This window comes from Bufo bufo, chromosome 2 (assembly GCF_905171765.1).
Source record: "Bufo bufo chromosome 2, aBufBuf1.1, whole genome shotgun sequence".
Taxonomy (NCBI): Eukaryota; Metazoa; Chordata; class Amphibia; order Anura; family Bufonidae; genus Bufo; species Bufo bufo.
In genome coordinates this window covers 97,800,696-98,377,411 of record NC_053390.1, presented here as the reverse complement: position 1 = coordinate 98,377,411, position 576,716 = coordinate 97,800,696, and the positions used below count along the sequence as shown (strand labels likewise).

Genomic DNA, 576,716 nt, shown 5'->3' with positions numbered 1-576,716 from the left:
CTTACAAAATCAGTGAGGGGTCAAATAATTATTTCCCCCACTGTATTAACTTTTTTAAACTTTTTTAACTTTTTTACTTACCGGTAATTTTTTTTTTGTTTAGTTTTTTTTACCTTTATAGAACAAACCTCTCCTTCCCCATGGGACAATGTGCAAAGCTCAAATCGTCCAAAGATGTGGCGAAGTACGTTATGCACTTTATCCCAGGTGAAAGGAGAGGTTTGCAGCAGCTGAGAGTAAAAGGGCCCTAATAGCCCTGTGTGCCTGTCCTGTGAGATGCAATCCCTATGCTAGGTGTACCTGTGTGTGGTACTTCCGGAAACACTCTCCATAGCATAGGGCAGGGTGGTCCGGACAGTCAGGACAGAAATAGCGGGTGTCACGCCTTATTCCACTCCTGCTACAGACACGACATCTTTTTCGGGGTGACGGTTGGGTTGAGGTACCAGGAACGACACTGGGGAAATGTCGCTCGTGTAGACGGCTAACTACACTGGGGGATGGGGCCACGGAACCTCCTGGGTAAAGGAGGTTCTCGATGATCTCTTCCTGGAATTTGAGGAAAGATCGTGTTCTCCCAGCCTTACTGTAGAGAACAAAACTATTGTAGAGCGCCAATTGAATTAAATATACAGACACCTTCTTATACCAGCGTCTGGTTCTGCGGGAAACTAAATACGGAGACAACATCTGGTCATTGAAGTCCACCCCTCCCATGAGCGCATTATAGTCGTGGACACAGAGGGGCTTTTCAATGACACGGGTTGCTCGCTCAATTTGGATTGTCGTGTCTGCGTGAATGGAGGAGAGCATGTAAACGTCACGCTTGTCTCTCCATTTCACCGCGAGCAGTTCTTCGTTACACAAGGCAGCCCTCTCCCCCCTTGCAAGACGGGTGGTTACAAGCCGTTGGGGGAAGCCCACGCGACTAGTTCGCGCGGTGCCACAGGCGCAAATCCGTTCTAGAAACAAATGCCTAAAGAGGGCCACACTTGTGTAAAAATTGTCCACATAAAGATGGTACCCCTTGCCGAATAAGGGTGACACCAAGTCCCAGACTGTCTTCCCACTGCTCCCCAGGTAGTCAGGGCAACCGACCGGCTCCAGGGTCTGATCTTTTCCCTCATAGATCCGAAATTTGTGGGTATAGCCTGTGGCCCTTTCACAGAGCTTATACAATTTGACCCCATACCGGGCACGCTTGCTTGGGATGTACTGTTTGAAGCCAAGGCGCCCGGTAAAATGTATTAGGGACTCGTCTACGCAGATGTTTTGCTCGGGGGTATACAAATCTGCAAATTTCTGGTTGAAATGGTCTATGAGGGGCCGAATTTTGTGGAGCCGGTCAAAAGCTGGGTGGCCTCTGGGACGGGAGGTGGTGTTGTCGCTAAAATGCAGGAAACGGAGGATGGCCTCAAATCGTGCCCTGGACATAGCAGCAGAGAACATGGGCATGTGATGAATCGGGTGCGTTGACCAATATGACCGCAATTCATGCTTTTTTGTCAGGCCCATGTTGAGGAGAAGGCCCAAAAAAATTTTAAATTCGGAAACTTGGACTGGTTTCCACCGGAAAGGCTGTGCATAAAAGCTTCCCGGGTTGGCGGATATAAATTGTGTGGCATACTGGTTGGTCTCTGCCACGACTAAGTCCAAGAGCTCCGCAGTCAAGAACAGCTCAAAAAATCCCAGGGCCGAACCGATTTGAGCCGTCTCAACCCGAACTCCAGACTGGGCGGTGAAAGGGGGAACTACAGGTGCGGCTGAAGTTGGTGACTGCCAATCAGGGTTTGCCAGCACCTCAGGGATTCTAGGGGCTCTACGGGCCTGTCTGTGCGGTGGCTGCGACGGGGTAACTACTGCACGTGCCACCGTACCAGCTTCAACTGCCCTTCTGGTGCTCGCCACGTCACCATGTTGTACGGCAGTGCTGGTACTAGGTCCAGGGAGGGCTGCGCTGCTGGTGTATGCCTCACCACGTGATCCGGCAGCGACAGCCCCACTCTGCTGCTCTTGAAGCGGATCCTGCATAACCTGTGGTCTAGCGACACGGGGCCGGGTACGCCTGGTGCTGCCAGGGACCTCCACCTCCTCGTCCGAACTTTGGGTCAGAGAGCCACTGCTTTCCACAGGTTCATATTCTGACCCGCTAGATTCATCAGATGAGGGTTCCCACTCCTCATCCGACTGGGTCAGAATCCTGTAGGCCTCTTCAGAAGAATACCCCCTGTTTGACATTTTGGACTACTAAATTTAGGGGTATTCCCTGAGACTACCCAAGAAAAAAAGCAAACCTGTCTTACAAAGGGGAGGCTAGCGAAGTACCGGAGGCCGCTGCGGTTGATAAAAAATATCAAAACTGATTTTTTTTATCGCCGCAGTGCGTGTAAAATGAATGTGCAGTGATCAAAAAATATATATTTTTTGTCACTGCGGTGGAGCGGGCGTGGGTGAACGCACGTGTGGGCGACCGATCAGGCCTGATCGGGCAAACACTGCGTTTTGGGTGGAGGGCGAACTAAAGTGACACTAATACTATTATAGATCTGACCGTGATCAGTTTTGATCACTTACAGATACTATAAAAGTACAAATGCTGATTAGCGATACGCTATTCAGCGAATAAAAGTGACTGCGGTGCGGTGGGGTGGGCGCTAACTGACGCTAACTACCTAACCAAGGGGCCTAAACTATCCCTAAAACCTAACAGCCAATACTAGTGAAAAAAAAAAGTGACAGTTTACACTGATCACTTTTTTTCCTTTCACTGGTGATTGACAGGGGCGATCAAAGGGTTAATTGGGGTGCAGGAGGGTGATCAGGGGCTACAGTGAAGTGTTTGGTGTACTCACAGTGATGTCTGCTTCTCTGCTGGATCCAACCGACGAAAAGGACCAGCAGAGGAGCAGAGAAGCCATATAACAGATCATATTTACTAATATGATCTGTTATATGGCTTGTGATTGGATTTTTTAAAAATCGCCAGCCTGCCAGCCAATGATCATTGCTGGCAGGCTGGTGACGAACTTGTTCTTTAACTTTTGCCGGCCCGCGATGCGCATGCGCGGGCCGGCTTGGAGCGAAATCTCGCGTCTCGCGAGATGAAGCGTATATGCGTGACTGTGCGCAGCGCTGCCACCTCCGGAACGCGAATCTGCGTACAGCGGTCCGGAGGTGGTTAAAATGGAAAATCTGCCAAAAAATTGAAATTCTGAAATTTCATCTCTATTTTCCATTAATTCTTGTGGAACACCTAAATGGTTAACAACGTTTGTAAAATCTGTTTTTAATACCTTGAGGGGTGGTTTCTATTATGTCAGCCTCACAAAGTGACTTCAGACCTGAACTGGTCCTTAAAAGATTTGCTTCTAAACTTCTAAGCCTTGTAACATCCCCAAAAAATAAAATGGCATTCACAAAAGGATCCAAACATGAAGTAGACATATGGGGGAATGTAAATTAATAACAATTTTTGGAGGTATTAATATGTATTTATAAATAAAAATGAATTTTTTTTGGACTCCATTTTACCAGTGTCATGAAGTACAATATGTGATGAAAAAACAATCTTGATCATCTCACCACTTAACTTGCCCTGCAGTGATGCTGGCGCTGCCATCTTTAAGTGGGCGGCAGGACCCGCCTCTTGATACATGTGGTGCAGTGTCTGCGCTTCCTTCTCACTCCCTGCGCTCCCTCACAGAGCCCTGCCGCCCGCCCATATTCTGGAGTCTGCAGAGCGCGGCAGCGGGCTTTTACTGTGCTCCTGTGCAGATGTGCTGGTGGTGCTGCTATGTCCCCCAAAACAGTATAAAATATAGGTAAATCTATAGTTTAATAAAAATATAATTTCACATTTTACTGCATTCCCCTCTGGAAATAACAACTCCTAGCATGCCCTGTGAGATGCAAACCTTCAGGACCTGCTGGGAGTTGTAGTTTTCCTGCAACATGCTGTAATTTTATATCACAATTATGATTACATGCTACAAAAATTTGAATAAACATTTCTAAAAAAAGTCATACACGCTCCAACAAACAGTATCAATATAGTACAGATCGGCCCCTCAAAAAATGAGTCCTCACACAGCTCCATAGATGTAAATGTAAAAAAATACTGTATTTTCTGTTTCATTTTGTGATTTAGTTTTTTTTTTTTTTTTAGTATTAACCTGTAGGATACCTAGGTCTCAAGTTAAAAAAAAAAAACAGCTTAAGGGCTTGTTCACACGACCGTATGGCTTTTTCAGTATTTTGCGGACCGTTTTTAACGGATCTATTTTTCAGTTTTTTGTTTCAGTAGTGTTTCCAGTTCCATTCCGTTTTTCCGTTCCGTTTTTCCGTTCCGTTTTTCCGTATGGCATATATACAGTATACAGTATTTACATAGAAAAAATTGGTCTGGGCATAACATTTTCAATAGATGGTTCAGCAAAAATGGAACGGATACGGAAAACATACGGAGTACATTCCGTATGTGTTGTGTTTTTTTGCGGACCCATTGGCTTGAATGGAGCCACAGAACATGATTTGCGGGCAACAATAGGACATGTTCTGTCTTTGAACGGAACGGAAATACGGAAACGGAATGCATACGGAGGAGTACATTCGTTGTTTTTTTTTTTTGCACGGTTGTATTGTGTGCTAAACTGCAAATATTCATGTGCATGATCCCAAAAAATGAACAAGTATTTCTTTTTGGTAGCTGTAGGGTGGGCCCCTAGAATAATTTCCACTGCTGGGCCCTAGGCACCCCAGTCCGACACTGTCCAACCCCATAGTGCACACATAATGTGTGCCAGTATAAAATGCCACTATATAATGCCCCCATAGTGCTCCTCTCCTCCACTTCTCCATAGTGCCCCCATAATGTGTGTCAGTTTATAATGCCAATATATAGGGTTGAATATAGAGAGATGAGCGCATCCACAATGGAAGCGCTCATTTACCTTGGCCCTGCCGCCGCTGCTTAGATTGGGCCCCCCTCCCTTGTAGAATCGTCTGCACATGGGGTATTAGGGCAAATGGACATCAAAGATGAGGACACCTCTCTATTAGCCAGAGCATAGAGCTAATAAAAGAGTGGCTTTTGCTCTAGCTGACCCGCTCTGAGCATGCTTTACATGGTCGTCCATTCATTTTGCCTTACTGTGGCCGCTCCCAGGGAAATTTATGATGGCTAGATAGAGAGGATCACTGGGACAACTTTTATATAGAATTGTGACTCCCGGCTGATACCTCTTGGTATAGTCTGTGTTCTGTAGACTACAGACCCATGGGCTCAACAGACACCAGAGTGAAACACCAAGAGGTCAGGCAAAACCATAGTCAGGGATAAGAAGAGATCAGGGTAGGCAGAGTTTGTGCAATGCAAGGTCAGTCCAAAATCAGGGCAGGCAGCTCAAGGTAAGTATGGAGATCAGATAAAGGTCAGGTTAGACAGCAAAGGGTAAAATCAGGTGGACGTTGGTACACAGAAGAGCTAACAAGACAAATAGTGCACCTCAGCAGGAAACTAAACAAATAGAACCGATTGCTCGGGCAACCTTCAACAGGATAAGGGACTTATAATACCCTACAGTGGCTCGGCTAACATAGACGTATGCCAGGGAAGATTAAGGTGCGTGCACTGGTCCTTTAGGTACTTGAGTAGTGACAGGCAGAGATGGCCTTGCGGTTCGCCTGGGGGTTGTTTCGCTGCGAACTTTGCGTGTTCGCGATTCGCCTGAACATGCGAACATATGGAGATATTCGCGCCCGCCATATTCTTTTACATTGTGAAGAACTTTGACCCATGACACATCCATCAGGTGGTACAGGACAGCCAATTGAGATGTTTCAGCACATGGACATACCCCCTAACTTATAAATAAACCTGATCTGGCCGCCATTTTACATTCAGTCTTTTGCCAGTGTAGGGAGAGGTTGCTGTGTGGAGCAGGGACAGACTGTTAGGGACACCAAACGCTAGCTAATAGGGCCACAAAAGTCCTTTTAAGAACTGGTATAGGTGTGCTATCGATAGGTGTGATACACAGAGGGGTGTGATATACTTATAATATACTTTTATGATGAGTCAAAAACACATAGATCTATATAGTGATCACCTGGAAGTCAGGGGCCTAGGGGCTAGGGGCTTACTAGGACCATTTTTATATAGGGTAAGGTTCCGGACGGGGTCACTCTTATCAGGGCGGGTGGTCTGTGGTTAGGCTATCAGGGCCAGAATAGCACCCCCCTGTAGGGCAATATCAGGGACAGTTCTTTGCCCACCCTGTCCTTCAATACCACATCGTCATCTAGCCCAGGGATAGATGTTTTTTGCTTTCCCTAAGGGATTCATGGATGTCCACTGGAACCCCCCGGATTGTGCTAGGACATATGGTTTCTGATTTGGTGCCGCCGAGCACCTGATTTAGTGCCGCCGAGCACTTGTTATTGCCTACTACATCTATGCTTTTTACTTAACTTTAATCATTTAATTTATTTTCATTTTGAGGGATATCTTTTCCATTCACACGTCCGCAAAATGAGTCCGCATCCGTTCCGCAATTTTGTTTAACGGATGCAGACCCATTCATTTTCAATGGGGCCGGAATGTGCTGTCCGCATCCGCATTTGCGGATCCGCACTTCCGCATCCGTACTTCCGTTTCCGCAAAAAAATAGGACATGTCCTATTCTTGTCTGCAATTGCAGACAAGATTAGGCATTTTCTATTCTAGTGCTGGCGATGTGCGGTCCGCAAATTGCGGAATGCACATTGCCAGTGTCTGTGTTTTGCGGACCCGCAAAACACTTACGGACGTGTGAATGGACCCTCATAGTAACATTATTAAAGGTTACGTTTTATCTTTATGTATATTCTAATGGATTGCCTTCCGTGTACAATGTTATAATATACTTTCTATTAGAAAGTATATTATAGTGCATTTGTATTGTGCGGCAGTTGTGTGCGGTTCTGCTGCGATACTGCAGGTATATAGAGGGACAAGCGTTATTGGAACAAATAATTTCTACTGGTGTGATATACCAGTCGCCACCCAAAAAAATGATTGAAGCAGGGTGTTATATACCAATATACTTTCTTTATAGTGCCTTTGGGTACTGTATAGTGCATTTGCGCATGCGCGTACGCGAAAATTATATTGCCGATACTTCGCATTGAAAGCACATATGAATGGAGATCGCAAATTCGAATAATACATCTGGTATGTCACTGTCCATGTTGTGGGACTATTTGTGCACTTCTAGTAATTATTTCTTGGCTGCAAATATGAGCTGAAGGTTTTTCAGGTTCGCCTGCCATTAAAATGAATGGGACCCGCTGCGAACTTGCGGTTCGCGAACATTTGATCGTGTTCGCGCGATCGCGAACCGTTCCGGCAGATGTTCGTCCGTCACTAGTGACAGGCAGAGTTGACAGGAAGCAGGTTTCAGCCTGTGTGGGGTGAACAGAACAGCCCTACCCCAGTGGCCCCACTCGAAAGGAAGGAGCAAAGGGATGCTAGCAAGCATGGTCCTCCAGTGGAGCAGGGCAGGCAACCAGGTGAGTCCACTAATGGCCGTGCCCGAGAGGGGACATGTACTGTGACCACTTGAGCCGGTGTAGAGGATAAGAGTGTCAGTTGCCCTGATAAAATGTTGTCACAGTGTACTCCCTCAGGCCATTGCTCCCTGGGGATCAGTGCAGTGGAAATATAGTACTGAAGAACGAGTTAAACCGAACAAAGTCTTTTTTACAACATAGAACATAGAACTTGAAATACATACAGTAGCAGCAGGCTTTAAGTGCAATTCTCCAATGGCACCAGTAAGGATATGGAAGCAGGTTGGTTAGTGGAAATTCCGCACCTAGGTGATACTGGCCCAGTGGTGGTTTGGTGATGGGTGGCTTGGCTGTAATCCCATACCTCACAGTAGTGTCTTCAATGCTGATGTCTGGAGGCTCAAGACTTCAGTTGAGGGAAAGTGGAGTAGTTCTCTCTGAAGAATCTGTAAAAGAAGCAGGAGCTCTGCAGTCAGCTTCCTCTCCACTCTGTGGCTACACAGGAGCTCCCCCTTTTGGCAGGGACCAGCCCATTCCTACCCCAAGAGGGGAAGAACAGGGTGGTTAGACCTGTTCCTTGCCAACCTTTGCCATCCATTCCTTGCTGTGGGCACATACTACCAGCACAACATCTATGAGAATAGTGAACACACCCCTAGCTCCAAAGTCTTACTACCTAAGGCCAATTTCCTAATACGCATCAAGAAACACTTAAAATGTCACATATATTTAAAAGTCCATACAGCACAGATTTTTCCACATGCAGATTCGAAATTTACATAGCATATACAAGAAATTAATAAATGATGAGTGGCCACATGTGGATTAGCCCAATTGAATTCGGCTAAAACCATGTGTGGATACGCAGCTTGTACAACTACAAATTTGTGGCAGAAATCAATGGGTGGGCCTTGGATTTCTGGCATAATTTTTCCAATGTGTATTTTCAGCATTTTGAACATACCCGATACAGCAATTTGTATCTTGACAGAATAAATGAAATAAACAGTGGCAATTAACAGTTTCTTGACCTCTTTATTGGCTTTTGTGATGAGATTCCACAATCAATGAGAGTATAGTACTCCATACTAAGTACAATGAAAAAACAATTTAAAAAAATTTAAAACATTTTTTAATATTCACTCAATAATGAATGCAGATTTATTTCATTGGAAGTTCTCTTTTATGGAGGCTGTATGTTTGCCTTTTGTTAATGTGTATAACATATTGTAGACACAAGTACTATGGATTGATATAAATCTGGCAAAAATGTGAAGCCTCTGTTGATTTTTAAAACATACAGAAAAATAAATGCTCCTGCACGTGGTTAACATTTCAGCTCTTTTCAAGCTGGTCCTGAGAATCAAAGTTCTGTTTTGTCTGGGATTGTCAAGCTGAAAGTGTTGTGCATTAAGCAAAGCGTAACTGTTGCAGTCTTCAAGTCATCTAATCGAGACCAGACTTTGGCCTACATCTTGCAAGTCAGTGGTTAGCTGTCAAATGCGCTCGAGTACAATCGGCATTCCAGCCTAATTGTTCTGCAGCTGGACACCAAGACGGGGTTGGCGTGTACTTTATTCAGTTGCATATTTGCTGTCCCATGATGCTCAAGGTAAAAAAAAACAAGATAAAACCTTTGTGATTTCATTTCAAGGGACATATGTTGCTCCTCACTGTGCAGGTCTTACAACACCAGGTTTTGTTTTAGATCTTGGAGACAAAACAACTTTCACATTTTTTTCTAAGTTTTATTACTCCAGAGGGGTTTTAGGAGATCTTACATTTTTAACTTAGTCCAAAACTGCTGTGCTAGTCGTATTGCCACAGCTGGCAGTCGTCTACCTCCACGTGAGGATGCAGATCCATGTAATACATTAGTGGGGTTGTCAACTTCCTGCGAAATAAATTTCTAGACATCCTTTATGACCAGGATAAATTCTTATTCTTGTCATATGCTTGAATTTCAGGGCCCAGCTGGCAGGAGATAGGAGCTATGAGCACAAAACCCTAACTGTAAAAGTGTAAAGTGTAGGTTCACTAGGATTGGTTCACCTCACTATTAGACCTCATTCACATGTCTGTGTCTGTTTTGCATCCACAAAGGTTCAGGACATTCAAACTTTCAGTGTTTTTACACTGTAGTCAATCCGTGGTGCAACCTTTTTAAAAAAAAATTTAAACATGTTTTTATGCAATGGATTACTGAAAAACTAACAGAACGTGGATGGCATAAGTTCCACAGCAGAGGCTAGTCTCTTTGGGGATCATATGATGCAATGGCCAACAAGAATGAAGGGCAAAAATACATGGCAGTGACCAGACAGATCAAGGATGGCATCTGTGTTCTCCCTGTGGTTTTCATAGACCCATAGACGCACATAGTCCTGTCCATGTTGGTTATCCATGTCACTATGTTATGGCAACTGGCGATAGGGAAACATTTATTTTTATTTTTTATTTTTTTTATAATAAATCTTTATTACATTTTTCCAAATTTTACAAAATTATTCAACAGTCATCTTATTATTACATTGCATATATTTCCCCAACCCCCCACCCTTAACGTGCCAGTTGCTTGAGAAAGAGAAGAAGAAGGGAAGAAAGAAAAAAAAAATGAACAAAAGGGGAATATAGTATTCCCCTCTCTCTCTTTTCCCCCCCCTCCCATCCCGAATCCCCTCCCCAAATGCCCAGCTCTCCCTCATCGGTCCTAGTTTTTATTTAGCCATTTCTGCCATAACCTGGCAAATCTATGTTTTTTCTTAATCCCAACCAGATGGAATTCCTCTCTGGCCACGACATCCTAGGGAGGTTCTCCCATTCTTTAACCGTGGGAACAGCACTCTCCCCCCAATGTCCAACTATGCATTTCCTAGCATGAAACAGTAGTTTAATTGCTATATCTCTATGTTGGGGGGCCTCCACTCCATCCATCACCCCTAAGATACATTCCTCAAAGTGCCTAGGAACTATAAACTGATGGTATTCCTCTATTTTTTCAATAATCTTTACTCAATAATCTTGAATTTTTACACATGTCCATAATATATGAATATCGTCCACTCCTATCTCTCCACATTTTTGACAAGTAAAAACTTTAGCTTTTTAACACTTCATTAGCTTCTTGGGAGAGTAGTAGAGACGATACAATATATTAAATTGGGTTATTCTATAGGAAAAATTCCTTGAGACCCTGTTCTTTGCCTGTATAGCCGAATCCCAAAAATCTTCCCGTAAGGGATTCAAGGCACCCTGCCATTTATGCATTAAATTGTCAACTGCTCGTCTATTGTTCTTCTGGTGCGACAAGTATTGATATATTCTTGAAACCAGTTTCTTGCCAGGTATTAATTTAGTGATGTTAACCAAAGGCTGCGGTAAAATAGTTATTTGTGTGCCTTTCCCTATCATCTTGTACAGTGCTTGCTTTAGTTGTAGATAATAAAACCTCAACTCTATATTTTTCAGTTGGTATTTCCTTTTTAGCTCTTCATAAGAAATTATATCCCCCTCTTCCCATACCTGGCCTAATTTATATATACCGTGTTTCCACCAGATCTTCTGTTCAATTAACTTTAATTCTGTGAGATTAATATTATCCCATAATATAGTGTCTACATGAAAACCAGTTTGGGACCATAGTTCTTTTGCCGTCTTCCAGCTTTTAGCCATCAACCCAATTAAAGGTATATATTTACATCCCTGTTGGGCCAAAATACCTGTTTCCATTATTTGAAAGATATTACATTTTTCCAGTCTTTTATTTATCCCTGCTATTATATTCTTATAACTTTGCGTGTTACTCCATGTTATAATGTTTTTTATAGTCCCAGAGATAAAATAAAGTTCCAAGTCTGGTACTGATAATCCACCCTCCTTCTCATGGATGCACAGTATCTGTGCCTTTATCCTCGTTTTTTCCCCTCGCCATATTAAATCCGTTAGTAAACTGGCAATTATTTTGAAATATCTTTTAGGGATTATCACTGGTGTATTCCACAGAATATAATTCAGAGCAGGTAGTAAACACATCTTCACCAATGAAATGCGACCCGCCATCGACACGTACAATCTTTTCCATACCTCTGTTTTCTTCCTAAGTTCCTGAATTTTTGGAACCACGTTCAATCGAACATAATCATTAGGGCAGGCATCCTCAAACTGTGGCCCTCCAGCTGTTGTAAAACTACAACTCCCACAATGCCCTGCTGTAGGCTGATACCTATAGGCTGCTCGGGCATGCTGGGAGTTGTAGTTTTGCAACAGCTGGAGGGCCGCAGTTTGAGGATGCCTGCATTAGGGTCTGGAGTAATCTGAATTCCCAGATATGTAACAGGTTCATTAATCATCTTGATTTCCAACATTCCCAGTCTAAAATTGTTCAGAGGATCAATCGGGATACAAGCTGATTTAGACCAGTTTATACTGAGTCCAGCATGTCCACCATATTGATCAAATATTTAGAAAATCCTATTGAGTGATCCATGTGAACCCACAAATAACATAATATCATCTGCATATAAAGCAATTTTTTCCTCGTGAGTACCATACCTAAACCCCACAATTTCTGTATCTTGCCTAATCATATCCGCAAGTGGCTTAATAGCTATAGCAAATAGCAGAGGGGAGAGGGGGCATCCCTGTCTAACCCCTCTGCCAATTTGTATGCTACCTGAGTGTTCTCCATTTACTATCACCCTTGCGGAAATTTCAGTATACAGTAACTTTACCCATGAGAGAAAACTGTCACCAAATCCTATTTTCTTCATTGTGTTGATCAAAAAGGGCCATTCTATCATGTCAAAAGCCTTTGAGGCATCTATAGTTACTATCATCCGTTCTCCGCAATTTGTGGGTTCAAGCTGGGTACTAAAGAAATATCTCATAATATTCTCAGTAGTAGTTTTCCCTGACATGAACCCAGATTGATCCTCATGAACAAGCGACAGGACCACACTCCTAAGTCTAGTTGCCAGAATCTTAGATAATATTTTATTATCAGTATTAATTAGTGAAATTGGACGGTATGAATCCATTAAGGCTGGGTCCTTACCAGGTTTTAAGATAAGTGTAATTGAGGCTTCTTGCAGGGAGTCTGGCAGTTTGCCCATCTGTTTCGAAGTTTCCCACATCTCCAACAGTTTGAATATTTCTTCATATTGGGCATACACCTCAAACGGAATACCATCTATTCCTGGGGCCTTGTTCTTTATTATCCTAGTTAGCATCTCCTTCACTTCTAGAGGGGTTAGAGAGTCTTCTAAAGACATACATTGATCTGTTGTTAACCTAAGAGTAGTAATTCCATCCAAGAATTGTTGTATTTGTTTTGGGTTTTTATTTATCTTACTACTATATATATCAGCGAAATATTTTTGAAGCAGTTCTACCTTGGCTGTTTGTTCAGTTACTTTATATCCCGTTTCATCAACAAGACAGTAAATATGGTTATTTTTCTTTGTTTGAGCTGCTACCAAGGCCGCCAACTTTTTTCCAGGTATATGTGCATATATATAATTATCTCTTACATAATTTTCTTTTTGCTGTTCTGCCAATAAGAGTAATTCATCCTTTAATTCAGAGGCTTTCTCACTCCACTCTAAATAATTTTGATCTGTCGGATCTTCAATATACTTTTTTTCCTTTTTTCCCGTCTCTTTTTCCAGATTTATTATTTTCTCTCTTATTCCTTTCCTATATATTGTTGTATATTTTGTAATAATCCCTCTAATAAATGCCTTGGCAGCCTCCCATACCACATTAACTGCCGCTGAACCGTCGTTCATCTCAAAAAACTCTGTTATTTCTCCCAAAATCTTACAGTGTATACCCATCATATTTATCCATCCTATATTTATATTCATCCCTCTTTTTTTTATCTTTTGTGTTTTCATATTTATTATATTGTGATCCGAAATTCCCCGTTGCGCATATTTCACCCCTACAATCTCTAATAAACCTTCCTTATTTGTGAAAACGAAATCTATTCATGATATACTCCTATGAGTCTTTGAGAAACACAAGTATTTCCTTAAGTTTGGATACATGACTCTCCAAATATCTATCCATCCCATCTTGTGACGGTATCATCTGTGTCACCGTCTAGTATTCCCTTCTTCCCATGTAATAGCACAGCCAAATAATCCACAGAGCAATAAATCGCTATTATCGCCGATATCGCTGGTATCGCCAGTATCGCTGGTATCTCCCTATAAGTCCATACATGAGCCAAAGCTGAATGCTGGAAAACGTTTACTGGAAACACACAGGCACTCAAACATACAATTTCTTTTATCCCCTGCTCCCATGCAAGGGAGACACTCACAATAAACATACATTAACCCATAACACAAAGGTTACAACCCACATAACATCCTCCCCTCTGCCTGTGATATAATTATGGTACACAATGGTTAACATAATTATCCCAGGCAGGACAATACACAATGTCCTCTGTCCTGGAGACAACCGAGGTGTAATTCCATTATCTCTCAGGACAAAGGGAAATCGCCAATACACACGGGGAGACAATAAGACAGACATCACTTACTCAAATATACAATGTCCCACCCTTTACAATACACATAGACATTTAACACATCCCAAAATGGCACGAATTAGACCAGGAATTCAAAAGTTAGTAAAAGTCTCTTTGGCCTGGCTGTACTCATGGCTTTTCTGTCCAAAACCGGTTCTACACAGTCTTTTGTCCTGGAGACAATTGAGAAGTGATCCACTCATCTCCCAAGGACAGAGGCAAGACTCCATTAGCCACATGATAGCAAAAGACAGCAAAATACATGAACTTATATAACTATGCAGCTATTGCATAAAACCGGTGCATTCAACATGGGACCGTAATCACATGGTAAGAGGCTGGCAAGTCGTCCTCTCCAAGTACTCATGGCAAACTCAAAAGAGGGGAGTTTGTCACACATCTCTTCTGTGATATTTTTTTAATTTTGATCCCCTACAGGGCCCTTGGGTATTCCCTATTTTATATCTATCTAATCTTACATCCATCACGTTGTTAAAATTCCCCATCACTAAAAGTGGTTTATCCCCCGCCTCAAGTGCAATATCATAAATTTTTAATAGGACATCAATTTTGAAGGGTGGCGGTATATACACACTTGCTATTAACCATGCTCTACCTTCCAATATGCAATCCAACAGGACATAACAGCCCTCCCTATCTGTAACTACTTTTAATATTTTTATGTCTATATCCCGATGTATTAATATACTCACCCCTCTCGCATATGATGAGTATACTGAGTGGAAAGAGTGCTGCATCAACTGTTACGGAGACATGGTTTAATGAAAGAAATGACTGGGACATAACCATACCAGGGTACTCTTTATACAGAAGAGACAGAGAAGGCAAGAAAGGAGGAGGAGTGGCCCTGTATGTGAAAGATAGCATTAAATCTAACCTAATACAAGTTGGTGAGGCCAACATAGAGTCAGTTTGGGTTACGTTGCAGTTTGCTAACCATGCAGTAACTCGTGTAGGTGTGATATATAGACAACCTGGTCAAGTTAAAGAACTAGATGATCTAGTTGAAGAAATAGCTAAAATGACAATGAAAGGAGAAGTTATCATTATGGGAGATTTCAATCTTCCAGATATAAACTGGAAAACCAAAATAGCAAGTTCTACCAGGAGTACAGATATTCTAAATTCCCTACTGGGGTTATCTCTACAACAAGTGGTTGAGGAGCCAACCCGGAGGGAGGCCATTTTAGATTTGGTATTCACAAATGGGGATTCGGTATATGATGTCATTGTAGGCGAAACCTTGGGATCTAGTGATCACCAGTCAGTGTGGTTTAATATAAGAACTGTGAAAGAGTCCCACCACACAAAAACAAAAGTTTTAGATTTTAGAAAAACAGACTTTTCAAAAATGAAATTAGTCATAAATGAGTCCTTATCAGACTGGAACGGATTACATGGAGTCCAGGAGAAATGGGACTACTTAAAAGGTGCATTATTGAAGGCAACAGAAAATTGCATTAGACTTGTCAGTAAAAGCAAAAAAAGGAAGAGACCACTGTGGTACTCAGCAAAAGTGGCCCAAATCATTAAAAATAAAAAACTAGCATTTTGTAATTATAAAAAAAACCAGAGCAATGAAGATAAGGAAATCTACAAGATTAGGCAGAAAGAGGCCAAGCAAGTTATAAGAACTTCTAAAGCGCAGGCAGAAGAAAAACTAGCTCAGTCTATGAAAAAAGGGGATAAGACATTCTTCAGATATATAAACGAAAAAAGGAAATTAAAACAAGGAATAACTAAATTAAAAACAAAGGACGGAAGGTATGTAGAAGAGAATAAAGGGCTAGCCGACTGCCTTAATGAATACTTCTGTTCAGTTTTTACAAAAGAAAAAGGAGAAGGACCTCCACTAGTAAGGATGACTAATAAATCGTTTGATGCATGTATCTTTACAGAGGAAGATGTTCTAAGTTTGCTGTCTAAAGTGAAGACAAATAAGTCACAGGGGCCTGATGAGATACACCCAAAATTATTAAAAGAGCTTAGTGGGGAGCTGGCAAAACCGTTAACAGATTTATTTAACCAATCATTAGTAACAGGAGTCGTCCCGGAAGATTGGAAATTGGCAAATGTCATGCCCATTCACAAGAAAGGTAGTAGGGAGGAATCAAACAACTATAGACCAGTGAGTCTGACATCAATAGTAGGCAAATTAATGGAAACCCTATTAAAGGATAGGATTGTGGAACATCTAAAATCCCATGGATTGCAAGATGAAAAACAACATGGGTTTACTTGAGGGAGATCATGTCAAACAAATCTTATAGATTTTTTTGACTGGGTGACTAAAATAATAGACGGTGGAGGTGCAGTAGACATCGCATATCTAGATTTTAGTAAGGCTTTTGACACTGTCCCACATAGAAGACTTATCAATAAACTGCAGTCATTGAGCATGGACTCCCATATTGTTGAGTGGATTAGGCAGTGGCTGAGTGACAGACAACAGAGGGTTGTAGTCAATGGAGAACATTCAAAACAAGGTCATGTTACCAGTGGGGTTCCACAGGGATCTGTACTGGGACCAATTTTGTTTAATATCTTCATAAGTGATATTGCAAAAGGCCTCGATGGTAAGGTTTGTCTTTTTGCTGATGACACAAAGATATGTAACATGGTTGATGTTCCTGGAGGGAAACGCCAAATGGAAAAGGATTTAGGAAAACTAGAAGAATGGTCAGAACTCTGGCAACTGAAATTTAATGTGGATAAGTGCAAGATAATGCACCTGGGGCGTAAAAACCCAAGGGCAGAATATAGAATATTTGACACAGTCCTGACCTCAGTATCTGAGGAAAGGGATTTAGGAGTAATTATTTCAGAAGACTTAAAGGTGGGAAGACAATGTAATAGAGCAGCACGAAATGCCAGCAGAATTCTTGGATGTATAGGGAGAGGTATAAGCAGTAGAAAGAGTGAAGTGCTTATGCCGCTGTACAGAACACTGGTGAGACCTCACTTGGAGTATTGTGCACAGTACTGGAGGCCATATCTCCAGAAGGATATAGATACTCTAGAGAGAGAGTTCAGAGAAGAGCTACTAAACTAGTACATGGATTGCAGGATAAAACTTACCAGGAAAGGTTAAAGGACCTTAAAGGGTTTCTGTCACCCCATTAAACCGTTTATTTTTTTTTTCTTTACTAATATTCCCTATAGTGCGATCTCATGATACATAAGCAAATTAATCATTTTGGTTCAGTAGAATTTGCTAAAAATCGATTTTTAAAATATGCTAATTACATTGCTACCAGCAAGTAGGGCGGCTACTTGCTGGTAGCAGCCGCATCCTCCGATGGTAATGACGCCCCCTCGGCATGCTGATTGACAGGGCCAGGGAAGGGAATCGTTCTCTGCTGGCGCTGTTAGAATTTGAAATCTCGCGCCTGCACCGTACCTGTCTTCAATCGGCGCAGGCGCACTGAGAGGCGGCCGCTCTCTCGACCGCTCCATCCTCAATGCGCCTGCGTCGATGACGTCATCAAGTACACCCGGAAGAGATTTATTATTAATAATCGTTGGTGGTATAGTGTTAATAACTGTCATTTTTATAAAATTATTTATTCCCATTTCGTTGGTGGTTTTTGTGGCAGCATGCTTATTATGTACATACTTACCTGATTTGAGCATCCAGCGACGTCACCAGACTCTCCGCCTCCTTCCAGCGATGCCGGCGTCTTCTCTTCCGGGTGTACTTGATGAAGTCATCGACGCAGGCGCATTGAGGATGGAGCGGTCGAGTGAGCGGCCGCCTCTCAGTGCGCCTGCGCCGATTGAAGACAGGTACGGCGCAGGCGCGAGATTTCAAATTCTAACAGCGCCAGCAGAGAACGATTCCCTTCTCTGGCCCTGTCAATCAGCATGCCGAGGGGGCGTCATTACCATCGGAGGATGCGGCTACTACCAGCAAGTAGCCGCCCTACTTGCTGGTAGCAAGGTAATTAGCATATTTTAAAAATCGATTTTTAGCAAATTCTACTGAACCAAAATGATTAATTTGCTTATGTATCATGAGATCGCACTATAGGGATTATTAGTAAAGAAAAAAAAAAAAAAACGGTTTAATGGGGTGACAGAAACCCTTTAATATGTATAGCTTGGAAGAAAGAAGAGACAGAGGGGATATGATAGAAACTTTTAAATACATAAAGGGAATCAACTCGGTAAAGGAGGAGAGCATATTTAAAAGAAGAAAAACTACCACAAGAGGACACAGTTTTAAATTAGAGGGGCAAAGGTTTAAAAGTAATATAAGGAAGTATTACTTTACTGAGAGAGTAGTGGATGCATGGAATAGCCTTCCTGCAGAAGTGGTAGCTGCAAATACAGTGAAGGGGTTTAAGCATGCATGGGATAGGCATAAGGCCATCCTTCATATAAGATAGGGCCAGGGACTATTCATAGGATTCAGATATATTGGGCAGACTAGATGGGCCAAATGGTTCTTATCTGCCGACACATTCTATGTTTCTATGTTTCTATAGACCCCAGCCGTCGTCTCACCTGTCAAGTGTGTTTCTTGTGAGCAAACTATAGCCGGAAGCAACCTTTGTATTGCATCAAAAAACGCAACTCTCTTTAATCTCTTGCTCAGCCCTCTAATATTCCATGATATAATTCTCATATAATTTGTTCTTTACTTTTACCTTTCCTAAGGATATTAATCCGGACACCTGGTGATGTAAAAGGAGTAACTGCCTAGATCTTTCTATTCTTTTAGGCATTGGGGAAACCGAAGTATTTAACTCTGATTGCCCTTTTGCCTTTTTCCCTGTATCCTGTCTCGCCATTCCCCAACCTCGCCCCTATTCACCCTTTCCCCTCCCCCGACAGTCCCAAAATCTCTGTCAGTATAAAACCCACAGGTAGCGACAGTTCACATACATCAGAGAGAGAAAAAAATAAAATAAAATAGTATATCTATCTTCACATACACATAATCAACCAATTCATGTTTCCAGTGTCAGTTATCAATTAGCAGTCCGCCATTACTTGATGGTGTAGTACAGTTAGTTAATTAGAGCTCTGCAGTTGGTCACACCGACAGTTACCAATAGTCACTTTCGCTGAGGTCACTAGTAATCCTTTAGTGAAATTATTTAGGTTAGTTTGTGTTAGTCCGTTGTTATCAATTCCCACACTTCTTATATGTCATTACAGTTCCATTGGTGGACCACCTGTGCTCTAACCCGTATTCTGGCAGTTTATGTTGCCCGTTAATTTCCTTCTTTTTCACCAATCCATTAGAGATAAACCCTTAATGCAATTTAATTTAACAGATTCCCCTCCTTTTTTCTTTTTCTTTTCCTCTCACCACCGTCTTCTGCCAATGGGGTTCCAACTGCTCCAACTATTCCAATTGCATACAGGCAGAATCATATATATCCAACCTGATTAGCGTGGTAAATACACCATTTCCTTGAGCTCCAATACTGGAGCCCCTCGCCACGAACCTCTAGGAAAACAACACCCCTTTGATTGATCCTATTGCCCAACCATCACTAACATTCCTTCCAACTCTGGCATGGTCTAGATTTTAGGAGTCGGCTATAATTGGGGGGGAGGGGGAGGGGGAAACCACACAGAACCCACTTATACTCTTTAGGACCTGTTGTTATGGTCCCTTCTACCCCTCCAGCCCGCACTCCACTTACTATTGTATCCACTTAAGGTAGCCCATAGCTGTCAGGGAAAGAAAAACAAAAAGACAGCACCATGCTGCCACAAGTCAGAGGGAAGAAGGAAAACATTCACACTCCTCAAGCAAGACTCCCGCTGTCGCTCCTAGATTTTATAGACCTTCGTCCAGTTCCGTTCGTCTGGAGCCCAAACGTGCTTACCACCTGTTATCGAAGGGAGGGACGACCAGCAGGCCAGAGAGTGCCAGCATAAGGCCGGAAAATGGTGATCCAAACAGCAGAAGGGTAAGCAGAGAAGCGGGCAAAACCGGGGAAGCAGCAACCAGCGGGGCATCAGCAGGGCACCAGGAATTAACAACCAACTTCAGGGCATTATCCAAAACAGCCCTATCCCAATAGCTGAAACTAGGGCGGTGTTCAAGGTGCTGAGCAGGTCGGCTTAGAACGATGGTTGCAGCGGCATCCAGGCTGCCTCAGAGCGGGATCACATCGACTCGGGCTGGAACGCGGACACCAGCAGGGGGGTGCGCATGTGACGAACGTACGTCTGCACGCATGCTCCTCCCTGATTCCTGCCGATAGGGAAACATTAATGACTTCTTGTAATGGAAGCCTTTTGAACATGGTGTCTGATCTGCAGGCATGCTATAGAGCAGGTGCAGCTGGGCAGATTGATATATACCGTAGCTGTATCTTGAGTATAACTTGTAAATACTTTTTTTAATTCCTGACCATTTTGGGCTTTAGGAGTCCAGTGGGCGACCGTAATCAGTGATTGACAGCTATCTGTCAATCAAAGAGAGAAGGGTGCGAGTCACTGTTAGTACCACCCACTGGACTCCTAAGAATACAATGAACATTTTAAACAGTTACGTTGTGCATAATTATTTACCACTAAACTATATAGCAATCTGTTCAGCTGCTCCTGTTCTATACCTGCTGCCCATAGAACAGATACAATGTTCAATGTGACCGGTTTTCTTTAAACTTTGCATTTCCTGACTGTCATTGCTTTAGTGTCTACTTGCCTTGTGCTTGCCTAAATCCTTTTATTTCTGGATGTTTCTGTTCTTCTGAAACTCTTTGACTTCATCTCTCGTTTGCATGTATAAATCTTGCCATCATCTGCTGGTGCAATTACAACCAGTCAGACACTATCCTATAAACCACCATCTGGGGAATCCCTTGCAGCATATACTATCCCTCAGTGAGGGAAAAAATTTGTGAAGACAAGGATTCTCTTAGACTCTGCAGTGAGCCCCATGGGAGCTGGTGTGAAGGATGGGAGTGGTACTGGTCCTGATGTAGTGTTATAGTGTCATGGTGTCCTACCTCACACCATTGCTCCCTAGAGTCCGTTGCAGTCAAAGTAGTTGTACTAAGGAATAAGGCCAGAGTTGAACATAACAAAGTCCTTTTACTAAGTGCAACATAGAACTTGAAATACATACAGCAGCTGCAGGCTTTAGTGTATTTTTTCTGGCACCATCTGAGGAGATATAGCGGCAGGCTGGATGGCTGTGATTCTGCACTTATATGTTGCTGGCGTAGTGGTAATCTGGTGACGAGTGTCTTTAGCTGCAGTACCTCACAGCAGTGTCTGTAAAAATTATGCTGCGGTTCACTCTGCTGTCTGGAATCTCAAGACTTCACTTGAGTCTTTCCTTCAGTTCTTGAGAGTGAGTTCTCTACTTCATTGCGGGAGAGAGGTATCTGGATTCTGACTCTCAGAAGTGCATAGTCAGAGTTGGTGCTCTGTGAGCTGCTTCCCTAGTTCCCTCCACTATCAGGACAGGACCTCTCACATCCCCTCTCCGCCCTGAACTCCTTTCTAGCCTGCCCTAACTAGCTCTAGACTTCTGCTTCCTGGCAAGAGGTCGGATCAACCCATTCTACTAGGAGTGGTGGAACAGGGTGGAAGCCCTGTTACAACCAGCCATTGCCAACCATTACCTTCCCTGCTGAATGAAATGACATGGTGCATCTAACATTACATAGCACTGCACTGAAACACATACAAGAATGCAGCAATTAGAGAAACATAATGGTAGTACCATTGTACCAGGTCTGGGGTACTACAACTCTGCACCCCAGGTTAGCCTGTGCCAATCCAACCGTGGTATACAGGGTCCACAACCTGTCTCTTTTATTGGTTTGTAGCACTGTAAGGTCAACTAGTGCTGTCTGATAAGTACAAAAGGTTTTGGAAGTTTAACAATTTAATTACATTTAGTATTAAATTACTTAGTGATTTACTCATGCATTTTTACCCCCTGTTAATGCAAAAAATAGCATGGCTCTAGATTTTCCAGTATTTTTTTATAGACTCTGAGACAGGAGTTCCTCATGGGGCCTCCAGTGCACATGTGAACACATGCAAAATAGCTTTTTCTTTGTACATCGGGATTTAGTTATTCTGTAATATATGAAAAAATGTAAAAATTGTTCTATTCAACTCTTTAATGGCCAAAACACATAAGGAAAGGGGATTTATTATTACTAATGAATAATGGATCAATTTATGAGAAAACTGATCGAATTGTGCCAAATTTAGAAAAATAGTGCACATGGCATGACTTTGACTTTAATGGGAGTCTGTCAGCAACTTTCTGTTTGAAATCTCTTTTTATTATTAGACAGAGGTCATAGTTAAATGCACAATTACAATGTTGAGTGCGTCACATCGTAAAAAATCAAGGCAAATATCTTCGAAGGCATAGCCTAACAATACAGGCTAGAATGAAAAATCACTCATCTAGGACCAAGGGGCCCAGCAGGTGAATGACCTTACAGAGTAGACATAAGGTACAGAAATGAAAAAATAAAAGGAAAAGGATAAACAATCAACCAAAACTAACAGCCCTAGTGTTGTGTCATCCTAATTTGTTAGCTACAATCCGTTCAGGTATAACAATTAGATCATAGCTACTCACGTCCTCTGGATCTTTGAATGGACGATCCATAGCCAATGTACCCCTAAGTAGGAACATGGAGGGGGGGGAGGGAAGGGAGGTCTAGGAGATCCCAAGAAAGATATCCTCCAACGCATATCTCTAGCTAGTTCCTGAGTGCAGAGGATCAAGGAGGCTTGCCCTGTATTTCAGCCAGGGCTGCCAGAGCAGCAGGTAGCGGTCTCTACTGTGGTATGTCCAGCCTATCAGTTCCTCCATTTGACACATCTGGTGAACCCTGTCGTGCCACATATCCATGGTCAGTGGATCAGCTGATCTCCATTTCAGGGGAATTAGGAGTTTTTCAGCCATAAGTAAGTGGGTGGTTAGATTGTTCTTCCCTGGACGAAAATTTGGAGTGGGCAGCCAGAGTAGAACTAATTGGGCTGTGAGTCTCAGGGTCGTGGCACAGATCTTGTTTATAGTGTGCTCTACCCCTTCCCAAAATTGGCGAATGGCCGAACAGAACCACCAGATGTGAGAGATGGACCCAGTGGCGGCATTACATCTCCAACAAAGGTCTGTGGGGAGTAGGTTTATTTTATAAAGGTACTCGGGGGTTCTATACCATCTAAACGCCACCTTTACAGAGTTTTCTTGTATTTTTATACATTTGGAGAAACCGTGTGAACACTTTTGGATCCATTTTTTGCTATTGTCCTCTAGCGTGAGGTGTAGTTCTCTCTCCCAATCCGCTACCCATGGTGGTAAATTGGAATCTCTTGCACAGAGAATTTGCCTATATATGTGGGTGGTACACTTGTGGGGCAGATTTGGCAGTAATATGAAGTTTTCTAACCACGTCGGGTCTGGCAATGGGACAAACATAGAGGACTTAAACTGTCTGCAGACCTTTTCAAAGTCATTCCCTTGAATGAAGTTTTTCCCAGGGTCTGGTCTTCCAGAAAGGGCAGCGTAGAAGTCGGCAGGGGCCTGTAGCTTTGTTAAGTCACCTAGTCTGTGTCGGGTCATTGAGAGCCAAATTTCAGACGGAATCTTAACTTGTGGACACATAAGGGTGGGTAGGACTGATATAGGAGCCAAAGGAGAAATCTTAGCTTGACCAGAGTTGAGTTCTTTTGATTTGTGGCAGACACGTAATAGCCCCCTGGTAAGCTCGCTGTCTATTTTGGCCCCCTCTCCCACTTTTCCAGGTAACCACAGTCTGTGGAATGAATCTTTGCCTAGAAGGGCCAAGTTTATGTGCATACAGTGGGTCTCTTGTCTGGTCAGCCTCAGCCACCTTTCTAGGTTAATGGCCTGAATATAGGTCGGGATGTCTGGGAGAGAAATGCCGCCATGTTTTTTCCTACGAGAGAGCAGGCGGAGGGACATTCTAGGACGGCCACTAGCCCAGAGATACTTACTCATAAGGGCTTGAATTTTGTTTATGAAGTTGCAGGGTATTGAAATAGGAAGGGCTCTTAGAGTATACATAAGCAATGGCAGGATGTAGGTGGTTAAGACATTCTTCCTGCCTAGCCAGGTGAGGAAAGGCGAGGAGCTTTTTGAGAGATTAGAGGTGACTTTGGTAAGTAGCGGGGGGAAATTGAGACAAAATAAGAGCTTAGGATCTAGCGGAATCATGACTCCCAGATATTTTATTGCCTGGGTAGGCCATTTAAACGGTGTGAGGGCTTTGACCCTAGTTCGCAGGGTAGGTGACAAAGATATACCTAAGGATTCCGACTTATCAAAGTTTATCTTAAAGTTTGAGATTATCCCAAAGGATTTGAATATCTGCATAACCTCCGGCAGGGCCTCCTCTGGGTTTGCCAGCAAGAGCAGTAAGTTGTCCGCAAAGGCGGTCCTCTTATGGGTGTGATTTCCCAGTTTCACGCCTTTAATCGTGGGGGAACTTTAGCAGTAGCGTCTCTAGGGTGAGGATGAACAGGGTGGGGGACAACGGGCATCCTTGGCGGGTACCGTTTTTGATTTGGAAGGCGTCCGATAGGGTCCAGTTGACCAGCACTTTTGCAGATGGTGCTGAATACAATGTACAAATGGCTCTTATATAGCCCTCTGGGAAGCCAAAGGCATTAAATACCTTTCTCATATAGTGCCAACTGACCCTATCGAACGCCTTCTCAGCATCTGTGCTGCACAAGGGGGGACTTAGTTTTAATAGCGTGCGTGGCCACATGTATCACTCTACTGATGTTATGTCTGCCCTCCCTGCCTGCAACAAAGCCCACTTGCTCTTCAACCACCAGCCCAGGAAGCATCTTCGAAATTCTGTTGTTAAGCAATTTAGCCCACCATTTTAGGTCAGTGTTTAGCAGCGATATCGGTCTGTAATTTCCACAGACCTCTTTATCTTTTCCATCTTTGTGGATAATTGTTATATGTGCTTCCTGGGATTGCGGGGATAGAGAAACACCTTTGAGGAGGTGATTACATACAACAAAAAAGTGAGGTATTAGGATGTCTCTGAATTTTTTGTAATAGGAGATTGGAAACCCATCAGGCCCTGGTCTCTTACCGGAAGGAATAGAAGAGAGGACTTGGTCTACTTCTTCTACCGTAAATGGCAGGAGTAACCCACGTATATCTTCCGTGGTTAGGCTCTGAATGTTAATGGAGCCTAGGAACTCCGCGATGCGGTCGTCAAGCTGCTGGCTAGTGGAGGGTGCCGGAAGGTTATACAAAGTCGAATAGAAGGAGCAAAACTCTTGTGCTATCGCTGGGGTGTTGATAAGTCGGGAGCCTGAACTCGATTTAATGGCTTGGATAAAGGATTTGTTCCTTTGTCCCTTTAGAAGGTTAGAGACCAGTTTGGTCTCTTCCCAATATCTATTCCCGTGTAGATATTGTTTAAAACGCAGGGTCTTTAGGGCTCTAGCAGCCCGTACGTATAGTAGGTCTGTAACCTGTTGTCTCAGCCGTTTTAGCGACTCCAAATCCTCACCTGATCTCGCTCTCTTGTGCAGAGTCTCGAGTGTGGAGATCTGCTGGAGGAGGGAGTCTAACTGTTTCTGCCTATTTCTCTTGACCTTGGTGCCCAAACTTATAAGCTCCCCTCTAACAACCACATTGTGGGCCTCCCAGAGAGTTATCTTGCTGGCGAGATCCCGGTCATTTTCCCTAAAATAGTTTCTAAGGCACTGATCTACAGCTCGTCTGTGTGATTCGTCCTCTAAAAGTGTCTCATTCAATCTCCAAACCCAGGACTTCGGTGGGATTGCGTAAAACCTCACCTTCACACTCACCGGCGCATGGTCAGATATGACTATGTTCCCAATACTGGCCTCCGTTACTGAAGACAGCAATTGGTTTGTTAAGAGTAAATAGTCCAGGCGTTGATATGTATTGTGCGCCCGTGAGTGGAAGGTGTAGTCCTGCTCCTCCGGGTGGAAAAGGCGCCAGACATCTGAGACCCCTAAGTCTGTGAAGGTGAGAAGAAGTCTTCTCAGTTGTCTCTTAGAGGGAGGGCGGCCTATAGAAGTTGAGTCCTTGGATGAATCTAGAGTGAAATTGAGGTCTCCCCCTATGATGAGGTGCCCCTCTCTGAAGGTTTTTAGAATCCCCAGGGTGCGGAGCAACCACGGGATCTGCCCACTATTTGGTGCGTACAGGTTTACCAGAGTGAACATGGAGTTCGCCACACTGCCTTTCAGAAATAGATAACGTCCATCAGGATCAGCCAATTTAGGCTACTTTCACACCTGCGTTCGGGTGTCCGCTCGTGAGCTCCGTTTGAAGGGGCTCACAAGCGGCCCCGAACGCATCCGTCCAGCCCTAATGCATTCTGAGTGGACGCGGATCCGCTCAGAATGCATCAGTCTGCCAGCATTCAGCCTCCGCTCAGCAAGCGGACACCTGAACGCTGCTTGCAGCGTTCGGGTGTCCGCCTGGCCGTGCGGAGGCAAGCGATTCCGTCCAGACTTACAATGGAAGTCAATGGGGACGGATCCACTTGAAGATGACACCATATGGCTCAATCTTCAAACGGATCCGTCCCCCATTGACTTTCAATGTAAAGTCTGGACGGATCCGAGCAGACATCAGACGGACCCGCTCTGAACGGCAGTGTGAAAGTAGCCTTAGACGTCAAAGTGAAGGGTATATTCTGCCCCAGACCTATGGAAACCCCTCTGGCTGCTGAGGAATAAGAGGCCACACAGGGAAATGTTTGCTCACTACCCTAGGTATGTGCAAGTGTCTAAAGTGGGTCTCCTGCAGTAGCACTAAGTCGGCACTCTACTTCCTGAGCAGGTGGTAAATTTGGCTTCTTTTTTTGCGGGGTATTCATGCCATTCTCATTTAACGACACAATCTTTAAGTCAGACATGACGATAGTCTGGGGATCTGAGCGGATGAGTTGGGAAAATAGTCAGAGGGAGACACAGGGCAACAAATATAAAACAGAGTATAAACATTGCAACATTTTAGTATTTACTTCAAGAATCCTACTTTCAGAATGGTCGGGCGACAAGAAACATGTGGGGGGGAGAAGGGGGGGTAGGTAGGAACAGGAGTGGAGAGCAGGATAACAGTAGAGGAGAGAAGAGAGGGGGAAGCTCCGTGAAGAAGGAAACAGGCAGTGGCTATGTAGAACCTGAGTCCTGCAAGAGGAAGATGCGGCAGCGGTCTCAATGGCGGTAATAGAGATGTGTGAATTTTATTCTATATTTTGTATCTCTAGGACTGTAATTAGTTAACTTTTTCTCCTTACAAGTGCCTCCCACTCCCCTCTTTGTTTCAAGACTGGAGAAGAGAGGGGGGACGACAAAGAGCTGTGCTGTGGGCAGTGTCTGTTTTCTCCTCTTTGTACAGGTGTCCCAAGGGAGGTGTATAGACGGTGGAGGAATTCATAAGCCAATCACATGGCTTGATGATATATATATATATAATTCACTGCCTATAGAGAAGCACCTCCTTGAAGTGTCACATATGACGTATGCAGTATTATTGTTAGAATAGACGCCATTATAATATGGCGGATACTTAGGTGTCTACATGATGCTCAAATTCCAAAGTGGTGCACAGTGCGCAGATGTTAGCGTGTTATCTCTTTTTATCTTATCTCTTTTTCCCTTTTGACCAATGAAATAATGTTTGAGCCTCAGAGAGGACTGCCCTCTTCTGAAGATGTATACAGGGAGTGCAGAATTATTAGGCAAGTTGTATTTTTGAGGATTAATTTTATTATTGAACAACAACCATGTTCTCAATGAACCCAAAAAACTCATTAATATCAAAGCTGAATATTTTTGGAAGTAGTTTTTAGTTTGTTTTTAGTTTTAGCTATTTTAGGGGGATATCTGTGTGTGCAGGTGACTATTACTGTGCATAATTATTAGGCAACTTAACAAAAAACTAATATATACCCATTTCAATTATTTATTTTTACCAGTGACCAATATAGCCACCTTTCTATGCAAGAACACTCAAAAGCCTGCCATCCATGGATTCTGTCAGTGTTTTGATCTGTTCACCATCAACATTGCGTGCAGCAGCAACCACAGCCTCCCAGACACTGTTCAGAGAGGTGTACTGTTTTCCCTCCTTGTAAATCTCACATTTGATGATGGACCACAGGTTCTCAATGGGGTTCAGATCAGGTGAACAAGGAGGCCATGTCATTAGATTTTCTTCTTTTATACCCTTTCTTGCCAGCCACGCTGTGGAGTACTTGGACGCGTGTGATGGAGCATTGTCCTGCATGAAAATCATGTTTTTCTTGAAGGATGCAGACTTCTTCCTGTACCACTGCTTGAAGAAGGTGTCTTCCAGAAACTGGCAGTAAGACTGGGAGTTGAGCTTGACTCCATCCTCAACCCGAAAAGGCCCCACAAGCTCATCTTTGATGATACCAGCCCAAACCAGTACTCCACCTCCACCTTGCTGGCGTCTGAGTCGGACTGGAGCTCATCAGTCCATAAAACCTTAGAAAAATCAGTCTTTAGATATTTCTTGGCCCAGTCTTGACGTTTCAGCTTGTGTGTCTTGTTCAGTGGTGGTCGTCTTTCAGCCTTTCTTACCTTGGCCATGTCTCTGAGTATTGCACACCTTATGCTTTTGGGCACTCCAGTGATGTTGCAGCTCTGAAATATGGCCAAACTGGTGGCAAGTGGCATCTTGGCAGCTGCACGCTTGACTTTTCTCAGTTCATGGGCAGTTATTTTGCGCCTTGGTTTTTCCACACGCTTCTTGCGACCCTGTTGACTATTTTGAATGAAACGCTTGATTGTTCGATGATCACGCTTCAGAAGCTTTGCAATTTTAAGAGTGCTGCATCCCTCTGCAAGATATCTCACTATTTTTGACTTTTCTGAGCCTGTCAAGTCCTTCTTTTGACCCATTTTGCCAAAGGAAAGGAAGTTGCCTAATAATTATGCACATCTAATATAGGGTGTTAATGTCATTAGACCACACCCCTTCTCATTACAGAGATGCACATCACCTAATATGCTTAATTGGTAGTAGGCTTTCGAGCCTATACAGCTTGGAGTAAGACAACATGCATAAAGAGGATGATGTGGTCAAAATACTAATTTGCCTAATAATTCTGCACGCAGTGTATACCGCTTACTTTTTGTAATAAAGGTAGAGATTGCTTTGACCAGCTTCTGTGTCAGTGTCCAGTCTCTCAACCACGCGTGGATATTAACCCCTTGGGGGTACATTGATTCGGAGCACCAGAGTGCATCTCAAATGCTCTAATTTAGGGCGAATTTAACAGCGGCGATCGTCAGAGTCCCACATCAAAGTGCACTTCCAAGGCCTCTGGAGAAAACGATTCAAGGGACCCTCTTCTTTGGGGAGCTCTTTTTCTGCGCCAAGCACCAACTTTCCGGCTGCAGCAGGCTTGGGAGGTCCAGTATCTGGCTGCAGGGGAGCCAAGGCTGAATGTCCAGAGCATATGTTGCCAAGGCCTCCCAAACAGGCGGTAAGTCCTCTGGGAGTCTCACAGTGAACTGATTCCCCCCGATTACGATGCTTAAGCCGAAAGGGAACAGCCATCAGACCATTAGTTTCTTGTCCCTCAGCATCTAGGTTAACAGATGGAGGTTCCTGCGCTTGGCCAGCGTACTCGCCGCTAAATCTTGAAACAGGAGCACCTTGTGCCCATCTAGAGTTAGAGTTATATATTGATCACGGCACTCTATCTTGTACTGACTGGTTTTGGGTGCACGTCTCGGTGTGTTCCTTGCTCCACCTCTTGGAACAGGTAAGTATTCAACAATTTAGACAGCACTCCAATGTTGATTAATGATTTTTATTGGCCGAACATAGTGGTCCTTTTTAGGACTGAAACAACGTTTCGGGCAAAAAGCATGCCCTTCATCAGGCTAGTTGCGTGCTCTTCGGAGTGAATGGCCGGCAACTATGCCGGCCATTCACTCCCAAGAGCACGCAACTAGCCTGATAAAGGGCATGCTTTTTGCCTGAAACATTGTTTCAGTCCTAAAAAGGACCACTATGTTCGGCCAATAAAAATCATTAATCAACATTGGAGTGCTGTCTAAATTGTTGAGTGCCCATCTAGAGTGACATCACCCTTCTCTCTAGCCACTTTCAGGACGGCAGCAGTGTCCAAAAAGTTCATTAAGGCACACACCACGTCTCTGGGTGGATCTCCCGCAGCGGGTTTAGACCTAAGAGCTTTATGGGCCCTCTCGATGACAATGGCGGCGGGCTGGTCTTCTCCCATCAGAAGGGCAAACAGGCGGCATACTGTGTCCAGCAGGTCTTCAACCGGCATCGTCTCAGGTATTCCTCGCAGGCGAACATTTTTCTTGCGCCTTCTATTCTCCTGGTCTTCCAGGTGCACATAGGCTGCATTAATCATTTTAGACATAGCGGCCAGGTGATTTTGTACTCCGGCTTCATGCTGAACTAGGAGATCATGGCTTTCTTCCAGGTGTTCAACCCGGTGACCAAGTTTCTGGAACTCGGCTTTAATGTCAGAAAGTTCTTTCATACCCGGGGTAAGGGCCTGGGCTAGCGATTGTTGCAGGAAGCTTCGGGTGAGAGGGAGGGAGTCTGTCTCACCTCTATTGTAAGCTTCTGCGTCTGAGCTGCCGGCATCTGAGTCGGTGTCTTCCCGTCCAGAGTTAGTTTGCGCCTCGCGCGCCATCTAGCCGCTCTCAGGGTGCAAGGAGGATCTTCTGTTAAGGAATTTATTCAGGTCCCCCTGAGTCTTTTTCGTCTTCAGGGTGTTCCATGTCGCACCATCTCTGTCTCTGAGAGTCTTCCCCATCGGGGTTTCTCTGTCTGCTGAATAAAGCTGATAAAGCTGCGCTAGCGGTGAGGAGCTCTGGTGGAGACGACCTACACCATGGCTTGCTGGCTCCGCCCCCTGTCAGCAACTTTCTGATTACAGTGCCGAGTGGTGGACTGAAACAGATGTGGAAACATACCTTTGTTGCTGCAGAGAAATATCTAATTGCCAAGAAAACAAATGAGGTTGCAAGCACCCAGTGGGAGGTCCTGAGGCCTTTAAGTGATCATGCTCTCCTCAGTAAACTCTGCCCTGCTCCTCCTACTTGGTCTAGACTGATCACCCTCACCCTCCTTTGCACTGTCAGTGATGGAACTGTCAATCAATACTAGTTGGGGGAATGGGGGTGCAGAATTTAATGAGGAGAACCAGAGCACTTGCAGGCCTTGGGAGCATCCGCTTGTAACTTAATTTGCATACATGCAAAGTTAATTTTCTCAGAACTTAAATATCTCTCCACAGCCACATCTAGCAACCAACTACAAACACGCCTCACAGAGATGAAAGATAGATTTAAAGAGAGAGGATATCCAGAACAACTCCTTAGGGACGAGACTACCACCACCATCAGGAAACCAAAAACCAAACTCAGTCGTATACCATTCGTTCATACCTACCATCCCACCACTAAAAAGATGCTGAACAGTATTAGAAATCACTGGTCCATCCTACACAAAGCCTTCCCCTCAGTTGAAGAATTTAGGAATCCCATCTTAGCTTGCACACGTAGACCCAAGAATTTAAGAGATCTTCTAGTCAAGGCTGATATTGGCCCCACACAAACCATTCCAAGACAGAGGTTCCTCACAACACAAAGAACAGGGACCTTCCCATGCATCCACTGCCAACAATGTAGCAATGTACAAAAAGGTACCCATTTCCATCACCCCCAGTCAGGAAAAAGCTTTCCCGTAAAAGTCTTTTTCACATGTGATTCGGCTTTTGTGGTGTACTTACTCAAATGCCCGTGCGGCAAAATCTACATAGGTGAAACGACCCAAAAAATACGGGACCGCATATGCCAACACAAATCTTCGGTCAGATGCAAAAATCTGTTACTCCCAGTACCGTCCCATTTTGAAGCAGCCGGGCACCATTTATCACAACTTAAATACCAGGTTATAGAACAGATTTTACCCCACAGGAGAGGGTACGATCGCATTACACAACTAAAAAAACGGGAAGCGTTCTGGATCCACAAAATGGACTGCTTGGAACCTAAGGGACTCAACAGAGACTATGAAATACAATGTTTCACATGAAATCCTGATTTGTCCTATGGAGTGTTACACTTTTGATATAACAAAAGTTACTATGCATTTCTAATCATATATCTTCTCCTTTTTCGTAGGTTGCATAATGAGTGTCGGGCTGCGACATATGGCTTAATATCCTTTTTCTGGCATAGAACTACAAGCCCCCCTCTAATGTGTAAATAGACCTTGGGATTGTTTTTGAATATACACTGCCATCCATCCAGAGACACTAGACATATGACCCATACCACTTTACTTATTCTACCACTAAAAGCTAGATCAAATCGTGACGTGAATATATACTAAACATACCGCTAGATAACAGTAACCTAGCCTAGCTTCCGATCAACACATCAGGACATTAATAGTGGAACGCACCACTTCCGGATTCCCCTGGAACGCAGGGTACTTCCGGTCATACGTCACATCCACCCCACAATGTGACCATTGGAACGCACTGTGGACCGCACGCTCCCTGCACACAGCGACACGCCTCCCCACGCTACTTAGAGGCGCGCTTAGCATCAAACAGAGCGCATCCCCAGAGAGGCGTGTGGACACACGCCATTACCGGCCTAGCGCAGTGCATACCGACACAGTTCCCTATAGCGGCATTGGGTAAGTTTCTTCATAACTACATAATTAGCAGGATTACCTATAGGTACATCAGGTTTACTCTACCCATCCCCTGGGCACGTTACAATTACCTTGTATGAGGTTCAAACATAACCTGATCCCTTCTCCTCTCCAAGTGTATGGGTAAAATAGAACTTCTGTATTGAAATGTGGATTCTGTTTGACCATATTGTTCACTACTAATTTACTGCTACGATTTCTAGGTCAATTCGTTTAACTTTTTTTCCCCATTGTACAATGAGAGGATTTGCCAATTTGTCCCAGCAACTGAGAAGAAGCTGTAACAAACCACACTATCTCACTATAAAATGTGCCATTCTAGTGGAGCCATTAGTTCTCCTTCGATACCAAGTGTGTACTTAAAAAAAATAAAAACTCTAGTTACACCATGCAAGCATAGGTCCATAGTCTTTGTCCCTTCTTATGAGCCCTATATCAGCTGTATGGGTTTCTGTAAGGTATTTACACCCTTGAATACTAAACTCTTATGTTCTAATGTACTAATACTATACGTCTGTTATACTATTCATGTGCAGAAGTCACAAGAGTGTATTATAAAATGATGCAAAGGGGCCTCCAGTGAGTAGCTGTAATGTGGGAGACATGATTTATGAATTAGAGGAACCACATGAGATTGCCAAAAATCTATCAGGCAACCAGATGGGCAACAAATAATATATCAATACAATCATACATACAAAAAATTTAACTCTTTACATAATAACCACACTCAGAAGCTGGGTTGAAGCTACGTTTAGATTGAAGATTTATCATAAAATATGAAGGTATCTAATGAGAATTTTCCTATGTGCAAGAGTTTTAAAAATAATTAATTCATTGATGCCTGAAAATGTAACAGTATCCTGCCTCCTTATCATTAGGTTGGGTCATGTAATCAGTCGTGTATTGATGAGTTGGGTGGGAATTTTTGTATGTACTGATTCAGAATAGGGGAGAAAACAACTATGAATATATTAGGTTTGTCTGTGAGTGCCAGCAAGTCTTTCTATGCAAAGTTGCACAAGGATGAATTACCAACCACCACATCAGGTAGGTTGTGCAGAATATTTTAAAGCAGACCTGTGATCATACTACAAAGCAGTTTGAAGAGCCACATAGTATAGAGACCGGTCACCTCCACTATTAGCCCAAAAATATTGTGCTCTTTGACTAATAGCAGTAGATATTTTCTGCATGTAATAGCAGCTAATAAAAAATAGAGTGCATTCAAGAAGGGAAACATGATTTTCACTTTCCTTTAAACATTACATCATGAATTTTAGGATACATTAAAGGTGCTTTCCTGGAATTAAATATTGATGACTTATCATCAGGATAGTATAAATAGCAAGTGTAGAGCAGCACTCAGGGACCTCGTGACCATACTGGAATGCAACGGCCGAGCCATAACCGCAGATCCTCAGCAGTCTAACGAATAGTGAACGAACAGAGGCGACGGCAGCATCTTCAGTGCATTCTTTATTGGATGAGCTTCACAGAAAGTGTACCATAAAAACCAGACAGCAACGTTTCGGCTACATGGTAGCCTTTATCAAGCCTAGTACAGAGTGGCAATATCCACCCTTTTTGAGTGCATACAACCCCACCCCTCTAAAAGGGGAGCCAATACAATAAATGTCACCACCTCCCAATTAGTACTACAACCAATCATGAATACAGCATAATAGTAGTCAACCTGATCACAATTAGGTGGCAATAAAAAACATGTGGTCACCTTAACCAGACAGACACAAACAGTGTCCGTCATCCGCGATCATCGGGAATCACCGCGCGCGTCTCCAAGAACAAAGTGCGCATGTCACTGATCACAGGGAAGTGCATACTCGCGCGTCATCAACCTCGATCACGTGACGGTCATGTGATCATCACAAGCCTCCACGATCCCCGCCTCCTCATTCATTCACAAAACACCAAAAGATGTTTATGAATCTATGTATAGAGCTGCACACTCATTTCACAGTACAGAGTGCACAGCCATATCCATATCATACAGCCCGCCTCGGTCCCTACATGCCCATATATAAAAAAAAAAAAACGCCTTTTGTTCCGCACCAACCGGTGTCTCATCAGAACATCTGGCAGAAAAGGTTTCGCAAAAGAATAATATGTATTGTCAGAAACTATAAAAGGCCGCAAAGCTGTAGTTTACAATTATGAGAAAATAGCAGAAAAACACAGTTATTCCCAAGGGACCACAAAAAATTGTCTTACCACATATGGAGACTGCTGGTAGATTCCCAGTATCCCGGATCAGCCCATTTTCTCCGCATATATACTACAGGGAGTGCAGAATTATTAGGCAAGTTGTATTTTTGAGGATTAATTTTATTATTGAACAACAACCATGTTCTCAATGAACCCAAAAAACTCATTAATATCAAAGCTGAATATTTTTGGAAGTAGTTTTTAGTTTGTTTTTAGTTTTAGCTATTTTAGGGGGATATCTGTGTGTGCAGGTGACTATTACTGTGCATAATTATTAGGCAACTTAACAAAAAACAAATATATACCCATTTCAATTATTTATTTTTACCAGTGAAACCAATATAACATTTCAACATTCACAAATATACATTTCTGACATTCAAAAACAAAACAAAAACAAATCAGTGACCAATATAGCCATCTTTTTTTGCAAGGACACTCAAAAGCCTGCCATCCATGGATTCTGTCAGTGTTTTGATCTGTTCACCATCAACATTGCGTGCAGCAGCAACCACAGCCTCCCAGACACTGTTCAGAGAGGTGTACTGTTTTCCCTCCTTGTAAATCTCACATTTGATGATGGACCACAGGTTCTCAATGGGGTTCAGATCAGGTGAACAAGGAGGCCATGTCATTAGATTTTCTTCTTTTATACCCTTTCTTGCCAGCCACGCTGTGGAGTACTTGGACGCGTGTGATGGAGCATTGTCCTGCATGAAAATCATGTTTTTCTTGAAGGATGCAGACTTCTTCCTGTACCACTGCTTGAAGAAGGTGTCTTCCAGAAACTGGCAGTAGGACTGGGAGTTGAGCTTGACTCCATCCTCAACCCGAAAAGGCCCCACAAGGTCATCTTTGATGATACCAGCCCAAACCAGTACTCCACCTCCACCTTGCCGGCGTCTGAGTCGGACTGGAGCTCTCTGCCCTTTACCAATCCAGCCACGGGCCCATCCATCTGGCCCATCAAGACTCACTCTCATTTCATCAGTCCATAAAACCTTAGAAAAATCAGTCTTGAGATATTTCTTGGCCCAGTCTTGACGTTTCAGCTTGTGTGTCTTGTTCAGTGGTGGTCGTCTTTCAGCCTTTCTTACCTTGGCCATGTCTCTGAGTATTGCACACCTTGTGCTTTTGGGCACTCCAGTGATGTTGCAGCTCTGAAATATGGCCAAACTGGTGGCAAGTGGCATCTTGGCAGCTGCACGCTTGACTTTTCTCAGTTCATGGGCAGTTATTTTGCGCCTTGGATTTTCCACACGCTTCTTGCGACCCTGTTGACTATTTTGAATGAAACACTTGATTGTTCGATGATCACGCTTCAGAAGCTTTGCAATTTTAAGAGTGCTGCATCCCTCTGCAAGATATCTCACTATTTTTGACTTTTCTGAGCCTGTCAAGTCCTTCTTTTGACCCATTTTGCCAAAGGAAAGGAAGTTGCCTAATAATTATGCACACCTAATATAGGGTGTTGATGTCATTAGACCACACCCCTTCTCATTACAGAGATGCACATCACCTAATATGCTTAATTGGTAGTAGGCTTTCGAGCCTATACAGCTTGGAGTAAGACAACATGCATAAAGAGGATGATGTGGTCAAAATACTCATTTGCCTAATAATTCTGCACTCCCTGTATACACAATGCAAAAAATTCAAACTTATTATGTGACATTATAAAAGCATAATAAAAAACATAGGACATGCACAAATACTGAATAGGATATACTACATCAATCTATAATGCATCCACCACTAGCACAAAGTTTAAAGGGACACTGACAGGCCAAAACAGCATATATAGTTAGATATATCACATTACAGGTCTTATACAGTCTTTTAAAAGCATATAAGTATCCCCCCTGTCCACCTTATAAAGAGCGAAATATAAAGTTTTATAACCTGCTTCTTCGGTCAGCAATCTGCCCAAGGGGCGGCGTTTCATGTGAAAATGCGCCCAGCCAGCCTTCCCAACTGCCGTTCTTAAGCCCCTCCCAGCTCATCATTATTCACTTCGCTGGGCGGCGGCTAGAACTCTCCCCAGTCCCGATCCTGCGCCTGCGCAATTCAATCCTCCGGGCATCGTTCATGCCCAATCTTCTGCGCCTGCGCCCCGCCGTGCCGTTAGATCGCACCTGCGTACACACACCAGCCTGCGTCTGCCTCGAAGATATCCTCGTGGATATCCTCTCTCCAAAAATGTGTTACTCTATAGCTGCAAATGTGTCCTCCTCAGATGCCACCCTCCTCACCCATAACATTTGACTCTAAGGAAGTGAGTCAAGTATATGCCGAGGATGATTATTGTCAAATTTCTGCAAATTGTTCCTATCAGTTTTGATATGGATCTGTCTTCAACCTCCCTTCCTCTACATATACCCTGACATCGAAAAACTGCAATTCCTTCTGAGAGGCTGTCACGGTAAACTGTAGGCCTGGGACCCCATTATTTAAATGCTGATGGAAATCATCAAGTGCTTCTTTAGTACCACTCCATATCATGAAGATGTCGTCAATGTAACGCCACCAGCACTGACCTCCCCCCCCAGCTGCGTGGAACGATAAACCAGCCTGTCCTCCACCTCTGCCATGAAGATGTTGGCATAAGTTGGGGCCACATTAGACCCAATGGCCACACCCCATTGCTGTTAGTAAAAGTTGTCCCCAAAGAGGAAATAATTCCTCCTCAGAACGTAATGTTCTTATTATGTTCTAATTGCCTCAACGCATTTCTTTCTCAATATGACAAATTATTCTCCACTGCACTACACTCCTGTTCTTTCAATTTGTGTATCTGTCTCATCACTAACTTAATATAGGATTCAATGACATGATTATTCTGCAGCAGTACAAAGTTACTTTTTTTTTTCTCCGCTCAAGTTTATTCAATGCTAATTCAGCTGTGTCTTTATTAAAAATAACATCAGTGCCCGCAACCGTGGAAAAGAAGCCTTTGAATCTCAACCTTCTGAAAATACAATGCAGATCTAATTCAATACCAAACCAGTAACTCTCAGCTGTAGGACAAAAAGACAATCGTCGACTTAAAACTTTAACCAGATCACTGTTCAATTCTACAGAGGAGATGTTCACGACTAGTAGTTTCACTTCCTCTGATTGCGTTATGTCACTCTCCTTGGATTTCCTTGTTGTGACCCAGAAATATACAGTCAGGTCCATAAATATTGGGACATTGACACAATTCTAAAATTTTTGGCTCTATACACCACCACAATGGATTTGAAATGAACTGCAGACTGTCAGCTTTAATTTGAGGGTATTTACATCCAAATTGGGTGAACGGTGTAGGAATTACAGCAGTTTTCATATGTGCCTCCCACTTGTTAAGGGACCAAAAGTAATGGGACGATTGGCTTCTCAGCTGTTCCATGGCCAGGTGTGTGTTATTCCCTCATTATCCAAATTACAATGAGCAGATAAAAGGTCCAGAGTTCATTTCAAGTGCGCTATTTGCATTTGGAATCTGTTGCTGTCAACTCTCAAGATGAGATCCAAAGAGCTGTCACTATCAGTGAAGCAAACCATCATTAGGCTCCATTCACACGTCCGCAAAATGGGTCCGCATCCGTTCCGCAATTTTGCGGAACGGGTGCGGACCCATTCATTCTCTATGGGGACGGAATGGATGCGGACAGCACACAGTGTGCTGTCCGCATCCGCATTTGCGGTGCGCGGCCCCGATCTTTGGGTCCGCAGCTCTGCAAAAAGATAGAGCATGTCCTATTCTTGTCCATAGCTTGCGGACAAGAATAGGTATTTCTATGGGGGTGCCAGGCTGGTGTGTTGCGGACCCACAATTTGCGGGTCCGCAACACACCACGGACGTTATTCTCTCAAAAAACAAAACAAACCCATCAGAGAGATAGCAAAAACATTAGGCGTGGCCAAAACAACTGTTTGGAACATTCTTAAAAAGAAGGAATGCACCGGTGAGCGAGCGTGAGGGATAATGAGAGAATAACACACACCTGGCCATGGAACAGCTGAGAAGCCAATTGTCCCATAACTTTTGGTCCCTTAACAAGTGGGAGGCACATATGCAAACTATTGTAATTCCTACACCGTTCACCTGATTGGGATGTAAATACCATCAAATTAAAGCTGACAGTCTGCAGTTAAAGCACATCTTGTTCGTTTCATTTCAAATCCATGGTTTAGAATTGTGCAAAACGGATCCCGAAAAAACGGATCCCGAGAAAACTGATGCGGATCCCGAAAATGCGGATGCGGATCCGTTCCAGCCCTATTGAAAGTGAATGGGTCCGCAAATTGCTGAACGAATGCGGACCCAAATTACGGACGTGTGAATGGACCCTTAACAGGGATTTATTGATGCTCTCCACCTCCTTGTGTAAATTCTCAATATTCAGTAACATCAACTCAAATACATATTTGTTGCTAACCAGCCCGAATTCTTTACAAAATTCTTCATTATTCGGGAAAAGGTTAGGATGCAAATGAGATCTCAGACCTCTTGGGATTCTTTGCGTTTTATAATATTCCCTTAATGTGCTCAAATGAGACTCAGTGGTGGTGAGTCTTTTTGACTCCTGCTCAAATTTTCTTTTTAGCAGATCTTTTGATGGTGTACTAAGAAAAGAGACATCGTTCTTATCATCATTGATCAGTCTGTGTATATCTTCTTCAGTATATAGGCACACATTCAAACCAGCCGTCTCTTTGGTCTTACCTGGTCCTAGTGGTCCTTCCATAGTGCATACTTATCCGGCCACTGGTGCCCAGGGGTGGGCTGGGACGGGGGGCAGGGAGGCAATTGCCCCCCAGGCCACCCTTAAAAAAACGTCCGCTGGGCCGTCTTTAACAAATAATAATTTATTAATTTTTTTATTCCTCAGGGCCGCACCGCCGATCACCACAGGCAGTGCGGCCCTGGATGCAATTGCGGCGGCGGTGGTGGCAGCGGGCAGTAGGAGATAAGCGCTTCCATTGAGGAAGCGCTCATCTCCATATTCATCTGTATCACCGTCCTCAGGACAGCGATACAGATGACTGTGCTGCAGCAGGGAACAGGAGGGAGAGGCATCTCCCTTGCCTGTCCTTCTGATGCACTAATGCCTGCAGCCTATCAGAGGCCAGCTCAAGCGGCGCAACGACGTCATTATCATCGCGCCGGGCAGCACACAGCGGGGGACACAGGCCGGAAGAGGCTTGCATCGCATCACTGCTTTTTTCTTTGCGGGGGGAGCTGGCATTTCTTACAGCCCCATTTTTTTGGGGGTGGCATTCTGGGGGCATTTATTTCTTGCCCATTTTTGGGGGCCACTATGGGGGCATTTCTTACTGGCACATTTTGGAAAGGGGGGCACCAAGGGGGGAAGGGCACTATGGGGGCATCTGGGGGCTCTAAGGGGGCTTTTTTTTTATTGGCACATTATGGGCGGCACTATAGGGGAGAGCGGCACTATGGGGCATCTGTTGGCACTATAGGGGCATTATTTGGGGGCACTATGGGGAAGTGGGGGCTCTAAAGGGGCCTTTTTTATTGGCACATTATGGGGGGCACTATGGAATCTGGTAGCACTAAGGGGGCATTTTTTACTGGCACATTATGGGAGGCATTATAGGGGAGATCGGCACTATGGGGCATTATTTGGGGGCACTATGGGGGAGTGGAGCACTATTGGGGCATCTCGTGGCACTAAGACGGGGCATTTTTTACTGCCACATTATGGGGGAGAGGAACACTATGAGGGCATTTACTGGGGCACTATATAGGGGTATTTTATTTTTTTTAATCAATAAATTTTTATTGAAAGGTATATTGTAAAAGGAACATTTTACAGGTTATGCACACTGGTCAATAATAATGATAATACATACAAAGTAAATAAATAATAATACAAACGAAGTAAATAATAATAACACAAATAGGTACCGTCGATGTTTACATCCAAAAGTGCAGACAGAATATGCACCGTGTGCGATGAGGCGGAACATCTATCACAGCTCCCCTTACATATCCTAGCTTATGCATATTATATTTTTACCACAAATTTTTTATACTGGCAAACATTATGGGGACATTAGCTCAACTGAGGGCACTAAGCGGGGGTATTTTATGTACTGTCATATTATAGGGAGAATTATTACTGCTAGGAGGTATTATGCGGAGCTTTACTACTACTGGGGGCTATGAGGAACATTATTACTAGTATGGGCACTATAGGGGCATTATTACTACTAAGTGTGGTCTGGCAGAGAATTAATTTGATTGGTGGGATTTTGGGGAGCACTGTTACTTTGGGGGGCGTCCTGGCACAGTATCAGCTTAACACAATTATTTTTGGGGGATATTATCCTTATACTATTAGTGTCTGGACGCAGTTAATTTTTAGAACACTGTGTGCCAATAATTGTTGAAGGGGACACTATCTGTGTGGTAATAGTATTTCCAGGGGGACTGTTTCTGCAGTATAGTATTGGGGGTGGCAGGAAAGGGTGTTCAGAAGATGTGAAGATGATGGAAATGTGGGAAACTAATGTCTGTTTGGCTAAAAAATCATCATGGCGGTCTGGTCTGAATGGAGAAGATAAAGAAAGAGAACGTCTACAACAAAGGTGACTTCACTGGATGTAAGAGGTATGTGGTGCTATGTAGGAGAGGAGATGCTCCGGCTCCTCCCCCTGCCATTTGCAGAAGGAGGATTCAGAGCTGGGTGAGGACAGCCCAAGGGGGCAGCAGGCCACGGGCGGGTGGCAGATGGTGGGGGGAACCACAGGCCTTGAGCAGGATCTGGGGAGGGAGGAGAGCGGAGGAGCTTCCTGGCTGCAGCCTGCTGTTTATTGTATAATGTGAAGCAGGCAGTGCAGCCAGGACAGGCCCTCCCCTCTCCGTATGATGTGTAGGGACAGGCCTCAACAATTTGTTCTAGAATTTCAGCTGTACAGTGTTTGTTGAGAGTGGCCTATTATATGTAGGAGGGGCTTTTAATAATGGGCGGGGCTAAAAATGGGCCACTTGACTGGATTTGCCCTCCAGAACTAAGGCTGCCAGCCCTCCCCTGCTGGTGCCAAAATAATGGATCAAAATAATGTAAATAGCAAGTTTAGAGCAGCACTCACGAACCTCGTGAGCACACTGGAATGCAACAGCCGAGCCTCGACCGCAGATCCTCAGCAGTCTAACGAATAGTGAACGAAAAGAGGCAACAGCAGCATCTTCAGTGCATTCTTTATTGGACGAGCTTCACAGAAAGTGTACCATAAAAACCAGACAGCAACATTTCGGCTACATGGTATCCTTTATCAAGCCTAGTAGTGGCAAAATCAACCCTTTTTGAGTGCCTACAACCCCACCCCTCTGAAAGGGGAGCCAATACAATAAATGTCACCACCTGCCAATTAGTACTACAGCCAATCATGAAGGACGACTGCTGATGTGATCAGTGACATGCACACTTTGTTCTTGGAGACGTGCAGGGTAAGTCCTGATGATTGCGGATGATGGCCACTGTGTGCGACCGTCTGGTTAAGGTGAACACATGTTTTTTAATGCCACCTAATTGTGATCAGGTTGACTGCTATTATGCAGTATTCATGATTGGTTGTAGAACTAATTGGGAGGTGGTGACATTTATTGTATTGGCTTCCCTTTTAGAGGGGTGGGTTTGTATGCACTCAAAAAAGGTGGATATTGCCACTCTGTACTAGGCTTCATAAAGGCTACCATGTAGCCGAAACGTTGCTGTCTGGTTTTGATGGTACACTTTTTGTGAAGCTCGTCCAATAAAGAATGCACTGAAGATGCTGCTGTCGCCTCTTTTCGTTCACTATTCGTTAGACTGCTGAGGATCTGCGGTCGTGGCTCGGCTATTGCATTCCAGTGTGGTCACGAGGTCCGTGAGTGCTGCTCTACACTTGCTATTTATACTATTTGGATCCAAGAAGCGGGCACCAGTGGCCGGATAAGTATCCACTATGGAAGGACCACTAAGACCAGGTAAGACCAAAGAGACGGCTGGTTTGAATGTGTGCCTATATACTAAAGAAGATATACACAGACTGATCAATGATGATAAGAGCGATGTCTCTTTTCTTAGTATACCATCAATAGATCTGCTAAAAAGAAAATTTGAGCAGGAGTCAAAAAGACTCACCACCACTGAGTTGCATTTGAGCACATTAGGGGAATATTATAAAACGCAAAGAATCCCAAGAGGTCTGAGATCTCATTTGCGTCCTAACCTCTTCCCGAATAATGAAGAATTTTGTAAAAAATTAGAGCTGGTTAGCAACAAATAGGCATTTGAGCTGATGCTACTAAAGATTGAGTATTTACACAAGGAGGTGGAGAGCATCAATAAATCCCTGTTAACACTGGACTCAAAGCTTCAGAGTCTGCTTGGGGCGGAAGAATTTGCCACACATAAAGATAAGACAGCCAAATTTATACAACGACATAGGGCCTAGGTGGAGAAAAACAAGCTAGATAAATGGCACAGGGATTTAGAAGACTACCAATCTGGCCATATCTATAATTGGCAGAACCAGCATACCCAGACTAGACCCAGGAGGAGAAAAGTGAGGAGATTTGGGTTTACCACCTGTGACTCTGATTCGATTGATGAATCTGGGAAGTCTGTTTTTTTTAAGACGAACACATAATGTAATAGAAGGAAGTGCCGACGAGGCTGCAGGAAACATCACAGGTCCTAGCAAGAACCTACCACCATCTATATTTCCGAGTCACAACAAGGACATCCAGGGGAGAGTGACAAGACGCAATCAGAGGAAGTGAAACAACTAGTCATGAACATTTCCTCTGTAGAATGGAATAGTGATCAGGTTAAAGTGTTAAGTCGAGGATTGTCTACAGCTGAGAGTTACTGGTTTGGTATTGAATTAGATCTGCATTGTTTTTTCAGAAGGTTGAGATTGAAAGGCTTCTTTTCCACGGTTGCGGGCACTGATGTTATTTGTAATAAGGACACAGCTGAATTAGCATTGAATAAGTTTGAGCTGAGAAAAAAAAGTAACTTTGTAACGCCGCAGAATAATCATGTCATTGAATCGTATATCTTATATTGAGATAGTGATGAGACAGATACACAAACTGAAAGAACAGAAGTGTAGGGCAGTAAGAATAATTTGTCACATCGAGAAAGAAATGCGTTGAGGCAATTAGAACATAATAAGGACATTACAATCAAATCTGCAGATAAGGGGGAGGCGGTGGTTGTTATCGACATGTGCAAATACATAGGAGAGGTACAGAGACATCTGGGGGATGGTGATGTGTACATAAAATTGGGAGGTGACCCTAAGTGGGACATTATGAATATATTGAAGAGGATCATCGATGATGCCCTTCATGAAGGTCTCATTGATGATGATTTAAGTGACTACCTCAGAGTACAACATCCCATCACCCCGCTGTTTTATGTTCTTCCCAAGATTCATAAAAATCTTGAGGATCCCCCTGGCAGACCCATTGTGTCTGGCAGGGGACCAATTTTCAGCACTATTGCCATTTTTCTGGATAAATTGTTACCAACGCCCCTTCTTATATAAGGGATACAAGTCATTTTTTTACTAAGTTACGAGAAATCCAGTTACCTGTACAGTTCTATTTAGTAAGTTTTGATGTGGTGTCTCTGTACACATCGATTGAGCACAAGTATGGTCTAAATGTCGTTGATGTGGTGCTGGCCGGCACGGGGTTCTTCCCGGGTGGACGCAGTTTTGTCCTCCACCTTCTGGAGGTGGTCCTGAGGAGGAATTATTTCCTCTTTGGGGACACTTTTTACCAACAACAATGGGGTGTGGCCATTGGGTCTAATGTGGCCCCAACCTATGCCAACATCTTCATGGCAGAGGTGGAGGACAGGATGGTTTATCGTTCCACGCACCTGGGGGGAGTTCAGTGCTGGTGGCGTTACATTGACGACATCTTCATGATATGGAGTGGTACTAAAGAAGCACTTGATGATTTCCATCAGCATTTGAATAATGGGGTCCCAGGCCTACAGTTTACCGTGACAGCCTCTCAGAAGGAATTGCAGTTTTTCGATGTCAGGGTATATGTAGAGGAAGGGAGGTTGAAGACAGATCTATATCAAAAACCGACTGATAGGAACAATTTGCAGAAATTTGACAATAATCATCCCCGGAATACACTTGACTCACTTCCTTAGAGTCAAATGTTATGGGTGAGAAGGGTGGCATCTGAGGAGGACACATTTGCAGCTATAGAGTAACACATTTTTGGAGAGAGGATATCCACAAAAACTGCTACAGAGAACCAGAGAAAGGGTCGCTTTGGTTGACAGAGAGACCACGCTTCACACAGTCCCGGTTGCCAAGACCAGTGATCATATTCCCTTTGTCTCAAAATTTGGTGAACATAGTGGTGCTGTATCTTTTATTTTAAGGAAGGAATGGCACATCTTACCAGAGAGGTTTACCATCGATACGTGAGTTCAACAATCCTCCACTAATGGCATACAAAAGGAATGCCAGTTTAGGTGATAAACTGCTGAAATCGGTTATATGAGATACACGTGGGGATGGACAGTGTTATTTGGCACCAAGAAAAATGGGCAACTTCCGTTGCCTAGGTTGCTGCAATTGTGGCAATCTAATCAAGGGGGACACCTTTGTCCATCCCTACAGTGGAAAAAGTTATAAGATTAAACAGTTCTACTCTTGTAGATCTAGATATGTGGTTCATATGCTACAGTGTCCGTGCAGTTTGATTTATGTGGGAGAGACCACGATGGAGATTAGGGAAAGATTTAAAAAACATAAGAGTACGATTAGAAAAAAAGCAGTGGATAAACCGGTTGCTAAACATTTTGTGGAGTGTGGTCACTCTGTCAACCAACTCAGATTCCGGGTGATAGATTCGGTGGGTACCCTTAGAAGAGGGGGGGATAGAGAACGTATCCTCAGAAAAAAGGAATTACAGTGGATCTTCACGTTGAGATCTATGCAACCGTATGGACTGAATATTGAGTTCAATGTGAACAATGTAGTTTAAACTCTGTGCTAGTGGTGGATGCATTATAGATTGATGTGGTATATCCTATTCAGTATTTGTGCATGTCCTATGTTTTTAATTATGCTTTTATAATGTCACATAATAATAAGTTTTTATTTTTTGCATTGTGTATAGTACACTGCGTGCAGAATTATTAGGCAAATGAGTATTTTGACCACATCATCCTCTTTATGCATGTTGTCTTACTCCAAGCTGTATAGGCTCGAAAGCCTACTACCAATTAAGCATATTAGGTGATGTTCATCTCTGTAATGAGAAGGGGTGTGGTCTAATGACATCAACACCAGGATCGGGACTGGGGAGAGTTCTAGCCGCCGCCCAGCGAAGTGAATAATGATGAGCTGGGAGGGGCTTAAGAACGGCAGTTGGGAAGGCTGGCTGGGCGCATTTTCACATGAAACGCCGCCCCTTGGGCAGATTGCTGACCGAAGAAGCAGGTTATAAAACTTTATATTTCGCTCTTTATAAGGTGGACAGGGGGGATACTTATATGCTTTTAAAAGACTGTATAAGACCTGTAATGTGATATATCTAACTATATATGCTGTTTTGGCCTGTCAGTGTCCCTTTAAACTTTGTGCTAGTGGTGGATGCATTATAGATTGATGTAGTATATCCTATTCAGTATTTGTGCATGTCCTATGTTTTTTATTATGCTTTTATAATGTCACATAATAAGTTTGAATTTTTTGCATTGTGTATACAGGGAGTGCAGAATTATTAGGCAAATGAGTATTTTGACCACATCATCCTCTTTATGCATGTTGTCTTACTCCAAGCTGTATAGGCTCGAAAGCCTACTACCAATTAAGCATATTAGGTGATGTGCATCTCTGTAATGAGAAGGGGTGTGGTCTAATGACATCAACACCCTATATTAGGTGTGCATAATTATTAGGCAACTTCCTTTCCTTTGGCAAAATGGGTCAAAAGAAGGACTTGACAGGCTCAGAAAAGTCAAAAATAGTGAGATATCTTGCAGAGGGATGCAGCACTCTTAAAATTGCAAAGCTTCTGAAGCGTGATCATCGAACAATCAAGCGTTTCATTCAAAATAGTCAACAGGGTCGCAAGAAGCGTGTGGAAAAACCAAGGCGCAAAATAACTGCCCATGAACTGAGAAAAATCAAGCGTGCAGCTGCCAAGATGCCACTTGCCACCAGTTTGGCCATATTTCAGAGCTGCAACATCACTGGAGTGCCCAAAAGCACAAGGTGTGCAATACTCAGAGACATGGCCAAGTTAAGAAAGGCTGAAAGACGACCACCACTGAACAAGACACACAAGCTGAAACGTCAAGAGTGGGCAAAGAAATATCTCAAGACTGATTTTTCTAAGGTTTTATGGACTGATGAAATGAGAGTGAGTCTTGATGGGCCAGATGGATGGGCCCGTGGCTAGATTGGTAAAGGACAGAGAGCTCCAGTCCGACTCAGACGCCAGCAAGGTGGAGGTGGAGTACTGGTTTGGGCTGGTATCATCAAAGATGAGCTTGTGGGGCCTTTTCGGGTTGAGGATGGAGTCAAGCTCAACTCCCAGTCCTACTGCCAGTTTCTGGAAGACACCTTCTTCAAGCAGTGGTACAGGAAGAAGTCTGCATCCTTCAAGAAAAACATGATTTTCATGCAGGACAATGCTCCATCACACGCGTCCAAGTACTCCACAGCGTGGCTGGCAAGAAAGGGTATAAAAGAAGAAAATCTAATGACATGGCCTCCTTGTTCACCTGATTTGAACCCCATTGAGAACCTGTGGTCCATCATCAAATGTGAGATTTACAAGGAGGGAAAACAGTACACCTCTCTGAACAGTGTCTGGGAGGCTGTGGTTGCTGCTGCACGCAATGTTGATGGTGAACAGATCAAAACACTGACAGAATCCATGGATGGCAGGCTTTTGAGTGTCCTTGCAAAGAAAGGTGGCTATATTGGTCACTGATTTGTTTTTGTTTTGTTTTTGAATGTCAGAAATGTATATTTGTGAATAAATATATATTATATTCAATAAATAAATAATTGAAATGGGTATATATTTGTTTTTTGTTAAGTTGCCTAATAATTATGCACAGTAATAGTCACCTGCACACACAGATATCCCCCTAAAATAGCTAAAACTAAAAACAAACTAAAAACTACTTCCAAAAATATTCAGCTTTGATATTAATGAGTTTTTTGGGTTCATTGAGAACATGGTTGTTGTTCAATAATAAAATTAATCCTCAAAAATACAACTTGCCTAATAATTCTGCACTCCCTGTATATATGCGGACCAAATGGGCCGATCTGGGATACCGGGACTTATAGCGGTCTTCATATGTGGTAGGACAATTTTTGTGGGGTCTTGAGAATAACTGTGTTTTTCTGCTATTTCCTCATAATTGTATATTACAGCTCTGTGGCCCTTTATAGTTTCTGACAATACATATTATTCTTTTGCCAGACCTTTTCTGCCAGATGTTCTGATGAGACACCAGTTGGTGCAGAACAAAGTTTTTCTTTATATATGGGCATGTAGGGACCGAGGCGGGCTGTATGATATGGATATGGCTGTGCACTCTGTACTGTGAGATGAGTGCACAGCTCTATTCTATACATATGTTCATAAACATCTTTTGATGTTTTGTGAATGAATGAGGAGGCGGGGCTCGAGGAGGCTTGTGATGATCACATGACCGTCACGTGATTGGGGTTGACCCGGGACAACTGCTGATGTGATCAGTGACATGCGCACTTTGTTCTTGGAGACGCACGGGGTGAGTTCTGATGATTGCGGATGACGGCCACTGTTTGTGTCCATCTGGTTCAGGTGAACACATGTTTTTTATTGCCACCTAATTGTGATCAGGTTGACTACTATTATGCTGTATTCATGATTAGTTGTAGTACTAATTGGGAGGTCGTGACATTTATTGTATTGGCTCCCCTTTCAGAGGGGTGGGGTTGTATGCACTCAAAAAGGGTGGATATTGCCACTCTGTACTAGGCTTCATAAAGGCTACCATGTAGTGAAAACGTTGCTGTCTGGTTTTTATGGTACACTTTCTGTGAAGCTCGTCCAATAAAAAATGCACTGAAGATGCTGCCGTTGCCTATTTTCGTTCATTATCATCAGGATAGCTCATCAATATCTGATTGGTGTTAGTCTGACTCCTAGCAACCCCACAGATCAGTTGGCTGAAGGGGCCACAGCACTTCAATGAGCACTGAGGCCTCTTCCTACTTTACCAAGCACAGCCCCAGACATGGTATAGTGGCAGCGCTTGGTATTGCAGCTTAATCCCCTGGCTTGTTGTTGTGGCCTATGTGCATTCCCACAGTTCTGGCCACCGGAGAGGCCGGTACTATTTCCTATAGTGTGCAAGCACGACCACCGCTGCTGGATTGCATGGTGGACATAACCCCTGGAAACTAGCAGTGTATAATGTGATGGAAAAATGAATCATAAATACATTAGTAAGTGCCTTGTATTAAGTTTGTCTACATGATAAATGTCACTTGCTAAAGTGAGACAACCCCTTTAATGTGAACAAAGGCCATGTGACCAATGAACAGGACATCATAGGCCTAGGAAGAGGCTACATCATTCATCCAAACACCATGGCCTCTTCAAATAGCCAAAAGGCGGAGGTACTGGGATTTGGACCCTCTGATTAGATATTAATGACCTATTCTGAGGATAGGTTATCAATAGAGATTAATGAATCGATTCTTAACTTATTGGATTCAACCAGAATTTTGTAAAAATTCAAGTTGCTTTCGATTTTTTTTGTGATTCAGTTCGGGTAAATTTTGGGAGAGAGACAGATAAAAAAAATAATAAATAAAAAAAAAGGAAAAAGGAAGAGACTAAAGAAAAAAAAAATATGAGGCTTATGAGACCTCAGAGTAGAATACACAAATTTTCAGGCCTAATGGATCACTTCTGATTCAGGTACAAACGATTCGGTCTCAGATCAAAACGGTCAACTAAATCAAACTTGAATAAAATTTTGAGCAATTTGCTCATCTGTAGTTATCAATATTTAAATCTGGGAGAACGTCTTTGATGTAGAAAAATATAACTTTTGCAAAAATGTCCACACATCTTTTAGATGTCTAACTTCCAGTAAAATAAAAAGTTGCTAAGCTATTCATGTAAAAAGAAGAGTTTCAGGACTTTATCAAGAATAATGCAAGAACCATCCAGTCAGCAGCTGTTATGCAGGAGAAATGATTTGTTGATTAGGTGGGCCACCAGAGATTGGTGGAAATCTTGCAGGCTACCAGATGGACCATTTATGTATTGCTATTGTGCTAAAGTAATATATCAGGCACTAAAAATCTCGTACAGTTTATTGAAGGCAGTTACAGCAATAATAAATGACATCCTCTATGTGAGCAGTCATAAGAAGAGTTTGCTGTAAACTATGAGCTTACAACATAGCATATAGGCATTTCATTGATTTAGTGACTTCCAACTGCACCCTCGAAAACTATGCACTGGTCTCTAAACTGCAAAGCAGGATGGCTGTGAGGTTGTATCGGGGTGGACTGGGAATTTAAAGTGGCCATGAAAGGAAAAAAACTAAAAGTGTTCTCCATGTGGTAGGTGGGTCCAAGTTAACACAAGGCGGGGCAATACCACAATGCAGCACAAAATACTGTTTTAGCATTGGTGGTGGCCATGTTCTGTCCTCCTTAGGAGGTCAGATGTGGGCCACAGCACCAAGCTAGCATTAATTTCAGCATGCTGCCTGGACTTCCCCTAATAATGACCCCTATAGTGCCTAATGCCTAAGTTCTCTTCCAAGTCACTGCCTCCAATTCAGCCTATAGGGCTCTTCTAGCCTGAGATGCCTGTGTCTCTGCACCATTTGTGCACTGCCTTATATAGTGGCGTGTGGCCCACAAGGGTGAACAGCAGCATATTTATGTACCTGGCCATGGGCTCCCATGCTCTACTGCAGTACACAACTGTATCATCTGAGGATGGCAATACAATTGAATTCAGAAGGGCATCTTGTGGACCCTGGCTAGGTAAAGAAGAACATGATACTACCAGTGTTAATTACCAGTGAGAGCATCAGATCATTATGTACCTGGCCAGCAGCAGCGGGGAGGGCTCAGGCGGCATCGTCCCACCAGGAAAATTCCCATTACTTGCCTAAGGTGGACTATTTAATGGGTTCAGATAGTGCCCAAGAGGGACTATTACAATTTTATATCACAATAGGTAGGTAAGCGGGGAAATAACCAAACACAGGAAAACAAACAGAACAAATGACTAGGCCCAAAAGCTAGGGAGAAAAGGGTCACCTCCTAGCGATCCCTAAAAGTTTTCCCTAAACTCCTGTGCCCATGTGCATACCCTAATGGTGGATATGCACATGCCCTCATGCCTAAACCTATACACCCTGGGCAAACCCTAAGCTGTAGGGAAAGGGGAAGAGGCAACCTGCTTCTTCAAACCCGGAGGAAGGAAGCGTCTCCCTAGAGGCCTAGATAAAAGACACAATGGAAAATAATGGAGAGGACTTATCTTGAGCAGAGCTGGAGCAGACGATCCACCACACATCCAGAGCTCACAGGAAAGAACTATAAACCGCACAGGCCACTGGGGGAAGGAGGGATAAATAGCCTCACTAACAATCAAACCCAGTACACCTGAGGGAAGGTGGATCCAGCTCAAACCCAAACTAAAACAAACAGAGAAGTCAGACATGTGCAGCCAGTCTGACAGACCTCCGCACATTCACAGGGCAAGGCGTGATATTTTATTAGGGTAGTCAAGAGTTAATGTCATATGGGTGTTCATTAGTGTTGATCAAGCACCAAAGTGCTTGTGTGCTCTTCCGAGCACAATGGAAGTCAATGGGAGAACCCCAGGCACCCCCTGCTCCGAAGAGAAGAGGGTGTCTGGTTCACACATTTTTTTTTAAAATTGATGGAAACCCCACCAAAATAGTTTTGAAATAGCATTGCGACGATGTCTGGATGTATCTTGGACTCCCATTACCTATGACATACAATAGACAACCACACAAAGGCTATATGCCAAAAGACTGGTATGTGCAAGCCAACAATCTATCCATGAGACAGATAACAGTCAGCATACCTTACAATGGCAGCCTTGTTGCCTACACTATGCACTATGAGACATTCCAAACCAGCTCTAATCTGAATGAGAGCCAGTCAGCCTCAAAGTTGCTTCATATCTGTTGGATGGCTTGGGTGGACCTGCGCACCTAGATCAATATCATTAGGGTGACAAAAAGTTTTCTGATTGTCCTAACATAATATTCAATAACCTTTCTATACAGTTTTGTCATGTAAACTCATTTTCATAAACATGGGTGTGAGGGACGCCGCAGTTCGCTGCCGCCGGACGTCAAATACGTACAGCCAGCGAGATACCGTATAGTCACTGGTTACCAAGGCATGACATTACGCTGTCCCTGAGGAGAAGGTAAGGTCAGCTTGGTACAGTGTTCACAGACTCCTGTCCACACGGGCACAGAGAGGCAACAAGCTGAGGGAGCCTTTTCACTGCTTCAGTGAAACAGCGCTTCCTCAGCCCGGGAAGACTGCCACCAGCTTCTCGTTCGATATAAGCCTGGTCCACTAACGGGATTATATAGGGTGAGAAACCAACCCGCAGTAGCGTATAACTAGGCCGAAACACGGACATGGGAATTTGTGATCGAGATACAAGATAGCACAATGCGTTTTAGTAGACCGCGCGTGTTTCAGGTAGCCACTCCAAATCAGAGTATCCACTTCTGCATGTATGGGTTAAACATTAGTCTCCACAGGAATCTCTCTTAATCCACTAATTCCTATGGGATACCAAAATCACACTGATAGTGAAGTACTGCTACTGTCGATTGCAAGCACAACTGATGTGTCTCTAATTCCTTTTTAATATTCCTGATGTGCTCTTGTATGCGTGTCTTCAATTTTCGCATGGTGCGGCCCACATACTGGAGGCCACACGGACACTCCAGCATGTAGACCACTCACCATTTTCACAGGTGATATTCCCCTTGATCTTAAAGTCCTGATCTCTTTTCATGGAATGAACAGTAGTCTTTTACTTTTGTCCCTATTTTTGCATGGGAGGCAAAAACCGCACCAGGAGAATTTATCTCCTCCTTTTCTGACATATTCAGTGGGAATCGCACTGCGCACCAAATGATTACCGAGGTTGGGGGCTTTTTTAAAAACAATATCCAGGTGGTCAGGAATTTTTTTACCTATGATTGGGTCATTTTTTAACACCGCTTAATTTTTTCAAATGGCATTTCTAATAATACCGGCCTGCGTGTTATTTTGTGTAAGAAATGTGAAGCGAAAGTCCTTTTTTTTAATACTTTTTTCTTCTTTTCTTTTTGGAATTTCTTCTTCTTCAATGTTCTTACTACAGCTAATTAGTTCCTCTCTTTCATAACCCTTTTCAACAAATCTCTCTAGTATGACCTGGCTCTGTTCCCTATATGTTTCAAGATCGGTACAATTGTGGTAGATCCTTTTCATTTGTCCCTTCGGGATGTTCCTCAACCATGGACTATCGTGACAGCTATGAATGTCAATATAGCCGTTCACATCTATCTCCTTGAAGAAGGTTTTTGTTTTCACTATTCATCCCTCAAAGAGGACCGTGAGATCCAAAAAATTAACCGCTTCATTGCTGATGCAGCTGGTGAATTTTAAGACTGCCACCAGCTTCTCGTTTGATATAAGCCTGGTCCACTAACAGGATTATATAGGGTGAGAAACCAACCCACAGTAGCGTATAACTGGTATGAGGTTGCAAATACAGGTAGTATGGTACAAACAGGATTAAACAGAGCAAAAAGTCAGTTTACCAGATGGATGAGTCCTTTGGGTTGTGATGAGTTCTTAGCTGTAGTCACGTGGGTGGCAGTGATGTCAGCAGTTTGCAGTTCCTTTTAAACACATGGCACGATGTGACCCCAAACTCCGGAGCTTTTTCCGGTACGTCTTAGGGGTTAAGTTGTACTGTCGGACCAGAGCCTGCTTGATGTCCTCATAGCTCAGGATGGTCTCGCAGGGTAGGTACCCGAAGATTTCAAGGGCTTTTCCCCTGAGACGTGGCGTTAGGAATCGGACCCACTGGTCCTCCGGCATCTGGTACTGATGGCAGGCCGTCTCAAATGCCAACAAGAAGGTGTCCAAATCCCCATCTTTGTCCAGCAGGGGGAAGTCCTCCACCCGTAGTTTTAGAATCCGGATCTCTGGAGACTCACATCGGGCTGAGGAGGGCTGCTGGAGTTGAAGCTGGAACACTCGCAGCTGATGCTCACGCTCCGCCTGCTCGACGTTCTACCACCTCTGCTTGCTCGCGACATTCTGCTGCCTCTGCTTGCTCGCAACGCTCTGCAGCCTCTGCTTGCTCACGACGCTCTGCAGCCTTTGCTTGCTCCCGACACTATGCAGCTGCCATGAGGATCTCGTAGGAAGCCTGGTCCCCTGCCTGGAGACAGTCTAAGGCAGCCTGTAGGAGAGCAGCCGAGCCTGCCTGGCTGGGGGGATGGGCAGGTGGAGTGTGGCCCACCGCGGGCCTCACCGCCGGCAACTGGCTCCTTGGGGAGCTTTGGCTGTACTCCCCCTCGCCTTGAATAAAGTTGCCTTCCACCTCCTCTTGGCCCCCTATCTGGACTGCGTCCTCCCCGCCACCGTTCATAGCATCGGCCATCTCTTTCGCTTTGCTTATTGTGATACTAACCATCATTGCCACGGATGATCACTGACACAGACTGCAACCTGATGCACACACACACCTTATTGTATTTGCGCTCAGACTGTCTAGTGTTGAGCTGATCTTAAGACTCCAGCGGCAAAAGCTACTGCTGGTAGTCTTTAGTGTCTGGGAGTATGGGTCCCACACTCACACACACTAGTATCTCGATCCCACTGCTGCCGCCAATATGTGAGGGACACCGCACTTTGCTGCCGCCGGACATCAAATACATAGAGCCAGCGAGATACAGTATAGTCACTGGTTACCAAGGCGTGACGTTACACCGTCCCTGAGGAGCGGGAAAGGTCAGCTTGGTACAGTGTTCACAGACTCCTCCTGTCCACACAGGCACAGAGAGGCAACAAGCTGAGGGAGCCTTTTCACTGCCCCAGTGAAACAGCGCTTCCTCAGCCCAGGAAGACTGCCACCAGCTTCTGGTTTGATATAAGCCTGGTCTGCTAACAGGATTATTTAGGGTGAGAAACCAACCCACAGTATCGTATAACTAGGCCAAAACACGGACGTGGGGATTCGTTATCGAGATACAAGACAGCATAAGATTCATTTATATATTTAATCGCCTTAAGGGCTCACTAGAAATAACACTATACACATAAAGAATATATACAGTGGTCTGAGGTTGCAAATACAGGTAGTATGGTACAAACAGGATTAAACAGAGCAAAATGTCAGTTTACCCGATAGATGAGTCCTTTGGGTTGTGATTCATTCTTAGCTGTAGTCACATGAGAGGCAGTGATGTCAGCAGTTTGCAGGTCCCTCTAAACACATGGCAAGATGTGACCCCCCTTGAGAGAAAGACACACCCGCTTGCTGGCACAACCCTTTTGACCTGTAGCCGGCCCCTCCCCTCCTGGCCTCTGGGAGGAGTCCACTTCCCCTCTTCTGGGGCTGGCAGCAAATGAGCCACAAAACCAATTAGGGCTCATGGCTCCAGACCAGAATGTTGCAGGGAGGTGGTTTTGGGACCAATGAATCCACCTGGGTTCCGGCTACCAGTAGAGTCCAAGCATGGTACCGTTATTTGGTTTCTGTGGGAAGATATGTATATCTCCCCTCCCTGGCATCCCACCACCAAACTATGACCACAGACCTGTTCATCATGGCCACAGGGACACAAATATGTATCTGGTTTATGTCTGTGATAATTCCTTATAAATCGCTGGTTCCATGATGTCTGATAATGTTCATTGAACTGGGGAATGGCCTAGACCCCCTGCAGGGAAGCTTTCCTGCAGTATCCGTGCGGTCTGAATGGAGGTGTAAGATGTAGACAAAGGTGGCCTGCTTGGCCAGGACCTCCTGTGAAGTTCTCTGATCTCTGCTATCTGGCTGCACTTTGAAGCAGGGGACCCCTGTGGAGCTTGATATCCTCTGCCCACTCCTGGAGCATATGTCAGGAATTAAAGCATGCTCCATATTCCTCACAATGGGCATATGGGAAAGACATGCAAATGAGCAGAATCTGCCTTGTTTTTCAGCTGAAAAACCATTTGCATGGGAAATTTGAGATCTACACTACTCATGAACAGCGTCATCTATTTGATTCATAGTCTTGTCATAAGACTATGAAACCAATAGATGGTGCTGCTCATGACTCATGAACAGCGCCATCTATTGGTTTCATAGTCTTATGACAAGACTATTAGACTTGTCATAAGACTATGAAACCAATAGATGGCGCTGTTCATCTTGTTTGGGCGCTAGTAAGTGGGGCACCCTGCTCAACAGAGTCCACATACCGTGTAGCACTCAGCCTTTTGCATGGAAAAATTCGCAATTAGAATATTTGCGATCTACACTACTCATGATCAGCTCCATCTATTGGATTTATAGTCTTGTCATAAGACTATGAAACCAATATATGGCGCTGCTCATGAGTCATTACAAGCAGGGAAATAGTCCTCAGATACACCCTAGCAAGCTTATATTACCGCAGATAAAGTGCTAAAAGATGTGTTAATGATAGCAGCAATCCGATATACACCTCAGTGTTAGCGTAGGTTATTATAGGCTGAGTGCTACACGGTGTGTGGACTCTGTTGAGCAGGGTGCCCCACTTACTAGCGCCCCAACAAGATGAACAGCACCATCTATTGGTTTTATAGTCTTATAACAAGTCTAATAGTCTTGTCATAAGACTATGAATCCAATAGATGGTGCTGTTCATGAGTAGTGTAGATAGCAAATTTTCCATGCAAATGGTTTTTCAGCTGAAAAACAAGGCAGATCTTATTTGCATGTCTTTCCCATATGCCCATGTTTATGAAAATGAGTTTACATGACAAAACTGTATAGAAAGGTTATTGAATATTATGTTAGAACAATCAGAAAATGTTTTGTCACGCTAATGATATTGATCTAGGTGTGCAGGTCCATCCAAGCTATCCAACAGATGTGAAGCAATTTTGAGGCTTACTGGCTCTCAGTCAGATGAGAGCTGGTTTGGTATGTCTCATAGTGCACAAGGCTGCCATTTTAAGGATGCTGACTGTTATCTATCTCATGGATCGCTTGTTGGCTTGCACATACCTGGCTTTTGGCATATACCCTTTGTGTGGTTGTCTATTGTATGTCATAGATAATAGGAGTCTAAGACGCATCCAGTCATCCTCTTAATGCTGTTTCCAAACAATTTTGATGGTTGTATTCTAATGGCTACTATGCACTTGTTATAACCATGAAGGAATGCAGAACAAGGGATTATCCAGGAGAAGAAAGATAGGTCTGCTATCTCCCTCCAAAACAGTGCCACCTTGGTCTGTAGGTATTGCATTGTACATATGAGGAAGCTACAGTGGCGGAAATAATTATTTGACCCCTCACTGATTTTGTAAGTTTGTCCAATGACAAAGAAATGAAAAGTCTCAGAACAGTATCATTTCAATGGTAGGTTTATTGTAACAGTGGCAGATAGCACATCAAAAGGAAAATCGAAAAAATAACTTTAAATAAAAGATAGCAACTGATTTGCATTTCATTGAGTGAAATAAGTATTTGAACCCTCTAACAAAAAAAGACTTAATACTTGGTGGAAAAACCCTTGTTTGCAAGCACAGAGGTCAAACGTTTCTTGTAATTGATGACCAAGTTTGCGCACATTTTAGGAGGAATGTTGGTCCACTCCTCTTTGCAGATCATCTCTAAATCCCTAAGGTTTCGAGGCTGTCTCTGTGCAACTCTGAGCTTGAGCTCCCTCCATAGGTTTTCGATTGGATTAAGGTCCGGAGACTGACTAGGCCACTCCATGACCTTAATGTGCTTCTTCTTGAGCCACTCCTTTGTTGCCTTTGCTGTATGTTTTGGGTCATTGTCGTGCTGGAACACCCATCCACGACCCATTTTCAGTTTCCTGGCAGAGGGAAGGAGGTTGTCGCTCAGGATTTCACGATACATGGCTCCGTCCATTTTCCCGTTTATGCGAATAAGTTGTCCTGTGCCCTTAGCAGAAAAACACCCCCAAAGCAAAATGTTTCCACCCCCATGCTTGACGGTGGGGACGGTGTTTTGGGGGTCATAGGCAGCATTTTTCTTCCTCCAAACACAGCGAGTTGAGTTAATGCCAAAGAGCTCTATTTTGGTCTCATCAGACCACAGCACCTTCTCCCAGTCACTCTCTGAATCATTCAGGTGTTCATTGGCAAACGTCAGACGGGCCTGCACATGTGCCTTCCTGAGCAGGGGGACCTTGCGAGCCCTGCAGGATTTTAATCCATTGCGGTGTAATGTGTTTCCAATGGTTTTCTTGGTGACTGTGGTCCCTGCTAATTTGAGGTCATTAACTAACTCCTCCCGTGTAGTTCTAGGATGCTTTTTCACCTTTCTCAGAACCATTGACACCCCACGAGGTGAGATCTTGCGTGGAGCCCCAGAGCGAGGTCGATTGATGGTCATTTTGTGCTCCTTCCATTTTCGAACAATCGCACCAACAGTTGTCACCTTCTCTCCCAGCTTCTTGCTAATGGTTTTGTAGCCCATTCCAGCCTTGTGCAGGTCTACAATTTTGTCTATGACATCCTTGGACAGCTCTTTGGTCTTTCCCATGTTGGAGAGTTTGGAGTCTGCTTGATTGATTGATTCTGTGGACAGGTGTCTTTTATACAGGTGACTAGTTAAGACAGGTGTCCTTAATGAGGGTGACTAATTGAGTAGAAGTGTCTAACCACTCTGTGGGAGCCAGAACTCTTAATGGTTGGTAGGGGTTCAAATACTTATTTCACTCAATGAAATGCAAATCAGTTGCTATCTTTTATTTAAAGTTATTTTTTTGATTTTCCTTTTGATGTGCTATCTGCCACTGTTACAATAAACCTACCATTGAAATGATACTGTTCTGAGACTTTTCATTTCTTTGTCATTGGACAAACTTACAAAATCAGTGAGGGGTCAAATAATTATTTCCGCCACTGTATACCTTATAGGGACACTTCCATAAATTATTTAAATTAAATATTAACATCCCATATATATAGTACTCTTTGTTTTTTTGTTTTTTTAAACAACGGTCAGATAGACATAATTTTTTAAAGTAAAAAATTAACTCCATGTATTCTACTTCATGTCCTGGCTCTTTACCTTCCTGCTTCGACTTTTAACACAGTAAACAGCCCCACTTAAATTTTCTCAGTCAGACCATAGCTGTGGTCAGAGAGAGCCCCTCGTCAGTGACTCAATTAGAGCATCATGATTCATACATTAGGCTAGTTTCACACCTCTGGTGTGAAACTCCGTCATGCTGTATGGAAAACAAATGAATCGTCTGGATGGATTACCTATCTATATAGGTTAGGAGGTCTTACCGTTTGTGCTGACTCCAACGGTAGGACAATATTTAATGTTTAATTTCCAGGATAAAAAAAATCCTACAATAAAAAAAAAATCTATGAATGTTGAATAAAAAAATAAAACCTTTATGATGGAGATCTCCCTTTAAATAAAAAAAGGGGAGATTTTAGGTTTCTGCTCCATAAGTCTTACACTTCATACATTATTGTGTGCCAAAACACTTTTTGGATTTTTATGATGCTCTGGATCTCCAGCAATATCCTAGATGTATCTTCTATCTCATCTTATCCTACAGATACTGTCTGCTCTTTTACAGCTGTCTGGACAGAAGTATCACACTCCCTTTCACATAAGCTTTTTGTTACTTTCATGCATTTTATATTTCTCAAATTTTATGTTTTGCAGACATACCTGAATGAAGACAAGATGTGGTTCTATACCTCAAAGCTAAAGAAATCCTCCACGTTGACTGCACAGAATAGGCCAGGGAAGTCTATACTGTACCTAGAGACTCAAGCCACCCAGACACAGTGCAGTTGCATTATATTATGAATGATTATGTGTCATATAAGCTAGTTTTAATATACAATGAATATTTATCTCTGACATGCTTTTTTAACATGCTTTGGGTGAACAGAAGTCTATGGAGATGTTGTGATGAACCCCACAGATGAAGTGTGAACATTGACTACATTTTGGCAGACAATCTGAACTAATTTGGGCACAAGTTCATACCTTAAAGAGGCTGTCCTGTGGCATAAAATATTTTATATATGGGGCAGAATGGGTTAAAAAAAAGCATTACTCTCCTTACCTATCCACTGAGAGAGAGACAAAAAAGATCAGACTGTACACGGAGATGCAGGGATGAGAAGCTCCAGCGATATAATTAAAAGACTTTATTGGGTGTACTAACAATGCATTTCGGATTGAACCAAGCCCTTCGTCAGGTAACTTACACCATACACTTGAAAAATAAAATTCTGGTTTGAAAAGTCCTATTGGTTCCAAGCTGCAGTGGGAGGGTGGTGAAGAAATGCCCCCACATATCTGCTGCCACTGCTCTTACAACACTTACCAGGTCCCCTATGGTCACCACTTTCTGGATTTGGTTCAAAACGCTGGAAATGGCAGGAGATGCCTGCTTAGTAAATTACTAGCTGCAGGGGTGACTCGCTAATTATTGCTTTTAAATCCATTCTGCTCAATATAATGTATATTATACATTGCATAAAATATTGAATCCTTTGGACAACCCGTTAAAGGGCTTGTGGATTCCTTTTCTATTTATGACAAATAATCAGGATAGGCTGTCGATATATGATCATTGGGGGCCTTTTATGTCGATCTGCTATTTTGAGTAGCTCCAGAGTTGGAAGTCAGCACAGGATCTATCAGCTCCATAGATTGTGTAGCGAACATAGTTGGTTACTGCAATGCTGCATTCACTGCAAAATAGACAGAGCTGTGAAGTTCTGGTGCCAACTTCCTTCTCCAGAGCTACTCTAACAGCCGGTTCAGACCTGAGCGTTTTACAGCGCGTTCCTACGCTCTGTAAAACGCTCAACAAGGAGAAACCAATGCTTCCCTATCGGCATGGTTCTCACCTCGGCGTTTTACAGCGTGTACGATCGCGCTGTAAAACGCCCGACACCCCAAGAAGTTCAGGAGCTTCTTTGGGGCGTAGTGTCGCGCGTTCCCATACATAGACTTCCGGGAACGCGCGACAATGGGCGTTCGCTTGTCTCCGCAGCGCATAACAGCTGAATGGTGGGGGTACAGGGTGTCAAACCCTGCACCAATCAGGTATTGAAGGCCCATCCTGAGCATAGGCCATCAATGATAAAGGAGTGGACACCCATTTTAACTTCGAAAATCAACTTGTGTACAAGTTAGTTCAATCAGATTGTCTGCTATAGTTTAATCCTGTTGGACAACCCCGCTTACCAGATAACCTCATAGAGGTAAGCAAAAGACAGTGGCCTACCAGAAGGACTACTTGTTCTTAGAGGGCTGAGCTTATCTGGCAAGCATGGTGTTAGCAAGGTGGTGTAGCAGATGACAATAACATAATTTCTTTACAAGTATACTTAACAGCCCAGCTATTTAAGGAAAATTCAAGTATGACATCTCATCATGGCAGCTTTGTGAAAACCAAAAGTTTTGGTTGTGGAATTCACAAACCAACACATGTTCTGACCTTTTTCATTTCAGGTGTACTGCTAAATACATTATTCTTCAAACATTTGCACTTGGTTTCTTTTCTTAACCATGATCATCAGTTCACCTTATCACAACCATAACTCCATTGCTGTGCTTTGACATATTTTTCCCTCCGGAGAACAACTGCTGAGTCACTCTGATTGACCCTCCTGTCGTCAGGCATCTATATCCAGTCTTTGAAATTCAGATTTGAAAACCACTATATAGCCCAAGAGTTATGACATGAACAGACACCTCCTCTGAGATTTTCCTTTCTCTCAGAGATTTAATTGCCCACCTATGTAGTTAAGAATAATTTATTAAAATGTTGTACACATACTAATAATTATCAAGCATCACGGGAGGAAGTAAGACAATACATTTAACATTTTCCTAAATCCCCAGATACAGAACATGAAGATGTAGTTACATTCTTCCATGTCTACCGGGTCCAGGAAGTTGAACATATTTGTAAAATTTACTTCCGCCCTGCATAGCTTTCACTCTAACCATTAAAAGTTAGACAGACATTGAGACCTGACACAATATTATAGCTAGACAGGTTACAAAAATGTTTGCCGTCTTGACCTGAGTAATACTCTAATTTAATTTTGCGGTAGATTTATCACATTTAATAAAAAAAAGGTTGAAAATTGGGGCTTTTTCTGCCTTTGGCCAGTCCCAAATTACATAAAAAAACTGACCACCCAGAACAGACTAAACCGAACTGGAATGCTATGTCTTATACAGACTAATAGGCCAGAATAAAAACAAAACAAAAAAAAAACATTAGGATCCAGTTCAGTGCCAAAATTTTGTTTCTTGTGCCACTCGGCCATCCTATTTTTCCTTGCAACATTGATGATAATCCTGGTCAAAACAAATCCTGTCCCATACTGACTACTATAAAACCAGCCCATAAAAACTGAAAATTGAAGATGTAATGGACCCTTATGAACCTGATCAGTTGATATAATGTAGCTAAACTGGTAGCACAAATGTTACTTGCCCTGAGATTCTTTTTTCAATCCCTTTCCTCCCACCTCATGTAAGTTATTGGGCTTAATGGTATGGTGCTAGAGGCCTGCATGATTGGACTGTCACATTGATGGTCCAATCCTGTTCTGTGAGAGGGTTCAGTTCCTTGTCACTAGAAACCCCTCAACACAGCATTCACATTGAGTGCTGTGTTACAAAATGGCAAAACAGTCACTTCTAGATTTAGGGAACTCCATGATGTCAATAATGGAGTCAAGGGGATTCCCTGAGTAGAGGAGGCTTGGCGGCATGCAGAGAAGACGTGATCTATATTGTCTCTGCATGCCAACTGGTAACAGTCATCTAAAGGGCTGTTACTGCTAGTTCCCAGTTATTAGTGATCTGTATATAGGGACAGCAGCCAGGAACACATAGATAATATTTTCCCTGCTAAAAAAATAACAAAAAAAGTAATTAACTGATTAATATAGTAAAATGTTAGCAGAATTTTAAATAAATAAATTAATAGATAAGAAAAAAAATGCAAAATTGGAAAGTAAAAAATTAACCATTCTCTCCATGCAAACTTCAGAATAGACACTCTCCTAAACAAAATAATGACCTCAAATTCTGTCACCTTCAGTAAAACATTTCCTTACCTGGATATTATCATCCATGTAGAGAGGTTGTGTCTAAAGAAAAAGTATACTTGTACTTCTAAAAAACACTTTGATAAGTCATAGGGACATATCAGATATCTGATACCCCCCACTAATCACTAAAATGAGGAGAAAGAAGCTTTCTTTAATGGCAGGAGATGGACTTAAGATGGGTTCATAGACTTCCTACTGATCTGTCCCCTGCAGCAAGGAGAGCTTCTTTCTCCTAATTTTAGTGGTTGTTGGGGTCTTAGCACGTCAAGGGAGATTTCAAAATAACTCCTTGGGGGTCATTTATTATTGGGGTTTTGCTGCAAAATCTGGAACTTTTCCCCGCTCAGACCACTTTTCCGTTGCGGGGAAGAGGGTGGGCCGACCTGTCTCATTCATAACACCGCGCAACAATAATTTTGATACTGAGAGAAGAACATGTGATTTATAATAAAATGAGCGCTCTGATTCCAAATATGAACTCGGAATTTGCCTGACACATCTAGATTTTAACCCCTTAACCTCTTGGGGACATAGGGCGTACAGGTACGCCCTGATGTCCCGGTACTTAAGGACACAGGGCGTACAGGTACTTCCTGTGTATTTCCGATCACCGCCGCGTGGCGGGCGGTGATCGGAACTGGGTGCCTGCTGAAATCAATCAGCAGGCACCCTGGGTCAATGCCGGGGGAGGTCCTGTGACCCCCCCCCCGTATCAGCAATCACTGCGGATTAACCCCTTCAATGCCGCTGATCGCGGCATAGAAGGGGTTTGTGTTTGAGTGATCGCATCAAGTCCCTGCGCTGCTGTGGCGGGGACTCGATGTCTCAGAAGGCAGCCCGATGCCGTGCAGAGGCTGCCCAATGCTTTGTATGGCATCAGGACCTGCCTTCTACGGGAGCCGAGGAGATCCAGCCTCAGGCTGGGTCTCCTAGGCAACCTGTTTGTGTACTACTCAATGTATTACACGAACAGGCAATGCATTACAATACAAATGTATTGTAATGCATTGCAGAAGGGATCAGACCCCCAAAAGTGAACATCAGAAATAAAGTAAAGAAAAAAAAGTAAAAAAAAAGTGTTTTTAAAAAAATTAATAAAGTAGAAAAAGAATAAAAACGCCCCTTTCCCCTTATTTTATAATAAAAAACAGAACCCCCCCCCACACACATATTAGGTATCGCCGCGTCCGTAATGACCGGGTCTATAAATATATTACATGATCTACCCTGTCCGATAAATACCATAAAAAAAATAAAAACGGTGTAAATAAAAAGCAATTTTTGTCACCTTACATCACAAAAAGTGCAACACCAAGTGATCAAAAAGGCGTATTCCCTCCAAAATAGTACCAATCTAACCGTCACCTCATCCCGCAAAAAATGAGCCCCTTCCTAAGCCAATCGCCCAAAAAATTAAAACTATGGCTCAGACTATGGAGACACTAAAACATAATTTCTTTTGTTAAAAAAATGCTGGTATTGTGTAAAACGTAAGTAAATAAAAAAAGTAGACATATTAGGTATCGCCGCGTCCGTAAGAAATTGCTCTATAAAAATATCACATGAATTATCCCCTCAGATGAACACTGTAAAAAAATAAATCAAAATAAAAACAGTGTAAAATAAGCAATTTTTTGTCACCTTACATCACAAAAAGTGTAATAGCAAGCGATCAAAAAGTCATACGCACCCTAAAATAGTGCCAATCAAACCGTCATCCCGCAAAAATCATACCGTACCTAAGATAATCACCCAAAAACTGAAAAAACTATGGGTCTCAGACAGATTTTTTTTGTTTAAAAAATGAAATCATTGTGTAAAAATTACATAAATTAAAAAAAGTTTACATATTAGGTATCTCTGCGTCCGTAATAACCTGCTCTATAAAAATATCACATGACCTAAAAACTAAAAAAAAACTGTGTAAAAAAGCTATTTTTTGTTACCTTACATCACAAAAAGTGTAATAACAAGCGATCAAAAATTCATACGCACCACAAAATAGTACCAATCAAACCGTCATCTTATCCCGAAAAAAATAAGCCCCTACACAAGACAATAAAACTACGGCTTTCAGAATGTGGAGACACTAAAAAATATTATTTTTTTTCAAGAATGCTTTGTTATGTAAAACTGAAACAAACAACCAATAAAAGTAGTCATATTTGGTATTGTCTCGTCCGTGACAACCTGCTCTATAAAAATACCATATAATCTAACCTGTCAGATGAATGTTGTAAATAACAAAAAATAAAAACGGTGCCAAAACAGCTATTTCTTGTTACCTTGCCTCACAAAAAGTGTAATATAGAGCAACCAAAAATCATATGTACCCCAAAATAGTACCAACAAAACTGCCACCTTATCCCGTAGTTTCCAAAATGGGGTAACTTTTTGGGAGTTTCTACTCTAGGGGTGCATCAGGGGGGCTTCAAATGGGACATGGTGTCAAAAAATCAGTCCAGCAAAATCTGCCATCCAAAAACGTATGGCGTTCCTTTCCTTCTGCGCCCTGCCGTGTGCCCGTACAGCAGTTTACGACCACATATGGGGTGTTTCTGTAAACTACAGAATCAGGGCCATAAATATTGAGTTTTATTTGGCTGTTAAGCCTTGCTCTGTAACTGGAAAAAATGGATTCAAATGGAAAATCTTCCAAAAAAGTGAAATTTTAAAATTTTATCTCTATATTCCATTAATTCTTGTGGAACACCTAAAGGGTTAACAAAGTTTGTAAAATCAGTTTTGAATACCTTGAGGGGTGTAGTTTCTAAAATGGGGTAATTTGTGGGTGGTTTCTATTATGTAAGCCTCACAAAGTGACTTCAGACCTGAACCGGTCCTGAAAAAGTGGGTTTTAGAAATTTTCTGAAAAATTTCAAGATTTGCTTCTAAACTTCTAAGCCTTGAAACGTCCTCAAAAAGTAAAATGGCATTCACAAAATGATCCAAACATGAAGTAGACATATGGGGAATGTAAAGTAATAACTATTTTTGGAGGTATTACTATCTATTATAAAAGTAGAGCAATTGAAATTTGCTAATTATTTTTTTTTTTTTGTAAATTTAGCATTTTTTTATAAATAAAAATACTTTTTTTTACTCAATTTTAGCACTGTCATGAAGTACAATATGTGACGAGAAAACAATCTCAGAATGGCCTGGATAAGTAAGGCCCCTTTCACACGAGCAAGTTTTCCGCGCGGGTGCAATGCGTGACGTGAACGCATAGCACCCGCACTGAATTCTGACCCATTCTTTTCAATGGGTCTGTGTACATGATCGTTGTTTTTCTTGCATCAGTTCTGCGTTGCGTGAAAATCGCAGCGTGAAAAACACATTGCATCCGCAAGCAAGTGCGGGTGCGATGCGTTTTTCACTGATGGTTGCTAACAGATGTTGTTTGTAAACCTTCTGTTTTTTATCACGCGCGTGAAAAACGCATCAAAACGCATTGCACCCGCGCGGAAAAAACTGAACAACTGAACGCAATCGCAGACAAAACTTACTGAACTTGCTCGCAAAATAGTGTGAGTTTCACTGAACACACCCTGAACGCATCCGGACCTAATCCGTCACGCTCGTGTGAAAGGGGCCTAAAAGCATTTTAAAGTTATCACCACATAAAGTGACACATATTTTTTTACACTGTACACTATGCAGTAAAATTGACCTGTTATCTTCATTCTCCAGGTCAGTACTGTTACAACGATACCACACTTGTATAATTTTTCTTGTGTTTTAATACTGAAAAAAAAAAAGTAAACCTTTGAGGAAAAAAATAATAATTTTATAACCATATTCTGACCCCTATAACTTTTTTGTAGTTAAGTGTACGGGGCTGTGTGAGGGCTCATTTCTTTGTGGGACGTTTTGTTCTTTTCAGTGATACCAATTGGAACTGTGTGCGACTTTTTGATCACTTTTTATAAAAAAATTATTGGGTAGTTGAAGTGACAAAAAATGGCAAATTGGCAGTTTTAATTTTTTTCCCAGTTACGTCATTTGCCATATGCCATTAATATTGTTATATTTTAATAGTATGGGCATTTTCGCACGTGGCGATGCCCATGATGTTTATTTTTTTTATTGTTTAAGTATTTTTATTTTAATATATTATATTACTTTTTTTAAGTCACCTTGGGTGACAATAACTGGCAATCATTAGATTGCCTATTGTGTTCATTAAAGTCTATATAGACACCATTGAACACTTCATTTGCACTATACCAATACAATGCTGCCACCTAGTGGCCTGTATTGGTATAGTCATCTACTAGGCACCAAAGCCTGCTTGAGGCTTCAGCCTATTAGATCAATGTAACAGGTTTCCCGATCTCTGCGGGGGAATGCTGTTACTGGAGCGGAAGTGCGCGACTTCCACTTCTGGACTGCGCAGATGCCATGGTCACATTTGACCATGGCATCTGAAAGGGAAAATGTATGCGATCAGCCTTATGGCTGATCGCTTACATGTGCCGCGGGTCTCTGCTATTTAAAATAGCAGAAACCCGGCGGCTATGGTGCCCGCTGCATGTGCGGGCGGGCACCATGTTTGGGGACCGGACTTCCGCCGTACATGTACGGCTAAGGTCCTTAAAGGGTTAAGTACATGCAAGTTCTATTAAGTTATAATATTAATGCATTATATTGGAGATATTCCAATGGACATGTCCAGACCTGTTCGGACGCACTCAGGCTGATGTCAGCAGTAAGTATATAAGGCAAGCTGGACAGATTTTGATAAAGTGATCTGTTATAGTGCTATCAGTTTTGAAACTTAACTCCTTAAGGACACTGCCTTATTTCACCTTATGGACCAGGCCATTATTTGCAAATCTGACCAGTATCACTTTAAGTGGTGATCACAGCTCCAAGTCACTTTGGATAAGTCTCTATGAGCTTGCCACATCTTACCACTGGGATTTTTGCCCATTCCTGGATGGTTTGCGCTTGTGAACAGCAATCTTTAACCCCTTAAGGACTCAGCCCTATTTCACCTTAAGGACTTGGCCATTTTTTGCAAATCTGACCAGTGTCACTTTAAGTGCTGATAACTTTAAAACGCTTTGACTTATCCAGGCCATTCTGAGATTTTTTTTTCGTCACATAATATACTCCATGACACTGGTAAAATGAAGTCAAAAAAATAAATTTTTATTTCTAAAAAAATACCAAATTTACCCCAAAAATTTTTTAAATTGCAAATTTCCAAGTTTCAATTTCTCTACTTCTATAATACATAGTAATACCTCCAACAATAGTTATTACTTTACATTCCCCATATATCTACTTCATGTTTGGATCATTTTGGGAATGATATTTTATATTTTGGGGATGTTACAAGGCTTAGAAGTTTAGAAGCAAATCTTGAAATCTTTCAGAAATTTTCAAAAACCCAATTTTTAGGGACCAGTTCAGGTCTGAAGTCACTTTGTGAGCCTTAAATAATAGAAACCACTCAAAAACCCCATTCTAGAAACTACACCCCTCAAGGTATTCAAAACTGATTTTACAAAAGTCGTTAACCCCTTAGGTGTTGCACAAGAGTTATTGGCAAATGGAGAGGAAATTTCAAAATTTCTATTTTTTGGCAAATTTTCAATTTTGATCCATTTTTTTTCCAGTAACAAAGCAAGGGTTAACAGCCAAACAAAATGCTATATTTATTGCCCCGATTCTGTAGTTTGTAGAAACACCCCATATGTGGCTGTAAACTACTGTACGGGCACACAGTAGGGCGTAGAGGGAAAGGTGTGCCGTATGGTTTTTGGAAGGCCGATTTTGCTGGACTGGTTTATTTACACCATGTCCCATTTGAAGCCCCCCTGATGCACCCCTAGAGTAGAAATTCCATAAAAGTGACACCATCTAAGAAACTACACCCCTTAAGGTATTCAAAACTGATTTTACAAACTTTGTTAACCCTTTAGGCATTGCACACGAGTTATTGGCAAATGGGGATTAAATTTCAGAATTTCAATTTTTGGGCAAATTTTCCATTTTAATCCATTTTTTTTCTGTAACAAATCAAGGGTTAACAGCCAAACAAAATGCTATATATATTGCCCCGTTCTGTAGTTTGCAGAAACACCCCATATGTGGCCGTAAACTACTGTACGGGCACACAGTAGGGCGTAGAGGGAAAGGTGCGCCGTATGGTTTTTGGAAGGCCGATTTTGCTGGACTGGCTTATTTACACCATGTCCCATTTGAAGCCCCCCTGATGCACCCCTAGAATAGAAACTCCATAAAAGTGACCCCATTTTGGAAACTACGGGATAAGGTCGCAGTTTTGCTGGGACTATTTTTAGGGTACATATTATTTTTGGTTGCTCTATATTACACTTTTCTGTGAGGCAAGGTAACAAGAAATAGCTGTTTTGGCATCGTTTTTATTTTTTGTTATTTACAACATTCGTCTGACAGGTTAGATCATGTGATATTTTTATAGACCAGGTTGTCACGGACAAGGAGATACATTTTTGTGAGGCAAGGTTACCAGAAATATAAATTCTGAAATTTAATCTCCATTTGCCAATAACTCTTGTGAAACACCTAAAGGGTTAACGACGTTTGTAAAATCAGTTTTGGATACCTTGAGGGGTGTAGTTTCTTAGATGGGGTCGCTTTTATGGAGTTTTTACTCTAGGGGTGCATCAGGGGGGCTTCAAATGGGACATGGTGCCAAAAAAAAGGCCATCAAAATCTGCCTTCCAGAAACCATACGGCGTTCCTTTCCTTCTGCGCCCTGCCATTTGGTCATACAGCAGTTTACAACCACATATGGGGTGTTTCTGTAAACTGCGGTATGAGGGTAATAAATATTACGTTTTGTTTGGCTTTTAACCCTTGTTTTGTTAGTGGAAAAAACCAGATTAACATGGAAAATTTGCAAAATTTTTTTTAGTTTTTAGCCGATTAGCTTATGTAGGGGCTCATTTTTTGCGGGATGAGAGGACGGTTTTATTGGCGCTATTTTGGGGGGAATATAACTTTTTGATCGCTTGCTATTACAATTTTTGTGATGTAAGGTGACAAAAAAACTTTTTTTTGCACTTTTTCTTTTTTTACCGTGTTCATCTGAGGGGTTGGGGGGGGTATTTTTATAGAGCAGATTATTACGGATGCGGCGATACCTAATAAGTCTACTTTTTTATTTTTATTTTAGTTTTACTAAATAATATTTTTGAATTTTTTTGTTTTTGTTTTAGTGTCTCAAGTCTGAGAAACAGTTTTTTTTATCCAATTGTCAGTGGCTAAATTGGGATATAAATTTAGTACTCCATGGAAGTGTGGTACTCCCTGAAGCAACCAATAATGCAGAGGCTCGGATGATCGGGGCACGTGTCACATTGAATAGTGGTGTCCTTCCGTATCCCCCTCCTGTGACACACTCTGCACCTTTTTTGGGTCCATCCCTTCTTTCCAGTATGGGGGACCACACCTGGAAAGTGTTGGCCAGGGACGATCCGGGCGCCTCCAGTTCCCGAGGTACTCCGGCCTGCTCTTTCCCGGTCCGAAAAGATCAGGGCCTTGAGGACTGCCTCATAGAACTGAAATAATGTCCCTGTGTTGCCAGCGCTCTGGGACAGCACAGAAGAGTTGTACAAGGCAACCTGCACCAAGTAGACCGCAACTTTTTTGTACCATGCCCGGGTTTTGCGCATGCATTATATGGCTTGAGGACTTGATCAGAGAGATCAACTCCTCCCATATTCCGATTGTAGTCGACGATACAATCGGGCTTGAGGACCGTTGCCGCGGTACCTCGCACAGGGACAGGGGTGATGCCGTTACCATGAATTGTGGACAGTACAAGGACATCCCTCTTGTCCTTATAATCTGACCAGCAACAGGTTTCCAGTGGTAGGGGCACGGGTCTCACCCCTGGGGATAGGTACCTGGAGGGGGTGGGCAGGGAGGCCGCATAGATTTTTCCGCACGGTCCCACAAGCGGACGTGGATCTGGCGGCGAGGGACTGGAACAAGGGGATACTAGTATAAAAGTTATCCACGTACAGGTGGTAACCGTTATCTAGCAGTGGGTGCATAAGGTCCCACACAAGTTTCCCGCTAACACCCAGAGTGGGGGGACATTCTGGGGGTTAAATATGGAAATCTTGCCCCTCGTACACACGAAACTTGTAAGTGTACCCTGAGGTACTCTCACAAAGTTTGTACAGCTTCACGCCATACCTTGCCCGCTTTGAGGGAACATACTGGCGGAAAAAGAGTCTCCCCTTGAACACAATAAGAGACTCATCAACCCTTCAAGGTACATAGGACTGTACAAATTTGGCCCCAAAGTGATCGATGACCGGCCTGATTTTGTACAGGCGGTCATAGGCAGGATCACCTTGGGGGGGACATGCTGCATTATCTGCATAATGCAGGCATTTCCGGATGGCCTCAAACCGGGAGCGTGTCATGGCCGTACTGTAAAGTGGGGTCTGGTAGAGGACGTCCTCACTCCAGTAATGCCTGACACTAGGTTTATTGACTAGGCCCATATGCAGCACGAGGCCCCAAAATGTCCTCATCTCGGCTGCACTGACCGGCGTCCAGCCACCGGGCCTAGCCAAAAAGGAGCCCGGGTGTTGAGCAACGAACTGTTGGGAGTACAGGTTTGTCTGCTCCACCATTAGATTCACCAGTTGGTCACTGAAAAAATGACTAAAAAAGTCATATTCAGTGAATCCCACTGTGGAAATCTGGATTCCTGGTTGGCCTTCAAAATCAGAAATCACAGGCTCATAACGCTCTGGGGTACACCAGACAAGTTCACCGGCAGGGAGCTCTGGTGGATTTAACTGGTGGGCCGGAAAACTAGTACGAGCCCAAGAGCTGCTCGTACTAGGGTGGGCCACAGGGTCCCTATCATGGTGGTCCCCTTGCTCCGCCTGTCGGCGTCTCCGCCGCCTTGGGGGGCTCATCATCATCACTAGATGATGAGGAGGACGCGGATGACAACAGGAAAGTGTGGTCATCCTTGTCCTCACTGGGACTCTCGGACTCGGAGGCAAGATGGGCGTATGCCTCCTCGGCCGAGAACATCCGGCGGGCCATAGGGGAGTGTGTGCGTGCGTGTAAATCTTTATTCAGTGTGCGTGTGTGTGGGGGCACGGGTGTTCGTGTACTTATCCCTAAAACTAACAGAAAAAAAAAGACTAACTAAAAAAAGGGTAAAAAATTTGAAAAAATAATAATTCAAAACCGCTGATCAACCGTCCGAAGTTGATCAGCGGTGGGGTTTGGGATGCGGGATGGTGGGATGTGGCCGGATGCTAAGAGTGCCGACCACAGTCAGCGTACGTACAAAAAAACAAAAAAAAAAAACTGCTTGCGCCCCAAAAGAAAGTTGGGGGGGAGGGGGGCAAGCTGCAGCACCCCTGGGGGGTCTAGGGTCACACAGCTGTGCTGTGGACCCCAGACACCCGATTTAGGGTGATGCAATCAGAAACTTTTTTTTTTTTTTTTTTACTTCCACTAACTTTCCCTTTATTATCCCTGCCTAACCCAACCTTTCCGTAGCCTTTCCCTATGTACCTTATTGAACAGATGGGGGGTGCTGGGGCACAGATCGGGTGCTGGGCATAGATGGGGGGTGCTGGCTGAGATCCGACACGTGCAGGCAGCGCTCCGCTCTCCTCGGCTCCCGGACACAAAAGGAGGAGGAGAGGAGCGCTGCTAGGATTTGAACCTCCCGCCGCCCGCCCACCTACCAATCAGAGGCGATCCTGAGAGGTGATGTCACGATCACCTCTCAGGATTGCAGGATGGTGATTGGTGGTGTATTATCACACCACCGATCACCATCCTGTTCCGGGTTATCGGGTCCCCAGAGACCCGAATAACCCGGAAACGCAGCATACCGCAGGTCTGAATTGACCTGCGGTTTTCTGCGATCGCCGACATGAGGGGGGTCACAGAACCCTCGGCGCATTTAGCCAAGTTGCCGGGCGGCGGTGATCGGAACTATACATGACGTACCGGTACGTCATGTATCCTTAAGTACCAGGACAACATGCTGTACCGGTATGTCATGTGTCCTGAAGAGGTTAAGATGGATAAACGCAAATGAGTTAACGATCCATAAAACTTCTGCTACATGTGTGGCAAATACACTACTTATGATCAGCGCAAGAATCTGACAAAGTGAGTAAGTCTTGCAGCTTGGGATGCATTTGTGCTAGTAGTGCAGAACTTCCTTGGGAACAGACAAGCTGCAAACTATGCTGAATTAGTAGACAACATGCTTATAGCATATGAACAACTTGGCTGCTGAATGTCATTGAAAGTGTATTTCTTACATTCCCATCTTGACTTTTTCCCACCTAATTTGGGACAAGTAAGTGACGAACATGGAGAGCGGTTCTATAAAGATATTTCTACAATGGAGAACAGGTATCAAGGCCGCTGGAATCCCAACATGATGGGGGACTACTGCTGGTTTTTGCAACGGGAAAATATGACTGTTCACAAACGCAAAAGCAGATGCCTGAAGCACTTTTAACAGTACTGGACCTTGCTCAAGTAAGACTTTTAAACTGAAAAACAAGACTTTTTGAAATTTTGTTATTCCATTACATTTTTATACACTGTTTACTACGCAAACTATGATGTAGATCAGGTAATTGTTGGAGTAAAACTCGTTCTGTTCAAAATTATTCAATGCTTTCCAAGTGCTTAATTCAGGGTACTTTCACACTAGCGTTTTTCTTTTCCAGCATAGAGTTCTGTCCTCAGGGCTCTATACCGGAAAAGAACTGATTGGTTTTATCTCCAGGCATTCTGAATGGAGAGCAATCCGTTCAGGATGCATCAGGATGTCTTCAGTTCAGTCTTTTTGACTGATCAGGACGGAGAAAATAGTTTTCTCTCCGGCCAAAAAAACTGAACACTTGCCGAAATGCCTTAATGTATTAGTGCCAGATCCAGCATTCAAAATACCGAATGCCGGATCCGTAAAAATGGGAAAAAAAATTCAAACGGATCAGTTTGACAAATGGACAGACGGATCCGTTCTTGCAATGCATTTGTGAGATGGATCCTCATCCGGATCCGTCTACAAATGCTGTCCGGTTGCATACAGATTGCCTGATCCGGCAATCAGTTCCGGCGACGGAACTGCTTGCCGGATCACTCTGCCGCAAGTGTGAAAGTACCCTCATTTAGGCATACTTATGCATAGCAAAATTTTGGGACGTGTTACAACAATTCTGACTTCGGATTTGTAATCCGCACACTCGATTTAGTATAGGACAAATGGTTTTTGCCCAGCAGCAGACGAAAAGTTTTTTTTTGTTGCGTGGTGTAATTTTCTATGCCAGTTCATAGCGTGGAAAATGGTCTTAAACTACCCCAGCAAGGGAGGTGGCGTAGTTTAAAGCATGTCGCACACCAAGCATCTGCGTCTCTACATAACTGCCGCATCCACAGAGGGATTAGAATCGATGTCTAAATCGCTGGTCTTAATAAATGACCCCCTTTGTTCTCACCATAGCAACATCACACAATTTAGATTTCATTTTCAAGTTTATTTTAGGTTAACAGCTATAACTTTTTTATTTGCTCTCAGTGTGATTTTTTTGTGATTTTTCATGACCTATGCAGGTTTTGTTACCATTTTTATACATATTTTTGTTTTACATTTCTAGGATTGAAGTTTGAAAAATAAGTTAAAAAACTTTTTTTTTTACATTCCAGTTAATATTTCTGGTTATCTTATAGTGTTATCCTAGTGTCAGACATGTTATTTGTGTTTGTTATCATATACTAATAGATCTGATATACTACATGTCTATGTAGGGTCACAGGGTGAGGCATAGAGTTATGACAATGGGAAAGTAGCCTTTTTGTAGGGTATTTTATATGTATTTTTAATTTTTGTGGGGGTTTTTTCACTTTTTTTATTTTACAGCCTGTCCCTCAATGGTCTGAAAAAATGATTGGGGGACTTCAAACCCAGACTTCTGTGACTGGGATATTTTTACCATTTTATAGGGTTATTCTCATCTGAGCATCTATGGCATATCCATGGCATATGCAATAAACGGCCAAAAGGTGCGGTTCCCACCTCTGAGACCTGCACCGATCTTGAGAATGGGCCCCATCTCATGGTCACTGTAAATGTAGAGGTGGTCGCACATTTGTGGCTCTCTCTATTCCCTCCCTTAAATTGAATTGAGAAAGCTGGACATGAGCGACCACAAGACCCCATTCTCAATGTGGTGTGGATCCTCAAGGTGCCATAAATGTTCATATGGGAATTCCTCTAACCTTTGCTTCTTCATTTCTCTCTGCTTCTTGCTTGACAGGAGCAGGCGAGATGACTATGCAAGAACCTGGCCCTTCAACCAAGAAGGAGACTAGGGGGCTTTCAGAGGAAGCAGGAGGAGCAAGAGTGCATGTAGTTACTTGGACTCTCCCTCGGTGCACTTGACCGCTCATTTACATATGCATTAAAGGTATTTTTTCTCCAGAATGAAGCAATGGATCATTAAGTGAAAGGTATCATTACATTCAGCTGAGCTAGCCATATAAGGTATTGTACTTGGTTTAACAGTGATTTTCCTGGTGATAGATTAGCAGAGGTATGATTACTAGAGATATTCATGCACACATATATTTTTGGATTTTTTTCTGTAACAGTGCCCTCCTCCTGCTTTTATCATTTATAGTAATGTTGTCTTCTTTTGTGGTAGAAGGGCTTTTAGGACCCCTCAAGCATTAGGACTACCTGCATCCACTTTAGCTACGCCACTAGTGGAGCTTCCCCAGTTATTGAAGGCCACATCTCACAATCAATTATATAGGACCTAGCAATACAACATCTTATAGATATGTGGAACTACTGTAATTGAGCAGAATTGTATATGCAGTGATCACCGACGGCCAAGCACCCTGCATGCTAATATGTTATTATAATAGAAATTTATGGTGGGCCCGAAGAACTCCATCCCATATTTGTCCATACAACTTTCAGCCATTGCTGAGTACACATAATGACTAGTATTGTTTTTCATAGGCTAGGCTGCCTTCGGTTTAGATGATACTCTCATCTCCACTAAGCACTCACAAATGTGCCAGAAGATCTTTTTTTTTTTTTTTTGTTACTGCAAATAAAATGTATCTGACATATATATATCAAGCCTACATGTGCCTAATAAACATGTCTAGACCGTAGATGTGCTTTTTTTCTATTTCGTTTATAGGTTCTCTGCATTATGGCAGCGTTCCACCGACATTTCTATAAAATCAGCAACTTTGAAGAAAAAAGAAGTGCGTTCTTTTTATGGTGCACGGCATTGCTTATACTGTGGAGCCTCGGTGCATTTCTGTTCTCTTTGAGCCCTTATTGTCTTACAAACCACATAAAACTTTTACTTTCTTGGATATTATATCATATTATCTAAATTACTTTGCCTTATGACCTCTAAATGAAATAAATTATTCATGGCCCAATCATGTGATGGCTATTATACTGGGTTTATAGAAATGTCTTGAGCACAAGAAGGAATTTGCATGTCGTAACTTATCCCATGACAACAACTTATCCCCTTAAGATAGGGAATGTGGGGCCCCTGCCAATTGCTAGAATGGGGGCCTGTTTTCTTCATTTCAGTGGGGCAGCAGATATGCATGTCCGCTGCTCCACTCAACTCTATGTAGCTGCAGGAGATAACAGAGCACTTGTACTTGGCAAATTGCGGATCCGCAAAACATGGATACTGGCCAGCACCATGATAGTGCGTGTCCTAGACATTTCTATCTTTTTTGCGGAGTTGCGGAACGGAAGTAAGGATCCAGACAGCACTTGTCTTTTGTGGCCCCATTGAAACAAATGGGTCTGCATCCGTTCGACAAAATTGCGGAACGAATGCGGACCCATAAATACGGTCGTATGAATGTACCCTAATTCAGTAGATGCAAGGCACATCAATTTACAATGCAAATCAAAACAAGACATGTACATGTACTATACAGATGGAGGTTGGACCCTCAGAATTATTTTCCCTGTAGCCATAAGGGAATACATCCCAACACCAGAATGTATTTTTATATCATTCCTTGTAATAGTTTTCTTAGAGTTTCTAAAAAAAACTCTTACAGAATCTAAGAGTATTCCTTAACTGTAGCATATTGGGTAATGTCAAAAAATGCATGTTTCAGAAGTTGAAAATAGCTAATTTATGGGCTGTTTTGGACTCTTACAAGTGTGATAGCAGACTGAATATGCAGGTTTGAACTGCACTTAGCAAATGACTTATTGCATCACACTCTCCCTGTGTAAGGGGAGGAGGTGCCTAGAGAAGCAGGAAGTAAGCAGACAGAGGCTGTGCTTGGTGCTGCTGGAAACCAGAAGAGAAGATCTCTGCTGAATCTGGAAGGGAATGGACCGGCTCATGGTGGAGAGACTGGCGACAGTACAAAGGGGAGGTTTGCAGCGACGACCTCAGGAGTGTTGTGTTTGTAGGATCCAGTTCTGGAGTGGACCAGGAAATAACAAAAAGCACCAAGAACCTGCTCAAGGAACTGTAAGTGCGGCTTTGGCACGTCACATTGCACCACACTGTTGAAGTGGCATTTGGACATGCTATAACTCTCCAAGTACCATTACATTGCGGTGTGGGGGCTGCAAGCTAATGCATAGCCCTAAGGGATAAATTTATACGCTGACACCTTCCTATCTCACTGGCTGCTCATAGGGCATTATATACTGGGAGCTGGAGCAAGGATTACAGCTGTACTCAAAGGGACAGACATTTTCCTGTGGATTACAAATAGGGAAGTCTTATTTAAAGAGACAGACATTTGCCGGTGGATTACAAATAGTATTGTGCAATACTTAGGATGCACCACAACGAGGAACTCGTCCAGGAACATACAAGTGCAGCTAAGATGCTTAACGGACTTTGGAGAAAGCATTATATTGACTGGTTTATTGTTAGACAGTGTTACATTTACTGTTGGTTTACCAATCTGTTTTATATATTCTGAGCTTCTTGTTCAGTACATTGTTCAGTAAACTCAACTGCTGGGAAAGAACCGTTGTCTGTGTCTCTGTGGCATTGTGTACCCTCTGTATCTGTGGGCCCAGCCCTTGGTCTTCTTTCACTATACTTGAGGTTCATGGCAATAGTTTGCCATTTGAAGTGGCATGTAAAATATATTTGATATATGCCACGTGGACTATTAATGGAAGTCCAGGAGTATCTTTGCTGCACTACATAATATATTCTGATCCATCTAGTTAAACAATACCTGCAAGTACAGCTCTGGTTATATATTAGCAAATGTGGAAGACGTCTAAAATTTGGCTTCTCTTAACCACTATGGGCCAGACTAAGAACCACTGGAGAGACATATTCTTTGGAAACAAGTAATTCCAGACACAGTTGCATAACAGTCAAGCACTCCAGCACACAGTACATTATCCCACCATAGAATAATCTCAGACCTTATTTTACTTCACAAATTCTGTTTGAATTTCTATTCACCTTTTTCCTTCCATTTGGAAAATTCATATGCTCAGTGACCACAAGAGTTCAAGGAGACGTACGGGATGCCTGGTTTAAATGAAAATTTTGGAGAAACACACTGTGTGGTCCCCAAGCACTCCTGCTCATGACTCACCACACCTGTGCAGTTTATTCCGAGAGTGATGTCTGGAATATCCAACTCAATTCTCCTTTACCATTTTCCTCTGTTGGCTAACCCCTGTAAACCTTGGAAACATCATCAGCGATATCTGGAAAGAGAGTGAAGAGAAGACAGAATACTCAGTAGGATTTTCTAACTGTTATTCTGGTTGCCAGATCATTTGGGATAAAATACAGGTGCATTAATAAAGCAAAGCTCTGATTTTGTTTTAAAAAATCAGGAATGAAAACAGCCATCGTGTCTTAGTCTTTAACCCCTTCTACCCCGGGCCAGTTTTCGCCCTGCTGCCCAGGCCATTTTTTGCAAATCTGACGTGTCACTTTATGTGGTAATAACTTGGAACACTTTTATATATTCAAGCCATTCTGAGACTGTTTTCTCGGGACACATTGTACTTCATGATACTCATAAAGGCCCAGTGTTCTACACTCCTATAAAGGCTCTCTGCAGCCAGGAAATAGCAGTTTTTTAACGCAATTCTCGATTTTTAAAAAAAATTTGCTCATCTCTAGTTAGAAGGCTAAGAATTTTAGAAGCAATTCTTAACATTTTTAAGAAAATTTCCAAAACCCACTTTTTAAGGACCAGTTCAGGTCTGAAGTCACTTTGTGGGGCTTACATAGTGGAAAGCCCCCATCAATGACCCCATTGTAGAAACTACACCCCTCAAGTTACTCAAAACAGATTTTATAAACTTTGTTAACCTGTCACGGATGAAGTTGCAGATAGCTGGAACTCATAAATAAACGACCAACTGGCTTGATCCCAAACTAAGGAGCATATAGGTGAGCCCTTTAAAACCCTAAGAGCTCTCCCTGACTGCTATGCACATGCAAGGGTCTCAATGGTAGACGATTGCATGCCCACGTACCTAAGACTGTGTGACACCTGAAAAGCCAATAATAGTGAGGGGACACGACCACCGGCTTCCTGCACTTAATACGGACGGAGTCAGGGTCATCTAGAATCAAGCCAGCAAGGAAACACAATAAAGGAAAAGACTTATCTGAGCAAACAGCAGCAGCAGCCTCCAGCAGTGAACACTTAATACAGGAAGTAGTATAAACCGCAAAGTGAGGCAGTATGGGAGGGAATATAAAGGAAGACGATTAGTCTAAATAAGTGACACCTGGCAGAAGGAAAGGAGATGACAAAGTGAAACCAAAACAAAGAACGTCATACAAAAGGTAGAGAAGAACGTCTGCCAGACCTTCTCACAAAACTGGCTGTGACATAACCCTTTAGATGTTCCACAAGAATTAAAGGAAAATGGAGATGACATTTCTAAATTTCACTTTTTTGGGCAGATTTTCCATTTTAATTTATGTTTTTCTTTAACACATTGAGGATTAACAGAACTCAATATTTATTACCCTGATTCTGCGGTTTACAGAAACACCCCATATGTGGTCGTAAACTGATGTAAGGGCACATAGCATGGCACAGAAGAAAAGGAGCACCATATGGTTTTTGGAAGGCAAAATTTTCTGGACTGGTTTTTAGATGCCATGTCCTATTTAAAGCCCCCCTGATGCACCATTACAGTAGAAACTCCCAAAAAGTGACTCCATTTTGGAAACTAGGGGATAGGGTGCCAGTTTTATTGGTACTATTTAGGTGTACATATGATTTTTAATTGCTTTATATTATGTTTTTTGTGAAGCAAGAAAACAAAAAAAAAGGCACAGTTTTTATTTTAAATTTTGACAGGGTAGATCATGTGCTTTTTTTTTATAGAGCAGGTTGTTACGGATGCAATTATATCAAATATGTCTACTTTGTTTGTTTATTTCAGTTTTACATAATAAAGCATTTTTGAAAAAATAATTCTGAACGCCATGTTTTTTTTTATTTTTCTGCCGATCGTCTTGTGCAGGGGCTCTTTAGTTTTTTTTTTTACAGGAAGAGTTGACGTTTTTATTGGTACCATTTTTGGGTACATATGACTTCATATCATTCATTATTACACTTTATGGGGCAAGGTGACCAAAAAATTGGTTGTTTTGGCACAGTTTTTATTTATTTATTTTTACAGCTTTAACCTGAGGGGTTAGGTCACATGACATTTTTATAGAGCAGATCGTTATCAACATGGCAATACCTAATATGTATACTTTTTCTAATTTATTTATTTTTTACACTATAATAGCATTTTGAAACAAAAAAAATGATGTTTTAGTGTCTCCATAGTCTGAGAGCCATAGCTCTTTTTTTTTTCCCCCGATTGTCTTAGGTAGGGTCTCATTTTTTGCCGGATGAGGTGACAGTTTGATTGGTACTATTTTGGGGGGCATACGCATTTTTGATCGCTTGGTGTTGCACTTTATGTGATGTTCGGTGACAAAAAATGACTTTTTGGGCTCTGTTTTTATTTTGTTTTTTTTACGGTGTTCACCTGAGGGGTTAGGTCATGTGATATTTTTATAGAGCAGGTTATTACGGATGCAGCGATACCTAATATGTCTACTTTTTTATTTATTTATTTCACTTTAACACAATAATAGCAGTTTTGAAGCAAAAAAATGATGTTTTAATTTCTCGATGTTCTGAAAGAAGCGATTTTCTTATGTAGGGGCTCATTTTTTGCGGTATTAGGTGACGGGTTTTTTTGGTACCATTTTGTGGGACATACGCCTTTTTGATCACTTGGTGTTTTTTTTGTAAGGTGACAAAAATTGCTTTTTTGACACAGTTTTTTTTTTATGGTGTTTATCGGGGGGGGGGGGGGGGCATCATGTGATATATTTATAGAGCCAGTCGTTATGGACACGGTGATACCTAATGTGTGTGTTTTTTCCTTTTTTTTCTATTTTTTATTATAGAATTAGGGGAAAGGGGCGTTTTTTTCTTTTTTTACTTGAAACTTAATTTCTTTTATTAAAAACACTTTTTTTTGTTTGTTTTTTAAACTTTATTTCTGTCCCACTCTGAAACTTTAACTTTTGAGGGTCTGATCCCCTCTGCAATGCATTACAATACATATGGGCTGCCTTGTCACTCATCGTGTCCCCGCACTGATGGGCTCCCTCACCTGCCGCATGCTCCCGCCGCATGCACCTTCTATGCCGTGGTCAGCGCTGACCGTGGAATAGAAGGGGTTAATCCGCCGGCATCGGCTTTTACAGCGATGCTGGTGGATACAGCAGGGGCCTGGCTATCACGGACTGCCGGGCCCCTGCAGTGATCGGGCGCGCACCGCTCCAGTGCCCGCCTGATCACCATGACTAGGGATGAGCGAACCGACTTCAGATGAAACATCTGAAGTCGATTCGCATAATACTTTGTTTGAATACTGTACAGAGCAAGCCACTTGGAACCGAACCAGAGTTCGGGAAATGTTTTTTTACAGTAGAAATTGATTTACGAATTTATTATGCAAAGTCTTGCCAGACTTCGCAAAGTAATAACTTCGGCTCATAGGAGCCAATACATTCTAATACTGTACGGAGCGCTCGCTCCATACAGTATTCAAACATAGTATTATGCGAATCGACTTCAGATGTTTCATCCAAAGTTGATTCACTCATCCCTAACCATGATGTAATAGTACGTCAAAATGCGGCAAGTCATTTGCCGCCATGACGTACTATTACGTCATATGTCAGCAAGGGGTTAAAGGTGTTCTCCGGTAATAAAGAAAGTGAAAATACCTTAATATTACTTTATTATAACTATATTCCCAAATACCTTTCATTAGTTATAATGGCTCCTATTTTCTAGGGAGCAATCATTAGGAGAAATAAAATGGCCGCCATCCTATTAGTACACACAAAACCTGTCCTAATCACACAGGAGGACAAGTTACTTCTGAACTCTGAGCAAAAGAGCTGCCTCATCCTCCTCTTCTACTTATTAGGGATTAAAATCCCTAATACAGATGATAAAATCTTCAGCTGAATCTCTGTAGGAATGGAGTACATGAGGAGACATGAAGTACGGAGAAGTCGGACAGGAGAGACTGTGGTAATGTGGATCTGTGGTAATGGAGACTGCATACAAGTGCTGCTGCTCATTAGCCACATCCTCACCCTCCTCTTTGTACTTCATGTCTCCTTCCGAACTCCAATCCTACAGAGATTCAGCTGTAGGATTATAGTCCCTGAAAAGTAAAGCAGAGAGGATGAGGCAACTCTTTACCTCAGTATTGTGAAGTAACTTGTCCTGCTGTGTGAGTAGGACAGGTTTTGTGTGAACTAATAGGACAGCAGCCATTTTATTTCTCTTGATAATTGCTCCTTAGACAAAATGAGCCATTATAACTAATGAAAGGTAATTTCAAATGTATTTATAATAATGTAATATTTATGTATTTTCATTTTCTTAATTCCTGGAGAACCCCTTTAATTTATTTTCCAGGAGTAAATTACTAATAACCTATCCACAGGATAGATCATTAATACTTGATTGGTGTGGATCTGAATCATGGCACCCCGCCGATCAACTGTTTTTAGAGGCTGCGGTGCTTGAATGAGCATTGCGGCCTCTTCCTAGGCCACATTATGGTCATTAGTCACATGGCCTGTGCGTAGCTCAGTCCTATTCAAAGGAATGGGCCTGGGCTGCAATAACAAGCACAGTCATTATACAATGTACGCCTCTGTGATTGAAGAGCCGTGGCCTCTTCATACAGCTGATCGGTGGGGATGTGGGTATTGACCCCCACCGGTCAGATACCAATGACCTATCCTGAGGATAGGTCATGAATACTGTACTAAATGTGTTTTTAAAAAAATCTAGTTAAAAACATCAGGAGTGATCACCTTGAATGGGTCACGAGGAACATAAACTGTATTTGTATGATGTCCCTAATAATGTCCATATTCAACTGACATACAGTTGCAAGAAAAAGTATGTGAACCCTCTGGAATTATATGGATTTCTGCACAAATTGGTCATAAAATGTGATCTGATCTTCATCTAAGTCTCAACAATAGACAATCACAGTCTGCTTAAACTAATAACACACAAAGAATTAAATGTTACCATGTTTTTATTGAACACACCATGTAAACATTCACAGTGCAGGTGGAAAAAGTATGTGAACCCTTGCATTTAATAACTGGTTGATTCTCCTTTGGCAGCAATAACTTCAACCAAACGTTTCCTGTAGTTGCAGATCAGACGTGCACAACGGTCAGGAGTAATTCTTGACCATTCCTCTTTACAGAACTGTTTTAGTTCAGCAATATTCTTGGGATGTCTGGTGTGAATCGTTTTCTTGAGGTCATGCCACAGCATCTCAATCGGGTTGAGGTCAGGACTCTGACTGGGCCACTCCAGAAGGCGTATTTTCTTCTGTTTAAGCCATTCTGTTGTTGATTTACTTCTATGCTTTGGGTCGTTGTCCTGTTGCAACACCCATCTTCTGTTGAGCTTCAGCTGGTGGACAGATGGCCTTAAGTTCTCCTGCAAAATGTCTTGATAAACTTGGGAATTAATTTTTCCTTCGATGATAGCAATCCATCCAGGTCCTGACGCAGCAAAGCAGCCCCAAACCATGATGCCCCACAACCATACTTCACAGTTGGGATGAGGTTTTGATGTTGGTGTGCTGTGCCTCTTTTTCTCCACACATAGTGTTGTGTGTTTCTTCCAAACAACTCAACTTTGGTTTCATCTGTCCACAGAATATTTTGCCAGTACTGCTGTGGAACATCCAGGTGCTCTTGTGCAAACTGTCAACGTGCAGCAATGTTTCTTTTGGACAGCAGTGGCTTCCTCTGTGGTATCCTCACATGAAATCCATTCTTGTTTAGTATTTTACGCATCGTAGATTCGCTAACAGGGATGTTAGCATAAGCCAGAGACTTTTGTAAGTCTTTAGCTGACACTCTAGGATTCTTCTTCACCTCATTGAGCAGTCTGCGCTGTGCTCTTGCAGTCATCTTTACAGGATGGCCACTCCTAGGGAGAGTAGCAGCAGTTCTGAACTTTCTCCATTTATAGACAATTTGTCTTACCGTGGACTGATGAACAGCAAGGCTTTTGGAGATACTTTTATAACCCTTTCCAGCTTTATGCAAGTCAACAATTCTTAATCGTAGGTCTTCTGAGAGCTCTTTTGTGCGAGGCATTATTTACATCAGGCAATGCTTCTTGTGAAAAGCAAACTCAGAACTGGTGTGTGTTTTTATAGGGCAGGGCAGCTGTAACCAACACCTCCAATCTCATCTCATTGATTGGACTCCAGTTGGCTGACACGTCAATCCAATTAGCTCTTGCAGATGTCATTAGTTTAGGAGTTCACATACTTTTTACACCTGCACTGTTAATGTTTACATGGTGTGTTCAATAAAAACATGGTAACATTTAATTATTTGTGTGTTATTAGTTTAAGCAGACTGTGATTGTCTATTGTTGTGACTTAGATGAAGATCAGATCACATTTTATGACCAATTTGTGCAGAAATCCATATAATTCCAAAGGGTTCACATACTTTTTCTTGCAACTGTAGGTTTAACACTTACCTCCAGCTTTCCTTAATCATGTTTACCTTAGGCTAAATTCACAAAATGGCTGTGTGGCGGCTGTTTTAACTGCCGTCACACCACCATTTTCCGAACCAGCTGAAGTCAATGGAGCTATTCACATGGTGTTTTTTTTTTAGTAGCGCAACGGTGGTTAAAAACAGGTACACTATGGGTAAAATGGACTTTTAGGGGTTACAAAATAAAAAATTACTCATCTCATCCACTTGCACACACAGAGACAATACACTGGGAGTGCATAGTGCTGTCATCATGCTAGGAGCACAGGTTCTTCTGTATCAAGCGAGGAGTGACTGTCTACAGCAGGGATCAGCAACCTCCGGCACGCCAGCTGTTCTGAAACTACAACTCCCAGAATCCTCCTTTCACTTCTATAGGAGTTACAAAAACAGCCAAGTAAGCGTGCATGCTGAGAGTTGTAGTTTCACAGCAGCTGGAGTGCCGAAGGTGCTGATCCCCGGTCTAGAAGAATCACTTGCCCATTCAGTTCTTTGGCTCTGCCATATACAGTAATTTCTGCATTGAGACCACAATGTATTTGTAAAAAGATGTAATGTTTAAGCTGTAGCTGGAGCGGATTGGCCATAGACCTTACAGGGAATTTTCCCAGTGGGCCTATGCCCAGGGGGCCGCCTGGTCCCTCCTAGCGGCCGGCCAGTGGAAGTATTTGGGGATATATTTTGTGCTGCTGGCAGTATTTTGTGGTGGACTGTGATATTTGGATGCGTTGGGATGGTATAAAATTGCCACAATATGGTATTGCTGGCCCTGCCTTCCATCAATTTGGACCCAACTACAAAACTGGGCCACTTTTTTCTTTTTTTCAGGGCAACTTTAAGTTCCCAGTCCACCCCTGAGCTGTAGGCTGTAATGGCAAAGGAGCTAACTAGAGACTACTAGGGTAGGAGATTAACAAAACTGGGTATTGTAGCTGTCCAGGAACTAAACTATCTGTGTTAAAAGAATTACAGGTATGTCAGATTGAAATCCTTTCCTATAGGCACCAAGTGAATGAAGTTGGTTTAAACTGCGGACTATCTGTAGTACCCCAGAGTGAGCACTACTATTCCTACACCCTGCTACTTTCTCTAATGGCAAAAAAACAAATAATGTCATCTGTGTATTTAACCACCTCAGCCCCCCTAGCTTAAACACCCTTAATGACCAGGCCACTTTTTACACTTCTGACCTACAGTACTTTCACCGTTTATTGCTCGGTCATGCAACTTACCACCCAAATGAATTTTACCTCCTTTTCTTCTCACTAATAGAGCTTTCATTTGGCAGTATTTCATTGCTGCTGACATTTTTACTTTTTTTGTTATTAATCGAAATTTAATGATTTTTTTGCAAAAAAATGACATTTTTCACTTTCAGTTGTAAAATTTTGCAAAAAAAACGACATCCATATACAAATTTTTCTCTAAATTTATTGTTCTACATGTCTTTGATAAAAAAAAAATGTTTCGGTAAAAAAAAATGGTTTGGGTAAAAGTTATAGCGTTTACAAACTATGGTACAAAATTGTGAATTTCCGCTTTTTGAAGCAGCTCTGACTTTCTGAGCACCTGTCATGTTTCCTGAGGTTCTACAATGGCCAGACAGTACAAGCACCCCACAAATGACCCCATTTCGGAAAGTAAACACCCTAAGGTATTCGCTGATGGGCATAGTGAGTTCATAGAACTTTTTATTTTTTGTCACAGGTAAGCGGAAAATGATGATTTTTTTTTTTCTTAAAGGTCTCATATTCCACTAACTTGTGACAAAAAATAAAAACTTCTATGAACTCACTATGCCCATCAGCAAATACCTTGGGGTGTCTTCTTTCCAAAATGGGGTCACTTGTGGGGTAGTTATACTGCCCTGGCATTCTAGGGGCTCAAATGTGTGGTAAGTAGTTTGAAATCAAAATCTGTAAAAAATGGCCGGTGAAATCCAAAAGGTGCTCTTTGGAATGTGGGCCCCTTTGCCCACCTATGCTGCAAAAAAGTGTCACACATGTGGTATCTCTTTACTCAGGAGAAGTTGGGCAATGTATTTTGGGGTGTCATTTTACATATACCCATGCTGGGTGAGATAAATATCTTGGTCAAATGCCAACTTTGTATAAAAAAATGGGAAAAGTTGTCATTTGACCAAGATATTTCTCTCACCCAGCATGGGTATATGTAAAATGACACCCCAAAACACATTGCCCAACTTCTCCTGAGTACGGAGATACCACATGTGTGACACTTTTTTGCAGCCTAGGTGGGCAAAGGGGCCCACATTCCAAAGAGCACCTTTCGGATTTCACCGGCCATTTTTTACAGATTTTGATTTCAAACTACTTACCACACATTAGGGCCCCTAGAATCCCAGGGCAGTATAAGTACCCCACAAGTGACCCCATTTTGGAAAGAAGACACCCCAAGGTATTCGCTGATGGGCATAGTGAGTTCATGGAAGTTTTTATTTTTTGTCACAAGTTAGTGGAATATGAGACTTTGTAAGAAAAAAAAAATCATCATTTTCCGCTAACTTGTGACAAAAAAGAAAAAATTCTAGGAACTCGCCATGCCCCTCACAGAATACCTTGGGGTGTCTTCTTTCCAAAATGGGGTCACTTGTGGGGTAGTTATACTGCCCTGGCATTCTAGGGGCCCTAATGCGTGGTAAGTAGTTTGAAATCAGAATCTGTAAAAAATGGCCGGTGAAATCCTAAAGGTGCTCTTTGGAATGTGGCCCCCTTTGCCCACTTAGGCTGCAAAAAAGTGCTACACATGTGGTATCTCCCTACTCAGGAGAAGTTGGGCAATGTGTTTTGGGGTATCATTTTACATATACCCATGCTGGGTGAGATAAATATCTTGGTCAAATGCCAACTTTGTATAAAAAAATGGGAAAAGTTGTCATTTGACCAAGATATTTCTCTCACCCAGCATGGGTATATGTAAAATGACACCCCAAAACACATTGCCCAACTTCTCCTGAGTACGGAGATACCACATGTGTGACACTTTTTTGCAGCCTAGGTGGGCAAAGGGGCCCACATTCCAAAGAGCACCTTTCGGATTTCACCGGCCATTTTTTACAGATTTTGATTTCAAACTACTTACCACACATTAGGGCCCCTAGAATCCCAGGGCAGTATAAGTACCCCACAAGTGACCCCATTTTGGAAAGAAGACACCCCAAGGTATTCGCTGATGGGCATAGTGAGTTCATGGAAGTTTTTATTTTTTGTCACAAGTTAGTGGAATATGAGACTTTGTAAGAAAAAAAAAAAATCATCATTTTCCGCTAACTTGTGACAAAAAAGAAAAAATTCTAGGAACTCGCCATGCCCCTCACGGAATACCTTGGGGTGTCTTCTTTCCAAAATGGGGTCACTTGTGGGGTAGTTATACTGCCCTGGCATTCTAGGGGCCCTAATGCGTGGTAAGTAGTTTGAAATCAGAATCTGTAAAAAATGGCCGGTGAAATCCTAAAGGTGCTCTTTGGAATGTGGCCCCATTTGCCCACCTAGGCTGCAAAAAAGGTTTTACACATGTGGTATCTCCGTACTCAGGAGAAGTTGGGCAATGTGTTTTGGGGTGTCATTTTACATATACCCATGCTGGGTGAGAGAAATATCTCGGCAAAAGACAACTTTTCCCATTTTTTTTATACAAAGTTGGCATTTGACCAAGATATTTATCTCACCCAGCATGGGTATATGTAAAATGACACCCCAAAACACATTCCCCAACTTCTCCTGAGTACGGCGATACCACATGTGTGACACTTTTTTGCAGCCTAGATGCGCAAAGGTGCCCAAATTCCTTTTAGGAGGGCATTTTTAGACATTTGGATCCCAGACTTCTTCTCACGCTTTAGGGCCCCTAAAAAGCCAGGGCAGTATAAATACCCCACATGTGACCCCATTTTGGAAAGAAGACACCCCAAGGTATTCAATGAGGGGCATGGTGAGTTCATAGAAAAAAAAAATTTGGCACAAGTTAGCGGAAATTGATTTTTTGGGTTTTTTTCTCACAAAATCTCCCTTTCCGCTAACTTGAGACAAAAATTTAAATCTTTCATGGACTCAATATGCCCCTCAGCGAATACCTTGGGGTGTCTTCTTTCCAAAATGGTGTTATTTGTGGGGTGTTTGTACTGCCCTGGCATTTGAGGGTCTCCGCAATCATTACATGTATGGCCAGCATTAGGAGTTTCTGCTATTCTCCTTATATTGAGCATACTGGTAATGAGATTTTTTTTTTCCGTTCAGCCTCTGGGCTGAAAGAAAAAAATGAACGGCACAGATTTCTTCATTCGCATCGATCAATGTGGATGAAAAAATCTCTGCCCAAAAAAAAAAAAGGAGGGGAAAGGCGTCTGCCAGGACATAGGAGCTCCGCCCAACATCCATACCCACTTAGCCCGTATGCCCTGGCAAACCAGATTTATCCATTCACATCAATCGATGTGGATGAATAAACCATTGCCAGGATTTTTTTTTTTTTATATATACAAAGTGTTTGCCAAAGCATATGAACACTGCCGCCTCCTCAGCTCATATGCCTCGGCAAACGTATCTTTTAGTGCAGAGGAGAAATCTCGTCTTACAGCGCCGCATACACCGACTTTTGTGTAATCTGACAGCAGCGCAATGCTTCTGTCAGAATGCACATCAGTGCTGCAGCTAGTCGATCGGTTGGTCCATCTGGAAGTTAAAAAAAACAAAACAAAAAAGAAAAAACCAGGCCGCAACGCAATAAATTTTATTAACTTTATAATAACTTTTGAACAGAACATATAAACTTTTTTTTTTACTTTTTGAACTGAAGTTAACTTTTTTGCTTACTGGTGTTTTTTTTTTTTTTTTTTACCTTTTATAGGACAAACCTCTCCTCCCCATGGGACAATGTGCAAAACGCAAATCGCCCAAAGATGTGGCGAAGTACATTATGCACTTTATCCCAGGTGAAAGGAGAGGTTTGCAGCAGCTGTGAGTAAAAGGGCCCTAATAGCCCTGTGTGCCTGTCCTGTGAGATGCAATCCCTATGCTAAGTGTACCTGTGTGTGGTACTTCCGGAAACACTCTCCAAAGCATAGGGCAGGGTGGTCAGGACAGTCAGGACAGAAATAGCGGGTGTCACGCCTTATTCCACTCCTGCTACAGACATGACATCTTTTTCGGGGTAACGGTTGGGTTGAGGTACCAGGAACGACACTGGGGAAATGTCGCTCGTGTAGACGGCTAACTACACTGGTGGATGGGGCCACGGAACCTTCTGGATACAGGAGGTTCTCGATGATCTCTTCCTGAAATTTGAGGAAGGATCGTGTTCTCCCAGCCTTACTGTAGAGAACAAAACTATTGTACAGAGCCAATTGAATTAAATATACAGACACCTTCTTATACCAGCGTCTGGTGTGTCGGGAAACTAAATACGGAGACAACATCTGGTCATTGAAGTCCACCCCTCCCATGAGCAAATTATAGTCGTGGACACAGAGGGGCTTTTCAATGACACGGGTTGCTCACTCAATTTGTATTGTCGTGTCTGCGTGAATGGAGGAGAGCATGTAAACGTCACGCTTGTCTCTCCATTTCACCACGAGCAGTTCTTCGTTACACAAGGCAGCCCTCTCCCCCCTTGCAAGACGGGTGGTAACGAGCCGTTGGGGGAAGCCCATGCAACTAGTTCGCGCGGAGCCACAGCAGCCAATCTGTTCTAGGAACAAATGCCTGAAGAGGGCCACACTTGGGTAGAAATTGTCCACATAAAGATGGTACCCCTTGCCAAATAAGGGTGACACCAAGTCCCAGACTGTCTTCCCACTGCTCCCCAGGTAGTCAGGGCAACCGACCGGCTCCAGGGTCTGATCTTTTCCCTCATAGATCCGAAATTTGTGGGTATAGCCTGTGGCCCTTTCACAGAGCTTATACAATTTGACCCCATACCGGGCGCGCTTGCTTGGGATGTATTGTTTGAAGCCAAGGCGCCCGGTAAAATGTATTAGGGACTCATCTACGCAGATGTTTTGCTCTGGGGTATACAAATCTGCAAATTTCTGGTTGAAGTGGTCTATGAGGGGCCGAATTTTGTGGAGCCGGTCAAAAGCTGGGTGGCCTCTGGGACGGGAGGTGGTGTTGTCTCTAAAGTTCAGGAAACGCAGGATGGCCTCAAATCGTGCCCTGGACATAGCAGCAGAGAACATGGGCATGTGATGAATCGGGTTTGTGGACCAATATGACCGCAATTCATGCTTTTTGGTTAGACCCATGTTGAGGAGAAGGCCCAGAAAAATTTTAATTTTGGAAACTTGGACTGGTTTCCACCGGAAAGGCTGGGCATAAAAGCTTCCCGGGTTGGCGGATATAAATTGAGTGGCATACCGATTTGTTTCTGCCACGACTAAGTCCAAAAGCTCCGCAGTCAAGAACAGCTCAAAAAATCCCAGGGCCGAACCGATCTCAGCTGTCTCAACCCGAACTCCAGACTGGGCGGTGAAAGGGGGAACTAATGGTGCTGCTGAAGTTGGTGACTGCCATCAGGATTTGCCAGCACCTCAGGGACACTAGGGGGTCTACGGGCCTGTCTGTGCGGTGGCTGCGACGGAGTAACTACTGCACATGCCACCGTACCAGCTTCAACTGCCCTTCTGGTGCTCGCCACTTCACCATGTTGTACGGCAGTGCTGGTACTAGGTCCAGGGAGGGCTGCGCTGCTGGTGTATGCCTCACCACGTGATCCGACAGCGCCAACCCCACTCTGCTGCTCTTGAAGCGGATCCTGCGCAACCTGTGGTCTAGCGACACGGGGCCGGGTACGCCTGGTTCTATCAGGGACCTCAACCTCCTCGTCCGAACTTTGGGTCAGACTGCCACTGCTTTCTAGAGGTTCATATTCTGACCCGCTAGATTCGTCAGATGAGGGTTCCCATTCCTCATCCGACTGGGTCAGAATCCTGTAGGCCTCTTCAGAAGAATACCCCCTGTTTGACATTTGGACTACTAAATTTAGGGGTATTCCCTGAGACTACCCAAGAAAAAAAGCAAGCCTGTCTTACAAAGGGGAGGCTAGCGAAGTACCGGAGGCCGCTGCGGTTGATAAAAAATATCAAAACTGATTTTTTTATCGCCGCAGCGCTTGGAAAGTGATTGTGCAGTGATCAAAAAATATATATTTTTTTGTCACTGCGGCGGGGCGGGCGTGGGTGAACGCACGTGTGGGCGACCAATCAGGCCTGATCGGGCAAACACTGCGTTTTGGGTGGAGGGCGAGCTAAGGTGACACTAATACAATTATAGATCTGACTGTGATCAGTTTTGATCACTTACAGATACTATAAAAGTACAAATGCTGATTAGCGATACGCTAATCAGCGAATCAGTGACTGCGGTGCGGTGGGCTGGGCGCTAACTGACGCTAAACTACCTAACCAAGGGGCCTAAACTATCCTAAAACCTAACAGTCAATACCAGTGGAAAAAAAAAGTGACAGTTTACACTGATCACTTTTTTCCTTTCACTAGGTGATTGACAGGGGCGATCAAGGGGTGATCAAGGGGTTAATTCGGGTGATGGGGGGTGATCTGGGGTTAAGTGTGGTGTTTGGTGCTACTCACTGTGATGTCTGCTCCTCTGCTGGAACCAACCGACGAAAAGGACCAGCAGAGGAGCAGACAAGCCATTTAACACATCATATTTACAAATTTAATGTGTTAGATGGCTTTTGATTTGATTTTTTGAAAATCGCCAGCCTGCCAGCCACGATCATTGGCTGGCAGGCTGATGACGAAATACTTCTTTAACTTTTGCCGGCCCGCGATGCGCATGCGCGGGCCGGCTTTGAGCGAAATCTTGCGTATCGCGAGATGACGTATATATGCGTGACTGTGCGCAGGGCTGCCGCCTCCGGAACGCGATCCTGCGTTAGGCGGTCCGGAGGCGGTTAATTCCAGGTTCTTTGATATTGTGCCTTAATAGTTTTGCTATGCAACTGTTTTTACATGTTATGTGCCTGGTTGTACAACAGGTGGCAGTGTATCTGGCAGAGAGAGACCTTTAGCTAGAATGGAACTTACCATTCCATTTTCCCCCTTTTGGGCAGAAGTGGGCTAGTCCTGCTTCCTACCAAGGGTGGTGTTGCAAGAAGCTATAGTCAGTCGATCGTTGAGTGTTGGAGAGAAGAGACATCGCACAGTGAGAGGAATGGCTCCCCTCCTGCAGCATGAGTTTCCCAAGGGAATCCAGCTCATAGATCTCCATGACTCCTTACAGATTAGCATATGTGGCAAAAAAGGGAGAGGCGCTCATAGGGTAATAGTTTTTTGGTCAATTGGTTAAATAAAAAATGATAGTTGTGCTCACCTTTTAGAGTTGTGCGCTAGTGTAGGCATGTATTTAGATAGTGGTCGGTGCTGCCGGCATCGTTCGATGCTCACTTGTGGAGTTGCCAGTCCTCCAGAGGAGTGATGAGAGACAATAAGGGAGAGTGGAGTAAATGGGGTCCACCTTTTTCAATACTTCCTGGTACAATAACACGACCCTGAATAGTTGGAGACAATTCTTTTTTATTTACATATGGGTGACAACGAGTTTCGGAGTTGAAAGACACTCCTTTTTCAAGTCTAAAAAGTAGTGATCAGATTTCATAAAAATAAAATAAGGACAAATAATAATGATATTATGCTAATAAAAACAAAGAATGGAGTAATAAGAACATACACTGCTCAAAAAAATAAAGGGAACACAAAAATAACACATCCTAGATCTGAATTAATTAAATATTCTTCTGAAATACTTTGTTCTTTACATAGTTGAATGTGCTGACAACAAAATCACACAAAAAAAAAAAATGGAAATCAAATTTTTTAACCCATGGAGGTCTGGATTTGGAGTCACCCTCAAAATTAAAGTGGAAAAACACACTACAGGCTGATCCAACTTTGATGTAATGTCCTTAAAACAAGGCAAAATGAGGCTCAGTAGTGTGTGTGGCCTCCACGTGCCTGTATGACCTCCCTACAACGCCTGTGCATGCTCCTGATGAGGTGGCGGACGGTCTCCTGAGGGATCTCCTCCCAGACCTGGACTAAAGCATCTGCCAACTCCTGGACAGTCTGTGGTGCAACGTGACGTTGGTGGATAGAGCGAGACGTGATGTCCCAGATGTGCTCAATTGGATTCAGGTCTGGGGAATGGGCGGGCCAGTCCATAGCATCAATGCCTTCGTCTTGCAGGAACTGCTGACACACTCCAGCCACATGAGGTCTAGCATTGTCTTGCATTAGGAGGAACCCAGGGCCAACCGCACCAGCATATGGTCTCACAAGGGGTCTGAGGAGCTCATCTCGGTACCTAATGGCAGTCAGGCTACCTCTGGCGAGCACATGGAGGACTGTGCGGCCCTCCAAAGAAATGCCATCCCATATCATTACTGACCTAATGCCAAACCGGTCATGCTGGAGGATGTTGCAGGCAGCAGAACGTTCTCCACGGCATCTCCAGACTCTGTCACGTGTGCTCAGTGTGAACCTGCTTTCATCTGTGAAGAGCACAGGGCGCCAGTGGCGAATTTGCCAATCTTGGTGTTTTCTGGCAAATGCCAAACGTCCTGCACGGTGTTGGGCTGTAAGCACAACCCCCACCTGTGGACGTCGGGCCCTCATATCACCCTCATGGAGTCTGTTTCTGACCATTTGAGCAGACACATGCACATTTGTGGCCTGCTGGAGGTCATTTTGCAGGGCTCTGGCAGTGCTCCTCCTGTTCCTCCTTGCACAAAGGCGGAGGTAGCGGTCCTGCTGCTGGGTTGTTGCCCTCCTACGGCCTCCTCCACGTCTCCTGATGTACTGGCCTGTCTCCTGGTAGCGCCTCCATGCTCTGGACACTACGCTGACAGACACAGCAAACCTTCTTGCCACAGCTCCCATTGATGTGCCATCCTGGATAAGCTGCACTACCTGAGCCACTTGTGTGGGTTGTAGACTCCGTTTCATGCTACCACTAGAGTGAAAGCATCGGCAGCATTCAAAAGTGACCAAAACATCAGCCAGGAAGCATAGGAACTGAGAAGTGGTCAGGTCACCACCTGCAGAACCACTCCTTTATTGGGGTGTCTTGCTAATTGCCTATAATTTCCACCTGTTGTCTATCCCATTTGCACGACAGCATGTGAAATTGATTGTCACTCAGTGTTGCTTCCTAAGTGGACAGTTTTATTTCACAGAAGTGTGATTGACTTGGAGTTACATTGTGTTGTTTAAGTGTTCCCTTTATTTTTTTGAGCAGTGTATATAATAATAATGACAGTAGTGATAATGTCAAATTCACGCAAATATATATATGAAAGGATTTTTTCGAAAAGTCCTTAAATTGATGATAAAGTCATGTTTCTAAAACACGTCATAAATAAAGTCATAGTTCAAAAGTACATCTTAAATCAATGATGTTACCTAAAGAAAACTGTTAAAATATGGTGGTCGTCATATTTGATTAATAAATATATTAAAAAATAATAACTAGTTATTGATCTAATAGTATAATAAATTAGGAATTATAAAAAGTGGGGACAATTCGTGATGAAAGATTTAAATTGGGAAAAGGGGAGAAAGGGATAGAATAGTACTAGCAAATAGAATTTCATATTTCATATGCTGGGTGGTGGATCATATTTATATTACACTATCAGAAGGACCCGGCTTTGCACAGGTATATTTCATCTATAAATCTTATGTTGTGTGATACTGTCTGCTGAGCTGTGTATCTAATCCTATTATGTGTGATACTGTCTGCTGAGCTGTGTATCTAATACTATCCTCTGTGATACTGTCTGCTGAGCTGTGTATCTAATCCTATCCTCTGTGATACTGTCTGCTGAGCTGTGTTGCTAATCCTATTCTGTGTGATACTGTCTGCTGAGCTGTGTATTTAATCCTATCCTGTGTGAAAATCTGGTAATTAAACTTACTTACTTATATTGGCTGATACATGTAATTTGACTGAATATGTAAGCACCTGCGAACTGCTAAAATCTGTGATCAGTTGTTATGGAAACCTGGAGTAGGACCTGCTAGCTTCTATTGGCTGATAAGGGACATGTGACCGTGTGTATGGCAGTTGGCATATGAAGAGAAACACTTGCAGGCTTGTATTTGCTAACACAGGTAATTTTTTAGGAATATCTCAGAAACTGTATGTCCTAGAGAGCTGAGACCTGGTCTAAAACCTTCCTGGACACCTGATGTACCTGTGTGCCAAATTTGGTAAAGATCGGTCCAGTCGTTTGGTCGCGCATAAAGAACAGACAGACAGAAACTCATTTTTATATAAGAGAAAGATATAACTGAATGAGTGAAATCAATATTTTTACCTGGGATCTGAAAACTGTGCCTTCTGGTGCAGATAGCGCGTTTTTCTCAGCATGTGTGAGAAAAAGGCGTGCTCGATAAAGGGCCAGGAGGAGGAGGTGACTAAGATTGACAGCCTGAAGGAAGCGGCTGTATGCTGAATGAGAGAGGATGAGCGCTGTTATCGCAAGCAGGGAGAGTTCTGAGCGCTTGAGGTGGAAGTGTCAGATCGCTGATACTTGATAAAAGGGGAAGTTTATTGTGATGTTGGATCGCTAATGTTAATTTGTGTTTTAAAATGAAATAGTGATATTAGGGTTTGAGAGAACGAAGGCATAAAATGAATAGGTTTGTGAGAAGACTACTATGTATATATTGAACCAATAGTTTTTGAATGTATGTTAGATGATAAACTGAGGAATGCTGGTGGATGATGGTTTGATGATATACTGAGGATTATGTCAATGTTTTTTGGGTAACACGGAGGTACTCAATTATGAAAGGATGTAGAGGTCAGGTATTTATGTAATATTAAGAGGGGTGGAGACTGAAGAATTTTATGATTAGGAATCTAAATGGTTGCATAGACAGGTGGGGGTTACTGATGTTGTGAATAAATGGATTGTGATGTGACTACATGAAATGATAATGATAGCTGATGCTGTAAGTAGATGGATTGTGATGAAATTAAATAAAATGGTGATTATAGCTAATGTAACTGCATGAACTGATTGTGGGAAAATGGGTTATGATGTGGCTGCATGAATTGGTGGTGATAGCTAATATTGGGTAAATAGAAGGATGATGTGACTGCATGAGGAAAATAAATAAATCAATCAATAAATATTGGATTGAATACTGTATCAAAAGCAAATACTTTCAAGAGATTCGTTGAGACCATATGGTTTTATGGTTTGTAGCTTGAATATCCAATAATTCTCTTTACGTCTAAGACTTTGAAAGCGGTCAGCGTGGGTATTTGAAAATGGTAAATTTGGTGGGGTCCTTGTTGTAAGAAATGCCTGGAGACTCCATGTTTGTTGTAACCATTGACTATATTCCAACGATGTTTGTTGGTCCTTTCTCTTAGGGTCAAAGTGGTTCGGCCAATGTACTGGAGTCCGCAGGTGCATTCCAATAAATATATGATATTATGAGATGAGGAACAATTTAAAAAGTCTTTTTTTTTCAAAATGTTCCCCGGTAACATTACTGGTGAATTTTGAGATGCTTCTGGAAATATTCAGACAGCATTTGCATCGGTGATGACCACATTTATAGCTTCCAAGAAGTTGAGGGAAGAGAGTGGTTTGTTGGGGGTTGATGTTTTTTCTGTTCCATATACGACTGGGGGCAATGAGGTTCTTGAGGGACTGAGCACTTTTGAAGGTTATTTGCGGTTTTGGTTGGATTTGTTTCCTTAAAAAAGGATCCGCCAATAAAATAGACCAGTGTTTGGTCAAAATGTTGCGTAATATATTGTGGTTAATATTGTATGTCGTCAGAAAGATGGACTTAAAGATCACGGATATTCCCTGGTGGTCCTCTTTTTTCTTTCTGGGTATTTGAAATTCCTGCTGGGTAACATAGTACATAAGGCCGAAAAAAGACATTTGTCCATCCAGTTCGGCCTGTTAACCTGCAAGTTGATCCAGAGGAAGGCAAAAAAAAAAAAAAAACTGTGAGGTAGAAGCCAATTTTCCCCACTTTAGGGGAATAAAAAGTTCCTTCCCAACTCCAATCAGGCAATCAGAATAACTCCCTGGATCAACGACCCCTCTCTAGTAGCTATAACCTGTAATATTATTACACTCCAGAAATACATCCAGGCCCCTCTTGAATTCCCTTATTGTACTCACCATCACCACCTCCTCAGGCAGAGAGTTCCATAGTCTCACTGCTCTTACCGTAAAGAATCCTTTTCTATGTTTGTGTACAAACCTTCTTTCCTCCAGACGCAGAGGATGTCCCCTCGTCACAGTCACAGTCCTGGGGATAAATAAATGATGGGATAGATCTCTGTACTGGCCCCTGATATATTTATACATATTAATTAGATCTCCCCTCAGTCGTATTTTTTCTAAAGTGAATAACCCTAATTTTAATAATCTTTCAGGGTACTGTAGTTGCCCCATTCCAGTTATTACAAACCGGATTCCAAAAAAGTTGGGACACTATACAAATCGTGAATAAAAACTGAATGCAATGATGTGGAGGTGCCAACTTCTAATATTTTATTCAGACTAGAACATAAATCACGGAACAAAAGTTTAAACTGAGAAAATGTCACATTTTAAGGGAAAAATATGTTGAATCAGAATTTCATGGTGTCAACAAATCCCCAAAAAGTTGGGACAAGGCCATTTTCACCACTGTGTGGCATCTCCCCTTCTTCTTACAACACTCAACAGACGTCTGGGGACCGAGGAGACCAGTTTTTCAAGTTTAGAAATAGGAATGCTCTCCCATTCTTGTCTAATACAGGCCTCTAACTGTTCAATCGTCTTGGGCCTTCTTTGTTGCACCTTCCTCTTTATGATGCGCCAAATGTTCTCTATAGGTGAAAGATCTGGACTGCAGACTGGCCATTTCAGTACCCGGATCCTTCTCCTACGCAGCCATGATGTTGTGATTGATGCAGAATGTGGTATGGCATTATCTTGTTGAAAAATGCAGGGTCTTCCCTGAAAGAGATGACGTCTGGATGGGAGCATATGTTGTTCTAGAACCTGAATATATTTTTCTGCATTGATGGTGCCTTTCCAGACATGCAAGCTGCCCATGCCACACGCACTCATGCAACCCCATGCCATCAGAGATGCAGGCTTCTGAACTGAGCGTTGATAACAACTTGGGTTGTCCTTGTCCTCTTTGGTCCGGATGACATGGCGTCCCAGATTTCCAAAAAGAACTTCGAATCGTGACTCGTCTGACCACAGAACAGTCTTCCATTTTGCCACACTCCATTTTAAATGATCCCTGGCCCAGTGAAAACGCCTGAGCTTGTGGATCTTGCTTAGAAATGGCTTCTCCTTTGCACTGTAGAGTTTCAGCTGGCAACGGCAGATGGCACGGTGGATTGTGTTCACTGACAATGGTTTCTGGAAGTATTCCTGAGCCCATTCTGTGATTTCCTTTACAGTAGCATTCCTATTTGTGGTGCAGTGTCGTTTAAGGGCCCGGAGATAACGGGCATCCAGTATGGTTTTACGGCCTTGACCCTTACGCACAGAGATTGTTCCAGATTCTCTGAATCTTCGGATGATGTTATGCACAGTTGATGATGATAGATGCAAAGTCTTTGCAATTTTTCGCTGGGTAACACCTTTCTGATATTGCTCCACTATCTTTCTGAGCAACATTGTGGGAATTGGTGATCCTCTACCCATCTTGGCTTCTGAGAGACACTGCCACTCTGAAGCTCTTTTCATACCCAATCATGTTGCCAATTGACCTAATTTGTGTTAATTGGTCTTCCAGCTCTTCGTTATGCTCAAATTTACTTTTTACAGCCTCTTATTGCTACTTGTCCCAACTTTTTTGGGATTTGCTGACACCGTGAAAATTGGAATCAACGTATTTTTCCTTTAAAATGATACATTTACTCGGATTAAACGTTTGATCTGTCATCTACGTTCTATTACAAATAAAATATTGACATTTGCCATCTCCACATCATTGCATTCAGTTTTTATTCACAATTTGTTTAGTGTCCCAACTTTTTTGGAATCCGGTTTGTACTTTAGTTGCCCTCCTCTGGACCCTCTCCAGCTCTGCTATGTCTGCCTTGTTTACAGGAGCCCAGAACTGTACAAAGTACTCCATGTGTGGTCTGACTAGCGATTTGTAAAGTGGTAGGTCTATGTTCTTATCACGGGCATCTATGCCCCTTCTGATGCAACCCATTATCTTATTGGCCTTGGCAGCAGCTGCCTGACACTGGTTTTTGCAGCTTAGTTTGCTGTTTATTAAAATTCCTAGATCCTTTTCCATGTCAGTGTTACCGAGTGTTTTATCATTTAGTATGTACGGGTGACTTGCATTATTCCTTCCCATGTGCATAACTTTACATTTGTCAGTGTTAAACCTCATCTGCCACTTATCTGCCCAAGCCTCCAATCTATCCAGATCCCTCTGTAGTAGTATACTGTCCTCTATAGTGTAAACTACTTTACACAGTTTAGTGTCATCTGCGAAAATTGATACTTTACTATGCAAGCCTTCTACAAGATCATTAATAAATATATTGAAGAGAATAGGGCCCAATACTGACCCCTGAGGTGCCCCACTAGTGACAGTGACCCAATCTGAGTGTGTACCGTTAATAACCACCCTCTGTTTTCTATCATTGAGCCAGTTACTTACCCACATACAGACATTTTCTCCCAGTCCGAGCATTCTCATTTTATATACTAAACTTTTATGTGGTACAGTGTCAAATGCTTTGGAGAAGTCCAGATATACGACATCCATTGATTCGCCGCTGTCAAGTCTAGAACTTACCTCCTCATAGAAACTGATTAAATTAGTTTGGCATGACCGATCCCGCACGAAGCCATGCTGATATGGCGTTATTTGCTTTTTTCCGTTGAGATGCTCTAAGATAGCATCTCTCAGAAAACCTTCAAACAGTTTACCCACAACAGATGTTAAACTTACTGGCCTATAGTTTCCAGGCTCTGTTTTTGCCATGCGCCAATCCTGTGGGATATTCCCTGTCAGTATAGAGTCCGCAAATATCAGAAATAAGGGTCTGGCTATGACATTACTTAATTCCCTTATGATACAGGGATGTATGCCATCCGATCCTGGCGATTTGTCTATTTTAGTTCTTTGCCCGCTGGTAGGCCGCCTCTATAATCTTGTCAGGATACTCTTTATTTTGAAATCTGCATTTGACTTTGGGTGATATAATCTTCATCACTCATCCAGTTTCTACGTATCTGCTTGAATTGACTAAAGCGTATGTTGTTTTTTTTTTTTACGGATTTGCCTTTGAAAAAGAGAATTAGATCTAAATATTCTATAGCTGTGAATGTGAGATTAAACGCATTATTGTTTAGATATGTAATATGTAGTGACTTTCATAGCTTCATTCGCGTTTTTCATTCCAGATAAATAATAGCTAATTGATATAACGTTTCTACAATATTATCTTGTTGGTCCAAGAATGCTTGTTGTAGGAATATTATTCTTCGAAGAGTCCCATATATAAATTTGCGAAACTTGTCGCCAAACGCGTACCCATCGCAGTATTCTTAGTTTGTTTATATATTTTATTTTCAAAATTGTTGTGGGTTAGAATAAAATCTATTGCCTCTAGTACAAACTAAAATCTATTGCCTATAGTGTCACAGAGCCTGTTTACCATCACTCCCATAGAACAGGTTTCAAATACCCACGCTGACCACCCACGCTGACTTAGACGTAAAGAGATGTATTGGATATTCAAGCTACAAACCATAGAACCATATGGTCTCAACGAATCTCTTGAAAGTAATTGCCTTTGATACAGTATTCAATTCAATATTTATTTATTTATTTATTTTCCTCATGCAGTCCCATCATCCTTCCATTTACCCAATATTAGCTATCACCACCAATTCATGCAGCCACATCATAACCCATTTTCCCACAATCAGTTCATGTAGCTACATTAGCTATCATCACCATTTTATTTAATTTCATCACAATCCATCTACTTACAGCATCAGCTATCATTATCATTTCATGTAGTCACATCACAATCCATTTATTCACATCAGTAACCCCCACCAGTCTATGCAACCATTTATATTCCTAATCATAAAATTCTTGTGTCTCCACCCCTCTTAATATTACATAAATACCTGACCTCTACATCCTTTCATAATTGACTACCTTGGTGTTACCCAAAAAACATTGACATAATACTCATTGTATCAGTATATCATCAGACCATCATCCACCAGCATTCCTCAGTTTATCATCTAACATCCATTCAAAAACTCTCAGCTTAATATATACAGTTGCAAATAAAAGTATGTGAACCCTTTGGAATGATATGGATTTCTGCACAAATTGGTCATAAAATGTGATATGATCTTCATCTAAGTCACAACAATAGACAACCACAGTCTGCTTAAACTAATAACACACAAAGAATTAAATGTTACCATGTTTTTATTGAACACACTATGTAAACATTCACAGTGCAGGTGGAAAAAGTATGTGAACCCTTGGATTTAATAACTGGTTGAACCTCCTTTGGCAGCAATAACTTCAACCAAACGTTTCCTGTAGTTGCAGATCAGACGTGCACAACGGTCAGGAGTAATTCTTGACCATTCCTCTTTACAGAACTTTTTCCGTTCAGCAATATTCTTGGGATGTCTGGTGTGAATCGCTTTCTTGAGGTCATGCCACAGCATCTCAATTGGGTTGAGGTCAGGACTCTGACTGGGCCACTCCAGAAAGCGTATTTTCTTCTGTTTAAGCCATTCTGTTGTTGATTTACTTCTATGCTTTGGGTCGTTGTCCTGTTGTAACACCCATCTTCTGTTGAGCTTCAGCTCGTGGACAGATGGCCTTAAAGAGGACCTTTCACTTGTATAAACTATGTGAACTGAGTATGCTGCCATATAGAGCGGCGCCCGGGGATCTCACTGCACTTACTATTATTCCCGGGCGCCGCTCTGTTCTCCCGTTATAGGCTCTGGTACCTCTGCTCCTTAAGTTATAGTAGGCGGGTCTTCCCTTGTCCTGTGGGCGTCTCCTTCTCCTAGGCTGCAGCGCTGGCCAACCGCAGCGCACAGCTCACAGCCTGGGAGGTTTTTTTCTCCCAGGCTGTGAGCTGTGCGCTGCGATTGGCCAGCGCTGCAGCCTAGGAGAAGGGGACGCCCACAGGACAAGGGAAGACCCGCCTACTATAACTTAAGGAGCAAAGGTACCGGAGCCTATAACGGGAGAACAGAGCGGCGCCCGGGAATAATAGTAAGTGCAGTGAGATCCCCGGGCTCCGCTCTATATGGCAGCATACTCAGTTCACATAGTTTATACAAGTGAAAGGTCCTCTTTAAGTTCTTCTGCAAAATGTCTTGATAAACTTGGGAATTTATTTTTCTTTCGATGATAGCAATCCGTCCAGGCCCTGAAGCAGCAAAGCAGCCCCAGACCATGATGCCCCCACCGCCGTACTTCACAGTTGGGATGAGGTTTTGATGTTGGTGTCCTGTGCCTCTTTTTCTCCACACATAGTGTTGTGTTTCTTCCAAACAACTCAACTTTGGTTTCATCTGTCCACAGAATATTTTGCCAGTACTGCTGTGGAACATCCAGGGGCTCTTGTGCAAACTGTAAACGTGCAGCAATGTTTTTTTTGGACAGCAGTGGCTTCCTCTGTGGTATCCTCCCATGAAATCCATTCTTGTTTAGTGTTTTACATATCGTAGATTCGCTAACAGGGATGCTAGCATATGCCAGAGACTTTTGTAAGTCTTTAGCTGACACTCTAGGATTCTTCTTCACCTCATTGAGCAGTCTGCACTGTTCTCTTGCAGTCATCTGAACAGGATGGCCACTCCTAGGGAGAATAGCAGCAGTGCTGAACTTTCTCCATTTATAGACAATTTGTCTTACCGTGGACTGGCTTTTGGGGATACTTTTATAACCCTTTACAGCTTTATGCAAGTCAACAGGGTCGTAACTATAGGGGAAGCAGGGGAAGCGGCTGCTTTGGGGCCCTGACCCAGAAGGGGCCCATCCAGGAGGAGGAGGACTAAAAGATTTTGTCAGGGCCCCCTCAACAGTATTACACAATGAAATTATATACAGTGGCAGTTTAGACAGTGTATAAAACTGATGGACGAGCTGCCGTCCCTGGTCTGAGAGAGCAAAATTTACTAGCAACAGGAATGGGGGCAGCATAAAAGGAAGGGGTTGCAAAAAAATTACTGGGGGAGGGGGGTCCCATTCAAAAATTTGCTGTGGGGCCTAGTCATTTCTAGCTACGCCACTGCAAGTCAACAATTCTTAATCGTAGGTCTTCTGAGAGCTCTTTTGTGCGAGGCATCATTCACATCAGGCAATGCTTCTTGTGAAAAGCAAACCCAGAACTGGTGTGTGTTTGTTATAGGGCAGGGCAGCTGTAACCAACACCTCAAATCTCATCTCATTGATTGGACTCCAGTTGGCTGACACCTCGCTCCAATTAGCTCTTGGAGAAGTCGTTAGTCTAGGGGTTCACATACTTTTTCCACCTGCACTGTGAATGTTTACATGGTGTGTTAAAAAAAAACCATGGTAACATTTAATTCTTTGTGTGTTATTAGTTTAAGCAGACTGTGATTGTCTATTGTTGTGACTTAGATGAAGATCAGATCACATTTTATAACCAATTTGTGCAGAAATCCATATCATTCCAAAGGGTTCACATACTTTTTCTTGCAACTGTACATAGTAGTCTTCTCACAAACCTATTCATTTCATGCCTCCGTTCTCTCAAACCCTAATATCACTATTACATTTTAAAACACAAATTTAACATTAGCGATCCAACATCACAATAAACTTCCCCTTTTACCAAGTATCAGCGATCTGACACTTCCACCTTGAGCGCTCAGAACTCTCTCCCTGCTTGCGATAACAGCGCTCATCCTCTCTTATTCAGCATACAGCTGCTTCCTTCAGGCTGTTAATCTTAGTCACCTCCTCCTCCTGGCCCTTTAACGAGCACGCCTTTTTCTTACACACGCTGAGAAAAAAGTGCTATCTGCGCGAGGAGGCACAGTTTTCAGATCTCAGGTAAAAATATTGATATCATTCAGTTATATCTTTGTAATGTAAACATCATCGCTGCAACACAGTCACTACAACTATAATGTAATCCTTTTACAAGCGTTTCCATATGCAGTACAAAGTCAGTATTTATTATCATAAGTATTCAGAAATCATCTGATTGTTATGCCCAATATCAACTTTGTTTGCTTTTTATATTCACATTCCAATATGTGTATATATATATATATATATATATATACATTGTGTATGTACAGTATATATTTATATATACACACTTACATTTATACTTATATGATCCAGCACCCAGCATATGAAATTCAGCGGTTCACATCTATTTGACAGTACTATTCTATCCCCTTCTCCCCGTTGCCCAATTTAAATCTTTCATCACGAATTGTTACCACTTTTTATAATTTCTAATTTATTACACCAGATAGATCTATAACTAGTTATTTTTTTTATATACTTATTAATCAATTATGATGACTAGAGATGAGCGAATCGAATCCCACGAAGTGCAATTCGATCCGAATTTCAGGACAAGTTAAATTCGCCTCGAAGCCGAATTTCCTCGTACTTCGTGTAAACAAATCGATTTAACCTGAAATAGTGTAAAAAACTAAAAAAATCATTGTTACCTCCTCCATTTGTTCGTGACGGGCTGCCAGCCGCCATCTTGATTGAAGATCTCGGCCGAAACCCCATAAGTAGTGACGTATGATGTCTCCACGGCTGGCGTGATGATGTAATCTCGCGGGAGATCTTCAAGCAAGATGGCGGCGGCCGGCCCATCGCGATCAAAAGGAGGCGGTAAATTTGATTAAAAAAAAATTATGTTAATTTCACACTGTTTTTACACTCAGATGCCGCGATCATGTATGAACACGGCATCTGAGGGGTACAATGACGGGGCGGCGCTATCGCAGCTCCTGTCACGGTACCTCCTGTGTCAGAGGTTAGAAAATCTGAGAGTCACGCGGGGGTTAACTGACAGTCTCTTAATTCTCAGTGTTGTAGCTTGGTAATGACCACACCTCTTGTCAGGTGCAGCTGTGGTCATTACTGCATTTCCTATTTAGTTTGGTCTCACACTTCATACCATGCGGTTGATATTCTCTGCTTGGATTTGGAAGAGTAGGTGTGTGGACCTTTCCTGTGTTCCTGCTCATCCATTTTCTTTAAGTTAAGTTGTACTGATTTTGTATGTGGTTGTTCCCCTGTGCTTGTTTCTACTAGGCCTCTGGGAGACGTTCACCTAGGAAGGAACCAGTAGTCTCATTTCCTTTCACTACCTCAAGGGCATCTCAGGGCTCCTAGGGTCTAGGTTACGGCATATGTATTTTCCCACCTTCGGGGTCTATACATACTGACAGGAGTCAGGGCCAGGTTTAGGGGTTTCCTAGGAGGTGACCTTTCCCCTCTCCCTAGCCTTGAGGCCTAGTTCTGTGTCCCTCCCCTTTATTCGTGACATTATCAACCGCCAAAAACTGCCATTTTTGTTCGGGTCAGTGCAGCTATGGATCCTACTGCAGGGTCTTTCTTTGGAGGTAGCTGACCTCTGCGCTACCGTCTTGCAGATCCAGAGACCACAGGTGGCTGGTTCCGGTGGTGGGTGCCAGGCATGCCCTTAACCTAAGGTTGCCCTCCCAGACAGATTTTCAGGGGGTAGCGACAATTTCATTCGGTTTAGGGAGTCGTGTAAATTGTACTTTAAAGGGAACCTGTCACCTCTACTCTGCTACCCTCACTGAGCGTTTCTAAATGTTCATTGTGTTACCCTAAACATATAAATTACACTTTTAATTTCATTTGCAGACGAATTCAATAAGCATTATGCATTTTTGTACTTCCCGCCTTTTATTCAAATTAACATAAAAGAGTCATATCTTACTTGTGTGACCAGAGAAGAGTCATATCTTCAAGCTCTGGCTCATCTCAGGGTAATTTGCATATGTATCAAATCGTTTTATTTAAACAATAAAAGCACACAGAGCTATGGGGACTGGATATTGCGGATGTGCTAGCGGCCATCTAGCAACCCATGTCCTCAACTCTATACACAAAATCCAGGTGACAGGTTCCCTTTAAGTTGCATCTGTACTCTTCTGGGGATGAGAGTCAACGTGTGGGTATGATCATTTCATTGCTTTTTCTCTACCGACCCGATCACAGTCCCTCCAGTCGGTAGATTAATTTTTTTGAGCCTTGGGCCTTATTTACGATGACCCGGATTGGATCTCTCAGCCCGAGACCAAATTATGTGGTTTACGGCAGGAAGAGCGATCCACGGAGACCTATTGTTCTGAATTTAGGAGATGGTCTACGGATACCGAGTGGAATGATCCTGCTCTCCGTAGCAAATTCTGTCAGGGGCTATCTGAGAGGCTGAAGGACACGTTGGCCAAATCCTGAGTCATTGGAAGCAGCAATGTCCCTTGCTGTACGTCTTGATAGATGCTTGATAGAGAGATCTAGAGTTCCTCACCCTGAGGACGTAGTGTCTAATAATGTGGCGGCTTCCTTTGACACTTATGGTGGAGAGACACCTGTGGTTACACCTTGTGACGAGCCTATGCAGTTAGGAGGCGCTACACCTGGAACTGCTGGCAAGAGCTTTGGTCATACGAAGGGAGTGTGTTTTTGTTGTGGAAAGAAGGGACATTTTGTGAATATATGTCTGTACGTTCTGCGTCAAAGTGAAAAAAAACAAAAAAAAAACTGTTTAATTCCCAACTTACTATTGGTGGTGTGGGTGGGGAGCCAGAAAACTTACTTTTTTCATTTACTGGTAGTACCTGATTTCTCCTGTCGGCCGGGGTGGCGCTAGACTCCAAAACTGTGGAAATTGAGGTGTTTATTGACAGTGGGGCAGGGGTTAACCTAGTTGATGCTCAGTTCGTCCGTATGTATGGTTTGACATCAAGTGCATTAGACAAAAATATTTCGGTGTTTGCAATTTATTCCACTCCACTCACTCAAAAATGTTTAGCACAAATTGTGCAGGACATCCGTTTAAAAGTGGATGATTTCCATCAAGAATCCATCTTGTGTTTTGTGCTGGAGGGTCTGCCTGCTTCGTTGGTGGTAGGGTTACCATGGTTAAAGGGGTTCTGCAGTTTGTTTAAACTAATGATCTATCCTCTGGATAGATCATCAGCATATGATCGGCGGGGGTCCAACACCCGGGACCCCTGCCGATCAGCTGTTTGAGAAGGCAGCGCCGCTCCAGGAGCGCCGCGGCCTTCTCACTGTTTACCGCAGGCCCAGTGATGTCACGACTAGTATCAACTGGCCTGGGCAAGGATAAGCTCTGTTCACTTGAATGGAGCTTAGCCTCGCCCGGGCCATTGATACTAGTAGTGGCGTCACTGAACCTTCGGTAAACAGTGAGAAGGCCGCGATTGGTTGATTCTTGATTGGAGTGATTATTGCATAGACAACTTAGCACATCGCTTTCTGTTGTAACCACTAAAGTTGTACATTTGTTTATTTTGCTGATGTATTCTCTGAAAGTGGAGACCAGGAGTTGCCCAAATCTTGCTTGTATAATCTTTCTGAACCCGAAAGAGCAGCAATGCGAGAGTATATCACCGAGAGTTTGGCTAAGGGAAATATTAGACCGTCCAAATCCCCAGTTGATGCAGGGTTTTTCTTTGTTAAGAAAAAGGACAGAACTCTTGAGCCATGTCTGGATTTCCGTAAGCTTAATCGTATCACTGACCGTGACCCTTACGCCCTTCCTTTGATCCCAGATTTGTTCAATCAGGAGAAGGGAGGGACACAGAACTAGGCCTCAAGGCTAGGGAAAGGGAAAAGGTCACCTCCTAGTAATCCCCTAAACCTGGCCCTGACTCCTGTCAGTATGTATAGACCCTGAAGGTGGGAAAATACATACGCCGTAACCTAGACCCTAGGAGCCATGAAATGCCCTAGGTAGCAGCAGGGAATGAGACTACTGGTTCCTTGCCAGGTGAACGAACCAGCGTCTCCCAGAGGCCTAGTAACAACAAGCACAGAGGAACAACCAAGTACAAAGAGCAGTACAAATTATCTTATAGAAAATGGATGAGCAGGAACACAGGTAAAGTCCACATACCAACTCTTCCAATTCCAAGCAGAGAATATCCACCGCATGGTATGAAGTGTGAAACCAAACTAAGTACGGAATGCAGTAATCACCACGGGCTGCACCTGACAAAAGGTGTGGTCATTACCAAGCTACAACACTGAGAATTAAGAAACTGTCAGTAACCCCCGCGTGCAGCCAGTCTCAGATTTTCTAACCTCTGTCACAGAAGGTACCGTGACAGTACCCCCCCTTCTACAGGTGACCTCCAGACACCCAGGACCAACCTTATCCGGATTCACCCTGTGAAAGGCTTTCACAAGGCGACTGGCATTAACGTCAGCCGCTGGAACCCACATTCTCTCCTCTGGACCGTACCCTTTCCAGTGAACGAGATACTGGAGGGATCTACGGAGAATTCGGGAGTCCACTATCCTGGCGATCTGAAATTCAAGATTACCGTCCACCATGACAGGAGAGGGTGGCAGGGAGGAAGGTTTAGCAGGTTCGACATATCTCTTCAGTAATGATTTGTGGAAAACATTGTGAATCTTTAAAGCCTGCGGAAAGTCAAGACGAAAGGCTACCGAGATCTTATATCGACCAATAAAACTTGGGCCCAACTTCCACGAAGGTACTTTCAACTTAATGTTTCTTGTGGACAGCCACACAGAATCACCCACTCTCAGGTCCGGACCACTGATACGTCTCTTGTCAGCCATACGTTTATACTTCTTGCCCATCTTTTTCAGATAATTTTTAATTTTCTGCCAAATAGATGACAAAGAAGAGGAAAATCTTTCCTTTTCAGGTATACCAGAAGTCTCAGTACCAGAAAATGTGCCAAACTGCGGATGGAACCCATTTGCCCCAAAAAACAGTGACTTATCAGTGGACTCCTGCCTACGGTTATTTATGGCGAACTCGGCCAAAGACAAAAAAGAAGACCACTCCTTCTGATTCTCAGAGACAAAAGATCTCAAATAAGTCTCCAGATTCTGGTTAGTGCGCTCAGTCTGTCCATTCGACTGAGGGTGAAAGGCCGAAGAGAAGGACAATTGTACCCCCGAGCGAGTGCAAAACGCCTTCCAGAACCTGGAAACAAACTGAGTCCCCCTATCAGACACCACATCAGAGGGAATACCATGTAGCTTCACGATGTTGTCAACAAACACTTGTGCAAGAGTTTTAGAATTAGGTAGCCCTGGTAATGCTATAAAGTGCGACATCTTAGGCTACTTTCACACTTGCGTTAGGAGCGGATCCGTCTGGTATCTGCACAGACGGATCCGCTCCTATAATGCAAACGCTTGCATCCGTTCAGAACGGATCCGTTTGCATAACCATGAACAAAAAAAACTAAATTAAAATTTTTTTTTTTTTTTTTTTGGTCATGATGATGCAAACGGATCCGTTTTGACTTTACATTGAAAGTCAATGGGGGACGGATCCGTTTGAAAATTGAGCCATACTGTGTCATCTTCAAACGGATCCGTCCCCATTGACTTCCATTATAAGTCTGGACGGATCCGTTCGCCTCCGCACGGCCAGGCGGGCACCCGAACGCTGCAAGCAGCGTTCAGGTGTCCGCTCACTGAGCGGAGCGGAGGCTGAGCGCTGGCAGGCGGATGCATTCTCAGTGGATCCGCCTCCATTGAGAATGCATCAGGGCTGGACGGCTGCGTTCGGGACCGCTCGTGAGCTCCTTCAAACGGAGCTCACGAGCGGACACCTGAACGCAGGTGTGAAAGTAGCCTTACTGAAGCGATCAACAACCACCAGAATCACAGTTTTTCCTGAGGAATTCAGCAAAACTGTGACAAAGTCCATGGACAAATGAGTCCAAGGTCTGGACAGGATGGACAACGGAAGTAGAGATCCTGAAGGCCGAGTATGTGTCACCTTAGCACGCGCACAAGTACTACAGGCTGACACATAGCCCTCCACATATTTAAGCAACACTTGCCACCAGAATCTACAAGAGATGAGATTGACCGTGGATCTGCTCCCAGGGTGTCCTGTAAGAACTGTACAGTGATGTTCCTTGAACACCTTGTGCCGTAATTCGGAAGGAACAAACAACTTTCCCGAAGGACAAGAATCCAGTGCATCTCCCTGGGCCTCCAACACCTCTGCCTCCAGGTCGGGATAAAGAGCGGATATTACTACCCCTTCAGACAAGATAGTAACATAGTAACAGTACATAAGGCCGAAAAAAGACATTTGTCCATCCAGTTCGGCCTGTCATCCTGCAAGTTGATCCAGAGGAAGGCAAAAAAAAATACTGTGAGGTAGAAGCCAATTTTCCTCACTTTAGGGGAATAAAAAATTCCTTTCCGACTCCAATCAGGCAATCAGAATAACTCCCTGGATCAACGACCCCTCTCTAGTAGCTATAGCCTGTAATATTATTACACTCCAGAAATACATCCAGGCCCCTCTTGAATTCCTTTATTGTACTCACCATCACCACCTCCTCAGGCAGAGAGTTCCATAGTCTCTCTGCTCTTACCGTAAAGAATCCTCTTCTATGTTTGTGTACAGACCTTCTTTCCTCCAGACGCAGAGGATGTCCCCTCGTCACAGTCACAGTCCTGGGGATAAATAGATGATGGGATAGATCTCTGTACTGACCCCTGATATATTTATACATATTAATTAGATCTCCCCTCAGTGGTCTTTTTTCTAAAGTGAATAACCCTAATTTTGATAATCTTTCAGGGTACTGTAGTTGCCCTATTCCAGTTATTACTTTAGTTGCCCTCCTCTGGACCCTCTCCAGCTCTGCTATGTCTGCCTTGTTCACAGGAGCCCAGAACTGTACACAGTACTCCATGTGTGGTCTGACTAGTGATTTGTAAAGTGGTAGGACTATGTTCTTATCACAGGCATCTATGTCCCTTTTGATGCAACCCATTATCTTATTGGCCTTGGCAGCAGCTGCCTGACACTGATTTTTGCAGCTTAGTTTGCTGTTTATTTAAATTACTAGATCCTTTTCCATGTCAGTGTTACCGAGTGTTTTACCATTTAGTATGTTTGGGTGACTTGCATTATTCCTTCCCATGTGCATAACTTTACATTTGTCAGTGTTAAACCTCATCTGCCACTTATCTGCCCAAGCCTCCAATCTATCCAGATCCCTCTGTAGCAGTATACTGTCCTCTTCAGTGTTAATTACTTTACACAGTTTCGTGTCATCTGAGAAAATTTATATTTTACTATGCAAGCCTTCTACAAGATCATTAATAAATATATTGAAGAGAATAGGGCCCAATACCTACCCCTGAGGTGCTCCACTAGTGACAGTGACCCTGAGTGTGTACCGTTAATAACTACCCTCTGTTTTCTATCACTCAGCCAGTTACTTACCCACATACAGACATTTTCTCCCAGTCCGAGCATTCTCATTTTATATACTAACCTTTTATGTGGTATAGTGTCAAATGCTTTGGAGAAGTCCAGATATACGACATCCATCGATTCGCCGCTGTCAAGTCTAGAACTTACCTCCTCATAGAAACTGATTCAATTAGTTTGGCATGACCGATCCCTCATGAAGCCATGCTGATATGGCGTTATTTTCTTATTTTCGTTGAGATGCTCTAAGATAGCATTTCCTAGAAAACCTTCAAACAGTTTACCCACAACAGATGTTAAACTTATCGGCCTATAGTTTTCAGGCTCTGTTTTTGGACCCTTTTTGAATATTGGCACCACATTTGCTATGCGCCAATCCTGTGGAACATTCCCTGTCAGTATAGAGTCCGCAAATATCAGAAATAAGGGTCTGGCTATGACATTACTTAATTCCCTTAGGATATGGGGGTGTATGCCATCCGGTCCTGGCGATTTGTCTATTTTAATATAGAACCAGGATCTTCCGAATCACCCCCCCAGGAAAGCTACGCGACAAGGCATCCGCCTTGACGTTCTTAATCCCAGGGCAATAGGTGACAATGAAATAAAATCTGGTAAAAAACAACGACCATCTGGCCTGCCTTGGGTTCAGACATTTAGCCGACTCCAGGTAATCAAGATTTTTGTGATCGGTAATTACCGTAATGGCATGAATCGCTCCTTCCAACCAATTACGCTATTCCTCAAAAGCCAACTTAATGGCCAGCAATTCTCTATTGCCTACGTCATAGTTTCTTTCAGCAGCCGAGAGTTTCTTAGAGAAGAAAGCACATGGGCGCCATTTACTAGTTGAAGGACCCTGCGACAAGACTGCTCCAACCCCTACCTCGGATGCGTCAACCTCAACAATAAATAGCTGTGACACATCCGGCTGCACCAGTATAGGAGCAGAGGCAAAACATTCCTTTACTGCTGAAAAGGCATGTAATGCCTCATCAGACCAGACTGAGAAATCCACACCTTTGTTAGTCATATCTGTTAATGGTTTAACAACAGTCGAGTAATTCAAGATAAATTTACGGTAGTAGTTGGTGAACCCCAAATATTGCATGAGCGCGTTTAGATTTTCGGGTCGATCCCAGTCCAACACAGCACAGACTTTTTCCGGATCCATACGAAAACCCAAAGATGAGAGTAGATAACCCAGGAATTGCACTTCCGGAACCGCAAATACACACTTCTCCATCTTAGCATACAATTTATTCTCCCTTAGGATCTGTAAGACCTGTCTCACGTGATCCTGATACTTCTCCATGTCGGGGGAATAAAATAAAATATCATCCAGATACACCACCACAAACCTGCCTACCAGATGATGAAAGATGTCATTGATGAAATGTTGAAAAACAGCAGGAGCATTGGTCAACCCAAAAGGCATGACCAAATTCTCAAAATGACTTTCAGGGATATTAAAGGCTGTCTTCCATTCGTCCCCCTCCTTGATCCTTACCAGATTATATGCTCCCCTCAAATCCAACACAGAGAACACCTTGGCACTGGCAATCTGATTGAACAAATCTTGCATCAAAGGAAGGGAATAGGGATCACGGACAGTAATGCGATTAAGCTTGCGGAAATCCAGACATGGCCTAAGAGTTCCGTCCTTTTTCTTAACAAAGAAAAACCCTGCATCAACTGGGGATTTGGACGGTCTAATATGTCCCTAATATCTCTGTGATATACTCTCGCATGGCTGCTCTTTCGGGTTCAGAAAGATTATACAACTGAGATTTGGGCAATTTAGCTCTGGGAATAAGGTTGATAGGGCAATCATACTCTCGATGTGGGGGTAACTCCTGGACTCTACTTTCAGAGAATACATCAGCAAAATCAGAAATAAAGGAAGGTACAGCTTTAGTGGTTACAACAGAAAGCGATGTGATAAGACAATTGTCTATGTAATAATCACACCAATCAAGAATCCGTCTCGCTTGCCAATCGATGGTAGGATTATGTTTACTTAACCATGGTAACCCTAGAACCAACGGATCAGGCAGACCCTCCAGCACAAAACACGAGATGGATTCTTGATGGAAATCATCCACTTTTAAACGGATGTCCTGCACAATTTGTGATAAACATTTTTGAGAGAGTAGAGTGGAATCAATTGCAAACACCGAAATATTTTTGTCTAATGCACTTGTTGTCAAACCATGCATACGGACGAACTGAGCATCAACTAAGTTAACTAACCCCTGCCCCACTGTCAATAAACACCTCAATTCCCACAGTTTTGGAGTCTAGCACCACCTCGGCCGAGAGGATAAATCGGGTACTACAAGTAAATTAAAAAGTTAGTTTTCTGGCTCCCCACCCACACTACCAATAGTAATTTGGGGATTAACTGTTTTTTTTTTTTTTTCACCTTGACGCTGAACGTACGGACATACAGTACAGACCAAAAGTTTGGACACACCTTCTCATTCAAAGAGTTTTCTTTATTTTCATGACTTTAAAGGCATCAAAACTATGAATTAACACATGTGAAATTATATACATAACAAACAAGTGTGAAACAACTGAAAATATGTCATATTCTAGGTTCTTCAAAGTAGCCACCTTTTGCTTTGATTACTGCTTTGCACACTCTTGGCATTCTCTTGATGAGCTTTAAGAGGTAGTCCCCTGAAATGGTCTTCCAACAGTCTTGAAGGAGTTCCCAGAGATGCTTAGCACTTGATGGCCCTTTTGCCTTCACTCTGCGGTCCAGCTCACTCCAAACCATCTCGATTGGGTTCAGGTCCGGTGACTGTGGAGGCCAGGTCATCTGGCACAGCAACCCATCACTCTCCTTCATGGTCAAATAGCCCTTACTTTCAAAGTTTTCCCAATTTTTCGGCTGACTGACTGATTTTTTAAAGTAATGATGGCCACTCGTTTTTCTTTACTTAGCTGCTTTTTTCTTGCCATAATACAAATTCTTACAGTCTATTCAGTAGGACTATCAGCTGTGTATCCACCTGACTTCTCTTCAACGCAACTGATGGTCCCAACCCCATTTATAAGGCAATAAATCCCACTTATTAAACCTGACAGGGCACACCTGTGAAGTGAAAACCATTTCAGGGGACTACCTCTTGAAGCTCATCAAGAGAATGCCAAGAGTGTGAAAAGCAGTAATCAAAGCAAAAGGTGGCTACTTTGAAAAACCTAGAATATGACATATTTTCAGTTATTTCACACTTGTTTGTTATGTATATAATTCCACATGTGTTAATTCATAGTTTTGATGCCTTCAGTGTGAATCTACAATTTTCATAGTCATGAAAATAAAGAAAACTCTTTGAATGAGAAGGTGTGTCCAAACTTTTGGTCTTTACTGTATGTTCACAAAATGTCCCTTCTTTCCAATGTCCCTTCTTTCATCAACAAAAACAGACTCCCTTCATATGACCAAAACTCTTGCCAGTAGTTCCAGGAGTAGCTCCTTCTAACTGCATAGGCTTGTCACAAGGCTTAACCACAGGTGTCTCTCCACCATAAGTGTCAAAGGAAGACGCCACATTATTTAATAGTACTTCCTCAGGGTGAGGAACCCTAGATCTCTCTCAGGCATCTATCAAGACTTACAGCAAGGGACGTACAGATGTAGCAGGGTTGGCGCTCCAGCTCTTAACTCTATTTCTGAACTCATTGCGTTATCTTGAGACAAAAGCCATTGAAAAGCAATTGAAGGTGTTTGCTTAGATTAGATAACACAACTCAGAAATCTCATAAAACAGTTAACTCTACTCCATCCGTAGCTGCCTCCAATGACTCAGGATTTTCATAAAAGGCCAACGCGTCCTTCAGCCTCTCAGATAGCCCCTGACAGAATTGGCTACGGAGAGCAGGATCATTCCACTCCGTATCCGTAGACCATCTCTTAAATTAAGAGCAATAGGTCTCCACGGAGCGCTCTCCCTGCCGTAAACCACATAATTTGGTCTTGGCCTGAGAGATCCAATCCGGGTCATCATAAATATTACCCAAGGCTCTAAAAAATTCATCTCCCGACTGGAGGGACTGTAATCCGGTCAGCAGAAAAAAAGACCAAGCCTGGGCGTCACCTTTAAGCATTGAAATGATCATAGAGTACGGACGCAGCTTAAAGTACAACTTACACGTCTCCCTGAACCAAATGAAATTGTCGCTACCCCCGGAAAATCTGTCTGGGAGGGCAACCTTAGGTTCAGGGCAGGCCTGGTACCCACCACCGGAACCAGCCTCCTGTGGTCTCTGGATCTGCAAGACGGTCGCGCAGAGGTCAGCTACCTCCAAAGACAGACCCTGCAGCTGTCCGACCAGTTCTGATATAGGATCCATAGCTGCAATGATCCGAACAACATGGCGTTTTTTTTTCTGTTGATAATGTCACAAGGCTAGGGAGAGGGATAAGGTCACCTCCTGGGAATCCCCTAAACCTGGCCCTGACTCCTGTCAGTATGTATAGACCCTAAAGGTGGGAAAATACATATGCCGTAACCTAGACCCTAGGAGCCCTGAAATGCCCTAGGTAGTGTCAGGGAATGAGACTACTGGTTCCTTCCCAGGTGAACGAACCCAGATTCTTCCTGAGGCCTAGTAACAACAAGCACAGGGGAACAACCAAGTTACATCAACCATGCGGTCCAAAAAGGCAAGGTCACATACCGTGTATGTGTATATTATTATGTTCTTATTACTCCATTCTTTGTTTTTATTAGCATAATATCATTATTATCTGTCCTAATTTTATTTTTATGGAATCTGATCACTACTTTTTAGAATAAGGAGTGTCTTTCAACTTCGAAACGCGTCGTCACCCATATGTAAATAACAAAATATTGTTTCCAACTACTCGAGGTCGTGTTATTGCGCCAGGAAGTATCAAAAACGGTGGACCCCATTTACTCCACACTCCCTTATGTGGATGGATAACTAGCTTAGGTCTTCCCCGTCACATCCTTAAAGCTTGTAAAAGAGCGGGATCTTGACATAGGGGCCACTTAATATGCTGGATTTGGTGATCTCTGTAATGGGGACACCCCTTTGCTCGGTTTTCCTTCCTTTGAGGGATATCTGGCTTTCACTGGGCTGAAGACCCATAACTGGGGCTCCACAATTATTTTGCATATTACTGTTTTCCAGGGAGCTTTGCACTTTGGATTGCTGTGTCGAGACTCTTAAATGAGGCTCCACAGTGTTTTCTGTAGCTGGTCTCCCTAAGATGAGCCATTGTTTTGTTTGAGTAGTCTCCAAGGCATTGCTCCCGGTTAGCCAGAATCCTACTCCACACTGATGAGGGGCAACACCCTGAAACAGCTGTCGCTGTCTCACCTGTGTGAAGCTCTTGGCGTCCTGCCCGATGCCGCCCATTGCAACTTACTGAATAAAGCAACTATCAAAGTCCGTACACTGGTGAGTGCCGCCCTTCTTCACTTCTCTACATGGTTGTATCTATATCATATAACTCTATTAGGGCTGAGCACCACCGATAGTGTTTTGAAACAAGGAGTCTGAGCTGTGGTCGACTCCTATACACCGGGATCCAGCGGAGGATTGTGAGTGCCGCTTCATGTCTTATTGTTGAAATAAAAAAATATTGATTCCAACTACTCGAGGTCGTGTTATTGCGCCAGGAAGTATCGAAAACGGTGGACCCCATTTACTCCACACTCCCTTATTGTCTCCTTACAGTTTACAGAGATAGTATTACGAAGCAGTCAACAGCCAAAGGCACCTTACTCAAAAGGTACCAGAACTGTCATAAAGTCCAGTAACTAGACTGAAGCCAGAGTCTAGCATTGCATAGAAAGAGAGAGCAAGGTATCCCTGTTTGCCTGGCAGTTTGCCCCAAAACCTGCTGGAGCCAAGGAAAAGATCCAAGTATTGTCTGGATGCAAGTTTATTCAAGTAAAGCTGTTGAACTTTATAGAGTCTTCACCTACGACTCTCTCCTTTATTGCTACAGGGCCTAACCCTGGGGAGCGACAGTATCCAGGTAGGAGCACTGTGACACACAAACTATTGGGGCCACAGCATACCACTCGGCATTCCTAAAAACCTGGGGCATGATCGGCCCTGGGGGTCGGCGTGCTGCTGTCACGGTGAAGAGTTGGGGGAAACTCCCCACTGAAGGGAAGCAGGAACAGAAACTAGGCTTGAACACAGGGAAAAGGGGGGCTGGTCACCTCCTAGAGCAACCCTAATGCTAGCCCTGACTCCTAACCATATGAGCGGACCTAGATGGTAGGACAGTTCATACACCGGAACCTCGGACCCTGAGTTACCCTGATGATCCCTGGAAATAATGTCAGGAACTAGAGACAACCTGTTTCTCCAAGATACGGATGAACAGGAGTCTCCCTCAGGCCTAGAAACATAGAGAAATGACAGTGAGCAGCAAACTGGAATCCATGCATATGTACTGGAACCCGAACACCATACAGGACACAGTACAAACAACAAACACAGGATCCAGCACCAGTAACTGCCTGGACCTCCATGCAGACAGGATGCATGGTGGCCCCAGGCAGAGCAGCTCACTGACTAGTTGTTCCCCCTCCGGGGAACCCTGGAGCTTTCTCACCGAAGGCAGAGACAGAGGGCATATCTAGCATCCATGCAGGACTAAACACACCATAGACAGGCCAGACATGGAACAACAACTAGACATACAACACCAACCCGTACAAACCACACCACACATAGAATAGGGAAAGGAAGGGGAGGTGAAATCGATGTCTCACAAGGTGTCCCTCAAAGACTGGGCAGATGGAATACCCAGGAAAGGAGCATAGCTCCAGCACCAATAGAAGCTGGAGTACAACTAACCCCAGACTACCAGCATCAGGCTAACTAGCTCCAAGTGACCACACCCAGCCAGGAACTTAACTTCACACGCACCAGACAGAGAAGGAACCAGGAGAAAGGAGTAAAGCACACACATGCTGAATAAACAACACGTTGCCCCAGACAGTCAGCATGCACTGCAAATGTGTCATGGCAAACAACAACGAGACCATGACACAGCCGTGACAGCTGCATATCCTGCATGTCCATAGCAAAATCAATGAATCTTTAGCAAAATCTGCATGTGCTACATGCAGATTTGTTGTGGATTTTGTAGCAGATTTCACCCTCTCCATTGCAAAGAGCGAAATTCACTGTAAAGATCCAGAGCATAAACTGATATGCTGAGGATTTAAAATCTGCACCGCAGGTCAATTTACACTGCAGATATTTTCCTTTTCATTCAACTTTTGATTAATTAATGCATAGACATTTTTATGCTTTGGTCTTCTTTTTACGTACCTCACCACCTTCCATAGCCATGCTCCCCCTCCCTGTTAATGGCTTTCCTTTGCCCCTGTGCTCTACTGCTTATCAATAGTGCCCTCTAGTTCCCAGCCACATCTGGTTTCCATGATAAATGGGATAAATAATGATGGTATCTCCTTGTGACCTCACCTAAATCTCAGTTTTGTGACCTCTGACTGCTTAAAGTATTGCCTTGCTCTGTGTCTATGGTCCTTATCATATGCTCTGCTACCAACTTTGACTTCATCTCCTGACTCACATCGCATTGCACTTTAGTTGGACTTTCTTCCCGGTGTTGAACCATGGCTTTTCTGACTTACAAATCATCGTCTCAACTTGACACCCTCACACACCTGCTGCTGATCAGTAACTACTATGGGGTCCATGACTTGGGGACACAACTGAAAAGGTCCATACCTCTGTGAGACAATGGGAAGGTTTCTTAGACTCCACAACCTGATTTAGTCGGAGCCAAACCAGTTGCAGCACAGAGGTTCCACTTAATTAATCTGTTTTAATGAATTTTGTAACATCCCTTTAAAGAAGAAACATGTACAGTATGATAAGGAGGACTCCATTTTTCTGTCACAGAAGAATATAACTGGCAGAATAATACTCATATTGGACTTAAAGGCCTACAGTGATTAACAAAGAGCTTTAAACAGAAGGTGCTTGCTACAAAATCCCATTGACTCACAAAAGCAAGTAATTAGGGTTTTATTCTCATGTAGGTTATTTGTAGATACAGACATTGAAGTGAGCCCAACTATACATTCAGGAACGGCTGGTTAATGGGATAAACACTGCCAGATACAGTTATTTGTCCACAGGTGTAACAATCTTTTGGCTCTCAGTTGACATATTGAAATACTGCTTGAATGGGCAATGGGAGAATTAAACGCATTTTTTATTTTACTATTTTGTTTCCAACCTCACAGTAGTTTTCTGGGATGAGTAAAGTGATCTTGAATCTTTCAAGGGGAGCATCTTATGCATTTTATTTTATTTCCATCAAATAAATGTAAGATAGTGGAAGATAAATAATGTGTTAACTCATGTTCATTGCAGCTGTCATGATGCAATTTTAATTGTCAAACAAATGTCAAAAAGCTAATGCAGTCTCCAGGAAGTGATGGAGAACCAATCCCTCCCCTGGAGACCAGCGGGATGCATACAGAGCCTTATCTGTGTGTAGCATGTATGGTGTGGTATCCTGCCTTATCCAGGTCTTCAACAGTGCAATATAGGTATGATTAAAACTCCTACCCTTCAAATGATAAAGAGATTACTCTGCTCATACTGTTCCAGAACACACAGGAAAGCTGACAAGTGACCTACACAAAACCATAAGTCGTAACTTACTGTTTGCGTGTACTTAGTGGCCAACTGAAATATTTCCAGAATTCTTTTTATGGATATTCACACAAAATACCAAATATTTTCAACAAAATCATTTTCAATCATAATACTGTAAATAAAGCAAAATAATATGTCAAGTTTGAATTATACCTTCCCTTTATTAACAGGTAAATCTAACCTGTTACTGAATCATTGCTGTCGTCTGATGCTGTGTGTATCAACCTAACTTTCATATACTTGCTACTTGGGCTTTTTTACGGATTATATACAGGAAACCATTGTGCGGTCTTTTATTTATATATAAAATGCTGACGCTATGTATTCATTTTATTAGTGCGCATTCTGCAAATTTAATGGGCACCATGGACTGAGTGAGGCTTGGATCTGAGCATTTCTGCATTTCTAGAATATAAAAGTTTAAAAACAGATGTATTCAAGTGTTAATTGCCCCAAAGCAAAGTTATATATCACCTTTCGAATACTTTGTGTCAGCAAAATGTTCTAATGATTGCTATACACAATTAGAAGCCAAATTCACCTAAAACCTTTGTGTGTGTAAGACCCTGTTCACATCATGTTAAGCAGTACTTTTAGCGTATCTGCAGCAAATATGTTTCCTGCATTTAATGTAGGGCATTCGTCCAACTGGCCCAGTATATCTTGTTTTTAATATACAGAAAATCATTGTAGGCTAAGTCAGGGGCATCTGGCAAAAACAGTATACACGATTTGCATGGGAGTCTGGGGGCGACATATGCCATTGTATGCTTATAGAGTGGCATACATAGGAGCCTTCCGTTGAAGGTATACTCCTGATGCGTACATTTGAAGAAAGGCTATGAGATCCAGAAAAGGTTGTGTACCCCTGCTCTAAAGCAGGAGGTGTCCAGATTTATCATAGAGGCTCAGGCTGGGTGATAAATCACGCCAGCGCTGGGAGATCAAGACTGGCATATGGGTACGCTAATCTTGATAAATCTCCCCCAATATGTTTACCATAAAAATGTGATTTAAAAAAATAGGTCATTTTCCGATGACAAATTCCCTATAAAACCAATATTATGCCATTACTCTGGAACATTTTCTTTGCAAAAAACAAAAACAAAAAAACATTCAACGTGAAAATGCAGAAATTGAGAAAACAACAAAAACAAGTCGGGCATAACACGTCACTTGAAGCAAACGTGATGGGAGAGTTATAGCGATCCCTTATTCAATGATGCAACGTTTTAGCTAAGGTTTTCAAGCATTTTAGACCTTAGGTGCAACACCGATCGCTGGATATGAAATTGCAGTAAACTTCCCATCACTTTTTTGCTTAAGTTGATGCTTGCAGCCTTTTTTTGTGGATTACTCTAGTGGGGTTATGGCTTTTACTCATGCCAGAAATTGCGCTGTCTTATTTTTTATCTGTTTTCAGGAGGTGCTGTTAATTTTTCTATTTTTATGCATAAATTGAGGCATCTAGGAAACACTTTTTGATTGCTCTATGCCTACAAATAAATATCCCACTATACATAGAGACTCGGAATCTTGATGATTTCCACTGTGGGTACTAGTGATATCGCCCGATTTTATATGGATCACCAATTGTGGGTTAAAATGCTGTGCATGTGAATAATGAATACTTTTCCAAGTAGAAGTGCTGCAATGTGTTTCATGTTTTCTACTATACAAAGAGAAACCACCCTACATATACTGTGCAGAGGGCTGTGAATGTAAAGCTGTTGCAAGAGGAAAGAAGGTTTCTACACAAACATAGAAGAGGATTCTTTACGGTAAGAGTAGTGAGACTATGGAACTCTCTGCCTGAGGAGGTGGTGATGGAGTTCAAGAGGAACCTGGATGTATTTCTGGAGTGTAATAATATTACAGCTACTAGAGAGGGGTCGTTGATCCAGGGAGTTATTCTGATTGTCTGATTGGAGTATTTTTTATTTTTTTTGCCTTCCTCTGGATCAACTTGCAGGATAGCAGGCTGAACTGGATGGACGGATGTCTTTTTTCAGCCTTACAAACTATTGGGGCCATTTATTTAGGCTGGCGATTTAGATGCCGGTCTTAATACCCCTGCGCCAGCAGCGGTGGATGCGCTGGTGTACACCAAGCTTAAATCTACGTCACCTCCCTTGCTGGTGTAGATTTAAGTAATTTTCTACGCCAAAAACTGCCATAGAAAATGATAAATGAGACGGTGACTGTCGGCCTGCCCTCTTATATGCCCACACCATGCCCCCTTTTTTCAGCACTGGTGTGGACGGCGTAAAAGGGTCAAATGTTGCAGATTTTGCCGCAAATAACCTTTGCGCCAAAATCTGCTACTGATATATGCCAAAAAGTGGAGTATATTTAATCTTAAATGACCCCCTATGTTACTATGCTACATGGTGAGGTTGGAACACGACCATCTTTTGGCAAAGTACCATGCAGCCGTACAAGCCGTGGCGGGATCAGGTTAACTAATTAGAACCGAGCTGTTTATTTGGTGTTCATTCTTAATGGCTGTGTGGTTTTGTGGGTTAACGTGTGGCCATTAACAATGGAAACCGAATAAACAATCTGGTTCTGATTCGTTAATTTGATCCCACTGCGGCTTGTATGGTATTTGCAACTGCAGTGTGGCCAGGCCGTTTGTTCTTACCTGCATATTCCCTTTAGGCCTCCTGCACACGGCCGTTTTTTTTCCCCGTTTACTGGCCATTTTTGCGTTCCGTATACGGTCCGTATACGGTCCGTATACGGAACCATTCATTTCAATGGTTCCGCAAAAAAAACGGAATGTACTCCGTATGCATTCCGTTTCCGTATTTCCGTTCCGTTTTAACATAGAACATGTCCTATTATTACCCGCAAATCATGTTCCGTGGCTCCATTCAAGTCAATGGGTCCGCAAAAAAAAACTGAACACATACGGAAATGCATCCGTATGTCTTCCATTTCCGTTCCGTTTTTTGCTGAACCATCTATTGAAAATATTATGCCCAGCCCAATTTTATCTATGTAATTACTGTATACTGTATATGCCATACGGAAAAACGGAACAGAAACGGAAACACAACGGAAACAAAAAACAGAACAACGGATCCATTAAAAACGGACCGCAAAACACTGAAAAAGCCATACGGTCGTGTGCAATAGGCCTTAAGCTATTTCTTCCATTACGTGGATTCATTTTTACTGTTTATTTTATAGTTTACATGGCTAATAGGATCTGCGGGGTTTGAGCAGCTGTCATCTCCATATACTGGTGCCTATGGTAAATGCACTTTCGGTAATAGACAATATATACACTGCTCAAAAAAATAAAGGAACACTTAAACAACACAATGTAACTCCAAGTCAATCGCACTTCTGTGAAATCAAACTGTCCACTTAGGAAGCAACACTGAGTGACAATCAATTTCACATGCTGTTGTGCAAATGGGATAGACAACAGGTGGAAATTATAGACAATTAGCAAGACACCCCCAATAAAGGAGTGGTTCTGCAGGTGGTGCCCACAGACCACTTCTCAGTTCCTATGCTTCCTGGCTGATGTTTTGGTCACTTTTGAATGCTGGCGGTGCTTTCACTCTAGTGGTAGCATGAGACGGAGTCTACAACCCACACAAGTGGCTCAGGTAGTGCAGCTTATCCAGGATGGCACATCAATGCGAGCTGTGGCAAGAAGGTTTGCTGTGTCTGTCAGCGTAGTGTCCAGAGCATGGAGGCGCTACCAGGAGACAGGCCAGTACATCAGGAGACGTGGAGGAGGCCGTAGGAGGGCAACAACCCCGCAGCAGGTCCGCTACCTCCGCCTTTGTGCAAGGAGGAACAGGAGGAGCACTGCCAGAGCCCTGCAAAATGACCCCCAGCAGGCCACAAATGTGCATGTGTCTGCTCAAACGGTCAGAAACAGACTCCATGAGGGTGATATGAGGGCCCGACGTCCACAGGTGGGGGTTGTGCTTACAGCCCAACACCGTGCAGGACGTTTGGCATTTGCCAGAGAACACCAAGATTGGCAAATTCTTCACAGATGAAAGCAGGTTCACACTGAGCACATGTGACAGACGTGACAGAGTCTTGAGACGCAGTGGAGAACGTTCTTCTGCCTGCAACATCCTCCAGCATGACCGGTTTGGCATTGGGTCAGTAATGGTGTGGGGTGGCATTTCTTTGGAGGGCCGCACAGCCCTCCATGTGCTCGCCAGAGGTAGCCTGACTGCCATTAGGTACCGAGATGAGATCCTCAGACCCCTTGTGAGACCATATGCTGGTGCGGTTGGCCTTGGGTTCCTCCTAATGCAAGACAATGCTAGACCTCATGTGGCTGGAGTGTGTCAGCAGTTTCTGCAAGATGAAGGCATTGATGCTATGGACTGGCCCGCCCGTTCCTCAGACCTGAATCCATTTGAGCACATCTGGGACATCATGTCTCGCTCTATCCACCAACGTCACGTTGTACCACAGACTGATCAGGAGTTGGCAGATGCTTTAGTCCAGGTCTGGGAGGAGATCCCTCAGGAGACCGTCCGCCACCTCATCAGGAGCATGCACAGGCGTTGTAGGGAGGTCATACAGGCACGTGGAGGCCACACACACTACTGAGCCTCATTTTGACTTGTTTTAAGGACATTACATCAAAGTTGGATCAGCCTGTAGTGTGTTTTTCCACTTTAATTTTGAGTGTGACTCCAAATCCAGACCTCCATGGGTTGAAAAATTTGATTTCTATTTTTTTATTTTTGTGTGATTTTGTTGTCAGCACATTCAACTATGTAAAGAACAAAGTATTTCAGAAGAATATTTAATAAATTCAGATCTAGGATGTGTTATTTTTGTGTTCCCTTTATTTTTTTGAGCAGTGTAGGATATGAGTCGCTTACGCTGCATTATACAGTATGCCATATTGTATGCAATGTTAAACTTTCCCCTTGACAATATTGTCTTTTTCCCTATTGTAAATCTTTGTCTTGGAATGTGTATTGAAATACAGCCGGATTCCTGATGCACCTGGTTTTACAGGGTTAGTGGAAACATCTATTTTACAGAATGCTTGAGGTGGTTTTCATGGTCTGAGTAAAACTTCCCGTCAATCGTTTTTTTAAAGGTTTTACACCTTGAGACATAATTTTAATGAGTAGTACATTCCCCCTAAAGAGACTACTTCTGTTTCTGTAAGTATATTGGCCATAACTGACCTGTAACGCATCCAAAAAGTAAGCACCATATAAAACACTGGATTTATATTTAGGAGTCTAAGAAAAGTGGGCCACAACCCATTATGGACATGCTGGGGGAAGGGGGGGGGGGTTATGTTAAACCTTATGCCCTTAAGAGTCCACATACAGTATCAAGACACATATATAAAGGCATGTATGCGTGAATTCATGCATATGTGTATATTTGCAATCAAAGTGTCAAAACCAAAGACGAGTGGCATCTAACTGAAGAGGGGGCTTAAAGCGACTGCCCAGTCATGGGTTAAAAAATGACATCTAAGTTAGTACAACCAGGGGATGATTACCCGCTATTTAGGGCTCATGCACATGACCATGTGTATTTTGCGGTCCACAAAACATGGATCCGCAAAAAATACAGATGACGTCCTTGTGAATTCCGTATTTTGCGGAACGGAACAGCCGGCCCCTAATAGAACAGTCCTATCCATGTCCGTAATGCGGACAATAATAAGACGTTCTATTTTTCTATTAACTTCATTTTTTTTTGCGGACCCATTTAAATGAATGGTTCTGTGACTACAATCAGCGTCTACAGGTAGTCTTCGTTAGTCTGGGACACACCTCCTATATCAGGTTGCTCTGCCTGCTCAGATTGGCTGCTGCGTGGGAACGCAAGTTGATAACAGGCTCACCACAAATGGGTGCAAGGAGGGCTGCTTTCCAGTATAGCAAGGGCAGAAGAATTATCAAGAATTACCGGTAGATTATTGGGTGATTGTTGCACATATGCTGCGGTACATGAGCCTTGGCAATAGGAAGCCTAGAGTGTCATGTTATGGTAAGCCATGGGACATGTGGCTATCAGCGCCATGAAGTTCCCACTCTTAAAGGGGTTGTCCCACGAAAAATATTCTACCGTTTTCAAACCAGCACATGGATCTGAATACTTTTGTAATTGCATGTAAATTTTGCAGAGCCACTGAGTTATTCAATACAATGCATCTGTAGAACACCACCTGCAGTCATTTCTTTGACCTGCTCACTGAGAAGGCCGCACATGCTCAGTTTCATCCTTCATCTGCCTCCTGAGCTGTGATAGGGAGAGCTGAGACACGCCCCTTAGCTGTGATAGAAAGAGCTGAGACACGCCTCCTGAGCTTCAGCAGAAAAGTCACTCCCTTGAGCTGTCAGCTTGATATAAATCTAGCCGAGCAATGAATGTGGAGATCTCTGGATCCATGTGAGGTGCAGGGCTGGTTCTAGCTTGGTTAGAAATAGATTGTCATGTCCTATATGGTGTCTGATTTTCATATTTTTATATTAGTATTGGGATAACCCCTTTTAGCCTCATCGATACTACAGTATTTTGGATCTGCCTCTGATCCCCATTTTTTGCAGATCACACAAGGACCCATTCATATTAAAAGGGTCTGCAAAAATAACTGACAGCACACGGATGTTATCCATGTGCTGTCTGCATCAATATATCCATCCCGCATCTTATAGAACATATCCTATTCTTGTTTGTTTTGTGGACAAGAATAGCTATTTCTATTAATGGTACTGTGAAAAATGAGAATAGCCATGAAAGGTTTGTGGACCACAAAACGGATGCGGTCTTGTGCATGTAGTCTGTGCTGCTCCCCACCACTCCGGTCCTCCACAATGCCTCCATTATGTCCATGTTCTGGAGAAGATTCATGCTGTTACTTTTATTCGGATTGACTATATATTAATTTATGGGTACACGTGTGTGTCCTTGTCTATATCCTTGAATTTGCCCCATCTATAGGTATTGTAATGAAAACTAATGGGGTCATTTATCAAACTGGTGTAAAGTAGAACTGGTTTAGTTGCCCATAGCAAACAATCAGAGTCTACCTCTAATTTTTGACAGCTCCTTTGGAAAATCAAAGGTGGAATCTGATTGGTTGCTATGGGTAACTAAGCCAGTTCTACTTTACACCAGTTTGATAAATGACCCCATACATTTGTTTTCTCAGCTTTAACAATGAAACATCTTCTTTGATTTGTCATTCTACCTCCTCTGCTTGATGAAATATCTCATAAATGGCTGATCGGGGGATGTACAGTATAAGGCTGTGCTCACATCTACGGTAGGAGCTTCCGTCACAGTTTTTATAAAACATAACACAAAGCGCTGCACTTCTTCATCCAGTAAAATGCCACACTCCAAAGCAGACAGATCTCATTTTAGTGTAAAGGGTCCGTCCGGCACCGCTTGTCACAGTTGTGTGCCGGATGCGGCACTTCCATTATTTTTGCTGTTCCGGAGAAGAACAATGGAAATCCTTAGCACCAATGTGAACCAGTGATGAGAGCATGCATCCTTATTTATAGCCGAAAGTTTAGTTTTCTTTACAAACAAGTTGAAACATGAAATGCTGGGAAGTGGACGGAGGAAGCAACGTGCATGTTCTCGTAGTTGGGTTTTGGTAGAGATCAATATGGCAGCCTGGGACTGAATGTAGGGGGCAGACCACATAAAAATCTGGAGCTAATAAAGAGGTGCAACCCGCTTACTGTAATAAATGTATGCTTCTAAGGAAGGCTGTATGGCCATAGGCTGTATGACCTTCCCTCTTCCAAAGTAACCTTTTACTCGCCATTCCCCAGTAGTTGAACATTGCCCCATGTATGCTGCGCAGTAAGCACAATAACAGCGTACAGGCACACTGCAAGACACAATTTTTGATTTCAAAGGCAGATTTGTACCTATGACACTGGCTGACCTGTTACATGTGCACTTGGCAGCTGAAGGCATCTGTGTTGGTCCCATGTTCATATGTGCCCGCATTGCTGAGAAAAATGGGGTTCTAATATATGCAAATGAGTCTCTAGGAGCAAAAGGGGGGTACCATTACAGAGGCTCTGCTCTCTCTGCAACTGCCGCGGCCGCCCCACTTCGATTGACAGGACCAGACATGATGTTGTTTACACTGTCTGGTCCTGTCAATCAAAGTGCAGAGGGCGTGGCAGATGCAGAGAGAGCTGAGCCTCTAGGTGTAATGGAAACTCCCCCGTTGCTCCTAGAGGCTCATTTGCATATATTAAAACATAATTTTTCTCAGTAATCCGGGCAATGCGGGCACATATGAACATGGGACCAACACAGATGCCTTCAGCTGCCAAGCGCACGTGGAACAGGTCAGCCAGTGTCATAGGTACAAATCAGGGTTGCCAACTGTCCAGAAATTTCTGGACAGTCCATAAAAATAGATGACTTTTTTCCTGTGTCCGTGAAAAAAAATAGACATGTCCATGATTTTTTTTTAGGCTGATGGTACTGGTGGTGGTAATTTTCATCATTTTACAGCTTACAGTAAATGCTGGTAATGAGTTCTTATCAGTATATTGAGCTGTAGATCTGTATTACTTATAACATTTATCATTTATTAAGGTTTTCCCATTTGTCTGTCCATGATTTTGGGCTAAATTGTCCAGAAAAAAATGAAAAATTCTGGTGGGCAACCCAAGTACAAATCTGCTGACAGATGCCCTTTAATTCTCTGGAAATATACTTGTATAAAATGCCCAGTAGGTATATAATTCGGTAACATATCCCTCGTATCTGTCTGACCCCATGGTAAAAGGTTGTGTTCATCTGCGACTTCTTGAAACATTTACCTTGCCTTTGATGAGCAATGCAGGAGAGATCTGCAGGAGTTATGTGTGTTATGTCTCACACGTAGACAGAACATCCATTTTTTGTGTACATCTCACATGTGGCGTAAAAACAACGCTCTCGTCCCGTGGGAATAAACAACAATGCTGAAATGTGTTTTTCTTTAAGCTAAAAGTCTGGATGTCTTGAGTTTTCACAATTTTTCTCAATAGATTTTTTTTTTTTACACATTTCTAAAACACATCAAGAAGACCCTTGAAAAGGCCCCTCTGAGAGCGCAGAGATGTGCAAACATGGATGTAGTCAAATGGAATCAATCTTCCAACTATCATAAAAGTAAATTTATGGATCCCCTCTGGTCTCTGGCATTGGTTATGCCTTAAAAAAAAAAAAGTTGTTCAGCACTCGGATAAAAAAAACATTCTTTTGATATTAATAATAAAAATCCAGTGGCTTCATGCCTTATTACGGCCCACATGTTTCGATCTAGGCACCGATCTTAAAGGGGTATTCCAGTTGGTTAAAATTATCCCTTTTTCACAGATTCCATCAGATCACAAGAATGGGGGCCCCATACCCCCTGCAGTTCTCCTGAAAAGAACGGAGCACCAGTCGCACATGCGGGCGGCCGCTGCATTCATTTCTATGGTTATTTCGGCGATAGCTGAGTACGTCGCTCAGCTATTTCCGGAACTCCCATGATGGAGCAGTCGCGCACATGTGCGACTGGCCACTCCATTCTTTTCAGGGGAGCAGCAGGGGGTACAGGGCCCCCATTCTCTTGATGGTGGGGGTCCCAGCTGTAGGACCTCCACCAATCCTGTGGATAGGGGATAACTTTAAGGCCTCCTGCACATGAACGTATTTGTTCCGTTCCATTCATTGGGGACCGCACTTAGTGGTCCCCAATGCACGGGCAACCTCCGTACGACTGCCGGGACGGATCCAGACCCATTAAACTTGAATGGGTCGGCATCTGTCCGTTCCGCAAAAAGATAGAGCAAGTTCTATCTTTTTGCAGAATGTAAGTACGGAACGGAACCCCACAGAAGCACTCTGTAGTGTGCAGGAGGCCTAACCAAGCGGAATACCCCTTTAATCATGGCAATCTTTCAGCTGTCATAGAAGTAAATGTATGGATCCCCTCTGGTCTCTGGCATTGGTTATGCCTTCCTTTTCATGGATGTGGATGTGGACGCACTGTTTTAGGTACAGGGGCCATTGACTAGGCTGGTCAGGTTATGGCATCTTGAGGTCAGTCGACCCAAAATTCTGTACTTTAGCTCAGCATTGTTGCTGCATGTTACTGAAGACCCATAAACCAGTACACTGGCTACCTGTGGCATCACTAGTACTCCTCCTCACCCGTACAGACATTACATGATAAGAAAGGGCGCAATCTATGCACAAGCTGCAACGTCTGCCCGGTCACATGTACTACTATAGGGCTGTATGTGTAATAATAGTGCACCATAAGTCACTTCAGGGCTGGGAAATAATGGTGCTCCATATCTCACTGTAGGACTCTGTGCATAGTTATGGTGCACCACATATCACTATTCGGCTGTCTAGAAAATGATGAGCTGCATGAGGGTTGCCAGACTTTTTCTTTTATCTGGACATCTTAGGTCTCATGCACACGGCCGTGGCCGTATTGCGGCCCACAAACAGCGGGTCCGCATCACGCAGGCACCGGTCGCGTGCTGCCCGCATCACGGATGCCGACCCATTCACTTGAACTACAGTGCTTCAGTGGTGTTTCTGTCCGTGCCTCCGCACCGCAAAAAAATAGAGCATGTTCTATTTTGTTTACGGTGCGGATGGATCACGGACCCATTCAAGTTGAATGGGTCTCGATCCGTCCCTGCCACCGCACGGATGTTGCCCATGCATTGCACAATGGCCATGTGCATGAGACCTTATTCTAAAAATCACGGACAGCTAAAATATTTTTACAGACATATTGGAAAACCATAATGAATTATAAAGACTATATGTAACACATGTCTATAGCTCGATATACTGATCAGATTTTATTACCAGCACTTACTGTGAGCTGTAAAAGTGGGATAATTACCACCAAAAGAATCTAGTCATGAACTGCCAGCCTAAATTTTTTTTATTTTCCGGTATTGAGATCCGGCAGAGGAATTCGGTGTCCTATATCATGCCATCATTTTATATATTAATTTTTGCACAGAAATGTATAAAAGTAAAAAACTTTTTTATATTATGTATTGGCGGTTAGCGGTCCCAGTTGTACACATATGATCAAAGTGTACAACATACAGTACAATACACAGTACCAGCTTTAAACCTCACACTGACAAATTAAAGCTCAAGGTGGCACTAGAGGAACAAGTTACGCCGCCTGAAAAGCACAGTGATCCATTTCCTTACATAGAGATTAACAGTCTAGCAGAGTCAGCGTTTGGTAAGTGTGTCATCCATTCATGCTGTATGGCTCAGAGGTCAGTCTGGAGAAACTCTTTTCTGTTTTCTGTGCTCAGACTATACACAGCAGTCGTAAATGACTGCAATAGCCTTTAAAGTAGTTGTCCGCTTTTTACAATTCTCTTTTGCTGATCACAGAGTATCTAGCAGGGACGTCCACTGACCAGCTGTAATCTTCAGGTGCTTAACTCCCCTGCAGTGCCACCATAGTGCCATGATTAAGAATGCGGTGTCCACTCGAAATGCGTAGGTCTTGCTTATGCTTTTACTGTTTTCATCTTCCATGATTTAATAAAGGAAGTTTTATGCTGAACTGGTGCTGGAACCTTGCACTATATTTTCTGGACTTTAGCAGGTGGCTGGCCCTGCACCTGGGGTTGTGAAGAAGGCGATTACAAGCCTGGTTAAGCTGCCACCTCACTTTTTTAGTGCCACCTCACGCGATATGAAGAATGACATGGTGGCCAGTGTAATGCTTGGATGTGGCTGGTCCTCCAGAAAAGATGATGTAGCCACACTCCACTCTGATTAAGTGCTCATTCACACAACCGTATATTTTTTCCCTTTCCGCTCTGTTTTTTTTGCGCACCGTATGGGGAACCATTCATTTCAATGGTTCCGCAAAAAAAACGGAAGTTGCTTCGTGTGCATTACGTTTCCGTATGTCCATATTTCCGTTCCGCCAAAAAATAGAACATGTCCGATTATTGTCCGCATTACTGACAAGTATAGGACTGTTCTATGAAGGGCCAGCTGTTCTGTTCTGAAAAATACGGAATGCACATGGATGTCATCCGTATTTTTTTGCGGATCCGTTTTTTGCGGTAATTCTGTGCAATGACTTTCACAGGGTAAAGGTATCAGAGTAGCGGTTATATACTATATATATATATATATATATATATGAGCCTGGCTGCTGCTTTCAGGATAGATTGGAGAGGGGAAAGTCTGGTGAGGGAGGGACCAATTAATAATGAGTTTCGCTAATTGAGATTTCATACTCCCAATATTCAGTTTGCAGCCTGCTAATTTTAGACTATTGCAATGTAGATGTGTCTGTCTCAGAAACACATGCTGGATGTGAGGTTTGTGTTCCAAGATTTTCCAGTCATCACAGCTTCATTCCTATACTAATGTTCCCTTCTAATGCTCATTCGAGTCTCCTCTCACTTGTACCGGTAGTCACTGATGCTGAGATTCCCCGCTCCCCTAAGGAGTTTGAAGTGGGTGCTGCTTTCACTCTACACTGGTATTGTCATGGGTAATAGGGAGGGAATAACACCAAATAACACACAGAAGGAATAGACCGGAGTCTAGTCCTCAAAGCAGAGGGAGAGGGATGGTGACCTCCTAGGAATCCTTAGACTTCTCCCTGACTCTTGCCAGTATGAGTAGACCCTGAAGGTGGAAATACTCATACACCGAAACCTAGGCCCTGAAGAACCTGGAAGGCCCTAGGAATGGTGGCAGGGAATGAGACTACTGGTTCCTTCCAAGATGAAGGAACCAGCGTCTCCCTGAGGCCTAGACAACAACACACACAAGCAAACAACAAAATGACAACAAAATGCAAGACAAAATGCACTTAGCTTAAAGAAGAATGGATGAGCAAGAGATCCAAAGGAATAACACACCAGCTCAACCAACTCCAGGAGGAAATAACCGCATGGTAAGCAGTGAGAATCAGAACTAAATGGGGCTTAAGTAATGACTACAAGCTGCACCTGACAAGAGGTGTGGTCATTACCAAACACAACACTGAAGGGAAAAAAAGAAAGACTGTCTGATACCCTCACGTGCCACCAGTCTCTCAGATCTTCTCACCTCTGTCATGGGAGGGACCATGACAGTACCCCCCCCCCCCCCTCTATGGGTGACCTCCGGACACCCAGGGCCGACTTTATCAGGATGCGCCCTGTGAAAGGCCTTCACAAGGCGACTGGCATTATCGTCGGTCACAGGAACCCACATTCTTTCCTCTGGACTGTAACCTTTCCAGTGCACGAGATACTGAAGAGATCGACAGAGAAATCGTGAGTTCACTATCCTGGCAATCTAAAATTCAAGATCGCCGTCCACCAAGACCGGAGCCGGAGGTAAGGAGGACGGTTCAGCAGGTTCGGCATATCTTTTCAGTAATGATTTGTGAAAAACATTATGAATTTTTAAAGCCTGCGGAAGTTCAAGACGAAAAGAAACCGGATTAATAATAAGAGATCTTATATGGCCCAATAAACCTTGGCCCTAACTTCCAAGAAGGTACCTTCAACTTAATGTTTCTTGTGGACAGCCATAAAGAATCACCCACTCTCAGGTCCGGACCACTCAAACGTCTCTTGTCAGCCATACGTTTATACTTTTTGCCCATTTTTTTTAAATTGTTTTGAATTTTCCGCCAAATAGATGACAACAAAAATCTTTCCTCTTTTGGTATACCAGAAGTCTCAGTACCAGAAAATGTGCCATACTGCGGATGGAACCCATATGCCACGAAAAACGGCCACTTATCAGTGGACTCCTGCCTACGGTTATTTATGGCAAACTCAGTCAATGACAAAAATGAAGACCACTCCTCCTGATCCTCCGAAACAAAACATCTCAAATAAGTCTCCAGATTCTGGTTAGTGCGCTCAGTCTGTCTGTTCAACTGAGGGTGAAAGTCCGAAGAGAAGGACAATTGTACCCCCAGGCGAGTACAGAACGCCTTCCAGAATCTGAAAACAAACTGAGTCCCCCTATCAGACACCACATCAGAGGGGATACCGTGTCATTTCACAATGTTATCGACAAACACTTGTGTGAGACTTTTAGCATTAGAGAGACCTGATAATGCTATAAAGTGCGACATCTTGCTAAAGCGATCAACATCCACCAGAATCACAGTTTTCCCTGAGGAATTCGGCAAATCTGTGATAAAGTCCATGGACAAATGAGTCCATGATCGGGACGGGATAGACAAGGGAAGTAGAGATCCTGAAGGCCGAGTATGTGTCACCTTGGCACGCGCACAAGTCTCACAAGCTGACACATAGCCCTCAACACATTTACGCAATCCTGGCCACCAGAATCTCCAGGAAATTAGATCAACTGTGGATCTGCTCTCAAGGTGTCCCATAAGAACAGTACTGTGATGTTCCTGAAACATCTTGTGCCGTAGTTCAAGGACAAGAATCAGGTGCATCTCCATGGGCCTCCAACACCTCTGCCTCAAGTTCAGGATAAAGGGTGGATACAACCACACTATCAGCTAATATCGGGCCAGGAACCTCCGAATCACCCCCCCCCCCCCCCATTCCCCCCGGGAAAGCTACGCGACAAAGTATCAGCTTTGACGTTCTTAACCCCAGGGCAATAGGTGACAATGAAATTAAATCTGGTAAAAAACAACGACCATCTGGCCTGCCTTGGGTTCAGATGTTTAGCTGACTCGAGATAGGCCGTAATTGGATGAATCGCTCCTTCCAAACAATGACGCCATTCCTCAAAAGCCAACTTAATGGCCAGAAACTCTCTATTATCTACATCATAATTTCTTTAAGCAGTAGAGAGTTTTTGGGAGAAAAAAGCACATGGGCATCATTTGCTAGGAGAAGGACCCTGCGACAAGACTGCTCCAACCCCTACCTCGGATGCGTCAACTTCCATAATGAATGGCTGTGACACATCAGGTTGCACCAGTATTGGAGCAGAAGCAAAACATTCCTTCACCGCAAAAAAAGCTTGTGATGCCGCATCAGACCAGACTGAGAAATATCTGTTAATGGTTTAACAACAGTCGAGTAATTCAAGATAAATTTACGGTAGTAGTTGGTGAACCTCAAAAATCGCATGAGCGTTTTCAGATTTTCGGGTCGATCCCAGTCCAACACCGCACAGACTTTTTCCGGATCCATACGAAAACCCAAAGATGAGAGTAGGTAACCCAGGAATTGCACTTCTGGAACCGCAAATACACACTTCTCCATCTTAGCATACAATTTATTCTACCTGTAAGACCTGTCTCACGTGATACTGATGCTTCTCCATGTCAGGGGAATAAATTAAAATATCATCCAGATACACCACCACAAACCTGCACACCAGATGATGAAAGATGTCATTGATGAAATTTTAAAAAACAGCAGGAGCATTGGTCAACCCAAAAGGCATGACCAAATTCTCAAAATGACCTTCGGGGTATTAAAGGCCGTCTTCCATTCATCCCCCTCCTTGATCCTTGCCAGATTATATGCCCCCCCCCCCCCTCAAATCCAACTTAGAGAACACCTTGGCACCGACAATCTGATCGAACAAATCTGGGATCAAAGGAAGGGGATAGGGAACACGGACAGTAATGCGATTAGTCTCAAGGAAGTCCAAACATGGCCTAAGGCCAAAGACAAAGAAGAACCCTGCAGCCACTGGTGATTTGGATGGTCTAATATAACCTTTAGCCAAGCTCTCGGTGATATATTCTCCCATGGCTACTCTTTTGGGTTCAGAAAGATTATACAACAGAGACTTGGGCAATATAGCTCCGTGAATAAGATTGATGGAGCAATCATACTCCTGATGTGGAGGTAGCTCCTGGTCTCCACTTTCAGAGAATCAGAAAAATACGAAATAAAAGAAGGTACAATTTTAGTGGTTACAACAGAAAGCGACGTGCTAAGACAGTTGTCTATGCAAAAATCACTCCAATCAAGATTCTGTCTCGCTTGCCAATCAATGGTAGGGTTATGTTTGGATAACCATGGTAAACCTAGAACCAGAGGAGCAGGCAGACCCTCCAGCACAAAACATGAAATAGATTCTTGACGAGCATCTCCCACCTTTAGGTGAATGTCCTGCACATTTTGTGACAAATACTTTTGTGAGAGTAGAGTGGAATCAAATCACAAACACTGAAATATTTTTGTCTAATGCGCTTGTAGTCAAACCATGAATACGGATGAATTGGCCATCTACTAGGTTAACCGCTGCTCCACTGTCAATAAATACTTCAATTCCCACAGTTTTGGAGTCAAGCGCCACCTTGGCAGGCAGGAAAAATCTGGTACTACTGGCAAAAGACAAATGTACATTCTCCGATTCCCCACCCACACTACCAAGAGTGAGAAGAGGACTAAACACATTAGTTCTGTCACGGCGGACGTGCACTCAGACTAACAGTTAAACCACCAACCAGGCTCTAGGCGAGAGGCAGGGGAAGGGTCACCTCCTAACTTATCCCTGACCTCTCTCCCTGCACTGCTCAGCCCACATGCAGACCTTTGTGGTAGGTATGATGTGTCCACGTGCCTGGACTGAAACACCCTAAATTCCCTGAGATGGTGAAGAGGGGAAATAGGAGCAGCCTGCTCGCACAGAACCTGGATGGGAGAGATGACACCAAACAATCAAACAAGAAACCACACTTATCTCTCTGCACTGGAACAGACAACCTTCCTTTCTAGCTTCCAAGACCAAAGTGATTAGTATAATCCGCTCAGAGCACTGGGGTGGAGTGCTATTTAAACTCATAACCCCACCCAGTTCACCTGATGGGAGGCGGATCCAGCACGGCTCCAAAACAAAACACTAAACTCGTGCTGCTATTCTGGCCGACCTCCGCACACCGTCAGGACGAGGCATGACAAAGACATGACATGAAAAGCTCTCACCAGTCGGCTGGCGTTGACATCTAGCGCCGGAACCCACGTCCTCTCCTCAGGGCCGTATCCCCTCCAGTGCACCAGGTACTGAAGGGAACCCCGAAGAATTCTAGAGTCGAGAATCCTGGAGATCTCGAACTCCAAGTTTCCCTCGACCAGAAGAGGAGGAGGAGGCAATGGCGATGGTTCCACTGGTTTCACATATTTTTTTAGTAACGACCTGTGGAACACATCATGGATCCTCCAAGTCTGCGGAAGATCCAGCCGAAACGCTACAGGATTGATCACCGCAGAAATTTTATACGGACCAATAAATCTTGGACCCAGTTTCCAAGATGGCACCCTCAACTTGATATTCTTAGTGGACAACCATACCAGATCACCCACACACAGGTCCGGACCAGTCACACGTCTCTTGTCAGCCATTCGTTTATACCTCTCACCCATCTTCTCCAAATTCCCTTGAATCCTCCGCCAGATGGAGGATAAGGCAGAAGAGAATCTCTCCTCCTCTGGCATCCCAGAGGAACCAGTCCCAGAAAAGGTACCAAACTGAGGATGGAAACCGTATGCGCCAAAAAATGGCGACTTACCCGTGGACTCCTGCCTACGGTTATTCAACGCAAATTCTGCTAAGGACAAGAATGAGGACCAGTCCTCCTGATTCTCACAAAACACCTCAAGTAGGTCTCCAGGTTTTGATTAGTACGCTCCGTCTGACCATTCGACTGCGGATGAAAAGCCGAAGAGAAAGAAAGTTGAATGCCAAGCCGAGAGTAGAACGCCCTCCAAAACCTGGAGACAAACTGCGTGCCCCTATCAGAGACCACATCCGAAGGAATACCATGCAATTTAACAATATTATCCACAAAAATCTGCGCCAGAGTCTAAGCGTTAGACAGACTAGTTAGTGATATAAAGTGAGCCATTTTACTGAAACGGTCAACCACCACCAAAATCACTGTTCTCCCGGAGGAACTCGGCAGATCCGTAATGAAATCCATAGACAAATGCGTCCAAGGGCTAGACGGAATAGACAATAGAAGAAGTGAAACAGCCGGTCGAGTATGAGCAACCTTTGACCGAGCGCAGGTTTCACAGGCTGTCACGTAATTCTCAATGCTCTTACGTAACCCTGGCCACCAGAACCTCCGGGACACCAGATCACAGGTGGACTTACCACCAGGATGTCCAGCAAGGACAGTATCGTGATGTTCCTTGAACACCTTGTATCGCAGGCCCTCAGGAACAAACAACCTCCCTGGGGGTCAAGAACCAGGAGCCCCCTCCTGGGCTCCCAACACCTCCATCTCCAATACAGGGTATAGAGCGGAGACCACCACCCCATCCGCTAAAATTGGCGCAGGATCCTCTGAATCACCTCCCCCAGGAAAGCTGCGAGACAAGGCATCTGCCTTGACGTTCTTGACCCCTGGGCGAAAGGTAACCACAAAATTGAACCTGGTAAAAAACTGTGACCATCTGGCTTGCCTAGGGTTCAGACGCTTGGCAGATTGCAGGTATGCCAAATTCTTATGGTCTGTATATACCGTAACGGGGTGAACTGCCCCCTCCAACCAGTGGCGCCATTCCTCAAAGGCCAACTTGATAGCCAACAACTCTCTATCTCCAACATCATAATTCCTCTCGGCGACCGAGAGCTTCTTGGAGAAAAAGGCATACGGGACCCACTTGCCCGGGGATGAACCCTGTGACAGTACCGCTCCAACCCCCACCTCTGATGCATCAACCTCCACTACAAATGGCTGACACACATCCGGCTGCACCAGAATGGGAGCGGACGCAAAAGGCTCCTTAATAGCCGAAAAGGCCTGCAATGGCTCATCCGACCAGACAGAGACATCGGCGCCCTTCTTGGTCATATCAGTGAGAGGTTTTACTATGGTAGAATAGTTTGAAATAAATTTTCTATAATAATTCGGAAACCCCAAGAACCGCATCAAGGCTTTCTGATTCTCTGGTCGGTCCCATTCCAGAACCGCCCGGACCTTCTCGGGGTCCATACAAAAACCAGAATCAGAAAGCAGGTATCCCAAGAACGAAAGCTCTTGCACCGCAAACAAACATTTCTCCAATTTAGCATATAATTTATTATCCCGAAGGATCGTCAAAACCTGTCTCACATGATCCTGATGGGTCTTCAGATCAGGAGAATAAATTAAAATATCATCCAGGTAAATTACTACGAACCTCCCCACCAAATGATGAAAAATGTCATTGATGAATCTCTGAAATACTGCTGGAGCGTTCGTCAACCCAAAAGGCATAACCAGGTTCTCAAAATGACCTTGTGCATATTGAAGGCTGTTTTCCACTCATCCCCCTCCTTGATTCTGATCAGATTGTAGGCCCCTCTCAAATCCAACTTGGAGAACACCTTTGCTCCAACAATCTGATCAAAAAGGTCAGAGATCAAAGGCAGGGGATATGGATGCCGGACTGTAATACGGTTCAATTCCCGGAAATCCAAACACGGTCTCAGTGATCCATCCTTTTTCTTCACAAAGAACAACCCCACTGCCACTGGAGACTTAGATGGTCTAATATGCCATTTTGCCAAACTCTCGGCGATATACTTTCGCATGACCTCTCTTTCGGGTTGAGAAAGGTTATAAAGCCGAGACTTTGGCAACTTAGCCCCTGGGACGAGATTGACTGGACAATCATAGTCACGATGAGGGGGCAATTCCTGAGCCCCACCCTCCGAAAAGACATCAGCAAAATCTGAGAGATACGGAGGTAAAGCCGAAGTGGACACACCAGAGATAGAAGTGCCAAAACAATTATCCGAACAAAACTCACTTCAACCGATGATTTGACTCGCTTGCCAGTCTATAATTGGGTTATGTTTAGTCAACCATGGCAACCCCAAAACTTTAGGAGCTGGCAAATCCTTCAAGACAATACAAGAAATAATTTCCACATGTGAATCACCCACCCTTAAGTGAATACCATGAACAATGTGAGTAAGGCTTCTTTGAGAAAGAGGGGAAGAATCAATTGCAAAAACACGAATCTCGTTCTCTAAAGTGCAAGTACTTAGTCCTAAATCTTGAAGGAAAAGAAAGTCAATTAGGTTTACACCAGCACCACAATCAAGGAACACCTCTAAAAAAACATTTCTTGACTCCAGCGCCACCATAGCTGGAAGGAGAAAACGGGAACTGCAGGGAGCTTGCATACCTGCCGCGCTCCACCACACCATTCATGCTACCAAGTGTCAGGGAAGTTTTTTTTTTCTTTTTCTCTACCACCTGTGGTTTAACATAAGGACAAGCAAAAACAAAATGACCACTCTTTCCACAATAGTAACATAGTTTGTGCGATTTCCTAAAGTCTCTACTATCCGAATGGAATGAAACCACTCACAGAAGGGATACCTCGTGCAGGAGAAGTCCTATACCTCTCTCTGATACGTCTGTCTAGCCGTACTGCTAACGACATGGCGTTCTCCAAAGAGTCTGGGTATTCATGAAAAGCAAGGGCATCCTTCAGTCTTTCAGATAACCCCTGACAAAACTGGCTACGTAACGCAGGATCATTCCACTCTGATTCAGTAGCCCATCTCCTGAATTCAACACAATAAGCCTCTGCAGTATGTTCCCCCTGAAATAAATTACGTAATCTCGACTCTGCCATCGAGACACGATCTGGGTCATTGTAGATCAATCCCAGAGCCTTAAAAAATTCCTCCACCGACTGGAGGGCCCGAGAACCAGGCGGCAGAGAAAAGGCCCAGGATTGCGCGTACCCTTTAAGCAGAGAAATAATTATTCCTATCCCCTGACCCTCATCACCTGATGAAGATGGACGCAGCCGAAAGTACAATTTGCAGGACTCTCTAAAACGGACAAAGTCATCCGTACCCCCTGAAAATCGATCAGGAAGAGCCACTTTAGGCTCCACACAAACTTGACCTCCTCCTGATGCCAGAGCACTCTGACATCGTGCGACCGAACCACGCAGCTCCAGAACCTCTAGGGATAGCACCTGCATGCAGTCAACTAATATCTCAATTGACGCCATTACAAAACTGCTGAGCAATGACAGTCAAAGTTTTGGGCGGATTATAATGTCACGGCGGACATGCACTCAGACTAACAGTTAAATCACCAACCAGGCTCTAGGCGAGAGGCAGGGGAAGGGTCACCTCCTAACTTATCCCTGACCTCTCTCCCTGCACTGCTCAGCCCACATGCAGACCCTTGTGGTAGATATGATGTGTCCATGTGCTTGGACTGAAACACCCTAAATTCCCTGAGATGGTGAAGAGGGGAAATAGGAGCAGCCTGCTCGCACAGAACCTTGATGGTAGAGATGACACCAAACAATCAAACAAGAAACCACACTTATCTCTCTGCGCTGGAACAGACAACCTTCCTTTCTAGCTTCCAAGACCAAAGTGATTAGTATAATCCGCTCAGAGCACTGGGGTGGAGTGCTATTTAAACTCATAACCCCACCCAGTGCACCTGATGGGAGGCGGATCCAGCACGGCTCCAAAACAAAACACTAAACTCGTGCTGCTATTCTGGCCGACCTCCGCACACCGTCAGGACGGGGCATGACAAGTTCTCTTTCTCTCTTTTTCACCTTGACGTTTAACATAAGGACATACGTTAACAAAATGTCCTACTTTACCACAGAAAAAGCAGAGTCTTTTCTTAAACCTAACGTTTTTATCACCAGGTCCAGGAGTGACTTCTCCCAATTGCTTTGGCTCATCATCAGACATGAGCTCAAGTGCCTCCCTACCCAAAGTGTCGGAAGAGGCTGCTTCCCCATATAATAGTGCATCTCGAGTGAGAGGAACCTTAGATCTCTCCCTCAGGCGTCTATCAATACGTACAGCCAGAGACATGGCCGCCTCCAATGACTCTGGATATTCATGAAATGCCAATGCGTCCTTCAGGTTCTCAGATAACCCTTGACAGAATTGATTACGGAGGGCTGGGTCATTCAACTCAGTATCAGTTGCCCATCTCCTAAATTCAGAGCAATAGGACTCTGCAGAACGCTCTCCCTGCCGTAAGCCACGCAACTTCGTCTTAGCCAGGGAGACCCGATCTAGGTCATCGTAGATAAGCCCCAGAGCTTTCTACCGACCGGGGGGATTGTGATCCGGTCGGCAATGAAAAAGCCCAAGACTGAGCGTCACCTTTCAGTAACGAAATAGTAATCCCCACTCTTTGACTCTCGTCCCCAGAAGAGTTAGGACGTAGTCTAAAATGCAGTTTACACGACTCCCTGAACTTCCCCCGGAAAACCTATCCGGGAGAGCAACCTTAGGTTCCAGGCAGGCCTGGCTCCTGCTGCTGGAAGCCGCCTGTGGTCTCTGAAACTGCGAGACGGCCTTGTGGAGGTCAGCCACCTCCAAAGACAATCCCTGCAAATGATCGACCAGTGCAGAAACAGTATCCATCGCTGCACTGACACAAACAAAATTAAGTTTTTTTGGGCGGTTGATAATGTCACGAGTAATCAGGAGGGAATAACACCAAATGACACACAGAAGGAATAGACCGGAGTCTGCGCCTCAAAGCTAAGGGAGAGGGATGGTGACCGCACATAGCTTAAAGAAGGATTAAGGAGCAGGAGATCCAAAGGAACAACACACCAGCTCAACCAACTCCAGGAGGAAATATCAACCGCATGGTAAGCAGTGAGAATCAGAACTAAATAGGGGCTAAGTAATGACTACAAGCTGCACCTGATAAAAGATGTGGTCATTACCAAACACAACACTGAAGGGAAAAAACAGAGAGACTGTCAGATGCCCTCACATGCCGCCAGTCTCTCTGATCTTTTCACCTCTGTCATGGGAGGGACCATGACAGGTATACAGTCTATGTAATTTCCTCCTTTGCAAACTGCCTTACGTATGCTTTGTTGTCTGTCTGCATGCCTGTGTCAATTGGTGTCCTTGGATGTTTACCCACTCTCCACACTCTGTTCTGCCGTGTACAACATCCTCTCCTCCATGTTGCTATCTCTTAAACTGAGAGAAGGGGGTAGAACATAGAGTCATCAAAACAAGTAGAAATTCTCTGACGAATTTAGGGTACTTTCACACTAGCATTTTTCTTTTCCGGCACTGAGTTCCGTCAAAAGAGCTTAGGGCTCTTTCACACTTGCGTTGTCCGGATCCGGCGTGTACTCCATTTGCCGGAATTACACGCCGGATCCGGAAAAACGCAAGTGAACTGAAAGCATTTGAAGACGGATCCGTCTTCAAAATGCGTTCAGTGTTACCATGGCAGCCAGGACGCTATTAAAGTCCTGGTTGCCATAGTAGTAGTGGGGAGCGGGGGAGCAGTATACTTACAGTCCGTTCGGCTCCCGGGGCGCTCCAGAATGACGTCAGAGCGCCCCATGCGCATGGATGACGTGATCCATGCGACACGTCATCCATGAGCGTGGAGCGCCCGGGGAGCCGCACGGACGGTAAGTATACTGCTCCCCCGCTCCCCACTACACTTTACCATGGCTGACAGGACTTTAGCATCTTGGCAGCCATGGTAACCATTCAGAAAAAGCTAAACGTCGGATCCGGCAATGCGCCGAAACGACGTTTAGCTTAAGGCCGGATCCGGATTAATGCCTTTCAATGGGCATTAATTCCGGATCCGGCCTTGCGGCAAGTGTTCAGGATTTTTGGCCAGAGCAAAAAGTGCAGCATGCTGCGGTATTTTCTCCGGCCAAAAAACGTTCCGTTCCGGAACTGAAGGCATCCTGATGCATCCTGAACGGATTTCTCTCCATTCAGAATGCATGGGGATAATCCTGATCAGGATTCTTCCGGCATAGAGCCCCGACGACGGAACTCTATGCCGGAAGAAAAGAACGCAAGTGTGAAAGAGCCCTTAATGCCGGAAAAGAACTGATCAGGTATATCCCCATGCGTTCTGAATGGAGAGTAATCCGTTCAGGATGCATAAGGATGTCTTCAGTTCAGTCATTTTGACTGATCAGGCAAAAGATAAAATCGTAGCATGCTACGGTTTTATCTCTGGCGAAAAAAACTGAAGACTTGACTGAATGCCGGATTCGGCATTTTTTTCCATAGGAATGTAATGTATTCAAAATACCGAAATTCCAGATCTGTCCTGCGCAGACCGAAAAAAAGGTGAAAAAAATAAATGCCAGATCCGTTTTGCAGGATGACACCGGAAAGACGGATCCGGCATTTCAATGCATTTTTCTGACTGATCAGGCATTTTTAAGACTGATCAGGATCCTGATCAGTCTAAAAAATGCCATCAGTTGGCATACGTTTTGCTGGATCCGGCAGGATCACTCTGCCGCAAGTGTGAAAGTAGCCTTACAGTATGTCAACACCAGCAGCTAGGTGAAGGACATGCACACATTCTGCAGAAGCAAAATGCTTAACTTAGAAAGCAAATGAACAAAAAAAAATCTGCAAAGGTGTCCATAGTCTTTCAATATAATGAAAATAAACTAAAAGCAACTATACTATATGCATATTATAATGAAATTTTAAATTTTTGTTATCTTCTGTTTAAAATTATGATTCATAACATTTTCTTTTCATTCTTTTACCTCCACTGTGTTTCACCCTACTATTTCTCTCTATTATGTTGGACTTTAAAACCTTTGCTTCGGTGAAGATAAAAAAACAAGGCAGATTTTCCGGGTGGCAAAGAAACTGTAGCAGGAAAACGGAATTTAGATAACAGGACAGATCCAAAATCAGACACAACCCTGGCTGGTTAAAAGCTGGTTTCAGCATTATATGATACAAATATTTGTAAGGGTTATTTCTCACTAATAACATTTAATCTGTATAATGCTCCCACTGTCCTCAAATAAATCTTATCCATTGTATAACTGGAAACATCTTTAGTTCCTCTTATGAATTCTTACATCTAATCATTATATCTAAGGTTAGTGCTGTCGCTTGCACCAGACCTGGGCTGCTATATAGCTACAATCCAAGAATGCACTGGGAGACAGCCTCAAATTATTTGACGCCTGCGTATCCTGATGTAAGGCTATTTTAAATCAACTATCTCTACTCCTCCCTATAGACAGCTGGATTTTGCACATTGCCTGTCACATGAATGCTGCTGCACAGTGCTCAGTATACTGCGTCTCCTGAGCATTTAACCTGCATGTGTGCTTACAATGTACAATGTTTTTTTTTTTACAATAGCTTTTTATTGATGTGATTTGCCCATGTCTCCCCATGTTACCAGGTCTACTGCCTGCCTGATTTATACAATGAAGATGGTAGACCAGGGATTGGCAACCTTCGGCACTCCAGCTGCTGTGAAACTACAACTCCCAGCATGCACACTTACTGAGCTGTTCTTGTAACTCCCATATAAGTGAGAGGAGGATTGTGGGAGTTGTAGTTTCAGAACAGCTGGAGTGCCAGAGGTTGCTGATGCCTGTTTATATATTGTGTATGTCTTGGTCATGTGGTGGTCACAGATATGCTGGAATAGCAGAAAGGCTATCCGTTCCCAGACTAGATTTTTATAACAAACTATATACATTGTATTGCTTGCTACAATAATTTTCTACAACATACATAAGATGCCGATGTTCTAATATATACTGTACATAGTACACATTATATACAATATATTTTAAATGTAATTTCAGGCCAAAAAAGTATGAGGAATAGTGTTATAGAATCGGAGCTTTAGTTAGAATTGTACATGCATACCCTCAAATAAGAATATAATATCTGAGTGTAGTATATTCTGTACTTGCCAGTGTTCCCTTAGGGCTGTATTACACCAACAGATTATCTGACAAATCATTGGTCAGATGGCCTATTACACGCAGATCTTTTGTTATACACACCAACTGTTAGTCTGATTGGACAGATATTGGTCAGATAATCTGTTGGTGTAATACAGCCCTTAGTCCTAATGTTCATACTGCTGAGCTGCTCAGTGTGGGTGAAGCTGTATGTAGAAACTATCACAGCACCCAGCCATCAGCAATGTACTGTATGTTTTATCTTTATGATTGATTTAAGACAAGATGATGTACAGTGGGAGTTAGTATATGACGGTGCATAGCCCTCTGTACACAAACAATATGTGTACCACTGGCAGTACTGAGTCTGCAATTCCTATAACTACGCCCGCCATCCGAACAGTCCCTTTAGCGGTACCAGTCTGATGAAGGCCGGATTGTGGCCGAAACGTCACACGTATATGTTTTACCGCATTTCTGATTAAATGAAATTTATCACATCGCAAAAACTGGAGTTTATATTCTTCTTGATACAACGGGGTGGGAACCTGACTTCCAGTAGCGTACTTACAACAGAGTGCCATGAAGTTTTCTCTTCAATACAGTTTTCCTTTACAAACATATGCTGAGATTACATTTGTGATGGGACTTAATAAACTAGGGTGTTCTGGTTTCTTCTTGAATAAAATGATGATTTCAGGTAATGTGACCACGAGATGCGTCATTAGAAAATGATCTATTGTTCAAATCAAGATTTTCATTTAAACATTTTAAAAAAACACACATTTCCAGTTTTTATTTTATTTTCTATGTCACTATATTTATAAAAAAAAATAAAAATCCTAAAATCCTGCAGTTTTTGCACTGGCCGCTAAGCCTAATAATATGTCACTTAAAGCCCCATTCACACTTACAGTGGAATCTAGACATTTTGTGGAGTTTACCTGGAGGGGCTGTATGTGTGAACGCAAACATCTACAATATCTGTTCCGGACTTTACCCAGACTTTTTCTCCCCAGAGCCCTAGTACTAGCTCCAGATTTTGTCCAAGTGAGCGGATGTGTGAAAACAGCAGTAAATGTTTCAGAAAATCACAGTGGGCCATGCCTAAAGTTCCCACCCCTTGCCTAGCGACCTGGAACATTTCCTCTGTGGTGACAACACATCCAACATGGAACATCTCCGGATTGATAGCTACATGTGTAAAAGGCCAACTCCAATAAATCTCCAGACCTGATAATCTGGAAATATTCTGGAGTTTAGGTGTGAAAACAGCTTTACTGTTCTGTACAGATCACTTCTCAGCAGTCATCTTATTATCATCATAGGCAGGATTACAATGAAATGAAAGGTGATCTAAATGGGTGATGGTCACAGTTTATCTACTCACCTTCCCCTACAAAGTGACTCCTGTACAGGTCACAGAGCATGCCTAGAAAACTCTCCCACTGGAGTCAATGAGTCCCCTCCAAAATTCTGTCTATGACCTATGTGGCTGTTGTAAAGCATTTTTTTAATGTTGTTAAGCTCAGGCAAGATGGCTGCCCCCATAATCATCTACAGAAAATAGAATTAAAAAATATACCATCAGAAGATTAATATAAAAAAAGAACATGTATCAGGATCAGGGTTTCCCATCTAGTCAATGACAACTATCTTTATTATTTCCCTTCCTTCTTATTGCACATGATATTTGGAAAGCTTCAGCTATGTCCTGGAAATGTCCCAGAAAATGATTCTCCTTCAAGTAATACAATATAGCTCTAAACATGATGACTCTTTTAACATCAAAGGGAACATATTTATTGAGTAAATGCAATGTAATTTCTCTCATCTCTATTGATCTTTTGATTAAATTGGTGGCTGTAAATCTAGTCTTTCTGTTTTAGACAGAAGCATAGCCCCAAGTCATCCGATCTATTTATCTTCAAAGGATTACATGAATATCTTTAAAATCTCACTTTGATTTTATGCCTTTTATTGCATATGCCATATCTGGACCATACATTAGGTTCCAGCCAGGGGTGCACCTAGCCTTTCTGCTGCCTGAGGGGAAAACTGAAGCAGCGCCCCTCTCTAATCTCAATTTCTTAACCTAACCCCTTTGCCACAATGAAAGTGCTCATTGCCCAAGGCCCTTCCGCTGCCCCCCTCTTTCCTCTTCCTGGTGCTGCTTGAGACGATCGCCTCACCTGGCCTCATTGGTGGTGCACCCCTGGTTCCAGCATATGACTGTACAGTAGAAGGCCTTGCAACAACGGATTGTGGACATTCTATATGGCGCACTAAAGACAAGATGTTCTGGGTTCTGAAAAATGTCACACTGACTGTTGTCATCTACATTCTAGATGTAGGACCACATTCTACTGTGGGCTCATACCACTGGCTGGAAAATGTTTAAAAGCGCCTGTGACGTTTGGTACACAGTTAGGGCTCATTCAGACGACTGTATGAATGAGTCTGCACCCATTACGCAATTTTGCGAAACGGGTGCAGACCCATTCATTTCAATGGGGCTGCTAAAAATGCGGACAGCACACCGCGTGCTTTGTGCATCTGTTGTTTCGTTCCATGGCCCTGTGAAAAAGATAAAACATGTCCTATTCTTGTCCGCAAATAGTGTCGGTCATGTGCGGTACGCAAATTGTGGAATGCAAAACACTACGGTCGTCTGAATGAGCCCTTAGGCAGATTTAACAATTGTTTGTCATAAATGCATAGAAAAATGTGGCATTTGGGTTCCTGTACTATTTATTCGGACATTAAAGGGGTTTTCCGGTTTGCATCAATATTCTGTAAAATAACCATTTATGAAGGTCACTGTAATCTTGTAATGTATTTCTTCTCCCTTTATTGCTCCTATCTTCTGTTCCAAGCTACAGTATAGTCCCATGACCATGTCCATGTGATGTTATGTCCATGGGCGGGGCAGTGATAGGGGAGTGTCTATGTAACTAGCTGAGTGGGAGGAGCTATAAACTAGCTGGGTGTTAGAGGCAGTGATAGGGGAGTGTCTATTTAACCAGTGGGTGGGAGGAGCTATAAACTAGCTGGGTGTTAGGGGCAGTGATAGGGGAGTGTCTATTTAACTAGCTGGGCGGTGCTGGAGCTGTGGCAGAGAAAAGAGAAGTGCATCATGGGTTTGGTTGGATACAGCAACAGGAAGTGCTACATACAGGATTGTTTTACATGGTGAAAACGGGTCAGGAGAGTCCAAACTGGGGAAAAAAGCCCAGGTAAGATATACATGTTGTAAGCAACTACATGAGCACATCTGTTAAAAACCATGGTTTATAAGTTTATCTAGATAGAGGACATATCCAGCACTCATCCAGTAAAAATAAAAACCTACGATCTTTATTTTATTAGGTTAATAAGCCACACACATCATAGGAAAAACTCTTTCTTAGGTCTTTCGAAGCTTGCCATTTTAGGCTTGTAAGGCTAGTTTGACACTAGCGCTTAACTAGAGGAACAGCCCGCTGGCGGTCATGGTATTCAGCATAGCCAGATACCACCTTTCTCCTTAGGAGCCCATTAACTGTTTGCATTAGCATTTGTGCGGCCGAATCTCGGCACTAATGCTAAAAACAGGCCAGATCCTCGCCAGGTCCCAATATAGTCAATGGGGCCTGGTGGTGCTCTGTTCGTTTCCAACTATGGCAGATGTGATGAACTCAGGCAGAAGGTTCCTCTACCGGAATAGCCTGCCAGAACAGTTTAGCGTTAGCATGAAACTAGCCTAACAGCAAAGTGTTTTTCCTACAGTGTGGTTTTGTATAGTTTCGTATGAAGTAAGCATCGTTGATTTTAATTTTTACTGGATGAGTGCTGGACACCTCTTTTATCCTGAATATTGGATAACCTATTCCGGTGAGATGTAGGATGATTTTTTTGATGAGTGAGCTGACACTTTTTATTTTTTCATTACGTTTTTCTGTCAACTTTTAACACATTGCAAAACCTGTCCTGGTGTTGTTTTAAGCCAGCTCCATGGTCATCGAGGCATGCACCCTTCCTGTTGAAGAGACTGTGTGTCGCTTAGATGGTGCACTAATGTTGATAAATCTTCTCATTCTTCCTTTTGTCTAGGGAGACCTTAAAAAACGGCGAGGCTGTATAATGTATAGTACAGCTGATAAAACTTTCTGTGTCCATATCTGTCCATGCAGATACATCGGTCCAAATGATGGCCAATAGTTCAAGTAGCAACTTAAAGTGTGTAGGCGTGTACCGGTAGTTAAACTTTGAAGGGGTTTTCAGGGAGTCAGCTTTTCTCAAAAAAAAAACGCTTCATTTTTGTCCATGGGCTGTGTCTGATATTGCAACTCATCCCTATTCCAGCCGTAGCTGCAATACCAGACTAAGGGTCCATTCACACGTCCGCAAATCTGTTCTGCATTTTGCAAAATGGAATTGCGGACCCATTCATTTCTATGGGGCCGCACGATGTGCTGCCCGGATCTTAAAATGCAGATCCGCACTTCCGGGTCCGCATTTCCGTTCCCGAAAAAAATAGAACATGTCCTATTCTTGTCCACAATTGCGGACAAGATTAGGCATATTCTATTATAGTGCCGGCGATGTGCGGTCCGAAAAATGCGGAACGCACATTGCCGGTGTCCGTGTTTTGCGGATCCGCAAAACACATACGGATGTGTGAATAGACCTTTAGGCCTCTTGCACACGAACGTTTTTTTTTTTTCTGTTTACGTTCCGGTTTTTGAGTTCCGTATACGGAACCATTCATTTCAATGGATCCGCAAAAAAAAAAACGGAAGGTACTCTGTATGCCTTCCGTTTCCGTATTTCCGTTCCGTTCAAAGATAGAACATGTCTTATTATTGTCCGCATAACTACAAGGATAGTACTGTTCTATCAGGGGCCAGCAGTTCCGTTCCACAAAAAACGGAATGCACATGGGCGTCATCTGTATTTTTGGTGGATGCATTTTTTGCGGACCGCAAAATACTGAAAAAGCCATATGGTCGTGTGCAAGAGGATTTAGGCTACTTTCACACTTGCAGTAGCCCTTTCCGGCAGGCTGTTCCGGAAGGAGGAACAGCCTGTCGGATCTGTCCTACCGCAAGTCCACCATGCCGCCGGCAGTCTGCTTTGGGGGTGGGCCGGAGGTGGCCAGACAAAAACATGCCGAGAGGCGGCCAGACAAAAAACAGCAATGTGCATGTTTGCCGTGCTGCAGCCGGACCTCTGGCCCGCCCCCATGATAGTGAATGGGGCTGGAGCAGACTTCTGGCGGCACGGTGGACTTGCGGTAGCATGGATCCGGCGGGGGAACAGCCTGCCGGAAAAGGCCATGGCAAGTGTGAAAGTAGCCTTAGCCTGTGGACAAGAGTGGCGCTATTCCTGGTCCATCATTATAATGTTTACTGTATAATAACTAGTATATACTGTAGATAAGTAATATATAATAATGTTTACTGTATAATAATCAATATATACTGTATATAATATATAATAATGTTTACTGTATAATAATCAATATATACTGTATAAAAGTAATATGTAATAATGTTTGGCTGTATATTGTCATGTACTGTCTATAATATTCCTTGTAAAAGTGTATATCGGAGAAAACATTTGTCATGCATTATAATCAGTTCCAGTTTGATCGCAGTTGAGCTCAATATGATCTACGGGGAATTCTGATAAAGTATAAATGGATACAATGCCATGATACTCCTTTAAAAGGATACAGGAACAATTTTGGATTAGCAATATTAAGCCATTCATTATCCAAAACAGGGAAAGTGAGGTGAAGGGGTTAACCCAAGAGGAATCCGTCTCAGACAATGATTGCAGAGAATGGTGTAAGCTGAAGGAAGTAAACCGCCAGTACCAGACTGTGTTTATACTAAGTCCGACCAGCCACAGCGAGGTACATGGCGTGCTGAGTAAGTCTCAGGGCTGAACGTATGGAGGCATATTCTCTCATAGTCACCGCTGAATGTTGATCCAGCAGTAAGGCTGAAGAATTTGTCCGAAATTCTGCAAGAGAAAAAAAAAAAGATAAAATGGATTTTTGGATTCAAACTTTTCACTGTATGATGTCAGGAAACTAAGTGCAATAATCTCTTTTAGTTGGGCCGGTGGCCTTCAGCATCCAGCAGTAATGTCCCTGCAGCATCCATGTGCGTGTCTTGTTTACCGTACAATACAAATCAAGCAGTCATCAGATGTAAATAGCCGAAGGGTCGCTCATTTTCGTCTCCGCACTACAAACAACCCTTTCTTTTACATAAGGGCTCATGCACATGAACGTAGCCTGTTTTGCGGTCTGCAAATTTCCGGACGTGTGTGTTCCGTATTTTACGGAACGAAATGTCCTGCCCTCTATAGAACTGTCCTATCCTTGTCCGCAAAATGGACAAGAATAAGACATGTTCTCTTTTTTGCAGGTGCCACGGAACAGACATACGTGTGCTGTCTGCATATTTTCCGGCCCCATTGAAGTGAATGGCTCCACATCCGACCCGCAAACTTACAAATATAAGTTTGTGTGAATGAGCTCTAAGTTAGAAAAAGCATTAAAAATATGCTTGGCTCGGGGGTATGACCAGCAGCCAAGATGGCTGAACGTGTGTAGGAGAGCTCCGTGGCCAACGCTACAGCTGGGGATAAATCCTGCCACATACAGACCCTTTAAAGTTCGCAGACTGTGCCCTGCTGAATCTAGAAGACAGCGAACACTGGTCCGAGCCAGCAGAGAGATCGGGGAGTGCCGCGCCCGGAGCTGTACCGAATACCGGGACGGAACAGGTCAGGGGCTGAGAAGTGCACGGCACTAGCGGCAGCCTTACAGAGCGCTCAGGCGCGATAGACAAGGAGATACACAGGGGAGAAGAATAAGCGGGGGAGTACTGGCCGCAGACATCAGAGGGAGAAAAGCCCGAACTTCGCGGCAGGCTCCCCAGATTTCCCGCCAAACGGCCATCTTGACAGCTTCCCCACAGTGCTGGGGTAGAAGAAGGAGCTTAGAAGTGGGCAAGCTCTTCTAGTGGAGCCACACTGCGCACATCTCCACCGCACAGTACAGTGCATACACAAGCATTTGCAAGAAGTCCTTAAGAATACTAAAGGAAAACTGCCTGGCTATGTATAAAGCTGGAAGTTTACTTGCAGAGGCACATAACATCAGAACAATATTATTATTTTTTTACAGCGCTAACAGAAATATTATCAGAGAAAGCAAAAGGCGCCATCCTAAATACTAGATTCAGATATGCCTATAACATACTGACTGATATCCTGATATAACAATGGGGCCGCAAAGAACAAAAAGCGCCACCGAAAAACTATGTGAATTCGCTAGACAGCCTGACGAGGGCACGCGGTCACCTCTACCGCAGAGGAATGTGAATACAAGGGCCAGTACTGCATCAGATGTCTCAGCTCCTATAGCGCCTCCTGAGGTGGAACATGAAGAGCTAACTCTTAAGCAAGTGTCGGCTAAAGTCCTGGAAGCCATCACTGCATGCAAGACTTCTGTCACAGGAAAATTAGATGAAGTCAAAATCGATCTGGGTTTATTGCGCCAAGATCTGCATAACCTGCGAGAAAGAGTTCCGCACGCCGAAGAGCGTATCTCACGCATTGAAGATACTACCGCCACTGTTCCCTGATCCATATCTGATCTTAACACCAAAACGGAGCTCTGGAGGCAAAAAGCGGATGATCTAGAAAATAGACTTTGCAGGAATAATATTAGAATTATAGGTCTGCCTAAAAGGGCAGAGGGGCGAGCACCAGATGAGTTTATTGAAAAATGGATAAAATAACTTTTTCCGGATGCGGAATTATCTTCAGCTTATGTGGTGGAAAGAGCTCACAGAGTTCCAGCAAGACCCCCCTACCACCACCTGGGGCCCCACCCAGACCCATGCTTGGCAGATTTCTCAACTGCAAAGATAGAGACAGAAGACGCAAAAGGACTGATTTGATTTAGGCCTCATGCACACGGCCTTTGTTTTGGTCGCCTCTGAGCCGCAGTTTTGGCGGCTCGGATGCGGCCCCATTCACTTCAATGGGGCCGCAAAAGATGTGGACAGCACTCCGCGTGCTGTCCGCATCCGTTGCTCCATTCTGGAGGCTGTCCGGACGCCATCCGTGTTTTGTGGACCGCAAAACACACAACGGTGTTTCAGATATGTTTAGATACAGCTGTTTGATTATGTCTAGTTCTACCTTAACTATTGATACAGGGCTTCAACTCCTATATGCACTTACTTAAATGGAGATATTATTGCTGTAGCGGCAGCCAGCATGCTTCTGCCGCACACCATCATTGGCAGAGGCATACCGGTTCTTCTGGCCTATAGTCTGGATCAGTGGCGTAGCGTGGGTTGCCAGCACCCGCACAAGTATTGCGCGCCCTTCCCCCCCAACCTGTGACCACGCCCCTTTTTACAGATAATGTAATAGATGTCACCTGCAGTCCTATGTAACACCACAGATAACACAGTGATAACTCTCCGAGTACAGATAATGTAGTAGATGGGTGTGAGCTCCCAGAATTCAGAACACGCACAGTGTGACCTGAAGTCTGGGGCCAGGATGCTACCGTGCGGACCAAATTCTATATCCACCCTCCTATCACTACAGAACATACAGGGTAATACAGCGCCCCATTTCCGCGCGGATTTTGACCTGCGGTGTGGATTTTAAAATCTGCAGCATGTCAATTTAACTTATTTTTCCTGACCGTATTTTCTTCATTCACTGAGTAAAATCCGCATGTGGAAAATCCGCACCAAATCCGCATGCAAATCCACACCAATTGATGCGGATTGACCGCACAGATTTGCCTGCGAACACCTGCGAATTTCAGTGCGGATTCTCCGCACATGAATTCTGAACGTGTGCATGTACCCTTACATCCAGTGATGTCTCCTTTGATATAGATGTTTCTTCCCTCTTTCCTCATCTTTTTCCTCACCAGTTTTCAGCCATTTCTCGTCTCTGCAGTTTGACAAAAAAAATCTTAGTTTACTACTTTTCCATCATCCTCCCATCTTCTGGACAAATCATCCTACCACCCCCAATACTCTGCCTGCCGTGCGCCCCAATATTATACTGCAGAAACAGATAAACCCCCTGACAATAGTAGTACCATGCAGATAGTGCCCTTCAATAATTATTGGCACACACTGCCCTAAAATAACTGCGCCCTGCAAATAGTGCCCCTTGCACTAATAGTGTAAACATAACATCCCCCAAAAATAATTGTGGTAAGCTGATACTGTGCCAAGGTGCCCCCACAGCAATAGTGCTCCCAAAAGTCCCACCAATAGGAATAATTCTCTGCTAGAGCACACATGGTAGTAATAGTGCTCATACAGTGCCCCTAATATATCCCCACTGTGCCCCAGAAGTAATAATGCTCCCATAGTGCCCATACTAGTAATCATGTTCCCCATAGACCCCCAGTAGTAATAAAGCCCACCATGATGCCCCCCAGTAGTAATAATTCTCCTTATAATGTGACAGTGCAAAAAATATCCCTTTTTAATGCCCCCAGTTGAGCTAATGTCCCCATAGTGCTCCCATTATGTGCCAGTATAAAATACCCCTATATAGTGCCCCCAAAAAATGCCCCCATAGTGCTACTCTCCCCCCTTCCTCCTAGTGCCCCCTATAATGTACCAGTATAAAATGCCCCATATTTAGTGCCCCAGTAGATGCCCTCAGTTTCCCCCATAATTTGCAAGTATAAAATACCCCTTCCTAGTGCCCCCGTAGATGTAACCCCTAACCCATTGTACTCCTCTCTCCCCTTCTCCATAGTACCTACCATAAATGTGTCCCAGTATAAAATGCCCCTATACAGAGCATCCCATATAAAATACTCCTTTGTGGCCTCAGTAGATGCCCCCATAGTGCCCCCAATAATGTGGCAGTAAGAAGTGCCCCCATAGTGCCACCCAATAATGTGCCAGTAAAAAATGCCCCCAATAATGTGCCAGTAAGAAGTGCCCCCATAGATGCCCCCACAGTGCCCCCCAATAATGTGCCAGTAAGATGTGCTCCCATAGATACCCCCAATAATGTGCCAGTAAGTGCCCCAATAGATGCCCCCCAATCATGTGCCAGTGAGAAGTGCCTCCCATAGATGGCCCCCCAATCATGTGCCAGTAACAAGTGCCCCCCAATCGTGTGCCAGTAACAAGTGCCCCCCATAGATGGCCCCCCGATCATGTGCCAGTAGCCAGTATTGTACCATATAAAAAAATAAACACTTATACTTACCTCCATGGCAGCAATGCGATGCAGGCCTCTTCAGGCCTGTGTCCCGTGCTGTACGGCTCAAACGCGCCGCATGATTAGGCTGCTGGCCTAGTGTCTGCAGCCTATCAGAGGAACAGAGAAGGGAGACGCCTCTCCCCTGTCCCGCAGCATATCCATCTGTATTGCTGTCTTGAGGACAGCGATACAGATGACTATGGGGATGAGCGCTTCCACAATGGAAGCGCTCATCTCCCTGTGCCCTGCTGCCACCGCCCACTTGTGAGCAGGGCCACGCCGCTTAGGGCGATCGCCTCACTTTGCCTAATTGGCGGTGCGGCCCTGCTGGTGCCCCTTAAAATTTTGCACCCGGGGCAAAGGCCCTTCCCCCCCCCCACACACACACACACTACGCCACTGGTCTGGATTGAAGAATCGAAAACGTGAAATAGGAGAAACGAGGTTATCCAAAATCTTTCAAGGGATCAACTAGATACCCCTGAAGAAGTAGAAAAGGGCGCCAACAGGACTATGACCACATTATGTAAAGGATGTAAAACAACAGAGTGGAAGTTGGAGTTTAACACTATGTCAAATGAAGTGAATAGAAAAAAAACGTTACCAATGTAGTGATTAGGTCCAAACCAGTTGGACAAGACAACACTGATAAGCGGGGAGGAGAAGAAGAGCGCCAAACTTCCAATCTAATATCAGATGTAGTAAAAGATAAATATATTATATATTATATAGTGGTAAGTGGATAAATAAATACCCTTCCATATAAGGAAATAAAAGGATGAATAAAATATTATAGACGGTAACACAATAAAATCAATGTGACCAGAAATGGACTAAACATTAGTGTGTGAATGTGCCCAACAAAGGTCAAAGTGAAAATAATATATGTAAAAACAAGTAATTGTATACCAAATTAAAAGAACTTTCCACATGTGTTTCGGGGGTCCATATAATACCCCCTTCATCAGGAGCAGATAAAAAATAAAAAGTTTTTTTTTTATCTGCTCCTGATGAAGGGGGGTATTATATGGACCCCCGAAATGCGTTGAGCCAAAATCTATTCCCAAATAAAGAGAGATTTCATGAAGTAGAGGATCCGGCTGCTATATTCCATCTCCACTGCAGATCTGGCCTACTTACCTGGATTTCTACCGTTCTACCAACGATCCCGGCGCAGGGGGGACTTACCCCGGGTGTCTTGAGTTTATCCTGGAGGAGACCCCCCTTGTGAAGTGAGTGGAAAAGTTATTTTAATTTGGTATACAATTACTTGTTTTTACATATATTATTTTCACTTTGACCTTTGTTGGGCACATTCACACACTGGTGTTTAGTCCATTTCTGGTCACATTGATTTTATTGTGTTACCGTCTATAATATTTTATTCATCCTTTTATTTCCTTATATAGAAGGGTATTTATTTATCCACTTACCACTATATAATATATAATATATTTATCTTTTACTACATCTGATATTAGCTTGGAAGTTTGGCGCTCTTCTTCTCCTCCCCGCTTATCAGTGTTGTCTTGTCCAACTGGTTTGGACCTAATCACTTCACTGGTAACGTTTTTTTTCTATTCACTGGATTGAAGAAAGCAGTCCAGGCATAATACTACAATTGTAGAAAACATAGCGTAAAGGATAGTGTCACTGATTCAGAAGGCAGATATGTCTTTGTACACTCTCTTATTGACAATGTACAATACACATTGATGGGTATTTATAATCCTACCACCGGATCTATGCAGGTTTTACACCAAGCTGCCAACTCCGCGGCCACTTAGCCACATGCCAAGATAGTACAGTAGTGTTCAAAATAATAGCAGTGTGTTTAAAAAAGTGAATAAAGCTCAAAATCCTTCTAATAGCTTTTATTTCCATACACACAAATGCATTGGGAACACTACACATTTTATTCCAAATCAAAACCTGAAGAAAAATATATCAAATTTGTGTTGTTCCTCTAAAAAAATTGAAGAAAATTGAATATTAGACTGTTCAAAAAAAAACAGTGCTTGTATTCTTCTTTACAAACTCAAACATTCACTATATAAACTGATTTTTCTTTCCTTTGAATTACTTAACTACTATTTAGTTGTATAACCACTGTTTCTGAGAACTGCTGTACATCTGTGTTGCATGGAGTCAACCAACTTCTGGCCTCTGTGAACAGGTATTCCAGCCCAGGATGATAGGACTACATTCCACAGTTCTTCTCTATTTCTTGGTTTTGCCTCAGAAACTGCATTTTTTATGTCACCCCACAAGTTTTCTATTGGATTAAGATCCAGGGATTAGGCTGACCACTCCATAACATCAATCTTATTGGTCTGGAACCAAGATTCTGCACGTTTACTGGTGTGTTTGGGGTCGTTGTCTTGTTGGAACACACATTTTAAGGGCATTTCCTCTTCCGCATAAGGCAGCATGACCTTTTTTAAGTATTCTGATGTATTCAAACTGATCCATGATCCCTGGTATGCAATAAATAGTAGTATAAGAAACATCCCCATATCATGATGCTTGCGCCACCATGCTTCATTGTCTTCACAGTGTACTGTGGCTTGAATTCAGTGTTTGGGGGTCGTCTGACAAACTGTCTCCGGCCACTAGACCCAAAAAGAAAAATCTTACTTTCATCAGTCCACAAAATTTCTCTTTAGGCCAGTCAATGTGCTCTTTGACAAATTGTAACCTCTTTAGCACGTCTTTTTTTCAAGAGTGGGACTTTGCGGGGGCTTCTTGCAGATAGCTCGGCTTCACATAGGCGTCTTCTAATTGTAACAGCACTCACAGGTAACTTTAGACCTTCTTTGATCTTCCTGGAGCTGATTGTTGGCTGAGTCCTTGCATTTGGGCTATTCTTCTATCCATTTGAATGTTTGTTTTTGCTTTCTTCCATGTCTTTCAGGTTTTGGTTGCCATTTTAAAGCATTTGCAATCATTTTAGATTAGCAGCCTATCATTTTCTGCACTTCTTTATATGTTTTCCCCTCTCCAATAAACGTTTTAATCAAGGTACGCTGTTCTTCTGAACAATGTCTGGAACGACCCATTTCCTCAGAAGTTCAGAGAGAATTGCACGTTAACCAGCATGTACATTTTCTGCCTTCCTTCCTTAAATAAGTGCAATAATTGCCACCTGTTTTTCAAAGAATGAATGACCTCACTTATTGAACTCCACAATGCTATTATTTTGAATATGCCCCTTTCAATAAGTGATTGAATTACAGAGAATCAGCAGCATGCATGTCATGTCTGTTGGATTTCTATTACTCTACTACACCTGCTAGTAAATTATTTGCCATGTAGAAATATCATTTCTACCAAAAACAGTGATTGATCAGGTAAGTGATATCTGACTGCTATTATTTTGAACACAACTGTATGTATGGGAGACCTAAACATGATGTTAGACCCGCATGTGGAAAATCCGCACCAAATCCGCATGCAAATCCACACCAATTGATGCGGATTGACCGCACAGATTTGCCTGCGAACACCTGCGAATTTCAGTGCGGATTCTCCGCACATGAATTCTGAACGTGTGCATGTACCCTTACATCCAGTGATGTCTCCTTTGATATAGATGTTTCTTCCCTCTTTCCTCATCTTTTTCCTCACCAGTTTTCAGCCATTTCTCGTCTCTGCAGTTTGACAAAAAAAATCTTAGTTTACTACTTTTCCATCATCCTCCCATCTTCTGGACAAATCATCCTACCACCCCCAATACTCTGCCTGCCGTGCGCCCCAATATTATACTGCAGAAACAGATAAACCCCCTGACAATAGTAGTACCATGCAGATAGTGCCCTTCAATAATTATTGGCACACACTGCCCTAAAATAACTGCGCCCTGCAAATAGTGCCCCTTGCACTAATAGTGTAAACATAACATCCCCCAAAAATAATTGTGGTAAGCTGATACTGTGCCAAGGTGCCCCCACAGCAATAGTGCTCCCAAAAGTCCCACCAATAGGAATAATTCTCTGCTAGAGCACACATGGTAGTAATAGTGCTCATACAGTGCCCCTAATATATCCCCACTGTGCCCCAGAAGTAATAATGCTCCCATAGTGCCCATACTAGTAATCATGTTCCCCATAGACCCCCAGTAGTAATAAAGCCCACCATGATGCCCCCCAGTAGTAATAATTCTCCTTATAATGTGACAGTGCAAAAAATATCCCTTTTTAATGCCCCCAGTTGAGCTAATGTCCCCATAGTGCTCCCATTATGTGCCAGTATAAAATACCCCTATATAGTGCCCCCAAAAAATGCCCCCATAGTGCTACTCTCCCCCCTTCCTCCTAGTGCCCCCTATAATGTACCAGTATAAAATGCCCCATATTTAGTGCCCCAGTAGATGCCCTCAGTTTCCCCCATAATTTGCAAGTATAAAATACCCCTTCCTAGTGCCCCCGTAGATGTAACCCCTAACCCATTGTACTCCTCTCTCCCCTTCTCCATAGTACCTACCATAAATGTGTCCCAGTATAAAATGCCCCTATACAGAGCATCCCATATAAAATACTCCTTTGTGGCCTCAGTAGATGCCCCCATAGTGCCCCCAATAATGTGGCAGTAAGAAGTGCCCCCATAGTGCCACCCAATAATGTGCCAGTAAAAAATGCCCCCAATAATGTGCCAGTAAGAAGTGCCCCCATAGATGCCCCCACAGTGCCCCCCAATAATGTGCCAGTAAGATGTGCTCCCATAGATGCCCCCAATAATGTGCCAGTAAGTGCCCCAATAGATGCCCCCCAATCATGTGCCAGTGAGAAGTGCCTCCCATAGATGGCCCCCCAATCATGTGCCAGTAACAAGTGCCCCCCAATCGTGTGCCAGTAACAAGTGCCCCCCATAGATGGCCCCCCGATCAGGTGCCAGTAGCCAGTATTGTACCATATAAAAAAATAAACACTTATACTTACCTCCATGGCAGCAATGCGATGCAGGCCTCTTCAGGCCTGTGTCCCGTGCTGTACGGCTCAAACGCGCCGCATGATTAGGCTGCTGGCCTAGTGTCTGCAGCCTATCAGAGGAACAGAGAAGGGAGACGCCTCTCCCCTGTCCCGCAGCATATCCATCTGTATTGCTGTCTTGAGGACAGCGATACAGATGACTATGGGGATGAGCGCTTCCACAATGGAAGCGCTCATCTCCCTGTGCCCTGCTGCCACCGCCCACTTGTGAGCAGGGCCACGCCGCTTAGGGCGATCGCCTCACTTTGCCTAATTGGCGGTGCGGCCCTGCTGGTGCCCCTTAAAATTTTGCACCCGGGGCAAAGGCCCTTCCCCCCCCCCCACACACACACACACTACGCCACTGGTCTGGATTGAAGAATCGAAAACGTGAAATAGGAGAAACGAGGTTATCCAAAATCTTTCAAGGGATCAACTAGATACCCCTGAAGAAGTAGAAAAGGGCGCCAACAGGACTATGACCACATTATGTAAAGGATGTAAAACAACAGAGTGGAAGTTGGAGTTTAACACTATGTCAAATGAAGTGAATAGAAAAAAAACGTTACCAATGTAGTGATTAGGTCCAAACCAGTTGGACAAGACAACACTGATAAGCGGGGAGGAGAAGAAGAGCGCCAAACTTCCAATCTAATATCAGATGTAGTAAAAGATAAATATATTATATATTATATAGTGGTAAGTGGATAAATAAATACCCTTCCATATAAGGAAATAAAAGGATGAATAAAATATTATAGACGGTAACACAATAAAATCAATGTGACCAGAAATGGACTAAACATTAGTGTGTGAATGTGCCCAACAAAGGTCAAAGTGAAAATAATATATGTAAAAACAAGTAATTGTATACCAAATTAAAAGAACTTTCCACATGTGTTTCGGGGGTCCATATAATACCCCCTTCATCAGGAGCAGATAAAAAATAAAAAGTTTTTTTTTTATCTGCTCCTGATGAAGGGGGGTATTATATGGACCCCCGAAATGCGTTGAGCCAAAATCTATTCCCAAATAAAGAGAGATTTCATGAAGTAGAGGATCCGGCTGCTATATTCCATCTCCACTGCAGATCTGGCCTACTTACCTGGATTTCTACCGTTCTACCAACGATCCCGGCGCAGGGGGGACTTACCCCGGGTGTCTTGAGTTTATCCTGGAGGAGACCCCCCTTGTGAAGTGAGTGGAAAAGTTATTTTAATTTGGTATACAATTACTTGTTTTTACATATATTATTTTCACTTTGACCTTTGTTGGGCACATTCACACACTGGTGTTTAGTCCATTTCTGGTCACATTGATTTTATTGTGTTACCGTCTATAATATTTTATTCATCCTTTTATTTCCTTATATAGAAGGGTATTTATTTATCCACTTACCACTATATAATATATAATATATTTATCTTTTACTACATCTGATATTAGCTTGGAAGTTTGGCGCTCTTCTTCTCCTCCCCGCTTATCAGTGTTGTCTTGTCCAACTGGTTTGGACCTAATCACTTCACTGGTAACGTTTTTTTTCTATTCACTGGATTGAAGAAAGCAGTCCAGGCATAATACTACAATTGTAGAAAACATAGCGTAAAGGATAGTGTCACTGATTCAGAAGGCAGATATGTCTTTGTACACTCTCTTATTGACAATGTACAATACACATTGATGGGTATTTATAATCCTACCACCGGATCTATGCAGGTTTTACACCAAGCTGCCAACTCCGCGGCCACTTAGCCACATGCCAAGATAGTACAGTAGTGTTCAAAATAATAGCAGTGTGTTTAAAAAAGTGAATAAAGCTCAAAATCCTTCTAATAGCTTTTATTTCCATACACACAAATGCATTGGGAACACTACACATTTTATTCCAAATCAAAACCTGAAGAAAAATATATCAAATTTGTGTTGTTCCTCTAAAAAAATTGAAGAAAATTGAATATTAGACTGTTCAAAAAAAAAACAGTGTTTGTATTCTTCTTTACAAACTCAAACATTCACTATATAAACTGATTTTTCTTTCCTTTGAATTACTTAACTACTATTTAGTTGTATAACCACTGTTTCTGAGAACTGCTGTACATCTGTGTTGCATGGAGTCAACCAACTTCTGGCCTCTGTGAACAGGTATTCCAGCCCAGGATGATAGGACTACATTCCACAGTTCTTCTCTATTTCTTGGTTTTGCCTCAGAAACTGCATTTTTTATGTCACCCCACAAGTTTTCTATTGGATTAAGATCCAGGGATTAGGCTGACCACTCCATAACATCAATCTTATTGGTCTGGAACCAAGATTCTGCACGTTTACTGGTGTGTTTGGGGTCGTTGTCTTGTTGGAACACCCATTTTAAGGGCATTTCCTCTTCCGCATAAGGCAGCATGACCTTTTTTAAGTATTCTGATGTATTCAAACTGATCCATGATCCCTGGTATGCAATAAATAGTAGTATAAGAAACATCCCCATATCATGATGCTTGCACCACCATGCTTCATTGTCTTCACAGTGTACTGTGGCTTGAATTCAGTGTTTGGGGGTCGTCTGACAAACTGTCTCCGGCCACTAGACCCAAAAAGAAAAATCTTACTTTCATCAGTCCACAAAATTTCTCTTTAGGCCAGTCAATGTGCTCTTTGACAAATTGTAACCTCTTTAGCACGTCTTTTTTTCAAGAGTGGGACTTTGCGGGGGCTTCTTGCAGATAGCTCGGCTTCACATAGGCGTCTTCTAATTGTAACAGCACTCACAGGTAACTTTAGACCTTCTTTGATCTTCCTGGAGCTGATTGTTGGCTGAGTCCTTGCATTTGGGCTATTCTTCTATCCATTTGAATGTTTGTTTTTGCTTTCTTCCATGTCTTTCAGGTTTTGGTTGCCATTTTAAAGCATTTGCAATCATTTTAGATTAGCAGCCTATCATTTTCTGCACTTCTTTATATGTTTTCCCCTCTCCAATAAACGTTTTAATCAAGGTACGCTGTTCTTCTGAACAATGTCTGGAACGACCCATTTCCTCAGAAGTTCAGAGAGAATTGCACTGTAACCAGCATGTACATTTTCTGCCTTCCTTCCTTAAATAAGTGCAATAATTGCCACCTGTTTTTCAAAGAATGAATGACCTCACTTATTGAACTCCACAATGCTATTATTTTGAATATGCCCCTTTCAATAAGTGATTGAATTACAGAGAATCAGCAGCATGCATGTCATGTCTGTTGGATTTCTATTACTCTACTACACCTGCTAGTAAATTATTTGCCATGTAGAAATATCATTTCTACCAAAAACAGTGATTGATCAGGTAAGTGATATCTGACTGCTATTATTTTGAACACAACTGTATGTATGGGAGACCTAAACATGATGTTAGACCAGGGGCGGGCAGGGAGGCAATTTTTATTTCTTTTTTATTCCTTAGGGCCGCACCGCCGATCACCACAGGTGGCGCTGCCCTGGATGTAATTGTGGCGGGCAGCAGTGGCGGCGGGCAGTAGGAGATGAGCGCTTCCATTGTGGAAGCGCTCATCTCCATATTCATCTGTATCGCCGTCCTCAGGACAATGCCTGCAGCCTATCAGAGGCCGGCTCAGGCAGCGCGATGACGTCATTATCATCGCGCCGCCTGAGGCCGGGCAGCACACAGCAGGGACACAGGCCGGAAGAGGCCTGCATCGCATCGCTGCTGATGGAGGTATTAGTGTTTTTTTTTCTTTGCGGGGAAGCTGGCACTATGGGGGGGCTGGCACTATGGGGGGATCTGGCACTATGGGGGGCGCTGGCATTTCTTACAGCCCCATTTCTTTGGGTGGCATTCTGGGGGCATTTATTTCTTGCCCATTTTGGGAGGGGCACTATGGGGCATTTCTTACTGGCACATGAGGGGGGGCACCATGGGGGAGAGGAGCACTATGGGGGTATCTGGGGGCTCTAAAGAAGCTTTTTTTTTTATTATTGCCACATTATGGGGGGCACTATAGGGGAGAGTGGCACTATGGGGCATCTGGTGTCACTATAGGGGCATTATTTGGGGGCACTATGGGGAAGTGGGGGCTCTAAAGGGGCCTTTTTTATTGGCACATTATGGGGGGCACTATGGCATTTGGCACACTTAGGGGGCATTTTTTACTGGCACATTATAGGAGGCATTATAGGGGAGAGCGGCACTATGGGGCATTATTTGGGGGAACTATGGGGGAGTGGAGCACTATTGGGGCATATGGTGGCACTAAGAAGGGGCATTTTTTTACTGGCACATTATGGGGGAGAGGAGCACTTTAGGGACATCTGCTGGGGGCACTAAGAAGGGGCATTTTTTTACTGGCGGACATATAGCTCAACTCGGGCACTAAGCGGGAGTATTTTATCTACTGTCATATTATAGGGAGAATTATTACTGCTAGGAGGTAATATGCAGAGCTTTACTACTACTGGGGGCTATGAGGAACATGATCACTAGTATGGGCACTATAGGGTCATTATTACTACTAAGTGTGGTCTGGCAGAGAATTATTTCTATTGGTGGGATTTTGGGGAGCACTGTTACTTTGGGGGGCACCCTGGCACAGTATCAGCTTAGCACAATTATTTTTGGGGGACATTATCTTTATACTATTAGTGTCTGGGCGCAGTTATTTTTTAGAGCACTGTGTGCCAATAATTGTTGAAGGGGGCACTATCTGTGTGGTAGTAGTATTTCCAGGGGGACTGTTTCTGCAGTATAGTATTGGGGGTGGCAGGAAAGGGTGTTCAGAAGATGATGGAAATGTGGGAAACTAATGTCTGTTTGTCAATTTCAGCAGAGACAGGAGATGGCAGAAAAATCATCATGGCGGTCTGGTCTGAATGGAATAGATAAAGAAAGACAACGTCTACTACAAAGGTGACTTCACTGGATGTAAGAGGTATGTGGCGCTATGTAGGAGAGGAGATGCTCCGGCTCCTCCCCTGCCATTTGCAGAATGAGGATTCAGAGCTGGGTGAGGACGGCCAAAGGGGGCAGCAGGCCACGGGCTGGTGGCGGATGGTGGGGGGAACCACAGGCTTTGAGCAGGATCTGGGGAGGGAGGAGAGCGGAGGAGCTTCCTGGCTGTAGCCTGCTGCTGTTTATTGTATAATGTGAAGCAGACAGTGCAGCCAGAACAGGCCCTCCCCTCTCCGTATGGTGTGTAGAGACAGGCCGCAACTATAGAATGTCAGCTGTACAGTGCTTGTTGGGAGTGGCCTATTATATGTAGGAGGGGCTTTTAATAATGGGCGGGGCTAAAAAATGGGCCACTTGACTGGATTTGCCCCCCAGGACTAAGGCTGCCAGCCTTCCCCTGTGTTGGACCGTGCTCTGGACCACCTCCAAGTTGGAAGCCACATAATACTCCTACTTAAACCTGAAAAAGAACCCCTAGAATGCAGTCCATATAGACCTATAGCGCTGCTAATTGTAGATTACAAAGTCCTGACCATAATCTTGTCTACATGTCTCAATCAGGTGATTCTGTCATTGATATACCAAGACCAAACAGGTTTTATGCCAGGGAAGTCCACTACAAAAAATATCAGACGGGTTCAGGTGGTTGCACAGATGGTTTATTCACTAGGTGCTGACTGGACCCTAGCATCCCTAGACGCAGCGAAGGCATTTGACTCGGTAGAATGGACTTACTTTCTGGGATGCATGCAGGGCTATGGGTTTGGCCCAAAGTTCCTCAAATGGATCACTATTCTGTACAGTAACCCGATAAGCAGGATACTGATTAATGGGGAATTATCAGAATTCTTCCCTCTCCACAGAGGAACGAGACAAAGCTGCCTCCTGTCACCGCTCTTATTTGCCTTGGCAATTGAGATGCTGGCAATTAGGGTACGGAGTAGCAACAACATAAAAGGGGTGACCATAGGAGGGAGAGATGTCCGCATAGGTTTATATGCTGATGACATGATCCTCTATCGATCATCTCCGGATACATCCCTCTCCAATGCAATAGCTTTCATAGATGAATTTGGGAGGTTCTCAGGACTGAGAATCAACTGGGAGAAATCAGTATTGCCTCTCGGCAGGACAGACTGGATAGGTCCCTCCCACGTGAAACAACTAAAAGTGGTAGACACATTCAAGTACACATCACCAAAAAACACTCCCAGGCCCTTACACTTAACGTTTACCCCTTAATTGAGCATATACGACACAAACTTCAAAACTGGAAAACATTGCCGATATCAGTGGCAGGACGTATTAATCTAAATAAAATGATTATACCCCCCAAGTTTATGCCTTTCAACACTCAGAAGTGCAAATTCCCCAATCAGTGTTTAAAGAGCTAGAATCCCTAACCAGAGTCTTTATCTGGGGCAGATCTCGTTCCAAACTTAGTCTAGATACACTAAAATGCCCCAAAACAGAGGGAGGTATGGCATTACCAGACTTTTACATTTACTATCTAGCGGGCCAATTAAGGCTCATACATACTTGGTATACAACCGATGACCTGCCCACCTCGGAGTACTTTTTAAAACAATACCTGAATTGTCACATGTTATGGTCAATTCTGGAAATGCCTCTTTAATTCCCAAAGCCACTTCTGCCGCTGCATAAGCTAGCCCAAACAGTATGGAAAGAGGCTAAAACACTGTCACAATTTACAGAAGTTGTTTCTGATATTCCTTTGTGGGGCAACCAATCGCTGCCACAAACACTGGTAGTTAAGGGAGCGGACAGATGGCAATTGGCAGTGGTTATAACCCTTGGAAACATTTATGATCAGGCAGTGAATACAATATCTCCAGAACCCATTTCTTCTCATATCTACAACTTAGATCCGCCATACAGAGTCAATTCTCAAATGGCGGTCCAACGATCTCTAGGTACTTACTCATAGTAGTTGCCAAAACTCAAGGTCCCAGAGGCCTAGTATCAGTAATCTACTCACACCTGGTACAGGCGAAGGTTAGCATCAATCCCCTCACAGCAATTGACAAATGGAAAAAATTGATACCCACACTTGCAGAAGAATCCATACCAGCTTTATTAGAATCTCATTTACAAGTATCACCAGCAGTCAAAACCAAAATAATCCAACTATATATTATTAACCAGGCATATCTCACACCAACCAGGTTACATAGAATGGGTAGAGCTGTAACCACGGCATGCCCTCGGTGTGGAGAACTGGAGTCAGACTTCTGGCACATGATATGGAGATGCAGCCTGATTGCCACATTCTGGGGAGAGGTGACTGCACTTCTCTCCAATCTGTTGCCGATTCAGGTGGATTGCACCCCTGAGGTTTGCCTACTGGGAATAATAAAAGAAGATATATGGGACCATTATACGACAACTTTTCTAAGGGAAACACTTTTCATGGCACGTAAATGTATTGATTTGAGATGGTATGACCCCAATACGCCGAACTTGTCCATGTGGAAACTGCAGATAAATCAGATACTAGCATATATTGTGGCCACGGTCAGTAAGGTGACAGGAGGGGGCTAGACAGTGGCTGGAGTGTGCCTGGAGCCACGGGACGTGGGTCTGCCTAAAAGAGGGCCAACCCTAGGGAGAGTAGGAAGAAAGGGGTGGGAAAAGGGGGGGGTGAAGTGCGAGTCGGCGGGCGCGGTGCGGTGAGCTGGACGAGGGGGTTTAAGAAGGGGGACCTGACCCCTCCCACAATTGCAGGCTGCATGCAGCCTTAACTATTTGTGGCCGCGGCCACGGTCAGTAAGGTGACAGGAGGGGGCTAGACAGTGGCTGGAGTGTGCCTGGAGCCACGGGACGTGGGCCTGCCTAAAAGAGGGCCAAAAAGACACCGGGTAGGAGAAGTGCTGCTGTTTAATGCATGTTAGAACAGGATTACAAAACCAAGGAAAGGAATACCTGCCGGGTTTCAGTCAGCGGATCCGGGATGTATCGGGAAAAACAGGCAGATCTCCACCTACCCATGTGACGGATGACGTGCGGAGGCGTCCCGTGCTTGGAAGCCGCTGAGGCGGCTCCGATGCGGAATGAATGTCCTGAGATGGTTTTGGGGTCCACCCCCAACCCTGCGACCAGGGATCTGATGTGGGAGACGAACTGTGGCGTGGACAGGGGTTTCCCCTGGAATGGAAGTAAAGGGGACTCGGGATCTGGAGATGGTGTGGAAACCAGGAGACGTTGGAGTACCACCACTGGACACCAGGCGTTTTCGGACTTGAAGAAACGGATCAGTATGGGGGGACCGGTTTGGGACGTCTTGGTGGAAGGAAGGCTTAATACCAGATGATCCTGGCTCCAGGATAGCTGCTTCTTTTTCAGGAAGATCGTCTTCTGGGAAGAAACTGAAAATTCTCCTGGACGAAGGAAGCCGTAGAAGCTTAGATACATGGCGGCCTTGATGACCAGACTAATAGAAGGGCCAAAAGGATTGCCATCTAGGGACGCAGACAGCTGCCTAAACAGCTCGCCGGAGACCGGCCGACGGGACGGGTTGGAGTCTTTACTGTTTTTCTCAATGCCCCTGAGCGTGGCCTTGACGGCTTGGGATGTGAATGCCGCGCGCACTTCTGGGTTCTGAAGGGCTAAGAAATGTTGCGCCCCGGCCAGGTACAAACGGATGGTGCTGGGTGCCAGTTTGAGGTTGACATGGCAATGGGCCATGAAAGCCATGATGTACGCAATGAAGGACGTATCCTGTTGGGGATGGTCCCTGGAAAACTTTTGGAAGAGGTTCCAACCTGTGCCGTAGTTGCGAGCCGTGTTGACCGAGAGGGATCGGTGCATGAGGTCCTTGGCGGTTGCCAGCAGAGACCTCAATCCAACATCAGGTCGCTGAAACCGGGAATCCGGGCCCCGGTCCGGTCTGCTTCTGGACATACCTGAAAGAAGGTTTGAAAATTGAACCTCGATAAGGCATCGGCCGCCGTGTTGCTGGCACCTGGAATATGGGAACACGAAAAATGAAAGTTATAGGTCATGGCCAGCCAGACCAGTTTGCGCAACAGGGACATGACCCTGGCCGACTTAGCTCGGCCTTTGGAGATGATGTCCACCAGGTCCTGACTGTCAGATATAAACATGACGCTGGAATTAGCCCAGAGGTGACCCCAGACGGATGCGGCCGCCACGATGGGGTAACATTCCAGGAACGGTGACGAGCTGAGGGACTTAGGGTCGGAGCTAACCTGAGGAGGCCATGGGCCAGCCAACCACCGGGACCCGAAGATGGCAGCGAAACCCCGGGATGCCGCGGCATCAGCAAACACCCTGGTAGATGACTGGGACCATGAGGGGACGAACAGGCTGACCCCGTTCCAGGATGAAAGAAAGCTGTCCCACATGCGCAAGTCTGCCATGGCAGCCCTGTCCAAGTGGACAATGCTGCTGGGTTCGGAGGCTGTGGGGAGGAGCGAGAGCAGACGGGAAATAAAGGCCCTGCCCTGGGGGCATGACCCTTAAGGCAAAGTTCAGCCGACCCAGGATGGACTGTAGCTCGACCTTGGTCACCTGGGAAGAGGTGATGGCCCTGGCCACGACTTCCCGTATTTGGGACAGCTTTGCCTCTGGAAGCCTGGCTTCCATTCTGTCTGAGTCCAGGACAATACCCAGGAAGGTGATGGAAGTGACCGGCCCCGCGGTCTTCCCCTGCAAAATTGGGATGGAAAGGGCGGCAAAGATCTCCAGGAGGGAGTGCAGCCCGGATGGCCGACATAGCGGGGGTTCTATGAGGAGGAAGTCGTCCAGGTAATGGATGACCGCTGGGGCGCTGCCGTGGTGGATCAGGATCCAGTGTAGCGCCTGCGCCAATTGGTCGAATAACCACGGGCTGCTTTTAGAGCCGAAAGTCAACCTGTTGGCAAAATAGAACCTGCCCTCCCACCTAATACCATAGAACTGCCAAAGGTGAGGGGCGATGGGCAGCAGTTTGAAGGCGTCCGCTATGTCAGTTTTCGACAACCAGGCGCCTTTCCCGGTGCTTAGGATGAGGGCAATGGCTTCATCAACGGATGCATACGTCATGGAAAACTCTTCGGAAGGAATGAGTGAATTAATGCTGGGGATGACGGAATCATGGGGAGCGGAGAGATCGTAAATCAAACGTTTTTTATTTGACTCTTTTTTGGACACTATGCCTATGGGGCTGATCCGCCAGCGAGAGAAAGGAACCTGGTTGAAGGGGCCCAGGAGGAACCCTTTCTTGACCTCCGAATTCAGAAGTTCCTGCACAGCGGCGGAATCTGACCTGGCTGACTGCAGATTGTCGCACTCCCAGTTGGAATGGGGTAGTGCCACCAACCCTGTGTCAAAGCCGGAGCAGAGGCCAGTGATCAGGAAGTCCACGAATCCCGGCACCGGATAGTCCCGTAATAGGAGGGCCAGGAGGTCGATGTCGCAGTCGGCCAGTCATAGGCGCTTGAACGCCTTCTTGAGACATGTGGACCTGGGGTGAGCCCTGAAGCAGATGGAGCAGATGTGCAGGGCCCTGCAACCGCTAAAAAGACAGGAACCAAAGTTAAAGTTGTTGCAAACTTGGCTGTTGCCAAGGTAAACAATGGGTCTGCCCAACTTATCAGTGGAGGAGGGACTGCGGGGGACCCCGGAGGGGCCTGGACTGGCCTTGTCTGGTTGGGCCGTGGCAGTTTGAGGACACCACTCCGTGGAGTGAAAAATCGACTGACAAGTCGAACAAGCGGGGGCCCGGAGACCGGCGAAATGCTGGCAGAACAACTCCATGTCCAGCGTAGCCCAGTTGACGGAAAACTGAAACTGGGTAAGCGCGGCGGCGGACTTGGCTGAAAAGGAGCGGTGGTAGTCATAGAAAGCCGTGCCGCCGTACTTGTGCCCAAGACCAGTAACTTTGTCTAGATACGTGTCCAGCTCCTCCTGGCGAGCCGGAAAGGCGGAGCAGAGCACGTCTCTAAACAGGCCGAAGGCCAAAATAAACTCGGGGACAGAGAGCTTGCGGTTGAGCCGTCCATCCTTGGCCCGAAGTACCACCGAGACCTCCCCGCAGTCAAAGGTCTTGTTGTCTGCGGCATCGTGGGACGCAATCAGGATGGATGCGAGATTCACGTCCTTGCCCGCCAAGATGTCCCTCCTGATGTGGTCCGGCACCAAGTGCGCAGGAGCCACCACCGGAGCCGGAAGCAGGGATAGCAGGGGATCAGTGACGGGGACCACTGCCTGGGATGATGCTGGTGTCCTGGACTCCAAGTCCACCACCCTGGTCCTGATGTCGGCAACGGATGAGATGAGCGAATCCAAGGAGGCCTGTAACAGCACCAGGGACTGCTGGATGGCAGGGGGTGGATCTTCTCTTACAGGAGGGCTGGGCTCGGTCATCAATAGCCGGTATAGCTCGGCCTTCCTGGCTGAGGCTGGGTGCCTGATACCTCTCTTGGCCAACTCCGCAATGAGCCTCGGCACAGTCCATCTTCGGAGGGCAACTGGGCCGCCTTGGCTGGAGACCGAAGTACCCGGGAGGGACAATGTGTCGTCGACATCAGAGACCTGCGACATAGCTTCAAAATAGCGGAGACCTTGCAATACCTGGAATTAGAGACAACAATATGGCAGCTGGAGAGGTCATGGGGACGTGTACCCTGACTACTGAGGACGAGGGCGAACGTATTTGAGGACGTACCTGAGAGCGTGGAATCAACACCCTTGCCTTACCGTCTGAGGATTGACGGGAACGACCCGGCTGGCCCTGAGGACTGGAAAAGTTAGGAGCGACGTGAGAAAATTGCAGCGCAGGACCTGAAAACCAATGCTGAAGCGTGCGGACACCCCGCTGTGTCGGCTGCTAACGGGAACAGGGAGACGTGGATGAAACATGAAACCAGGAAAAAGGGGTATCTGGGGAGCCAGGAGGAGGAGTCGAAGGACTGCGGTAAGAAGGAGGCCTGGGAGTTCCAGGACGGGCGGTGAGGAGTGACCTGAACGTTTCAGGTTGGAGACGTGAACAGGTTGCCTGGGTGCCGCAAGATGCGTGGGAACTGGGAGACACCTGTCGCACCGACTGACTACCGTAAAGGTGGCTGCCCCCGTGCGCTAAAGAGACCAGGAACGGCCCTGATGCTAAAGCGACAGCGGACGGGGGAGACACCCGAACGCATCAGGGTACCTGGGCAGGGAAGAGACCTGAACGTCTCAGGCTAGATGGATAGAGGAGACACCTGAACGCTTCAGGGTGCTAGGACAGAGAAGACACCTGAACGCCTCAGGCTAAGATGGACAGAGAAGACACCTGAACGCTTCAGGGTACCTGGACAGAGAAGACACCTGAACGCTTCAGGGTACCTGGACAGAGAAGACACCTGAACGCCTCAGGCCAAGATGGACAGAGAAGACACCTGAACGCTTCAGGGTACCTGGACAGAGAAGACACCTGACTGACTCAGGCAGAAATGTGCAGAGAAGACACCTGAACGCTTCAGGGTACCTGGACAGAGAAGACACCTGAACGCCTCAGGCCAAGATGGACAGAGAAGACACCTGAACGCTTCAGGGTACCTGGGCAGAGAAGAACCAGAATGCCTCAGGCTTAAGAAGGACAGAGAAGACACCTGAACGTCTAAGGTTGAGTGAGAGAGAAAACATCCCTGCTTGCCTCCGGGGAGGCAACCCGGGATGTGGGTGGGAGGAACTGCGGGGAGCAGCCCAGGATTACCTACCTGAAAACCCTCAAGCTTGCGAATACCCGCGAGTGGCCGGCAGCGACCTTCTGCGGACCTAAACCTGACGTCAGGAAGTCGAGAAAAACTCGTCGGGGACCACGAACGCTACTGGCACCTGGGAAAGGAACACGCATGTGAAAATTTGGGGAGCCACAAGGGTCGGACTGGGAGGCCGTGGGTTGGCAGGGGCGTGAGCGGGCCTGGAGGGCCACGGGTCCAACCTGAGTGGGCGTGGAGGAGTCTGTGGCCCGTGCCAACCTGGCAGGAGCGGGTGGCCTGGAGGTGGAAACCCAGGAGCCAGGAACGGCGAGCTGGATGGAGCCAGGAGAGACGTGAAGGGGACGGACCATTAATTACCCATCAGTGCCATTTATACGTGATGGGCAATTAATGCGTACCAGGATCACTGACCGCCCAGCAGTGGTGGTTATGACCTAAGCTACATACGCTAGCCCTGCTATGTGACACCTTATGGGCGTGACCTAGCCAACCTGCCCAAATGCAGGCTGGCCACCATACTATCCATGGGCTGGTAGAAGGCACGGGCGGCAGCTGACTAATGCACCCCTGGATGAGCATTCAGCTGTGTGTATCAGATCCCCCGAGTGTGTGTGCACCTTGGATGTGCTGGTTAGGCCTGCACTCTGGGGCACGGGAGTGTGGCAAGCAAGAAGCGGCCCTGACAGGAGCGTGGGAGGCGGGAGCGGCCGTGAGCGGGGCTCCCCCTCTGTCCCCCACCCTTACGGCCAGCGTGCAGGGCTCGATGCGGCAGCCGGGAGCTGGGCCCGGTAGCCGGCTGCGCATGCGCCCGACCTCTCGCGAGAGGACGGACGCGAAATGACGGCGGTGGAGGGAGCTCGCGGTGGCCCGAAGCGGTGAGGTGGAGCGGGGCCCGCGGCCGACCTCGGTCCTGAAGTCGGACGGACCGGAGACACAAGGCGGGAGGCAGGAGGCGTGCGGCGATACTTACCTGGGGAGGCGTGCTTACCGGAAGTGACGGGAGTCACATGAAGTGCGAGTCGGCGGGCGCGGTGCGGTGAGCTGGACGAGGGGGTTTAAGAAGGGGGACCTGACCCCTCCCACAATTGCAGGCTGCATGCAGCCTTAACTATTAGTGTTGGTGTTACATCGCAATAAACCACAAAAATTTGACAGGGTCTGGGGACTATGGTGTGAATCGCCCAACACTTTGTACTCAACCTCGAGACTGCGACACGCTTTGTCAGCAGCTCGATGTTCCATGGTTCAGTCGGCTTAGCGGGATCATCTAGTTGTACTGTATTATATCACGCTATTCACTGATATGAGATGTTGCTAATAATGCAGTGAGTGATTGGAGAAATTGAATGTAAAGAAATGTTAACTTTGTTTGTATTAAGAATTTAAACTGGAATTTTTGATCTTGATGACAACATTACAGGTGAAACTCGAAAAATTTTTATATCGTGCAAAGTTTATTTTTTTCAGTAATGCAACTTAAAATTAGAATATTGTGAGAAGGTTCAATATTCTAGGCTCAAAATGTCACCCTCTAGTCAGATAATTAATCCATAACCCCTGAGCAAAAGGTACCTGAGATTGTGACTTTGGGGTTTTCATAAGCTGTAAGCCATAATCATCCAAATTATAACAAATAAAGGTTTGAAATATCTCGCTTTGCATGTAATGAGTCTATCTCATATGTTAGTTTCACGTTTTAATTTGCATTACTGAAATAAATGAACTTTGCACGATATTCAAATTTTTCGCGTTTCACCTGTACTCTGATGTTAATAAAAGAGTTTAAAAAAAATTAATATATATACAGTGGGGGAAATAATTATTTGACCCCTCACTGATTTTGTAAGTTTGTCCAATGACAAAGAAATGAAAAGTCTCAGAACAGTATCATTTCAATGGTAGGTTTATTGTAACAGTGGCAGATAGCACATCAAAAGGAAAATCGAAAAAATAACTTTAAATAAAAGATAGCAACTGATTTGCATTTCATTGAGTGAAATAAGTATTTGAACCCTCTAACAAAAAAAGACTTAATACTTGGTGGAAAAACCCTTGTTTGCAAGCACAGAGGTCAAACGTTTCTTGTAATTGATGACCAAGTTTGCGCACATTTTAGGAGGAATGTTGGTCCACTCCTCTTTGCAGATCATCTCTAAATCCCTAAGGTTTCGAGGCTGTCTCTGTGCAACTCTGAGCTTGAGCTCCCTCCATAGGTTTTCGATTGGATTAAGGTCCGGAGACTGACTAGGCCACTCCATGACCTTAATGTGCTTCTTCTTGAGCCACTCCTTTGTTGCCTTTGCTGTATGTTTTGGGTCATTGTCGTGCTGGAACACCCATCCACGACCCATTTTCAGTTTCCTGGCAGAGGGAAGGAGGTTGTCGCTCAGGATTTCACGATACATGGCTCCGTCCATTTTCCCGTTTATGCGAATAAGTTGTCCTGTGCCCTTAGCAGAAAAACACCCCCAAAGCAAAATGTTTCCACCCCCATGCTTGACGGTGGGGACGGTGTTTTGGGGGTCATAGGCAGCATTTTTCTTCCTCCAAACACAGCGAGTTGAGTTAATGCCAAAGAGCTCTATTTTGGTCTCATCAGACCACAGCACCTTCTCCCAGTCACTCTCTGAATCATTCAGGTGTTCATTGGCAAACTTCAGACGGGCCTGCACATGTGCCTTCCTGAGCAGGGGGACCTTGCGAGCCCTGCAGGATTTTAATCCATTGCGGTGTAATGTGTTTCCAATGGTTTTCTTGGTGACTGTGGTCCCTGCTAATTTGAGGTCATTAACTAACTCCTCCCGTGTAGTTCTAGGATGCTTTTTCACCTTTCTCAGAACCATTGACACCCCACGAGGTGAGATCTTGCGTGGAGCCCCAGAGCGAGGTCGATTGATGGTCATTTTGTGCTCCTTCCATTTTCGAACAATCGCACCAACAGTTGTCACCTTCTCTCCCAGCTTCTTGCTAATGGTTTTGTAGCCCATTCCAGCCTTGTGCAGGTCTACAATTTTGTCTCTGACATCCTTGGACAGCTCTTTGGTCTTTCCCATGTTGGAGAGTTTGGAGTCTGCTTGATTGATTGATTCTGTGGACAGGTGTCTTTTATACAGGTGACTAGTTAAGACAGGTGTCCTTAATGAGGGTGACTAATTGAGTAGAAGTGTCTAACCACTCTGTGGGAGCCAGAACTCTTAATGGTTGGTAGGGGTTCAAATACTTATTTCACTCAATGAAATGCAAATCAGTTGCTATCTTTTATTTAAAGTTATTTTTTCGATTTTCCTTTTGATGTGCTATCTGCCACTGTTACAATAAACCTACCATTGAAATGATACTGTTCTGAGACTTTTCATTTCTTTGTCATTGGACAAACTTACAAAATCAGTGAGGGGTCAAATAATTATTTCCCCCACTGTATACATATATGATTGGCTCCAATCGACCTAGAAGAGGCAATATAGGGAATTAAATTTAGTTAAATGGGTTATCCAGGCATTTTATAAAAACTGACCTTTTTTCTAACCTGTGAAAGAAAGTTTGGTTAATACTTACCCATCCCTCGTTCCGCTGATGCTGCCAATCCCGCTGCATTACCACAGGCTGTATGTTCTTCCGCCCAGGTCCTAGTGTAGTGTCCCACTAGGTAATTGTGGGCACTACACAAGGGTCAATACGGTCATTGTATTTTATATGATGTTTTTGGTATTTCCTGTATCAGGCCTGTTAGGGTGTAGTTCCACCTCCAAAACAGTAGAGGGAGCTAGGGAATCCCTAATATATATAGTAAAGTCCAGACAGGAAAGAGCAGGGCAGTGTAGTCCAGGAGGCTAGTGAGTGCAGTCTAGCCTGCCTGAGGTTCCTGAGTAAAGCAAGCTCAGAGGTTGCCCCACCAGGAGAAGGGTTTGCCTCCTGAGTAACAAGTTCCCATAACAGAGCAAAGCAGAGCCAGTATTCCAGCTAGACAAGAGAGCTGAAGGGCAGAAGGATTTATAGGAAAGCAAGGACATATACCTGAGGACGTTTCCAAACCAAGGATAAAGCCAACAATAGGGCATACGGACCTTGGGATAAAGACAGACAGGATTTCTGAGGAACAGTACGGCCTGATCTGTAAGTGTGTTAACCCTCTGAGTATCTTGCAAGAACATTGTGCCTGCCATTTATATAAGCCTGCTTATGACTGCTACTGTGACATATGGAAGTTGGAACTTTACCAAAAGACTGTAAATAGGTAACTGTTCAGTAAAAGGAAGTTCTGGTTCATCACAACAACGTGTTCCTCAATTATTCCTATTATCAATCGGTGTGCCACCGTTACCGGCACTGGCGTCACGAACTTAAAGGGATCTTGCCACCGGCACATTAAACCTGCAACACCCAGGGCACCTCACCTACCACCGGCCGGGTCCCTATATACAGAGAGTGCCCTAGAGGACTTCTGTGCCAGCCTCTCCATCACTGCTGTACGCCTGCCCAGGGTCTTCCTATAAACTGTGAGTAACCCAGAGCAATCCTCGATTGCCTAGTAACCGTGACCTCACCATCGCAATACCCTGCAGGGCTGCATACTGCATATTTTGGCGTCACGAACAGGATGCGATCATTCCTACGCCATTGTGGAAAATAAACTGTGTGCCGTTATTGCCATAAAGTGATAAAGCCTTATGTGTTTATTCGAAAAATTGCTGGGCCAAGAACTGTGAAAATTGTATTTTTATAGACTGTTTGTCGTTTCTAAGTCACCGCTTGCTGTCAGGGAATGGACAGCGATTTTGCTCAAAGATGGCCGCTTAAGTTAACTGGACTATCAGTGCGCCTCGTTGTGTCTGGCACAAAAAAGAGAGGAGAAGGTACCGCCCAGCCTGTGAAAGAAAAGTACCACCCTGTCTGTAGAAAAGATACCGCCTACCTTGAATCCCAGAGCTCCGAGAGGCCGCGCCTATCTCCTGACGCTGCGCGTGGGACCTCCGCACGACGTAATCCCGTTCCTCGCGAGACCTGGACTGCGCATCACCGGAGTAAGTAAACTTTCGGTACGCACCAATTTCTTGATATTTGAGCACCGGGTGAATTCCGATCTTGCTGGGAAGCTGAGGGGAGGTCCCTCCTTAGAAATAAGAGACTTGATCCAGGGAAGAACAGATCCGATTCGGATCTTGGCCTGCTCCGCTGCTCCATAAAGGGCCATACTCACCCCATAGCCCCCTTAGCAACGCTATGTCCGCACCTGAAGAAGCGGGGCAGGTGGCCCCCGATATGCCTTCTGAAGTGCATAATAGGACGCCTGCCGCTGCGGCAGCATCAAGCCTGATGCCACTGACCATGCCATATTATTTTGGGGCCCCCTGGTTCCCGCGATATTCCGGAGAAGCCCATAAATTGAAGGACTTTAGAGACCAGATCCTGGCCTTATTCCGGCTCTACCCTATCTCTGCTGAGCAACAAATGGAGATCCTCTTAGCACAGTTAGAAGGGGCCGCCCGCAGGGAAGTCATGTCATGGCCCCATTCTGAAAAGAGTAGCCTGGAACAGATCTTTAATCGCCTCGGCACCACGTTTGAGGCCAGAACGGTGTCTGAAGTTAAGATGCGATTTTTCAGCAGGAACAACAGCCTGGGGAGTCACTCCGTGATTTTGCTTTGTCCCTGCAAGAGACCCTGAGGGCTGTGGTCCAGGTGGACCCCAGGGAGGCTGAGGACCAGGACCGGACTCTGAGAGAGCAGTTCATAGCGGGTGTAAACACTGAGCACTTAAAGGGCCAGCTGAGGATGCTGTCGGCCCAACACCCCAATTGTGCGTTTTTGGACTTTAAAGAGCTGGCCATCAGTATCCTAGGCCAAAACCTGCCCACGGGGCCAGCGGCCTCCCTCGAACCTCAGGCCTGTCAGTCAAAGACTATTAATGTGAGGCTGTCCGGAGCCAGTCAAGCCACCCAGGCTCCAGTAACAGATGTGGTGGTGGCATTAATGGAGCAAGTTAACCATTTCACTAAAAGCCTGGAAAAGGTGTGCAGGAAAATAGAGGAATGGGAAAGACCATTGTTCTTGGAAGACGAGAGCCCCTTACCTCAAAGACTCCTCCCACCTGCATATAAAGAGGTATACTCCAAAGAACCGGATGGACGGCCGAATTACCGGTCTAAGAACCGCAAGCAGCCTGTCTGCCACTATTGTAAAAAATATGGACATACTGAATCAACGTGTTGGCAGTTAAACGGGCCACCCCTGAGGCCGAGGACCGCCCCTCGGGAGGTAGAACAGTAGGTCTAAAGGATCCAAGCTGGATGCCTAGATACGTAGGATCTCGTCCAAAAATTAACATAAGCATCAACGGGATACCTTTCGAAGCCCTGCTGGATACTGGGTCTCAGGTCACCACCATCCAACGACCCGCCTTTGATAAATTCTGGGATTCAAGTCTCCTCACCCAGCCACCAGAATCCTGGCTGGATATCATTGCCAGCAACGGCAAGCCGGTGAAAGTTCATGGGTACTGGGAACCTTCCCTTCAGGTGGGAGAAGCCACCCTACCACAACAAGGTGTGATCGTGGTGCAAGCCGGAGATAAAGGGGGACAACCCGTGATCCTAGGGACTAATGTCTTTAAAAATTGTTACTCCGAGGTGCTGGAGGTATTGAACCAATCCATACCTTCAGCTTCACCTGCTTCCAAAAGAGTCATTCAAAAGACTATCAGTGTGCTGTGTGCTCAGCAAAGATTAGCAAATGCAAAAGGAGAAATCTATACTTCCCGGATCCGGGATAACCGACCGGTAATCCTGCCACCGAATTCCCAGATCATCATATGGTGCCGCGCTGTGCTAGGGATCCAGGGCCTGGGCTATCAAGCCCTAGTGGAGCCTATCCAAATTGAGAATCATCCCTTTGTGCGAGCAGCCAAGAGTCTGATGACCGTATCCCAAGGTAAAGTGCCTGTCCGTTTGATTAATTTTGGTGATCACCCTGTTACTCTCTCTAAGCACTGCCCCGTTGCTCAGCTTTTCCAGTTATCCTTCCAGGATGTTATCCGTCTGCCTGCCACAGAGACGTTCCAGACCGCACAGAGCAGCAGCGCACCTGCCAGCGCCTCTTCAGTAACCTGTCGGGAGGAACTTCATGTGGGGAACGAATCCACCCCGAAGGAGCAAATAGAGGGAGTCCTGAATTTGGTGAAAGAGCACCACAAGGCTTTCAGCAAGCACTCCACGGACTACGGAGAGGTCAGTGTAATCAAACACACCATACCCACTGGCTCTCATCCTCCTATTAAGGAGAGATACAGACCCATACCGCCTACTACCTATCAGTCCGTTTAAAGAGATGATACAGGAAATGAAAGACTCTAATATAATCCGGGACTGTCATAGTCCCTGGGCTGCGCCCCTGGTTCTTGTTCTAAAAAAAGATGGCAGCATTAGGTTCTACGTAGACTATAGAAAAATCTATCAAATCACCCATAAAGATGCTTATCCGTTGCCACGCATTGAAGAGTCCTTGACTGCCCTGGGGTCATCAGCCTACTTCTCCACTCTGGACTTAACCAGTGGGTACTGGCAGGTACTTATGGCCCCAGAAGTTCGGGAGAAGACCACTTTCACTAATCCTATGGGTCTGTTTGAATTTAATTATATGCCTTTCGGACTGTGTAACGCTCCAGGGACGTTCCAGCGATTGATGGAGCGTTGTTTGGGCCATAGGAACTTTGAGACTGTCCTGCTATACTTGGATGACGTCATTATCTACTCCAAGACGTATGAGGATCATTTAAAACACCTGACTGAAGTGTTTCAAGTCCTTGTTAAATATGGCCTTAAAATCAAGCTGTCCAAGTGCCATCTGCTGAAACCAGCAGTAAAGTACCTAGGGCACGTTGTTAGTCCCGAAGGAGTCCAGCCTGATCCTGATAAACTTGCTGCTGTCCGTAATTGGCCTACTCCCACCACCGTGAAAGAGGTGAGAAGTTTCCTCAGCTTTGCAGGATATTATAGACGCTTCATCCCGCATTTTGCACAAATTGCGGATCCGATCCAGGAACTCCTAAGGGGGCATCCCAAGAAGAGTCCAAAGACTCCTATCCCTGTTGAATGGAATGAAGAACGGGAGATTGCCTTCCAGCTCCTAAAGAGGAAGCTGACTGAACCCCCTGTCCTGGGTTAACCGGATTATCAGAAGCCGTTTCACCTCTACACGGATGCCAGTAAAAGAGGCCTGGGAGCCGTGTTGGCTCAGGTGCAAGACAACAAAGAGAGGGTGATTGCCTACGCCAGCAGATCCATGAGGGGAGCTGAGAAAAACGATCAGAATTATAGTTCCTTCAAGCTGGAGTTCCTTGCCTTAGTGTGGGCTATGACTGAAAAGTTTAAGGACTACCTTGCTGCCACTCCGTTTGTCGCCTTCACGGACAACAATCCCCTGGCACATCTGAATACAGCCAAGTTGGGAGCTCTGGAGCAAAGATGGGCCTCCTGCCTTGCCAACTATGACTTCACTGTGAAATACCGGGAGGCCGCTCCAATGATAATGCTGATGCCTTGTATCGTCTCCCCACTACAGAAGCACCAGATGAACCTAAGGATGCCTGGGAAGAAGTGGAGATGCCGGCGTTTTACAACAAATTTGCTCAGCAGGATAATGTTCGCACTGAAAATAACTCAGCTGCTGATTCCTCTTCATCAAATATTCCTGAGTCCAGGGGCGAACAAGAAAGGTGGATTAAGCTCCAGTCAGAAAGTAGAGTCCTCGGTGAACTCGACTTCCTTACTAGTGGGAGAATTCCTGAGAGAGTCCGCAGGAAGAGCGCAGACCCAGAACTATTGAGACTGTGGAGACATCGCCACCAACTCTTCCTTCAAAAAGGCCTATTGCTTAGAAGGAGCCTGGATCCAGTGTCCTGCGATAGGGTGTACCAGATCCTCATACCCCGTCGAGACGCCAGTCTGGTGTTAGAGATGTATCATAACCACTCCGGACACTTTGGCGTGCAGAAAACTGAGGCCAACATTCGCAGGAGGTTCTATTGGATCGGGATGAGAGAAGACATTGAGAAATGGTGCCGGGAATGTACTGCCTGTGCCGTAGGGAGAAGTAAATGCCATGACCAGGCGTTCACTTCTCAGGGTATACTTATGCCATGACCATTTTTGATCACTTCACTAAGTTTGTCGTAGCAGTGCCTGTAAAAGACCTGACAGCCAAGACTGTGGCGGAGGCGTTTTGGAAGCATTTCCTCCTGCCCTACGGCTCCCCAGAGAGGATCCTCACCGACCAGGGGTCTGCGTTTGAATCACAGTTGTTCCAAGAGATGTGCCTGCTACATAATTGCCAGAAAGTCCGGACCACCGCCTATCATCCGCAAGGTAACGGACTCTGAAAAGATGAATCAAACTCTCATTGAAATGTTGAGAGCAGTACCTCCTGAGACAAGGGGTAATTGGCCTACTCTGCTGCCACAACTCATATAAACATATAACAATACAATTCACTGCTCCACCGGGTACACGCCCTTCTATCTGATGTTCGGACGTCAAGGGAGGCTACCTGCTGACCACTCCGTGGATGTACAGGTGCCTGATGTCATCAATCCACTACCAAAGACTGATTGGGTGGTGGAGCATCAAAGACGTCTCCTTAATGCTAAGGAGATTGTTCAGGAGCGCATGGAAAATGCCCAAGAGCGACAGCAGAGAGACTATGACCTGGCTGCTCATGCGGAACCTCTAGCTTTAGGAGACATGGTGTGGTTGAAAATTAACCACCGAACCAGTAAATTGGACAGTAAGTGGGAAAGGACTCCCTACGTCATTTCTGCTATCCCTAATGCTGAGGCCCACATTTATCAAATTTCCAGAGAAGATAAAGGATCCCAAATTGTACACAGGAATCGTTTAAAACCCTGCATAGAAGAAGAAATTGTAGCAGGAGATATTGAGCCAGAGTCTCCTGAGCCCGAGTTGCCAGCCCAACCTGCTGATCCTATGCAGGCTGTTGAGAACATGATACATGACAAAGAGCCACTTCATTGGTTCCTCACACCCTGGTTGAACTTGGTGGTACCAGCTCCAGTTCCTGCTAGTCCTCAACCCCAGGATGACCTGTCCCAGAGTGTACCTGAAAGAGCTCCAGAGCCTGTGGACTCCTCTGACCCTCCTGAACCAAGGCAGGAAAAACCTCTGCCAGTAAGAAGGTCCACGCGGTCTACTAAGGGGCACCCACCTGTAAGATTCGGAGACTACATTGTGGGACAGAGTAGCCCCTCCTGGGAAACCCCTGTTTAACTATTTACAAGACCCGGGTACGGACTCATTTTGTTCTTTTGAGCCTCCAGGAACTTTTGTGATATTTGCATTTTCTATCATTATGGACTATCCTGGTTATTCCTGATACGCTGTACCAGGTCAGCGCCCCTGTTCCCTATTCTATCCTGTATGAAGAGAACGATGCCCCTTTTCACCGCACTTGTTCTTTTGCCAGCGGAGCTGCCTGATATATTTATACTGCACAAGTTGTGTTCGTAGTATATGCCTGTTTCTCATTTTGTCTTTCGGGTTGCAGTTTCCAGCTGGGCGGGCCCCTTGTGTTGCGCCGAGGACGGGCAACGTCAAAGCAACGGGGTATGTAGTGTCCCACTAGGTAATTGTGGGCACTACACAAGGGTCAATATGGTCATTGTATTTTATATGATGTTTTGTGTGATTTTCCTGCGTATTTCCAGTATCAGGCTTGTTAGGGTGTAGTTCCACCTCCAAGACAGTAGAGGGAGCTAGGGAACCCCTAATATATATAGTAAGGTCCAGACAGGAAAGAGCAGGGCAGTGTAGTCCAGGAGGCTAGTGAGTGCAGTCTAGCCTGCCTGAGGTTCCTGAGTAAAGCAAGCTCAGAAGTTGCCCCACCAGGAGAAGGGTTTGCCTCCTGAGTAACAAGTTCCCATAACAGAGCAAAGCAGAGCTAGTATTCCAGCTAGACAAGAGAGCTGAAGAGCAGAAGGATTTATAGGAAAGCAAGGACATATACCTGAGAAAGTTTCCAAACCAAGGATAAAGCCAACAATAGGGCATACGGACCTTGGGATAAAGACAGACAGGATTTCTGAGGAACAGTACGGCCTGATCTGTAAGTGTGTTAACCCTCTTAGTATCTTGCAAGAACATTGTGCCTGCCATTTATATAAGCCTGCTTGTGACTGCTAACCGTGACCTCACCATCGCAATACCCTGCAGGGCTGCGTACTGCACTAGCCAGATGTGTTCCCTTTTCTACCTGTTCAGCTGCATAATAGTAAATGCAGCTGAACAGGAGAAGAAGCGCACGCGGCCAGACGGGATCTGGGTGGAACATGTGGGCTGGTGGCATCAGCGGAGCGAGGGATGGGTAAGAATTAACCAAACTGTCTTTCTTCCACAGGTTAGAAGAAAAGGCAGTTTTTACAAAAAGCTTGGAGAACCCCTTTAAGTCTGTTGGACTTTTCTTTTTCTCCAGTGTTCTAAATTAAGATGGATCTTTCCACCCCTTTAACGATTAAGATCCATGCTAATCGTATCCCTCCATCTACTGTCATATGATGACTTAGTGAGGCACCCTATTTACTCCTATATCTGGTACTTAGATATTGATGGCCTATCCACTCATTTGAATGGGAGCTAAGATGCAATACCCTGGCATGGCCACTACACAGTGGACAGAACCTTGTTCTTCCAGCTCTATCCACTGCATACTTGCAACAGCTGACTGGTGGCGTTATCGGGTGTCGGATCCCAACAATTTGATATTGATGATCTATTCTTAGGATAGGCTATCAATATCTAAGTACTCAAAACCCCTGTGTGCAATAAGCCTAAGGTGTATGGGGGAGCTAGGAGGTAGTTGGGAGAGAATTATCATATTTTGGCCTAACACTTTGGGCATACTTTCAAACTTTGCAAAACCCATTAATGGCCCAGCTGTCCATTCATCGAAGAACCATCATTGCACCAGTTTTGGGAGTGCCCCTTTGCAGAGAGACTGTTAGATCGTATATATCAGTCTGCCTCTCATCTCCCTACATGTACTGTCTAAAAGACAAACTGTTTGTTGCCCACAGCGACCAATCAAAGTACGTATTTCATATTTGTACATAGCATTTAATCAACGGTTGTGATTCAGTGGTAATCTCCATACATGTGCTGTCTAAAAAACGAATTGTTGCCGATAGCAACCAATGTTTCAGCGTGCCTTTATACACTAATGTAACTGTAACTACTGAGGCACTGCTTCTGACTCTGCCTCTCATCTCCCCTGCATGTTCTGGCTAAAAGACCAACTGTTGCTACCCATAGCAACCAATCACAAGACAGCTTTGATTTTACTACAGCGCTTCTTACATTACTGTAGTCTTATGTTTACCAACCTATGGCTCTCCAGCTGTTGTAAAACTACAACTCCCATCATGTCCCGATATCCTGCAACCACCATTCTAATGTACGCTGCATCAAAAACACATTACTTTATTAGAGCCTTCCCAAACACTGTTGGATGGACTTGATCCCTCACCAGTATTTTAAGTTGAATCAGGGTTTATTCAGATGAATCCAAATGCTCCACGCCACAGTGCTGTGGACCGCAAATTGTGGTCCGCAATGCATGGACACCAGGCATGTGCCCTCTGACTTGAATGGGTCTGCAATCGCAAGATACGGCAAAAGATAGGACATGTCCTTATCTTTTGCAGTGTGGAGGCACGGACCCGAAAGCCAATGGTCGTCTGAATAGACCCTCATGAAGAGTATATGAATACAGATAAAACACTGATCATGTTGAACATGCTATGTTATCTGCAGGCAGCATGTTATAGAGCAGGGGGAGCTGAGCAGATTGACATATAGGGGAAGCTTTATCAAACTAGTGTAAAGCAGAGCTGGCTTAGTTGCCCATAGCAACCAATCAGAATTATAGTAACATAGTACATAAGGCCGAAAAAAGACATTTGTCCATCTAGTTCGGCCTGTCATCCTGCAAGTTGATCCAGAGGAAGGCAAAAAAAAACACTGTGAGGTAGAAGCCAATTTCCCCCACTTTAGGGGAATAAAAAATTCCACCTTTCCACCTTTTATTTTTCAAAGCTCCTTTGGAAAATGAAAGGTAGAATCTGATTGGTTGCTATGGTCAACTAAGCCAGTTCTACTTTACACCAGTTTGATAAATCTCCTCCATAGTCTTATGGGAAAAGAATCAGTAAAACATGTAATTTATTGAGCAGGTATTTACTGCTAGATCTGGTCTCAGAGTCCAGGGGGCACCAGGATTATCTTCTGCCTTTTGTTGCCCAATGGCTGTTTTTAAGATGGAGAAATAAATAGTATTGTTTTAATGAAACATGTTCAAAAGGAAAAAATAACTTTCCTTTTGGAGTCCAGTGGTCCTATTACGTGACTGTCAGCTCTCTGTATGCACTCTCATAGAGGGAAGGCTGTCTGTCAGTAGTAGAGACCACCCACTAAGCCAACAATATGCAGAGATTTAGAGAGGTTCTGTCACCTCTCCTGACATGTCTGTTTTAGTCCCTACTTGCCTCCCCATGGAGCATCTATTCTTATGACTCTATGTTATGCCATTCCTCTATTATTCCGAATTGTAGTTTATGAATGAAAGCAGTTTACAATAAAAGTCAATATGGGTGTTACCAGTCTGGGGTGTGTCCTTGCACATGCTGACACTGACAGTGCTAATTGGATAGTGTCAGACAGTGAAGGGACACACTCTCAGTTGAACCTGTATTGCAGACCGTTGCCCATTTATGAACGTCTAGTAGGAATAACAAGTGCGTAAATGCTCCAGAACTGTTATGACATGTGGAATGCAAGTAGTTACTGAAACAGACATGGCAGGAGAGGGGACAGGTGCTCTTCAAGGCAGTAAATATTAAGTTATCCTTTGATATTTTAACAAAACGACATATCAATCTGCTTAGCTTCTCTTCCGCTGCAATATGCAGTTCACAGATCAGATATCATGTGAAAGGTTCCCTTTAAGGCTGGAATTACAAATACAGTTTTTGGGGCAGTTTCATTTTTATGCCATGGACCCATTTGTGGCTTAGCGCTACTGAATGAACACTTCGCTGAGGAGGAATCTCCAGACTGCTACCTCTTGAGATAGTCCCGGTGTGGTTGACAGCTTACTCACTCGGATCACCGGTACAAAGCATAGAAGGATCAGGCAATACGTGTGGTCTAGGAATGGGCCACGGTCTGGGCAGGCAGCATACTATTGTATCCATAAGACAATTCCAAGGTCAGGGCAAGTGGCAGAACGGTACAAGGGTAGTCAGACAGAGAAAACACCTTTGCTGATTACTGGAGACTGGGAAACTAAAGGGTGGAGAGGGTACCTTAAATAACCTGGGACACCCGGCCATTGCCTGGGGAAGGATTCGGATGCTCGCTTGCTTGCCCTTTAAGAGGCTGAAAGCAAGAGCACACTAAGGGATCAGGAAAGGAGGGTACAGGATGAAGCATGCAGCCTAGTACGTGATGTGCCATTCATACCAGGACAGCGGTGGGCACAGACCACTAGCATAACAGAAATGTTAGCCTATTAAAAGTACTTAGCAGTGAATTTATTAAGGACTGTGCGCCATAATTGTCACAGAACAAAATTGCAAATGTTGGCACTTGCCTCATTTGAGCAGAAATTTGCACCTGCTTCCCGTGCTCTTTTTGTTTTCCGTGTACATGATTCTTAGGCCCCTTGCAGACGAGCGTGTCCGGATTAGGTCCAGATGCGTTGCGAATGCATTCAGTGAAAAAAGCACAATTTCACAGGCAGAGTCATTCAGTTTTGCCTGCGATCGCATTCAGTTGTTCCGTTTTTATCGAGTGGGTGCAATGCGTTTTGATGCGTTTTTCACGCGCGTGATAAAAAACTGAATGTATGCAAACAACATCTCTTAGCAATCATCCGTGAAAAACGCATCGCATCCGCACTTGCTTGCAGATGCGATGCGATTTTCACGCAGCTCCATTCACTTCTATGGGGCCAGCGTTGCGTAAAAATCGCAGAATATAGACCATGCTGCGATTTTTACGCGACGCACAAGTGATGCATGAAAATCACCGCTCATGTACACAGACCCATTGAAATGAATGGGCACGGATTCCGTGCAGGTGCAATGCGTTCACCTCACGCATTGCACTCGTGCGGAAAACTCGCCCGCGTGAAAGGAGCCTTACTCCATTACACTTTAGACTAAAACTGGTGTATAAGGCTACTTTCACACTTGCGGCAGTGTGATCCGGCAAGCATTTCCATCGTCGGAACTGCCTGCCGGATCCGCCGATCTACACGTGACTGAAAGCATTTGTGAGACGCATCCGGATGCAGATCCGTCTCACAAATGCATTGCAAGAACGGATCCGTCTCTCCGCTTGTCATGCGGACAGACGGATCCGTCTTGTATCTTGTTTCACATTTTTACGTGTTTGCAGTATTTTGAATGCCGGATCTGGCACTAATACATTCATATGGGGAAAAATGCCGGATCCGGCATTCCGGCAAGTCTTCAGTTTTTTTCGCTGGAGATAAAACCGTAGTATGCTACGGTTTTATCTTTTGCCTGATCAGTCAAAATGACTGAACTGAAGACATCCTGATGCATCCTGAACAGATTACTCTCCATTCAGAATGCATGGGGATATGCCTGATCAGTTCTTTTCCAGCATAGAGCCCCTGTGACGAAACTCTATGACGGAAAAGAAAAGCGCTAGTGTGAAAGTACCCTAAAATGCACCCTTCCCTAATAGTGTCTAATGTGAAAACTGCAATATTTACTAGATGCATAGATACCCTGTATAAAACACCATTAAAATTAGTTAAAAAGATACTAGAATTAAGCAATTCACCATTTTCTGAAGATACATTCAAGTGTAAATAAGAACAAATAATGACAACTCTGCTAATACTGTGCTTCATCACTGACTGTATTTTTTTGATCATTTCATCCCATAATCTCTGGGGTGGAAATCTTCAGGTCACAATGGAAAAGTATAGTTAATGCACAATGAATAATCATTACATTTATGGAAAAAAATACATTGTGATTCCGACACCGTCTATTACAGAGTATATGCATACAGCCAGCGATACATCAGAGGAGTTCCATATGTGATCTCATTACAGCAAAGTTAAAGGGGTGAGCCACTTTGAACATTCCATATTTGTTAATAGGTTTGTCCGATGATAAGATGATCACAGAGAGTCTTGCTGCTGGGGCCCCCAGTGAGTACCCAATATGTTACAATTCTTTTAAGGTACCCATACACATCAGTCTATAGTTGATCAAAATTGACAATTTCAACCAAAACAATAATTTTTCGGGTGAAATTTAACAACCGGCTTCCCCATACATATTTGAATGTGGATGTGTATTTAATGGGGAGAGTGGAGAAAGCTGCTGCCCAACACTTCTGGTGGTGGTTTATCTCATGGAGAATAAACGGATCGGGTGGAAATTTTGGTCGATGCTTGTCTCCCATGAAGAGTTGGGAGATCCCCACACAAATTAGAGTGTTGGCCGAACCCGCTGAGAATGCGATTTGGGACTATTTTCTCTAATAATACATTAGTAGTACGGCAGATACGCAGCTGCATGGAAATGCACAGTCTGTTGAAATACATTGTCAGGACTGTTGCGCATGCTCACAGGAGTCCTCTCCATTATAAGAACAGCACAGCAGTCCTGACAATGTATTTCAACACAGCAATGAACACTGACAGCAGGAGAATTGGGGGCAGTAGGAAAATAAAAAATACTGATCTGGACTCCATATTGGCAGTACTACTCATGTATTACTGTAGGTACTGGTCCCCAATTGAGGTAAGAGATGCCATTTAGAATGAACCAGTCATGTAGGCAATTTCAGATATTTTAAGTTTAACTTATTCTATGTATTTTTAATGGCCAGATTCACGAGGGTTTCAGTAATTCACAAGTTATCTGTCTATCCACTTTTCACTATTACAACTCAATTAACAGTACAAAATAAAATGACTTTAGTTCCTTCCATAAACTATAGACCGAAATTTGCTGGTAAAAATTCTGTTTATTCTCAATCAGCCAACACCAAAGTATAAGTGATGTCTGCTTAGTAAACACGTCGGTATCAATCTTCTCATTTAGGCTGTTGTTGGCAGTTAGAGATATTTTGAGACTTTTTAGCACAAAAGCTCCATATCTAAAATCTTAGCTATCTTCTGGAATGAAAAGAAGCTCTGGACAGCCCTGTCTGACCTCCCCCATCATCTCCCTGTCAGAACAATAAGGCATAGGGGCTCTTCTTCAGATGCCTGAGCCATTCTACCGAAACCTCTGTTTATCCAGAGTAAATACAGAAAAACAAAAACAAATGGGGTCTGAGATGACAGTGCACCAATGTTATTACCGCAACTGTGGCCGGGTGGCCTGCCATTAAAAGGGTCAACCTTCATACCAGCATTCAAGAGGAATTCAATTACTGTTTAACTCCTCCAGTTCCAGGGTCCCCAGGACATTGCACAGTAGCAGTGACACTTGGCAACCAGAGGATCAGTCACTTCTGTAAACAGTGTGACCCTTGTACGTGACTATGTGTGTTTTGCCCACAGTGATGCGGTCTATGGCCATCAGTGACAATGAGTGATTGGCTAACCACAATAGACAGCTTAGCAATAAGTTATTACTACCGTAGTATGTGTATATATGGAGCAGGGATCAGCAACCTTTGGCACTCCAGCTGCTGTGAAACTACAACTCCCAGTATGCTCGCTTATTTGCCACTTCTTCTAACTCCTATAGAAGTGAAAGGAGGATTCTGGGAGTTGTAGTTTCAGAACAGCTGGAGTGCCGGAGATTGATGATTCCTGATATAGAGAATGGAGTCTTGACTCAAGTTAAAGATTTTCCAATTTTATATAAATCTTTTTAATTTTTTTTGTTTAATGAAAAGTTATTTCATTTCCTTATATACTCTGGCCCGGATTTACTGATCCTATAGGTGGCGTAAGCTTAGACCAACTGCGACTGTGAATGGGGCCTTAAACTGAGGCGGCAAAGGCACACTGTCATAGTGAAGCTGTCTACCATATTTTTTAAGACGGGTTATAGCTTTAGGGGGCAAGGGGTAGCAGTTGCATCTGGTCCTTTTGTCCTAGTTGGGCCCCTAGACCTGTATGCACCAATATTATAAGTGGCATGTATATGCCAAATGCTGTCCTTGGGGCATACCCTGGGCCGGCATGCACCAGCAAACCTTTCTTTGTTCTTTATAGGAAAGCATATTCAGCAATGTTTCCCCTCTGCAAAGGGACACGGTAAAAAGTATACTGCGTGGGGTTAAGTATTTTTTATGGGAGCTTAAAGCCAAAGTATCCCAATGTATGACTGTACAGTGAGATGCATGACCTTCCACCAGAGGCATACTATAGGTGTACAGATCCTCCCGACATACATCTAATTTAATGTAAGCTCCAGAAAGATGTGGACAGAGCCTTAACTTTACAAAAGATTGCCATTGCAGTAACAAATGACCGTTAGACAGCAATGACAGAAAATGTGATTTGTCATATGCAACAGTAATTACTTCCTATGGAAATGATTCGGAAAGAGAAACCAGGCTTGAAGCGTTGATGTGTAAAAGAGGCATGTTGACAAGGGGTTCCTCTAACAATGTCTCATGATCCTGTGTTGCCTATGTAGAACAATAAGTGAACACACACTCTAAAGAAAATACAGAGAATGCTCTAGACCTTAAAGGGGTTGTCCACAATTCACCCCCACCATATAAAACCCGTGAAGGGAAGCATAATTATATGGTTCCAGCTCTGTGGATCTCAGGCTGTCTTCACTGCACTTCTGTCCCTAGTTCCAGCATGGACTGGGTCACATGACACTTGGAAACCTGTGGCGCACATGACCCCGACTGTGCTGGAAGTTTACATTCAGGGACCGAAGTGCAATGAAGATAACCCCAGACTCACAGAGCTGGGACCAATCCTTAGGGAGAAGGTGAATATGCTTCCCTTCACACTTCCAGTGGGGAAGGAGTGGACTTTAAAAATAATAGTGGACAACCCCTTTAACACCTTCCTGACAGCCTATTTTTGGAAATCTGACATGTGTCGCTTTATGCGGTAATAAAGCTTTTAATTATCCAAGCCATTCTGAGACTGTTTTCTCGTGACACATTGTACTTCATGTTAGTGGTAAATTTGAATCAATATGTTTTACCTTTATTCATAAAAAAAATCCTAAATTTACAGAAAATTTTGAAAAATTAGCTATTTTCTAAATTAGAATTTCTCTGCTTAATAGCTTGTTAAGAGCTCATTTGCATCCCTTTCCTCTGATACATCTCAAACTAGTTATTAATTAACATTCATCATATGTCTACTTTATGTTGGCATCATTTTGTAAATGTCATTTAATTTTTTTTGTATGTTAGAAGGCCAGAATTTTAGAAGCAATTTTTCAAAAAGATTACATAATAGAAACCACCCATAAATGTTTAGAAACTACACACCTCAAATTATTTAAAACCGATTTTACAAACCTAACCCCGTAGGTGTTCCACAAGAATTAAAGGAAAATGGAAGTAAAATATTTTTTGCAGATTTTCAATTTGAATATTTTAATCCATTTTTATTTTGTGACAGAGCCAGGATTAACAGCAAAAAAACCTCAATATTTATTAGGCCTCTTTCACACAACCATTTTCCCCCCCCCCATTTACAGGCCGTTTTTTGCGTTCCGTATACAGTCCATTCATTTCAATGGTTCCGCAAAAAAAATAGAATGTACTCCGTATACATTCTGTTTCCGTATTTCCGTTCCGTTGAAAGATAGAACATGTCCTATTATTGCCCGCAAATCACGTTCTATGGCTCCATTCAAGTCAATAGGTCTGTCTTCCGTATCCGTTTTTGTGGAACCATCTATTGAAAATGTTATGCCCAGCCCAATTTTTCTATGCAATTACTGTATACTGTATATGCCATACGGAGAAATGGAACGGAAAATCGGAACAGAAACGGAAACAAAAAACCAGGGCTGTGGAGTCGGTAGATAAATGTTCCGACTCCGACTCCTCAGTTTTATGTACCTCCGACTCCGACTCCCCGACTCCTCTGTATTAATATGCGAATATGCAGTTGAATCCAAGAAGCTGTTCCACCAAGTTCTTCTAAGCTGTTCTAGCAGAGAGGTAGTTGGGCTGCTGCTTTCTCCTTTGTGTGCTTATCTGCTGCTGAAGATAGGGCAGTGGGAGGATCCAGGAAGGGGCATTTATTCTAAAACATGATTTTCCTAGGAGAATCCCATAGTCATAACAATCGGAGTTTACAAGTTTTTATAGCCTTAGCTAAATGACAGCAGTTTTTCCAATGGTTTACAGCTTCAGTCTTGAACTATTGGCTATCCTTTCCCTTCACTTATACAAGTGTCTCACTCTCTAGTCCTGCCTCTTATCAGTGAGAGGCTAGGTTACACATGGACGCTGCGTTCCCTGTAAAAGCAGAACACAACACTATGGAAAGTATAAGTATTGCAGCTCCTAATTGTGCGTTGCGTGCCATATAGTGAAGCACATGAAAAGCATGCTTCTTCACGGTCACTTAACGTGTTCGTTTTGCGGTTACGTGAGGCACTGCATGCATTGGTCTTTATTCTTACAGTAGAGAAGTCATTAATTATAACTTTTTGTGAATTAGGACATTTAAACTTGCTTTTTTTTTTTTTATTCCAATCTAAATTTAGTAGGAGTCGGAGTCGGTGCATTGTTTGCCGACTCCGACTCCAGGTACCCAAAATTTCCCCCGACTCCTCGACTCCGACTCCACAGCCCTGCAAAAAACGGAACAACGGATCCGTGCAAAACACTGAAAAAAGCCATACGGTCGTGTGAAAGAGGCCTTACCCTGATTCTGCAGTTTACAGAAACACCCCATATGTGGTCCTAAACTGCTGCATTGACACACTGCAGGGCTCAGAAGAGAAGGAACGAAATATGGTTTTTGGAGAGCAGTTTTTGATGGAATCGTTTTTGGGTGCTATATCACATTTTTTCAAGAGATCCTGTGGTACCCTTACAGTGGAAACAGCCTCACGGAATTTATCGAGGGGTGTAATGTGCTCTTTGACCCCAAGGTTCATAGAATGTAGAAACACTTGGCAAAAGTGCACAAGAATGCTAAGGGTACTTTCACACTAGCGTTTTTGTTTTCCGGTATTGAGTTCCGTCACAGGAGCTCATTACTGGAAAAAAAAACTGATCGGTTTTATCCTAATGCATTCTGAATGGAGAGCATTCCGTTCAGTATGCATCAGTTCAGTCCCTCTTACGTTTGTTGAACAGAGAAAATACCGCAGTATACGGCATTAATTTACATTGAAGTGTATTAGTGCCGGATCCGGCATTAAGTGTTCCAGCAAAACGGATCCGACTTTCCGGTCTGCGCATGCGCAAATTTATACCAGATTCATTTTTCCTGATTACACCGGAGAGACCGATCCGGTATTTCAATGCACTTGTCAGACGGATCCTCATCCGGATCCATCTGACAAATGCCATTTGTTTGCGTCAGGATTGCCGGATCCGGCAGGCAGTTCCGGCGACTAAACTGCCTGCCGGAATCCTCTGCCGCAAGTGTGAAAGTACCCTAAAATAGAAATGCATTCACACTTTAAGGTGCCAAGTTTGTGTGCTGAAAATTCTAAATTGAGTTGAAATAAAATGACACCCCTACACAGTCTTCTGACTTCAGTGCAACAGCAAGTTGTAGAAAAATTGCACATTTTTATGTTACACTTAAAATCGCCATGTAGCCCTAGGCTGGAGTCACACGTCGATGTGTTGGACATATTATATAACCTGATGTGTCATGGCCTGACTACAAAATTAACTGATCCAAACTTATAGCATCATAAGGAGCACGGGGATCTACACTCACCTAAAGAATTATTAGGAACACCATACTAATACTGTGTTGGACCCCCTTTTGCCTTCAACAAGGTGCTGATAGCATTCTTTAGAAATGTTGGCCCATATTGATAGGATAGCATCTTGCAGTTGATGGAGATTTGAGGGATGCACATCCAGGGCACGAAGCTCCCGTTCCACCACATCCCAAAGATGCTCTATTGGGTTGAGATCTGGTGACTGTGGGGGCCATTTTAGTACAGTGAACTCATTGTCAAGAAACCAATTTGAAATGATTAGAGCTTTGTGACATGGTGCATTATCCTGCTGGAAGTAGCCATCAGAGGATGGGTACATGGTGGTCATGAAGGGATGGACATGGTCAGAAACAATGCTCAGGTAGACCGTGGCATTTAAACGATGGCCAATAGGCACTAAGGGGCCTAAAGTGTGCCCAGAAAACATCCCCCACACCATTACACCACCACCACCAGCCTGCACAGTGGTAACAAGGCATGATGGATACATGTTCTCATTCTGTTTACGCCAAATTCGGACTCTACCATTTGAATGTCTCAACAGAAATCGAGACTCATCAGACCAGGCAACATTTTTCCAGTCTTCAACAGTCCAATTTTGGTGAGCTTGTGCAAATTGTAGCCTCTTTTTCTTATTTGTAGTGGAGATGAGTGGTACCCGGTGGGGTCTTCTGCTGTTGTAGCCCATCCGCCTCAAGATTGTGCGTGTTGTGGCTTTACAAATGCTTTGCTGCATACCTCGGTTGTAACGAGTAGTTATTTCAGTCAACGTTGCTCTTCTATCAGCTTAAATCAGTCGGCCCATTCTCCTCTGACCTCTAGCATCAACAAGGCATTTTCGCCTACAGGACTGCCGCATACTGGATGTTTTTCCCTTTTCACACCATTCTTTGTAAACCCTAGAAATGGTTGTGCGTGAAAATCCCAGTAACTGAGCAGATTGTGAAATACTCAGACCGGCCCGTCTGGCACCAACAACCATGCCACGCTCAAAATTGCTTAAATCACCTTTCTTTCCCATTCTGACATTCAGTTTGGAGTTCAGGAGATTGTCTTGACCAGGGCCAACCCCCTAAATGCATTGAAGCAACTGCCATGTGATTGGTTGACTAGATAATTGAATTAATGAGAAATAGAACAGGTGTTCCTAATAATTCTTTAGGTGAGTGTATATGATGTCACCATCCCGATCGTCTCCTAGCAACCGTGCGTGAAAATCACACCGCATCCGCACTTGCTTGCGGATGCTTGCGATTTTCACGCAACCCCATTCACTTCTATGGGGCCTGCGTTGCGTGAAAAACGCACAAAGAGGAGCATGCTGCGATTTTCACGCAACGCACAAGTGATGCGTGAAAATCACCGCTCATGTGAACAGCCCCATAGAAATGAAAGGGTCGGTATTCAGTGCGGGTGCAATGCGTTCACCTCCCGCATCGCATCCGCGCGGAATACTCGCTCGTGTGAAAGGGGCCTTAGGCCTCTTTCACACGAACAATACGGATTGTCAGGATGCGTTCAGAGTGCGTTCAGTGAAACACGCACCATTTTGCAAGCAAGTGTAGTCAGTTTTGTCTGCGATTGCATTCAGTTGCTCATTTTTTTTTGCACGGATGCAATCAGTTTTGTTGCGTTTTTAGGTTACATCCGGATGCAATGCGTTTTTCACTGAAGCCCCACTGATGCGTGAAAAAAACGCTCATGTACACAGACCCATTGAAATGAATGGGTCAGGATTCAGTGCGGGTTCTATGCGCTCAGTTCACGCATCGCATCCGTGCAGAAAACTCGCTTGTGTAAGGCCCCTTTCACACGGGCGAGTATTCCGCGCGGATGCGATGCGTGAGTTGAACGCATTGCACCCGCACTGAATCCTGACCCATTCATTTCTATGGGGCTGTGCACACGAGCGGTGATTTTCACGCATCACTTGTGCGTTGCGTGAAAATCGCAGCATGCTCCTCTTTGTGCGTTTTTCACGTAACGCAGGCCCCATAGAAATGAATCGGGTTGCTAGGTGACGATCGGAATGGGGACCCGATCATTATTATTTCCCCTTATAACATGGTTATAAGGGAAAATAATAGCATTCTGAATACAGAATGCATAGTACAATAGGGCTGGAGGGGTTAAAAAACAAACAAAAAAAACTCACCTTAATCCACTTGTTCGCGCAGCCGGCATCTCTTCTGTCTTTATCTGTGAGCAATAGGACCTTTGATGACGTCACTACGCTCATCACATGATCCATCACCATGGTGATGGATCATGTGATGGACCATGTGATGAACGCAGTGACGTCATCAAAGGTCCTATTGCTCACAGATAAAGACAGAAGAGATGCCGGCTGCGCGAACAAGTGGATTAAGGTGAGTTAAATTTTTATTTTTTTTTAACCCCTCCAGCCCTATTGTACTATGCATTCTGTATTCAGAATGCTATTATTTTCCCTTATAACCATGTTATAAGGGGAAATAATACACTCTACACTACAACTAACCCAAACCTGAACTTCTGTAAAGAAGTTCGGGTCTGGGTACCACAGTCAGTTTTTTATCACGCGCGTGCAAAACACATTGCACCCGCGCAATAAAAACTGAACGATGGAACGCAATCGCAGTAAAAACTGACTGCAATTGTGTTCCTACTCGCGCGGGTTTGCCGCAATGCACCGGGACGCATTCGGACCTAATCCGGACACGCCCGTGTGAAAGAGGCCTAAAAGGGGCCTTACGGTTCATTCAAAAGACCGCATGGTTGTGTCTGCATCCGCAACATTGCGGAACAGATGCGGACCCAATCATTTCAAGGTGCCGCAAAAGATGCTGACAGCACACGGTGTGCTGTCCGCATCTGTACTTCTGTTTCACGGCCTCGCAAATAAGATAGAACATGTCCTATTCTTGTCCGTTTTTGCGGATTGTTTTTTTTTTGTGGTTTTGGGAATTGCCTATTGTGCCTGAAAGAACATTTGGGAGACTACAAACAGCTGTTCAAAGTCAACCAACATTTCTGAAAACACGGCAGATCATTCTGACTGGCAAAGAGCAGCTGACAGAGGACGCTGTCAGACGTCATGGCCACCGCATGGCCTAGCCACAGCCGAGATGCAGAAAGCAGCAGTGGGTCTGTGCGGCTTTGTGGTGAAATAAGTGCTGCCTGCTTGCTCTTTATTACAAACAACCAGCAGACAGCATTTATTTAATACTAAGCCACACATCCCCGATCCTGGTGGCATTTCAGCTATGACAGCACCCACAATGTTCCTCCCAAATGTCATTTCCAGCTGAATGCCATTGATAATATTCCGCCACCCAGTCACTGGACTTTAACATTTCAGGCTAGGCCTACACATATAGTTTTGTCGTAAGACTATTTTTCTATACAGTTATCTGTACGGAGAAACTGCCAAAGGGTCTTCTGCATCCATCGCTTTGGAATTGTTTTGTGGGGTCCCATATCAAGATGGGATGATAATGAGTATGTAATGGTCATTTATTAACCCCGTCAGGACATCTGCTGTACTGAGTACAGCGTGCGTCATAGCTGCCGGGTTTGTATTGTTTTACACAACAGAGGATCCGGACTAATGTCTGTGATCTCAGATATTTGACTCCTCGGATGCCATGGTCAAAAGTGACCATGGCATCTGAGCTGTGAAAATGCGGGAGCTGTGTGTTCGAGTGTCGGTAAAAGCTTCCCCCAGCTGAGGAAGCTGTTACATTGCAGCGATAGGCCAGAGCCTGCATGAGATCACTGGTATATTTCATTACATGCCTGCAGCTGGCAGAACAGCATTGGAATATACTGAATGCTGTAATGGATAAAAGTTCATTACAGAATACACATGGCGTCCTAACGACTACTTGCTATAGTGACCTAGGGTGACTAAAAAAGTTTAACCACTTCCCGACCGCCCATCGACTTTAAACGTCTTTGGGCGGTCGGTTTATCTCTGAATGCACGTTCTGGAACGTCCATTCAGAGATCGCAGAGCGGATGGCTGGCTGTCAGTGACCGCAGGGCACCCCAGAGAAAAGGCAGGGACCGTTCCTGGGTGTCCCTGCCTTCTAGATCGCTACATACACAGCGCCTTAACGAGTGTTGTGTATACAGATCAGGAAGCGCTATGCCGCTTCCTGTCCCAGCCTGGTGCTCATATATTTTTTAATATTTTAATAGCTCACATTTTTTGGGACGTGGCGATATGTAATATGTTAATTCTTTATTGTTTGTAAATTTTATATGTAAAACTGGGAAGGGGGCCATTTAAACTTTTAGTATTTTGGTGTTTTTTTTTAACTTTTTATTTAATAACCATTTCTTCCCTTAGGGACTAGAACCTGGATCGTGTCATCCCTTGTCCTATTCACCCTGATAGAGATCTATCAGGGTAAATAGGATCTCACACATCTCCCTGCTGCCCTGGGCTCTGTACACACAGCAGCAGGGAGCTGAACATGGCAGCCAGGGCTTCAGTAGCGTCCTGGCTGCCATGGTAACAATCGGAGCCCCAGCAGTGTAATCTGCCACTGCCACCAATGGAGGGGATGGGACCCTGTGGCCACCATATAACAATGAAGGGGGGGGGGGGGGGCGACGACTTGTGGCAAGTGATAATGGGGGGGGGGGGGGGGGAGCACTGCGCCACCAATGAATGTAATTAAAAAGAGGACCTTTCGTGGGTCCAAAGAATAAGAACTTATCAGCAGGCTGCATAGAGCGGCGCCCAGGGATCTAAGTGCACTTACTATTATTCCTGGGCGCCGCTCCGTTCGTCCTCTGTGGCCCCCGGTATTTTCAGCATTCAGAGCAAGGAGGAGGAGACGCCAGTGTCTCTCCTTCTCCCTGACAGAAGCGCTGTCCAATCACAGCGCAGAGCTCAGAGCCAGGGAGAAAAAACCTCCCTGGGTCTGAGCTGTGATTGGACAGCGCTGCTGTCAGGGAGAAGGAGAGACACTGGCGTCTCCTCCTCCTTGCTCTGAATGCTGAAAATACCAGGGGCCACAGAGGACTAACGAAGCGGCGCCCAGGAATAATAGTAAGTGCACTTAGATCCCTGGGCGCCGCTCTATGCAGCCTGCTGATAAGTTCTTATTCTTTGGACCCACGAAAGGTCCTCTTTCATAAAATTGTCTGCAGCGGTATAACAGACCCGTCACCCGGCCTCAATAACAGGGCATGCGATCTGTGGCACCTGAGGGGTTAATGGCCGCGGATCGCATGCCCTGTTATTGAGGCCGAGTGCCGGGTCTGTGATACCGCTGCCTATACTTATGTTTTACATTCATTGGTGGCGCAGTGGCGACAGCTCCTCCCCTCCTCCTCCCTACTATATCCCCATTGGTGGTACTGGCGGTCGCGTCACAGTGGAGAGGGAGGGACTCCTTCCTTCTCCACTGTGCAGTGTCCTACTGAACTTAGGCTGCGCAGGAGCGCGACGGTACAGTCGCAAATGGTGACAAGACTAAAAAGTCTTGTCGCCATCTGCAAATTTTAAGGCGCATTGGCGACCGTTTTGGTCGCCATCTGGAGCCCTGAAACATGTTTTTTTTTTTTCTAAAAAAGTTTTTATTGTGTAAGATGTAAAAAACAAAAACTAGACATATTTGGCATCGTTGCGTCTTTATAAAAATAGCACATGATCTACCCCATCAAGTGAACGGTGTAAAAAAAAAAATAGAAAAATGACACCAAACTGCTTTTTTGTGACTTTACCTCCCAAAAATGAGATAAAAAGCAACCAGAAAGCCAAATGTACACCAATATGGTGCCATTAAAAACTACAGATTGTCTCGCATAAAATAAGCTCTCACATAGCTCATTCAATAAAAAATAAAAAAAGTTATTGCTCTTAAAAACCATGACAGAAAATTCCAAGTTAGAAAATCCAGATACCGCTCCCTCCCTTCTGAGCCCTGGCATATCCCCAAATAACAGTTTACGACCACAGTTAGGGTGTTACTGTATTCAGGAGAAAGTGGGTAGCAAATTGGGGGGGGGGAGATATTCTCCTGTTATCTTTTGTGAAAAAAAAAGTTTGTGCCTAAAGCACCATTTTCTCATTAAAAAATATGTGATTTTTTCATTTTCACACCCAAGTATTAAAAAATCTATGAAACAGATGTTGAGTGCAGTGCTCGCTACACAACTTAAAAATTCCTTGGGTGGTGTAGTTTACAAAATATGGCCAATTTTTGGGGGTTTTTACTGTAGGGGTACCTCGGGGTCTCTTCAAATGCAACATGGTGTCCAAAGACCATTCCAGCAAAATCTGCTCTCCAAAAACCATATGGCGCTCCTTGCCTTCTGTGCCCTGCCGTGTGCCCAAACAGGGGTATACGACAACATATGGGGTGTTTCTGCAAACTGAAGAATCAAGGTAATAAATATTGAGGTTTATTTTGTTGTTAACACTTCATGTGTTCCAGGAAAAAATTTATTAAAATGGAAAATCTGTAAAAAAGTGACATTTTAATATTTCACCTCTGTTTTGCTTTAATTCCAGTGGAATATCTAAAGAGTTAACAACATTTCTAAAACCAGTTTTGAATAGTTTGAGGGGTGTCATTTCTAAAATGGGGTCATTTATGGGTTGGTTCTATTAAATAAGCCCCACAAAGTGAGTTCAGAACTGAACTTTTCCTTAAAAAAGTTGACTTTGAAAATTTTCTTAAAAATTTCTAAAATTGCTTCTAAAATTCTAAACCTTCTAGCGTCCTAAAAAAATAAAATTACTAAAATGATTCCAAAATGAAGAAGACATATGGGGAATGTTATTAATAAATATTTAATGAGGCATCACTATCTGTCTTAAAAGCAGAGAGATTCAAATTTAGAAAACATATTGACTCAAATTTACCATTAACATGAAGTACGATGTGTCACGAGAAAACAATCTCTTAATGGCTTGGATAAGTAAAAGCGTTACAAAGTTATTACCACATAAAGTGACACATGTCAGATCTGCAAAATTAGGCCTGGTCAGGAAGGGGGTAAATGGCCGGTCTGGAACTGTTTAAAAAAAAGTTACAAAGTTTTAAAAAATATATAATTATTTTTTTTTAAAATAAAAATAAAATCATAGGCATTGCTGCCAATTTTTTTCAGTATTAAAACAAAAGAAAAACTATACAAATGTGGTATCATTGAAATTGTACTGAACCAGAAAATGAAGGTAACAGGTCAGTCTTAATGCATAGGAAATGCCGTAAAAAACGAAACCCTTAAAACTTTGGCAGAATTGTGTCTTTTTCCAATTCCACCCTATTTTGGATTTTTTTTTTCCAGCTTCCCACTACAATGCATGTAATACTAAATGGTGCCATTAGAAAGTACAACTTGTCCTGCAAAAAAAACAAGCCCTCATACGACATTATGAACAGAAAAGTAAAATAGTTATGGCTTTTAGAAAAATGAAAACACAAAAACAGAAAACCACCCCATCCTGAAGGAGTTAAAGGGGTTTTCTGGGTGTTTAATATTGATGATCTATCCTTAGGATCATCACTATTAGGCCTCATGCACATGACTGTTTTCCACAAAACACAGATACCGGCCGTGTGCATTCCATATTTTCCGTCTGGCCCCTAATAGAACAGTCCTATCCTTGTTCGTAATGTGGACAAGAATAGGACATGTTCTATTTTTTTGCGGGGCTGCGGTACAGATGCAGACAGCACGCTGGTGAGCTGTCAGCATGTTTTGCAGCCCCATTGAAGTGAATAGGTCCGCATACCACCCGCAAAAAATGCGGATCAGATGCAGACCAAAATTACACTCATGTGCATGAGCCCTTAGATCGGTGGAGGTCCTGTGAGCTCTCTGGCCTCCTCACAGCTTACCAAGCACAGCGCTGTCCACTAAATAGTGGCTGTGCTTGGTATTGCATCTCAGCCTCATTCATTTGAAAGGGACTGAGCCTGACCTACGCCATGTGACCGATGGACGTGACGTCACTGGTCTAGGAAGAGGTCTTGTCAAACAGTTGTTCAGCGGAAGTGCTGGAAATTGGATCCCCCCCATCGATCAGATATTGATGACCTATCTCTATCAAAATCTCGGACAACCCCTAAAAGAAGCTGGTACCCCCTTGACTCTGCCTGCTCTACTGTATGGAGCAATGCACCTTTTTTGTAGGCTATAGGCAGATAATGGCAATACTGTAAGACAGCCGAGTTCCTGGGTGATATGGTTCTACCACTGGTAGTCGCAGTCTGACTTTGTCATCAGACCTGACCTGAAATCCTAAAAATAGTCATTGACAAACTGTCCAAGATCTTCCAGGCTACTATAGGTTCAAGCTAAGCTGAGAGTCTGTTTGGCTAGAATAGTAACACTACCAAAAGCAGGACATGAAAAAACTAAATGTGCACAGTGTTCACTGCACACCCAAGCAATTCATTTTTGAAATTAGCACTCTCTTATTTGGTATGTGGTATATATTTTTGATTTTAATTTTATGTATTGATGAAGTTTTTTGCTATTGCAGTTTTTTTCATTAGCATGTGAGCACTTTATGAATGTGGCGTTTGTATATATATATATATTTTTTTTTTATATATCAAACCAAGACTGGTTTACACACTAGCGTTTTAAAACTCTTTATTCAGGGAGATTCCTAACATGTATGCTGATCTTTTAAAACACTTTTAATCTTTTTGAAGTTTAGCTTGTGTTTCAAGTATAGAAAATATTTTGGTGTACACAGTGTTTTTCATGTGTTGCTTTTTTAGTATTTTAGCTATTCTCTTGCACATGTGTAGCATCCTATTACTAGCTGTGAGCAGTCCACTGTCCACATAGATGTATGAAAACGGGGGCAAATGAAAAGTGGAATAGTTGTCTACGTTAATCAATCAGCTTTCACCTCTCATTTTTCTTCTTTGGAAAATGAAAGGTGGAATCTAATTGGTTGCTATGGGCAACTAAGGCAGTTTTCCTTTAGGCTCCATTCACACATGCGTGGTGTGTTGCGGAGCCGCAAATTTCGGATACGCAACACACCCGCCCGGCACCCCTATAGAAATGCCTATTCTTGTCCACAAGAATAGGACATGTTCTATCTTTTGCGAAGATCGGCTGTCCGCATCCATTCCGTCCCCATAGAAAATAAATGGGTCTGCACCCATTCCGCAAAATTGCGGAACGAATGCGGACCCATTTGCGGACGTGTGAATGGAGCCTAACACTAGTTTGGCAAATCTACCCCGAAATCTTTAAAGAGGCTATGTCAGCATGATCCACCCTATCAAACTAGACATACTGCCTGGCAGTGATCATCATAGATCCGAAGTTGCTTCGCTCAAAACTTTGGTTTAATGCTGAACCGACCTCCGTCTCTGTACAGCATTAAAATGTATGGCCTCTGGTGAGGCAAAGTCAGTTATTCCCGAAATCTTGCGAGACTTCGGTGAATAACTTCGGTAGTTGATTTTTAAACTGAAAAACCATTTTAAAACTTGGATCCAAACTGGGATTCGGTTCTGCTTGGTACCTCCGAACTGAAGCCGAGTTCGGATCCAAGTTTTAAAATGGGTTTTCAGTTTAAAAATTAAATACTGAAGTTATTCACCGAAGTCAGGAATAACTGACTTCATCTCGTTGGACGCCGTACATTTTAATGCTGTATGGAGACGGATCTCCGACAGCATTAAACCGAAGTTTTGAGCGAAGTGACTTCGGATCTAGGATCCGAAGCTCGCTTTGCTCATTGCTAATTAAATCTATACCTTTGTTTTTTCTGTATGATAAACAGCTGCTGTTAACTGTATTTTTATTCATATGCAAATGAGACATTGGAGCACCAGGAGGCGGTGCTGAATCCTTTGAGCACTGCTTTGTAACACCCCATGTGCTCTGCTCACTCCTCCCTGTCCAAGAGCTGTGTTCTAGCATGTAAATTAATATGAATAAAAACACAGATATCTTTGCAGCTATTTAACATACAGACAAAAGAAAGGTATAGTGTTAATCAGCATGATCAGCCCCACCAGGCAGTATGGCATTCATTAAAGCTGCAATGCTACTGGTTGTCATGAGGAATTGAATGCTTCCATACATCTCCCCATAGCACAGTCTGATAATGACTTCTGCAGATAGACGTTCTCTAGCAGCTATTGTTAAAGGGACACTCTATATAGTAGTTGATGGTATTGATGGGGGATATCTTGTTAGTAAATACAGTACAGACCAAAAGTTTGGACACACCTTCTCATTTAAAGAGTTTTCTTTATTTTCATGACTATGAAGGCATCAAAACTATGAATTAACACATGTGGAATTATATAGATAACAAACAAGTGTGAAACAACTGAAAATATGTCATATTCTAGGTTCTTCAAAGTAGCCACCTTTTGCTTTGATTACTGCTTTGCACACTCTTGATGAGCTTCAAGAGGTAGTCCCCTGAAATGGTCTTCCGACAGTCTTGAAGGAGTTCCCAGAGATGCTTAGCACTTGTTGGCCCTTTTGCCTTCACTCTGCGGTCCAGCTCATCTCAAACCATCTCGATTAGGTTCAGGTCCGGTGACTGTGGAGGCCAGGTCATCTGGCGCAGCACCCCATCACTCTCCTTCATGGTCAAATAGCCCTTACTTTTAAAGTTTTCCCAATTTTTCGGCTGACTGACTGACCTTCATTTCTTAAAGTAATGATGGCCACTCGTTTTTCTTTACTTAGCTGCTTTTTTCTTGCCATAATACAAATTCTAACAGTCTATTCAGTAGGACTATCAGCTGTGTATCCACCTGACTTCTCCTCAACGCAACTGATGGTCCCAACCCCATTTATAAGGCAAGAAATCCCACTTATTAAACCTGACAGGGCACACCTGTGAAGTGAGAAAACCATTTCAGGGGACTACCTCTTGAAGCTCATCAAGAGACTGCCAAGAGTGTACAAAGCAGTAATCAAAGCAAAAGGTGGCTACTTTGAAGAACCTAGAATATGACATATTTTCAGTTGTTTCACACTTGTTCGTTATCTATATAATTCCACGTGTTAATTCATAGTTTTGATGCCTTCAGTGTGAATCTACAATTTTCATAGTCATGAAAATAAAGAAAACTCTTTGAATGAGAAGGTGTGTCCAAACTTTTGGTCTGTACTGTATATCTTTGGGGGAAAAACTCCACACTAAACACAAGAGGGAATGGGAACAGTAACTGGGCCTGGAAACTAGGGAAGGAACAGGTCACCTCCTAAACAACCCTAATCCGCGCCCTGCCTACTTTTCAATATGAATAGAACTTGAAGATAGGAATATTAATATGCTGTATACCTAGGCCCTTCTATCCCTATAAGGCCCTGGAATGAGGTAAGGACTAGAGACAACCCATTCCTCCCCAGATGGACGAATGGAAGTCTCTGTCTCAGGCCCAGATACAAACAGGGAATATAACAAACACAAAACAATAAGAAAAGACAAGACTTATCTGAAAGTAGAAAACTGGCAACTCCAGAAGCACCACAGAGTACAACCGACCAGATAGTTAGAAGGCAGGAAGAAAATCTATAAACCGCACATCCAAGAGTGAGAAGCGGCTACTTATGAGAAAAGTAAATTACCAACAAGCAACACCTGAAGCAAGGGGTGTGACATTCACCAAAACACAGACACAATAAGATCCACAGTGAACTTGTCAATTTAACCCACGAGTTAACAGTCTCTCCGATCTACTGGTACCTGCCACGGGAACGTCTGTGACACCCTCTCTGGCTTGCACTATTGATGGGGTAAATCTAGTTGCTAGAGTTAAGGGGTTACTCATTGGTTGTCACTATTTATGCAGGCATAATGGCACACTCTAATTTAAACTGTTTTCAGGCACTTTCTTGCTTGCACTTTTCATGGGGAACTCTTTTTAGTATTGTTTGAAGGGGTTCTCTGGGAATTAAAAAAATGAAAATACTTAAATATTACTTTATTATAAATATATTCTCAAATACCTTTAACTTTTTATAATGGCTCGTTTTGTCTGGGGAGCAATCATCAGGGGAAACAAAATGGCCGCTGTCCCATTAGTTCACACAAAACCTGTCCTGATCCCACATGAGGACAAATGACTTTACAACACTGAGGTAAAGAACTGCCTTATCCTCCTCCAAATCCTCTCCACTTGTCAGGGATAGAGTTGAGCGGACACCTGGAAGTTTGGGTTCGACGGGTGCAAAAAAGTTCGAGTTCGGCAGCCGAACTTGACCCCGAACCCCATTGAAGTCAATGGGGATCTTAACTTTGGAGCCCTAAAATGGCTCTAAAAAAGTCATGGAAAGGGCTAGAGGGCTGCAAAAGTCAGAAAATGTGGTTAAGAGCATGGCAAGTGCTTGGATAGGGAAATGACTTAAAATAACATAAAATACGTAAAAATAAAAAATAATAATCTTGATCTAGGAGGAGGAGGTCCATATGGAGTTGGAGGTTGAGGAGGCGGTGGATGTAGTGGTGTAGGTGGAAGCGGCGGTGGAGGAGGTAGCCAACACTGGTTTTTGGTTTAGTTTTTTACTTTATTATAAAAAAAAATTTGTTTAAATTTGGGTAGACCCCAAAACATTGGGAAATATAAAAAATAAAACAAAGAGAAAGAGCGCTGGAGTACAACAATGGCTGGGTGAGGCCGGTATACATGTCTATTCTGCACAAGGTACGGACAAGTCCTGTGGGATCCCTGCCTGGTTAATTTTAATGAACGTGAGCTTGTTCACATTAGCTGTGGACAGGCGGCTGCGCTTGTCTGTGATAACCCCCTCCTGCGTGCTAAACAAACGTTCAGACAATACACTGGCTGCAGGGCAGGCCAGCACCTCCAAGGCGTAAAGGGCAAGCTCAGGCCATGTGTCCAATTTGGAGACCCAGAAGTTGAAGGGGGCAGACCCATCAGTCAGTACGTGTAGGCGTGTGCACACATACTGCTCCACCATGTTGGTGAAATGCTGCCTCCTGCTAAGATGTTCCATATCAGCTGGTGGTGCTGGTTGTTGTGGCGTGCTGACAAAACGTTTCCACATTTCGGCCATGCTAACCCTGCCTCTTCCTCCTCCTCAGCCTTCACCTTGTGCTTCTACTTAGATGTCAGGTGGGAATGCCATCAGCAGCACGTCTACCAGCGTGCGCTTGTAGTCGCGCATCTTCCGATCAGTAACAGATCTTTTTACTAAATTTAGTTCCCTGTCAGCAATGCAGAGCAGGGGTTTTTCACTGGCAAAAATGGGTTAATGTCAACCATCAATGTAACTGTAAACTATGCAGAGCAGGGGTTTGTATACGGCAAAAATAGTAAAATGTCACCCGAGAATGTAACAGACGATTTTTAGAAATGTAGGTCGCTGTCACCTATGCAGAGCAGGTGTTTATTCACGGCAAAATTTGTAAAATGTCACCCAAGAATGTAACAGACGCTTTTGCACCCTGCTCCCTCTTTTGCTGTGCTGGTGCCTCTGTGCGACCACCGCCTCTTCCTCCAAACTGCACACGTCACTCGCATGACCTTGATTCCATGTGGGGGTCTAGTACCTCATCATCCTCCACATCATCTTCCACCCACTCTTTACCCCTGCCCTCCTTGTCGGTCTGCAGAAAGCCGCAGCAGTGGCACCTGTGTTTCGTCATCATCAGAGACGTGATGCGGTGGTCTTCCCATGGATTTAACTGAGATTATATTGCACTCTCACAAATGAAGCACAGGTACTTTACACCCAAAAAGGGGAATTTGAAGCCCAAAAATGTAACAGCGGTATTTAATAGTATTATTTGACTGACAGGAACGCAGCGTACTCCGCAAATATACTTTCTATCAACAAAAATTTGAATTTTTCAATGAAAAATGTAACTGCAGTATTTGGCGGTTTTATTGGACTGTCAGAAATGCAGCACAGGGCAAAAAGGTACTTTATTGCCCCCCCAAAAAGTTTTTTTTTAACCCTAAATGAAACAGATGTATTTAAAGAGGACTGTTCATTGGTCCAAACATTGTAAGATAATTATCAGGCTGTGTAAAGCGGCGCCCCGGGAACTCACTGCACTTACTAATATTCTGGGGCATAGACATTGTGGGAGAACGGAGCGGCGCCCCGAAAAAATAGTAAGTGCAGTGAGATCCCGGGGCGCCGCTCTACACAGCCTGATAATTATCTTACAATGTTTGGACCGATGAAAGGTCCTCTTTAACTGAGATTATATTGCACTCTCACAAAATTATTTTACATAACAAAATGTAATTTAACAAAAAATTTAACTGCAGTATTTGGCGGTTTTATTGGACTGTCAGAAATGCAGTACAGGGCAAAAAGGTACTTTATTGCCCAAAAAAAAGGGTTTCTTTAACCATAAATAAAACAGATGGATTTAACTGAGATTATATTTCAATCTCACAAATTAAGCACAGGGTTTTTTTACATAAAAAATTGTGGATATGTCACCCCTATAATGGAACAGATGGATTTGCTGAATTTATGTGCCTGCCTGTCATATGTGCAGTGCAGGCCTCAGAGGTACTTTACAACAAAAAATTTAAATATGTCACCCCACAATGTAACAGATGGATTTAACTGATTATATTTCACTCTCAGAAATGCAGCACTGGGGTACTTTACAGAAAAAAATGGGGATATGTCTCCCCCTGGGTCCCTGAACTCACAGACGGTATTATTTTCCCTCCCCCTGGCACATATGCAGTGCAGGTGCACTTTAAAAATGGGTATATGTCAGCCACTGAACTACAAGAACAGGATTAAATGATTGTCCCTAGGAAAATATGCAGTGCTAGTGCACTGCTGTTGCACAAAATGGCCACCGACGCCCACCTAACAGACGGATTAAAACTTTTTTTTCAGTCTCACTGGGCTCAGGGCAGGGTACAAAAATGTTGCATTGCACCCCCAAACAAAAAACGCTGTAGATCACAGACTTCACACCAAGTGCAGATATCAGAGTCTTTCCTAATCTCTCCCTCACAGCAGCAGCATCCTATCCCTACAACTAGTAAGAGCAGAGTGACGTGCGGCGCTACGTGACTCCAGGTTACATAGAAGCTGGGTCACATGCTGCACTTGGCCAATCACAGCCATGCCATTAGTAGGCTGTGATGGCTTCTAAGGGCACACAAGTTAAAGAGGACCTTTCACTTGTAAAAACTATGTGAACTGAGTATGCTGCCATGTAGAGCGGCGCCCGGGGATCTCACTGCACTTACTATTATCCCCGGGCGCCGCTCCGTTCTCCCGTTATGCCCTTCGGTACCTTTGCTCCTTAAGTTATAGTAGGCGGGTCTTCCCTTGTCCTGTGGGCGTCTCCTTCTCCTAGGCTGTAGCGCTGGCCAATCGCAGCGCACAGCTCACAGCCTGGGAGAAAAAAACCTCCCAGGCTGTGAGCTGTGCGCTGCGATTGGCCAGCGCTGCAGCCTAGGAGAAGGAGACGCCCACAGGACAAGGGAAGACCCGCCTACTATAACTTAAGGAGCAAAGGTATTGGAGGGCATAACGGGAGAACGGAGCGGCGCCCGGGGATAATAGTAAGTGCAGTGAGATCCCCGGGCGCCGCTCTACATGGCAGCATACTTAGTTCACATAGTTTTTACAAGTGAAAGGTCCTCTATAAACTCTTGTTGATTGGCTGCCCTACAGTCTTTCAACAAGCGCCATTAAATCACCGAACAACGAACTCGAACTTTTACGAAAATGTTTGGGTTCGGTCCACGTAAAAAAATAAAAATAAAGTTCAGTACGAATCTGAACTTTACAGTTCTGGTTCGCTCAACCCTAGTCATGAATTATGATCCTGAATACAGATGATAAGAACTTTAGCTGAATCTCTGGGGAATTTAGTTCATGAGGAGACATGAGGTACAGAGAGGACAGACTGTGGTAATGGAGACTGTAAACAAGTGCTGCTGCTCCTTAGCCACACCTCACCCTCCTCTCATGTCTCCTTATCTCCTCCATTCCCACAGAGATTTACCTGTGTTCAGGATCATGATTCCTGACAAGCAGAGCAGAGAGGAGTAACTTGTCCTCCTGTCAGTGATTAGGACAGGATTTGTGTGTACTGATAGGACGGCGGCCATTTTATTTCTCCTAATAATTTCTCTCTAGACAAAACAAGCCGTTATAACTAACGAAAGGTATTTGTGAATATATTATAAAATAATATTTAAAGGGATTCTGTCACCTCGTATAACACAAATTCAGATTTTAAACCAGTCATGCTCCACAGCTTACCTTGAATCGGCTGTGCTGTTTTTTTTATTGTAATCCGTCCGGCAGTTTTGCAGAAAAACGACTTTTATAAAACCCTGAAGGTGCCCAGAGGGGCGTTATGTTCCCCTTTGTGTGCCCAGTAACGCCCCTCTTACAGTGCCCAAAACTCCTTCCTCCAGAATCCCTAACCGCCCACAGCGTCTCATCCCTCTCCTCCCCCTCCCTGACGGCCGAGCGAAGTCTCGCGCAGACACAGTACCCACTGAGGGCTGCGCCAGTGCGATTTGCTGGAGACTGTGGGCAGGAGCTTCATCGTCGTCACTGGGCATGCGCCGAGCCCAGTGACGTCCGATGCTCGGCCGTCAGGGAGGGGGAGGAGAGGGATGAGACGCTGTGGGCGGTTAGGGATTCTGGAGGAAGGCGTTTTGGGAACTGTAAGAGGGGCGTTACTGGGCACACAAAGGGGAACATAACGCCCCTCTGGGCACCTTCAGGGTTTTATAAAAGTCATTTTTCTGCAAAACTGCTGGACGGATTACAATAAAAAACAGCACATCCGATTCAAGGTAAGCTGTGGAGCATGACTGGTTTAAAATCTGAATTTGTGTTATACGAGGTGACAGAATCCCTTTAAGTATTTTCATTTTTTTTTAATTCTTGGAGAACCCCTTTAAGGGGGTACTCTGGCTGGCACTAGTTATTTGGGCAATGCTCTAATTGCTATTATCCTGGCTCACTCCCTTGCTGGCACTTTTGATGGGGAACTATTATTAGTATTAAGGGGGCACTCTAGTTGCCTGAGTTAAGACGGCATTCTCTGGTACTACGAGGGTACAATGGCACTGCTTGTTAAGGGGGCCCTCTCTGGCTGGAACGATTTATGAGAGCACACTCTAACCTCTGTTGTTCTGGGGCACTCTCTTGATGGCATACCCTTATTGGCATTGTTAAAAGGGCACTCTCTGGCTGGTACTATTTATAGGGGCACTGTCTAATGGCTGTTCTGGTGCACTCTCTTGTGGGCACTTTCGATGGCATACCCTCATTAGCACTGTTAAGGGGGCACTCTCTGGCTGGCATCATTTATAGGGGCACTCTCTTGCTGGAACTTTCAATGGGATACCCTTATTGGCACGGTTAAGGGGGCACTCTCTGGCTGGCACTATTTATAGGGGCATGCTGTAATTCCTGTTGTTCTGGGAACTCTCTTGCTGGCACTTTTGATGGGATACCCTTATTGGCACTGTTTAGGGGGCACTCTTTTGCTGAACCTTTTGATGGCATACCCTGATTGGTAAGGAGGCACTCTCTGGCAGCCTGACTGAAGGGGGGCATTCTCTGGTACTGTGCTGGTTATGGGAGCACCCTTTAGACACCAGCCTCCTATATCTCAGCACACCCGTCCCCTATGGCAGCAGTGACATTCACAAATTCAGCGACAGGGGCCGCAGACGACAGCGCCGAGACTGCACGGTGTTCCCCGGGACCGCACTGGACAGCGTCCCGGGCCCGGCAAAGCTGACACCACAGGACCGCGCCGTCCCCATCCCCCGGCTGCACATGCGCAGTAGGAGACCAGTGACGTCACTCTCCCCTCCCACTTGCTGAGATGCCAAAAAAACTGATGAGAAAGTTGGCTGTTGGCTGCTCCAGAGCTATGAGTGGCCGCTCCAGCTCCTGCACAGGGCTCTGCACTCTCTCCACAGCCACATGCACTTGCACTGAAAGCTGCTCATACAAGGCAAGGCAGGAAAACACACACACACACACCAGTAGTCATAGTAATAGGAGCTGCATAATGCTGCCAGCACTGTGCTCACCCCTGTGATACCCCTGTATGAGTGCCAGAGGATGGTGGTGGCACCAGGACAGGGCTGCTGGATGCTGCTGCTGGAGGAGGAGATGTCTGGTGTCTGCACAGGGAATGCACAGTGAATGGCCAGTGTCTGTGCTTATTGCCACTAATAGAACATGAAAGAGGTAAGAGACAACTACTCCTAACATCCTATCTTAACACTGCCTTTCTGTGCTGTATGCCCTCTCTGATTCCTAGGCATGGCCCTCTCACTGCCCATTCTGCCTGGAGGGCATGCTGTGACTTGTTGTGACTGGTGGTTTGGGGGGGTTGTCATGTATGTATGGTTGTCAGGCTTGCATCTGAATTGTTTCACATGTTTTATGCTTACGTTGTATCCTAAGCAGCTAAATACTGACGAATGAGATGGGAATGTCACCTACATCTGTGATGTCAGGGCTGTAGGTGAAATGCAAGAGCTTGCAATCTAATTGCGAGTTGTCACTGGGAGCTTGCAATCTAATTGTGAGTTGTCACTGGTGTAGATATGGAGTTAGATACTGAATCACGGGAATAAGTATGATGCAAGTGCCCAGGAGCTTGCAATCTAATTGCTTGAGGACAGCTGTGTACAGTAGATAGGCTAAAAGCTGGGGAGGAAGTGTCAAGTGCCTGCAATCGGATTGAGATCAATGCTGTATCTATGGTCTTAAACTCTGAATGATCTTTAAAAAGAAAGCGTTGCAGAGCTTGCAATCTAGTTACGAGATGTCAGCGGTGTAGATATGGTAGTAGACCTTGTATCATGTCTATAGTTAAGATGCAAGTGGCAGAGGAGCTTGCAATCTGATTGAGGTCTGCAGTGTACAGTAGATGGGAAATGACATGCTTAATGATGTTAAAAGATGAGGAGGAAGCGTCACGGAGCTTGCAATCTAATGGGGATCATCACAGTGTGTGAACTTTAAGTGTCGCAGAGCTTGCAGTCTAATTGGACAAAGCCGGCCAATTTTAAAATATGAAATGAGATTCTGAATTAGCATCAAAAAGCTTGCTATCTAATCCTCTATGGGAATAAAGGCTGAGTAATGTGGAAAGGGTAATAAGCGAGTGACAGAGCTGACACTCTAACTCGATGAGGTCAGCGGTGCAGAAATGCATGAAGATGGTAAACTGCATAAAAAAAGTTAGAAGAACGTGTCCAGGAGCTTGCAATCTAAAGTGGCAGCGGAGGAGAACAAGTTCAGTACTTGAGCCGTGGAAACGAAGCCAACTTTTATGCTTCGTGTGTTAAAAAAAAAAAAAAAAAAAAAAGTCTCCTTAAGAAGTCAGTCAGACAAGTGCATAGTTTGTGTCTGGACGGGCAGCATTAATGTGCGCGCTCAGTCTGATGCTCCAGGAGATGTTAAGCTCTTAATAGACTAATCAAAGAGATGGGAGAGTGTGGTTTTGATTTTCATCTGGCCACTTGGGATCCACGAGACTTTTAACACCGCAGCTTCTCAGCTCTGTGTGTATTTATGCTGCAGCCATCGTAGGGAGTGCAGATTTTGGCTGCGGAGGGTTGAATTGGAGGAGAATGTATATGGAGGGGTTATGTGAGGTTGAACCCCACGCTCGCCCCCCTCTCGCTTCCAAGCTGAATTTCACTAGACATTCTATTTGGGTGCCAGAGTTCTACGGGACCCACAAGGCAAGCCAGTCCTGCTGTGACTGTAAAGAATAATTTATAGGGTTATTAGCAGTTTTTTATTTTTTTTACTCCTCTCTTCTGCAGCTGTAGCTTTAGACAGCAATTTATAGGTGCCGTGGTGCCAACGCATTGACGTCGCCTGCGGTGGTTGTGTGTCTGCTGCTCCAGTCCACTTGCCTTACAGCTGGGTGATGTCCTAACTGGCTGTCAAGATGCTTCTTGACTCTTAGTCCCAGGCTTGGCGTGGAGGTTAGTAGTAGTAGTAGTAGTAGTAGTGTGTGGAACAGCGGATCTATACCCCCTTCCCCACCCCAATAGAGCCTTCTTTTACCTGTATGTAACGCGGCTCTGCTAATTTCTTCCAGCCTTGCCCTGTAGATGGTGAGGAGCATAGAGGAGGCTTGTTATTATCTGAGCTGCCGGTGTGTAAGAGGTTTTGGGAGGGTGCCAGCTGTCTGGGTCACACGCGTTTTATCCAAATAGATTTAGCGCTGCTGATGGATGGTAAAGGGAAGATCAGCTGGAGCTAGGCTAGACTCCTGCCTCCCCCCTCTTGTAATTAAACTTTTAAGAAAATAGCAAAGTTCATGAAGAATTAAGAAGGAAATGGTCTTTTAGTGACAGCGTTACATCATGTATGACAAAGTAAAGCAAAAGCAGCAGAGCTGTCTGCAAAATGTGTAAATGAGACGGAACGTTGCGTATTTTTTTAATATTTTTTTTTGTCATGTCCGCATATACTGGTGGCTCAGTGGTTGGACTGGAGTCCTAGGTTCTAATCCAACCAAGGACAACATCTGCATGGAGTTTGTATGTTCTCCCCATGTTTGCGTTGGTTTCCTTCAAAGTCCTACTGATGGGGAGCTTAGATTGTGAGCGCCATTGGGGACAGTGTGATGGTAATGTCTGTAAAGCGCTGCGGAATAGGTCACAAGTGAGTAAAATAAATAATAAAGTGATGGCGTAAATGATGAAACGCGTACAAATTGCCACAGGGATCTTTATTATCATCCAATTCCATTATTGCTTTTAGCATTGAGTATTCTATAACACATAGGATAGCGGGATATCCTACAAAGGCAACATCACCTACTGATCCATTGCAGGTTGCTCTTAGAACTTGCTTGAGGTTGCTTTGCCGTATTTTCTATAGGACCATGCTATATATAAATATATATATATATATATATATATATATATATATATAAAACTTCATTTTGATGCTACGTGTATGTGAATGGTGGCTTTAGTTCCGAATTTATTCTCATGAAGCCGCAGTATTCATTGCACCCAATGGAGTAGTAAGTGGCATTGGATCTAATTTAATGTCTTGACACTTGAGTTTGAATGTTGCCTGTGTAAGCCTGGCCATAAACTATGACTACTGGGCAATGTTTTATCTTCGGCAGCTTCTGTTCATTGGTTGAATGCCATTGGGCTGCCTCCTTATAAAGCTGTCCCATTTTGACCACATTGCATAGTGCTAATTCACCGACGGCTGGTACCGTGTGGAGCATTTCGTCTTGCTGTATGGCAGGTGTCACCATAGTCTTGTAAAACTGAGATGCGTAATCTGGTTGACTGGATACATTATTAGAGAGAGTTTATAGGGAAGTGTCTGCTCATGGAACATCATTTCTGACTTTTTAAACCAGAAATCTGGTGTACCCTCGTGATGTGTCTCCGTCTCCTGCATTTTTGCATCCATCTCCAAGCAAAAATTGGGGTTTAGTAGTAAGCCTTCTTTTCCCTTCACTCCTGACAGCACCAGAGAGAATAAGAGTGGTGCTGTCATGGGTTCCGGAAAGTCAAATTACAAATTAGTATAATTATCGTTTTTCCCTTCACCCATGACAGCACCCCTCTTATTCTCTCTGGTGCTGTAATGGGTTCCGGGAAATGAAATTACAGGATGAGCCCTTACTTACCATTTTTCCCAACTTTTTACATTAAATGATCTTCTATGCATGGAAGCTGTTATGTTCTATAGGAGGCAGATCAGAAGATGTGAGATCGTATGTTGCACCCCAAGTAAGTATCAGAGATGATACTTAATATCTCCCTCAGGCCCAAGTTGTGTTTTTCAATGGAAACTACTTTTGGAGAGATTTAGTTTGATGTTGCATGAAACAACACATCACCTGGTCAACAGAAGTCCACCTTTAACATCTCTTTTTTTTGCTACTCTACCCATTGACGTACTCTTACTTTCTGGTCAAATTTGCCGTCACCATGCTCGTCATTAGTTCTATTTGTTAACGACTTTAGGGCTCATGCACACGAGCGTGTGTGCCCTGTGTCTGTGCTGTATACTGCAAATTGCGGTCCGCAATGCATGGGCACCGTGCGTGTGCATTACGTTTGCAGATGCACAAACAAATCATTTTTATTTATTTTTTTCCGGCGTGGAGGCACAGACCGAAATCCAACTGAAGCGCTTTGTAGTGTTTCCGTGGAACCCGCAATACGGGCACGGGGCACTCAGCTCCTGCTTCTGGATCGTTTGCACAGTTGACATGTTAGCTGCAAGCATTTCAGGTTTTATGGTAACCTGTAGCAGACAGAAATGCATGTCTTAAAAAGATAAAGGGCTTGTAATGTCTTTTAAAGGCGCAGCAGCATTGAACGTGCTCAGGCCCTTCAGGCTATGCAGCTATAAAGATAGGATAGGTTATTTGAACCCTCAAGATTTTTCATAAAATGATGAAGTTTGTCTGTCTTTGATATTTCAGTCCCAAGTCTGCAAGTCGTATGTTTTCTTTAGGTGTGCTTGCTGTGGATATCCCTCAGCTAGGAACTCGGTGGTGTTACCTTGGCCTGTAAGTATAGGAGTATGGGGATATGACTTCATGTACCCCACAACTGAATGCATAGATGGTGCATATTGTGTAATCACATCCGGAGTCATAGCTAGGCTTTCCTTCAGTTCAGTTCCCGCCCTCATCCTTGTTGCCCTGTTGCGCCTGGAGAACATGCCCTAGTTTCCCAATTCCCACCTAAGCCCCTGATCACATCCATTCTTGTCCCATAGCTAGAGTTTTAAACCCTACACATCTGTAAATGTTTGCTATGCATGTTGCACATTGTAATATTGCTGGCGGAGTAATGTGATCTGTAAGCAGCCTTACTTTGGTCTGAGATGATTGAGGGCTTCATCAGATTTGCCATATCAACATACAAGCTCATAGTTGTGCACATCTACCTCTGGAGTTTCTTCTGTTTACACTTAAAGGGGTATTGTGAAGTTAGACTTCTATGGCATATGCACAATATTCAGGACTACCACAGAAGTGTATGGAGAAAGCCCACTCATCCACAGTCACCTCTCCATTCACAGCAGCTGCAGGACAAGGGTCGGGAAACCCATGTTCTACAGATAAGTGTGGAGTCCCCTGGACATTTATGGCCTATGCTGTGGATACCAAACCCTCCAAAAAGGGCCTGACCAATTCTTGTAAATTCTGTCTGTCTGTATCAATGTGCCTGTTCATTGTAGCAGATTAGCTGGTGGTGGATGAGTAACGTAAGAGCTTTTTAGTTTTCATCTCAAGGACAATCAACTGATTTGATGAAAACAATGCATTAAATTGAGCTCGGTTGTCCTATTGAGGACTTTCCTAGCTTCAGTAAAGCCAGTTTGAAGACTTGCCATGGGCCAAGGTGGCTTGTAACTCTCATGAGATCAGTAGGGTCTACCAGAACAAGATCTCCAAAAAACATGCATTGATCAGATTCTTGGCTTGGCACAGAATTGATGACCTGGAAAACAATGCTTTAAATTGAACTTGGTTATTCTGTTGAGGACTTTCCTAGCTTGGGTAAAGCCAGTTTCAAGACTTCCTATGGACCAATGTAGCTTGTCATCCCAGGGTCTACCAGGACAAGGTCTCCAAAGCCAGCATGCATTGATCAGGTTTCGTAGAATGGGCCAGATTCTTTAGTTCAAGGGTTTACAGGATTAGAAAAAAAATGGTCTGCTTTATTGGGAGTATACAAGCCTACCATAACCAGCCTGTAAGTCCTCCTAACATCAGTGCATCATATTTACTTGTGATCTCTGCCGTATTTGGAAATAATCTTTAAAAGTGTCAACCACTGTCAACATGTAGAGCACAGTCACTCCTTTTTGAGTCAGAGTGGAGTGCTATTGTAAAGAGAAGCTCTCAATCTAAGGGGCTTGGCGTGACCATGTATTGCATGGTCACCACTTCCTTCTGCAGAGGCTGGTTTTGACCCCACAGTTTGAATTTTAGGGAGGTTATTTTAAAATGCTATTTACATTTATCTCATCACAGTAAAATAATCATACCTCATATAAGTCCCTAACATACCTGCTATAGGTTTTAGTTCATCCCACAACAAAGTATATTGCCCTTCATGCCAGACCTATGAGTCCTTAGAAGGACAGTATTGAGTCAGGTCCATAAAATATCCTCGTAAAGATGTCAGGGCTCATTTTATTGAGATGTTCAATGCTGTCATTTAAAGGCATTTCACTTAGTGTGGGTAATTTCTAGCATATGTTTGTGACAGTGAGTGTTCCTTTAATAAATGATATAACCGACATAATAAAAACAATCATAACTGGGTTTTATGTTTCCGCCAGAAATCTGCAAGTTCTTAATGAGTTTCTCATCATTAATTTAATAATGTGTATGACCGCCACAGACTCTATCTACCCCCCTTGGCATGAGACCAGTGGAATTTTTTTTTTGTGGAACTGTAGAACTCTTCTTTATCTACTTTGCTCCTTTTGCTTTTTGTATGGCTGACATTATCCTCTACCACGTAGGTTTTTGCTGTGCCCGGACACTATTCCTCCCTTTTGTGCTGTTTAAGGCTGAGTTCACACGGGCGAGATTTCTGCGCGGGTGCAATGCGGGAGGTGAACGCACCCGCACTCAATCTGGACCCATTCATTTCTATGGGGCTGTGCACATGAGCGGTGATTTTAACGCATCACTTATGCGTTGCGTAAAAATCGCAGAACGCTCTATATTGTACGTTTATCACGCAACGCAGGCTCCATAGAAGTGAATGGGGCTGAGTGAAAATCGCAAGCATCCGCAATCAAGTGCGGATGCGGTGTGATTTTCACGCATGGTTGCTAAGATGACAGTATTATAACATGGTTATAAGGGAAAATAATAGCATTCTTTAATACAGAATGCTTAGTAGGTGGTCAATTAAGGGTTAAAAAATAAAAAATTATTAACTCACCTTCTCCTCTTGATCGCGTAGCTGCCGGTCTCTTCTTACTTCTTTAATCATGAGCTGACGTCACCACAGGTCCTTTAGCCGGCAGCTCATGATTAAAGATGCTTAAAGAAGTAAGAAGAGACCGGCAGCTACGCGATGAAGAGGAGAAAGTGAGTTAATTATTTTTTATTTTTTAACCCTTAATTGACCACCTACTAAGCATTCTGTATCAAAGAATGCTATTATTTTCCCTTATAACCATGTTATAAGGGAAAATAATAACATCTACACAACACCAAACCCAAACCTGAACTTCAGTGAAGAAGTTCGGGTCTGGGTACCACAGTCAGTTTTTTATCACGCGCGTGCAAAACGCATTGCACCCGCGCGATAAAAACTGAACAACGGAACGCAATCGCAGTCAAAACTGACTGCAATTGGGTACCTACTCGCGCGGGTTTGCCGCAACGCATCCGGACCTTATCCGGACACGCTCGTGTGAACTCAGCCTAAGGCCCCTTTCACACGGACGAGTATTCCGCGCAGGTGCGATGCGTGAGTTGAACGCATTGCACCCGCACTGAATCCTGACCCATTCATTTCTATGGGGCTGTGCACACGAGCTGTGATTTTCACGCATCACTTGTGCGTTGCGTGAAAATCGCAGCATGCTCCTCTTTGTGCATTTTTCACGTAACGCAGGCCCCATAGAAATGAATGGGGTTGCGTGAAAATCGCAAGCATCCGCAAGCAAGTGCGGATGCGGTGCGATTTTCACGCACGGTTGCTAGGTGACGATCGGGATGGGGACCTGATCATTATTATTTCCCCTTATAACATGGTTATAAGGGAAAATAATAGCATTCTGAATACAGAATGCATAGTAAAATAGGGCTGGAGGGGTTAAAAAATAAAATAAAATTTTTTAACTCGCCTTAATCCACTTGTTCGCGCAGCCGGCATCTCTTCTGTCTTTATCTGAGAGCAATAGGACCTTTGATGACGTCACTACGCTCATCACATGATCCATCACCATGGTGATGGATCATGTGATGGACCATGTGATGAACGCAGTGACGTCATCAAAGGTCCTATTGCTCACAGATGAAGACAGAAGAGATCCGGGCTGCGCGAACAATGGGGGGGGGGGGGGGGGGGGGTTTGTGTCGGATTCATACATGTTCCAACATGCCTTTTTACTTCAGGAAGCAGTATTTCTAGGAGAAAACACTTTCATAATATGGCATATCTCTATAATACAAGAGCATCACATGGCAGCACATAGAGTGCCTAAGGGTACGGCCACACGGTCAGTTTTCCAGATCCAGTTTTGGAAGCCAAAATCAGAAGTGAATTCAAAAAAGAGAAGAAGCCATATCTGTCCTTAATGCTTTCTCTCATTTTAGGATTCACTCCTGATTTTGGCATGTAAGGGTATGCTCACACGTCAGATTTTGTCTCGCTGCAGAAACCCCTGCGAACCACACTCTGAAACGCACACAAAAAATCAGACGTATCAAAATACCTTAAAACTGCATCAGGATATTGAACCTGTGGCCGTACCCCAAGGCTCTGTAGGCACCCATAGGGGCTGCGTGTTCCACCTCATTTGTTGCACATGACTCCGAAGCCCTATTCACACTTACAAGGTAAGGCTACTTTCACACCGGCGGCATGAAGATCTGGCCGTCTGATCCATCAGAAAGCATGCAGCGGTTTGTGTCCGGCCGATTCTTGGCACTTTTGCTGGAATGCGGCCGGATCTCCACTGGATCCCATTATAGTTAAAGGGGGTCTATTACCAACTTTTCCCATTCTACACTGCTTATATTGCCGTCTTGAACACACACACATGATCATAACAGTACTTTTGTTGTTTTAGTCTAATTTTTGTAAAGCTGCAAAGACAAGGTTTTAATGGTATGCAAACCAGGGCTCGCAAGTGCCCAGGGGCGATGTTCTAGCTGTAAGTGCCCAGGGGCGATGTTCTGGCTGTAAGTGCCCAGGGGCGATGTTCTGGCTGTAAGTGCCCAGGGGCGATGTTCTGGCTGTAAGTGCCTAGGCCCCTCTGCGTTTTGCGCTCCTAACTCCTCCCCAGCCTCGTCTGGCCAGCCCTGTAATCATTGTACATCATCCTTTCCAGCTCGCGAGATCCCGCGCTCTCTCTCCTCGCCGGCGAGGACAGAATTGAGACGGACCCATAGACTTCTATGGAGCCCGTCTCGTGCAGCGAGGAGAGAGAGAGCGCTCTATGTACATGTTTCTATCCCCTCATTCTAGGTATTGTGGGGGTCTCGGCACTCAGACCCCACCAATCTAAACTTTTGATATGTCTCTATGACATATCAAAAGTTTTGTGAAAAGTTAATGGCCCTTTAATATTTGGTTTGTTCACTATTAGGAATATTTCAAGCTTATTCGCATAATGCAGTGGATTTGTCCTGTGTCTTTTTCCACGTTTTTTCAAGCATTTTTCTGGTGTGTGCGAGATACAGTAACACTATCTTTGTGGTAAGAATGTAGTTGTAATGTAATGAAAATATTGTGGTCTGTTCATAAACTGACCACTAGTTGGCACTCTCCTGTACAGTTCATTGCTTGGCTCCCCTGTGCAATAACCTAACCTGTGCACTAAAAACTATATACAAGTTATAGCAATGCTCCTATGCCTAACAGTAATGTATATAAGCAGACACCCGGCCTTTACCATTACATTTACCTTAAAAAATCAGCATTTTTACCTTATTCTCGCTTGCTCCTGTTCTTTTCCAGAACAGTGTTCCTCTCCTAAATATCCATTCTAGTTGAGTGCTTCCCCAGACTTCCTTTTGGCAGTAGTTAAAGAAGGGGGGAGCTTGGTCAAGAATCTGTTTCCAATATTTACTATGCAAGAGAGAAGAGAAAAAATGTGTGTTCAGTTCAGATTTTTTTTTTTTTATGAAAACAGAAGCCTCTGCAGCAGACGTATGTCTAGAGAATGAGGACAGCACTGGACGAATATGCAAATCGGCCAAAAAAAAGAGCCTTCAACCTCCACAAAGAATGGTTTACAGTATCTATACACTGGGGCATATTAAGCCATATTTACCTTGGAGGCAGAATCCTAAATGCATACAGATGTGGACAGCAACCTTTATGAGAACAGGTGGTGTCTTTCTTACATTCTTTTTCAAAGGTAATCCTTTTTTCGGAGACTCAAACATGACCCTTGTTCACCCTTAGTGTATTCCACTTGGTTGTCAACAGAGATAAATACCTGGCTAGAATGTCTTGGCAGTAAATCATTAGTGCTCATTAACCCGTTCTCACATGGAATGGAAGCCCGTAACTCCCTTTTCAAGCTCTCATCTGTCTTGGGTGACAACTTAAGATGGAACTTGTGGAATCTTGGTAAATTTTTTGTCGGGTCTGCACCTTCCGAAACTTCTGGTGCTGCCATCAATACTCAATATTTAGTTATTCTCTTAAAAGGATTCCTCTTTTTGCATTGCGTTTTTTAGAAAAGTTCCACTTGGAGAAGCGTCTTGGTTGTTTCCCAAATGTCCCTGAATCTTAAGTTAGCCATTCACTTTACGGAAGAAAATTCTGCTAGCACCCCTGACAAATTAAATTTCATGGTCCTCTGTCTCTCTTGGTAGACCACTAATTACTTTAGTTAGGCACATCACAGAAAATGCAACCTGACACTGCTTTTTCATCTTCCACACTGATAAAAAGACTGCGTTGTTAGACTAGCTTAGAGAGTCCTTGGCAGTAGCTCCATTTTTAGATTGCGTTAGAAAAGTACATTTTAAAACGGAAATCCGAGTTCTGGTTATCTTATGGTGAAATCAAACCGTGGGAAGCAACTGAAAACCTAAATTATGTATTGTCTTCTCCAAACACTGAGATATGGCACAAGGTCTAGTACCACATGGAAAAACACCATAACAAAATGAATTATGGTGAAACCGCTTTAAGACAACCATCCAAAATTTCATTGAAAAATGTTCCTCTAAGGGGTGGTCTTCTCAAAGACAATGGCCAATGTGAAAAATATATGATGGAGCTGAAAAGGAAGGGTCACGGTAAATGTAGTCTGTTTTAAATGGGAGGTCTTCTTATAGACATGGCCTTTTGAAGTTTCTCTGGATATTGGTATGCTCTATTGAATCTATTTTAGCAATGCCTCAAGTGTAGAGCTATTTGACCATAATAGCACTTTTCTATCAGCCAGTGTTGACCTCAGTCACTGGATTTCCTTTACTGTGGAGTGTATGTTAAATGTTGTACAGCAGGACTCTCTGGGCTACAGATATTGATGACCTATCCTCATGATAGACTGTGTAGTTGCCATGTTGGAGTACTGCAGTTCAGCTCCCACAACTACACTACAGGTGAAACTCGAAAAATTTGAATATCGTACAAAAGTCCATTTATTTGAGTAATACAAATTAAAAGGAATGGCATTAATGCAGCTTAAAATTTGAATTTTATGAAAAGGTTCAATATTCTAGGCTCGAAATATCACACTCTAGTCAGCTAATTAATCCATATCCCCTGAGCAAAGGATACCTCGAAATTGTGACTTTGGGGTTTCATAAACTGTAAGCCATAATCATCCAAATTATAACAAATAAAGGCTTGAAATATCTCGCTTTGCATGTAATGAGTCTATCTCATATGTTAGTTTCACCTTTTAAGTTGCATTACTGAAATTAAATGAACTTTGCACAGTATACAAATTTTTTGAGTTTCACCTGTATGTACCGTAGTTTCCGGGGCAGAGGCTGCCCAAAACAGCTGAACGGTGGGGGTTCTAAGATTCCCCCCCCCCTTTGGGTAGGTCATCAGTGTGTGAAGCCCAGAGAACACCTTTAACTTTAGTGCTTTGATTGCAAAGGAGCTTGTCTGAGATTAGAGGCTGATTGAACATGCAATATCAAAAGCTGCAGAATGGTGTAAAAAAAATCATTGCCACTGCTCCTCCAGTCTCTCACTGGTCTCTTCTTCCTAGTGCCTTTTGAAACAGAGGAAATGCTGGGTCAGCCAATCACTAGCTGAGGACGGTCACCTTTGCAGTTGGTGATTGGTACTTTCTGTGTGTCGAGAGACACCAGGTGTCACGGTCCCTTCCGTGACAGATGTCAGGAGATCAAGGAGACTGGCGGAGCGTGGAGGAATCTAACAGCCTCCTTGATTACTCTTTATTCAGTGTTGCTGTTGTTGATGACCCCATCCCTTGTTTCAGGTGTAGCTTAATAGTCATTACTTCTACCCTATTTAGTCTTACCCCACCCTTCTGACTGTGTGGTAAGAAAGCTTTGGTTTTGAAAGAGCTGGTGTGTTGTCCTCTCTGGTGTTCCTGCTCGTCCATCTCTCTACAGAAGTTAAGGGCCGTGTTTGTTTGTGTTTTCTTTTCCCTTCCTTTTTGGTTATTAGTAGGCCTCAGGGAGACTCCTGTTTCTTCATCTGGGAAGGAACCGCTTGTCTCCGCCCTGCCAATATCCATAGGGAGCTTTAGGGTCTCCTGGGTCCCAGGTTCCAGGGTATGGACATTCCTACCTTTAAGGGGTGCCCATACGGTTAGGAGTCAGGGCCAGGAATAGGGTTCTCTAGGAGGTGACCTTTTCCTTTCCCTAGCATTGAGGCCTAGTGGCTTTCCCTTTCCCTCCTGGTTGTCAGTGTGGTGTTTCCTCCTATACCTCATCCATGACACCAGGAAGTAGAGGCCAGTGGGAGACTGGAGAATGGTGAGGTGTTTGTTTTTTTAAATATTTTTACACCATTCATAAGCTTTTGAAAATAATTTGTATCACCCAGAAAACCACTATTACGATTATAACAGTATCTTCAACATTTCTCTGAATGAAATGTGGTTCCCAACCCGCTGGTCAATGTGCTTGGATTTGCCAGTGTTTTCAGGGGAATGCTGAACTTTATATGGCTACATATTTGTATAAGCTTGCAGTGGCAGTCCTGTTCTGTTATGGTTTCCTCCACTTTCCATAGTACAATTGTCCAAAATCCAACACCACAGATGGTCCTTAGTGCACATCCATTCAGATACTGCTGTATTTCAATCAGATCATCGACCTACTGTTAGTGCAAAGTTGTGCTGCTTCTATTCTTCTGTTGGCTGATGATGAGCTGGCTGAGCTATAAATGTTTGCGTTATACCGTATTTCCTATATAAGCCCAATAACACTCATTGTAAACATAGCCCATAAAGTGAATATCCTTAAAAGGGTTGTCCAAGTTAAAATAAAACTTCAGGAGCAACAGTACATACGATAGACTAACAAAAGAAATGATGCTTACCACTTCTCTCCTCTGCCACATCCAGCATCGTCCTCCTGTCCTTCCCACCAGTGTTTGTTTTGCTGAGTGCAGCAGTGACTACTCCATTAAGTGCAGCTAATCACTGGCCTCAGCAGTCACATGCCATGAAACCACTGACTTGGTGTGTATAGGATGTCACCGCTGAAGCCAGGAAGATGATCAATGGTGGAAGAAAACTGCAAGAGAGAAAAAGGGTGTTTCTGTTAGTTATAATTTAACTTGGACAACCCCTTTAATGCAGTTATGTAGTGTAACATTTTTGGACATTTTCTCTGTCCTTGCCCCCAGGAACCAGGCCACCCATGGTGTCAACTTGATTTGTGCCGCAGACAGTCCTTAATAATCAGTCACTTGTGTTGCCTCATACTTAACCAAATGTGTGAAGCTTGGCACTTACCAATCGTTCATTCTTTGTGCATTAGGCAGTACAAGATGTGGTCCAACCTGAGGGCGACGGCCATTTCGTGCTCTCAGCACTTGATCTGCCAAGGTCCAACTGTTAAAGAGGAGGTTCTCCGGGGTGCATGAGCAGGATATTGCACTGCCGTCCAACACTTTCAGTGTCCAGATGTATAGCTATATATGGAAGGATTCGAAACCTCAATAGGCATCTTTCGACTGTGGTTTCAGGGGTTAACTATAGGCTCAAGGTGATGTGCAAAAAGCAAATGTCTGACAAGTGTGAGGTGACTGCTGCAGAATGGATACACAAAGAAGGCATTCTTCAGACGTTCAGTCTAGCCACTCAGGATGTATGCATGGAGGTAAGAGATTGATTGAATTTATGAGTGGATGAACGTTGTATATTTGGTTAAACAATAATAAATTAGAGCACAATTTATATTGAAATGCCTTAAAGGGGTTCTTGGTTTCAGAAAACCCATTGTTAATACCATGTTAGTTGAAAGATTATTGCGGTTTTGCAAATTTTAGGATCAATTGACAAGAAACAACATGTTATTGCTTACTAATAGTGCTGGTTTATCTGTATTGCCGTTTCCTGCACTACATTGTGGGTCACATGACATTTTCTACTGTGTTGGTTCCCTATTCTGATGACATTACGTCTACATCTGCAGTGTATTTGTTTTTTATGCAAATCATGTGATAGAGTGTGTGGGCTGGTCGAATGGGGTCACATGCTTGGCCATGTGACGTCTCCATGTGACTTCTGGCTCGTATTTTGTTAATCTCATGTGAATGATCATGTGATATTACGGGGCGGGGTTTGGGTTACTTCCCTAATACCAACGTTCAGTTTGCGGAGGTGCACATGTTTTATATATCTCAGAGTGACTACATAGTATATTGTCTCTGTGCGTGGTATTCTATGTGCAGTTTTTTGTACATGTCATGCAATGGAGCTGGTGGGCTGGTCAAACGGGGCCACATGCTTAGTCATGTGACCTCTCCATGTGACTTCTGGCTCGTATTTTGTTTTCTCTAGCACCTTGGTGATCATGTGATATCACGGGGCGGGGTTTGGGTTACTTCCCTAATACCAATGTCCAGCTCGGCGCCGTGTGATGAGGTGGGATAAGCCCATTGGATATCTGTTGGGTGTGGATTGATTGAGTGAAGTATATATAGGTAGGTTTAGGAAATGGCAAGACACACCCCCTGAAAGAAGCGCACCTATCGAAACGTACGTCGGGCTTTCGGCTCTCCCCAAACTGGTTGGTATTCATTATTACAGGTATTTTGCCTCTTGTATTTATTCTCAGGGTGTGGTTGGTTGTCGGCTGTGTTCGGTGTCGGCCATGCCACCACATATACCCTGCTATACCCATTTTTTCACACAGTGAATTTTGCTGTTCACATTGAGTTGCAAAGGCAAATTTTTCCTCGGATAAGGGATGATCCATTTATGTGGTAGATGATTTATGTTTATTGTCACCCCACTATCAATACCTGGTATCCCCACACTAGTGTTACTGTATTTTATCTCATTGATCAGTACTTTCTGTGTTGGATTAACTGGTGATACAATATGTCTCAAGTTATGGTTATATACCTATGAAATATTTATTGCCACATATTACCTCTGCTTTGGGGTTTGCCTCTGTTTGTTGTATTGACTAATAAAGATGTTATTTTTGTATTTATCTATGTGTGGTTTTGAATACTTTTAGGTTATCTGCGGTGTAGCAAGGCTTGTAAGGCTTTGCCCTGTCGACACGACGTCATAAACCTTGCCTCTGGGGTTGGTGTTCTGCTCATTCTCTTGGACCCTGTCCTGTAGAAGTGATGTCTTAGGGTGGGGTTTTATCAGCAGGACTTCAAGCAGGCTTGGATCTGTGCTACAGACACTTCCCAGGATAAGCCAGGATGTAAACACAGGGTGCGGGTCACAGATTGCAATTACGCTGTAGGAGTCAAAATGTGCTCATTAGTCTATCATGTGACTTATATATTGCAGTATAGTTGCCTCATGGTATTAGATTAGGTGTCTTATATGTTAGCAAGAGCAGAAAAGAGCTACAAAGAGTGTCTGCAATACATGGACAGCACACTGATTTCATGGGCATTGTATTATTTTCCCTGTTGAGGCGCTGCAGAGGAATGGAACACTTATTTCCAAAATCATTGTTTCTGGTCAACAATGATTATCGCAATAGAAATCGCTTAACCCCACACTGAGGAAATGATTGTTGTTTGTGAATGCAGATGTCTGACCAGCAGGCAATTATCAGGAAGAAACCGTTTTTGTCCCTGCCCTCTTGACGTCATCTATCATTAACACTATGGGTAAATGCACATGTTAAGAATTTATGTGCGCACAATCCGCACTGAAATCTGCAAGCTTTCGCAGGGAAATCCGTGTGGTCAATCCACATCACTTGGTGTGGATTTGGTGCGGATTTTCCTGTCCCCATTGAAATGAAATGGAGAAAATCCAGACAGGATAAATTAAAATAAATTCACATGCTGCGGATTTTAAAATCCGCACCGTAGGTCAAAATCCGTGTGGAAAAAATCTGCATAGTGTGCATGAGAATTTCAAATGGTCATTGAATACAATGTACATGACCTATGTTGCAGATATTCCGCACACAAATCCATGCACTAAGGCTGACGTGCTACGTCATAATAGAAGTGCTTCATAATAGAAGTCTAAGGCCAGCATAGACTTCTGTTATGACGGAATGCCTCTTATAGGCTTCTGTGGTGTATGCCGTCATAGAATTCTGTTATGGTCCGTGGTAGCGGAATCCATAACGGGATTCTTGGATAACCCGAACCTTGTACACTGAACTTGAAAACACAAGTTTGTTCAACACTAGTCTTTGGTCACATTTTTTATGTAGTGTGAAGATTCGCTCTGGTAGACAGGACAAGCGGGTGCAGTATAGAGGCAAAGACATGTTTGTAACTCAAAAAGTGCAGTGTTTATTCACACTAGTTGCAGGTTCACAGTATGACAGTCCATTTTCAGTATTGGTGTTAGTTCACACCCAAAACAGTTCATACAGAAAAACATTCACCTTTGATCCTGGGTGTTTAATCCACACCCGGCTGAATGCTCAGCCTCAGAAAGTCCACCTGCAGGCTTTAGGCTGCCTGCTCGCCCGACACACTGTCTTCAGCTTTCAGCCCACACACAGGCCTCCGATCTCAGCAGAGTTTCACACAGCTCCAGTGTCAGAGAGGAGTAATCCACCCACCTGACACTGCTGGCTGTTTTTTTATAGGCCTGTCAAAACCCGGCCTGGACCGTGGGGAGTAGTCACCCACCCAGCACTTTGACTACTCCCAATAAAAGCCGTCCCGGATCAGCTATTTACAGCCATACTAGATAGCAAGGTGTCACACAGCAATTGCTTCTGACACATGAAAACTGGCTCTTAGTCCACCAAGGCCAGGAACCTCTGTGACACATACCTATCATCCACGATGATTCCTTGTAAAAGAGTGATAATCCAGCAGTCCGACTGTCCCCCGGAACAATGCCAGTAGCACATAGGTTAAGAAAGACAAGCTCAGAGTCTTGTCTACAAATGCTCGCAGTTTAGGGAATAAGATCAATGAACTTGAGTCTATAATGGCATCTGAGAATATAGATTTAGTGGCTGTTACTGAGACATTGTTCAATGGGAATAATGACTGGGATATAACAATACCAGGGTTCTCTCTATATAGGAAAGACCGAGAAGGCAAGAAAGGGGGAGGGGTGGCCCTGTATGTGAAAGATAGCATAAAATCGAATTTAATACAAGTTAGCGAGACCAATTTAGAGTCAGTTTGGGTTACCTTGCAGCTTGATAATCATAAGGTAAATGGTGAAGGTGTGATATATAGACCACCTAGCCAAGTCAAAGAATTAGATGATCTACTAGTTGAGGAAATAGCTAAAATGACATTGAAAGGGGAAGTTATCATTATGGGAGACTTTAATCTTCCTGAAGTAAACTGGAAAACCAAAATAGCTAGTTCTGCCAGGAGTTCAGATATTCTAAATTCCCTACTGGAATGATCTCTACAGCAAGTAGTTGAGGAGCCAACCCGTAAGGAGGCCATTTTAGATTTAGTATTCACAAATGGGAATTACTGTAGGGGAAAGCTTGGGATCTAGTGATTACTAGTCAGTGTGGTTTACTATAAGTACAGTAAACACCACACAAAAACAAAAGTTTTAGATTTTAGAAAAACTGACTTTTCTAAAATTAGATTAGTGGTATACGAGTCCCTATCAGATTGGAACAGTTTCAATGGAGTCCAGGAGAAATGGGACTACTTAAAAGTGGCACTATTGAAGGCAACAGATAATTGCATTAGGCTTGTCAGTAAAAGCAAAAAAAGGAAGAGACCACTGTGGTACTCAGCAGAAGTGGCCAAAATCATTAAAAAGAAAAAGATAGCATTTAGTAATTATAAAAAAAAACGAAACGAGGATGACAGGCAAATTTATAAGATTAGGCAGAGAGAGGCCAAATAAGTTATAAGAGCTTCTAAAGCACAGGCAGAATAGAAATTAGCTCAGTCAGTGAAAAAAGGCGATAAGACATTCTTCAGATACATAAATGAAAAAAGGAAACTAAAACAAGGAATTACCAAATTAAAGACAAAAGAAGGAAGGTATATGGAAGAAGATAAAGAACTAGCTGACTGTCTCAATGAATACTTCAGTTAAGTTTTTACAAAGGAAAATGAAGGAAAAGATCCTCAGTTAGGAAGGAAGACTAATAAATCTTTTGATGCATGTGTCTTTACAGAGGAAGAGGTTCTAAGTCAGCTGTCTAAAATGAATACAAATAAGTCACAGGGGCCTGATAGGATACACCTAAAGCTATTAAAAAAGCTTAGCGATGAACTATCAAAACCATTAACAGATTTATTTAACCAATCACTGGTAACAGGAGTCGTCCCAGAAGATTGTAAATTAGCAAATGTTGTGCCCATTCACAAGAAAGGTAGTAGGGAGGAATCGGGCAACTATAGGCCAGTAAGCCTGACATCAATAGTGGGGAAATTAATGGAAACTATATACTTAAGGAGAGGATTGTGGAACATCTAAAATCCCATGGATTGAAAGATGAAAAACAGCATGGGTTTACTTTAGGGAGATCATGTCTAACAAATCTTATTTTTTTTTATTTTTTATTGGGTGACTAAAATAATAGATGGCGGAGGTGCAGTAGACATCGCTTATCTAGACTTTAGTAAGGCTTTTGATACTGTCCCACATAGAAGGCTTATCAATAAATTGCAGTCTTTGTGCTTGGACTCCCATATTGTTGAATGGATTAGGCAGTGGCTGAGGTACAGACAACAGAGGGTTGTTGTCAATGGAGTATATTCAGACCATGGTCTTGTTACCAGTGGGGTACCTCAGGGATCTGTTCTGGGACCCATATTGTTTAATATCTTTATCAGCTAAATTGCAGAAGGCCTCGATGGTAAGGTGTGTCTTTTTGCTGATGACACAAAGATTTGTAACAGGGTTGATGTTCCTGGAGGGATACACCAAATGGAAAAGGATTTAGGAAAACTAGAGGCATAGTCAAAAATCTGGCAACTAAGATTTAATGTTGATAAGTGCAAGATAATGCACCTGGGGCGTAAAAACCCAAGAGCAGAATATACAATCAGTGATACAGTCCTAACCTCAATATCTTTCTGAGGAAAGGGATTTAGGGGTCATTATTTCAGAAGACTTAAAGGTAGGCAGACAGTGTCATATAGCAGCAGGAAATGCTAGCAGAATGCTTGGGTGTATAGGGAGAGGCATTACCAGTAGAAAGAGGGAGGTGCTCATGCCGCTCTACAGAGCAATAGTGAGACCTCATTTGGAGCATTGTGCTCAGTACTGGAGACCATATCTCCAAAAGGATATTGATACTTTGGAGAGAGTTCAGAGAAGAGCTACTAAACTAGTACATGGATTTCAGGATAAAACTTACCAGGAAAGATTAAAGGACCTTAACATGTAAAAGAGGAGAGAATATTTAAAAGAAGAAAAACTGCTACAGGACCTTAACAAGGTAAAAGAGGAGAGAATATTTAAAAGAAGAAAAACTGCTACAAGAGGACATAGTTTTAAATTAGAGGGGCAAAGGTTTATAAGTAATATCAGGAAGTATTACTTTACTGAGAGAGTAGTGGATGCATGGAATAGCCTTCCTGCAGAAGTGGTAGCTGCAAATACAGTGAAGGAGTTTAAGCATGCATGGGATAGGCATAAGGCCATCCTTCATATAACATAGGGACAAGGGCTATTCATAGTATTCAGTATATTGGGCAGACTAGATGGGCCAAATGGTTCTTATCTGCCGACACATTCTATGTTTCTTACAGTGGTCATAAAAAGTATTGCTTATGGTCAGCACGTCTCTCCGTGTAAACAGGGCATGCGCAGTTCTAATGATTTAGTAACTAGCTATAATATTCTATATAATTGATAGGCACTTGTTAATGGGCCCTCAGAGGAAAAGATGATTGACTCTGTGAGATTGTCTTGACCTGTCCTTTTCTTTGGTGTATACTGTACTGCATTGGAGGACCGAAAAGGTTCCCAACTCCCATCTTCCTCCTACCTAGAAATATCTTTAGCCTTTAGTTGAGCCAGTTGGGTATGATAATTAATTCTCAGTTATTTATGGTTACCATAAAGAGGAATTCCCATCTTAGACATTTATAGCATATCTCATCTGTCATGAGAATGAGCGAGCCACCTACTGTTACCATTCAATGGGAGTTCAGGAAAGAGCACAGCAAGCATTGATTTTAGTTCCTGCTGTCTTCCTCTTTTAATTGGGGCACTGGGGTCCTCATTAAATGAGGATTCCAGAGGTGAGTCTCACACGTTGCTTAGAGTATGCCCTGAGAAGATACCATAAGCCTTCTTGATGGGAGTATCCTTTCAAAGAACTTGTTTCATCTGGGGAAACCCTTTCTAAATACTCTATTGGGGAACAGATGTCATAGAGGGAGGTATGCCAGGCTACAAACTCCAAGACAGTGAAAAGCTGCTGAAATGAGTCCCCTCTTCTTTTGAACTAAATGAGACCATATTATTTGCAGCTTCTCCCAGTGATGTCCTCTGATCCCTGGAAAAAAAACTTATTCTAAGAAGGTACCTGTGTGTCTTTGTTGAAAGCCCTTAAATTCTCACAGATTTCTTAATAAGAGGCAGGTAAAAGGGAAATGCATGACATACTTTTATAGTGATCCGTTCCTACTGGGGATGGTGCACCCTGTGTCTGCATTGGGTGGACAAGTAAATGTGGTGCACATCTGTATGTTCTGCTGGTTATTATCTTTTATTAGGTCTCTTTTGTGCAACTCCTTAATTAATTTATGAGATGTTTACTTATGGATCACCGTTCAGATAGATCTGTTTTTAATTGTGACGCACCATTTTGCACTTAAGGTCCGTTCATCCTTTCCTAGCAGCACTTCATTCTTCTTTAAGAACATCATCACTGAACTCTACATGCCTTACACTCTGTGACCTACAACAGAAAATGTGTCCTACATTTTACCGTTTGCCGCTTTAAAGCGATATTCCCATCTGAACACTTATGGCAAATCAATGCATATGCCATAGATGTCCAATAGGTGCAGATCCTACCCATGGGACACGCTCTGTTGTCAATAATGGGGCCCTGCTGTCAATCGAGAACTGGCGTTCTTGAGGTAAGAGTGGATCCCAGAGGTAGTACCCGCACCTATCAAACATTTATGGCATATTCTGTCGATTTACCAAAAATGTCCTATATGGAAATACTCCTTTAAATGATAGGTGAGAACTTTTTTTTTTTGGCCAGTGAGTTGAGTCCTTCATGGAGGAGCTTATTTAGCTTTCCATTGTCCTACAATGTATTCTTGGATTTCCTAAATTTACAGTCCTACAGTTTGTCAGAAATTCACCATCGACCACCTTATCTTGCCCATGTCAGCTCTGAAGTTAGGAGACTAAAGCAGCTCAATAGTGTAGGGATTGGGGACCTTGCAAGCAACCACCCATATCTAAACTTATATTGTGGTCCTACAAGATAAAACCCCTCTTTTATCTGAAAGCTACCCACCATTTTGAGGAAATGGAGCAATTTTCATTCATGATTAGGTTTATAGGCTGGTAATCGACACCCGAGCTAAGCTGCAGTAACCAGGCATGGCCGCTACGCAGAGGACGGAGTGGTTCTTCCACCTCAGCCCTCTGTCCTATTTCTGGCATCGGCATCTGCTGAGTTCCTCTGATTAAGAGGGTTTCTGGTGTCAGACCCCCACTGATCTGATCTTGATGACCTGTCCAAAGGAAAGGCCATCGGTAATTAAAACCTGAACAACCCCTATAAATATTCCTTTTTTTTAATTCCCTACAAAACTGCTGGAGAGTAAAGCTTCTCATCTTTTCATTATATTCAAGCTGTTTCTGAGAATACAATCAAAAGATTGTTAGGAGACCCTTATATATCATACTGCTCTTTTAATTTGGCATCATGAATAGATGATGTTTTGGATATGTTCTGATTGTCTCATTGTGCTTTGGAAGTCATGCTCTTGTTGTTTGGCCTGGTATAGAGTCAAAATATTGTGATGCAGGATACACATCGTGGTATTCACCCCATGGATCTTAAAGTTATATTATGTGCCATGAAAATAGGCCAGACTGTCTGTGAAGGCTCATTGTATCGTGATCAACCCAGCGAGGTCTCTCTCCCTTGTACATAAGGGAATAGTTTTCTTTCCCGTCTTGAAATTAAAGGATTGATGACGGAATCCAAAACCTGTCTCAACAAGAGGACACTAAAAGTTAATTCACTTCTTCTGTAGCTGGGCGCAAAGATTGTTAGATTCCAGCACTGCTAAGCATATCAAACTGATCTTAGATACCATGTCAATCATGTCAAGGGCTTAGGATTATGGTTTTGAATTCGACTGCTTTGTTTAATCAGGAGGAACTTCTAGGAATGACCACATGCATTAGAGAAGAAAGCAGTCTGTAAAGGGAATAAGTTAATTGGAATCTGGAGTCATTTCAAGACATAGCTGAAAGTTGCACTTGCTTGCTCGTGAGAGGACTACTGTCCTTTATTAAATCATCCATCATTTAAAAGGTTCTGATGTTGTGCAGCTAATGGGAGGAGAAAAAAGAAGCCAGGTCATCTGTAAAACACGCAGGAGTCCTTTTCGTATCTCAATGTGCAAAGGCCGTAGCCCCTCAGAGCAAGTGTGAGGTAATTACTCTGATTTGGATACAATAGTAATCTCCAATTTTCCTTGGATATGATAAGCTTGTGCTGTACTGTTGTGCCATGCAATATTGACAGAGATAGTGTCAGATATACTTAACTGCTTTCAGTGTCTTGGATGAGACCAGTGAAGTGTGCATTCACTCAGGCTTGCTGCTTCTAAGAGTTCGTCCACGTGGGACGTAATTTAATGTGGAAACAGCTCCTTGGATCAAAGCAAAGGGCGCAACAAAATCCGCCTGAGTTACTTGCACATTTGCTATGGATTTCATCCTACACATTGCAAAATCTGCTGCCTCAGTTGACGCGCTGCACATTTAAAATGCGTAAGTCATTATATGTTATGTGCGGACTTCATTGTGGATACTTTCTGCAGATGAGGTTTTTAAAAATCTCATCCACTTTGCTGCTACTGTAATACACTGTCTTTTCTGTATGCATGGAAAATCTAGAGTGTATCGCCCAAGGGTAGTCATAGTCTTCAGTTTTAATCCTATAGGTATGGGACCTGTTATGCTTAAACCCTTTGCCCAGTACTGATTTTGGCTTACAGGGCCAAAGTCTACAAATTTATATTTTCCGTTTGTTCTCCTGCATTCTCCCATGATCAATACGTCCCTTGTTCTGGAGGTGATTTCTATTTTCCTCTCCACAATCTCCTCATGGGTTTCTGAGAATAACCTAAAAATTTGGATAGTAGTGACCAGTTTGCCTTCATTCTTTTACTTTTTCATATTTGTTCCCATCATTTTTTCATGGCTTTATTATTTTTCTTACTTTACCTTGTAGTCGTTCTTGTCTCAGCTTTGTCCTTTATTCCTTACAGACAGAACATCTCTAAATCCTGTTACTTCCCCTTGTGCAACTTTAGCATGGTCCTCATATCAGTCAAGGGTTTGCCTCAAAGGGGTTATCCAAGATTTTGACATTGATGGCCTATCCTCAGGATAGGTCATCAATATCAGATCGGTGGGGGTTCAATTCCTGCCCCCCTTCCCCCGATTAGCTGTTTGTAGAGGCCACAGCTTTTTGGTAAGCTGTCATACCCAGCACATTATCCAATGGATGGTGCTTTGCTTGATAAATGGACCCCCACTGATCCTATATTGTTAACCGATCCTTGAGGATAGGTAATCAGTATTAATTAACTAGAAAACCCCTTTAATCCTAATCCAAAACATTGAGACTTTCTGCATTGAAAACATCCTCTTTTATCTCGACAAATAATGGATGCTGTGGCCATCCCATCCCTCACTTTTTTGCTGGTCACTTCACTGGCTACCCAGTACTGAGGAAACTGAGGTTATGTTTTACGTTGAAATCACTTACATAACCATAGCACACTCCACATTTATAACCTTCATTTCTCTTTTACTCCAGTTTTTTTATGCCACACCCCCTACTGGAGTAAGATTGTGCATTTTTTGTTCTTTGACATTTAAAAGTCTCCATTAATGGAGTACACCTAATAATATAGCTAGTCCATGCTTCCACCTCCTTTTCGATAGTTGCATAAAATCACAAAAAAAGCCACAAAATGACATGCATCAAAATTTGTAAAATTTTCTTTCTTCCAGAATTCTGGGGCCAATGAGTATGCATTCCTCTTATTGTCTTTTTGGCTTTTAACAATGTGTATTTTTACATCTACCTATGGTTTGCCTTTTTGGACTTGACCCACGTCTGACCTTTTTCATGCCCGTCCAGTACTTTTGCTGCCTTTTAAAATCAGGTCTGTCCTCTGAACAACTGCGAATGTGATTTATTTGCTGACATTACACGATCCCTGTGTAATGTAAGAGATTTCTGCTTCACAGTTCATGATAGTGTGCGTTTAGATTTAACAAAAGGCAAAAAAGAAAAAACTGTAGCCAACACAGGAATTTACATCATTAAAAATAATAGAAAGATTTGAAAATCTTAATCCTTCCTTTCTCCGTTCAGAGTACTGTTTCACTTTTTATCATGTTGTGTAATCAGATATCTTTCCTTTTCATAAAAAAAGGAAAAGTGGATTATATAATTTTCCTTTTGCAGCTAATGAAAAATGAGCCGTCTGGCCTCGACACATTATTTAGGTTAGCCTATTATGTTTAGTCTTTGAGATGTTTATTTAGGCTATGAAAAACAACACTGGTTTAATTGAATTACCCCATATTTTGTAACATAAACTATGACCACCGAGACTTGATCATTCTGACACACGGGTCTTTAGAGTTGGCTTACCTTCTCCCAGCTGGAGTTGAAGATGCAACAGATGCTGTGACTTATATATTTTCTTTTATTTGCAGGTACAGAAATGGCCCAAGTTGATTAAATTTCCCATTTGATACTTGAGAAGGTGGGTGTAGGACCGTTTTATGTGTGCTTCCAAAGGTTCCAACTTTTTTTCTTTTTTTCTTTTGCGTTTTGTTCTTTTTAACTGGATTGAGCAAATGAACATGGGCAAGCAAGACGGGACAAAGCTCAGGAGAAGAGCCTTTGGGAAAAAGTAATCTTCCCTTTCAATATTCTTGGAGAAGCCACTCATCAAGGTGGTGGCTTGGGAGGAAGGAGGAGTACATGGACTTGTTATGTTGTCGTTCTGGAGTACAGCTGATTCTGTAGGACAGAGGTAGCCTGAAAAGGAAAAGAGAGACCAAAAAGAAACAAAGGAAAAGAGGTTCCCGTTTTTGTCCTTCTAAATTATGGAACTTTTGTGGAAGACGTTGACCTGGATATTGGGCCTTGTCATGGTTTCATCGGAATCTCACAGGGACAACAGACTCTCCTTTAATTCTCAAGGTAGGGTTTCACTTATACATATCAACTAGTAAACTGTGTATGTTGTAGAATTATTTTCAGAGCACTGGGTTAATTTATTGTATAGCTTTGCATCTTAGGCCCAATTGTAAAATGTTTCACTGAGATCCCTAAAACAACTATGATAGACTGTGTGTTCAAATGAAGATTGCTAATAATTTTTTTTTTTATTTAGCACTTTTTTGATAACTCCCTTGTCCATGATTGATTCATTTGCTTTGATTTTAAGTTAAACCACTATCTAATATTGTAGGAATTACAGTGTACCACCCTACATTGTGTATAGTAAAGATACAGATGACGGGCCTGGTATATAATAATATAGAATTAGTTGATGTACTACTCTTTTATGTACTACTTCCTGTTACTTTCTTTTTCCTTTGCATGCTCCCTTTATGGATTGACCCGTCTTGCAATCACAAAGGGGAATTCCTGTCTTACCTTGAACACTATCAACTGACGGTTCCTATAAGGGTTGACTACAATGGGGCCTTCGTCAGTTATACTGTGAAGAACGACAAACACTCTCGGAAAAGGAGGAGTACGGACCCTAAAGATCAAGAGCAGGAGGCTTCTAAGTTATTTTTTAAAATTTCTGCATATGGCAAGCACTTTCACCTAAACCTGACTCTAAATACAGAACTGGTCTCAAAACACTTTACCGTAGAGTACTGGGGCAGGAATGGGCCTGAATTAAAGCACGATTCCATAGACAACTGTCACTATACGGGATATTTACAGGACCACAATACCACAACGAAAGTGGCTCTAAGTAACTGCAACGGCTTGGTGAGTAGATTAATGGTCCATGCTGCTTTTTATTGTGTGTGTGTATATGTATTTTCAGAATGAAATTCTTGCAAATGGTTTATATTTGCGAAAAATATATAATCTCTGATAAATTATTAGGATACTTGGGTTTTCTTTGCTTTCTTTAAAAAATCAGTTACAGTATTTTGTAGTTCGGTTTCTTTCTAATTCCTTGGTACGGCTCCCAATAGGAGTTGTCACCCTGCTTTCTTGGACTCCTAAAGAGCAAATTTGTCCATTAATAAGCCTTCTAAGTCTGGGAAGGGTGTATTACAACCCTTATGGAACCTTTCTTTGTGACCATAATAATTGTTGCCTTTTCCCCAACAAAGCCATGATATTATTGACCATCAAAGCGAAGGATTCTGCCTAGTGTCACTGCCAAGTGGAAGACCTCCAGTGACACTCCTTTTGGTTTTAATATGAGCCACTGGGGATCTGTAAAGGAGTTGTATCTAATGCAGAGTAGGTCCTTGATACCAAATTTGTAAAGGACAAGCCACAAATAATTCAGCAAGTGCCACTATTATTGTGTTGCCTGGACATATATGCATCCAGTGCACAGAGAATCTCATCTGTCCTTTTAAAACCATCTGAGGGGGGAATGACTACAGGCCAAAAAAGAATTCATTGAACCTGTGTGGTGGAGATCTTTATAAAAGATCTTCATCTTTTTAGGTAGTATGCTGTAGGGGACCCTGTCCTTAGCTAATTGTACACAATAATTTGGATGTGTTGAGGTGTAGAGACTTTTTTATTGGAATAATTTGGATATTATTTCCCTAAGGGTTCATATGAACGTAATCAGCACTGTTGTTATCACAGTAAGGCTACTTTCACACTGGCGTTTTGGCTTTCCGTTTGTGACATCCGTCATAGGCTCTCCCAAGCGGTCCAAAACGGATCAGTTTTGCCCTAATACATTCTGAATGGAAAAGGATCAGTTCAGAATGCATCAGTTTGTCTCCATTCAGTCACCATTCCGCTCTGGAGGCGGACACCAAAACGCTGCCTGCAGCGTTTTGCTGTCCGCTTGACGAAACTGAGCAAAACTGATCCGTTCTGGCACACAATGTAAGTCAATGGGGACGGATCCGTTTTCTCTGACACAATCTGGCACAATAGAAAACGGATCCGTCTCCCATTGACTTTCAATGGAGTTCATGACGGATCCATCTTGGCAATGTTACAGATAATACAAACGGATCTGTTCATGATGGATGCATGCGGTTGTATTATTGTAACGGATCCGTTTTTGCAGATACATGACTGGAGTGTAAAAGTAGCCTTATTAAAATCAAGAATGCAGATGAAGAGCGAAAAGTCAGAACTTTTCTTTTTTGTAGTTTTATTTATGTTTTGTAGTTGGGGCAAATTTTGGGTGTACTCAGTGAAGTGAAGGTGCTGTGTTTCAGTTTGTTGCTCTCCTCCCTGAAATTAGAAGGGATTTTATTTTTTATGAAGACCTTACGCATCCTTCTTGGCTTAGGACTTAGACATCCTCCACTAGATGGTGTCATGTTTTAGGGCCGGATAAGATGCTGGTGCGTTACACGAGTGTAAAAAACATTGTAATGCGTTTTGCACGCGCGTGAGAAAAATCTGCATGTTTGGTACCCAGACCCGAATCCGGACTTCTTCACAGAAGTTTGGGTTAGGTGTTGTGTAGATTTTATTATTTTCCCTTATAACATGGTTATAAGGGAAAATAATAGCATTCTTAATACAGAATGCATAGTACAATAGGGATTATTTTAAAAAATAAAATAAAAAATAATTTAACTCTCCTTAATCCACTTGTTCGTGCAGCCCAGCTTCTCTTCTGTCTTCATCTTTGCTGTGCAGTAGGAATAGGACCTTTGATGACGTCACTGTGCTCATCACATGGTCCATCACATGATCCATCACCATGATGTCACCACAAGTCCTTTTCCTGTGCACAGCAAAGATGAAGACAGAAGAGAAGCCGGGCTGCACGAACAAGTGGATTAAGGTGAGTTAAATTATTATTATTATTTTTATTAACCCCTCCAGCCCTATCGTACTATGCATTCTGTATTAAGAATGCTATTATTTTCCCTTATAACCATGTTATAAGGAAAAATAATAATGATCGGGTCCCCATCCCGATTGTCTCCTAGCAACCGTGCATGAAAATCGCACCGCATCCGCACTTGCTTGCGGATGCTTGCGATTTTCACGCAGCCCCATTTACTTCTATGGGGCCTGTGCTGCGTGAAAAAAAAAGCACAAAATAGAGCTTGCTGCGATTTTCACGCAACGCACAAGTGATGTGTGAAAATCACAGCTCATGTGCACAGCCCCATAGAAATAAATGGGTCTGGATTCAGTGCGGGTGCAATGTGTTCACCTCACGCATTGCACCCGCGCGGAAATCTCGCCCATGTGAAAGGAGCCTAAGAGTTCCTCAAGTTCTGAAACAACTTTCCATAAATCTTTTCAGAATGAAATTAATGCAAATGGTTTATATTTGAGGAAAATATATAATCTTCAGTAAATTATTGGGATACATGGGTTTGAACACTCGTTAGCGATAATCTGTCGGTGTAAAGGTGCTGCCGATAGACGAGTGAAACACTTGTTCATCGGTTAATAGGATCCTTGGTTCGTTCACCTAGTTGATTGTTTGCTGGCAGCAGATCATGCTTCTAAACAGGTCTCTGCTGCTGGCAACTAGTGATTTTGTTTGGATATGAGAGATGACATTAGCAATCACTCCTTCCCGTACTGTGGAGGGGATCACTGCATGTAAATGATGATCTCCTCCACTGACGAGCAGATGACTGTCGAGAAGAAAAACCTCATTCCCGACAACCGTCTGCTTTATTGAGCAGTGTAAAGGGGCCTTTAGCTCTGCTACAATTAGCACTTTTGACTCTATATTTGGTAAGATAATACGCTACCACTGTTCAGAGTGAGGTAATAAAGCACTTGTTAGGCTACTTTCACACTAGCGTTTTTGATGGATCTGTCATGGATCAGCAAAAACGCTTTAGTTACTAATAATACAACCGTCTGCGTCAATTATGAACGGATCCGGTTGTATTATCTTTAAAATAGCCAAGACGGATCCGTCATGAACTCCATTGAAAGTCATTGGGGGACAGATCTGTTTTCTATTGTGTCAGAGAAAGCGTATCCTTCCCCAGAGAAAACGTATCCTTGACTTACATTGTGTGTCAGGACGGATCCGTCTTGCTCCGCACCACATCGCGGAGAGAAAAACGCTGCTTGTTATTCTGTCCGCGATGGGGACGCAACCAAACGGAACGGAATGCATTCTGGTACACTCCATTTTGTTCAGTTCAGTTTTGTCCCCATTGACAATGAATGAGGACCAAATGGAAGTATTTTCCCCCTCTATTGAAATCCTATGACGGATCTCAATAGCGGAAAGGGAAAGCGCAAGTGTGAAAGTAGCCTTAGATGGCAGCAACCTCCTCATCCTTCCTCCTCTCTCCATAGACTTTTGTCTACCAGGCTGGAGATGGAGATAAGTGTTACTAGAGATAAGAGGTTGAGTGAAGGGAGAGAGGAGTAAAGCGGCCCAAGAAGCCCAGGAGAAAGCCTAATTCTTGTAATAAGATCTATTACAAAGTTTCTTATATTTACCTGTACTATTAATTTTGGAAAACTTGTTTATAACTGGGCGTACACTTTAAGGTGGCCATACACATTCCATTGTTGTCAGCTGAACACTTCAAATCAAACATCTATTCAGCCCAACCTCCAAACACACATGGACAACCATTGTGACCAAATGTGAATGTGTTCTGAATTGAGAAATTGGATTAAACCACTGCCAGACTTCTCTGGTACTTACGCATCTCTCTTAAGAAAAAGGATTTGGGCATTTTGAAATTCAGCATACCTTATCCTTTCTTCCCTCGGCATAGGCCAAACGAACGTTGGTCGTACATCCAATTAAGGTTAGATGGTAGACTGGTCCTGCAACAGTTTCTAACAACCTTTGTTTAATGTGTATGGCCACCTTAAGGGTGTATTAGACACCCCAATCACCCAGATGATTGTCGGGAGGGAAGCGTTCCCTCCTTAAAATAGCCTGCTCGCTAGTAGAGGAGACTGCTGTAATTACATGCAGTGATCTCCTCCACAGCATGGAGGGGAGCGATCGTTATGCCATCGCTTGTCCCTGTGCTGTCTAGTGTAGAAAAAGCTTTAGAAAAGTCACGGCACTCTCGAACTTCAATCCAAATTTAGTGTTTAATCACAGCGAAAAGTACAGCAACGTATAGACATACAGGTCTTTCTCAAGCGACATGTCGCTTGAGAAAGACCTGTGTGTCGCAACGTTGCTGTATTTTTCGCTGTGATTAAACACTAAATTTGGATTGAAGTTCGAGAGTGCCGTGACTTTTTGAAAGCTTTTTCTACGTTTGAGGGGTCCCTGAGGCCGGGACCTGCCGCCACGACCCCCGCTGCCATATAATGAATTTTTTTCAAGTAAGTGGTGCTGTCCTATTCGATTTTTCTTGTTCATGCTGTCTAGTGGTTATCAGACAGCACGATCTGCCGCCTGCAAACAATATTTTTTTTAAATGTCAAAAGATTTGTATTGCAGATGAACAAGCGTTCATTGAGCAATCGGCGGCAGTTTATACAAACGTTCGTTGGAGATGATTGGGCAGAAAATCTGCCCATGTAATAAACTCTTTACCAGCATACCTAGAGTTTGTTTGTAACCTGCTGCCAAATAGACATAAAGATCTGCATAGGAAATAGAGACACCAAATAATAGATTTTTAAATGGAACTGTTTGCAAAGTTGCTTAATATTTTCCTTCTGTATTGATTCGTGAAAGTAGACAGATCTTTTTGAGTCTTGCAGATGTATTTGTGTTTCCTGAATTTTATTGTTTTAGGGTTAAACCGACTCAGTCGCCTTGTAAACAAATCGCTTACAATGATGAATAGGAACAATCTGCCCTTTTTCTGCTGTCAAAGCATTCACAATAGGTATCATGTAGCAGATGTTCTGAAGTTTGTAGCAAGTGCTGCATATTGTACCAGAAGATTACCACCAAAGTAAATTGTCAGCGCTTGTTTTTTTTATAGACCTGCAGATATTAACTGCAGTATACTACGGTATGTAAGTACCGTACTCTTTTTTTCTAATAGGCCCAGATTTACTAATGTGTTTGTGCCAAAAATGTGTCTAAAAAGTTGTGCAAATTAGTGCATCTATTTTTTTATTTATTTTTTTATTTATTTTTTACCCCCGACAAACTCAACAAGGGATGGGGCTTAGTGGAAATGGGTGGATCTTCACTGGAAGAGGCGGGCTTAAGATGCGCTAAAATTGCACTACAATTCTTGCATAAAAATTTACGGACCGCACATAGCCAGCACTATGATAGAAAGGCCTATTCTTGTCCGCAGTTGTGGACAAGAATAGGACATGTTCTATCTTTTTTGCAGGGCCACAGAATGGAACTACAGATGTGGACAGCACACGGTGTGCTGTCTGCATCTTTTGCATTCATATGGTCGTGTGAATGAGCCCTTAGTATGTTGCTTATCAGGTACCAGATTTTATCCATGCACATATGAGCTTTCGATACATATTTTTTTTTAAGGCTACATGCACACGGCCGTATGTGTTTTGCGATCCGCAAAAAAAACGGATGACGTCCTTTTTTTTTGCGGATCCTTTTTTGCGGATCCATTGTAATAATGCCTATAGTTGATATGGTCTTATATGTCTTAACTACACTACCCCTTCAGGTTAAGTATGCCAAAATTTGCCAACCCTCTCATATAATAATGATGGAAGTGAGGTTGGGCAGGTGATCTACAGTAACCTAGGAAAAATAGTTTTTTCAAGTTTTTTCCAGGATTGTGAAGTTTTGTTTTTTGCTTAGAGATGGGAGATTCTTTGCCTCTGGTTAAGGAAAGCATCTCCCTCTCCTGTAGAGAATTGTATGACGGACAGTAGTCAAGTAATTATACCGTACAAAGGTTGTGTTTGAACGGCGAGTGCTACATAACAGTACATTTTATTTGGTTGAGCTGCTAATCACACAACCTCTTCTTTCATGTATAAGGACCCAGCAGTTGAGCTGTAGATTTGCTTTAATTTGCGCTAGCGGGGAAAGTACAGCATTACGTGACATCACTTTAAATGTTAAGGGCTCACTTAGATAATTGCAGTGCTTTGAACTTGAAATGGATTGTAGAAGCGTATACTTTAGTGCAAAATAAACACTCATTACAAAGTAAATAACACGGATTTAACATGTTATTTTTTTAATCTTTCCCTCAAGGAAGGATTTTCCTATTTGTAGAATTGTGGTTGATTTTAGAATCTATTACTTATATCTGAAGGCCACATTTCCTTTACTCCTAAGTTTGTCCACCTACAGATAGCTTTGATTTATAAGGTTATTCTGTGAAACTTTTTTAAATTGTTTTTCTTTTTTTTTTTGTTTTAGAATTCACTTTTAAAAGATCTTTTTTTCAGGTATGAGACAGATTTCCACTAAATGGGTTGAGGGGCACTCTACTCAATAGTAGGTAGTGCAAGATACATATATGTGAATTGGCTCCTCTTCCCTGAAGAGTCACAGACTAGTAGCCTCTATTCACTTCTCCTTCATCAGAGGTACAATATATGTCGGAAATATTTCCCAACATTTACCACTGATGGAAACTTCCAATATGTTCCACAGTATAAGCACTGTTTAAGAAAGTGTAGTAGACAAAAAAAGTATACAGATGCATGGTGCATTTGGGCCTATATATATATTGGATTGTATATCAGGGAACACTCCTACCATATACAGGTACCTCCGATCTCCAAAAAGATGTGAGCAAAGCCTTTTGTACATACCGTAATCATTGGCACACTGTTATATGCTTAGCACTGGTGCCTTGCAGCGCTGGGGTCCTAGGTTCGAATCCGACCAAGGACAACATCTGGATGGAGTTTGTATGTTCTCCCCATGTTTGCGTGGGTTTCCTCCGGGTACTCCGGTTTCCTCCCACACTCCAAAGACATACTGATAGGGACCTTAGATTGTGAGCCTCAGAAAGCATCAAAATCTTTAGAAGATTAGTAAACTATTATATGTAGCTCTTAATTGCTCTTTTATCTACTCCCCAATTGTCCCAGATTGTAAGGTTTGCCATGTTTTTGCTTTGTGGGGTTATCTTTGTGGTTTCAGTTACAGTACTTCATGACCAGACCATGGACCAGCAGCATTACGACTTTTACACCTAGCTCTTCAGTTTCCTAAAATGATCTATTTTCCACTAATGGATTAATCAGGCTAGGACTATTTGGTGAATTTTGTTTGACCATAAGTCTTCACAAAATCTGAAAACATTGAGCTTGAATTGCAGTTATTTAGCATTTTTAGTATAGCACTAGCCTAATGGTCCTTCTGGCCAGTCTACACATTGGTATGACCAGTAATTATGAAAGTGTGTGGAGTGGACCATTGGATACAGTATCTCAAGAACATAGGAACTAGGTATTGCAGTCTTTTTTTCTCCTTCTCTACTGTTTCTTCTTTCTTTAACCTTTTCATTCTGCTACAGTCTTTTCTTCTTTAACATTATTTTTTCTCCCATGCTGTTACATACTGCGCCACCATCCCACTGGCTCTCTTAGGCACGTGGTGCTGTGGCTGCCAGATAAATATCACTCCTGGAAGCCAGCTTAAATCGGACCAAAGGCCTCCTGATTTGTGTACGCGTCTCCAATTTTCTGGATATATGCTTCCTTGAGGGTGTACAGGAGATGAAGGAGCTCACTTTAGTCAGCACAAGACCAACAGCAGTCTCGTGTTTTCACTCATGACACATACCTGGTCTTTTTTTGTAGTAGATCTTTGATGTTGTAACAAGCCACATCTACCAGTTTTCTGCATTTGTAGACATCTTTATAGGTAATGGATGATTTGTTGGCTTTTGCTTTCTTTAATTTTGTTACAAATGTGTAGTAGTTATTTACCTGTGATATCAAAGCTGGTACCTTTATTCCTATGTTGACATGTTGGTGACCCCTTTTTCCTTCACTTGCTCAGCCAGGTATCCTTACCGCTAGTCTGCTGGAGGAGCCCAGCTTGTAGAGTGATTGACTGCAACCCCACAGCTCCTTATGTGTTGACTGCTTCTTTTAGGACAGGATATTTGGCTTAGGGTACTTTTACACTTGTGGCAGAGGATTTCGGCAGGAAGTTTCATCGCCGGAACTGCCTGCCGGATCCGGCAATCCGGACGCAAACGGACGCATTTGTCAGACGCATCCGGGTTCGGATCTGTCTGACAAATGCATTGAAATACCGGATCCGTCTCTCCGGTGTCATCCGAAAAAATGGATCCGGTATTTATTTATTTTCACAGATTTAAATGTCGGCGCATGCGCGGACCGGAAGAACGGATCCGTTTTGCCGGAACACTTGGGGCATTTCAATGGACATTAATGCCGGATCTGGCATTCTGGCAAGTGTTCAGGATTTTTGGCCGGAGAGAAAACTGCAGCATGCTACGGTATTTTCTCCGGCCAAAAAACGTAAGAGAGACTGAACTGATGCATCCTGAGCAGATTGCTCTCCATTCAGAATACATTAGGATAAAACTGATCAGTTTTTTTCCGGTATTGAGCCCCTAGGACGGAACTCGATGCCGGAAAAGAAAGACGCTAGTGTGAAAGTACCCTTAGAGGGCCAGTGTGCATTGAATACAGAAATTAAGTCCTCAGAAGCCACTTGTAGGTTCCCCAGGCTGATGAGGTTAATATGGCATACTGTGTGCCATAATCCTCTCTGACAGCAGCACCTTTTGGAGTGCGCTGCATGCTATTCTTGGGACTTGAAATCATGCTAAAATTGTCACGTGTTGAAAATATACTACAGTTTGCTTAATGAATGGGGTGCTGCATTAAAATTGCTTAGTTGTGCGTTCCTAATCCTATTTAGCACATATTTTTGCTTCCTTCTCTTTCATGGATAGTTCCACTGCTATAGATTTCTCTTCTTTTCAGATTACAGTTGAAACCAGAAGTTTGCATACACTATATAAAAAGACACATATGCATGTTTTTCTCAATATCTGAATAAACATTTCCTGGTTTTGGTCAATTAGGATTACCATAATTATTATTATTTGCCAAATGCCAGAATAATGAGAGAGAGAATGTTTTAAGGCATTTTTATTACTTTCTGTAATGTCAAAAGTTTACATACACTAAGATTACTATGCCTTTAGAGAATTCTGGACTGCCCATATGATGATGTCATGTGTTTGGAAGCTTCTGTTAGGTTTGTTGGCAACATCTGAGTTATTTAATTAGAGACACACCTGTAAATGTATTTAAATGCACACCTGAAACACACTGCTTCTTTGTGTAGCATCATGGGAAAGTCTAAAGAAATCAGCCTAGATATCAGGAAGAGAATTGTGGACTTGCACAAGTCTGGCTCAACCTTGGGTGCAATTTTAAGATACCTGAAGGTGCCTCGTTCATGTGTACAAACAATTATATGCAAGTACAAACAAGATGGGAATGTCCAGCCATCATACCGCTCAGGATGGAGACGGGTTCTGTGTCCCAGAGATGAACGTGCTTTGGTCCGACATGTGCATATCAACCCAAGAACCAAAGCAAAAGATCTTGTGAAGATGATGGTGGAAGCTCGTAAGATTGTGTCAATATCCACAGTGAAACGAGTACTGTATCAACATTTGCTGAAAGGCCACTCTGCCAGGAAGAAGCCATTACTCCAAAAGAAACATAAAAAAGCCAGATTAATGTTTACAAATGCACACAGGAACAAAGACCTACATTTTTGGAGACATGTCCTATGGTCTGACGAAACTAAAATTGAACTTTTTGGCCATAATGACCATCAGGACGTTTGGAGGAAAAATGGAGACTCTTGGAAGCCTAAGAACACCATCCCAACTGTAAAACACGGGGGTGGCAGCATCATGTTTTGGGGTTGTTTTGCTGCAGGAGGGACTGGTGCCCTTCACAAAAAAGATGGCATCATGAGGAAAGAAGATGATGTGGAAATACTGAAGCAACATCTGAAGACATCAGCCATCACAAAACCCTGATCTCAATCCTATAGAAAATTTATGGGCAAAGCTGAAAAGTCAGGTGCGAGCAAGGCGACCAACAAACATGGCTCAGTTACACCAGTTTTGTCAGGAAGAATGGGCCCAAATTCCAACCAACTATTGTGAGAAGCTTGTGGAAGGATATCCAAAATGTTTGACCCAAGTCATACAGTTTAAGGGCAATGGTACCAAATATTAATGAAATGTATGTAAACTTTTGACTTTGCAGAAAGTAATAAAAATGCCTTAAAACATTCTCTCTCTCATTATTCTGGCATTTGGCAAATAATAATAATTATGGTAATCCTAATGGACCAAAAACAGGAAAGTTTTATTCTGATTTCATGTCCGATATTGAGAAAAACATGCATATGTGTCTTTTTATATAGTGTATGTAAACTTCTGGTTTCAAATTAATATTTTTGTGGTTAAAATGAAGATTCTTTATTAACCCCTTCCCGACATGTGACGTACTATTATGTCATAGAAGTCAGTGACTTCCCGCATTTTGACGTAATAGTACGTCATGGTGATTGGGCAGGGACCTGAGCAGTGCGCGCCCGATCACTGCAGGGGTTCGGCATTTCCTGGTAGCCGGGCTCCTGCTGTATCTGGATTAACCCCTTCTATGCCACGGTCAGCGCTGACCGCGACATAGTGGTGGTTTGCGGTGGGTGAAGGAGCGCATTGAGTCCCCGCAGGGACCCGATGCATGACAAGGCAGCCCGATGCCTTGCAGAGGCTGCCCAATGCCTTGCACAGCATCGGGACTTGCCTTCTACGGGTGCACAGGAGAGCCAGGCCCGGTCTCCTAGGCAACCTGTCATACACTAACAGGCAATGCATTACAATACAGATGTATTGTAAAGAATTGCAGAGGGGATCAGACCCCCAAAAGTTGAAGTCCCAAAGTGGGACAGAAATAAAGTGTAAAAAAAAAAAGTTTAAAAAATTCAAAATAAAGTTTCAAGTAAAAAGAAAGAAGAAAAAACGCCCCTTTCCCCAGATTTCATAATAAAAAAATAGAAAAAAATGCCCCCCAAAATAGTACCAATCAAACCGTCCCCTTATCCCACAAAAAATGAGACCCTACCTAAGACAATCGGTAAAAAAAAATTAAAAAGCTATGACACTAAAACATCATTTTTTAGTTTGATAAATGCTATTATTGTGTAAAACTTAAATAAATAAGAAAAATTATACATATTAGGTATTGCCATGTCCGTAATGATCTGCTCTATAGAAATATGATCTAACCCCTCAGGTGAACGCTGTAAAAATAAATAAAAACTTTGCCAAAATTACCAATTTTCTGGTCACCTTGTAATAATGAATGATCAAAAAAATCATATGTAACAATAAAACTGGCACTTTATCCCCTAGTTTCCAAAATGGGGTAACTTTTTGGGAGTTTCTACTATAAGGGTGCATCAGGGGGGCTTCAAATGGAACATTGCATCTAAAAAACAGTCCAGCAAAATCTGCCTTCAAAAAAACATATGGCGTTCCTTTTCTGCTGCGGCATGCCGTGTGCTCATATAGCGGTATACGACCACATGTGGGGTGTTTCTGTAAACCGCAGAATCAGGGTAATAAATAATTGAGTTTTGTTTGGCTGTTAACCCTTGATGTGTTAAAGAAACAAATGGATTAAAATGGAAAATCTGCAAAAAAAAGTGAAATTTTGAAATTTCATCTCCATTTTCCTTTAATTCTTGTGGAACACCTAAGGGATTAACAAAGTTTGTAAAATCAGTTTTGAGTAACGTGAGGGGTGTAGTTTCCACAATGGGGTCATTTATGGGGGCTTTCTACGATTTTAAGCCCCCACAAAGGGACTTCAGACCTGAAATGGTCCTTAAAAAGATTTGCTTCTAAACTTCTAAGCCTTCTAACGTCCTAAAAAAATAAAATGATGCCAACATAAAGTAGACATATGGGGAATGTTAAGTAATAAATATTTTATGAGGTATCACTTTCTGTTTTAAAAGCAGAGAAATTGAAATTTAGAAAATTGTGAATTTTTCAGAATTTTTGGTAAATTTGGGATTTTTTCATAAATAAAGGTAAAATATTTTGACCAAATTTCACCGTAATTATTGATAGATATTCACAATTACGTCACCAACAATTTAGAATCACAGTATTTATAGGGACGCTATAAAAATAAAAATAACGAACCAACTTTATTCTGTTACTTGCTTAAAAAAAGGGGAACTTCACCTAAAATGTATTGTTGTCCAATATTATACCACAGAGCTATCACACTACTATTTGATTATCCAGCTAAATACATATGTGTGAACACAACCACATTAGCTCCTATATCAGCTCCTGGGAGCAACCTGTGGTGAATACTCGAATCACCCTGGATATTTGTGATATTTTCACAATATAGCTCTAGTATATCATCGATAGTGAGGATCAGTAATGGTGGGAAGGGATATGCCTAATGATATTCAGCACATTGTCAAATAGGCTACCTCTCCTCCAACACCCCTACTACAATACTGAACTAACTCACTACTAGCTTGCATTAAAAACTAATTGACGCTGTCTAATAAATCTATGATTTGTCTGCTAACACTGACTGTAGCTCAACACTGGCTCGACGCGTTTCTGGTAACACTACCTCCTCAGGAGCCTAATTCCTACTTGTGTCAATATTCCTTTGTATCATTAAGACAGACATATAGCGAGCACGCCACCTCTCACATGTGGGAATGCAATAAGACTCTGAGAGAGTTCAGGCGGCGCATAGGTGAACATCTTGGGGATATACGCAAAGAGGCGGATACCCCGATTGCGCGTCATATGACTGAATGTCATCGGGATGATACAGCCACCTTAAGCTTCCAGGGTGTTGAAGTGGTCAGACCATCACCCAGAGGGGGGGATATGGATAAGCGTCTGCTTCAGAAAGAGGCCAAATGGACCTTTCATCTTGGAACAGTACGTCCAGGTGGTCTAAATGACCACATTTCATATAGTTGTTTCCTGTAATATCTCAGTGGATGTGTAGTCACCTCTGTTATTTGATGGTTGGGCCTTTGGATGGACACATATCCATCCGAGTACCCAATGTATCCCCAAACAAATTATAATTTAGGGTGGCTGATTTGACAACTCTTGTTGTACCTTCACAAAGTCTAGTTCCAATTAGTAAGGTTTATTATTGAGAGCAGTGATATCTGTATATTAGGGCGCCAAGTGACGTTGCTGGAAGTTGTATCATTGTCTCATATTATACTTTGTTTATAGGGCCTGCACAACCTAGTCCCCCGTTGGGACATGTGTTGTTACGTGGCCCTTATTATTCAATAATATGTTGCCGATCTAGGACATTTTATGAGAGATAGTAATCATGTTATTTCCCCGTTTAGGAACCTGGTTTTATATTGCCCCCAATGTTGGGATCGCCTGATAAATATTAAAGTCCGCCGTATGATATCCCTGTGATACATAGGTTTGATACCTGTATATACAGACCGGCCTCCATGAGATGCAGCTGACGTCTGCCCGGGGGAGTTTCTCAGTGAGTGCTCCTGTCTCCCGAGCAGCGGTCAGCTGATTGGATATGCCGGCCGCTAGTAGGTGGAGCCACCTGGTCAAAGCATTCAGAATTTGGTGACCTCTTCACGGCCGCACAAGTGCCACATGTGAGAGGTGGCGTGCTCGCTATATGTCTGTTTGTCTGTCTTAATAATACAAAGGAATATTGACAGAAGTAGGAATTAGGCTCCTGAGGAGGTAGTGTTACCAGAAACGTGTCGAGACAGTGTTGAAGCTACAGTCAGTGTTAGCAGACGAATCATAGATGTATTAGACAGCGTCAGTTAGTTTTTAATGCAAGCTAGTAGTGAGTGAGTTCAGTATTGTAGTAGGGGTGTTGGAGGAGAGGTAGACTATATGACAATGTGCTGAATATCATTAGGCATATCCCTTCCCACCATTACTGATCCTCACTATCGATGATATACTAGAGCTATATTGTGAAAATATCACAAATATCCAGTGTGATTCGAGTATTCACCACAGGTTGCTCCCAGCAGCTGATATAGGAGCTAATGTGGTTGTGTTCACACATACAGTACAGACCAAAAGTTTGGACACACCTTCTCATTCAAAGAGTTTTCTTTATTTTCATGACTATGAAAATTGTAGATTCACACTGAAGGCATCAAAACTATGAATTAACACATGTGGAATTATATACATAACAAACAAGTGTGAAACAACTGAAAATATGTCATATTCTAGGTTCTTCAAAGTAGCCACCTTTTGCTTTGATTACTGCTTTGCACACTCTTGGCATTCTCTTGATGAGCTTCAAGAGGTAGTCCCCTGAAATGGTTTTCACTTCACAGGTGTGCCCTGTCAGGTTTAATAAGTGGGATTTCTTGCCTTATAAATGGGGTTGGGACCATCAGTTGCGTTGAGGAGAAGTCAGGTGGATACACAGCTGATAGTCCTACTGAATAGACTTTTAGAATTAGTATTATGGCAAGAAAAAAGCAGCTAAGTAAAGAAAAATGAGTGGCCATCATTACTTTAAGAAGTGAAGGTCAGTCAGTCAGCCCAAAAATTTGGAAAACTTTGAAAGTAAGGGCTATTTGACCATGAAGGAGAGTGATGGGCTGCTGTGCCAGATGACCTGGCCTCCACAGTCACCGGACCGAAACCCAATCGAGATGGTTTGGGGTGAGCTGGACCGCAGAGTGAAGTCAAAAGGGCCAACAAGTGCTAAGCATCTCTGGGAACTCCTTCAAGACTGTTGGAAGACCATTTCAGGGGACTACCTCTTGAAGCTCATCAAGAGAATGCCAAGAGTGTGCAAAGCAGTAATCAAAGCAAAAGGTGGCTACTTTGAAGAACCTAGAATATGACATATTTTCAGTTGTTTCACACTTGTTTGTTATGTATATAATTCCACATGTGTTAATTCATAGTTTTGATGCCTTCATAATCATGAAAATAAAGAAAACTCTTTGAATGAGAAGGTGTGTCCAAACTTTTGGTCTGTACTGTATGTATTCAGCTGGATAATCAAATAGTTGTGTGATAGCTCTGTGGTATAATATTGGACAACAATACATTTTAGGTGGAGTTCCCCCTATTTTTAAGCAAGTGACAGAATAAAGTTGGTTTGTTATTTTTATTTTTAGCGTCCCTATAAATACTGTGATTCTAAAATATATTGACTCAAATTTATGACTATCATGAAGTACAATGTGTCACGAGAAAACAATCTCAGAATGGCTTGGATAAATAAGTGTTCCAAAGTTATTACCACATAAAGTGACACATGTCAGATTTGCAAAAAATGGCCTGGGCAGAAGGGCAAAAACTGGCCCGGGGTAGAAGGGGTTAATACCATTTGGGAGGAATATATAGGGGTACGAGACCCAGAAGTTACCTAATTAGTGGTTTGGAAATTATAAAATCCTGAATATATTGGATTCAATGGTGGATAAATTAAATATATGTAAATCCCAAGTATAATCGGTTTTTAAAAGTCAGAGTCTTAAATGCATAGTGGTCATACCTGTACTACATGTATGGAAGCTGTGGCTAGAAGCTGCATTATGGAGCTACATGAAATGCAATTTCTAATCTAATCTTATTGTTGGAATTGTTCCCTTTGGAAAATTACTTGCTGACCGACTGGGCGTCAGGAATTTCAAAATTCAGAGAGAATATTGTATGCTGGTGTGATTTCAGGACCCTCATCAGTTATCCCGAGCAGAGATCAGCTGCAGTATCTTTAACTTTGTGTAATGCTTAATGTTTCCTGTGGAGGTGCTGCAGGAAAGTTGAACACTTGTAGTCAGGTCCCTCCACAGATTTTTGCTCATCGCTGAGGTCCTATCAGTGGATCACTGTGATCAGTTAAAGAGGTCCTATTCAGGTCCCAACTCCGGGACTCGCTCGTTTGTCAAGAACGGTGCCCTGCTGTGAACCAGGAGAACACCGTGAATCAGGAGCAGACTAGGAACTTAAAGTGGCCTTGGAAAAAATAAATAAATAAAAGTGGCTACAAGTTGTAAGCGGGTCCAATATAAGTAGGCAGGGCTGGCAATATTTTAGTGCCATGCAAAATAATGCCCCTGCACAATCAAATTCACATGGCAGCATAAAATACTGCCACCCCCATGGCAGCATTCAAATCTATCACTGCCCTAAGGACGGCAATAGAGTTGAATGCAGGAGGGCACTTTCTCCTGCTGGTCAGGTGCATAAGTACCAGATGCTCCTAGCATTAATTAATGCTGAAAGCATCAGATCGGTATGTACCCAACTGGGACCAATTGGGTGGCCCCCTGTGCATTGGCCCACTGGGAAATTTCCCTGTAAGGTCTATTGCCAGTCTGCCCTTGCCGTGCATTTATTGCTGTGGGAGTTCTGAAAAAAAGCCAGGCAAGCTATTTTCTGTAGTCCCATAGCCTTGAGTGGAGGGAGGGCACAGCTTGCTCTCCATTCACTTCAGGTCCCCAATCTTGGGATGGGAGCGGTCTCCAGAAGTGGGACCCAGACCTATTAATATGCCATAAATGCCTCAGATGGGAATATCCCTTTAATGATCGGTGGACCATTGTAACAAAAATGATTGTCCAAAGAGCTGCCCATTTGGATTTCATCTACTGCTGACCTATAAAAGAAGTCCTATATCGTGTTTTATACGAGACCTTTAGCAGTCTTCTCTTTGTGTCTGTTTCACGTGACTGTATAAATGTTATTTCTATATATCTAGAACAAATTGATGACATGTTGATTTATAGGTTGGGTATTATGCGTCACTTGAGTAGATGTCGTGTTACCTTCAAGATATTTGGTATAGAGGAAGATACTGTGTTATGAAGGTAGCGAATGTCATTTCATGGTCTATGATCAGAATGAAAATCATTTATTAGGGATATTATATGTATTTTACAAGTACCAAATGTTAGGCGCCATTTTTGTGGCTTAAGGGGAGTGTCACCATCACATTGTGGTCTGACCTCTGGGATCCCTAATGACCCTGAGAATGAATGGGTTCCAGTATTGATATCGCGCTTCAGAAGAGAATGCATGGCTGCACCAGTGCTGCATGTCCTTCATAAGGATCGCAGATATCAGCCCCCGATGATCATAACGTGATGGCATATCCTAGTGATACACCATCACTTCATGAGATGGCAGAACCCTTTTTGCTGGTATAGTCGTAATTTGTATTTATTACCATAATCAAAGCATGAGGCTGTCTCATTCTTCAGCTTGACAGAATTGCTTGCTCCCTTGCATATAATCTACTGTACAAGTGCACATTCATCAGACAGCTCAGGAAATATTTTCTTTTACTGGATCATGAGGCCATCCACTCTTGCTGTAGGATGAAATGCGACGCTTGGGCAATATTAATGCCTTAATGCAAATAGCACAAGTCTCTCCAGTTTGTCTAAATCCTTTTCCTATTCTTTTCCATCCAAGCATGGCGTAATCGCTACTGAAGATGAAGAGTATTTTATTGAGCCTTTAGACAACATCACTGAAAACTCCAATCACTTTAACTCCGAAAGGGGCCACCCTCATGTTATTTACAAAAAGTCCGCTATCCATCAGCGACACTCAAGCAGCCAGGGACACTGTGGCGTGAAAGGTAAGATACGTGCGCAGAGGAAACGTCTTGGACATAGCAAGGAAGCCAGAACTGAAATTCTGTATTTAGGGCTATTTAATTTTATTTCATTTTCAGACAATGTTTCATGGGGAAAAAGCTTGCAAATTATTGGGGGAGGGGGTCCTCTGTCCGTTGGTTAGAGCAGAGAGTAGTTACAAAGAGTGTCTTTCACTCTGGAGGACCTATCCATTTCGGGATTAATCTGGTTATACACATTAGATAGAAGTTGGTTGATGGTTGAACATTATTTGAACAAACAATCATCTGGTGAAGGATCATTCCGCTGATACATTTTACTCCATTTTAAATGAAGACATGTGATGGATGAAAGATCTCTTGTCTATTGGACAAAAATATTAAACACAGGCGACTTCTGACTATAATGGTCCTTCATCAGTTGTCTAAAACAACTATTCGTAGTTAAATTTCAGCCAACGAATGATCGTTTTGGTTGAATTCATCTACTTTGGTCAACTTTAGACTGATGTGCAAGTTACCTTAACACAGACAACCCATCGATTTTAAGTTTCACCTGAAAAATGGGTATTACGCTGGCTGAACATAACTATATTAGTGCCATCTCGCTGCCTGCCGCCGTTATTGAGAAAAAATAACTTTTATAATATGCTAGTTAGCCTCTAGGAGCGGGGGGGGGGGGGGGCGTTGAACCTGCTCCTAGAGGCTCTGTTTGCCCACCTCTTTTCACGCTCTTCTTCTCTTGATTGACAGGGCCAGGGCAGCGCTGCTCTCCTCCCGCCGGCCGTGTCTGCATATTATAAAAGTTAGTTTTTTCTCAATAAAGGCTTTAGGCAGTGAGATGGCACTAATATAGTTATGTTCAGCTGACATTAGCACATCGCTGTCAGCCAGCTTAATACCCATTTTTCAGGTGACAGAAACCCTTTAAGTGGACAGTGTGTAATGTTTTAAATTTCCGTGTGGAGGCGCTGTAGGGAAATTAAAGGGAATCTGTCACCAGCGACCTCCTTATCCAGCTGTTTGCGTAGACACATACTGTAGCTGTTTTTCTGTTGTCCTAAGGCTCCATTCCCAAGTTATAATTTTTTTTTGTGGGCAAATTAGGCCTTGAGGGCGTCAGCATTGCACCCAGGCTCCACTCATTTCTGTGGCCAGCCCCTTCCTCGCTGCTTTGATTGACTGTGACAGGCAGTGGGATGCAGAGAAATGAGATGCAAGTTCCCTTCCTGAATGAAGTGGTGGTGCTCATGTCAGTCCATTGCTCTATTCACTTCTATGGGACCTCTTAAGAATAAAATATAGTATTCATCACAAATCCCCTGCTAATCTGGCAATGGTGCCCACATGGTCCCCCATATGGTCTTTGTTTACATCCCAGAAGTGATGATATTCCATGCTAGCAGATGACCGCTGCAGCCAATCACTCGTCATACTTATTGATATCACCACCAAGCTCTTTGATTTTTAGCTAGAAGTTCAAGAAAGATGGGCGTGGGATCACCGGAGAATTGATGCTGGAGCGTCCGGGGATTTCTCTGTTGAATACTGTGTTTTTATTAACGGTTAATGAAATGTTTCATTGCACATACTTATGTACCGTTTTATTCTTTACCTGATGGAACTGTGATTTGAAGGGCTCAATGGAGTTTAATCTTATGATATCAATTATTGATATCTAGCATAGCAAGATTATGTTACATCTAATACAGTTGCTTTGTTTCCTAGAAGATCTGATAGGGAATCACAATCCTTGGTGGTTAAACTACACATTGTCCACCCCTACAACTCCTTCAGAAAATGACACGGAAAATGGTCCTCGCCGGCAGAGGAGATCGGTCAGTGTTGAACGATTTGTGGAGACACTAGTAGTGGCCGACAAAATGATGGTCGGTTATCATGGACGCAAAGACATTGAACACTACATACTGAGCGTAATGAATATTGTAAGTTTGACCCCTTCTTCTATATACTTGTCTGAATATGTCATGTGAATCAAATCCCTGTAGAGTAAAGTCCTATGAGAAAAGAACTTTTTTCCCAGCCCCAATGTTGTGTTGCTACAGAGCTTTTCAACAAATGGAAGAAGAACTCTGCCGGAGAATTAAGGTTCTGGAAATGGTCCACCCTTTTTTCCAAGCTTTGTTACCCCTTCCTTTTAGACTTCCACCTTATGGACCCTCACTAATATTGTCTTTTGATATGTCTGTGTGATATATCACAAGATAACTTGTTAGGATTTGCTTTTATAACTGCAGTACCGCTTATCACCTGAGGAGGTGCTGTACGAACTGTCGTGTACATGGAAAAATCTGTGGCCATGAGTTTCATCATGCCACATGATGTTCTGCCTAGATAGAAGTTGGGATATCAGAATTGTGTCTTCATTGGGTCCAAGTTGCCACAATCTCATTAATACTTTGCAAGTGTAGGGTTTAAATATTCCATAAGTTATATATGGAGGTAAAAACAAATACCGTACATCTATATGCCTGTTGTATTTATAGTATAATTGTCAAGTTTTTAAGTAATGAGAAACAATTTGGAAGGTCTCCAGTTAAGTAGCTGACGTTATCTGTAACTACACTCTGTGGCTTGTAACATCTTGTGCCTGCCAGATCTAATGAGTAAGAGCTCATTCTGAGCGGTACACTGACTCCTCTGTTTCATCTTACAAGAGTCAGTTACACTACCTGTTATCATCCTGAATGCTTTCTTTCTTGTGCTGGTTTAGTGGTTGGAATAGCACTGATGTCATTTAAAATGTTCAGTAGAATTGTCAACTCTTGGGAGACGTCTTCTACCTTGTGTAGGTGTACTCACTGTGAGATGGACTTAGCGATAAATGGAAATTAGATGATGAGGAAATGGGTTCTTTGTAGTTTCTCAGATCTCTACATTGTGTTTTCAGGATAAGACTCATTTTTTTTCTTTGACATTTCAGTTTTTCATTTGTCATTATGATGGGTTTTATTTCACTAGTGTGATTGTTTGTTCTATTATTTTATCACGGAAAGGACAACCACTGTATACATGACAGCAGGGGTGGACTGGCTATAGACCCCACAGGGAAATTCCCGGTGGATCAATGCCTGAGGGGCCTCCTGAGCACTCCTCACAGCCGCCAGCTGGATACATAATGAACTGATGCTCTCAACATTAATCTCGGAGCATCAGGTACTTATGCACCTGTTTGGCAGCCACAGGTGCTCTCCTGAATTCAACTGTATCAGGACGATGGTACATTTGAATACTGTGGAGAGGGTTGCAGTATTTTGTGGTGCACTGTGATATTGGGTTCTGCTGGGGCAGTATTTTGTGCTGCCCTATGATATTGCAGCCCCCCCCCCCCAGACGTACTTCTGTTGTCCCTGCCTAGTTGTATTGGCCCACATACAACTTGGGGACACTTTAATTTTTTTTTCCAGTGCCACTTTAAGTTCCCAGTCTGCCCACTCATGACAGAATAGCTTGCCAATACTCATGGTCCCTGCCCCTGGAGAATCAACCGGTCCATCTGGTCCTTCACTTTTCTAAAGGAAAAGAGAAGGGTGGGTAAACTGCAAAAGCTGACCATACACAGTGTAGATTTGAGATGATCAGAAGGGCATATTTAGAAGATTTTCCGACAATTCTTTGAACCCTTTAATAACACAAATGAGCCTCTCGGATGCAAAGGCAAATATCCGTCGAACTGGATTTTGTGTGTCAATGTTGTGTATAGTCAGTGGTTACTTGAAAAGTGGCTCATATCAGATTTCAGATATAATCCAAAAGGCATGGGTCTGCAAATAGCCTCTGACCCATCTATGGAAGCCCAATGCATGTCACAAAGCATGTCAGAGATCAATCTGCCAATTGTAAGTGATGAGTCTTTTTAACTAATGGGATTTTTTCTATAACCGTTAAGCGTGTGGAAATGTTCTGAAAAATGATCTCATCTGAGTCTCACCACCCTTCAGTGCAACAATATGATTCCCTTTATATCTAAGATATATGGGTCTATAGCCATTATGTGAACAATGTGCTAGTGATAACATTTCTCTTCACCCAGAACCTATGTTTTGCTGTTTCACTGTCTGACTTTGTGTCTTTTCTTCTTTTCTGGAGGTCAGGTTGCCAAACTTTACCGTGATTCCAGCCTAGGAAACGTTGTGAATATCATAGTGACCCGACTAATAGTCCTCACAGAAGATCAGGTAGGTGCTCATTCATGTTGCTGATCAGCTCGGGGTATATCTGATGCCTCCATGTGTTATACACAGTGCATTTGGTAGATGTTTGGCTGGCTGGAAACCGCAATGTAGGATGTCTTTCATTCTCTGGCTTTACTCATGGGAAACCTAATACTGTATGAGTTCTTTTTATGGGCTCTTAATAGAACATAAATATTTATCTGAGTTAGGTCTCGTGCACACGACCGTTGTTGTCTTGCGGTCCATTTTTTACGGATCCGTTGTTCCGTATCTGAGGTTTTTTTTCTCTCTGATTTAAGTCCTCTTTCGTTCCGTTATTCCACAAAACATATCTGTATGGTTTCCGTATGCGATCCTTTTTTTTGCTGATCGGAAACAGTAACTTATTAATCACCAAATACATGAGCAATATGGGCTGGGCATATCATTTCTACAGTATGGATCCGCAAAATACGGATGACATACGGATGTGTTCCGTGTGCGTTTCATATTTTTTGCGGACCCAATGACTTGAATGGGGCCTTGGACCATGATTTGCGGACAATAATAGGACATGCACTACTTTTTTGCGGAACGGAAATAAGGAAACTGAATGCACACGGAGTACCTTCCGTTGTTTTTGTGGACCCATTGAAGTGAATGGTTCCACATATGGTTCGCAAAAAAAAACAGAACAGAAGCGGAAAGAAAATATGTTTGTGTGCATGAGCCCTTAGGCAACTGGATGTGCCGCAGTTATGGGAATGTCAATTCATCTTTAATGTACTAGTCCTAAAGCTGTGACTGTCTTCTATTAGGGGGGTCACAGGCCTATTGATGTGTTAAATGGCTGCTTGTTGATAATGTGAAATAGTTCTATTGACATAATCATTCATACATTTGGAACACACAATACGTCTGCTCAGTAATACGCTGGCTGAACTCTGGGTCAGATTTTATAGAGATAAATATTGGCAAGGAAAGATTATTCCTAGAAACCACTGCAGCTAATTATAGTCCCATTTTAGTCTTCAAAAGGCTTAACAACTGACCTTAGTAATTTGCTTGGAACATTCCTGGTATGCTTCTTGTATTGCAGCCAAACTTGGAGATAAACCACCATGCGGACAAGTCCCTCGACAGCTTCTGTAAGTGGCAGAAATCCATCCTCTCGCACCAGAGTGACGGGAACACCATTCCAGAGAATGGCATCGCTCACCATGATAATGCTGTACTCATCACCAGGTAGGAACTGGTTTGTTGACATGCATGTTTCACTGGCTATTTTATGGTAAAAATGGTTGCCCATGGTGCTTAGTCCTAGTATCCCCACTGTTGCCACCAGATTTGCGTGCAGTCGATGACCTATAAAACTTTTTTACTTGTAGATGGACTCTATGTTGTCTTTGTGCGGTAGGTTTAATGATCATAAAGATCCCTCTGCTACCTTAAATGGGCCTAAAGAATAAAGTGTAACATTATCAACAACGTGTTTCTGTAATAATTAATTTGCTATTGTTAGCATTATTCTTGTTTTTATCTAGTTATTTTTCTTGTTTTTGGTCTGAATGTTTTTAGTACCCAACAGTCATTCAAAAGAAATTCCAAAAGTAGCGTGCTGTCTAAATGTGAATGGATGTCTTAAATCCTGGGGTACAAGTACTATAGAGGCAACCTATTGAGTGAGATTGGGGCTTCTGGATTTAGGGGGCCCAGCCCTGGTTTCATGCATCACTTACTTTAATGAGTGGTTACAAACTGTGCAGAAACCACTGTTCAAAGGTTGGACAACGTTAGAAAATGAGGGTGAGGAATCAATTCATGGATCATGGTTTTGGTGTGTGGTGTTCTCAACCACTACTGGATAACAGTCCTATTTTAGTCTTTACTGTGGTCCCCCTCTTCTTTACTATACGAGTATCCTAGCTTTTTTAATTCAGGCTATGAAAATTATGTTACTTATGATAACATTTCGCACCCACATTTATGTACATGTTGCCCCTGTTTGTCGAGTTAATATATGGGTATCTCAATGGACAGTAATTGTAGTGGACATATTGCTCTTTATGACAGTACTGTGTAATTATTAGGAGCATTTCTTCTACTAGCCTGCCTCCAGATTCAAGTAAAATTTTTCCTATACTAAGCAGGTCTGAGAATGGCGGAGGTGCTTACATGTGCCTATTAGGAGGCTCTCCTGTAAATGTCAACATTTCATTATGGTGCGCTGTCTCCAGTTTTCCTATTTTCAGTATCGGACATGTCATAAGGGCCACATTGGTCTTAGTCCTACCACTGATATAGTGAACAATTTGGTTCCAGGTATCGGTCAGATAAAACCCCTTTTAACTCCTCATATATTCTTGTAGCATGCTCATATAATTTTCTAAGTGAATCCACTTCCTTCTAAAGCTCACCATATACAGTACCTTATATTAATGGCAGCTGAACACTCCGATTTTAGTGGTGCCATCTAATGTATATGGAGGTGTCCCAATTTTCCCTCAGCAGCAGATGTCTGGGGAAAGAAGGATCAGGCCACCAGAATTCAACATAACCGATCCTTTTGCTCACAGCAGAATTAAGATGCCGCCAGCGGTTTCTAGAAGAGTCGGTGGCTTTTAACCTACAAAAGCTGACGCCTTAACAGCTATTCCATTGCATCCCCCATACACATGCATGCTTGACTTTCCCAAATGTACATGTGCTAACAATGGGGAGAAGGGTGTAACTTGCTGCCAGACACTTCTAATAGCGGCTTATATCCCGTAAAATTCAACAAGCCTAATCTTTCTATTCCACAACTTCATTTGTTGAGGGACAGTTCGACTTTGCTCTTAGGTGTGTGGATATCATTACTCCCCAGGCATGCTGGTATATGGTGATGTTGAAGGAATAGCTGTCGGCTGAACGAATGGTCAACTGAAGTCTATCTAAAGCTTACATAAAACTATATATATATATATATATATATATATATATATATATACAGTATATCCTATTGTGGTTTTTATGATGAATTGCACCAAATGATAAGCTCCTTTTATATACATATGACATAGTTTGCACCGTTTTTACATTGATGCCAAGTATAAAGAAATGCCATCTTCTGGATTTGCAGTAGAAGGAGATTGTATCCAGTGCACTTGGCCCCTGCGTCTTATTTTATGACTTCATTGTCACCATAGATGTTCACCTGTAATTTGTTTTACTAGTGGTGAGAGGTCTTGTCTTCTACCTGTTCTTTCCCTCGCAGTCATATATTTAATAGCATATCATTTACTGTGTATTTAAACCTGCAGCAGTCTAGTTGCTTAAGAATAATCATTCTGATTTTGATTAGTATATTTAGGTTATGCATTACATCTGGCTCAGTGATTGGTAGAGGTATTGCTACAGTATATTTGAATTATGTGTTCCTGGGAGATTACTTTAGGCTGTTGTGTTCTACGGTTTATGTTTTTTCTTTACCTTTTCTTTGATTACCTAATATGGTCTTGGGTATACTGAAAAAGACATTGGGACAATGATTCTAGTTCTCCCCATATAGGGAAAAATTCATGTTTCTCACAAAATGACACAAACATCATTTTGGCAATGTGATTTCCCCATAAAAATACTGGTGCTGTCTATGAAACTTCTAGCTCAGATCTCATGTCATCTATTGTAGAAAATTTTGTGAATACTGGCACATTTTTATCCAGTTCTACATATTCACATAAAATATTATGTTGTAGTTTAGGCTAGTTTCACACTAGCGTTTGAGAGCTTGACGGTACAGCCTGCCAATACTCTCTGAATCTGGCATTGATGGAAGCTGCCTGAATGCCCGCAGGCTCTAACTATAATGGTGACCGACGGAGATCTGTCTTCAACCTGGCAAACATGCCGGACAAAAACTGCTGCACGCAGAAAGAGCGAGATGCTGGAAGGAGACAGAGATACACAGAGATGCTGCTTCTGGCTGTTGTAAGATTCGTTTCTCACCCCAGTGCTGGATTCACAGTTACACTGCTCAGTATAGCTGTGCTACAGAGCAGTAAATAAGTCCTATAATAGCCAGATAGTGTTATACCGCCTGTACACACATGACAGCTTATTTGGAAAAGTCACCTCAAACGATCATATGTTTCTCACCTCAATGCTGGATTCACAGTTACACTGCTGAACACAACTGTGCTACAGAGAGACAAGGAAGCAGAATCTACTCTTCTGTGTCCTGTCTGGGGAAGACCTTATGGCAGCTGTCTGTACACATTGGCCCAGGGCAAACTGACAAATGTGCCTACTGTGCAAATGTGCCTAATTTATGACGAGTAGTGTTGAGCAAAGCGAGCTTCGGATCATATATCCGAAGTTGCCTCGGTCAAAATTTTGTTTGAATGCTGTACAGGGATTTATCTCTGTACAGAATTCTAATGTATGGGTTCCAGGAAGGGAAATTCGTTATCACCGAAGTCTCGCGGGACTCCATTTAATAACTTAGAACTTCGAGGTACGGAGGTACCAGTCGGTACCAAAGCAGACTTCGGATCCAAGTTTAAACATGGTTCTCAAGTTTAAAAATCGATGGCTGAAGTTATTTCCCGAAGTCCCGCGAAGCTTCAGAGATAATGAGTTTCACCTCGCCGGAGCCCATACATTTTATTGCTTTACGGAGATGTATATCTGTACAGCATTAAAACTTTTTTGACTGAATCAACTTCGGATCTTGAATCCGAAGCACGAAACGCTCACAAGTCGCACGGCTCTTCATAAATTAGGCACATCCTCCTGCAGTCTGTGCTCCTAACCAGAAATCTAGAACCGCTCAGAGCTGCTGTAGATTTCTGGTGTTTACGCTCGTTTTCTGGTAAATTTGTCAGGGTGGCTGACCACGCCCCCTTTCCCACCCTGGTCACACCCCATTTCAAAAAAGTGGCAAGGACAGCGAAAAAGTGATAAATGCAACAATGTTTTAAAAAGTTGCACCCAGGCGCAAAGGACATGATAAATCTCCCCCTATGTGTTGAATTGTTGAAATGTTGGATAATATTATCTACAATATTTTGCTCAACGAAATGTTAATGAGAGAACTGTTGAAAGCCTGGCTACATGGGAAGTTTTATACTTTGTGCATATTTATGTGCAAGGTGAGGCAGTGACAGGCCTCATATATGAAGTACAGTATGCATCTCCGAGAATGGTGCAAGAAACCTATTAAGGAGATACATATTGTGGTTTGCTGTGGTGCACCTGAGACGTGCCACCAAGGTACCTGGCCTTGGTGGAGTGGAAGCCATAAGCTAGAGTGTCCACTAAGATAGATAGTGGACACTGTTGTAACCTAGTATAGCTGGTAACAGCTAATCTGGGCCTGGCTTTTACTGGGAGTAAGCAAAGAGTTGGGTGGGTACCTACTCCCGACGATCCACTATTGTGTTTTAAAAGTGAGAAGCAGCAAGCAGGGTGTATCTGTGGAGGGAGAGGCTGCAGATCACACCCTGCAAGGCACGTGTGACGGAAACACTGGCCTGTGGACTGATTACCTGACCCGGCTGCGATCCGGCTGGAACAAGCAATAAACAGTGTTGAAGAGACTTTGTTGTGTCCCTGCCTTTCTTCAAAACTGGTCATAGGAGTCCACGGCATTACAGCATGTATATCCATTATTTTTCATTCCTGTTGTAGGTTTAATGCATTTCTCCTGCATAAGGCAGCCTGACCTTTTGAGAGCTAGAGTATGGATCTCTCACTAGAGCTGTATATAGTGTTAACTAAAGGTCCTTTTACATAGACCGATAATTGGGCCAATTATTGGGGATGAGCTTTTGTAGAAACATTCATTCTTGATAATTGGCCTGTGTAAACCTACTGGCAATCACTCAATGAACGAGCAAACTTGGTTGATCGTGTCTTTCTGCCGGCATAAAAAAATCTACAGAAATACACCTAAATTAGGCGTATTTTTAGTGCAGATTGTGGCACAAAGGTCCTTTGCGCCGCAATCTGTGACTTCTCCCCGCTCATGCCAGGTCTAAAAAGGTGGGCGGGGAAGGGGACGGGCCAGCAGGCCTGTTTCATTTACCATTTTCTATGCCTGTTTTAGGCGTAGAAAAGGGTCTAAATGTGAGACAGCTAGGAAGCTGTCTTACATTTAGAAGTGGCGGTGGATCGCCGAAGTAATGGAGAGGCCTATGCCTCCTTATAACTGTGGCAGATTTACCTCCAGGTATAGGGCTTATTAAGTCTAAAACGCCAGTCTTAATAAATGTGCCTTTGTTTCTGTGCAGCAGATTGTGTGTAAACAGGGACCTGCTGCCCAGAAACAACGATTCTTTATGGGGACTAGTGAAGTCCTTATAAAGAGAAGATGATTGCTGCATGTAAATGTGACGAGCAGGCAATTATCGGGAATGAATAGTTTGTTCCCGATAGTTGCCTACTAAGTTGCACCTAAATCTTTGCTGAAACCACAAAAGTGTAGCAGCGCTTCTCAGAGCACTCTGCACCTTCAGGTTTTATCAGCTCTGCTTGGCTTTTCCAGCATGCAGAGAATGGCTCCATAAAAAGTACTTTATTTGGGATCCAAGCTTTAGGAGCCGAGTAGAGCCAATGAGCGATGCTGCACCTTCATGGTTTTGGCAAAAATGTACCTCTTTCATATTTTTACCTCCAGCAGGTGGAAAGGGGCACCTCTGTACAGGGAAAAAGTCAACAGGACCTTTGTCCCTTCATTGTTAAGATCGCAGGGGGTCTCATAGTTTAAACTCGCTCCAATCATGATGTTACGTTATATCCTAGCGATATGCCATTACAATATAAATTCAGAATACCGCTTAAAAAAAATAAATTCCAAACACATTTTAATTCACCCACAATGGCAAGGATATATAATTTTTTTAAATACCCTAAATGTTAATTCATAATATGAGACTGGTGCAGGCACAGATGAAATTGTGTTGTTTTTTTCTTATTATTATTCAGTTATGTGGAAATATTTTGCCACATTTTCATGGCGTGATGACTTGCGTGGAGAGAATATGAATGAAAAATTTGTCTGAAGAATTTTTGTCACTCATCTTCCTACAAACTATATCTCAGCATGAGTCATAAAAATCATAACATTCAAAGATTTCACTGAGGAAATGTGTTTTGTGGCACCAATATAGGATGTCTGTTATAGCATTCACTAATTTATTTCCCAAACCATGGAGAGTGGCCAGTTGAGTAGTCTGCATTTTTGCATATGAAAAATGCTTGCTATTTTTTATTGAAATTTTTATAGGAACAGAACATGCGTAAGCTAAATAATTTTCAGGTGAAATAGAAAGCTGGATTATGGATTAATACTTAATGGTAAGTGCTTTCGAAGTGAATTTATAAAAGAAATGGTTTCGCCACCATCATTTTATTATATGTTTTAGCAGTAAAAAAATAACTTTTGGAAGACATTGAGGTCTAGGCAACACGACAATAACATATTTCCATCTATGTAATAAGTGGAACAAAAAATATCACAGTTAAGCAGCTGCCTTCAGTAAAGTATACACACACAGTATATATACATTATATATGTTGCATCACATGAAACTACAACAAATAAATGTGAAGGCAATCGTCCAAAAATTGCAGACCCACATTTTTTTTTTCTTTTTGAAGAATTAGTCTGATCGTTCAGTAAATGACATCTGGTAATGCTATCTTATAGTGTGCATGTTAGGTCATTGGCTGATTTTCAACTTATAGGAACTTGGCTGTGGGCAGATTTATTTTGTGATTTAGTTTAGGTGGGATTTAATTTAGCTTGGTCTAGCTCCTGAATGGCTAAAATTGTGTAAATTTGGCAAATGGATATATTGGGGAGATTTACCAATAATGTAACTGGAATTCAGGTTCATTTTGAGGCAAAAAATGTGTGTACATTTTTTGCTCCCTATTTATTGTGTGTTTTAGACACTTTTTGCTCCCCATAGTTTTGAAAAGTGTCTAGGAAATGAGGGTGTGGTTTAGAACAGGGGCATGTCTTGAAATGTGGCAAAATTTGGGAACGAAATCTTGATCTAAAGTACGCCAACCAAGAGGTGGTGTAAAGAAGGTGCACCAAAGCTATCACACAGCGTAAGCCACTGTTTTAGATTTGGAGCATGTTCTGCCTGCCTAGTCCAGTTTTAAGCTGGCTAAGAATAATCATAAATCTTACGCACTGTGTGTTGCAGTGGCAGCCTGTTCCTGCTGCTGTTCCACTCCTTCGGGGGGTCACAAGTGCGGTGTGACTTGTGGGGGTACGTGCACGCATCCTAGTCTCCTTCTGCCAATGGCTGTTTTTTTTTGTATTTAAGGCATCTTCCCCTGGGGCTGGTGTCTCAGCTTTAGGTTTTCTAGGTTGCTTGTTCCTAGTTAAGGTGCGCTGTTGTTTACCTGTGTACCGACCTCTGCCTGTTTACCGTCTCTGACCCGCTGCTGCCTCACCTGACCATAGCTTGTTTACCATATTAAACCTTTGCTGCTTGCGCTTACCTCGGACCAGATTTACGAATTTACATGACCTCTGCCTGCCTTTACCTCTACCTATTTCCTGACTAGGAGTATTGCCTGACCCCTCAGTGCTTTGTACCAGTGTCTGACCGCAGTGGGTCAGCTACCAACCACTTTGGGACTATTCCAAGAGGTAGTGGCATGGTGGCTCCCCTGCAGCGAAGTCCATATCTCTGTGGAGGGGATAATCACGGTGGCTCATTGGTGCCTTGCAGCACTGGGGTCCTAGGTTCAAATCCGACCAAGGGCAACATCTGCATGGAGTTTGCGTGGGTTTCCTCCGGGTACTCCAGTTTCCTCCCACACTCTAAAGACATACTGATAGGGAACTTAGATTGTGAGCCCCGTTGGGGACAGTGTGATGCTAATGTCTGTAAAGCGCTGCGGAATATAGTAGCACTATATAAGTGCAAGTGCATAAAGGGTGACTGCCAGGATAACACCCTTAGATAATAATATGCCACCATATTCCGCAGCACTTTACAAATTCATAGGGTTCATGTACAAAGCAAAAGTAACTGGCTAATATGCAACTGAAACACTAGGAGTCAGGGCAAGAGCTTACAATCTATGAGGAATTGGGGGCGATACATAAGGTAGTTGATTGTGATAAGTAGGATTTGAGACATTATTGAACTAACAGGAGTGGTGCCGGACGATCTGCTTCGGGTTTGGGACTACTAGAGGACAGAGTTTAGGCTCTAGCCTGAAGTCCAACAGGTTGATTGGTGCAGTGGTTCCTCACCCACTTGTGCTTATAAATTATTTAGCTAGAATAACCCTTTTAGCTCATAAGCCTGAATACACAAAAGGAATGTTGACCACTTCTCAACCTTCCAAATGGTCAACTGTAGAGACGCAAGCTAGTTTTGGAAGAAATCAGCAACCTAGGTGAAAGAAGGCCTCTTGATATGCGTAGAATTTAGTAAGCATCCAATCTCTGACTTTATAGCAAGTTAATACAGATAATTTAGTTCAGTCGTTCCTAACTGATGGCCCAGGGGTTTACGTGACACTTGTGCTGCCACCAAGGGAAAAAAAATTATCAGGCACAGATGCCTTCCTTAAAGGGGTTCTCTAGGATTTTCATATTGATGGCCTATCCTCAGGATAGGTCCTGAATATGAGATCACTGGAGGTCCAACTCACTCTGACCTCCTCGCAGTTTACCAGGGATAGCGCAGTCCTTTGTATAGTGGTTATCTATTTCATTTATTATGGGGACAATGTGCGGTCTTCAAAAGTTATGTCGTATGTTTTTACATATATGTACCATATGCCTTTGGTCTGACATATATGTATTATGACAAAATAAGATTGGATCTCTGATTTGTAAAGAGTTTTTGTTTTGTTTTTTGGCGCTGACCACAAAATACAGCTGTGTTTAAAAATAAAAATAAAATAAAAAATCGCTAGTGTATGGATACCTTGCCCTTGGCCCAGCCCTGGCTGAATCTAATGTGTAGCCTTTCGATAGAGCCAGCAAATGCATTTGAAGCTCCTACAATACATTGAGTTGGCGTCCACTAGCTTAGACAATGAGGGTGAGATGCCATTTGCTGTACCTTCTTCGAGAAATAGCAATGGCCTCATGCCGTTCTTGTACCGCAATATTTGTATTTTTTTAACATCTCTTGTCTTATCTAGAGGACCTGAAATAGACACAATTTGTGCTCACTGCAAGTGCCAAGTAAGGGGCAAATTTACTTTATTATTTTTACAATTTTATTAATATGAAAATAGTGGGCTTTTTAAGTGCTCTCACAGCAGCTATGTTTTTTTTTCTATTTTATGTTCCTAACAAAATTACTTTTCCATAGTGTAGAACTCTGACATTTTAAGTAACAAGAGAACAAATCATTGGATCTCCTTATGTGCAAATATCAAGATACTGGCCTGTGTCCATTAATAAAATGCCTACAAAAATGTTTATTGGGTGAGTAAGGCTACAGCTGCTTACTCAGAAACTGTTGTTTTATAAAGTCATTGAATGACTCACATAGATGCACTTTTTAAATAAACGAGGTCGGGGGTAATCACTAGATGCAGCCAGATTATAGTTTTAGGTCTTTTATTTGACTTCCACCCCATAAACCCTGTCCCTTTTTTAAATACTGGTGACATCTCATCCTCAATGGATGACTGTGAAATTACAGTAACTGTGTAGACTTAACCACCATATGGGACAGCGGTTGCCAACATATGGCTGTCAGGGTTACTGGGAGTTGTAGGTCTTGGATAGGATGGAGGCTGCTCATGATAGTACTAATATGGAAAGATAGAGGTTTCCACCAACTCCGTTAATGTGTGAGCTATGTCTCCAACTTGTTACTAATTTACAAATTGTTATACTTTAATAATAAACAGAGGTTGTTTAGACAGTAGTAATCATTAGCCTTTTGAGAAATACAGTAACTAGAGTTAGAGCAGCAGAATTATACAGTATATGTTACGTTGGCGGCTTGTGCCTGTCGCTGCATCTCAGGGTCTATTAGGAACATTACTCGTTTAACAATTTGTGCCTTCACTACTACTTCCTCCTCTCCTTGTTCTGTGCGCAACTGCCAGGCTGCTTCTGATTGCTAACACTGTGCTGCTGACTTCATTTCCTTACCTTAGCAATAAGGTTACTAGTGTGCTAGTTCCTTGCGAAGGTGTTTGTTCTCTGCTTTCTGCCCTTGTATCGACCTGTGCCTGTTTACCGTTGTGATCCTCTGCTACCAGCCCTGACCTCGGACCTGTTTCTCATGTTCCTATTAAATCTGTCTGCCTCGACCTCGGACTGTTATGGACTACCAGTTTTGCCTGATCCTTCGGAGCTCCACACCAATGTCTCTTACCTCAATGGGTCAGCTGTCAATCATACCAGGACCACTTCAAGAGGGAGCAGCCTGGAGGCTCCCATCCAGGAAGTCCAGATCCCTGTACAGGGGTTAAATAGAGAATACCAGGGGACTGCCAGGATAATGCCCTTAGGTTTAGCCCAAAGGCAGACCAATTGGTTGACAGTGATTCTACACCCACTGCAGTAACAATATAAAGGTGTAAAAAGAAACTGTAGCCTCTCCTGCCATTTCTGTTATAGAAACTACTTGCATCCCCCATGAAATAATTCTGGGGCATCTATAATAAAGTCATTCCTTTTATTATTCCTTTTCGAAGTTGTGAATGAATTGCCAGCAATTTGTCATGAAGATCCAACTGGGTGTTACCAACTTGAAAAACCCAGCTGGACCTTCATTGCAGACTGCTGGCAATTAATTCAAAACTTATAGCAGGAATAATAAAGGAATGTCACAACATAGATTCATAATAAGAAACGCTGCATAATTTTTTATTACAGGGAGGATGCAAGTAGTGGGTAAAGCAGACATGTCAGGAGAGGTTAGAGGTCCTCTTTAACGTTTGTTGATGGTGGTTTGCATATATCTTAAGTGCTGCTTATATGAATCCCTAATTGACACAATTTATCCAGTTCCATGGACGGATCCTCACAGGAAATAAGAAAGAGCTGCATGGACATGGTCATGTGACCACAGCCCAGAAGGGAATTTAGGATCAATAAAGGGAAAAGAAATCCATTACAAAATTACAGAGACCTTCATAAATCATTATTTTATAGCATGTTAATGCAAACTGGAAAACCCCTTTGGCTTGATGAGCAATGTGGTGTGATGCTGTCTGTAGCGTCTAGTACTGCCTGGCCCCCTAACATGAGCCCATTTGTTCTAAACCTTTTTGGCAAACCATGGTAAGCACCCAGCAAAATCTCTGATGGGCTTTTTTTTTGGGGGGGGCGGGGGGGGAGTCCGAGATTAAGGCCTCATGCACACGACCGTTGTTTTGGTCCACATCGGAGCTGCAGTTTTTGCGGCTTGGATGCGGACCCATTCACTTCAGTGGGGCCGCAAAAGATGCGGACAGCACTTCGTGTGCTGTCCGCATCCGTTGCTCCGGTCCGTGGTCCGCTTAAAAATATATAACTTGTCCGATGCTTGGCCGTTTTGCGGACAAGAATAGGCAGTTATATCAATGGCTGTCCGTGCCGTTCCGCAAATTGTGAAACGCAAACGGACGCCATCCGTGTTTTGCGTATCCGCAATTTGCGGATCGCAAAACACACAACGGTCGTGTGCATAAGGCCTAAAGTTTATTGCAGTTGCATATTAATTGTTCTTTTTGGTTGAAGATGTGCTTCCTCAGGCTTGTTTCACATTTGCATTTGGCTGTTCCGGCAGGGAGCAGCCTGCCGGAGATGTTTGGCTTGGCACTACCGGACGCTACCTAATACTTGCTGGCCCCATTAATGATAATGGGGACTGGCGGAGATTTGACCGCAACTCGGCAAACATGCTGAGAATTGTCCGGACGAAAACTGTTGCACGCAGCGGTTTTCATCCAGATGATTCTCGGCATCTTTGCCGAGTTGCGGCCGGATCTCTGCCAGTCCCCGTTATGGTTAATGGGGCCAGACGGAATTCCATCAGGGACGGTCAACCGCAAGTGTGAAATAGGCCTTAGCTAACTTTTATTCACGTATTAAAAGGTATCAGGAAGCAAGTCTTTGCCTAGAAAACTTTTATGTAGGATTTTGTAGATGAATTGCCTTTGATATGGGGGCCTTATCCTTCAGATGGCTCCCTACAGGTCTATATCCTGTTAAGTGTGTTGTATTTTCCATTAACAAGTGAATAATTGAACCTCCTGCCTAACAAGTAGATTTACAGCCTACAAGTACTCCGATCCCCAGGCTAATGACAATAACACACCGAGGAATTGTGAGATTTTCTTCATTGTCATCCATACCTTAGCCCACCTCAATTTCCACCAAAGAATGCTTCATTTCTAATGGCCCAAGCATATGTTGAGTGGAAAAACGGGTCATTTACAGCACTTATTGATGAACAAAAAACATGTCCCCAGCTACAACCTGCAAAAAAATGCCCGGCTGATAGTGTTACCAGTCCAAAATGTAGTGGAAAATGTCCTTGAGCATTCTGGCAAAGTGAATAAACCATATACATATGTAAAGCTATAGGGCATATGACCAATATTTGGCAATTCCATACAGTATACAGGAAATTCTATTAAAAAGTAAAATAGTTGATCTACTGCTTCGTGATAAAGTCCGGTTCACAGGGAGTTTATCCATGTATATTTATTGAGGAACAGTGCAAAGGGAAACCTAAAATGGATAGGGATTTATGTTGCTGGTCAGTCAAATGAATGGGGATATTGAAGGTACCTTGGTGCTTGTTTCCTTTGTTCTACTAGTCATTGATGTCCTATGGATTAGACCCCTGCCAGTCACACACTGATCGCCTACCCTAAGGATAGACCATCATTGTCAATTCCTGAAAAACCTATTTAAGGCCTCTTTCACACGTCCATGTCCATGATGACATCTGTCACAAGGTGTCAATGGTTCATCCGTAAAGATGTCCATGAAGAATCCGTGTTTCGTCCGTGTGTCCGTTCTTTGCCCTCTGTGTGTCATCTATATTTAATAGGCACTGCTAGGCTGAAAATTTATTTTCAGAGCATCTCCTACCAATAGTCCGTGAAAATCGCGGACAGAACACAGATATTATCCGTGTTGTGTCAGTGGTTTTAATGGACCCATAATCGGCATGTTTGGTCTGCATCATGGACCAAAGTAGTGCATAGTGTGTAAATAAGCACATTAAAATCAATAGATACTTGTGCTGTCCGTGGAGAATACGGAGAGCACACGTCTGTGGTTTACTGACGTGTTAAAGAGGCCTAAGGTCTCATGCACACGACCATATCCTTTTATTTTCGGTCTGCAAACTGCAGATCCGCAAAACACAGATACCGGCCACATGTGCGCCTGCACTGTGCCTTTCAGCATGTCCCGCACTATGTTACAGATGCCTATTCTTGTCCGCAATACTGACTGGTATAGAGCATGCTCTATCTTTTTTCTGGAGCCGCGGAACGGACATATGGATATGGGCACCACACGGTGTGCTGTCCACATCTTTTGCGGCACCATGCAAATGAATGGGTCCTCCTCCGATTCGCATAAAATGTAGATCGGATGCGGACAAAAAATACGGTTGTGTGCATAGGGCCTTAGGCTGGATCTACATGATGAAATCTACATCGGTTGCAGAAAATAATATTACTTGTCTTTTTGGGGGAATCCAGTTGAATTGAAAAAAACATAGTCGACTCCAGAATCGCCAAAAATGTATGCAGATGCAAATTGCTCCAACATATAGTAAGAGGTGTCCCCCTTTTTGGCATATTTTAACCCCAGTATAGCCTATGAACAATTTCAGGAACATTTTCCTATGTATACCATGAACGCAATGTGCATAAAGCCTTACCTGCGCTGGTACATTGTAGCAAATTGTGAGGACAGGAGAGATTGGTGTTGCTGATTTAGCCCACGTATTAGTGCTTAGATCTAATACAACACAATCCTCTAAGATATAAGCAGAACTGGCTACATACAGCCTCTAGTTGGAAACAAAAAAAATGTTCAGGTTCATTGACAGCAAGCAGAGATCTTGATCTAGAAATCAGCATACATTTTGATTATACCATGATTAAAAGGGTTGACTCATCTAAGACAATGGGGGCATATCGCTAGGATATTCCCCCTATTATCTTAAAGGTGTGGGTCCCACCGCCGGGACCCCCACCTATATAGAGAGAGGAGCCCCGGAAGTGGTGGATGGTGCGCTGCACATGCGCAGCCGCCCTCCATTCATTTTCTTTGGGGCTACCGAAAATAGCTGAGCTCTAGCTCGGCTATTTTCGTCGGGCCCATTGAAGTGAATGGGAGCAGTGGCCGTCATGCACGTTTCGCTCCCATTCACTTCTATAGGGAGTGCACTTGGCGGTGGCTGGACCGGAATCCTCCAGCCACGTTCCCGATATAGGTGCAGGTCCCAGCGGTGGAACCTGCTCCTATAACACAGTGGGGGCATATCCTAGCAATATGCCCCCATTGGCTGTGATGAGACAATCCCTTTAAGCTCTATTTATATAAAATTGGAATAACCTCTCTAAACACCAAATGGCTGTGAATGTGAAGCAATTCTTCTTATCAGCTGAGTAATCATGGGAATTATGCCAGAAACCCGCAGGGTAAGGTCTTGGTGAGTTTCCAATTTACAACTGCCAATCATATATTAACTTTGTTAGTGTAATGTAAGATAGACTAATGAAAAAACAATATTTAATTGGTTTCCATAGGCTATGACCTGGATAGCTTGGTGAATACCGCCATATTGCAGAGTAGGTCTGACGTTCCTTACTGTCGAGTCATTCTGAAATAGTGACACAAGCAGGTTTACGGCCATGGTTTGGGGTCTCGGTGTGAGTTTGATACAACTGGTTTGTGTTACTATAGACCAGCAGTGTTCACATGCTAAACACATGCAAAGACTACATTTTTTTTTTTTGGAAGGGGGGGGAGGGGTGAGCTGGAGAAGGGCCGTCTATAAACGAAGTTGATTTTTAACTTGTGATGCTTCTCAGATATTCTGAGCATTCTTGCCTTTCATGGTAACATGGACAGGTCTTCAAGAATTTTCATACGCTTTGTAAATCACATAAAACACCAGCTCAGCCTCTATTTAATTTTGGGATTTGAAACAGGAAACAAAAGTATAGAAGAGAGAAAAGATCTCGGAGGTCAAGTTTCTTTGTTTGCATGGGACCTGCAGGTCACTCAGCATGTTGTCTCATTAAGTGGAGAATAGAAAGGTTCATTCACTCTTTATCTTTTCCACATTATACTTTATATTTCCGTCCGTTCTTTCCAGGTTTGTGATAAGTGGCTATCTGAATAGCTTCCGTCCAGCTTTCCAGTGAGCTGGACTGATAACATGTACTACACCTGCTTTAATGAAACAGTCAAAGAGGTTTAATGTGATGCACACTCACTAGCCACCATGTCTGATGCCGCAACTCGCATCTTCCCTGCTAACAGGATTCCTTTTCTCCTGTTCTGCTCTGCAAATCCAACTCTGCTGTTCTGGTGGAATTCAGCTTTGCTATGGTCTGTAAGGTTCTGTCTGTTTTCTGAATCACACCCACCTGTGGCATTCAATCCATGATGTTCTGTGGCTGTGTAACACTATGCCACTTCCTGGCCTGCCTCTTATGATGATGACAATTAAAAACCCGTTCTCCATCATTGCATTGCCTGAGCAATTGGGTCCCTGACATTCCAGAAGAGAGTTAACGTGCTGTGTTTCTTAGTATTGGCATGTTCCTGACCTTCTGCCTGTCCTGATCTTCATCCTGATCCTTGTGTTTCAAGTACTTCTACCGTCCTGAACTTCTGCCTGACCAACCACAAATCCTATCTCCTAGTTTGGTACTGTGAACTAGTGTTCCATACATCTTTAACATCAGCCCTTACTATTTGACACTACTCCAGAAAATCAACCTGGGGATTCAGTGGAGAGAAGTCCACAAATCCTTGTGTGGGTTAAAGGGGTTGTGCCAAGCTTTTAAGTTATCACCTATCCATATAAATGGTGTGTGGACCCTCAGAATCATTTCCTAAGGTGGATTCAACGAATCTCAGTTCTACACTGAACACATTGTACCATGTAGCACAAGACTTACCACAGTCATGGATCAATTGAATTGCTACGCATTTAAATGTGGATTAAACTGCTAAATGGAGACTAAGGGATTATTTTTTCCACAGGATAGGGGATAGCTAGTTGACCATTGGGGGTCCGACTGCTGGGTGCCGCTCCCCTGTTCTAATGGAGAGGCAGGTCATCCATGCAATTAATATTGTAACGTGAGGGACCACTTGTACGGGACAAGTGTATGAGAGGGATTACCGATAAATGAAGGGCATTAAGAAAGTACAGAGTAGCAAAAAGAACAAAAAGGAAAGGGCAACCAATGGCAAAATAGACAGGGAATCAGAGCCAGCAAAGGTTCTGCGTTCTGTATTGGTTCTTTAAATAAATTATGGTTTAATGTTCCTGTCACTTCCATAGCACCAAATACATCAACATTTGGCATTTACAAGATGTATGAACAGTGACTTTTTTGTTTTTTGGTTGTCTTTGAATTTAATGAATTCTCTCGGTTTCCTTTGTGGGTGCTTCTAGGTTAATACCACTTCTGTCTGTGGCAGCCTTAAAACAAATGCCTGAGATGAGTAGAAATAGCCATGCACTTAGTACTTTTGCACCTGTTGCCCGGGCCTTATGTTTATCCTGTTTAAAAGCTGGATTAAATCCAGAAAGTGACTGGAATTAGGTCACCAAAGAGAAGATGCTCTTATCGGCCCCTCTTCTAAAAGAGCTGTGGTGTTCGTTGTCATCTTACTGTCATTAGTAGTGTAACTTTGTATGCTTAAGCACACAAAGACCTTCTCTCTGTCCTTCTCTATATGGCTTAAACTAAGCTCTGATGTAACCCTTCCTTAAAAAGAGATGACACTCTTCTAACTACTGTTGAATGCAGAGATGCCTGTGAATAGGAATCTGACAAATCCCATGTAGATTAGACCCGACAAAGCTCTGCTTTTGAAAGGATAGAAAATAGAAAGGTTTTTTTTTTTTTAAATGTATTTATGTAGCGCCAATGGACACAGTAGATTAGTCATTAGCATTGATGCACTGTTGGGGCATTCACTTCTGCTCTGCCTTGGACATCATACACATGTCCAAAATATAACTTATTTTGCATGTGTGTATCTTAAAGTTTAGAAATGTAAAATGAAGAGCCCTGATTGAAAGACTAAGGCACAGGAGAGGCTACAGGCTGCGCCTGTGCAGCAGCGTTCAGGGCGCAAGCAGTGTGCAAACTGCAGCACACTACAGCGAGGAACAGAGATGTTTGGTTGACCCATGTGCTGAAGGCATATGTAGCATTTCCTCCATCCACAATAAGCTCATAATGCACTGCTGAAAGGGCTTGCTTTTGGACAATGGTAGAAGCAAGCGTACATACTATACTCGGCAACATATTCTGTTTAAAATATTAAAGTATCCCTTGAATGCTAAACTCCGAATGGCACTGGCAACTGTAACACCTTTCAAAAGCACAGATAAGTGGGAGCAAGAGCTGAATTGCCCCCCACTACAGTGGCCAACTATTTATAGGAATGTGAGAAAGGCGACAGTTTCCTGTGCGCATAGGTTAATTCAATTTAAGATCCTCCATAGATTGTATTATACGCCTAAAACCCAAGGAAAATTTCCCCAAAATAAAGACCGGGATTGTTGCTGCTCTAAATGTGGATATGTTAATGCAAACTATGTCCATTTGCTTTGGAGCTGCAGCAAAATAAGAAAATATTGGGATGAGGTTTTCTCTACCCTACAAAAGAAGTGTTCAGTGAACTATAACCCGGGGATTTTGATAGTGATCTTTGGAGATTATGGGTCAGAATTGGAAGTCCCGCCCCAGGTCAGACGGATTTGGATGCGGGGATTGATGGTCGCTAAAGCTATATTGATAAAGTATTGGGGCTCTGTCTCCTCGCCCTCAACAAGGGAGTGGAGTTCATATCTTCAACAAATTAGAGTATATGAGGACATTGAAAGGAAACGGAGAGTTACACGCAGAACTACATAGCTATAATTAATACGGATACTATTCTATACATCAATGAATGGAGTGGACGGCAGCCAATGGGGGGGGTGATATAGTTATTATTACATATTATCGCGGGGGTGTACTTAGGATGATGTGTAGAATTTCTTCTATAATGATGTCTATGATTGCCATGCTAGGCATATCGTTGTGATTAATATTGTTTTATGTATTAATATTATGATCTGGAAAATAAAAATATTTATAATAAAAAAAAAAAAAAAAGTATCCCTTGAAGATGTATTAGGACACTGAATATGTGAATTATTTTGGACACCCAGTGCTATCAGAAAAACTAAACCTGGGCCGGCCTTAGGGGTGTGCAACCTATGCCACAGCACAGGGCGTATTACTGTTGTTCAGTCCAGGGGGCACTGCCTTCCTTTCAGCTCCCGTCTGCTTTCATTCCTCCATTGCACTTTTGCCTCTGTATGGTACATTAATGGCACACCAAGTCAATTCCCGTTGACGTCTATGAAAAACCATCAACAAATCTGCTTCAACAAAGTAACACATCACTTTTTAAAGCATTTTTTAAATCAGTTACTTTACCACTCAAGTTTTTTACTTTGAAGTCAATGGCAAGCTGTGGATGACATTTTTAATGCTAATTTTGCAGATTAAAATGCCTGATTTCCACTGCAAAAACAGAAGTTAATTTAGCATATGTGAACGTAGCCTAAGGGTGGTTTCAGACTTTTTTTTTTTTAAGTACCATGGCAGTTTTTATGCTGTTTTTTAGCCAAAGCCAGAAATGGCTCGTAAGTCCTTCCTTTATATTTCCTATTCCTTTTGAATCTACTTCTGGCTTTGGCCTCATGCACACGACCGTGCTGTTTTTTGCGGTCCGCAAAATTTCCATGCACCTGAAGTGCACTTATGTGCTGCTTCATAGCTTTTTGGGACATTTTAAAACATGTTAAAGAAAAGACCTGCACTGTGTTTTATTGGCATGTTTTTTTAATTGTGTTCTGTTTAATTGTGTTACATGTTTTTTTTTTTCCAAGGCATTTTTAAAGTTGTAATGAAGGCCTACGTAGAATAACACCGGAAGAAAATACCTACAGCATGCTGTATTTTATTAAAAAAAAATACCACTGACACCGAAAACTGTTTTTGGAGACCGTTTTTGATTGGTCATCACTATATTTGCTATATTTTTGCTAAATTACATCACTGCACAGGGAGCAATGTAAGCTAAGGCAGGCCCTGAACATAACTTCTCTCTCATTAAGTGGTACAAGGTTAATAGCTCGGAGAGACAAGTGAGATTTATGTTCTGTTGCTTTATGCATGAGCAAACAATAACCACATAATTAATGGAACAAAAAGGATACTATTAACATTAAGTAAATCAAAGCCTAGCATTAACATGGTTATCAACTCCGTTGCCTCATCCCATGGAGGATATGACAAGAGCCATAACTTTTAATTACCTTGCCTTCTGAACATAAATCCTGTTCCAACGCCTTATTTTTCCATTTGTTTGCTCACTCTGATGACTCCAACTTTATGACTGAGGAAAGTCTTGGTGAATAGATGTTATTTACTGACCAGTTATAAAACTAGAGTCATTCTCCAAAGTTTCTCAATATGCCAGAGCCAACTACTATGGAATTCCTTTCATGACCTATTGAGGTTACACCTCTTTGTATGTAGCATGCTTAAAACAAAAGGAAAGAAACTAAATAAAACTAGTCATCCAAAGCAACCATGGCCATAGAAGTCGAAAAACAAAGTATATTGCTTGTAAGTACACATAAAACAGATTTTTCCCCAGCTTAGGAACCTCAGCATGTTGCTATAAAGGTTCTCAACTGGAAAACCAGAACATCTGGAGAACCTGACATTGCCTGAGAGGTTACCTTACAAAGTTAAAATTATAGAATGAAAGGCTTTTTCTGAAATGTCAGGACTTTTGGTCCTTTACACTTTCGATGAAGTACCCAATTTGTTTTGGCACTTACATAAGAGATCACTAAAACAATGTTTGATGCAAAGCCTCAAATAATAAAAATTCCGTAAAACACTTCTGGTCAATTATTAATGAGTAAAATAAAATTGGACACATACAGAGGCTATAGAAATGGGCGTAGCTCCAGGGTAGAAGTTATAACAGCTGCTATGGAGCTTAGTCGCTTAGGGATCCACCTTCACTAATAGATAAAAGGTGGAGACCAGGATGGACTGGGAACTTAAAGTGGCCTCTTTTTTTGTAGTCTGGTCCAAATTGACAGAAGGCAGGGCAAATACAAGTAGATGGGGCCAGCAATACCATATTAAGGCACATTATACCATCCCAGCATAGCCAAATACCAAAGTGCATCACAAAATACCTCCCCAAAAAGTAAGATTATTACTTAACTGGCTGACGGCCGTGAGGAAGGCTCAGGCAGCCCTCTGGGCATTGACCAATTGGGAAGTTACCCTGTAAGGTCTATCAATCTGAAATGCGTAAGTGTTATTTTTAAATGGATGTACACCCTATGTATTGCTTTCACATAAAATTATAATAAAGTGCAAGGTTTAGTTTTTAAAGAAAAGTTTTGGCTGGAGATACATAAATTAAACGCCAGCTGAGGACCATGCAGTGCATACTCAGTAAGTAGTCTGTTGGCCTCCTAGATATTAATATCTGTAGTAATGTTTGGGAGAAAAGGGATTACACAGGTAAACTATGCATTTCAGTGGAATGTGAAGAAAAGCAAGCCATCTTAATTCTGTGTCTTTCAGTAAAATTTCTGGTGTTTGTTTTAGGTGTAGATGGCACCGTCCATCACTCTAGTTGATCTCTAGATCAGTGACCTTTGACGTCTCTGTTTATTCAGGGTTACAAACTCTACCATCTAGAGAAAAGGACTAGTTGCATTGGAAAGAATTTCTGCACAGTTTTTATTGTTTTATTAAATGTCTTTTTTTGTGGCAAGAAAAATAATTTTGAATAAATGGATATTGAACGAATTACTATTCTTGAAAGAATAGGAAACTTTAGTGGGTCAAACTATGCAATATGAGGAGAGGTAGGCCATCATAAACTGTAAACTAGATCAGTTTAATAAAAAGTGGGACTTGTGGATTAAGAATCAATTAAAGATATTATAATTATATAACTTTAACCGCTTCCTTACTGGGCGATTTATCGTTTTTGAATTTTCATTTTTCACTCCCAGCCTTCCTGGGGCCATAACTTTTTTATTTTTTCTGTTCACATAGCTATATGATGACTTTTGTGGGGCAAGTTATACTTTCTAATGGACCCCTTTTGCATACCATATAGTTGGAAGCTGGAAAAAAACACAATTCCGCTACAGTTTTATTGTTTTTATTGTGTTTTCCTGTGTGGTAAAATTGACCTGTTACCTTCATTCTCTGGGTCAATATGATAATAGCAATACTACATTCGTATACTTTTTCTTGTGTTTTAATACTGAAAAAAATAAAAACTTTAGAAAAATAATTTTTTTCTTTTTATCACAATATTCTGATGCCCATAAGATTTTTAAAGTTATGTTTATGAGGCTGTGTGAGGCTCATTTTTTTTGTGGGACAATCTGTAGTTTTAATTGATACCATTTTGAGGGGTGTGTGACTTTTTGATCACTTTTTATTCATTTTTTTTTTGGGGAGGTGAAGCAAGAAAAATATGGGATTAATACATTTTAATAGTACGGAAGTTTTCAGACACTGTAATGCCTGTGATGTTTATTTTTTTGATTATTTAAAAAAAAATTATGGTGAAAAGTTTTTTAGATTTTAAAAACCTTTTTTTTTTTTTTTTACTTCTTTAAATTTATTGAATTATACTCTATGTGACTATAATAAGCAATCCTTAAATTGCTTCTGAAATAGATTGCATTGAATTGGTAACGCAACGGTTTCCTCAGTGAAAACGATTGCCTCACATGTCAAAGCAGCAACAGGGGAGTGTCTATGTAACTAGTGGGGTGGGAGGAGCTATAAACCAATTGTGAGTTGTTAGAGGCAGTGCTGGAATTGTGTAAGGGAAAGGAGAAGTGCACATAGTTTTTCTTGTGTTTTAATACTGAAAAAAAAATTAAAGCTTTGAAAAAATGATTTATTTTCATCGCCGAATTCTGACTCCCATACTTTTTTTTTATAGTTACTGTATGTCTACGGAGCTGTGTGAGGACATATCTTTTGCGGGCTTTTTGGTCACTTTTTTTATTCAGTTTGCTAATTTATTGAAAAGTTAAAAATGAAAATATTGCATTGATATAAGTATTCAGACTCTTACTCAGGACTTAGTTGAAGCACCGTTGGCAGTGATTACAGCCTTCAGTCTTCTTGGATATGATGCCACAAGGTTTGCACATCTGGATTTGGAGATTTTATGTATGCAAATATTTTTTATTTATTTTTTTAACTGCAGATCCTCTCAAGCTCTGTCAGGTTGGATGGGGATCATCGGTGGAAAGCTATTTTCAGGACTCTCCATAGATGTTTGATTGGATTCCTTTTAGAGTTCTGTCTGGGCCACTCAAGGACATTCACACAGTTGTCTCTAAGCCTTGTGTTGTCTTGAGTCATTGTCTTGTTGGAATGTGAACCTTTGGGCCAGTCTGAGGTCCAGAGCACTCTGGATCAGATTTTCACTAAGAATATCCCTGTACTTTGCTCCATTCAGCTTTTCAGTCTTTCTGTCCTAGCCGTTGGACACCCCCCCCCCCCTCCCCTTCCCACACACACATCATGGTGCTTTCTTCACCATGGGTCACTGCAGGGATGGTATTGAGCAGATGATGAGCAGTAACTGGTTTCCTCCAGAGATGACGCTTAGAATTTAGGCCTACAAGTTCAAACCTGGTTTCAACAGACCAGAGAATCTTGTTTCCCACAGTCTGAGAGTCCCTTAGGTCCTTTTTTGCAAACTCTAAGCAGGCTTTCATGTGTCTTTTACTGATGATAGGGTTCTTTCTGGCGAATGGTGGAGTGCTGCAGTGATGGTTGACCTTCTGGAAGTTTCTGCCATCTGCACATAGGATCTTTGGAGCTCAGCCAGAGTGACCATTGGGTTCTTACTCATGTCTCCTACTAAGGTCCTTCTCTCCCAAACACTAAGTTTGGTGCGGCAGCCAGCTCTATGAAGAGTCCTAGTTGTTCCATTTAAGAATTATGGAGGCCACTGTACGCTTGGAAACTTTCAGTGCAGCAAAAAAAAAAATTGTAGGCTTGTTCTTCCACACAGTCCTGTCTCTGAACTCTACAGGCAGTTCTTTCCTCCTCATGGCATGGTTTTTGCTCTTAAATGCATTGTCAGCTGTGAGACCTTTTATATAGACAGGATATATCTTTCAAAATCATGTTCAATCAACAGAATTTACCACAGGTGGACTCCAATCAAGATGTAGAAACATCTCAAAGATGCTCAAGAGAAATGGGAGGCCCCAGAGCTAAGTTTCAAATGTAAAGGGTCTGAATACTCATGTCCATATGTGATTTTAGTTTTTCATTTTTACAGTTTTACGGCGCAAACAAGTGGTTTTATTTGTTCATATTGCAGAAACGCTTCAGCTCTCTCCAGAGCCATTTTCAAGCCTAAAAAATTAAAAGGGTTAATAGACAAGAATACATTAGTAAATAAAAGTTCTTGACTTTTTGTTTAGTAAAAACTCCTGTACTGCCCTACAATGCTGGGGAAGCTTGGTGACAAAGACAGGACAGCTTGACAAAGTAGAAAAAGTCGCAGTGTAGTGTAGAACAGTGCTTCCTTATTGTGTGCTTATTCTTCTGTCTGGATAACTGGCTTCCATTAAACAAGTCCAATATTGTTGTCATGAGACGGAGGTGGCGAGCTGAAAGCAGTCACTGTAGCACGGGTTACAGACAGACGCAGTGTTATTACACCACTTATCATTTCCTGTCCATCCTGAAGAGAGTCTTATCTAGAACGAAAGGTGCTTGTGTGCTTATTCTAAGAATTACACCTATAACTCCACATCATACGTCCAATGCTAAAATATGCAGCTCAGGGCTGAAAGCCGTCATTGTCTGAACACAAAGCCGGAGGAGAGTTTATGGTATTTTCGCTCTCTGTCTGATGTCCCTAATAATAAGTTGTCTGCAGATTTATAAAATAGTATATAAAATATTTTTTATTTTTTTATTTATTACATTTATTTATAATTTTTTTTATTATAAAATATTTATAATTCTTTTTATCTATTAAATTTTGGTCTCCAAGAGGCACAGATGTTTCCACAGGTGCAATCTATGTATAGATTTAGAAGATCAACATCTCCACTATAAGTACTTATAGGCAGACATTGATATATTTTAGTGCATTTACTTCAAAATAGTGTGATCAGGGGGAGGGGCAGTGTAGGGTTCCTTTTTTGTATGTTTTAGCCATCAGTCCATAGAATTGGAAAATAACTCAAACTTATTCAATATAGTCTAATTCTGATTTACAGGCTTGTGTTACACTATGGCATACTTGTTAACTCTCCCAGAAAATCCAGGAGTCTCCCTGAAAAAGAGAAGACCTCCTGGACTCCCGACAGAGTTGGCAAATATTCAGGGCTTGCTGCCTCATTCTTTAGATTTCAGTACCTATTTCATATATGCTCTTTAAGACGCTTGCTCTAGTCTGTGGATGTGTATACCTTTTTAGCTATTTTTTCACTTTGATATACTTTTCATCTTAGAGGAAATCATATGGAGCGTGGAGATGTTCTTTGTAGTGAGCTTCGAAGACAGATATATGTAAAATCTGTGAATGTGATGTATGTAATTGTCCTTTGTTAACTAAAATGAATATTGTGGTAGGTAAGCTGATTGTTTATTATCGTTTTAAACCCTATCATTTTATGTGTACTACTTCTATACCATCCCATATGATCCCATGCCTACAGACTACAAATAAAATCCTGTGTAGTCTGATCTTGCAGTCATACTGCCCCCACTTTACTTGCCTAACAAATTTATGTCAGTAAGAATTAGGGCACAGATGTAAGGCAATAGGACTGTAGGATCAGACTACACAGGGTTTGTTGTCTGTTACCATGGAATTATATGGGAGCTGTATACAAAACACTATTTAAATGATGATTTGAAAAGTTCTGTTGAGTTGTTTAAAGGGATATTACCGCTTTCCACATATACCTGCTTTCTACAGGATAAGTGATTAGATGTTAAATTAGATAAGGGCGTCCGACCACAGTTCTTTGTCCCTTCACCACGAGTAACAAGATTGTCTCTTTTCATATTTCTTATAGAGTTGTACGGTAGTGGGTATGCACAGCCACCACTCTATACAACGACCCCAGTCTCACTCCGCCTTCTCAAAAGAACCTATGTTTGCTACTTTTTTTTTTTATGGGAGAAAACTAAAATCTAAACTAAAGAAGTTTGCTAATTTTTAAAAGGATGAATATAATTATATTATGCACCTATAAGTTTAGTATTTTATGAAAATATATTAATATATAAAATTATAAATTAAATATTGTAAGGGATCGCTCTCTCTCAGGGGGTCGCAATCACAGACTTCTCTGACAACGGGGTTCAAGTCTAAAAGGTGCTTTATTTTGGCACTTTAGCTCCATCACACACATAAACATCGAAAATAAACACCTGCCCGTCTGGGCTTTACCTAATACACGTGTTGTCTCTACCTCACCTATAGAGCGCCGTTCACACACGGGATTAGATCCGGGTTCCTCAGCTATATACGGTCCAGCAGCCTCCAGGCTGTGACCACACCAGCACCCTTGGGGGGAGATGGTCCAGAAGGCCTCCCGACTCTGACCGTGCGACCCTCTTTCCGTAGGCATCACTGGGCCCCCCCAAACTTCAGGCTTTAGAAAGCTTTGTGTCCCCTCAGCCTTCCTGGCTGAGACCACACAGAGCCTCTCAGGCTCCCCTCTCTCTCAGGCTTCCTCAGCCTTTTTTCCTTCTAAGTCACACACAGGGGGTTGTTTTATCCCTCCATGATTACAGCAGCAGGCCTCACCTGCGATAACCTCTGACAAAAGACAATACATGTAGTGGAAGGGTGTGGACTGGTAGATCCCACTATCATCCTCCAGTCCACATGAAATCCAGCCCAGAACAAATTCTAGACAAAACTGTCTCAGCAAACTACACTTTGCTGAAACCACTGCACCTTTCTGGATTTTAGTACTCTCACCCAGCTTAGGTATCTGGGTGGGATATACACACCTCCCAGCACTTATACTGTACACATCACCACTATATATATATATATATATATATATATATATATATATATATATATATTTGTGGTCAGGGCGACGGCCCCTGGACGTAGGAACTAGAGCTAACCTCAGGCTGGGAAATGCCGGGAGCCCGTAGCGAGGATAGGCCTAAAAGGGGGCCTATCCTTAAGGAAGAGCTAAGAAAAGGGAAGGGAGGGAGGGGTACCTGGCCGCACGTCCCGTCCCCTGACCTGCGTGGGGGTTAATATAGCCAAGGGGCGTGGCCTCTGCCCCTCCCACAAATACAGGCTGCACGGCAGCCTTAGCTACTTGTGGTCAGGGCGACGGCCCCTGGACGTAGGAACTAGAGCTAACCTCAGGCTGGGAAATGCCGGGAGCCCGTAGCGAGGATAGGCCTAAAAGGGGCCAAAAAGGAGACCCAACCATACCATCAGCTTAGGTATCTGGGTGGGATATACACACCTCCCAGCACTTATACTGTACACATCACCACTATATATATATATATATATATATATATTTGTGGTCAGGGCGACGGCCCCTGGACGTAGGAACTAGAGCTAACCTATCCTTAAGGAAGAGCTAAGAAAAGGGAAGGGAGGGAGGGGGCGTGGCCAAGGGGCGTGGCCTCTGCCCCTCCCACAAATACAGGCTGCACGGCAGCCTTAGCTACTTGTGGTCAGGGCGACGGCCCCTGGACGTAGGAACTAGAGCTAACCTCAGGCTGGGAAATGCCGGGAGCCCGTAGCGAGGATAGGCCTAAAAGGGGCCAAAAAGGAGACCCAACCATACCATCAAACACTCATTGCACCGTACAGGGCAAGTGAACAGAAAGCACGGATCTCTGATCGGAGGATTTGGACCATATCTGGAGAACACGACTACCTCCCACGTCCCATGCACCTGAGGAGGCATCTGGTGCTTAGACACCGCCTCAAACGAAAGGAGTGAAGCAGACCCTGTTTAGAGTAAATATACACCTACCGTTACGACACCTGTTTTGAACGAAAAGACCCTTCACGATGGAGGTGCGGGATATACCGTCTTATATCACAGTGCCTTCCATCTACCTTATCTCCTTGTCATGTGTACCGCCACACCGTTCTTGGAGCTGGTTAAATGCTGATGCAATTGAAGAGTGTCTGGAACCAGGAACGATTTACTCCTATGTTGACTAACAGATGACCATATACGAGAAGGTCTGAATCCTGAGAGCTGCAGACTGAAACAAACAATGGTGAAACGGTTGGAAGTGCCTAGATCAGGCATCCCAAACCGCGGCCCCTCAGCTGCCGCAACCACAACCCCCACAACGCCCTGCTGCAGGCAGATACCTGCAGGCTGTCCGGGCACCGCGGGAGCCACAACCCCGCAGCAGCCGGAGGGCCGCAGCCCACGACCCCCGGCCCAGATGAACCCCAACCATCCACCAAGGGCCCCGATCGGGCACCAACTGTTCCTGGTGGCAAAATACTTACCTCTACTTATTCCCCAGGCCACACTTCCTAATAAGGGCCAAAAAATCAGAACATGGTGCCTGTTGTCCTACCGAAGTAGCAAACTCAGTGAAGTGTAAACCCACCAGGCCTGGGGAACCATCCACAGAAAAATATGGCTATCATGATTAATGAGCTAATGTGCCTGTACTAAGGACAGGACGTACCCCAATACCTGCAGTTGAGACAGAAAATGCTTAAGGTCGTGATAAACTATGTATGCTGCGCCTGTAGTCGTGATAGGACTTGTCGTGTCAGGCGACACGACAGACTTCGTAAACTTGCGCCTTATTACTGTACCTCCTACTGGAAGATGAACCGATACCCAGGACTTAGGCCGGACACCAACACCCTCAGCCCGAGTTTGTAGATAAAGTAAGCATGCCTGGGAGAAGATGATGTCCGCAAAGGCAGGCTTGGGATGACTGCTTATAAAGAAAACAATGAAACCCAACAACCTAGAAAATAAAAGAGTCAGAGAAAACAATAACGAGAGTGGGACTCTAATGGCACAAGCCACACGTGCGAGCCACCCCAAGAAAATTGTATTGCGAGCCACAGATGACCGAGCCATGCGAGCGGGACTGAGGACAGAACAGACATGGAACTTACTTGTTATGGGACCACGCAGCCGGCCTCGACTGGCGTTGTGTGTGTGTGTAATTTTATATTTTTTTTTATTATTTTTTCTTTTATTTTTTTTTCTTTGAGAAGCCATACGTGAGAGACTCAAGTGGCGGAGCCATGCGTGAGAGACTCTAATGGCAAAACACATGTGTAACCCTAAAAGGGGAAGCCAAGCGTGAGAGACTAATGGCGGAGACATATGTGTGAAAACTAACACGGAGAAGCCATGCGTGGGACACTAATGGCGGAGACATATGTGTAACACTAAAACGAAGCCATGCGTGGGAGACTAACGGCGGAGTCATACGTGTAAGACTAAATGGAGAAGCCATGCGTGAAAGACTCTAATGGCAGAGACATGTGCCACCCTAAGACGGAGAAGCCATGCGTGAGAGACTAATGGCGGAGACATATGTGTAACACTAAAACAAAGAAGCCATGCGTGGAAGACTAATGGCGGAGCCATACGTGTAAGACTAAATGGAGAAGCCATGCATGAGAGACTCTAATGGCAGAGACATGTGTAACCCTAAAAGGGAGAAGCCCTGCGTGAGAGACTAATGGTGAATTCATATGTGTAACACCGAAAGGGGAGAAGCCGTGCGTGAGAGACTAATGGCAGCGTCATATGTGCAACACTAGAATGGAGAAGCCATGCATGAGAGACTAATGGCAGAGTCCTACGTGAAGACTAAAACGGAGAAGGCATGCGTGAGACTCCAATGGCGGAGTCCTATGTGACACTGAAGGGGGTAACCATACGCGAGAGACTCAAATGGCAACGCCACGCGTGAGAGACTCTAATGGCGGAGTCATGTGTAACACTCCAAAGGAAAAGCCACACGTGAGAGACTCTAATGGCGGAGGCATATGAACCCTTAAAGGGAGAAGCCATACGTGAGAGACTCTAATGGCGGAGTCATATGTGACACTAACAAGGGAGAAGCCATGCGTGAGAGACTCTAATGGCACAGCCATACGTGAGAGACTCTGATGGCGGAGTTATATGTAACACTAAAAAGGGGGAAGCCATACGTGAGAGACTCTAATGGCAAAGCCATGCGTGAGAGACTCTAATGGCGGAGTCATATGTAACACTAAAGGAAGAAGCCATACGTGAGAGATTCAAATGGCGGAGTCATACGTGACACTAAAAAAGGGGGAAGCCATGCGTGAGAGACTCTAATGCCAAAGCCATGCGTGAGAGACTCTAATGGCGGAGTGATATGTAACACTAAAAGGGAGAAGCCATGCGTGAGACTCAAATGGCTAAGCCATGCGTGAGAGACCCTAATGGCGGAGTCATATGGCGGCTTAATTTCCCTCTTAATTAATTAACAACCACTATGCTGCACCAGTATGACTTGGGGACTCGCATAACCATGATCCTCTCCGACAATGACCTAGGACGCTAACCAGCCTACAACCATATTGCCCCCCCCCCCCCGAACAACATGAAGAACGAACACCGGGCCCCCCGAAGCCCTGAGGCCCCCCGAAGCCAAGGGATCGACCCGGAAGACCTTACCGTGATGATAAGTAATTAAACGTGAGCCCGACCTAAAGGCAAATGCATAGACATTAGTGATCCGAACCACTTGCATGAATGAAACATTAACCAACCGTGAAATTGAAACAGATGGGAGAAAAACCAGAGCCAGAGGCATTGCAGTTAGCTAAGAAAAGCCCCTAGTCGTGACAAACACATGAACAAGTGTGAAACATAGTAGGAACTTACTCCTATCGGCCCACTGTCCGCTAGGGAGCTATTTGGTTAACTGGGGCGGGAGATGCAACTGCGTGAATGCGAACCAGAGGTAAAGGAGATCAGTCTGCGTACCCACCACCGAGGAAAGAAACTCAAGCCTGAAGAAGCAGCTATGTTTAACGGAAGAGCAGAATTAGAGTGGTGCGCTGATAGCCCTAGCAAGAATACTGAGTAACCATGATGTAGAAATGAAAGAAATGCAGCTTAATGTGGAAGCAGAGTAGAACACATGATGCAAGAACAAGTGGGTAAATGCAGCTCTGGATGTGAGAGGTGCCTAAAACATGGTATGGGCACAGCTCTGAGTATGAGCATGAGGAGCATGGTATAACGCAGCTGTATGAATGCAAGCTGAAAGGGAACAGAGTATTAATGTAATGCAACCGCGACCGCTGCTCTAGAAGTGACTGGCGTATAGGACAAAAATGTAAAAGCAGACACACGGCTGTAGCTTGAAGGTAACAATCCTAACCACGATCGTCTGACCATGGAGCCCAACTCCCTTCGCCCAGAGCGCTACAAGTCACGGACCGTGGAACCACGTCCGATCCTACCGTGAATGTAAGCACCTGACCCGAGTGAGAACTGTGCCACCATGAATTCATGTCCAGGTTCCCCGACGTGTGTCATATTTCTCCGACCCGCCAATTCAACTAAATGTGGTGTTTGGAAGTATACTGAATATTAACTGTGTCTTTGCACAACATTACCCTATGGGAACTAATAGCAGATCTATGTGGTATGTAGGTAGACAGTGGCATACGTTTGAGCGAATATGCACGTGAATAAGCTAAAATCCCCGACACGATATCATGCCCCATTAGATTTGAAAGAGGTTGTGTTCAGTAATGTAGAGCACCTATAACAATAATACACATCTGTGGAACACTGGGAACCGGGTAAATGGGTGACAGCTCCCATGAAACCAGCCCCGAGCCTAGGAATGTGCCCGTGCTGGTGTACCTGCGCCTCTGTACGTGCGACTGCAGACCCCCCGGCCGGCGGCGGGGTTACCAATACCGTGCGAGCCCCAGGACTGCCAAGTAGGCATGCAAACGTCACATACTTGGCCACAATTGAAGCGAGACTGGAACAGTGAGTGGGGAACAACAGAATGTTCCCCAATGATGATCAGCAACGTGCCTGATGGAAACAGTGGAAACATAAACAACAGGTAAGGTTTTTTTTTTTTTTTACATACGGAAGTGATTTATCTATGTCACTGTCTGGTACATGACCATGGACGATGGGTCGTTTTTAAACAATACATATCGGACTTGGGGATAGCTGTGACCTCACTGTAGGAGCACTGTATTTATTCCACTAAACTGCTGTATATGGATCCCATGCTTGTACTATGTAATCACTGCCCACTAAAATTTACATTGACCCGAGCCTAATAATATTCTGATAGATCTTTTTAGCCTATACCATCCCAAATAGTTGTTTAAAAAACACAGCGTTTGTGAAAACGTGCAAAATAACCTTAATTAAAACAGTAATGGTAGTTGGTTAAAATCGCAATGAGAATAAAAAAGGCTCACTTCACCCAGGAGGGGCAGGGTGGGATAAAGCACATAACACCCACTCTGCTTCCTCCTGCGCCTGGATCGCCTGTAAGATCGTCCGGAAAAAACGGCAGTCACACTTTGAACTTCTGGTTATTCTCTTTTTATTGTTCTAGCACAGGGTAGGGGTAGGAGTAGGTTCGACGCGTTTCGGGGTCACTGGGATCCCCTTCCTCAGGAGCATAAGTGGATCATGCATAATGGCAGGTATTTATACAGTGAAAAGGCGCCAAGAACGCCAGAAACTGGCGCCAAAAAACGGGAGGTACTGGCGTCACTTCCGGTTTGCATTCCAGGGTGGAACGCATTGTGGTAGGCTTAACTTGGAGTGGTTTCCGGTTTGCGTTCCAGCGTGGAACGCATCAGGAAGCATCTCGGCCTTGTAGTGTATTGAATGTGGACCAGGAGGGGAAGCGACGTCACTTCCGGTGTGCGCTCCAGCTTGGAACGCATTGGGACCGATGTAGGTATTTTGCGGGATGGGCTATGAATCGAATACGGGGGCGGCTGTCCTCGATGCCGGATATATGTACAACTCAACTTGTGGTCCGGGCGGAAACAACATTAGTGGGCGGGGTTCTCAACACGGTGCGAGCGTTACCAGGGGCAGAGCCGCAGCGTGCCTAGCAACCGGCACACGCGGCTGCTCCCGGAACGCCCGCCCGCACAACCAGCCCGCGCCGCCCGGCCACGGCATCCCCGCAACGAGCCTGCCCGCGGTAAAATCATGGCCAGCCGAGCGCTGCCCCCCCGGGGTGCGGACCCGACCCGCCGTGCGGTAACCACGCTGCCGCACCGGCATCGGATACCCCCTGCTTACCTGACCGAAGCACGAGACGAGCCGACGCCGACCAATACTCACCCCAACTCGTCCCCTGACCTGCATGGGGGTTAATATAGCCAAGGGGCGTGGCCTCTGCCCCTCCCACAAATACAGGCTGCACGGCAGCCTTAACTACATATACACGGTTAAAAAAAATAAAGGGAACACAAAAATAACACATCCTAGATCTGAGTTAATTAAATATTCTTCTGAAATACTTTGTTCTTTACATAGTTGAATGTGCTGACAACAAAATCACACCAAAATAAAAAAATGGAAATCAAACTTTTCAACCCATGGAGGTCTGGATTTGGAGTCACACTCAAAATTAAAGTGGAAAAGCACACTACAGGCTGATCCAACTTTGATGTAATGTCCTTAAAACAAGTCAAAATGAGGCTCAGTAGTGTGTGTGGCCTCCACGTGCCTGTATGACCTCCCTACAACGCCTGTGCATGCTCCTGATGAGGTGGCGAACGGTCTCCTGAGGGATCTCCTCCCAGACCTGGACTAAAGCATCTGCCAACTCCTGGACAGTCTGTGGTGCAACGTGACGTTGGTGGATAGAGCGAGACATGATGTGCTCAATTGGATTCAGGTCTGGGGAACGGGCGGGCCAGTCCATAGCATCAATGCCTTCGTCTTGCAGGAACTGCTAACACACTCCAGCCACATGAGGTCTAGCATTGTCTTGCATTAGGAGGAACCCAGGGCCAACCGCACCAGCATATGGTCTCACAAGGGGTCTGAGGATCTCATCTCGGTACCTAATGGCAGTCAGGTAACCTCTGGCGAGCACATGGAGGGCTGTGCGGCCCTCCAAAGAAATGCCACCCCCACACCATTACTGACCCAATGCCAAACCGGTCATGCTGGAGGATGTTGCAGGCAGCAGAACGTTCTCCATGGCGTCTCAAGACTCTGTCACGTCTGTCACATGTGCTCAGTGTGAACTTGCTTTCATCTGTGAAGAGCACAGGGCGCCAGTGGCGAATTTGACAATCTTGGTGTTCTCTGGCAAATGCCAAACGTCCTGCACGGTATTGGGCTGTAAGCACAACCCCCACCTGTGGACGTCGGGCCCTCATATCACCCTCATGGAGTCTGTTTCTGACCGTTTGAGCAGACACATGCACATTTGTGGCCTGCTGGAGGTCATTTTGCAGGGCTCTGGCAGTGCTCCTCCTGTTCCTCCTTGCACAAAGGCGGAGGTAGCGGTCCTGCTGCTGGGTTGTTGCCCTCCTACGGCCTCCTCCACGTCTCCTGATGTACTGGCTTGTCTCCTGGTAGTGCCTCCATGCTCTGGACACTACGCTGACAGACACAGCAAACCTTCTTGCCACTACTCGCATTGATGTGCCATCCTGGATAAGCTGCACTACCTGAGCCACTTGTGTGGGTTGTAGACTCCGTCTCATGCTACCACTAGAGTGAAAGCACCGCCAGCATTCAAAATGGCCCAAAACATCAGCCAGGAAGCATAGGAACTGAGAAGTGGTCTGTGGTCACCACCTGCAGAACCACTCCTTTATTGGGGGTGTCTTGCTAATTGCCTATAATTTCCACCTGTTGTCTATCCCATTTGCACAACAGCATGTGAAATTGATTGTCACTCAGTGTTGCTTCCTAAGTGGACAGTTTGATTTCACAGAAGTGTGATTGACTTGGAGTTACATTGTGTTGTTTAAGTGTTCCCTTTATTTTTTTGAGCAGTGTAAATATACAGTGAGAAACAGAAGTATTTGAACACCCTGAGATTTTGCAAGTTCTCCCACTTTGAAATCATGGAGGGGTCTGAAAATTCACATTGTAGGTGCATTCCCACTCTGAGAGACAGAATAAAATAAAAAAAATCAGGAAATCACATCGTATGATTTTTAAAGAATTTATTTGTCTTGCACTACTGAACATTATTATTATTTGAACACCTTAGAAAATCTGTGTTAATATTTGGTACAGAAGCCTTTGTTTGCAATTACAGAGGTCAAACGTTTCCTGTAGTTCTTGACCAGGTTTTCACACACTGCAACAGGGATTTTGGCCCACTTCTCCATACAGATCTCCTCTAGATCTGTCAGGTTTCGGGGCTGTCGCTGAGCAACATGGAGTTTCAGCTCCCTCCAAAGATGTTCTATTGGATTTAGGTCTGGAGACTGGCTAGGCCACTCCAGAACCTTGATTTGCTTCTTACGGAGCCACTCCTTGGTTATCCTGGCTGTGTGCTTCGGGTCGTTGTCATGTTGTAAGACCCAGCCACAACCCATCTTCAATGCTCTGACTGAGGGAAGGAGGTTGTTGCTCAAAATCTTACAATAAATGGCCCCATTCATCCTCTCCTTAATACAGTGCAGTCGTCCTGTCTCCTGTCTCCTGCGCAGAAAAGCACCCCCAAAGCATGATGTTACCACCCCCACGCTTCACAGTAGGGATGGTGTTCTTGGGATGCAACTCATCCTTCTTTTTCCTCCAAACACGACTAGTGAAGTTTAGACCAAAAAGTTCTACTTTGGTCTCATCTGACCACATGACTTTCCCCCATGCCTCCTCTGGATCATCCAGATGGTCATTGGCAAACTTCAGATGGGCCTGGACATGTGATGACTTGAGCAGGGGAATCTTCCGTGCAATGCATGATTTGAAACTATGACGGGGTACTGTTCTACCGACAGTGACCTTTGAAACTGTGGTCCCAGCTCTTTTCATGTCATTGACCAGCTCTTTCCTTGTAGTTCTGGGCTGATTCCTCACCTTTCTTATCATTAGTGATACCCCACGAGGTGAGATCTTGCATAGAACCCCAGTCCGAGGAAGACTGACAGTTGTCTGTAGCCTCTTCCATTTTCTAACAATTGCCCCAACAGTTGATCTATTTACGCCAAGCTGCTTGGCAATTACCCCGTAGCCCTTTCCAGCCTTGTGGATGTCCACAATTTTGTCTCTGGTGTCTTCTGACAGCTCTTTGGTCTTGCCCATGGTAGTAGTTGGCATCTGACTGACTGTGGGGTGGACAGGTGTCTTTAAAGCGCTCAGACAGGTGCTACTAAGTTAGATTAATGAGTGGAGTAGAGGTGGACCTTTTAAAGGCACAGTAACAGGTCTTTGAGAGCCAGAATTCTTGCTGTGTCTCAGGTGTTCAAATACTTATGTTCAGCAGTGCAAGACAAATAAATTATTTAAAAATCATACAATGTGATTTCCGGATTTTTTTTCTTTTTTATTCTGTCTCTGAGTGGGAATGCACCTACAATGTGAATTTCAGACCCCTCCATGATTTCTAAGTGGGGGAACTTGCAAAATCGCAGGGTATTCATTCAAATACTTCTGTTCCTCACTGTATGTATGTATGTATGTATGTATGTATGTGTATGTGTGTGTATATGTATATGTATGTATATATATATATATATATATATATATATAAAAATATGTTAAAAACATTATATATATATTTTTTTTACTTTAGAGGCAGTGTTCTTAAATTTTCCTTCTATTGACATTATCATAATAAAGGGTTTTAGTTCTTGAATTTATTTTCTGTGGGAACATAATCGTGATTTGGAGTTTTTTGTTTTTTTTTGCAGTCCCTGTAACATCATTGTGGCTCATTACATTATAAATGACTTGCTATGCAATCTTGGCCAGTGCTCATTGTATATTTAGAGCATCTAAAATGGTTTGTTAAGTGACAGTCTGGAGCGTGCAATAGTTTTAAATGTCATCTGCAAATATTTTCTCAAAAAATAAAACTTTCTGGCCAAGTCTAGCTTCTAGTCATATGGCTGAGTAATTTTCAACTGATGTAACTGCTATAGCTGCTGCCAGCCTTGAACCCGTGGGGGTTCTGTAGAAAATAACTTAAAAATGTTGTGTTGAAGAACTCCCATGTGTCTGTCTGGGGGGTATCCTCCTAGGTTTGTGTCATAGACCAGACATGCTGCAGTTATTTCATGCAATCCTTTAGTAACCCCTTTTACCCAGACTATTATTATACGCCCCTAACACCACAATCACCACACTTGTCTTGTCATTTACACATTTTAGTTTTTTTTTGTATAGATTTTAGAAGAAAGGAATATCTAGCACTCCAGCAGTCCTGTGAGCGGTATAAAATCTTCTATACTTTATTTCAAAACATCAACATGGATACATCTTCAATATCTTATCTTATGCGTTTTGATCAGAATGTCTTCGTCATAGCATGTAAGGTCACTTTTAGATTTTTCTTTCAGGGCTACAATAAGTTTCTAATCCGCCCTTGAGAAACTGTTACTTTTCTATTCATCTATATGGCAAACAAACAAAGAACAGGAACCTTAAAGGGGTTTTCCATGGAGTGAAAATGATTAGGAAATCCTCAATCCCAGGTTGATGCTGTTTCGAAGCTTACAAGGTCCATGATGGTCTCGGCTTCTTGGTCCCATCTTGAAGTGCAAGGAAATAACTGGAGAGGCCTGCTCAGTCAATCACTGGCCGCAATAGTGACCCACCTCAGCCAGTTATTGGCATACCATGTATTTCCTGCGTTTTAAGATTGTACCAGTAAGCAGAGATCAGCAGGGATCTGGTAAGTGCTGGACTGGGACCATGGGGGAATCAGTTAAATCGGATTCTGAGTCCTCTCCCAATGATTTTTACCTCCCGAACAACCTCTTTAAATCTTGTGTTAGCGATTACAACACCATGTATTGTCCATCAGGAGTACACCTCAAATTCTAGGACAGGTGGCCAGAATACTATAGACCTCAGAGCTGCTTAGATCACTCTAAGAGCCGACGTGTTTTTTTTAGTAGCCAGGTGATAAGATCTTTCTTAGATGTCAAAAGCAAGCAACCCAGATAATGGTGGACAAACAGGAAACTTCCAAATACATTGGTTAATGGCTCCTGGGATCTATCAACCCGTGGTCTAGTTCTAACATTTTTCAGATACATCCTTCATCTTCAGGCTAGCTGGTTGTCAGGTAACAGATGCAATTCATATTCTCGCCATTATGGGATATAATTTGAATATTTTTGTACTTATGTTCTACATACAGCAAAAAAGTTATATTGTGTTGCCCAGTAGACTAGCCCATTTCTCCCAGATTCCATATTCAAGAACATCCACTTTGTACATAAATATCGCAATATGGACGACACAGAAAAGAAGCCCAGAGGGTAAAAGAGAACAAAAGAGTATCTTTACTATGTAGAATATTGCTCACATGTTATGGTTGTACATGTATGCACAACACTAGCATATAGCTTGCAAGGTGAGGTGACTGGTCGGTGCTGCTGTGATTGTCCTCACTAGCTGGGTGTTGGCCAACAGGAAGAATGGAGAACCATAACAAAGGTGAAGGACTCCGTTCTAGGCTGAAGCCCCACAACTGGTTACAATCTATGGGTGCAAAACCATGACCATTTCGGGATAAGGGAATATTCTTTATTCAGCCTCAAACACAACACTTTTCGGAGTATAGCTTTTTTTTTTTTAAGTCTAAAAGAACAACATGATATCAAACAAATCCTGTCAGGGACCCGCTGACGAGAAACAAAATAGTTGGCCTTCAGAACACATCAGATGAACACATAATGAAAATACAAACACTTGTAAACAACACCAAATAAAGATATATATCAGAAAAAAAGTGATCCGTTGCATGATTCATTGGAAGGATAATATCATTGTTGGGCATAAAACATAGAAATTATACAATATCAAAACAATAATGATAGTTCATTGTTGAAGTAATTTCTGTGTTTTTTTGCCCAAAAATCATATTATCCATCTAATGAATCCTGCAATGGATCACTTTTTTCTGATTTTCTAAAATATACAGTACAGACCAAAAGTTTGGACACACCTCATTCAAAGAGTTTTCTTTATTTTCATGACTATGAAAATTGTAGATTCACACTGAAGGCATCAAAACTATGAATTAACACATGTGGAATTATATACACAACAAACAAGTGTGAAACAACTGAAAATATGTCATATTCTAGGTTCTTCAAAGTAGCCACCTTTTGCTTTGATTACTGCTTTGCACACTCTTGGCATTCTCTTGATGAGCTTCAAGAGGTAGTCCCCTGAAATGGTTTTCACTTCACAGGTGTGCCCTGTCTGGTTTAATAAGTGGGATTTCTTGCCTTATAAATGGGGTTGGGACCATCAGTTGCGTTGAGGAGAAGTCAGGTGGATATACAGCTGATAGTCCTACTGAATAGACTGTTAGAATTTGTATTATGGCAAGAAAAAAGAAGCTAAGTAAAGAAAAACGAGTGGCCATCATTACTTTAAGAAATGAAGGTCAGTCAGTCAGCCGAAAAATTGGGAAAACTTTGAAAGTAAGGGCTATTTGACCATGAAGGAGAGTGATGGGGTGCTGTGCCAGATGACCTGGCCTCCACAGTCACCGGACCTGAACCCAATCGAGATGGTTTGGGGTGAGCTGGACCGCAGAGTGAAGGCAAAAGGGCCAACAAGTGCTAAGCATCTCTGGGAACTCCTTCAAGACTGTTGGAAGACCATTTCAGGGGACTACCTCTTGAAGCTCATCAAGAGAATGCCAAGAGTGTGCAAAGCAGTAATCAAAGCAAAAGGTGGCTACTTTGAAGAACCTAGAATATGACATATTTTCAGTTGTTTCACACTTGTTTGTTATGTATATAATTCCACATGTGTTAATTCATAGTTTTGATGCCTTCATAGTCATGAAAATAAAGAAAACTCTTTGAATGAGAAGGTGTGTCCAAACTTTTGGTCTGTACTGTATCTTTTATTGGTATCCTTTACAATTGTATTTTCCTTATGTGTTCATGTGATCTGTTCTAAGGGCCACATGTTTTGTTTCTCGTCAGCGGGTCCCTGTGATTTGATTGATATTACATTTCTCTTGTAGACTTGGAAAAGAAGTGCTACACTTGGAAACGCTTTGTTTTTAAGAGATCAAATCAGGGGCGGACTGGGAACTTAAAGTGTTCCTGAAAAAAACAAAAAAAGTCCCCTTTCTGTAGTCAGATCCAAATTGACAGAAGGCATGGCCAACACAAGTAGGTTGGGCAGCATTTGCTGCACATTATCCCACCCCAGCAGAGCCAAATATCACAGTGCATCACAAAATATTGCCTCAGCAGCATAAAATACCTCCCCAAAAACTGCCACTATGTGGTGGCCAACGTCAGCTGCCACATTTTGCCCTCCTACTCAAGTTGCCTCAGGATGGCAATATAGTTGGAGTCAGGAGGGGAACGTAAGATCATTACTTACCTGGCTGAATTAAGAAGATTCCCCTTAGGCCTCATGCACACGGCCGTGGGCCCACAATACACGGGCACCGGATGTGTGCACCCCGCATCACGGATGCGGACCCATTCACTTGAATAGGTCCGCAATCCGGGAGATGTGGTGCGAAACAGAAGCACAGATTGGAAGCCCACGGAAGCACTACGGAGTGCTTCTGTGGTGTTTCTGTCCATGCCTCCGCACCGCAAAAAAATAGAACATGTATTTTTTTTACGGTGCGGACGGATCACGGACCCTTTCAAGTTGAATGGGTCTTGATCCGATCCAGCCGCCGCATGGATGTTGCCCGTGCATTGGGGACCGCAAATTGCAGTCCCCAATGCACGGAACGGCCGCACAACGACCGTGCGCATGAGGCCTTATCCTGATGTAGTTGTGGTTTTGCACCCAGAGATGTTGCAACCACTTTTGGAATTTCAGTCCAGCACTGAGTTCTCTAGCTGTGTCATACACCACAACATAAACACTCATCATTAACAATGAAGTGACTGCTTTGCCATATGGCAATTTTTTGGTGCTATCATATGAACATCCTTTATAACAGATTGCTATAGAGCTAAAGCTTTGAATCATTCGGGATGCATATACTGTACTTTACTGCAATGGCTTGTATAGCTCGTGTACAATTTTATCTCGTCTATCATTACTTTTATGTTGTATTGGGTGTACTTAAGATAAGTTTTGTACAACCTGAGGTGCGTGTTTTCTGTGCAATATCCTCGTATCAGTCATTAGCAAGACATGGTGTGAACAAAGATCTGTGTTTGAAGCAAGATGTCTATAGGAGATTGAGTCTGTAGTGATCTCTATCATCATGAGATGGCCCTCACGTGAAAGAGCTAAGAGTTCTTCAGATTCCACCATTTACCCTTGAAATTGTTCCTTTAATCAAACATGTTTTTCAGTCTCTCACATTGGATATCACTTCTTTATTTTGAGCTTGAAGCTGATGAAAATCTCCGACATCTGTTTTTAGTGCGAGCACTGTATTGAGTTTATTAGCCTGGAAAGGTAAGGTGTAAGGTTTCATGTTCCATCATCCGGGTAACATTTTCATTGGGACTTTTCAATGCTCCAGAAGTGATCTGGGATTTACAGTAGACCTACAGAAGCTCTAAAACCTTAACAGGCCATTAACCACAGGATATGGCTTATGAGGTTCATTGGGAAGTAGTTAAAATAAGACACGGCCAATCCAATGTAACCAAATAGCAAACAAATGCACTCACATGGGGCATTTCCTCCTGTGTTTTCTTAGCCGGAGTAGAATTAGATCTAAACATAAATTACTGTTATTAACTTTTTAGAGCTTTTCATGTCATCAAAAATCCCCATTCCTCATGGTTCTGCCATGGTGCAGTGTGTTAGATGATCTTATCACGTCAACCTACTAACGATCAGAAATGTTGATTCTTCCTGGTATAAATTCCTGTTATATCTGTGGCCCACTCCCACTGTTCTGCTCTTTCTGGTGGGCATAGGTGCCTGTCTGCTAACTTGTTCCTCTGATCCCGTTGGCCTTCCTTTGTTTTTTCTAATTGGAGCTGAGCAACCAGAGCTGCTCGGCTGTTCTGCATCTTTCCGGTAGTGCCTCTACCTGTAGTAGGACATGATAATATAGTAACATATTTTGTAAGGTTGAAAAAAGACCTCCATCCATCCATCCAGTTTTTTATCCTGGAATTTAATCCAGAGGAAGGTAAAAAGCACTATGAGGTGGAAGCTAATTTTCCTCATTTTAGGGGAAAAATTCCTTCTTGACTCCAATCAGGCAATCGGAATAACTCCCAGGATCAACGACCCTTTCCACAAATCTAGTATAACCTGTATATATGTAAACATAATTATAACCTGTAATATTACAGAAATATAGTAACTGTAACCTGTAATATTATTATAGGTATTAAAGGGGCAGCATGTACCGGCCTAAACGTTTTCCAGCTTATGGCCAGCCACCCAACTTCTGCCTGCTTTCAGGATTTGACCCTTCATTGCCTGACCTCAGACTGTTTATCGGATTGAATACACTCTGCCTTTGTTGACCTCAGCCTGTCCCTGACTACAGTTTTGCCTGATCCCTTGGTGCTCCACACCAGTGTCTCTTGACCCCAGTGGGTTTGAAGTCACATGAACAGAGACTACTCTAAGAGGTAGTGGCCTGGTAGTTCCCCTGTAGCAAAGTCCAGATCCCTGTATTCAGGTTAAAAGGTGAAAACCAGGGAGCTATTTTGATAACGCCATTAGGAGTAGCCCCAAGCTAAATCTGTTCAAGTGACACAGTGTGTCCATACTCACTGTGTAACCATTCCCCATTATAGTGTAGTTTGGGGTTTATTTTTCATTAGGATTATTTCATAAGTATTTGTTACTTCTTAAAAGGAAGGTAATCTTGCAATAAACCCCCCTACTCTCATTCAGTCAACAGTTATTCAACCATCAGCCTACATCTATCTAATTTGTATGGGCGCCTTATGTAATACAGTGTATAGCAGATGTAGAGAGCCATTCTGTGATCTGAAAGACTGGCTGTCTGATTGCTTATCCTACGATTCCTCTCCAACCTCCATTGAATTAACTTCTAAGCTGATTTGTGACAAAATCAAAGTTCAGCTTGAATTTGATTGTAAAATTCACCTTGGATGTTTGTTAAAATGAGAAGAGAGGATCTGGAGAACAAGCCATCCAGCATCCAGTCTGAGGGATTTATCACAGAATGACTCTCTGCATCTTCCATTTACCGTGAAACATAGAAGCTACAGAAGCCAAAAGAAGTAAAATTTTTGTTAATAAAAATGTTTTGTAGCCAAAAATATATACGTAAATCAATAATAAAAATACTTCTAAAGATGTCAATAGCCGCGCATGGCTAGCTTTAACTCCTAGAAAAAAAAAAATAGAGTGTATTTTGCAAAATAAAGACTAATTCTGCATAGGCCGTACGTGTCACTTGGGAAGTAGGTTGAATGTTTAAATCATTTGTTTCATGATGGGTGACTTTTTTTTTTTTTTTTTACCACTGTGCAATCCTTGTGTTTACTATGCAGAGAGAGGTAATGCTTGCTCAGGGCTTTCAGCATGGGACATATAAAGACTCAAACAGATTTCCTATTCAGATTAATCCTTGTAATAATGAGCGAAAAAGCCTTTGTGAGCCTACTCTGGGTCAGTATGACCTCTCCCATATTTTGATATGCATTGTTTTAGTGGCTTGCTCTTTCTAAAGATCAAAGGGAGACCAGCAACGTGCAATCATAATATATCTTAATCTCTTTGTGTAATATAGAAGCCATATTTTTTTCTCTTGTGTAGCACAGCATGGGATGCAGTTAATAAAATGCTACTAGGCTACAAACACCTTCATTTTTCACTACAAAAGTCTACAAAAATAAAAATCTGTAATCTTGTATTCAATCGCATATACTATAGTTGTTGAATTGTTCTTTGGCCATTTAAAAGACGTTATCTTTCAATTTTAGAAAAATCTGATTAATAGCACACATTGATATAGTGATTACTTAACGTGGCTGCACCCAAGATGCCTTTCCCCTTTTCTATTATCAGATTAGAGCCAATCCAGCCTTGACCTTGTCGTATTCAACACATGATGCTCTAGGCCTTTATCTAAATAGCCTGATAAAAGCAAAGTAGCTTGCTAGCGTCCCTCTAGTATTCAGGGAGCATGGCCTTATCCAGTGTCAGATTGGGATTCCTAGATGGCCATACATATTAGTCTAAAGTTGATCAAAATGAACAATTTTTTTCGGGTGAAATTTAACAAGCGGTCGTTTTAACCAACCAATAACATACTAATATCATTTGAAAATAATTTTTCTTAAGTTGTCCAAAAATAAATAATCAGCTGGCCAAACAGTCATACATTGTGTACAAGACAGAGAAGTGTATGAATGTTGAACAGCAGAGAGCGGAACGGGATGCGCCCGGCGCTGGGTACTTCACAGTTGCCCACCATTTGAGAGTTTGGCTAGACACTAAACTGTTCTTAATTTTTATGGTCAGAATGGCAAGACCCCCACCAATCAATTTGTCCTGATGATATGTCTTTAAACTTTAATTTATGGAAACCCCTGGTAGGAAATTGCAAGTCCCTATCTTACTGTACACATTGTGTTACAAGTAGATTACTTTATAGCATAGTTGCAATAAAGTAACAAATGGTCTTTGTTACAAAAACTTTTCTTAAATTGATTCTTATTCCAGTTCACTTTTGGATAAACTCCAGAGACTTAATTTGTTTGACTTATAATTCAGCAATTCATTGGGTTATAAGATAAATAAACCAGAATGTCACGTTTTACAATGCAAGCTGCCTTTAAAGGATTTGTTATGTCTTGATTCCCTTTCTGTTTCTACTTGGATTTGGTAGCATATGCGTCTTGTATTGAGATGCATTGCTTTCTTTGCAGTGATTCAATAAGGGGAAGAGGTGGCAATAGTTTCCACCATGCATATCGTATATATACTGTAGAAATTTGTTTCATCTGTTTGTTGATTAATATAATGAGGTTTTGGCAATTTCTTTTTATATGCGTGGTCTGTTCTCGTTTCTCATCAGAAAAGTCAATTGATTGCATACACTTAGAAATGTGTGTATAGGAATATAATATAGACACGTAAAAGGGGTTAATTTAACAGATGCAGTAGAAGAAAACCCTGCTATAATGGGCTTACCATCTAAAATGACTAAAGGCCCCTTTACACTGGACGAACATTGGGAAGATAGTGGCTAACAAGTGTTCATACAAACACTCGCAATTGATGTAAGGGTGCCACCGATTACCATGTGAACGAGCGAAACGCATGTGCAGTGCCGAAGACTGCTTGCACACTGAGTGTCCCACAGAGGGCTTTAGGCTCATTTCCTAAACTGGGCATGCCCCGAGCCCAGTAACGTGTTCAGCCTGTGCCAGCATGCCTCAATGTGACGTTACGTACATAATAGAGCAGGGGAAGTCTTTCATAAGTCAAGAAGAGGCAGGCTTGAGCTCTGCATGGAGGCAGTCTTAGGAACTGACCAGAGCCGCGCATGGGCTCCTTCTGCTGAGATTATGAGCTGAAATCAGTCTGCATAAGGCTAGAACCTAGCGTTTTACAGCGCGTTCCTACGCGCTGTAAAACGCTCAACAGGCAAAAACCAATGTTTCCCTATGGGCATGGTTCTCACCTGAGCGTTTTACAGCGCGTACCAACACACTGTAAAACGCCCTACGCCCCAAGAAGTACAGGAGCTTCTTTGGGGCGTATTGTCGCGCGTTCCCGCCCATAGACTTCAGCGGGAACGCGCCTAAATGGGCATTTGCTTGTTTCCCGCCCATTAAAAACGCCCGATACAAACGCCCGATAAAAACGCCTGTAAAAAGCGCTTATCGAATACGCTCAGGTGTGAACCCAGCCTAAAAGGGATTCTTGGACAAGCTCTTCAAAGGGCTTTTCCGGGGTTTTCATATTGATGCCTTACGCTCAGATTAGGTGATCAATATGAGATGACGATCAGCTGTTTCAGGAAGCCGCGGCGCTCACTGGAGCTCTGGTGAGCACCACTGCCCTGCTGCAGCTTGCCAAGCACATTGCTGTCTGTTGGATAGCTGATGTGCTTAGTATTGCAACTCAGTCCCATTATATCTGGTCATATAATTGACACATGATTACCCCTATCAGAGCTGCATGATGTCATTAAAGTGGGTGTGAGTCCATAGACGTTTATCCAATTGGACTCACACCCACTTTAATGACATCATGCAGCTCTGATAGGGGTAATCATCTGTCAATTATATGACCAGATACACACCCCTCCCCCTAAAGGCAGGGATTGGCAGAGCTGTTTATTTGAATACTTCCAATTGGATAAACGTCTATGGACTCTCACCCACTTTAATGACATCATGCAGCTCTGATAGGGGCAATCATCTGTCAATTATAATACCTAGGTCATTTAGATCCCGTCCATGGTGTTTCGCATACAATGCTGCCCAAACCCCTGATGAAGCCAGATTAGCTGGTGAAACATGTTGGGGGGCGTCTTAGGTTTTAGTTTGCTGACCTCTCATGTTTAGTGTTTGATTAATACACAGATACGGGCTATGCTATAAGCGATCAGTGTGTACCAGGGCGCACTTCAATCAGAGTGGTGGTGTGGGGAAGTGCACTCCCAGCCAGCAATTCAATAACATAGTGATCTGGCACTAATAATGAGCATCAGCTAGTTTTAACCCACAGTGTTTAGAGCTCACTTATAATAGTTAATAGATGTGCTGACTTCATTTTAAGCGAATCATTAAAAGTTTACATTTTATTATCTGGGACAAGAAAGGAAATTAGCCTGTAGCTATGTGATTGTGTATTGTTAAATCCTTTCCCAGATAGGGTCTAATTTATTCCTGTGTTGACTATCCTAAGGATTGCCATTGTTTAAAGAAAAAATTGCACTTTTATTTATAGTACCATGTAGCTCCTTCACGTGGGAAGTGATTTCTGCTTGCACCTATTCCTACATCAAAGGAGGCCACTCGTTTCCAATGTAGCACCATCAGAGAAGGTTACTGGATTCTATTGCAGTATCATCTGCCTTAGGCTTCATGCACACAACAGTATTTTTTCACGGTCCGCAAAACGGGGTTCTGTGATCCGTTTTTGTTTCTGTGTGTCTTCCTTGATTTTTGGAGCATCACCAGACATGAAAAGTGAAAAAAATATCTAAGTCAAGTTTGCCTTGCAAATGATAGGAAAAACACGGACACGGATCACAGACGCGGATGACAATCTTGTGTGCCTCCGTGTTTTTTCACGGACCCATTGACTTGAATGGGTCCGCGAACCGTTGTCCGTGAAAAAAATAAAACAGGTCATATTTTTTTGACGGACTGGAAACACGGATCACAGACGCGGATGACAAACGGTGCATTATCCGAGTTTTCAACGGACCGATTGAAAGTCAATGGGTCCGCAGAAAATCACGGAAAACGGAACAACGGACACGGAACACAACAACGGTCGTGTGCATGAGGCCTAAGCCTGTTTTAACCAAAGGTCCTCTGATGAACCAATACATCATAGGCATTGGAGAAACGCGTTGGGACAAAAGGGACGCAATCTGGGATCCGAGAAATGAAAAGCCTGGAACTATATAGGGTAAACTGGAGGGTATTTTGAGGGTTAAGGCTCCATTCAGACGTCCGTAGTGCATTGCGGAGCCGCAATACAGCCGGCTGGCACCCCCATAGAAATGAGTATTCTTGTCCGCAATTGCGGACAAGAATAGGACATGCTCTATTTTCTTGCGGAGCTGCGGACCGGAAGATCGGGGCCGCGCTCCAGAAATGCGGATGCGGAGAGCACATAGTGTGCTCTCCGCATCTCTTCCAGCCCCATAGAGAATGGATGGGTCTGCACCCGTTCCAGAACGGATACGGACGTCTGAATGGAGCCTTAGCCACCGAGAAGTGGGGTCACCCCTTTCGGGGTGGGTGCTGTGCTTTTAGGCAGGGGTAGTGTAAGGGGGAAATCGGGTACAGCTGACCTGGCCTTACAAATGGACCCCACTTCTCCTCAGAAGTCATGTTGAAATGAAGAAACCTTTGATGGACAAGGAAAAGAAAAGAAACTCCTATTTGCCTCCTGATTCTGATCACGGTGTGCGACTGGAAGTACAGATGTGCTTGATACTGCATTGATACAAGTCCCACCGTCTTTCAATTTACCCTAAAAGAACCAGTATTAATTATTGATGCCAGATATAGGCTTAACATTTTGAATATATAGTTTTGTTTATGCTTGCATTGCGTCTAAATGACAAAGTAAAGCCAAATGGAGTTAGTTTAGACTGGGGGCCACTCATGTTTGGTTCTGAAAACCCTGGAGCTACTGTATGGCTTTAAAGTTATGATGATCCAGTCTTTCATATCATATAAAGTCTATATTTACAACTTTTTAAATTAATCTTTTAACCTCTATTCATGATGAGTATTAGGGTTTAGAGTTTCTCAAACCTCCTATGTATTGCATTAGTGACCACTTGGACTGTAAAACTATGTGGTTAAATAGTCTTGTTACACAATGTTATTTGAGGGTGTTCCTCTTTAACAGGCTGAAGTTGGCTAGCCATATCCATCTGAAGCCAGAGACTTGCAACAGCTGTTGTATGATTAAGGGAGTTTACTAGGACAGGGTTTGTGTCGGACAGAACATTGACCCTGTACACCTTGAGATATTTGTATGGAATTCAAATCATGTCTTTTTAAAAGATCCAACATTCCAGACTGAAAGGATGAGAAACGTCTGACGATCAGACTGCGGTGTATGCAAAATAAGGGAAAGATAACGGGGAGGGGAGGATCAGGATATGTCTTGAGGCAAACTGGCAGATGAGTGGTGTTTATTTTATTTTTTTTCCTTCTTCTTTTTTTTATCATTTGCAATACTTTTCACTAAGATACAGTGTAAGTTAGCCAGCAAAATAGTATGAGTTCAAGCAGCATGATGACACCTTTATGTCTTCTCATTATATCATGTTACTTTTTAAGAAAGGAGTCTTGTCTTCTGAATTATTTATCAGAATTATACGACTTCTTTAAAGGGCCTTTTCCAGGCATATAAAACAGACGTGAGACTGCCAAAAATGCAAAAAGAATACATTTCTCAATATACTGAATGCTCCATCTCCCACCATCATTGCCAAGGTTCCTTATCGCTCTGTGGTGTACTTGCCACCATGACTAGAGCTATCCAAAGTAGGCTTGCTCTAAAACAAAAATGTTCATTGAATATTATGTCCAAAAAAGGTAAATTGCTTATGCTGAAACCGATCAGAGGTGCTCACCTAATTGTGTTAGGTGGAGCTATGTCAGACAGGTGTCGAATACCCTGGAAAGCCACTCATGGAATTTAGCCAATAAACTTCTAAGGAAACCGTCAGGATTATGTGCAAATCATTATTGCGTCAGGATTAGAAAATGGTTGTGTGCATTACCAATAGTCCACAGATAACATGCTTCAGTATTAAAAAACAAAAAAAAAAAAACTCATGTACATCTGGTTTGATCTGAGGAAGAGGTTTTTACTTGTATAAAGTGCCTCTCATCCTGACGTTATCTGTGCCGAAAAAATTGGGTAGAGCGGTATTCTTTTTATTTGTATAGAAGTTGCACCCTACTGTGGTCTATAGTGAAAGTCATGTTCTGATGTGGTCACGATACAAATTTATTTCAGTATTTTATGTGTTTTAAGTATTGTAATAAAATTCTGATTTAACTGTTCAGTTTCTTCTCATGGGGCAGCACGGTGGCTCAGTGGTTAGCACTGGGGTCCTAGGTCCAAAGCCGACCACGGACAATATCTCCATGTGTTTGTGTGGGTTTCCTCCCACACTCCAGACATACTGATAGGGAACTTAGATTTTGTCTTCTTTTTAGGTTTTCAGGCCTCTGAATGATTTTTGCTCATCTTGTCTAGTGCGAATTGTAGATGTCAGCATTGATAGTTAGTTCTGTTAAACTTAGCAGGTGGTTTGCACCATCTTTAGAAGCATTTAGAAGCATTATTTGCAACCAAACTCCTTCTATAATTGGCTTTGACTAGCTTAGCCTTTGCATAACTGACTTAAAGAGGTTTTCTGGGCCAATTATAATTATGACCTATCTTCATGACATAAGCCATCAGTATCCAATCGGTGGGGATATGCCACTTGACGCCCCCACCAATCAGCTGTTATTAGCGTCTTTTTTAGCTTTGGAACTAAAACTTTGAGGAGCACAGCGCCGGTTAAAGTGTAGTGGCCGTGTTTACTGCAGCTTAGCTCCCATTCACATGGAGTAAGCCGGAACAGCCACTACACTTTGAAAATAACTACTTTATTCTTCTGGCTGAGTTCAAACTGCTAGTTCTGGCCCTGCGGCTGCTGATGTCACTACTGCACTGATCTGATGTTGATGACCTATCCATGTTTTTCTTGCGTGACCGTTGATGGGGCCAGTGATTGGACAGCACGGGTACAGCATGTTAGAAATGTCACTAGTGTTGACTTCTCTTTAAAAGGAGTCTGTCACCTCTGAAATCTGTCACCTCTGAAAATTTGGTCTCTAATCCTGAGAAATGCTTGGTTTTTGGTTCTGCTCCACCATAATGGCTCCCAGTCCCTCCCATTCTTGTTTGATTTACTGTTCTGTAACATTTAAGATCCGGTAGCAATGACAAAGAGGAAGCCAGTTTATTTACATAAAAATTACAAGAAGCATTTCTCAGGATTAGAGAACCCGATTTTAACAAGAAGGGGAACCTACCCTATGTGGTGGTGTGCTTACAGTACTTAGAAACAGATTTTTTTTTTTGGAGGTGACCGTCTCTTTAATCAGAACTATTGTGATTTGAAAAAACTAGTTTAATGTGTTACTCTTAATAAGGTTGACACAAGATTAAAAATGTATTTCTATAGATGAGCGAATTCGATTCAGGTTCAATTCGGCCAGATCGGTCAACCAAATTGATTTGGATCCATATTGATCCTTGAATCAAAAGTGCACCATTTGGCCTACAAATTTGTGTACAACTCTCTGAGGTCTCCTAGTGCTCATATCTTATTACTCTTGGTTCTCACTTTTTCTGTGACAATTTTATTATTCTCTCTCTTTCAAGTCGAATCACCAAAAATTGAGATTTAGATCCACCTTGAATTTTTACAAAATTCCCCTCAAATCCGATTAATTTAGAATCGATTTCCCTCATTGCTACATATTACTTATGCACAAGATAGATGGCCTGACTTGCTGGGACCCCCACTGATCATGAAAACAGGGGTCTAATTAGTGTTGAGGGAATTGAAGTGGACTTCGATCTGAATTTCAGGGAAAATTTAATTAGCTGCAAAGCCAAATTTCTTTATTCTTTGTGGTAGCGAATAGATTTTCCCTAAATGGCGGTAAAAAATAAAATAAAAAAAATCATACTTACCATTTGATCACGACGAGCTGGCCACCGCCATCTCGATTGAAGAGCTTGCAAGACGTCATCATGGGCCACGCAAGATTTCGCGCCAATCTTCAATGAAGATGGCAGTGGCCGGCTCGTCGCGCTCAGATGGATGAGGCAAGTATGATTTTATTTTTTTTATTTTTTATTTTACACTATGTTATTACTGTCAGATGCTGCGATCAGCTATGAATGCTGCATCTGAGAGGTTCAGTGACAGGGAGCTGCGCAATCACCACTCCCTGTTATTGTATCCACTACTTACAAAGAAATGCACTTTGTGATGAAGTAATTCGTCACGAAGCAAATTGTTTTGTAAAATCCGGAGAAGCAGCCGAATCGAATTTTCAAATACTTTGCTCATCTCTAGGTCTAATGCCCCCTATTTGAATAGAGTAGCAGGAGACCATGCACACTGCTGCTCCATTCATAGTCCATGGGACTGCCTAAGACTGCCAAGTATAGTGCTCAGCTGTCTCCGGCAGCGGCCCGACCCCCACTAATCAGACCCTTCTCACCTATCCTGTCACCTTTCTATCTTTGGCCAACCCCTTAAACATTATGTCGCTGCGTTCATTTGAGCTTTGCTTTGTTCCACAACCAGTAATTATCAATTGTTTATTAAGTGTTAAATAAGGAAAACCTGGTATGTAGGGTTGGAATGTCTTCGAATTGAAGTCTGTCTCTTGAAGTATCATTTGCGTTTTGCCCCGATTGCCAGCACGCTTAAATTTGTTTATTCATTCATGTTTTGGCAGATGTAAATGTTTTAAGAACTGAACGTGTGCTGTGTCTTGCCAAAAAAGCTACTAAGTCACTAGCGCTTTTGGCCAGTTGCCCTGGCGTATTTTTTTTTTCCCCTTAAGATTACAACATTTTGTGCTTTGTTGGGAAATGAAGAATGTTAACAGTTTAACAAGAGGTTTTTAGTGTTCCTATTATTTGAATAAAGGGACATTCTACATGTAATCAATGGGTTATAGGAATTTGTAGAAACTGAGCAGTGTAATTATGCAACGGTAACAGCGTCTCCGTGTAATCTACTTGCGGTGGATTGTGTTACAGTTGCCTGCTTTAATACATCTAATGTTATCAGTGTGTGATTTGCGTTTGAAGGCTTTTAAGGCCGGGTTGTCACAAAGCAGAGAGCCACGAAGCAAGTAAGAGTGAAGCACCTAAAAGAACTGTTACCTGTGTTTACGGCAATTCACCATAAGCCAGGTGAGTTTTGGCAATGCAGTTCTTATCCACGTTGTACTATACCCCTCTGTAACGGTAAAAACTGGCCTAAATCGTAAAAGAAGGAAGAAAGGATGATGTGCCATTGTTGAGGCTTGGTGGCAACAAGCACGTTGTCAACTTGACACGTAAGCAACTTAGATAAGCAGTTGTAACAAACTTTACCTTGAGTCTTTTATGGGTTTTCTTGTGTTAAGTGTCAAATTAAAGTTTGATGCAACAGTGGTTGTGCGGTGCTAAGCTATTCATGGCCTATTCTCAGGATAGATCATCAATATCAGATCGGTTAGGTCTAGCTCCCAGAACCCGTGGCTATCAACTGCTTGAAGGGGTACTTGCGCTTCAAAATTACTGTACTTTTCGCCCTGTAAAATGCACCTAGGTTTTAGAGGTGGAAAATAAGAAAATATTTTTCATCAGACCCCCAATGTTAATCAGACCTCAGATCAGACCCTCAATGTTAATAAGACCCCCAATCAAATCTCAGATTAGACTCCCATGTTAATAAGGCCCCTATTCACACCTCAGATCAGAGCACCAATCAAACCTTAGATCAGATGCCCATTTTTATAAAACCCCTAATCAGACCTCAGATCAGACCTCCAGTTTTTATGAGACCCCCAATCAGACCTCAGATCAGAACTCCATGTTAATAAGTCCACCATGTGAATCAGACCTCAGATCAGAGAAAAAAATTAATCAACTTACCGCTCCTGCTCTGGACGTGTCGCCTTTTCTGAGACCCAGCGCTTTTCCTGGTCTTCTTGCCGGGACACAGCACAGCGCGCAGCCAAGGAAGACCAGGAAGTGGTGAGTACAGAACCCGCATGGGGAGTGCTGCATTCACTGCTTCCCTGTTCTCCTGTACTAATGAGCGCTTCCATAATGTAAGCGCTCATAAGTATTCACCCCATTAGACACACTGACATTTGGGGGGGGGGGGAGTGTGTCTTATAGGGTGACAAATGCGGTGCCTGTGCACCTTCTCATTTGCAGCGGCAGCACAGGGTAATTACAATTCATTCACACAGCTGCGCCTCTACAAGAAAGACCATGTGAAGGTAATTTTTAAGTGAAAACAGCGGTGCTTTGGCGTAATTTCTTGGAGCAGGGAGAACTTGGTTTGGGAATGCTAAGAAACACTGATCTAGTCCATTCCTACCTGACTTTTCTGACATAGCTCAAGCAGTAAATGATTCTTCTAAGCCAATACATTATACATTAAAGGGATTGTCTGGTGAAAAAAAATAAAGTTTTTCATTGGTTTACAAATGCAAATTACGGTAATTAAAATTATTCATATATTTTAATTGTAAAATCTTTATGGATGGCCCAACTTCAGTGCTGGTCCCTGAAGAGGAGCATCCAGTGTCGTCCAACACAGTCAGGGAGCTTCCGCCCACTTTCTTTGTCGATGACCTGCTAGAAAGGTGCTCAGTTTGTTAGCTAAGATCCTCTAAAAAATACCTAAAGGGGTTGGCCACTTTTTGGCTACTTGTGACCAATGTGTATCTAAGATATCCAGGGAAATCACCTCCATGTGATGTCTCCTCCATTCTAACACACTGCATTAAACTTCTAACAATGCAGGTGCAGTGTATGTAAAAGGAGGAGACATCACATGGAGGTGATTTGCCTGGTCACATGACCCTCCATCAGCGGCCATCTTATGGACTTGTCCTTTGTTTGGACAGCACAAAAAGACTTTGCAAACAAGGGTGCCATACCTTATGAAATATAGATATAGCTGCAGAATTTCAACAAAGACTATATGAGTAAGTGCCATATAATCATCTTACAATCAAATTGGTCAACTGTAACCAGAAAGTGACCAACCCCTTTAATGTCTATAATCTACCTAAAGGACCCTTTACATGAGCCGAGAATTGAAAAGATCATCGCTAATGAGCGGTCATAGATATGCTCGTTAGCGATGATCTGGTGGTGTAAATGTACCGCCGATTACCCGGTGAAAGAGCGTAACTCTCATTCATCGGGTAAGCTCAAAAATCCTCGTTTCCCGGTGGCAGATGGTGCTGTGTAAACTCGATCTGCTGCCGGGAAACAATTCTGTATGGGTAAGACTGATGGCATTAGTGATCGCTCCTCCCCGTACTCTGGGGGAGCTAGAGGAGCTCACTGCAAGTAAATGCACTGGTCCCCTCCGCTAGCGATCAGCAGATTGTCGGGAAGGAACGCTTCCTTCCCGACAATCTGCTTGTACATTGTCCTGTGTAAAGGGAACTTAAGTGACTTCCATGATCTCATTGTCCAAACTGTGAAGTCATATGTACCCTTAGTCTTTACTTAAGAAGTGAATTCATCCACATACTGTATTGAGTCAAAATAGTTTAATTTCTCCGGTCGTGCAGTTTGTTGTTATACAGCGTGTGGTATCCTATTTACCTTTGTATGACTCCATAATTAATCATATGAACGGCAAACTCAGCTACAGCATAGGCCATGTAACTCAAGCAAGTGACCACCGATGATCACCCACCCATGTATTAGATATGGCTAATTTCTTGGTGAAGAGTCCATCATGGTTGCCTGCTGAGCTGGAAGGACTACACATTCAATAGAATTAAATTTGAAGTGTGTTAACAGGAAGAAAGGTCAGAACTACTCCTACAACCTCCATCCTGCACAAGTCCATTTCCGTGCTCTCCTTGCCCTCTGCGCTGGGGTTGAATATTTAGAAGAACAGAAAGGTCAGATGGCATTCTTCTGAGTAGAGGTCATTAAATATACACTTTTTTTTTTTTCTTACGAGCGCGCAGGAAACAATAGACTCTTGGCGTTTCCAGAGTGTTTATAGAAACAAGTTAATATAGGGCTGTTAAACTTCACATTAGCACACTTTCCATAGAATTTCATCAGAAGACGGATTTATTATGGTAACGTGACTCGTATAATTTTCTGCATATTGGGTTTTCCATATCAGCATGACATTCATCGTTACTGGAGCCGTTTAACAGAACTGTGCAGAACTCAGACAGAAGCTCTTTGTCTGCTTTCGCCGTGGGCCAAAGTTCTGCTACTATACATTATATTAATTCCTGCTGAATTAAGTCACTGCCATAGCTTTTTGGATGCTAAAGTACAAACGTACAATTAAAACATTATTGCTGCGTGCCAGAACCGAACAGATCTTTATTAGGTGGTACTATTCCATAAAATGCATTTTGGCTTGTTGAAGTAAATGGGGATGGGATAAGCTTTCTAGTATAATAGTAGCACAGTCCACATGTGGCTATTTATCTACTGATGCACGCTGAGATATGCTGGCCAAATGCAGATTTCCTTATTTTAAACCATGGCATTGTCTTGTAGTAATATTAGATACCAGGGAGGAACCTCCACACGTGATCTTATGGTTTATATAATGTGGTTTGTAAAGTCTTATGTTCTTCTAGGGTATTTCCACAACATAAATTGTGGTAGGGGGTCCTCCAATGATCAGGTCTTCTAACTAGAGCAAAGGGTGGCTTCTGCTCTGGTGGACTGTTTCTAGCCATGTGATAGTCACCCATTTGTTATAGTAATACCACATAGTACTGCAGTGGTAATGTGTGATCGGCTGCAGTCCTCCCCCACCAATAACAGCTCTAATAAATGGGTTGTAATGGTGAGACTGACCCTTTAAGAGGTTTCTCCAACAAAGTTATGAATAATATGACAGATTAAGAAAAGCATGAAGTGTGTCCTACTGAAGGGGTTTCCCAGGAGAAAAATATTGGTGACCTATATTCGTGAGCTCATCAATATCTAATCTGTGTGGCTCTGACACCTGGTAGTACCACCAAACAGCACTGTTCATTGTATAATATGGTAAGCTGTACTTGAATAGGACTGAGCTGCGCCTAGGCCATGTGACCCATGAACGTGACGTCACGGTTCTAGGAAGAGGATAGCGCCATGGCCTCTTTACAGAGTAGATATTGATGACCTGTCCTGAGCCATCAATATTAAAGGGATTATCCAAGACTCGCGTTGCTCCTGATGCCTTCACAACCGCCACTGCATGTCCCCGTCATGTGGATGAATACATCTGGCGATGGGAATAAGCCTCCCTAGCATCGCGGGTGACGCTAGGGAGGCTCGTTCCCGTTGCAGGCTGCTATTGGTTGCAGCCCCCGACGCCAGATGTTTTCATCCATGCGACTGAGAGATGCAGCGGCGGCCGTACCGGCATCAGGAGCGACGCGGGTGCTGGGGGGTGACGTAAGTACTATCTTTGTGAGGGCCCCGGGCATATGGAGGGGCATTATAGGCCTTGCATAATCCGTTTAAACTTCTTTAAAACCCATAAGCCTCCTTGCCCTTTCCCTGCCTCCATTTCAGTGGCAATTTTGTATTGCGTAATACAACACATCCGGCACCTATGAAGGCCTACGATGGCCTGTTAGGCGGTGCATCTCCAGAAAGCAGATTGCCGGCATGACTCAACTGTGTTATCGCTGAGCTGACAGTAAAAAATAAAACGGCAAGAGCATTCTGACGCCAGCCAGCTAGTACCTCTAACTCTTTCTAAAATGGAAATTGGATAAACGCTTGCCATGAAATTACCAGATACACAGTAAAGGTAAATACCGATAGAAGATTATAGTAATACCTGGTTTTGTACCTGATATTTCCATTAACCACATTAAAATATTTAAAAAAAAATAACCACTCTTAAAATTAACCCAATTCAGTTCTTCTTAGGGCTTATTCAGACGACCGTATATTTGTGTCCGCATCTGTTCCGCAATTTTGCGGAATGGATGCGGACCCATTCATTTCAACGTGTCCGCAAAAGATGCAGACAGCACACTGTACTTCTTCTGTTCTGTGGCCCCGCAAAAAAGATAGAACATGTCCTATTCTTATCCGCAGTTGCGGACAAGAATAGGCATTTGTATCATAGGGCTGGCTGACCGTTCCGCAAAATGCAGAACGCACACTGCCGGTATCTGTCTTTTGTTAATCCGCAATTTGCGAACCGCAGAAATGGATATGGTCATATGAATGAGCCCTTAAAGATTTTCGTTTTCCATTTCATTCCATAGAACGAGGATGCAAGATGCAACTTCATATAACTCTTCAGTCACTCATCTGTACCACGCCATGTTAAAGGGCTGTCTCACTTAAAGGGAATCTGTCACCTATTTTGAGCCTATACACTGCGTGCAGAATTATTAGGCAAATGAGTATTTTGACTACATCATCCTCTTTATGCATGTTGTCTTACTCCAAGCTGTATAGGCTCGAAAGCCTACTACCAATTAAGCATATTAGGTGATGTGCATCTCTGTAATGAGAAGGGGTGTGGTCTAATGACATCAACACCCTATATTAGGTGTGCATAATTATTAGGCAACTTCCTTTCCTTTGGCAAAATGGGTCAAAAGAAGGACTTGACAGGCTCAGAAAAGTCAAAAATAGTGAGATATCTTGCAGAGGGATGCAGCACTCTTAAAATTGCAAAGCTTCTGAAGCGTGATCATCGAAAAATCAAGCGTTTCATTCAAAATAGTCAACAGGGTCGCAAGAAGCGTGTGGAAAAACCAAGGCGCAAAATAACTGCCCATCAACTGAGAAAAGTCAAGCGTGCAGCTGCCAAGATACCACTTGACACCAGTTTGGCCATATTTCAGAGCTGCAACATTACTGTAGTGCCCAAAAGCACAAGGTGTGCAATACTCAGAGACATGGCCAAGGTAAGAAAGGCTGAAAGACGACCACCACTGAACAAGACACACAAGCTGAAACGTCAAGACTGGGCCAAGAAATATCTCAAGACTGATTTTTCTAAGGTTTTATGGACTTATGAAATGAGAGTGAGTCTTGATGGGCCAGATGGATGGGCCCGTGGCTGGATTGGTAAAGGGCAGAGAGCTCCAGTCCGACTCAGACGCCAGCAAGGTGGAGGTGGAGTACTGGTTTGGGCTGGTATCATCAAAGATGAGCTTGTGGGGCCTTTTCGGGTTGAGGATGGAGTCAAGCTCAACTCCCAGTCCTACTGCCAGTTTCTGGAAGACACCTTCTTCAAGCAGTGGTACAGGAAGAAGTCTGCATCCTTCAAGAAAAACATGATTTTCATGCAGGACAATGCTCCATCACACGCGTCCAAGTACTCCACAGCGTGGCTGGCAAGAAAGGGTATAAAAGAAGAAAATCTAATGACATGGCCTCCTTGTTCACCTGATCTGAACCCCCATTGAGAACCTGTGGTCCATCATCAAATGTGAGATTTACAAGGAGGGAAAACAGTACACCTCTCTGAACAGTGTCTGGGAGGCTGTGGTTGCTGCTGCACGCAATGTTGATGGTGAACAGATCAAAACACTGACAGAATCCATGGATGGCAGGCTTTTGAGTGTCCTTGCAAAGAAAGGTGGCTATATTGGTCACTGATTTGTTTTTGTTTTGTTTTTGAATGTCAGAAATGTATATTTGTGAATGTTGAGATGTTATATTGGTTTCACTGGTAAAAATAAATAATTGAAATGGGTATATATTTGTTTTTTGTTAAGTTGCCTAATAATTATGCACAGTAATAGTCACCTGCACACACAGATATCCCCCTAAAATAGCTAAAACTAAAAACAAACTAAAAACTACTTCCAAAAATATTCAGCTTTGATATTAATGAGTTTTTTGGGTTCATTGAGAACATGGTTGTTGTTCAATAATAAAATTAATCCTCAAAAATACAACTTGCCTAATAATTCTGCACTCCCTGTAATACTGTTAACATAGCAATGTGCAATAGAGTACCTTCATTCAAGCATGTATCCTCTTTCTTTTATTCAACTTTTCATTCAGATGAAAAAGCGATTTATCTGATATGCAAATTAAGCCTCAAGGTGCCCAGAGGGGCGTTATTACTCTGCTCTAGTGCCCAGTAAAGCCCCCCCGCAGTGCCCAGCCCGCCTTTCTTCCAAGCCCAGCACGCCTCCTAAGAAATAAATGTACTCCTACATCCTTGCCGAACGGCGCCGCCCCCTCCACTACGTCAATTAATTTATTCACTGCACCGTCCTTGCTTCCTCCTCTCTTGGCCTCCGAAATCCCGCGCAGGTGCAGTATCGCTGAGTGCCTGCGCCTGTACGATTCTCCTGGTCCTGAGGGCAACAGCCTCAATAGTATCACTGGGCATGCGCCGAGCCCAGTGACGTAATCAGAGCGCTGTTGCCCTCTGCAGCAGGAGTATCGTACAGGCGCAGGCACTCAGCGATACTGCGGATGTATTGTTGTTATTCATATTGCTTCCTTTGCTGGATGGATTCATTTTTCCATCACATTATACACTGCTCATTTCCATGATTACGACCACCTTTCGATACAGCAATGGTGGTCGTTCTTGCACACTATAGGAAAAAGGGCCGGCCTCTCTGTTGGCCAGGACCATGGCACTGCACATAAGCTAGTGCTTTTTCCTGTGGTTGTGCAAGCACGACAACCACTGATGGATTGCAGGGAGGTCGTAACCATGGAAACGAGAAGTACATAATGTGATGGAAAAATGAATTCAGCCAGTAAGGCTACTTTCACACTAGCGGCACAGACCTCCGGCAGGCTGTTCCGTCGGGTGAACAGCCTGCCGGATCCGTCTTGAAACTAGTGACCGTGTGACCCCGGACTGCCGCTCCGTCCCCATTAACTATAATAGGGGCGGGGCAGAGGCACGGCAGCGCACGGCGAGAGGCTGCCGGAATAAAACTACGACATGTCAGACATATATTCCGGCAGCCTCTCGCCGTGCGCTGCCGTGCCTCCACCGAAACACTGCACCGCCTCCATTATAGTCAATGCGTCACTAGCGGCATGACGGATCCGGCAGGCTGTTCATCCGACAGAACAGCCTGCCGGAGGTCCGTGCCGCTGGTGTGAAAGTAGCCTAAAAGAGGCAATATGGTAATCAGAATACATTAGTAAGTGCCTTGTATTAACTTTTTCTACACGATAAATGCCATTTGCTGAAGTTAGACAACCCCTTTAAGTACCTTGCCCGGAAAATTTTAAGAAGGATTTTTCAATTTTTTCCTTTTTTTTTCTTTTTCTTAAACGGTAATCATCGGAAAAAACAGCCTATGTGAAGCTCTGATAATAAGGCGATATACTCAACATATAAGTTCATTCTCCTTGTGCTCACAGTATCAAAATAAAATAATATTTTTGTAAGCCCATCAGCAGCACTCCTCGGGAGCCGTTGAATAATATTGCCGTATGTCTAACCTCTGATTTTGTTCTATCCAGGATGATAATTGACTTCACTGTTCCCTGTTCATTATTCAGCACCACTAGCCTTACAGGAATGCAGTTTCCTAGTTTCCAGACATTTGGGCTGGTTAGTGAAAGAGGACCTGTCCCCTCTCCTGACATGTCTGTTTTGGTAACTACGTGCATTTCCCATGTAATAACAATTCTGGAGCATCTGTTCTTATGACTGTTATGCTATTCCTCTGTTATTCCTACTAGACATTATGAAGTCATTGCTGTCAGTCTGTAATAAATGTTCAGCTGGGTGTTACCAGTTGGGGTTGTGTCCCTGCACAGTATGACACTTTGAGCAATGATTGGATAGTGCCAGACTATGAAGGCCCCCCCCCCCCCCCAACTGGTAACATCCAGATGGACCTGTATTGTAGTCTGCTGGTAATTTATTCATAAACTTCTAGAATGAATGTCAGAAGAGGCGACCGGTCCTCTTTGAAGGGGTTGTCTGAGTTGCAGGGACATGCTTGTATACATAAGATCACTGCAGCCAGTTCAGTGATCTGTAGGCATTGTATGCAAGTATTTAAAGGGGTTGCCTGACGAAAATATTCTACAGTTTTAGAACCAGCTCCTGCATCTGAATACTTTTGTAATTGCATGCAATTATAAATTTAGCATAGCCACTGAGATATTCAAGAAAATGTATCTGTGTAGCGCCACCTGATGTTTGTTCTTTTTCTTATTTCTTTGTCCTGCTCACCGAGAAGGCCGCACATGCTCAGTTTCATCCTTCAACTGCCTCCTGAGCTGTGATAGGGTGAGCTGAGACACGCCCCCTGAGCTCCAGCAGAAAAGACACTCCCCTTGCATATAAATCTAGCAGAGCAATGAATGTGGAGATCTCTGGATCCATGTGAGGTGCAGGGCTGGTTCTAGCTTTGTTAGAAAGAGGTTGTTATGTACTATATGACGTCTGATTTTCATTTTTTACATTAGTCATGAGATTGCCCCTTTAATGGACCCCATGGCGCGGTTTTTTCCAACTGTAACGTCAGTCTTTCCTGTAAATAGGCCTCATGCACACGACCGTATGTATTTTGCGGTCCACAAATTGCAGACCTGCAAAATGCAGATACTGTCCGTTTTGCATCAGCATTTTTTGCAGCTCCATGGACTTCAGTCAGTCCGTTGTCCACTGCCAAGTAGAGGAAATGTTGGACATACAGTCCTTTGTCCACTGCCAAGTAGAGGAAAATGGACATACAGATGCGCAAAGCACATGCATCATCCACGTGTTTTCTGCATCCGTATTTCCATTCCGCAAAAAGATAGAATATGTCTAGCAGGTAAATGGGTCGGCAAAAATAATACAGACTGCACTGGACCACATCTATATTTTGTGGATGCACAATTTGCGGACTGCAAAACGAATACGGTTGGGTGCATAAGGCCTTCTAAAAATATTAGAGCTCCCCTAAGTGTGGCCAAACCTATCGATGAAATGTCTGTGCATTGAGCATTAAAGTGACTGTCCTAGTGCACTCAAATGTGAGCTCTTCAGTTCCAAGAATGCTCAAAAAAGAAAAATATCTGGAATGATCTTGAGCGCCTTTTCTTTTGAAAATCCAATTTCTTTAAAATTCATCTTCAAAGGAGCAGCGCCTTTTCAAGAGCCACAGCCGGGAAACCACTGCTACAAAATCTTAGTCATGGTCCAGACATTGGGATGTTTGTGGCAGTCTTTACATTGAGACAAAGCTAAGAATAGAGAAGGTTATTTTCATTAGAACATACATTATATTATACATTTCCTCCCCTTGGCTGGAATTTGTCCTTTTTGGTTTCTAGTTTCTTTCAGAAGCCAGGCACATAGAGTAGGATGAGTATTTTCGTTTGGGTGCGGGGGCGTTGTTGTGGCACACCACTTTCTGCGCTCTCAAGTAGACGGTGCAGTTTGGCCCGGCAGAAATTGTTTGTCTTTTTTTTGCTTGTCGTGAAGTCTGTGTTCCATGTGAAGCACGCAACACTGTGGAAATTGAGGGTTATTTTGTGTATAAGCACCACCACATTCTCACTAGCAAGATATTAAATGTTTAAAACTTTCTTTCTTAGAATGGAGAGAATGTGTATTTATTCCCAAGGATTGTATGTAAAGAAGTTCTAGAAAATGCAGGCTATACCAAGTCTTGAAGGGGTCGGCATCCATATTCTTTAAAATAATCCTTTATAAAGGGAGCTATAATTTTGTAATGTATTTAGTCTTTTTCCTTTATTTCTCCTATCTCCCGTTCTGGTCACATGACCATGTCCATGCTGCTGTTTATTATTTCCTGTGATGTTATGTCCATGGGCGGGGGAGTGTCTATGTAACTAACTGGGTGGGAGGAGCTATAAACTAGCTGGGCGGTGCTGGAGCTGTGGCAGAGAAAAGAGAAGTGCATCATGGGTTTGGTTGGATACAGCAACAGGAAGTGCTACATACAGGATGGAAATACACCAGAGGGATTGGTTCACATTGTAAAAACTGGTCGGGAGAGTTTAAATTGAAAAAAAAAAAAGGAGCATGAGCAACTACATACGCATATCTGTTAAAAATCCATAGTAATTCTGGAAAATCCCTTTAGGGCCCTTTTACACGGACAGCAAATTTTACAATGTACCCATGAATCTGCTTCTTGCAAACCATGAATCTGTATGGGGCAGAAGTATTACTTGCCCTCATACAGCGAAGGTGAATACTGTATGTAAATGCAGGCGTCACCTCCACTCACAGGCATTTGGTTTGTTCACAATAATTACCTATGAATCGATTATTTAAATGCGACTTTGACCTTTATGGATGTGATCAATAGATTCAGCCAACTTTATCCTTCTGAACAATCCAATTGTGTTAAAAGGCTCCAATAATTTAAGCTTATCACAGAAAATCTCAATGCTGAGATCCCAAGTATTCATCAAGAATCCAGCAGTAAGTGTTCAATTTCCCTGCAGTGCCACCAGAGGAGAAATGAAGTACTGCAAAAGGCCCATTTCTAATCATCGGTTGTCTTTATGCATTGACATGCTGGGTCCTCCAAAGTGAGAGATACTCTTTGTGGCTGTCCAATCTGGCTGCTACATAAGGATCATACTGTAGATAGAGTTAGCGTTGAATACCCAAATCATGCAAATCAGTATGGGCCTTTTGAAGTACACAATCCCTAAATTGATCTATTACAAAGAATCTAATGATATGTCTAGTTGAATAAGGTGTGTGTGTGTGTGTGTGTGTGTGTGTATATATATATATATATATATATATATATATATACAGGTGAAACTCGAAAAATTAGAATATTGTGCAAAGTTCATTTATTTCAGTAATGCAACTTTAAAGGTGAAACTAATATATATGAGAGACTTATTACATGCAAAGCGAGATATTTCAAGCCTTTATTTGTTATAATTTGGATGATTATGGCTTACAGCTTATGAAACCCCAAAGTCACAATCTCAGGTCCCCTTTGCTCAGGGGGTTATGGATTAATTAGCTGACTAGAGTGTGACACTTTGAGCCTAGAATATTGAATCTTTTTACAATATTCTAATTTTAAGTTGCATTAATGCAACTCCTTTTAAGGCCTCATGCACACGACCGTGCCGTTTTTTGCGGTCCGCAAACCGCGGATCCGCAAAAAACGGAAGCCGCCCGTGTGCCTTCCGCAATTTACGGAACGGGCGGCCCTAGGCCTCATGCACACGACCGTAGTTGGTCCGCATCCGAGCCACAGTTTTTGCGGCTCTGGTGCGGACCCATTGACTTCAATGGGGTCGCAAAAGATGCGGACAGCACTCCGTGTGCTGCCCACATCCTTTGCTCCGTTCCGTGGCCCCGCAGAAAAAATATAGCATGTCCTATTCTTGTCCGTGATGCGGACAAGAATAGGCATGTCTACAATTCCGTTTTTTTGTGGATCCGCGATTTGTGGACCTCAAAAAACGCCACGATCGTGTGCATGAGGCCTTAGTTACATTACTAAAATAAATAAACTTTGCACGATATTCGAATTTTTCAGGTTTCACCTGTGTGTGTGTGTGTGTGTGTATATATATAAAATGTATGGCAGCACCAATTCACAGCATTAATAACGGGTGCTATGTCCAAGGGCGTCACTGCTTACCCACAAAATATAGACGGAAACGGACTGCACTTCCAGTAGAAAAAGTTGTGGTTTATTAGGCATGCTTGAGAAAGGCTCTGTGTTTTGAGCCGAAACGTCGCTTCACTGTGCCACTGTGGCCTAATAAACCACAACTTTTTCTACTGGAAGTGCTGTCCGTTTCTATATATATATATATATATATATATATATATACACCGGTGTATAAACTTTTTTTTTTGTTATGCTGCGGCCTTGTGCTAAAGTGATCATATTAAGATGAAAACACAATTTTAGAAATGTTAGCGAATTTATTAAAAGGGAAAAACTAAAATTTTCACATGGGCATAAGTATTCAGTCCCTTTGCTATGACACTTGACGTTAAACTCTGGGCCCACTAATTACTCGTGATCAATTGCACCTTGATTGAGGTCAGCTGTGGTAAATTCAGTTGATTTGACTTAATTTGGAAAGACACACCAATGTCTGCACTGAAAGTTCCCAAGAGCACAGTGGCCTCCATAATTCTTAAATGGAAGATGTTTGGAACAACCAGGGCTGTTCCTAGAACTGGCCGCCCCACTAAACTAATTGGGGGAAAAGTGCTGATGCATTTACGAGGAATAGTCTAAAAATGAGATATGAATATACAGTGGTCCCTCAAGTTACAATGTTAGTTGGTTCCAGGACGACCATTGTATGTTGAAACCATAGTAAGTTGAGTAATCGGTTCCAAAGCCCCAAAATGTCATCCAAGATGAGAGAAAATGAAGGTTTAAGAAAAATAAGCAGATAACTAAGACAGATACAAGTCCCTACATATAACAGTCAGGAATGGCTGCTAACTACCGACTAAGGGCTCTTTCACACCTGCGTTATTGTCTTCCGGCATAGAGTTCCGTCGTCGGGGCTCTATGCCGGAAGAATCCTGATCAGGATTATCCTAATGCATTCTGAATGGAGAGTAATCCGTTCAGGATGCATCAGGATGTCTTCAGTTCCGGTACGGAACGTTTGTTGGCCGGAGAAAATACCGCAGCATGCTGCGCTTTTTGCTCCGGCCAAAAATCCGGAACACTTGCCGCAAGGCCGGATCCGGAATTAATGCCCATTGGAAGGCATTGATCCGGATCCGGCCTTAAGCTAACCGTCGTTTCGGCGCATTGCCGGAGCCGACATTTAGCTTTTTCAGAGTGGTTACCATGGCTGCCGGGACGCTAAAGTCCTGGCAGCCATGGTAAGTGTAGTGGGGAGCGGGGTAGCAGTATACTTACCGTCCGTGCGGCTCCCCGGGCGCTCCAGAGTGACGTCAGGGCGCCCCAAGCGCATGGATCACGTGATCCATGTGATCACGTCATCCATGCGCATGGGGCGCTCTGACGTCATTCTGGAGCACCCCGAGAGCCGCATGGACTGTAAGTATACCGCTCCCCCGCTCCCCGCTCCTACTATGGCAACCAGGACTTTAATAGCGTCCTGGGTGCCATAGTAACACTGAAAGCATTTGGAAGACGGTTCCGTCTTCAAATGCTTTCAGTACACTTGCGTTTTTCCGGATCCGGCAGGCACCTCCGGCAACGGAAGTGCATGCCGGATCCCAACAACGCAAGTGTGAAAGAGGCCTAATACAGTACCAGAGAAGTGGCCTTGGTTGGTTGGATCTGAGTCTGAGACATTGTATGTTGAGTCTGGTTTCAACTTACGATGGGTCGGAAAACACCATTGTGTGTTGAAATTGAAAATATTGAATCCTGAGGCCATTGTATCTTGAGGGATCACTGTATAGTGAAACATGAGCTTACAGCAAGTCAGGGCTGAACAAATCCTAGTAGCAGTGCCAGTAACCAGTGTCATCTGAAATGTACTTCTGTTTAAGTCTGAAATCACACTAGCCACTCAATCATTTATCTTTTTCCCTACACTTTGCTGGATTTTTGATGATTGAACTTTTTGTCTTGAGCATGTTTCTTACAATGTGACTCTTCCCAACTTGTAACACTCTTGTTGTGGAATTCCCTCTAATTACACTTGTTTCTATATACTTAGAGGGCATCTTTTAGCAGATTTGTACCTATGACACTGGCTGACCTGTTACATGTGCACTTTGCAGCTGAAGACATCTGTGTTGGTCCCATGTTCATATGTGACCGCATTGCTGAGAAAAATGATGTTTTACTGTATGCAAATCAATCTCTAGATGCAACGGGGGTGTTGCAGAGAGAGCAGAGCCTCTAGGCGTAATGGCAATGTCCTCATTGCTCCAAAAGGCTCATTTGCATGTATTAAAACATCAGTTTTCTCAGTAATGCGGACACATATGAACATGGGACCAACACAGATGCCTTCAGCTGTCAAGCGCACAGTTCAGCCAGTTTCATAGGTATAAATCTGAGTAGGCAATGCACCACATTTTTGGCTTAACATTTTTTCAGTTGGTCTTTATTCAAAATGTTCAGCCAGTTCTAAGATACAGGTTAAAAAGTCTGTTAAAAAGTTTAAATCCCATCATCTGATGTCTCACATGTAGCTCTTATCCCTGATCTCCCAACCTTATAAACATTCATGATAGATCAATTCAATTCGTATCAAACTCATAAGAATATGGCTTAAATATGTGTTTATGAGATCTGGAGATCAGAGGTAAGAGCTACACATGAGCTGTCAGAAAACCGAAAGTGACAGCTTGCAAACAGACCGATTATTTTTTTTTTAACCCCTTTGTCTCAGGGGCTGAACAGTTTTTTAATAAAGACCAATTGAAAAAAGGATTATTAGCCCAAAATGAGAAGAATGCAGTCCAAAAAATATGTTATCGAAGGTATACATAGCCTTTAAAATATAATGCTAACTTTGGTGACTACTGGGCCTGCTCTGTCTAGTGCTTGAATTTGTCAATAGTTTCCGTTTTCAGACCATTGTCTTGCCTGTTGATGTAACAGTTAACTAGAAAGATATATTTTTTTCTTTTTAAGCAGCAGGTCATCATAAAGATCCAGCCTAGCCTTTGTGTTTTTTTCTCTACTGGCCGATGTCCAAGTGGCACGAGGCCAAACACCGCAAGCATTTTGTAGCCTGCGGTTTACACCGGCTTGCTGAAAACGCCGACACTCCAATCGCTGGCACATAATTAAACTGATTTGTGGTTTCACCATTGGAACTGTAGTACACAACGGCGACCAAACATGCTGCACGCTAACAAAATAATGCAAGTTGGTTCCAAGTGTTTTATAGTGTACCAGTGTTTGGGGCAGTTTGGCAAAGATCTCTTCCAGCTTTCACGCTGTTAGGTCAGTGCCCTCAAAGATCATTTCTGGAGCTGCATGTGACAAATGTAAATCATTCCCGAATCTGTTTTATAGATTAGTTGTAATGGATCATGTGTGCGATATAAATCATGTATTCATTTTCTCACCTATACCGACATATAAGCATGGATGACTTGTATAGCCTTACATAATTTACTGTAGTAGTAAATGAACACCACTTATATTGCAGAAGTGTATGTGATTTAGGCTCGCTGTGCATTAAGTCACGTCTAAAAGCTCTTGTTTATTCCAAATTATGTCTTGAATAGCCAAGTTAGAGTTTTTTCTGCTTATACATTCACAAATGGTTATCCTTAGGGTGTATTCAGAGGTGCAGTTCCAACCTCCTTAAAACCGCCCTGGAAAAAGCGCATGTGTTTTTTTAAATGTGGTTGAGATTTTTACAAGTGAAGCACTTTTTTTTTTTAACATGTTTCACCTGTAAAGACCGCACCGCAAGCCATTCCCTATAGCGGTTTTAGGGTATATGCAGATATGGGGTAATTTACTATAAGATATACGCCAGTTTTCTGCCGTATTTCTGGCGCAGATTGCGGCGCAAAGGTTATTTGGCCGGCACCTCTACATAACTTTGGCGGATTCACCGCCAGCGCAAGGAGTTATTAAAACCCCCATAGTGCGTATTCACATGCAGAAATTTTCCTTATGGAAATCGACCTGCCATGCAGATTCAGAGATCCGCAGCACGTCCGTTGTTCTGCAGGTTTTCAATGAAGGTTTTACCATTTGCATTGCAAAGGGTGAGATCTGGGGAAAAACCGTGTCATAATCCACAAAAAAATCTAAAAGTATCACGTGTGGACTAGGTGCAGAAATACAACCAAAGCCAAGTGTAAAATCCACATAAACTACACTGCTGTGTGAATATACTGTAAAGTGTACCAAAGTACACCATCTGAATATACCCTTGGGGTACCAGTTTTGCTCAGAGGAAATTCTGCAGCAGATTTCACCTTATGTATTGCAATGGGTGAAATCCATTGGATCTGCAGATGCAGGCTTATAGTGGTTGTGTAATGAAGGCATCCCCTATTTTGACATTTGGCAGGCCAGATGAGCCTCTGAAACTCCTCAAGCTCAGCTCTTGTCACTGGGTGACAGCCTGGCATTTCGGCCATTGCAGATGATAATGTGTTATTACATGGCGGCCACTGACTTTTAGTGGCTTTCAGCTGCCGCACATAGAGTTGGATTTAAAGTGGAGGAATTCCCTCTATGAAGTCCATTTTCCCATATGGAAGAGGGTTGTCTTAGGGTACTTTCACACTAGCATGAAAGTTTTCCGGTATTGAGTTCCGTCCTAGGGGCTCAATACCGGGGGGAAAAAAACGCATCAGTTTTGTCCCAATGCATTCTGAATAGAGAGCAATCCGTTCAGGATGCATCAGGATGTCTTCTGTTCCGTCCCTTTTACGGTATTTACCCGGAGAAAATACCGCAGCATGCTGCAGTATTTTCTCCGGCCAAAATTCCGGAATACTTGCCGGATTGCCAGATCCGGCATTAATTTCCATTGACATGTATTAATGACAGATCCGGTACCAAGTGTTCAGGAAATTTCCGCAATACCGGATCCGTTTTTTTCCGGATAACACCGGAGAGACAGATCCGGTATTTTAATGTATTTGTCAGCCGGATCCTGAAACAAATGATATCCGTTTGCATGCGGATTTCCGGATCCGGCAGTCAGTTCCGGCAATGGAACTGCCTGCCGAATCCTCACAACGCTAGTGTGAAAGTACCCTTAGTAAGACAACCCCTTTAACTATCTGTAAAGGTAAAATATACTTGCACTGTGTGGTTGGAATAATGGAAGTTCAACTTTTCGGTATAAAATGTTGGAAATCTTACTCTTGTGGGGTTGCACAGGATTTGGAAAAACATGGCCACGTTTTTGTGGCTTTTGCACCTTCGCTTCAAAAGAGATGAGATGCAGTACCGGATGCAACCCATGGACAGGTGTGACACTGTTTATGGAAAAAAGTAGCTACATTTTTAAAAATCCTGGATAACCTTTTGCATTGTTTTAAAGGGGTTGTCTGAGATTTCGATATTGACGGCCTATCCTCAGTATAGGCCATCAGTATGTGATCAGTGGGGGTCCGACTCCTGGCACCCCTGCCGGTCAGCTGTTTTAAGAGGTCATGATGCTCCGGTGAGTGCTGTGGCCTCTCCCTAGGTCTGTGATGTCATCTTCATCGGTCACATGGCCTAGCGCAGCTCTGTTCCATTCATTACTGACCACAATCCAATGGACGGTTCTGTGCTTGCTATGCAGCTATGGCCACCACACACAACTGATCAGTGGGGATGCCAGGAGTCAGACCCTCATCAATCTGATATAATGACCTATCCTGAGGATAGGTGACCAATAATAAATGCCTGGAAAACCCCTTTAACTTCAGGAAAAAAAATGTTTTAGTACCATAAAGTGGATGAAAGTGAGAGATTGCCGGACAAAAATAAATCTGGAATTCAATTGTTTGCTATGGTAAACATTGATTAGATGTGAGGCCCACTGTGTTGGGGAGCGATTCAATCGACAGTGTGATTACTTATGCAATCCGGTTATGTCAAATGCAGGAGAAGATAATTTAAAACTTTGCTTCAGAATCACATGCATTAAACTGTTTCTTATATGGCTTTGAGCGTTTCAAAAATATAACACAAAAATGTACCTTTCTTCATGTATAGGACTCCCTATTCTGTTTGTCAATGTCTAAATTCTAGCGAAAGCTTGTGGGTTCTCTGTTACAAGCATCCTGATCACAACTGCAGAGAGTGTTTGTACGACGTGGGTTATCATTTCTATTTCTAGTGCTCCTATAAGGGTCCATTCACACATCCGTAGTGTATTGCGGATCCGGCACCCCCATAGAACTGCCTATTCTTGTCCGCAATTGCGGACAAGAATAGGACATGTTCTATTTTTCCTGGAGCCGCGGACTGGAAGTTCAGTGCCGCGCTCCGGAAATGCGGATGCGGACAGCACACTGTGTGCTGTCCGCATCCATTCCTTCCCCATAGAGAATGAATGGGTCCTCACCCGTTCCGGATAATTGCGCACACATTCTAGGGACGTGTGAATGGACCCTTATAAAGTTGTTTGAGATGTCTAGCAAAGGAAGTAGTCCCATATACAAAACAGATGAGATGGTCATGACACCACATCATGAAGGTAGTTATTGCTCCATAAAGTATGAGACCCCAGAGAACTACCAGATAAGCTGGTGGGAGATTGGCTACAGAAGTTGCACTATGTACTTGATATCTTCTACTCTATCAAAGAAACCAAAGTAATAAATAGACCGCGCTGACTAGACAGTGTCAAATGTAGATGTCGCATCAAATGATATCCCCAACTGTATATCCGCCGCTATTAGTTAGAACCTCGTCCGGTGTCAATCCAGACTGATCAACCTGGTAATTGATCAGCTTACCTAGATGTATTACAAGGGATGGTGACTTGCCGGTAGTGGAATGACCTGCACGGTCCTCAATGTGCTTCCTGGTAGTAGTGCTGGAGACTCGCTGCGATGTCTGAATCTTCAGGCTTCCTCTGCAAGCGTGCGCGCGAGGGAAGCCTTAGCTGGTAATCCACGAGAACGTTACTTCCGTGTGACGTCACACTAAGGATGGGTGCCTTCTCAAGCCAAAAAACCTCCAACGCGTTTCGAAATTAACGAATTTTTTCCTCAGGGACGGTTGTTTATTGATCTCTCTACAAATAAATAGGCGTCCGTTCCCATGGTCACCAGTTAACCAGTCGTTTTCCAAATGACAAACTACCAGCATATCCAATATCCTCCATATTGTAGGCTTCTATTATTGTTATAGATGTATGACAAAGGGATTTAACATTACACTCTGTTCTATTTAACAAGGCAGCGCGGGTTTCCCTTGATTGTTTGTATGTTCTACTGTATCATAACCATCATTTTTGTATTTGTGTATTGACAGGTATGACATCTGCACTTACAAAAACAAGCCATGTGGAACTCTAGGTATGTATTCTACATGTATTAAAAAAAATACAAATTTTATTTCATTATGCTTCCTGTTTTGACATGGGGTCCATTATGCTTCATCTTACCTGTAAATATAATCCCCTGTACTGTACTGTCAAGTTGTTGTCAAATGAAAGCTGAGGATATTTTTGGAACAATTAAGTTATTATTCAAAAATAGTGGCTCCACCTGATGTCTCATGCGATTTGCCAAGTCCTTGTCTTGTAAGAAAGGTTTTAATTTAACAGTTTAATATGTTACGGCCAGGTTTTCACTGTCTTTGTGCTCACGAATGAGTTGTTGATGATATAATTTTGACTGCACATGAATTGGAGCCTAGACAAAGTATGACTTGTTGAAAAATGGTAGGTCATGCTTGCAGTAGATTTTCCTACCCTTTAGGACAAAACAGGACTGGACAAACCCCAGGAACCAGGCAGTCAATATACTTAGAAATGTCCTTATGTTTATAAATGTAAAAGTTCTCATTCCCAAGCCACCAAATGCAAAGTCATTAAGAGAAATTGCTGCTAATGTGGTTGTCTAATTTGGTCTCGAAACAGACAGGCCCAAAAGAGTACCAGGCTATTCTCTGGTGGGGCTGTGTTCTGACTTTGAAGGCAATCACTTGCCCCTTGTGTCACAAATAACCTATTAGATCTTCTCTGGTGGGCCTTTGTTCTGACACAATAATGGATCCCAAACATCCAGACGAAGACAACCTGTTTTGGACCTGACTTTGAAGCCAGTAACTTTCCCCTATCTTCGCAAATCACCTATTAGATCTACTCTGATGGGCATATGTTCTGACATGATAAAAGATCCCAAAGATCTCGGAGAGGACAACCCCTTTTGGACCTAACTTTGAAGCCAATCACTTGCCCTTAGTGTCACAAATAACATATTAGACCATCTCGATGACTTGACCAATGCCAGTTCATTTCCTCTGGTGGGTACTACATGGAGTAGATCCCAAAGTTATTACTGCACTTCCTGTTATTATGTAGACGTAAAGGAGCAGGTGCTGATTTTTTGCGAAGGACCATATGAAATGCAAGTGCAGACCTTTGTATTCTGCAGGGTCAGCATGTTATTATAGCTAAAGTTTATCTTATTACTGTTGATTAAATCAGAGTGTTGGTTCCAGTTTTCACTCTGAGGCCCTACACAGTATACCACAATCATGTTAACATGAGAGGAGCTTTTATTCAGTCGAGTGTTAACTGTATTGGCCAGGCATTGAAACATTCTGACTTTCCAGTCTCAAAACACGAGGAATATCTTTCGTTCATCTGCCAACTTGTAACAAATCACAGGTTCCTTCAACAGGAAACGTAATACATGCCAATCAGATCATACACTGACCTTTTAAGAGCTTATTCTGCCTTTAGAACAATCATGGCATTGGATATATTCTGTAGTGGTCCATTCACTTATTCTGTGATGAAGGAGTTCACTTCTCCTTTGGGTATGCTCTCTTCCAAGTGTGTATTTTTCCAAGAAGCAAGACACACTAAATGGTAATGTATGGTCTTTTTTAAAAAAAATTCCCCTGTAAAATACAGTTATTCCATTTATTGTATAAATCAGCATGTAAATCAAAAGGACAGAGTTGGGTTGTAAAGCTGAGATTAACTGAAGCACATTTTATATTTGTTCACGTCCATGGAAAATCCATAGAAATAGATTTTCTTAGAGATTGTTAATTGTCAGAATGTTCTTCCGTACAGAATAGGGATCGTCATATATAGAGTGTCTTATGTTGGGTAAAGTTTGGGACTGGCATTTGGTTAGGGACAAGGATGTGGGCATCATGCGATAGTTCTAATTGTCGTCATGCAATAAAAATGAGAATTTTTGAAAAACATTTATTTGTCTGTATTGCTCCAACAATCATTCCAATAATGAATCATATAAGATTGTTACTGTGGAACAATCCTATCGCTTCTTGTAGACATTGCTTTACATTATTGCCCTTGAAGGACAAAGCTTATGAAGTGAGACAGTTTTTTAACCCCTTAGGGACCCATGACGTACCGTTACGGCATGGTTCCCGAGTCTTTAAGGACCCATGACGGGCGGGCGGACCCATGACGACCCATGACGGGCGGTGATCGGAACCCGGTGCCTGCTCAAATCATTGAGCAGGCACCTCGGCTAAATGCGCGGGGGGTCCCGTGCCCCCCCCCCCCCCCCCGTGTCGGCGATCGCCGCAAACTGCAGGTCAATTCAGACCTGCGGTTTGCGGCTTTTACCTGGTGCGGAGGCGGCGGCGGTGGTGCCATCGGGTCCCCATGGGGCTGTAGGGGGGACCCGATGGCATGGAAGGCACCGTGATGCCTTCCTTAGGCATCTGCGCTGCCTTCCTGTGACGTGCCTGTGAGATCCAGCCCCCTGGATCTCACAGGCCGGAAGCTGTATGAGTAATACACACAGTATTACTCATACAGCCAATGCAATCCAATACAGAAGTATTGGAATGCATTGTAAAAGATTAGACCCCCAAAAGTTCAAGTCCCAAAGTGGGACAAAAAATAAAGTGAAAAGAAAAGTTGAAAAAATAAAGTTTTCCCCTAAAAAAAATTAAGTTTCAAGTAAAAATAACCAAAAACGTCATTTTCCCCAAATAAAGTAAAGAAAAACTGGTAAAAAATAGGGAAGGGGGGGGGGAAAGTATACATGTTAGGTATCGCCGCGTCCGTATCGACCGGCTCTATAAACAGATCACATGACCTAACCCCCTAACCCCTCAGATGAACACCGTAAAAAATAAAAAATGTGCTAAATAAACAATTTTTTGTCACCTTACATCACAAAAGGTACAACAGCAAGCGATCAAAAAGGCGTTTGCCCACCAAAATAGTACCAATCTAACCGTCAACTCATCCCGCAAAAAATGAGCCCCTACCTGAGACAATCGCCCAAAAAAAAAAAAAAAACTATGGCTCAGAATATGGAGACACTAAAACATCATTTTTTTTGTTTTAAAAAAGCTGTTATTGTGTAAAACTTACATAAATAAAAAAAAGTATACATATTAGGTATCGCCGCGTCCGTATCGACCGGCTCTATAAAAATATCACATGACCTAACCCCTCAGATAAACACCATAAAAAATATAAACTGTGCTAAATAAACCATTTTTTGTCAGCTTACATCACAAAAAGTGTAATAGCAAGCGATCAAAAAGTCACACGCACCCCAAAATAGTGCCAATAAAATCTCATCCCGCAAAAATCATACCCTACCCAAGGTAATCGCCCAAAAACTGAAAAAATTATGGCTCTCAGACTATGGAAACACTAAAACATGATTTTTTTTTGCTTCAAAAATGAAATCATTGTGTAAAACTTACATAAATAAAAAAAAGTATACATATTAGGTATCGCCGCATCCGTGACAACCTGGTCTATAAAAATATCACATGATCTAACCTTTCAGATGAATGTTGTAAATAACAAAAAATAAAAACGGTACCAAAACAGCTATTTCTTGTTATCTTGTAATATAGAGCAACCAAAAATCATATGTACCATAAACTAGTACCAACAATACTGCCACCCTATCACGTAGTTTCTAAAATGGGGCCACTTTTTTTGAGTTTCTACTCTAGGGGTGCATCAGGGGGGCTTCAAATGGGACATGGTGTCAAAAAAAACAGTCCAGCAAAATCTGCCTTCCAAAAACCGTATGGCATTCCTTTCCTTCTGCGCCCTGCGGTGTGCCCGTACAGCTGTTTATGACCACATATGGGGTGTTTCTGTAAACTACAGAATCAGGGCCATAAATATTAAGTTTTGTTTGGCTGGTAACCCTTGCTTTGTAAAAGTAAAAAAAATATTAAAATGGAAAATCTGCCAAAAAAGTGAAATTTGGAAATTGTATCTCTATTTTCCATTAACTCTTGTGGAACACCTAAAGGGTTAACGACGTTTGTAAAATCTGTTTTGAATACCTTGAGGGGTGTAGTTTCTTAGATGGGGTCACTTTTATGGAGTTTCTACTCTAGGAGTGCATCAGGGGGGGCTTCAAATGGGACATGGTGTCAAAAAAAACAGTCCAGCAAAATCTGCCTTCCAAAAATCGTATGGCATTCCTTTCCTTCTGCGCCCGGCCTTGTGCCCGTACAGTAGTTTACGACCACATATAAGGTGTTTCTGTAAACTACAGATTCAGGGCCATAAATATTGAGTTTAGTTTGGCTGTTAACCCTTGCTTTGTAACTGGAAAAAAATTATTAAAATTTAAAATCTTTCAAAAAATGGAAATTTTGAAATTGTATCTCTATTTTCCATTAATTCTTGTGGAACACCTAAAGGGTTAATGACATTTGTAAAATCAGTTTTGAATACCTTGAGGGGTGTAGTTTAGAGAATAGGGTCATTTTTGGGTGGTTTCTATTATGTAAGCCTCGCAAAGTGACTTCAGACCTGAACTGGTCCCTAAAAATTAGGTTTTTGAAAATTTCTGAAAAATTTCAAGATTTGCTTCTAAACTTCTAAGCCTTGTAACATCCCCAAAAAATAAAATATAATTCACAAAATGATCCAAACATGAAGTAGACATATGGGGAATGTAAAGTAATAACTATTTTTGGAGGTATTACTATGTATTATAGAAGTAGAGAAATTGAAACTTGGAAATTTGCAAAAAACTCAGAATGGCCTGGATAAGTCAAAGCGTTTTAAAGTTATCAGCACTTAAAGTGACACTGGTCAGATTTGCAAAAAATGGCCAAGTCCAGAAGGTGAAATAGGGGTGAGTCCTTAAGGGGTTAAGGTGCTTACAGGGACTCAGCTGGTCCTGCAGACCCACCTTAAATACATATAACACCCCATGTAGGAGATAGTTCGCACTATACGTAGCATTCTGAAGTTTTCTGGCCTGGCCTCCTGAGAACCCTGTCACTTGACGCTCCTCTATTGAAAATTCAGCTACTGACAACGTCTTCTTTAGGAACATTGTTTTTGCAGACCGCAGTCACTGCCCACACAGACTTTGGGTTTGATCAGCAAATTGTGTTTTTTTTTTTTTTTTTAGTTTTTTGTTGAAGGCTCTGTTCACACTGACGTCAAGCCTCCTGTTTCTGGCAGCCAAACGAATCCCAACAGATCCTATTGTACTTTTTATTTTTATTTTATTTTTGTATCTGAGTAAAATGCTATTCTGCCAGTCAAAAGCAAAAAAACCTGATGGAATTGAACCAATGGATGGATGGCTACTGTTCGAAAATCCCTTTAAAATTTCTCATATTTGTGGAAATGATGGAACAGAATAATGAAGAGAAAAATGACAGTGTTATTCACTTTAGACTCTAATAACCATCCATCTTGTAACTGGTTGTCCACTTCTAAATGTTATTTTGCTTAAGGTTCTCCTGGAAAATCCATATTTTTTTTTTTTTAGAAAAGCCCATAACCTGCCTATTTAAACAGAATATTTATGCTCAAGACACTCCTGTCCTCTGTGTCCATGTGTTTACATCTGGCGCTGTATGGGCATGGTCACATGGTGTGCTGCAGCCAATGACCAGCTTTGGCGGTAACGTAGTAAAGGTTTGAAACCGCACTGCTTGTGATTTAGTCATCCGATGCACAAGTGAATGAATCAGGGTATTAGCCTTCGTCCTCCTCTCTCAAAGGATTCGATCCTCCTCAGACCGCCTCCTCTGTAGGATTAAATGACCGGCATATAGTGAAGTACCCTCTTAGTTGTTGCTAAAAACAGTTTTATTCTACTCACAGACAAGGGTAGATAACAGGCATATCACAATGATAAAATCAGTAAGGTTCCTGCCCGACCCGGGTTTCGCTCTCTGGCTTCCTCAGGGGCGACATGTTGGCGGTGACGTGCTGCTTGTGGCTACGTCACTGCTGAAGCCAGTAATTGGCTGCAGTGGAGCATGTGACCACGACCATGCAGCGCCAGATGTAAACACTGCGGGGACCAAAACATGAACACAGCAGAGGCAGCGTGGAGCAGGTAAATATTTATATTCTGTAGAGAAGCAGCCTACAGGCACTTGCTGAAAACTGATTATTCCTGGAGAACGACTTGAATACCAGTCACCATATTTTCCATTGAACTGGATCTTCTCCAGATGTCCAAATAAGGTTGCTCAGTCTTAGGTCTCATGCACACGACCGTTTTTTTTTAAAGTCCGCAAAAACGGGGTCCGTAGGTCCGTGATCCGTGACCGTTTTTTCGTCCGTGGGTCTTCCTTGATTTTTGGAGGATCCACGGACATGAAAAATGAAAAAAAATCTAAGTCAAGTTTGCCATTGAAATAATAGGAAAAAACGGACACGGATCACGGACGCGGATGCCAATCTTGTGTGCATCCGTGATTTTTCACGGCCCCATTGACTTGAATGGGTCCGCGAACCGTTGACCGTGAAAAAAATAGGACAGGTCATATTTTTTTCACGGCCAGGAAACACGGCTCACGAATGCGGCTGCCAAACGGTGCATTTTCTGATTTTTCCACGGACCCATTGAAAGTCAATGGGTCCGCGAAAAAAAACGGAAAACGGAACCACGGACGCGGATGCACACAACAGTCGTGTGCACGAGGCCTTAAAGTAAAAGGTTCTGCTTGATTTTCTGAAGGATCCACTGTTTAGTTTTTTTGTTTTTTTTTTACATCTCTGGCCTACATGGACATCTAAAGGTCTATCAATTCATTGAAAGGGATTTTTCCACCAATTACGTTTATCACCTATCCGCAGCACAAGTTATAAATGTTTGATTGCTGGAATCCCTATTGATTACCAAAATAGTGGTTCCCATCCCCGGTGACTCCTCCCATGCACTGCCAGGGTGAGGTGGAGGAGTTGAATGAAGTGAGTGTTGAGTGGTGAAGTATCATCAGATGATATTTCAGAGTTAATAACTGGGTCCATGTTCATGAATTTCCATCATTCCCAGGTTTTGGTGTATGTACAATGTAATAAAATGACCTGATTATATGAAGTCATCCTAGTCTTTCAATGTTTCAATCCTTGTGATTTGGTCTTTCTTATTAGATCATGATAATCTGTGGTGTAGCTGTAAGATGAGCAGAAGTGGTAGTCAAACCAATGGCATGAGTTGCATATCTATAAAAATAAAAATTAAAAAAGGGGTCACCGCTTTTCTAGTGTGTTTGGCACTAGCTAGGTCCTAGTACAGCTTGAAAATAAACCTAGTGAATTCAGGAATTCAATATACAATAGCTAGGTGCTCCAGCGGTGACCTTCCTCGACAAGTGGGGGCAGGCTGAGCTGGCCATTCCTGGCATTTCCAGCCTGGACCAGGAGGTGAAGGGCAGCGAGGACAAGACCAGCTTTGGCATGGCAGCGGCAAAGGACTAGTTTGGGTGAAGATGGTTTATTTCAATTTTTTTGCCCTAGTTTTAAATTGTTTTTCCCTGTAAATATCCTTTAACGCTATACCTGACCATATTTGTTACAGATGTATCATTCACTTTTTTTTTTTTGATCATATGTTTCTTGCTCCATCCAGTTTAACTATAAAAAAAAAGGGATGTGATTTTTTATTTTTTATTGTATTGCAGACAGTATTTTTAAAAGTTTTTTTAGGGTATATAAAAACTTGCTTATTTTTTTTCTGAGCACACTAAACTTAAACAGCTTTCTTTAGAAAAATAATGTGGATGCTTTTTTTTTTTTCTTTCGGCTGCCTCAAGAATGTTAAAGCAGAAATACTTTGTTGAATTCCCTCTCCTGGCTCAAGTTACTAGGTGGTCCCAAGTTACCAGAAGTAAAATTTATAACTCTAACCCCTAGTCTAGACATTTTCCAGCACTGACTGCAGTTCAAAAAATATTAATGTCTAGCCTGCAAAGTGAAATTCCCCCCAGTGATTTTGTAAATGGCTCGAAAGTTAACCTTTTGCCAACTGCTCCTTCTATATGTGGAGGTTATTAAAAAGAAGCCAGGCATTTATAAGACTGAAACACCTTGGCCTGACCCTTTGTGTCTCCTTCTGTTTATTTAGGCTTGGCCTCGGTGGCTGGAATGTGTGAGCCGGAGCGGAGCTGCAGCATTAATGAAGACATTGGCTTGGGTTCTGCATTTACCATTGCACATGAGATTGGTCACAAGTGAGTTGGAAAAAAAAGTCAAAATATGTTATTATGCAATCTGTTTTACATTGTTCCAGAGAATTACTTCCATTTCCAGCTTATTCATTGCAGTCCATTTCACTGTCAGCATCCTTAGTAGTTTTATTTGGTATCTCTCTAACAGCCGCCACACTCTTGGCGGCTTTGCTAATTGTGCACTTAAATACCCCTAGTTATGCTTGCGGGTCCTTAAAGGACAAGTATCATTAAAAGCCTTTTGCTACTTAAAATGTTTCCCTTCTTGGAGGTTCATTTTAAACTCTAATGGAAGCTTACTTGGTAATGCTTTACTGTATAATAAACCTACAGATGGACAATACAATGGAATCATAATAAGAAATAAATAGTAAAATGGAAAAATAACACACAAAAAGAGTTTCCAAATGGCATATAATCTAGAGTTAAAAGACAACGGGGGTTATTTATTAACACATATATTCCACTATCGTGGCGTATCGAAGATCTAGAAAATCTGCGACTTTTTCCCTGCTCACACCACTTTTCCAAAGTGGCGAGAAAAGGGTGTGTGGTGGGGAACCGGGCTGTTAAGCCTGGCTCCTTTTATAATTTTGTACTGCAGTTTTTGGCGTGGAAAATACCTTACATCTACTCCAGCAAGGGAGCTGGTGTGGATTTAGGTCTGTGCCATGGCCTGCTGGAGGAAGCGCCAAACTTATGTACAGGCCTGCGCCTCCTGATAACTTTGCCGCATGTTGCAGCAGCGCAGAGGGACTTAAGACCAGCGTGGAAAACGTGTATGTTGTGGTCAGATCATGACTTTTATGCCACGAGCCACCCTTTCCCCTGAATAGTCATCGAGTTAACTGATAAATTGTGGCTGATTGCCACCTGGCTTAAGATAAACAGTATGCAGTAAACTTCTAAGCCCCCACAAAGATACACCATCACTTTATGGATGGTGAGGGTTCAACCTCTGGGACCCCGACCGTAGCTGAGAAGACCATTGTGGCCTCATTGAAGTAGCTCTCCATTCTGTCCCATAGAGGATGGTCTTAAGCTGGTGGCCTTCGTCTCTGACACTCTCACATCCCTATGCCCAAATAAAAGTCATGGAAAGGGGTTGTTTTGATGAGACAATCCCTTTAATAGCAACAAATAAATAACCTTTTTATTAATGGGGTTGGCTCATGAAGCTCCGTTTGTCCTGTTTAGCCCCCTGTCTTTGAGCCCGTCTATAGAGCGCATTGCATAAGCGACTTCAGTTCTTGTAGATGAGAGGTTTCCATATGTTCCGCAGAAAACTTTTTATGTAACTGGCCATCATGAAATGTACATTTCTCCTGAAGCTGCTGCTAAAGTGTCTGGCTGTCTTTAAGTTGCCCAAAGACTTTTATGAATCATTGAATTCAAGTGATAGCACATGAGAGATGAGGTGAGCACCACAGCTTGTAATAGATGCTGCTTTTATTAAAAAAAATATATATATATTTTTTATTTTTATTATATTATAGAATGGGGTAGGTTATATCCTAATGAAAAAATCCCCACATGGTTGTCCAACTACCATAAATGAATGAGACGTCATCTGTGGAGTCAGAGCACTCTTTACACAGAGGTCATTACATTTATGGCATCAATCATGAGCCGACTAGTTATTATTTTTTGCTTTTTAAGTGTAGTGTCTGGATTACAAATGTCCAAAGTATTTCCTCTACCTATCGACTGCTGAGCCGGCTCTACCTGCCTATGAAAGGCAAGCTGTTATTCACAATTTCCTCCCTTCATTTTTAATTATTAGTGACAAGCCGGGCCATTTGATAAAATAATATTCCTCTTTATAAGAATGTTGATACAGCTGCGGAGATTTGTTTCCCAGTCTCAAGTCTCAATAACATCACTGACCCCCTACTCCAGCATCGTATGACAGTGAAGTGTCCGTGTCTAAAGCGTAAGGGCATCACTTATACATTCTTCAAATTGTACTTGTCAGCACGCAGCCAGGACTAGGAAAGGTGGCATTGGAACGAAAACAAAGATATTTTAATGGGTTTTTACCTCTTGCTGCTTCCAAATATGGTTCTGTTCATAATACATTTGGGTACTATGTTTGGCGAGAAAATTTAAAGAGATTTGCCAAATGTGTGCCCAAATGTAAGCTGCTGTATGCCTGTATATTTTCATGCCTACAATTGGCTTGTGCTATAAAAAAAAAAAAAAAGCAGTAAAAGCAGTTTTTCTTGTTGCGATCTGTAGGTTAAATATAGTTAAAAATAGATATAATGACCTATACCAGTCTGTCTCGCTAATAACAGTCTATGTACATGTTTGATATACACTTGTAGAGCATTTCTTGATGTAGATGCTGTGTACATCATTGTAACTCTTTAAAATCTTTCAATAGGGTTTGCTAAAAAATGGTAAAAGATGAGCAAGACAGATTTCCCTTTGCATTTATGATTGGTGGTTATCTTCACTGTGGCCCTAATAATTTAGAGTACCCCTAATACTACATATATTTGCCACATAGACTTGTTTTTCATGTCGGCACTTTCCTTTCCCTCTTCTCAGCATCACTGCATCCTGTCAGGATGTTTTACATACAGAACTTCCTGTTTTCATCAGCTTCCTTCTAGGTTTCGCTTTGTTCTGTAATGTTTCACAGAGCTTGCTCTTCCTTCTGCACCATTCCCCTCTGTTCTCCTCTCCATGTTAACCAGAGCAAGCCCTGTGAAGCGTTTTAGAGCAAAGCATCTTGGTTTTGGTTTGTAAACCATGTAAACATCCTGCCAGGATGCAGTGAGGCTGAGAACAGGGGGAGGAAAGTGCTGACCTGAAAAAAAATAAAAAAAGTACATGGGGCAGTGAGTGGGGTACTGTAGTCACATTCAAAAAAATCATTGTGGGACTATAATAGCCCCTTTTAAGTCATTCTCCATCAGTGTACTAAAAACTCAATCTTTTAACCCCAATTTTTATTTTTCCTTTGAACAGCTCTTGAGTTTGAGTTTCCAACATTTAGACTGGGCTGGCCAGGTTAGTCTACTTTCACACTTGCGTTTTGGCTTTCCGTTTTTGAGATCCGTTCAGGGCTCTCAAAAGTGGTCCAAAACAGATCAGTTTGCATTCGAATGCATTGTAAATGGAAAAGTATCCGCTCAGAATGTATCAGTTCAGTCTCCATTCCGCTTTGGAGACGGACACCGTCCGTCTGATGAAACTGAGCCAAACGGATCTGTCCTGGCACACAATGTAAGTCAATGGGGACGGATCCGTTTTCACTGACACAATCTGGCACAATAGAAAACAGATCCGTCCTCCATTGACTTTCAATGGAGTTCAAAATGGATCCATCTTGGCTATGTTAAAGATAATACAAACGGATGGGTCCATGACGGATCCACACAAAACGTGAGTGTAAAAGTAGCCTTAATTGTCGCACCATGCCTGTTGTAACCCTGTACTATGCATAATAAAATAGGCCAGGCTTTGTTTACACTGTCAGCAGAGGCCCCATCAGCAGTCCTATAAGATTTGACAAAAAGAATACAGCCCAAACGATGGACCTCATTGTAAGTCTATGGGGCACTTGGGGAACCAATGATAACAGTCGTGTTATGGTTTCTGTTATAAAGGGTGAACAGAGCCTTAGACTTAGGGCTCATGCACACGACAGTTTTTTTTCCGCATCCGATCCCCATTTTTTGTGGATCGAACGTGGACTCATTCACTTTAATGGTCCTACAAAAAAATAGAACATATCCCATTCTTGTCAGTTTTGTGGCCAAGGATAGGAAATTTGTGGAGGAGTAAAAAATACACTGCTCAAAAAAATAAAGGGAACACAAAAATAACACATCCTAGATCTGAGTTAATTAAATATTCTTCTGAAATACTTTGTTCTTTACATAGTTGAATGTGCTGACAACAAAATCACACAAAAATAAAAAAATGGAAATCAAATTTTTCAACCCATGGAGGTCTGGATTTGGAGTCACACTCAAAATTAAAGTGGAAAAACACACTACAGGCTGATCCAACTTTGATGTAATGTCCTTAAAACAAGTCAAAATGAGGCTCAGTAGTGTGTGTGGCCTCCACGTGCCTGTGTGACCTCCCTACAACGCCTTTGCATGCTCCTGATGAGGTGGCGGACGGTCTCCTGAGGGATCTCCTCCCAGACCTGGACTAAAGCATCTGCCAACTCCTGGACAGTCTGTGGTGCAACGTGACGTTGGTGGATAGAGCGAGACATGATGTCCCAGATGTGCTCAAATGGATTCAGGTCTGGGGAACGGGCGGGCCAGTCCATAGCATCAATGCCTTCGTCTTGCAGGAACTGCTGACACACTCCAGCCACATGAGGTCTAGCATTGTCTTGCATTAGGAGGAACCCAGGGCCAACCGCACCAGCATATGGTCTCACAAGGGGTCTGAGGATCTCATCTCGGTACCTAATGGCAGTCAGGCTACCTCTGGCGAGCACATGGAGGGCTGTGCGGCCCTCCAAAGAAATGCCACCCCACACCATTACTGACCCAATGCCAAACCAGTCATGATGGAGGATGTTGCAGGCAGCAGAACGTTCTCCACGGCGTCTCCAGACTCTGTCACGTCTGTCACATGTGCTCAGTGTGAACCTGCTTTCATCTGTAAAGAGCACAGTGCGCCAGTGGCGAATTTGCCAATCTTGGTGTTCTCTGGCAAATGCCAAACGTCCTGCACGGTGTTGGGCTGAAAGCACAACCCCCACCTGTGGACGTCGGGCCCTCATATCACCCTCATGGAGTCTGTTTCTGACCGTTTGAGCAAACACATGCACATTTGTCGCCTGTTGGAGGTCATTTTGCAGGGCTCTGGCAGTGCTCCTCCTGTTCCTCCTTGCACAAAGGCGGAGGTAGCGGTCCTGCTGCTGGGTTGTTGCCCTCCTACGGCCTCCTCCACGTCTCCTGATGTACTGGCCTGTCTCCTGGTAGCGCCTCCATGCTCTGGACACTACGCTGGCAGACACAGCAAACCTTCTTGCCACAGCTCGCATTGATGTGCCATCCTGGATAAGCTGCACTACCTGAGCCACTTGTGTGGGTTGTAGACTCCGTCTCATGCTACCACTAGAGTGAAAGCACCGCCAGCATTCAAAAGTGACCAAAACATCAGCCAGGAAGCATAGGAACTGAGATGTGGTCTGTGTTCACCACTTGCAAAACCACTCCTTTATTGGGGGTGTCTTGCTAATTGCCTATAATTTCCACCTGTTGTCTATCCCATTTGCACAACAGTATGTGAAATTGATTGTCACTCAGTGTTGCTTCCTAAGTGGACAGTTTGATTTCACAGAAGTGTGATTGACTTGGAGTTACAATGTGTTGTTTACGTGTTCCCTTTATTTTTTTGAGCAGTGTATATGGCTGTAGACTCTGGGCTGGTATCCATGTTTTGCAGATTTGCAATTTGCGGACCGCAAAAATGGCTATGGCTGTGTGCATGAGCCCTTAGAAGGAGAGGGAGGGGTGGTAAATCACGAGCTGGACCAAATTTGTATTTTCCTTGACATTCTGTTGAGCACCTATAAATGCTAAATTGTTCACTGAGAAACCTTGGCAGATATGCAGTGATAATGCTGGATGTATGGTGACAAAACAGTGCCACTCTTGTACAGAGGCGGTGACTGGTATTGCAGCTAAACTACAGTCACTTTATTTTCTAATATTCCACAACCCCTTTAAGGAGTAGCTTCCATCATTATACAATGGGTTCTTTAAACCTAGTGTTTGAAAGTAAATGCGATGGGCATTCTTTTATATGGAATAGTCCAACCTCCACATTTAGAAACTGCATGGATAAGCATGTTGGAGGGAGCCATTAAAGACAAATCTATAGAAGGAAGAGAGATGGAGTTCATCCTATTCTGTGTGTTACAGAAAAGGTTTTTCTTAAAATTTTTAGTTCTATTCTCGTTTCCTTCTACTGGTTATACAGCCATAGTTTATGTGATACCTAAATAAGTATATACAACTCAACTAATAAAACCCATGTCAACCATCATAAATGACCAGTAACATGGTGCTATTCTGACTTTTGGGACAATTTTCTTCATTCCAGCACTAGTGGTGTCTATACTGTAGATCATAGAATTGCTTTTTCCTCCCATACCACCCCCTGCAGCTTTCAGTTCATGACCTCTTGTTCAAGAATTTATTTTACTCCAGAAAATGCTTCCCTTTTAATAGTTTACCCCAGAGGTGTCAGAGTTGTCATTGTACTTGTCTAGAAATGTGTTGAATTTCATACAGTGATGGAAGTATATACATCATAGGTGTGTGTGTGTGTGTGTATATATATATATATATATATATATATATATACGCAAACCCTTGAACATTGAAATTCAACACCAAGGACACACCCTAAGGGTGCTGCCACATATTCAGGTTCTTTATGCAGTTTTTGAAGCCAAAATCAGGTGTGGATCATAATAGGAGAGAAAGTATTAAATGCATGTAAAACTTCTCCTCTTCTTGAATCCACTCCTCGTTTTGGTTTCAAAATTTACATGAAAAAAAACCTGAAGCAAGATTATACAAATCGAAGAAGTAGCAGGGGTCACTAAGATCTGTAAATGATATAATGTTTTAGCACCTAGCTCTAATCTGTGGCATGTGGGAGGGCCATAAAAGCCAGATTGAAAGCAAAGGTTTTTACCCACATGAAACCTCAAAAATGGTACCAATTCATGTGGGATGATTGTGCGATGCCTCCTGTTCATCGATGTGCCAGTTATTGCCACTTGTTGCAAACTGATAGGGATAGAATCCTTGAACTGAGAGACCTTGGTCACTTCCAAAGATCGCTGCGCGCATATGTCAAGATGTCAGCACTGTTCAATGTTGTGTGTCCAGGTGGTGGGAAGAACAACAAATGACAGCAAGAGTGCACAAAGGCGAACCTCTGCACAGTTGAATCATCTGATAAGAAGAATGGCACGTAGTGATCTAATCGGTACTACAAATGAAATTGGACTTCACATCCCAAGCCTAGGGCGACAAACAGTGTCTACACAAACCATCAGAAGACGTTTGCACCACATTGGTCTACGAGCCAGACATCCAACTACAGGTGTTCCTTTGACCTCATACCACCACTGTCAAAGGCTATCATGGTGCACAGCAAGACTGAGATAAAGGTCTATCCTCTTCAGCAATGAGGGCATTTTTCAACAGGACAATGCCGAACCTTGTGCTTCTGTGAGCAGCCAGTGTGTCCTAAACATGCTAACATGATCTGCAGCATCTCCAGGCTTTTCTCCCATCAAGCACATCATGGACGTCATTGGTCGGCAATTGCAAAGGAAGCTGCTAGCACCGTATCTTGATCATTTGTGTGCCCAAGTGCATTCAGCGTGGCAGAACATTCCTCAGGCAACCATTAATAACCTCACTGAGTGCATGCCAAGGTGTGTAAGTGTGTGTATTTCTGCGTGTGGTACTCATACTCGATACAGAATAAATCTAGATTTCTTGAACATTTTGTTTCCATTTTTTTATATTTTGCATATCATTAATTTCCAGATCTCCATGACTTTTCGTTCTTGGTGTTTCTCGTTCTCTCTCTCCTAAATATATATATATAAAAATGAGCTCTCTTTCCCAAAAAAGTCAAGTGAACCAGTGCCTCTTGTACCATCAGTAACTCTCCTATAAGTCAATTCTCGACCTTTGAAGCAGGCCTTGTGACATAATTTAGGATTATAGCCAAGCCACTACCTTGTCTTGAGGTCATTGCTCCTCAATAGTGCAGAGAAGACAGAACTGATATAGCTGAATGAGAAGTATTACTAGAGAAGGGTTACTAATAGTAGGCATAAAGCGTCCCATACATAGGCACTCTCCTCAAGGAGAAATAGTATCTACCCGGTCTCTAATGACCGCACATTATGACTTTTTAAAGTTTTTTTTATTGAAATTTATGAAACTTTTTGATGTTCACATACTGGGGTCTGATGTACTGTATGTTACTTTGCTTGCTACAATACGTTAGATTGATGAATGCACAGTTGAAACATATGCCTGCAGAGTAAGAAAATTCCTAGGGGGGGAAGAGCAGGCTGTGACATGCGGGTCGTCTTACAGTCATATTAGAGGGTTTGTGATATTGTTCTCCTGAAGCGTCTGACACAATTGCAGCACTGTCATCACGGGGTATTAGAGAAAAGAGCACTAAAGGGCAGCAGACGTCGTAGTAAAAAGGTACATTTGGAAATGAGCTTGCGGTGGTTTGGAGGGCCTGTCTGACACCGAAAGGCGTACCACACAGGAAGCTGTCAAAGAATCACTAAATGAGATCAGATGGCAAAGTAAGACAACACACAGGACTTAGAAAGTAGTTAGCTCAGAGTTGGGAGGTGTTAATGTTCGAGGGTCCACTGGGTGTCCAGTGAAAACTGGAGCATGATGCAGACACGGTGGGTGTGATGTTTTTCTTGGCAGCTAATAGTTATATCTGTTAAATAGAGAGCAATGTGTATACATTGTGCACGTCCCTCGCACAGCATAATATCTAAAAGGAACTAACACCAAGTATAGTAAGATAGTCACCAAATCGGTTCATTTACAGCAAAACGATAACATGTTAGATGCTCTGAAGTGCAGCAGTGTCCCTGGAATAGAGGCAATGGATGGCCACCCATTATATCAGTTATGACCACTGAAGTCTCCTATATTGTAGGAGATACAACAGAGGGACATGGGAGCCTTGGTGCAAGGGGTGCCAGATTATATTCAGGGCTGAATATTTGTCCTGTTTCAAGGACATTAAGATATCTATAGTTTGTTTTTTTGTTGTTGCAGGGGATGGTGATGGCAGTGTAACGCACCGTAATGGAAAATAAAGGGGTTTATCCACAATGAATATGTCCATAGAAAAGGGATAAGGGTCTGATCGCTGGGGTCTGAGTCTCCTTCGTGAATGGAGCAGTAGTGCACATGTATGACCACTCCTCTATTCACTTCTCTGGGACTAGTCGAGATAGAGCCAAGTGCTCTGTCCATCAGTCCCGTTGAAGTAAGTGGTGCCGCAATCGCTCCATTCACAAAGAGTGTAGATTTCAAAACAGAGATTCCGCTTGATTTTTTAAAAATGTTTTCACCAAATCCACATTACTTGCAGATTTTTAGGCAGCTCTTCCGCAGATCTAACCAATGCTAAGGATGTAATCCGCCCCAAAAAAAACAAATCAAAACGCACAAATTATATGCTGAGGATTTCTAAATCCGCACAGCAGATCAATTTCCACATGGAAAAAATAAGCAAAAGTGCAAACGAGATTTCTGAAATCTCATACACTTTGCTGGTGATACCATGTACAGTTAGGTCCATATATATTTGGACAGAGACAACATTTTTCTAGTTTTTGTTCTGCACATTACCACAATGGATTTTGAACAAAACAATTCAGATGCAGATGAAGTTCAGACTTTTAGCTTTAATTCAGTGGGTTGAACAAAAGGATTGCATAAAAATGTGAGGAACTAAAGCATTTTTTAAACTCAATCCCTTCATTTCAGGGGCTCAAAAGTAATTGGACAAATTAAATAATTGTAAATAAAATGTTAATTTCTAATACTTGGTTGAAAACCCTTTGTTGGCAATGACTGCCTGAAGTCTTGAACTCATGGACGTCACCAGACGCTGCGTTTCCTCCTTTTTAATGCTCTGCCAGGCCTTTACTGCATCCGTTTTCAGTTGCTGTTTGTTTGTGAGCCTTTCTGTCTGAAGTTTAGTCTTTAACAAGTGAAATGCTCTATTGGGTTCAGATCCGGTGACTGACTTGGCCATTCAAGAATATTCCACTTCTTTGCTTTAATAAACTCCTGGGTTGCTTTGGCTTTTTGTTTTGGGTCATTGTCCATCTGTATTATGAAACGCCGACCAATCAGTTTGGCTGGATTCAAGCACACAGTAGGTCTCTGAAAACCCCAGAATTCACCCGGCTGCTTCTGTCCTGTGTCACATCATCAATAAACACTAGGGACCCAGTGCCACTGGCAGCCATGCATGCCCAAGCCATCACACTGCCTCTGCCGGGTTTTAAAGATGATGTGGTATGCTTTGGATCATGATCTGTACCATGCCTTTGCCATACTTTTTTCTTTCCATCATTCTGGTAGAGGTTGATCTTGGTTTCATCTGTCCAAAGAATGTTCTTCCAGAAGTGTGCTGTTTTTTTAAGATGTTTTTTTTTTTTTAGCAAAGTCCAATCTACTCTTCCTTTTCTTGAGGCTTATGAGTGGCTTGCACCGTGCAGTGAACTCTCTGCATTTACTTTCATGCAATCTTCTCTTTATGGTAGATTTGGATATTGATACGCCTATATCCCGGAGAGTGTTGTTCACTTGGTTGGCTGTTGTGAAGGGGTTTCTCTTCACCATGGTAATTATTCTGCGATCATCCACCACTGTTGTCTTCCGTGGGCGTCCAGGTCTTTTTGCATTGTTGAGGTCACCAGTGCTTTCTTTCTTTCTAAGGATGGACCAAACTGTAGATTTTGCCACTCGTAATAGTGTAGCAATTTCATGAATGTTTTTTTTCTGTTTTGCATGAGCTCCTTTAACTGCATGTTTACTTCTCAGCAAAATCTTAAAAATGCAAGCACCACACCTCAAATCAACTCCAGGCCTTTTATGTGCTTAATTGAGAGTATAATAATGAAGGAATTGCCCACACCCGCCCATGATACAGCCTTTGAGTCAATTGTCCAAATACGTTTGGTCCCTTTAAAAACATGGTACCACATGTAAAGGAGCTAAAACTCCTAAACCCTTTATCCAATTTTAATGAGAATACCCTCAAATGAAAGCTAAAAGTCTGGACTTTATGTCCATGTCCATTATATAACTCTAACTTCAATATGTTTTAGTAAACCAGTAAAAAAAACTACATTTGTGTCAGTGTCCAAATATACACTGCCTGTCCAAAAAAAAAGTCGCCACCTGGATTTAACTAAGCAAATAGTTATGAGCCTCCTATTGTATAATTACTGCATGGGCGATTATCTTTCAGCTGGCAATAAGTCATTTAACCCCAACTGGTGCAATGAGTTGCTTCTCATTTCTTAAACAACCATGTCGAAAGACACATCTCGTGGTCGTGGAAAAGATGTTAGTCTGTTTGAGAAGGGTCAAATCATTGGCATGCATCAAGCAGAGAAAACATCTAAGGAGATTGCAGAAACTACTAAAATTGGGTTAAGAACTGTCCAACGCATTATTAAAAACTGGAAGGATAGTGGGGACCCATCGTATTCGAGGAAGAAATGTGGCGTGAAAAAAATCCTGAATGATCGTGATCGCCGGTGACTTAAACGTTTGAAATCAAATCGAAGAAAAACAACAGTAGAACTCAGGGCTATGTTTAATAGTGAAAGTAAGAGCATTTCGACATGCACAATGCGAAGGGAACTCAAGGGATTGGGACTGAACAGCTGTGTAGCTGTAAGAAAACCATTAATCAGTGAGGCAAACCAGAAAAAAAGGCTTTCATTTGCTAGGGAGCATAAAGATTGGACTCTGGAGCAATGGAAGAAGGTCATGTGGTCTGATGAGTCCAGATTTACCCTGTTCCAGAGTGATGGGCGCATCAGGGTAAGAAGAGAGGCAGATGAAGTGATGCACCTATCATGCCTAGTGCCTACTGTACCAGCCTGTGGGGGCAGTGCTATGATCTGGGGTTGCTGCAGTTGATCAGGTCTAGGTTCAGCAACAGTATATGCTCCAAGAATGAGGTCAGCTGACTACCTGAACATTCTGAATGACCAGGTTATTCCATCAATTGATTTTTTCTTCCCTGATGGCACAGGCATATTCCAAGATGACAATGCCAGGATTCATCGGGTTCAAATTGTGAAAGAGTGGTTCAGGGAGCATGAGAGATCATTTTCACACATGGATTGGCCACCACAGAGTCCAGACCTTAATCCCTTTGAGAATCTTTGGGATGTGCTGGAGAAGGCTTTGCACAGCGGTCAGACTTTACTGTCATCAATGCAAGATCTTGGTAAAAAATTAATGCAACACTGGATGGAAATAAATCTTGTGACATTGCAGAAGCTTATCGAAACAATGCCACAGCGAATGCGTGCCGTGATCAAAGCTAAAGGCTTTTTTTTGTTGGCGACTTTTCTTTTGGACAGGCAGTGTATATAGACCTAACTGTTTTTTGTGCATGAGAATCTGCACATAAAAAAGCGCATGTAATTCACAGCGTGTGCAGGTATCCTTTCGGTCTGTGAAATATGCTCAGTGTGACAGCAGTATTTGTATTTCCCTGATTGAACGCTGCTTCTGTCACACAAACTTACAGCATTATAATGATTTATAACGCTGAGTGTTCCGCCCTGACCTCGGCTGTCTTACATTTAGAACTGCCGCAGGATGCTCCGAATTTATGTAGAGGCCGGCACTCCTTCATAACTTCCGTCAAACCTCTGCCGGCTATGGGGCTTTATTAAGACTGGCATCTAAAATCCAGTCTTAATAAATGTCCCCAAAATTTTTAATGACATGCAATTACAAAAGAATTCAGATCCAGATGCGGGTTAAAAAATTTTTTTATATGCTTTGTGACACAAAAATGTCCCAATTTAATGGGGACTAGGTTGTCTAGGTCAATTTAAATGATAAGAAGTTATCAGGGGCAACCAGTAGAAGTTTACTAGCTCTCTATCATAGAGTGAGTAAAGGCCCCTTAAAGTAAGCGTTCCTTCCTGACAAGCATCCGCTCGTCAGTGATGAAGATCTCTGCTTTTACATGCATCGATCTCCTCCCCAGTATGGGGAGGAGCAATCGCTAATACCATCGCTCATCCCCATAGAGACTCATTGATTGCTGGCAGCAGAGCGTGTTTTGACAGCTAGATCTGCCGCCGGTTTAGGTGTCTGCACAAACGAGTATATTACTTGACAAACTAGCGTTTTGCTCATTCATCGGGAAATCGGTGGCACCTTTACATCGCCATATAGCCACTAAGGAGCGTTCCTATAAACGCTAGTTAGCGATTATCTGGTGGATTCTTGGCCTATGTTAAGGGCCCTTAAAGCACGAAGGACTTTGTAGTGGATATGTTCTTGAAATGTAAAGACAGTCTGCTGATGTACTCTTCAAAGGTAGATTTTCTAAAAACATTCTACAAAAGTGTTTTATGGTACCTCTTACAGAATAGTGCTGATATTATATTTTCCTCATGTGTCATTTTGTTTGTATTAAACAAGGTAGCCATAGAAAGGGTTTAAAAAAAAATAGGTAAAATTTTGAAAGCTATCATTAGTATCCTTGGTGGTAACCATCAAGACGGCTATATTTTACACTGCACGAATATACAGTCACCACATTAAAAACATCCGGTTATCTCTGTTACTATCCCTTTTTCACCTTGCAGACAGCCAGCCCTTCATTTTGTGCGAATTACTACCACTTGCCTGTCTATCTACTTACGCGGTGAATTTGATTATTATGTCTCGTGTCTGTTTCTGTTATAAAAACATTTGACTTCTGTAAATGTGAACAGAATACTTCTTTGGGTTTTCAGCCATTATGATTTATTGCCTAAGTAGGCTGAAATGTCATAAATGTGAAGCTTAGAAAAACAGTTTTGGTTTCTGTGATGTGGTTCAGTTTGTATTAAATGGGAATCGTGTCTTAGCATTACATGGTAGACTTCTCAAGGTAGAATTTTTGAGACGCTAAATGAGTACCTTATACAGCCAAACATTCTATTAATACGCGACCGAGGCGGTCCATCTAGAGAAGATGGGTCAATACAGAGCCCAAAACAACTCTCTAATTCTGGTCTTCCTGCTTCTCAATAATATATATATAATATATATATATATATATATATATATATGATTAGTCTGTATTTAGTTGGGCAGTGGTCAGCTTCTGATACTAACCCATGAGAATTATGGCAGATGCTTATTTTCTGACTGAAATTGCAAAAATGTAAAGTTAGGTTAATTCTAATTCTGTGAACATTGAAATTGCAACACACAGAAGGACAAGCCGTAAGGTTATGCAAACCAAGGAAGTAGCAGGTGTAACTAAGATCTGCAAATAATCAAATTGTCAAGCACCTAGCTCCAATCTGTGGCATGTGAGAGGGGCATAAAAGCCAGATTGATAGGAAAGTTTTTTGGCCACAAGAAACCTCAAAAATAAGATCAAGTCGTGTGTGATGCCTCCTGTTCATCGACATGTCAGTTATGACCATTTTTCAGAAACTGAGAACGGACAGAATAATCCTTCAGCTGAGAGGCCTTGGTTTATCACCTCGGCAGATCACTGAGATGTCAGCACTGTTTAAGTTGTGTGTCCCTGGTGGTTGGGCGAACAATGATGACCTGAAATGACAGCAAGAAGTGCACAGAAGCTCTACATCTCAAGGGTTGTCCAGGCAAAAGTATACTAAAAAGCTCAGCATGGTGAAAATAAATGAAAGCCGGCACACTCAACTTATTGATGCTCCCCGCAGGCTGCAAAGACTAGTTGCAGTGGTCCCATGTCCCTGTGTCTGGAAGTCATCATAAGCAGCAGGAAGAAGAGAAATGGCGGGGGACCAGATGTTTTTTGTTTTTTCCCTGTTCAACCCCTTTAATGCCTCTGTAGTCATCATTGCACCTAGATTAATACTCTGCCTCTACTATGGAAACTAAAGAGGAATTAAAGGGGAAAAAAATGTACAGTGACAGAGTATTAGTTTAATGAGTAGCTGTAAACAGAATTAACCCTATTAAACCAGGCATACTGCCTGGTAGGCTTGATCCTGCTAATTAAAGTGATTCATGTCTAATGAAAATTGGTTGTGTTCTTCCCAATAAACTTTTATTTTTAATGCAAATGAGGGTTACAGCGTACTGAGGGGTGTGGCCAGCACTGGATATCTGAGCGGGCTGAGGTGCCCTGAGAGTCTAGGACTGCCCATTGGCGCACTGAAGCCCTCATTTATGTAAATAATAAAAGTATTTCTTTATCAGGTACACTGCAACTGATTTTCACAAGACAGGTATCATTTTAATCAACAGGATCATCCCTATCAAGTAGTATTTATTTATTATTCTCACTTTTATAGTGCTGACATATTCCGCAGCGCTTTACAGACATTAGCATCGCACTGTCCTCAATGGGGCTCACAATCTAAGGTGCCTGGTTTAACGATTAATCCTGCTTTTTTAATTAATAATATGCTGTCGCTGTATGTTCCTTTCTTTTATAATGCATCTTCTATGTTGTCGATCAGCTCTGTGGCACCGCATTTAACCTTTGGCCCTTGTCCTGTTTGAAACTGTAATTCTTAAGATGCTAAAAAAAAAAAAAAGGTCTGCACAATACACATTGCGCTTCGTAAGTTGAAATTCTTTTCTGAAATGTCACTTGACTCAATAGCTTGTCTGGAAAAGCCAGAAGAGAGAAAACACATGCATACACAAATTCGTCAGCGTTAATCTTAGACTAAATTATTTTGGCTGAGATGAAATATTGCTTTAAAGACTCCTGATGCAATAAAATGCCTTCTAAATTCCTAAAGGACTGACACGTTCCTTAAGTGCAGCCCAGGCCTCCATGTTCTGGTCTTTAGCAGAATCTCAAATAACCTTGTTTGAATCGGCCCCGCTAAGTTCTCTGACAGCATGCAGATTTTTTTTTGTTTTGTTTTCATTTAGCCTCGCTTCCTTTGACCAGCGTGCGGTTAAAATAAATGATGAGATTTACTGATATGCTGTTGTTCTTTGGAAGTAAATGAGGTTAGAGTGTGGTTAAGACGAGGTCAAAGGTGGAGGAGGATTAGGTCAGGTCTGGAGCAGATTCATATACAAATCTTTCAGTATTTGACAAAAATAAGATATAGGGTGATTAAAGAAGATGAACTACCTACTGCTACTGTTTGTCGGTAAATCGATGAGCCAGTGCACCTTCTTTATGGCTGTCCACGATCTAGTTGTGAAAGGGATGAAATTAGTGTAATAACCGCTTTGTGCCTCTGGTATGTAACACATTCTCTGGAAATTGTTGTTGGTTTCTAAAATGCTTGACATACAAATTCAGAGCGTGTTTTATGTCCTTTTGTAATACACTTGTCTTGACAATTTAAAGGGTTTCTTCAATTGGGATATTCCCTACTTTTTAGAAGGGTCTCTTGACAATAAGTAGATCTCACGGTGTCCTCTTGCTGGGAACCCCAACAATCAACTGTAATACATGGCATTCCGTGTTCAGTTTCCCTGCAGTGCCACCACAGGACACATTAAGCATTACACAGTGCTCATTCAAATCGATGGCAGGACAGGTCCTCCAGAGCAGGGTTCCTCAACTCCGGTCCTTAGGGGCCCACCTGACGGTCCGATGTTTTCAGGATTTCCTTAGTATTGAGCAGGTGATATAATTTGTGTCAGTGCATCAGGTAATCATTCTGTAGGATGTTCTCAAATCATGACCAGTAGGTGGGCCCTGAGGACTGGAGTTGAGGAACACTGCTTCAGAGAAAGAGATGCTCTTGGTAACCACTTTCCACTCTGCCAAAAGATGAGGATTCTGAACAGATGACTCAAAAAAATTCCCTAATAGGGTCTACGAAAATTTGTTTTCTAAACTGGTAACTAGGGATGAGCGAATCAACTTCGGATGCTTCATCCTAAGTCTATTTGCATAAAACTTTGTTGTAATACCACTTGAAACCAAACCCGAGTTCGGTATCAAGATTTTTTACAGTAATAACTAATTCACAAAGTTATTACAAGAAGTCTCGCCGGACTTTGCAAAGTTATAGGAGCCAATACATTCTAATATTGTACGGAGCTCCTGCTCCGTACAGTATTACAACAAAGTTTTATGCAAATCGACTTTGGATAAAGTATGCGAAGTCGATTCGCTCATCCCGAATAGTAACCCTTGTCATTAATGCAGAACTCAAAAAGGGGTTGTTGAGGTTAGAACACATGAATGCTTACCCATTGCCTCTCTTCTCCATGGACTGTTCCTGGTTTTGCAACTTGACAACCTATTAAGAGGAAAGGTGTAACTAGCTTTATGCTGAACTTAAGAAAAAAAGAAAGTTGGTGCATTTCATTAAATCATACCTTATACACTGGGTCTTGGCCAGTGTTATATAGCGGTCTTGAGGATATGTGTCTGATGGGTGTTTCTGCATTGCCTTCCCTGCTTGCATGGTATGGGGTGAAAGGAGTTGTCCAAAGTTAGAAAAAGGCCAGTTTCACACGGGCGAGTTTTCCGCGCGGGTGCAATGCGTGAAGTGAACGCATTGCACCCGCACTGAATCCGGACCCATTCATTTCTATGGGGCTGTGCACATGAGCGGTGATTTTCACGCATCACTTGTGCGTTGCGTGAAAATCGCAGCAAGCTCTATTTTGTGCGTTTTTTTCATGCAACGCAGGCCCCATAGAAGTGAATTGGGCTGCGTGAAAATCGCAAGCATCCGCAAGCAAGTGCGGATGTGGTGCAATTTCCGCGCACGGTTGCTAGGAGACGATTGGGATGGAGACCCGATCATTATTATTTTCCCTTATAACATGGTTATAAGGGAAAATAATAGCATTCTTAATACAGAATGCATAGTACAATAGGGCTGTTTGCGCAGCCGGCATCTCTTCTGTCTTCATCTGTGAGGAAAAGGATCTTTTGATGACGTCACTGCGATCATCACATGGTCCGTCACATGATCCATGACCATGGTAAAAGATCATGTGATGGACCATGTGATGGACGCAGTGACGTTATCAAAGTTCCTATTCCTCAAAGAAGAAGACAGAAGAGATGCCGGCTACGCGAACAAGTGGATTAAGGTGAGTTAAATTATTATTTATTTATTTTTAACCCCTCCAGGCCTATTGTACTATGCATTCTGTATTCAGAATGCTATTATTTTCCCTTATAACCATGTTATAAGGGGAAATAATACAATCTACACAACCTTTAACCCAAACCTGAACTTCTGTGAAGAAGTTCGGGTCTGGGTACCACATTCAGTTTTTTATCACGCGCATGCAAAACGCATTGCACCCGCGTGATAAAAACTGAACGGAACGCAATCGCAGTCAAAACTGACTGCAATTGGGTACCTACTCGCGCGGGTTTGCCGCAACGCATCCGGACCTTATCCGGACACGCTTGTGTGAAAGAGGCCAAAGGGTTTGACTTTGTTGTCAGAAACCGTGCCTCTTTTGTTTATAGTCTGCCCCTCGTATTACAGCTCACCACATGGAAGTAAATGGGGCTGAGCTGCTATACCAGACCCCGTCCATCAGCACGTGTGAGCTCTTTCTGGAAAAAAAGACGAGCCTTTTTTTTTTTTTTTTTTTTTTTTTTTTTAAAAGGAAACCCCATTATTGGGTCCTTCACAAACAGTTTTGTCTCTAGTGTTTTTTTGGGCAAAAACAGAAAATCAAACCTTAAGGAAGGGAAGCCTAACTTGATCAGAGTTTTATTTGTTACTTTTTTTTTAACTTTTTTTGAGTTTTTTTGCCCATATAACGTGTTGAACCACCTGTGTGTTTTTTTTTTGTTTGTTTGTTTTTTAATGGCTTTTTTAGAGAAAAGCGTTGACCCTCCCTGCAATGTCACTTCCTCTGTAGACCTGTATGGCAAAAATACATTAGGAAAAAATGCCATGTAAAAAGGTCATTCGAAAAAAAAAATTGTTTTTAGAAGCAACAAAAAGAAATGGGTGGAAAACGCCAGGTAATGAGGGAAAAAAATAACAGACCCAGAAGATGCTGCAATTTGAAAAAACACTACTGTCCCAAACAGGGCATTACAAGGTGTGACTTTTTTCCCCCCTATAAAAACGCAGAAAAGAAGCACACGATGCCCCAAAAATGCAAAAAATAATCTATGCCTCAGGGTGGTCTCACACATACATCTTTTTGAGCCAAAGAGATAAGTGGATTCAAGGAATTGGGAAGTATAAAGCAAGGACGTACTTTGCCAGATCATTTCTGGCTTTGGCTTTGAAAACAGCAACAAAAACTGCAGTGGCCTTTTCACATAAAACACAGGGCCATATTTATCATTGCTTTTACTCTACAAAAGTGGCTTAAAAATGGGCAAATACACATAAATTGGCAACTTTTTCTATGTCTCTGCCTGTGTGGTTAAAAGCATGGTAGGCATGTCTTTCCTAATGTGACACCTGTATTATTATATACTGCACACAGACAGATAGTTGTTCCTGCTGGAGTAGTGACAGTCTGGACCCACAAGAGGAAGTGGTAGACCCCCTGATAATTATACGTTTGCTGGTGGAATGACTGATGTGGGCACGCAGATAGAATCTGTGTCGTGTCTTAAATATCTCGAGCAGTCTGCCTGCTTACTATGGCGGTGTGACAAGGTGTTATGACTGCCGTGCTCTGTTTTGTCTGGTAAAGTCAAATAATCAAACTCTGAATGTTAATTGCAGTGTTCTCCGTCCACTGTCTGAATGACTTTTATTTTTAAGTAACCTGAGAAAAAAAAATTCAATTTTGAGCCTTTTACAACAACTGTATTATAATGTTCAAAAATGAAATTTGTGGTGCCTTTCTATTGATTTTTCCAGCCATTTGTGCTGCAGACTTAGGGTCCATTCACACGTCCCATTCGCACAAGGCCGGTGTCCGTGTTTTGCGGATCTGCAATTTGAGACCGCTAAAACACTTGCGGACGTGTGAATGGACCCTAAAGGGTCCTTTACACTGCCTGTTGTGTAGGCAGACTATTATTATATTATTATTATTAGGCTGGGGCAGTATATTGTGCTGCATATTCAGCATGTCCCCCAAAAAATGGATTGCATTCCGCATTCCGCATTTTTGCGGACCCAAAGACTACAATGGGGCCACGTCTTGATTTTCACTGACAAGGATAGGGAATGTTTTATTTGTTGTGAAGGGCCCCATAGAAGTGAATAGGTCTGCATCTGATCCGCAAAAAAAACGGATCCGCATGTTTGAATGAGCCTTAATGCTCCTCTCTGGGCATCTTTATCTAGGCCTATCAAAATAACATTAGAGCTGCCATACTGCTATTATAATAAGGATTACCCTTCAGATAAGTAGCAGTAAACTGACAATGGATGATATATACTGTATATAGTCCTATACTAGGTGAACTGTACACTACTGGCTCTGTTAGTCCCATGGATACTTGATTAGAGTGCATGCTTGATTGTCACTCCATTCACACTACGGTCATGCAGTGAGGAGAACTGGGGAGCTCAGGACCCCCATTCTAGTGAGGTCCCAGGAGGTGGGCAACAATCAGACACTTATCACCTATTCTTTGGATTGGTAATAAATGTCAGTTTTGGTAAAATTTCTTTAAAAGGGTTATCCAAGGCTTATAATGCCCTCCAAAATGCCTCTAGATCATACGTGCCCTGATCCCCGACATTTTTGATGCCCGCACGGCTGCTGCATCTCCCTGTCGGCGGATCAAAACATCCGCCTACGGAGGTGCAGCCAATAGCAAGCCGCAACAGGAACAAGCCTCCTTAGCATTGCGGGTGACGCAAGGGAGCCTTGTCCCCGTTGCGGCCTGCTATTGGCTGCACCCCCCACTCTCCCATCGCCGGATGTTTTGATCCACAATACAGGGGAGTTGCAGCGGTGGCCGCGCAGTCATCAGAAGCAGGTGCCGGGGAGCGGGGTAAGTATAACCTGTATGAGGGGCCTGGGCATTAGGACATTATAGGGGTTGGATAACCCTTTTAAGCACAGAATACTGACTAATGGATCGATAAACAATATGACTAAGTCCTCATGCACATGGCCACATTACCGCTCCATATACTGTACCTCCGCGTGCCTCTGACTTCTTACTGAAGGTTAATAAATTTGTCAGAAAAATTGTGGCATGATTTATTGAATGCTGTATTACAAAGGTGCAGATGTATCAAACGTTAACTTAAAGCCTAACACATGAAAGGGGTATTCCAGGGCAAAAAAGTGTTCCCACGGGCTGCACGTGCTGTAACAAAAATAACCAAATCTGGACTCTCCCATCCCCCAACTGCTGCTGCTGCTGCTCCAATGGGGTCAGGGTCCCCTCTGCACTCTTCTTGGCATGGCAGGAAGTGGCTTTCCGCTGAGCCAATCACTAGCCTCAGTGATGACCTACCTCAGCCTATGATTGGCTTGGCGGCATTCCCAGTCATTTCCTGTCATGTTGAGACAAGAGCAGGAAGTGGAGCGCAGCGGGGACCCCGCCACTGTCAGAACGCGTTAGTGGATCAGTGAGGTGTTATATTTTACAGCATGTGCAGCTCAAAGGGACACTTTTTTTGTGCTGTAATACCCCTTTAAATTCAGAAGACTTTGCATTTGCACTTAAAGGGGTTGTCCCACGAAAGATATTCAGCAGTTTTCAAACCAGCACATGGATCTGATTACTTTTGTAACTACATGTCATTAAATATTTATGATGCATCTGTATAGCGCCACCTGCTGTTTGTTCTTTTTCTTATTCCTCTGTCCACCTCGCTGACGAGTACTCATATATGCTCAGTTCCATCCTTCACCTGCCTCCTGAGCTGTGATAGGGATAGAGCTGCAACAGAAAAGACACCCCCCCAGTGATATAAATCTCATGAGATCTCTGGACCCATGGAGGTACAGGACTGGTTCTAGACTAGATTGTATATGTTTCCAGTTTTTTTTATAATAATCATGGGATAACCCCTTTAATCTTACAAAAGCAGATGTCGAATTAAAGCTTGCTGCGACGGTGTATTTAACGTGTTAAGTGCCATGTTAACATTTGCTACATCTGTACCCTCCCTTAGAGCCATTGCTTATAGGACAGCATATGTCCATAATACGATGCTGTACAGAAGCACCATATGGCAGTACACGGAGTGCCTATGAATGAATGCATATTGTATGAAACCATAGGGACAGCTTGTTCGCCGCACATCAAGGATTGATGATTTTGCTCATATAAGCTTACAGTGTAAAGGGAGTGAAGTAATTACTATCAGCTTGGAGTGTGTAGTTGAGATTTCTTTATATATGGTCTTGTCATACATTTTCATCTAGTACACCAGTATCTCCACATGTTCTCTTCCTCATATGTTCCAGTTTTGGCATGAATCACGATGGAATTGGAAACTCATGTGGGACCAAAGGTCACGAAGCAGCAAAGTTAATGGCAGCTCACATTACGTCAAACACAAACCCTTTCTCCTGGTCGGCATGTAGCAGAGAATACATCACCAGCTTTCTAGAGTGAGTACTGTACTTTTTTTTTTTAACTCCTATCATTCAGAATTTTCTAGAATATCACACGACTGTTTATGACTTTCTGTTCACATGTGTGTTAAAGGGAACCTGTCACCTTGAAAATGCAGTGTGATTGGCGGGCAGCATGTTATAGAGCAGGAGGAGCTGAGCAGATCGATATATAGTTCTATGGGAAAAGATCCATCATTACTTTCTGCTTTTTCTGAGCTTAGGAGTCCAGTAGGCTGGCTGTGGCTAGCTGTCAATCGCAGAGCTGGACCACCCACCGGACTCTTGTTCCCAGAATGAGCAGAGGTTTAAATGAATACATTACTAGTCCAATGGGCAGTCCTATCAGTGAATGACAGCTATGGCTTTGTATACGCTTAGAAGAAGGTATGTAAATCAGCTCTTAGCAAGCTCTGCCTCTGATGCCATCCTATAAGTCAATGTTCAGCCCTTTTAAGAATCCTTGGGACAAGACTTGGATAATAAATAATCCATCACCTCATCGGCAGACGGCTGTTTTGGGGAGATTGCCCCTTATCAGTGCAGAGCAGAGAGTACTGGCTTAACTGGGTAAGAGGCCTAGGTCAGGATACTGGAGATGCTACTGTATATTTCCTTATGAAGGCCTAATATATCCAAGGCATATCTTAAGGCCTGTTTAAAAGGTCGAACATTGACTTGTAGCAGGAATGGCCAACCTGCGGCTACAACTACAACTCCCACCATGCCCTGCTGTAGGCTGATAGCTGTAGGCAGTCTGGGCATGCTGGGAGTTGTAGTTTTGCAACAGCTGGAGAGCCGCAGGTTGGCCGTCCCTGACTTATAGGATAGCTACCTTACATCTGGTGACATTAGAGGCAGAGCTTGTTAAGAGCTCATCTGCATCCCTTTCTTCCAAGACTTCCAGAGAAGTGTAGCCTGTCTCATAAGACTCCTTACGACAATTAGGCGCTCTCCATAAGGACATATATTTTCCCCTGAAATGTGTACACACTTAGGCTACATTCACACGTCCGTGGTGTGTTGCGGACCCGCAAATTGCGGGTCCGCAACACACCAGCCTGTCACCCCCATAGAAATGCCTATTCTTGTCCGCAAGCTGCGGACAAGAATAGGACATGCTCTATCTTTTTGCGGAGCTGCGGACCCAAAATCGGGGCCGCGCTCCGCAATTGCGGCTGCAGACAGCACACTGTGTGCTGTCCGCATCCATTCCGTCCCCATAGAGAATGAATGGGTCCGCACCCATTACGCAAAATTGCGGAAAGGATGCGGACCCATTTTGCAGACGTGTGAATGGAATCTTATACATGGAAGGTCATATGTCAATCACTGATAAGAGCAGAGATGATTAAGTTTTGATCAATTATTTGCCATAAAACTATATTATCCATCTGCCCAGCTGCTTCTACTCTATAGCATGCTGACTCAAATTGCACGGCATTTTCATGGCGACAGGTTCCCTCTTAAAGGGATCTTGCCATCTTAAACATTTATGCCTGAGAACTATGTAGGAGACTCTGGTACGCTGGCCTCCAAAAGTGATGAAGACCTGGTGAAATTAAAAAAGACTGACTGCTCTCAGAAAAACCCCATTACAATCCGTAAGGGTATGTTCACACGACTGATTTTGAAAATCTGCCTATAAAATGCAGTTGAGAATCCTCACTTTTATTTTATTTTTTAAGCACGTTTTCTCGTGTGTTTTGGGGAATTTTTTTTATCCAGGCTTTTTTTTTTTTTTTAAGTGAAAACATCCATTCCAAATATAGATAATTGGTAGTAATGAACACAAGAGAAGTTTCGAGCTGCAGCCATCTTAGCTGTCACATTTTATGACCTTATAGCAGTAGTTTTTACCTCCAGTGGCCTGCATCGCTATTTAGCAATGCTCCATGCCCATGGCCTCCTGAAGGACATGGCTGATTAAAGGGGTTGTCCGCTTTTTACTGTTTATCCTCAGGATAGGTCATCAATATCAGATCGGCAGGGGGCCGACTACCAGCACCTTCTGCCAATCAGCTGTTTGAAGAGAAAGATGCTGTTGTACAAATGCTGCCTTCCCTTCATTGTTTACCTACGTCGCAGCGGTGATCAGGTGTAATTACAACTCCGCCGGGCCTGGGGTTCTGCCGCAGGTGCCATGGCAAAGCTGCGTTTGCCATACGTTATTTTTTTTTTTTTGCAGAGGCTGCCTCAGTGGAAGTGTAGTATGACATGGACTAAACCAGGTCCACCACAGAGACAGCTGCTGTTTGTTAGCGGCTAATAAAGGGCGATCCTGAGCAGGGAACCCTCTCTGTGAAGTCCATATACAGAACATATGAGGCAAGCCCCTAAAAAAGATGAAATTCAGAGGGATCACTAAATATGTTAGTTTTTTTTTAATGCCATCACGTGATGTATACATTAAATGGATACCATACAGTGGCAACCATCTCTATAGGGTTCCACGATAAAAAAACAAAATCTCTTTAACCTATACTCTTTTGCTGGACTCTGTAGAATGGAAAACTATAGTGTTCTACGCATTTGCATCCTTCCCCCCCACATATATGTTTAACATGGGGAACAAAATGTTATGTGATCACAGCCTAAGGCCTCTTTCACACTACCGTTTTTTTTTCCGTTTTGCGGTCCGTTTTTTGCATCCTGTATACGGTCCGTATAGGGAACCATTCATTTCAATGGTTCTGCAAAAAAAACGGAATGTGTTCCGTATGCATTCCGTTTCCGTATTTCCGTTTTTCCGTTCCGTTGAAAGATAGAACATGTCCTATATTTGGCCGCAAATCACGTTCCGTGGCTCCATTAAAGTCAATGGATCCGCAAAAAAAACGGAACACATACGGAAATGCATCCGTATGTCTTCCGTTTCCGTTCCGTTTTTTTCTGAACCATCTATTGAAAATGTTATGCCCAGCCCAATTTTCTCTATGTAATTACTGTATACAGTATATGCCATACGGAAAAACGGAACGGAAAAACGGAACCGAAACGGAAACACAACGGAAACAAAAAACCGGAAAAACGGATCCGTGAAAAACGGAACGCAAAACACTGAAATGGACATACTGTAGTGTGAAAGAGGCCTAAACTGTATGATTTCAACTTGAGAATTCTGATGACGCAGGACCTTTTTGGCTGTGTTCACATGACATTTTTGTTTAATGTTTAACATATCCAGAAAAAAATTTAATAAAATGCAAAAGTGTAGTATACTATGCTTTTTTCATTCTTTAGAGTCCAGCAAAAAAGTATACGTTAAATGGATACGGATTTTTAGAATGGAACGCTGACTGATGCCACGGTATGACATCCATTGGAGGCATCTGTATTCGTCATGTGTATATGGCAAAAACCTGATGTGAACGCAGCCTTAAGTATTTTTTTTTTATTTTTTTTTATATTCTTAGGGCTTATGCACATGACCATATGCAGATCGGATGCGGACCCATTCTTTACAATTTAAATTCTTTTGCAAAAGATGCAAATAGCACATGGTTCCGCGGTCCGCAAAAAAGATAGAACATGTCCCACTCTTGTCCGTCTTATGGACAAGGATAGGACATTTCTATTGAATAAAAAAAATAAAAAAAAATTTCAAGATGCACACAGCCGGGATTGGCAGAATACAAAACACATTTAATCGTGTGCATGAGCCCTTATATGGTCACTCTCATGCAGAGTTTTGCAGAAGACAAAAGGTTCTATGTACTGTAAGATTAAAAGACGGATCTTTCGACATCTTTTCACCACGGTAAAAAATTACATATGTGGTTCTGGGGAATCTGTCATTACAAAAAATATATAATTATGCCAAAAATATAGTTGAGTGCAGGGCAAAGCCTGATTAATTTTCTGGCTGATCCTAAAATCCTGAAAGTAGCTTGTTCTGTAAGATTTGTCTTGGCAAATGTTTGAGGTATCAGTAAGAAAACGCACGTTTATATGATTTTGAGGACTGGGAATGAACTAAGCATTTCATGACCCAGTAGTCTCTCGAAGCTCTGATTTTGTTTTGGGATTTTTTTTTGTCACAATTATTATTTTAAACAGATACTTGGGCAGCGAGTCGGTCGGCATCTAGTTCCAGCGAGTGACTTAGTGGTCCATGTTGAGACTATTTTTCCCCAGTCTAGACGTGTGTATCTCACTTGCACCTTTTTGGCAGTAAACAAATGGCATGGCACAGGAAAGCATAACACAACTTCTGGATGCCAATCAGCAGAGTTTCTGACTTGGCTTTCAGCTTGTGCCAATGTAGGTGTATTATTGGATGTTTTTTTGAACTGACAAGAGGCAAACTGACAAACAAGAATGTAAAAATTATTTATTTTGGTAAAGTTGTTTTTATGAGGTTGTTTTTTTTTTTTCAAAAGACATTAGAAAGAACAAAATGTCTTCCAACATATGCATGAAAAACAGGTCATACATCATCAAAAGTGGCAGAAGGTTAGTATTTAAAGGGGTATTCTGGTTTCTTCAAGTTAAAGGGGTTGTCCAGCCTTTACTAAGTGATGGCCTGCATTTGTAACTAATGCAGAAAGTAAAATTGTCTAGCTATTCATTATACAATAAATATCCTTAAAGGGATTGTCCAGCCTTTACTAAGTGATGATCTATCCTCTGAACTACACGGCTCCATCAACCTTGTGGTGGAGGGAGCTTGTTACTATAGCACTGCTCCCTTTGAAGCCCGAGCAGTTGATTGGCGGGGAGTGCGGGGTGTTGGAGAAGCTAGTGATGGCCAATCCTGAGGATAGGCTATCACTTAGTAAAGTCTGGACAACCCCCTTTAAGGATATTTATTGTATCCTGAAAAGTTAGCCAGTTTTCCAGTTTTCTTTCGGCATTAATTCCTCATAGTTTTCAAGATCTCTGCTTGCTGTAAGACAAAAGGAACTTCTATTGTTTACTTCCACTGAATAAAAATCTGTCCTGGTCATGTAATGATCACACAATTGCTCAGGTCGCACCTCTATGTTTATGATATGACCAGGACAGATTGGGACTAAACATTGAAGGTTTATATTGTCTTACAGCCAGCGGATATATTGAAAACTATGAGCCGGAGATTATTGCCAAAAGTATATTGGAAATGTGACCTTTTTTTGCTGAAACCGGAATATCCATTTAACCTTTAAAAGGGTTTTCAGACATTTTTATACTGATAGACCTATTCTCAGGATAGGTCATCAGTATCTGATCGGTGGGGGTCCGACACCAGGGATCCTCGCCAATCAGCTGTGAGCTCTACTGCCTTCTCGCAGCTTACCAAGCACAGTGCCGTACATTGTATAGTGGCTGTGCTTGGTATCGCACTCAGCCCCATTTACTTCCTGGGGTCCTGGGTATCGGACCTTCACCGATCAGATCCTGAGGATAGGTCATCAGAATTAAAAAGTCAGAAAACCCCTTGCAGATTTAGAGGTTCTATGGCCTTCTGCAATGCAAATATTGCTGCTTATATACTAAAAAGTTATAAAACTTACTACTATAATGTTTATACATGTGTTTCAAGAACTCTGCTTGCTATCATTGAAAGGACAATATGTCCCGACTGTGTCCTGCTCACACAGCTGCTGGTTTTATTACCATGTGTACACATAAAAAGGAGGGGAAAAGTTTAGCTAAGAGCTCAAGCCGGAATTTAAGACTGGAGAGAAAGTTGTGGGGCGGCTGTGCAGAGACGGTAGAACATGATAAAATGTGTAACTGAAGACAATGAAGCAGATTTACTAATCCTATAGATAGAGTAAACTTAAGGGGAAGATTTATCAAAAAAAGGTGTAAAGGAAAACTGGCTCAGTTGCCTATAGCAACCAATCAGAGTCCACCTTTCACTTTTCAGAGCTGCTTTGGAAAATTAAAGGTGGAATCTGATTGGTTGCTATGGGCAACTGAGCCAGTTTTATTTTCAACAGTTTCGATAAATCTCCCCCAGATCGGCTGTCTACACCAGGCATGGCCAACCTGCGGCTCTCCAGCTGTTGTAAAACTACAACTCCCACCATGCCCTGCTGTAGGCTGCTAGCTGTAGGCAGTCTGGGCATGCTGGGAGTTGTAGTTTTGCAACAGCTGGAGAGCCTCAGGTTGGCCATGCCTGGTCTACACCTTCAACAGATTTGTCACAGGGGCTCAAGCTGGATGATAAATCTGCTGCTTTGATAGACACTTTTCTCTATCACTATAACAACTATTGGTTGGTTTACTTTTGAGAGAATTTTATGCCAGAATTGTGAATCAAAATGTCAAATCTTAGGCCCAGTCTTCTTTTCGAGCAAGTCATAAAAATTGCAGAAACCCTAATTGCACCAGTTTGTGCTACTTTGTAGACAGAGTCTGGGTGCAGAGACATTAGTGACTTTGGGCCACTTTGTAGGACTAGAATAGGGACATCTGTCATTACCAATGGTAGGCCTTGTAGACCTATAGTACAGAGAAATGAGTGTAGGGGCTGCTGTTGAGTCGGATACATTAGTTCAGTAGCATCTGGACAGGAGTACCTGGGTCAGCCTGCCCTTAATCTGGCGAGGTGGTTGTTTTTCACCCTCTCAAGGCAGAGTAAGAATTTGGGGTGGCTCATTCACTTCTATGGAAGTTAAGGAAACAGCTGAGGTGACCCAGATCCATCAGATGTTGATTTAATTACTTGTCTGTGATGGGAATGCTTGTTTAATGGTTTTTCCTAGTTTGGGAGAACTTGTCCAGCAGTTTGGGAGTTAGAAAGACCCCTAATGTCACAAACAAAGGGGGCCTGGTACTAGAAAACTGATGAAGTCCACTCATTTGGCTTTGACCGACTTTCACTCATGACCTACACATGAGAACTCATTGAGTGGTGATCACACCTACTATACCAAGAGTTTCTGAAACGTGAGAGCCCCTATAATACTTTTAGTATTTTACTGACCATGCAAAACATGTCTCTCACTGTACAGATATTGAATTCTTTGAGAAACTTGTGTAGCCTGGTCTGATTGGTCCATTTTTTCTGCAGAGGCAACTAAATATACAGATTATAGGATTCGCTGGTGTAACAACCCCTGGATCATGTCAAATATACGTGTAAACCTATAAGCACCGGGTAATATGGTGCAGTCCTGTGTAAGACATGATCCAGTGATGCAGACTCCAGCCCTTATATCATAAACTGCTTTTATTCTCCACTATACACAATGGAGACATATACTGTAGATTTACCGAAACCAACTAAGATGTTACTAAGACTGTGATTAGTATATTCCAAAGTTGATCAGTCCTAATTCTGTTCTGTGTCTACCAGTTCAGGCCGGGGAATATGTCTTGACAACGAACCTCCAAAACGTGACTTTGTGTACCCTGCAGTGGCTCCAGGTCAGGTTTATGATGCGGATGAGCAGTGTCGATTCCAATACGGAGCAACATCTCGTCAATGTAAATATGGGGTAAGAAATTGTCATCTTTACACTCATCACTTAGGTTGTAAACATCATAGTGTTCTACAATTGGACATTCAGACCTGGCCATCATCAGCTTAAGATTAGTCACATCACGGCCCATTAACCCATGATAAAATGGCATTGGAGCCTAGAGAATTGAGGAAGGTAATGAAACTTGGCTGGTTTCAACATGTCTGGTATGAAAATGTGTGATAAATCCATCGACAGATTTTTTTTTTAGCAAAGGTTAAAAGGGGTTTTCCTATTAAAACAACCTCTGTCTATATCTGTTATTTAGGCATGTTACAGGGGGTGTCACTTGCTTGGGTTCCACTTCTATTATCCAAAGCAGTGAGCTGGTAGACTTAAAAGAGTTGTCCCATCTTGGACATGTTCTGTATTTTTCGCCCTATAAGACGCACCGGCCCATTGAACGCACCTAGGTTTTAGAGTAGGACAATAAGAATTTATTTAAATTTTTATTACACCTCTAGTCAGAACACCAATCAGACCCCCAATGTTACTCAGACCTCAGCTCAGACCCCAATGTGAATGACCCCAATCAGACCTCAGATAAGAGCCCCATGCCTCTCATCAGCCCCTATATGCCTCATATCAGCCCCCCAGCAGCCTCTGCTCAGCCCCCATTGCCTCTCACCAGCCCCCAGCCATGTTATATTAGCCCCCATTAGCCTCATATTGAATAAAATAAAAAAACACTTACCTCTCCTGCTCCCAGACGCCGCCACTCCTCTCCTCCAGCGAGATCCTCTTCATCATGCCGCCGGTTGTGCTGTTAACCGGCGTGCACAGCGTGAGGTCATAGAGCGCCCTCTCGCTGTGCGCAGCCACTGCACAGCTGAGGACCAGGAAGCCTTCACCGGTTTTTGGTCCTCCGGTACTAATGAGGGCTTCCATAATGGAAGCGCTCATTAGTATTCGCCCCATAAGGCGCAGGGGCATTTCCCCCCCATTTTTCCCTCACCTTTGACTCTAATCGGTTTTGGTACCATATAGTTTGTTTTTTTTCCCACTGGGGATACAATACCCTTCAATGCAGTGTGGTGACATGACATTCATGGTACCGGCTTGGCTTGCTTGGAACCTCCTTGGATATCATACCAAAAAGTACCAAGTACTATTTACAGCAGGGGCGAATTGGGAACTTAAAGTGGCCCTGGAAAAAAAAACTAAAAGTGTCCCCATGTTGTAGGTTGGTCCATATTGACAGAAGACTGGACAAAACAAGGAGGCAGGGACAACAGAAGTAGGCATGGCATGCAATACCGTAGTGCAGCGCAAAATACCCTCCAGCAGACCCAAATACTACAGGGCAGCACAAAATACTGCCGCCCGAACCACAGTTTTCAAGTGTATCACAGTTGAGTACAGGAGGGCACTTGTGGCCGTTGAGCATCAGATCATTATGTACCTGGCCTGCGGCCATCAAGATGACTTGGGTGGCCCCCTGGGCATCAGCCCACTGGGAAATTTCCTTGTAGGGGCTATGGCCAATCCATCCCTGATTTGCAGCTTTAGCCTAGTGGAAACCTGGACAACCCAGGTAGAGTCGAGTGCAATCAAGCAGATTAAAGTGGAAAAGGGGTCTTATATTATGTGGTCATCCATTTATTTTAATGGCCGCCATGTAACATCTCATTTATCCTGCATTGGCCACAGTAGGAGACGTGCCTGCTGCTTCCTCCATGATAATAGCTGATCACAAGGGATTTAAGCTGCCAGACCTACACTATTTAGCTTATTGCCATTAGGTCCTTCTTTAAAGAAGCGGTTGTTCAGATGTCCTGTGGCCCATGCTGGACCATCTGAAAACTGTAGCCATCAAACCATGTAACTACATGAAATATAATAAATTCATATCAGATTATGGAATTGAAGAGCGGCTATTTTTCAATTATTGGCCATGATGTAGTAAAAGTATTTTTTATTCCAAAAACTCAGTTGTGTACATACGTATGACTCTTTTGGTGTGGACTAGATATCTCGTAAAGGTAAAACCATATCAATTTCCTGGTTACTTATGTAATATTTCAACACTCATCAGTTATAAGTTGAGGCCCCTTGAGGATACTCATTGTACAGTAAGTCTTGATGATCCACTATGGTATCAGTGACATCACTGAAATGTTATTTTTGTTTTTTGACAAATTGAAAATGCACTTGAGGTTGTTAGGAGGATCTTGAGGATCTTGCTACTGTGTGAATGCCACAATATCTTCCATGCATCAGCAGCACAAATCCCACATTCACATCTATAATTGATGTCGACATTTTCTGGCTGCATTTTAAACATCATTAATTTTCAATGTCATGTCTTAATTTCTGTCCCGCTGCTTTAAGAATAGCTGTTATCATTAGTAATTAGTGTCGAACAATAGGTCAACTTCCTAGGTGTATTCCTGGTATGTGTCTACGTCTACATCCTTTCCCACCTCTTTTATGGTTTCCAGATGTTCCTATTTCATTAAGATAAAGTTTCCCTTTTAATTGGTAATATGATTTTTGGTTGGTTTGGAATAATAAAGGGATTAGGATCAGGTTTTTGTAACCTGACAAGTGAGAGAATGGTCATTTTATTGTAAGCTCACTAGCTCTGCGATGAACACAGAAAATATTCACACAAAAAAAAAAAATGGTTTAAGGGACTCATAAATGCACATTAGTTTAAAGTTGATCAAAATGGACGATTTAAAGCAAAATGACCTTCTTTGAAAATTAACAACAAACCATTTTAGCCGGCTGATGACAGACCACCATCATCTGAAAAGTCAGGCGAGTTTGCTGTTTTCGTTACATAGTCGGATGAAAGATCTGTCTTTGAAAGATTGTTCCCAGAAAGATCTTTCATCATTCGCCCGGTTTCATTGAAGATATGTGGGCAGTATGAACAACTGTAATGGCCAGTATGGGCTAAAATGTGTGTGGCCGTTTTTGCTAAATGATCATTGTCCATAAGATCATTTGTTCATCCATCAACCCATTTTTATCTAATGTGTATGGCCCCCTTTAGACTTGGTTCCCACATGCATCAACAGTAAGGTATATTAAATATTTATTATGGCATAAAAATTACAGGTATAGGAACATCTAGAGTACAAAATACTGCCAGTCCACAATCCTATGTTGGGAGATCATGGAACTTAGCCTGCAATATTATAAATTGTCATCTTAGGCATCTAGATGTCTTACTTTGTTTGTGAAGATGCTGCTTTCCAGCACCACAGTGATCTCCAATGGTGTACAAACAATCTTGGTAGATGTCGCAGCTGCAAAGGGTTCCTTCATCCCTTATTTTAATGAGAAGAGCAAACCTGTGCAGTAGTCAACTCTCGACAGGCCCTACAAACCAGAGTCTGTTGAATTACCACAAGTATTTTTTCGAAAAGAGATGGTTCCCATTTACATAGACTGAGAATAACACAATTATCGGAAATTAATGTTTGTCTTGTCCCAGTATTTGTCCTGTGCATCAGTCCATGTAAAAGGGCTCACAGAGACGAGCAAACACCAAGTCATCCTGTTCCAAGATGTTACTGGTGTGTCAATCACCATTGTTACAGCATTGGCCCACGGCCGCAGCTGTATCCCTTACCAGTCCTGGGTTCCAGCTTCCCAATGGTGGGCTTGCTCTATCCTACAACGCAGTCTGCGTGCCGGGTTGGCCTCTCTTTCTGTACCCGTTGGACTTATGTGCGCCCTCAGTCTCTTAAAGGGCCAGTGGGGGAGCCCAAATCTGCTCCAGCCTATGGCTGGCTACCTCGAGGTACTTAAGGCATTTTTCCCTGTGAGAGGGTGTCTGAGCAATAGGTTGTCTAGCTTGATAGTTCCTTGCAAAGATGTTCTGTATTCTGTTGTCTGCCCATTTACCCACTTTATCTGTTTACTCAATTCTGTCCCTTTGTCAATACAAAGTTCAGGCACCCTTCGCTGCTTTCTCTGACCTCTGACCTGTTTTCCATATAGCATGTACTTTGCCTGTCCTGACCTCAGCCTGTTCCTGACTACTATTATTCATCACCCCTCAGTGTCTCTGACACCCATGGGTCAGCGTTCAATCACACAGACTAGGCTATAGCGGCGTGGTGGTTCCCCTGCAGCAAAGACCAGATCCCTGTACAGGTGTTAAAGGGTGAATACCAGGATAACGTCCTTAGGAGTAGGCCAAAGTCAAATCAGTTAGTTGAAACAGTGGTTAAACATTCACTGCCGTAACAAACCTAAAGGGCCCAGTTTAAGGCTTTGTGATGAGACCCATTAAGTCTTTGTGATGATGCCCACTCACCTTTGTGTATGTCCACAGTGATCTCCTTTACCAGATTCAGCAGCAGGGAGTGACTAGGCATCCTAGTGTAAAACTTGCTCTTTCTGCCCAAGGTAACGCATACTAATTTAATTGCGGTCTTGTAATGTTGGGCCTTTTACTGTAACTTGTGTGGGCCATTTCCAGCCTGTGTCCAGTTATTTCTTAAGGTGCTTGTATTGAGGTGCTTTATATCAAGAAAAAAAAGAAAAAATATGCCTCATGTTTCTATTATCCCTCTGCACAATGTTATACAGCACTGAAATTACATTGTATAAAGTGATTGATAGCTGACCACACATTCGACATTTACCACTTTTTGAGAATTTTGTCGGGAGATATAAATACAATTCTTAAATGTCTACACAGTAGAGACATCTATAAGGAAAAACACATTTGCAGGCACCTTAAATGGCCTCTTAAAACAAAGCTCAGTAATATGAAGGCAAATGAAGTTGCCTTTTTTGGACTAAACAGTTGAGATATTTGCCAACTGTCCAGATTTTGTTGGAACTGTCCTGCAAAACAGGCAGCAAAATGGGTAGAATTTATGCTTATTTGGGTTAATATCACCGTTTCTAATTGTGGGGGTCTTTCTGGACTAAATAGGGTTCCATGATTTGGTAGTCAAATGTTGGTTAGAGTGAGATAGTTGTATCCCTAAAATAGGTTAGGGAGGCCATTACCTTAGTTTTGACCATTGATTGGCCCTTGCGCCAAACCCGACTATTCTAAAATATAGTTGTCAGTAGAGAGCTAAAATCGTCATGTCATTTAATGTCTTCATAAATGACAGCCCTTAACACTTGGGTTTATGTTTGTGACCCTTATATATGTGTTCTCCTTCTATTCTTAGTCGTGGGCACAATTAGAAGTTACAACCAGAATGATGGTGGAGACATTATGGGCCATACGTCCTCCACGGAGATTTAGCATTTGTGAACCTTTCGAGTTGACCTTATTTATTCAGGCTTATCCTAGCAGCATGGAATTTATTTGCAAGTCTATGCCAGTCCATCGGAAACCCGTGAATCATTTCGTCATGTTGTGTTGAGAGATTCTATAGTGATAATTTAAAATGTAAAAGCCTCTTATGTCGTCCATGTTCCTCTGGGAAAGGAATATAATTGGCAGTGATTTCTTTTCTGTCATCCGGAGATGTGGTTGCTACTGTGAGCTTTCTCTAAAATGTGTTGCAATTATGGCATAGCCCACATTAAACTGGTTCCATTGCTGTAGTAGAGTAGGCACATATAGTGCTCTTTTTTTTGTAATATATTGTGTTATAGAGCTGTCCTCAAGAGAAGACTGTTTACCCACACTGTATAATGCTTGTCCAGGAAGATCTGGAGATATGCACATAGAAAGTCTATGCACGTATCTCGTCCAGACAGCTGTCTGGAGATCTCAGGGACTGCTTCAGCTACTTGTGGCATGTGTGTGTTTGCTTACACAAACTGCAAGGATGCTTGTCCTAGCAGAGAATAGCAGCGTAGAGTGACTTTGGGCTTTAAGAGAAGAACCCTTAACCAATCCCCTCTGTGAAGGCAGACTAGGATGAATGTCAAGTTGGTATATATAAAATTTGGTCGCTTTGCATGGAGAACTATGCACAACATGAGAGGAATTTATTAAGACTGGAGTTTCATACAGCACTGGGGTAAGATGCGCTAAATTAATTAAGACTCTTCTTAATAACTTTGGCACATTTTCTGGCAGTCCATGCACCAGAAAAGCAAACGTATGCTGGTTTCAGGCATACATTATAGTAAATTTGTTAGGCTGAGGGAGGCCCCACTACCTCACGCTAAGGCCTTCTGCATTTTGAAATGTAGTACGTAGCCTTCTGTGTACAATTGAAAAAGTTCCATGCAAAGCTGGTGTGTTTTAGAATTTGCAAGCTTTTCATGGCAAAAAAAAAAATGGCTTGCGTAATACTTGCATAATAAATTGACTCTATGTTTTATTTAAAGCACTAGTCTCTACGCTCCTCCCCTTTTGGGTTAGTTTAAGCTCTGGGGACACAGCTGTGACCTCCAACTTTACACCACCTATAGTTGCGCACCCTGCAAATTGAGACGTTAAAAGTGCTGTTGGTCAACCAACAAACAAGCAAAATCCATCCGGTGATCATTTCTTTGGGCCAGCACCCCAAATCATCGCTTGTGGACAGGAAGGAGCTCTGTATGATCTAGTATCTGCTGCCGCAAACAATGAATCTGCATGGAGACCAGCAAGCACAGTAGTGAACACTTGTCCCCATGCAGAGGGAATGATAACTGCATGGAAATGCATAGAAACATAGAATGTGTTGGCAGATAAGAACCATTTGGCCCATCTAGTCTGCCCAATATACTGAATACTATGAATAGCCCCTGGCCCTATCTTATATGAAGGATGGCCTTATGCCTATCCCATGCATGCTTAAACTCCTCCACTGTATTTGCAGCTACCACTTCTGCAGGAAGGCTATTCCATGCATCCACTACTCTCTCAGTAAAGTAATACTTCCTGATATTACTTTTAAACCTTTGCCCCTCTAATTCAAAACTATGTCCTCTTGTAGCAGTTTTTCTACTTTAAAATTTTCTCTCCTCTTTTACCTTGTTGATTCCCTTTATGTATTTAAAAGTTTCTCTCATATCGTCTCTGTCTCGTCTTTCTTCCAAGCTATAAATGTTAAGGTCCTTTAATCTTTCCTGGTAAGTTTTATCCTGCAATCCATGTACCAGTTTAGTAGCTCTTCTCTGAACTCTCTCCAAAGTATCAATATCCTTCTCGAGATATGGTCTCCAGTACTGAGCACAATACTCCAAATGAGGTCTCACTAGAGTTCTGTAGAGCGGCATGAGCGCCTCCCTCCTTCTACTGGTAATGCCTCTCCCTATACACCCAAGCATTCTGCTAGCATTTCCTGCTGCTCTATGACATTGTGTGCCTACCTTTAAGTCTTCTGAAATAATGACCCCTAAATCCCTTTCCTCAGATACTGAGGTTAGGACTGTATCACTGATTTAATATTCTGCTCTTCGGATTTTACGCCCCAGGTGCAATATCTTGCACTTATCAACATTAAATTTTAGTTGCCAGATTTTTGACCATTCCTCTAGTTTTCCTAAATCCTTTTCCATTTGGTGTATCCCTCCAGGAACATCAACCCTGTTACAAATCTTTGTGTCATCAGCAAAAAGACACACCTTACCATTGAGGCCTTCTGCAATTTCGCTGATAAAAATATTAAACAATATGGGTCCCAGAACAGATCCCTGAGGTACCCCACTGGTAACAAGACCATGGTCTGAATATACTCCATTGACTACAACCCTCTGTTGTCTGTCCCTCAGCCACTGCCTAATCCATTCATCAATATGGGAGTCCAAGCTCAAAGACTGCAATTTATTGATAAGCCTTCTATGTGGGACAGTATCAAATGCCTTACTAAAGTCTAGATAAGCGATGTCTACTGCACCTCCTAATCAAAAAAATCAATAAGATTAGTTTGACATGATCTCCCTGAAGTAAACCCATGCAGTTCTCCACTGTGCTCCATGATCAGGCATGTAAAAGTATATCTCTGTAATGGGGACACCCCTTTGCTCGGTTTTCCTTCCTTTGAGGGATATCTGGCTTTCACTGTGTTGAAGACCCATAACTGGGGCTCCACGATTATTGTGCATATTACCGTTTCCCAGGGAGCTTTGCACTTTAAATTGCTGTGTCGAGACTCTTAAATGAGGCTCCACAGTGTTTTCTGTAGCTGGTCTCCCTAAGATCAGCCATTGTTTTGTTTGAGTAGTCTCCAAGGCATTGCTCCTGGTTAGCCAGAATCCTACTCCACACTGATGAGGGGCAACACCCCGAAACAGCTGTCTGTGGATAGATAGCTGGCTTAGGTCTTCCCTGTCACATCCTTAAAGCTTGTAAAAGAGCGGGATCTTGACATGGGGGCCACTTAATATGGTGGATTTGGTGATCTCTGTAATGGGGACACCCCTTTGCTTGGTTTTCCTTCCTTTGAGGGATATCTGGCTTTCACTGTGTTGAAGACCCATAACTGGGGCTCCACGGTTATTTTGCATATTACTTTTTCCCAGGGAGTTTTTCACTTTGGATTGCTGTGTCGAGACTCTTAAATGAGGCTCCACAGTGTTTTCTGTAGCTGGTCTCCCTAAGATCAGCTATTGTTTTGTTTGTGTAAAAGCGTAGAAGGACCTTTACACTGGACAATTATGAGGAATGAGTGTTTCTACAAATGATCACCACCTATAATGGTCCTACTTGGCATCTAGGAAGCTGGTGGCTTCAGAAGTATAATGTGTATCCACTTGTGTAGTTTTTTCTTTTTTTTCTCTGTAAATCAATAACTGGTTGATATGATTTTTATTGATTATAGTAACCACTATAAAAAAACACAGTTCTTCAGGTTCCTATGGTAGGTTCACCTTAGATGTCTTCTTTTTTTGTTTTTATTTTGTAGGGTACGTACTTCTTTATTGCTATCAGATAATTTTAGGTCTTAAAAATAAGTGCTGCTCCATTGACTTCTGTAGGTCGACTTCTACAAACGCTTCAGGCTGTTTTATTGATAACAGCTGTTAAAAGATGTTACTGATAGAGTAATGAGAATCCAGCCAGTTAGTAGAACAAAGGCTACACTACGTTGAGCATTTCCTCCAGGGCAGAAAACCTCCAGGCATTATAATTACCTCTCCCCAGACTTTCTATTTTTCTTCATTTGTTTCTAATTGACCAATGTTCAGGTTGGCATGTCCTGCACAGGTTAATGGTCTCTGCCACTTTCATGTAACATCAGGATTTTCCTCTATTTTGTTAGACCCTTAGCCTATTGAGCGGTATAATTACGGTGAATGGTTTGTAGCATGGGTGCGCGTTGTGTATAATTGCTCTCAGTCTTGTCAAGGCATTTTCAAACACCTGGCAGACATTTTTCTGTTCAGAGTTATTTCAGCCTCCTGCCTGGATGTTGAAAGAGTCATCACGTAAACTTCAGGAAGCAATTTGATTTATACTACGCAATAATGTATTTTACGTCAACTCCCTGTTATTATTCTCATGTTTTATTAAAGCGCTAAACAGTAAAACAAATGAAAAGATTCTAAGTAAATGTCACCGTTGGTTTAAATCCTGTATCTAAAAGGGGAAAAAGATTTGAAGGTGTTTCTTATGTGACCAACCATGCCTGGTGCTTTAAGAGTTATGACCGCATAGTAATCATTTAGGAAAATAAGGAGAATTCCAGCAGCAATTTACAAAAATGTGCAACTAAAATCTGAGTAACTTTTAAATTCTTACTTTTCACTTTTGTGGTCATCTTGGTTTACACAATAATTTTTTCTCCATTTATGTCTAAAGGGCCTTTCACAAGGGGTAGATTATGTGCTGGTAACATAAATCATAAATCATTCTACTCTGTGGGGACTAATGATCGTTAATACGTTCATTCATCCCCATTCAATTTGCATTTTTCACCACCAAATTTTAAAACTAATTTAAACGAGTCGACAAGCAAACGGTTTTATGCTTGTGGGGACTAATGATCGTTAATACGTTCATTCATCCCCATTCAATTTGCATTTTTCACCACCAAATTTTAAAACTAATTTAAACGAGTCGACAAGCAAACGGTTTTATGCTTGTAAAAAGATGCGATCAGGCGTCAAAGTAGCGTCTGCTCATCTGTCAGCTGATCGGTCGGATGTTTACGTAGGGCACTGATCAGGAATGAACGTTCAAAGTAATGTAAAAGGACCTTTTAAGTTAAATTCAGAATTCCACCTGATTCCGGTTTGCTGTTGTGTATTTTGGGAGCTCAGGTACTCTGTTAAGGCCCTTTTACATGGGCTAAGGAACGAGGCTGTTATCGGAGGTCAGCATTCGTATGAACACTCGTTCCCGATAATTTCCCTGTGCATTTCTGCTGCTCAGTCATCTGACGATTGCATTTTTTTTGTGGCACATAAACTTATTGTATATTGGCAGCACATTAACCTGTGTAAATAGGAATCTGCTGCCAAGAAACAATGAATGTGCATGGGAACCAGTGATTGCAGTAGCTGTCATTCGCCCCCTTACAGAGGAGGCAATTGCTGCATGTAAATTTGGTTTGTTTCCAGTAATTGCCTGTGCATCGGCCCATGTAAAAGGGGTATATAAACTGGGCCATATATCTGAAAGAGAAGTGGGGACACACCAGATAAATCCTGGACTCTGGTTATGACATACTCCACTCCAAAAACATACTGATAGGGAACATAGATTGTGAGCCCCATTGGGGACAGGCTGATGCTAAGGTCTGTGAAGTGCTGCCGAATATGTCAGTGTTACAGAAGTGAGCAACATAAAAGGACATGCCGGCCTGGTTCTGCAGTTCCCATTTATGGTCACTAGGTCTATTTACACTGTGCACATACAGACAGCCATGGCTCAAATCTGCCACCAGCATGTACTGAGTCCTCTGATGCTCAGTACAGTATAACCATCTGTAGATACATGTAATAACTAGAGTAAGGGTTACAAGGCAACACGTGTCTTGCCACAGCAATTCTGGGAACTCCACCAATCGTGAGAACGGTCTGGTTTTGCTGCTGGGCACCTTAAAGGGGTTTTCCGGTAGGTAAAAGTCTCCTATCCACAGCATAAAGGATAACTATCAGATCAGTAGGGGTCCTACTGCTGGAACACCCACTGATTATGATAACGGGGGCCCCATGTCCCCTGCAGGCCCCTTGCTACTCCCCTGAAATAACCGGAGTGGCAGGTTTCACATGTGCGCGGCCACTCCATAAAGTTCTGGGCTATCTCCATAGAAATTAATGGAGCAGGGGGTAAGGGGCCCCCATTTATGTGATAGTTATCCCCTAGTCTGTGGATAGGGAATAACTTTTATCTGCCGTAATACCCGTTTTAACTATTATGCCAAGTCTATATTTATAAAAATAATAAATTTTGATTGGCTGTATCCACAGAAATGACGCTACAGTCTTATATATTGTTATTTCTTTTAGTTTTTACATTTTGTTTGCTCTTAAGCCATCCGCTTATAACTGCTCTACATCCAGCATGCATTGGTCTGATTATTTTCAGCCGAACTGAAATACATGCAAAGCAGTCACTTCAACAAAGCCAATGTTCCTTTGGAGACAGCAAAATACTTGTTGCATGTGTGGTCAGATAGGTAAAGTTTTTGTAAAATGTCTGGTATAAGGTATTAAGTCTTGAGCAAACAGAAGCTGCTGTTACATGCGTAGGCAAACACAGGTCACTTGGTTGAGACGAGAACAAGAGAATACATTGCTACTGTATTAAGGGTTCGGAAGGAGCTGTGCAGTTCAGCATCGCACCTAAAGTAGTAATTTGGAAGGTAGATAGGAAACTGGGGTTACATTAGACTACATGGTAGGTCGCGTTCACACAATGCAAAGCAGATAAGGACTTTGTATCGATAATTCTGACCAACTTGCTTCTGCCTTCTTTCCTAGGAAGTGTGTAGAGAGCTCTGGTGTCTGAGCAAAAGTAACAGATGTGTAACCAACAGCATCCCTGCCGCAGAGGGGACCCTGTGCCAGACTGGGAGCATCGAGAAAGGGGCAAGTTCAATTTTCTTTCTGTCTATCTGTATAAGGCTGGTTTCACATCACGTTTTTCCCAATGTATACGTTAAACGGATGCCTCAGACTGATGCCATACAGTGGTGTCCGTTCACCATAGAGTTCTATTGTAAAAAAAAAAAGTATACGTTTTTTTTTTACTATTGTAAAAATATAGATACTTTTTTTTTCTTTTTACCAGACTGTGCAGAATGCAAGAACGTGGTGTACTGGGTTTTTGGTATCCTTTTTTTTTCTAACGTATACGTCAAACGGAGTCATAGAATGTAATGTGAACCCATCCTAACATGGGTCACTATTCAGCCCAAAACAAATCTCTCATTCATGTTTCTCAATAATGTCTACATATGATTAGTTGGGCAGTGAACTAACAACAGGTTATCTGACGGAGGCTCATTTTCTCAATTAAATGACACAAACATAGGTTAACATAAGTTAATTAGATTTTTATAAAATTGGTTCTGTTCTGTAGACTAGTATAGGGTAAAATGCTCACCAGCAACTGCAATCTGACCCACTGCTGTGCCAACCTCCAAGCCCTCAGAACCTGCCAGGGTGCAAGATTCACCAATCCAAAAATGTCCAAAATAATCTGGCATTAACATTTCTTAGACATTTTAAAGTCTATTGGAGGTAATTTTTGTTTATGATTGCATTTTACTCAATTTTGGCTAAACATTTTCAAATGGCCTTTATTAAATATATTGAGCCATTCTGTCACAAAGGGTAAACAGTTTTTCTAACTGTGTGACTGGTACTTTCACTTTGTGCTGGTCATCTAATAACCCTCTTCTCTAAACCACTAAGAGGTCATAAACACTTATTTAAGCCACATTTTTATCAGAAAGATAAGGATTGAACTGTAATGAGTGTTCAGAGAGTAGAGATAAGGAGCCCGTCAGGTGAGCTGGCTGACAGAGCAGAGAAAAAATTTAGATCCTGCTACTAGAGCATCTCAGCCCTGTACAGAAAAAGGGCTCCATATTTCTAATAAAGACCAATTTAAAAAATGATTTTTAGCTCAAAATGAGTACAATGCAATAATAAAAAATGTGTACATAGCCATTAAGTGCTTAATTATCTTGGAATTTGGTGGATGTGTCATAACATTAAAGCGGTTTTCCAGGCTCCTAATATTGATGATCTAACCTCAGAATAGGTCAGTAATATCCGATCAGTGGGGGTCTGACAATCCGCACTCCCACCGATCATCTGCTCCATTCAAAGTTTAGTGGCCATGCCCAGTCACTGCAGCTCACTTGCCATTTTAAGTGAATGGGAGCAGAGTCGCAGTAACCCGGCATGGCCACTAAACTTTGAATGGAGCTTTGCTTCCTGTTTCAATCTAAGTGCTTGTTCTAGCATTAGAGGCTGCAGGAAACGGCTGATCCGTGGGGGTGTGGGGTGTCAGACCCCACACTGATTGAATATTAATCACCTATCCTGAGGATAGGTCATCAGTATCAGGAGTCTGGAAAATCCCTTTAAAGGGAATATGCCACCAGTGACCTCTCTATCCAGCGGTTTGCATAAACACATAGCTGTGGTTCACCTGAATAAAACACTGTTTTTATATTGTGGATCCGAGGCTCTGTTCCAGAGTTATGCAATTTTTTTCATAATATGCAAATTAGGCCTTTGGTGCAACGAGGGTGTCACCATTTTTCCTGTTGCTCCACTTATATCTGTGGCCAGCCACTCCCTGGCTGCTTTTATTGACAGGGCCAGGCAATGGGAAAGTAGGGAGGGGCTGACCACAGAAAGGAGCAGACCTTGGGTGCAACAAGAGCAAAAGGCATTTTTACTGAAAGACTCTATGTGGAATAGCACAGTTTCCTACACTGTTCCCTGCAACGTCCTGGCAGAGCCCTAAAGGACATTCTTTTGGCCTCCTTCTGATGAATGAGGACCTATGGGTACAAGAGCTGGCATGTGGCTTTCCCACTGTGAAACACAGTGTGAAATCCCCTTTACATGAAGATGATACAGTCTCTAAGTGACAATCCTTTACCCACAACAGTATCATCTAAATAACTGTTCTAAGTTCATCATTTGGTCACCTATTTAGTAATGTGACATGTCAGCTATTGAGCACATATTTCACGTTTACATACCACAACTTATTGTATACAGGGCTTTCCTCTCTAGAGGAACTGTATTGCTAGCGAACGAGGGAGGTAGATGAACTCTCCGCCAACTGTAGCTGTGTAATGGAGCTCTCCGCTGACTGTAGCTGTGCAATAGAGCTCTCCACTGACGGTAGCTGTACAATAGAGCTCTCCACTGACTGTAGCTGTACAGTAGAGCTCTCCACTGACTGTAGCTGTACAATAGAGCTCTCCACTGACTGTAGCTGTACAATAGAGCTCTCCACTGACTGTAGCTGTACAATAGAGCTCTCCACTGACTGTAGCTGTACAATAGAGCTCTCCACTGACTGTAGCTGTACAATAGAGCTCTCCACTGACTGTAGCTGTACAATAGAGCTCTCCACTGACTGTAGTTGTGTAATAGAGCTCTCCGCTGACTGTAGCTGTGCAATAGAGCTCTCCACTGATGGTATCTGTACAGTAGAGCTCTCCACTGACTGTAGCTGTACAATAGAGCTCTCCACTGACTGTAGCTGTACAATAGAGCTCTCCACTGACTGTAGCTGTACAATAGAGCTCTCCACTGACTGTAGCTGTACAATAGAGCTCTCCACTGACTGTAGCTGTACAATAGAGCTCTCCACTGACTGTAGCTGTACAATAGAGCTCTCCACTGACTGTAGCTGTACAATAGAGCTCTCCACTGACTGTAGCTGTACAATAGAGCTCTCCACTGACTAGCTGTACAATAGAGCTCTCCACTGACTGTAGCTGTACAATAGAGCTCTCCACTGACTGTAGCTGTACAATAGAGCTCTCCACTGACTGTAGCTGTACAATAGAGCTCTCCACTGACTGTAGCTGTACAATAGAGCTCTCCACTGACTGTAGCTGTACAATAGAGCTCTCCACTGACTGTAGTTGTGTAATAGAGCTCTCCGCTGACTGTAGCTGTGCAATAGAGCTCTCCACTGATGGTATCTGTACAGTAGAGCTCTCCACTGACTGTAGCTGTACAATAGAGCTCTCCACTGACTGTAGCTGTACAATAGAGCTCTCCACTGACTGTAGCTGTACAATAGAGCTCTCCACTGACTGTAGCTGTACAATAGAGCTCTCCACTGACTGTAGCTGTACAATAGAGCTCTCCACTGACTGTAGCTGTACAATAGAGCTCTCCACTGACTGTAGCTGTACAATAGAGTTCTCCACTGACTGTAGCTGTACAATAGAGCTCTCCACTGACTAGCTGTACAATAGAGCTCTCCACTGACTGTAGCTGTACAATAGAGCTCTCCACTGACTGAAGCTATGTAATAGAGCTCTCCACTGACTGTAGCTGTACAATAGAGCTCTCCACTGACTGTAGCTGTACAATAGAGTTCTCCACTGACACTAGCTGTACAATAGAGCGCTCTACTGACTAGCTGTACAATAGAGCTCTCCACTGACTGTAGCTGTACAATAGAGCTCTCCACTGACTGTAGCTGTACAATAGAGCTCTCCACTGACTGTAGCTGTACAATAGAGCTCTCTACTGACTGTAGCTGTACAATAGAGCTCTCCACTGACTGTAGCTGTACAATAGAGCTCTCCACTGACTGTAGCTGTACAATAGAGCTCTCCACTGACTGTAGCTGTACAATAGAGCTCTCCACTGACTGAAGCTGCACAATAGAGCTCTCCACTGACTAGCTGTACAATAGAGCTCCCATTGACTGAAGCTGTGTAATAGAGCTCTCCACTCTCTTTTAATGTGAACTACAACTCTCCACTGACTGTAGTTGTGTAATAGAGCTCTCTAGTGACTGTTGCTGTGTAATAGAGCTCTATAGTGATTGTTGCTGTGTAGTAGTTCTCTGTACAGGTGTTTCTCATTATATATTTGCTATATATTTCTGCACAAGATATGAGCTATTTACAATATTATCATCCTCCATTTTTTACATTTGAAGGGGTTGTCCCACAAAAAATATTCTGCAGTTTTCAAACCAGCACCTGGATCTGAATTCTTTTGTGATAGCATGTAATTAAAAAATGTTGTACTGAGCTATTCAATATATCTGTACAGTGCCACCTGCTGTTTTTTATTTTTTATTTCTTTTGTCCTGCTCACTGAGAAGGCCGCACATGCCCAGTTTCATCCTTCAACTGCCTCCTGAGTTGTAATAGGGAGAGCTGAGACACACCTCCTGATTTTCATTTTTTACATTAGTCATGGGATAACCCCCTTTAAAGGCTCATGCATACAGCTATATTACAAATCGGTGTTGTATAGATCCATGTTGTACAGATCCAAGATGGGATGCCCATTGACTGATCTTGGCCCAATTTGTACTTCCTTGCTCTTCTTATTTTATACAGAGCCATAAGTCATCCACCCAAAGATTCATATAGCATCCATGCAGAAAACAATTCTGTGCCGAGCTCCAGTTCATGCCTGATTGTGGATGTATTGTTTCTAGAGTGGAATATGAAGCTTCAGAGATCTGCCGTATATAAGTGCACAGCGTCCCAGCTAGACCTCAGTATGGACTTGTAGGGACTCCATAGGCCATTACTGTGTGTATGTGTCTGCCTTGGTTCTTGTAATTTCACCACAGGAGGAGGACCCTGTACTGTGACTTAGCTGTTCATTGTTGAGACCTTCAGACCTTCACATTATACTACTCTGAACAATGGCAACTGTCATCAATTTTTAGCACCGACTATATTGGCTGGGTTGGTTTTAACAAAGACTCCATTGCATTTTGACTTTTAACCTGGTGCTACAATAAAAAGAGAGGAAGCTTTTGAGTAGCTGTCACAGTCTATTAATCCTTGCTGATGGTTTCATTCAGAAGGCCTGACCTGCTTCTACTTAAAAAGTCTCTGCAGGGCTGACTTGGGACACTTTATGTTCGCTCATTACACATGGTTATAGAGAAGGCCGGGCTCTAGTTTAACTATTTGGACTAGGCAGTCTACTCAGGAGATCCACTTCTCCACCAATAAAGAATGTTTCGTTTTTTTTTTTTTTTCTAATATATTGTATTTGCATCTTGGATTAAAAAGTAAAACATCTTTGCTATTTTTCTCCTTTTCTGGTTTGCAGACAGACATTTCTATCAGCAGACTGAGTTTTTTTTTGTTGTTGTTGTTAATTTTTGGCTTGCAATATTATGCAAAGCTATTGCCTGGATAAAAAGCAGATGGACTCTAGTCAGCTACCCACATAACTTGTGGTTTTGATAACTGGTCTAATATGCAGAATAAAGTATCAGAGTCTGGTTGAGACATTTGGCTATTTTTTATACTAGGAATTGTTGCCAATAAAAAAATAATAATAATAATAAAAAAAAATATATATATATATATATGACTTTTACCAATTGGGACTAAGATCAGCTGTTAATTTGAGACTTGTTCAGACTTCATTGGCTTTTTATTAATAATTAAAGGGGTTGCTCACGTCTAAGGAAGGTGTCCCATATCAAGTTAGAAGAAAAGACCGGCACTCACTTTTGGGTTGCGGTTATCTCCTTTTATTGCAACATATAGGACACGTGACGCGTTTCAGCTTTAGTCTGAGCCTCAAACATGAGTGTCTGTCCCTCCTCCTCCTCCTCCTCCATCTCCATCTCCTCCTCCTCCTCCTCCATCTCCATCTCCTCCATCTCCATCTCCTCCATCAATATCAGCTTGTTTGGAGGGGTCTGACTGCCAGCACCTCTGCCGATCAGCTCTATGAAGGGGCTATGGTGTCTGGCAGAGCAATGCGGCCTCTTCATAATATGTATATTGTATAGTGCCTGTGCTTGGTATTGCAACTAAGACCCATTCACTTGAAGATAACACTGTGATTGATGGATGTGACAAGCCACAACACTCGCCGGAGCGCCCTGTCCCCTTTCAACAGCAGATTTTGGTAGTCAGACCCCCATCGACCTGATATTGATGATCCATCCTATGAATAGGTCTTTAATATTTAAGTCGCAAAAATCTGTTTAAAGGAATTATTTTTCCTACAAATCTTGAGGTCACACTTATTTTCTCATGACTACATTCAAAGTGGATATACTTAGGGGTGATCCATGTGACTGCTATGGGGCCCATAGAGAGAGGGGGCCCAACACAGGTTGGATGCCTCCTTATTTTAATGGGTAAAGAGAACCTACAGTATGTAGAGCTTCTTATCCCACAATGTTATGGGGAATTGACCCAAGGATCATGGTGATGAGATGAGGGCAAACAAGCATCAAGTCCTTCTGTCAAGTCCTTCCAGTGGTTAGGAGTATGGCGGGATTAAATCAGGGGATTTATTTTAATCTTTGCTATGGAGGGCCCTTACCTATTTGTTTGCTCTTGACTACTTAAAGGGTTATTCCCATCACATACAATGGGAGAATATCGCAGAGGTGGGACCCGCACCTACAACGAGAATGGAGCGGGGAGAGCTGTGGCTGGAGGACCCCGGATTTCCCGGGGTCCGTCCACCACCAAGCACTGCTCCAATAGAAGTGAATGGGAGCGCACCGCGCACGCGCGGCTCCTGCTCCCATTCATTTCTGAGGCAGGCAGAAATAGCCGAGAGAGCCCTCGGCTATTTTCGGTGGCCACATAGAAATTAATGGAGAGCGGCTGCTCATGCGCAGTGCACCTTCCGTTAATTTCCCCGCAGGGTTTATGCACGCGGCCCTTGCTTGGCCGTGCCTGTATTGCGGCCCCCAAACAGCGGGTCTGCAATATGCGGGCACCAACCATGTGCACACCGCCTCACGGATGCGGAACAGAGGCACGGAACCCCACGGAAGCACTACGGAAAGCTTCCGTGGTGTTTCTGTCTGTGCCTCCACACCGCAAAAAAAAAAAATAGAACATGTTCTATTTTTTTGTGATGCGGACGGATCAATGACCCATTCAAGTTGAATGGGTCTGGATCCGTCGCGGCTGCCCATGCATTGGAGACTGCAAATTGCGGCCCCCAATGCATGGAATGGCCGAACAATGGCCGCGTGAATGAGCCCTAAGATGGGGGAGGATTTAACTAGTCTTTTCCAGCACAGTGGCGCCCAGTCATCTACTCATCAAGGGAACTGCAGCACACCTACCGTCAAATGAATGGGGCCATGTTGGAGTTCCCTGCACAACCAGGAAGCCAGGAGTGCTGCTCTGCAGCAGTGAAAAGGCTGCAGCACCGAATCAGTCATAGTCATGTGATGTTGCTATGTGCATGACATCATCAGGTCGCTTTCAAACCAAGAAGGAACAGGACTTAATGAGGTAGTGCCACCTTTAAATGTTATTTTAATGCAATTCAGCATGAAAAACAAGTTACTTTTGTAATTTACTTTGTAACAACAATGCTTCGGTTGTGAAATCTTCTTTTTACTTCATTTTAATGGTGCCCCTTGGTGTTTGCCCTGTATAGTAATTTTGACGTCCATCCTTCAACTGCCACCAGTCAAGTCACATCTACTGTTAGAAGCTTTGTCCTTTCCTGTGCAGCTTTTTTCCTGTAACTGCCACAGCTTCTAACATGCAATTGCAAAAGTATTCAGATCCAGTTTCTGGTTTGAAAAATGTAGGATATAGTTCGTGACACAATCCCTTTAATGTCTGAGATGGAATAACCCTTTAAATAGGATATTTTATTGTACTGTATCTCTCTGTCCCCCATTAAAAGTATTTCTGATCGATCATGTGGAAGAGAATCTTGTCGACCCTCTTTGTGTTATAGATATTTTTTGTACTTTAGAAAGCATGTCAATTTCATTCACTCTTTTAGATTTATTGACCATTGCATGTTATTTACCATTCCTGTTGTATTTTATACTTCTTTCTGCACTTGGTCATAATCTGACTTTTACGTAGGAGGCAGACAATGTAGAACATGATCATGAACTTTGCTTTATCCATCAGACAAACATTCTATAAATCAAGAGGTCTCGGAGAATAATTCACTTAAAAAAAGGATTTGGTTTCAGTTGGTGACTACGGGTCATTTATAGTTTAGGTTATCATAAGCGGCCAGCAGATTTGGAACAGTTTTAATGTGGGTTTGCATTTGTCACTGGCAGCTTACATCTTGAATTGGGTGATGAAATGTCTTTAAGCTCACATGCCTAAAAATGAGAAGTATAGCTTGCGAGTTCCTCCCTACCGCATGTAACAAAAGCCTTTTAAGGAGGACGTAAAACATCCTTATTTATACGTTTGTTCAGAGATTTGGAGCTTGCGCTGATAAATAGTATCTGCCATTGTGTATTGTATGTCGTACAGTAAGGTGCTTGTGTTTTATCTTTGATATAATGACGGGTGATTTGTTAAGACGTGCAAATATTTGATTAGTCATTGACTTTTTACCTATCATTGTCCGTTTTTTGCTGAGCTGTGCTGAACGCAGTGACTGCATATGGGGAGGCTGATTGAGTCACCTCTCCTGTTATGTCTTTCTTAGTAACTACTTGCATTCCCCATGTATTAATTTTGGAGCATCTTTTCATATACAGTCATGGCCGTAAATGTTGGCCTGCTGGAAATTTTTCCAGAAAATGAAGTATTTCTCCCAGAAATTTATTGCAATTCAACATGTTTTGTTCTACACATGTTTATTTCCTTTGTGTGTATTGGAACAACACAAAAAAAAACTGGGAAAAAAAGCCAAAAATGATATAATTTCACACAAAACTCCAAAAATGGGCCTGACAAATTTACTGGCACCCTCAACTTATTTATATTTCTTATGCACACCCTTTGGAAGAAACAAAACTGAAATAAATCGCTTCCTATAACCATCAACAAGCTTCTTACACCTGTCAACTGGAAATTTGGACCACTCTTTTTGCTTTTGCAAATTGCTCCAGGTCTCTCATATTTGAAGGGTGCTTTCTCTCAACAGCAAGATCTCTCCACAGGTGTTCAATGGGATTTAGATCCGGACTCTTTGCTGGCCACTTCAGAACTCTCCAGCGCTTTGTTCTTATCCATTTCTGGGCGCTTGTTGAAGTTTGGGGTCATTGTCCTGCTAGAAGACCCATGAACTAGGATGCAAACCCAGCTTTCTGATACTGGGCCCCACATTGTGACCCATAATCCTTTGGTAATCTTCAGATTTCATGATGCCTTGTACACAGTCAAGGCAGCCAGTTTAAAAGGCAGCAAAACAACCCCAAAACATCTTTTAACCGTATTTGACTGTAGGCACTGTGTTCTTTTCTTTGTAGGCCTCATTCTTTTTTCGGTAAACAGTAGATTTATGTGCTTTACCAAAATGCTCTATCTCTATCTCATCTGTCCACACGTTTTCCCAGAAGGATTTTGGCTTAGGCTACTTTCACACCTGCGTTAGGTGCAGATCTGTCTGGTATCTGCACAGACGGATCCGCACCTATAATGCAAACGATTGTATCCGTTCAGAACGGATCCGTTTGCATTACTATGAACAAAAAAAAAATTACATTTTTTAATTTTTTTTTGTTCATGATAATGCAAACGGATCCGTTTTTACTTACATTGAAAGTCAATGTGAGGCGGATCTGTTTTCAATTGCACCATATTGTGTCAGTGAAAACGGATCCGTCCCCATTGACTTAGGCTACTTTCACACTGGCGTTTCTGGGTCCACTTGTGAGATCCGTTTCAGGGCTCTCACAAGCGGCCCAAAACGGATCAGTCAAGCCGCAATGCATTCTGAGTGGATAAGGATCTGTTCAGAATGTATCAATTTGCCTCCGTTCAGCCTCCATTCCGCTCTGGAGGCGGACACCAAAACGCTGCTTGCAAACGGATCCGTCCTGACTTACAATGTAAGTCAATGGGGACGGATCCGTTTTCACTGACACAATATGGTGCAATTGAAAACGGATCCGCCTCCCATTGACTTTCAATGTAAGTCAAAACGGATCCGTTTGCATTATCATGAACAAAAAAATGAAAATATAAATCTTTATTTTTTTTGTTCATGGTAATGCAAACGGATCCGTTCTGATACAAGCGTTTGCATTATAGGTGCGGATCCGTCTGTGCAGATACCAGACGGATCCGCACCTAACGCAGGTGTGGAAGTAGCCTTACTTGTGTACATTTTGGCAAACTGCAGTCTAGCTTTTTTATGTCTTTGTGTCAGCAGTGAGGTCCTCCTGGGTCTCTTGCGTTTTATTTCATTCAAATGTCTACAGATAGTTCGCGCTGACACTGATGCCCCCTGTGCCTGCAGGACGGCTTGAATTTCTTTGAAACTTGATTGGGGCTGGTTATCCACCATCCAGACTATCCTGCGTTACAACCTTTCATAAATTTTTCTCTTTCGTCCACGTCTAGGGAGATTAGCTACGGTGCCATGGGTTGTAAACTTCTTAATTATGTTGCACACCGTGGACAAAGGAGATGGACTTGTAACCTTGAGATTGTTGATATTTTTCCACAATTCTGGTTCTCAAGTCCTCAGATAGTTGTCTTCTCCTCTTTCTGTTTTCCATGCTTAGTGTGGCGCACACAGACACACAATGCAAAGATTGAGTCAACTTCTCCCCTTTTTAGCTGGTTTCAGGTGTGATTTTTATGTTGCCCACACCTGTTACTTACCACAGGTCAGTTTGAACGAGCATCACATGCTTGAAACAAAGTTGTTTACCCACAATTTTTAAAAGGTGCCATCAATTTTGTCTGGCCCATTTTTGGAGTTTTGTGTGAAATTATATCCAATTTGCCTTTCTGTCTCTGTTTTTTTGTGCAGTTCCAATACACACAAAGGAAATAAACACGTGTATAACAAAACATGTGTAACTGCAATCATTATGTGGGAGAAATACTTTTCTGGAAAAATTTCAGGGGTGCCAACACATACGGCCATGACTGTAACTGTGTTGTTCATTTCCTCTGGTATTCCTACTAGAACTTTATGAATGAATTGCCAGCAGTCTACAATAAACGACCATCTAGGGGTTACCAGTTGGGGGTGTGACCCTACACAGTCGGACACTATCCAAGCAGTGCTGCCAGTGTCAGACTGGGCAGGGACATGCCAACCAACTGGTACCATTTAGGCAGACCTTCACTGCTGTCAATGGGGAATGCAAGTAATTAATAAAGCAGACCTCGGGAGAGTTATATATTATACGCATTGGTTGATTATTAATAGGATCCCTGTTTGTCTTGCGTTAGGGCTCATGCATGCAAACTTATTTTTTTTTCCCACATCCAAACAGCATTTTTGCAGGTCGGATGTGGACCCGTTGGGGCCGTGTGCTGTCCACATCTGTATGTCCGTTCAGTGGCACCCACAAATCAATAGAGCATGTCCTATTCTTGTCCGATTGTGGACAAGGATAGGACTGTTCTATCGAAGGCAGGACTTTCTGTTCCGCAAAATGCGGAATACACAAGGACTTTATCTGTGTTTTGCAGATCCACAATCTGCAGACTGCAAAACAGGCTATGGTCGTGTGCATGGGCTCTTAAAGAAAACCTAGAAAACGCATATTAAACCACCAGCATTACCTTATAGAAGTCTGTAGCTTGTTTTTGTCCTTAATGTCAGATGCATCTAATGCCAAAAAAATACTTTTACTCTCCTGTCCACGTTATGTAAATTAGGGTCTTGAATTCAAGGGCGCCGCGGCTTTCTTGCTTGCAGTCAAGCTTTATGCGTTCCCCTTTCCAGCCGCTTAGAGTTTCATTGATAGAAATTCGAATTCCTATCCTTTTGGACGCAAGTTCGAAATCTCACGCATGCGCCGCGTCCCTGTCATTCCTGTTCATGCGCATTGTTAGCTAGTTTTCAGTGGCTCAATGTGCAGGCGCATGCTTGCCACTAAACAATTGCGCCCACATAACGTAGATACATGTGAATGTTTAATGGCGCACTCACAAACACACGCCTGTGCATTGAGCCACTGACCACTGGCTCACAGAGGCAGAGAACCTCCAATCGCACCACATCTAAATTATAAGGCAAGTGTTTTCGGAAACCCAGAAGTGTCCGGACTCTTATCCCTCCCCTGGGCTTTGATTTGTCTCATTTCGTGCAGCGTTAAAGCGACCTGCATTTTGGATGCAGCATTTTTGGCGGAATCTGTATCTAGATCGAACCTTACCAAGAAAGTGAAGTAGTCCACCCAAAGTTTCTACAAGAACGCAATACCAGGACGCAATATACGCAATATTCATGAAAAGGTGAGGAGTAAAAAGCTGTTGAATTTTATCTGCCAATTTGTTGCAGAAATTTTCATTCAGATGAGTGAGACAGTCCCAGAAATTTCTGCATTACGTCGTCCATCTGTGAATTCATTCTAACAGAACCGTTTGCATCGAATCTGGAAGGAAAACGTGCAATTATTAAACCATGAATCGGCCCTGGACCAGAGAATTCTGATAATCTGTCACATTTCACATGAGCGTATACAGCAACGAGGAAGAAAGAATTGGGAAGGATTTCTGATCTTACAGGACTGGGCTTGATCCTTCTCTTGGCATCACATAAATGGCGTTGCGTGGAGCTATGTATGCTCATGTGATACGGCCAAAGTTTTAGTTGAAGTGCAGTAATCCACAACAAATAAAACTTATATCTCGTTGGACGAGAAGCAAACGTTTTTCAAGTTTTTCGGTGACCTAGTCCTGATTTGAACCCAAAAAGAGATTTTGTGTTGGACCTGCTGCAACTGACATTTTCCTTTTAGTTCTTGATTTCAGAATTTCTTGACGTCATCAGGCCATTGTTACACCTGTTTGTGCAAGTCAGTAAAAGGTTTGCACATTACTATTGAATATTTTACTAAACCATACACCTTTTCTGCCTTCGGGTAGAAATATTTAATTAGATGTTGGCCTGTTGGATAGGTTTCTGTATTGAGAACTCCATTTTACCCACCAACTATGAAGACAATTTAAAGGCCAACAATTTTGAGTTAGGGCTCATGCACACAACCGTATGTATTTTGCTGTCCACAAAACAGGGATCGGAAAAAAAAGTTTGTCCGTTTATTTTGCAGATCCATTGTAACAATGTCTGTCCTTTTCCGCAAAATGCGGAACGGACTTGCGGACATACGGATATGGAATGCACATGGAGTCATTTCCCTATTTTTTTGCGGCCCCATTGAAATCAATGGTTCCGCATACGACGCGAAAAAACCCCCAAAAAAAACAGAACGGACACGGAGAAATAAATACGTTCATGTGCATGAGCCCTTATATTAAGAGTCACTGAAAGCAAAATGAGTTTATGGATATCATAGATGCGGGCTCTTCTCCTGGCATAGCATAGCCTAGTAATGAGAAATTAGTCTGATCCTTAAACCTAAGGCCTCATGCCCACGGCCGTTCCGTGCATTGGGGACCGCAATTGCAGTCCCCAATGCACGGGCAACATCCGTGCAGTTGGCCAGGCCCATTCAACTTGAATGGGCAACATCCGTGCAGCGGTGCGGAACAACGGAAGCACTCCGTAGTGCTTCCGGTGTTCCGTGACTCCGTTCTGCATCTCCGGAACTGCAGACCCATTTAAGTACGTATGGCGGCTGTGGATTGTCGACCCGCCGATTGCGGGCCGCAATATGACCACGGCTGCCCAACAGCCGTGTGCATGAGGCCTAACACTGTTGTCTAGAAAAGCTACTCCAGCTTTCCACCCATATTTCAGAACTGGAGTGAGTGGTGTAGAAATGCAAAAAAGTAAAAAAAATATTCTGCGCAAGCAAGTCACAAAAGTTACAAAAGCAGATTTCTGGATTTAAGGCATGATAAATCAGGGCCTACAAGCTCATCTTGATTCCATCTCCTGCAATGAGGAGAGAGAGCACAATATGTGAGCGCTTCTCCATCTGCATTCTAGCGATTGTGGGGGTCTCAGCACTCAGATGCCCACCAATCAAAACTTTTTCTGTGTCTCAATGACCTAATAAAAAAGTTCTGAAAACGGAATGACCCTTTAACGTGATTAGCCGCTCAGCCAGGATACTAAGTGGAGATCTTATTGGAAGATCCACATGTAAAAGAAAAATAACACTTGCGTATTTTACTTTTATGGTAGTTGCTATTAAAAGAAAAAGAAAAGAAGCAAAGCTGGCCTTTCTGGTGTGCGGGATTGCAGGAGCGAGTGCCCATAGTCTCCCATGCATGCGCATTAGCTATGGATCTGCCCCAGTTCAGGAGCATGCACGCACAGGCGGAGAGGGGATTACAGCTTCCCAGTGCTGCTGGCCTGTGCTGCCAGTCATGTTCGCAGGAACTGCCCCCACACTGAAGAAAGGAGGTGAGACAACCCCTTTAACCTGTATTGTCTACTGCCATATATTAAAGGGATTTTACTAAATTAACACTAATCATCTGTACAGTCTCAATAACTGCGATTCAATGCCCCCCTTTGAGAGGAGCGATGGTCACTCGTGCACACTACCACTACCACACCAAAGTCAGATAGATGGACTGATGGAGATAATCAAACAATATACCCTGCCATCTCCGTCAGTCCATACGGATTGATTGGGGCAGTAGTGTGCATGCTCAACTGGAACACAGGACACCTTTTCTCATCATGGAACTCGTGACCCCCATCAAACAGACACTTATCGCCTGTCCTGTGGATTGGTGATGAGTGTTGGTTATGGGAAAACCTATCCCAGGACCATCTGAATTAAAGGCTATTCGGAAATGAACATGGTACAATAATGTCTTATCGTATAGTGGAAGGCCTTTATTAAAGCTACAGTAGAAAGGGAGAAAACCACATTTCCGCATTGTCCGTGTTGTGATTCATCAGAAATGCACTCGGGTCCTTCCCTCCTCTGAATCTGCGCTGTGTATTTTGCTGCTATAGGTACTTTGTTCTGTGTTTTATGAATGGTGGCTTTTCTCTTTCTAGCATCTTTTAGCTGCCTCATCTGGGAATCTGGCCATGATCCCACTGACCGCCTCTCACCCTCCATCTCCGCTTGTTTCTTCTCCATTTCTTCACTGTGCATTCTAGGCTGACGTAATTTTATTCACACATAACCAATTGCATGGATGTCGTGCTACTGTATGTGACCTGGTGAGGCCATTCCGTCTCATGCCTCCTGGAAGCATCCCTTTTTTTTTTTTCAAGGGATGGGGTTATCCTACAGGGTTGATTGTTGGGAAGACATGAAAAGTGCTCTCTTTCGTTTCTTCTTTCATTATGCAACCACAAGAAAACTCTTAGAACACCCAAGCGGCTGTGATTCGTTTGGCAGTGAGCTGAATTACAAAGAGGCTTTCATGCACCAGCAGTGAGCAAGCTGTGGGACAGAATGTTTAACTCCATCCCTATCTTGTCTTTGTATATTTGAGGGACCATTGGTGTACCTTACATGTGGTAGACGTAGTAATGGCATTTTTTTTTTTAATTGTATTTTTAATGTGTCCCAATGTTAGATTTGGGATTGAAAGTAAAGGTGTGCAGATGAATGCACCCATGACCTCTTATGTAGACGTGTAGATAAATTCACCCATGACCTCATATGTAGATGTATAGATGAATGTACCCATGACCTCATATGTAGATGGATGCACCCATGACCTCATGTCTAGACGTGTAGATGAATGCACACATGAAGTCATATGTAGACGTGTAGATGAATGCACCCACAACCTCATGTGTAGATGAATGCACCCACAACCTCATGTGTAGATGAATGCACCCATGACCTCATATGTAGATGGATGCACCCATGACCTCATGTCTAGACGTGTAGATGAATGCACACATGAAGTCATATGTAGACGTGTAGATGAATGCACCCACAACCTCATGTGTAGATGAATGCACCCACAACCTCATGTGTAGATGAATGCACCCATGACCTCATATGTAGATGTGTAGATGAATGCACCCATGACCTCATGTGTAGATGAATGCCTGACCTAAAATTGGTGTTGATGTACCAATGTGCACTATAATGTTCCAAAAATATTTTAATAAATAGATGTGGTTCTGATTTTAAGTAAATATTTTTTGCCATTTTTGTTGCTTTGAATTCTTCTAAATGCCATTGATGGTATGTACTTAAAGGGGTTGTCCAGTTTTGTTTTGTTTTTCCTCCCCAACGCTAGCAGGACCTGTGGAGAAATCTATACCTACTTGCTCCCCACTGTTCCGTTCCAGCTTTGTGCTTCCAGCCTCTCTTTACTGGACTTCCAGTACCTGCTGGGTCACAAGGCACTTGACAACATGTCACTGCTGAGGCCAGTTATTGGCTGCAGCGATGCATGTGATCCCATATGTTCAGAAGTTGAAAGACTGGGACCAGAAGTCTAGTGAAGACAGCCATGGAGCTGAAACAGAGTGGCACGGAGCAGGCAAATCTGGATTTCTGCAGAGGTCCTGCTGTATAATTGGGCTGGGGGAAGGGTGGTCACCCAACACATACCAATGTCAATAGTATGAGAGAACTGCGTAAAAACGCCCATGCGACAAAAGATGCAAAAAGGGGTCTTGTGACATTTTTTACACCAAAAATTGCGTAAAAATGTTTGTAAATGTCCCCTGTAATATCTGTCCTAAATACTTTCTCTCGTTTTATGATCCACTCATAGTACAGCCACACGTTCAGATTTCTTAGGGTGCATGCAGCATGCACACATTGCAGATTATGTATGTTTTGTGCGCTGAAAAAAATGCAGTGTGATACAGTACCAGCAAAGTGAAATGGGGGTTATTTACTAATGTATCATCTCATCCGTTATTTAGTTTTCACCTTTTGCGACATCATGTTTTGGGGGCATGGTTATGGTTTTGTAGGCAGATGTTTTCCCGAGACATTTACCATCATGCAGCTCCACTTTTTAGGTGCAAATATTGTTGTATTTCTAATTCACTCGGGTAGTGAAGTAAAAGATTACGCCAAGCAATGAAATCATAGAAGAAGAGTAATTGGCTGACCATGGTGGACGCAGGATAGCGTGCAACAATATCTGTAGTATCTGCGCAATAAACCCACCCAAACCAGCATAGCGTGGTGTTCAACTAGTTTCGTTTTTTGTTTTTTAAAGCTCCTTTGGAATATTTTTGATAAATCTCCCCCACTCTCCCTTCATGACCCACACCTGCAAAAACTGCACGAGAAAACCCAAACATGGAAACCAAGCCATGGTGAGGTAAAACTATTTGAGGTTCCGTTTGTAAAGAGAGGGTGAGTACACAGAAAAAAACACAGGGGCACATTTACCAAGACCAGCTTCTTAAGCTGGTCTTGTGCTGCCCTAAGATTTGTCTAATTTATGACGAGGTGTGCGTCTCCTCATAAATTCGGCGCATCATATGACAGTCCTTGCACCTGGCGAAAAAACTACGCCAGCCCCTGTCAGCATAAAGTGACTACTGTCACACACAAACAGGTATAGTGCAGCCCTAAAATTTCCCAGACCCACTATATCTACCTACTTGCACGGTCACCCTACGCAGTGACCCCACAACTGGGTGGCAGTCCCTGTACTGAAATACGGGTGAGGGCAACACACAACAAACATGCAAACACTAATGGAGTCATTTATCGAAACTAGTGTAAAGAAGAACTGGCTTAGTTGCCCATAACAACCAATCAGATCCCACCTTTCATTTTCCAAAGGAGCTGTCAAAAATGAAAGGTGGAATCTGATTGATTGCAATGGGCAACTAAGCCAGTTCTCTTTTACACCAGTTTGATATATGACCCATAAGAGCATAGTCGTACAGAAAAGGGTCAAATGCCAGTCGGACAATAAGGTACAAAAAAAAAAACAGGGGTACCTTAACAATTTACACCTATTTCCAGGTATAAATGTTAGTAAATTTGCTGGGGCTAAAGTCCAGCCCCGACACGCCCCCCGTCCTGCCCAACTGGTAAACAAGCTGTAAAACTGGCCATGCGCCAAAATATTGTCGCACAGCCGGTTAAAAAGGGGACTTTCGACTATTTGTTGACTAAAATAGTGGCAAGTCCCTTAGTAGAGAAAAAAAGACAATGCAACAGCACCCTGCAAACCAGATGAAGTACAATAATGCCATAGTCACAAAAAAATATTATTATAGTGCTAATGCTACGCTTATTTATAAAGTGAGATGCTTGGCCAATGCATTTTGTACAAAACCATCTGAGCCCGTCTGCCGTACGTCAAGGCGATCTCTGTTAGACGGGTCCTAACACTAAATACTACCTGTTATGCGCCATAATGGCCGCCATAAAGTTCAGGAAGTGTTGGATCCACATGCATGCTGGGTCCACTCTGCCTTTTACCATTTTTGGTGCCATAATGGCCTCCATTACTTACAAGGGATGCAGGTACCAACATGCATGCAGAGCCCACTCTATACCTTTCCTTGTGCCAGACAGCTTCCAATGAATGTAGTGAGAGCAGGCCACAGCTTTATACTGAGACTAATTAAATTTAGTAACTGTGCCCCATCATCTTTTTTGAATCCCTTCTTGCCTTGGCTTCAGTATGAGAACAGCAGATGTGAAGCACAGTTGTTGCAATGACGTAGATTGCTGATCCAGCTTAGTAATATCGTGCAGCACCTGACTCCGCTTGTAACGCTCCTTTTCTTAATTAATTGGCACAACACTTGGCCCGCTCTGTTTTACTTTCTAAAAAGGAGTTTTCTGTAAACAGACCGTTGACAGATTGCAGCAGATCCAATTAAACTGAGTCAACAGTAAGGAAATTGGTTTGGAAAATCCAAAAGTGTCGGAAAATGCAGAGTGAGCATGACGCTGTAAAAATACTTGATTTACTCAGAGACCAGGGAATCACTGGATTACAGTACAGAGGAGCACAGCAGCTGCCTCTGAACTGCGCCCACAGAGGGGTGTGGGATCTACTGTACCGCTAGATGCGTCTGGTTCCATAAAGAGGGCTGGCATATTCCATGTGTATCATCTGACGTTGTGACATGTTGTGAGCCTCATCGACATGTCCGTGATGACATCCATGACAAGGCAATCGGTGGTTAATCTGTAAAGAATCCATGTTTGATCCGTTTTTTTTCCCCTCCGTGTTTTATCCGTACTCCATGGACACTGCTAGGCTGAAAATACATATTCAGAGCATTTGTGTTGTGTCCGTGACTTTCAAGGACCTATAAAGTATATTGTCTGTGAGGGATCTGTCGTTAAGCACAAAAAAGGGCATGTGTCCGTGGAAGACTACATTAAAGTCAATGAGACTCATTTACCAAAAAAAACTCCTCTGTTGCGCCGCCTTTTCAGGTGTAAAAGTTAATAAATTTGTCCGGGCCCGCTGCTGCCTGCTTCCCTTGGAACAAAAATGCAGTGCAACAAAATATTGTCACATGGGCTTTAAAAAGTTTCAAAATGGGGTTTTGCGACAATTATATATATTTTTTTATTCCAAAATCATGCGTAACGATGTACGTAAACGACCCCCAATAAAAGCAAGAGCGGTCCATGGAGATCATGGACAGCCCATCCGCAGATTGACATGTGGATATGAGTACTAGCCGCATGGTGTGCGGCCAGCCTTATAGAATAATGTATGTTTGATATGTAATTATTGGCTTCTTAAGAAATGTTAATGTCTTCATACCGGTTTTCTGCTAATCCTCATATCTGGCCTGTTCATTTCTAGTGGTGCTACCAAGGTGAATGTGTAACTTTTGGAACCTGGCCTAAAAGTTTAGATGGAGACTGGGGTCCATGGTCATTATGGGGAGAGTGCACCAGAACCTGTGGTGGAGGAGTCTCATCATCCATAAGGCACTGTGACAGTCCAGCGTAAGTAGCTAAAGTAAGCCGGAGCCAACCTAAAGAACCATTTGTATCCTGTTTTATGTCTTTCACTTGCTGTAATGTTGCTGTTTATTTCTTCTTTTGGCGTTGAACACAAAATCCAGATGCAAAGTTTCCAGAAGTTACAGATCGGAATGTATCTCATGTATCAGAAGTGGCCTAGTTGCCAATAGCGGCTTGTCAGGTTCAATTTTCAAGTGCAGTTTGTAAAAATAAAATCTTTGATAGTTTTGACACATGAGACCAGTTATGGTCATCCCGCCACGTTCGCATCTCTGGCAAGAGGATCTGGCTGTCTGATCCGGCACAGATGTCAGCTGGACCAAACACCGTTGCGTACAATGGTTTTTGTCCTGCCAAAACCCGGCATTTATTCCGTAAAGTGGCCGGATCTGTAGAATCCGGCAACGCCAGATCCGGTGAACTCCGGCAGGCTGTTTTCTGCCGCAGCGGCCTGCCGGAAACATTCACTCGAGATGTGTATGTTGCCTATTACCCATGAGGTCTGAAATGATCTTACTACTTGTTGCCATTGTTAGCTGTCATCTGTACACACAGAAACTTTCAGTGGATTTTGTTGTGTCAAGTGGCAATTTAAAGGGGCTCTCCGAGACCTGGACAAAAAGACTTGCGCATCAACAGCACTCTGGTTCCAGCGCTGTGCCCCCTTCCAGTTCCCATTGGACCGGGAGTGTGACTTTCCGTCTACATGCACGTCACCGACATGTGATTGACACCGGCACTGAGGCCATTAATTGGCCGGCAGTGGTGACGTACATGTAGACGGGACGTCACACTTCTGGTCCAGTGGGGACTGGAAGCTCTGCTCTGGAATTGGACCAACAGGGACCAGTGAGTTTTTTTGTTTTTTTTATCCCTGCACCCTTCCCAGCAATATAAGAAGGGGCTCCTGGTCTCTGAGAACCACTTTCTAATCTGCTCAGACTGTGTATTTGCTACATCTGTACTTGGCCCAAGCCATCTAAAGGTAATAACATGGAGGTTACCACATTAGTCCATTGCTTTGAGATACAGTATGTCCCAATGATAGTTAGTGAATTTACCTAGAGACTGAAAGTGCAGGTTTACATATAATAATGGGGTACCCTTTTCAGGAGCGTGTTTCCCTAGTGTCAGTGCTGATTGGGCAGTGTCAGAGTATCTAGAGAGACACCCCTTTGAGCAGGAGGGCAGTGTCCAGGATGAATAACTGAGGGCTATCATAAGAAACTCTAAGAAAAGATTCTCAAACATGTCATGAGGACTGACAAGTCTTTCTTAAAGGACTTGACCAGACCACAGACATTGAAGACCTATTCTCAGAATAGGTCACCGACACAAGACTGGTTGGGGTCCAACACCTCCACTGATCAACTGTTTTGGGCTGCCATGATACTGGAAACTATAGCGTGTACGGAGTGGAAGCAGAAGGCTTCATACACGGTGTAGTTTCCAGTGCCGGTGTATTGTAGCGCAGCTCCCATTCACTTGAATGGGAGCTGAGCTGCAGTACCCTGCTCGGCCACTACATAGTGTATGGAGCTGTGCACCGTACACAATTGGGTTTTTAAATTATGAGACTTACGACTATTTCAGTCGTAATAATATTCGCGAGCCCCTTTTTTAACCAGCTGTGCGACAATATTTAGTCACACGGTTGGTTTTACACCACATTTGTCAGGGGGCCAAATGTTGGTGGGGGCTGGAGAAGTTTGGGCTGGAGTAGTTTTTATTTCCAGACGCACGGACTGCCCTAGATTTGCCTAATTTATGACGAGGGGCACGCCTCATCCTAAAGTAGCCGAATCTGTTAAAGGGTTAGCACGGCGCGCTCCCATTCACTTCTATGGGAGCAGCGCTTGGTGATGGACAGACCCTGGGAAAAATGGGGTCCTCCAGCCACTGCTCTCCCTGCTCCGTTCTCATTGTAGGTGCGGGTCCCAGAGGATTTCCCAGGATCCGTCCACCACCAAGTGATGCTCCCATAGAAGTGAATGGGAGTGCACCGCCGACGCGCGGCCCCTCCTCTGATTCATTTCTATGGGGCAGACTGAAATAGCCGAGCGAGCCAGCGCTCGGCTATGTTCGTCAGCCCAATAGAAATGAATGGAGGGAGGCTGCTCATGCGCAGTGCACTCTCCGTTCATTTCCCCGCTCCGTTCTTATTGTAGGTGCGGGTCCCAGAGGTGGGACCCGCACCTATTAGACAATGGGGGGCATATCCTAGCGATATGCCCCCATTGTCTGTGATGGGAATACCCCTTTAAAGAACAGTCTTAGTAAATCACCCCAATATACTTTTTAATCCTGCGGCTGCCCAAAACAACTGATTGGTGGTGCCAAGTGTCACACTCCCACCAATCTGATAGAAGGACCTGAGGATAGGTCATCAATACCTTTACATATAAAGATTTGTACCTATGACACTGGCTGACCTGTTACATGTGCACTTGGCAGCTGAAGACATCTGTGTTGGTCCCATGTTCATATGTGCCCGTATTGCTGAGAAAAGTGAAGTTTTGAGATATTCAAATAAGCCTCTAGGAGCAGCGGGGGCATTGCCTTTACTCCTAGAGGCTCTGCTTTCTCTGCATTTGCCATATCCTTTGCACTTTGACCAGGCCAGGCAGTGTAAACGTGATCACACCTGGCCCTGTCAATCAAAATGCAGAGGGTGCGGCAGTTGCAGAGAGAGCAGAGCCTCTAGGCGTAACGGCAACGCCCCCGTTGCTCCTAGAGGCTATTTTTGCATATATCAAAACTTCATTTTTCTCAGCAATGGGGGCACATATGAACATGGGACTAACACAGATGTCTTCTGCTGCCAAGCGCACATATAACAGGTCTGCCAGTTTCATAGGTACAAATCTGCTGACAGATGCCCTTTAAGGCACCAAGCCATATATGCTTGCATGCATTGATCTGGTCATATTTCTCTAGTTGATTTACCTTTAAATTGAGAGCGGGTGTTTATTTGGCATTATGATGGGTAACATATGCTCATGTTCATGCATTGGTTCCATTAAACTCGCTAGGTTTTCTCAGAGACATCGCCTTACTCCTTCTAAGGCATTCTGTAACATTATAAGATCCCCCCCCACCCCCCCAGAACAGTTAATAAGTATTGGTCCCCTGTCACACATGGCGTGATATGCCAAGAAGGACAATATTGCATTGGAGTAGTATTACAGCAGATAGCACCGAGAGGCAGTGAGGTCACCGACACGACTGGACATGTTGTGTCTGTCTCTGATCCGATTTCCCTTCTATCCTGGCCAGGGCTCAAAGGTAATGAAAAGATTTAATAAGGAAAGGCCGAACTGTAATTTTCGCTACTTCTAGAAATTGGCGTTTGTAGACTAAAAATAAAAGCCTGAATTGCTTCCATGTTGTGATGAAAAGACTTGACTTACATAAGTAAAGCACAGTGCCTTTTTACAGACCATCAGGAGGAGGAAAGTATTGCCTGGGAGAAAGGAAGCGCTACCGGTCATGTAACACTGATGTAAGTAATCCCGACACTTCCTGCCTGCGCTGGTGATTGATAGGTACGGATAGATTTTACCTGCAGCACCACTGTTCACATGCACCTGGCTCCGAGGCAAACACACATCTACAGAGTTAAACATATTCTACATTTTTCAATACTTTTGTAATTGCATGTCATAATTTATATTTTTTATAGCCACTGAGTTATTCAATAAAATGTATCTGTATAGCGCCACCTGCTGTTTGTTCTTTTCCTTATATCTTGTCCACCTCACTTAGGAGGTCGCTCCGTTTAAATCTTCAACTGCCACCAGCCGTATGTTCTGTTAGAAGCTGTGTCCGTTACAGGGAAAGCGCTACAGTAGAAAGGACAAACAACCCTGAAGAAGGACACATCCCCTGAGCTGCCAGCCTGAAATTAATCTTATCAGAACAATTGGAGCAATTCATGTGGAGATCTCTGGATCCATGTGAAGTGCAGGGCTGGTTCTAGCTTTGTACTATATGATGTCTGTTTTTTTATTTTGTACATAGCATAACCCCTTTAAGACCGTTTATTTTTCCATTCTTCTGATCCATCAGGAGAACAGAAAAATAAAGATATTTAAAGCATCAGTTATGCACATTTGGCATCCGTTTGAGCCATTTCTGCTTGAGATCCATTATTTCAGACGGAATAAAAGTCCTGCAAAATAACAGATCTCAGATGGAATTCGGATTTTTTTTTTCTTATAACTCTATGTTGCGCCATTCCTCTGGTATTCCTGCTAGAAATGTACAGTTAAATTGACAGCTGGGTGTTATTATTCCTCTTGTCAGTGGGTGTTTCCCTACATAGTTTGAAAATGTACATGTCTGTTTTAGGAAATTTGTGCATTCCCCCTACAATATCAATTCTGGAATTGTTTTTCTAGCTCTATGTTGTGCCATTCCTCAGTTAATCCTGATGGATGTTTATGAATGGATATACAGCTGTATATCACCCAGTGGGGATGTGTCCCTTGTTGTGTAGTTAGCTTTCTTAATCGTTGTGCTAACAGATTTGGGCATCATCTTTCCTGGTCTTCAAGAACCCACGCACTTACATGGTGGTGATCAGGAAATAAGGCAGATAGGCTCTAAGGCGGTTATGAGAAAAGACAAGTATTGCGCTTTTTTTATTGTTACCCTTTTTTGTTATATTTACTTTAGTGGCTTTTTGTGATTGCAGCACCCAAAATATCCGGATTGCTGAGTGTTTGTGTGCTTGAGGTCTGGCATGCCAATGTCTACACTTATGAAAAATTTTGAGAATATTAAAGCTTATATTTAAGAGCAAGAAATTAGTTTTGGGTGCGCTGGATGTATCACTGTCTTAAAAAGTATGAATTTATTCATTAAAATACCCAAATGTATAATTGTTTCATCATGAAGTCCTATCTGTCTATCAGTCAGACACTTGATGGGTGTCTTAGGGCGTACTTGCCAACTCTCCCGGAGCAGCGGAGGCTCCTGGAAAAAGAGGTGACATGCCCCCCTTCCCAGAACAGATGGCAAATCTTCTGGGAAAGCTTTCTCCATGTACTTTAAAGGGGCTTTCCAACACTTTTTAACTGATGACCTATCCTCTGGATAGGTCATCAGTATCTGATCGGTGGTGGTCCAAAACCCAGTTTCCCCTCTGGTCGGCTGTTTGAGAAGGCACCAGCACTCCTGTGAGCACCGCGGCCTTCTTGCATCCCACCAAGCATAGCGCCGTACATTGTATAACGGTTGTGCTTGGTATCGCGCTCAGCCCCATTCACTTCTATACGGCTGAGCTGCTCCTAGGCCATGTGACCGATGAACGCAATGTCACTGGTCTAGAGAAAGCTGCTACTGAGCACCCGAGCACAATGGAAGTCAATGGGAGAACCCGAGCATTAAACTAGGCACCTCCTGCTCTTCAGAGGGGAGGGTGTCTGGTTCATAGGAAAAGGTCAGAAATTGATGGAAACACCACTGAAATGGTTCGGGAACAGCATAGGGAGGATGTCTGGATGCATTTTGGACTCCAAGGTCGCTGCTGGAAACGATGTTGTCCGGGTAGTACGCCACTTTTACGGACTGACAATAATACGCACAAAACCAAAGATACACCGATTTTAGAGGAAAAATTGTTAGCAAACATTCTTTCCTGTATATTTACTTGTATATAAAGTGCAAATGCTGCCAAAAATTACAAGGAAGAGGCACTCCAATACAACCTGTATATCACTCACATAAAGGAGGGCCTCATTCACATTGCGGTACAATTGTTCAGGTAATGGGACTCCTACACTCATAAAGCCTATGCACTAAGGGAAAGGGCTGCCAAAAATTACAAGGAACCGCCACTCCAATACACCCTTTATTACACATAAAGGAGGGCATCATACACACCCTTGAAAAATTATAAATGATGGCCTTCTGGTGACCCTCAAAAACATTAGGACAAGGGCCTGCTGGTGACTCTCTAAAACATTAGGGGCCAGGGCCTGCTGCTGATCTGACCATCTAAAACATTAGGGGTGAGGGTCTGCTGCTGAGCTGACCCTCTAAAACATTAGGGGTGAGTGCATGCTGCTGAGCTGACCATCTAAAAAAAATTGTGGACGAGAGCCTGCTGCCGAGCTGACCATCTAGAAAAATTTTGTGGGCGAGGGCCTGCTTCCAAGCTGACCATCTAAAAAATGTTGTGGGTGAGGGCCTGCTGCCGAGCTGACCATCTAAAAAATTTTGTGGGCGAGGGCCTGCTGCCAAGCTGACCATCTAAAAAAAATTGTGGGCGAGGGCCTGCTGCCGAGCTGACCATGTAAAAAATTTTGTGGGCGAGGGCCTGCTGCCGATCTGACTATCTAAAAATTTAGGGGTGAGGGTCTGCTGCTGAGCTGACCCTCTAAAACATTATGGTTGAGGGCCTGCTGGTGACCTTCTAAAACATTATGGGTGAGGGCCCGCTGCTGAGCTGACCCTCTAAAACATTAGGACTGAGGGCAGCCTAATAAGCATGTTAATATGATGCAGGAGGAGGAGGATGAGAAAAGGGAGATTGAACCATATACCCTTTTTAATGGTGGAAGGGGTTCATGGGAATACAGTGTATTCAATACACCATAATAGCGACATTTAGAGTGTCTTTATGTTCAGCCGCTTTCATCTGGTGGAGTAGAAAAGTCAGGGGCAATCCAGGCCTTGTTCATTTTTAAAAGAGTCAACCGGTCAGCATTTTCAGTTGACAGGCGGATGCGCTTATCAGTTATTATGCCCCTAGCAGCACTAAATACCTGCTCAGACAAAACGCTGGCGGCGGGGCGGGGCAGGCCAGCACCTCCAAGTTCATGCCACATGTCCAGCTTGGACACACAATAGTTGTAAGGCACACAGGGATCACTGAGGACGCTGACACGGTCTGCTACGTACTCCTTCACCATCTTCCAAAATGTTTCCCTCCTTGTGACACTAGGCCGCGCATCAGGTTGAGGGTGCTGGCGGGGTGTCATAAAACTGGCCCAGGCCTTGGAGAGTGTTGCCCTGCCTCTGTTGAAACTGCTGTGTTCCCCTCGTTTCCCCTCCTCGATTGGCCAAGAAACTACTATCTGCGTTGTCAGCTGGAAATTTTTGGAGCAAGTTTTCCAGAAGGACCTTCTGGTATTGCACCATTTTGCTCGTCCTCTCCACCACAGGAATGAGAGATGAGAAGTTCTCTTTGTAGCAGGGTTCGAGAAGGGTGAACAACCAGTAATTGGTGTTGGCCAAAATGCGTACAACGCGAGGGTCACGGGAAAGGCAGCCTAACATAAAGTCAGCCATGTGTGCCAGAGTCCCAACAGACAAGACTTCGCTGTCCTCATCAGGAAGATGACTCTTAATCTCCTCATCCTCTTCCTCCTCTTATACCCATCCACGCTGAACAGATGGAATTAAACTTCCATGGGTACTACCCTCTGTAGCAGAGGCAACAGTCTCCTGCTTCTCCTCCTCATCATCCAATTTGCGCTGAGAAGACGAACTGAGGGTGATCTGGCTTTCACTCTGTGTACTGTCTTCCCCCATTTCCACCTCGTCCACATGCAAAGCGTCTGCCTTAATTGTGAGCAGCAAGCGTTTAAGTAGACACAGAAGTGGGATGGTTACGCTGATAATAGCGTTATCGCTACTCACCATCTGTGTTGATTCCTCAAAGTTGCGTAAAACCTCACAGAAGTAAAACGACAATGCCCACTCCTCGCTTGTGAAGAGCGGAAGCTGACTTGAAAGACGACGACCATGTTGCAGCTGGTATTCCACTGCTGCTCACAAAGCCTGGCCAACATGTGGAACGTGGAGTTTCAGCACGTGCTCACTTCGCACAACAGTCGGTGAGCTGATAATTGCAAGCACTGCTGCAGCGCTGCCAGACCGGCTGAAGCTGTCGATGACTTGCGGAAATGGGCATACACGCGGCGCACCTTTTCCAGTAGCTCAGGCAAATCTGCGGCGGTGTGCTGTTTGTCCCCTAAGCAGATCAGTTTAAGCTCGACCTGTTGCCGCTTCCCCACTGCAGTGCTACATTGCTTCCAGCTACTGACTGATGTCTGACTGGTGCTGCAAGATGATAATTCAGACGTGAAAGTGGAGGAGGAGAAGGGGGGTTGCAGCTACTAAAGTAGGTGTCGGCGAAAACCCTGATGGAAGTAGGGCCCGCAATCCTTGTCGTCGGTAGCACCTGTGCCATCCCAGGGTAAGACTCGCTCCCGGCCTCCACAACGTTCACCCAGTGTGCCGTCAGGGAAATGTAGCGTCCCTGGCCAAAAGCACTTGTCTGTGTCAGTCGTTAAGTGGACCTTCCCAATAACTGCGTTGGTCAGGGCACGGGTGATGTTACGGGACACATGCTGGTGTAAGGCTGGGACTGCACACCGTGAAAAATATTGGCGGCTGGGGACAGAGTACCGCGGGACAGCCACTGCCATCAGGCTGTGGAAAGCCTCAGTGTCCACAAACCTAAATGGCAACATTTCCATGGCCAGCAGTTTGAAAAGGTGTGCATTTAGTGCTATGGTCTGTGGGTGGGTGGCTGGGTATTTGCGCTTTCGTTCAAAGGCCTTGGGTATAGACATCTGTACGCTGCGCTGGGACACAGAAGTGGATGTGCTAGCTAATGGTGCTTGCGAAGGTCCAGGTGCATGGCGGGAGGCATCCGGGCCTCATCTTGGACAGGGCATTGGCCAGCACGTAACACAGGGGAAGAGGGGGCAGTGGTGTGACCCGCAGACACTGGTTGTGGAACCAGGCGTTCGGCCCACCTATTAGGGTGCTTTGATGCCATGTGGCGGATCATGCTGGTGGTGCTGAGGTTGCTAGTGTTCACGCCCCTGCTCATTTTGGTACGGCACTGGTTGCAAATTACAATTCTTTTATCGTCCGCACTTTCCTCAAAAAAGCGCCAGACTGCGGAACACCTACCCCTTGGCAAGGGAGATTGCCGCAAGGGGGTGCTCCAGGGAACAGTTGCATGTCTGTTTGGTGTGGCCAGCCTTCTCTCTTTTGCCACCCCACTGCCTCTTCCAGCCTGTTGCGGTGCTGCGGATCCCTCCCCCTCTGTACTGCTGTCCTCGCTCGGCTTGCCACCTTCCCAGGTAACACCTAACAACAACCTCAGTTATTGACAACTGTGTCTCATCCTCATCATGAACCTCTTGAGACACTAATTGCGGTTGACTTATTGGCAACTGTGTCTCATCATCATCATCCACCTCGTGAAATACTAATACTAATTGCCGTTCCCCACCGTCCTCTTCTTCTGACTCCAGAGTTTGAGAATCAGGGCACAAGATCTCCTCATGTCCCTCTTCAAGCGGGCTTGGCGAGAGGCCCAAATTAAGGAATGACGATGAAAACAGCTCCTCGGAATATCCGAGTGTGGGATCAGTCACTGTAATGCCAGCAGCCAACATGGCTACGGCATTACAGTGAATAGCAGCACTTACCTGCACGTTTTTTTGGCTGCGTAGAAGCCAACAAACGTGCGGGGAGGAGGCTCAAGCATCGTGCTCGAACACACGCGGTATTCCGCCGAACACCGTTATGTGCCGAGCATCACGATGCTCGAGCCGAACTAGTGTTCGGCCGAGCATGCTCGCCCAACACTATTCGGCAAGGGGCTCGGGTGTCGTACTGCCACCGATCTGATACTGATCGAAAAACCCCTTTAAATGTATACAGCAGCTGGGTGCTGCGTCATTAGACACAACCACGGCTCACTAATGTGCATAGAAAGGCATGGCGATATAAGAAAAAGGTGGGATGCTTCAAGGCACCATCCCCTCTCCCGAAGGCAGTTTGTAAGTGTTAGGGATATGTAAAGTGTACTCAGTGCCCTCTTCATTATTTGTATAAGGACGTCTTTCAAATGATCATGGTTGAAAGTGCACAAAAAATTGCAGTATATAAAAAAATTGTCCTAGTCTCTCCCATTATAAATTCCTATAGGTGTGCGTCAGCGATCAATGCCTGGTGTCAATGCAAGGCATGAGTACTTACTGTAGATTTAGGCTACATGCACACGACCGTATGTGATCTGCGGTCCGCAAATTGTAACAATGCCTAAAACGGACAAGAATAGGACATGTTATATTTTTTTTGCGGGGCTACGGAACGAACATACGGATTCGGATAGCACATGATGTGCTGTCCGCGCTTTTAGCGGACCCATTGAAATGAATGGATCTGCATCCTATCCTCAAAAAAAAAACGGAACGGACACGGAAACAAAATACGTTCGTGTGCATGAGGCCTTAATAGAATATTTATAAGGGATTGTCCAGAAGGCCAAATTGGCCGCGGGCTCAGACTGGATTGAAAAAAAAACAAGAAAGTATCCGTACTCACCCTCACCGATCCCCTGGTGCATCCGTTCTAAGGGTGCATTCACACGACCGTAGTGTTTTGCAGATCTGCAATTTGCGGATTCACAAACCACGGATACTGGCCTGTGTGTGTTCCACAATTTGCGGACCACACATGGCTGCCACTATCATAGAAAATACCTATTTAGGACATTCTCTTTCTTTTTTTGCGGGACCGCGGAACAGAACAACGGATGCGGACAGCACACTGTGTGCTGTCCGCATGTTTTGTAGCCCCGTTGAAATCAATAGATCCGCACCCATTCCGCAAAATTGTGCAACGGATGTGGACTCATTCATACGCTCATGTGAATGAGCCCTAACACTTACTGAGTTCCTGCTGGTTTCTCTCCTCTGGAAAACAAGCAGTTAGATGGCCAGTTGGATGGATTTCTCTGTGAACAGCTTTCTTCAGCTTGTAATGTACTGTACATAGATGCTGCAGAAGCCAAATCAAGCAACATTTAAATAAATTAATTACAAAAGTGGCTTGAAAGTTGTCCAAAGCCTTTAATTACATTTAAGGCTGTCTAGTGCATCAAAAAGCTCAGCGAGCAATATTCTGTTAATCATTGGGTTGCTGGGGGTCAGACCGCCTAACAATCAACAGTTTTTCCCCAGAAAACCACTTTAAATGACTCCAGTTAAGGGCTTGTTCACACAACTGTGCCGTGTTTTGCGGTCCACAAAACACGGATGCCGCAATTTGCGGAACGGAACTGACGGCCCTTTATAGAAATGCCTATTCTTGTCCACAAAACGGACAAGAATAGGACATGACTTATAATTTTTGCGGGGCCATGGAACGGAGCAACGGATGCGGACAGCACACGGAGTGCTGTCCCCATCTTTTGCAGCCCCATTAAAGTGAATGAGTCCGCACCCGAGCCGCAAAAAATGCGGCTCGGATGGGGAACCAAACCACGGTCATGTGAATAAGCCCTAAGGCCTCTTTCACACGACCGTATGGCTTTTTCAGTGTTTTGCAGTTCGTTTTTCATGGATTCGTTGTTCCGTTTTTGTTTCCGTTGTGTTTCCGTTTCTGTTCCGTTTTTCTTTTCCATTTTTCCGTATGGCATACACAGTATAGAGTAATTACATAGAAAAAATTGGGCTGGGCATAACATTTTCAATAGATGGTTCCGCAAAAACGGAATGGATACATTTCCGTATGGGTTCTGTTTGTTTTTTTTGCGGACCCGTTGACTTGATTGGAGTCACGGAACGTGATTTGCGGGCAATAATAGGACATGTTCTATCTTTCAATGGAACGGAAAAACGGGAATACGGAAACGGAATGCATAAGGAGTACAGTTTTTGCGTATCAGGCTCACCATTCTAGTCTAGCAATTGAGAAATGAAAAATAAAGTGTATACAGGAGCCGTCCATGTGCGATCTATATTTTATTGGTCAAGACTGGGAGTAAAACCTACAGAGAAAAAAAGTGTAGGGGTTCATGCACACTACCATATTTAAAACACAGATCCCGGCCCTGTGCACGCCACCATTTTTTCTCAAAGTCCACTAGAAATGTCCAATCCTTGTCCGCAGAGCAACAAGAATAGGACATGTTCTATCTTTTTTTCGGGGCCGCGGAACGACATAACGATACAGACAGCACATGATCTGCTGTGCGCATCTTTTGCGGCCCCAGTGAAATGAATGCAGATAGGATGTGGACCGAAACTACTACCTATGGATGAGGTCTTAAAACAGTTGAGGATAGCTCATCAAAATAAAAAACGTGGACAATAGCTTTGATGGAAAGTTTTTCCCCTATTCTGTGTTTGGACCTGCTGCTGGTTTTGGCTTACGAATACTGATAAAAAACACTGACCAAATACTGACCGTGAGAAAAAGAGCTGCACAAATTTAACAAAAAGCAAAAATCTATTGGGGAATTTAAAGGACCCTCTAAGAATAATTATTATGAAAATTTAACAGGAGCTTCTCTTTCAGGGTACGACAGCACGGCACAGTCGTGACGTGGCCATGCTGCGTTCAAGCAACATGTGGCCTTAAGGGCCACCGCAGGCCCAAATTAAAGTAATGGGTCAGTGGGTCTGTATTGTTAGCGGCCGCTCGGCACCTTCAGTACTGCACAGCTATTAACAATACAAACCCACTGAAACAGCACGACCACGCGTGTGATCATACCCTGATCAGTCAGTGTGTCCCGACTTCTGTCCTGTTTATCCAGATCTCTAGACCAATATCGGAGATTATAGACGTAGCTCTATGAATTTATGTTCATACCAAATTGTTTTCATGAAACACACCCAGGAGGCAAAACATACAGCATAGGGGCTGGGACAGACCTGGCTGCTGATCGGGATTTCGAGGCCCCACTGTTGATGAATGCGAGAACTGACTGTACGAAAACCCGACGGTGTGTGCATGACTTATGGGTTTCGTAAACCTGCTGCTTTTCTCCAACCATTTATGCTCAGTGTCGGCATTCATCATCCCTTTAATAATTTTAAGTAACTCTTTGCTAGTTGTGCTCTTTGTGAAGGTCTCCTACCTCTCCAGGGTAAACTAATTTCTTTCTCTTGTTCCCTGACCGTTCTCCTGACATGAAAATGACTTTCCTCCTGCAGGCCACTTCTTTTTGTATTGGAAAGCCGAGCATTCTTACAAAACGATGTTTATTAATTTAGAAAACTCCTAATGCAGACTGTAAAAGGCAGGAAATGAAAAATGTTACTAGCAGCTGCTTCATGGTGCTACGTATCCCAGTGGCTTAATGGAACCCTTGGAAGCCTCCAGTCTGTTCTTCCTAATTGTATCTCGCACCTCTATGTGTGTATAACGCATACATATCTGAATTCCTGTTTTATCCAAGCCCCTGTCCTCTCTCCTGACATGTCTACTTTAGTAAATACTTGACTTCCGCATAAAATAACCAGATAACCGTGTTTCTTAGTATTCTGCATTGTGCCTTTCCTCCATTATTCCTCCTGGGTGTTTGAACAAATGAATGAATAAATTGATAACTAGGTATTACCTTGCCAAAAGAGTATCAAAGTGTGGAGGGATATATCCCTTACCCTCAAATAGGGCATGGAAAGAAATATCCTCAAAGGGAGTGTCCAGCTTTTTAACACTTTTTGGCTCCCACCACCAAACCTTACCTTACCTGCTCCTTGTCCCTCGTTTCTAGATCCTTTGGTCCACAGCTGCATTTCCTGTTCCCCACATGTAAACTTCCGGCACGGATGGGGGTCACATGTGCTGTTGCAGCTAATGACTGGTCACTGAGTGACTTGGTCCTCCAAGCGGCTTCCCTTTACAGGTCTTTTTGAGGGATAAGGGAGAGCCAAAAAGTGTTAAACAGCTGGACAACTCCAGTGTAGGACTGGAGTTGCTTGGGGCCACCAGAGTAAATGAACAGTATATCATTGAACATGTCGGTAAAATAAGTCCTAATAGCATGAGATTGACCCCAAATTTACATCCAAATGTATTTTTTTTTAACTTGGATAGCAGTGAATGGGAACTACTCAAACAGCGTAGCTCTAGCAAGCTAGGCTGTTTCCACAAAATATGACAATGGAGACTCCTGCAAAACTGCCTTTAAAAATTCCAATAAATCTAGCATCATGGACTTTTCTTCTGTCTAGTCTTAGTTACGGTACATGAAGAATAAAGGTGGGAAACTTGATCTTCCCAACCACACACATTTTCCAGCCTTTGAGCTCAACACTTAGCAAATGATTTGCTGCAATTACAATCTGGAACATTTGAAATCAGTCTTTTAAAATATTCAAAAGACAGGTGATTGATGGATTCATTAGCAGTTCCGGATTAGCATATTTCTTCATGCTTAATGTCTCGTCTTCATGGTTTTGATGGTTTAGTTCATGTTTCCACCGCTGCTGATGAATAACCTTCGGTCACCTCTTTTCTATATTTAAATGGTGTTTTCACTGGCATTACTCGCATCTCTCACTTCCAAGGGGGGTATTACAATGCAAAATAGAAAGACGATTGGTTTTGGAATGTTTTCCTTGTAAGGCGGATGAAGCCACTGATGGATAATCCATTGACATTGCTGTTCTGGTGCCTTGCAATCATTGGGCCACTCTAATTTGTACCCAAATGGAATCATTACAACTTCTTGTTGTATTTTCCTCTACTTCTAAGTCACACGTACCAAAGGGGCATCGTAGAGCTCAGGGAACACAATGTCTTACTAGTCGTGTGGTGTAATTCACAAATATTCAGACTTCACTTGGCATTTCAGTATGATTCGCATAGTTTTAAAATGTGCAATGGCTTCACCTTCCAAATCCTACAGCCTTGACATGCTGCGGTAGGAAGCAGAATAAAAATAAGCTGTAATTACTAAGGCTTTTGAGAAGGTATTGTATTTGTTATATGGTGCACTAGTAATACGGATACAACAAGCTATCATTACAGCTTAGCCACCATTAGGCAAACCATTGACATTGCTGTTCTGGTGCCTTCATAAATAGTCTTTGACTTACAAACAGATGTTATAGTTTAATGTGTAATAATATTTCTGCAATTTTTATTCAATGCGTCAATTAGTGGCCACATAATGTTACACGGGGAGCAGTTTATTAGGTTTTTGTAACTTGGGGACCACACATGTCCATATGTCCTATTAGTCCTTTATGTATCAGAAGACTGGTACTCTCAAGCAGTCCACTTCTTATAATAATCCCCCCCATCAAGAGTCAGACTGGTGAGCCTTGGACCTACCAAGAAAAACAATTCTGAGGGCACTCTGCCAATCTATACAGAATGCAAAGAGGTATCTCCTGATAAAAGAGAACCATCTCGCTAGTGCCACCATGTGGAAGTGACTCCCTATGAGACTTTTTAACCTTTGAGGGTCATGACAAGGGACAATAGCCAGGTCAGAAATCCATCCGTAGACACCTGTTTTGGTGTGGTTGCCCTTCATCAGTACAGATAGTATTCTGACTGGCAGGGTGTGATGTCTTGGATGCAGCTTAGGCAGGGTATGGGCTCTCCATAAAAGACCAGCCCTGAGTGGAGACTTATGGGCAATGCTCCATGGGAGCATTGTTTTCCCATTGAGCATTACCAATAAGTCACCATACCATTGTGTACTTCCAGTAAGTCTCCATACAGGACTGGTCTTTTTAAGGAGAGCCCATACCCTGCCTAATCTGATACTGGACCTTTGGGGTTCATCATTGTGTCAGACCTGGCTCTGGTACGCCAGTCTGACTCTACCCTAACAATGTCACTTATGACACTTCCTAATGACTCTTGGTTGATAACATTATGAAAATGACAATTTTCCTTTGCTGTAAGCATGATGTGCTGAAAGACTATGTGGCACTAGTTTCCCCCACGGACACACATTTTGTGTCATTCAAATATATATTTTTTTTTTTGTTCACTTTTTCTTTTTCTAATTTAAACATTTTAGGCTATTGCTACCTTTTGGGGTCATTTTTAAGTCTTTTACTTCATTTGTCTTCTGCAGACTGGATGCATTTTGATATGTTGCAGGCTGTTCAGTCCCATTCAGTGTGAATGCCGCCAGCCAGCATTCTGATGGCTCAGTCTGTAGCCCCTCCCTACTCTCAATGTTCATAAAGTAGACATCCATTGTGATTCTAATTTATTTTATTTGATTGTAAAGATGTTTGCTTAGACTTTGGTTGAGGAGAGCAGAAGGAGGGGCTATAGACCAAGTCATCAAAGGGCTTGTTTGACATTGCACAATGAGCCGTCTGCAATGTATGAGAATACATACTGGCTGCAGGAGACAAACGCTTGAAATGTTTTGATAAAAAAATAATTGCAAATAGGTTTTTATCCCAGTGCAATAAAATAAATTGCCCCAAAGGTGTCCATAGCCTTTAAACGTAAGAATGAGAGCACATGATGCGGACACCTGCCTGCGGCAGCAAGTGATCACTGTGAAGGGCTGGAGCTTGGCCACATGTGTGAGCACACCACATGGTCCTATCCTAAATGTCTTTTTTGAAGCTAAACAAATACTGTGTCTGGAATAAGAACAGGAATCTTTCCTTTTGTCTTGGCTCCAGTTGACACTGACCAGCCTAACCTTAAGCTTGCAGGGAGACATTATTTTTACAGTCAGTAGCGGTGCACACTTGTCAGATACCACTACATACTTTCTAGAAAGCAGGGTGACATTTAGGCACAACTGGTTGCCTTTCATTGTTTTACTTAATTGAACTGACTTTATATTGCACCGATGAAAGCTGCGAAAAAGCCACGGCTCTACTGCAAACGCCAGTGCCTTCTCAAACAGCTGATCGTCGGGGTCCCAGGTGTCAGACCACCACCGATCCGATACTGATGACCTATCCTGAGCATAGGTCATTAGTATTAAAATCTCGGAAAACCCCTGTAAGTTTCTTCCATCTCATTGTTCTGCTGACACGTTGAGAGCTTCTGTTAGTAATTTCATCAAATTTGATGTCAAGAAAAGCTCAGCATGCATCGCTATTCTTGCCCTCAAAATGACGCAAACCGCGACTGAACTCAGAAGGACCCCGTTGTCAATCAGTGGGTACCTTTTGGTGCAGTTGGGAGCAGTCATACGTTGGGTTTGGCATAGTGTTATGAACACAGGTCAGAACTTTTAAGTGAAGAAACTGAGCTTTGCTTGTATCTATGAAGATCATTTTGACTGTTTGATATCTTCTGTAGGGCCAAGTCCTAAAAGTAGACTAGAGAGTCTGTTACCATTGGATGTCCCTCATACTTTATGAAGCTTCACTATTTCTTCCACAGCAGTACATTTCTATACATAGACGTCACTTCTAATCTGTGGTCGTTTTGAATTTTAGGTCTGTAGTGGTTTAGGTAATATGTTGACAATGACTTTTCTCCTCCAGTCCTCATAAAATTATTTATACGGGTAGTTGATGGACTTCATTATGATGCACAGCAATTCGATAATTCCCTTAGCAGGAGTCTAATGGTACATATCAGCACAAACTTTGAAACAGCTGGGGCGGCAGAACTTTAACTGCTTTTCCGAAGCCCTGTTTACGTTTGAGATTCTTCATCTGTTTTTTATGTGTGTTTATAAGGAGATACCTGATGGATTAATTGCTAAGGGATGCTTGACATGCATTGGAGATTAAAGCTGTTGAGGAACTGGTGTAACACTTAAAACTGTTTATACAACTTCTATTACATTATGCCTGTCCAACATTACACAAGATACCATTTAGTCTGTGTACCAACGAGACAGTTTTCTACAATTAGACAGTAGGACATGCCCAGAACTCTTCACTTACATGTAGTCTGAATGATAACAGACACTTAAAGGGGTTATCCCAGGAATAATGTAAAAAATTAAAATTATACATAATATAGTACATGAAAACCTATTTATAAAAACTTAGAACCAGCTCTGTACCTCACATGGATCCAGAGATCTCCCCTTCAATTGTTCTACTAGATTTATTTCAAGTTGCCAGCTTGGGGATGTGTCCTTTCCTAGGGGTGTGTCCATTTTGCTGTAGCTAGTGGCAGTGGAAGGATGGAGCATGTACTTGCGTCTCAGTGAGCAGGACAGAGAAATTAGGAAAAGAACAGCAGGTAGCGCTATGCAGATTTCATTGAATAGCTTGGTGATGATACTAAACTTTTAATTACATGAAGTTCTAAAAGTAATAAGATCCAGGTTCTGGTTTGAAAACTGTAGAATATTTTTGGTGGGACGACCTCTTTAACCACCTCCGGACCGCCTAACGCAGGATCGCGTTCCGGAGGTGGCAGCCCTGCGCAGAGTCACGCATATATGCGTCATCTCGCGATGGCCGAGATTTCCTGTGAACGCGTGCACACAGGCGTGCGCGCTCACAGGAACGGAAGGTAAGAGAGTTGATCTCCAGCCTGCCAGCGGCGATCGTTCGCTGGCAGGCTGGAGATGTGTTTTTTTTAACCCCTAACAGGTATATTAGACGCTGTTTTGATAACAGCGTCTAATATACCTGCTACCTGGTCCTCTGGTGGTCCCCTTTGTTTGGATCGACCACCAGAGGACACAGGTAGCTCAGTAAAGTAGCACCAAGCACCACTACACTACACTACACCCCCCCCCCGTCACTTATTAACCCCTTATTAGCCCCTGATCACCCCTGATCACCCCATATAGACTCCCTGATCACCCCCCTGTCATTGATTACCCCCCTGTCATTGATTACCCCCCTGTCATTGATCAACCCCCTGTAAAGCTCCATTCAGACGTCCGCATGATTTTTACGGATCCACTGATAGATGGATCGGATCCGCAAAACGCATCCGGACGTCTGAATGAAGCCTTACACGGGTGTGATCAATGACTGTGGTGATCACCCCATATAGACTCCCTGATCACCCCCCTGTCATTGATTACCCCCCTGTAAAGCTCCATTCAGATGTCCGCATGATTTTTACGGATGCACTGATAGATGGATCGGATCCGCAAAACGCATCCGGACGTCTGAATGAAGCCTTACAGGGGCATGATCAATGACTGTGGTTATCACCCCATATAGACTCCCTGATCACCCCCCTGTCATTGATTACCCCCTTGTAAAGCTCCATTCAGACGTCCGCATGATTTTTACGGATCCACTGATAGATGGATCGGATCCGCAAAACGCATCCGGACGTCTGAATGAAGCCTTACAGGGGCATGATCAATGACTGTGGTTATCACCCCATATAGACTCCCTGATCACCCCCCTGTCATTGATTACCCCCCTGTAAAGCTCCATTCAGACGTCCACATGATTTTTACGGATCCACTGATAGATGGATCGGATCCGCAAAACGCATCCGGACGTCTGAATGAAGCCTTACAGGGGCATGATCAATGACTGTGGTTATCACCCCATATAGACTCCCTGATCACCCCCCTGTCATTGATTACCCCCCTGTCATTGATTACCCCCCTGTAAAGCTCCATTCAGATGTCCGCATGATTTTTACGGATGCACTGATAGATGGATCGGATCCGCAAAACGCATCCGGACGTCTGAATGAAGCCTTACAGGGGCATGATCAATGACTGTGGTTATCACCCCATATAGACTCCCTGATCACCCCCCTGTCATTGATTACCCCCCTGTCATTGATTACCCCCCTGTAAAGCTCCATTCAGATGTCCGCATGATTTTTACGGATGCACTGATAGATGGATCGGATCCGCAAAACGCATCCGGACGTCTGAATGAAGCCTTACAGGGGCATGATCAATGACTGTGGTTATCACCCCATATAGACTCCCTGATCACCCCCCTGTCATTGATCACCCCCCCTGTCATTGATTACCCCCCTGTAAAGCTCCATTCAGATGTCCGCATGATTTTTACGGATGCACTGATAGATGGATCGGATCCGCAAAACGCATACGGACGTCTGAATGAAGCCTTACACGGGCGTGATCAATGACTGTGGTTATCACCCCATATAGACTCCCTGATCACCCCCCTGTCATTGATCACCCCCCTGTCATTGATCACCCCCCTGTCATTGATCACCCCCCTGTCATTGATCACCCCCCTGTCATTGATCACTCCCCCTGTCATTGATCACCCCCCTGTCATTGATCACTCCCCCTGTCATTGATCACCCCTCTGTAAGGCTCCATTCAGACATTTTTTTGGCCCAAGTTAGCGGAATTATTATTTTTTTTTCTTACAAAGTCTCATATTCCACTAACTTGTGTCAAAAAATAAAATCTCACATAAACTCACCATACCCCTCACGGAATCCAAATGCGTAAAATTTTTTAGACATTTATATTCCAGACTTCTTCTCACGCTTTAGGGCCCCTAGAATGCCAGGGCAGTATAAATACCCCACATGTGACCCCATTTCGGAAAGAAGACACCCCCAGGTATTCCGTGAGGGGCATATTGAGTCCATGAAAGATTGAAATTTTTGTCCCAAGTTAGCGGAACGGGAGACTTTGTGAGAAAAAAATTAAAAATATCAATTTCCGCTAACTTGTGCCAAAAAAAAAAATTTCTATGAACTCGCCATGCCCCTCATTGAATACCTTGGGGTGTCTTCTTTCCAAAATGGGGTCACATGTGGGGTATTTATACTGCCCTGGCATTCTAGGGGCCCCAAAGCGTGAGAAGAAGTCTGGTATCCAAATGTCTAAAAATGCCCTCCTAAAAGGAATTTGGGCACCTTTGCGCATCTAGGCTGCAAAAAAGTGTCACACATCTGGTATCGCCGTACTCAGGAGAAGTTGGGGAATGTGTTTTGGGGTGTCATTTTACATATACCCATGCTGGGTGAGATAAATATCTTGGTCAAATGCCAACTTTGTATAAAAAAATGGGAAAAGTTGTCTTTTGCCAAGATATTTCTCTCACCCAGCAAGGGTATATGTAAAATGACACCCCAAAACACATTCCCCAACTTCTCCTGAATACGGCGATGCCACATGTGTGACACTTTTTTGCAGCCTAGGTGGGCAAAGGGGCCCATATTCCAAAGAGCACCTTTAGGATTTCACAGGTCATTTACCTACTTACCACACATTAGGGCCCCTGGAAAATGCCAGGGCAGTATAACTACCCCACAAGTGACCCCATTTTGGAAAGAAGACACCCCAAGGTATTCCGTGAGGGGCATGGCGAGTTCCTAGAATCTTTTATTTTTTGTCACAAGTTAGTGGAAAATGCTGATTTTTTATTTATTTTTTTCATACAAAGTCTCATATTCCACTAACTTGTGACAAAAAATAAAAACTTCCATGAACTCACTATGCCCATCAGCAAATACCTTGGGGTCTCTTCTTTCCAAAATGGGGTCACTTGTGGGGTAGTTATACTGCCCTGGCATTCTAGGGGCCCAAATGTGTGGTAAGGAGTTTGAAATCAAATTCTGTAAAAAATGACGAGTGAAATCCGAAAGGTGCTCTTTGGAATATGGGCCCCTTTGCCCACCTAGGCTGCAAAAAAGTGTCACACATCTGGTATCTCCGTACTCAGGAGAAGTTGGGGAATGTGTTTTGGGGTGTCATTTTACATATACCCATGCTGGGTGAGAGAAATATCTTGGCAAAAGACAACTTTTCCCATTTTTTTTATACAAAGTTGGCATTTGACCAAGATATTTATCTCACCCAGCATGGGTATATGTAAAAAGACACCCCAAAACACATTCCTCAACTTCTCCTGAATACAGAGATACCAGATGTGTGACACTTTTTTGCAGCCTAGGTGGGCAAAGGGGCCCATATTCCAAAGAGCACCTTTCGGATTTCACAGGTCATTTTTTACAGAATTTGATTTCAAACTCCTTACCACACATTTGGGCCCCTAGAATGCCAGGGCAGTATAACTACCCCACTAGTGACCCCATTTTGGAAAGAAGAGACCCCAAGGTATTCGCTGATGGGCATAGTGAGTTCATGGAAGTTTTTATTTTTTGTCACAAGTTAGTGGAATATGAGACTTTGTATGAAAAAAAAAATTTAAAAAAAAATCATCATTTTCCACTAACTTGTGACAAAAAATAAAAAATTCTAGGAACTTGCCATGCCACTCACGGAATACCTTGGGGTGTCTTCTTTCCAAAATGGGGTCACTTGTGGGGTAGTTATACTGCCCTGGCATACTAGGGGCCCAAATGTGTGGTAAGGAGTTTGAAATCAAATTCTGTAAAAAATGACCTGTGAAATCCGAAAGGTGCTCTTTGGAATATGGGCCCCTTTGCCCACCTAGGCTGCAAAAAAGTGTCACACATCTGGTATCTCCGTACTCAGGAGAAGTTGGGGAATGTGTTTTGGGGTGTCATTTTACATATACCCATGCTGGGTGAGAGAAATATCTTGGCAAAAGACTTTTCCCATTTTTTTATACAAAGTTGGCATTTGACCAAGATATTTATCTCACCCAGCATGGGTATATGTAAAAAAGACACCCCAAAACACATTCCTCAACTTCTCCTGAATACAGAGATACCAGATGTGTGACACTTTTTTGCAGCCTAGGTGGGCAAAGGGGCCCATATTCCAAAGATCACCTTTCGGATTTCACTCGTCATTTTTTACAGAATTTGATTTCAAACTCCTTACCACACATTTGGGCCCCTAGAATGCCAGGGCAGTATAACTACCCCACAAGTGACCCCATTTTGGAAAGAAGAGACCCCAAGGTATTCGCTGATGGGCATAGTGAGTTCATAGAACTTTTTATTTTTTGTCACAAGTTAGTGGAATATGAGACTTTGTAAGAAAAAAAAAATAATTATCATTTTCCGCTAACTTGTGACAAAAAATAAAAAGTTCTATGAACTCACTATGCCCATCAGCGAATACCTTAGGGTGTGTACTTTCCTAAATGGGGTCATTTGTGGGGTGTTTGTACTGTCTGGCCATTGTAGAACCTCAGGAAACATGACAGGTGCTCAGAAAGTCAGAGCTGCTTCAAAAAGCGGAAATTCACATTTTTGTACCATAGTTTGTAAACGCAATAACTTTTACCCAAACCATTTTTTTTTTACCGAAACATTTTTTTTTTATCAAAGACATGTAGAACAATAAATTTAGAGCAAAATTTATATATGGATGTAGTTTTTTTTGCAAAATTTTACAACTGAAAGTGAAAAATGTCATTTTTTTGCAAAAAAATCGTTAAATTTCGATTAATAACAAAAAAAGTAAAAATGTCAGCAGCAATGAAATACCACCAAATGAAAGCTCTATTAGTGAGAAGAAAAGGAGGTAAAATTCATTTGGGTGGTAAGTTGCATGACCGAGCAATAAATGGTGAAAGTAGTGTAGGTCAGAAGTGTAAAAAGTGGCCTGGTCTTTCAGGGTGTTTAAGCACTGGGGGCTGAAGTGGTTAATTGGCCAAATGCCTCCAATTTCTTGTTGAGATATCCCTCAATATGGTTGTGCATTTCTGAATATTCAATGTATGAAAGAGTGGACCTTGTCTAGTTGATAGGCCTACTTTATGCAAATTAGGGCTTGAGTGCACTGAGAAGCTGAGCACCTAAGATGCATGGAGTGTTTAGGCTCCACCCTCTGTGCACTCTAAACCTTATTCGCATAAATAATAAAAGTATATCATTTTTTTCCAGAACGCCACAACAGATTTTTCACAAGACACAGTTATCACTTTGATCAACTGGATCAACTCTACCAGGAAGTATGATGGGTTTAATAGGGTTGATCCCGCTGACAGGTGCTTTTTAAATTGCAGGAGTTGTCTGGCAGGATAGAAATTTTAAAATTAGAGGCATAATGTGTTTAAAAAAAAACAAAAAGCTCTACTCAAGTTATCAATCTCCTGTCAAAATGGCAGCAGATGCCAATCAGTGGTGAACGGCCTCAACCAATGATTGGCTGAGCAGGAACTTCCTGAGTGTCGAGATGAGACCAGAAAACAGAAACCTGCAGGGACCTGGTAAGCGTCGGAGTGGGTGAGTATGGCTTCTTTTATTTTTGACTTTTTGCATTCTACAGACTTTCCCAATAATTTTTTACTTCTTTAAAACCCCTACAAATAGATATTCTCATAAGCATTTATGATATTGCCACAGGATATTAAGATATTACCGTAAGTTTTCATCTATAGGGAGATCGGCCATCTGTTGGACTCCCCACCCACCACTTCCTGGCTGCCATATCCTTTTAAGCTTCTGTACAATTACTCATACAGTATATGATGTATTTCCATATATATTTAATTATTCATGGGTTCACACAATTCTAATAGTTAAATTTAGTTGTTGTTTTTTTCTTTCTTTTTCTTCCTTAGCCTTGTCCATCAGGGTCACGTGACTTCAGGGAAAAGCAATGTGCAGACTTTGATAATATGCCTTTCCGAGGGAAATATTACAACTGGAAACCCTACACTGGAGGTAAGGCCTAATGGTGACAGAGGATAATTTCATCTGAGAGGTTATTTTTCATCACTGTTGGCTATCTGTTTTGTGTTGGTGTCATTGCTCATCATGTGCAGATGAGGTGGATTCAAGAGTTTGCACATTCATCAGGGAGAGGAATGGTGTGTCACTCCATCCACAGCCAAGGCAGGGTTGAATTGCTCACCACGAGGCCTCCATACTCAAACCTGGCTATCATCGGATCTCAAACAGAACCTGGATTCATCCCTAAAGACGATATGAAGCAGTCCAGGTTCCTCGTTGACATCCTGCAAACAAAGGCTGGCTGTCAATGGCAGGACATGTAATGGGCACCATGACATCAAATTTCCTTCTGCTAAGCATCTGAAAATGGTTCGGGCAGAGACAGGGGTGTATGATGAAGGTGCCACCTGTGTCTGCATGGTGGACAATGAAACTGTGGGTGCTATTCGTGCTTGCCGGTGGCTCAAACAATCCTCTCAACTGGTGGTCTTTCTGGGCCGTCGAGAGCTTGTTTGCCATGTGTACGTGCCCTCATTTAACTACTGCTCCCTACACCTCCTAACAGCTAGGTCAGAACGGCCTGGGTGGCAGTTAATTCATTGAAACGACCATCCTGCTTTTATCAGTCCAATGTTGTGTCCCCTCTCAAAATCTGTCAACTGGGCAAAATGTCTTCAAGTGCATTGTAGAGGCATTTCTAGCAGTCAATGATCTCCCACCAAGAGGTACATTACCCAAAAGTAGTCTCTGAGTGCTTTTATAGAAAGCAGTGCGGCAAGCATTTTTCCATCCTCTTGTGGCAAAACCCAGTGTCTAATCAGACCACACCTGTAATCATTTACATATCTGCCTGTGACATAAACTCATGCCGAGTTTTACAGCAATCTGACATTTCTATGTGGGTGCGTTATATTTTTTGTCGAGTGTATATTACAAACTTTTTCCTACAGGTGTGTGAAGTGGCTTTGCTGGACCTGCTGGGTCCCAGAAAACCCCTCAATATGTGATCTCTTGTCAATCAGAATGGGGGTGATTGGGTCTTCTAACCAGGCCTGGTTAGTAAATACACATGCATACTTGACAAAATGTGTTATTTGACCTGAAGAAAACCTTCATAAATGTATGCAAGGTGAATGTATACTTATATTTCAGGATTGTAAACCACATGTCTGCCATGCAAACGGACAATAATGATTTAACATTCCACCCATAATCCTTTCTTTTGCTATGACACAGACACAGCGCTGTATGCTTAAGCAGAAGAACTGTAAACTGAACTGCTCTGAATTGTGCAACGTTTTACTGTGCACCATCCCAGATCCTTTATATAAAGGAAAATTAGGTCATGCTTTTAATGTGCTTTTCCATTCACTTAATCATTTGAAGGACACACATTACCAAGCAGAAAGAAACACGCATTCTGCTAACTCCTGGTAATATAACTAAACTATATTCAATTTTAGATTTTTGTTTTTATTTCTATTCTTTTTGCCTTGTTTAGACTTTCTCTATTAATTTTATATAGTAGGCTTTGTGAATCGGATCTGTGTAGAATTTTTATTTCTTTTTTAGTGCAGTTGTTTTACTTACAGAGCAGTGTAAAACTACACTTACATAAAAATCCTTTCATTTGGTCTTAGTGGGACCGGATTGGTGCCAGATTAGCAAATAATTTTTATTACTGGACAGTCCTAGACAATTACTGTATATAACACTGACTTATAGCAAATCCAGTACAGTTTTTGCCAGTATGCCAAATTTGCTGGTCCATAAGATAAAATGGGAGAATGGATGTGCCATTTATAGGTTGTTTTCCATCTTGACTTGCATTTTTTTTCTTTGATATGGTTCCCCTAATGCAGCCTAAATGTCCCATCATGCCTGTGGGGGCATAGGGTGAGTAGATTCGGTACACTAAGGGCAGCCAGTGATAGATCTGGCCCCTAACACTTCAGGGTCTCGGGATATACTATGCAATGCCACTTGTCACTCCTGCTTTTGATAGACTTCTCCGTGTCACCTCTTACGCTGGGTTCAGACCTGAGCGTACTGGATGGAGCGCTCTGTATGCGCGATTCTACGGGCGTCTCACATACTCGGCTCCTGTGCAAGCGAACGCCCATTGCCTGTTGAGCGTTTTACAGCGCGTAGGAACGCGCTGTAAAACGCTCAGGTGTGAACCCAGCCTTAGAAGCAGGAGGCAGTGTGAAGCTGCACCTTATAGGATACACAGGAGATTAAGCGTGTGGCACATACGGATAGTATAGACAGACAGAGTGAGTCAAGAAAGCTTTATAACTCTAAGGCCTCATGCACACGACCGTTGTTGTGTTCCGTTCCGCAAAATGGGGTTCCGTTGTTCCGTGATCCGTTTCCGTTTTTGTTTCCGTGTGTCTTCCTTTATTTTTGGAGGATCACCAGACATAAACGAAGGTAAAAAAAAGTCTAAGACAGGTTTGCCATGCAAATGATAGGAATAAAACGGACGCGGATGACAATCTTGTGTGCCTCCGCGTTTTTTAGCGGTCCCATTGACTTGAATGGGTCCGCGAACCGTTTTCCGCGGACAAGAATAGGACCGGTTATATTTTTTTGACGGACTGGAACCACGGATCACGGACGCGGATGGCAAACGGTGCACTATCCGCATTTTCAACGGCTCCATAGAAATGAATGGGTCCGCATCTCAAACGCTAAAATCGGCGGAACGGACGCGGAGACAAACAACAGTCGTGTGCATGAGGCCTAAAACTAATCATTGTAAGGATTCAGCTATTGTTCACTGCACTAATAACACCTTAGATGAGGTAGAAACTATATATTCAACAGCATTCTATGGAGAGCAGTTTAGAGGAACATGACAGATGGAGCTGGTTGGGGAAGTATTTGATGACCTTCTGTGAACTGTAAGATTGCATCAACACAGGAGAGACTGACCTCCCATCTACGTAGGAGAGCATGGTCTGGGCTAATAATCTTTCAGGGATCACATGGCACATCTGCCCATCATAACAGGTTTCAAAATGTATGGATACAGCTGTGTTGGGATGAAACAAATTAAACTGCTAGGCTATTGCTGGTGAGTAAGGGTACTTTCACATTTGCGGCAGAGGATTCCGGAAGGCAGTTCCGTCGCTGGAACTGCCTGCCGTATCCGACAATCCGGACGCAAACAGATGGCATTTGTCAGACGGATTCGGATGCGGATCCGTCTGACAAATGCACTGAAATACTGGATCTGTCTCTCCCTTGTCATCTGGAAAAATGGATCCGGTATTTATTTTTTTCACAGATTTAAAGGTCTGCGCATGCGTAGACCAGAAGAACGGATCCGTCAATGCGGAAATTTTAATGCCGGATCCGAATACATTTCCATGGAAATTAATGCCGCATCTGGCATTCCGACAAGTGTTCAGGATTTTTGGGTGGAGAGAAAAATACACCATGCTGCGGTATTTTCTCCGGCCAAAAAACTTAAGAGGGACTGAACTGATGCATACTGAACGGAATGCTCTCCATTCAGAATGCATTAGGATAAAACTGATCAGTTCTTTTCCGGTATTGAGCCCCTAGGACGGAACTCTATGCCGGAAAAGAAAAACGCTAGTGTGAAAGTACCCTTAGCAGTATATGTAAAAAAAAAATGCTCCAATGCTTCTATACATTGATTATCCCAACTGTTTTTCATTTTTGCCCATAGACCTTACAGGGAAATTTCCTGGGGATGTACAGGTGAAACTCGAAAAATTAGAATATCGTGCAAAGTTCATTTATTTCAGTAATGCAACTTAAAAGGTGAAACTAACATATGAGATAGTCATTCCATGCAAAGCAAGATATTTCAAGCCTTTATTTGTTATAATTTGGATGATTATGGCTTACAGCTTATGAAAACACCAAAGTCACAATCTCAGGTACCCTTTGCTCAGGGGGTATGGATTAATTAGCTGACTAGAGTGTGACTCTTTAAGCCTAGAATATTGAACCTTTTCACAATATTCAAATTTTAAGTTGCATTACTGAAATAAATAAACTTTTGCACGATATTCTAATTTTTCGAGTTTCACCTGTATTTTGTGCTGCTGGTGGCAGTATTTTGTGATGTACTGTGGTATTCGCCTTCCATCTGTTTGGACCCGAATACAAAACGGGGCCACTTTTAGTATTTTTTTCCAAGACCACTTTAAGTTCTCAGTCCGCCCCTGACTATGCAGTACTTTCCTAGCAGGAACTCCCCTGTGCGCTGAAGAACTTTGATATGTCTCCTTTTAACCTTGGAAAAGTGGATCTCCAAAGACTTGTTGATGATCTTCTCACAACTATGTCATTTGCCTGTTGGGTGAAATTAGAAGTGGGCTTCTCAAAATCAGCATTTTACGTTTATCTTGTCGGAGGTCCGATGTCTCCTGCTGTTTCAGAATAGTGGCTGGATTATTTCAATATGAATACTATAGCCATAACGTTTACATATGTTACATTCTTTGTCTAGCGGGTTCAGGTCACGCATACTGTCGTTATTGACTTACAGTGTCTGGGATACTGGAAAATGAGGTGACATGAGGTGAAACAGATGTCCAAAAAAGGACAGATCAAGTCACAATAGGGTTAGGAATTTGTTAGTGAGGAGGAACTATTAATCAGCGACTTAGAATTAAAGCTTGTGTAACTGGGTCTGGAGTCAGGTATCTTCTAAATCTGAACAAGATGTCATGATTAGTAGAGCTAAAGCTTTCTGAGGGACCAGACTTTAGGTTGATCACTGATTGTTGCCCACAGTGGAAGAAATCAATAAAATTATACCAATCATATTTCTAGTACTTACATACAAATAGAGAGTTCATCCAAGTATATTGGGATATTTAAAATAATTTACATTGGGGGCTTTAGAGTGACTTTTAGGAGTTTTTTGTTATGAAATTTTTGTTTCAAAATGAATCAATTATTTACCCATAACAATGATGAAATACTGTAAGGTAAAGGTACTCACTGGAGAAGTGAGACCCTACAAGGGTGAATTAATGAACATTTGGAAAAACAAAGAATGAAAAGTACAAATACAGTGAAAAGTACAAACACAATGAAAAGTTCAAAGCACTTATATATAACATACCCCTTAGTTGAAGTATACTGGACAGAATAGCTTATACATATGGACTTTTACAGTGGTTCCCCTTCTTTTTGTATGACTGGAGGATATTTTTGGTCCATGTATAACTTTATTGTATCTTCATTCAGTCACTTGTCATTCTGATCTCCAATCATGTAAATATGGGTCATGATGGAATAATAGTTTGGAATTGTGATTGAATAATTTATTTCTGTGATTTTTCACAAATCCAGTACTCCTAGTTTTTGGTCCATTTTACTCTTGATGATCATCTTTTTAGATAGAGTATTAACATTCCTGGAAAATATTTTCCTCTGCATAAGATAACATACAGTAATATATCTGCCCACATATAGTAACTCATGGGAAAATGGGAGGACAGCATTATGGTGATGTATATATTAACCGGTATGATCCTGTCATTTACAGGGTTGATTCCTAGTCAAGCTTGAGACAATTTTATGACCAAAAAGCCCTTGGTATTCTACTAAATAGTCTTCTATGGAAATAAATGAACTTATAATGAGAGATGTCTGTCTTACTATATACTGTATGAAAAAAAACATTACAAGAATTCAGATACCAAGAATTGAGGACCTATGTGTGCCCCTTATCTTCCATCTGCTAAGTTGATGACCGTTTGGGTGCATGCCATAGACCAGCTCATTCATTGCAAGGCTAGTACACCAGTAATTGTGAGACATGGATGAGAACGCAAGTTCTTGGTTTTTGGAAGAGACGTTTACATGGAGTTTGCCCCTCTTGCCTGCTTTACCCCTGTGCAGCTTTATGACAGTGTCCTCTGACAATGTCCCTCTTTGATAAAACTCATAGTATCCCATGTAAAAGTACTTGCACACATACCCTTTACATCTAAGGGATGTAACTATAGGAAGTGCATAGTGTGCGACTTCACGTGGACCATGGATCTACAAGGTCCCTCTATCAAATCAGAAGACCAGTACTACGAGTTTCATATGTTAGTTGGTGGCCCTGTTACATATTTTTCATTCTGGCCAAGAAGATGCCTACAAATGAGGGATAAAGTCCTCTTTAATGACTACTAGATCTTGACTAGTTGACTTAATTCATATCTGTCATGGGCAAGCTGATGTGTGCTTAAGCCCAGGATTGTGAGCCTTGGGCAGCTGTATACTCGTGTGGTCAGATGCACCACCCAGGAGATTCAAGTCATCCTTCTGCATCCCACCATCTCTGTTGGGAGGTTGGTGGTGCATGATATCTCAAAGCCGACTGGTCGAAGCTTGAGCATTGATAGTTTTTAGTGACTGTAGTGTACTGTTATTTCTAAGTAAGATTTTGCTTTTGCTTTTATGGAAAGATTAAAGTTTTACCGTTTTTTGTGTTGCTGCATGACTGATGAGAAGCAGATTACAAAATGCAATAAAGTTTGTCTGGAAAGTCAATAAAAACTGGATGATCTTATAATGATTGTACAAGGCCAATTAGTCTCTGTTTTTGTCATATCATTTAAAGGAGCATTAAGGTGAATTCAAAAAAAGAGAAACTCTTCCTAGTAATACAGTACCAACATCTGCCCATCAGTTGCCTAATATGTAACTCAAGTCAATTGAAGTGAATTGGGCTGAGCTGTGGTGTATTGCTGTTTTTGGAAGATAGCAACCATGTTTGTTAACCATTTATTTTAGTTTAAAGGGGTTTTCCATCCTAAAGATATTGATGGCTTATGCTCAGGATAGGTCATCAATGTCATATCAGTAGGGGTCCACCTACTGACACCCCCACCAATGAAAAACTAAACAGTGGACGGAGCTGGAAGCAGAAGTCTCTGTCCATCATGTAGTTGACATACCGGAATACTTCAGTTCTTCTTCCATTCATTTGATTGTCTTTTTTGATTTAGAAAATTTAAAGGAAATGTATCATCAGAAAATGACCTATTGTTTAAATCATGATTTTAACATATTTTCAATGATGTTTTTAATTTTCCATGTCCATATCTATATTTAAACAAAAAAAACATCAAATTCTGCAGTTCACACTGGCCACTAAGCCTAATAGGCACCATTTCTTGATCTGTACAGATCACTTTACTGCAGTTACCTGCATATCTGCCATTCTAATCCTGCCTGTAATGATATCACCTCTGTGTATAGATAAGACAGGATCCACATTCACAATAGGTGATTGTCAGAGCTTTATTCTTTCCTTGTACAATGATCTCTGCACAGGGCACAGAGCATGCCCAGAAAACTCTCCCATAGAAGTCAGTGAGGTTCCCTCCAGACCATTGTGTCCAGACCATTGTGCCAGAACTATGCCAGCAGTTTGCAACTAGCTTAACATTATGGTATTCATTTCACCATTGCATTTGAGCTTGTAGTCTTTTTTTAAATGACTTGTCCAGAATTTGAAAAGGGTCTTAATTTTTCTACAAAAAACGCTGCAACTCTTGTCTTTGGCTTGTCTTTTATTGTGGCTCGGCCCCATACGATTTTAATAAAGCTGCACTGGAATACCACATAAAACCCGATAGACAAGAGTGGCACTGTTTGGGGTAAAGAAGCAGACTCTTTAAAGGGTTATTTCCATCTGAGACAAAGGGGGCATATCGCTATGTCCCTGTTGTCTGATAGGTGCAGGACCTGCATCTATGTCGAGAACTGAGCTGGGAAGGTGGTGGCTGGAGGACCCGGGTCCGGCCACCACCAATCGCTCTCCCATAGAAGTGAATGGGAGCGCACCGTGCTTGCACAGTCACAGCACCCATTAATTTCTATAGGGCAGACGGAAATAGCCGAGCCAGTGCGCGGTGCGCCCTCTTTCACTTTGCCGGCTGAGTTTACGAGATAGGTGCGGGTCTGCACATATCAGACAATGGGCGCATATTGCTAGGATCTATCATTTCTATGGGGCAGCCGAAAATAGCAAGGTATTCTTTAGATTGTCTGAGATGGTAATACCCCTTTAATGTTACTGCCGTCAGTTTGAAAACTTTTCATTTTTAAGCACATCTGTTGATGGACTAAGCAGAGTTGTGATTATTACCAAAATCATATGAATAATTCTGACCTTTCCTTGTTTATTGACTCCTTAGGGAGGGTGCAGAGTTATATTTTATCGACATAAATTCTAAAGTGCGTGTAAGCAGGATATATGGCTGCTCATATTAATACTCCAATGTGCAACTGTTTAAGTTGAAGGCAGATTATCGAGCAAGTTAATATAGCCACGGCTTAAGTGCGCAAAACATTACATGCTCTGTGCGATAGCTGCTCAGCAGTTTGACAAGTAGCAGGCCGCATGTAAAATATTAATGTCTGTGTCCGTTTTGCAATCACAGGTGGTGTTAAATCTTGTGCATTAAACTGTTTGGCTGAAGGCTATAATTTTTACACTGAACGGGCCTCCGCTGTTATAGATGGAACCCGCTGCAACGCTGACTCCCTGGATATCTGCATCAACGGAGAGTGCAAGGTGACTGCCTCTAGATGAATAAGAATCTCATGAAACAGTGATCTATAAAGCATCAAACCCCCCCCACCACCACCACCAATATTATACAATCTCTGTCATTCTAGGACAAGGCACCAAAAATATCACAAGGATACACTAAAATTATGAGTAAAAGCCCCGATATATAAAAATGAGTCAATATTTTTCCACATTCGAGAGCTGTTTGACAAAATTGCCATTTCACTGACAAATATCTTCAACCTTCCCGCAAACTTATAAGGCACAGCAAAGGGTCAAGCACGTTAAAATCCTATAGGCCGATTTGTGATTTCTCTTGCATCTTAGATTGTCAGCAAATCGCAGACATATTGGTGTATAGGTAGCTTTAGACAAGAAGAGAGACAGACCATTAAAGAGGTTGACCGGCCTTGGAGATGACCAGCCTAATCCTCGGAACCTGTATCTAATAAAAAAATAATAAACAGAATCCGCAGTTCCCTCACCAAGGTCCTGTTAGCCGCTTCGAGCCCCTGCTGGACTGGAAGTAGCTTGGTCCCATGACTGCTGTGACCAATTACTGGCCTCAGTGGTCTTGTGTGCTAGAATTGCACTTTACTAGAAAATTGGCCATACATGTTCGATATGCCGGGTGCTGGACAAATGATCTTTTACTGTGGAACATTCTTTCTTGAAACGATCTTCTGTGTAACAGCTGACTACACCACAGACAGTCAAGTACTAGTGACTATAGGTAAAAAAAAAAAATACGACCTGACCTCTGTCCATACTTTGATAGTATGTCATCAGTTAGCTAAACCGATTTCATTGTTATATTTTACCCGGGATTTTGTTTGAACTCATCCATCTTGATATAGACCAAATTCTTTATGTTCAGTTTCCTAATATCCTGTGTACAGCATAATGACCATCTTGACCATTCTCCCCACTAGAAGACCACTTTTCACTGCAGTAGTAGGTGGTCATCTTAAAGACTTTTCACTGTTATTTAGTGCGAATAAAGAGGTTAATTATTTTGCAATCTGAAGTGCAGATTAGTGTAATGGGATATTGGTCAACTGACCTTTCCATGTATTGAATCCCTTTTGTGTAGCATGTCGGCTGTGATAACATTTTGGGCTCCGATGCCAAAGAAGATAGGTGTCGCGTGTGTGGTGGCGATGGAAGCACCTGTGAAGCAATTGAGGGATTCTTCAATGATTCATTGCCTAGAGGAGGTGAGTACCTGTAACAGGAGCTGTCCGTTATATGGTGTGTGCATTAGATTTTAGCATCTTAAGGCTACATGCACACGACCGTGCCGTTTTTTGCGGTCCGCAGATCCGCAAAAAACGGAAGCCGCCCGTGTGCCTTCCGCAATTTGCGGAACAGAATGGGCGGCCATTTTTTTTGCGCGGCTGCGGAACGGAGCAACGGATGCGGACAGCACACGGAGTGCTGTCCGCATCTTTTGCGGCCCCATTGAAGTGAATGGGTCCGCATCCGAGCCGCCAAAACGGCGGCTCGGATGTGGACCCAAACAACGGCCGTGTGCATGAGGCCTAAGGGGGAGTCGATTGAAGGATTTATTGTTATTGCAAGGTTTGGCGCCTGGAAGAAATTTATACCCCTAAAATGAATACAATTGGTATTTGCTGCCTTGGCTTAACATTTCATGATATAATGAGTGGTTCTAGATGGACTTGTGACTCTTTAGATTCCATTCTGGAGAAATCAGATTTCTTCGTAACCAGTTGGTTTATTGCTGTGAATACAGGCATGTTCACAATCTTAAAAATCTACACACTTCAATCAGGTTTGATTGTACCTTGCGCAGATGACTGTCTGAGGACTAGAATTCTCCAAGACATATGTCTTTGTTATTTAGAGACTTTGGAGAAATATAGCAATGACTCACCAGGATATCTTCTTTATACCCTGGCATTTATTAGTGAGCATAGTGCAACGCATTGGCTATTTGGTATTATTTATACTCGGTTGCTCATTAGTATCCCCATGAAAGTATTTTCATAGTCTTTAGCTTGGAGTGATATTTAAAGATGATTAAACATTTAATGGCTAGATTCCCAAAAGAAGCAATTAATCTAAGAGACCCATTTGCCTCTCAATCATCTGTTTTAGAATGTTACTTGGTGCTTTTTTATTTTTATGACCTACTGTGCAAATGCTGATTCTGATATGTTTGTCAGTTTGATGGGCCTTTCGCCCAGTTACGAATGAGTTTGGTGTCTAATGTGACTGGATATATACTGAAATACTAAAAGTATAGATATGTCCTTTAACTGTCCTTCTCAACTCAGCATGTCCTGAGATGAGAGGTGTGAGATGACCAGCTTTGAAAAACATGATTTCATGATAAGTTGCCAGGAGATGTGTATGCTGTATGTTTCGTTGTGTCGCCATCCAGTGGCTGTGATGTGAGTTGCAGCCTACCAAAGTGACCAGCATGTTGCAATCATTTGTTGAGAAAAATTGCTATCGTGAGAAATTGTAGTCTTTAAAGGGGTTATCCCACAATAAAAGTCGGATTGTGGGGGACTGTTCAGACCACTGGGACCCCAGCAATCCCAAGAACAGGGTGACCCTGAGTCCTATCTCTGAATAGAGCAGTTGGCCCACCACTTCATTCACTAGACACCACTTAGTTCCATGGAATTGAATGAAGCAGTGGACCAACATGCTCACCACTGCTCCAGTGGACTTGGGGGCCTCTCAGGATCACTGGGGTCTCAGTGGTCAGATCCCTCATGATCCAAGGTTTCCAATGCATCTTTACGTGTAGAAATCCACCTCTGGGACCTGCACCTATGTCAAGAATGGATGTCTCTAGACCACCATTTCACCAGGTGAGATGGCCTTAGCATGTCTCATAGTCATTGAAATATGTCATCATTTAATGAGTTGTTTAGGATTTCAAAGCTCCATATTGTAGTAACAAATGGCTAGTTTTTGCCTTCTAGGCTACATGGAAGTTGTTCAAATTCCACGAGGTTCCGTTCACATTGAAATTAAGGAAGTTTCCACATCGAAGAACTATATCGGTAAGTTTAACCATGCTAACTATGTATAATAAAAAGAGTTTAGTTAAAAACCATCATATATAAGGGGGCTATACACATTAGGCTTACATCCGCCAAACCTGCTGAGTTCAATGGGACTGGCCAACTATGTCATGTGAATGAAATGTTTGTCTAACATTCAATTGGCATATATTGGGTGAATAATTGATCAGGCATATTGAATTGTACTCATGCGAAATAAGTCACCAGAGGTGTCTGGCAGCAGATTTTTTGCCTTTCCCTATTGAAAACATAGCACCCTTGGCTTTACCGATAATGCATGTAGAGTTATTTAGGAATAACTGTCGGCAGAATGAGGGTTTGGCTGGCAGCTATTGAAAATGTTAGAATCAATGGTAGAGAGATAATAGTTGAAAACAGCGGCACTGCTCAAATAGGTAAATCACCTTAACCCCTTGTGATATTGGAAGTTTTTAGACCAGACCCTGGTGAGTGCCGCGTCTTTTCTATCTACCGTCCAGCTATTAAAAATGTGTTGCCAGCTTTAGATTCTCACCCCTGGGTATCACTAAAAATGCCAAAAGCACAATCACTCAATGTATCTTTTCGCTCATGTCAATTTATTCTTCTCTTTTCTCCTAACGTTTTTCTTTTTGCTTTAGCACTGAAATCTGACTCTGATGACTATTTTATAAATGGTGCCTGGACAATAGACTGGCCAAGGAAGTTTGATGTTGCCGGAACCGCATTTCATTACAAGCGCCCAGCTGATGATCCAGAATCCTTGGAGGCCTTAGGACCAACAACAGAAAGCCTGATAGTAATGGTAAAAAAGACATTGGGAGTGGGTTTCTATGACTGGTCAAGGTCGGTCCTCAGGGGCGTAGCTAGATAGGAATGTGCTCCTGGTGTTAGGGGGGATTCCAACAAGCCATTGTACTTAACTGGTATATTTAGATACTTGGCTAGAGCAGCAAATGGAATATCTGCCTCAGGCGAAGAAAAGGGGAGCTCTGCCTATGCTTGTCCCAGTAGTAAAGTGTCATTATCCATGGTCAGGGCATTGGCTAGCTTCAGGTATCTAATATTGTATTAGGGAATCTCAGAAATATCTAGATTCTTCTTTTTCCCAGCAATTGCTCAGTTACCATAGTGAACATTACAAATACTTTCCGGCTAATGTTTGCAGTTGTACAAGTGGCCTTATATGGTCAGTAAACCTGACTCGTACTCCTTCAGTGAAGCAGGAAATTTCACTGACTTGTACATTGGAGATATTCTTTTGGCTTTGTTAAGAATTGCTTAACTTGGTAATTTCAATTTGCTAAGAAGAACCAAAGCACACGCAGAATGATAACAGAGAAAAAAAAATTGATGGTTGTAAAACTTACTGTAGGTTTTATTGCGAAAAACTGCATTAGAGTAAAATACTAACTTGTCTGTGTGGAAGTGAGAGAACTTAAGAGTTTGTTTCTTAAAAGTTGTGTGGAAAAAAAAATGTTATAAACCTTATTTTTTTTTCCAGATTCTACTTCAAGAACAGAACATGGGAATTCGATACAAATTTAATGTCCCTATCACACGTACGGGCAGTGGAGATAATGAAGTAGGATTTTCTTGGCATCACCTTCCCTGGTCTGAGTGTTCGGCCACCTGTGCTGGAGGTATGATGTCAAGTGTCACCGTCGGCAGTCGCTATGTTGTTCTTACACAGTGTCACCGTAGGCAGTCGCTATAGTGCATGAGATTTTAAGAAATCTCATCCACATCCTGTGGAGAAATGTTCATGTGTAAATTTACATGTTTTGCATGGTGCCACAGGTTCAGCATGTCATTTGTGGTGAAATCGATAAAAGATTTATTTATTTTTTGTATCCCATGTGGATGTCCATTAAATTAGACATCATGATGTGTTCATTCTGAATGCTACGATGCTCAGTTCCCCATTCCTTCCTCTTCACCATGCTGTCTCCAGCATGTTTTACAGAATTAATGCTAAAGACTTGTGCTCTTGATGACATTGCGTTAGTTACTGTAAGGTGAACATATGAACAGTGAGATGTATAAGATTTTATGAAAAATTAAGAAACATTTAGAACATTTACTTTGTTCCTTTTCACCCATGAAGACTCAAATGGTTAGTCATATCCTAAATTTATGACATATCCACAGGCGAGGCATAAATGTCCAATCCCTGGGGCTTTCACCACTGAGACCTGCACCTACGGTATCTCAAGAACAGGGCCCCATCCCATGACAGCTGTGTGTGGAAAGGTGGCCACGCATGGCTGCCAAAAGAAATGGATGGATAGAGCTGCACATGCATGGCCATCTCCGTATTCATAGTGGTCGTGAGAGGCGGGATCCACAACTGTTGGGCATTAATGGCTTAGCCTGTAGTTATGTCACAAATGTTGACATGGGAATGACCCTTTAATCTTGTTTTCTCCAGACACTTTAGATTCACCTCGTGGACAAGTGACTGAATATAACCTTTTGTTGATCAGGTCATGTAGCAGCATTAGCATCTTTAATTAATCACCCTAGCACTGCCATGTTTGGCTGTTATCATATTGTTCTTTCATTACAATTTGCTTTACTCTGGTCACAATGAAGCCCGAATTTTTCAAAAAGTTTCACTTTTGACTCATTAGTCCTATTAACTTAGGAATCAGGCAGGTGTTTTTGCAAATTTTGTTTGGAAGTAAAAAAAAAAAATCTGTCTGCAAAAATATAACAAAAAAACGAATAATACATAAATTCACTGTTACATCCCCCAATGCTCCAGTGATGATGCTCCAATGGTCTTCTTGACTCCTTGTCACTTTATTTGACTCCTTGGAACCAAAAGTAAAATCATATAGGTAAATTTGCACCACTCTCTTTTGGACAAAATACTTCCATTCACGGCAAGCTGGTGTCTTGAAAAAGTTAAACTGTATTTGCATAAAAAAATAAAAGCCTGTTTAACCAAAGGCAACTTCCCTTACTAGTTTCTTATGTAAGGGAACAAGATGATGGCTATGGCTACATGGATGGTATGTCTTGCTTGATCTGTTGTAATCTGAGGTATTTAAGCTTCTGCCTCATTTGTGACGTTCTCCTAAAAGCACACCGGTCTGATGGAATTCCGTATTTGTTTAGTTAGTATGGCCTTTAGCAAAATACCGAGACAACCTAATGCTTCCCTTAAGACTGCTGGGGGTAATACAGATTAGCTGGTTTTATGTGCCACTGAAGCTCCATTTGTTTTGGCTCCTTATGTTGTGACCCTCTGACAAAATTGTATTAGACAATAGGGGGGCGACTTCGGGCAATCAGTCCTTTGTTATTTTATTACTAATAGGGTTACCATATAAGCCATTGCTTCTCTGACTTCACTTTTATCTTGGTGCTTTGGGGAACATTTGCAATCTATTGGTAAATTATCTGTTTCATTTGGCAAATTGTATCCATGATCAGTCGTTATGTACTGTACAGAGTTTTTAGAGGCAGGGGCATAGCTGAATGCTCATGGGCCCTGGTGCAAGAGTTCAGCTTGGGCCCCCCTTCTCTCAGTGCTTTGTGGCTAGGGATAGGGAAACATATAGCCTTCGTGCCGCCTGAGGCAAAAATTGAAACGGCACAGCACCCCCCTCCCCACACCAGATTCTTGACCTAACCCCTTCCCTCCAGCCAGAGGTGTAACTTGACCAGCATACACTTTTTATAATGCCGGGGGTCTGGACATGGGATTACTGCTAAATCTTAGCAGTCATACCCTCAGTGATTGCCAGAACAGGGGTCCATGTCCCCCTTTCTCTCCAGCTGCAAAACCACAGCCAGAAGGACTGAATAGAGTGGTGGTTGTGCATGTGCACTGCCGCTTCTTTCACTGTCTGTGGCACTGACTAAGATAGCCGAGTGCTATACTGGCGATTGATGAGGTCCAAGCAGATGGACCGCCACCAATCTAGCAATTATCTACGGAATAGGGGATGAATTGTAATTACTGGAACACCCCTATATGTTCTTATGGGGAGATGGTAGTTGTTGAGCAATTTGGCACAACTTATGGAAATAATTTGTAATGTGATGGTGGTAAGTATTGTTCTAGGTGGAAATCTGTTATCAGGAGATTAGTTATTAAAGTGGATTCCCTTCTCTAGTGACCATTTCACATATAGAATGAACCAACATAAAAAATGGAGTTACTTTTCAGCTACATCGCCTTACTTGAACGCAGTCTGTACTAAAGTCTCTAATTTCATTAACGGGGTTATCCCATCAATGTGAAAAATTTAAATAATAGATCAGATAGTACATGACAGTCTCTTTCTAATAAAGCTAGAACCAGCCCTGCACCTCACATGGGTCCAGAGATCTCCACATTCATTGCTCTGCTAGATTTATATCAAGCTGGCAGCTCAGGGGAGTGTCTTTTCTGCTGCAGATAAGGGGGCGTGTCCATGCTCTCCCTATCACAGCTCAGGAGACAGTAGAAGGATGGAACTGAGCGTGTGCGGCCTTCCCAGTGAGCAGGACAAAGAAATAGGAAAAGAAACAAACAGCAGGTGGCACTATACAGATACATTTTATTCAATAACTCAGTGGCTATGCAAAATTTTTAATTAAATGCAAATACAAAAGTATTCAGATACAGGTGCTGGTTTGAAAACTGTAGAATATTTTTTGTGGGACAACCCCTTTAACAATCCTGCAGGCTTCAGAGATGAAATCTCCCAGAATTGTTTGCTACATCAGTACCTGCAGACACTATGCATTAATGTGATAGAGGGAAAACTAACTGTCCCACTTTACTTGTATGGATATTGAAATTCATTTCTATAAAAAGTCTCTTAAAGGGGATTTCATATTTTCATGTTGATTGCCTATTCACTGCCGATCAGCTGTTTGAGGAAGCACTCACCAGAGCTCATCACAACTTACCAAGCACAGATACATCCATTTGATAGCGGTTGTGCTTGGTATCGTGCTCAGCCCCATTAACTTGAAATGAAACTGAGCTGCGCCTAGGCCATGTGACCGATTAATGTGTTGTCATTGGCCTAGGAAAAGCTCACAGGAGTCTTCTCAAGCAGCTGATCTGCAGAGGTCCTGGATATCGAACCCCCACCGATCAGATACTGATGACCTATCCAGAGGATACATCAGAAAAAAAAACTATCAGAAAACCCCTTTAGGGGCCATTCACACGTCCGTGGTGTATTGCGGATTTGCAAATCGCGGATCCGTAATACACCCGACCGGCAACCCCATAGAACTGCCTATTCTTGTCCGCAATTGCGGACAAGAATAGGACATGTTCTATTTTTTTACGGAGCTGTGGACCAGAAGATCAGAGCTGCGCTCCGGAAATGCGGATGCGGAGAACACATAGTGTGCTCTCCGCATACTTACCTGCCCCATTGAAAAGGAATGGGTCCGCACCCATTCCGGATCTAGCGGAACAGATGCGGACCCATTCCACGGACGTGTGAATGGACCCTAAGTACAGAGCTCGCAATCTTCTACGGTACCGTAGAGTTGAATACAGTGACAGCCCTTATGAATGACCGCTGCACTATTCGCTCCAGCACCTCATTCTTCGTAATTGGTGAGTGTCCCTGCGGTCGAACTCCCAACGATCAGATACTTATCCCCTGTGGATTCTTACAGTGCGACATCCCTTTAATGCTTTTTCTCCTTTTATGTCCACTAATGAATTTGGCTTCAAATACTGCATCAAAAACCAGCACGTGTCCGTACCGGAAAGGGTCGACTTCTCCTCCTTTTCTGTATCCACTCCTGGGTTTAGCTTTAACAACTGCATCAAAAGCCTGATCCAAACCTGAACGTGTATGGGCAGCCAGACTGTAGGTAGCTTCAATAGAGCCATTCATTGTCTCCTATAGTCTGCCTGTCATTCACATATCGCAGCTTTAGCGCAGATATCCTGCCTTCCAGCTGGAGTGACTGCAGGCAATAAACGCTTGTATCATATTCACATCATCTGATAGCGCTCTGCTTTAACAGGCCCAGTGTGATCTGCTTTCATCATGTAAAATTAAAGCCAAACTCGTCCATTTATCCAATTTATGTACAATTGCATACATAAGCAAATTGTCATGACAGCAGCAGATGTGAAACTCCTGTATTTGCAATGTATGAAGTCTGCTCAGAATACCTCCCGGAACCAAGACCAATTATATATTGACCTCTATAGAAAAAGTGACCGTATTCACAAATAGTGTGAGATATGTGCATTGTTTTATCATCCTTTATTGGAATATATTATATAAATTTTAAATGTACACCATGTAAATACAAAATTCTGTGCTGATTTAATTTACTGCATATAGTTATGAGGTCTAACAATTTTTTTTAAATAAATCCCCTGCTACCCTTCAGGCAGGTACACAAGTGAAACTCGAAAAATTAGAATATCGTGCAAAAGTTCATTTATTTCAGTAATGCAACTCAAAATTTAAATATTGTGAAAAGGTTCAATATTCTAGGCTCAAAGTGTCACACTCTAGTCAGCTAATTACTCCATACCCCCTGAGCAAAGGGGACCTCAAAATTGAGACTTTGGGGTTTCATAAGCTAGAAGCCATAATCATCCAAATTATAACAAATAAAGGCCTGAAATATCTCGCTTTGCATGTAATGAGGCTATCTCATATGTTAGTTTCACCTTTTAAGTTGCATTGCTGAAATAAATGAACTTTGCACGATATTCAAATTTTTCGAGTTTCACCTGTATTTTGTGCTGCTGGCGGCAGTATTTTGTGATGGACTGTGGTATTTGCTTTCCATCAGTTTGGACCCGAATACAAAACGGGGCCACTTTTAGTATTTTTTGTATGTAGAGGTGAATGATGAATCTGGACTACCTGCCACGACCACCAGGGGGAGTGTAGAGGGCATGCAACAGTCAGATTTACTATAGAGCACAATGAGAGCTGTATTAAAGGGGTGTTCCAGTCAGATAATTGATTTTTAAAGGGTCAGAATGAGTCAAAAATCACCTCGCTGATTCCCTGCTCTTGCTGTTCTGCTCGTGGTCCAGTCCCCGCTGATCTCTACCTCCTCGACCCGGATTGACACACCGAAAATGGCTGGAAAGGCAGGGGATTGGTGGTGAGTAATGCTTGTATTTTATTTTTGACCTATTCTGGCCCTTAAAAAACAAAAAAGTTACTCCCAAGTACAACCCCGGGGCGGAGACAAGTTGTCATGACGTCAGGGGAGCCAGTCACCGCCACGATCAGTGATTGGCCGCAGCAATGTCAAACCAGATGTTGACATTGAGGATGCCCAGCGGAGCATCTCAGGCCTGGAGGAGAAGGAGTGAGGAGTCATTGTCTGGAAACAGGTAAGGCTACTTTCACACTTGCGTTTGGGGTTCTGCTTGTGAGATCCGTTTGAAGGCTCTCACAAGCGGCCCCGAACGAAACCGTTCATCCCCAATGCATTCTGAATGTATAAGGATCCGCATCAGTTGGGTCCGTTCCGCCTCCATTCCGCTCAGCAGGCGGACACCAAAACGCTGCTTGCAGCGTTTTCGTGTCCGCCTGGCCGTGCGGAGCCAAACGGATCTGTCCTGACTTACAATGCAAGTCAATGGGGACGGATCCGTTTGAAGTTGACACAATATGGTGCAATTGCAAACTGATCCGTCCCGCATTGACTTTCAATGTAAAGTCTGGACGGATCCGTCTGACTAACAATTAGACTTGACTTTTTTTTTTACATAGAATGCAGACGGATCCGTTCTGAACGGATACCATTGTTTGCATTATAGGTGCGGATCCGTCTGTGCAGATACCAGACGGATCCGCACCTAACGCAAGTGTGAAAGTAGCCTTAGTCATCTTTCCTCTACAGGTCTGGCCAAGTGGGGAGTTTGCCAACTCCCCCTCCCCCATTCTTTCACAACCCCTTTAAAGGCTTATTCGGGGATCAACATGTTTTGCAATAATATTAACCTGGAAATTGCAAACTGAAATAAGTGGGTCACCTAAGTTTGTTTTTAGTGCTTTAAAAGAGGACCTGTCCGCTCTCCTGTCCTGTCTGTTTTACTGCCTACTTGCATTTCCCATGTAGTAACAATTCTGAAGCATCTACTCTTATGATTCTGTTATGCCATTCTTTTGTTATTCCTTCTAGAATTGCCAGCAGGTGTAACTGAGTGTTACCAGTCGGGGTGTGTCCCTATGTAATCAGTGCTAGCAGTGTCAGACTGTGCAGGGCTTACCCTGGCGCCCCCAGCCCAACTGGTAACACCAAGATGGACCTTTATTGCAGACCGCTGGCAATTAATTTACAAACTTCTATTAGGGATAATAAAGGTATGACATAACATATAGTCATAAGAACAGATGCTCCAGAATTGTTATTACACGGGAATGCACCTGATTGCTATGCAGATATGTCAGGATGCAGACATACAGGATCCAGGTTCTAGATGTTCTAGATCTAGAGACCAATGTGCAGCTTATGCCATGCACATCGAGGTGCGGTACAATCCGTCTACACCGCCATTCTCATGTATTTAGACAAGGCAGTGTAAGCAAGAGGACCATCTCCTCAGTGTCCTCTAATCAAAGTAAATTGAATTCCCTATTAGAGGAAGGTCACAGGGAATGAACATTTTCCGAAACAGATCTCAACGCAGATTTGTGGCGAATTCACCACAAAGTCTACATGTAAGGGCTCATGCACACGACCGTATGCCCTCAGAGACATATGGTCCGCGAGCAGGCCATATGTCCTGGAGCGGCATACATCGTGCGAACGGGAGCGCACAGCATCATAGGTTACTATGATACTGTGCGCATCGTGCCACCCGCGGGACTATTGTCCTGCACTCATATGATCATATGAGTGCAGGACAGTAGTCCCGCAGGCAGCCTGATGCGCACAGTATCATAGTAACCTATGATGCTGTGCGCTCCTGTGCGCACGATGTATGCCGCTCCAGGACATATGGCCTGCTCGCGGACCATATGTCTCTGAGGGCATACGGTCGTGTGCATGAGCCCTAACACATGTGTTTTGCTGCAGATTTCACCAATGCTATACTGAAATTATTGACATGCTGCGAACTTTGAAATCCGTCCTGTATGTCAATGTTTACGTGGAGAAAACCTGCATCCATGAGATGATGTTTGTAAAATGCCATCCACTCACCTGGTACTGTAATCTGCTGTGAATTTACCCCGTGCAAATCCGCAGGTAAAACGCACAGCAATTGTGTCTTTAGACTTACCCATACGCTGACGTTCATGCGTTTCTACAGAATTATTACATATTTGACAAGCTGAAATTCATTATGAACTTTTTCCGTTTAGTCTTGAGAAAGGGCCATAGCAAAAAGAAAAGGCTGAAAATGGCGTCCAGAGAACTCAGACGCATTATGCTGCTAATAAACTTTCATTTAATGAAAATTGTGTTTATAACTTAGTATCATGAAAAAGAATCCTTGACTTTAAAGCTGTTCTTTCCACTGAGAAGACAAAAGGTACTGGCAAAAGGATGAACATCCCATGATTTGATGAGGCTGTCTGGAGGAATGTCTGGGTTAACCATCTTGTTATGGGTTTATTGATGCACAACTCACCAGGTTCTGGCTGAAAAGTAATCTTAGACTGTGACTGTTCATTAAAGTAAATGTATTGTTAACGTGCTTGATTATAAAGTGTCTGGTGCTTTGTAGTCGTAGATACTGTACTTTATGTAGTCAAGAAAAATGAGACTAGATCCTGAAGAACATCTATAATCCCATGCCCTTGACAAACTTCTTTACGCACTTAGGACTGAAGTCTTTGTCCTTGGAAGGACCCTCTTTTATTATAACTCGTAAGTTTTGTGTTTGTGTGCTACTGCTTGCAATTATTCCTCTGGGATCTTGAATCCATGTTTTAAATGTTTTAGATTACTCGAGGAGAGATCTTGCTTTCATAGATTCTGTAGTGTAAGAGAGGTCAGTGGTTCAACAAGACAAGCTTAGCCAGGCCATAGACAAGATACCTGTTTGGTGTACATGTTTAGACAAGGGCTTTCTCTCCCTACCCTTCCCATAAGTATTTACATTTGGGCCAAGCATGAGGATTAGCCACTTATAGAAACCTAAGGTGGCATGTTCGGCAGCCTAATCCTTTTTTCCCCCAACATCTGACATTAGGGGGAGTTGGGAGGCAAGATGGCTGGCCAATCGACAAAAAAAAAATCTGTTCGGCATTATAGCAATGAGCTGTTGCCCGTTGGAAGGATCTCCACCAAAGTCAAACATGAAATATCCCCAACAGGAGTGAGTCTAATGCAAATAAATGTTGTTTCCTAGACATGGTTTGTCTTTTTGTGAGCAGCTTGAGCATTTTATTCCTCCCCGACTTTGGTAATCTCTGTTGTAGGAATGGCCTCTGCTGGGAGAGCATTGCCACAGCTAGAAATACAGTTGCAAGAAAAAGTATGTGAACCCTTTGGAATGATATGGATTTCTGCACAAATTGATCATAAAATGTGACAAGTCACAACAATAGACAATCACAGTCTGCTTAAACTAATAACACACAAATAATTACCGTATTTTTCGCTTTATAAGACGCACTTTTTCCCCACCAAAAGTGGGGGGAAAATGGCCGCGCGTCTTATAAAGCGGATACTTCGCTGGCCGCTATGCTGCACAGCGTGGCCAGCGAAGTATCAGTGTGGAGGGAGGAGGCGGGGACACTCATGGCGGGGCCCGGTGCAGTGACTCTACTCTAATACACCGGGCCCCGCAACTGTTAAATACATTCAATCTGATCTATATCTAAATGTATATGCTCTGTTCGGTACTTACTGCCTGCCCCAGCTCCCTCTGTCATGCGCCGCCTGCCCCAGCTCCCTCTGTCATGCGCCGCCTGCCCCAGCTCCCTCTGTCATGCGCCGCCTGCCCCAGCTCCCTCTGTCATGCGCCTCCTGCTCCAGCTCCCTCTGTCATGCGCCGCCTGCCTGTTCATTCATAAAGTGAGATAAGCAGGCAGGCGGCGCATGAGGAGGGAGCTGGGGCAGGCGGCGCATGACCGAGGGAGCTGGGGCAGGCGGCGCATGACCGAGGGAGCTGCCGGTCTGCGCCGTCTTAATGCTATACTTACGGTACTACAGTAAGTACCGAACAGAGCGTATACATTTAGATATAAATCGGATTGAATGTATTTAACAGTTGCGGGGCCCGGTGTATTAGAGTAGAGTCACTGCACCGGCCCCGCCATGAGTGTCTCCGCCTCCTCCCTCCACACTGATGCATCTGATGGGGGATCTGTAGATGACACTTATGGGGATCTGTGGATGACATAAGTATCATCTGCAGATCCCCCATCAGTGTCATCCGCAGATCCCCCATCAGTGTCATCCGCAGATCCTCCATCAGTGTCATCCGCAGATCCCCCATCAGTGTCATCCGCAGATCCCCCATCAGTGTCATCCGCAGTTCCCCCATCAGTGTCATCCGCAGTTCCCCCATCAGTGTCATCCGCAGTTCCCCCATCAGTGTCATCCGCAGTTCCCCCATCAGTGTCATCCGCAGATCCCCCATCAGTGTCATCCGCAGATCCCCCATCAGTGTCATCCGCAGATCCCCCATCAGTGTCATCCGCAGCAATGTTTTTTTTGGACAGCAGTGGCTTCCTCTGTAGTATCCTCCCATGAAATCAATTCTTGTTTAGTGTTTTACGTATATCGTAGATTCGCTAACAGGGATGTTAGCATATGCCAGAGACTTTTGTAAGTCTTTAGCTGACACTCTAGGATTCTTCTTCACCTCATTGAGCAGTCTGCGCTGTGCTCTTGCAGTTATCTTTACAGGATGGCCACTCCTAGGGAGAGTAGCAGCGGTGCTGAACTTTCTCCATTTATAGACAATTTGTCTTACTGCGGACTGATAAACAGCAAGGCTTTTGGAGATACTTTTATAACCCTTTCCAGCTTTATGCAAGTCAACAATTCTTAATCGTAGGTCTTCTGACAGTACTTTTGTGCGAGGCATCATTCACATCAGGCAATGCTTCTTGTGAAAAGCAAACTCAGAACTGGTGTGTGTTTTTTATATGGCAGGGCAGCTGTAACCAACACCTCCAATCTCACATCATTGATTGGACTCCAGTTGGCTGAAACCTCACTCCAATTAGCTCTTGGAGATGTCATTAGTCTAGGTGTTCACATACTTTTTCCACCTGCACTGTGAATGTTTAGATGGTGTGTTCAATAAAAACATGGTAACATTTAATTCTTTGTGTGTTATTAGTTTAAGCAGACTGTGATTGTCTATTGTTGTGACTTAGATGAAGATCAGATCACATTTTATGACCAATTTGTGCAGAAATCCATATCATTCCAAAGGGTTCACATACTTTTTCTTGTAACTGTATATCTGAAACTTTCGCTTTCCATTTGCATGTGATCCACGCTTGAGTGCCTTGCATTTTTCATGCTTAAACTCTTTGGGAACTTGGAAGCAAGTGGTTAATATCCCTGCAGCGCCATCAGTGGACAAATTAAGCAATACACAATTTCTTTTGGAATGTGTTAGCAATCTGTGTAATGTATGGATGTGCCAGGTCCTCCAGGGCAAGAGAAAGGCCCTGAACGAGGGGTTCCCATCACCTAATTTAGAATTCTCTAATTTTATAAACCTGCCAAGCCTTTTTAATATCAATCCTCAGTTTCACACACCACTCATGATGCTAAGAAATAAGTCCTTGTGTGTCTTTGAGGTCGATGTTGTGATGGGTGTTTTTTAGATCCTCTTATTCAGCAGCCGGATTTTGGCAAGCGTGGTGTAGTAAATGGTCTTAATATTGGAGGTGCGAAACGAGAAGAGACAGTGCTTTAGAATCATTGATTACTGGAACTGTGAGGAAAGCTTTCTCGCGCCTGTTGAGGTGGCACTTTCTCACAGTGGGTGATCATATTTTATTTAACAAGGGAAGCATCAATTGTCTAATTGATTACAGGCATATAATAAGGAGAAGATAGGCTAGCCTGTAGCTATAAACTCACAAAAGGGAAAATGTATTCCGCTTTCCAGCTGGTGCTCAAAGTAAATGTCTTGGTGTAGTTTTGCTTCCTTTAATATAATCTGTGCTGTAGATCCACCGCTAATGAATTGGCAACTTGATGACATCATAGCACTATGAAGGACTCTGTAAAAATAACTTTACACAAGAGGTTTTGGGGTTTTTCTCCATTTACAAAACCTCCACAGTTTACCCATTTTCCCAAACCTTCCCCCAGTCATATTCCAGAAGGAGATATGAGGGAGTTTTTTGGAAAGCCATTTAGCTGTCCTTATGGGGGGAAAAAGGACTAGTTACCAATTAGTTTATCTGCTTCCATTAATTTTTTCATCACACAATCACAACATATATGTGATTATTTTATGCCACTTTTATTATGGTTTGAAAGATGGTTTTCCTGTCCTCTTTGTCTGAACTTTTAGCACAGCAAACAGTGTTGTTTAACTTTCTCAGTGAGACCATTCACTCCGACCAGAGAGAGCCCCACCGGAGTGGCTCAGACCATCCGACACTACACTGATGAATGAAGTGCTCGTCTGTGATCATCTTCATCTAGGCCTATGAGGAGCACAAAAGAGCTGTCCTACTGTCATCCCAATTCTGCATCTACTATCATCATGAGGGTCACCCTTCGGATAACATCGTCCCCGTTTAACAGCAGTAAACTGACAGTGGATTATCCATGTCTATAGGAGGGCTTATCATTTGTGTTGCCTGCCACATATTTTGTATTTTATTTTCAATGGTATAGTACTGCTGAAATGAAAACACAAAACAGCCACGTGTCTTCTATGGATTTTGAGTTAAAATAATACCCCTTTCTGATGGAAGTGTCCTTTCTTTGGGTCAAAACTGCTTTTTTTTGTAAAGTGACAGCTGCTTTTATTTTTGGGAGAGAAAATTACTAGAAACGTTTTACTCTTCAAACATGGCACAGATACAGTACATCTGAAACAGCTCAGCAGTTTGAAGACCTCTTCATAGCTTGCTGTTTGATGTAGTAGGTAGTGGGGTACCGAGGAAACTGTAGCCAAGCCTGAAATTTGAAGTCAGACTATGAATTGTTCTTACAAATAATTATATACCATGCAATGTATGCAATGAGTTAAAAAAAAAAAGTTTGCATAATGGCTGTGCTTCATTCTACAGTCATAACTGTGAAAGAATATGTCTTTTTAGGCTTCCCTAATGTCGTTTTCAGCCTAATTATTCCCCCCTCAGCTGCACATCTAGATGCATTTCTCCCACAAGCAGGGGGCATCTCCCTTCTATGGAATCTGCCAGCACTGTACTGCTGTGATATCCTTTCCCTTACTTCCCATTATGTTTGTTTTCACCTCTAGAGCTTACAGAACAGCTAAGGAGGGAGAGATCACACTTACAGAAAGGCAGGAGACTCCTGTGATGTTCACAAGTAGTGAAGAAGTCATTTTCTTTCAGGCTCAGGCTCTCAGCAAACTCTGACAGGCCCCCATTTCCTGTGAGCCTCTTCTGTGTCTCTGTTACTAGGGATGGATCTTGCCTGACAACAGGCAGTGGACTGCAAATTAGATGGAAGTGAGACCCCTAGTGGCCATGACTTTACTGCTGTTTTTCAGGTGGATGCAGGCAGATTTTGAGAAGTGATTTAGAAATTTGCTAGTTACACCATTCTCTACTACATGAAATGCAATTGTGTGAAAGTACAGCGACTCTTTAAAGTACTGTAGTTGTTGAGTTGTCCTCCACCAACTTGAATTTGCTGACTTTTAGTTGTACGCTCTTGATGTAAGAGGCATTGCAGTGCCAAGATGAAATGGCAGTGGTAAGTGGACGTAGAGGTACTGCTAATGTGTAGATACTTTTTACACAACACTTCATCAACGGTGTAATTATGGGAAGAATACATGTTTGCACACACCAGTGCTGCTCCGTATTTTCACATCATCTTTTGTATTGTTTTGCAGGTATCCAGAAGCAAGAGGTTGTGTGTAAAAGACTGGATGACAACTCGGCTGTGCAGAATAATTACTGCGATTTGGACAGCAAGCCTCCGGAAAACCAGAGAGCATGTAACACAGAGCTTTGTCCGCCTGAGTAAGTACAACTATCTGTTATATAGTAAATGACTGTTAGCAGCCAACGGAAAAAAAGAAAGGTCAGAAGGTACCTGGAATGTGCTATATAACTGACATGACAGTGAGTGAATGTCTGGGGTCAACCATGGACTTTTCCAGACTGCATAACCTTATCATGAGTATCTAGTTTGGTTTAGCCTTTAAGTAAATTGGGCTGTGTTGCAATTCCGACACAATACTTGGTTAGGAGTGGCACCATTTCAGAAAGAAATCCAAGATTTTACTGTCTCTTACTGATTGCTTTTGCTTGTGGCCAAGCATGTAGATTGTTGTCTGATATACACGTTCTAATACACACAGGGGCAAATTTACTAATCTAATATTTAGAACGTACACACTTAGACTAGACAGTCTAAAAAATGATGTGTCACAGTCGTTGATGCTGGTTGATGATAAATTGGTGCATCTTAAGTTACACACCCTGTTGCTAGACTATTATACCACAATTTTGGTGCACATGGTCACATCTTAAGCTATGCCGTTTGCCAGTAGACCACCCCTTCCCACTTAGCCATCACCCTTTGTTGGACAAGGCGAAAAGGTCCCTAAAAGTCTAATAAATGTGTTGTTAGCCATGTGCACCAGCTATTTGGGGCAAGTTGTGACAGAATTCTGGTACATTTTGATTAGGCAATATCCCCCTTATATTAGATGCATGGAATAGATTCATGAAAATTTTAATACTTCTGAAAATGCATTTTGGCTTTTACCTACTCTGGTTATAGATAGGGATCAATATTTTTTATGTGATTCTCTGGGAATGATTTAAAATGGCCGTCGGCAACCTGTCCTACCATGTGAGCAGGACTGGTTGCCGGCATTTGCAGAGCTGCCTAGGAGGGTGATGGAGCAGGACCTCATTACACACTGCACAATAGATGGTAATGATGTGATCCTGCCTATGATATGCCATCATGGCTGAGCAGCCTGACAGGAACACTCACCAATGTGTGGTATATGCAAGTGCCAGAGTGTAGTTTGTAGTGAGACTCCACTCCTCACCCCTCTAGGAAGCTCTGTAAGTGGAGAAAACCATTCCTACTAACATTTTTTGACAAATTGCTGGCATTTTAAATCATTCCTGGAGAAACTCTTTAATGGAAAAAACATAGGGCTCATTTATCATGCTGAAATATGTCTATATTAGGCTTATTTTAGGCGCAGATAGCGGCGCAGTGGTTAGTTGGCATGGGAAGGGGAGGAGCCGGCAGGCCCGTCTCATTTATCATTTTCTACGCCTGTTTTAGGGGTAGGAAAAGGTATAAATGTAGGACCTCTCAGAAGCTTTCTTACATTTAGAACTGGCATTGGATCTGCCGAAGTTATGAAGAGGCCGGCGCCAGCTTAGGGATTTATTAAGACCAGAGTCTAAAATGCCGGTCTTAAGAAATGTGCCTCATAGTAGGGTGCATTCAAACATTATGATACTGATGCACTCATGAAACATGCATTATGTCGTGATCAACAGTCTTAAAGGGGTTGTCTAAACACGGCAACCCCCATTCTTTATTGGATCTGACCCAGTGATTAGCTGATCACCATGAGTGCATGGTGACCATTCGGTTGTCCATCAGAGGAAGAGCCAATGTTTGTAGAAGAGAGGAATTCCAAGTGTGGACCTTCCTCAATAACCCACTTGGGCATATGAAAAGGGGTTGTCTGTTTTTTTTTATAGAAAGCAGTTCTATGCATTGTTTGTAGAACTGCTTCTATAGATAAACTGTATCGAGGCACGGCAGTTTATTTTTCCAAATTTTTCTCCCAGTTTTTTTTTTTAACCCAGTTTACATAGTTGAGGTGAAAAGTGCTATCACACGCTGAAGTTTGATCCTGTTGTAAACCATAGTCTGTATAGTGACATAGTTTGTAAGGCTGAAAAAAGGCATACGTCCATCCAGCTCAGGCTGTTATCCTGCAAGTTGATCCAGAAGAAGGCAAAAAACCCTGTAAGGCAGATGCCAATTTTCCTTATTTTAGTGGGGGGAAATCTCGATTCCAGTCAGGCAGAATAACTCCCTGGATTAATGACCCTTCCTAACTATAACCTGTAATATTATTGCACCCCAGAAATACACCCAGGCCCCTCTTGAACTCTTTTAGTATAGTAACATAGTTTGTAAGGCTGAAAAAACATCTGTATGAAAAATCACATTCACTAGTTAAAAAAAACATTCAGACGAAAAACATTAATTGCTTAACCTACCCCTTAGGCTCATATGGAAAAAAAAAATCCCATGGGGATGTATTTTAACAAGGAGAGGCAGTTGTCCAGAGTGCACAGACAGACATCTTTGGGGTTCAGGAGTAAAATGTGTTTTTTAGTAAGAAGAAATTGACTTAAGTCTCAAGAAATGGTTTTGCAGTTAATTTAAGGGATTATTGTGGTCTCTGCTGGAGTGCTTCTGTCTGAAGCTGAGGGCTGTTTACCATTTGTACAGCTGAGGATTTTGACAGTCCGTGAACATGATAAATCTATCCAGCTAAACAATATTTCTCCTTTTGCATATGTGAAGAATGAAGTGTCTCGAAAAACATTTGGTATTAGTTTATTGGAAGCAGCCTCCCCTGAACCTTAGTGGGGCAGAGGCTGTCGAGCTTAGGTTAAGCAGTCTGAAATGTTTCCCCTGTGAGTTCCATTCCCTGACCACAGTGTGATCTCTCGAGGAAAGCATTGACTGTCCCTCGATAACTCTGGTCTCTTCCTTATCTTTGCATACAACTTAAGACATGGCTCATTTTTTAAATGGTTATCTTACAGGAGTAATTCCTGAAAATTCTGCGTTCTAGATGAATGTCAACAGATGGTTCTGATAAGGTTCTAAAGGAATTGTATGAGAATCCTGGCCAGGTTACGTTTAGTATGTGGTTGGTTGCAGACCATGTACCATAGTGTTGCCATCTAATCATCCTAAACTGGTTTAACACATAGACTACTATCTAGCTGACTTCTCACCAAAAATGTCAAACCTGTCAACATGTGATAATGAAGAATTTCACACTCTGATAGAGGATAAATGAAATGGATGTAACTTATTTTTCACATCGCCTCCTTAGAGACAACAAAACACAAAATGAAACGCCGCACATGACAAAAATGTCAGCTTAAATAGTTTTGGCGGCATTCCAGGGTTAAGCAGCATGCCGTTCCATGTTTTTAGAAGACTTCTTTTCTTTTATTGTGATAGAGCCATTTCAGTGCACAGTCAATCTGCTAAAAGGTTAAACTGATTTTATATTACACTTTGTCATTATGGAACATGCCGGGGCTTAGATACCTAACGGAAGTAATCTGTCAACTCTATATTCTGTGCCGGTGATGCATAAGCATGACAGTTTTATCATATGAGTAGTTCTAAGAAAAAGCATACCCTCAAGTTTTATTTCTGAAGGTTCTAGAAGATTCCCGAGTATAAGATTACGAGTATCTGTGCTAAACAACTCACTTCTTTATTAGACCAGTTTAAAGATTATATTTGGATATAAGCCGATTTATTGTGTTTCTAAATATTTTTAGATACTTTTTTCCAAAGGTGATTGTCTATTACATACACATATATTCAGCTCAAGAGTTCAAGCCATTTTCATGGAGTAGGCTTTCACCTCTGTTGACAAAGTTGTTGAACTGTGATTTTTGAGATCAGATATACACCTGACATCTCTCATAACCCTAAAATGGGTTTTCCAAGATTTTTTAAAAAGTGCCAGATAGCAGGGGGCTGTAATAGGTCCATTTACACTGGCCAGTTCAGCAGGCGATTGTCCTTCCTTCACTGCTCGTCATTGAAGGAGACCACTGCATTTACAGTACATGCAGCGATCTCCTCCATCCTCCACAGTGAGTAGCGATCCTCCATGGGGAGTAGCGATCCCTAATGCCATCGCTCATCCCCATAAGGACTCGTTGCTTGCCGTCACAACAGACGCTGTTTCAGGGGCGGACTGTGAACTTAAAGTGGCCCTGGAAAAAATACTAAACGAGGCCATGTTTTGTAGTCAGATGGAAGGCAGATCCAGCAATTTCATATTGTGGCACAAATGCCACAGTCCATCATAAAATACTGCCGCCAGCAGCACAAAATACATCCCCAAAAACCTCCATTGGCCCCCATGGGCATCGGCCCAGTGGAAAATTTCCCTGTAAGGTCTATGGCCAATCCGCCCCTGCTGGCTAATGACGATTTAGGTGCCTACACAAACGATTCAATTATCAGACGCGTGAGCAGCACCTTTACAACGACAAATACCTGCTAATAAGCATTCCTATGGACGCTCATTAGCGTTTATATGGCGGATTCTTGGCACATGTAAAGGGTCCTTATGAAATAAAGAGAAAAAAACACATCCTCCTTTTACACGCCCCTCCTCTACATTCATTGCTACGATTCCAGCTGGGCCTGCAGAGCTCATGTGCTGTTTATCACTCATGTACAGTAACCAATGGAGCTGACCATTGAACAGCATGTGACCGCTGAGGCCAGTGATTGGTGGCAGAAGTTATGCGAACGATGAACAGTGCCTAACCACTGCTGACCCAGTGGGAACCGGAACGTCGGGATATTTAAAAGATGAGTGTTAGTTTTCTCTTAGTTTCTTACAGCCCCTGTATACCTAATACAGAACACGATATCAGGTGCTTGGTTTAGTAAAACGTATTTTCATTATGCACCTTTCGGTGGATACCTTTTCTCCTTGTGAAGACCACTAGCTGGGGTAAGGGGTCTTACAGACAATGCTCCCTGGGAATAAGTATGCAAATTAGCTCTCCTCCAAAGGGAAGAAAACAGTTTTCTAAAGCCACCTATAGGTAGATACCCGGTAAGTCAAACTTCCAACACATTAAAGAGCCTTGATACATGACCAGGTGTTTTAGTTAGGCCAGAATTTTCTCCAAAAGAAAGAGAGGTTGGGGTTGTCCTTATCAGTACAAAGCAGGTTCCAGATGGAGGGGTGAGAAGTCATTTTTGGTGAGTGAGAGGAATCAATGCACTTTGCCTGGTGATAAACTTTTTGTTCTTGCCATTATAGGTGGTTTATCGGTGACTGGTCTGAGTGCAGTAAGACATGTGATGGGGGAATGCGCACGCGGACAGTGCTCTGCATTCGGAGGATTGGACCTTCAGAAGAAGAGACACTAGATGACATCAGCTGCCTAACTCACCGGCCCATCGAAAAGGAAGCTTGTAATAATCAGTCATGTCCTCCTCAATGGGTTGCTTTGGACTGGTCTGAAGTAAGTTATACATACTAATAACCTAAACCTTAAGCCTCTCACTGTATATGGTCTATCAGTTTATGTTTTCGGTGTTTGCTTTTGTTTATGTAAATATGTAGATGAAAAAACCAAAGCTATCCAGAATTAATGTTTATCAATATTGCTTTAAAACCTTCTTTTATGGAACCCCCACAAATATTGGGGTTTATCCAAATTGCACAGTTTCCTATGGTATTGGAACGTATACAGTTTGACTGTTGAAATGTGCTGACTTCACTTACAGTTATACACATTCCTGAAACCAACCTTCAAGGTTGCCCTAGGCTAGGAAAGTCTTGTGAGACAATTGAAACAAGTCACCATCCGTCTTTACACATCCTAACCAATACTTTTACAACTTTTTTCTCTGTATATCTCCTGAAGGCTAATGTTGAAGGAAAAAAAATAGATATTACAGCTTTTCCTAAATTTCCACATGTTAAAATGTAAACGGTTGGTGCTGGAATGGTGGGTCATATTTTCAAACAATGGCATAAAGACTGAGAAGTTTGTTTCTGAATCATAACCGTGCATTGCATATGCATTGTATTTAGTATTTGTTGAATGCAAATTTCAAATATCCCTACAGAAAATGTACTTACATTGGTCCGTAAAGGTCTTTAAAGCAGAACTGAAGGAGCCCCTTATTTAGCTAATTTGCCTAAATTTATGCATTTCAATAATCGGACAATATTTTGGGGGTTCTTGCAGTTAATAATTGTCCTATATCCTTTTAGTAATGGAAATCGGCGCTCTATGTACTAACTTCCTGGTGAGCTTGAGGTGGGTTTGGGTTTACAGTATATACAGCAGTCAATCTGAGCATGAAGATCTGCAGTCTAAGGGCCCTTGCACAAGACCGTATGCCCTCTGAGAAATTCGGTCCGTGAGCAGGCCATGTGTCCTGGAGCGGCATTGATCGTGTGCAGGGAAGCGCACAGCATCATAGGTTACTGTGATACTGTGCACGTCGGGTCGCCCGCGGGACTATTGTCCCGCACTCATATGATCTTATGAGTGCGGGACATTAGCCCCGCGGGTGGCCCGACCTGCACAGTATCATTGTAATCTATGATGCTGTGTGCTCCCGTGCGCACGCTCAGAGACCGTATGTCTCGGAGGGCATACGGTCATGTGCAAGGGCCCTAAGACTGGTCACACACATTAGACCGTGTAATAAATGGCCTGCTGGCAGCTATTCCTGCCAGCCCCCCTTGCACATGCTCGCTTAGCTTGCCTGAGCATGTATTTGTTCTGAACTGGAGATGGGAATAAAGCCACTGACTGACACCTTTTGTAGGCAAAACTTTTCACTCTGTGAGCAAAAGAATGGGCTGAGCTGCAATGCCAAACACAGCTGCTCTCCAATGGATGGCGCTGTATTTGGTAAGCTGCGAGGAGGCTGTGGCTCTCACCAGAACTCTGGTAAGCGCTGCCGCTTCCTGAAAGAGTTAATCTGCACTGATGCCGGGATTCAGATCTTATATTGATGACCTATCCTGAGGATAGGCCATTAATATGAAATTGGGTGCCAAGTGGAAGACCCCTCTCTGACTTTCATATGCCCCAATTTGGTTGTCTTGATGAGACAAGCCCTTTAATTAATGTTAATTCATAAATAGTTTTATGTTGGGTTGTCTCAGTAACCTACAGTATAAGTATATACATCAGTAAGACCATCGTGACTAGATCACTGATCCTTGAAGATGCTTTTAATTTCACTCCATCTGCTATAGACTTTGTGTGTTGATCCCTTTTGTAGCAGCCTTTTTTGTCAAAAAGCATGAAAAATATATGACCGCAACGAACACATAAACGAATCATGGGCATATGACAGTGAAACCAGATCAAAAGTAAGTCTCAGTTTACCATGTCAGTGCCTAGTAATAAAGCCTCCAATCGGTTTTCAAAGGAGCACATCTCAGAAGCCAGATAATACTACGCCAATAATTTACTGTATGCGATAAACATGAAACTCTGACAGTCTTAACCTCTTAGGAGCTGATCGTTCTGTCCAGCACAGATGTACCATAATTATTGGACGGGGACTGTAAACTCTATGAGATGGTTAAAATCCCCAGTTGCATTCTGGCCTGGCCTGCAGATGCTCAGTCTGGGGTATTTTGGGGGTTGATGCAAACAGTAGGAGAGTGCTTGCAGTGTTTCTTAGAAGCCATGATAGATTTATATTTCTTAGAAAACAAAGATTGCACTTAATGTAACAGCTTGACAGTGGTATATGGCAAAGATCTTTTCAGATTTTGCAGAAATCCATGTCTTTGAGAAAGAACAGATTGGAATTGTTCTTTTCGGCATGCACACCGTGAAGCCTGGCTGTCATTCCGTAACAGTCATTCATTAGATTGCAATGCGCACTCTATATTAATAAGCGCAGTTTGTGCTCACATCGAAGAATTTACATGCAGTTTCTTTCCCCCCCCCCCCTCTGAAGTGCTTGGGTTACTAAAACACTATGAAGACTGATTAAACTGTAAAAAAAAAGAATTTAAATAAAACATTGTTATCTCAAAAATGTGGTAAGTGGGTGCCACATGAAAGCGGTTTTGAAAATGCCAGCATATTGGCACAGTGCAGTAAAAACATCCATGCATACCAGAACTGGGGGGATCACATTTGTTTTTCAGCACTAGATAAATATATAAGTTTTTTTTTTTTTCCTAGTCTGGAACATTTGTACTCCAGGGACAGAACCATGGTCTGGTTCGTAAAGGTACAGGGTGGTTGGCGGTTAAGAGATCTTATTTAAGGAATGTAATATCTACAAGTTACAGCGTTTTGTTCCTTTAGTAACTGGCATGAAGAACCAAACTTACAAGTATGTTTCTTCAACTCTACATGAAGCCTATATTATATCCGGGGTGACAAAAAGGGGCTGGAGTCACATGGAGGTTATGGTGGACATAATTGTTTTATATAGGCCTTGTGTCTGGCACATTTGTGTGAGTGCCGCAAAACCTGCCATATTCCTACAGACGTTGCTCTGCTTGGGACATTTGCATGGGCTCTGCTGTAGTTGTAACTGCAGTGTGGGTATTGCTATGTGATTAGAATTATGTTATAGGCACTGCTGTGTGGCTGACACACTTTTGTGAATTCTACCCAGTGGGCACAATGATATAAGCAATTCTATATTGATGTATCCCTAACATACTATTTGGTCTTCTTTATGTCACAACTGTAAGTACTTTGTAACCATAATTTGGGTATGATCTACATTTGCACCACTAGATCTTGGCATCATGTTGATTATATAGGATTGTGTTGAGGGGTTGCCCTCCATGTACGCATAGATCTTGGCATCCTGTTAAGTATATAGGGTTGTGTTGAGGGTTTGCCTTCCATATACGCATAGATCTTGGCATCATGTTGAGTATATAGGATTCTGTTGACTGTTTGCCCTCCATGTACGCATGGATCTTGGCATCATTGTTGAGTATAAAGGATTCTGTTGACGGTTTGCCCTCCATGTACGCATGGATCTTGGCATCCTGTTAAGTATATAGGATTGTGTTGAGGGTTTGCCTTCCATATACACATATGTTTTCCTGCACAGTCTAAAACAATACTGCTAGACTATTTGGGGAAAAAATGGGTCCTTGTGTGGGTTATTACTGTAGGAGGGGGACATTATCTCAGAGAGAGAAAGGTTCTGAATAAGACAACAAAGTAATCTCAGTTTACCACACTGCTGAACAGCGAAGGGTTCATCTCCAGGGTAATCCTCATTAGAATAGTAGGTGGAGGACTGGACAGAATGACAGCTCTATTGCTCTCTTGTTAGGAATAAAACATACAAAAACAGGGGAAGTATATTGATTAGCATAAGGTGAGAAGCCCTGAACATCCACACTTCTCAGATAGCATAGGGAGGATCTGATGCTCTTATTGAGTCACCATTTATTACTCCTCCCTAGTCTGACTGCTGGTCTGACAGAAATTATGGTAGACTGTGCCTTGCTTAAAGGCCAGACAGAAAAGAAGTTTAAGGACTGATTCACATGGGCTCGGTCAGGGAAACATGGTCCGTGTTTTGGTCACATTTCCTGGACCACCCTTGACTCCACTGACCTGAATTGACTGCATCATAATACTTTATGATGCAGACAGTTCCTGTCTGATGTACTGTACTCACATTATCGCAATCAGATAGGAATTGGCTATTTCTTTAACTACTGCAGTTAGTTCGGGTAAGGGAGCCGAGGTCAGTCCAGGAGATAGGACCGACACATGAAAAAAAGTGTCCATGGATTGACTTAAAAAACTACATCTAGAAAACCATCCTCCCATTTATAAAAGAAATTACAGAGAAATTACATAGAAGAGTCACATATAGGATGTGATAATATAGACAGGAAATAATGGTACAATGAAATGTAAAGAACATGGGTAATGTCTGTGTTCAGAAAATCTTTATATACTGTAGGGGGTTAGCTCTTCACCGGGGGTCATTCTCACAGATACGCCTTTAGGACACCAGGTTTCAGGTCCAAACCGTGCATTTATTGTGCACACTCCAACCAATACAGGTTATCATGAAGTCGCAGCTTCACCTAACACATGTGACATCCACATAAAATAATAAACACTCGCCCGTCCAGGCTCTAACTAAACATAACGTTTCCTGACTCACCTAGGTCACAGTTCACACCCTGTGAACTCATGCGGCTTTTGTCAGCCAATGTCCCACAGCCTCCTGGCTGTACAGAGCACAGTACGCCCACTGTCTCCAGTTCAGTATTTCTTGTGGGGGATTGGGGCTCAGTAGTCTGCCTGACTATGGCCCTGTGACCCTCCCAGGCGTCGCTGCGTCCCCCAACTCCAGGCTATCTCCCAGCCTTGTGGTCCCTCAGCCTAGCCTAGCTGAGACCACACAGACAGAGCCTCCAGGCCTCTGTCCACAGGTAACACACTACCCCCTTTCTGACACTCTGGGAGGTCCCTTATGCCAGGCTGATTACCTCCAGCTTCTCTCACCTGTGGTGGAACAGGGGTGTGGACCGCACTATCCACCCCTTCCTTGCCTCTAACCTGAGTGAGACCTGTCACTGTCTCACAATACTCACAGGAAATCTAGGATAAAAACTGCAATTAATATGCTGAATGTAATGCGATCCAGTGCTTCATTCTGGAGATAAAGTACTTTTTAACCTGTTTTAACCTGTCATGTTGAACATGGTGTCTGATCTGCAGTCAGCATGTTATAGAGCAGAAGGAGCTGAGCAGATTAATATATGTTTTTTTGAGAAAAGATTCAGTAAAACTTGTCATTTATACATTTATATCCCTGCTCATTCTGGGCTGTGAAGTCCAGGAGGCAGTCCTATCAGTGATTGACAGCTCTCTCTGTATACACCGTCATAGAAGGAAGGCTGTCAATCACTGATAGGAGTGGCTCCTTGACTTCAAAATCCAGAATTAGCAGGAATTTAAATGAATGAGATACAGCCAGGTTATACTGAACCTTTTCTAGAACATGCTGCCTGCTGATTAAACTGCATTTTACGGTGACAGGTTCCCTTTAAGTGTAGTGAGCATGGGCCCAAGACACTTTGTGCACCTTGGTCATCAAGGAAAGGGAGGGGCTGGCAGAGGAAGGAAGAGGACCCAAAGGTGAACAGAGTTGCTTGAGCCTGCCCTTGGTGCACTTAACTGCTATAAAATAAAGTAGCGGTTCACTAAGGTACCATTACATTCATCTGGGCTAACCCTACAAAACCCTGTGCCTGGTTTAACAGTTAATTTTCTAATGATGGGCTCCCTTTAATTAACTAACCATACTAAACAACTTGAAATATACTCTTATACTTAAAGGGGTTGGACTATCTCGCACTTCAGTGGCATACTGCAATGTCTGATAGGTGTGGGTCCCACCTCTGGGACCCTACCTTTCTCTAGAACGGAGTCCCCAAAGTGAATGAGGGTGCACAGCACAAGCGCGACCACCCTCTATTCACTTCTAGGGGAGTGCCAAAAATGGCTGAGCGCCAGCTCTGCTATTTTTGGAACTCCCATAGAGGTGAATAGAGAGAAGGATGCGCTTGCTATGTGCGTTCTCCATTCACTTTCGTGGCATTTCCAGAAATACCCAAGTGTGCTCGCTTGGCTCATTTTAGGACTCCAATAGAAAGTGAATGGAAAGCACGCTGCGCATGCGTGGTACACTCTGCTTTGCTTTGGGGGCCATGTTTTAAAGATAGGTGCAGGTCCCAGAGGTGGGACCCACACCTATTGGACAAGTAGGAGATGGTGCCCTGTGCACCCCTAATGTTTTAGCCCCTTGTGCCTTAGCAAGAGCTGGCAGATTCCAAGCAGTCACCAGCAGAATTTAGAATTTTCCCTTAGAACATGTTCTAATGGTTCAGAAAACTTGTTTTGACTTCATTTTAAGTAATTAAGTGGAATGTGGGCGTTGTCTTTGCTTTGATCCCTGGTGATTTCTACAATGTTGCCTTCACCCTAAGATAAAGATAAAATATTGTTGCCCACAACTGACCCCTTGGTGCAGCCAAGAAAAATGAGTCCTATGACTATGCCTTCCATTACTGGTCACATTGAGTTCATTTATCTCCCTCATAAAACACATTGCATCTCATAATTTTAACAAGCATGAGACACTGTGATCCATTCTGGAGAAATGACTTATGTAACTGGCCAGCAAATGATGCTTCATATGTTATTTAAAGGTGAGATCACAAGACAGGTTCAGTGAAGCAGCTTCAGGTCAAGGGTTCGAGAAGATTTTTTATGGTATTAGCACATCATCTATGTCCCATTGATGAACTAGTAAAGGTATATTAAGTAAAGTAATATTGTCTAACATTGCGAGAGTGCTAGGGTGAGATTGACCTTGGAACGTCTGATATCCTTGGCAGAGGCGAGCTAGGGGAGTAATTTGACATTTAGATGTACAAGACGGCTTCAATAGGATTTTGAATATCTCAAACAGATGGTAGGATGGCTTATCAGAAGCCATGTTACAAGGAAAAAGCTTTACTTCTAAATAAGAAAACAAAATGCTTTGATGACCAGGGGGCATCTTCTGATGTTGTGCAAGGTCTTCTACAGAACATTTACTGAAGTGAGGAAATCTGTGAAACCTAAGACAGCCGGAATCATTCAGCAGACATCTCTGCAGCTTCTATGCTTTGCTATTCCACCTAGAATATTACCAATGAATAAATATCGGTAAATTGTCCTCTTCTGTCAGGCTTTTAAGAATTCTGCTCAGATGTTTGTTAGCGATTGTTTTTGTGAGAACTAGTACATGTGACTTAGAGGACCACCATCAGTGTAGAAGAGTTTTCACATCTGTTACAAACATTTCTGCAATTGTCCCATTTTTTTTGTGGATGATGGGTTTTCACAGTTTGGAAGACAGGGAATGCAATTGTACTCTCCTCCAGAAGAAAGAATAATGTCTCTCTAAAGCCACCTAGATTTCAAGGATCTTTAATAGGTTGGAAATTTACATAAAGGGTAGCTACCTGCAAGTGGTGCTAATGAGGCAAGCTTGTTCCTTTTGGAGGAAAGCTCATTTGCATACTTTTCCCAGGGACCATTGCCTGTAGGACTCCCTACACCAGCTGAGAACTAATACCCACTGTGAGGAAGACAGGGAAAGAAGCCATAGATATAACCAGTTGAGTAGAATTGTGTTAGCTGATATCAAGGATGATGGATGTAGGATGATCCTTATGAACCTCTCATACATCTAAGGATGGTGCATAAACACATGTAGATGTGTAGTATATTTGGTTGCACATTAATTGTCACTAGAGTGGTAAATAGTTAAATGGATATAAAATAATATAAAGAGCACTTTATTTTTTATGCAATGACCATAATGGTTAAATTGTACTTTATTTTTTTAGTGTACACCCAAATGTGGACCTGGATTTAAGCATCGAATTGTTCAGTGTAAAAGCAGTGACCTCTCCAAAACCTTTCCATCCACAAGCTGCGCTGAAGAAAGCAAACCCCCAGTCCGGATACGTTGCAGTTTAGGGCGATGTCCTCCTCCACGATGGGTTACTGGCGAATGGGGGCAGGTAGGTAACAACATAGCTATAACCTGAGCTCTATATGGGACTTGCAATTAGGGTATAGTTTGTCTGGAAGAGCAGTATGGTTCAGAAAACATGCACATGTGCACAGACTTAAAAAAGCTAAAGTACGTTAACATGATGCTTCACCATTGATAGATTTTGGCAGTATACTCAGAAGTTGTAGTATCTAGTCAGTGTTTAATATATTTTCCATATATTTTTGTTATTTTAACATACAAAGTGGCAAAAAATCTACTGTTCCTCTTCCTGCTTCTTCTGCCAGAACCCGCTTCTCCTTGATTGCCATGAGACAACAATGCATGGCTCTGTGAGTGAAGAAGGAGAGGCAGGCTCTGGAACCGAAATCAGAAAAGGGTGCACCGAATGGTTTGGGTCTGCCCTCAGTGCACTTAACGACTCATTTGCATATGGATTAAAAGTAGTTTTTTTTCCAGAATGAAGCAACGGATCACTAAGTCAAAGCTACCATTGCTTTTAACTGAGCTAGACCTACAAGGCAGTGTGCCTGGTTTAATAATGAATTTCCTGGTGATAGATTCCCTTTAAAGGGGTTTTCCAGGCTGGAAATCGACTTTAATAACACACATCTTAGGGTACTTTCACACTAGCGTTTTTCTTTTCCGGCACTGAGTTCTGTCAAAAGGGGCTCAATGCCGGAAAAGAACTGATCAGGTATATCTCCATGCATTCTGAATGGAGAGTAATCCGTTCAGGATGCATCAGGATGTCTTCTGTTCAGTCATTTTGACTGATCAGGCAAAAGAGAAAACCACAGCATGCTACGGTTTTATCTCCGGCAAAAAAAAACTGAAGACTTGCCTGAATGCCGGATCCGGCATTTTTCTCCATAGGAATGTGTTAGTGCTGGATCCGGCATTCAGAATACAGGAATGCTGGATTCGTTCTTCTGGTCTGCACATGCGCAGACCGAAAAAAAGGTGGAAAAAAAAAATGCCGGATCCGTTTTGCCAGAAAGACGGATTCAGCATTTTTTGAATGCATTTTTTTGACTGATCCTGATCAGTCTTACTAATGCCATCAGTTGGCATACGTTTTGCCGGATCCGGCAGGCAGTTCCGGCGACGGAACTGCTTCCCGGATGACTCTGCCGCAAGTGTGAAAGTTGCCTTAGCTATTGAGAACCCTATTAGATAGAGAATTATGGGTTAATAAAAGGGAAAACAAATTGAAGTAGCCAGTAGTTTTTATAAAGCTGGAAAATCTCAAAATCACAAAGTTTCAAACAGTTCAAGAGCAGAATTCCTGTTTCTTGTTAAGTGATTCATTTGTTTGTAGCTTGAGATGTCTCAGACTTCAATGTAAGTTGTGTTAGGTGCATTTAATGACTTGACGCCCTCTTCTTCTGTGTTCATTAGTGTTCTGCACACTGTGGTCTTGGCCAGCAGATGAGAACAGTGCAATGTCTCTCATACACGGGGCAAGCGTCGAATGATTGTCCAGAAACGGTTCGCCCTCCGTCAATGCAGCAGTGTGAAAGCAAATGTGACAGCAACCCGATTTCTAACACAGAGGGTGAGTGTTTGCCGCTTTTTATCTGTAGTGCCTGCTCCAGAGAAGGATCTGTAAGTGAGGTTAGTTAAATACTTCATAAAACAGACGCGAGACAACGAAAAACATGCACATTACTGGTTTTCATTTCCTTCAACATGGTGAGTCAAGTGGGACCTGGAGTAGACTAAACTATTTAATGGCTGCATGAAGTCTTTATAAAATACTTCAAATATTACTGCAGCCACAAGCAGCAGATTTATGAGAACAATGGAGGATGCACGAAGGGTCGGAGCGTTCTATGCAGAAAACCTCAGACTCCCCATCTTTGCAGTGCAATATTGTCTTTCTATATTGCAGTGCTCTGGTTATACCGCATAGTTACCTACTTGTTTAAAACCTTGTGTATCTGTGTGTGTGCCATGATTTAAGGGGTTCTCCGGGAATTCAGAAAATGAAAATACTTAAATATTACTTTATTATAAATATATTCCCAAATACCTTTCATTAGTTATAATGGCTTGTTTTGTCTGGGGAGCAATGATTAGGAGAAACAAAATGGCTGCCGTCCTATTAGTGCACACAAAGCCTGTCCTAATCACACAGCAGGACAAGTTGCTTTGCAACACTGAGATAAAGAGCTGCCACATCTTCCTCTCCTACTTGTCAGGAATTATGATCCTGAATACAGATGATAAGTTCTTAAGCTGAATCTCTGTAGGAATTTAGTTCATGAGGAGACATGAAGTACAGAGAGGATGGACGGAACAGGCTGTGGTAATGTGGGGCTGTGGTAATGGAGACTGCGTACAAGTGCTGCTGCTCATTAGCCACATCTGCTCATGAACGCCATTCCTACAGAGATTTAGCTGAAGATCATATTAAACTGTATTCAGGATCATAATCCCTGACAAGCAGAGCAGAGAGAAGGATGAGGCAGCTCTTTAGCTCAGCGTTGTGAAGTAACTTGTCCTCCTGTATGATTAGGACAGGTTTTGTGTGTACTGATAGGACAGCGGCCATTTTGTTTCCCCTGATGATTGCTCCCCAGACAAAACGAGCCATTATAACTAATGTAAGGTATTTGGGAATGTATTTATAATTAAGTAATATTTAAGTATTTTCATTTTCTTAATTCCTGGACATCATATAGTACACGACAGTCTTTTAACAAACCTAAAACCAGCCCTGTACCTCACATGGATCCAGAGATTTACCCATTCATTGCTCCAATTGCTCTGCTAGATTGCTCTTCAGCCTGGCAGCTCAGGGGGCGTTTACTTTATCAGGGGACCTGTCTTTTCTGCTGCAGCTGGTGGCAGTTGAAGGATGGACCTGAGCATGTGCGTCAACCTCAATGAGCTGGATACAGAATTTTGAAGAAGAGCAAACAGCAGGTGGCGTTCGTACTGATATTGAGTTATTCAGTTAATATCTCAGTGGCTGTACTAAATTTTGAAATACATGCAATTACAAAGTCTTCAATTCCAAGTGCAGGTTTGAAAAATGTAAAATATTTTTTGTGGGACAACCCCTTTAACAGTCTAGTATCACCCGATTATAAAGGGGAAAAAGGGTTTATAGTATATATATATATATATATATATATATATACAGTATATATAAATAACAAATACCGCAGCAGCACAGTCAGACAGTGTGCACTGGGTGCAATTCCTCACAGAGGTCGGCTTCTCCTCCACGATATGTACTTTCCAAAGAATGAGGCAGCACTTCCAGATTTCGGTGGCAGGGTGTAGACCCCAAAAAACTTTATTCCCAGCAACGTTTCGGCCTACTCAATGAGGCCTTTGTCAAGCTGACAAAGGCCTCATTGAGTAGGCCGAAACGTTGCTGGGAATAAAGTTTTTTGGTGTCTACACCCTGCCACCGAAATCTGGAAGTGCTGCCTCGTTCTTTGGAAAGTATATATATATATATATATATATATTTTATACATTGATTCAAAATGCTATTTCATAAAAAGTAAAACAAATCCCAGCCTGATGGCTATAACAGATGCATATGCAAATGCACTCTCATCATTCCTGGTTGTTATAAGCAATTTTTTTTAATCATAAATAACTGGAATAAGGGGTTGTCAGAGTTATGCAAAATTGTGGGGCAAAGCCAGGGACTGTGATAACATTACAAAACAACCAATACTCACCCGTGTGATCCCCACCAACTTCCAGCGCTGTCTCTCTGATCTTTGTTAACTTGGCTGTATCGGTGATGTGCCCATACACACGTGACCACTCCAGTCAATCACTGGTGTCAGAAGACTGCTGAGACAAGTGATTGGTCATGTGTGTGTGTATATGGGCTTATTAGTCACAAGTAAATAAAGACCGGCTACCACTGGAAGCTGGAGTCAAGCAGATGTTGTTTCTTTTGTTGTCATCACAGTACCTGCCTTTTCCCACATTTTGCATTACATGGACAACCCCTTTAAGCGGTTAGTTTATATTTTTTTGTTAGAAATGAGAGAAGATCGTAAGGTGCCCCGCTTTTGAATTCAGCTGTACTCTCTGTGGTGGAATTTGGCTTCCCCAGCGACAACAGCTTAATGCCAGCCTCATGGTCATCACCTCATCGCCACATCAGCTTCATTTAAAAAAAAGACGTTGCCTTAGGGAAACCAACCCTTTAAAGAGGTTCTCTGCTTTAGACAGTTCTTAGAAAGGTCCTTTGAAAATGAGCCGATTTAAAAATGTTACCTTGCTGGGACCTTCAGTGACCAGCTATTATTTTTAAGGAAATCTTAGCAGAAAGTGGAGAAATGACAGACCGTGACCCTGTCAGTCAAGGAGAGGGAGGGGCTGACAGAGGAAGCAGGAGGAGCATGGGTACACTGTGTGGCATGGACCCACCATCAGGCCACTTAAAGGGGTTGTGTTATCTCAGGCAATGGGGGCATATCGCTAGGATATGCCCCCATTGTCTGATAGGTGCAAGTCCCACTGCTTATGCATGGCCACCACTCCCATTCATTCCTATGAGGCTGTCGAAAATAGCCGAGCATTGCCTCGGCTATTTCAGTTGACCCCATAGAAATGAAAGGGAGCAGTGGCCACGTAAGTGTGGTGTGCTCCCATTTGTTTCTATGGGGATTCCGAAAATAGCCGAGCGCGTGGCTTGGCTATTTTCGGTGGGCCGTAGGAAGGCTTGTTGGTGACCGGACCTGGCACTGCTGGCCACCACTTTGCCGGCCTCTTGTTAGGCTTCTTTTTAGAGATAGGTGAGGGTCCCACCTCCGGGACTTGCACCTATCAGACAATTGGGGCATATTCTAGTGATATAACCCCATTGTCTGACATTGGAATACCCTTTTGACTTCTCATTTGCATATGAATTAGAAGTACTTTTTCCCAGAATGAAGTAAAGAATTAGTGAGTGAAAGGTATCATTACATTCAGTTGAGCTAGTTCTAAAGGCATTGTGCCTGGTGTAACTGAATTTCCTGGTGACAGACTCTCTTTAATTTATGTATTTGGAGCCAGTAGAAGGAGTGCAGAATCTGACACGTTTGTTGTAAGGTTTCCATTACATTTCTGTTGAAAGTAAAGTGTAGACAGTGATCACCGCAGGATTTTTATGTTACCCATAAACATTTGTGAAATATACATAACCACCACAACCACAATATGCAAAGCCTCCTAAGTCCTACATATCAAGTAAAGTCTGCTCAGGCCACAAATTTTGGGGAGCTTTTATTTTTTGCTTTATTACAGGGTACACTGCAAAAATGACAAATACGTGATGGTTCTAAAGTGTCTGACAACTCTACGTGCAACTATATTGCCATCCAGATATCTAAAAATTATATAAATCTATTAAAATTATAATAAACATTTAGCAGCAAGACATTGGGGGGAATTTATCAATCCCCCATGCCAGTTTTCTGGTGTAAAAAATTCACAGACAATTGTGTATGAGACTTCAAATTTTGTGCAAGTGGATTTTCTCCGCCACCTCCGCCGCTTTCCCAAAAAGGGGGTGGCGAGAGGTGAGAATGGGCAGGGTCAGCAGCCCTGACATATTTATCTTCTTTTAAAGCAAGAAGACTGAAATCTATGCCAGCTAAGGGTTGGCGTAGATTTCAGTTTAGGTGCACGGACTGCCGGAGGATGCACTTAATTTATGACGAGGAGTGCGCCTCCTCGTCCTAAATTAGTCACAGCATCCAGCAGCGCACGGGAATATCATAGACCGACGTAAAATACTTCTCTATGATAAATGTCCGTAGAAGCCGTCCATACCTAAAAAAACACAGGGGAGAATTTATCATAAACTGGCGTTATGTCCCCTGCGCTGCTGTAGGATGCGCTTAATTTATGACTAGGTGTATGCTTCGACATAAATTAGGCGCATACTCCTGCATTCCGTGCTCCTAAACAGAAATCTACAGCAGTTTGTAGCTGCCGTAGATTTCTGTATTCATTTAGGCTCGAAAACTGAAACCACTGGAACCGCTTCCTGTTTTGGGAAAGTAGTGAGGGCAGCACAGAAACACTACTAGCAACAACATTTTGTCGCAGTGTCATTTAAAAAGCAGCAAACACAGGGCTTGTAACTTTTTTACAAGGAACAATGTCTTGGGGAGAATGATAAATTCCCAGTACCAGTACTTCAGCACTATAAAAGAAAAACACATAGCCTGTCATTGGAAACATGTTCATAGTGTCATGTACACTGCAAAGCCATGACACAGAGTCTGTCCATACAGCTTCGTAATACAGAGTCCCAGCCACCATGCTCCTCATGCATGCAGCATGCCATCATTTTTGCCTGCCAGATGCTAAATGAAGTCACAAAAACTAAACTCTGTATGCCTAGGTACCATAGGGTCCATATGAAGCATATGGATGCTCTATTACAGCCTCATACAACACAGAATTTGAAGAGCATTCAGATCCCAGAATGGTCACCTTTGCGGTTTCATATATCTGTCCATAACCGCAAACAAATGAACATCTCACCAGCATTAGTTTGGATGTTTAAACCATGTTTTTAAACCTAAAAATCTTTACGTTTCATTGCATGCGGTTGCTGGATACCTATCGTTGTGGTTCTTGGACTGCATTTCGTCCTTCTGTTTTACATCTGTGTATTTACCAGGTATTATTAAAATTAAAAAATGACTTCAATCTTAAAACCAAAGATTGGCACAACTATAAAAAGGTCTGTGAAGCATATGATCACTACTGGTAAAGCTGCCACCCTCACTGATGATGATCGGGTGAGCATTGGAGCTGTGCGTGACTGATCAATGCAGGGGCCCGGCTGTGACTGACAGCCAGGCCTCTGCTGTGTCTGCCGGCGTCGCTGTAAATGCTGGGTCTCACAGGCACACTGTCAGTGTTAAATTGACCGTTTCAATGTAGTACAATAAAGCTTGTATTTTACTACATTGAAACAGGGATCAGACCCTGTAATGGGACAAAAAGAAAAAGTGGTTAAAAAAAAGTGTTTTATAAAAATGTAAAAAAATAAACATTTACAGTAAAAAAAAGTGCCCCTTTTCCTTCATCAAGCGATAAAAAATAAAAATAGACAGCATTAAAAAAAAAATGCTTTTTATTGTGTAAAACTGAAATAAATAGACATATTAGGTATCGCCGTGTCTGTAATAACCAGTTCTATAAAAATATCACATGATCTACCCCCTCAGGTGAACGCCATAAAAAACAAACTGTGCCAAAACAGCCATTTTTTGTCACCTTTCCCCAAAAAAGTATAATATTGAACGATCAAAAAAATCTTATGTACCCAAAAATGGTACCAGTAAAAGTGTCAACTCTTCCCTCTAAAAACGAGGCCCTACACAAGACGCAGAAAAAAAAAAAAAACTCATATGTACCCCAAAATAGTATCATCAAAACTGTCACCTTATCCGTAGTTTCTAAAATGGGGTCACTTTTTGGGAGTTTCTACTGTAGGGGTGCATCAGGGGTTTTTCAAATGCGATATGGCATCTTAAAATTATCCCAGCGAAATCTGCCCTCCAAAATCCATATATTGCTCTTTCCCTTCTGTGCCCTGCATATGGGGCGTTTCTGTAAACTGCAGAATCAGAGTAATAAATATTGAGTTTTGTTTTGCTGTTAATCTTTGCTGGAAAAAAAATAGATTAAAATGGAAAATCTGCAAAAAGTGGAACACCTAAAGGGTTAACAAAGAGTGTAAAATCATATTTGAATAACTTGAGGGTTGTAGTTTCTAAAATGGGGTCATTTATGGGTGGTTTCTATTATGTGACTTCAGAACTGAATTGGTCCTTTAAATGGTTTGGATCAGTAAAAGCATTCCAAAATTATTACCACACAAAGTGGCCCGGTCCTTAAGGTGAAAATTGGCCTGGGGTAGAAGGGGTTAAAGAAATCAGCTGTGTACCAAGACGTATTGGCAATGCTCCACGGTATGGAGGCTTAGTGGGTTCTCTTTCCCTGGGAGATACCTCTTTGCCTTTAAAGGAAAGGGATAAACAATGGTTTCAGATCTAAAAGTGCTCGCTCATCAGAGATCATTTCAAACCATAATGCAGAACAACATGATGGTTATTTCTGCTCTAAATTAAGCAAAGATTTTTCTGTTAAAGTAAAAAAAAGTTGAGCTCAGGTAACTGTAAGACAGAGCTTGCATTTAAGACACAGTCTCTATTTCATCATGGCACAGTTCTGTAGAATTAGGATTTTCCAGGATATTACTGTACCTGCATCTTTGGTTCAAAGAAATGGAATTTACCAGACTCGTAAAGTCATATCTTAAAAATCTTTCTCTCTCTATCCATTGTGTTAGAAATACTGTAGACGCTATCAGACATTTTGCCTATAAAACTCCTCATAAGAACAGAAAGTTTCCAGTCTCGGTTGAAGTAACCATTCAAGGAGCGACAATGGAGAGCTGATATTTCCTTCCCTGGTGTGATCATTATTTTGTGAACTCTGTAGCTCTCCTTAGGTTCCTTTCTTAATTCCTTTGTCACATTCATCTCACCATAAAATGCAGGATATTGACTTGTTCCCAAGCTTCGAACAATTGGTTCTGGATATATCATGATAAGCTTTGCTACAAGAGTAATTTATAGCCCTTTATAACACCCCAAATGTAGCAGATGCTTTTACGTTTGGCCGTTCTAGAGGATGTTTTTATGGTCCAATTTCAACCAATATAAGTGGACTTTAAAGAGGAATTTAGGTCATCTCTCTGAAAGCCACAGATGGTTTAAACCTTAACTAATGGAACTGACATGTAGAAGTGCTGGTGTCCTGTACAAATCCACCAGGAAAATAACTTACTTTGTTCTTATCCTATTCAAGTCCAGGGAGAATTTCCATTCAGCCTGAACCACAGGAGTAGCATATTTAAAAAAATGTAATTGTGATTTCTTTGATCCTCTGAATAATGAGCCGAACATTACAAGAGGTCACTGATACAGTTCTCACACTTCCTCATCTTCCAACATCCAACTACAAAAAGAACAAAAAAATTATTCTCCCCAACAACAAACAAAAAGTCCAAAAAGGTAATTTATCAAGCCTAATTATGATTCTGAATTAAATAAAAAAGGATTTTATATATATATATCTCCGTATGCTGTCCGAGTGTAGAATGGACAGCACACTAATGTACAGTGACACATGGTCCATGCAGAGAAAATAGCCAAATGCAATGTTTTGGTCTGATTTTCATGCTAGACTCACCCATTTATGTCCCCACTTCTTTCAGTCCAGGTCCCCACTTCTTTAGTAGGTCCCCACTTCTTTCAGTCCAAAACGTATAAAAAGGGGTTAGGGTCCGCGCTGCAATAAAAGAAAGTTTAGGGGTAACACAAAAAATCACTAGTTCTTTTAATTCCGCTTCCTCCAATCTCCTTATCCTTCCTCCTTCGCAGCTTCTTAGTCTCTGAACCAAAGAGCGGTAGTGGGTATGCTTCTCAGGCCTTCAAAGAGAGTATCAACATAGCACAGACCCGCAGGTAAAATAGTTCCCACTTCTTTATTATACTTACAAGATCGTAATCTTGAACATCACATAGAACATACGATAAAGCTTTATCATATAAAGAAGCATGAACTATTTTACATGCGGGTCTGTGCTATGTTGATACTCTCTTTGAAGACCTGAGAAGCATACCCACTACCGCTTGTTGGTTCAGAGACTAAGGCCCCTTTTACAAGGGGGTCGCGGAAGAGGTCCGGATGCGTTGCGGGTGCATTGCGCACACAATTTCAGTCAGTTTTCTCTGCGATTGCGTTGTTCAGTTTTTTCCGCGCGAGTGCAAAGCATTTGAATGAGTTTTGCACGCGCATGCAAGAAGAAGAAAGAAGCCGATAACGGCTGCGCAATCAAGTGGATGCGGTCAGTAATTTTTTTTAATTCTATTTTTAACCCTGAAGGGACATTTTATTTAGCATTCTGTATTAAAGAATGCTATTATTTTCCATTAAAAACATGCTATAATAGAAAATAAGAAAAGTGAATGGACCTCATCCCTATTTAATAACATCATCTCCTAGCAACCGTCCGTGAAAATCGCATTGCATCCGCACTTGCTTGCGGATGCAATGCGTTTTTCACGCAGCCCCATTCACTTCTGTGGGGCCTGCGTTGCATGAAAAACGCAGAATATAGAACATGCTGCGATTTTCTGGCAACGCACAAGTGATGCGTAAAAAACATCGCTCATGTACACAGCCCCATTGAAATGAATGGATCAGGATTCAGTGCGGGTGCAATGCGTTCACGTCATGCATTGCACCCGCGCGGAAAACTCGCCCGTGTTAAAGCGGCCTAAGAAAGCGAAGGAGGAAGGATAAGGAGGAGATTGGAGGAAGCAGCATAAAAAGAACTAGTGATTTTTTGTGTTATCCCTAAGAATTCCTTTACTGCAGCGCGGACCCTAACCTCTCTTTATACGTTCACCCATTTAAGTCAATAGGTCCATGAAAAATAACTGATAGCGCATATACAACATCTGTTTTTTTACAGATGGTTCCTAGGAAACATTGGATGGATTTTCCTCTGTTTCTGGGATGTGAAAAACTGATGACATAACTATGCGATACGGATAGAGAAAAATGGACAAGCGGAGTGCAGTCACAAACAATACTGATTCAACACAGATGGATGGATTTTAGTTTTACGGCACTCGACTGAATAGGCCCTTAGTATTTAGATACTCTCCATGTGAGGAGATCATGAAGTTCTGGTTCTTTAGACCAGCTCTTACAGTCAGGTCCATAAATATTGGGACATCGACACAATTCAAAAATTTTTGGCTCTATACACCACCACAATGGATTTGAAATGAAACGAACAAGATGTGCTTCACCTGCAGACTGTCAGCTTTAATTTGAGGGTATTTACATCCAAATCAGGTGAACGGAGTAGGAATGACAACAGTTTGCATATGTGCCTCCCACTTGTTAAGGGACCAAAAGTAATGGGACAATTGGCTTCTCAGCTGTTCCATGGCCAGGTGTGTGTTATACTCTCATTATCCCAATTACAATGAGCAGATAAAAGGTCCAGAGTTAATTTCAAGTGTGCCATTTGCATTTGGAATCTGTTGCTGTCAACTCTCAAGATGAGATCCAAAGAGCTGTCAATATCAGTGAAGCAAGCCATCAGTAGGTTGAAAAAAACAAAACAAACCCATCAGAGAGATAGCAAAAACATTAGGCGTGGCCAAAACAACTGTTTGGAACATTCTTAAAAAGAAGGAACGCACCGGTGAGCTCAGCAACACCAAAAGACCCGGAAGATTGCGGAAAACAACTGTGGTGGATGACCGAAGAATTCTTTCCCTGGTGAAGAAAACACCCTTCACAACAGTTGGCCAGATCAAGAACACTCTCCAGGAGGTAGGTGTATATGTGTCAAAGTCAACAATCAAGAGAAGACTTCACCAGAGTGAATACAGAGAGTTCACCACAAGATGTAAACCATTGGTGAGCCTCAAAAACAGGAAGGCCAGATTAGAGTTTGCCAAACGACATCTAAAAAAGCCTTCACAGTTCTGGAACAACATCCTATGGACAGATGAGACCAAGATCAACTTGTACCAGAGTGATGGGAAGAGAAGAGTATGGAGAAGGAAAGAAACTGCTCATGATCCTAAGCATACCACCTCATCAGTGAAGCATGGTGGTGGTAGTGTCATGGCGTGGGCATGTATGGCTGCAAATGGAACTGGTTGTCTTGTATTTATTGATGATGTGACTGCTGACAAAAGCAGCAGGATGAATTCTGAAGTGTTTCGGGCAATATTATCTGCTCATATTCAGCCAAATGCTTTAGAACTCATTGGGTGGCGCTTCACAGTGCAGATGGACAATGACCTAAAGCATACTGCAAAAGCAACCAAAGAGTTTTTTAAGGGAAAGAAGTGGAATGTTATGCAATGGCCAAGTCAGTCACCTGACCTGAATCCAATTGAGCATGGATTTCACTTGCTGAAGACAAAACTGAAGGGAAAATGCCCCAAGAACAAGCAGGAACTGAAGACAGTGGCAGTAGAGGCCTGGCAGAGCATCACCAGGGATAAAACCCAGCATCTAGTGATGTCTATGCGTTCCAGACTTCAGGCTGTAATTTGACTGCAAAGGATTTGCAATCCAGTATTAAAAAGTGAAAATTTGATTTATGATTATTATTATGTCCCATTACTTTTGGTCCCTTAACAAGTGGGAGGCACATATGCAAACTGTTGTAATTCCTACACCGTTCACCTGATTTGGATGTAAATACCCTCAAATTAAAGCTGACAGTCTGCAGTTAAAGCACATCTTGTTCGTTTAATTTTAAATCTATTGTGGTGGTGTATAGAACCAAACATGTTAGAATCGCGTCGATGTCCCAATATTTATGGACCTGACTGTATGTATCATATTGGAAAGTGAGCACACAGTCTAGCCAGAGAGTTCTTTTATATAGTGGTCGGTATGTGCTACACATCCTATAATGATCTGGGATAACTTTATGCAGTTTGGTAGGGCAGGATGTAAAGTGCCTGTTATGAGCAAAATGTCTTCTCAATGCACTTAAAATATTAGGTTTATATAAAGAATGTTATGCCCTCAGTGTCTGAGAGGTGTGGGTCCCACCTCTGGGACCTGGACCTATCCTTATAACAAGGCCCGCAAAGTGCAGGAGGGCACACCTCACATGCACGGCCTCCCTCTATTCATTTCCATGGGACTGCCGAAAATAGCCAATCGGTGCGTTCTGCTATTTTTGCAAGTCCCATTGAAATTAACGGGAAGCGCTCTGCACAAGCACGGCCACCACTCCATTCACTTTTGTGGGGATTAAGGAAATAGTGCGCACTGCTCCGTTATTTTCGGCAGAGGTGGGACCTGCACCTATCAGACATTATGGGCTTATCCTAGCCTTTTGCCCCCAATGTCGAAGATAATGCAACCCCTATGAGGATGCAGCACCATTTTTCAATTCTGATATCTGATTAATAATTCTAGAATGACTTTACTATTATTCTGAGGTGGCTTTTTCAGGACATTGTACTTTATGTATAGTGCAAAATTTTGGTCAATATATTTTGTTTTTAGTTATAAAATCCAAAAGTTTGGTCTATATATTTTTTTTGTTAGAAAACCCAAAATTTAACAAAAATTTGGCAAAGTTTAGAATTTTTAAAATTTGAATTTCTCCGTACAATGTACTTGTGCTTGATGTGCTGAGAGAAGGCCATCAGATACTGATGACTTTACCCCATTTTAGATACTACACTCACTAAGGAATGCAGTTATTGGTCTAGTGATGGTTTTGACCCCACAGGTTATTTTTAAGTTTTACTACTTTTGCATCATAAAATCACTTTTCTTATTAAATATCTTTTGTTTTTGTGCTTTCATAATCTAAACCCATAACACAGTTATAAAGGCAGCTGCATGAGGGCTTGTTTTTGGAGTACATATGACTTTTTGGTAACTTTTATACCACTTTTGGGAGTAGAGGTGACAAAGAATGGCAAATTCGGTAGGTTTTTTGAACCCTTATTTTATGCCGTCCACTTTGCGGGATAAGTGACGTGATCATTTTATAGAGCAGGTCATTATGGATTTGGCAATCCCAATTATATGTAGTATATATTTTTGTCCCATAATAAAAGACTAGATCAGGGTAAAGGCAATTTTTTTTTTACTTGAAATTTTTGTTTTGTTTTTAGGAACAATTTTTTAGTCCCACTAGTGTGGACTTGAACTTACAATCGTCCAGTTGTTGGTAAATACATTGCAATACAGTACTTCTCTATTGTGATTTATTTTACTTGTTAGTTTACTTGACAGTTCACCTAGTAGACCCTGCCTCTGGCAAGGCTTGATAGGCTTCTGTACATGGCAACGGCAGAGGCCATTGTTAGGCCTCTGATTGCCATGGCCACCGTTGGTCATCACAGGGGGCTTAATTGGGTATATAGGGGGGCCCCTCCCTCTGTAAACCACTTATATGCAGTGGTCGCTATTGACTGCGGTATCTAAAGGGTTAAACACCGCGGTTGGAGTTATCTCCAGTCACAGGTGTTGTGGTAGAACTTCAGCTGTATGATACAGCTGATAACCTACTCTAATGGCTTTGATACTGTATCTCCAAGTACCTCCAATTTTTCCCTTAGAACATTCCTTCTAGGGGAGAAAACTGCTTCCTGGAGGCACTTTATGGCAGCATAGAGTGTGTCTACAGGTCCATATTACTTTATAGGGTCTCCATGTGCTACTGGAATTTTCTTATGTTTGTCTTGTAGTCGAACATTACATATCCATTCATCTAGATGTATTAAAATTTGATGTGTTAAGAAAATTCTCTCATAAACATGGGCCATAATGTCTTGGTTAAAGTTGTCTCATTGAAAGGATTATTTCAAGACCTGGCAATGCTTAACTTATTTTATGTATTGTTTCCTCTTATATTTTTCAGAGTGTAAAGATGTGAACAAAGTGGCTTATTGCCCGCTGGTCCTGAAGTTCAAATTCTGCAGTCGAGCATACTTCAGACAAATGTGTTGCAAAACTTGCCAAGGACATTGACCCATATCACAGCAGGACAAAGAGAGGGTATTGTTATCCATGGTCAAAACAGCGTCCCCTCCTCGGAAGGACAGAGAGGAATGAGATGGATGTCCTTGAAATGAGATAACCCTGTGTACAACATAACCACTCGTCAGCCCCTACTGACAGGATTTCAATAGTATTTAACTTCTGTGAAGTGAATTTATTATCCAAAGTGCTGGACACCCCAACAAGGAGGAAAGCCAAATTGGAACAATTTCAAACAGTCGAACAGAGCAGACTATGGAACGTTTGTGTTCGCCCAACTACCACATTTGCCAAGCTTACCTCCTTGAACCATTTTTATTATGGACTTACAAAATGACACTGAATCAATTTGTATTTAAACTTTTTATTTTTTTTCTCAAATGTAGCTTTTATGACTTGGTCTAAAAAGAGAGAGAGAGAGAAAATTCTTACGTCATAGCTAAAAAAATTATTAATATTTTATCTCAGTTTTACGGCACCACAGTTTAAGTTATAAGAAGGGCTTTGAAATGTTATTTAAAAAAGCAATTATAAATCAAAAACTAAAGTAAGTGTATTTTGTTATTCTGCCTGAATTCTTCAGCGTTCTCCTTTTAATACTGCTGTGAAGCAATTTACGTATATAATTAAGATATATGGTATACAGTTGTCAGTATTCAGAGGTGCATCATTGAACGCCTGCACGTAATATACCGGGGAATAAATTTATAGCAATATATGGGTGTAGGTGGAAAAAAATTGTTTAAGAAAGAATTTTTGAATGTCTTCAGATTATACAGATCACAGTGGACCTCAGTTACAAGGGTCTGTTGCCCCCACTTTTGAAACCTAGTGTGTTTATGCATTTGGACTGCAATGGGGAAGCACAGAAACGCATATAGAAGTATGTAATAATAGTAAAACTTTTTGGAAACATAAAGGGGGATGTTTATCAAGACAGGCGGTACTATACGCCAGTCTTGATCCCCTGTGCGCTGTAGTAAGACGCGCCTAATTTAGATGCCTCAATAAATTAGACGCATCTCTGCCACTCCATGCGCCAGAAACTCAAATCTACCCCAACTATCGAGTGGCATAGACTTGAGCTATAACTTACGCCAGTTTCTGGCATAAGTTATAGTAAATCATGTGCTAGGTTCCACTCCTCCTGCTAAGCCCCACCCCTTTCCCCGCCACTTCAGAAAAGTGTCGAAGGTGAAAAAATCACAAGTTATGGTGCTAATAATTTGCTACTTTTTTAGGGAGACCCTGCACTCTTGTTTATGGGCCGTGTCTGATATTGCAGCTCATCCCTTTTCAAGTAAATGGGACTGAACTGTAATGAGGCTGAAGTGCAATCACAGACACAGCCATTGGACGAGAGTGACACCATTTCTAGGAATTTCTTTTAAACTCGGACAACCCCAAAGATTTGCGGTTTTACAAAAATTTTACCAAAACTGCAATGTGTATAAGCTGACAGACTGTGTTTTTTGTTCTGGCAGGGGCATATAACTATCCTCCAGGGGTACTCCCAACATGTACTTGTGCATAATACAACTGTTTTAATACAGTGCAATGTCTGCCGTTTTGTAACTGAAGTCCACTGCCTGCAGTCAGCCATTTTGCTAATGTGAAAAATATAAGAGAGCAGTTGTCATTGGTGCTATCTTTCTTATTAGGTCATAAAAATATGTATATTTAAACAGGTTTCAATTTTTTCTACATGACTTTAGTTTTCATTGTCTATAGTCCACTGCATAGTTCAGTGAGAAGTATACATATTTCTGGAACAAAATCTTTTTTTTTTTTATTTAACTGCTACCGATTTGCCGAGTACCCTGGTTGCCTATCAACATGCTGCCATCTTTGTATGTAGCAGTCAGAGAATGAATAACACTCATATCACTTTCCATAAAGTCTTACACCATGGAGAAGATGCATTGTGGGCTCAAAGAAGTTAGAATCTAATACTTTTAATCTTATGCAGTCACATATATTCGGTAGAGTGGTCAATGTGGGAATCGTTGACCTGGCTAACTTGAGTTTTCTGATGTTCCTCATTGCTCTACTTCTGCTAGAGTAGACATAATATATTGTAATCGTATACACCGGCACCTCACTTTCTAGAATAAATCCTATAAACTAATATTTGTAAGGCAAGACTACTTAGATTCCTTTAATCAGCTTGTCTTATGAATATTGGAGCATATATTCACTATATTACACCAGAATATAGTGAAGTCCTAAAGCACTTTATTGTCTATGTGCTCCATGTACATCAGTTTGTGACCTTGGGCAATAATTATAGGGGTTTCCTGCTGCATCCCTTTGACCTGTCTAGCACATGTTTAGGTTATATTATGCTTTGAAATGGTTAGACTTTGTTAAAGAGGACCTTTCACCACTCCTGACATTCCTGTTTTAATAGCTTCATGTATTCCCCATGTAATAACAATTCGGAAGCATCTGCTCTTATGTCTCTATGTTGTGCCATTCCTTTATTATTTCTACTAGAAGTTATGAATGAATTGCTATTAGCCTTCAGTAAGGGTACAGAGGGGCGGTAACCAGTTGGGGGGGGGGTGTACCTGCACAGACTGACTGTATCCAATCAGTGCTGCCATTTTCAGACTGTGCAGGTACACACCCCTAACTGGTTACCTCCCCTCTGTACCCTTACTACAGACTGCTAGCAATTCATTCATAACTTCTAGTGCAAATAATAAAGGAATGGTACAACATACAGACATAAGAATAGATGCTCCAGAATTGTTAATACAGGTGAAACTCCAAAAATTTAAAGATTGTGCAAAAGTTAATTTATTTCAGTAATGCAACTTAAAAGGAGTTGCATTTATGCAGCTTAAAATTAGAATATTGTTAAAAGGTTCAATATTCTAGGCTCAAAGTGTCACACTCCAGTCAGCTAATTAATCCATACCCCCTGAGCAAAGGGGACCTGAGATTGTGACTTTGGGGTTTCATAAGCTGTAAGCCATAATCATCCAAATTATAACAAATAAAGGCTTGAAATATCTTGCTTTGCATGGAATAAGTCTATCTCATATATTAGTTTCACCTTTTAAGTTGCATTACTGAAATAAATGAACTTTGCACGATATTCTAATTTTTCGAGTTTCACCTGTATGTGGGGAATGCATGTAGCTATTAAAATAAGCAGGTCAGAAGTGGTGAAAGGTCCTCTTTAACCCTGGCAAAATGGCCATGATAGCTATGCTGGATCCAATTTCTAGTAGATACAGATAATTTGAGACAAACCGCATTGCACTGTATTTTTGTAGTTTGGATGCAAAAATAGCGCTTCAGATTATCAAATACAATATATGGAAACTCTGACGTGCAGGCAATAACACGTGTCAATAGAGCCTTACACAAGTATTTCAATAGGTCCTAATTTTTTAATACAGCAAAGGGGGCGACATATCTTGTATGATTTGAAAAATAACTTGGCACAATTACTACGTCATCATGTATGGTAGAGAAAACTATGTAACCAATCAGTCAATTAGTGGAGGAAGACTTTATAGTATTATATTGTTATTGAATATCAAGCTCATAGCTCCAAATAGCTCATAAAATTGAAAAAATAAAAATAAAGGAAATGTGTTATCAGAAAATGACTCATAGTTTAAATTATGTTTTTGTCAAATATATATTTTTTTGATTTTTTTTGGTGACATTTGTTTTAATTTTAAGTCAGTAAAAAAAAAAAAAAAAAAATTGTGCCTTTTTTGCACTGACCGCTAGAACAAATAATATGTCAAGACATCCTGTACATATAACTTTCCAGTAGCCATCGCATTATCATCACAGACAGAATTACAATTACCTCTGTAATAGATAACAGGATCCACCGTTCCCAATAGGTGATATCACAGCTTATCTGCTCCTTCCTGAGCTCTGCACAGGTCACACGCCTAGAACAATTTCTTATAGTCCATTCATTATGTCTATGGCCCATGTGGCTGCTCTCAAAGAACATGAAGTCTTGACATAAATTAGGCTTAATGGCCAATGTGAAAACTGCATGAGTTTAGAATTAATTTATTTTTTTAAACAGACATGGAAAGTAAAAAAAAATTAAAAATAAAAAAGTAATCAAATATTATCAAGAGAATGTTTAACATAAAATCTTGTTTTAAACAATAGGTCATTTTCTAATTATACATTTCCTACCTGCTTGATGATCCCAATTTAGTTAATTTGGCTATGTGGGGTTTCTCTTTAACCAGGCATTTCACTTTCAAAACGTTTCTATATTTCAGTGACGGTCAAGGATGAGTAATTGAGCTAAAGCTAGGTGTTAATTAATGTGTTAATTGTATGTTTTTTGTTTTATCCATTTATTATTTTGAAGAAACACAGAAACAACTAATGTCTATGGACACTCATTTTTTTTTTTAAACTTACAGGGGTTGTCCGGGTTCAGAGCCAGGTATACCCAGACATACCCACATTTTCACCCAGCCCCCCTTATATGAGCAATGCTCTCCTTTGCCCTGCACTTAATCGCAGAAGGCAAAGCCTCTTTTTAGGAGTTCTGGTGACGTACCAGGCTCTCCATAGGGACTGCTAGGTGGAGGGTTCCGCCCAGCAGTGTATTCGGTGATGTCATTGGCACTAATGGGCGGGCTTTAGCACTGCTCTAGCCTGTAAAAAGGCTAGTGCAGCGTTAAATCCCGCCCATCAGTGCTGGTGACGTCACCGAATACACTGCTGGGTGGAAGCCTCCACCTAGCAGTTTAAAAACGTAAGCAAAAAAGCCCTTGCCTTGTGTGATCCAGCACAGGGCAAGGGAGAGCATCGGGGCATGAAATGCCTGGGTGAAAATGTGGATATGTCCAGGTTCAGCTCTGAACCCGGACAACCCCTAGACGGCTCTAACTTTTTTTTTTTTTTTCAATGGACTGATAAACATTTCTATAAGAATCTAAGCATCATTGCCTTTAAAACTTTTTATACACCCCTTGACAATGCTATCTAAATTTAGAAATTAGTCTCCAGCCTCGGGTTTCTGAACTTTACTGGTTGTAATAAGTAGTTTTTTGGACATACTCTTCTATCATACATAAGGGACCTAACTGTAATTTGATTGCATGGTGATTGCTGCAATCAATCAATTGATGGTAGTAATTTAAAAAATGTTGTGATGTAGGAGAGCTGATGTTGACTTGTGTGTTTTCCGCAGTTCTGCAGGCCTAACCTACTATGTAGCCCCAGAGTTTACTTGGATGCCCTTTACAGCCCAATACCCATTACTGAAGAGTCTTGGGTGCTAAAATGGTTCGTATTGCCTTGGTAGTAAATTTAGTGCAATACAGGACTCCCCTGTAATAGTATTGTATCTATGTAGTTCAGGTAAAACAATTTCATTCGAAGTAGTTTTACAAAATCCAAGGTCATATTTATTGCTGCTTTGTTTTTTTTGCCTCTTTTATGCTAGTCGTCAAAGCGGATGCTTCAGCAGTATTATGGAGCCCACCCATATGCCCCAACATCACACAATGATGTTACAGATTGTTTGCTCTTTATGAATTAAAAGTTCAGGAAAGTGAAATAAATGTGTTATGTTCATTATCTGCATTTTCTAATGTGAATTAGCAAAAAATAAATGAAAATATAGGAAATAAATTAGAATTGTTCCATGCACATACACAATTTGTGACAATCCTGATAACTCTGATGCTACCTCTCGGCACAATGTTTCATATAGGACTGAAAAGATTACTTATTTTGCAGTTTGATACTGTTTTGGTGTCCAGTCTAGAGGTGTTTGATGCTGGATTGCCTTTGATGTAAAGAGTATAATTTGTGACTTGAGGGCCTGTTTGCATTTATTGGCAAGTTTAATTTTATTATAATTATTGTTATTATTGTATTTTAGGCAAATAACTTGTTTAAAGTTGGAAATTTTTTTACCTCAAAGGAATGGAATATAAACTGTTTATGCCAATATATTTTACTTTATCTTTGGTGCTGATACAATAGCATACAGTGTCGTGTATTTGGAGGGGACCGAGGTTTGCTTTTAAGGACCTGAAAAGTCCCGAAATGTTGAAATGAAATTGTAACGAGACTGCAAAAAAATTATCTAAAGTCATAAAAATGTAACTTTACCCAATATGAAAGAGTATGAAAGATACAGTTATGCTGCTACAGAATAGTAACATGGTACAAGAGCTATTTTTTTATTTTTACATTGGAACAAAAGTAAGATGTTTCAAATTTTTGAGGGTCATGGGCCCAGGTAGTTTTAGGAACTGGAAGTATTGTGCAAAAGATATTTTTGGTGCTAAGGCTTCCATTCCAGTGTTGGCAAACATATAATTCTTAATGGTGCATACATCTTAAAATGATCAATTTCATTATCGACTTTATTAATCGAGTGAACGTCGTATAGCTATCATTAACATAACAGAATGGAATTACCCATGTATTATTGTGATTAGTTGCTTTTTATTTTGTACTCAGTATTAATTTGGTACACTGTTACTAAAATGTTTGGCTTTCTTTTTTTTGTAAATTATATCCTAATTTATTACCATGTTTCCTAACACGTTCTCCATTTGTTGTGTTTAAGTATTTGTAACACGGTTACATGTGACACCAGACACCATTTAAAATAGATATAATTGTAAAATAAAAAAACAGGAACTTTTAAGAATGATCGCATGGCGAAGCTGTCATCTCAATTTATATAACAAAATACAAATGGGAAATGTCTATGTTTAACTGATAATATCAGGGGTGTAAACTTTCATTCATGTCAACCGAGCAAGTGCTTCTTTTTTAACTTAGAGTGTGTTCACGTGTAGAAGGTCAAATGGGACTGACTGACCCATATGAGGTTTCTGGACCCCCTCTTCACTGTTCCAGGAGGCCCCCAGCCACACATGCTACTACAAACACTACAACTACATATTATTTTGGCATCATGAACAGGATTTGATAAGGGATAGGAGTAGCAGTTTCCTCCTGGGGCAAAAACCTGGCCGATAGAGGGTGGGCTGCCCTTGATAGTGAGGTGCAGAATGACAGGCAGGAGACCAGAGTGGAGTTTGAACCAGGTTAACTGACAGTCTTTACTTGAATAGTAGATACAGTACTAAACACTTCCACACAAGATGTAGGCACAAAATCTTAGTGCAACTGTTCCAACATGGTAATGGCTGAATCGTGGATTTCCTCCAGAGTTCTCTGAGAAGCCACCCCTCACAACTTCTTACACATGGGGCTAGCTTAGGGGTGTACATAAATCCAAAAATGTCTTTACAATTTCTTTAGCGAGAGACAGATTCCACTAAGCAGCACTGCAAGCTGCAAACTGATATGAGTGGGAGACGGAAGCTTTTAAACCCAGTTGAAAGCTATGAGGTCTATTAGCCGTAAACATGTGTTACCCTCACAGATTAAAACCCTGCACTCCCTCCTTCAGCTGCTCAACAATCTTAGGGCTTCTTCAACTGCACTCAGTCTCAGTGTAGTTCCTTAGGGTCAAAACTGACTGACTACTGAGTGACAGGATTGGCAGTAGCTCATTCAGCTGCCTTGGTTCAACACACACTGACTCTAACTCACTGAACCCAAAGGTAGGCCAATTTAAATAAAATAACCTTATTTGTAGTCTTTTTCAGGATCACACAGAAGTAGGTCCTCTTCAATAAATGGACAACGTTTTTACCAGATCCAAGCCGCCCACTTTTCTTAAATAAGAGTAAGATGAAGGGGAATCGGCACGATGACTTTCTAGTGGTAACTTTAGCTTGAGTTCAATGTTCACACAAACTTTACAGTCAATCACTGGAATTCATTACCCAGAACAGCCTTTTCCACCTAGATCTCCTCCTAGATCTAAACTCAAAGACACAAGTAGGAAACCCAAAAGTGAAGTACTGCCACTCTGGGGTAAAAGACACAAATAAAATTAATAAAAAGGAATAAAATTCATGTGCATATCCGTAAAACCAATAGAATCGCAGCTTCACTTCAGACTCGCCCAACCTGGGTGACACACTGCTTCTTCAATGGCATAACTGTTCCATCCTTTGTCAGTCCTTTAAATACCACCTCTTTCATCTTGTCCATTTCCATATAAACACAAAAGTAAATATCCAACACTTCTTAACAACTACAATTGCAAGAAAAAGTATGTGAACTCTTTGGAATGATATGGATTTCTGCACAAATTGGTCATAAAATGTGATCTGATCTTCATCTAAGTCACAACAATAGACAACCACAGTCTGCTTAAACTAATAACACACAAAGAATTCAATGTTACCATGTTTTTATTGAACACACCATGTAAACATTCACAGTGCAGGTGGAAAAAGTATGTGAACCCCCAGACTAATGACATCTCCAAGAGCTAATTGGAGTGAGGTGTCAGCCAACTGGAGTTTAATCAATGAGATGAGATTGGAGGTGTTGGTTACAGCTGCCCTGCCCTATAAAAAACACACACCAGTTCTGGGTTTGCTTTTCACAAGAAGCATTGCCTGATGTGAATGATGCCTCGCAAAAGAGGTCTCAGAAGACCTATGATTAAGAATTGTTGACTTGCATAAAGCTGGAAACGGTTATAAAAGTACCTCCAAAAGCCTTGCTGTTCATCAGTCCATGGTAAGATAAATGGATAAAGTTCAGCACTGCTGCTACTCTCCCTAGGAGTGGCTGTCCTGTAAAGATGACTGCAAGAGCACAGCGCAGACTGCTCAATGAGGTGAAGAAGAATCCTAGAGTGTCAGCTAAAGACTTACAAAAGTCTCTGGCTTATGCTAACATCCCTGTTAGCGAATCTACGATACGTAAAACACTAATCAAAAATGGATTTCATGGGCGGATACCACAGAGGAAGCCACTGCTGTCTAAAAAAAACATTGCTGCACGTTTACAGTTTGCTCAAGAGCACCTGGATGTTCCATAGCAGTACTGGCAAAATATTCTGTGGATAGATGAAACCAAAGTTGAGTTGTTTGGAAGAAACACACAACACTATGTGTGGAGAAAAAGAGGCACAGCACACCAACATCAAAACCTCATCCCAACTGTGAAGTATGGTGGTGGGGGCATCATGGTTTGGGGCTGCATTGCTGCGTCAGGGCCTGGATGGATTGCTATCATCGAAGGAAAAATTCATTCCCAAGTTTATCAAGACATTTTGCAGGAGAACTTAAGGCCATCTGTCCACCAGCTGAAGCTCAACAGAAGATGGGTGTTGCAACAGGACAACGACCCAAAGCATAGAAGTAAATCAACCACAGAATGGCTTAAACAGAAGAAAATACGCCTTCTGGAGTGGCCCAGTCAGAATCCTGACCTCAACCTGATTGAGATGCTGTGGCATGACCTCAAGAAAGCGATTCACACCAGACATCCCAAGAATATTGCTGAACTGAAACAGTTCTGTAAAGAGGAATGGTCAAGAATTACTCCTAACCGTTGTGCACGTCTGATCTGCAACTACAGGAAACGTTTGGTTGAAGTTATTGCTGCCAAAGGAGGTTCAACCAGTTATTAAATCCAAGGGTTCACATACTTTTTCCACCTGCATTGTGAATGTTTACATGGTGTATTCAATTAAAACATGGTAACATTTTATTCTTTGTGTTATTAGTTTAACCTCTTAAGGACACATGACGTACCGGTACGTCATGATATCCTGGTACTTAAGGACACATGACGTACCGGTACGTCATGTGTTGTTCCGATCACTGCCGCCCGGCCGGCAGTGATCGGAACCCGGTGCCTGCTCAAATAATTGAGCAGGCACCTAGGCTAAATGCGCGGGGGGGTCCCCATGTCGGCGATCGCGATCGCGGCAAACCGCAGGTCAATTCAGACCTGCGGTTTGCTGCGATTTCTGCAGTTTCTGGTCGCGGGGATCAGAAACTTTATATGCCTAAAATAACATTTTATTAACCCCCCCCTGCACCCCCGAATGATTTTATGGTGGCGGGAGGTACAGGGGGAGGGTTGCGGGCGGTGCGGCAGGCGGGATCGCGATCCTCCGCCCGCCTCCCCTTGTAAAATCGTTGGTTTCTAGTGGGTATACCAGGGTGCCAGCACATTGCTGGCACCCTGGTATAAACGGCTGACATCTGCGATGCGATGTCAGCCGTTTAACCCTTTCCATACAGCGGTCCGTACGGACCGCTGTATGGAAAAGGTTAACAGCGCAGGGAGCTCCCTCCCTCTCCCATCGGGGGGCTGCTGTGCCTTTGCAGCCCCCCGATGGGGAGGGAGAGAGCCCCCAGACAGCCCCCCGACAGATCCCCTCCTTACCCTTCCCGTCTGCGCAGTTCTGAGCAGACGGGGAAGGTTCCCATGGCAACAGGACGCTTTCTCAGGCGTCCTGCTGTCCATGGTGCTGAACAGATCTGTGCTAAAAGGCATAGATCTGTTCAGACAAGTGTAAAATACAGTGCAGTACAATATATATTGTACTGTACTGTATTATACAGACATCAGACCCACTGGATCTTCAAGAACCAAGTGGGTCTGGGTCAAAAAAAAAGTGAATAAAAGTGAAAAAAAAGTAAAAATCAAAAAACACATTTATCTCTGATTAAAAATGAAAAAAATAAAATTCCCTACACATGTTTGGTATCGCCGCGTCCGTAACGACCTGATCTATAAAACGGTCATGTTACTTTACCCGAACGGTGAACGCCATAAAAATAAAAAATAAAAAACTATGATGAAATTGAAATTTTGCCCACCTTACTTCCCAAAAAAGGTAATAAAAGTGATCAAAAAAGTCGCATGTACGCCAAAATTGTAACAATCAAACCGTCATCTCATCCCGCAAAAATCATACCCTACCCAAGATAATCGCCCAAAAACTGAAAAAACTATGGCTCTTAGACTATGGAAACACTAAAACATGATTTTTTTTGTTTCAAAAATGAAATCATTGTGTAAAACTTACATAAATAAAAAAAAGTATACATATTAGGTATCGCCGCGTCCGTATCGACCGGCTCTATAGAAATATCACATGATCTAACCCCTCAGATGACCACCGTAAAAAAATAAAAATAAAAACGGTGTAAAAAAAGCAATTTTTTGTCATCTTACGTCACAAAAAGTGTAATAGCAAGCAATCAAAAAGTCATATGCACCCCAAAATAGATGCCAATCAAACCGTCATCTCATCCCGCAAAAAATTAGACCCTACTTAAGATAATCGCCCAAAAACTGAAAAAACTATGGCTCTTAGACTATGGAGACTCTAAAACATTTTTTTTGTTTTAAAAATGAAATCATTGTGTAAAACTTACATAAATAAAAAAAATTGTATACATATTAGGTATTGCCGCGTCCGTGACAACCTGCTCTATGAAATTACCACATGATCTAACCTGTCAGATGAATGTTGTAAATAACAAAAAAAAAAACGTGCCAAAAAAGCTATTTCTTGTTACCTTGCCGCACAAAAAGTGTAATATAGAGCAACCAAAAATCATATGTACCCTAAACTAGTACTAACAAAACTGCCACCCTATCCCGTAGTTTCTAAAATGGGGTCACTTTTTTGGAGTTTCTACTCTAGGGGTGCATCAGGGGGGCTTCAAATGGGACATGGTGTAAAAAAAAACTGTCCAGCAAAACCTGCCTTCCAAAAACCGTATGGCATTCCTTTCCTTCTGCGCCCTGCCGTGTGCCCGTACAGCTGTTTACGACCACATATGGTTTGTTTCTGTAAACTACAGAATTAGGGCCATAAATAATGAGTTTTGTTTGGCTGTTAACCCTTGCTTTGTAACTGGAAAAAAAATATTAAAATGGAAAATCTGCCAAAAAAGTGAAATTTTGAAATTGTATCTCTATTTTCCATTAAATCTTGTGCAACACCTAAAGGGTTAACAAAGTTTGTAAAATCAGTTTTGAATACCTTGAGGGGTGTAGTTTCTTAGATGGGGTCACTTTTATGGAGTTTCTACTCTAGGGGTGCATCAGGGGGGCTTCAAATGGGACATGGTGCCAAAAAAACAGTCCAGCAAAATCAGCCCTCCAAAAACCAAACGGCGCACCTTTCACTCTACGCCCCGCTGTGTGCCAGTACAGTAGTTTACGGCCACATATGGGGTGTTTCTGTAAACAGCAGAGTCAGGGCAATAAAGATACAGTCTTGTTTGGCTGTTAACCCTTGCTTTGTTAGTGGAAAAAATGGGTTAAAATGGAAAATTAGGCAAAAAAATGAAATTCTCAAATTTCATCGCCATTTGCCAATAACTCTTGTGCAACACCTAAAGGGTTAACGACGTATGTAAAATCAGTTTTGAATACCTTGAGGGGTGTAGTTTCTTAGATGGGGTCACTTTTAGGGAGTTTCTCCTCTAGGGGTGCATCAGGGGGGCTTCAAATGGGACATGGTGTAAATAAACCAGTCCATAAAAATCAGCCTTCCAAAAACCATACGGCGCACCTTTCACTCTACGCCCCGCTGTGTGGCCGTACAGTAGTTTACGGCCACATATTGGGTGTTTCTGTAAACGGCAGAGTCAGGGCAATAAAGATACAGTCTTGTTTGGCTGTTAACCCTTGGTTTGTTAGTGGAAAAAATGGGTTAAAATGAAAAATTTGACAAAAAAATGAAATTCTCAAATTTCCTCCCCATTTGCCAATAACTCTTGTGCAACACCTAAAGGGTTAACAACGTATGCAAAATCAGTTTTGAATACCTTGAGGGGTGTAGTTTCTTAGATGGGGTCATTTTTGGGTGGTTTCTATTATGTAAGCCTTGCAAAGTGACTTGAGACCTGAACTGGTCCCTAAAAATTTAGTTTTTGTAAATTTCTGAAAAATTTCAAGATTTGCTTCTAAACTTCTAAGCCTTATAACATCCCCAAAAAATAAAATATCATTCCCAAAACAATTCAAACATGAAGTAGACATATGGGGAATGTAAAGTCATCACAATTTTTGGGGGTATTACTATGTATTACAGAAGTAGAGAAACTGAAACTTTGAAATTTGCAAATTTTTCCAAATTTTTGTTAAATTAGGTATTTTTTGGTGCAAAAAAAATAATTTTTTTGACTTCATTTTACCAGTGTCATGAAGTACAATATGTGACGAAAAAACAATCTCAGAACGGCCTGGATAAGTCAAAGCGTTTTAAAGTTATCAGCACTTAAAGGGACTCTGGTCAGATTTGCAAAAAATGGCCTGGTCCTAAGGTGTAAAAAGGCTGTGTCCTTAAGGGGTTAAGCAGACTGTGATTGTCTATTGTTGTGACTTAGATGAAGATCAGATCACATTTTATGACCAATTTGTGCAGAAATCCATATCATTCCAAAGGGTTCACATACTTTTTCTTGCAACTGTAAATTATATTAGCTAATAATACAGGGTTTTAGATCAAATTTAATGTTGAGACCATGTGGTTGAAGAGTATTAAGACAGTATATCCACTTTTTTCTGATTTATTTGTCTGATCGGATCTGACCCCCCTTCCCCGACACTTCTTTTTAACCAGCTCAGTACTAACAAATTGAAGCCCTTTAAGGTGTGCACCATGAAAGTTTTTACAAAGGAGCAAAACATTGTGGTTCAAGCCCCTTCTTTATATTTGTAATGTGTTTATGTATACTTGCCTTGCGTTTACAGAGGGTCTGACCAACATACTGTAGGCCATACGGGCACTCCAACATGTAAATGACTACTGCATGATCACACACAATATTTCCTTTAATAGCAAATTCCATTGGTCTACTCTTAGATGTAACAGGTTGTATTTTTGCAGACTATTATGCTGAATGCAATTTTTGCATGCTACACAAAAGCCGCACCATGTGAACACACACCCTACCATTTTATCTTGAGTGGCCTTTAAACAGCTGTGTATCAGCTTAGTCTTTAGGTTAGGGGTCTCTCTGCATGTTCTCATTCATATTCTTTTTCTAAAAATGTCTCAGTTAATCTAGCACTTTGTTTCCAATAAATGTCCCTCTTTGAGCAATTCCTATGGATCCATTTAGATTGTCTCTTGGGGATATTGATTGTTTCTAGCTGTCACCAGGCCCTATAGATAATAGGCATACACGAACAGATAAACTGAGTCTAAAACGGGTATAGTAGCAAAATATAAATATACTTTATTAAGTGATACATAAAAATAATTAATTAATGCAATACATCAGATGAAAAAGGTGGACTACACCTGAGGGGACATAACGTATTCACACAAAAATAGGGGAGGCAACCACAAAGTTAAATTAAAGACACATATAGAACACCCTTAAACATAAGGATATCACATCTATTTGTCATAAAGGTCAAAAAAGACAATATAGATATAGATCTCCAAGCATACATATGAAAAAGGAAGACCTATCCAATGCGTCTATAAATGTCACAAGTATCAAGACAGTACTAATATGTACCTATATGTCTCCACATGGATAAAAAACTGCCTGTGGACTGTAACAAAATCCCACGTGAAGACACATATGCACATAACAATCAATCACCTTGGTGGTCACACATATGAATGACAATCAATCACTTAAGTGGTCCCATACCCATACACATAGTGTCATCCGTCTCATGGGTAGAGAATCAGACTCTATATGTATGTGCAAGCATGCACGTAGGTATCATAGGGCAAATAAGGCTGTTGCCAATACTTGCAATAGAGTCATATATAAAAAAGAGGTAGCAGGGATGAATCACCCAGACGCCCGCATCCACAAAGTGGAAACAGGGCTCCCAGAGATCAACCCCCGCAGCTTACATAAGGTATCTGATTGTGCCAAAAAAAAGGGTGATAATTGTGACAAAAGGTAGCCTCACACAAAGAGTAACCCATGAGGACAGAAATCTGTCATTGTAGCCGAAACGCGCGTCGGGGTACGTGGCTCTCCTGAGTTGGACAGATTTCTGTCCTCATGGGTATGTTACTCTTTGTGTGAGGCTACCTTTTGTTGCAATTATCACCCTTTTTTTTTGGACAATCAGCTACCTTATAAATATAGATGACCCAATACAAAATGGGAACCTGGTTGGCCTTAAGTTGTGGAAGAGATACATAGACGATTCCCTGTTCTATCTGTAAGGGCACTGAAACGGGTTAGGATTTTTAAGTTATATTAATTCAAATAATTGTAATATTGTTTTTTATGAGACCATTAACCAGTATTCTGTAAATTTTTTAGATCTAGAAATATTTATTTAAAAAAGTTTACTAGGATGTATTTTAAACCCACTGATAGGCATGCCTATGTTGATGTTTCTAGCTGTCACTATGCCCCATGAAGAGTGAATATCCCCAAGGATTCATTGGAATTGCTCAAAGAGCGAAGATTATCAGTGCTAGATTGACTAAAAGATTTTTAGAAAAAGGATAGGATATGAGGGACAACATTTAGAGAGGTGTATAGAAGAGGTGGAGAAGGAATTTGGAAGAAACAGTAATGATTTTAAATTTGCATTTATTACACTGTTTATTTCAGATTCTTGACAGATTAATTGTATTTGAAGAAAAATTGGCCGATTTTGAGACATGATCCAGTAATTATGGCCTCTGTACCTGCTAACACTAGCCTTATTTTCTCCAAGGCCCCTAACCTAAAGACTAAACTGGTGCACAGCAGTTTTAAAGCCCAATCAAGGCAAAATGGCAGGGTGTGTGTTCACATGGTACAGTTTTTGTGAGCAAGAACTGCAATCAGCGTGATAGACTGCAAAACAACAACAACAATCTCTTACCTCTAAGAGCAGAAATATTACATTGGTCGAACTGTCTGCAAACTCATGGCACGTATACAAGAACACATTAGAAATATAAGGAAGAGGCTTGAAACACAGTACTTTATAAAAATTGTCATGGTCTCAATATTGATTTTGACCTAAATCCCTGTTTGATCTAATATAATTTATAATTTTCAACTAAGATCAAAATGAGGAGAAAATGGAAATTCTAGTGATGTAACAGGAGGCTTTCTCAATATGATGATCTGAAGTGATTGAAGAACAAGAAAGGAATTCCAGCTCGGATTGGGCCAAGTGTTGTACTGTGTGTTTTTTTAACGGCCCAATGGCAGTTTTAAAAAAAATATAAAATGCGATAATGTTTTGTAATGTAAGAAGCAGAATACAAAGGTAAAGCGTTATAATAATAATAATCTTTATACTGCGGCGCTTTACAATTCAATAGTTGTTTTCTAAAGTGGTCCAGCCATCTTTATACTAAATTGAGTAGTGCAGATAAAGCTGCATCAGCCAGTGCTTTGGGTGTGGGGATTACTGTTGTATGATGGTGTTCAATCCTGAAGAATGAGGGGTGGAGGGAGAGGAGGTTAAACAGGTAAGAGTCAGTTTAGGAAACATAAGCCTGCATAAAAAGGTGTGTTTTTAAGGCATGTTTTATGCTATAGAGATTAAGAAGTAACCTGATTTTCTGGGCCAGTGTAATCCATAGATCTGGTGCAGCTTGAGAAAAGTCTTAAATCATTGGCACGGTGGAGAGTGCGAGTTGGGTGGTAGATGGAAATGAGGGAGGTGCAGCACCGTGGAGAGCTTTGTGACTGTATTCTGTGGTAGATGGCTGGCACAGGCTAGAAGTATCATTGTAGTGGTTGGACAATAAGGTGAGCCTGGTTGCTGCATTTAGGATGGACTGAAGGGGGAGAATTTAGTGAAGGGAAGACCAAGTAGTAATGAGTTACAGTAGTCAAGACGAGTATGAATCAAAACACCAAGAGTTTAAGCCTTTTCCTCCGTGTGAAAAGGGTGGATTCTGGAGATGTTCTTGAGGTGCAGAAGACATGAAGGTTATGATTTAATTCTTAAGAAGGAAGTGTGGTGTATATATATATATATATATATATATATATATATATATATATATAGTATTTTTGTCTTTGTATGGAAATGAACGTGATGAAAGGTGGTATTTAAAGGACTGACATCGTATAGAACTTGAAGAAGTGGTGGAAAACCTGGGTTGGGTGAGTCTAAAATGAAAGCATTTAATTTTATTGGTTTTACTATTATGTGTCAGAATTTTATTCATTTTTTGAGTATAATAAGTTTTTGGGCTTTTGCCCCAGATTGGCAGTACTTCACTTTTGGGTTTCCCACTTGTGTCTTTGAATTTAGATCTATGAGGAGATCTATTGTAGGTGGAAAAAGCTGTTCTGGGGAATGAATTCCAGTGATTGACTGCAAAGTTTGTGTGAACTTTGGACTCAAGCTAAAGTTACTTCATTGGGTCATCGTGCAGAATCCCCTTCATCTTAGTCTTATTTAAGGAAAGTGGGCAGCACCAATCCAGTAAAAAAGAGAGGCACAGCCTCTGACCTTAACCTCTGCCTTCCTTCTAGAAAGCATTTCAGAGGTAGGATTAACCTATGGTTTAGTTTACAGCCTAAATTTAAAGTCATAACAATAATTTTATGCAAATAACAAATCAGTGAAAAACTTTATAAAATACAGAAACATCAAAAATAGGAGAAGACACACAACCCTCCATCCAATATGCACTTTCTAGCCAGTAGCTATGTCTAGGAGGACACTGCAATGTTCCCCCTCAAAACTGCTGACAGTCACTATATAGGTGACTGGATTGTAATGCAGACATATGTAGAGTGATGGTCATGCAGGATGTTTTCATCCTCCCCAGTGTTGCGACCACAAGTACCTAGGAGGTGGTACTTTTGTGTTATGCATCCTGAGCTCCCTGCAATGAACACATCCCAACCCTTCCCCTTGTAGCGTCCAATCAGGAGACCACTAGAGCTGTCACTCCAAGCAGAGGGGAGGGGCAGGGAAGCGTTGATTATAATAAATCCAGGGCACTAAACATGAAAGGACCAACTCCTGGGCACTTGCAGGTACTGCACTAGGAGGATGATAACATCAATCTCTTCTTCATCCAACCTACAAGACCATCAGTTATGTCTACATCACTCTCCCTGCCATCTGTCTAGCACTGTTTTGATAGCTTAAAACTGAAGACAGACTCCCTTTAAATGGGCTTCTTATATTATAATATTCAGTGTGTCTTATTGGAAAGTGTTTCTTGAACTTAAAAAAATTGGGGGCCTCTGTTTTATATAAATGCAACACTTCTATGATAGTTAGGGCTCATGCTCATGAACCTAAGTGCTCCGTGTCCGTTTTGTGGACCACAAATGGCGGATCTGCAGTATATGGGCACTGGCCGTGTCCATGCCGTGCTGTGGATGCGGACCCATTGACTTGAATGGGCCTGCGATTTGCAAGATCTGGCCAATGATAGGACATGTCCTATCTTTTACCGAGAGGAGGCACGGAGTGCACATGGCCGGTGCCAGTGCATTGTGGAGACATTGGTCTCTTTTTTTTTTCTAAACATTTCTAGAAATCAACTACTGGATCCTTATAATTTACTGTGATATTTGGTCTGTATGTAATAGATAATGAGAATGTATTTTATTGTGCAAGGAACATGGTATGTCTTATTAGGTATTACAGTTAACTCCTCTTGTAGACAAAAAATAAATTGAATGTTTGATTAAAAGAATTTTGGGTGTTTGGATCCATATTGTCCATATTAATTGCAAAAAACAATTCAGAAGAACTTGACCACCTAAAATAGACAATGCAATCACCATAAGCCATGTCATACTATAGGTAGTGCCACTAAACCAGAGGATTATTTGGGTTGGATGGAATTTATCATGGTTTGCCAATCCCTTAAATATGCATCATTGTGTGATTCATGTGGAGAGGTTTTAGTGCTTGGACTAGCACCTGTGTACGATCAGCTATCTCTGTCACTGCCCTGCTCTTCCCTGTGGGAATAATACCCACACTTCTCACCATGCTGCTGCCTTCATGCTTCCTCGTTGTGTTCCAGCCTCTGTTTAGTTATAGAGTACGTGCGCTTGCCTCCGGCCAGTGTGAGTGCTTCTCTAGGTATTTACGGTGCCTGGAGGGTGTCTGAGCTTTACTTTCTCTGGTGACCAGCAAAGGTGTTCTGCTAGTCTACTGCTGTTATAATTTACCTGCATTATCTCCTGTCTGTATTCCTGCCATGTTTCAAGTGTGTGCCATCCTGCCCGTTTACCCCTGCACTTTCAAGTCCAAGTTCAGTTCATATTTAAGTTAACCCAGTCTGTGTACCCTGCCTGTGCTCCAGCGAAGTCTATAGTCTGCCTGCCTCTTGTTTGCCTTATCACTACTCATCACTTTCCTGTGTCTGCATTAATTATGTATTGCCTGGATCTAAAAAAAAAACAAAAAACCATCATTTTAGTCTTGGTGACTGTCCAACTATACCTGTGGTTTTCCTGAGTTTTTGATTCGTTTACTGTACCCTGAGCTTCTGGTTCGTGCACCAGAGTCTCTGAGCCCAGTGGGTTAGCTGCCAACTACACTGTGACTATCCGAAGAGATAGTGGTCCAGTAGCTTCCCTTCAGAAAAGTCCAGGTCTCTGTATAGGGGTTGAAAGGTGAATTCCAGGGGAGCATCGGAATCATGCCCTTAGGGTTTATCCCAAAGTCCAACCGGTTAGTTGACACAGTGGGTTCAGACTCACTGATCCATAACAACCAGTCACAGATTAATGGCTTATTGTCACGAAGGGGAGTGAGGGAAACCCCCCACCATGCTATGTCAAAGGGTAAAGGGGATCAGCCTGGCCAAAAAGGAGTAATAAGGGAGCAGGTCACCTCCTACAGCATCCCTAATCCTCTCCCTGACTCCTCACCGTATGAGCGGACCCCGATGGTAGGACGACTCATACTTAGGATTCCTAGAGACCCTAAGTCGCCCTGGTAATCCCTCACCAAGGAGCAGGGAAGAGACAACCTGTTCATCCCAGTCATGGAGGAACAGGAGTCTCTATCTGAGGCCAGGCTGCAAAGAGAGGGGAACACATACAGCATATGGAGATGGCAGGTAAGCGACACCCATAACACACTTACCTGCCACAGACACACTGACTGGAACCCGTGCACAAGTGCTGGTGTCCACTCCAACATTAAAGGACACAGCACACACCACAAACCACACAGGAACCCAGGACACCCATAGCTGCAATAAACATAAGACCGGGGAATGTCTAGCAAACATGACACCAAACACCACCAGACATGTAACACCAAACTAGACATTCAAACACCCTGAACTTAACCCACTCCATACAGATAAGGACAGGGAGGGAAGGAGACACCGGAATAACATAGATGACCACAAGGGTGGCCCTCACTGGACAGATGGAACAACCATACAAGGAGCTTAACTCCAGCACACACCAAGGCTGGAGTACAACTGACTCCTGACCTAAAGCCACAGGTATAAGAAGCACAAGTGACCACACCCAGCAAGGTAGTTAACCCTTACATCACCAGACAGGGGAAGGAAGCCACTTAAAGGGGAAGTGCACACACAAGCATACCAAACCACGTAACCACCGGCAACAGCATGCGTGGCAACCATGTCACGGCAATCACCCAGAAGGCCGAGACACTGCCACCGCATGCTCTCACAGCAACACGTTGCACGGGCAACCGCAAGTGTGGCAACAGTGTCACAGCGTACACCATAGGCCGTGACACTTATACTGGAGATAAGCCATCAATGCTTAGCGTCCCTTAGCCCTTTTAAGCAGTTCCTAAGAAGAGAAGAAAAAGTTTTTTCAGACCAGACTTGGACCCATTTTTGAAAGCTCAATTTATTCAGGTAAATTTAAATACATGTAATTTTTGAGGAGCTGAGAGAAGTATTCTGTGAAAATATCTTACAATAGTTCTTTCAAGAGGAAAACCTAGAGTTTATGGGGGTTTTCCAGGCTTTTAATATTGATGATAAGATAGGTCATCAATATAAAATCGGCAAGGGTGCCGGGTGTCGGATCAGTTAAATGAAGAGAAGGCACGAGCGTGTTGTTTCCAGTCACTTTTTCTGCTAGCTGCTGCTATGTCTATGGCAAGCAGGAAGAGAGACAGGAGACGGCATGCGTGAACAGCGCACGCCTCCTCTTTAAACAGCTAATCAGTGGGGGTCCCGGTGTCGGACCCCCACCAATTTGATATTGATGACCTATCCTGAGAATAGGTCATCAATATTAAAAGCCTGGAAAACTCCTTTAATTAAAATACTAGTACACCATTTGATTCTCTAATTCTCTTCATGACCATGCATCTACAGTATTTAAAGGGACTTTCTTTCAAAAACAGCAACACACCTGTCCAGAGGTTGTTTGTGGTACTGCAGCTCAGTTCTATTAAATTTAATAAACCCATAGACGAAGGTGGTGCTCTTTCTTGAAGAAAGCAGAAAACATGTTTTTCTAATCTTAGACAACCCTTTACGGACCCAGCCAAAAATGTATTTTTTCATTTATTTTTCCTCCCCGCTTTGCAAGAGCCATAACTTTTTTACTTCTCTGTTCACATAGACATATGAGGGCTTGTTGTTCTTTTTTAATGGAATCATTTAATTTACCATATAGTGTATTGAAAAATGAGAGAGAGTAAACGTTTGTAGGGAGAAAAAAAATGCTATTCTGCCGTGGTTTTTGAGGGTTTTGTTTGAATGGTGCTCAGTGTTTTGTTTTGTTTTCTTTTTATTACTTTTAAAAAACATATTTTTTTTAAAATGTTTTCCTTGCATTGCTGGGATCATTATTGACTGCAGCATCTGAGGTGATAAATGACCATGATCAGAGTTATCCCAGATTATAGTCATTTCAGCTAGATGTCGGCTGTATTACATAGTTGTGCTTGCTGCATATGGAAACCGTTCACGCAGTTTGGATGTACAGTCACATTGGGGTTTTTGAATCAGTTAAAAAACTAAATGTTCCACTTGCTGACTGCAAGGAAAAAATATTAAAAACTGTGAAGAATTAAAACAAAGTATAATAGAAAATTGCAGAACTTTTTGATGAACTAACTTGCAGGGGTTGGCCACTTAATGGCAAAATTTCAAAAATCCACAAGTGGACGTGTACTGGCATAAAAAACTCAGAATCCCCTAATTCCTCAGTTCAAGGCCCCACTGGTGCCTATGAATATGGTGTTGCCTGAATCTGTGCACTCTCTGAAGGCTTTCAGTGCCTATGCAGAAGAGGTTGGAGCCAGAGAATCAGTCACATTGGTAAATCACATAACTGCCGCCTTCTTAAGTGCTGGCTTGGTTGCTGCCATACATGTACCTTATCGATGGGCATCAGGAGGCCTTGAACTTAAGTGCTGCGGCAAGAAATGAGAGGATTTAGAGTTTTCTGTTAGCACATGTCAGTTTATGGCATTTTAGAAATGTAACCAGAAAGTGGCCGTCCCATTTTACGTAAAACTGTATTGTAAAACCCTTAAAAGGACATGAAAGCCTATAGACATAATGTTACTAAAAAGCATTCCTCCAATACAGTATCTGCATTTAGGATTTATGGCAACAATCTGCTCTTAGTATTCTCATGGCTGATAATTTATGTTCCAAACTACACGTATATAGAGAAATCTCATTATGGAAGGCTGACTACATGTTATAATTTAATAAATTCTAGTCCTTAATTTCTCAGTTGGTATTTTCCGTAATACATTTCATAGAGTTATCTATGATTAAAAACGGAAAATACAAATGTGATCGCACTCTGCATCCAGCATTCTGCCCTGCCTCCATGCTGGATGAGGCATTGGTGTACATTTTGGCCAAAGCGTAATAAGCCACTCACCACGTCAAGGTCGCCTCTATTGAGTGGTCAAAGGGGTTGTCCGAGTTTTTGATACTCATGACCTATCCTCAGGATAGGTCATCAATATGAGATTGTTGGGATTGATGGATCCGTTTTCCCTGACACAATAGAAAGCTGATCCGTCCCCCATTGACTTACAATGGAGTTCATGACGGATCCGTCTTGGCAATGTTAAAGATAATACAACCTGATCCGTTCATAAAGGATGGAGATGGTTGTATTATTATGACGGAAGCGATTTTGCTGATCCATGATGGATCCAGCAAAAATGCTGGTGTGAAAGTAGCCTAAGCTGCGAGGAGGCTTCTTCAAACAGCTGATCAGATGGGTGCCAGGAGTCGTAACCCAGCCGATCTGATATTGATGACCTATCCTAAGGACAGGTCATCAATACTAAAAGCCTGCAAAACCCATTATACTTTCTGAAGGTATAAGGTATGTGCCTACCACATGTTTATTATTAATTTATTCTATGTATGGGGAGAGTCATTATTTACTTTGGCAGTGTGCGGCTCTGCTACTTAAGCACTTTACAGTGTAGTAGATTTGCAGAATATGGTGTTGAGGTTATTAAAGATTGTCATTTAGACAGTTGTATGGAAGTATTACTTGGCCAATGTACAGCACTGCTGTATGGGCACTATATTGTATGACACTGGTGTGATAATTTGTAACCTGTATTACAGAATAACATTTGAAAAAGGGAGGTGGAGTGACAAATAGAAGGTAAGTAGCAAACTGGAACAAAGACAGGTGCACTCTGCGGTCTTACTAAACCCTCAAACTGGTGTTAAAATTGAGAGATTAGCCAACATGTCCTACATGAGGACATGTCTTAGCCTGAGCACTGCGCCAAGGTTTCTCAAGTAGATCGGAGTGCACCTGTCTTTGTTTTTGTTATATTATTTATACTGTTTATCACATCCACACATTTGCTATCCTGTGTAGGATGTCCATTGTGGTACTTGTGGTCCGCTGCAGGCATCCTCCATTGTATGCATTTTTGCTGGGGATTGCCATTAGCAGCGGACCACAAGTGCAGGATCTGCCCCCCGGTTTAGATGCACCACTGCATATGGGGTTGAGAACTTCCTGCTTTTTAATACCACGCCAATTTGTAGTTTGTAAGTACCAAACTGGGTACCGTCCAACCTAAGGCCTACTCTGATTGTATCTAATAATAATCCAAAACTTGCCCCTGTTAGAATAAAGTTAGACCAAAGAACATCCTATTTCATTGACTTGACATTTTAACATGTTTATACATATAGGCAAATGTATTAACTTTTTTATGGTATAAAAAAGTTCCATATTTTGGTGAGTGCTAGACTAGCTCAAAAATGTGCATTCTTTTTAAATTTTATACCAATTTCACAATTTTGCAGAAAAGTTGGGATGGCTTAGCAAGAGGATGCAGAAACGGGTGTAGATTAGAGCACAAATCTATGCCAGGTAATAGCTAACATATACAGTACATAGTAACAGTTTATAAGGCTAAAAAAATACACCTGTCCTTCCAGTTCAGCTTGTTATCCTGCAAGGTGATCCAGAGGAAGGCAAAAAACCCTGTGAGGTAGAAGACAATTTTCCTCATTTAAGAGGAAAAAAAATCCTTCCCGACTCCAATCAGGCAATAAGAATAACTCCCTGAATCAACGACCCCTCTGTAGTAGCTATAGCCTGTAATATTATTACACTCCAGAAATACATCCAGGCCCCTCTTGAACTCTTTTAGTGAACTCACCATCATCACCTCCTCAGGCAGAGAGTTCCATAGTCTCACTGCTCTTACCGTAAAGAATCCTCTTCTATGTTTGTGTACAAACCTTCTTTCTTCCAGACGCAGAGGATGTCCCCTCGTCACAGTCACAGTCCTGGGGTGATGGGAGAGATCTCTGTACTGACCCCTGATATATTTATACATAGTAATTGGATCTCCCCTCAGTCGTCTTTTTTCTATAGTGAATAACCCTAATTTTGATATTCTTTCTGTGTACTGTAGATATTCTTTTCTGGCACATGGACTGCCATAAGATGCTCCCAATTTATAAAGAAGCCTGCTGTGCCTCCCAACAAGTTTGGAACATCTTACTCCAGTGCAAAAAAAAAAAAGAGAAAAAAAACTGGATCGCACATCCACATGCTATGCTTTGATCTCATAACTGCTACTTAGCAGAAAACAGCGTTCAGTTGGAGTTCTTTTCCTTTTTTTCCATGTTTGTATATTGCTTAGTTGTTTTTTATTATTTAATATATACTTACCTACAGTCGTGGCCAAAAGTTTTGAGAATTACATAAATATTGGAAATTGGAAAAGTTGCTGCTTAAGTTTTTATAATAGCAATTTGCATATACTCCAGAATGTTATGAAGAGTGATCAGATGAATTGCATAGTCCTTCTTTGCCATGAAAATTAACTTAATCCCCAAAAAACCTTTCCACTGCATTTCATTGCTGTCATTAAAGGACCTGCTGAGATCATTTCAGTAATCGTCTTGTTAACTCAGGTGAGAATGTTGACGAGCACAAGGCTGGAGATCATTATGTCAGGCTGATTGGGTTAAAATGGCAGACTTGACATGTTAAAAGGAGGGTGATGCTTGAAATCATTGCTCTTCCATTGTTAACCATGGTGACCTGCAAAGAAACGCGTGCAGCCATCATTGCGTTGCATAAAAATGGCTTCACAGGCAAGGATATTGTGGCTACTAAGATTGCACCTCAATCAACAATTTATAGGATCATCAAGAACTTCAAGGAAAGGTTCAATTCTTGTTAAGAAGGCTTCAGGACATCCAAGAAAGTCCAGCAAGCGCCAGGATCGTCTCCTAAAGAGGATTCAGCTGCGGGATCGGAGTGCCACCAGTGCAGAGCTTGCTCAGGAATGGCAGCAAGCAGGTGTGAGCGCATCTGCGCGCACAGTGAGGCGAAGACTTTTGGAAGATGGCCTGGTGTCATGAAGGGCAGCAAAGAAGCCACTTCTCTCCAAAAAAAACATCAGGGACAGATTGATCTTCTGCAGAAAGTATGGTGAATGGACTGCTGAGGACTGGGGCAAAGTCATATTCTCCGATGAAGCCTCTTTCCGATTGTTTGGGGCATCTGGAAAAAGGCTTGTCCGGAGAAGAAAAGGTGAGCGCTACCATCAGTCCTGTGTCATGCCAACAGTAAAGCATCCTGAGACCATTCATGTGTGGGGTTGCTTCTCATCCAAGGGAGTGGGCTCACTCACAATTTTGCCCAAAAACACAGCCATGAATAAAGAATGGTACCAAAACACCCTCCAACAGCAACTTCTTCCAACAATCCAACAACAGTTTGGTGAAGAACAATGCATTTTTCAGCACGATGGAGCACCGTGCCATAAGGCAAAAGTGATAACTAAGTGGCTCGGGGACCAAAACGTTGACATTTTGGGTCCATGGCCTGGAAACTCCCCAGATCTTAATCCCATTGAGAATTTGTGGTCAATCCTCAAGAGGCGGGTGGACAAACAAAAACCCACTAATTCTGACAAACTCCAAAAAGTGATTATGAAAGAATGGGTTGCTATCAGTCAGGAATTGGCCCAGAAGTTGATTGAGAGCATGCCCAGTCGAATTGTAGAGGTCCTGAAAAAGAAGGGCCAACACTGCAAATACTGACTCTTTGCATAAATGTCATGTAATTGTCGATAAAAGCCTTTGAAACGTATGAAGTGCGTGTAATTATATTTCACTACATCACAGAAACAACTGAAACAAAGATCTAAAAGCAGTTTAGCAGCAAACTTTGTGAAAACTAATATTTGTGTCATTCTCAAAACTTTTGGCCACGACTGTACGGTTTAGTGGTACGTATACGTAAGTCTCATCGAGTCTATTTTAAATGAACAGTATAAATTTGTGTATTTCAGTTGGAGTTCCTGATAGCATAGGATAAGATGAGTTTTGACAACTGTTCACATGGTGGCCAAGGTCACTGTGGTGCTGTGCTGGTGGGTTGATGGAGCCCAGTGCTAGGTTTGGCACTGTCAAGAAGCAGGGGTTCTGTTTGGCTGCTGGGTCCTGCCGTCTGCCGGGTCAGCACCACGGTGTCAGTGGTCGCCACGCAGTGCCACGCCAAATTTAGAGTAGGTATTCATAGAGGCAACCTTTTTTTTTTTTTTAAATATATTTTATTTTCCAAAAGACAAAAACAAGAAGAAAAAACGACAATCTTCCACTTCAGTGTCACATAATAATAGAGTCAGTATATTAGATTCATCTTGTATTAAATTTCTCTTTTACTAATCATCCCCCCTGTCCCTCCCTCCACCCCCCCATTTCTTTCCGCGGAGCTGCCGTGTCTACATTGATTGTTAATTCATTATTATGTTTAGTTGTCCCCCTTCTGTTCCATATCTACATCAACTATCATTGTTTCCGGTTTCCCCAGATCCGCTGCCAGACTACCTTTTTCCGAGCTGTTTGGGCTAATATGTGTTCATACTGCCTAACCCTGTTCATCCACTCCATCCACTCCCAAAAACCGGGGTATTTCATTGTGCCCCAATGTTTAACAATTATTATTTTGGCTAGTGCTGTGCCCCGTAACCAGAGTGTCTGCTCGGTTTTATTTTGAGCTGTCTCTGGGAAGATCCCCAGAATAGCATAATCAATGCATGCCTGGTACTTCATCGGGGAACAGTCCTGCAGTTTCCGAAATATTTTGATCCAGTATTGATTTATCCCTGGGCATTCCCACAGCAGGTGTTTATAATCTCCTCTATCTTTGTTACATTTATAGCAGTTCTGTTTCCTATCTTTATAAATGGTATGGAGTAATGCTGGTGTGTAGTAAAGGCGGTGTATGATTTTCAAAAGAATCCATGCATGGACACAGTCGATCTTTTAATATTTCTATAAACAATATTCCAAAAAATGGGTTCCCCCTTCTGTAAATCTCTTTCCCATTTATCCTCACCTCTAAAAGTGATAGTTTTTGTGTATTCATATTTTAACTTAACATAAATGTGCGATATAGACGTGTTGAATGTCATGTCGTGGCAATCATCTAAAAAAGTGTTTTTTACTATCTTCAAATAGTTCTTATTATCCGTGTGGTGTATAGCGTGACGTAATTGTTCATATCTAAATTTATCCATAAATCCTAGTTTAGTGTCTAGTAGTATTTCATTTAGGGGCTTAATCTGTCCCTTATGAAAAACTTGTGTTACTAAGTGTATCCCATATTTTTCCCAATATTCAGCTTGACCCAATTGCATAACTTGTGGCAAGTGTGCATTGCCCCACAGTGGGGTGTACTGAACTGCTTCAGATGCACCTACCATATCTCTAATCTGTTGCCAGGTGTAACCAAGCATTCTACTAAACGGATTTGTTATTGTTTTCTTCTTAAAGATACCGGTTTCGAGAATATGGAAGAGGTCCGACCATGGTCTACAATGCTCCCCAAAAAGGAGCCGAATGCATTTATTCCTTCGATTCCTCACACACCATCTCAGTTGAGCAGCAAGATAATATCCTTTTATGAACGGGATGGACATTCCACCCCCTTCTTTATACAGATACCGTATCTTGATTCTGACTCGTTTACGGCCCCAAATCAGTTAGTTAAATAGGCTCTCTAACTTAGTAAAGAATTTATCTTCTATCGTAATTGGACTGGCATTGAAAACATATAGTAACATTGGTAGTAATGTCATTTTGATGAGGGCTATTCGGTTAATTTGTGACAGGGGAAGTTTAAGCCATGTTCTAATTTTTTCCTTAACTTTATCTATTATTGGGAGTATATTCAATTTCTTATAATGTTCCAACTTGGTCCGAATCTGGATACCCAGGTAAAGTAGGGAGTCTGCTGGGGTCAGTATACTGACCCGAACATTATGGCCCTGTGGAACCGGGCGTCTCAATGGAAGAAATTTTGATTTTTCCCAGTTTATATCGTATCCAGACAGGCATCCAAACTCGTCCAGACTTTCCATAACCCTGGGTAAATTTGTATACCCCTTCCCCAAAAAGAGCAGCATATCGTCCGCGTATAAACTAATTTTATCAGCTTCTCCCTCGCACCCGAAGCCAAATATTTCCACATCTGATCTAATTTTACATGCAATTGGCTCCAGGAACAGTGAGAAGAGCAAGGGGGAGAGGGGACAGCCCTGACGTGTTCCTCGGGTCAGAGAAAATAGGGCAGAGTATTCACCATTAACTCGGACCCTGGATACCGGAGTTTGGTACAGAATGCGCACCCATCTGGACAAGTATTCGCCTATCTTTACCCGGGACATTACCCTCCAAAGGAAGGGCCACTCCACCCTGTCAAAGGCCTTAGCGGCGTCCAGTGACAGGATGGAGCAGTCCTCCCCATCCCCCAGCTGGATGTTCAAAAAGGCCCGCCTTATATTGTCCTGTATATTCCTTTTGGGGATAAACCCGGTTTGGTCTACATGAACGATTTTATGAATGACGGTTTTTAATCTGTTGGCTAGCAATTTTGCAAGAATTTTATAGTCTGTATTCAACAGAGAGATGGGGCGGTAGGAAGTGACCAACAGCGGATCCTTCCCCTTCTTGGGGATCAGTGTGATGGTGGCCTCCATCCATGAGGGTGGAAGGGAACCCATTGTCCAAGATTGATTTAGCACCTCCAGCATTTGAGGGAGAATGGTTCCCTCATGTTTCCGGTATAGTTCAAATGGAAAACCATCCACCCCTGGAGATGTATTGCCCTTGATGGAGTGCAACGTAATCTGTAGCTCGGTCAGTTGAATAGGTCTATTCAGCCAGTCGATATCTTGTTGACCAAACTCAGGGATCTCGATATTATCCAGGTATTGATCTATTTCCCCCCCCCTGATTTTTGGATCCAGATTGATATAACGTCGAAAAATACCTGGTAAATTCCCTTAAGATATCGTCGGTATCTCGGAGGGTATCTCCTGCCTCTGTCTTAATTCCAGTAATGTTGGTACCACCCCCTTGGTTTCTTACTATGATAGACAGTAGTCTACTTGGCTTACCGGACTCACTGAAGGTCCTTAACCCTGAAAAGAACATTTTGTTTTGTGCTTTTTATATAGATATTTTTTATATTCGTCTTGTGCTTTTTTAAATTGAAGTTGTTTTTCTGGGGTATTTACGTGTCTGATCTCATTCAATATCTGATCCATTGTCCCTTCTATTTCTTTTTGGGTTTGGGCAAAGAGATTTTTCTGTTTCCTAATTTCATGTGAATATGTACCCCGAAGAAATGCCTTAAGTGAGTCCCAAACCATATGGATATGTGATGAAGTAACATTGTCCCTCCAAAAATTTTTAATTTCCTCATAAATTTTTCCTAGATCCCCTATCAATGTCAACCAATGAGGATTAAGTTTAAAAATTATATTGGGGTTTGGTTTATTCGGACTGTCCAGTACAACCATAACCGGACTATGGTCGGAAATACCATGACATTCATAATTCATTTTTTTAACTCTGTTGATCAACCCGGGGCTGGCGAGGGCCAGATCAACTCGGGACATGGACCTGTATGTGTTACTAAAACATGAGAATGCTTGCTTATTCCCATAAATAGATCGCCATATATCGACCAGTGCCATCTCTGTACAGATTCTGGAAAGTACTGTACTTGAACCTGAATTCGGTTCGTAGTTGGATATGGTGGAGATCCTATCTTTTTTAATATCCATGACCGAGTTGAAATCGCCCATCACCAGCACCGGGCACTCCTCTCGTGCTGCGATATACTCCATCAACTTGCACAGTACAGTGGTTGTGAAAGGAGGTGGTATGTAAATAAACGCAAAAAATCTTCCTTTGCCCCTGCCAATGACAATGTAAAAAAATATACCGGCCCTCTTGATCAATTAGCTGATCTATTGGATCATAATCTACCAATCTATGAATATAAACACTGATTCCCCTAGAGTATATAGAGTGACAGGAATGGTATTCGTGAGAGGCCCATCTCCTTCTGCCCAGTGCTGCAACTTTTTCACCTGTAAGGTGTGTTTCTAACAGGGCCACTATTGCTGGTAAATGTCTAGATACTAAATCAAACACTGCGCACCTCTTAATTTTATCCGCAAAACCGCGGATATTCCATGTCAGTATGCTAGACATTGTAAGGTAGTGAGGCAGCACTGAGCAGAAGGGCAGGGGAACCCCCAGCAACCTACTCTCAACACCACGACAGCCCTCCGCGGAAAGAAACCCCCTCCCCCAACCCCCCAAACCCCACTCCCATTCTGACCTGCGAGTCGCTGCTTGCGGCTCATAGGTCTCTAACTATAGGCTATCCCCCCCCCCCCCCCCGCAGTAAACCCCCCCGGCCCCACCCCCCACCGCCACCATGAGCAAATTATTTATTTAATCCCCTGGACATCCATCCAGTCAGCTACATCGCCTGGGTTAGTGAAGAATTGAACGGTTTCATTGTAGATAACCCGTAGTTTCGCAGGGTACATCATGGAGTATTTTAGTTGGGCTTGTATCAGTCTCTTTTTAACATCCTTATATTCTCTTCTTTTATCTTGGGTGAATTTGGAAAAGTCCGGGTATATCTCTATATTAACGTCATTGTATTTCACCGTTTGGCTTTCTCTCTTCCATTTAAGGATATTATCCCGATCCCTTGAGGAGGACATTTTAATTAAGAAAGGCCTTGGTGCTGATCCTGGTGGGGGTTTTCTTGTTGGAATGCGGTGTGCTCTCTCCACTGTGGGCCCTATGACCGATCCTGTAGCTGTTAAGTTGTCTGACAGCCATTTTTGTATAAATTCTGTGGGGTCGTCTTTTTCTGCTCCTTCAGGGAAACCAACTAATTTGAGATTGTCTCTCCGTGATCTGTCCTCTAAATCGGCCATTTTTTCCTTCAGTGCCCTGTTATCACTCTCCACTATTGCCATCCTTTTTTTAATCTGACTTGATTCTTTTTGCAACTCCACAGTCAGAGTTTCATATTCTTTAACTCGCTGCCTCATTTTATTTACATCGTCTCGGATTACCGAGATATCAGTCTGCACTGCAGCAACCGTTATCGTTAGAGTGCTTAATGATTGGTTGGTTGTTTTAACTGCCTCCAATATGCCTGCAAGTTTGTGGTCAATATTGCTCATCTGATTGTCTGCTTCTGCTACCCGGTTTTCTCCCCCCTTATTTAGAGGATTTCCATTTTCTTCATAGTCCCCCATCTGTGTTGTTTGTTTCTGGTTACCCCTTATCTTGGGTAGTGGGGGTGGGGATTTAAGATATTTGTCAAGGGGTGTCCTTACAGCGCCACCTTTGGGTGAGGAGGTTCCAACCGACTTTCTATTTTGCGGTTTTGGGGCCATTTTTTATTTTTTTTTCCCTTCCCCCCCCCCCCCTCTTACACAGTGATATCAAAGCTGATTTTGCGCCAATCTCATTATTCCTTCTAAACACCGCAGTGGAAATCTTATATCTACCAGAGAGGGTAAGATAAATCAGAGGTATTACATATGAGCACCCCCAGGCTCCTACATCAAAGAGAGCCCCTTAATTGGGTATGGCCCAATGCTGGAGCTAGTACATTCCGGGGTCTGGGGATCGGGGGTGACGATGAACAATTTACCATAGAATGGTGCGGAGTCCAGCAGCGTAGCAGGGGTGGAGAGGAGCAGTTTACCATAAAATAGTGCGGGGTCCAACAGCATAGCAGGGGCAATAGTAGGGGGGGATAGTGATGTGCATTGAAATGGCCGATATGAGGCATAAAGAAGGAGGCTGTTTAAACTGTTTAAGCCCAACAGCTATTACCGCAGCTCCACAAACAAGTCAATGAGGCAGCCGGCAAGTGGGACAGCATGTAGCGGAGCATAGCAGAGGGGCGGCCAACACAGCAGTGAGGGGTACAGAGCAGCCTCTCCAAGCGACCCCCCCCCCCTCTCTTCAGGGCTACAAACGGCCTCTCCTGGCAGACATCACCTAGCAAGCAGGGCTCCCAGAGACGACCGAACGCTTAGGGGGCATCTACTCACACCTCCCGGACTCCAGACACACGTGGAACCTCCACTCTCCAGCGGCGTGAGCCGGCACAGATAGACAGCCTGCAGCAGAGAGGGCCCCGGATATCCGACTTCAGGAGCTAACTCAGCGGAGAGGACAGCAGCACTCCACAGCGCGGCGACGGGCCAGCGGACCAGCAGACACAGCGATCAGGTAAATCTTCAGCTTCAGACCCTCAGCCAGGGGACGAGTTGTTCACCATGTCGGGTCATGTCGGGTCATGTCGGCGTCATCGCCCAGGTAGCAGCGAGAGCGGGAGCCGGAGCCGGCACCACGGGAGGGGGGAGGACCGCCGCACACACATAGAGGCAACCTTGGCGTGGTGAGTGGGCTTATGCCTTTTGATCAAAATGTACACTAATGCCTCAGTCAGCATGTAGCATAGGAGGCGGTACACATGCGCCAAGTAGCGTTTTCTGCTAAATAGTATTTATGAGATCAAAGCATTGCATGTGGATGTGTGATCCAGTTCTTTTCCCCTTTTTTGCATATCTTACTCCAGTGCACTTCATCTCAACCCGTTGGATACCAGCGCCGTAGCTGTACGGCGCTGGAAACCAGGTTTAAAATACCAGCGCTGTAGAGCTATGGCGCTGTGTTCACCCAGTCCCAGGACGGCAGGCAGACATCTTCCCAAGGGGCAGAGGGAGGTTTTTCCGCCCCCCTGCAACATGAATCTCTGCGATTGGCCAATTTCTGCAGACCGGCCAATCGCAGCTCCAGATGATTTTGCGGTCATCAAGGAAGCTGCAGGGGGGTAGAACACGGTTTGTACAGGGGTGACTGGTGCTAAACTGGTCAGCATCTGTCTACCCTGGGTCAGGCAAGGGACACCATTGTTTGGCGTCCCCTGCCAGCGCTGCTATTGGCTGGAACAACGCTCCAGCCAATGGCAGCTCTACAGCTGCACAGGAAAGGGCAGATCGTCCCTGCATGCAGCCTCTCTAGCTGGTGACTGCATACAGTGGACCTGTGCCCCTCTGTGCTGTATCTGACCTGCTGGGATTTGTGGTTCCACGCCACTGCGCTTTTACTGCGATTCTACCTGATGAAAGAAGAAAGAAAATAAGAAGAACATCTGGAACTGCTGCAGTGATTTTTTTCTCTCTCATTTGCATCAGTTCCAGATCCCTAAACCACCCTCCGTCCCTGTCCCATCCATGGAATAATTTCATCCTTGATGTACCCTGTAATTTTACCACCTTATAACTGATTTTGGCCACAGAGCTTACATATCCACTTTTCACCAACCACTACATATTAATTTCTGTAATACACCTATTTGGTCAAAGGTGCCCTTTCCACCACTTAAAATGTTCGTACGGGGGTGCCCTTTCCAAAATTGGGTCACTTCTTTGGGTTTTCAATTTCTGGGGACCTCAGGAATTTTTTTAACATGCGACATGGCACCTAAAATCCATGTCTGTTTATTCAAGCCTGCAAAATCCATATTTTGCACTTTGCTTCTAGAGCCCTGCTATGCGCCCATACGGCAGGCTACAAACACATATGGGGTGTTGCTGTATTCAGGGGGAAATGGGTAACGAAATGTGGCATGCATTTTGTCCTGTTACCCCTTTTGAAAGTGAAAAATGTGGGTGTAAAGAAACTTTTTCAGGAAAAGTTTTTAACTTTTCATTTTCACAGCCAAGTATTTCCTAATTCTGTGAAACGCCTGATGGGTCAAAGTGCTCACTACACACCTTGAAATACTCCTTGAGAGGTCTAGTTTCCGGAATAGGGTCACTTTTTGGGGGTTTCCACTGTAGCGGTACCTCAGAGTGTCTTCAAATACAAAATGGCACCTAAAAACCATTCTAGCAAAATCTGCCTCCAAAATCCATATGACGCTGCTTTTGTTATGAACACTGGCACATGCCCATAGAGCAGTTTACCGCCACATATGGGGTATTTCTGTAAACTGCAGAATCAGTGTAATGCATATTGAGGTTTATTTTGCTGTTAACACTTGCTGTGTTGCAAGAAAAAATTGATTCACATAAAAAATCTACTAAAAAAGTGAAATTTTGAAATTTAACCTCCATTTTCATTTCATTCTTGTGGAACACATCAAGGGTTAACAAAGTTTGTAACATAAATTTTTAATAATTTTAAGGGTGTAGTTTCTAAAATGGGGTCAATTATGTGGGGTTTCCATTACAAAAGCTCATCAAAATCACTTTATAACTGAATTGGTTATGGAAATTTTGGTGAAAATTGAAAAAATTGCTTCTAAAATTTGAAGCCTTCTAACGTCCTAAAAAATAAAATGACATTTACAAAATGATGCCAACATAAAGTAGACATATGGGTAATGTTGATTGATAACTATTTTATGAGGTATTACGATCTGTCTTAAAAGTAGAGAAATTCCAATTTAGAAAATTGTGAATTTTTTCCAAATTCAGCAAGTTCAGCACTGCTGCTACTTTCCCTAGGAGTGGCCATCCTGTAAAGATGAGGTGAAGAAGAATCTTAGAGTGTCAGCTAAAGACTTACAAAAGTCTCTGGCATATGCTAACATCCCTGTTAGCGAATCTATGATACGTAAAACACTAAACAAGAATGGATTTCATGGGAGTATACCACAGAGGAAGCCACTGCTGCCCAAAAAAAACATTGCTGCATGTTTACAGTTTGCACAAGAGCACCTGGATGTTCCACAGCAGTACTGGAAAAAATATTCTGGACAGATGAAACCAAAGTTGAGTTGTTTGGAAGAAACACACAACACTATGTGTGGAGAAAAAGAGAAACAGCACACCAACATCAAAACCTCATCCCAACTGTGAAGTATGGGGGTGGGGGCATCATGGTTTGGGGCTGCTTTGCTGCATCAGGGCCTGGACGGATTGATATCATCGAAGGAAAAATTAATTCCCAAGTTTATCAAGACATTTTGCAGGAGAACTTAAGCCCATCTGTCCACCATCTGAATCTCAACAGAAGATGGATGTTGCAACAGGACAACGACCCAAAGCATAGAAGTATATCAACAACAGAATGGCTTAAACAGAAGAAAATACGCCTTCTGGAGTGGCCCAGTCAGAGTCCTGACCTCAACCCGATTGAGATGCTGTGGCATGACCTCAAGAAAGCGATTCACACCAGACATCCCAAGAATATTGCTGAACTGAAACAGTTCTATAAAGAGGAATGGTCAAGAATTACTCCTGACCGTTGTGCACGTCTGATCTGCAACTACAGGAAACGTTTGGTTGAAGTTATTGCTGCCAAAGGAGGTTCAACCGGTTATTAAATCCAAGGGATCACATATTTTTCCCACCTGCACTGTGAATGTTTACCTGGTGTGTTCAATAAAAACATGGTAACATTTAATTCTTTGTGTGTTATTAGTTTAAGCAGACTGTGATTGTCTATTGTTGTGACTTAGATGAAGATCAGATCACATTTTATGACCAATTTGTGCAGAAATCCATATCATTCCAAAGGGTTCACATACTTTTTCTTGCAACTGTATGTGCCCCCTCACAGTAGTAATGGTCAGATATGTGCCCCCTCACAGTAGTAATGGTCAGATATGTGCCCCCTCACAGTAGTAATGGTCAGATATGTGCCCCCTTCACAGGAAGTTAAAAAATTATACTCACCTAGTTCCTCATGATCACAGTTCAGCCACGGCGCTCCAGAGCAGTAGCAGGGTGTAGTGTCACACATTGCTCTGCTGGTCTGTGTAGGAGGAGCAGATTCCCGGCCGCACCGCACAGACCAGCAGTGTGATGTGTGACACTACATCCTGCTACTGCTGTGGAGCCAGGTCCATATTTAGATTTAATGCTGCTCTAGGCACTTTAGTGCCAGCTTTCTCCCCCCAATATAGTCCATAGCCGATGATAAAATGCTCCCTAGGCCTTCAGCTATCCCTCAGGACTCCCTCATACGCTTGGACAATTAAAGGACTGACCTGTTACGTGTGCACTTGGCAGCTGAAGGCATCTGTGTTGGTCCCATGTTTTTATGTGCCCGCATTGCTGAGAAAAATGATGTTTTATTATATTGAAACGGGGGCCTCTAGGTGTAATGGTAACGCCCCCATTGCTCCTAGAGGATCATTTGATTATATATTAAAATATTCATTTTTTTTCTCAATAATGCAGGCATATATGAACCCTGGCCCAACACAGACCGGCACTGATGGGTGGCTTTAGCGCTGCCCTAACCATTTTACAGGCTAAGGCAGCGCTAAAGTATGTCCATTAGTGCCAGTGACATCACCGGGCTCACTGCCAGGCGGAAGCCACCCCCCAAATAGTATCCCCAGTGGTAATAAGGCTCTCTACAGTGCCCTCAGTACTAATAAGGCCTCCCTATAGGGCACCTCTTATAATCTATAAGGCACTTCTATAGAGCCCTCAGTAGTAGTAATGCCGTCCACCACTGCCCACAGTATTTTTAATGTTCCCTGCAGTGCCCCCTGTAATTATAATGCCTTCTGCCATACCCCCGGAGTTATAATCATCTCTGTAGTGCCCCCATAAATTATAATGCCCGTCGTCTCTCACCAGTTTTCTATACCATACAGTCCCATGTAAATAACACCAGTCGTCTCCCACCAGTCTGCTATATGATACAGTCCCATGTAAATAACCTATATTTCTTACAGTCTTCTTTACCATGCAGTCCCATGTAAATAACTTCACTCCTCTCCCTTCAGTCTTCTATACCATGCAGTCCCATGTAAATAACACCTGTCCTCTCCCTCCAGTCCCATGTAAATAACATCTCTTCCTTACAGTTCTCTATAACATACAGTTCCATGTAAATAACTTAAATCCCCTCCTTCACCCCCCTCCAAAACATAGTCCCATATAAATAACATGACTCCTTACCCTCCAGTCTTCTAAAATATCCAGTCCCATGTAAATAACATCTCTTCCTTACAGTTCTCTATAACATACAGTCCCATGTAAATAACTTAAATCCCCTCCTTTACCCCCCTCCAAAACATAGTCCCATATAAATAACATCACTCCTTACCCTCCAGTCTTCTAAAATATCCAGTCCCATGTAAATAACACCAGTCATCTCCCTCCAATCTTCTATAACATACAGTCCCCTGTAAAAAAAACATATCTTTCTTATAGTCTTCTATAACATACAGTCCTATGTAACTGACACCCCTCCCCTCCCTTCAGCCCCTCTAACATACAGTCCCAGTTAAATAACATATTTCCCTTTTTTTATCGAACCATTGGCTTGTCTGATTCGTTTGGAGAATCGTATAGAGGGCTTCGGGGTGGCGGGAGTGAGCGATAAAATAAGTCTGTATGCAGATGATGTGATTCTGTTCTTGGATCAGGGATGGAAAATCCTTCCGTATGTCATAGAGGTAATAGAATCCTACGGGAAATTATCAGGTTATATGATCAACTGGACAAAGTCATCGCTCCTCCCGCTGAACCGGAAAGCTGTAGATGTGGGGAGCCGAGTGTGTATCTTGGCCCCTAATGATTCCTTGAACTATCTGGGGGTTAAGATCGGGGTTCCAATAAGTAGGTTTTACGACTTGAATCTGGCCCCAGTTTTGAATAAAGTCAGGACCAAAGTTGGCGCTTGGCGGAAACTAATATTGGCACAGACAGATCGAATTGCATTGATCAGGATGATTATTTTACCTATAGTCTTGTTCCCGATGTGTGCTTCCCCTATCTGGATTGACGATATCTTCTTTCATAGATTGGAGACTTTGATTAACGACCTAATCTGGGGTAGGAAGAGGGTGCGTATAAAGCAGAGATATCTATGGTTGTCGGAGGCAGATGGTGGGCTGTCACTACCTTTTTTCAAGGTTATTATTTTTGTGCACAGATTCAGCGGTGCTGTCATTGGAAAGAGAGTTTATTATCACGATACTTGAATAAAGTTATTGACACACCAATAGAGAACATTTTTGTATGTTTGGAAACTGGTACTATGGGAATGAAGAGGTCCTTGCTGGTCCCTTGCTCACTGCAGAGGGTGTGGAACAGGCTGAAGTAGATCCTTAAAGTCTCCGGTCCGTTTGGTTTCACTCCTCTGTGGGGGAACGGGGCGCTGGAGGAGTTCTTCAAAATTACAGATTTTGGTTACTGGACACGAAATGGCATCTATATGGTGTCTCACCTTTTTTACTTAGGTCGCTTTAAATCACTTTCGGAACTCGGATTTAATCATTGTTCACCATTAGATGTATTTATGTATGCACGTTTGAAACACTTATTTGAAGCCTCTAGGAATAGGGGTCGTATTTTCCCACGAGAGAATATATTTTTTGATTACTGTTACGCCCAGAAGGATGAGAAGGTGAAAATATCTAGATTATATTCTAAACTCCGAATGGCACTGGCAACTGTAACGCCTTTTAAAAGCCCAAGTAAATGGGAGCAAGAGTTGAATTGCCCTCCTCTAAATTGGTCTAATATTTACAGGAACGTGAGAAGGGCGACAGTTTCCAGTGCACATAGACTAATTCAATTTAAGATTCTCCATAGGTTGTATTATACGCCCCAAATTCAAGGAAAATTTCCCCAAAATAGGGGCCGGGACTGCTGCTGCCCTAAATGTGGATATGTTAATGCGAACTATGTCCACTTGCTTTGGAGTTGCAATAAAATAAGAAAATATTGGGATGAGGTTTTCTTTGCTCTACAAAAAGAATCTTCAATGAATTATAACCCGGGGATCTTGATAGTGATTTTAGGAGATTATGGTTCAGAAACAGAAGTCCCCCCCCAGGTTAGACGGATTTGGATGAGAGGTTTGATGGTGGCGAAAGCTATATTGCTGAAGTACTGGGGCTCTGCCTCCCAGCCCTCTTCAAGGGAGTGGGATCTATACCTTCAACAAATTAAAATTTATGAGGATATGGAAAGGAAGCGGAGAGTAGCACGCAGAGCCACGTAGATATTTCTAATGTATTTACTGTTTTGTGGTATTTGTAAGAATTGAGGGGAACGACAGCCAATGGGGGGGGGGGGGAGGGATATAAGGATATGTATGATTGTTATACTATATATACTGATTTGTTTTAAATTGGTCTATGTATTAACTTTACGTATTTTCAAAATAAAAATATAAAGAATTAAAAAAAAAAAAAAAAAAAAACATATTTCCCTCCCACTAAGCAGGGAGGAAGTATAATGGCGAGAACCACATCTCCCAGCATTTATCTGACACCTACATTCATTCCATGGCATCACAGGCCTCCACTGCTGAGCGCTGCCTCTTTCTGTACTGGTCACATGACGTTGACCTCATCACAGGTCCTACCTCCACTTTCACTGCTGAAAAGATCACATGACTATGATGTCATCAAAGGTCCTTCAGCTATGGAGTGTATACACAAATGGGCAGCAGATTCGCAGTAAATTTTGCATTAATCTATTCCACTGTTATGAAGTTAAAATGTTGTCGAATTAGATCCCAGAAACTCCACCAAAATACCAGATCTAACACAATTGAATGTTTTTGGACCATGATCAAATGGTTGATCTCAATCCATTTTTGATGCTCAGTACAAAAAGCCAGAGACCTGAGTACTTGATGAACACATGATATTTGTACATGTACATGTACTCAAAGTGTTATTCCAGGCCAAAAGGAAAAACTGAGTTTTGTCTGCAGACAATGTTTCCTCTTACCTCATCTGCATTATTATTACAGATTCAACACTCCCTGTTTCTGAGGTCTAACCTGCTTATACCTTGCCTCTCCCAAAATGTGCAGTGCAGGAGAGGCACAGATTATTGGGTCCTTCATATCACTTAGGATCCATGTAAACAGTACTGTGTGCAGGAACCCCCTGTGGTGGCGTTAAAAAATGTCACAAGAATCTATGAGAAGAAAAAAACCTCTGTGTAAAATTGGATGTACAGAGAGATTCACTTGACAGAGGCCCTGAATATGTAAATGATATGTGTAAATGATTGCATTTCATGTGATGCTGGAAGTGATCTCCATTTTCTGCCAGACACATTTCCGCACAGCTGTCCATGTTCCTGAATGTATCGGCAACCATATCGGGGAAAATAGCAGCAATTTCATGTTGGATGTTTTCCTTCAAATCTTCCACCGTGCCAGGCTTGGATAGACTTTTCCATTGAGCATACCTCAAAGGAAGAAGTCTGGTGGTGTCAGATCCGGTGACTATGGTGGCCAAAGCACCTCTGAAGTTACCCTGTTACCGAAAAAGGGCTCCGTTTCTGCCATGCACCTTTCCGATGTGTGACATATTGCTCCATATTTCTGGAAGTAACCTTCTGTTAACTTACGATCATCCAGTTGATTCACAAACTGTTCAAAAATGTTCACGTTGCACTATGAAGACGCGCTTCTCAATACTCTACACTACCGCTAAGAAATCGAGTGAGTGAGTAAAGAGGTACGGGGGTAGGCACCTGGAAGTGGCAAACAGTGGTTAAATGTAATGGTGACTGTCTGGTGCCTACCTTATTGCTCCAACACGGGCACACACCTGCTTGTTCAAGGCTACATATACTGTGGAGCACATTGCACGTGGTTTCGTTCAGATTGCTTTGCTCTAGCGAGAGTTATTACAGAATATTTGGGACCTTTTTCAAGTAAATCTCTCTGTACATAGAGATACAGTTTCATTTGGGCCCAGAGCAGTCTATCAGTGAATGACGCCTTAAATGGGTTGTTCAGCTTTAAACAGAACCTGTCACCATAAAAATGTGAAATAATCTGCAGGCAGCATAGAGCAAGATGAGCTGAGCAGATTGATGTATAGTTTTATCTGAAAAAATAGGTATAACTTTTATATTTCATTCATTTATATTCCTGCTCATTCTAGGCTTTGAGGCCAAGGAGTCGGTCCTATCAGTGATGACAGCCTGCCCTCTATGACTGAGTATACACAGATGGCTGTCAATCACTGATAGGACCGTCTCCTGGACTTCACAGCCCAGAATGAGCAGGAATATAAATGAATGAAATACAAGTTTTACTGAATCTTTTCCCATAAAACTATCTATCTATCTATCTATCTATCTATCTATCTATCTATCTATCTATCTATCTATCTATCTATCTATCTATCTATCAGCTCCTCCTGCTCTATAACATGCTGCCTTCAGCTCAGACACCATGTTCAATGTGACAGGTTCCATTTAATCACTTTCTAATTATACCCCCAAATATACTGCACCTAGAATAAAAAATCTACTCACCTGCTCCCTGACTCTCGGTTTCAGCCCTGACGATCTGTTTTTGTTTCCGCTCACCAACCTATAAACTTCCAGACAGGGTAATGTACACATCTAAAGCCAATCACTGGCCTCTGTGGTGACATGTCCCCAAATGCCAGGTGACCAAGCAGTGACTTGCTTTTTGGGGACAAGTCACAATCACTGGCCTTAGAGGCACATACAACCCCATCTGGAAGGATTGCAGAACAGAGCCTTAGTGCTGGAACTGAGCGACAGGAAGCAGGCAATTAGATCTTAATTTAGATGGTGCGCATTTGAAGACATAATTAAAGTGATCAAGTTTCTTGCAAATACTGTTTAAAGAGGACCTGTCCCAAAAAAATTGGTGTCCTATACTCTATCCCCACTGCCTTCCTTGAAAATCCCTTCTACAGGGTGGGCCATTTATATGGATACACCTTAATAAAATGGGAATGGTTGGTGATATTAACTTCCTGTTTGTGGCACATTAGTATATGTGAGGGGGGAAACTTTTCAAGATGGGTGGTGACCATGGCGGCCATTTTGAAGTCGGTCATTTTGAATCCAACTTTTGTTTTTTCAATAGGAAGAGGGTCATGTGACACATCAAACTTATTGGGAATTTCACAAGAAAAACAATGGTGTTAAAACTTGGTTTTAACTAGGGATGAGCGAACCCGGACTGTATAGTTCGGGTTCGTACCGAATTTTGGAGTGTCCGTGACACGGACCCGAACCCGAACATTTTCGTAAAAGTCCGGGTTCGGGTTCGGTGTTCGGCATTTTCTTGGCGCTTTTTGAAAGGCTACAAAGCAGCCAATCAACAAGCATCATACTACTTGCCCCAAGAGGCCATCACAGCCTTGCCTACTATTGGCATGGCTGTGATTGGCCAGTGCAGCATGTGACCCAGCCTCTATATAAGCTTGGGTCACGTAGCGCTGCACGTCACTCTGCTGATTCAAGCATAGGGAGAGGTTGCTGCTGCGACGTTAGGGCGAGATTAGGCAGATTAACTCCTCCAAAAGACTTAATTCAGTGATCGATCTCCAGCTGTGGATCATTGAAGTGCTAATATTGAATTGCTCACTTTTTTTAGGCTGCCCAGAGCGTTTTTATATAACTTTTTTCTGGGGTGATCAGCGGCCATTTTGTGGCTTGTGGTGCGCCAGCACAAGCTACCACCAAGTGCATTTAACCATCAATAGTGTGGTTATTTTTTGCTATATCCTACATCAGCTGCAGGCTGAGCCTGTGTCACCGAAGTGCATTTAACCATCAACAGTGTGGTTATTTTTTGGCCATATACTACATCAGGTGCAGGCTGAGCCTGTGTCACCCAAGTGCATTTAACCATCAACAGTGTGGTTATTTTTTGGCCAAAAACTACATCAGGTGCAGGCTGAGCCTGTGTCACCCAAGTGCATTTAACCATCAACAGTGTGGTTAATTTTTGGCCATATACTACAACAGGTGCAGGCTGAGCCTGTGTCACCCAAGTGCATTTAACCATCAATAGTGTGGTTATTTTTTGGCCATATACTACATCAGGGGCAAGTTAAGCCTGTCACCCAGCGCCTAAAAAATAGACCTGACATTTATATTCCTCCAAATCAGTACTGTTTTAGCTGGTCAAGTTATTTGTAGTGACCGTAAAAGCACAGTTTTTGTTCTGGGTTGAAAAACTATTCCCAAATTTGCCATTTTCAAAATAAGTAGTTTCTGCTATATCAGGCCTACTTTAAATCTATCCCAAAAAGGATATCTTAGATTCAAGGTGCTGATAGTGTCATTCTGAAAAACTTAACACACACGCTACCGTGCAGATACAAGTCTAATTCTGTGATTAAAGGTATATCTGTCACACAGCGCGTAAAAAATAGGCCTCACATTTCTATTCAACCAAATCTGTACTGTTTTAGCTGGTCAAATTATTTGTAGTGACCGTAAAAGCACAGTTTTTGTTCTGGGTTGAAAAACTATTCCCAAATTTGCCATTCTCAAAATAAGTAGTTTCTGCTATATCAGGCCTACTTTAAATCTATCCCAAAAAGGATATCTTAGATTCAAGGTGCTGATAGTGTCATTCTGAAAAACTTAACACACACGCTACTGTGCAGATACAAGTCTAATTCTGTGATTAAAGGTATATCTGTCACACAGTGCGTAAAAAATAGACCTCACATTTCTATTCAACCAAATCTGTACTGTTTTAGCTGGTCAAATTATTTGTAGTGACCGTAAAAGCACAGTTTTTGTTCTGGGTTGAAAAACTATACCTAAATTTGCCATTTTCAAAATTGTGGTGAACGGGAACAATGAGGAAAACATCTAATAAGGGACGCGGACGTGGACATGGTCGTGGTGGTGTTAGTGGACCCTCTGGTGCTGGGAGAGGACGTGGCCGTTCTGCCACAGCCACACGTCCTAGTGAACCAACTACCTCAGGTCCCAGTAGCCAGCAGAATTTACAGCGATATTTGGTGGGGCCCAATGCCGTTCTAAGGATGGTAAGGCCTGAGCAGGTACAGGCATTAGTCAATTGGGTGGCCGACAGTGCATCCAGCACGTTCACATTATCTCCCACCCAGTCTTCTGCAGAAAGCGCACAGATGGCGCATGAAAACCAAGCCCATCAGTCTGTCATATCACCCCCATGCATATCAGGGAAACTGTCTGAGCCTCAAGTTATGCAGCATTTTTTTTATGCTGTTTGAAGACTCTGCTGCCAGGGTTTCCCAAGGGCATCCACCTAGCCCTTCCCCAGGGGTGGAAGAGATAGAATGCACTAACGCACAACCACTTATGTTTCCTGATGATGAGGACATGGGAATACCACCTCAGCACGTCTCTGATGATGACGAAACACAGGTGCCAACTGCTGCTTCTTTCTGCAGTGTGCAGACTGAACAGGAGGTCAGGGAGGAAGACTGGGTGGAAGACGATGCAGGGGACGATGAGGTCCTAGACCCCACATGGAATGAAGGTCGTGCCACTGACTTTCAGAGTTCGGAGGAAGAGGCAGTGGTGAGACCGAGCCAACAGCGTAGCAAAAGAGGGAGCAGTGGGCAAAATCAGAACACCCGCCGCCAAGAGACTCCGCCTGCTACTGACCGCCGCCATCTGGGACCGAGCACCCCAAAGGCAGCTTCAAGGAGTTCCCTGGCATGGCACTTCTTCAAACAATGTGCTGACGACAAGACCCGAGTGGTTTGAACGCTGTGCCATCAGAGCCTGAAGCGAGGCATTAACGTTCTGAACCTTAGCACAACCTGCATGACCAGGCACCTGCATGCAAAGCATGAACTGCAGTGGAGTAAACACCTTAAAAACAAGGAAGTCACTCAGGCTCCCCCTGCTACCTCTTCTGCTGCTGCCGCCTCAGCCTCTTCTGCTGCTGCAGCCTCAGCCTCTTCCTCCGCCTCTGGAGGAACATTGGCACCTGCCGCCCAGCAAACATGGGATGGACCACCAACACCACCACCTGCGTCACCAAGCATCTCAACCATGTCACACGGCAGCTTTCAGCTCTCCATCTCACAAACATTTGAGAGAAAGCGTAAATTCCCACCTAGCCACCCTCGATCCCTGGCCCTGAATGCCAGCATTTCTAAACTACTGGCCTATGAAATGCTGTCATTTAGGCTGGTGGACACAGACAGCTTCAAACAGCTCATGTTGCTTGCTGTCCCACAGTATGTTGTTCCCAGCCGCCACTACTTCTCCAAGAGAGCCGTGCCTTCCCTGCACAACCAAGTGTCCGATAAAATCAAGTGTGCACTGCGCAACGCCATCTGTGGCAAGGTCCACCTAACCACAGATACGTGGACCAGTAAGCACGGCCAGGGACGCTATATCTCCCTAACTGCACACTGGGTAAATGTAGTGGCGGCTGGGCCCCAGGCGGAGAGCTGTTTGGCGCACGTCCTTCCGCCGCCAAGGATCGCAGGGCAACATTCTTTGCCTCCTGTCTCCTCCTACTCAGCTTCCTCCTCCTCTTCTTCCACCTGCTCATCCAGTCAGCCACACACCTTCACCACCAACTTCAGCACAGCCCGGGGTAAACGTCAGCAGGCCATTCTGAAACTCATATGTTTGGGGGACAGGCCCCACACCGCACAGGAGTTGTGGGGGGGGTATAGAACAACAGACCGACGAGTGGTTGCTGCCGGTGAGCCTCAAGCCCGGCCTGGTGGTGTGCGATAATGGGCGAAATCTCGTTGCAGCTCTGGGACTAGCCGGTTTGACGCACATCCCTTGCCTGGCGCATGTGCTGAATTTGGTGGTGCAGAAGTTCATTCGCAACTACCCCGACATGTCAGAGCTGCTGCATAAAGTGCGGGCCGTCTGTTTGCGCTTCCGGCGTTCACACCCTGCCACTGCACGCCTGTCTGCGCTACAGCGTAACTTCGGCCTTCCCGCTCACCGCCTCATATGCGACGTGCCCACCAGGTGGAACTCCACCTTGCACATGCTGGACAGACTGTGCGAGCAGCAGCAGGCCATAGTGGAGTTTCAGCTGCAGCACGCACGGGTCAGTCGCACTGCGGAACAGCACCACTTCACCACCAATGACTGGGCCTCCATGCGAGACCTGTGTGCCCTGTTGTGCTGTTTCGAGTACTCCACCAACATGGCCAGTGGTGATGACGCCGTTATCAGCGTTACAATACCACTTCTATGTCTCCTTGAGAAAACACTTAGGGCGATGATGGAAGAGGAGGTGGCCCAGGAGGAAGAGGAGGAAGAGGGGTCATTTTTAGCACTTTCAGGCCAGTCTCTTCGAAGTGACTCAGAGGGAGGTTTTTTGCAACAGCAGAGGCCAGGTACAAATGTGGCCAGACAGGGCCCACTACTGGAGGACGAGGAGGACGAGGATGAGGAGGATGAGGAGGAGGTGGAGGAGGATGAGGATGAAGCATGTTCACAGCGGGGTGGCACCCAAAGCAGCTCGGGCCCATCACTGGTGCGTGGCTGGGGGGAAACACAGGACGATGACGATACGCCTCCCACAGAGGACAGCTTGTCCTTACCTCTGGGCAGCCTGGCACACATGAGCGACTACATGCTGCAGTGCCTGCGCAACGACAGCAGAGTTGCCCACATTTTAACGTGTGCGGACTACTGGGTTGCCACCCTGCTGGATCCCCGGTACAAAGACAATGTGCCCACCTTACTTCCTACACTGGAGCGTGATAGGAAGATGCGCAAGTACAAGCGCACGTTGGTAGACGCGCTACTGAGAGCATTCCCAAATGTCACAGGGGAACCAGTGGAAGCCCAAGGCGAAGGCAGAGGAGGAGCAAGAGGTCGCCAACGCAGCTGTGTCATGGCCAGCTCCTCTGAGGGCAGGGTTAGCATGGCAGAGATGTGGAAAAGTTTTGTCACCACGCCACAGCTAACTGCACCACCACCTGATACGGAACGTGTTAGCAGGAGGCAACATTTCACTAACATGGTGGAACAGTACCTGTGCACACCCCTCCACGTACTGACTTATGGTTCGGCCCCATTCAACTTCTGGGTCTCCAAATTGTCCACGTGGCCAGAGCTAGCCTTTTATGCCTTGGAGGTGCTGGCCTGCCCGGCGGCCAGCGTTTTGTCTGAACGTGTATTCAGCACGGCAGGGGGGCGTCATTACAGACAAACGCAGCCGCCTGTCTACAGCCAATGTGGACAAGCTGACGTTCATAAAAATGAACCAGGCATGGATCCCACAGGACCTGTCCATCCCTTGTGCAGATTAGACATTAACTACCTCCCCTTAACAATATATTATTGTACTCCAGGGCACTTCCTCATTCAATCCTATTTTTATTTTCATTTTACCATTATATTGCGGGGCAACCCAAAGTTGAATGAACCTCTCCTCTGTCTGGGTGCCGGGGCCTAAATGTGTGACAGTGGCCTGTTCCAGTGGTGGGTGACGTGAAGCCTGATTCTCTGCTATGACATGAAGACTGATTCTGTGCTGACATGAAGCCTGAATCTCTGTTATGGGACCTCTCTCCTCTGCCTGGGTGCCTGGGCCTAAATATGTGACAGTGGCCTGTTCCAGTGGTGGGTGACGTGAAGCCCGATTCTCTGCTATGACATGAAGACTGATTCTGTGCTGACATGAAGCCAGATTCTCTGTTACGGGACCTCTCTCCTCTGTCTGGGTGCCGGGGCCTAAATATGTGACAGTGGCCTGTTCCAGTGGTGGGTGACGTGAAGCCTGATTCTCTGCTATGACATGAAGACTGATTCTCTGCTGACATGAAGCCTGAATCTCTGTTACGGGACCTCTCTCCTCTGCCTGGGTGCCTGGGCCTAAATATGTGACAGTGGCCTGTTCCAGTGGTGGGTGACGTTAAGCCTGATTCTCTGCTATGACATGAAGACTGATTCTCTGCTGACATGAAGCCTGAATCTCTGTTATGGGACCTCTCTCCTCTGCCTGGGTACATGGGCCTAAATATGTGACAGTGGCCTGTTCCAGTGGTGGGTGACGTGAAGCCTGATTCTCTGCTATGACATGAAGACTGATTCTCTGCTGACATGAAGCCTGAATCTCTGTTATGGGACCTCTCTCCTCTGCCTGGGTGCCTGGGCCTAAATATGTGACAGTGGCCTGTTCCAGTGGTGGGTGACGTGAAGCCTGATTCTCTGCTATGACATGAAGACTGATTCTCTGCTGACATGAAGCCAGATTCTCTGCTATGGCATGAAGAGACTGATTCTCTGCTGACATGAAGCCAGATTCTCTGCTATGGCATGAAGAGACTGATTCTCTGCTGACGTGAAGCCCGATTCTCTGCTATGGGACCTCTGTCAAATTGATATTGGTTAATTTTTTTTAATTTTATTTTTATTTTAATTCATTTCCCTATCCACATTTGTTTGCAGGGGATTTACCTACATGTTGCTGCCTTTTGCAGCCCTCTAGCTCTTTCCTGGGCTGTTTTACAGCCTTTTTAGTGCCGAAAAGTTCGGGTCCCCATTGACTTCAATGGGGTTCGGGACGAAGTTCGGGTCGGGTTCGGATCCCGAACCCGAACATTTCCGGGAAGTTCGGCCGAACTTCCCGAACCCGAACATCCAGGTGTTCGCTCAACTCTAGTTTTACCGTAACTTTATTCTTTCATGAGTTATTCACAAGTTTCTGACCACTTTTAAAATGTGTTCAATGTGCTGTACATTGTGTTGGATTGTCAATGCAACCCTCTTCTCCCACTCTTCACACACTGATAGCAACACCGCAGGAGAAATGCTAGCACAGGCTTCCAGTATCCGTAGTTTCAGGTGCTGCACATCTCGTATCTTCATAGCATAGACAATTGCCTTCAGATGACCCCAAAGATAAAAGTCTAAGGGGGTCAGATCGGGAGACCTTGGGGGCCATTCAACTGGCCCACGACGACCAATCCACTTTCCAGGAAACTGTTCATCTAGGAATGCTCGGACCTGACACCCATAATGTGGTGGTGTACCATCTTGCTGGAAAAACTCAGGGAACGTGCCAGCTTCAGTGCATAAAGAGGGAAACACATCATCATGTAGCAATTTCGCATATCTAGTAGCCTTGAGGTTTCCATTGATGAAGAATGGCCCCACTATCTTTGTACCCCATATACCACACCATACCATCAATTTTTTTTCCCTACAGTCTTGGAGGGATCTATCCAATGTGGGTTAGTGTCAGACCAATAGCGGGGGTTTTGTTTGTTAACTTCACCATTCACATAAAAGTTTGCCTCATCACTGAACAAAATCTTCTGCGTAAACTGAGGGTCCTGTTCCAATTTTTGTTTTGCCCATTCTGAAAATTCAGTACGCCGATCTGGGTCATCCTCGCTGAGATGCTGCAGTAGCTGGAGTTTGTAAGGGTGCCATTTGTGAGTAGCTAATATCCGCCGAAGGGATGTTCGACTAATGCCACTCTCCAGTGACATGCGGCAAGTGCTACGCTGTGGGCTCTTGCTGAATGAAGCTAGGACAGCCACTGATGTTTCTTCATTAGAGACAGATTTCATGCGTCCACATTTTGGCAAATCCAACACTGAACCAGTTTCACAAAACTTAGCAAGCAGTTTGCTAACTGTAGCATGGGAGATGGGTGGTCTCGTAGGGTGTCTTGCATTGAAATCTGCTGCAATGACCCGGTTACTGCGTTCACCAGACATCAACACAATTTCTATCCGCTCCTCACGTGTTAACCTCGGCGACATGTCAATGGCTGTAAACAAAGAGAAACTTGTAAATAACTCATGAAAGAATAAAGTTACGTTAAAACCAAGCACACCATTGTTTTTTATGTGAAATTCCCAATAAGTTTGATGTGTCACATGACCCTCTTCCTATTGAAAAAACAAAAGTTGGATTCAAAATGGCCGACTTCAAAATGGCCGCCATGGTCACCACCCATCTTGAAAAGTTTCCCCCCTCACATATACTATATACTAATGTGCCACAAACATGAAGTTAATATCACCAACCATTCCCATTTTATTAAGGTGTATCCATATAAATGGCCCACCCTGTACTATGATTTTACCTATACATTTTGATAGGGGTACGATTCAGGACTGCCCGCTGTCCCCTGCCTTATTTGCTCTGGCTATGGAACCCCTGGCAAAAGCCATCTGGACAAATCCGGATATCAAAGGTGACTCCCATACCAAAGTGAGCCTTTTTGCAGACGACCTGATATTGACTCTAACAAATTCCTTTACTACCCTCCCTAACCTTATGAAAGTTCTAACTCAATTTGCTAGGATGTCAGGTCTCAAAATCAATGCGTCCAAATCTGATGTTCTCTTCTGTAACACCCCAGAAAATACCCAAAAACTCGAGCTAAACTTTGGCTTTAAAACCAGAAATCACTATATACAGTACCTTATCTTGGCGTTGAAATTACTAAGAACATAGATAACCTTTACAAAATTAACTATGACCCCATTTTTAGGCAATTGTACTATGACCTACATAAATGGGACTGCCCGTTCCTATCCTGGATTGGCAGAATACATGCGGTAAAGATGGTATTGTTGCCTAAAATCCTTTATTTGTTTAGAACCCTCCGGATACCGGTCCCACAACATGCGATCCAAACTCTGCAGAAGCTAATTTTTGCTTTTATTTGGTTCGCGCATAGTAAAGATTAGTGTTGAGCGCGAATATTCGAATTTCGAATTTTTTTCTCGAATATCGCAATTTTCGAGATTTCGCGAATATTTAGAATATAGTTCCAAATATTCGCGAAATCGAATATTCGTATTTTTTTTTTCGAAAAAAAAATAAAAAAAATCGTACGATTATTTTAATCTTATGATTTTTTTTTTTTTCCTATGACTATGGCTAGGCTAATATGTGTATTTTATGAAATTTCTTAATATTGCTCTAACTTCGTCTTTTAGAATATTCGTAATATTCTAAAAGACGGAGTTAGAGCAATATTCCGAATATTCTAAAAGACGAAGTTAGAGCAATATTAAGAAATTTCGTAAAATACTCATAAGATTATTTTAATCTTATGATTTTTTTTTTTCCTATGACTATGGCTAGGCTAATATGTGTATTTTACGAAATTTCTTAATATTGCTCTAACTTCGTCTTTTAGAATATTCGTAATATTCTAAAAGACGGAGTTAGAGCAATATTCCGAATATTCTAAAAGACGAAGTTAGAGCAATATTAAGAAATTTCGTAAAATACACATATTAGCCTAGCCATAGTCATAGGAACGTTGCCTTATTCAGGGGGGGAAAAAAAATCGTACGATTATTTTAATCTTATGATTTTTTTTTTTTTCCTATGACTATGGCTAGGCTAATATGTGTATTTTACGAAATTTCTTAATATTGCTCTAACTTCGTCTTTTAGAATATCCGTAATATTCTAAAAGACGGAGTTAGAGCAATATTACGAATATTCTAAAATACGAAGTTAGAGCAATATTAAGAAATTTCTTAAAATACACATATTAGCCTAGCCATAGTCATAGGAACATTGCCTTATACAGGAAAAAAAAAAAAAAAAAAAAAAAAAAATCGCACGATTATTTTAATCGCATATTATTCGCGAAAAATTGAATAATTACGAATATTCGATTTCGCCGAAAATAATAAGAATATTCATTCGAATATTCGCGAAATATCGCGAAATCGAATATGGCACCTCCCGCTCATCACTAGTAAAGATTATGTTCCTACATAAAAAAGTGGGAGGAATGTCTGTACCTAATATAGCAGCTTACTATAAAGCAGCGAGACTTGCCCAGCTAGCACCAATATTGGCAGACCCTACTGCACCTCTATGGATCTCCCTCTGTGGATCTCCCGACGGTTTCTTGGCCAGCCCTCATTTGGACTGAAGTTCCGCTCCCTGCTCATATGAAACAAATAGCTCCTTTTACCATCTTTTCCTTACTCCTATGGCCCCAAGTGAGATTAAAATATAAACTGTAGTCTACACCCTCCATGCTGTCACCTATACTCTCCAACCCAGCTTTCCCCACAGGAGAAACCATATCTACTTATACATGGTGGCACTCACTACTTTACATGATTTCATTCTACATGGCAAATTAATAATGGTCTCTTATTTTAATACACTATACAAACCCCCACCCGAGTGGTGGAGGAAACAACAAATCTTCCACTTTCTATCGTCCTTAACGGGCACTTGACCAAAATTAGAATTGAGTGTTATGGAGTCCATATGCAAATTCCACTCCACTTCCCCGGGAATCCTCTCTCACCTATATGGGGAGATTAATGGGCCCAAATATCGAGATAAATTACTGTTTATGCTACAGTAGAAGGCTGATATGAATGCCACCATGTCTATAGAACGTTGGCATCACTGCTGTACTCTTCTAAGCAAAAACAGCTGGCAAGTTTTATTAACTGAAACTTCACTTAAAATTTTACATAGAGCATACATGGTCCCCGCCAGACTGCACTCAATCTATCCAGATGTTCCAGATAAGTGTTTTAGGGGCTGTTTGGAAAGAGGCTCGAATCTACATATTTGGTGGTCCTGCCCAATAGTAAATAGATTCTGGAATACGATCCGCCATCTTTTACATTCAGTTATAGCTGCCCCAACTAACTTAACCTTATCTGCATTGCTATTAGGGGATAAACCCCTGAATATTGCCTCTTTTAAACTTCTACAACACATCCTTATGGCAGCCCGTATCCATATAGCACAACAGTGGAGACAATCAACCCTCTGTTTCGAAGCAGTCATTCGGTGGATCAATAAAGTAATGCTCTATGACAGGCATGCTCAACCTGCGGCCCTCCAGCTGTTGCAAAACTACAACTTCCATCATGCCCTGCTGTAGGCTGATAGCTGTAGGCTGTCCGGGCATGCTGGGAGTTGTAGTTTTGCAACAGCTCGAGGGCCGCAGGTTGGGCATCCCTGCTCTATGAGAAACTTACAGCCATTTGTATGGATAGAGTAATACACTTTGAAAAAATAGGGTCTCCCTGGATATCGTATTATGCTGTCCCAGACTTACATTATTGTGCTCAGTTGTGATCAGTGTTGAAATCATACACAGTCATTGGAATATACCTGCTTTGACTATATTGCAGTCTGTATATTTGACTAGATATTTGATCTTTGATATTGATCTTGTAGTTTATTTCCTGTTCCCATCGTTTATACAGTACAGACCAAAAGTTTGGACACACCTTCTCATTCAAAGAGTTTTCTTTATTTTCATGACTATGAAAATTGTAGATTCACACTGAAGGCATCAAAACTATGAATTAACACATGTGGAATTATATACATAACAAACAAGTGTGAAACAACTGAAAATATGTCATATTTTAGGTTCTTCAAAGTAGCCACCTTTTGCTTTGATTACTGCTTTGCACACTCTTGGCATTCTCTTGATGAGCTTCAAGAGGTAGTCCCCTGAAATGGTTTTCACTTCACAGGTGTGCCCTGTCAGGTTTAATAAGTGGGATTTCTTGCCTTATAAATGGTGTTGGGACCATCAGTTGCGTTGAGGAGAAGTCAGGTGGATACACAGCTGATAGTCCTACTGAATAGACTGTTAGAATTTGTATTATGGCAAGAAAAAAGCAGCTAAGTAAAGAAAAACGAGTGGCCATCATTACTTTAAGAAATGAAGGTCAGTCAGTCAGCCGAAAAATTGGGAAAACTTTGAAAGGAAGGGCTATTTGACCATGAAGGAGAGTGATGGGGTGCTGCGCCAGATGACCTGGCCTCCACAGTCACCGGACCTGAACCCAATCGAGATGGTTTGGGGTGAGCTGGACCGCAGAGTGAAGGCAAAAGGGCCAACAAGTGCTAAGCATCTCTGGGAACTCCTTCAAGACTGTTGGAAGACCATTTCAGGGGACTACCTCTTGAAGCTCATCAAGAGAATGCCAAGAGTGTGCAAAGCAGTAATCAAAGCAAAAGGTGGCTACTTTGAAGAACCTAGAATATGACATATTTTCAGTTGTTTCACACTTGTTTGTTATGTATATAATTCCACATGTGTTAATTCATAGTTTTGATGCCTTCATAGTCATGAAAATAAAGAAAACTCTTTGAATGAGAAGGTGTGTCCAAACTTTTGGTCTGTACTGTATATGCAGGTGAAAATCGAAAAATTTGAATATCGTGCAAAGTTCATTTATTTCAGTAATGCAACTTAAAATGATAAACTAACATATGAGATAGCCTCATTACATGCAAAGCGAGATATTTCAAGCCTATTTTTGTTATAATTTGGATGATTATAGCTTACAGCTTATGAAACCCCAAAGTCACAATTTTGAGGTACCCTTTGCTCAGGGAGTATGGATTAATTAGCTGACTAGAGTGTGACACTTTGAGCCTAGAATATTGAACCTTTTCACAAAATTCTAATTTTAAGCTGCATTAAAGGGCTTCTGTCACCCCACTAAACTCTTTTTTTTTTTTTGGGGTACTTATAATCCCTATACTGCGATTTATCCATACATAATGTAATTAATCATTTTGGTTCAGTAGATACTGCAAAAAACGTACTTTTATAATATGCAAATTACCTGTCTACCAGCAAGTAGGGCGGCTACTTGCTGGTAGCAGCCGCATTCTCCTCTCATAAAGACGCCCCCTCCTCATGTTGATTGACAGTGCCAGCGGACGCGCTCATTCTCTGCTGGCCCTGTCTGCACTCAAAATCTGGCGCTGGCGCAGTACCTGTCTTGAGTTGGCGCAGGCGCACTGAGGGGAGGACGCTCGCTCGGCCGCTCCTTCCTCAGTGCACCTGCGCCGGGTGTAGATGTGACGTCACCGGCGCAGGCGCACTGAGGAGGAGCGGCGCACTGAGGACAGGTACGGCACCTGCGCCAGATTTTGAACGCAGACAGGGCCAGCAGAGAATGAGCGCGTCCGCTGGCACTGTCAATCAATATGAGGAGGGGGGTCTTTATGAGAGGAGGATGCGGCTGCTACCAGCAACTAGCCGCCCTACTTGCTGGTAGACAGGTAATTTGCATATTATAAAAGTACATTTTTTGCAGTATCTACTGAACCAAAATGATTAATTACAGTATGTATTGATAAATCGCAGTATAGGGATTATAAGTACCCCCCCCCCAAAAAAAAAGTGTTTAGTGGGGTGACAGAAGCCCTTTAATGCAATTCCTTTTAAGTTGCATTTCTGAAATCAATGAACTTTTGCACAATATTCTAATTTTTCAAGTTTCACCTGTGTATGCCCCCTGCGTGGGGTACACTGGCAGTATGTTGCCATCACTCCTTGCTTTAAAACCAAATAAATACCTGTCCCCTCTCCTGACATGTCTGTTTTAGTAACTACTCACATTCCCCATGTAGTAAGAATTCTGGAGGATCTACTCTTATGCCTGTGTTATACCATTCCTTTCCTATTTATACTAGATGTTATGATTGAATTACTAATTTGCAATAAAGTTCCAACTGGGTGTTACCAGTTGGTGGGGGTGTCCCTGCACAGTCTGACACTATCCAATCATTGCTGTCAGTAGCAGACTGTGTAGGGACACACCCCAACTGGTAACATCCATCTGAACCTTCATTGCAAACTGATAGAAATTCATTCATACCCTCTAGAAGGATTAATAAAGGACTGGCACAACATAAAGACATATGCTCTAGAATCGTCATTACATGGGGAATGCAAGTAGTTACTAAAACAAACATGTCAGGAGAGGTGAGAGGTCCTCTTTAAAGCTGGACGACCCCCTTAATCACATTTAGTTTTGTGAAGGGACAGTAAGATTAATGGGCAGATGAACGTAAACTAAACATGAACTCAACTCTTTCTCTATCAGCAAAATGCCTGCTGAACTCCATAAACAGTGCATTGTTTGAGTTCGCAGGGGCTAGACAATCTACTGTAGACCCTGCATCCATGGACATCATTTAGCCACATTGTACTTTGGCCTGTTTGTACGCATTGTCCATGATGTGATAAACAGTTTATGAGTTCACTAATTATATCTTAGTTCATTAAGTGCAGTTTCTATAAACACTGAATGTACTTTATAATCGCGGCTAAGCACATTATAATGCGGTATACAACCGCATATTCACCGGCTCAAAGCTCAAGAATTACAAATGTAATATTAAAGCGGAAGAATGCCTGAAATAATTGATATCGATTGATATAGAAATGGCAAAAACTGGAACATGCTTCAGATTACGACATAAACAGGCTTCTCTACAAAGACGGTAATGAAGTGTTAGTGGGTTTTTGTATAGTCTTTGTCTGGTTTGTTGTTATGTAGGGCTAAATAAATCATAATGCATTTTTACAGTAAACCATAAAAGAACGTGAAAGGGGTCTGTTAAAAAAAAATATTTTTAAGTTGGATAACCACTTTAACTGCATTTTGTCATTTTACGAACAAGGGAACGCATACACTTTCTTGATGTTCAGGGCAGGGCTTCTAGAATGCACTCTCACCTTCATTCCTGAAGCTGGGCAAAATAGCTATCCTCACCTCTCCTTCTCCATTGACTCCAAACTTGTGCATTTCTCAAAGCAGTGATGTATCTGTATAGCGCCACCTGCTGTTTGTTTTTTTCTTATTTCTCTTTCCTGCTCACTGAGAAGGCCGCACATGCTCAGTTTCATCCTTCAGCTGACTCCTGAGCTGTAATAGGGAGAGCTGAGACACGCCCCCTTATCTGAAACAGAAAAGACACTCCCCTTGAGCTGTCAGCTTGATATAAATCTAGCAAAGCAATGAATGTGGAGATCTCTGGACCAGTGTGAGGTACAGGGCTGGTTCTAGCTTTGTTAGAAAGACATTGTCTTGTACTATATATTGTCTGGTTTTCATTTTTTTGATTAGTCATGGGATAACCCCTTTAACCCAGGGGCGTTGCTAGGTTAAAACATTCAGGGACTGGGCCCCTGATGTTTTGTCCTAGGCCCCAAATGTCCTGCCTGTCAGCTAGATACAACTGTATTGTCATCCTCAGGATGGCAATACAATTAAATCTAATGCACTGGAAGAGCTGAAGGACCTGTGATGACATCACAGGTCATGTGACCAGGAAAACAGGCCGTGGTTAAGAAAGACCTGCAATGATGTCTTCCCTGGATAGGGTCAATCTAGGGATTCGTTAGCCCTAGGTTCGGGGACAGGGAACTCCCACCATCAGGGGGCGACCCTGGGCTGAGCAGACGTTAGGGCATCTAGGGTAAGCAACTGTCTGCCCTGCCCTACCGCACGTCTTCATTCCTCGAACTACCAATTATCTAGACTATCTGTTTGTCACTAATGAATGTTGAGGGGTTGCTACTCCCCAGTCAAAAGTAACTTATATATAATTCTTTTGAACCGTAGCATTGTCTGTTGGTATATACATACCTATACCCGCACGTTGATTAATAAAGGTAATTTTAAAAGTCACTAAATTAATAAATGAATATGTTACAAACCTAAGTGATAAGGAATCTTCTGAATAATCCAATTGATTGATTATTTCTGCAATGATGTCACCATCATGTGACCAGTGTAGGAGAAGACGGCAGTGAAGAGGAGAAGTCCTGGGGGAAGAAGCTGTGGTCATGTCTGCTACATGAAGAGACCTAGTGGCGAATACCAGATAAGTATGAACACCACCGCGGGTCTGCCACTGTGAAAGGGGTCTGTTAAAAAAAAAAAGTTTTACGTTGGATAACCACTTTAACTGCATTTTGTCATTTTACGAACAAGGGGACGCATACACTTTCTTGATGTTCAGGGCAGGGCTTCTAGATTGCACCCTGACCATCATGCCTGAAGCTGGGCAAAATAACTATCCTCACCTCTCCTTCTCCATTGCCTCCAAACTTGTGCATTTATCAAAGCAGTGATAGCTTGCCTGTAAGACGCTTGGAAAACCGCGTTGTACAAAGTCTTACAAAGAAGACTGTACCATTTGCAGGAACTGTTGTATGGATTGCCGATTGACCCTGTTTCAATGGCAATACCAGCTAGTTGAACTGTAGTCTAATTGTTGCTAGAACATGCCAGCAATTTCTATAATGTTATATTTATGCATGCTATATATCTCCCGGCGCTTGTTTAACTGTGAGATGCCATGTTGTGATATGTGTTTTACCATGTACTGTGTCTTTAAGCTGCTGTGAGGGAATGGTAAATGTGCACTACTGCGGGGCAAGATATCCTGTAAGTGCTGAGTAGAGATGAGCGAATTTCATGTTATGAAATTCGTTTCCGCTTCGCTTGGTGGTAAAAGCAGAATTGCGCTATGGATTCCATTACCACGGACCATAATGCAATTCTGCGACGGAATGCATAACAGAATGCCTTTAGCGGCATTCCGTTATGCATTCCGTCAAAATCGAAGTCTATGGCCTGCATAATGGATCCGTCCCGTTATACAGTAGAGGACTCCCCTTTATAACGGAAACAGGACGGATCCGTTTTGCAGCCCATAGACTTCTATTATGATGGAATGAATAACGGAATGCCCCTAAAGGCATTCCGTAATGCATTCTGTCGTAGAATTGAATCAAAATATGAAATTCGCTCATCTCTAGTACTGAGACCATGGCAGGAAAGTATTGTTATGATGTGATGGGCTGATAGTGGCAGCATGCATACAGTCTGTGGAAGTCATAAACGTTGGGTAGGTAGTAATGGACACTGCACAGATCCAGGCAGATTCCCAGTGTGCTTGTCTGTCAGGGGGCCACCTGACATCCATAAACATGAACTGGATTAATGATGCAAAACCTGCAGCATATGTGCAGTTCTGCGTATATGAAAGATTAAGACGGCGCAGACCGGCAGCTCCCTCGGTCATGCGCTGCCTGCCGCAGCTCCCTCCTCATACGCCGCCTGCCCCGCCTGCCTGTTCATTCATAAAGTTAGATAAGCAGGCGGCGCATGACCGAGGGAGCTGCCGGTCTGCGCCGTCTTAATACTATACTTACGGTACTACAGTAAGTACCGAACAGTGCGGTATACATTTAGATATAGATCGGATTGAATGTATTTAACAGTTGCGGTGCCCGGTGTATTAGAGTAGAGTCACTGCACCGGGCCTCGCCATGAGTGTCTCCGCCTCCTCCCTCCACACTGATGCATCTGATGGGGATCTGTAGATGACACTTATGGGGATCTGTGGATGACATAAGTGTCATCCACAGATCCCCCATCAGTGTCATCCACAGATCCCCCATCAGTGTCATCCACAGATCCCCCATCAGTGTCATCCACAGATCCCCCATCAGTGTCATCCACAGATCCCCCATCAGTGTCATCCACAGATCCCCCATCAGTGTCATCCACAGATCCCCCCATAACAGTGCGTCATCCACAGATCCCCCATAGCAGTGCGTCATCCACAGATCCCTCATAACAGTGCGGCATCCACAGAACACCATTAGTTCAAAACCTACCAAAAGCACACCTTTTGGTTCAAAATATTTTTTTCTTATTTTCCTCTTCTAAAAACTTGGTGCGTCTTATCATCAGGTGCGTCTTATAAAGTGAAAAATACGGTAATTAAAAATTTAGCATAGCCAGTGAGTTATTCAATAAAATGTATCTGTATAGCGCCTCCTGCTGTTTTTTTCTTTTTCTTATTTCTCTGTCCTGCTCACTGAGAAGGCCGCACATCCTTCAGCTGACTCCTGAGCTGTTATAGTTAAAGGGGCACTTTTGGGGAGCATTATCACTGTTGGTACCACTGTAGGGGCCAGTATTACTAATGATGGCATTCTAAAAGGGAATTACTATTGGTGGGACTATAAAGGAGCACTATTACTATGGGGGCACTAATATTTCTTCAGGATAGTATTTGGGGGTATTGGAGAGCAGTGATGGCCAGTTCGCATTGTTCGCCCGCGAACACATGCGGGCTGCCATATTTTCTCACAAGTCCGGCGAGGCACAGGTAAGCCCTTACCTGTGCCTGTGCCAGGAGCCGGTCTGAAATCAAATGCGGTCACCGGGAGCAGGCAATTCCGAGAACAGCCGCCAGGGGCCTTCATCGGGCTGTTCTCGGAACTGCCTGCTCCCGCTGACCGCATTTTTTTCAGACCGGATCGCGGCATAGGCACAGGTAAGGGCTTACCTGTGCCTCGCCGGACTTGTGAGAAAAGATGGCAGCCCGCATGTGTTCGCGGGTGAACAATGCGAACTGGCAATCACTGTTGGAGAGCACAGCAAGCAGCAGGATAACACTGTGGGGACTCCAGGTTGGGAGATGATGAAAGAAAAGTGAGGAAGATAAGGCTACTTTCACACTTGCGTTCGGAGCGGATCCGTCTGGTGTCTGCACAGACGGATCTGCTCCTATAATGCAAACGCTTGCATCCGTTCAGAACGGATCCGTCTGCATAACAGTTTTTTTCAGATCTGAGTTTTCACTTCGTAAAAACTCAGATCCGACAGTATATTCTAACACAGAGGCATTCCCATGGTGATGGGGACGCTTCAAGTTAGAATATACTAAAAGAACTGTGTACATAACTGCCCCCTGCTGCCTGGCAGCACCCGATCTCTTACAGGGGGCTGTGATCCGCACGATAACCCCTCAGGGGGTTATTTTGTGCGTATAATAGCCCCTTGTAAAAGATCAGGTGCTGCCAGGCAGCAGGGGTCAGACCCCCCTCCCTCCCCAGTTTTAAATTCATTTGTGGACAGTGCGGCCCCCCTCCCTCCCCAGTATTATATTCATTGGTGTCCAGTGCGGCCCCCCTCCCTCCCTCCCCAGTATTATATTCATTGGTGGCCAGTTCGGCCCCCCTCCCTCCGCAGTATTAAATTCATTGGTGGCCAGTGCAGCCCCCCTCCCTCCCTCCCCAATATTATATTCATTGGTGGCCAGTGCGGCCTCCCCTCTCCCCCCCCTAATTAAAATCACCCCCCCCCATCATTGGAGGCAGCGGAGAGTTCCGATCGGAGTCCCAGTTTAATCGCTGGGGCTCCGATCGGTTACCATGGCAGCCAAGACGCTACTGCAGTCCTGGCTGCCATGGTTACTTAGCAATTTTAGAAGCATTATACTTACCTGCGATGTCTGTGACCGGCCGGGCGCTCCTCCTACTGGTAAGTGAAAGGTCTGTGCTATAAGCAATGCGCCGCACATGCCTTTCACTTACCAGTAGGAGGGGCGCCTGGCCGGACACAGACATCGCAGGTAAGTATAATGCTTCTAAAATTGCTAAGTAACCATGGCAGCCAGGACTGCAGTAGCGTCTTGGCTGCCATGGTAACCGATCGGAGCCCCAGCGATTAAACTGGGACTCCGATCGGAACTCTCCGCTGCAACCAATAATGGGGGGGTGATTTTAATTAGGGGGGGGAGAGGGGAGGCCGCACTGGCCACCAATGAATATAATACTGGGGAGGGAGGGAGGGGGGGCCGCACTGGCCACCAATGAATATAATACTGGGGAGGAAGGGGGGCCGCACTGGCCACCAATGAATATAATACTGGGGAGGGAGGGAGGAGGCCCACACTGGCCACCAATGAATATAATACTGGGGAGGGAGGGGGGTCCGCACTGGCCACCAATGAATATAATACTGGGGAGGGAGGGGGGGGGGGCCGCACTGGCCACAAATGAATTTAAAACTGGGGAGGGAGGGGGGTCTGGCCCCTGCTGCCTGGCAGCACCTGATCTCTTACAGGGGGCTATGATACGCACAATTACCCCCTTAGGTGCGGAGGGGTTAATTGTGCGGATCACAGCCCCCTGTAAGAGATCAGGTGCTGCCAGGCAGCAGGGGGCAGTTATTACACAGTTCTCAGTATATTCTAACTTGAAGCGTCCCCATCACTATGGGAACGCCTCTGTGTTACAATATACTGTCGGATCTGAGTTTTACAATCTAACTCAAATCCGATGGTATATTCTAACATAGAGGCGTTCCCATGGTGATGGGGACGCTTCAAGTTAAAATATACCATCGGATTGGAGAAAACTCCGATCCGATGGTATATTAATAGGGACTCCAGACTTTACATTGAAAGTCAATGGGGGACGGATCCGTTTGCAATTGCACCATATTGTGTCAACGTCAAACGGATCCGTCCCCATTGACTTGCATTGTAAGTCAGGACGGATCCGTTTGGCTCCGCACAGCCAGGTGGACACCCGAACGCTGCAAGCTGCGTTCGGGTGTCCGCCTGCTGAGCGGAACGGAGGCCAAACGGTGCCATACTGATGGATTCTGAGCGGATCCGCATCCACTCAGAATGCATTGGGGCTGTATGGATCCGTTCGGGGCCGCTTGTGAGAGCCTTCAAACGGAACTCACAAGCGGAACCCCGAACGCAAGTGTGAAAGTAGCCTTAGATGTCGGTATCTCACACTCTGCAGAGACAAGGCACGGCTGAAAGTTGTCCAGACCAAATGGAGAAGATGATGACAGAGAAGACGTCACCTGGGAGCCCCTAGATGTGAAAGGTATGGGCTGCTGTATAGCAAGTACAGCAAAATGCAGTATGTGAGGGGAGGGGAGGTAACATAGTAACATAGTACATAAGGCCGAAAAAAGACATTTGTGTATCCAGTTCGGCCTGTCATCCTGCAAGTTGATCCAGAGGAAGGCAAAAAAAAAAACTGTGAGGTAGAAGCAAATTTTCCCCACTTTAGGGGAATAAAAAATTCCTTCCCGACTCCAATCAGGCAATCAGAATAACTCCCTGGATCAACGACCCCTCTCTAGTAGTTATAGCCTGTAATATTATTACGCTCCAGAAATACATCCAGGCCTTAGAGGTGACTTAGAGAACTGGGCCATATTCATTGGGGCTTGGGCCCCGGATCTTTTGAGACCCTAGAAACGTCCCTGCCTTAACCCCTTGAGAATACAGGACCTGATAATCAGTGCAGTTCCAAGATTAGGAGAGCTCAAGGACCTGTCATCACAGGTCCTTACCCACCTACGAGTACAGTAACAGCACTTAATAAAAGTAGCATTTATGTTATGTTTTGGGTTTATGTAAGTATTCTGTTTTTGGGGGCTGTGACAGTTTTTTTCTACATGTTCTATGTGGTTTCTTGTGTGTGTTGGGTATAGAGTAAGGCTTGTTTTGGTGAACAATATTCGTTTTTAAAACAACCTGAGGAAGAGAGAGGTTATAAATGTAACTTTTCCTGACATCTTCCATGGTGGTTGTCAGGTCTTTAACAGCAGGCGCCGTAGCCACTGGGTGCCTGCTGTTTTACACAGCAGATACTCGGTCACAGAGTCTGTGATTGGCGACAATGCTGATGATCGACTTTTAACCCCTCAGATATCTTGGTCATTTGTGACCACAGAACCTTAGTAGTTATTTTCTGGGAGCGCTGCTCTCCCAGTGGCGGAACAACCTCCCATACAGCTATTTGAACAGATAAATTAAAAAGTTATGACTCCAAGAAGGCAGGGAGTGGAAAAACAAAAATGAAAAATTGGAAAATCACTGTGTCAGGATCGGGTTAACTGGGGGCAATACTGCTATCAGGGAGGGTTGGTCAAGGGGCTATGGTGCTGGGAGGTCTGTTGTTCTGGATGGTGGCATTTATTTGGTGCTGTTGTGGAGATATTTTGTGCTAAACTGTGGTATTGGATGCTGATGAGGAGGTATTTTGAGCTTTTTCATTGTAGGTGACAATGTATGTCCCAGACCATGTGATTAGGCATTTCTGTCTTTCACTTTTATTTTATTTTTTTGAATTGATGTCTTACATACGAGCATGACCAAGTAAAGCAAAATTTCTTGCAGCATTCATTGTGCACCACTATTTTTACACAATATCATATGTGGGCTGGGGGGCTTTGTGTGCCAGGGTGGCTTTGTAATCTGAGTCCAGCCCTGCACAGATTGCAGTGAAAACAAGGGGAACAACCTTCAACTGTATAATGTGAATGTAAAAACTGAAACCATGTGTGTGTGGAACAACACTTAGGTTTGCTGTCATTGATTGTATTATCACAGCTTGATATTACATGGGATGATGCAATACCTTCTGGTCAGCTGACCTTAGGACTGAATTGGTTGATCTAGGCAGGTCCTTGAGCTTATGTTAGATGCTCATTGCTGAGATAATAAGTCCAGGTCCCATACAGGCCATGTGCTCAGTGTAAGTCAGTGTGGGTAAGACAGGAAATGCAAGAGTGAGCTGGTGGCTGCTGCAAGACACATAGCTAGAGTTTATTCCTGAGAGTAACTAGCAGAGGTGGTTGCTACTGGAGAATTGCTATGGCAATAAAAGCCGAATACCGTAGAGGATTTAGATCTGGGACTAACAGGTAAAGAGAAAGCCACTTAGTCCACGCATCCTGAAAGCAGCCAGGGTTTGTAAAAGAGACAGGTCAGTGACAGAGACTATCCTGCACCCTGCAAGAAATATTATGTGAGACAGTGTGCACAGTTGTTGTGAAGTAATATACTACAACCTGGGAATGCCTGTTAGAGACTATGCAGATTGTGTAATACTACTTGACATGGAAAGGTATCCATGGTGATAATGCAGATAAGGCCATCTGCTGTACATTCCTGCCACTCTGAGGAGACCAGAGTTTGGATCCTGAGTGAGGGCAACGAAAGCCAGAGGGAAAACATACACTGTTGTCTCTAACTTTGCCTGTGCCCTCATTGAGGGACCATAACCACTAAGCCTGTTGTGTGTCAAAGTCTGTTGTAACCATAAGCTTGTTTCCCCATGTGAGTCAAGTAAACACCACTTTAAGTTACAATTCCACCTAACTCCTTCTGCCATCCTACAGTGGGGAGCCACGAATGCCACTCACGGCATAAATATTCTCCAATTTTCTGGACCTGGCCACCAAGATGATATAGTTCACCACCGCCCCTTTACATGCCACCCTACATCATATCTGAGGTAGGGTCTGTCTGTTCTTGCAGCACGAACTTGCTTTGATCATCTGGTACCCTCTACAGGAAGAACTAATGGTCACATAGCTTGAGTCCATTTCTGTGAGACAAGCACTACAGTATCCCCATTCCAATGAGGGAAAGATTCTTCAATCTCTTGACAGAAATATTATCTTTAATGAAATGTTTAAGAAAGTCTTAAGCCAGAGATATAACACAATGTTCTAGCCTAAATATCAAGAAGCAGGACAGATAACTCTAATGAACTCCATGTCATGCTTTGGATGTTGGGTCTGTAAGTAAACTAAATCCATGTACCTATGACTATTCTGTAAATGCCTACACCACAATAAATCACCTTGGCCATTTGCACTGGAATGTGTAAATGTGTTTACAGTTGCTATAATTTGTCTAGGTCTCAGTGTCCATCTGAGTAAGTGCCAGTGAACACTCAGGGAGAAACTTCTGGGCACATATTTGTCTTACAGCATTGGAGCCATTGACATTTCCTCCTCAGCCTAGAGAGCTACAGGCTAATTGAACTATTCAGTACAGGGCTGACTTGGTCTGGAAAAGTGCTTGTCTAAGGCAGGGTCTTAGCTTGTTAGACCAGTGTCAGGAATGCACATATGCATTTTACGTGAGGATTCAAAAATAATGAGGACATTCTGTGTTGGCAACAAATGATGTTGCTTTTGTTTCACAGAAACCATTATCTTTGTTTAGACACATAGGAAAGAGAAATGAAGTAGACTTTTGACATCGATGCTTTTTAAAATGATCTTGTAAACTTTGTAAAAAAAACTTTGTAAACAGCATCAAAACCACACTTGTCAGTAAGAGACATTTTGAGCATAGATATACAATTATTGCAGGATTATGAACAATTAATGTGCTGTAACTAGTACAAAAAAGGAGATTCCAGGGTTCAGCTTAACTCCAGGACTTAGAAGTAGAATATGAGTAATAGAATGAAGAACCGCACTCAATTCAAATGTCTCTGGTGCCAATCAAGGGCTGCGAACAGCCTGTATATATATAACGAAAATTGAGGCACTCAGATTTAAGTTATTGCAATCAAACTTTTTTTATTTTTTCAAGTTTTTGCAGTAGTTTCATCCAAAAAGCCCAATTAGATCCTTGGTACAAACAGTATATTAAGACCAGAGGTTTCAGTCATTTCAGACCTTCATCAGTGGTCACATTTTTTTATCTGAAACAATATATAGTGCAAAACATGAGTTGGTATGAAAACAACTGAAAATTCTTTTTTTGTATAAAAAAAGGCAATTTTTTTCTTATGTACATGTATATAGTAATCCAATTTGTTGCTGGGTACATAGTTTAGTTGACACATAATGGAACATTCCACAGGCGTCTTAGGATGGAGAAAAATTAGATCATGTAGGATATATGGTGAAGGAAAAGGATACACAGAGATATTACTGCGCAGGGTATGGTCAAATAGATGTTGTCAAGGAGACCCGTATAGGATAATGCAGTGGGGTATCCTACATGATCTAATTTTTCTCCATCCTAAGACGCCTGTGGAATGTTCCATTATGTGTCAACTAAACTATGTACCCAGCAACAAATTGGATTACTATATACATGTACATAAGAAAAAAATTGCCTTTTTTATACAAAAAATGAATTTTCAGTTGTTTTCATACCAACTCATGTTTTGCACTATATATTGTTTCAGATAAAAATGTGACCACTGATGAAGGTCTGAAATGAACGAAACGTCTGGTCTTAATATACTGTTTGTACCAAGGATCTAATTGGGCTTTTTGGATGAAACTACTGCAAAAACTTGAAAAAATAAAAAAAAGTTTGATTGCAATAACCTAAATCTGAGTGCCTCAATTTTCGTTATATATATACAGGCTGTTCGCAGCCCTTGATTGGCACCAGAGACATTTGAATTGAGTGCGGTTCTTCATTCTATTACTTACTTCGACTACTGTGAGAACCTTGCACCTTCATCCAAGTATGACTAACGTATTCTCATATGACACAAGCACAGCAGAAAGCATAGTGTCCGGGGTACATCTACCCAACGATTTTTTACAGATACCGAGTTACGAAATTAAACTCCGGGAATATGAACGTGATCGCAGACGCCTTATTGGATGGGAATTACACTACAGCACACTGACGGAATATTACAAGAATAATCGCATACCACAAGGTCTGAGGTCGCATTTGAGACCCACACTCTTTGCTGAGAAGAAAAACTTTTGTGAACGATTCGAAAACATCCTTAACAAATGTTTCTTTGATCTTATTCTCCTAACAATCGAAGAAATACAGACCTCGATTAGTGACCTGTCCAAGAGAATCGAAACCACTGAAGTCCAACTCACATCCACTACTCCAGAGGAAGAATTGACAAAGGCCAAAGAAAGGATCGAGATACAACTACAAGAACACAAGAGAAACACTGAACACAATAAACGCCAGAAATTTCTACGCGACGCTGAGGACTACAGAGCAGATACAGTCTACCGGTGGAAAAACAGCAACCAACAATAATCAGGCTACAGAGGATACCGCAACACCTACCACTCCGGTTCATCAAATTTGGACAGCGACAGATCCGGAAACTACGGATATCAGCCTCGTTTTTTAGGCCAGTACCAACGCAGAGGCAGAGGAAGATGCGGAAGACCAGGAGGAGTGGCAGAAAATCAAGGAGATCGCGTACAGACACGCTCCCAGGTAAGGAGGACAACCTAGTTATTAATATCTCCTCCACCACTCTATCACCCGCAGAGACTACTGTACTACAAAAGGGCTTATCCTTTTGCCCAACACCTAAACTCAACACCTTCACTCTAGAACAGGAGTTACAAAGGTTTTACCGGACATTGAGATTAAAAACTCATTTTCAGGAACTCCAAACACAAGAGCCACGTACACCCACAATGCCAGGATTATTATCCATAGAGCACTTAAGCTTAAGGAATAAGAGCTCCTTCATGCCACCCAAGAACAAACATCCAGTCGAGACATATATCTCCTTGTCTCAGAATCTGATAAAAGACATACTCACGACACACACACAGGGCCATTACAAATACACTAACAACTTATCCTCTGAAGAAAAATTAGCGCTTGATTCACTGCAAAACAGCAAGGACATTATTAATAAACCGGCGGACAAGGGAGGGGCATTAGTTGTAATGGATAAGACTGATTACCTAAAAGAAGTTAGGAGACAATTATCTGACACAGATACATACGAAGTACTACCTAGAGATCCCACAGTACAGATAAAAGACCTAATCTCCAGCACCATCAATAGGTATTCAGAATCTGGAATCATTGATCCAAAGACAGCCATTTTCCTCACCAAACAAGACCCCATTGTTCCCGTGTTCTATATATTGCCAAAAATTCATAAAAGCCTCATTAACCCCCCAGGTCGCCCCATAGTGGCATCTACCGACTCTATCCTCTCCCCTCTTGCCATCTATATGGAAAAGATACTTACACCACTAATCAAAACATCCAAGTCTTTCATATTAGACACCACCGACTTCCTCACAAAACTAAAGGGCATAACTATCACACAGGGAAGCATCCTCTTAACCCTAGATGTAAATAGCCTCTACACATCGATAACACATGATAAGGGGCTCCAAGCCACAGCAAGGCTGTTACAAAACCAGTCCACCTTGGACAACACACAACAGGAATTCTGCCTTAAGATCCTAGAGATCATACTTACTAAAAATTTCTTTCTATTTGGAGACACATTTTTTGGCCAGAAACGGGGTACCGCGATGGGGTCAAACGTGGCCCCGCCCTACGCAAACGCATTCATGATAGCGTTCGAAGAAGACCATGTATACACGAACCCCTTGTTCCAACAATATGCCGACATTTGGTATCGTTTTATAGACGATATCTTCTGTATTTGGAGAGGACCCATGTCCACTATACAACAGATGGTAACGGATCTGAACCAGATCTATGACGAGTTAGGTTTTACCTCACACACCAGCATGGAGGAGATAAGTTTTCTGGATACACTGGTCAAAATTGACTCCATAGGCGAACTGTCCATAGACCTATATAATAAACTAACTGACCGCAATAGCCTGCTCCATTACAAGAGTTGCCACCCCAGGGCCACAAAGCAATCCTTACCCCGATCGCAGTATACACGTGTTGACCGCATCGTGAGTAATGATAGGATAAGAGACACACAACTCGAGGCTATGACGGAAAAATTTTGCAATAGGGGTTACCCAGAGGCCATCTTAAAAAATACCCTACAAAATTTTACTGGGATACAAGAGCCACGACCAAAAACTAATAATGAGAAAAGGATCGCATGTGTAACCACTTATCATCCCCTAATGCCGAAAATCCAACGGGCCCTTAAACAACACTGGCCACTCCTAACCAAAGCTTATCCCTCCATAAAAGAATTCGATCAAACGCCTCTGACATGCTACAAAAGGTCCCCCAACATTAGGGATAAATTAATAAAAGCCGACATAGGTAGTTTCTCAAAACTACCTAAACAAACCTTTCTACAGAGCAGACGATTAGGCACATACCCATGTCTCCATTGTGCTCAATGTTCCAGCGTCATAAAAGGCGAATATGCCACACATCCACGTACTGGACAGAGGATTCTACACCTGTGACTCAACTTTTGTTGTTTACCTTATAAAATGCCCATGCGGACTCGCCTATGTAGGAGAAACGACGCAACACGTACGGGACCGCATAAGCAAGCACAAGTCGACAATTAGACTTGGGCACACTTTCCTACCTATACCACATCACTTTGCGGACAAAAAACATCAAATTTCACAATTGCGTTTCCAAATCTTGAACCAAATTGACCCATCGAGGAGAGGAGGCAACCAGATACTCCTCCTAAGACAACGAGAGGCATTTTGGATCTATAAACTAGGGACACTTGCGCCAAATGGACTAAACCGCGAATGTGACTTTTTTATTAATGTGTGAAATGAATATGGGAACGTGGTCCTAACATTCCTTCGTTTTTTCCTCCTACAGACCCGCTGAGAAACAAATATTACATCTGGTGTGGGTGAGATTATCTCTTCCCCTACTATCCCATTAACTTAGCCTTTTATTCTTTCTTCCCCGAATGGCTAACCGTTCATTCCCTCTCCAGGTTCCCTTTCCTCTATCCACCCCTTCTTCATTCAACTTCCTGTAATAATTTAGGGCTATGTATTATAGAACGGATTGTGCACCACTGACATGTCCATTAAAGAAAAAATAACCAGAGGAACAGGCCCCACATTGTGTTATATAAGTCAAATATTGAGTTTAACATGCAAATATACCAAATATTATCTCCCCTGCTATGCAAAAGGGGCACCAGTAGTCTGTACTCTCCATATATATACTTTGACATGCGATTCCGACGGTGGAACGCACAGCACCTCCTTCCCGATCACATGACGCCCCTGTGGAACGCATAACTGCGTCCCAGCCGTCACGTGACTTCCGGTCACATGACCGGAACTACAAGAGAGCACATACATTTAAGACACGGGCAGGCGAGACGAGACTCCGTACATCCAAGCCCTGATGTCCACACCTCCCTACCAGAACAGGTAAAAAGCTAAAACTATGTCTTTCCTTTAGGTAACAGAAGACTGGGAATATAGACAACCAGTGATCTCCGGCCTGGAACTAATATACAGCAGGTTGTGATACCCACCTCTTAGAGGTCTGACCTTTTTTCTGATGTTACTGTACCTGACATAGGCATATATATATATATATATATACACATATTCTTTGATACCGGATTTGGTTACGCGTCACTATATACCTAATTAGGCACGGTTGCTGCACCCCGCATGTATATGGAAATATACACTCACCTAAAGAATTATTAGGAACACCTGTTCTATTTCTCATTAATGCAATTATCTAGTCAACCAATCACATGGCAGTTGCTTCAATGCATTTAGGGGGGTGGTCCTGGTCAAGACAATCTCGTGAACTCCAAACTGAATGTCAGAATGGGAAAGAAATGTGATTTAAGCAATTTTGAGCGTGGCATGGTTGTTGGTGCCCGACGGGCCGGTCTGAGTATTTCACAATCTGCTCAGTTACTGGGATTTTCATGCACAACCATTTCTAGGGTTTACAAAGTATGCGGCAGTCCTGTGGGCAAAAATGCCTTGTGGATGCTAGAGGTCAGAGGAGAATGGGCCGATTGATTCAAGCTGATAGAAGAGCAACGTTGACTGAAATAACCACTCGTTACAACCGAGGTATGCAGCAAAGCATTTGTGAAGCCACAACACGCACAACCTTGAGGCGGATGGGCTACAACAGCAGAAGACCCCACCGGGTACCACTCATCTCCACTACAAATAGGAAAAAGAGGCTACAATATGCACGAGCTCACCAAAATTGGACTGTTGAAGACTGGAAAAATGTTGCCTGGTCTGATGAGTCTCGATTTTTGTTGAGACATTCAAATGGTAGAGTCCGAATTTGGCGTAAACAGAATGAGAACATGTATCCATCCTCTGATGGCTACTTCCAGCAGGATAATGCACAATGTCACAAAGCTCGAATCATTTCAAATTGGTTTCTTGAACATGACAATGAGTTCACTGTACTAAAATGGCCCCCACAGTCAGCAGATCTCAACCCAATAGAGCATCTTTGGGATGTGGGGGAACGGGAGCTTCGTGCCCTGGATGTGCATCCCTCAAATCTCCATCAACTGCAAGATGCTATCCTATCAATATGGGCCAACATTTCAAAAGAATGCTATCAGCACCTTGTTGAATCAATGCCACGTAGAATTAAGGCAGTTCTGAATGCAAAAGGGGGTCCAACACCGTATTAGTATGGTGTTCCAAATAATTCTTTAGGTGAGTGTATATATATATATATATATATATATACAGTACAGACCAAAAGTTTGGACACACCTTCTCATTCAAAGAGTTTTCTTTATTTTCATGACTATGAAGGCATCAAAACTATGAATTAACACATGTGGAATTATATACATAACAAACAAGTGTGAAACAACTGAAAATATGTCATATTCTAGGTTCTTCAAAGTAGCCACCTTTTGCTTTGATTACTGCTTTGCACACTCTTGGCATTCTCTTGATGAGCTTCAAGAGGTAGTCCCCTCAAATGGTCTTCCAACAGTCTTGAAGGAGTTCCCAGAGATGCTTAGCACTTGTTGGCCCTTTTGCCTTCACTCTGCGGTCCAGCTCACGCCAAACCATCTCGATTGGGTTCAGGTACGGTGACTGTGGAGGCCAGGTCATCTGGCGCAGCACCCCATCACTCTCCTTCATGGTCAAATAGCCCTTACTTTCAAAGTTTTCCCAATTTTTCAGCTGACTGACTGACCTTCATTTCTTAAAGTAATGATGGCCACTCGTTTTTCTTTACTTAGCTGCTTTTTTCTTGCCATAATACAAATTCTAACAGTCTATTCAGTAGGACTATCAGCTATGTATCCACCTGACTTCAACGCAACTGATGGTCCCAACCCAAATTTATAAGGCAAGAAATCCCACTTATTAAACCTGACAGGGCACACCTGTGAAGTGAAAACCATTTCAGGGGACTACCTCTTGAAGCTCATCAAGAGAATGCCAAGAGTGTGCAAAGCAGTAATCAAAGCAAAAGGTGGCTACTTTGAACCTAGAATATGACATATTTTCAGTTGTTTCACACTTGTTTGTTATGTATATAATTCCACATGTGTTAATTCATAGTTTTGATGCCTTCAGTGTGAATATACAATTTATATAGTCATGAAAATAAAGAAAATTTTTTGAATGAGAAGGTGTGTCCAAACTTTTGGTCTGTACTGTATATACATAGGATTAGCAGATATATACACTGCTCAAAAAAATAAAGGGAACACAAAAATAACACATCCTAGATCTGAATTAATTAAATATTCTTCTGAAATACTTTGTTCTTTACATAGTTGAATGTGCTGACAACAAAATCACACAAAAATTAAAAAATAGAAATCAAATTTTTCAACCCATGGAGGTCTGGATTTGGAGTCACACTCAAAATTAAAGTGGAAAAACACACTACAGGCTGATCCAACTTTGATGTAATGTCCTTAAAACAAGTCAAAGGCTCAGTAGTGTGTGTGGCCTCCACGTGCCTGTATGACCTCCCTACAACGCCTGTGCATGCTCCTGATGAGGTGGCGGACGGTCTCCTGAGGGATCTCCTCCCAGACCTGGACTAAAGCATCTGCCAACTCCTGGACAGTCTGTGGTGCAACGTGACATTGGTGGATAGAGCGAGACATGATGTCCCAGATGTGTCCCAGATGTGCTCAATTGGATTCAGATCTGGGGAACGGGCGGGCCAGTCCATAGCATCAATGCTTTCGTCTTGCAGGAACTGCTGACACACTCCAGCCACATGAGGTCTAGCATTGTCTTGCATTAGGAGGAACCCAGGGCCAACCGCACCAGCATATGGTCTCACAAGGGGTCTGAGGATCTCATCTCGGTACCTAATGGCAGTCAGGCTACCTCTGGCGAGCACATGGAGGGCTGTGCGGCCCTCCAAAGAAATGCCACCCCACACCATTACTGACCCAATGCCAAACCGGTCATGCTGGAGGATGTTGCAGGCAGCAGAAGATTCTCCACAGCGTCTCAAGACTCTGTCACGTCTGTCACATGTGCTCAGTGTGAACCTGCTTTCATCTGTGAAGAGCACAGGGCGCCAGTGGCGAATTTGCCAATCTTGGTGTTCTCTGGCAAATGCCAAACATCTTGCACGGTGTTGGGCTGTAAGCACAACCCCCACCTGTGGACGTCGGGCCCTCATATCACCCTCATGGAGTCTGTTTCTGACCGTTTGAGCAGACACATGCACATTTGTGGCCTGCTGGAGGTCATTTTGCAGGGCTCTGGCAGTGCTCTTCCTGTTCCTCCTTTCACAAAGGTGGAGGTAGCGGTCCTGCTGCTGGTTTGTTGCCCTCCTACGGCCTCCTCCACATCTCCTGATGTACTGGCCTGTCTCCTGGTAGCACCTCCATGCTCTGGACACTACGCTGACAGACACAGCAAACCTTCTTGCCACAGCTTGCATTGATGTGCCATCCTGGATAAGCTGCACTACCTGAGCCTCTTGTGTGGGTTGTAGACTCCGTCTCATGCTACCACTAGAGTGAAAGCACCGCTAGCATTCAAAAGTGACCAAAACATCAGCCAGGAAGCATAGGAACTGAGAAGTGGTCTATGGTCACCACCTGCAGAACCACTCCTTTATTGGGGGTGTCTTGCTAATTGCCTATAATTTCCACCTGTTGTCTATCCCATTTGCACAACAGCATGTGAAATTGATTGTCACTCAGTGTTGCTTCCTAAGTGGACAGTTTGATTTCACAGAAGTGTGATTGACTTGGAGTTACATTGTGTTGTTTAAGTGTTCCCTTTATTTTTTTGAGCAGTGTACAATATTTGTACCCTGCATATACCATGCGATATCTTTAAGTACCTTATTATATACCGTTGTCCATGTAAACAGTACAGACCACATTGCTATTTATGCATCAGACTGATTTAACCGTTAGCTCTTGAATGTATGCCACATGGGACATTGTATGATGTATGTGCGTCCGCACAGCCATTGGAGGGTTGCCGTCTTTATGCCACCACATACCCATGCATTTACCTGCGCAGGATATGGCGATAGATGTTGCCAATAAACCAATATTTATGTTATAGCGTGCTATGCATTTGCCCATGATTTCCAGGTATCCCACTGCATTATCCTATACGGGTCTCCTTGACAACATCTATCTGACCATACCCTGCGCAGTAATATCTCTGTGTATCCTTTTCCTTCACCATATATCCTACATGATCTAATTTTTCTCCTTCCTAAGATGCCTGTGGAATGTTCCATTATGTGTCAACTAAACTATGTACCCAGCAACAAATTGGATCACTATATACATGTACATAAGAAAAAAATTGCCTTTTTTATACAAAAAATGAATTTTCAGTTGTTTTCATACCAACTCATGTTTTGCAATATATATTGTTTCAGATAAAAAAATTTGACCACTGATGAAGGTCTAAAATGACCGAAACGTCTGGTCTTAATATACTGTTTGTACCAAGGATCTAATTGGGCTTTTTGGATGAAACTACTGCAAAAACTTGAAAAAAAAAAAAGTTTGATTGCAATAACCTAAATCTGAGTGCCTCAATTTTCGTTATATAATTAGAAGTAGAATATGTGAATCATCAATTCCAGAGGAGCATGTATGACCTATAAGACTCCTCACGCCGATTAAGGCGCTCTCCATAAGGAGAAATAGTACCCCCCAAATCCTAAATCAGGAGCTTTCCCCCTCTACTCTGACTGCAAAAGGAAACCAGGAAAACTAAACCCTGCCACTTAGCTAATCTTAACCCCCTCTGCCAGTCATAAATGGAAGAGATCAGATGAAAAAGAAAGTTTTTTTTTGGTATGCAGATATTGACCTATCCTCAGGATAGATCACCAATATCAAATCAATGGTCGTGGTGGTGGTGGGGTGGGGAGAGGGTTGACTACTTTTATGCAAAACTAAAGGACAGAATTGATTCGGACCGAACCGAAGTTGCTCCAATTGCCCTGAAACTTGGTATATAACACCCACTAGTCTCCTAGGACTCATAATTTTTATGAAAACGTGTTAACTCTTTTTATTGGATCGTCCAACACTCCATGCAGACACACAGCTTTGCCATAGAGATTAACCGCAGAGGAATGTCCTTGTGGACCGAAACGTTCAGCATAACTACAACTTGTGGCTTACTATTATTGCTTTTTAACACAATGTCGGATAATTTTCTGTATGTTTAAAGAACTGTATAATAAAAGATGAATTAGGGTCCATTCACACGTCCGTAGTGTATTGCGGATCTGCAATATACCCGGCAGGCACCCCCATAGAACTGCCTATTCTTGTCCGCAATTGCGGACAAGAATAGGACATGTTCTATTTTTTGCGGAGCCACGGCTCATAAGAAATGCGGATGTCCCCATAGAGAATGAATGGGTTCGCACACCCGCTCCGCAAAATTGCGGAACGGATGCAGACCCATTTGCGGATGTGTGAATGGACCCTTAAGTGCATCATACTCACCTGGAGTTCCGTGAATTATTTTCGACTAGATATTAACTGACTAAGTCCTTCACAGGCACCCATATTTCATAAGATTGCAGATCTCAACTCCTGTTGTTTTTACTAACAAACCCTGTGTGATGACAATCATATTTTAGTCTCCTGTGCTGTACTATCCTGTAGAGGCACACTTGATTAGAGCAGGTAAGTATTATCCACATACTACATGATCTCTGGATGGAATTCTGAGCCTCATATCCTTAGCTAGGTCTACAAGGTGCCAAATTTACATTTGCCAGAAACTGTAGACACATTATTTGATCAGTTATTGCTATCATTTTTTGTGAGCCAAAACCAGTAGAGAAGCCTACTCAGACATAAGGTATAATGTAAAGATCTGCACCTATTCTGTGTTTTTGACCTGTGCCTGGTTTTGGCTCACAATAACTGATGGAAATAACTGATCAAATAACTGAAGTGTGAACAAGGCCGTAGACCACTAAAAGAAAGAAAGATGGTGAAGGTAGAGAACATTCTTCACAGGGAATGCCCACTGAGCTGTGAACTTGCAGCTTCATATGCAAACATAAGAAATACAGAAGATCATAGAAAGCAAGTGATGAAAGAAGCAGTACCAGAAATCAGCCATATTTTTAAAGGGATTGTGTGATCACAAAATGACCTGCCGTTTAAATCACTTTTTTATGTTTAACATATTTTGTAATAATTTTTGATGATGTTATTTTTAATTTTCCATGTCACTTTTATATGTAAACTAAAACCAAAAATCCTGCAGTTTTCACACTGGCCTCTATGTCTAATAATTGGCGCCACTTCTTGGTTTGTACAGATTACTTTACTGCAGTTAACTCATTCTAATCCTGCTTGTAATGATATCACCTCTATGTATAGATAAGTCAGGATCCACCATTCACAATAGGTGATTGTCAAATCTTATCTATTCTTTCCTTGTACAATGACCTCTGCACAGATCACAGAGCATGCCCAGAAAACTCTAGGTCCCTTCCTGACCATTGTGCCTATGGCCCATGTGGCTGCCGTAAAGCAATTTTTCTAATGCTTTGTAAATGCCGTTAAGAACAGCTCAAGCAAGATGGCTGCCCCCATAATAATGTTCAGAAAAAGAGAATAAAAGAATCTACAATCAGAAAATAAAAACAGATTCGGAAAAAAGCATGTGTTACTATCTGGTTTTAATTGGCAGATACAATTTTTGGTGTCACATTTCATTTAAGAAAGGTAAACATAGACTTTAAGAGGTCATTAAATATCAATAATATAAAACACAGGTGTATATATATATATATATATATATATATATACAGTGCTGCCCATAATTATTCATACCCCTGTCAAATTTTGACTTAAAGTTACTTTTATTCAACCAGCAAGAATTTTTTTGAAGGGAAATGACATAGGTGTCTCCCAAAAGATAATAAGACGATGTACAAGAGGCGTTATTGTGGAAAAAAAAAAAACATTTCTAAGCTTTTATTTACATTTGAGCAAAAAGTGTCCAGTCCAAAATTATTCATACCCTTCTCAATAATCAATAGAAAAGCCTTTATTGGCTACTACAGCAATCAAACGCTTCCTATAATTGCAGACCAGCTTTTTGCATGTCTCCACAGGTATTTTTGCCCATTCATCTTTAGCAATGAGCTCCAAATCTTTCAAGTTGGAGGGTCTTCTTGCCATCATCCTGATCTTTAGCTCCTTCCACAGATTCTTAATTAGATTCAAGTCTGGACTCTGGCTGGGCCACTCCAAAAGGTTAATGTTGTTGTCTGCTAACCATTTCTTCACCACTTTTGCTGTGTGTTTTGAGTCATTGTCATGCTGAAATGCCCACTGGTGCCCAAGGCCAAGTTTCTCTGCAGACTGCCTGATGTTGTCGTTGAGAATCCTCATGTATTGCTCTTTTTTCATGGTGCCGTTTACTGTGATTGGGTTCCCTGGTCCATTGGCTGAAAAACACCCCCACAGCATTAGGTTCACACCACCATGTTTGACAGTGGGGATGGTGTTCTTTGGGTTGAAGGCCTCTCCTTTTTGCACCAAATGAAGGAAACATCATTGTGACCAAACAATTCAATTTTTGTTTCATCTGACCATAACACAGAAGACCAGAAGTCTTCTTCTTTGTCCAGATGAGCTTTTGGAAAGGCCAAGAGAGCTTTTGTGTGCCTTATCTGGAGAAGTGGCGTCCTCCTTGGTCTGCATCTGTGGAACCCAGCAGTGTGCAGTGTCCGTTGGATTGTCTGCCTTGAGACATTGCCACCAGCAGAGCCCAGATTCACCAGGATAGCCTTGGTGGTGATCCTTAGATTCTTTTTCACCTCTCTAACTATCCTCCAGGCCAGCTCAGGTGTCACTTTTGGCTTCCGACCACGTCCTCTGAGATTTTCCACAGTGCGGAACATCTTGTATTTTTTTTATAATACTTTGCACTGTAGCTACTGGAACTTGAAAACATTTAGAAATGGCCTTGTAGCCCTTTCCTGACTTGTGAGCAGCCACAATGTGCAGCCGTAGTGCTCTCTGAGCTCCTTTGTTTTAGCCATGACTGTCCACAAACCAACTGCAGAGCGCTGCTGTTTTTCACCTGTTGAGTTGATTAAAACAGCTGTTCCCAATTAATCAGGGTAATTAGGATGCTTTAGAACAGCTTGGACTATTTGGAATGGTATAGAACTTTTGATTTCCCCACAGACTGTGACAGTTTGTGAAGGGTATGAATAATTTTGGACTGGACACTTTTTGCTCAAATGTAAATAAAAGCTGAGAAATGTTTTTTTTTCCACAATAATGCCTCTTGTACATCGTCTTATTATCTTTTGGGAGACACCTATGTCATTTCCCGTCAAAAAATTACTTGCTGGTTGAATAAAAGTAACTTTAAGTCAAAATTTGCCAGGGGTATGAATAATTATGGGCAGCACTGTATATATATATATATATATATATATATATATATACACTCACCTAAAGAATTATTAGGAACACCTGTTCTATTTCTCATTAATGCAATTATCTAGTCAACCAATCACATGGCAGTTTCTTCAATGCATTTAGGGGTGTGGTCCTGGTCAAGACAATCTCCTGAACTCCAAACTGAATGTCAGAATGGGAAAGAAAGGTGATTTAAGCTATTTTGAGCGTGGCATGGTTGTTGGTGCCAGACGAGCCGGTCTGAGTATTTCACAATCTGCTCAGTTACTGGGATTTTCATGCACAACCATTTCTAGGGTTTACAAAGAATGGTGTGAAAAGGGAAAAACATCCAGTATGCGGCAGTATGTGGGCAAAAATGCCTTGTGGATGCTAGAGGTCAGAGGAGAATGGGCCGACTGATTCAAGCTGATAGAAGAGCAACGTTGACTGAAATAACCACTCGTTACAACCGAGGTATGCAGCAAAGCATTTGTGAAGCCACAACCTTGAGGCGGATGGGCTACAACAGCAGAAGACCCCACCGGGTACCACTCATCTCCACTACAAATAGGAAAAAGAGGCTACAATTTGCACGAGCTCACCAAAATTGGACTGTTGAAGACTGGAAAAATGTTGCCTGGTCTGATGAGTCTCGATTTCTGTTGAGACATTCAAATGGTAGAGTCCGAATTTGGCATAAACAGAATGAGAACATGTATCCATCCTCTGATGGCTACTTCCAGCAGGATAATGCACCATGTCACAAAGCTCGAATCATTTCAAATTGGTTTATTGAACATGACAATGAGTTCACTGTACTAAAATGGCCCCCACAGTCAGCAGATCTCAACCCAATAGAGCATCTTTGGGATGTGGTGGAATAGGAGCTTCGTGCCCTGGATGTGCATCCCTCAAATCTCCATCAACTGCAAGATGCTATCCTATCAATATGGGGCAACATTTCTAAAGAATGCTATCAGCACCTTGTTGAATCAATGCCACGTAGAATTAAGGCAGTTCTGAATGCAAAAGGGGGTCCAACACCGTATTAGTATGGTGTTCCTAATAATTCTTTAGGTGAGTGTATATATATATATATATATATATATATATAGAGAGAGAGAGAGAGAGAGAGAGATAGAGAGAAAAGCAGCACTCAAAAAGCTAAAAAGGATCCAAAGTGTTGGGTGCCAGCGTATATCACCTTGACCCCAGGCTCCAAGACACCCAAATAAATTCCACGGCACTCCAAATAGGTAACAGTGAAACAAAAATGACATATATTCACCCATGGTAAAGGGGATTGGAATTATATAAATAAATAAATACATTATTTTAATTTGAAAAATATCTATTTCCTTTTTATATTTTTATAGATTTTTTTTAAATTACACATATTTTTCATTCTATAAGACTCCACTGACCATAAAACACACTTAGGAAAAGGAAAACAAAAATTATATTTTTCAGACCTCAGATCAGACTGCCAATCATCAGACCTCAGATCAGACAAAAAATAAATAAATCAACTTACCTCTCCTGCTCTGGATGGCACTGTGACTTGGGAGATACAGTGCGCTTCTCCTGCTGTGCTGCACTGTGACCTGATGTCAACACTGTACACTGTCAGGACTCAGCACAGCACTTGGAGTGCTACACCCACTACTCCCTGATCCTTCTATACTGGAAACACTCATTAGCTCTATAAAACGCACTTCCCCCCCCCCTCACTTTGGGGGAAAAAGCGAGTCTTATAGAGTGAAAAATTTGGTAAATCAATAACACTTACATGGGGACCTCCTTTTTATATTTTAAGCTGCAGATCTGCACATTTCCAGGATCCTCTTCTGCTTCTCAGACTAAACTCACACTGCGCATTTTGTTGTCAAAGACACTTCCTGCTTGTCCAACCCAACTCTTGGACTGGATAGCACTTCTTAGGTCAGCATCACTTGGACTGCCAGTTGCACAGTAGGCACAGGGTAGTGTGAGAAGGCTATTTTTGATGGCAGAAGAAGAGCCCAGGAACTGGCAGATCTGCAGCTGAAAAAAATGAAAAGGAGGTAACCAGGAAGCTTAAAGAGGACCTTTCACCGATTCTTACCCTATGAACTAAGTATACATACATGTGGAGCGGCGCCCGGGGATCTCACTGCACTTACTATTATCCCCGGGCGCCGCTCCGTTCTCCTGCTATGTCCTCCGGTATCTCCGTTCCCTAAGTTATGGTAGGCGAAAAAGGGGGAGGAAAAAGGGGGAGGAATATAAATAAAGGCTAAAGTACATAATCTACCACAAAGTTTTCCATGCAGAAAAACAAACCTCCCCTGTTTATCAATAAGAAAAGACGCGCCAAGTAAATCAATCCCTTTATGTATAAACACCGTCACTCCTCTAGAGTGACTGGAGAAGGTAGAATGAAATGCCTGCGCAACCCATCCTCTAGTAATCCTAGTCACCACTTCTTCAATAAAATGGGTTTCTAATAAACAGACAATCGCAGGTAAATGCCTCTGGACTAAATCAAACACTGCCTGTCTTTTTAGTTTATCCCCAAGTCCCCTTACATTCCAAGTTAAAATTGTGATGGACATATAATCAAATGGTCAAAGTCAATCCCCTGTAAACCCCATCCCTCTCACTCAACCGACCTGAGAGACGCATCGCATCCCACCCAAAACCACATGGTCCGCTAAACAGAAACAGACCTCTCTCCTGAGACCATCCCTCCCCATCCCCTCTACCCCGCCTCCAAAAAAGGGGGGAAAAAAGAAAGAGAAAAAAAATATGCAATTTAAACATTCAAGTCCAGCCATTCCATGGCCTGAACTGGGGTATCAAAAAAATAAACTGCACCATTAAATATTATACGCAATTTGGCTGGATACAAAAAGGAGTATTGAATATCCTTGGCCTTTTTCTGTTTCGATGACTCTATCGCATATCTTTATCAAATCATCTTTTATTATAGCCACGTTAGTCTGAACTGACCCCAGTTGCACTGCGAGACCTTGTATCACCTTGGCATTATTTTTTACTGTAGATAGAATCTCCTCCAATGGAGAAAGCTCCCCCCGTGGGGATTCCATTTCATCCTCCCTCTCCCCCTCTCCACTCTGAGGGTATTCATCTTGAATCTCTTCCTGTCTAAATTCAGAAGTTTTCTTTCTTGTAATTATATCCTGCTTCCCCTTTTGTCCAGTCCTGGTGTTTACATTTGGTGACTTTAAAAATTGCTCGATTTTAGCAGACTCTGCCAATTTATGTCCCAGTTTAGACAGTGACAAATTTGCTGACCGCCTACTTTTTTTTAAATTAAAAACGTCTAGTTTCAGATTTTTTTAAAATTTTTTTTACAATAAAGCTAAGCAGGTATATGTAACAAATACAGTGGGAAGGGAAAGACATAGGAGACAAGGACGGATCTCACCATGCTGGATGTCTTCTGAGAGGACGGAGACATCAAACTCCCACCAAACTTCTCTCCAGGGATGCAAGGCAAAGAGGAGGCAGTTCCAGAGAAAACACGCTGCAGTCATTGTTAGGCAAAACAGAAGCATAGGCGTAAGTCATCAAAAGAATAGGCAGAGCAGTAGTCACATCGCAGCCACAGTCACGCTGGCCAGGACCGGGGGACTACAGGTATACAGGTATACAGCCACGAGGAAGGAGCAGAAGAAGGGAGGAGCACGAAAATGAGAGCACAGCACTTGCCAGAGATAGACCCGAACAAAGTGGGGGGTGAATCCACCTTCTGTGTCCCGGGTCTCAGCGTGCGTCCTGAGCGTTCTGTGCGGGCGTCCTGTGCATGCCGATCAGGCCAGAAGCAAGGAGGCACGCCAACCAGGCTAGGAGTGAAGCATCGGGCAGATCGCAGGAGGCAGGTCAAGGGGAGGAGGAGGGGGCGACGTCGCTTCCTCGCGTCATCACGTCACGCCGTTTGTTTGTTTTTTTAATACAGATTAGTTTTGAATGTATATATTTGGCAGTATACTCAACTGACATCTTCTAAATGTTCATAGGTGAATATACAGAAGAGATTCAAAAGCTGCTATTTTCCGTGTTCAACATTTTTTTACATACCAAAGGAAATGTGAACATTTAAAAGGAGCTGTTCACTTTCAACAATTCCTATTTTGTTCAATTCCTCTGCAGCCCCAACACATAGGGAGGAGAAGCATTATGCAATTCGAATTGAAATCAGTAGGCATGTACAGTATGTCCTGGGTACTCCAGAGGAAGAGATGCTCTTTGTAGCCAAATTCCACTTTTTGTTAAAGATTAGTGTACAAGCTGGTTTTCTAAGCCAGACAAACCTTTTAAATGAACTGCATATAATAGTGATAAAATGTTATAAAAATAAAATGTCATAACAGTCTAGTCGCTACTTATCTGGGTCCTCCTGCTTGTGGTGTGTGGTTTACTTCTTTAAAGAGGACCTTTCACCGATTCTTACCCTATGAACTAACTATACAGATATGTACAGCGGCGCCCGGGGATCTCACTGCACTTACTGTTATCCCCGGGCGCCGCTCCGTTCTCCCGCTATGCCCTCCGGTATCTCCGCTCACTAAGTTATAGTAGGCGGAGATACCAGTCCCTAAGTTATGGTAGGCGGAGTCTGCCCTAGCGCTGGCCAATCGCAGCGCAGAGCTCACAGCCTGGGAGGTTATTTTCTCCCAGGCTGTGAGCTCTGCAATGCGATTGGCCAGCGCTAGGGAAGACTCCGCCTACCATAACTTAGGGAACGGAGATACCGGAGGACATAGCAGGAGAACGGAGCGGCGCCCGGGGATAATAGTAAGTGCAGTGAGATCCCCGGGCGCCGCTCCACATGTATGTATACTTAGTTCATAGGGTAAGAATCGGTGAAAGGTCCTCTTTAAGCTTCCTGGTTACCTCCTTTTCATTTTTTTCAGCTGCAGATCTGCCAGTTCCTGGGCTCTTCTTCTGCCATCAAAAATAGCCTTCTCACACTACCCTGTGCCTACTGTGCAACTGGCAGTCCAAGTGATGCTGACCTAAGAAGTGCTATCCAGTCCAAGAGTTGGGTTGGACAAGCAGGAAGTGTCTTTGACAACAAAATGCGCAGTGTGAGTTTAGTCTGAGAAGCAGAAGAGGATCCTGGAAATGTGCAGATCTGCAGCTTAAAATATAAAAAGGAGGTCCCCATGTAAGTGTTATTGATTTACCAAATTTTTCACTCTATAAGACTCGCTTTTTCCCCCAAAGTGAGGGGGGGGGGGGGGGGGGAGTGCGTTTTATAGAGCTAATGAGTGTTTCCAGTATAGAAGGATCAGGGAGTAGTGGGTGTAGCACTCCAAGTGCTGTGCTGAGTCCTGACAGTGTACAGTGTTGACATCAGGTCACAGTGCAGCACAGCAGGAGAAGCGCACTGTATCTCCCAAGTCACAGTGCCATCCAGAGCAGGAGAGGTAAGTTGATTTATTTATTTTTTGTCTGATCTGAGGTCTGATGATTGGCAGTCTGATCTGAGGTCTGAAAAATATAATTTTTGTTTTCCTTTTCCTAAGTGTGTTTTATGGTCAGTGGAGTCTTATAGAATGAAAAATATGTGTAATTTAAAAAAAATCTATAAAAATATAAAAAGGAAATAGATATTTTTCAAATTAAAATAATGTATTTATTTATTTATATAATTCCAATCCCCTTTACCATGGGTGAATATATGTCATTTTTGTTTCACTGTTACCTATTTGGAGTGCCGTGGAATTTATTTGGGTGTCTTGGAGCCTGGGGTCAAGGTGATATACGCTGGCACCCAACACTTTGGATCCTTTTTAGCTTTTTGAGTGCTGCTTTTCTCTCTATCTCTCTCTCTCTCTATATATATATATATATATATATATATATATATATACACTCACCTAAAGAATTATTAGGAACACCATACTAATACGGTGTTGGACCCCCTTTTGCATTCAGAACTGCCTTAATTCTACGTGGCATTGATTCAACAAGGTGCTGATAGCATTCTTTAGAAATGTTGCCCCATATTGATAGGATAGCATCTTGCAGTTGATGGAGATTTAAGGGATGCACATCCAGGGCACGAAGCTCCTATTCCACCACATCCCAAAGATGCTCTATTGGGTTGAGATCTGCTGACTGTGGGGGCCATTTTAGTACAGTGAACTCATTGTCATGTTCATGGGAATTTGGTATCTGATATTACTGTAGGGGAAAGCTTGGGATCTAGTGATCACCAGTCAGTGTGGTTTACTATAAGTACAGTGACTGATTCACACCACACAAAAACAAAAGTTTTAGATTTTAGAAAAACTGACTTTTCTAAAATTAGATTAGTGGTATACGAGTCCCTATCAGATTGGAACAGTTTCAATGGAGTCCCTGAGAAATGGGACTACTTAAAAGTGGCACTATTGAAGGCAACAGAAAATTGCATTAGGCTTGTCAGTAAAAGCAAAAAAAGGAAGAGACCACTGTGGTACTCAGCAGAAGTGGCCAAAATCATTAAAAACAAAAAGATAGCATTTAATAATTATATTTAAAAAAAAACCGAGAATGACAGGCAAATTTATAAGATTAGGCAGAGAGAGGCCAAAAAAGTTATAAGAGCTTCTAAAGCACAGGCAGAAGAGAAATTAGCTCAGTCAATGAAAAAAGGCGATAAGACATTCTTCAGATACATAAATGAAAAAAGGAAACTAAAACAAGGAATTACCAAATTAAAAACAAAAGAAGGAAGGTATATGGAAGAAGATAAAGAACTAGCTGACTGCCTCAATGAATACTTCTGTTCAGTTTTTACAAAGGAAATTGAAGGAAAAGGACCTCAGTTAGGAAGGAAGACTAATAAATCTTTTGATGCATGTGTCTTTACAGAGGAAGAGGAATCAGCTGTCTAAAATTAATACAAATAAGTCACAGGGGCCTGATGGGATACACCCAAAGCTATTAAAAGAGCTCAGCGGTGAACTAGCAAAACCATTAACAGATTTATTTAACCAATCACTGGTAACAGGAGTCGTCCCAGAAGATTGGAAATTAGCAAATGTTGTGCCCATTCACAAGAAAGGTAGTAGGGAGGAATCGGGCAACTATAGGCAGAGTAAGCCTGACATCAATAGTGGGGAAGTTAATGGAAACCATTCTTAAGGAGAGGATTGTGGAACATCTAAAATCCCATGGATTGAAAGATGAAAAGTTTACTTCAGGGAGATCATGCCAAACTAATCTTATAGATTTTTTTGATTTGGTGACTAAAATAATAGATGGCAGAGGTGCAGTAGACCTCGCTTATCTAGACTTTAGTAAGGCTTTTGATACTGTCCCACATAGAAGGCTTATAAATAAATTGCAGTCTTTGGGCTTAGACTCCCATATTGTTGAATGGATTAGGCAGAGGGTTGTAGTCAATGGAGTATATTCAGACCATGGTCTTGTTACCAGTGGGGTACCTCAGGGATCTGTTCTCGGACCCATATTGTTTAATATCTTTATCAGCGAAATTTCAGAAGGCCTCGATGGTAAGGTGTGTCTTTTTGCTGATGACACAAAGATTTGTAACAGGGTTGATGTTCCTGGAGGGATACACCAGATGGAAAAGGATTGAGGAAAACTAGAGGAATGGTCAAAAATCTGGCAACTAAAATTTAATGTTGATAAGTGCAAGATAATGCACCTGGGGCGTAAAAACCTAAGAGCAGAATGTACAATCAGTGACACAGTCCTAACCTCAGTATCTGAGGAAAGGGATTTAGGGGTCATTATTTCAGAAGACTTAAAGGTAGGCACACAATGTCATAGAGCAGCAGGAAATGCTAGCAGAATGCTTGGGTGTATAGGGAGAGGCATTACCAGTAGAAAGAGGAAGGTGCTAATGCCGCTCTACAGAGCACTAGTGAGATCTCATTTGGAGTATTGTGCGCAGTACTGGAGACCATATCTCCAGAAGGATATTGAAACTTTGGCGACAGTTCAGAGAAGAGCTACTAAACTAGTACTTGGATTGCAGGATAAAACTTACCAGGAAAGATTAAAGGACCTTAACATGTATAGCTTGGAAGAAAGACGAGACAGAGGGGATATGATAGAAACTTTTAATCACATAGAGGGAATCAACAAGGTAAAAGAGGAGAGAATATTTAAAAGAAGAAAAACTGCTACAAGAGGACATAGTTTTAAATTAGAGGGGCAAAGGTTTAAAAGTAGAGATGGGACGGGGGATTCGTCGAATCCACAAATCCCTCTAATCTTGCTGGATCCGTGGACTCGAATCCCGACGTAATTTGCCTGAAACGAATCAGACGAATCCGGTGGGAGGGACTGGGAGGCGGAGCTAGGGGCCGGTGCGTTCACTGTGCTCCAGCCCCTCCGCTCCAGTAGTTATAAAATGTGTAATTGTGATTAATAATCATGCTGCCCCCTCTGTCTGTAGTCATGCTGCCCCGCTCTGTCTCAAGTATTACATTCAATAAATCTTACTTACAGGGCTACAGCTATCGTAACAGGCCGGCCGGGCAGACGAGCGGCAGCGTCACTGACTGACGTCACCTGCTTGCGCCGCCTGCTTTATGAATGAAGCAGGCGGCGCAAGCAGGTGATGTCAGTCAGTGACGCTGCCGCTCGTCTGCCCGGCCGGCCTGTTACGATAGCTGTAGCCCTGTAAGTAAGATTTATTGAATGTAATACTACAGACAGAGCGGGGCAGCATGACTACAGACAGAGGGGGCAGCATGATTATTAATCACAATTACACATTTTATAACTACTGGAGCGGCAATGAGGGGGTCTGTGGATGACACTGTTAAGGGGTGGGGGGTGGGTCTGTGGATGGCACTGTTATAGGGTGGGGGGGGGGGTCTGTGGATGGCACTGTTATAGGGTGGGGGGGGTCTGTGGATGGCACTGTTATGGGGTGGGGGGGTCTGTGGATGGCACTGTTATAGGGTGGGGGGGTCTGTGGATGGCACTGTTATAGGGTGGGGGGGGGGTCTGTGGATGGCACTGTTATAGGATGGGGGAGTCTGTGGATGGCACTGTTATAGGATGGGGGGGTCTGTGGATGGCACTGTTATAGGATGGGGGGGGTCTGTGGATGGCACTGTTATAGGATGGGGGGGGGTCTGTGGATGGCACTGTTATAGGATGGGGGGTCTGTGGATGGCACTGTTATGGGGTGGGGGGGTCTGTGGATGGCACTGTTATGGGGTGGGGGGGGTCTGTGGATGGCACTGTTATGGGTTGGGGGGGTCTGTGGATGGCACTATTATAGGATGGGGGGGTCTGTGGATGGCACTGTTATGGGGTGGGGGGGTCTGTGGATGGCACTTTTATGGGGTGGGTGGGTCTGTGGATGGCACTGTTATAGGATGGGGGGTCTGTGGATGGCACTGTTATAGGATGGGGGGTCTGTGGGTGGCACTGTTATGGGGTGGGGGGGTCTGTGGATGGCACTGTTATGGGGTGGGGGGGTCTGTGGATGGCACTGTTATGGGGTGGGGGGGTCTGTGGATGGCACTGTTATGGGGTGGGGGGGTCTGTGGATGGCACTGTTATGGGGTGGGGGGGTCTGTGGATGGCACTGTTATGGGGTGGGGGGGGTCTGTGGATGGCACTGTTATGGGGTGGGGGGATCTGTGAATGCCAGGGGGAGAGGTGAGAGGCACTATGATACTACTGGCACATTGGGGGGAGGCACTATGATGCGGGCACATTATGGGGGGAGGTGGCACTATGATACGGGCACATTGGGGGGGAGATGGCACTATGATACCGGCACATGGGCGGAGGAGAGGGGCACTCCGCACTTGATACTGGCACATGATTAGGGGGGCATCTATGGGGACACTTACTGGCACATTATTGGGTGGCACTGTGGGGCCACTTCTTATTGGGGGGCACTATGGGGGCATCTACTGAGGCCACAAAGAAGGGGTATTTTATATGGGGGGCTCTGTGTGGTACTAGTATTATCAGGGGTATTATCTGTTTCTGCAGTATAGTATTAGGAAGCACAGCGGCACAGTATTGGGGGTGTTAGGATGATTTGTCCAGAAGATGGGAGGATGATGGAAAAGTAGTAAAATAAGATTATTTTTTTTTTGTCAAGCTGCAGAGACGAAAAATGGCTGAAAAATGGTGGTCTGGTCTGAAGGTCTGAAAGTAGAAGATGAGGAAAGAGAACATCTACAAGAGACGTCACTGGATGTAAGAGGTATGTGGCGCTGTATTACCCTGTATGTTCTGTAGTGATAGGAGCAGGGCTCTTTGCGGTCATATAGGGTGCGACCGTGACTGGGAGGTGGAGGTTCAGACAAACTGACGCGGTCTGACTTTGTTTCTTACACCGTGCGTTCACACAATTATGTACAGGATTCGTAGGATTCGAGATTCGAAAGATTCGATATATTCGAGAACCTTTTCGGATTCGGATTCGAATTCGAAAAAAATTGGATTCGTCCCACCTCTATTTAAAAGTAATATCAGGAAGTATTACTTTACTGAGAGAGTAGTGGATGCAAGTTCAGCCCTTTTAAGAGTTAAACAGGTTTCACTTTTAGAGATAGATACTTCTTCACTTTTGAATGTTGTGCTTGGTACCTCCCACCTTTTTTTTAATGTCCTTTCACCAGGTCATAGGGCCTGGGAAAATGATTGTCCGGTCGTCACTTCATTGGGCTTTGGAAATATTCTCACTTATTTAAAATTAGTTTCGCACAATTTCAATCACATAATGATTCAATTCAATATTACACATATACTCTTTATCACCCCGACTTGGCTTAATAAATGTGGTTTACGAGAATCCTCGAACTGCCCTCGGTGTGGATCACAGGAGGCAGATTTTGTCCACATCTTCTGGTCATGTCCAGATTTAATAATATACTGGGAATCGATTTGTAACTTTATTTCATAAACACTTAAGATAGTAATCCCATTGACTCTGGAATGTTGTATATTGAATGACTTTTCTAACCTCACTTGCCTTAAGTACCGAAAGTTTTTCTTGGTCAAAATTATTTTTTTAGCTAGACTCCTAATTACTCGAGTCTGGCTTTCTAAAAATACTCCAAGGCTAATGAGTGGATAAATCTAGTAAGCAATGTTAAGAGATATGAGACTATTTCAGAGGAACTCTAAAAGAAAATGGATTAAGATATGGGGAGATTGGGAATATTAGGTTTTTTTCTTGTGAAACTTTCTCCCCTTCCCCTACCCTCTTCATTTATAATTTTTACTGTTTGATAAAGAGAATGAGACGCATCGCTGGGGGTGGGTGGTGGGGTTTGGTTTATTGGGTGGGTTTTGTGAGAGAAAAATAAAATAAAAAATCTGTATTAAAAAAAAATAAAGTTTGCAGTGTTCAGTGTTTCTTGTCCGCCCACCCCATTATTTTATTTTTTCTTGGTGAATCTAAAACCTTTCTTGCATTATCTAGAATGTAATTATTCATTCAATCTAATAAACAGTCCAGATGTTCTGCTGACTCCTGTTGCTCAGACGTGTAGACAACTGTTTATTAACTACAACATTTTGGCTTGATTTAATTTCCAAACTTGGTCAGTGGAACAATTTTATAGTCAGACTATGATTAGCTTAATTGTTCCCTATAAGTACAAGATGAAATTAAACTGAATGTTCACTGGGAAAATTATGACTGCTTTATAGCTATTTTATCTGTCATGTAGTACAGGGATTATCAGGGAAACTTTTGCTTTATCTCTACTGTACAGCACACAGCCCCAACTCTTGAGCCACTTGTTGGTTTGCTAGTCTCTGCTACGTGACAATGTCTCCTCCACTGCTCTCTCGCTTCTCGGTGTAATGACCGACAACACGCACAGGGAGGAAAACAGGGAAAGCCCTGCCCAAGGGAGAGGGAAAGGTAGTGACCCCTAACTCACCTTGCGGCTGGCACCTGACTGCCCTGACGTCCCTAGACGGGTTCCTCACCCGTGCGGCGATCACGTGCCTAAACCCTGGCTTTCCCTAATATGAGCCCTGGATAGTGAACAGGCCGGTGGGATCGCTAGTCCACACCACTATCACTAAGAGGGAAACACCAGGGAGAGGACAGACAAAACATACAAACACATACACCCAGGTGGGCGACCACAATAAACCAAAAAGGTCCAACAGGGATCTGGAGGGTAGCGTACTGGACCAACTACCAGCGAACGCAGCAACACAGCTCCAGAAGGTCAGAATAGATGTCCAGGCAGGAAGCTCTATCTCTGGCAACCAGAGAAGTGTGAGAGAGAAATATAAGGAGGTCTGGGAGTGCTGGACAAGGAACAGCTGAGGAGAAGGAGCTACGGATCCCTGAGTGAGCCAAAAGGGTTTGCTAAGCAAACCCAGAAAGCTACCATAAGGAAAACAGCCCTATCTTAAATAGAGCGTGCAGCC

The 576,716-nt window shown here is 42.9% G+C and overlaps 1 protein-coding gene across 3 annotated transcripts; it reads left to right on the top strand.

Moving 5' to 3' along the window:
- The first annotated feature begins 215,216 nt into the window (after positions 1–215,216).
- Positions 215,217–487,432, top strand: ADAMTS6 (ADAM metallopeptidase with thrombospondin type 1 motif 6). Of its 3 annotated transcripts, none has more exons than XM_040421333.1 (25): positions 215,217–215,521; positions 240,536–241,028; positions 241,471–241,835; positions 259,430–259,598; positions 261,327–261,541; positions 263,711–263,794; positions 264,870–265,015; positions 336,507–336,550; positions 344,552–344,657; positions 366,761–366,907; positions 374,199–374,340; positions 386,155–386,262; positions 405,939–406,084; positions 409,541–409,604; positions 430,234–430,336; positions 438,778–438,911; positions 440,002–440,125; positions 441,869–441,949; positions 442,591–442,754; positions 443,454–443,592; positions 456,918–457,047; positions 462,114–462,318; positions 470,232–470,408; positions 471,803–471,959; positions 484,878–487,432. In XM_040421333.1, exons 2-25 carry the CDS (start codon positions 240,932–240,934, stop codon positions 484,985–484,987), a joined length of 3,357 nt encoding a protein of 1,118 aa, XP_040277267.1. In that variant the 5' UTR covers positions 215,217–215,521; positions 240,536–240,931; the 3' UTR covers positions 484,988–487,432. The 3 variants fall into 3 exon arrangements, with proteins under 3 accessions (XP_040277267.1, XP_040277266.1, XP_040277268.1); XM_040421332.1 differs by having other exon boundaries at positions 261,324–261,541; XM_040421334.1 differs by lacking the exon at positions 386,155–386,262 and having other exon boundaries at positions 261,324–261,541.
- The last annotated feature ends 89,284 nt before the right edge of the window (positions 487,433–576,716 follow it).

Coding starts and splice junctions, on each gene's coding strand:
- ADAMTS6 (XM_040421332.1), top strand. CDS start 240,932: ATGGAACTTTTGTGGAAGACGTTGACCTGGATATTGGGCCTTGTCATG. Junction 259,599..261,323: donor GGGACACTGTGGCGTGAAAG/GTAAGATACGTG, acceptor TTTGTTTCCTAG/AAGATCTGATAGGGAATCAC. Junction 430,337..438,777: donor CTGGAAACCCTACACTGGAG/GTAAGGCCTAAT, acceptor TTGCAATCACAG/GTGGTGTTAAATCTTGTGCA.